At 42.9% G+C, this 576,716-nt stretch overlaps 2 protein-coding genes across 2 annotated transcripts; both read right to left on the bottom strand.

Moving 5' to 3' along the window:
• Positions 1-106,927: 106,927 nt before the first annotated feature.
• On the bottom strand, positions 106,928-417,355 carry LOC134608855 (telomerase reverse transcriptase-like). The gene is made up of 3 exons (XM_063452042.1): positions 416,531-417,355; positions 221,481-221,663; positions 106,928-107,020 (listed from the first exon to the last, which is right to left on the bottom strand). The coding sequence occupies exons 1-2, from the start codon at positions 417,189-417,191 to the stop codon at positions 221,626-221,628; spliced, it is 699 nt and encodes a 232-aa protein (XP_063308112.1). The 5' UTR covers positions 417,192-417,355; the 3' UTR covers positions 106,928-107,020; positions 221,481-221,625.
• LOC134609423 (uncharacterized) lies at positions 417,229-467,654 on the bottom strand. The gene is made up of 3 exons (XM_063453099.1): positions 467,419-467,654; positions 417,406-418,202; positions 417,229-417,235 (listed from the first exon to the last, which is right to left on the bottom strand). The coding sequence occupies exons 1-3, from the start codon at positions 467,644-467,646 to the stop codon at positions 417,229-417,231; spliced, it is 1,032 nt and encodes a 343-aa protein (XP_063309169.1). The 5' UTR covers positions 467,647-467,654.
• Between the last annotated feature and the right edge of the window lie 109,062 nt (positions 467,655-576,716).

Raw genomic sequence — 576,716 nt, forward strand, 5'->3', positions numbered from 1 at the left:
TCTGGTCCTAAGCCTGAATAAACACTGATTTTCTACCCACAAACTGACTATTAACCCTTCAAAATATATCTGAATAGCGTAACCTGCCAGCATCACAAAGAGACCAACCGGCGGCTGCAGATCTTACAAAAGTGAGGAAGCTGAAAACTCAGGCCTACATGATGGAATAAACCTGAGGTCTATTGCTGTGCCTGGAAGCACTCTGCACATGCTCAGTGAACGAACATGATATGAAAGTGTCTGTCTCTCCTAACGTGCAAGAGGCGACCAGAGAGAACACGCTGCGGCCACGCACCCCCCCAGGACCGGGAAGGTCATCCCGGTCACCTGTTAAATTGTTTAAATTGTTTCCTGTTTTGAAGATGCAAGTTTTCATATACAGGCTTGTGGTTACCAGCCTGCAATTGCGGGATGTTGGATGCAGCTCTGCCAGTATGTACTCAGCCACTAAAGGGGAGACAAGATATACATTGTGGTGCCCCCTACTTGCCTTGTCACGGAACGGATTAAACGACTCCTAACACACTCACCCAGGAGTCTGCCCATAATGGCATAATGGCTACCGGACTGTCTCAGGTCGGACAGGAGTGACCTCCATCTCTAGGAGATCCAGAGCCCTGGAGAATGTTGCTTCCTGTTGCTGCGAGCCCGGCCGGGCTGGTCTGTGGGGGGGCTGCGGTGGACCGGTGGCCTTATTCAGACCCCACCGGGACAGTGGAGTTGCAGAGGCCGACCAGTTAGTGGACTCTAGGAGAGGGGGGTCTCATGGACTGGGGGTACCTCGAGAAGCTCATGGGGGGGCTTTACACGGAGCCGGGTGGATACGTTGGCACCCATGGGTGCCTGATGTTGATGCACTGGGCAGGGCCCCGCAGAGGCTTCATACTACACCTCACATGTGACACACTCAGGCAGGGATAGCTCCCACCTAAAGCAGGAAGTTATTTTTACTTACTTAATTTTATTTCCTTAATTACTTGTTTTTTTTTTTTTTTTTATTTATATAACCTGGCCGCACGTGCTTGGACCAAGATCCCTGGGGTTCACAAGAGGACCTAACCGGGGATCTTCGCGTAGGGCCCTATCCCACAGGCCCCTCCACAATCCCGAGGGCACTCTTCCCATCTTTTTTATTTACCCTTCTCTTATACTATCACATCATGATTACCTGGAGCACTAGAGGGAGTTATACGTGGTACAACTTAATATGGAGTCTGGGCTATGGCTACATAAGCCTAACAGTAGAATGGAGTAGGCCATACGCCATAGTTAATGACACCGTTTTTGCCACAAGTAAATCATAAGAACCCAGGGGCTCCCAGGAGCTGCTTCTTCTTCGCTGCATTCTTCTTCCTGCACGTTAAGGCACAACATTCATAACTGTAGCCCTGTAAATTGATTTGGTTTTTTTGGAATATGCCCTTTATAATTGCAGGAAAACACACAGGAAATAGGATAGAGCAAAGGAAAATGAACAATCAGACATACATAAGCGAAACACTGTAGGCTGACACTCGCCTTTAACCCCTTAAGGACCAAACTTCTGGAATAAAAGGGAATTATGACATGTCCCACACGTCATGTGTCCTTAAGGGGTTAAAGGTTAACCTGAAAACTCACAAAGCTCATACAACTTGGATAGCAGGTGGGCCTGATGCACAGTTGCAACCATGCAATTTTCCTACATACTTCCCCATACCGACTATTAGTTATCTTTATAAGACATGTGCTACTAAGCCTGCTGTACTTATATTAGTATTAATTTAAATACTTAAAGTTAGCACTGATAGACTTACATATATAATATACTCGTTACTCTTGAGTTCATTAAGCACATCTTCATAAAAATGCCCACTTATTTTGTAATATCTGTCGGCAATGTCACAGTATGTCATATTTAACTGCATTACATTCGCACCCTTTATTATAAACACCTGTATACAGATATGACACCTGTAGTACTCTTCATGGATGTGTTGGTTTCCAGACTTGTAACTATATTATTGTTATCACGACTGACTTTACTGCACTGTAATGCTGCAATATTATTGTACAACAGCTTATATTGAAACAAGCCCACTGTTTATGTATGCAAAATGATGTGAATAAAAGCCTATCTTGAATTAAAAAAAAAAAGGTTAAAGACAAAATGGTCCTCAAAAAAGATAAAGATAAAACTACTACTTCAGAAAAAAAACAACGGTATTAACATTTTCTACTACCCAAAAACTGAGACCAACAGGAAATCTACCTCCAAAGAGCAACCTGAAGAACTGAATCTCTCATTTGACACAACACAATATCAAGATATACAGATATACCCCTCCACTAAATATAACTCAATAGATATTAGAAGAGTCTCTAAACAAATTATATATTAAAATAAAGCAAGATCTTACAATGTTTAAGCTGGATCTTACCCAGCTAAATAGCAGATTAACAGAGCAAACACAAATAACTCAAACTGCAAGAAGAAAATAATCTATTCTCAACTAATACAATTCTAGAAGAATGTATTGATAAATTGGAGAATACATTAATGACTATAGGAGGTCAATCCATAAGAAACCATATAAAAATAAAATGAATACCTGAGTCAATTACACAAGATCTTCTTGAGCAGTATCTAAGATCCCTTCTTGCATCTTTAATAACATCTCGACAGTTGGATAACCACTCCTTTGAGAGATTCCAACGACTCTATAAGCCACAAAATATTTCCCCTCATCACAGAGACACAACAGTCAAATTTGCTAATGGATATATTAAAAATCTGGTAATGCAATGGGGCGTGGCCGGACCATCACAGCAAGCAGTCACATGTCAGCGGTGCTCCGTATACTAAACGACAAAGAAAGCACGAGACACGGCACATATCGACACCCGCAAGTGCTCCTGACCCGTGCAAAATCATGGGGAAGAATATTAAAAAGCTAAAAACCGGGAGACAGCAGCAGGAAGATTGGGGATCTCTTTCAAGAGAGGCCTACCCCTAAGATTGCGGTCGCTACAGACTCTCACGGCTCATCCTCAGAAGAGGAAACTCTGGATGCCCCTGACACCATACCAGAGGCCAGGGACCCATTTGCGACAACACCCATGGGCAACCTGGGAGTTCCAGCCACAAAAGGGGACATAGTGAACCTTCTGAAAAATGTGCGCTCCTGGTTTCACGCCGATATAGCAATACTGCGAGAAGAGGTGACGGCGGTAACTGACCGGGTAAGAGTCACTGAAGAGGACCTATCCACAGTCATTCAACGCCAAACTGACACAAGCACACAGATCCAGAAACTTGAGGCCTCATGCAAGACACCGCAAGACAGGCTGGACATGCTAGATGACGCACGGCGCCAAAGTAATATAAAAATAAGGGGTATAGCAGAAACAATTGACGACAAAGAGCTCCCCCACTTCCTCCGAAGCCTATTCTCAGCAATCTTGCATCCCAGGCAAGCAAAACATACCCCTCTAGAGGGCTCACAAAATCCACGAGGGCTCCAGCCGCAGCGTCCTGCGATGTTCTACTTCGATTCCAATCATTCCGCGACAAGATGGCGGTTGTAGAAGCACTCAAGACACAGAGCCCCTTCAAATTCGAAGAGATGCAGCTCACCGTTCTTCAGGATCTATGCAAAGCCACACTGGACTGGAGGCGATCAGTCCGTCGGGTGACCCTGACCTTTCAAGAAGCCGGCATCAGATACAGATGGGGGCCGACCCACTCCCTCACAATCACCAAGGGAGACAAAACCTTCCAACTCACCTCGCCCGATGACTCCGGTGCCTTCCTGAACAGCCTGGGTCTCGAGTAGACCACCCATCCCAGCACCCACACTGGAAGCTTGTGGGACATTACGAACATTGTCCCTTTTGTGCCCAGTTCCGCAGCAGGCACAGGCTGAGACTGTCCACATGCCCTCTAAAGGAGAGAACTCCTAGTACTAACTAGTTCAGTATGTTATGCTCCTTGTTGATGCCCTCCCCAATACTAATCCTACTGTTTTAGCCCCTCAGATAGACGAACAGTGCAAAGCGGTTCTCCATACCGTAGGGCCCGAACCCCCACCCCAGGACCCAAGGGATATTGGGTGCTATTAACGCCAACTTAACAGCCCAGGCCGAACCGACCACTACCTCCCATGTACGTATCACTCCATGGCACGACCTACTAAGCCCACTTGCATATTATTTATTAAGCCTTTATTTTTTTTTTACTGCATCACATTTTTCCCTCATCTCTCTACCAAAGAAACACCTTAAATGCCCTGCAAGGCTAGACCACAGCAGACCTCAAAAACTATCAATGTACCGCGAGTATTTAACGTCCAGCGGCCACAGCATCAGTGGACTGGGCAGCACGGAAGGAGTGGCCCACGCTTAGGGTAGATACCCACCTAAGACATAGTCATAGCCCTACTCGCTAAAGACCACGTTAAAATATATTTATATATTATTCCTACTACAGAGCAGCACCCGTGACGTAATGACCCATTATCGCTACACCGTTAATTTGCCCTTCCTAACATCAGTGAACTTGGCGCTGACTGTCACACACCACAGTATTCACTGAAATACAGCTAAGAACAGAAAGAGAATAGTTGAATCCTGTTTCCCCTTAAACACCAAATAACGCACATTTTTCTATTTAATGCCATTACAATGTTACTAATTGTTTGTAATCTATCTGCACCAGCTGTTGTGGCAGTGCACATATGGATGTTTAATCTTTGCACAAAAATAAAGAATTAAAAAAAAACAAAAAAAACCTGGTAATGCAAGCTATTCAGAAATCGACCCTCACAGATCCTCAATATAAAGACCTTAAACTGTAAGTCCAGAGGCAAACGTAGCGGTAGACGAACACAAAAGAGAGGGATTAGAAAGACAATGAACACTCCGAACAACCAATCCTGTGGCATTTTTAACTTATCCAACAAAATTTTATCTGCCACCCATATATATTGGTTTTAAATAAAGGCCTAAAATTTGCCCCTACTAATCCTTTTAAGTCTTTCGAAGCATTTTTAGACATAAATAAATTCGTCCACAAAGCCACTCTAAAAATATTTTTTTAATAGTAGAAATACAGAACCTTCACCCTCCCCTAACATACAGGATGGAAAACGGACCATCAATACCACTATAAAAGAGAAATCTAAATTGTATCCTTCCCATTTTAAATCTGTCCCCTTAATTATGCTTGAAAAAACTTGTTTTAAAGGATCTTGAAAAAAATAACAGCAATGAATATGACCCACAGAATCAGGGGCGGACTGACCGGTCGGGCACTTCGGACACGGTCCGAGGGCCCGGCCGGGAGGGGGGCCCACCATCAGGGGGCCCGCCGCCCCTTTAAATGCTGCAGCCGCCTGAGCGCTCTCTTAAGAGCCTCAGGCGGCTGCGGCTTCTCACCTCCCCTCCCCTGTAGCTGTGCGGTCCGCGGTGCCCGGCCGGAGTGATAGGTGTGCACCTTCCTGTCAGTGTGCACCTTCCTGTCAGTCCGGCCGGGTACAGGAAACAGAAACTTCTGTTCCGCGCGGAACAGGAGTTTCTGTTTCCTGTACCTGGCCGGACTGACAGGAAGGTGCACACTCAGTGTGCACCTTCCTATCACTCCGGCCGGGCACCGCGGACCGCACAGCAGCTCGGCCACGCTACAGGGGAGGGGGTAAAAAGAGAGTGGGAGGGGGGGGGGGGTTTAAAAAGAGAGTGGGAGGGGGGGGGGGGGGTTAAAAAGAGAGTGGGGGGTTAAAAAGAGAGTGGGAGGGGGTGTTAAAAAGAGAGTGGGAGGGGGTGTTAAAAAGAGAGTGGGAGGGGGGGTTAAAAAGAGAGTGGGAGGGGGGTAAAGAGAGAGAAAGGGGGTAAAAAAGAGAGAGAAAGGGGGTAAAAATAGAGAGGAGGGGGGTAAGAAGAGGGAGGGGTAAGAAGAGAGGGAGGGGGGTAAGAAGAGAGGGAGGGGGAGTAAGAAGAGAGTGAGGGGGAGTAAGAAGGGAGGGGGAGTAAGAAGATGGGGGGAGTAAAAAAAGGAAGGGGGAGTAAGAAGAGGGGGCGGGAAGAGTAAGAAGAGGGGGGAGTAAGAAGAGAGGGAGGGGGGAGTAAGAAGAGAGGGAGGGGGGAGTAAGAAGAGGGGGGAGGGGGGTAAGAAGAGGGGGGGGTAAGAAGGGGTTAAGAAGAGGGGGAGGGGGAGTAAGAAGAGGGAGGAGTTAGAAGAGGTGGGAGTAAGAAGAGGGGGAGGGGGAGTAAGAAGAGGGGGAGAGTAAGAAGGGGGTAAGAAGAGGGTGGGAGTAAGAAGAGGGGGAGGGGGGAGTAAGAGGTGGGCAATTGCCCCCTCCCTTGTCCGCAGGCACCGTGCGGGCAGCCGGCAGGGGAGGGAGGAAGAGAGGACCCGGGAGCTCAGCCTGCAGCTCCTCTGGGTCCTTCTTGCGCGAGCACAGATCGTTGCCGCGGTTACCACGGCAACGTTACGGCTCTTGCGAGAGTAAACTCTAGCCCTGGAGCTACGGGCTAGAGTTCACTCTCAACACTGTGACCACCAGGGATTCCTGGTGGTCGCAGTGGTGAGAGTGAACTCTAGCCCCATAAACACACTGCCCCCACACACCATACACATTCACACACTGCCCCCCATACACACACACTGCCCCCACACACACCATACACATTTACACACATTGCCTCACACACACACACACACACACACATACACTGCCCACCCATACACACACAGACCCCCATACTAACATTGCCACACACATACACAGCCCATACACATACACAGCCCCCTCATACACACATTGCCCCACACACCCTACACATTCACACACTACACTCACACACACTGAACCTTTCACACACACTGCACCCCTTACACATTGCACCACTGCTCCTATACCCTACTACAGCCTCATATCCCAGCAGACCCCAGGTAAGTTGTCAAACTGTTCTTAAACGGTTTGACTACTTACTCTGGGAGGGGGGCCCGGCCCTCCTGGCACCATAACGACTACACAGAGCAGTAGTGGTTATTGTGCATGGATTATTTCTTTAAATAATCTACAAGTGCCCCAGTAGCCAGCAAGCCAGCCACCCCACAGGCCGGCCAGCCAGCCAGCCAGCCCACAGGCTGGCCAGTAGCCAGCCAGCCCACAGGCCACCAGTTAGGCCAGCAAGCCCACAGCCTGCCAACCGCAGCCAGCAAGCCACAGCCAGCAAGCCCACAGCCTGCCAGTCGCAGCCAGAAAGCCCACAGCCTGCCAGTCGCAGCCAGCAAGCCCACAGCCTGCCAGTCGCAGCCAGCAAGCCCACAGCCTGCCGGCAGTAGCCAGCAAGCCCACAGCCTGCCAGCCGCAGCCAGTAAGCCCACAGCCTTCCAGCAAGCCCACAGACTGCCAGCCAGCAACAGTAATTAAGGTAAGAGGAGCCAACTTGGCCTAGGTATCAGCGAGCTATGTTGTGTTGCTATATTGTGAATAGGAACCAGAGTGTTGGAGACCCCCCTCCAGGCCCCATTAGACTCCATTGTAGTCTCTAATGGGACCTGGAGGAAATTCTTTCTAACACACTCTCTAAAGGACACTGAGATAGCCTCTGCTAGAATGCTCCCCCCCATGGCCCATTAGCCCTCAATTGTAGTCTCTACTGGGGCCTGGAGGCGACTGTTTCCAGCAGGGACACTGAGATGGCCTCTGTTAGAAAGACCCCCTTCCAAGCCTATTAGACTCCATTGTAGTCTCTAATAGGGCCTGGAGGGGATTCTTTCTAACACACTCTCTAAAGGACACTGAGATAGCCTCTGCTAGAAAGACCCCCCTCCATGGCCCATTAGCCCTCAATTGTAGTCTATACTGGGGCCTTGAAGGGATTATTGCACTTTTGTTCCTTGTGTCTAAAGATTGTGTAGGGTGTGGCTGGAGGCGGTGCATGGAGGCGGGACATGGGTGGCGCTTGCTGCGGAGTATAGGTGGGGCCTGTAAGGGGGCCCTTGATTTATTTTGCCCGGGGGCCCTGAGGGTTCTCAGTCCGCCCCTGCACAGAATATCACTTATGCTGAACACAATGCACTTAGACAATTACAAGAAGATAAAGACATAGTGATCAAACCTGCTGATAAAGGTGGAGGTATCATAATGTTATCCAGGACCATGTACATAACCGAAGCCCATAGACAATTGAAAGATATTGAGACATATGGAGTAATATCTTCTGACCCAACCTTAACAATACAAAGTAACTTTACTTAATTCTTTAAAAAAAAGCTTAGATGTTGTTTTTTTTTAAATAAACAACAATTCAACTATCTTAATGTGAAACTCCTAAAAATGTCTGTGATATATTTTTTTTTGCCAAAAATACATAAGGGGGGGGCGGGGCCTGACAGCCAAGATGGGCGGCTGTGTTTTCTGAGGGCTTCAACACCGGAGAGCAAATCACACTGATTTTACTGATCTGAGGAACGGGATGATACCTGCCCGGATCCGATCCGCAACACAACGTCAAGAGCCGGCCATGCGGCCTAACATGGAGCGAAGCATGCCTTATGGGGGAGACGGCCGCTCTCCCAGCGAGGGACAAGCTCACAAGCGTGAACCGATAGCAGCCCTGCTGCCCCCCCCTCCCCTGGACCGGTGGGGGAAATCCCAGTCCTCGCGGGGGACAAAGAACTCCGTGAATTAGCCTGAAATCCTGCAGACTCACAGTGCCCCTGGGACTACCACTACAAAGGCACTTACCAGCCCCAGGGGGAGCGTGATGACATCGGCCGTCCACAACACAGTACAAGCCGACTACACGGCAAGGCTGGATGCACTCTTTGAAGCATTTTGGCTTAAATTGGAAAAGCGCTTGCAGCCACGCGCCGAAGCTCAACATGGCGTCCGACCAGCTACACCACCACGAGGGGGACATAAAATGGCCGCTGCGCGACATTGTCTGTGCACGCGAGGTCGACGATACCACTCCATCCCACACAAAGCACCGCGAACCCAAATGACTGCCCGGAGCAAAAAACCTACTTCTGGGCTACAAGCCACACAGGATAGATATCCGACCCAATGTCCACACACCCGGAAGGGCTTCAGGAAAACTGAGCCCCAGAGGGCCCACAGTCCCACCGCATATGACACAGGGACCCGAGGACACAGGGAAGTGACCCTCATGATAGCCCGGGCTGGAGGCTCAGAGCAGATCCGAAACAGCCGCAGCAGCCTCTCCAACCACCCACCGGGACAAAATCAGCCACAGAACCGCGGATCGGAAGGAAGTAACCGAGCAGTGATGCCCTCAACCTGGCCCGCAAATGGGGTGGGCTGAGCGATGCTAGATGCCACAGAGGCAGAGCATGGAGACAGCCTGTGCATTTACAGACCCAGACTCTTGACACCCTAATGACAAGGATCTTTCCAGAAGCAGGAGCTTCATCAAAACATATCCAGTCATCTAGTGGAGGCTCCCTCACAGGCCTGGGGCCAGAGAGGCACCATACACAAGCACAAAACTGCTGCCTATTGGCCGAGTCTCCCTTACTGCATGACAGCTCTACACTCCAAACAGCCCGACCCTGAGAATGGGGCAATTAGCCTCTATGATCAGTCTGCACCATCAGCTTGCCGATCACCGGAGTTGGCTGAGCGAGTATTGTATACTGTGTGCTTACATATGCCATGAGTCCCCTATGAGCTTAATAACCATGTGCCCTACTTAACATGTTTACTACAGGTTCAGTATAATATAACCCAGAGGTATAAATGTCTCTCAAATCCAAATAGGTACTGCTACCTTTTGCTTTTTACTCGCATAGCATAACACTTACTTACATCTTGTCCAGCTAGCAAGACAGGGGGCACTTAAATGCTCTTTCTATAGCCATAACTCGATGCCAAATGTTATCAGTTGTTACTTGTTTAAATGTTTTACTATATTCTTATTTCTATTGTATTTTTATTTTCCTCACCGTACATGTCTAGTTTTGACTCCAGCATGGCAACACATGACTTAACTCTCCTATGACCCGAACACTCTCTCCACCGGGTTCCGGTGCTTGTAACGCAGCTACAATGCCTCACATATTTTCACACTTGATTTTTGTTTTCACTCCTGATTTTTACTCTTACTTTATTTTGTTTTGCACACTTAGGGCTTAGCATGTTCCCCTTATACGCTACTAAATGCTTCGGACGGCAGCGACTTGTATTCCTCCACGTAGACTGTTATGACACGCAAATAGTCTTTACCAGCATAACCTGCCCTCAACAAGGCATACTCATAGACTAGATAAAAAATCTGCATTTTATTTAACAGCAATAGGATACCACTACCAGCATGTTTAAACAAACATAACTAATCTAGCGAAACTCGACTTAATTACTGTGATTTCTATGTGCATGACTCATCTAATAATGTTTTTTGATGCCATACTATTGTTATCATATGCCTACATATTTGTTTGCACCAGCTGTTGTGGCAGTGCAAATATGCTTGTTCACGCTATGCACGAATAAAAATAAAGAATTGAAAAAAAAAAAAAATACATAAAAATGAGAATAATCCCCCAGGCCGACCAATTGTGTCAGGAATTGGCTCTCTTTTATCTAACCTATCTGAATACATTGACATACACCTCCAACCTTCTGTAAAACTAATGAAATCTTACTTCAAAGATTCTATGATCCTATTACGCTTTTTAAATAATTTTAACTGGTAACCCAATTTTATCCTAGTCACATGTGATGTATAATCCCTTTACACAATTTTTCCCCATCACATAGGCTGTCAGGTAGTAAAAAATATTTTAATGAATGAAAATAGAACCCCACAAATCCAAATTGATTTTATATTAGAAGGCATTAATATAATTTTAAATAATAAGTATTTCTGGTTTCTGGATACGTTTTACCTCCAAAAGAAAGGGACAGCTATGGGGACCAGGTTCGCCCCAAGCTATGCCAACTTATTTATGGCCGACTGGGAGTCTGTTGCCATATGGGGAGGGCATGCTTGGCAGGCGAACCTGGTCACCTACTTCAGATATATTGACGATCTGTTTTTTATTTGGGAGGGTACAGAAGATGATCTTATTTCTTTTATCGATTATCTAAATGACAACAATAGGGGAATTATTTTATCTCACAAATTTAGTAAAACATCTATTAATTTTTTAGATCTTAATATTTGTATTCAAAATAACCAAATCCACACAAAAACATTTTTCAAAAAAGTATGTCAATATCGTAATAGAAAAATCTAGCTGTCACTACAAACCGTGGTTAGAAAGTGCCCCGAAGAGTCAATTTCTACATTTATGTAGAAATTGCTCCCAGCTACAAGATTATGAAAAACAAGCTGAACTTTTAAAAGACAAATTCATTGAAAAAAACTATTCACCCAGTGATCTCAATAGCACTATAGAAATTATCAAGACAAAAGAGAGAACCAATTTATTAACATACAAAACAAAAGCAAATACTAACAATATATCCTTACCTGTTATTTTTAATTTTAATAACAAAAGTGACCACCTGAAAAAAATAATCAATAAACACTGGCATATTTTAAAACAAGATTATATATTGAACAACGTTATACCAGACAGACCCAATATTGTTTTTAGAGGGGCCCCAAATTTTTAGTTTATTTTAACCAAAAATGTTACTAAAAAAGACAAATCCAATGTCACCACTTCCTCCTTCTTCCCAAACGCCAGTGGTTTCCACAAATGCAAGAGATGTATTGTATGCAAATATACCGACCCATGCATCCCAACAAAAACTACCTAATCTAAATCAAACATAACAAATAAAATGTACCCTATTAAAGATTTTATAAGTTGCAACAGTAAAAATTTAATATACCGGGGCGGAGCCGAACCAGCAAGCAGGGAAGACGTGCTCTGCAAGAGCTCCTGCTCAGAAGGCACAAAAACAGCAACTAGGGGGCGGGGCCTGACCGCCGAGCCGGATGGACGCGGGGCACCTCGGCTCCCCGGGGAATCCCTGTAAATCGCCCCCAAAACACCCCATCTCGACCTGAAAAACCTGCAGCAAGGCAAGGGGACTTGAGCAATAACCCTCGGGGCGGCCAGTGACTCTCGTCCTGCGGCGACGCCGACTGAGAGGCGAGCGGGATTGCAGCCTGCCGTGAGGCCCTGGCGGGGGAAGCGGCCGATCCCCTGCACTTGGTCCGGCGGGACCTCTCGCTTGCCTGCAGAGGGCCCCGTTCTCCCCCCCTGTGGGCCGGGGGGGTTATCCCGGACCCCACCGGGGAAGTTAAGATCACCATCACCCATGACACCTGAACAGGGGGAAAAGTCTAACCAGAGACCGCATGGCAGCAACCAAGATGGCCGCCGCGCCTACTACAAGCCACAACACCAGAGCAACGGCGCTGATAAATACACAGCGTACTGAAAGCGGCCAACTGGCAACAGAGACCATCGGATAACCTTGAAAGGTACATACTCACCACGCCGGCGTAGCTAATTTCCACAGCAGCCGAAACAACACCCACCACTGTCACCGGCGGGTCTGTGGGGACTATAATCGGAATCTGACTCTAACGCAATTTAGCAGAGCTATGGACACGGGGCACAAGCGCTACTCCCAACCCAAAGCTGGTACCAGCGATCACACTCCTGGCCGGCAAGTACCTAAGCATTTCACAGCGGGAAACTCAAGGAACTTGATCACAACCAGGAAGCCAGCTGACCAAACACAGCTGCAGGAATGACCAAGCGACTGCCAACCCCATGCACTTAAAACTACAACAGATCACTGTGTAATCTTTACATATACCACATATAGTTTACAACAGTAGATTTTATCTATGCAGTCCCTCACAGAAAGTACTTAACATGATTACGCTTCCAGATGTACCCAACTTGACAAGCCCGGTTCTTCGCTGTCCCCTGGTGGTTAAACCTCATCAATATGTAGAAAGCTGTAACTGATGTTATTTTGCATAGCCTGTACTTCAACTTACTTAGACCATACTAATTTCTAGCTCTATGTTAATAGCGAGCATGTAATCCCTTTCAGATCGTTTAACCTATGTTTAATGGTTTACAGCGAAAACCTACTTAGCTAAGCTGGAAACAGATAATGCTTTACTTCCAATTGTTATGCTTGAACGTCATGCCATCTAATAACAAAAATGATGGTCTAAGCTTGTTAATATAATATAACATGTGTATATTATCTCTAAGCAGCCTGTATTACCAGTAATAATTAATCTAACGCAAGACCAAGCTTGAATTTTTTACTCTTTAGATTAAAATCGCATCTCTTATTCTGACGCAACTGTTATAACTCTGATATTAACAAAAAAAAATGTGCAGTCAAATCGTATGCCATGTCAACTTCATTGTACCTAAGTGGCCTGCTAATGCTATCGTGGCATCGCAAGGCAAATGTTAACTGTATAAACATGCACAAGAAAAATAAAGAATTAAAAAAAAAAAAAAAAACGGCAACTAAATCGGGCTGAAGTGCCTATAACCTCCGGCAAACTGCCCACTGGACAGGGAAGATCAGCCCAAACCCAGCAATACCGAATTTGCCACCCGGGGTAACCGGGCACCGCAACAGCAGCATGGGGCCTACTGCAAGAGTCGGCGAAGAAAGATGGCCGCTTTCCTGCCAGCAGCACACAGCCATACACAAGCCTGGAACACTCCCCCCCTTCCCCTATGGACCGGTGGGGGACATCCGGTCCCCGCACGATGGAGGACCTCGCACCCGGCACCCTCCGACTACGCCAGCAACCTCACCAAGCAAAGCGGTTGTGGGGGCCCACATTATGGCGGACACACGAGATTCAGCCCCACGAAAAGCACACAAGCCTGCCTGGTCAGAAACTATACACTGGGCCCCACCTGGAGAGCTGGCTCATGCACGACCAAGGGGGCAAACTGAAAGCACAGGCCTGCAGAACAGCAGCCATTCCAACATGGAGGAGGAAGCATGGCTTCCATACTCCAGGGACATACTCACATGGCTGGACAGGCACTTCCAAAAGTTCTGGCAGCGACTTGAACATGCACTCTGTCCACCTGCACCACCACAGCGGCGGACGAGCGGTCCTACCTTCCCACCAGCGAACACCTACTGCTTACTGCGGAGACCAACTCCCAAGCTTACAGCACCAGAGCGGGAAAAATTCCTATATGGCAGCGGCCCCAGCAGCGCTCCCCACTTAGGCGTAAAGTGACGACACGGAAGCAACCCAGGGGAACCTGCACAAGGTCACAGTAGCAAGGTAACAGTCGCAAAAGCCCCCTACATCCAGCTACCGCTTGGGTCAAACCAGACGGCCACGAAAGGCACAGGGTTCCTCCTCAGGCTGGACACTGGCAATGCCACGGAAAAACCGGCAGACACCACCTGGAGCAGTAATGGGCTGTGACCCACTAGCTGACCCCCGCTACTACGGAACTGCGGACCTGACACAGAGAATGTGGGCCTGGTGGGCCCCCCACATACTGCTTACTGGACTCTGGCACTCATATCTTTGCAGTCTCCTGTTGCAGGGCATCCGATAAGCACCCTACAGAGACACTCCCAGCCCGTAAATGGCACTAGCGGTAAACACACCATAGGGTGTCCTATTGACATCTAAGGGCACATTTTTTATTTTTTTTTTTTTATTTTCTTTCAGAAACGTTGCTTTACATTACACTGTTTATTTTGACTGCAATACCAATATTATATTGTCTCTAGCATAGGCCTGCTTGTCATTTCTGCCAATATGCTTAACCCATATAAACCTACGATAACGCTCCACCCTTTAACCCTGGAAGGCCAGACCATGTAGCATAGCCTGCCTGCCTGCCAGACAAATGTAGCCTGATTTAAAATGCCCCTAGGTCGTTGTGACACGTATTCCATGCCTCTATATAGTGCATAATATGCCTGACATCTCACCCTACCACCAATGTCACACCACAGGCACTACTACACTGCTCATCAGTACACACAGCATGCATCACATACCACATCATGGCATTTCCTATGTGCTGTACAAACCGCGCAAAACCATGCATTATCACACTGCCTAACTCGCTGTGTCAAACCTGTCACAAAATCCATTCCTGAACGGACGCACTATGTCTCCAGCGAGATAACTCATACCTAGGCAACCAAGTGCTCACTCAATGGATTAATATACAGACTGGTATAAGCCTGTTTAACCATTAGCGTGTACTCGATTTGTATAGACCTGTCTGAATCATACCAAGTAGACAAAGCGGATTATCAAACTTATGTCCAACTTTTAATATGTTTAACTACCCTAGCATGTTATATTATATAAGCAATGATTATTATCCTGTTTTTTAAATGATTATACAAAAAATGTGCCGTTCAAACTGCCAAACTTTTGAAATGTCTTGAAAAATGCTTGTAGACGCTGATGTGGCTCTATACGATTATTTATCTTATTGATTGTAGGTGTATATATATTTGTATGTATGTATGTATATATTTATATATATGGATATGTATGTGTAGCGTGGTACATATACCTAATATCCTAAAATGCATACTGTCCAATATTTTTATACTATATATATATGGTTTATTATGTACACTCTATAATCTAATTTGCACAGCTAAAACACTATACTATTACTCCCTTTTTTTTCCCCTAAATCATTTATATTACTTTATGGCCGCGGCTATATGCCGCCAACCACAATATGTCACCATCCCTTATGAGTATATGCGGCCAGAGGTTGCCATCACAATATGGCGTACTTCCATATACTCCCCAGCTTGTGCGGCCGGCACCTAAGATACTTTTCTACCTCCCTCACAGCCGACACATATTTGACTGTAAGGGATTACTGCTGATCTCCCTATCCGCGGATGTACACCACGCCAACCTCTATGTGGCAGCATAAAGTCATTTAATGCCCGTTTTAAACAACAATTATAGTTATATTACACTGTATTCTCCTATCCATCTTATTTTATAATTGTTATTGATGTTTGATACCACTTTTTAATCAGATTTTTCTTTTGGCTAATTGATTTTTTAGGCGCTTGTTTTAAACAGCAATTATATTTATATTACACTGTATTCTCCTATCCATCTTATTTTATAATTGTTATTGATGTTTGATACCACTTTCTAATCTGATTTTTCTATTGGCTAATTGATTTTTTAGGCAAACATTTTAATCTGTTTGTATCCCTATATAAACTATGTTTGCCAGACTGTCATTTTTATCCCATTTGAAGAAGCCACATTTTGGTGAAATGCGTTATGGTTTAAATTGTGTATTTTAGCAATAAAAGTCTTTTTTGGTTACCTAAGTTGTACCAACTTTTCTTTTATTGTAAACATTTTTTATATACACTTTATGTTTTTTATACCTAATTTTATTTTACATGGCAACCCAAAGAAAATCCGAGGTGGGGGTCATTCCAGCAACGCTTTATAAATAGAGCAGTAATTCCTGCTCTATATTTGTGGGTATAATTTTTTTAAATTCTTTCTTTTTCTTGTGCACATGAAATAACAAACAGCCTTGGTTCGCCACAACAGCGTAACAAGGTATATATGATGTCCATTTGCATTACATATTGTGACATATATTATTCAGGCACATTTTTAACATTTTCAAAGAGAAAAGGGTAACAGAAAGGGTTACAAAATTCAAAAAAAGGTGGAAGGGGGGGGGGAAGGGGGGGAGAGGGGCGATTTGACCAGTTATTTTCCTCCTCGTGCGTATTAAACTATTTTATACATAACATCTCATATGGTCAGTTTACAAGTGTTAAACATCACACCACGTTAGTATAAAGCTCCCGTGAGCTTTGATTCAATATGTCATGTTAGAACCCCGGGGTGTCTTAAGAATTGTGCGGTATACCCTTATAATGTTCGTGTGCAATGCTTTGTTGAGCTCGCATCTCACACTCTAAAGGGGTCTAGTCGTCTAGTATGGGGAGCCAGGGTTTCCATATCAGTTCCGTCTGTGTTTTTTGTGTATAAGATTCCGAGGCGAATACCTCGTGTTTATAGAATTGGTGTATGGTGCTCATCAGTTCTCTGCGTGATGGGCATTTAGTGCTTTTCCAATTTTTGGCCACTAGGTGCCTTGCAGCTAATATGGTAAGGGAGGCAATTTTTTTTGCTTCCTTCTTCCAGTGTGCCGGGAATAGCAGCAGGAGGGTTAGTGAGGGGGTCAGAGGCGTTGTGTAATAAAGTGTTTTTTGTAGGAATTGTTGAACTAGTGACCATAAAGGTTTAATCTCATCACAGCTCCACCATATATGAGTCATGGTGCCTTCTCTCGCCCCGCACCTCCAGCACTCCGGGGTCACGGTGGGGTATATTTGATGGAGTCTCTGTGGAGTAAGGTACCATCTGTAAATTACCTTTTTGTGGGCCTCCGAATGGGAAGAGCAGGGCGTGAGGCCTTGGAGGGCATTGAGCGCTAGAAGCCATTGTTCTGCTGTGAGATTGGGTAGCCCCTCTTTTTCCCATTGTGTTACATATTTGAAAGAATGGGGTGGTATTTCCCCCATTATCGTTTTATAGCAGAGTGATAGCGATTTGGGTCTAGTCGGTGCCGAGTGGCAGCGGGAGATAATATTTAGTATATGGGTCGCCTGTTGCGGTGCGAGTTTGGGTTGTGTTGTCACCTTAGTTTGAATAATGCTTTTCAATTGTAGGTATTGAAAGATAAGAGAGTTAGGTAATTAATATTTTGCCTGTAGGTCTGGGAATGCTGTGATTTCTTTTTGTTGGCATAGGTCTTTGATGCGGTGAATACCGTGTGCAGACCAAGCTTTTAGTGATAACCATGGTGTAAGCCTTTCTAGCGCCTCTATTGGGGCTTGTGTGCTAAATTTTCCTTTCTCAGCTATGTTGGCAAGTAGTCTGTCCCAAAATGTAAGCGTTAACATGGTGGTGGGATATAACGTCATCTTGGGAGATCTGTACAGTTTCGGGGACCACATTATATGAAGCATGGAGTGTGGGCGTGTTTTGTCACATTCCATGTCCACCCATTGGAGTGTGTGTCTGGGGGCGTGGAGGCGAATGGCAGCTTCGAGGTTGGCGGCTTCATAGTAGGCGGCTAGTTTTGGGACACCCAGACCCCCTGATTGTTGTGTTTGTTGGAGTAGGGAGATAGGCAACCGTGGTCGTGCTTTGTTCCAGATAAATCTGGTTAAGGCAGATTGGAGGTTTTTGAGGAGCCGGGGTTCGATATGTATTGGCAACATTCGGAAGATGTATAAAATTTTGGGTAGTAGTGTCATTTTGATGGAATGGATGCGGCCTAGCTACGATAGGTGGAGACGTTTCCAGGTCTGAAAGTGGGATGTACATAGATGTTGCAGTGGGCCGTAGTTTAGGGCTACTGTTTTGTGGGTATGAAGCGCTAGTTTTACTCCCAGGTATGTAATGTATGTCTGTCTCCAGTCAAATAGGAAGGTTTGGCGGAGAGTATTAACTCGCTGTGTGGTTAAGTGTAATGGAAGTGCTTGTGTTTTAGATTTGTTAAGCTTATAGTGTGAGATTTTACCATAATCTTGTAGAAGGCTTATAATGCGTGGTAGGGACGTCTCTGGATTGCTAATGGTGATTAGAATATCATCGGCAAACATCGATAATCGATAGTCGGTATTTCCTATAGGTATTCCTGTGATAAGTGGATCGTGTCTAATCTTGTGGGCTAGGGGTTCTAGGGCAAGTATAAAGAGGAGCGGAGAGAGAGGGCAGCCCTGTCTAGTGCCATTGGTAAGGCTAATAGGGGACGAAATGAATCCTGATTGGTACACTTGGGCTGTGGGGTTATTATAAAGTGTCATGAGGGGCGTGGTTTGGGTGCCGACCAAGATGGACGCGTGAGAGAAGAGCTCCGCTCCACTATCCCTCATAACAGCTCTTAAAAGCGCTTACTAAGGCTAAATGGGTCGCACGAAGCGACCAGACAACCCCCAGACTCCAAGGAAACAAATTCAAAGACCCCTGGACAGTTTTCTGCACCCGCATCCTACCGCGAGCGGGGAGTCGAGCAGCCCCAAGATGGCGTCGCCGTTCACGGCGGACCCTGGCACTGCTCCCTTCGAGAGGATCGAGGAGAAGCTGCAGAGCCTAACAGCCGCAATGGTCACTAAAACCGACCTGCAAACCCTTACCACATCCATCCAAGAGGCGGTCCGGGCAGAACTGGCGGGGCTCCGCGCAGAGGTAACCGCACATACAGGCCGCATTACCGCCATGGAGGAGTCTGCTGCGGCCTTCACAACGCGCCTCCAAACTACGGACACGGCGGTGACACGCCAGGGAGGGATGCTCCTGTCCATGAGGAGGCACCTGGAGGATGTAGATAACAGGGGCAGAAGGCGTAATATCCGAGTCCGTGGCGTGCCGGAATCGGAGGGCTCTGAGAACGTGGTGGAGGTACTAACGGAGTTATTCTACTCTATACTCCAGACACCCACACCGCAAGTGATTGAATTCGAACGAGCCCATAGAACACTACGACCGCGTACTGTGGAGGACGGCCCGAGAGACATTCTTTGCTGCCTACATTCCTTCCCAACGAAAGATGCCATCATGCAAAAGGCACGGGACCGACAGTCATGGCCCTACAGGGGGACACAGGTGTCGCTATTTAATGACTTGTCCCCGTTCACCCTGGAGGCACGCCGCGCACTCCGCCCGGTCACTAATGCCCTCAGAGACCGCCACATCACATATAAATGGGGATTCCCGTTCGCCCTCATGGCACGACAAGGTAACCACTGGGTGTCCCTCAGGGGGCCAGAAGACGTACCGGGATTCCTGGAAGAGCTCGGCCTTCCCCAGCTGCCAGTACCGAATTGGATATTGGGCCCTCCAAACCTCCCTCTGAGACCTCAAAGAGGGAGCAGACGCAGAGAAGCAAGATCCCCGCCAAGTGAGTTTGCCAGGCGGCGCAGAAACCCATCTTGTCATGAAGAATAAGTACTCTACCCGATGATGGCTACCAAGGATCATCCTGGATATCCTCGTTTGCCCCGGCCTGCTCCTCGATCATTGTCACCTCAACGCCATTGCAGTTCCAGCTTGCCCTGAAGGTACTTCGTTGCCCTGCCTTGGGATGATTGTTGCCTGAGCTCCATACCCCGACGAATGAGACGGAACACTCACAGCTGACATCTTCAGGTACATTGGGGTTATCTTTTTCTGTGCGGGGACCCCTCCGGGACTGTAGACTCATGGCACTATGTCGGATTCGGTGCCGCTCCCCCGGCATTACCCTCCCCGCCACCTGACTCCGCTACTACCAGAGCTCTGGAATTATATGTGAGGTGGGGGATATCGGGTTGGGGACTCTGGGGCTTTGGGGCCAGTCTCCAAGTTGCCTGCCGATGCAAGGCTTTGGACGTCAGCTCAGAATGCATTGCAGCAGAACACGTGCATATGCAATCTCACAGTTAACTATATGGACCATATATTGATTGACATGTGTGTACGCACTGTTTCCCATTTATATGCTACCCGATTCTGTCACCGTTGCATTGCTGTTAGGTATTAGGAACGGGGTTTTCGGAATTCCGCCCTTGCCATACATACCACACACTGCAATGAACGGTAGCTAGTTGTAACTGAGCTTTAATGGTACACGGCAAGACATATACACCTCAGACCTCTATGAGCCTCCCCGGGGATTGATGTCCACTCGTAACTACAGGGAAACCCCATGTACACTCTGCCCACTTCATGACCTCAATGTATACGACAACTCACAGGCACTCTCACTGTCGGGTGGGTGGGGGAGACAATGACCCTGATCTCGAGGTCTACACGTAACCACACTCTCAGGGGGGGAAGACGGCCTCATACCTAGGGAGCGAGGGCCGTATATGCACTGCGAGGCTGACATGGCTCGGAGGGGCGCAGGGACACGGGGAGAAGTGACGCAGGAATTCAGTGGGTAACGCATGGCATATGGGGACCTGATCCAGGCCACAGGGGTAGTCTTTTCATCTATACTATTCCATGTTTGATACTTAGTACTTCATGTTTCCTATCCTGTATTTCATATTTTACGTAAAGAGTTGACATGTCTGGTTATGAAACAAAACTGTGTTGTTGAAAGTTAATATAATATTGCATATAATGTATGTACACGTTTGACACATGTGACCATTTGCACACGACGCATAAGTAAGCCCAACACTCAAAATAGATAGGAGGGAGGAGACGGGTGATCTCAAATTCCATACATATCTAACACCCTCTGTTATCTCCTCTGACACTACTCCTGGTGTGGTGCGGACCCTACATCACGCTACCCACACCTTTACTAGTGCTCAGGCTTCACAGCCAGGCCGTAGGCTTTCCCGGCCGCTGGGCAGGTCCCCGGTCCGGTGCTTATCGGCGCTGGTTGCAGCACTTGTTCCTCCCCCCCCCACCTCATCCCCCCTCCCCCCCACCTCATCCCCCCCCCTCATCCCCCCCCCGCCCCCCAGGGAAGGGACCTAATTTCCGTTAATTCACCTAGACCCAGAACGCACCCGAACACTGAAGACGACCACTGTTAGTAACTGGTACCTTCCCAATCACACCCGTTACACATAGTGACTGACTCTTTCCCAGCCGCCTCGAACTCCTGAGGTGCCCCCCCCCCCCCCCCTGGTACCTCGCAGGCTAACCCATCTCTCCCCTATCTCCCTTCCCCTTCTTCCATTTCCTGTCACGGATCTGTATAGTGGGCCCTGGTCCTGACTGACGCTCGCACCGCATAGATCGCGATTTGGCTTAAATGCCCCGGAACGCAGGTCGCATTTACTTAGAGCACTGAAGAAACAACAGGTTTCGATTGCCATGCTCCAGGAAACCCACTTCAGGGAAGGCTCAGCGCCCAGACTGCACAATAGGCATTACCCTGACACCTACTTCTGCAACCACCCATCGGCCCACAGGGCAGGAGTGGCTATTATCGTGGCGGCCGAGCTGTCGTTCCGGGAACTAGAACGAGAAACTGACCCACAAGGGCGATACCTCTTCTTAAAGGGCGTTATAACCGACAAAATTTACACGTTGGCAACGATATACGCCCCCAATAAGAAACAGGCCCCCTTTTTACGTAATGTCTTACACAAACTGGAAAATTTTACGTACGGGATCCTTCTGGTAGGAGGCGATTTTAACGCTCCTTTGGATCCGACACTAGACTCCTCATCAGGGCATAGCTGCCTGTCACAACGCCACATTAAAAACATCCGAGACTCTCTGGGCTCTATGAGGCTAGTCGACTGTTGGAGAACCCTAAATCCCACGGCTAAGGACTATACGTATTACTCAGCCTTACACGACCGATACTCCCGCATTGATTTCCTCCTTATTACACAGGAAGGCTTATCTAGGTTACGTAAGGCCGACATTGAGCCAGCTGCATGGTCAGACCATAGCTCAGTTATAATGGAATTAGAATCTCCTCTATTCCGACCATCTAGGTGGACATGGCGACTTAACGAAACTCTCCTATCGGACCCGGGAACCAGAACACAAATCACTCAAGAGCTGGAACAATGTTTCAGGGACAATGATACTCCCGGGATGTCCCCCATCACTATCTGGGAGGCCCATAAAAGTGTCATCCGAGGAGTACTCATACGCACTGCCACGATCAAGAGACGAGAAGCGATGCGGGAAATGACCGACCTCTACCAATCTATAGCGCACCTAGAACGCCAGCATAAAAGAACCCATCTTAACGCAGTATATGGCGAATTGATGGAAAAAAGAAGGAACCTTAGAGACCTCATCCTGAAAAGACACCTCAGGACGGTGCGGCGCTCAAAAGGCTTCTACTACGCCCACGCGAATAAAGGGGGCAAATACCTGGCGAGAATTCTCAAGGGCCCCTCGCCTCACAGACAGATACACAAAATACGGCTCGCGACAGGAGAAGTGTCGCCCATTCCACAAAAAATCGCGGAGGAATTTAGGATATACTACCAAAACCTGTACAACCTGCCTTCACCAGTAGACAGAGAGTCTCCGACACGACAGTCTACGCGGATCCAGGAATACCTACGTGGCACCATCGCGAACACAATTACCCGGGACGAGGCCTTGATACTGGACTCCCCGGTTAGCACTGAAGAACTCACGGCAGCTCTTAAATCCTCCAAATCCGGCAAGGCCCCGGGACCGGATGGCTTTTCGGTCGGGTATTACAAAAAGTTCTCCAATACCCTGATTCCCTGGCTGACCAAGGCAATTAACGATGTTGGGGAAGGGGGAAACTTTGGACTGGAATCTCTGGCAGCCACCATCACGGTACTATTAAAACCAGGGAAAGACCCGCTGGCCAGCGCTAGTTACCGCCCGATCTCACTGCTCAATGTGGACGCTAAACTATTTACCAAGGTTCTGGCTACTAGATTGAAACAACTCCTTCCAGAATTGATACACGTTGACCAAACCGGTTTTATCCCGGGCAGGGAAGCTAGAGATAGCACTCTCCGACTCTTCTCCATTCAGCACCACGTCAGGCGAACAAAAACCCCCCTAATGCTGTTATCGACGGACGCTGAAAAAGAGTTTGATCGCATTAATTGGAACTATATGATAGCAACTCTTCAACAGATGGGCTGCGGGCAACGGTTACTCACCTGGATAGCGGCACTGTATAGCAAACCCAGGGCCACGATCAGAGTTAACGGAGCCACGACAACCGACTTCGCAATCAATAACGGCACCCATCAGGGATGCCCGTTATCGCCCCTGCTGTTCGCAATAACGCTGGAACCGCTACTTCAGTCGATTTGCTTGAACCCCGACATCCAGGGATACGAATGGAAGGAGAAATGTCATAAGGTAGCGGCGTATGCGGACGATCTGCTTTTCTTCGTACGCAACCCCAGAACCACCCTACCTTGTCTCCTCTCTGAAATTGAAAAATACGGGAAACTATCAGGGTTCAAGCTCAATCTTGCGAAATGCGAAGCCTTGAATCTCACATTACCCTCCTCAGACTACAATTCGCTGAAACCACACTTCACGTTCCGATGGTGTCATGACAAAATGAAGTACCTCGGCATCTGGATACCCACTGACCCGTCGGACATATACAGGTTCAACTTTCAACCCATGTCACAAAAGATAGTCGCTGACCTGACCAAATGGTCACATCCACACATCTCCTGGCATGGTCGTATTGCAGTTCTGAAAATGAACATACTCCCGAGACTCCTCTACCTAATGCAGACCATCCCAGTTGCTCTACCAACAACCTTCTTCTCTCCCCTGAAATCGGCAGTTATCAGATACGTGTGGCGAGGCGAAAGATCCAGGCTGCGGTATGATATACTTACCCGACCCAGACAGCGAGGAGGCCTAGCACTGCCGGACTTCAAGAAGTACTACCAAGCCACAGTACTACAACGTATCCTGGACTGGCACGTGATAGCTACATGGAAACAATGGGTAGAGCTGGACAGAGGCCTTATAGGCCCTACGATTGAGGCTAAGATCTGGGGAGGCGATGGGCACACTGTCTCACAACTCCGAGAAGAAGGGACAGTCCTGCAGACGATCCAGGGATGGAGGACCATGAGAGGCCAAACTCACATCTCTCCCGCTCCTAGCCCGATGACCCCTTTGACGTATAACAAATCGGTGGGTGGTGGGCTCCCACCCAGCGCATGGCCTATCACAACCAATGGAACATATATCCCAATATACAGAGTACTAGGGGCTGGGAAACTTCGCACTCTGGACTCGCTGCTGGAAGGTGAACCTAAGACCCCCATCGCCGTCTTGAGATATATACAACTGACTGTAGCGGACTGGACCCTGCACCAGAGTCTGCCCCAGTTTCCTGGAGGGGACTGCTTGCTCGCCTCCTGCCCTGTGATTATGGTCCCTGGGAGATATGGCCCTTCAAGTACAATATTTGGGCATAATGGATTATGTATGACCTTACTGGCCATTTAAGAACCATCTGGGGACATACTGTGGAATTACTGGGTGACCACCATTTCATGTATTAGAGGCACATGGTGAGAACAATGGATGAAGCACATGGTGAGAACAATGGATGGCGGACATTTTAACTCACAGACATTGTTGTGACTTTTCTACACTGTGCCATCTCGCCGGTATTTGGCACACAAAGACATCTTCCAAACTACTGAATGAATCTGGGTGAATTTTGGATATGCGGTTCACCCAGATCCCCTGGTTCTGAGGATATACTTTATATGGGGTTATTGCATGTTTTGGGGTCCCTGTGATATTTTTTATAAACTGTATTCCTCTGCCTGTGATAATGAGATTACCCATTGTGTTCAGTAATCCTGTGCTGCAAGATGGTACCGATGTACTCCTTTTATACTGCTTAGCGCTCCTCTTTAAAGGGGTAGTACAGACACCAAAAATACAGTGAATCATCTGAAAGACCATCTTCCAATACTGGATCATATGGATTGTTTACCTTATGCCAGATGTCTGTGTTTTTGTTTAATTTGCTTTTGGCACTTTTTATCCTCTTTCTAAGAGGGCTTATGACCCTAGACAAAATGTTATGGTCTCAATTTACTGAAAGAGAAGAGAGAAATGGAGGAATATAAAGTACTACCGTACTTTGCTCTCGCAAGTTCCTGTTTAACCCTCATAGTGAAGTGTCGTCTCATTATTGGGGGAGGATTTATGGTATGCTGTTCCAGTTTGACTTCTAGGAGTGTAAACCTATTCGTATGGTTTCCTATTCAACTGTCTACAGCATTCATATACTTGAGAGGATTTATACGCTTCTGATTCGGTGGTTGTGGTGTCTGCTGCAGTGCTTGGAGTCCTCAGGAAACGCTAGGAGCATCCATTAACGGAGGTACCCAGTCGGGGTGCCAGGCGATCCGTTACATTGGTGGCAAGCGGTGGGATGGCGTCCTAGTGCGAGGTAAAGCAGCTCAGAGACACCGTTTTTTACACGGATTTACAAATTGAGGGCAACGCTAGCACTCGTGCAGCGCCCCTGGGAGCAGACAAGTATGGAAGGCTCTGGAGATGATTGGCTGGCCGAGGTGAGGCAGCGAGTGGCTGAGTATGGGGATGATATACCCATGGAGACACGCCGGGTGATCTGGAACCAGGTCATGGCCGAGCGAAACACAAGGCTGGGCCGAGAATTCCGGCTGACGAAAGAGAGGAAGTATGCTCAGCAGCAGGAGCGTTACAGCAGCCGAGCAGAGGCTGCATCCGAGGAGGTTAGCCGTCTTTCCCTGAGGCAGCGGGAGGAACCCGAAGTGGGGGTCCTCATAGACTGGTCCTGTGAGGAACCACAACAAGCAGGTAGAGATGGGGCCGAGGTCTCTCCACCGGGCCCACTGGGATGCTGGGCAGCCGTCCCAGATCCCCAGCAGCAGCCGGAGTGCCAGGTGGGGAAGCAGGTGGCCCTTACTCACAAATGTTGAGGGGCCTCAAGGACTGGTCCTGGGAAGACCCACAGATGGCAGGTGGAGATGGGACTGTGGTCTCTCTACCGGCCCTACAGGGATGCTGGACAGTCGGCCCAGATCCCCAGCGGCAGTGTGCGTTACAGGGAGCTGAAGGTGCCGTCCTTGCTCCCCAGCGGCAGTGTGTGTTACAGGGAGCTGAAGGTGCCGTCCTTGCTCCCCAGCGGCAGTGTGTGTTACAGGGAGCTGAAGGTGCCGTCTTTCCTCCCCAGCGGCAGAGTGAGTTACAGGGAGCCAAAGGTGTCGTCCTTCCTCCCCAGCAGCGGAGTGAGTTACAGGGAGCTGAAGGTGCCGTCCTTCCTCCCCAGCGGCAGTGTGTGTTACAGGGAGCTGAAGGTGCCATCCTTCCTCCCCAGCAGCAGGACAATATATTGAAAGGGGAGACAGTTGGTCCCCCTCTCCACCAGCAGAGAGAATGTCAGGGAGAGGAGCTGGTGACCCCCCCTCCCCAGCGGCAGTCTGCGGTTCAGGGAGAGGAGCTTGTTACCCCCTCTTCCCAGCAGCAGTCTACGGTTCAGGGAGGGGAGCTGGTTACCCCCTCTCCCCAGCGGAAGCCTAGCCCACCAAGGGGAGACACTAAGCCCCTCACCAGCGCAGATGGGACCGTGGTCTCTGCACCCAAGCTACAGGGAGTACGGATGGTCAGTCCTGCTCCCCAGCGGCCGAATCTTTTACCGGGAGGGAAGGGTCTCGTTCCCCCTCCTCAGCGGCAGCCTAGCCCACTAAGGGGAGACAGTAAAACCCACAACAGTGCAGATGGGACCATAGTCTCTGCACTGGCAGCACAAGGGGTAAGGTCGGTCCTGTCCCCCAGCCACAGAGCTGTGTATCCAGAGGGGAGACAGTCGGTCTCCCCCTCCCACAACCAGGCTCCAACCAGGCTACTTCCGGGGTAGCGCTGGCACCAGGGCAGAGTACCCCTAGTCTCTGTCCACTCAGCAACCTACCAAGGCAGCCTACCAGTCCCCCACACAGCCGTGCTGAGGCACCTGGACCTGAACACGTTTCTCCTTCATCCAGGTGCAGTAACTATTTATTGTGGGTGGGCTGTACTGCTGTTTGTGCTTCGTGGGTGGGTTGCTGGACTAACCAGGGCACTGACCGGCAGGAGGTCAGATACCCTGTTAGTCTAGTTGGTAAAGGGGAGAAATGTAGCGGACTGGACCCTGCACCAGAGTCTGCCCCAGTTTCCTGGAGGGGACTGCTTGCTCGCCTCCTGCCCTGTGATTATGGTCCCTGGGAGATATGGCCCTTCAAGTACAATATTTGGGCATAATGGATTATGTATGACCTTACTGGCCATTTAAGAACCATCTGGGGACATACTGTGGAATTACTGGGTGACCACCATTTCATGTATTAGAGGCACATGGTGAGAACAATGGATGAAGCACATGGTGAGAACAATGGATGGCGGACATTTTAACTCACAGACATTGTTGTGACTTTTCTACACTGTGCCATCTCGCCGGTATTTGGCACACAAAGACATCTTCCAAACTACTGAATGAATCTGGGTGAATTTTGGATATGCGGTTCACCCAGATCCCCTGGTTCTGAGGATATACTTTATATGGGGTTATTGCATGTTTTGGGGTCCCTGTGATATTTTTTATAAACTGTATTCCTCTGCCTGTGATAATGAGATTACCCATTGTGTTCAGTAATCCTGTGCTGCAAGATGGTACCGATGTACTCCTTTTATACTGCTTAGCGCTCCTCTTTAAAGGGGTAGTACAGACACCAAAAATACAGTGAATCATCTGAAAGACCATCTTCCAATACTGGATCATATGGATTGTTTACCTTATGCCAGATGTCTGTGTTTTTGTTTAATTTGCTTTTGGCACTTTTTATCCTCTTTCTAAGAGGGCTTATGACCCTAGACAAAATGTTATGGTCTCAATTTACTGAAAGAGAAGAGAGAAATGGAGGAATATAAAGTACTACCGTACTTTGCTCTCGCAAGTTCCTGCTTAACCCTCATAGTGAAGTGTCGTCTCATTATTGGGGGAGGATTTATGGTATGCTGTTCCAGTTTGACTTCTAGGAGTGTAAACCTATTCGTATGGTTTCCTATTCAACTGTCTACAGCATTCATATACTTGAGAGGATTTATACGCTTCTGATTCGGTGGTTGTGGTGTCTGCTGCAGTGCTTGGAGTCCTCAGGAAACGCTAGGAGCATCCATTAACGGAGGTACCCAGTCGGGGTGCCAGGCGATCCGTTACACTGACACACTACTATAATACCATAGAAAAACAAAGAGAAGAGTCTGCGCTCAATAACAGTAAAAGCTGCAACCCTAATTAGGGAATCCCACAAAACCCTAAAAACAAACTGGAAATGAAACAACGGGGGGAAAGGGCTGCGCTAAAAAGTAGTAAAATACAGTGTAAACCAGACCGGATGGTCACAATCTGATAATAATGGGAAACATAAGTCTCTTACACCAGGTAAAGAAATTATCTTATGGAAAAATATATATATCTTTGAGGAGAGTCTTTGCAGATAAAAAAAGAGTATACAATGAAAAAGTAGTAGTAAAAATGGTAAAAATGAATAAAAAATTGATGAATAAAAAATAGTCTCACTGATATAGCTTGGTGGGATATCTGTACAGTCCTCAGGAGTTGATCCGTCCGGGGAGTAGGATGATCCGTATATGTGGAGACAAAATAGGAGACACGACAACCTGCCAATAGTGAAGAATTGCGGCTCCAAGGGTAAAATGAGAAAATAATATGATAATACACTCACATTTATATGAGCTTTGGACCAGCTCTGGACTTATAGGCGTTGCAGCGGTATGATCCCCGCTACCAGGATATACTGGAGAAGACGTCTGGCGATCCAACCTTGGTACTCCGGAATGTATAGAAAACAACAATAGTGCTCTCAGTAGGTAGGGTATGTGAAGTAACAGTAAATGAAATATACTTACAAATATAGAGCAGGAAATACTGCTCTATTAATAGGGCGCTGGTGGAATAATCCCCACCTGGGATTTCTTTGGATCAGGATCCGAGTATGAGAGGTAAAAATAGTAGTGATTGTAGAATAGAATAATATAATAATATAAATAATAATATATATATATAAAAATAAATATATAAAAAAAATATATATATATATATATAAAAATAAAAAAATAAAAAAATAAAATATAAAACTGCCAGGAATAATAAAATAGTATATCAAATAAAGTAGGAGTTGGTCCTATAAAGAAGGTAACCAAAATCACTTTAATATTAAAATGCACAATTTAAAACCATTAACGCGTTTCACCTAAACAGGCTTTTTCAAAATGGTAATATAGCATTAAACCTGGCAAGATACAGTATATATAAGACAATGTAAATTGTTAAAATTTGCGCCAAAAATGATTGGCCAATCAGAAAAACACTTAGATTAAAACACTGTTAAACCTTAAATAAGTTAAAAACGAATGTGCATACAAATGGTCATAGGTAATATATACATAAAGAAACACAGAAATATAAAAAACGAAGCTTATAACTTAAAATTGAGATTATTGGACTTGTGTCACATGACCGGACTTGGGGTGTATGGGAAATGTAGTATCAGAGCGCTATGCGCGTGAGGTATGCGCCCCTCCCCGTGAAACTTTTACCCGCCGGCACTACTATGGAGCTAAGCCTCATGGGGCTTGTAGTAGTGCCGGTCAGATGTGCGCACGCACGGGGGGGCGGAGACCGGGAGGCAGCTCGCTGAGTAAATTAGCAACGAGCTGCTTCCTGAAGGGCACAGTACGGGTGCCTATATGGATCAAAATACTAGACGGCGAAAATAGCCGTCAAAGAGGAGGGGAGAGGGAGTGGGAAATGTTGGCATTAAATAAAATAAAATAAAAATGAATACCATAGTTAAAAACTATGGGTAAAATTAGTAACAATGAAAAAATAGAAGAATGATAAAAGTATAACCAACTGGTGTCTAGAATATAAAAATGAAATATAAAGTAAAACAGTATAGTCATAAAAAATTGTATAATCATAAAAAATTGTGCAGATCAAAGTCTGCATTTAAACCTTGAGGTGAGAGGGTCTGTAACTTATAGACCCACTCCATTTCTGTTCTTCCTAAGACATTTTTAATATCTCCCCCTCTCCAGGGTAAAGTGCATTTTTTTATCCCCATACATTTTAACAATTTAGGGTCTTTATTATGGTTAATAAAATGTTTGGATACTGTATGATTTAAGTATCCATTTTTGATGTTTCTACAATGTTCGCTCAACCTGATTTTCAGGCACCTTGTGGTCATTCCAACGTACTGGAAGCCACAAGGGCATTCGAGCAAATAAATTACATTTTTGGTATTACAGGTAATAAACTCTTTGATATTATACACAGTGTTAGTCTTATTTGAAACAAACTGAGTCACCTTAGATGCAAATGTGGGATCTGTGGTTTTGCATACAATGCATGTTTTACATTTGTAGAACCCTTTAGTTTGCGGAAAGAAGGATACAGGGTTTTTCTGTGCAATAGTTTTGGTAAAATTCGTGGTTAAAATCGATCTAAAATTGGGAGCTCCTCTAAAAACTATATTTGGTTTTTCGGGAATAATTTTGTTAAGTTTATCGTCTTGTTTTAAAATATGCCAGTGTTTTTTAATAATTTTTTTAATTACACTGCTTTTGTTATTGTAGTTAAAAGTTATAGGGAGGGATATAGATTCGTTTGTATTTTTTGTTTTATATGTTAGAAGTTCACTCCTATTTTTGTGTTTTATCAAATTAATATTTTCTAATAAGTCGGTCTCTGAGTAGTTTTTTTCGATAAATTTATCTTTTAAAATATTTGCTTGCTCATTAAAATCATCTAATTCGGTACAGTTTCTGCGTAGCCTTAAAAATTGGCTTCTAGGAGCACTGTCGAGCCAGGGTTTGTAATGGCAGCTGTTTCTGTCAATTGCTGTATTTACGCAGACTTTTTTGAAGAAAGTTTTCGTGTGGATCTGCCCGTTTTTGACAAATATATTTAAATCTAAAAAGTTAATTTGTACTTTACTAAATTCATGGGTTAAAATTTTGCCTCTATCATTTTTGTTAAGATCATAAATAAAAGAAATAAGACTATCTTCGGATCCATTCCAGATAAAAAACAGGTCATCAATATATCTAAAATATGAGACCAGGTTTGCCCTTAGCTTGTCTCCATCGTATATAGCTGAGGACTCCCAGTCTGCCATAAATAAATTGGCATAGCTAGGGGCAAACCTGGTACCCATAGCGGTTCCTCTTTTTTGGAGATAAAACGAGTCGAGGAACCAAAAATAGTTGTTTTTTAAAATAATATTAATACCATCTAATATAAAATCAATTTGTATTTCAGAGATCCTTTTTTCTTTTGTTAAAATGTTTTTTATCGCTTGACAACCTATATTGTGTGGTATGATTGTATATAATGATTGCACATCACAAGTTACTAGAATAAAATTTGGGTCCCATTTAAAATGACTTAAAAAGTTTAAAAGAGACATAGAATCTTGTAAATAGGATTTCATTTGTTTGACAGCAGGTTGAAGAAGAGTGTCTAAGTATTGAGAAAGATTGCAAAGGACAGAACCTATACCCGATACTATTGGTCTCCCTGGGGGTTTATTCATGTCTTTATGTATCTTGGGGAGAAAATAAATAACTGGAATAATTGGAAATTTTTTGTTTAAAAAGTTGTACTCTTGTTTAGTTATGATGTCTTGAGCCTGTCCTCTATTTAAAAAATCACATAAAATATTTTTAATAGTTGTAGTGGGGTCTGATGTGAGTTTTTCATAAACAGCAGTGTCATTAAGTTGTCTATGTGCTTCCTCAATATACATAGTGCTTGATAAAATAACCAGGCCACCTCCTTTGTCTGCTGGTTTTATTACAATGTCATTGTCGTCTTGTAATTCTTTAAGTGCTTTTTTTTCTGCATTTGTCAAATTGTGTGTGTCAAATTTGTTTGTTTGTATTTTATCGAGATCTTTAGTGACCATTTTTTCAAATACTGTGAGTGGTGCTGATTTCATAAAAGCAGGATAAAATTTAGAATTTTCTTTAAAATGTGTATTGATGATATGATTGTCTTGAGGGGGGGAAGGGCATGAGGTAGGAGTATATGCAGTCTTATCAATAAAAAATCGTTTTAGGGTGGCCTTCCTAACAAATTTGTTGACATCAATAAAAGCTTCAAAGGGTTTAAAAGGATTGGTAGGGGCAAATTTGAGTCCTTTTCTTAAAACCGATAATTGGGCAATAGTGAGAGTTTTTTGAGAGAGGTTAAAAATCCCATTGGATTCCTCACTTAGGGGAATTACTGTCTTTCTAATCTTTCTCTCTTGTTCACGTCTGCCACTTCTTAGGGGACCCTAATTAATAAGACGGTGTTAGAATCCGTACATTCTTCGGGTGTTCTGCTATTTGATGCATGTAAGGCGATATCAAGTGGTAGAAAACCGTGGAATGTATGTGGGGATCTTAGATGGGAGAGGACGTATGGGTCTAATGATAAATATATTTGTCCCAGTAGTAAAAATAAATATGTGAGTCCTAGATGCCCAAATAAAGACTATAACTTTTGTCCATATTGGTCTTGTGTGGGGTGGGCGACTTGGGGACAGACAGTAGATAAAGACATGATAGTGACTAAGTTGCCGACTAGCCCTTATTGTAAGTCTATGGAATGCAACCCAGTCCATATACTTATTAATAACCCCGACAAGTTCCTAGATAAGTATGGAAATTTATTTGGGTTTCAGATATACGGGACGGGTTTAGATCCTGGGACATTATTGTTTATAGGAATAGAGACTGATACGGTATCCTCCCAGACTCATCAAGTATACCATTCCTTTTATGAAGAGATGAGTATAGATAATAAGATCCCCCATAACGCTAAAAACCTGTTCATTGACCTAGCTGAAAGTATTGCCGGTAGTCTTAATGTTACCAACTGCTATGTGTGTGGAGGTACTAACATGGGAGACCAATGGCCTTGGGAAGCAAAGGAGGTAATGTCCGGTTCTGAGGCAGTTGACCAACTAATATCTACACAAGCCGATTATCATTTGAGTGTTAGAGGTAAATCTGAGTGGAGATTAAAGACCTCCATCATAGGTTATGTTTGCATAGCAAGGAAAGGAATAATGTATAATACTTCTGTAGGAGAATTAACTTGTCTAGGGCAAAAAGCTTATGATGATGATACTAAAAATACAACTTGGTGGTCGGCTTCAAATGTCTCAGAACCATCTAACCCGTTTGCTAGATATGCCAGTTTAAAGGATGTGTGGTTTGATTTATCCATCACATCTACCTGGAGAGCCCCAGCAAATTTGTACTGGATCTGTGGTAAGAAAGCCTATTCGGAGTTGCCACAGGACTGGGAAGGGGCATGTGTGTTGGGTATGCTCAAACCATCCTTCTTCTTGTTACCGATTGAAACAGGTGAGACTTTAGGTGTTAAAGTGTATGATGTGAATCATAGGAAGAAAAGGGGACCCTTAGAGATAGGCACCTGGGAAGATAATGAATGGCCTCCCCAGCGTATCATAGATTATTATGGGCCAGCCACGTGGGCAGAAGATGGTACCTTTGGTTATAGAACCCCAATTTATATGCTCAACCGTATTATAAGATTACAGGCGGTGGTTGAGATTATTACTAATGAGACCTCACAAGCACTCAATCTTCTAGCGAAGCATAATACCAGGATGAGGACAGCAGTGTACCAAAATAGATTAGCCTTGGATTACCTTTTGGCAGTAGAGGGAGGTGTATGTGGGAAGTTTAACCTGAGCAATTGCTGTCTTCAAATAGATGACGAAGGGCAAGCAATAGCTGAGCTTACTAGCCATATGGTTAAACTAGTGCATGTGCCTACTCAGGTATGGAAAGGGTACAATCCAAGTAGTTGGTTTGGTAGCTGGTATGAGTGGTTTGGAGGGCTTAAGGCAGTGGTAGGTGGAGTCCTACTGATTTTACTGTTGTGTCTACTCCTACCGTGTCTTATACCCTTAGTAGTTAGGTCTGTGCAAAGCCTGATAGGAAGTATAGCAGAGAGGAAGGCTGCTGCACAGATAATGGCGATATATAAGTATAAGGCTCTAGATCAAGGAGAACCAATGCAGGAAGATGAGTGTTAAAAGATTCACATCATAAGATAAGTCTGGTCTGGTTCATGGTAACCTGAGGTATATGCAAACCAAGGTTAAGTGATGCCTCAAGTAATTGTGAAATATCAGAGGCATCAAAGGGGGGAATGTGATGTAATTCCAGTAAAATACAAGTTTAGCAGGCTAAGATTGCCACAAGGCATATGTATGTATATGTGTTTGTAGTATCAGTTAGTTAATTACACGTAGCTAAGATACTGTTATCACTGTACTGACCAGGTGCAGGAATGTAAGAACTGGAATTACGCGTCCCTCTCCTTTGTATCAGATGAGCCACGTGGTTAGACCGGATGGATGAGTTTAGACTCTATTTATTAAATAGGTTAAGGGTATGTGTGGGTGTAGTTAATTGTGGGAGGAGCTACAGTGCTATATAAGGAATGTACTCTATGTATTCAGTACTCAGACTTTGCTGTATTTTGGTGACGCTAGTCCCTCTGAGTCCCGATCGGTGATCCAATAAAGAATCTCTTCCTTCCTGAAGAAACCTGTGTCCATCTCTCTGTGCTTGGCTTCCGTCAGTTTCTCCGGTATCACTACCATACGCTCTCAAATGCAACATAACCAATCTGGCAAATTTCAATGTAAAAAAAAATGAAATGCAAGCCTTATATGTGACTCTCTAACTATCCAAAACACCATAAAACCTGTACATGGGGGGTACTGTTATTCTCGGGAGACTTCACTAAAGACAAATATTAGTGTTTTAAAACAGTAAAACATATTACAACAATAATATAGTCCATGAAAGTGCCGTTCGTTTGTAAAAAATGCAAAAAAATTCACTTTTACTTAAAATATCATTCTTGTAATACAATTTACCAGTTTTAAACATTAATATTTGAGTTCAGCGAAGTCTCCCGAGTAAAACAGTACCCCCTATGTACAGGTTTTGTGGTGTCTTGGAGAGTTACATGGTCAAATATAGTGCTTGCAAATTAAATTCTCTGCACATTCTCTATGTGTTGTCAGGCATGTCAATCAAATTTTAATTAATCAAATTGTAATTATTCAAATGACATTATTATGTTAAAAGATTACTTAAATATACATGTAGAATTTTAATATATATATATATACATATATATATATATATGTATTTAACTTCTACGTGTATACTAATGTAATCTTTTATGTAATTATATGTATTTATCTATATCTATCTATCTATATCTATATCTATATATATATATATTTGTAGTCGGGGACAAAAGCCGTATACATGATAAGTTAGATATATGAGCAAGTCGGTTGTAGTGTGCCGAAACCGACGTATCGGGTAGGCCTGTAATAAAAGAGGGCCCACCTGTAATAGTAATATGTATAAGGGGGAGAGGTGGGAGGGATGAACCAGGCAGCATCAGCCCTGTGGTGTAGGGGGCTTGAGTTTAAATAGCCGGGTAACCCCTCCCACAACTTCAGGCTACGCCTTCCAATTTGTAGTCGGGGACAAAAGCCGTATACATGATAAGTTAGATATATGAGCAAGTCGGTTGTAGTGTGCCGAAACCGACGTATCGGGTAGGCCTGTAATAAAAGAGGGCAAAAAGTTGAATAAGATATCTTATTACACATCTTTACGTTAGATGCATAAAAATAAAATAAACCCCTCTCTTAAAATGACTTGGAACTGACCTTATTTATACACTCAAATAGAGTAAAAAATACATTTATTGAAAAAGTACAGACAAATATATCACAGAAAAGAAAATAACTTTTGCGGATGAAAAATATGTCTATGAAAAAATAGCTAAAAAAACAGCCACATAAAAAATGATAAAATTAAAGTCCAGACCTTATTTGAATGCTCGGCGTCCCGAGTTAGCAAAGATGAATACTGCTGAAAAAAATATCAAATAACGGTCCTCTTTATAATCCAGATGCTGGCTGATATCCGACCTCTCCAAACGCGTTTCTCCGCTTCGGCGGCTTTTTCAATGGATGAGGTCTGTGTCTCTGTGTTCTCTTTATATAGCAGTTTTTGCCGACAATCATTTGCACACGGCAAATCCAAAACTCCAATGTGTAATGCAAAGTTGACTTCTATGTAACTAGTTAGTTACTAAGTGTTCATGCCTAATTGCTCAAAAAATAGATACTTATTATAGGCAGCATATAACCATTTCTATTTTCTATTTACTTCTGTTGCCATAGTAACCCCGCCTGATCGGGTTTAAATGCAACTGCCGTTTCTCATATTAACAAGCATGAAAAAGAAAGTAGAATAACGTAAGATTTTCTGAATTAAACAGAAAGTCAATGATTGTAAATATAACTCCTCCATAATCTGGTGGTTACAGTGTATCCCAATTTCATAACTGGAGATTTCGGCACATAAGATTACTTAACTTTATTTACTCGTGTTACCAAGGTAACACTTGACTCGGTAAGTGAAGAGAACCTTTCCGTTATCACCTTAAGGTTTTTTTTTTTTATTGTTTTGTATCAGAAAAGTGAGTATCATTGGTCCCCCATAATCTATTCTCTAAATATACCGAGACATGATGTCTTGAAACTTATACTATTAATTTTAAACGGTATAATGGATGCTTTGTTGCTATATAAACAATCCCTAAGTGAATAAAAACATAACTCCCATTATCAACTTATAGAAATATATAAAAGAGAAATACAATTAAAAAAGGTGCCCTATAAAAGTAGAAATCTCTATTTATATATATAAAAAAAAAAGGATGATTCTATATAGCAGACTAATGTAGAAAATAAAAATAAAAACAAAAATAAAAATAAAATAAAAATTATCTAAATAGACGCAAAAAATCTTATATTTGCGCTTCTGCTACCACTTCTAGATATAAATGCATGTGGGATTAAAGATATTATATGCCATTAATTTTAATAAAAAAAGACACCAAAAACACCATATGGTAATAACAGATATAAAGAAAATGAGAAGATGATTGAAAGTAGAAGACGCACAGATAATATGGAAAACTCTGCAAGAGGGAATATTGGTAGAGAAACTGACAAAACTTCCGACAGAAGACAATTGGAAACGGCGGAGATTCCCGCAAGAGTAAATAACGTTACAGTACAAGCAGAGGTACATAATAGCACAAGAGAGGCGGTTTTTTTAGGAAGGAACACAAGAGAGATAACCACATGGTTCCATCCGTTGACACCAAGAAGAACAAAAAGAAAAGAACCACATCTAGAAGAAATAGAGGAGGAAGAAGAGCAATGGACAAACAAGAAAAAGAACAGGAAGGACATCCAGTAGGGATATTTAACCTTGCAGGAATACCACTATTACCCCACCATATCACAGCACTGAATAAAGGATTAAAATTTGCACCTACAGCGCATGTGAACAAATTTGAAGCAACCATTGATGTAAAAAGGTTTGTAAGAAAACTAAGCATTAAAAAGCATTTTAAACAGCTGCCGGATTTTCCAGCGAAAGAAGAGTCTGTGAGCAAGTTTCAACACAGCCAATTAAAACCCAACTCTACATTTTATCCTGTGAATCAGGTTTCTGCCGCAATGGAAATTTATGAAGAATTAGTGACTGATGACATAAGGAAAATGAAAAAGAAGCACTACCCAAAGAACAACTTGACAAAGAAAGAGAGAGAAGGGATAAAGGATTTGACTAATAATGAAAAAATCTGCATCAAACCAGCAGACAAAGGTGGGGGGATAGTCATCATGTCAAGTGAATACTACACAAAAGAAGCCACTAGGTTACTAGAAGAACCCGATACCTACGGGAAATTATCTAGTGATCCATTGAATGGAATAAAGGACAGACTCAAAATTATGCTGGACAATGCCAGAGATATCGGTATTCTGAAAGAGTCCGAATATAGATTCCTCTCCATTCCCTTCCCAAGAACCCCCACTTTTTATTTCTTACCTAAGATCCATAAAGATCTCCAAGCACCACCTGGCCGGCCAATAATATCAGGGATCAACTCGATTACATCTAATTTGTCTCAGTACATAGACTCATTCTTGCAACCATATGTGTCCAAAGTAAGGTCACACCTTAAGGACACTACACAGATGATTAGGGAACTAGATTCCATCTCCTGGCAAGACAATTACATCCTTGTATCTACGGATGTAACTTCACTATATACGATCATTGATCACAAACAAGGCTGCGATTCCGTGAGTAATTCACTAAGAAAATATGGAGAACTGGAGGATAATCAAATCTCATTTATAATAGAGGGCATCACTTTTATTTTGAAGAACAATTATTTTCTGTTTGAAGATCAGTTTTACCTCCAAAAGAAGGGCACAGCCATGGGGACGAAATTTGCCCCCAGTTTCGCTAACTTATTCATGGGAAACTGGGAAGACAATTACATCTGGAATGAACATCCCTGGAATAACAATGTACACAAGTATAAAAGATACATCGATGATGTTTTCTTTATATGGGAAGGAGAAATGGAAGACCTACAAAAGTTTTTAGAATATATTAATAAGAACACATGGGGAGTTAAACTAAACACCACCTACAGTAAGACAGAGGTAGTATTCCTTGATCTTGTTATCTATGTTGATTCTGGTACACTTAAAACGAAAACGCACTTCAAAGAAGTTGACGTGAACAGCTTCATTCTGAAAGAGAGTTGTCATCTACCGTTATGGCTTAAGAATGTACCTTACAATGAATTTAGACGCTTGAGACGGAACTGTACAGACTCTGAAGTCTACATGGAACAAGCGGAAGCAGTAAAGAAAAAGTTTATGTCGAAAAAGTACCAAGAGATTGAAATAGATGAGGCATTAAGTAGAGTGGATCATTTAGACCGAACTAACCTATTGAAAATTAAGGATAAATCAAACGCAACAGAATCAGGAGAAGTATTTCCAGCAATAATTCTGAACTACAACAAAGAAAATTTACAACTAAAAAAGATACTCACAAGACACTGGCATCTATTGAAAAAAGATAAAATTCTGGCTAGTATGTTACCGGAAAGACCAAGGATCATCTTTAGGGGTGCACCGAACTTACGAAGGAAAATAACTAATAAACATGTAAAAAGAAAGAACACCATAACCACAACAAAGAAAAATGGATTCTTCTATTGTTTGGACTGTATAGCGTGTAAAGAAAGAAAGCACAAACACACAAAAGGAGTATTTGAAGTCACTAGCAAAACGGAATCCTTTAAAATAAAAGAACATATTACCTGTCAAAGCACTAACGTGATATATGTACTGGAGTGCCCATGTGGGCTCCAGTACGTAGGAAGAACAAAGAGGCAACTGTACATTAGAATTAGGGAACACATGCTGAATATAAAGAAGGGATATATGCAACATTCAGTATCGGCCCACTTTAAACAAACACACAATTCGGATATGAGCCTTTTGAACTTTAAGGGGATATGTAGAGTAAATAAAAACTGGAGAGGAGGAGACCATACCAAACAACTGGGCATCACTGAGATGAAATGGATATATCAACTTGATACGCTGCAGCCTAAGGGTTTGAATGCCGAATTTGAGCTGTGTCATTTTTTGGGATGAATCCCCCTTTAAATTTCCATTTTTTATTAAAATTAATGGCATATAATATCTTTAATCCCACATGCATTTATATCTAGAAGTGGTAGCAGAAGCGCAAATATAAGATTTTTTGCGTCTATTTAGATAATTTTTATTTTATTTTTATTTTTATTTTTGTTTTTATTTTTATTTTCTACATTAGTCTGCTATATAGAATCATCCTTTTTTTTTATATATATAAATAGAGATTTCTACTTTTATAGGGCACCTTTTTTAATTGTATTTCTCTTTTATATATTTCTATAAGTTGATAATGGGAGTTATGTTTTTATTCACTTAGGGATTGTTTATATAGCAACAAAGCATCCATTATACCGTTTAAAATTAATAGTATAAGTTTCAAGACATCATGTCTCGGTATATTTAGAGAATAGATTATGGGGGACCAATGATACTCACTTTTCTGATACAAAACAATAAAAAAAAAAAACCTTAAGGTGATAACGGAAAGGTTCTCTTCACTTACCGAGTCAAGTGTTACCTTGGTAACACGAGTAAATAAAGTTAAGTAATCTTATGTGCCGAAATCTCCAGTTATGAAATTGGGATACACTGTAACCACCAGATTATGGAGGAGTTATATTTACAATCATTGACTTTCTGTTTAATTCAGAAAATCTTACGTTATTCTACTTTCTTTTTCATGCTTGTTAATATGAGAAACGGCAGTTGCATTTAAACCCGATCAGGCGGGGTTACTATGGCAACAGAAGTAAATAGAAAATAGAAATGGTTATATGCTGCCTATAATAAGTATCTATTTTTTGAGCAATTAGGCATGAACACTTAGTAACTAACTAGTTACATAGAAGTCAACTTTGCATTACACATTGGAGTTTTGGATTTGCCGTGTGCAAATGATTGTCGGCAAAAACTGCTATATAAAGAGAACACAGAGACACAGACCTCATCCATTGAAAAAGCCGCCGAAGCGGAGAAACGCGTTTGGAGAGGTCGGATATCAGCCAGCATCTGGATTATAAAGAGGACCGTTATTTGATATTTTTTTCAGCAGTATTCATCTTTGCTAACTCGGGACGCCGAGCATTCAAATAAGGTCTGGACTTTAATTTTATCATTTTTTATGTGGCTGTTTTTTTAGCTATTTTTTCATAGACATATTTTTCATCCGCAAAAGTTATTTTCTTTTCTGTGATATATTTGTCTGTACTTTTTCAATAAATGTATTTTTTACTCTATTTGAGTGTATAAATAAGGTCAGTTCCAAGTCATTTTAAGAGAGGGGTTTATTTTATTTTTATGCATCTGCCGTTTATTATATAGGTTGTTAGGTCTCCTATCTATTTACCCCAATCTCTTTTATCTACATTGAATCAGCGCTCCACTAAAATTATTTTTTACACATCTTTACGTTGCAAGATTCATAACGGCTTGTCCTACTCAAATCTAGCTCTGGTTGTGGTATGTATCTAGTATTATACTGTGGATTTCCAGCGTCCTAATGTTTATGGTGTGAGCAGGGACATTTTTCTGGAAGCAGCTGATGCTGCCCTGATTCTGGAGGAATGTCCCAAAAAGGCATTGGGGTTGAGTCCCCGCCTAGTTAAGAGGGTTCTGAGGTACATTATGAATGTGAGTGGTTTGCCCTGCAGTTAAATAGGGGCATATTGAGATTTGGTCCTGTGAGTGATAACCTGTAAAGGTCTGACATTTTGACCGGCACCTTATTGCCCGTAGGATTGTCCCTACGTATTACATATGGCAAGAGGATGTGAACTGTTTGGTACTAGGATGGGCACTTAAGACATGGTGTAGCCAGCCAGGTAAGTTTTGTAGTGTTAAGAGAGATTTTATAAATTGTGTGGGCAAAAAGGAGAGGAGTGTCGCAATGGTGACTAGTGAACGAATATCTGTTTTATGGTAATCGGTGGTAAACTTGTGATGTATAATCAGAGAGGGCAGCTCAATCCAGAAATCTGCCAAATGCCATGAGGCGAGTTAGTGCAGTATTAAGCCATGGAATGTGGGTATAGCCAGCTGCTTTATTGTCAGAAAATCACTTGACTTCCCCTATCCGATCATACCTCCCCAGGCCTTGTAGGCGGCCACTATGGGGCAGATTCCAAAGAAATGTTGAAGAGGAATAGAAATTCTTTTTTTTTTTTTTTTTTTTCTCAACTGGCCAGGCAACTCAGAACCAAAAGTCACCAAATTGGCTGTGAAATCAGTGTGTGCGGACGCATTGGTCCATGTAACTGGGAAATGATGAGAAATGGCGGGAATAACCTGGCCCCCAATCCAATGTGGTATGAACCTGAGCCATATGTGTAGGTCTGCTTACAATTAGTGCCAGAATGCAACTGTCGGTGGGAAGAAGACTCAGCGGTCGGGAAATAAATGTGCAGAATAATTCTCATGGCAAACCTCAATGTGCCCAGTAGGACTGTAGATCCATTCTCCCCCCACCCTCCCCGCTTGTTCTTCAGAAGGAAAGGTTCCCAGGACTCCGATGCGCTGTACCTTCTCTGTAGGTGGACATGTTCTGTAGCTTATTAGTGTCAAGATGAATGCCTAAGAAGGTCAGTTTGTGAAAGTGGAACCCATAGTGAGGAAAAGTGCCATCGTCTTGTGAATACTAACCAGAGCGGAGTGAGGGCGTTCTATCATGAGGAAGTTATCTAAGATAACCGGTGACTGCAGGACATTCGCTAATATTGAGTGTTAGTCAACATAGTGTGTTAGAAAATAAGATAAACAGCTTGGGGTTACTCTTTGCTCTAAAAGTTACACGTGTGGGAAATTCATGACAATCCCTCCATAAAATGCCATGAACATGCCCTTGGGATGGCTGAATAGGTAGAAGCTTGGAGGCATAGGAAATGTCTGTCTTGCCCACCCAAGCTCTGGTCAACCCCTTTGGCATAGTGCTGGGAGAATTCCTTAGAGGAAATCAATGAGTTGAGGCTAGGGGTGGGTAATTAATATGGTTGAATACCTTCTTAAGCAACGTGATTGAGTTGCGGGGTCTATTAATGCAGACAGAAGGTTTTGACACTCGTGAATACCGGACAGGAGTGTGACCAGACCTGTGTGGAACTGGTGTGTGGAAACCTTGATGTAGAAGTCGACTGAGTGACAGAAAGGCTGTGCTTAGAGGTAAAACTCCAGGTTGTCGATGCAAACCTTCTCTATGGTGAGGAGAAGTAGAGCCACTTACATCACAAAAGTCTGAAGGCTAGGATGAATTCTGGGATAGTGAGTTTCTGATTGAGTCTGGGATTCTGGTGTATAGAACGACGTACAGATCATCGTAGTAGTAAGACTTGTACTCTAAGACATCGTGGGAGGCAATCAGTAAGGAGACTAAATTAACCTTTCCAGATGTCTTTGCGTATGGTCAGGGACACAAAGTATGAGGGAGTAATAATGTAAACCGATGTGCTAAGGGAGGGATTTGAAAGGATAACATAACCATGAGAGGGATTTGGGAGTCCTGTGGCTGGGATGTGCATCAGTGCCTGTGGAGATTCCAGTCTCTGTAGTCCATCGTTGATGTTACGTATGGAGGCAAGTAGAGTGGATATCAACGGTTTGACTTCATGTGATTTGGACTAGTGGGCAGGGGCCACTGAAAGGTGTGGCAAGAACGTTGGCCTCTTGGGGACTGTATAAAGAGTCAATATAAGAGGCCATGCTGGGTGAGGCCCTAACTCGTAACCTGGAGAGGTTGATGTGAGGCGTTAGCTATGTGTTGGGCCGAGGGGCGTGTACCTATATGTGGATGAAGATGGGTGTTGGCCTCACGGAACTGATAATGATGAGGCTAGTTACTGGCATAGCTGGGTACCAGGCCGATAGCTGACATAGTGGATCCGAGAATGGGACGGGTAATGGGTAGTTGCAAGGTGGGTAAACATACCTTGCTTGGGGTAGAATGTGGTTTCCTTGCCAGAGGAATGAGATATTGGAGAACCTAAAGGGAAATGATGGTGGGAGGCAAGTTGGAACTGGAATTGGGCTTGACTTACTGTGAACGAAATACGCCTGTATAATCGGGGTGGTTGTTCTTGAGGCTGGTGAGTAGGGTGAGGATCCTAGGCCATTACCAGAGACCATGGGGAGTGTTTAACCAATACTGCGACAATAATGGGGGATAGGCAGAGTCATGAGTGACCGCTAATTGGTCCTGTGACTTCTTAAGCTAAAATACATATAGGGGGATATGGAATACCAAGCTATGATGGCAGTTTTGAGCTATCCCGGTAGGACTTAGAATATTTAATTATGGTCGTGCCAGCATGGGAAGGAGGGTGTATGTGTGGGGAATTAAGGATCCCCGGGCGTGGGCCTGTGTACGGCCTGGCAAAGGAATTGCGTGCCAGCGTTGGCTGATGTAACATAGAACAGTTAGAGTGGAGTTGCTGTAGGTTTAGTGATACAAGGGTTGGTTAGGATGATGAACTTGCTTGAGTAGAATATAGCAGCAATGAGTAAATAACCTTTGCATAATACGTGAATATTTTGACGTAGAGTCAGGGGGAACATATGATGGTATGGTAAAGCCTGGTACACTAGGGTTTGTCCCAGGGGACATGACGATACATATGAACATAGGAGTGTGGCGTGTTACAAAAAAGTTTTAGCGAATAGGTGATCGTCCTCCAAATAAGTAATATACCTATCGTGGGAGCAAGTATACAGATTGGCCATAACACATGGTAACAAATGTGAACGTGATGACTGCCTCAGAACAGTACCAGGTCCATAAGTGATAGAATAAGACATATGCGATATATGATGGTAATGCTATATATGTAGTGAATATTAAATGCTTACCAGAGCTGAATTAGTAATGGGAAACTGACAATATCCATGCACAATCGTAAATAATAACAAGAAACATAGCAAATATAACAGAACTACAGGGGGCATGCAAGGATAACTAGTAGCAGGCTAAAGAACCTGGACATTTCATGTATCAGGGAACAGTGTAAAACTAACGAATTGGTACTGATTGTGGTGGCCGTTGATGGAAGCATGGAATGGAAGATGGAAGCATGTAATTGAGATAGACGGGAGACTAGTTTGGTAGAAATTTGACGAAAAGAAACTAACGAATAGGAATGGAACAAAGAGCAGGCAGGAGTAGGTGAACTGACTTAAGTCCTGAACGGGAAAAAGTCCAGAATATACGGTATGTAAAAACGTAAAAGTGTGAACAATTGTGTGTTCATGGATTTGGCCCGTACAGGCAGACTCACGGTTCGTGGATTTGACTGGTACAGGAAACAAACGAGAGGTCAGCTATGTGGCTGGAAAGTACCCAGACTTGGTGGACACGGAGGTTTGGTCCAGGAAAAGGCCCGATAAGCCGGTAAGGGGTCTCATAGCGCCAGCGAGAACGAACAGCCAGTTCTGGAGAGGAGGTGAGTAGTCTCTGACTGCGTGTGGCTGGAACAGCGTGATGGGAGTTGTTGGAGTAGGGAAAACTTGGTCCGATCAGCGTGGGAGTCAATGACCGCATGTGGCTGGAACAGCGTGATGGGAGTTGTTGGAGCTGGGAGAACTTGGTCCGATCGGCGTGGGAGTCTGACTGCATGTGGCTGGAACAGCATGATGGGAGTTGTTGGAGCTGGGAGAACTTGGTCCGATCGGCGTGGGAGTCTGACCGCATGTGGCTGGAACAGCGTGATGGGAGTTGTTGGAGCAGGGAGAACTTGTCCAATCGGCTTGGGAGACTTTGAACGCATGTGGCTGGAACAGCGTGATGGGAGTTGTTGGACCAGGGAGAACTTGGTCCAATCATTGTGGGAGTCTCTTACTGCATGTGGCTGGAACAGCATGATGGGAGTTGTTGGAGCAGAGAGAACTTGGTCCGATCGTCCTGGGAGTCTCTGACCGCATGCGGCTGGAACAGCGTGATGGGAGTTGTTGGAGCAGGGAGAACTTGGACCAATCAGCGTGGGAGTCTCTGACCGCATGTGGCTGGAACAGCAGGATGGGAGTTGTTGGAGCAGGGAAAAACTTGGTCCAATCGGCATGGGAGCCACAGTAGGCCCAGACCAGCTTGTTTGGAGTTTTAGGCAGTCTGTGTTGATGACCTTTGAACCGGAAGTAGTCATGAACCAGGCAGCATCAGCCCTGTGGTGTAGGGGGCTTGAGTTTAAATAGCCGGGTAACCCCTCCCACAACTTCAGGCTACGCCTTCCAATATATATATATATATATTTTTTTTTTTATAAATCTTTATTAGACAAACATTTTTTCATTTTTTGACATACAACAAATATGCAGGAATTAATACTTAGCAGCATATATGCACATCTATCAAATAAATACTTAGATCTTTTATATTTAACATGCATAACACGTATTCACAAATAGTAGTCACGTATTCACTTATAATCCAGCATATCAATACTAACATACATAGAAAAACAACAATAGGACACAACAAAAAAATAAAAAAGAAATAAAAAAGAAATCCACCAACTCAGAGCGCATAATCATGATATGTTCTCTTCCACCTGTACTGGGGTTATTAACTTCTATTTTCAGTTTAAGAGATCTTTCTCTATTTATACAGATGTCGATATGTCTCGTATGAATTAAATTGGGAGATAACCATCTATAGGGTAGTTATCCAAATATTAAGCTGTATTTATCTAACCATTCACAATACCAATTGTTTTTCCTAGACGTGAAAGTCGAATTTTTGATCATCTCATGTTCCATTGATATTTGGTACCTTACTTGTTCTATCAGTAGTCGTTTATTAAACGACTTGGATATTTTCCAATTTCTCGCAATAATAATTTTAGCAGCGACTAAACAATGAATGGCAAAACAGATCTCTTTTTGAGAATCAAAAGGCAAATTCAGATGTAAAAGAGCCGCAGCAGCATTCTCCGGAATTCTATCTATGGTCATAGATGCAAAAATATTAAAGGCCCAGGACCAAAGAGCTTTAACAACTGGACATGACCACCAAATATGTATGTAGGTGCCTAAATGACTTCCACATCTCCAACAAGTTGGCTCGGCAGAGTGAAACATTTTGGCTAATCTAACAGGAGTATAATACCATCTATAGAGAACTTTGAAGTGGCATTCTGACAGATTCAAGCAATGGATATGTTTATTAACCCGAGTTAAAGAGGAGTTCCAGTCATCTAACGAAATTTGCAATTTCAAGTCTAATTCCCACGTCTTGATCAATCTATAAGGCGACTCCTTAAGGGGTTCCAACATTGATGAGGCAACAGACATGCTCTTTTTAATAGATTGAGATTTAAACATAACTTCCAAATTTTTAGCAAAAATAGAAGTCGATTTGAGCACGTTTTTATGTATAAAGTTTTTTATCCGCAAATAAGTGAAAATTTCTCTAGATGGAATATGAAAAATATCAATTAAGGTCTGAAATGACAAAATATTATCGCCTTGCATAATTTGTAATAACTTAATTTTATCTGCATTAGCCCAGTTCTTTAGAGAAAAATCTTTTATAAGGATTTGCAGTATATCTAGTGTACATGTCTTAGGTATCTTATTAATTAGGCCTAATTTTTTCTTAATTGTTATCCACTCTTCCAAAATTTGAAATAATATCGTGGAGTTCTTAAACGTGTTGATTAAAGAATTGTTTGTGACTGTCCACATCGAAAATTGCAATGTGTCTGTTTGCACCATTTCGGACTCTAAAATATACCATGGTTCAGGGACCTGCACTGGGTCCTGAAGGAGATAGATATGTCTAATAATATTTGCATAATAACTATAGGTAATACTAGGGTAATTTAATCCACCATTGGACAGTTTTTTAGTTAAGATCTGTTGAGCAATTCTGTGTTTTTTATTATTCCAGATAAAATTGTTGAAGCTAGATTGGATCATAGCCAACCAAGACCCCGGGACTTTGAGTGGCATCATAGAGAACATATATAGCCATTTAGGCAAAATATATGAATTAATAATATTTATTTTACCTTGCCAGGAGGTTTCTAAATTTTTCCATCTTTTAAGTTTGAGATTCATATTTCTCATGAAAAACATTGTATTCCTCTCCATTATGTCTGTCACATTGGCAGTTATAAATAGTCCCAAATAGTTTAATTCTGAGTCTGTCCATATAAATTTATAGGAGTGGGTTAAGGTATTTACCAGATCATTGTTCAAATTCAAAAACATTACTGTGGTTTTAGTTATATTTAATTTAAAGTTCGAAATATTGGAGTACCTTTTAATTTCAATCATTAGCCTTTTAAAGAGGACTCTGGAGATGTAAGAGTAAGTAACGCATCATCCGCGTATAGTGATATCTTAATATCCATCATGTTCGTTTGGACACCTTGGATTAGGGGATTATTCCTAATATTGATTGCCAAAGGCTCAATAGACAATATATACAGCAGGGGGGAAAGAGGACAACCTTGTCGTGTACCATTTTTGAGTGCAAACCACCCTGCTGTAATGTTTGGACCCACCGTTCTAGCAGTGGGGGAGGAATATAGGGCCATAATGGCGTCATGTATCCAGCCAGTGAACCCAAAAGCAATAAGAAGTTCGCTGAGGTAGCCCCACCCGACCCTGTCGAAAGCTTTTTCAGCATCTAATGACAGGGCCAGGAAGGGCTTCCTATTTCTATTAGCCCAGTCCAAAGTATCAATTATTCTCCTAATATTATTGGACGCTTGCCTACCCGGCACAAACCCTATCTGATCTGGATGGATCAGCGTCGCGACAATAGTCTTAATTCTATCAGCGATAATGGCCGCATAGATCTTCATGTCCACGTTAATTAAGGCTATAGGTCTATAGTTACTAGGGTTGTGGCTGGGTTTATCAGGTTTCAGTATCGGAATAATATTGGCCTGTAGTAATTCAGTTGGAAAAGATTTGTTTAAAGCTATTTGATTAAACATATCTGTTAAAGGATTAATTAATAGGGACTGCATTTGTTTATAATATATATTCGTGAAGCCGTCAGGGCCCGGAGTTTTGTTAGTAGGAAGTCTATTAATTTGAAATTTAACTTCATCCACCGAGATGATCCTATTTAAGGTTAGTAGATCATGTGGTGTGACTTTTGGGATCTGGATATCGGCTAGATAGTTTTGAATAACTTTTAAGTTAGGCGACAGTTTAAGATTATACAGATCTTCATAAAATTGATTGAATCTGTCCCCTATTGCAGCAGGTGTCGAATAGATCTTTTGGCCATCAATCAATTGTTCCACCCTGTTTTTTGCATAATGATTTAGAAGTCTTTTAGATAAGTTCTTATTGGCTCTATTACCAGTATAGTAATTTTTTAGTCTTAGTTTATGGATATTTAATTGAATTTTTTGTTCCACTTTGAGATTAATTTGTTTTTGTAACACATTTAACTTAGTTTTTATTTCTGCAGATGGATTTTGTTTATTTAATTTAGATAGATTATAAAACTCAATATACAAATCGGTTAGGGGCTTCCCATTTATAGACCTCATTATATGTGCTAATTTAATTAAGTAGACACGCATAACTGATTTGTGTGTACACCAATTGTTTGCCGGCGAAGTATCGGAGGGACTATTTTCTAACCAAAAAATTTTTAATAATTGGGTTATTTCTTCCTTATTCTTCGGGTCATTTATGAGAGCGTCATTCAGTCTCCAAGTATTATATGCCCTTGGAGATTTATTACCAAAGTCTACTAAAATAAGGCTATGGTCGGACCATAGACTCTCTTTGATTTCAATCGAGTTGCATAAGGGTATCGCTTTAGCCTCTAATAAACAAAAATCAATACGAGCGTATGAACCATGCACGCACGATTGATGGGAATAGTCTTTATCAGTTGGATGTAATAATCTCCATATGTCGTGAAGGTTATATTGTTTACAGATATTATTTAGTTTCTTAGATTGTTTGACAGTTCTTTTATCATTTGTAGTAGCAGAGATATAAGTCTTATCCATTTTGGGGTCTCCCACACAATTAAAATCTCCCGCTATAATTAAATACCCCTTAGATACTTTGTCCACTCTATCCATTATTGATGAGAATTTTGTCATAGGGTCGACATTCGGTAAATAAACATTTACTAAGGTATAGGTCTTTTTATCCATTACGCATACAATAATTATATATCTAGCTTCTGGGTCTAATTCAATATATTCGATTACCAATTCAATATTACTATTGAAGACGACTGCAACTCCTCTTTTTTTCTTGTCTTTTAAAGAAGCATGGACAATCTTGATAAATTTATCCCCACCCCATCTTTGTTTAAGATCTTGCAACCAATGAGTTTCCTGTAAGAATGCCACTTGAATGTTATGTTCACTAAGGGTATCATATAATCTACTCCTTTTTTTGTTCGTGTTTAATCCTTGAACATTTAAAGATAATAATTTTAACATCTGTGACTATCAGAAAATTAGTCGGGTATATTTATAATTAAACCCCCAGTAACCCCAGATAGGAGTACTATTATCCTTTTTTGCCATACATTTTTCAGTGAATTCATATGCTCTGAGCGCGGAAAAACACACATAAACATAAAAAAAAAAAAAAAAAAACAACCAAAAAACAAACTACACAAAACTCTATCACATTAAAATTGGATCGGAAAAGATCCAACATGGTCATCCAGCATACCGCTAGATTAGAGAGAAGATGGTTCTTTCTACTCTATTTTAACCGTAGATTTCCGGTAGTATTAGAAATCAACGGCAGCAGTGTAGTATCACTACACCAAGAGGGGCGAGCCTACCAAAGGGCCCAGAAAAAACGCCTTGGAGGAAACCACTATACCTGATCGACGAAAAGAGAGAAGAGAAAAAAAAAAAAAAAAAAAAAAGGAAAAACATAAATCCTTGCCCCTTTTTTTTCTCTTTCTCCTCTTAAGGACATATATCGTTATATGTGAGAGAAAAGGAAAAAAAAAAAAAAAAAAAAAAGGAAAAACATAAATCCTTGCCCTTTTTTTTTTCTCTTTCTCCTCTTAAGGACATATATCGTCATATGTACAAAATTTAAACCAGATCCACTTTCTCAAGTTATTCTATTAATGAGACTATTGTATAGCGTCTATTTTGTTGATAATAAACAGAAAATGTCAGTTGGCCTCACGAGTCTGACAGATCATATCATCTATCGAAATATATATACACTGTGTTTTTTTGTGTTATATCGTTATTTCAGTATGTATCTAAATATACCCCTCCATATTGGTCTACAAAAAATTGACCTACATAGTGTATGTATATGTAGTAACCACTTATGTAATATAAAACTATACAAGCAACTATTTCAAAAATTATCAATTAGTGTATATATCCTATCCCGATTACAGCATATTATATCCCCGTGTGAAGTTGTATTTTATCAATATACCTCAATGAGGTCTTTGTTATTTCTCAATACTATATCTCTGTGTTATATTAAGTTGTATCATTATATCCGTGTATATCAATATATTTGTGTTACTCCCAATTTTAAATCAAACCTTACTGTGAAATAGTATCGTTCTAAATTAAATAAAAATATGATACAACAATTATTTACTTACACACACGTTTTTGTCTAATTATTGTCAAATTATTTACCATCGCCTTAGTGTTAAAAACCCATAGTGCAGGCTATTATTTACAATAGCCCTTTCAATAGGAGCCCTTTCCATAAACTCCTCACAAAGTGAAAAAAAGAAACCTTTGCTACTTAACACTTGTAAGGTCAAAATTGGTTGCTCACCTACCAAATATAGGGGTTATTTCTGATATATTACCATTATCACACCCAGAAGCCACCAACATATCCTTTACACCATAAACGCAAAAAAAAAAAAAAAAAAAAAAAAGGTATATATATATATTTCCTGACCATTATTCATGGCAGCATTTACTCATGGGTAGCTCCTCCCCTCACAGCAGAAAGGACAGGAAATAGAACTCTGAAACTGGTATATATAGATCCTCCCCCTACCCATCAGGCAGTCTTTTTTTTCCTGTCCTTCACAAGCAGTTTGGAAGGAGCCTGCTTATGCAGGCCTAGATTTTTATTTTATGCTCACCAGGCAATATTTTTGTAGCCATGCCAGGGTTCAGCCTCTAAGCCCTGAAGACCCAGCAATATGCACTAAGATGAAAAGTTGCTACCCTGGGTACCCCCTTTAGTGACCGGGGGTCGGACCCAACCTCTCCCTGAAAGGGATGAAAATGGTCCACTGCGGGGGAGACGTATGACGTAACACGTTGACGTCAGGAGGCGGGGTCGGAATGCCTGACCGAGGGGAGCTTCGGAAGCGTCTGAAGCAGTAGCAGCCACGGCGGAAGCAGCCTTCTCCCTACTCCATACTCCCTGCTCTCTGCCCTCCAGTATACCCACCATCTACTCCACGTCCACCCTATTCCGCAACACAAGCAGACTCCTTACCTTTTTTCCCCTCCGGGTGTCTCGGACCGCTCGGAAGGCCGGCCAGATATTGAAAAGCGGGAGATTTTTGGCGCGAAGCCAAAGCAGTGAAGAGGGGCTGGACGAGGTCTGGGTTCAGAGCTTGACTCCGGGGGCGAAGGTAGGAACAACAGCAAAGAAAATTTATATAATTTATGTAATAAAGAAAAATTGAACGTGGGGCTGGAGAACAGAAGGAAGAGGAGGGAGACCAGAGGGGGAGAGGAGAGAGACGGGAGGAAGGTGGAGGAAGGAGACAGAAGGGGAAAAGGGCAAGAAAGGGAGATACTAGGATTGTGAAGACCCTGCGAGTGCAGAGGAGATTAATGGAGGGATGTGTGGGCATTCAGAGACTCCCTAGACTCCCCAGAAAACAATAAACGGCGGAAAACGCCAAATAATTGAAAACGTTAAAGGGGCAGATAGGGTACAATTCAGATAATGCCCGGAGAAAGCCCAGACACAGCGGATGGGTGGACGGATTTGTTAAAGGGGCAGAAGACAACATAATCCAAAGAACTTTAATGGGGTTGACAAGGATACAGTCCAAAGAAAGCAATATATGAACTGATGCCCTAAGATCATGATTTAGAGAAAGCCTTGAGGAATCCCAGAGAACAATATATGCATGGTTCACTCTATACAATAAGGATTGATTCTGTTCCAAAGGAAGATTTACAGTTACAGAAACAGAAATCAAGGAAACAGAAATCAAGGAATCAGAAGGAGAAAATTAAGAAGAAAGCAAAGGTTTTTTTTATTGTTTTCTCTCCAGCATGGCTTCTAAAAAAGCTCAGGAAGAGCGGAGGAAAAAAGATAAAAGAGACTTACCACCTGACAAAAGACTATCAGGGTACTTTTCCCCATCTCAACATAAGACACAAATTACACAAGAAAATACAGATGAAAATGCAGAAATGAATTTTAGTCTAATTAAAGAGACACAAACGTCTACCACTATGACGGAAGATATTCTCACCAAAAACTTGGAAAAATTCTCCAGAACATTAGCTGATGATATGGCCGCAAATACGAAAGAACTAAAACAAGAATTTAAAACGATACAAGCTAAATTAGTAACTATGGAGGATAACTTTACTAAGTTAGACAACAAATATAAACTCTGTCAAGAAGAGATTATTACGATGAAAAATAAAATAGGAACATTGGAAGCTAAAGTTAGCGACATGGAAGACAGATCCAGAAGATCAAATATTAGAATCCGACACATCCCAGAAGAAATCTCCAATGAGAATTTGGACAACTTCCTGATGGAATTTTTTCAAAATTTAATTCCAGGCGTAATTTCACACGATTATTTAATGGATCGCCGACATCGACTACCTAGACCCCATAATGCTCCGGAGATATTTATAAGAGATGTATTGGTTAAATTTCATTCATACCAAACAAAAGAAAAAGTTATGATGGCGATGAGGAATAATCCTATATTAGAAGACAAATTCAAGAATTTATCGATATTCCAAGACTTATCATACTCAACAAGAATGTGGAGGAAAAGCTTCCAAGAATTGCTGCCTATTTTAAGACAGAAGAACATAGGCTACAGATGGGGATTTCCCTCTCTATTAAGAGTGTCTTGGAATGGAAAAATGGTTAATTTTGCCTCAAAAGAAGCACTGAAGGTCTGGATGGAACAACTAAATATACTTGAAATACCCATAACTAACCCATGAAGAGGTTTGGAAAGAAGCCCATAATAAAACAAGGACTTTTTCCCTTTTTTTTTCTTTTTTTTTTTTTTTTTTTTTTTTTCTTTCTTTCTTCTCCTTCATAGACTCCTGTACCATCTAAAGCCTATAGTATTACTTGATTGGTAATAGAAAGGCCAAGAGGAGGGTTGGGGGGAGGGGCGGGATTGGGGAATTATGTATGTAAATATTTTCGATGATATTAAGACACATAGAATAAGGAAGGATTTCTGAAACATTAGGTGTAGTAGTAGACACTGGAATAACTCACAATCGGAAAATGAAAGCACCGGGATTAATATATATATATATATATATATATTTTTTTTTTTTCTTTTCTTTTTTTGGTATTAAATATAAGATAAGGATAGATCCCTAAAATATTATGGGTAACAATAGGCACAAGTATAATTCACAATTTGAAAGAATAGGGATTAATATTTTTTTGGTATAGGACAAGGAAGGACTCTTAAAATATTATGTGTAACAGTAGATAAATCCATAACTTAAAATTTAAAAGAGAAAGAATAGAGATTAATATATATATGTTTTTTTTTTGTTTTTTTGTTTGTTTGTTTTTTCCCTGATTTCTCTTCTACATAGACACTTGTTTGTATCACTCAATGCCTATAGCATCACTTGACTGGTAATAGTAAGATAAGAGGAGGGTAGGAGGGGGGGAGAAGGGGATCCATCGTAATAAACTTATGACGGGGTTAATAAACACAGGATAAGGAAGGATCTTTGTAACATTTTGTGTATTAGTAGACACAAGTATAGCTCACAATTCGGACAAGAAAGATAAGGGATTAATATATATGTTTTTTTTTTTGTTGTTGTTTTTTTTTGGGGTATTAAGAAATATAGGATAAGGAAGGATTTTCTAAAATATTATGTGTAACAATAGATACAAGCACAACTCACGATTTGAAAAAGAAAGAACAGGGATTAATACTTTTTGATGGTATAGGATAGTGAAGGATTCTTAAACTATTATGTGTAACAGTAGATACAAGCACAACTCATAATTTAAAAAGAAAGAATAGGGATTAATATACATATATGTTTTTTTTGTTTTGTTTTTTTTCTCTCTTCTCTCCGTCTCCCTCTCCCCTCCCTCTCTCTTCTCTCTAACGTCAAAATACATGGTCTTTCAGAGAATATGAGGGAGAGGGAGAAAAGAGGAAGTAGTTTTTCCCCTCAGGCCAGGGTTCCTCACCCCGGCCATGTGTCCATGTTGAGACACTAATACCGTTAGGAGGGTTTTTTCGTCTCTAACCCACTTTCGAGAGAATGGCTCCACCCACCAAGGTTCTTGGGCGGGTTGCGAGGCCAATCTGTTTTTTCTGGTTCATTACCAGAACAGAAGAGTATGACTGTATAATTATTGTTAGGGTAAATGTTGAGAAGTATGTAAGCATGCCGATGAGAGCACTGGGAGATTCTGGTAAAGAATATGGTTAAAATGATTTCAGTAAACACTCAGGGCTTAAACTTACGAGTGAAAAAAACTCTGGTATATGACTTTTTTAAGAATCAAAACGTAGAGGTAGGGTTCTTACAAGAGACACACTGGAGGCTGATAGACAAGGTAAAATGGGGAGGGACTAAATTTCCATATGTATTCCAAGCTTCCCTTAACGACAGGAAGAAAAGGGGGGTGGCCATAATAGTGGCAAGCTCCGTGAAATTCGAATTAATTTATCAATATGTTGACATCGAAGCTAGATTTTTGATTCTTGTCTGTAAGCTAAACGAAATTAAATATACGTTAGTCAATATATACCTGCCTAATGCCCTTCCAGTTACTACACTAAGAGATATATTAGAACAAGTTGAATCTATAAAAACTGGGGTGTGTATTATCGCAGGAGACTTTAATTGCGTTTTGGACCCAAGCTTGGATAAGAAGCTAGCTAAGGATTTAAAAGTGAATGGTTCCGTAACAAAAATGGCCAAATCGTTAAATAGAGTAATGAATGAATTTGATTATTTTGATCTATGGAGATCTACTTTTCCAGAGAGACAAGATTATACTTTTTATTCTAGAGTACACTATTCATATTCGCGGATCGATATGGTATGGGGTAATGCAATAGCCTTAGAAAATCTAGAGAAGATTGAAATTAGGGATAATACCTGGTCCGATCACAGCATTAATATCTGGACAATGAGAGACCAGTGGAATAAAACCAATAAAGCTACATGGAGATTAAAAGATCATTTACTTTATAACAAATTAAATCTAGACTTGCTTAGAACACAGATGGAATGCTTTTTTGAAACTAATAGGCCTAATGATACCTCACATGCTAACAACTGGTGCTCTTTTAAAGCTACAATGAGGGGTAATTTAATAAGTTTAGAAGCACATTTAAATAGAAACAAAAGTATGGATTTAATTCCTCTCTACAATAATTTGGCTGAACAAGTGAAAAAAAACAAGACGAATCCCTCTAGACTTAAATCAGAGGGGATCAAGGTGATTAAAGACCAAATCAATCAAATTAATATAGAAAAGAATGCAAAAATCCTGGCAAAGCTAAAGCTTAAAGAATATAGCACAGGGAATAGAGCTGATAAACTATTAACTAAGAAACTTAGAGACAAAAGGGTATCAAGTAAAATAACTAAGATAAATATGAACGATAAGATTCATATTACCCCTACGTCCATAGGGCAATGCTTTAATACATATTATAGTAACTTATATTCTCTCTCAACAAAAGAAAAAGACATAGACAAATACCTAGAGGACATGGATCTTCCAATAATATCAGATTCTCAAAGAACATCTCTTAACGTTCAGATTACGTCCCAAGAGGTTGAGGAGGCCATTAGAAAATTGATGAACAACAAAACCCCAAGTCCTGATGGATTTTCTAATATATTCTATAAGTCTTTTTGTGATCTTCTCAAACAACCTTTAGCATTTTTATTTAACAATATAGTAGAAACAGGGCAATTCCCCAAAGAAATGCTAAGAGCTAATATAACACCAATACTGAAGCAGAATAAAGATCCAACTCTGGTGGACAACTACAGACCAATTTCCCTCATAAATACTGACGTTAAGATCTTTGCCACAATATTAGCAAATAGGATGAAAACCATACTACCTGATATAATAGATCCAGACCAAATAGGCTTTGTACCAAATAGAGTCTCTTCTGATAACACAAGATGTATTATTGACATTATAGACCTGGCTAATAGAACAGGCAAAAATCTTGCTATAATAACGGTGGACGCTGAGAAAGCGTTTGATAGAGTGGAATGGGTTTTTATGAGTAAAACCTTGGAAAAATTTGGAATCCAAGGTTGGATACACCGAGCCATAATGTCCCTATATAGTGGTCCTTCTGCGAGGACAGTGGGCTCTAATATCTGCGCGGACTGGTTCAATTTGTATAATGGAACGAGACAAGGCTGCCCACTATCCCCCATTCTTTATATAATCACTATGGAAATTTTGGCCAATAAAATAAGATCCAATAAACATATAAGTGGGATAACCATAAAACAAAGAGAATGGAAACTGAAACTCTATGCGGATGACCTAATTTTGACCTTGACCGATCCTATCAATTCTATCAGGACCTTTATGGAGATAGCAAAGGAGTATAGCGAAATTTCAAACTATAAACTAAACGAAGACAAAACTATTATATTAGATATTAATTTAAATATAGCCACCAGGAACCACCTACAAGATTTATACAACTTCAAATGGGCTAAAAATAATATCCCATATTTAGGGATACTTTTGACAAGAGATCTTATAGATTTAATGCAGATTAATTTCTTGAGTAATTTTAGAGACATGACAAAAGCCCTAAATAGATGGAAAAAAATAGAAATTTCTTGGTGGGGTAGAATGAACTTAATAAAGGCGTATATTTTCCCTAAATGGGCATATATGTTTCGAATGCTTCCCATAAAGATACCTAGACCATGGCTTGAACTGGTTCAGAATTCGGTCACCAATTTTATATGGAAAAATAAGAGACCCAGACTAAACAAGTTACTTTTGGCACAAAAAATCAAAGAAGGAGGCCTGGGCTTCCCAACCATTAATGATATATATCTGGCAAACGGGTTTTTTCATGTATACCGAACCCAGCTGGAATGTGTTAAGAATGAGGGTTGGTATAATTTAGAAAGAGAGATCTGCCAGGTCCAAGATCTAAGTTCTTTGTTATGGTATAGCTCTGTTGATCCCAAAGTTCGATCTATAAGAACATTAAATACATGTATAGACTCAATATTAGAAATTTGGCATATTATAAAAAGGAAATGCAATTTGGAAATCAAAATTCCCATAACTCTTAAAATTGAATTAATTCCATATTATGTAACAGATCTGAATTTAAAGTGCTGGGTTATGAGTGGTATTGTCCAGACAGATCAGTTGTTTGTAAATGATAAAATTAAACCTTTCCCACAATTGAAGCAGGAATTCAAGCTCCCTAATAAAGAACTATTTACATACTTGAGATTAAAACATTTTTTAAATCAAAGAATTGAACATAATTTACAAGCTGGGGCTAAGATGATATGTCTATTTTTAAACAACAAAAGAGTTAATAGAGTCTCTGCTTTAGCAATGAAAGCTATTCTAAAACTTGATGCACCTCCTGTTATTATCTCAGTTCAAAAATGGGAGAAAGAACTAAAAATAAGAATTAAAAGGGAAGATTGGTGTACGATTATATCTAAAACAGCCAAAAATATTCATTGCTTAAATTTACTGGAAACACTATATAAAGTAATAAATAGATGGTATTTTGTCCCCACCAGATTAGCTAATATGTATAGCTCGACCTCACCCCTATGTTGGAGATGTAACCGACAAGTGGGCTCTTACTTACATATTTGGTGGGACTGTGAGAATGTAAGAAACTTTTGGCAGGAAACTTTTGTTATTATTGAAAAATTGATTTTTAAGCCTATACCCAAATGTCCAGAAAATGCTATTCTACACTTAAATATTGATTCTCTATCTCAGAAAGATTCTACTGTCTACATTCATTTTATGATAGCTGTAAAAATTATAATAGCTAGGAATTGGAAAAACTCACTTCCCCTCTCTGTAGATAAACTTCTATCTCAGGTAAAGTTCCAACTGGGGATGGAATCCCAACTAGATAAGTTTCATGGCAAAGACTTGAAAGCCAAAGATTATAGCACTTTTTGGAGAGAAAAACTACAAAATGATAGTGGTAATTAGGTTTGTCCCTGAGTGATACCCAGGTCACACTTGCTAAACATAGGGGCTGATAACCGGCAAAGGACCCTGGTGTGACTCTGAGACTATGTGATGAACCAGCAGATCTCCCCTGCTCTCTTTTCGGCATGCAAGGTGATGTAATGTATATGTGATGTAATGTATGTATATGTATGTATGTATATGTATTTATTGTACTTTTTTGTGACTAAACCTCGAAGACTAAGTAGTATGTAATCAAGCACAATGAATGTTTTTGTTTTTGTATGTAAAGAAAGAAACTAATTATAACGACAATAAAAATTATATAAAAAAAAAAAAGAAAATGGTCCACTGCATGCCAGGGTTCATCCTCTTATCCCTGAAGACCCAGCAACAGGCCAGCTTGGGTACCCCCTAAGGGGATGTATGTGATCTACTGTCTACATGAAGCCCAGCAAACAGCATACCGGTAAGAGTTGCCAGCCTGGGTACATGCTCCGGCATCCAGGGGTCTGTCTTATCTCTCTTGGAAGTGATGACAGTTGTCCACTTCATATATGAGGCCCAGTTGAGTCTAAGACTTTATCCCTGAAGACCCAGCAAACAGCACATGTGTAGGAGTTGCCAGCCTGGGTACCTCCTTCAGCAATCAGGAGTCTAACCTATCACTCTCCCTGAAGGGTTGACAGCGGTACACTGTATACATGAGGCCCAACAGAGTTGTGACTGCCGGGGTTTACCTATTCTTTGTGTTCCACCTAGTATGGTAATGATGAATGGCATATGGGGTACAGATGGAAGCCTATAGTTTAAACAGTTTAGGCTGTCAGTTGTTCAAATCCCCATTTTGCAGCTGAAACACAGGCCTGCAACGATTCAGGTGAGTGCATTAGTAATTTAGATTAAAACTTGTATAGGCACCTGGGTCTCTGTTCTTTCAGTCCCTCCCAGCTGCTTATTTGTGGCTTCCTTCTAACAAATAGGTCACATTTAGGAGATTTGTGTGGTGAGCATTTAGGTAAGTTTATATAAAGATGTTTGGTGCAGGTATATGTACCCAAAAGAGTGCTGATAATACAAGTATGCATTGGGCAAAGTAGTGCTGATAATGCAAAAAGAGTGCTGATAATGCAAGGAGGCATTTTGCAAAGGAGTGCTGATAATGCAATGAGACGCTGTGAAAAAGAGTGCTAATAATGGATATCCTGGCTGTATAAAGTCTGCTGGAATTCCACAGCCTGGTGACAGAGGAATATCCAAGGTAAGATAACCTTCCTGGGTGTCTGTTTTGAAGTACACATATGTATATGACAGGTTTTGAAAAACCTAACTCCAAGTCCACACACACTTGTTTCTATCAAGGTATGTGGCATTGACTGCTGTTATCTGTGCATTATCTCAAATTAGCAGGCTTTTGTAGACAGTGGAAGAATATACTGCACAGACCACCACCGGGCTTCAGTATCTGTACATGAACTGGTGGTGATACAGCATCGGTATGTTTCCACTATATGCTCTAATGTATGATCACTGTGTGTCCGGTATATGAGGTATGAGTTGCTATGAGGATACGGCCTCAGTATTTGTATCCACTATATGCTCTAGGTATGAGTTACTGTGAGGACACTGCCTCAGTATATTTATCCACTATATGCTCTATGTATGAGTTACTGTGGGGACATCATCTCAGTATAAGTATCCTCTATATGCTCTCTATAGGAATTACTATGAGAACACAGCCTCAGTGTATGTATCCACTATATGCTCTATGTATGAGTTACTATGAGAACACAGCCTCAGTGTATGTATCCACTATATCCTCTTTGTATGAGTTACTATGAGAACACAGCCTCAGTGTATGTATCCACTATATGCTCTATGTATGAGTTACTATGAGAACACGGCCTCAGTGTATGTATCATCTATATGCTCTGTGTATGGGTTACTGTGTGGAAACAGCCTCAGTATATGTATCCACTATATGCTCTGTGTATGGGTTACTGTGTGGACACAGCCTCAGTATATGTATCCACTATATGCTCTATGTATGAGTTACGGTAAGGACACAGCCTCAGTATGTGTATCCATTATGTGCTCTCTATGGGAGTTGCTATGAGGACACAGCCTCAGTGTGTATGTTCACTATATGTTGTGTGTGAGCAGGGACTGACTGACAGCCTTCTGGGCCCCCGGGCAAAATCGTATCAGGGCCCTACGAAGAACAAATATTAAGTATTAAAAGGGACACTATAGTCACCAGAACAACTACAGCTTAATGTAGTTGTTCTGGTGTCCACAGCCAATTCTAGGTGTCTTTTGAGAGAAAGGGCATTGTTGACATTACTACCTAGGAACACCTCTAGTGGGAGGCACTGATGTTCAACGTCCCTACACAGTGTGTGTGTGTGTGTGTCCTACAGCATAATTTGTGTAGTGCCAGAGGGTATGAAATGCAGAAGTTTACTTGCATGTAGTAAATGCATTGTTCTATGAGTGAGTAGAGCAGATGTTTGTAAAAGCAGGAGTGTGTTTGTATGGAATGTTGAATGAGAATGCAGGTGTGTATTTTGTGGAGGACTTGTGTGTGAACACAGGGGAATGTTGGTGTATGAATTCCAGGGTGTATTAGTGTGGAACGTCTGCGTATGAATAACAGTATAGATTTGTATGGATTGTCAGTGCGTGAATGCATATATGAATGCTGTAGTGTGCAGAGTGTAAGAGTGTAAATGAGGGTGTATGTGTGAATGAGGAGTGCATCTAAAACCTGGGTCAGAGTGTGTGAATGAGAGGTGTATTTGTGTGTATGTGAATCATATTAAGTCAGTGTCAGCGAGGGGAAATGAGGCATATTTATATGCTGCAAGCATATTTGTTGTTGTTTTTTGACTATCCACCTTCTTATGAGTTTCTGTCTCTCTCAATCTTCACCAATCTGTATGTGTGTCTTCCCATTAACGTCTTCTTGTGACTCTCTAACACCACTTGTCACCCATTTCTGTCCCCCTCACACCTCACTCGGTTGTGCCTCTTCTGCACCTCTTACTTCTCCTTTCCAAATAACCCACATTTGTCTTCCATCTCACTTAAAGGGACACTATAGTCACCCAGACCACTATAGCTCATTGAAGTGATCTGGGAGCACTGTCCCAGGTCCCTTAACCTTGCAAAGGTGGTGGACTTATGGCTCAAGTACGGGGGTTTCACCGTCTATGACTATCACGGGTCAATTTCATCTAAGGCAGCAGCGCCTCTAGCCCAGTCCAACACCCGCATCAATTGGAGTCAGTTGGACACAGAGCTGTTCTGCAGGCATTTTGCCGGCTTGAGACCCCTGTCTTGTGTAGTTTACTCTACCTCACACTCCTCCAATTTGTGTCCCTGTGAAGCAGAACACTCTACATCCCACCCCTCCACTTCCTAACCATCCTCCAACCCCTCTGTCAGTCAGGATACGGGACAGGGAGATAAACTGGGCAGACCAGTAGTATTCCTGGGCAAGGTACAAATATGCAACAACTTTAATGTTGGAGCATGTAACTACAATGCCTGCAGGTTGTTGCATTTTTGCTCCATCTGTTTCAGGGCACATACAAAAGCAATGTGCCCTTCTAAGCTTTTCCCAAGGAAATGACTCACAGAAGGAAACACTGACACCTTAGTTAGCATTTACATATCCACCCCTTCCCTCACCTGGTGCAATATTAAATTTTTGGTTTGGCTGTGGGTTTCCACACGGGGTTTGTAGCACTCCCAACAGGAACTGGAATATCCTAAAATGTTCTCTCTGCAAACTACTCATCTGTCATTGTCAAGTTGCTACAGAGAGAGGCCACATCAGACTTTATGCTTGGTTCTTTCCGCAACATTGTGTTTCCACATGGCACTCTAACCCTATGTGAAGGGTTACAAACAACACATCTACAAACAACACATCCTGCCCTAATGTGTTTTACACCCCACCTCCTATAGAATGTAAGCTCGATTGAGCAGGATCCTCTTCAACCTATTGTTCCCATAAGCTTATTTCTAATTGTCCTATTTATAGTTAAATCCCCTCTCATAATATTGTAAAGCGCTACGGAATCTGTTGGCGCTATATAAATGGTAATAATAATAATAATAATAATAACAATAATAATAATAATCTAATAAATACTTTTGATTATCGATTTGTCAGCTCCTCGTTCTCCAGAATCGTTACATTTGCAGAAACCCTGCACTTGCTGCTTCTGAATATGGCCAGATAACCAGCGACCATAAATAATCGGTCAAATTTACCGATCTAGGCAGGACCCCTCACTCCAAGTAGAATCTTTAGCCACAATACTGATTTTGGCGCTAGGTGCCCCATTTATCCCTTGTCATACAACAGGCCAAAATACATTTGGTATTCCTGGGTATCTCACACCTCCCCATTGTGAAGATTGGTATGCGTCTGTCAAGAACTCGACCAGTTCCTCCAAAGGTACAGGTACTCGTAGGGACCCCCCAATCTCTACTGGGATACCTAAGTTTGCAATGCGTATAATTTCACAAAGGAGATCCTGCATTTCCTAGTTACATTCACTCCTACCCGGCAGGCCGAGCGATGGCACCATAGTCCTCAACACACCAGCATAACCAACTTTATCTTGAGGAAGCTCATCCCAACAGAAACCATGCAGCAGGTCACTCATGCTTGACTACAATTTGGTAAGCACTGGTTCAGGGACATGTGGCAAAGGTAGCACCTGCCTTACCGGCCTTCAGGGAAACTTCTGCCTATCCTAGTGTTACACTATCCTAGTGTAACAGCAGACCATACTTGGGGGGCATCTGAACACCGGTAAGGCAGTCAAGCATTTCTCAGATTTTGCATTTTTTATTATCCTTAAGGCACGCTTCCTCCACAAACATTACGCAGTTAATGCGGTACTGACTGTAGATGGCCACCATACTACAGTTATTATAGCGTGCAAACACATGGCAGGCATCCATTATATGGTCGCTGACGCATTGCCCCATCTAACGTTCAGGCGTTCTGCAAGGTTCATCCCGTCACCAACCAACTCCCATCCAGAATACCGATATTATCAGAGCTAACAATGGATTGACAAGATTGTTGATCCACACACGGTCACTCTCATGTAACGCTCTGCCTACCAACCCCAAAAAAGCCTATGACAGGGCTTTGACTGTGTTTCACAAATTTTGTGGGGAATTCCACGTTTCAGAGAATTATTCTTTCGAGACCTGTGGCGAAAGTAACCTTGAAACTGTTTTTTGGAGGGGCCTGTTTGCCAGCCTCCTGCCCTGCGACTATGGCCCTGGGATGTATTGCCCTTCTAGGAACTGAGTTGGGGCTTATGGACTTATATTATACTGTTACTGACCGTTTAAGAACTGTATTTGGGCATAATGGATTTTTATAATGCTGTTTCTGGGCCTTTAATTACTTTGGAGCAAAGTTGCAACTTTAAATTGGCACTTCAGATACAGCCAAAGTGCCGAAGTAGTCGAAGTGGCTGCCATTCAACAAACGAACATGTGGCGGCAGCCATCTTTGTTCATTTGAACGCGGTCAGCGGTGTGTGCAGCCAAATCTATGGAACTGTTTTCGGCTACCCAATTGCACGAACACCGCTGTCCAGTACTTTCTACTATTTCGACGCTGTGGCTGGAGAACGCTCGTTCGAAAGTCATTTTCTCAGTGTAAAATAGACCGACCACACAGCCCAAATCATGGGCATGAAAATGTGCTTGCGGTCGGTCAAAAGTGACTTATATCTATCTCCCGAACGGCTGAACGGATTTGAATGATTTTTGGGTATGTTTGTATTTGAAATGTGCTGATTAATAACATGTTACTAATTAATATTGGATGTATAGTTTTAGAGTTATGAAAGTTGGGTAAAAAGTAATGTTTTAAATTGTACGGATAATTGGGTTACCTCTCAGGCTAAGAGGAGGAGATGTGTGGGATGTAACCATTGTTTGATTGGCTAAGGTATAATTGTCTGTGGGCGTCTCCCTTGCATGGGAGAATTGCATAAAAGCAGAGTGTGTGTCAGTAAACTTCAGATCTTCTTGACCCTCAACACATAGTTGTGACAAACTGCCATTTGCCACTGGGCATTGGAGAGGACTGATTGCTAGCCTCTTGCCCTGCGACTATGACCCTGGGATGTATTGCCCTTTAAGAACTGCATTTGGGTCTAATGGATCTTTGTATAATGTTTCTGGCCCTTTAACTGTGTTGTACAAAGAAAGGGTTTGTACTTTTAAACTGGCACTTTGGATGCAGTCAAAGTCATCGAAGTGCCGAAGCAGTCAAAGTGGGCGCCATTAGACAGTCGAAAATGTGGCGGCGGCCATTTTAATCCAGTCGAATGCGGTGACCTGTACCTTCCCCTACCCTTCGACACTGCGGCTGGAGGCTAAGTCCTGTTCGAAGATTCGAACACACATACGAACAGGACTTTTGGTGTAAAATAGACCTCCATTATACTATTGAACACTGCTAAAACGCAACCCCGGTTCCACTTTGACACTTCGACAAAAGTCGAAGCGAGTTCGACGATTCAAATGCCGCCTTCGGATGGGACTTTGTTACTTTTCAGGTCAGAAATAGACCCACCGCACAGCCTGAATCTGTGGAACTGTTTTGGGCATGAAAATGTGCTTGCGGTCGGTCATAAAGGACTTCCAGCTAACTCTTTAACCCCTGGATGGAATTGGCAGAATTGTGGATATATTTGTAAGTAAAGTATGCTGATTATTAATATGTGTTTTTTATGAAGATTGAATGTATAGTTTTGGAGTTATAAAAATGTATACGTTTTAGCTTGGAGATAATTGAGTAGATACAGTAAGAAACTCTATCTCCCAAGCAGAGGGGAGGGAATATGTGGGATGTAACCGATATGTGATTGGTTAATGTCTAATTGCCTGTGGGCGTCTCCCATGCAGGGGAGCACTGCATAAAAGCAGAGTACCTGCCATTAAACATCAGAGTTCTACTTCACCCTCAATCTAGAGTCCTGTCTCTTATTGGGAGAATCACTATATCACTACAAGGGATTGTTATGCTCTGCATGCTCCCTTGGATAATCACTTCTAAGCTTTTTTAAGAGCTTGTTCCTGCTTCACTCTCTTGGAGGAGAGGATCACCCACTGGAACCTGGAGCCTTGTCGGAGGTCCAGGGTGGAAAGGAGACGTCGAGACCCCAACCAAGCTGGGGTCTTCGGTGGTTGTGGTGTATGCGGAGCGCTTGGAGCCCTCTGTAAGCGCTAGGAGCATCCTTCAACAGAGGTACCCAGTCGGGGTGCCAGGTGATCCGTTACAATAGTCTTGTCTCTTGATTTGAGGGGACAGCTATATTCACACTGGGGATTGCTATGCTCGGCATACTCCCTTGAGCTTCAATCACTTAGCTCTTTTAAGAGCTTGTTCCTGTCTTGCTTCAGAAGAAGTCTATGGTGGTTATGGTGTTGGCTGGAGTGCTTGGAGCCCTCAGGAAGTGCTTGGAGCATACAATAACAGAGGTACCCAGTCGGGGTGCCAGGTGATCCGTTACAAGACCATGGTGGCTTTTGCCTCCTTTTGCCACCTAAACCTTAAACGAGCACATAACACTATTAAATTATATCTTACAGGCTTACAGCATTACATCCTCACTACATTTCCCAATCACCAACCTTTTCTTTCCACATACCCCATCAAATCTATTCTCAAAGGCATCAACAAAATAGACTGATCTCCAACTACCAACAGATTACAAATAGATGGTAACATATTCAGGAACATGTCAGACTTATTGGACACAAATCCCTTTAATACCCAGACTAACTCTATCATCAAAGTAGCCATTTACCTTGCTTTCTACGGCTTCCTCAGACCCCGAGAATTTACTAGACATGTGCAATTTGTCTCGGGCCGAATATGAATTTGGACGAATTTCGGGCAATTCGGACATTTGAGTACTTCTGAATGTCCGAATAGCCGACGTCTTGAAGTTTCGAAATTACCGAATTTCCGAAGTGTCGAAGTTAAGAAGTGCTGAATTGCCTAAGTACTAATATACTTACCCAATTGAAGAAGAAGAATGTTACACTGTATACAATTTTAAATAAAAAGTATACAAACATAGCCAGGATTCACCTGTAAGCATTTGCAACACTTACAACAATCAAGTAACATACATTCATATAAAATGTAAGTTACTTGGCCAGTCATGTAATGACCGGAATTAATAAGTAGATAGCTCCCTAATACCGTGGGAATTAGGGAGTTATCTACTAAAAGGCTGAAAGACCTAAATTGGCCTTTCAGACAAATTTACTAATACTAGGTAAATATTAGAGGCTATACTGCGAGTAGGGGCATGTCTATTAAACAGTGAGCAGCCTGTGTCTGCTCACTGTAAAAAGAAAAAAAAACACCCCCCCCCCACTCTAACCTGAAGAAGGGACCTATTGCCCCCCCAGGCCCCCACCCCTGAACGGCGGGTGGGGGCTTTAAAGTAAAGTAATGAGGGGGGGACCTAATGTCCTCCCCCATGGGTGGGGGCCCTAAATACTAATTGGGGGGACCTAATGTCCTCCCCCTGGCCCCCACCCCTGAGCGGTGGGTGGGGGTGCTAAATTAGAATGAGGGGGAGGACCTAATGTCCTCCCCCCTGGCCACCAACCCTGAGTGGGGGTTCAAACCAACCAATCAGAGTGCTGTGACAGGTAAATGTAGAGACTTACCTGTCAGTTTCTTCATATACTAGTCAGTGCACTCTGATTGGATGGCTTAAACCCACCAATCAGAGTGCTCTGAGCCTAATTGCAGGGCGAGGCAAGGCTTTATAAGCCTTCCCCCGCCCTGCAGAGCTCAGTCTGCGCGGAGCCCTCCATGGGTGAAGATGGAATATTTTTTTTTTGCGCTTTTTTTTTTTTATTGTGCGTTGGTTATTATGGCTTTTTATTTGCCCTTTTTTGGGGCTAAAAAAAGATTTTAGAAGAAAGAAAACATCAAATGGTAAGTTTTTGGGGTTTTTTTTTTCAGGTACTTAGTTAAATGGTCCCCCCTCATTATTTTTAGGGTGAGGGGGGTAGGTAGGGGTTGATTTTTTTGTGGGAGGGAGTGACTAGGGGTTTGGGGACCCCTAGTCACCCAGGGGAAGGGGAGTTATTTTTTTTTTTTTTAGGGCCCCAACTCACCGCTAAGGGGAGTTAGGTCCTCCCCCTCATTCTAATTTAGGGTCTACACCCACCGCTCAGGGGAGTTAGGTCCTCCCCTTCATTCTAATTTAGGGTCTACACCCACCGCTCAGGGGTGGGGGCCTGGGGGGGAGGACATTAGGACCCCCCTCATTCTAATTTAAGGCCCCCACCCAGTGCTCGGGGTGGGGGCCAGGGGGGAGGACATTAGCCCCCCTTAATTAGTTTTTAGGGTCCCCACCCACCGCTCAGGCATGGGGCCCGGGGGGCAATAGGTTTACCCCCCTGTTATTTTACTTTAGGGCCCCCACCCGCCGCCCAGTGGGGGCGGGGGGCAATAGGCCCTTTAGTTTGAAAGCCCCCACTCGCGCGTCGAGCAGCCACTGGCGGTATAGCGAGTAGGGGCACAATTTACTAATACTAAGTAATTTTTACTTGGTATTAGTAAATTTGGCTGAAAGACCAATTTAGGTCTTTCAGCCTTTTGGTAGATAACTCCCTAGTACCGTGGGAATTAGGGAGTTATCTACCAAGCGGCTGCAAGAGACGTTCCGAAATTCTGAAGTCCCGAATTGCCGAGGTCCCAAAGTGCCGAAGTCACGAAGTTTCAAACTTACCGAATTTCTGAAGTGCCGAAGTTCTGAAGTGTCGAAGTTGCCGAATTGCCGAATTTCGTAACGCCGAACCGAACTATTTTCCCATGCACATGCCTAGAATTTACTGTGATACGTCAAACAGATATAAGATATTGTTTAAAACTATCGGACATTACCAAACACGGTGACCAATATGTGATGTCTCTACACTCATCTAAAACCAATCACACAAACTACCCAACTACAATCCCTCTGTTTCCTACAGAGAACCTCTGGTGTCCTGTTAAAATACTTAACTTATTTCTATCCACAAACTTCAGTCTCCCATTTAAAATCACCCCTACTACTTCTTCACTTACCACTTCAAAATTCATAACCCACGTTAGAACACTATTGCTAAGATTGGGACATAACCCGGCCACTTTTTTCCGGTCATTCCTTTAAAATTAGGGCAGCCTCCTCAGCCACTAGCACAGACACACCAGTCCATACCACCAAAAGACTAGGCAGATGGAAATCCTCTGTTTACAGCACTTATATTCCACATCCTGAGAGAGATATCAGGAAAGCCTTCAAAGCATTGTAAATTATGAATAAAGTGTGCTTTCTGCAATATCTTTTGCCCACTTTATTACCGGCCTACCAGTATGTTGGCACACCACTATCAACTTTCCCTCTATTTTCATATACAAATTAAGTTCCGACTACAAATAAAAAGCAATACACATATATATATATATATATATATATATATATATATATATATATATATATATATATATATATATATATATATATATATGTGTGTAAGGCCTGTATTTGTGGGAGGAGTTAAGCGTTCCATATAAACGCTACTCCCCCCTTCCTACCTGCCGTACGCACGCTGTTCACTCAGTGACAGCCATACTTCCGGTCCTCGCTCAGGCTCTTCCGGTCCTCGCCTCTTCCGGCCCGGCTTCCTCTCCGTTCCCCCGCTCCTCCTTTCGGGCAACAACATGCGAACGCCAAGGTAATCAGCAAATAGCCGCACTCGGGCTATTTGCTGTTCGTCAAATCTCAGCCATACTATCGGCGGTCCAGCTTACCTGCTAACCGTGAGTCTCATTCCGGTCCCCTCACACATGTCGGGGATGCGATTGCTGGGAGCAATTCCCTTGCACTCTTTAGGATATTAATGAACAACAAACTTGTTTGTATGCTTCCAGTTTATATATGTTGTGTGCTCTCATGTCAAGTGGATTGATCTGATGTGTTTTATTGTAAATCCCCCAATTGCAGATAGCGGAACGTTCACTAAGAATACACTAAACTGACGGAGCATTTTGGGAAATTTAATTTACAAATGTCTAGTATTCCAAGGTTACCTACTACGGAAATTACATGTGGCATCAGCCTGTTAATATAATTTGGGGAGGGGGTTTCTGCATTCTTTTCTCTGTTCCTGCTTTTTCCATGCTTGCTGGACTCTGTTAATATATTATTTTTCTTCCCCTGCATCTTCCTTTCTATATAAGGAGGAATCCTGAAACGTACAGTAGGTTAGTTATTTCCAGAAGATCCTGCATGTTTGTGGTTTATTATTTACATCTAAAGTGTTCCTGATTTTCAACATCTTCCTTCCTTCCTTCCTTCCTCAAAGTTGAAGTCATTATTATAACATATAAGCCAATGCTGCCAGGATGTATGTACCTCCAACAGACCCTTCCCATCCTTGATCCTTTCTTTTCCTAGATTCAAGCAACTTTGTTTTTAGATATGTTTGTCAGAACAATAGCCTTCCTTACATATATATTTTACCGGGGACCACCCACGCTCCCCTCACGCCAGCACCTAGGCAGTACCTTTCGAACACCCGTCTGGGGGGTCCTACACCCCCCCTCTCCCCTACACGGTCTCATTAGATTTCCGGTCCAAACATAAATTTTGCTAGGGGTACATATATAAATTCACTCGGATAATAAAAAAAAAAAAAAATCATGCTGTTATAGAGGCTATGCTTTTCTACTGTATGGGTAAAGGAAGGGATGCCAGCGATTTTATTATATCATGCACGACATATTGATTACAAAAAACGTTCACTCATACTTTCCAGTATGTTTTTCATGTATCAGTGCGAAGACCTAGTTTATCCGGCTGGTATCTCCACCTAGTGGTTTTATGGTATTTGCTGTTTTATTCTGTATAATATGTAGCTTCCCTGCCGTCCTGTTTTCAGGTTATTTATGATGTATCTACAATTGGTGCATCCCATGTAATACTACTCAATGCCTGACACTATGCATGTACTGTTTTATTGGGTCAGGTTAATCTAACAATTAAACGCTGTATAATTTGGATTATTTTATCTCCCAGATTACACTGACGCTTGTGCAACTCCAGTTATACATGTATCGAATTACCACAGGTTCAGGCGTTCCGCCATTTGACATTCTAATTACTTTTAATGTTGCATATTGTCATTTGTTATCATTAGACAATCACTGGTTCGCTATTGTCGCTTGTTTCTATCAGGTACAATTAAGGTTCGTCCACGTTTCAAACAACTGCCTCGACAAGGCCACGTTGTTACACGATGGGGTATCGAACCGACAAGCAAACGAACGTTCAGGTAATCGGTGGGAATAGCCTCGTTCAGGCTATTCCCGCCATACAACGCCTGTGCAAGTAATGACCTATATTTCATATGCTCAAACTCATGAACGTCCTAACTCATGAACGCTTGAAACTCTCGTACAACACGATTTGTATGAGACCGGCAATCAGGTTTCATTTCGGCAGACTATTTGGTTTTGGTAATTAATTTCAATTATGTCTGTATATTTATGCAGAAATGTGATCGTTGCAGGTACCACTTCCATAGTTTCTTTCACATTTGCACCTATTACATCGCAACCTTTATACAGTCAGTATAATTGGGATTTACAAAGGCACTGTTGTCTGTGGAGTTCAGCGTTTTCCTTAGCGATTTGGCATTTTTCCTGTAACTGTCAGTTTCACTGTTTTAGGCTGCAACCAACACTGGTGTGATACATTAATAACATGGTTTAAACAGGTCTTCAAATGTTTCTTTTTATTTATTGTGGTCCTACATTGTAGGTAATTCCATTAGTGTTTAGATCACGGTTGACTCAGACTGATCAGTTGACAGTACAATTGCCTGTCTCAATTACAATTACGTAGGTTTTGCAATATTGATATAATAACTGAGGTTATCTATTATTCAGCCGCTTCACATGTGGATAACCATTCTTTCAATGTTATTGGACTGCTTGCCCTATCACCCCCAGCTTTGACTAGGGTAGTCATTTATGTAATACCCTTGTTGTGGGGACAACTCTGTAAGTTATACAATGCAGGCAAGGCTTTAAGGTAAATATTTTTCATGTGTGTAATTTTGAAGGATAAACAAACAAATGTTACATTAGGTTCACAATTACTATTGTTTCATATTGTCATCTGCTATCGGTAGACAATTACTGTTTCGCTATTGTCGCCTGTTTCTATCAGGTATGAATGTGTTTTCATTCACATTCCCAACAATTGTTACACAATTGGCCGTTAGTCAATCGATTGTCTCCTGTTTCTTCCAGGTTAATTAAGTTTTTGTTCACATTCCAAACAACTGCCTCTACTAGGCCACGTTGTTACACGATTGGGTTTTGGGGTACGGGGGCTTGATTCCTGCCTTGCCTCGTCAGGCCACGGCCACACTCGACAACTTTTCATTCGTACTCGCTACCCGTAACAATCGTTTTGTTACTCACTACCTTACTAATTTCACCCTCCTCTCTCCGTAAGGTACAACGTTTTCTTGGCACATCGCCTTCATACATCTCCTTTCAGGGTTGTATAGTAGCCATCACGAGAATCTTCAGCACCCTCAGGGTCTATCGCTACTGTACTTTCAGCTATATCTCCATAGAACTGCACTTTACTGCACATTATTTTCCTTCCCTCGACTTCAGTTCCTTTTCTCTTCTTTCTTCCTCCTTTCACTCCCTTCTTTTCCTCTGTCTCTGTCTGGGTATCTTCAGGTACATATCATTAACCACAACTTGGGTTTACCAAGCACGTTACGTTACCCCCTTATCAAGCCCCCGTCTAGGGTCAGAGAACTGGCTATCTAGGGTTAGGAGCTGGCCTTAGCTGTACAACGTTGCTGGTCCCGCGAGGCCAACTCCCCGATCTCAACACAGAGATTTTCGCCCCTCGGCCCAAATCATAGTTTGAGCCTCGCATTCACCAACCTATCGGGTTTATAGTTAGGGTCTCACCTGACACGGCTACACGTTTTTGGATCTTTTACTGTCACCGAGAGGCCGCCTCCCCGCCACCACGCTAGTGGCTCGAGCCCCACGCCCAAATCATAGGTAGAGCCTCTCACCAGCCGCTTGGCAACTAGCATGTGCCTCACTTGTCACGGGGTAGAGAGAGTTTTTTGCTTCGGCACTAGTTAGCCAGCCAGTTCTATATTGCTTAACCGTATTGTGGTTATTTGAGTTCATTTGTTGTCTTGTTCTTTTTCAGGATGTCCTAAGAAGGCAACATCGGACGAGGGATTGCAGCATTTTCATATCTAGTAGGGTCAACTAACCAAGAGTCACTCAGTCTCGTACCTCACCCAACTCACAACACTCGAGCATAATCAGCATTTCAGCATCCCCTTTTCGGTCGCTCGGCTATTGGGGCTCGACACAATTTATCATCTAGAGCATTATTTGTTTACTCTAAGATACATATAACAGAGTCGTGACATTTTTCCAAGACTCAGTGGAGCATGACATCCACGGGCATACTGATCACCCTGTAGTCTTTTCTACATTTTTGCCTCCTTTTATTCAAACCTTCATACGCACACGATCGCACTATACCGAACTGACATACACGTTCTGACAAGCCTTTCAAACCATACCCCATCTTAACATAAGATATCAAAAGATAAATAATTGGTTTATCACTCTACAGTAACATACGTACACAGATAGGAATACAGGGCAGCATCAGACTCCCTAAACAGCATTCGTGCCACACAACCAGGACTTAAATCTATGTGCCTACAACCATACAAGGGTTCTGGAACCCTACAACTCCACAATCAAAACTAATCAGACTGGTAAATCATGTCTCCCCAAGGAAAATTTAAGAAGGTACAAACACTACATCGTGTCACGCCAACATTCAAACCAGACAATCAAGACACTTGACCTGCTAATCATTCCCTAACTACTTCTAATATGATTCTACATTCACACTCCTGTCATTAGAATAGGTAGGACCACTGGCTCCTATTTTTCACATCCTTTCTATAAGCACGACATCCAGTAGCAGTACGCCGGTACAAACAATTAGAGTTACTAGGTATCAGCTACATTATACAGGAACATTCCCAACGCATAAGTAGTACAACAACAGATTTTATATGATTATTATAGTGCTATAAGTGTGTTTTCTGGCATTTCCTTTTGCCCTCTTTTACAGGCCTACCCCCTACGTCGGTTCCGGCACACCACGCCAACTTAATTCCAATCACAAGGTATTTCACTATACGATATTAACCGACCACAAGTTTAAGGCCGTAAGGCCTGTATTTGTGGGAGGAGTTAAGCGTTCCATATAAACGCTACTCCCCCCTTCCTACCTGCCGTACGCACGCTGTTCACACCACCCACCTCTCCCTCTTATACAATTCATCCAGGGAGGCCCTCTTTTACAGGCCTACCCCCTACGTCAGTTCCGGCACACCACACCGACTTAATTCCAATCACAAGGTATTTCACTATACGATATTAACCGACCACAAATATATATATAAATTTGTGTATGGCACATTTAGAGGACATATGGTATAATATGAAGAAAATTTAGTAAGAGCAAACTCAGTTGAGGTGTGCCGAAACTGACGTGAGGTTAGACCTGTAAAAGAGGGCCTACCTAGGTGATATGAGAATAAGAGAGGGTGCGGTGGGAGCGTAACTTCCGAGATCGTTGACGACAGGTAAGCAGGGGCTCACTGGGTTTAAATAGGGGTCATAGTCACTCCCACAATTACAGGTCAAGCCTTCCATTTGTGTACAGCACATTTAGAGGACATATGATATAATATGAAGAAAATTTAGTAAGAGCAAAGTAGAAGGGCAAAAATATAACAAACAATACTTTTGTCAGACATGTTTATTAAGCAATACATTACTTAGACATTTCATGGAAAGCTAATCTTATTTCTTTATCTGGATTAGGGATGTATCTGTTGTATGCGGATGATTTCCACCGACCCATATTTTTATTGATATGTGTTGGTACGTGATTACCGGAGGCTGCGGTGGCTGCTCCAATACGGAACGAATGGCCAGAGAATGAATATGGGTTGTGTCCCAGCTGGAGTAATAACGTACAAATGTAAAGCACAAATGGTTTGGTGGTTAGGGGTTTCCCTTGAATGGCTAATAGTGGGGATTCAAGGTTGGTAGAAAGTTGAGTTTCCACTAGTTTATCCAGAATGTGGACTGGACTGCATTTGGTAGAGGTAGGATAATATTTAATCTCTACCGGTTGACCAGAATGGCTCATGTTGGTATGAGCGATTGACAGAATATAGTGGTCCTGTTTTTTAGTGGGGTGTTTTGTTGAAAGCATGACTTAGTCAGATGCCTTCTCCACAGAAAATTATTTAGGTCTCAAGAGACTGTAGAAGGCTATGTAGGCTTTGGATTTGATTATCAGGTTTGTGACCTTCTCAAAAGGGGACTTGTCTAGTAAATCGGAGATATTCCTAAATAGTATACTATCTATAGCAAGTCTCTTCATGGGATTATGTACTGTTAGTCTTTGAACACCTTTAAGGACCCTTTTGAATGAGTAGGATGCTAGAAATTGAGTTTTGTTGGGATAACTGATTAACATCTAGTGTTGTATGCATGTTAAGTAAAGTTTGATTGTATTGTAAGCTCATTTAAGAGATATGTGGCAAAAAGTGGTAAATGTTTTTTTTGTATTAAATGACCACTATTGTGCCAGGAAAACATACTCGTTTTCCTGGCACTATAGTGCCCTTAGGGTGCCCCCACCCTCAGGGTCCCCCTCCCGCCGGACTCTGGAGAGAGGAAGGGGTTAAAATCTTGCCTTTCTCCAGCGCCGGGTGGGGAACTTTCCTCAACGTCATCGGCAACGTCATCGGCTGAATGTGCATGCGCATTCAGCCAGTCTCATAGGAAAGCATTTGCAATGCTTTCCTATGGACGCTGGCGTCTTCTCACTGTGATTTTCACAGTGAGAAGCACGCAAGCGCCTCTAGCGGCTGTCAATGAGACATCCACTAGAGGCTGGATTAACCCTCAGTGTAAACATAGCAGTTTCTCTGAAACTGCTAGGTTTATTAAAAAAAAGGGTTTAACCCTAGCTGGACCAGGCACCCAGACCACTTCATTAAGCTGAAGTGGTCTGGGTGCCTATAGTGGTCCTTTAAGTGACAAACCAGCTTGTGCGAGCGACCTACTATGGTGTAACAGGGTATTTAAAGCATTATTAGGTCTGTGAAGCTTGGAGGTTCCCCGGGTTGCGAGTTTGCTGACGGATGGACTCTGAAAAATTCCTGCAAATTAGAGCGTGAGAGTGTGTCAGCTGCGTTATTCTGAATACCTGGAGCGTTAATACAATTTATACAGATTTACCGCTAGCCAGGTAAGTCTCTTTACCATGTTCATAATTGTAAGGTACTGAGAGTGGCCTTTATTTATGATATTACATGCCGCCAAGTTATTATTATTAATTATTATTATTATTATTATTATTATTATGATATGTATATAGCGCCATCAAATTCTGCAGCGCTTTACAGTGGGTGGACGAACAGACATGTAGTTGTAACCAGACAAGTTGGACACACAGGAACAGAGGGGTTGAGGGCCCTGCTCAATGAGCTTACATGCTAGAGAGAGTGGGGTAAAATTACACAAAAAGGTAAGGATAGTACTAGACTAGTGACAGTTGCAGAAGAGGATTCAGTCAGGAGCTGTTAGTATTAGTATTTAACAAATGAAAAAGTTCAACTTTCCTGGCTGTGGCCGGGAAGGGGATATTCATCTTTTTGAGTTCCATGGTGATTTTAGGAATTATCCAGGATCTATAGATGGACGCTGGGCATGCCGTAATAGTATCCCTTCTCTACGAGCCTGATATGGTCGGGGTGCTGGTAACAAGACCGGGCATCTCCTTGTATGGAAGCGTTAGACATGCTAAGGGTGTGATGGCGATAGCTTGGTTAGTATGGTATTCATGTAGATCAGTAGTAACCCAGATTGCTAGATTAGTGCCCTAAGGCGAAATTGTATTAATTTACTATCTTAGGTGACAGGTGATGCCCGAACTACTTGACAAGTGGCTTTGAGAGGCTCTACCTATGATTTGGCCCGTGGGGCCTTTGTGCCACTGAGGTGGGTGGCGGGGTGTTGGCCTCTCGGTGGCACGTATAAGATAGTATTCTCGATTGGCCGTGATGAGTGAGGCCCTAACTATGACTTGATGCAAGGCTATAACTATGCGTTAGGCCGATTTAGGCTTGAACCTCTGATGGAAGGAACAATTATTGGCCTTGCGGGACGACTTAACTATAGGCAAAGAGGCGTATGGGATTATACCTAATTGGCAAGGGTTTTTATAACCTTACAAACGACCTATCTGGGTTTCATTTGTTCAATCGTACCTGCTGTTGTCCTGAATAACATATTTGGAATGACCCCTAAAATATGTGACAATAATTGAGTTATAACCAAACCCGAGGTGAATACAAAGAAAAAGATACAGCCGTGTATATATATCTTTTTGCAAGATATCAGAATAGCATCTCAGAGCTGCTGTTTGGATGTAAACTGCCTCCCACCCTCATAGATCCTTTGCTTGACTATGCTCCAAAGGTTCTAAATAGGCTTGAGGTCAGGGGAGGATGGAGGCCACACCATGACTTTCTCTCCTTTTATCCCCAGAGCAGCCATTGATGCAGAGGTATTCTTTGCAGCATGAGATGGTGCATCGTCATGCATGCAGATGATTTTATTACGAAAAAGCATATTTCTTCTTTTGTACCAGGGAAGAAAGTGGTCAGTCAGAAATTCCACATACTTTGCAGAGGTCATCTTTACACCTTTGGTGACCCTAAAGGGGCCGACCAGCGACTCCGGCCCAAAACATGACTCCACCACCACCTTGCTGACGTCGCAGCCTTGTTGGAACAGGATGGCCGTCCACCAACCATCCACTAGTCCACCGATCTGGATCATCCAGGGTTGCATGGCACTCCTCAGTGAACAGGACTGTTTGAAAATTAGTCTTCATGTATTTTTCTGCCCAATGCATCTGTTTCTGCCTGTGAGCATTGGTTAGTGGTGGCCGACTAGAAGGTTTATGCACAGTTGCAAGACTCTGGAGGACTCTACACCTTGATGTCCGTGGGACTTCAGAGGCACCAGCAGCTTCAAATATCTGTTTGCTGCTATGTAATGGTATTTTAGCAGCTGCTATCTTGATCTGATGCATGGATCGGCAGAAATCTTCCTCAATGTGCCTTTATCTGCACAAACCCGTCTGTGCTCTGAATCAGCCACAAATCTATTAATAGTGTGATGATCACGCTTACGTATTCGTGAAATATCTAATGTTTTTATACCTCGTCCAATGCATTGAACTATTTCACTCTTTTCAGCAGCAGACAGATCCTTTTTCTTCCCCATATGACATTAAATGGTGCTCTGCTTAATAATGTGGAACACCCTCCTTTAGTAGTTTTTCCTTAAATTTGGCTCACCTGGCAATCTAATTATCACAGGTGTCTGAGATTGTTTTCAGTGATCAAAAGAGCCCTGAGACACAATGCCATCAATGAGTTAAACTGAAAAACAAAATATTTAATCTTTGTGACACTTAAAAATTATTTGCGTAATAATTTGGAACAGGGTGTATACACACACACACACACACACCTATATATACACACACATATATATATATATATAGATATATATATATATATATTTATATATATATATATATATATATATATATATATATATACATACACACACATCTATATATATATATATATGTATATATATATATATATATATATGTATATATATATATGCACGCATCTATAACTGATTCCTCTTCTGCAACTGTCACTAGTATAATACTACCCTTACCTTTTTGTGTCATTTTACCCCACTCCCTCTAGCATGTAAGCTCACTGAGCAGAGCCCTCAACCCCTCTGTTCCTGTGTGTCCAACTTGTCTGGTTACAACGACATGTCTTTTCGTCCACCCATTGTAAAGCGCTGCAGAATTTGACGGCGCTCAATAAATATCATAATAATGAGATATATATATATATACACACACACATATATGAGCGAAAATTTATTCATACTTTCCGTAATTTTCTTTTCCTGGACATAGGCCATGGCAGCACAGCATTGGGTATCTCCTCCCTATCCCCAATTGGACAGGATTAATAATTGAAAGTTATAATTACCACCTCCTACCCCTCCTTCCCCAGTCTAGTTTCCAGTAATATCCCCGGGTGGGACCCTTGTGCTGCCATGGCCTATGTCCAGGAAATGAAAATTACGGTAAGTATGAATGAATAAATATATATATATATATATATATATATATATATATATATATATATATATATATATATATACACACACACATATATAGTTGATACTCGAATAATTAAAATAGCGTGCAAAAGTTAATTTATTCCAGTAATGCAACGTTAAAGGGGAAGCTAATATATGAGACGCATTACACGCAAAGCAATATAGTTCAAGCCGTGATTTGTCATAAGTGTGATGATTATGTCTTACAGCTCATGAAAACCCCAAATCCACAATCTCAGTAAATTAGAATATTACATGCAATCAATAAAACAAGGAGTGTACATAGACAATATCGGACCTCTGAAAAGTATAAGCATGTATATGGACTCAATACTTGGTTTGGGCCCCTTTTGCAGCAATTACTGCCTCAATGCGGTGTGGCATAGAAGCTATCAGCCTGGGGCACTGCTGAGGTGTTATGGAAGACCAGGATGCTTCAATAGCGGCCTTCAGCTCTTCTGCATTGTTCGGTCTCATGTCTCTCATCTTTCTCTTGGCAATGCCCCATAGATTCTCTATAGGGTTCAGGTCAGGCGAGTTTGCTGGCCAATCAAGCACCGTAATCCCACGTTCATTGAACCAGGCTTTGGTGCTTTTAGCAGTGTGGGCAGGTGCCATGTCCTGATGGAAAATGAAGTCAGCACCCCCATAAAGCTCGTCTGCAGAAGGAAGCCTGAAGACTTCAAAATCTCCTGGTAGATGGCTGTGTTGACCCTGGACTTAATGAAGCACAGTGGACCAACAACAGCAGATGACATGGCTCCCCAAATCAACACAGACTGTGGAAACTTCACACTGGACTTCAAGTATCTTGCAGTGTGTGCCTTTCCATTCTTCCACCAGACTCTGGGTCCTTGGTTTCCAAATGAGATGCAAAAGATGCTCTCATCAGAAAAGAGGACTTTGGGACCACTGAGCAACAGACCAGGTCTGTTTTTCTTTAGCCCAGGTAAGACGCTTCTGACGTTGTTTGTTGTTCAGGAGTTGCTTGACAAGAGGAATATGACATCTGAAGCCCATGTCCAGGATCCGTCTGTGTGTGGTGGCTCTTGATGCACTGACTCCAGCCTCAGTCCACTCCTTGGGAAAGTCCCCAACACTTGTGAATGGCCTTTCCCTGACAATCATCTCCAGGCTGCGGTCATCCCTGCTGCTTGTGCACCGTTTTCTTCCACACTTTTCCCTTCCACATAACTTTCTATTAATGTGCTTTGATACAGCACTTTGGGAACATCCAACTTCTTTCGCAATTACCTTTTGAGGCTCTCCCTCATTATGGAGGGTGTCAATGATGGTTTACTGCACAACTTTCAGGTCAGCAGTCTTCCACCTGATTGTGATTCCTACTGAACCAGACAGAGACCATTTAAAGGCTCAGAAACCCTTTGCAGGTGTTATGGCTTACTTAGCTGATTAGAGTGGGACACTATGAGCCTAGAATATTGTACCTTTTTCACAAAATTCCAATTTATTGTGGATTTGGGGTTTTCATGAGCTGTAAGCCATAATCATCGCACTTATGACAAATCACGGCTTGAACTATCTTGCTTTGCATGTAATGCGTCTATCTCATATATTAGTTTTCCCTTTTACGTTGCATTACCGAAAAAAATGAACTTTTGCACAATATTCTAATGTTTCGAGTACCACCTGTATACACATATATATATAAATCTCCAAGATATCTTGATGGAGAGCACTCAAAAGACTCAAGTCTTGATAAAAGTCCAGTGAAACGTCAACACTCTGTATCCAAAGATTTGATGCTAAAATAAAAAGCACTCTTTGAAATACATTTTGAGTCATTTGAGTGCTCTCCATCAAGATATTGTACATATTCAAGCCAGGGATTGCACCAAGGCAACAACAAGACTGGGAACTGTGAGTGCAGGACACGTGGATATATATGTAGAAAGGCCATTAGACCTGAATTTGTGGGAGGAATAAGTCCCCTACTTAAGCTCCCAGCCCCTACTCACCTCTGATGCTCGAGTTCAAGTGTTCCTTGTTCTACTTCCGGTTTGCGTCACTTCCGGTCCGGGCGTCTGGTGTATCGGCTGCACGGCTGAATCCTCCGTGCTATCGGCGGTCCGGCTTGCTTGCTAACCGTGAGTCTTCTCATTCCGGCCCCCTCCACATCGCTCTGTGGTCTCATTGGGGGGCGGAACGCACATGTCGGGAAAAATCTTACCGGGGACCACCCACGCTCCCCTCACGCCAGCATCTAGGCGGTCACTTTCGAACACCTGTCTGGGGGGTCCTACACCCCCCCTCACCGTCTCATTAAATTTCTGGTCCAAACGTTGGTTCTTGTCCTTATATCCAGGTATAGTATTTATTTAAACTTCAGTAATTATTTGACTTCAGTTTCTGTTTTTAAGGCCTCAGACAGCCTTCACTTTCCACTTGTCACACTCTCCTATCAATTGCCCATGCCCCCCCGTAACTCATGTTGCGCTCATACGCCACGCTCAGACAGAACTACATCTGTCTCAAACCCCTTAGGTTTCTTCTACGATATCATCAATCGCTGGACCTCTCTTTCATTTTTTTATTTTTTTTTGAAATTCTTTATTTTTATTGTGCATTAAGGTTTACAACATTGCTTGTTTAACCACATCAGTCGTCACAAGCGCAGATTTCAAAAAAGAAACAGATACGTTGTATGTGAGGAACATGCATAATTTTTGTGTTATGAGCTCGCGAACAATGAGTCATCAACAAGTTGAACAAAATATGAACAATAATAATAGGTGGGTACATGCTTGAATAGTGGAATATTATCAGAACCGTGCCATTAGAGTTAGTGCTATAGGGGTGTGCTTAAGCTGTAGGGTATTTGCACACTGTAATGGGGAGGGACTACGTTGGCCTTTCATTCTGACTGAAGTTACGTGGGAGCGCATGCCGTGTCATTAGAAGGCAAATTGAGAGATATTAAAAATATATAGCAAAGTACAAAGTAAACCAAAGCAGAGCCCTCAAGAGCATGATACTCTGGATTTGATGTATGACATGTAAAGGTCAGGTCAGCTAGCCATTTCTTTAGGGGAAATATAGCAGTCTGGCTTCAGACCCGCAAGTCGGCTTAGCCGATACCGTTTGGTGACAGGCTAGCTGTTACAAGTTGAGCACCTGAGCTGTAAGGTGGAGTGTGTAGCTAAATGGCTTAACTCTAACTAGGGTATGCTATAGGCCCTGTTATTCGATGGGCTGGGAGTCATTCCAGAACCATAGGGTACAAAACAAACTGTGTACATTCAACAATTCAGTCTTAGACCAGTTATAGCTTAAAAGCTTCGCTGTAAACAGTCTATGCAATCTTCTCTGTTGTAGACGGCTACAGTTATTAAATATTGGTACCTGCCCGGTGCCGTATCGGGTTCCTCTTGGGGTGTGCGGAGCATTGCCCCTACGAGGTGACTGCCGCATAAGAGACCGGCGTGGAACCCAGAGGGATAAATGGTGCAGTCTTGCCCGGTGTCCAGGTGTGGGTAGCCGGGGTGTTATTGGCCGGTCCCTCCCGGGTGTGGGTTTCATGAGACAGTCCCAGAGTCCGCAGTAAGGCCTGGGCTTCCTGTACGTCTCGTATGATGTGTGTGGTCATTCCCTGGGATACTGCCAGCTCCCTGGACGAGCGCCAGAGGTATTCGATGTTGTGGAGTCGGAGCACCGAGGTGAACGGCTTAAATGCTCTGTGCCAGGCTAGAATCCCCCCCCCCCACCCCTTGAAATAATTTTCTCAGACGCCTCTACTAAATCCAACTCATTTTAATTCATTTCTAGAATGTCGCAAGATATGAGGGACATAATATCCACTCCTATCAAACCCGAGTCTCCAGGTGTATCTCTGGCCCCTTCTACCCCTACGTCTTTATACCAAAAATTACGACCGAACTTAGGCTTAGGGGCATCCCCTTTCCTGCTACGCTACGGCCCGAAAGGCGGAATTATACAGACTTTTGACCAACCAAGCCCCTGAGCCTAGGCCAGGCAATAGCTCTCAAAGTCAACCATCTGGCGCTGGCGCTGGCACAGCCACCCAGGACACCCTTGCGGCAATCCTGGCCAACCTGCAGACCTTAAACAGCAGGTTAAGCAAGGTGGAGAGTGCCATAGCCTCCCTAGGTAACCTTCCTGACCTCTCAGCCCTCACCCCGGCAGTACCTAAGGCACCAACACCCGTCCCTATACTCCCCCCTCCAGCTCCTGCCCCAGTTACGTCTCCTTTCGTGTCACCAACTCACTCCGTCCCAGACTCCATTAGGAAAGAAATCCTAGATGGGAAGGATGTGTGTCTGGTGTCATTGCTTATTGCCTCCCAAGACGTGCTGGAGAACACGGCTTATAACTTTGGCAATATCCCGGTGGTTCTTAAAACCAGAGACCCTAGGCTCAACAAAAAATGATTGATTCCCAATTTTGTTTTGGCCTTCGGGATATACCGTGAAGTCATCTGCTCGGTATATCCCCACAGGAGAGAGGAACTGGACCTCTATCTCCATAAAGTGGTGGATTTGGGCGTTAAGTACGGGGCTCATCTTTTTATGATTATCATAAATCGATATCAGCGAAAGCGGCGACACATCTGAAACAGTTTAACGTAAGAATTAACTGGTGTCAGATGGATACAGAACTATTCTGTCGCCACTTTGCTGGTCTCAGGCCCCCGTCCTGTGCCATATGCAATTCCTCAACTTGGCCAACTTGTGCCCTTCTATGGCTGATCCATCCACCCCCACTCCCAACCCTCAATCCACTTCCACTCAGGAAGGTGGACAGCGGGATAAACTGGGTAGGCCCATCTCCTTTTTAGGGAAAGCTCAGGTGTGCAAAAATTTCAATGCAGGTTCCTGCAGCTTCAGCGCCTGTAGATTGTTGCACATCTGCTCTATCTGCTTCAGGGCACACACTAAGACCATGTGCCCGGCCAGGTTGTCCACTAGCAAGTGACTAACCGACATTAATATCGACAACCTGGCTTTTTACTTAAAAACTCATCTAAGTAAACATCTAGTGGAGTATTTGATAACAGGATTCACCCAGGGCTTTCTCACGGGTCTCGTGGCCATTCCCTCAGGGACGCTGGAATGCCCCAATCTCCTATCAGCCTGCCTAGACCCAAAGGCCACGGATGTTCTCCTCTCCACAGAAATAGCACAAGGTTTCATGATCGCCCCCTTCACCTCCTCACCGTTTTCCTCCTGGCGCACTAACCCCATTGGCATAGCTGTACACAAATATTCAAATAAAAAGCGCATGATTATTGATTTATAGGCACCGCACTCTTCTTTTGTTCCTAGCATTAACGCACTCATCCCCGCAGACAAATTCTCACTACAATACGTAAAAATAGACGACGCTATACAAACCATTTCAACTGGTAGCAACGCTTGGCTTAGTAAAACAGACATTACCAATGCATTCAAATTACTGCCCATGCACCCATCACTTTGGCACTTGCACGGTGTTAAATGGCGAAACAGGTACTATTTTTCCACGCGACTCACTTTTGGGTCCAGAAGCAGCCCTAAACTGTTTGATATTTTCGCAGAAACTCTATGCTGGCTGCTTCTGAACATTATTAGGTGTCACACCGTCATTCATTACTTGGATGACTTCCTCATAATAGAACCAAGCGCACGCACACCCACCGATATCCTCAGCACCTCAGCACTTTTCTCCACCCTTGGGGTACCTTTGTCTCCCTCTAAAACAATTGGCCCCACTACTAAACTTACTTTCTTGGGGATAGAGCTAGACTCTGGTACCTTCCGCTCCAGCCTTCCCCCTGAAAAACTGGTCCGCCTGAGAGGGGACATAGATATGTTCCTGCAGAATGATGTATGCACCAGGAAAGAACTTCAGTCCTTATTAGGGTCCCTAAATTTTGCGATGCGCATCGTTCCGCAGGGTAGATCTTTTGTGTCCAGGCTCCTTTGTCTGCTTCACTGGGTTCCGGACGCCTGCCCAATTGCATTGGACCAGCACGCCAAAGCTGACCTACTCATGTGGGGGGAAGTTTTTGACTGAATGGAATGGTATCTCCATGTTTATTCCTCCTCTCTCCGACTCCTCACCTTGCATTTACACTGACACTGCAGCTAACACGGGTTTCACAGCTATATTTGGTAATCACTGGTTTAGGGGTCACTGGCCAGCTAAGATGGATGCCTTGCCGGGGTTTAGAGAAACTTCAGTTCCCACAATACAATTAAATTATACCTCACGGGGGTGCAGCATCACAGCCTCACAAATTTCCCTAACAACACCCCCTTTTTGTCATCATACCCCATCAAGAAAATCTTAAAGGGGATCTCTAAAGTTTCGGTTCCACTTATCACCACCAGACTTCCTATAGATGGGTGAACTTTAGATTACTTAGCAATCTCCTCGACGAATCTCCTTTTGATCCCAACACTAACCTGGTGATCAAATCTGCTATCTATTTAGCTTTTTATGGGTTCCTAAGACCTAGGGAATTTACTGTTGTTTGTCAAGGAGATACCACACACAGCCTTAAAACCTCACAACTCACTAAAGTAGACGACTATTACATTCTCACAATCCCATCTACCAAAACTAATCATTCCCTACACCCCATTATCATTCCTCTCCTTCCAACAGACAATGCTTGGTGTCCGGTTAAGGCACTAGACCACTTACGGTCAACCCATAACACGCACTTACCAGACTCACCACTCTTACAACTACAAGGGCACCCACTCACTACAGCAAAATTCACCACGCATGTTAGAACCTTATTGGGAAAATTGGGTTACAACCCAGCTTCATACTCCGGGCATTCCTTCCGCATAGGAGCCGCTTCATCAGCTTCTAGTACTAACACCCCGGTCCACATCATAAAGAGACTGGGTCGCTGGAAGTCCTCTATATATACAATACGTACATTCCACGACCAGAAAGACAACTTTGCCAAGCCTTCAGGAATTTAGTCATGCAACAAATGCAATAAAGTGTGCTTTTTTTCGAACTTCTCTTTGCCCTCTTTTATATACAGGCCCACTCGGACGTTGGTTTCGGCACACCACAACCAACTTTTATCTCAGACACTATCCATCACATATTAAATTCCGAGCACAAATATATATATATATATATATATACACACACATACACATATATATATACATAAAAAGGAGGATTCAAAGAAAACACAATTTATTGCAAGTTACAAAGCTAGACTTCTGAAAGCTTGTCAAAGCTTGTCAAAGCTCCCTCTCTGGTTGTGGTATGTAAGTATTGTAAAAAGAGGATTTCCAGCGGCCCAGTCTCTTAATGATGTGAACTGGTGTGTTTGAGCTTGATGCGGAAGATGCTGCACGTATATGGAAGGAGTGACCGGAGAAGGAAGCCGGGTTGTAGCCCAACCTTGACAGTAGAGTGATGATGTGAGATGTGAATTTAGCTGTGGTGAGTGGGCGTGCATGATTAGGAAAGTTAGTGAGGACGTTGTGTTGTACCCCTGTGAGGTACAGCTTAAAGGTATTATAGGATAATTTGAGGTGTAGGTGACAGAAGGAGTCAAAAGCCACCATGTTTTTAATGGAGAAGTCTCCTTGCAAGTGAAACTCCACATTGAACTTATTGAAAATTGTCAGTGCCCTAGTGTTAAGTGGTAGTGGTGTTGGGTGAGAGTGCGTGGTGCGTGAGTGCCTGAGCGTGACGTAGTAGCTCAGTTAGTCCATGATTAGCTTGTGAAAAAATGTGGTAACCCGGATGGTAGGTAGTGGGCCGTGGAAAGTGCCTGGAAGAATAGCTGAAAATGAGAGCAAGAAAGAGCGTCAGCAGCTGTCTTACAGATACCAGGAATGTGAATGCAGACTAGGTGAAACAGAGCGGTTGCTGCCAACCAAGTCAGCTTGCGTACCAGCCTTATAATGGTAAGATAATTTTGCAGGCTGCTGAATTGTCTGAGTAGCATTGTTACTGCCTTGCCGGACCCAGAGATGACCCCATGTATGGGCGGCCACCACTATGGGGTAAATCTCGAACAATTAAGCTGTTTCTCAAACGGCCTGCAAGGCATCCGTCTCAGTGGGCCAGTTATCCTTAAACCAGTGGTTGCCGAAAATGTCAGCAAACCTGGTGTGTGCTGCTGCGTCTGTGTAAATAGTAGGTGAAAGCTCGGATAGTGGAGGTATGAACAGAGAGACTCCATTCCATTCGGCCAAGAAGTTATACCACATGTGCAGATCAGCTCAGGTGGGAACCATCCAAAGTAATTGGGCAGGAGTCGGGCACCCCATGGAGTAGCCTAGAGACAAATTATCTGCCCTGCGGAATGATCCGCATCGCAAAGTTAAGGGACCCGCAATAAGGACTGGAGTCCCTTCCTGGTGCATGTATCATTCCTCAGGAACAGACCAATTTTGTCCCTAATGCGAGTCAATTTCTTGTGTGGTAGGCTGGCTTTTAAGGATACTGTGTCCAAAATGATGCCCAAGAAAACCAGCTTGGTAGAGGGTCCAAGCGTTTTACTTGGTGACAGGGGTTCCCTAGTGTAGTGAAGTGGGCTCTGGTGGTGTGAATGCTACTTGGTGTGTGTGACCCCGGTTCCAAATAGTGGATAACGGATAGACACCTAACTATGTTTAGGAACAACCAACAGAGCGTTTCAGCGAAAATGTCAAACAGCTTAGGGCTGCTCCTTGACCCAAAAGTAAGCCAGGTAGAAAAATAATACCTGCCCCACCATTTAACACTATGTAAGTGCAAAAGTAAGCAGTGAATGGGTATCAGCTTGAAGGCGTTGGTTATGTTGGTCTTGCTCAACCATGCCTTGCTGCCTGCTGTGATAATGTCTTGCATAGTGTCATCGATTTTAGCACAGTGTAATGAAAACTCCTCAGCGGGTATGAGAGAGTTTATGCTGGGGACGGAAGAAGAATAAGGTGCAGAGAGGTTGATAATCAATCTTTTTTTTTATTTGAGTATTTGTGCAATGGTTCGCCAGGATTAAAAAGAAAATACAGTGAAAGGGCCAATCACGAAGTCTGCTTTAGTTTCTGTAGACAGTAGGTGGTCCCCCGTAAGAGGGTTGTTAGAAGCTAAGAGCAGGTAAGGGCATTTGAGCATGCCTGTGGAGATGGTGATGAGGCCCGTGTGAAAACCCTGTGAGAATCCCGACACCAAATAATCTAACAAATGCCTTGCTGGGTGTGAGCGAAGGTAGTAAGCCACAATATCTATGTTGACCTCGGTCAGTCATTTTTTAGGTGACAGTCGGACTGGGTACATTGTCTTGGTATGCGCTCTGAAGCAAATGGAGCAGACGTGCAACAACTGACATGCGCTGAAGCTACATGCACCAGCGTTATTTATTGCACACCTGCGCCTTGTCCAACTGGCACCAGTCGATTCTGATATTAAATTGGGCCAGATGAGTTGCTGCCTTAGCGGAAACGGACTTGTGATAGTCATAGAAAGTGGACCCCCGTACTTAATGCCTAAGTCAACCACCTTATGCATGTAGAGATAAAGCCCTTCCCTCCTGTGAGGATACACTGAGCAAATGATGTCTCTATAGATCCCAAAAGCTATCACGAGTCGTGAAAATATGGATTACCAGAGGAGGACCTGAATGGCCTGGGGTGTCTGTGGCAGATTCCACTTTAAGCAGTCTACTATTCATGGTGTGGAGGTTGGCCAGAATAGCTGACAGGGTTTCCTGTGTGGAATCGGAGGTGTGGGTAGACAGCCCTTGGGAGCTAGTGCCAGGCCCAGGTTTCCTGGCCTGAGCCGTCAATAGTCTGTATAGCTCTGCCTTTCTAGCAGTGGCTGAAAAGGGGATAATTCAGCTGCAATTTTTTGGATAGTCCAAGATCTCAGGGACATGGGGTAAGGGATTCTTCCAACGACCCAGGCCTGGCTGGCATGATTGGGTACTTCATCCGATGGTAAATCATTGATGGAAATTAATTCTTGTGACATTCTAAAAAAGGAATAATGATTTAAATTAGGTAGGGGAGTGTGGAGGAAGAATGAGACCTTCAGAGAACTGGCCTGCTGACTAGTGCCGAGGCGAAGAACTTAACTATAGTCAAGTGACAGGTGATGCCTTCTAATGCCAAGCATCGGTGAGAGGCTCTACCTATGGTTTGGGCTGAGGGAAGTTGTGGCCACTGATGTGGCGGGATGTTGGCCTTTCGATGACCATAAGAGATTCAAATACGTGTGGCCGTGGCTTGGGAGGCCCTAACTACAGCCCTAAAGAAGGGCGAGCGAGGCGGTCAACTATGATTTTGGCCATGGGGCTGAACCTCCGTGTTGAGGTGGGGAGTAGGCCTTGCGGGAATGGTAAATCTACTTAGGTTAGCTAAGGCCAGCGCCTATCCCTGTATGCCAATTCTCTAAACCTGCTGGGGCTTGTCTCCTAAATGGTCTACCAAACACATGTGGATACTAACCTTGAGAATTACTCTTATCACTAAGTGTGTGATACAGTAAGTCTTGGTAGGGGTAAGAAAGGTGCTGGTGTGCCCAAATCATGCCACTGTTATACATGATGTATGTAAAAATGATAAACGTATGGAGAGGTGTGTATCAATGATACTGTAAAGTAAGAACCAATGTAAGATGAGGGACCGGAACGTTGGTCCATACATAGAGACAAGCCCCTACTTACCATTATTATTGGGAATGTAGTGGAGGAAGGCTGAGTGAGGCCTTGGGGATAAGTCATAATCAAAGTGAGTAAGATTAACAATACCTGTTATTGAAATACAGGATACTAGGTTGGCTGTCGGTGGATGAAAAGCGCAGGAAGTTGCAAGGACTGCGGTTTTAACGCAGGTCTATGTAATAAGCGTAGAAAAAACAAAACAAGTGATGTACAGTTATTAATTTGCAGAAGCAGTGAAGTTGTTTGGGAGGGGATTATGGGTGAGACCGTAGTGGGGTGTCTCAAAGTAACCCATGCCGTAGTTTGAAAACTAGTTTTAGAAGGGAGGTGGGGGTTTTCCCGTGGAGGCTGAATGAGGCCTCAGGGCAAGATAGCTGTAACAAGTAAATCACTATACATGATACTGGTAGGACAGGATACCAGGTTGATACTTCCTGAAGTTTTACTTAAAGGAAAAACTGAGGAGCCTAGCATCATAATATAGAACTAAGTACTTTAACAAGTATGAGGCTGAAAGAAACAGTGAGTGAGTGATTATTCCTTTTGTAAGAACTGTGCCTGAAGTAAACTGAACCGTGATGGTTGAGTTTGGGAGATAGACGTGAAAAATTGTTGCATGGGCATAGTACCGAAGTAACAAACGTTTGACCTTGTAGGAGTCAAACCAATATTTAAATGAAAGGCTAATTATGCAGTCAAAAAGAAAGGAAGACTAGATTAATCTTAACCTGCATACCACAATTTTTAACTTAACAAGTGAAATGGAAAATGAGGACCCCAAAACCTGTATGAATTTATATCAGGCAGAAAAAAGTGATTATAATATGTAGTGCTTTGTTCATTCATATGAACGAATGGTAAAACAGGAACAATATAATACAAGATAAGGGTTTATAAGCAGGAGGAAAGGCTGACGTTCGCTAAATTTACATGACATGGGAAAGGAATGGCAGATGGATTACTGTAGGATCTGGTAGACTTAGAGTTGTGGATAAAAGGCATATTGCACAGTCTGTTGCTCTACATAATTTATTTTTTGCACTTTCAGAGTGTAATGGTGTTATGGAGACATTCTCAGACACCAGGTGTAGTGGTGTTATGGAGACAGGCACTGAGGGTAGTGGTGTTGTGGAGACAGGCTCAGGTACGGAGGCTAGTGGTGTTGTGGAGACAGGCTCAGGCACTGAGGCTAGTGGTGTTGTGGAGACAGGCCCAGGCACTGAGGCTAGTGGTGTTGTGGAGACAGGCTTGGAGACTATGGTGAGGCCTAATAGAAAGAAGTTGTTGTTGGGGGATTCTATCATAAGAGGTGTGGAGATGGACAATGGTGGTCTTGTGAGAGGTCTTCCCGGAGCTTGTTAAGCGAGCACAGCAGGAAGGGGAATTGGATGTACTTGTCCATCTAGGGACAAATTACTTGGTTTGCAATGAGGTTTCAAAGGTTAAGGACATTTTTAGTGTTTTTGCCAATGATATACGGCAGGTTGCTTCCACATTTTCATTCTCTGAAGTTCTGCCTGTGCATAACACTCAGAACGACAGGCGGATACGTATAAGGGACTTTAACTTGTGGCTTGGTGAATGGTGTTGGGAGTAAGGATTTGGCTTTATTTCTCATGGTAGCTCTGTTTGGAATGGAAATAAACTGTTCAAAAAAGATGGTTTGCATCTTTCTCAAAAGGTAACAAATGTTATTATTTATAAAAAATTTATTTATTTATAAAATATTTTACCAGGAAAGATACATTGAGATTTCTCTCGTTTTCAAGTATGTCCTGGGTCCACAAATCATTGCATTGTTACAGTTAGAGTAAAATAAAATACAAATACAATATTAATATACAATATATACAAAATTTAACATAGAACAGGTAGGAAATATATAATCAACAATGACAGGTACATTCTGTTTTCAAGTATGTAGAGGGATCTCTTAAAGGACTTTAAGCTTAGGGAAGATTTTAATTTGTGCGGGAGGTCGTTCCACAAATGCGGTGCTCTGTAGGAGAAGGAGGATCGGGCTGCTTTCTTTTTATATTGAGGTAGACTAAGTAAAGTGTTGGTACTGGATCGGAGGTTATAGGAAGTGGGAACAGCCGGGGAAAGCATTGCGTTCAGGTAGGGTGGGAGTTTCCCCGAAAAGCTCTTAAACACAAGGCTGGAAAGATGAAGGTCTGGATTCCAGCGACAGCCAGTTTAGTTCTTTTAGCATGTCACAATGGTGGGTCCTGTAATTACATTGTAGCACAAATCGGCAGAACGAGTTATACAATGTGTTGAGTTTATTAATGTGGGATTGCGATGCAGATGCATATACTACATCCCCATAATCAATGATTGGCATCAGCATTTGCTGTACAATCTTTTCCTTTACTGAAGGGCTTAACCAGGATTTGTTTCTGTACAGGGCACCTAGTTTTGGATAAAGTTTAGATGCAAGCTTTTCTATGTGCAGGCCAAAAGATAGATTGGGGTCTAACATCATACCCAAGTATTTGAAAGAGTGGACTGTGGTCAGTGTGCCATTTGAAATGGTTTTGATGGATAGGTGGGAATTGTGTAATTTGTGTAATTTAGGTACTGTTCCAAAGATCATTGTGACAGTTTTGTCAGTGTTCAGGAAGAGTTTGTTTTTTGCGATCCACTTTTCTACCTCTGTAAACTGGTCTTGGAGCACAGCCTCAAGCTGCGGTAGATCGGAATTGTTCGCATAGATTACCGTGTCATCTGCGTAAATGTGTATGTTTGAGGATTTGCAGACATTTGGCAGATCATTTATAAATAATGAAAATAGTAGGGGGCCGAGAATGGAACCTTGGGGAACACCACACGTGACTGGGAGAGGGAGGGAGTCGCTGTCAGAAATGGACACATATTGTGAGCGTTCCGATACATACGATCGAAACCAGTCTAGCGAATGATAACCAATACCTGACTTTTTGAGTTTGTGCAGTAGAATGTCGTGGTCTACTGTGTCAAAGGCCTTTGCAAAATCAAGGGCAAATAGCTCCAGTAAGGTCTCCTTGTTCCATGCCAGTTTGGATGTCATTGCAAACTTTTAAGAGGGCAGTTGTAGTGGAGTGATTCTGGCGAAAGCCCGATTGATCAGGGGTCAGATAGTTTGATTGTTGGCAATACTCACATAGTTGCGTATGGACACATTTTTCTAAGATTTTTGACAATACCGGGAGCAATGATATAGGGCGATAGTTAGAAACCAAAGTAGTGTCACCACTTTTATGGATAGGCACTACTCTTGCAGTCTTCCAAAGTTTGGGTAAGTATCCAGACACCAAGGATTCATTAATTAGAGTTGTGACGGGTTTAGCAATTGCCGGCGCACTGAGCTTCAACAGCATTGCTGGGATTTGGTCAGGTCCGGACTGGTTTTTCATTTTTAGATTATTAAGATGTTTTTCAATGACACTTACAGGTACAGGTCTAAAAATGAACTTGTCTATATTGGGCGTTTGCAAATTTAGTGAGACCTGATCCACATTTGTAGTTTCAGGATGCGTGCCATTTATTAGCTTGGCAATCAGGGCAGTAGAGCATCCGACAAAATAATTGTTAAAGGCATTTGATACATCTAACGGAAGTTGCAGGGTTTGGTTATCCACTTTGACAGTGGAGGGTTGGGAGTGGATTGGGGGAGTTTGTAGTTTATTTATGACTTTCCAAAAGTTTCTAGGGTTTGAGATGTTATTGTTCAGATTGTCATAGAAATATTGGGCCTTGGCCAATTTTGTTTGTTTTGTGCATAGATTTCGCCATTGTCTATACGCACAGTGATCATTCATAGAGCCAGTACGCTTAAACTTTGACCACAAAGAATCCAGAAACTGGTACATTTGGATGAGGTCAGCAGTGATCCAGTCCAAATGTGCTCCTTTTACCCTCAACTTACGCAGTGGGGCATGCAGATTCCAAATTTGTAGGAGTTCAGACTGAAAGAATTCAACAGCACAGTCTAGATCTGGTATAATGTTTAATCTGTGCCATGGGAGGTTCTTGATGTCCTTTAGAAAGGATTCAAGATTAAATTTTTTGAAGGACCTAGTTATTTTAACCTTGGGAGAGGATTTAATAGCCTTTATTTTGCGCACACAGTACACTACACAGTGATCACTGAAAGTGTTTGGGAGAACACCGGCCTCCTGGATTCTATCAGGAGAAGTGGAGAGAATCCAATCTAGCAGGGTATGGTTATGGCTTTTAATGTTTATGCGAGTTGGGGAGGAGATTAATTGCGTTAGCTGCAAAGTCTTAAAAAGCGTGCAAGAACTATTATTTTTAGGATTCAGCCAATCAATATTAAAATCTCCAAAGACCAACAGTTCACTTTTAGGGTTTTGAGCAATGGTTTCACTAAGGAGATGGGCTATGTCAGAAAGGGAATGCACGGGGGAGCTAGGTGGGCGGTAGATTCCTGCAACAATGATTGATTTACTGCACGGGATCTCAATTGTGCCAGAAAGGAAATCAAAGGTGGCAGGAGGACTAAGGTTTTGTAAAGGGGTAAACTTTATGGAATTGTCAACATAAATAACAATGCCTCCTCCTCTCTTTGCTCTGTCATTTCTAAAACATGAATACCCCTGTATTGCAATGGCGGTGTCTGGTATTTTAGTCGTTAACCAAGATTCTGAGAGCACAATGATTTTTGGTTTGTAATGGGAACACCAGGCTTGCAGTGCATCCAGTTTAGGGAGTAAACTACGGATGTTGCAGTGCACAAAAGAGAGGCCTTTTTTAAAGGGGAGATTAGGACTAGAATTAGCTGAGGGACCAGGGTTAGACTCCACATCATTTGCAAGGGCAAGTAACATAAGGAATAGGAATTTGGACATCATTTTTGTTTGGGCATATAGTGAATGGGATACTTTATAATTTTGTGAGGTGGGGGTAGGAGGGCTGCTTTTTAGAACTCTCCACCAGCACTCAGCAGGTAAGTTACAGGAACAAAGCATGCCATGGTGTATGATAATTTGTTTTCCAGTTTGAGGTGTGGGCTTATTCTGGTAGTGGTGTGAACAGAATTGAATAGAAAAAAGGATTATTAAGAATAGCAGTATGGTTATATTTGGATTCATGTTAGTGGTATGAGGTGTGTAGTTGAAAGTGAAACTGAAACAGAAATTGTGAAAACAAAAAGAATATAGTATTGGTGTGTGAGATATCTATTTGTAGGGAGAGAGGGTATGTGTTCTAAGAGATTGGAAGGGTGTGATGATCAGTGTTTGCACCTGTCAATTTCAAGAGATTGAAAGTTGTGTGGGAGACTATCTATAAATGTAGAATTAAGCATGGGGTGGGAGGGAACCGAGTCTTCCAGAAGGCTACCTGTTTCAAATGGCCATGGAACAGCTGATGGAGCTCTGAGTTCTATGCTGGGCTGGGTATGTTGAAAAAAATCAGACTGTTTCAAATGGCCATGGGACGGCTGATGGAGCTCTGAGTTCTATGCTGGGCTGGGTATGTTTAAAAAATCAGACTGTTTCAAATAGCCATGGAACAGCTGATGGAGCTCTGAGTTCTATGCTGGGCTGGGTATGTTTAAAAAATCAGACTGTTTCAAATGGCCATGGAACAGCTGATGGAGCTCTGAGTTCTATGCTGGGCTGGGTATGTTGAAAAAATCAGACTGTTTCAAATGGCCATGGAACAGCTGATGGAGCTCTGAGTTCTATGCTGGGCTGGGTATGTTGAAAAAATCAGACTGTTTCAAATGGCCATGGAACAGCTGATGGAGCTCTGAGTTCTATGCTGGGCTGGGTATGTTGAAAAAATCAGACTGTTTCAAATGGCCATGGAACAGCTGATGGAGCTCTGAGTTCTATGCTGGGCTGGGTATGTTGAAAAAATCAGACTGTTTCAAATGGCCATGTTCTCAGTGAGCAGTTCAGAGGTTTTGCTAGGATGTATTTAAACTAGTAGGGGGGGGGCAAATGGTGATCAAACATCAATCCAATTGCCCCCCAAAACAAGGACAGAAGGTGCCTGTAGCAAGTGTGTTAAAAAATGATAAGCTTAGAGTCATGTCTATCAATGCTCGCAGTTTAGGGAATAAGATCCATGAACTTGTGGCAATAATGGCAACTGATAATTTAGATTTAGTCACAGTTACTGAGACATGATATAATGAGAAAAATGACATGAGACATAGCAATACCGGGGTACTCTTTATATAGAAAAGACAGGGAAGGCAAGAAAGGGGGAGGGTTGGCCCTGTATGTGAAGGATAGCATAAAATCTAGACTAATAAAGGTTAGTGAGGAGAACATAGTCCATTTGGGTTACGTTAGAATTTGGTAATCACACAGTACATCGTGTAGGTGTGATTTATAGGCCCCCAAGACAGATTGAACAGTTAGATAATCTACTAGTTGAGGAAATAGCTAAAATGAAAATGAAGGGGGAAGTTATCATCATGGGTGACTTTAATCTTCCTGATCTGAATTGAAAAACAAAAATAGCTGCTTGTGCCAGGAGCACACATATTCTAAACTCCCTACTGGGATTGTCTCTAAAACAAGTCGTTGAGGAGCCAACTCTTAAAGAGCCATACTAGATCTAGTGTTAACAAATGGAGATTTGCTATCAGATATTACTGCAGATGAAAGTTTAGGATCCAATGATCATCATTCAGTGTGGTTTAATATAAGAACAGTGACTGAGTCACACCACACAAAAACAAATATTTTAGACTGTAGAAAAACAGACTTTTCTAAAATTAGAATATGTGTAAAGGAGTCATTATCAGACTGGAACAATTTAAATGGAGTCCAAGAGAAATGGCATTATTTAAAAGTTGCAATACTGAAGGCAACAGAAAATTGCATTAGGCTTGTCAGTAAAAGCAAAAAATTCAAGAAACCACTGTGGTACTCCGCAGATGTGGCCAAAATAGTAAACAAAAAGTTAGCATTTAGTCATTATAAAAAAAAAAAACAGAGTGAGGAAGACAGAATGATCTATAGGATTAGGCAGAAAGAGGCTAAGCAAGTTATAAGAGCTTCCAAATCACACACAGAAGAGAAAATAGCACAGTCAGTAAAAAAAGGGGACAATTTTTTTTTTTTTTTAGATACATAAATGAGAAAAGGAAAGTAAAACAAGGATTAGTTAGATTAAAAACAAAAGAAGGAAGTTATGTAGAGGAGGATAAAGGTCTAGCTGACTGCCTCCATTAATATTTTTGTTCAGTATTTACAGATGAAAATGAAGGAAAGGGACCTCCGTTAAGAAAAAGGATAAATGAGTCATTTATTACACGTGAGTTTACAGAGGAAGAGGTTCTATTTCAACTGTCAAAAGTAAAGACAAATAAGTCAATGGAACCTGATGGAATACACCCAAAGTTATTAAAAGAGCTTAGTGGTGTACTAGCAAAACCATTAACAGATTTATTTAACCAATCATTGTTAACAGGAGTAGTCCCAGAAGATTGGAAGTTAGTGAATGTTGTGCCCATTCACAAGAAAGGTAATCGGGAGGAGTCGGTCAACTATAGGCCAGTAAGCCTTACTTCAGTAGTGGGGAAGTAATGGAAACCAAGGATAGGATTATTGAACATCTAAAAACACATGGATTTCAAGATCAGATACAACATGGGTTTACTTCAGGGAGATCTTGCCAAACTAATCTTATTGATTTTTTTGATTGGGTAACTAAAATAATAGATCAGGGTGGTGCAGTAGATATCGCTTACCTAGATTTCAGTAAGGCTTTTGACACTGTTGCACATAGAAGGCTTATCAATAAACTGCAATCTTTTATTCTTGGATTCCAATATTGTTGAATTGGTAAGGCAGTGGCTGAGTGACAGGCAACAGAGGGTTGTAGTCAATGGAGTATATTCAAAACTTGGGCTTGTCACCAGTGGGGTACCTCAGGGATCTGTACTTGGACCCATTCTCTTTAATATTTGTATTAGTTATATTGCAGAAGGTCTTGATGGTAAGGTATGTCTTTTTGCTGATGATACTAAGATATGTAACAGAGTTGATGTTCCAGGAGGGATAAGCCAAATGGCAAATGATTTAGGTAAACTAAAAAATTGTCAGAGTTGTGGACATTTAATGTGGATAAGTGCAGGATAATGCATCTTGGATGTAAAAACCCAAGGGCAAAGTACAGAATATTTGATAGTCCTAACCTCAACATGTGAGGACAGGGATTTAGTGGTGACTATTTCTGAGGACTTAAAGTTAGGCAGACAATGTAATAGAGCAGCAGGAAATGCTAGCAGAATGCTTGGTTGTATAGGGAGAGGTATTGGCAGTAGAAACAGGGAAGTGCTCATGCCATTGTACACAGTACTGGAGACCGTATCTTCAGAAGGATATTGATACTTTAGAGAGAGTTCAGAAAAGGGCTACTAAACTGGTTCATGGATTGCAGGATAAAACTTACCAGGAAAGGTTAAAGGATCTTAACATATATAGCTTGGAGGAAAGACGAGACAGGGGGGATGTGTTAGAAACATTTAAATGCATAAAGGGAATCAACACAGTAAATGAGGAGACCATATTTAAAAGAAGAAAAACTACCACAACAACATAGTCTTAAATTAGAGGGACAAAGGTTTAAAAATAATATCACTAAGTGTTACTTTACTGAGAGGGTAGTGGATGCATGGAATAGCCTTCCAGCTGAAGTGGTAGAGGTTAACACAGTAAAGGAGTTTAAGCATGTGAAGGATAGGCATAAGGCTATCCTAAGTAAAAAATGTGTATCATAAACCGCATAGGGAGGTAAGGCCCCTGAGTCGGGTATAGTAATAAACAATAATAGTGACAAAAAAAATTATATACAACCTGACCACAGGCGAATGGCAGAGTATTATCTATAAAATAAGAATAAAGAATAACATAGTGTATACTGTGTATTAAAATTTGGTGAATAATATGAGGATGGACTACCACTCACATTTACCAGAGCCGTACCAGGCTCTGTATAGCAGGCTCAAAGGTGCCAATACTGGCTAGCGAAGCTCCAAGGCAAAAATATGCAGGATTCCGTGGTAAAAAAGAATTTATTTTATAAATAAAAATATCAATATAAAATAACAGACTCCCGGTTATAAGGGGGTGGAACCCAAACAACAAATGTTATAAAATCAAGGTATCCACTTACCCCAAACAAAGTAAACCGTCGGAGTAAGTATAGAGAACAAATAAAATACAATCAAATGATACAAGATTCAGCAGACGCGTTTCGGCTCGGTGGCCTTCTTCCAGTGCTGATTTTCCGGTCCTCGTGGTTTGTTTAAATGCGCCCGGCATTGTAGATCACCTGTGCGTGCTTTTCTTCCGTATACGTCATTTCCGGTAATTACGGATGATGTCATTTCCGGTATCGTCAGTTGGAACGCACGGTGGAACGCATGTGGCATTCAGTAGTTTCCGGTCTCGGAAGAATTACATTAAAAAAGAATTGATTATATGTAAGAACAAAAAATATATATACACAAAGACCTAGAGAAGCCTTTATAAAGTGGATAAAGATCCATGGAAATGGATCTTAAAATGTCATCTTTTAAACTCTCATATTAATTAACCACTTTAATAAGCAGAAGCTTATAGTAAAGTATACACATAAGTGGAGTGTAGGAGCCGGCCAAACATAGGCAAAAAGGAATAATGTAAAAAAGGGGGGTATACCAAAAAAGAGGGAATGAATAATTGAAAAAATCTGAAATAAACATATTTTACAAAAAATGAGAAAACTCAAAATCTAAATTTAAACCCATAGGGAATAAACAGTCCATATCAAAAATCCATTTGCTCTCTATCTTTGCCAGCTCCTTTACATTATTCTCACCCCTCCAATTTTTTACTTTTTTGAAAATAGCCATAAATGATAATACAGATGGATCACTTCTATGTTTTTTGGCGAAGTGTGCTGAAACACTATGTTTCATATACCCCCTCTGGATATTGCCCACGTGTTCCGCAATCCTGGTTTTTAAGGTCCTGGTGGTCATCCCTATGTACTGCAGACCACATGGGCACCAGAGGAGGTATATGACATTTGTAGAGTGACATGTCAGAACCTGGCGGATAGGAAAAGTATGATGATTAGAATGAGAAACAAAGGAGATGATTTTTTGTTTGTTAAATAAAGTTTTCTTACATGTAACACATGTTTTACAGGGATAGAAACCCGGCTCAATGTTGAAAAAGTTTTTTCTATTATCTTTTTTCTCCTTAATGAAGCTTGTTGTTAAATGTTGTTTTAGATTTCTTGCTCCTCTATAGACAATAACTGGTTCTTCTCCTATAATTTTTCCAAGAGTTGGTTCTGATTTGAGAATGTACCAATATTTGTTAATAATGTGTTTAATCTGTTTGGCATTTTCATTGTAATTTAGGACAATTGGAATATTTGAAAAACCTTCCTTCTTCTTTACATTATCTGTTTTTTTCTTTAAAATTTTCTTTTTCGCCACACATAGTGTTGTGTTTTTCTTCCAAACAACTCAACTTTGGTTTAATCTGTCCACAGAATATTTTGCCAGTACTGCTGTGGAAAATCCAGGTACTCTTGTACAAACTGTAAACGTGCAGCAATGTTTTGTTTGGACAGCAGTGGCTTCCTCTGTGGTATCCTCCCATGAAATCCATTCTTGTTTAGTGTTTTACGTATTGTAGATTCGCTAACAGGGATGTTAGCATTTGCCAGTGACTTTTGTAAGTCTTTAGCTGACACTCTAGGATTCTTCTTCACCTCATTGAGCAGTGACTGCGCTGTGCTCTTGCAGTCATCTTTACAGAACGCCCACTCCCATGGAGAGTAGCAGCAGTGCTGAACGTTTTCCATTTATAGACAATTTGTCTTACCATGGACTGATGAACAGCAAGACTTTTGGAGATACTTTTATAACCCTTTCCAGCTTTATGCAAGTCAACAATTCTTAATTGTAGGTTGTAACGGACCGTTTCAGCATATGAGGGGGAAAAATCCGTTTAGGCGATAATCCCCTTTTCCCAGAAAGGCACAGCTCCTGCAGAACATCAAAACTCACGAACTCGGATATAGGTGAATAAGGTAGCACTCCAGCTGGAACCTCACAAATAGCTGCTAGCAGATGAATAGGAAAAGCAGACATCAGCTTACACTCCTTAGCAATCAATCTCCAACAGCATACAGTGAATCCCCCCAAGAACGAGACAAGGCTCCGTGTTGAGGGTCAAGCAGTGGTCTGAGGTGCTGGGCACCCAGCCTGGTTTTTATTACATGAGTACACATACAGGCCACACCCAGGGGGAGGCATAAAATAACCAATAACATAGATGTTACCTCCCACACATCCCCTCCCCTTAGTGTGACACTTAATCCCATTATGTGTACAGTTCAAAATATACTTTTACACAACTTTCATAACTTTAAAACCATACATCACATTCACATAAAAATACATATCCACAATCAATCCATTCAGGGGAACAACATATTAAAAAATGGCATGAATCCGACCAGGGGTTAAAAAGTTACTAAAAGTATCTTTTGTTCCTTCTGGCTCAAACAGTAAAAGTAAAACATCCCCACAATGCATCCTGGCTTCCTCCCTTCTGCCCTGGAGATAATTGGAGAGGAAATCTAATTATCCAGGACTAGAGGCAGACTCCATTAACCACATGGTTGCAAAACAACATAAAACTCTTTAAAATACATAAAGTCACTTTTTATACATTAAACACAGACATTTAACATATCCCCAGATAGCTCAGGTCTGCGTGCACATTATTAGGTGAATGGCACGCAGACCACACAAATACAGTTTAATTGCCATGGAGCCAAAGTCTTTCATTATATGAATAGGCTCCATGGCATAGCTATCTGGGGGGTATCACTGCTCACACAGGGCAAGTACCGAATGGCCCCACTGTATTTAAAGGGCCAGAATGAGTGACATGCACTCTGTTAGGGCCGAATACTGTTTGTAAAGGGCCCAATCTCCCAGGGCCATAGTCCAAAGGCAGCAGGCAGGCAACCAGGCTTCTCCAGTTCTCAGTGGCGAGGTTGGTTTCGTCACATCTCTCCCCCTTTCCAAAAAGACTAACAGGGTACCTGACCTCCTGCCGGTCAGTGCCCTTGTTAGTCCAGCAACCCACCCACAAAGCAGAAACATCAGTACAGCCCACCCACAATAAATGGTTACTACACCTGGGTAGAGGAGAAAGTTGTCCATGTCCAGGTGCCTCACCCCGGCTGTGCAGGGGACTGGTAGGCTGCCTTGGTGGGTTGCTGAGTGGGCAGAGACCAGCGGTATTCTGTCCTGATGCCAGCACTACCACCGGAGTAGTCTGGTTGGAGCCTGGTTGCTGGAGACGGATTGTCTCCCCCTTCGTTGCATAGCTCTGCTGCTGAATGGGGAGACCGGTTGTCTCCCCCTTGGATACATAGTTCTTTCGTGGGGGGGTAGGACCGACCATCCCTACCCCCTGTGTGGTAAGTGCAGAGACCACGGTCCCATCTGCACCGGTGGGGGGCTTACAGTCTCCCCCTGGTACATTAAACTGCCGCTGGGGAGAGGGGGTAACAAGCTCCTCTCCCGATAGAACACTCTGCCCATTAATAATCCGCCGCTGGGGAGAGGTGGTAATAAGCTCCTCTCCCATGCATACTTCCATCATCTGCGGAGGGAGACCGACTGTCTCTTCTCCTAATACAGTGTCCTGCTGTTGGGGAAAGGAGACTGGGCTCCCAATTCCCAAAAAGTCACGCTGCTGCTGGGGGGTAGGACCAACTACCTCTGCCCCCTGTAACTCAGCCTGCCGCTGGGGAGGGAGGACGCTGCTCTCCTCTCCCTCTACTTCACACTGCCGCTGGGGAATGGAGACTGGGCTCCCAATTCCCCAAAAATCATGCTGCTGCTGGGGGGTAGGACCAACTACCTCTGCCCCCTGTAACCCAGCCTGCCGCTGGGGAGGGAGGACGCTGCTCTCCTCTCCCTGCACTTCACACTGCCTTCCCGGCATATCACTCTGCTGCTGGGGGGTAGGACCAACTACCTCTGCCCCCTGTAACTCAGCCTGCCGCTGGGGAATGGAGACTGGGCTCCCAATTCCCTGCAGGGCCGGTGGAGAGACCTCGGTCCCATCTCTACAGGCCACCTGGGGTTCTTCCCAGTAAATCTCTACAATATCTTCCCAGCGGAAGGGGTCTGGATCTGGGTCTGTCACCTTACTGTCCTGCTGAGCCTTCCCAATGAAGCGGAAGAGATCTTGGTAGTTTTGCTCCAGTTCCCACTCCAGGGCTGCTAGGTGAGCCAGGTCTTGCTCTACCTCATGGGGGTCATCCCACTCATGCCTAGCCTCCCTCTCATAGAAAATGTCCTGCAGTCTGGTTTGCGCAGGGCTCCCGAAGCCAGGCTCTGCAAAGGACTCCCATAACAAGCCAGGACCATCAAACTCCTCTCCCTCTGGCTTGTCATGTTCGGCTGTCCAGGGTATATACTGTGCCATATACCACCAGAGCGCCTGGTAGGCATCCTCCAGCCATAGCTCCTGCCATACCCGGTGCTCTAGTTCCTTCACCCATTCCTCCAGGGGCTGCTCTCCCAGGAAGGGCATCCGCAGGGCCACTTGCTTCTGCAACCGCTGCTCTTCACTGGGGAGACTCTCACCCCGCTGGTATTGTACATTATCCAGGGCCTGGTACCAGATGCCTTTCCTTATTGCATCCCGGTCATCCATGTCACCCTTATTGTACTCCACTGCTGGTTCCATCCTGGTGCTGTCAGGGTCGCTGTACTCAGACATGCGTTGCCCTCAAATTGTAAATCCAAAGAAATGGTGTTCTGTAGCTGTCCTTCTGGCTGTAGGAACGATCCCGCCGCTTGCCACCAATGTAACGGAGCTCCGTGTACTCCGACCGAGTACCCTCCGTTGATGGATGCTCCTAGCGCTCTCAGAGGACTCCAAGCACTGCAGACGACACCACAACCACCGCAGGCTCCACAACCGCCGTAGCTTAACTGGAGCCGCGCCGTCTTCCTTCCACCCTGGATCGGCTTCTGTCCTCCAGGACCGTGTGGGGAAGACCTCTCCTCCAGGAGAGCGTAACAGGAACAAGCTCTTAAAAGAGCTAAGTGATTAAGAGCTCAGGGGAATATGCAGCGCATAGCAATCCCCAGTGTGATATAGCAGTTCCCTCCAATAACGAGACACGGCTACGTATTGAGGGTCAGAAGAGGTCTGAGGTGCTGGGCACCCAGCCTGGTTTTTATTACATGAGTACACATACAGGCCACACCCAGGGGGAGGCATAAAATAACCAATAACATAGATGTTACCTCCCACACATCCCCTCCCCTTAGTGTGACACTTAATCCCATTATGTGTACAGTTCAAAATATACTTTTACACAACTTTCATAACTTTAAAACCATACATCACATTCATATAAAAATACATATCCACAATCAATCCATTCAGGGGAACAACATATTAAAAAATGGCATGAATCCGACCAGGGGTTAAAAAGTTACTAAAAGTATCTTTTGTTCCTTCTGGCTCAAACAGTAAAAGTAAAACATCCCCACAATGCATCCTGGCTTCCTCCCTTCTGCCCTGGAGATAATTGGAGAGGAAATCTAATTATCCAGGACTAGAGGCAGACTCCATTAACCACATGGTTGCAAAACAACATAAAACTCTTTAAAATACATAAAGTCACTTTTTATACATTAAACACAGACATTTAACATATCCCCAGATAGCTCAGGTCTGCGTGCACATTATTAGGTGAATGGCACGCAGACCACACAAATACAGTTTAATTGCCATGGAGCCAAAGTCTTTCATTATATGAATAGGCTCCATGGCATAGCTATCTGGGGGGTATCACTGCTCACACAGGGCAAGTACCGAATGGCCCCACTGTATTTAAAGGGCCAGAATGAGTGACATGCACTCTGTTAGGGCCGAATACTGTTTGTAAAGGGCCCAATCTCCCAGGGCCATAGTCCAAAGGCAGCAGGCAGGCAACCAGGCTTCTCCAGTTCTCAGTGGCGAGGTTGGTTTCGTCACATAGGTCTTCTGAGAGCTCGTTTGTGCGAGGCATCATTCACATCAGGCAATGCTTCTTGTGAAAAGCAAACCCAGAACTGGTGTGTGTTTTTTATAGGGCAGGGCAGCTGTAACCAACACCTCCAATCTCATCTCATTGATTGGACTCCAGTTGGCTGACATCTCACTCCAATTAGCTCTTGGAGATGTCATTAGTCTAGGGGTTCACATACTTTTTCCACCTGCACTGTGAATGTGTACATGGTGTGTTCAATAAAAACATGGCAACATTGCATTCTTTGTGTGTTATAAGTTTAAGCAGACTGTGATTGTCTATTGTTGTGACTTAGATGATGATGATGATGATCAGATCAAATTGTATGACCAATTTGTGCAGAAAACCATATCATTCCAAAGGGTTCACATACTTTTTCTTGCAACTGTGTGTGTGTGTGTGTGTGTGTGTGTGTGTATGTATATAGATATAATATTTTGTTCTACATGTATTTTGATATCAATATATATATATATTTTTTTTTTTTTAGCTATATTACATGTGAGTGTACATTATATACTTGTACCTACCCTTGCTTCGTAGTCCTAATATACTAAAATGTTTATCTATTTAATTTTTTTGAGGATACCTCCTACAAGCATGATCAAAAGAAGAATTGGCACTGCACTTTATCCTTAGGCGGGGATCGTGCCACCGAGGCGCATACGTTTGACCTGCATTGAAGTTCCAATAAAGTGTGAGTGCACATTTTTATCATATTTGTACCAACTTTAGCGTTACATACTACACTATTAGTTTCTTCCGTTTTTTTCTCTTCTTGTCGTTATATACTCCTTGATAAGGACTATTTAGGCACTGCTTCAACCCCCTGTTTTACCGAGCTTTAAACCGGACAAGACAGACTCTGTACTTGGTGTTTGAACTGCCTTTGGACTGTAATCATCTTCACAATTGCTGAATTATAATTTGGTGCTATCTACTATTATCTGTAACAACACCTGTTGGCCATTGATTGCTTTTGATTGTACATATGCAGTTTAATAATAAAAGCTTTTTTTTTTTTTTTTTTTAAACAAGCATAATCACTTTAGCAAATAATAGACAATTGATATGATTTGATAAAGGAGTGCATACAGGAAACTATGGCATTTTGAATAATAAAATGCATTGGGTACTCGAGATATAATGTTCCAGCTTTTATGTAAAAAAAAATAAAAAAATACTTCTTACATGTCTTTTAAATGATTTTCTTATATGTCCAGTTGAGTCCAACCAAACGGTGGCATAACGTCGTATGTAGTAGTGCTCTTCAATGTTTTCTTTAATTATTTTTGAAACTACTTCTTTAAGTTTTGAATGTGGAATGGTGTCATAAGCTCCTTTCACATCAGCCTACAAAAAAGAAGCCGAAAACCAAAATATGTTTAGAAAAAACTAAAGAATTACACAGCAGGTTCTTACATAAAAAGCAGCATATTGACTGCTATGCAATCAAGATGTGAACTATACAGCAGATGAAAGATAAGAATTAACCGGATTATGTTAACCAAAAGTTGATTATTCACTCCATTAAGAATTTCCCATGTATAGTTGTGCAAGCTGTAAGATGACTAGAATTTTAATTACCATTCTATATTATTTCAGCACTGTAAAGACTGAAAGTGACTTGATTTTCCTAAGCACCCTAACCATAACAGAACTGATATACCGGTAGTTATGATGCCAGAAGTCCTCTAGTGCCATGTCAGAATAAGTTGTCAAATTGTTGATGAACAATCTAACTTCCCTCTTTCTACTGCTAATATCTCTCCCTATACAAACAAGCATTCTGCTAGCATTTCCTCCTGCTCTATTACATTGTCTGCCTATCTTTAAAGGACCACTATAGGCACCCAGACCATTTCAGCTTAATGAAGTGGTCTGGGTGCCTGGTCCATCTAGGATTAACCCTTTCTACTGTAAACATAGCATTTTCACAGAAACTGCTATGTTTACATATATCCAGCCTCTAGTGGCTGTCTCATTGACAGCCGGTAGAGGCGCTTCCATGCTTCTCACTATGATTTTCACAGTGAGAAGATGCCAGCGTCCATAGGAAAGCATTGAGAAATGCTTTCTTATGAGACTGGCTGAATGTGCACGCTGCTCTTGCCGCTCATGCACATTCAGCCGATAACGGGGAAAGGAGGAGGAGAATCCCCAGCGCCGAGGGGGACTCACCCTAGAGCCCCGGCAGGAGGGGGACCCTGAGGGTGAGGGGGACCGAAGAACCCTAAAGAGCCAGGAAAATGAGTATGTTTTCCTGGCACTATAGTGGTCCTTTAAGTCATTTGAAATAAATACCCTCAAGATCCTGTTCTCTCAAGATTTATTGGTGGTGGCTGCAACAGACTTGATAAGGCTTTACATAACTTAATTGAGTGAATTGTCATCTGCATAATTTCCCTCTTCTCCTCTTGGTTAGGTCTTTCTTTTTCCTCGATAGAAGTGGCGATACAAGAATTCTCATCAGCGAACCTATCATAGCGGGAATCACATAACAATAAGGAGGGATTAAAGAAAGAAGAGGAAAAATAAATACAATAAAGAACTAGGGAAAGGGATAAGAGAAAGATGAAAAGGGGGGAAAGAAGGGAAAGGAAAGAAAAGAAGGGAAGGGAAGAAAGGGGGAAAAAAAGAAAAAAGACAAAATGGAAAAGGAAAAAGGGGAAAGGAAACGAAGGGGACTGAAAAAGAAGAGATAAGAAAGAAAAGAAAAAGGAGAGGAGGCCATAAAGATGAGGTTATAACAAATAAAACCTAAACAGGAAGAAAGAGAAAAGGGGAACCGGGGGGGGGGGGGGGGGGGAAGAGTGAGAGGGCGAAAGGGAAAAAAAGGTTTGCTAAAGAAGATGAGATAAGGAAATGAAAAGGGGGGGAAGAAAAAGAAAGGGAGAAAAAAAGGAATAAAGAGACAAGTGGAAAAAGAAAAGACAAAAAAAGAGGATTAGGGGGGCGGGGCCGGACCGTGGAGCTGAAAAGGAAGCCATCTCATGCAGCTCTGGTCCTAAGCCTGAATAAACACTGATTTTCTACCCACAAACTGACTATTAACCCTTCAAAATATATCTGAATAGCGTAACCTGCCAGCATCACAAAGAGACCAACCGGCGGCTGCAGATCTTACAAAAGTGAGGAAGCTGAAAACTCAGGCCTACATGATGGAATAAACCTGAGGTCTATTGCTGTGCCTGGAAGCACTCTGCACATGCTCAGTGAACGAACATGATATGAAAGTGTCTGTCTCTCCTAACGTGCAAGAGGCGACCAGAGAGAACACGCTGCGGCCACGCACCCCCCCAGGACCGGGAAGGTCATCCCGGTCACCTGTTAAATTGTTTAAATTGTTTCCTGTTTTGAAGATGCAAGTTTTCATATACAGGCTTGTGGTTACCAGCCTGCAATTGCGGGATGTTGGATGCAGCTCTGCCAGTATGTACTCAGCCACTAAAGGGGAGACAAGATATACATTGTGGTGCCCCCTACTTGCCTTGTCACGGAACGGATTAAACGACTCCTAACACACTCACCCAGGAGTCTGCCCATAATGGCATAATGGCTACCGGACTGTCTCAGGTCGGACAGGAGTGACCTCCATCTCTAGGAGATCCAGAGCCCTGGAGAATGTTGCTTCCTGTTGCTGCGAGCCCGGCCGGGCTGGTCTGTGGGGGGGCTGCGGTGGACCGGTGGCCTTATTCAGACCCCACCGGGACAGTGGAGTTGCAGAGGCCGACCAGTTAGTGGACTCTAGGAGAGGGGGGTCTCATGGACTGGGGGTACCTCGAGAAGCTCATGGGGGGGCTTTACACGGAGCCGGGTGGATACGTTGGCACCCATGGGTGCCTGATGTTGATGCACTGGGCAGGGCCCCGCAGAGGCTTCATACTACACCTCACATGTGACACACTCAGGCAGGGATAGCTCCCACCTAAAGCAGGAAGTTATTTTTACTTACTTAATTTTATTTCCTTAATTACTTGTTTTTTTTTTTTTTTTTATTTATATAACCTGGCCGCACGTGCTTGGACCAAGATCCCTGGGGTTCACAAGAGGACCTAACCGGGGATCTTCGCGTAGGGCCCTATCCCACAGGCCCCTCCACAATCCCGAGGGCACTCTTCCCATCTTTTTTATTTACCCTTCTCTTATACTATCACATCATGATTACCTGGAGCACTAGAGGGAGTTATACGTGGTACAACTTAATATGGAGTCTGGGCTATGGCTACATAAGCCTAACAGTAGAATGGAGTAGGCCATACGCCATAGTTAATGACACCGTTTTTGCCACAAGTAAATCATAAGAACCCAGGGGCTCCCAGGAGCTGCTTCTTCTTCGCTGCATTCTTCTTCCTGCACGTTAAGGCACAACATTCATAACTGTAGCCCTGTAAATTGATTTGGTTTTTTTGGAATATGCCCTTTATAATTGCAGGAAAACACACAGGAAATAGGATAGAGCAAAGGAAAATGAACAATCAGACATACATAAGCGAAACACTGTAGGCTGACACTCGCCTTTAACCCCTTAAGGACCAAACTTCTGGAATAAAAGGGAATTATGACATGTCCCACACGTCATGTGTCCTTAAGGGGTTAAAGGTTAACCTGAAAACTCACAAAGCTCATACAACTTGGATAGCAGGTGGGCCTGATGCACAGTTGCAACCATGCAATTTTCCTACATACTTCCCCATACCGACTATTAGTTATCTTTATAAGACATGTGCTACTAAGCCTGCTGTACTTATATTAGTATTAATTTAAATACTTAAAGTTAGCACTGATAGACTTACATATATAATATACTCGTTACTCTTGAGTTCATTAAGCACATCTTCATAAAAATGCCCACTTATTTTGTAATATCTGTCGGCAATGTCACAGTATGTCATATTTAACTGCATTACATTCGCACCCTTTATTATAAACACCTGTATACAGATATGACACCTGTAGTACTCTTCATGGATGTGTTGGTTTCCAGACTTGTAACTATATTATTGTTATCACGACTGACTTTACTGCACTGTAATGCTGCAATATTATTGTACAACAGCTTATATTGAAACAAGCCCACTGTTTATGTATGCAAAATGATGTGAATAAAAGCCTATCTTGAATTAAAAAAAAAAGGTTAAAGACAAAATGGTCCTCAAAAAAGATAAAGATAAAACTACTACTTCAGAAAAAAAACAACGGTATTAACATTTTCTACTACCCAAAAACTGAGACCAACAGGAAATCTACCTCCAAAGAGCAACCTGAAGAACTGAATCTCTCATTTGACACAACACAATATCAAGATATACAGATATACCCCTCCACTAAATATAACTCAATAGATATTAGAAGAGTCTCTAAACAAATTATATATTAAAATAAAGCAAGATCTTACAATGTTTAAGCTGGATCTTACCCAGCTAAATAGCAGATTAACAGAGCAAACACAAATAACTCAAACTGCAAGAAGAAAATAATCTATTCTCAACTAATACAATTCTAGAAGAATGTATTGATAAATTGGAGAATACATTAATGACTATAGGAGGTCAATCCATAAGAAACCATATAAAAATAAAATGAATACCTGAGTCAATTACACAAGATCTTCTTGAGCAGTATCTAAGATCCCTTCTTGCATCTTTAATAACATCTCGACAGTTGGATAACCACTCCTTTGAGAGATTCCAACGACTCTATAAGCCACAAAATATTTCCCCTCATCACAGAGACACAACAGTCAAATTTGCTAATGGATATATTAAAAATCTGGTAATGCAATGGGGCGTGGCCGGACCATCACAGCAAGCAGTCACATGTCAGCGGTGCTCCGTATACTAAACGACAAAGAAAGCACGAGACACGGCACATATCGACACCCGCAAGTGCTCCTGACCCGTGCAAAATCATGGGGAAGAATATTAAAAAGCTAAAAACCGGGAGACAGCAGCAGGAAGATTGGGGATCTCTTTCAAGAGAGGCCTACCCCTAAGATTGCGGTCGCTACAGACTCTCACGGCTCATCCTCAGAAGAGGAAACTCTGGATGCCCCTGACACCATACCAGAGGCCAGGGACCCATTTGCGACAACACCCATGGGCAACCTGGGAGTTCCAGCCACAAAAGGGGACATAGTGAACCTTCTGAAAAATGTGCGCTCCTGGTTTCACGCCGATATAGCAATACTGCGAGAAGAGGTGACGGCGGTAACTGACCGGGTAAGAGTCACTGAAGAGGACCTATCCACAGTCATTCAACGCCAAACTGACACAAGCACACAGATCCAGAAACTTGAGGCCTCATGCAAGACACCGCAAGACAGGCTGGACATGCTAGATGACGCACGGCGCCAAAGTAATATAAAAATAAGGGGTATAGCAGAAACAATTGACGACAAAGAGCTCCCCCACTTCCTCCGAAGCCTATTCTCAGCAATCTTGCATCCCAGGCAAGCAAAACATACCCCTCTAGAGGGCTCACAAAATCCACGAGGGCTCCAGCCGCAGCGTCCTGCGATGTTCTACTTCGATTCCAATCATTCCGCGACAAGATGGCGGTTGTAGAAGCACTCAAGACACAGAGCCCCTTCAAATTCGAAGAGATGCAGCTCACCGTTCTTCAGGATCTATGCAAAGCCACACTGGACTGGAGGCGATCAGTCCGTCGGGTGACCCTGACCTTTCAAGAAGCCGGCATCAGATACAGATGGGGGCCGACCCACTCCCTCACAATCACCAAGGGAGACAAAACCTTCCAACTCACCTCGCCCGATGACTCCGGTGCCTTCCTGAACAGCCTGGGTCTCGAGTAGACCACCCATCCCAGCACCCACACTGGAAGCTTGTGGGACATTACGAACATTGTCCCTTTTGTGCCCAGTTCCGCAGCAGGCACAGGCTGAGACTGTCCACATGCCCTCTAAAGGAGAGAACTCCTAGTACTAACTAGTTCAGTATGTTATGCTCCTTGTTGATGCCCTCCCCAATACTAATCCTACTGTTTTAGCCCCTCAGATAGACGAACAGTGCAAAGCGGTTCTCCATACCGTAGGGCCCGAACCCCCACCCCAGGACCCAAGGGATATTGGGTGCTATTAACGCCAACTTAACAGCCCAGGCCGAACCGACCACTACCTCCCATGTACGTATCACTCCATGGCACGACCTACTAAGCCCACTTGCATATTATTTATTAAGCCTTTATTTTTTTTTTACTGCATCACATTTTTCCCTCATCTCTCTACCAAAGAAACACCTTAAATGCCCTGCAAGGCTAGACCACAGCAGACCTCAAAAACTATCAATGTACCGCGAGTATTTAACGTCCAGCGGCCACAGCATCAGTGGACTGGGCAGCACGGAAGGAGTGGCCCACGCTTAGGGTAGATACCCACCTAAGACATAGTCATAGCCCTACTCGCTAAAGACCACGTTAAAATATATTTATATATTATTCCTACTACAGAGCAGCACCCGTGACGTAATGACCCATTATCGCTACACCGTTAATTTGCCCTTCCTAACATCAGTGAACTTGGCGCTGACTGTCACACACCACAGTATTCACTGAAATACAGCTAAGAACAGAAATAGAATAGTTGAATCCTGTTTCCCCTTAAACACCAAATAACGCACATTTTTCTATTTAATGCCATTACAATGTTACTAATTGTTTGTAATCTATCTGCACCAGCTGTTGTGGCAGTGCACATATGGATGTTTAATCTTTGCACAAAAATAAAGAATTAAAAAAAAACAAAAAAAACCTGGTAATGCAAGCTATTCAGAAATCGACCCTCACAGATCCTCAATATAAAGACCTTAAACTGTAAGTCCAGAGGCAAACGTAGCGGTAGACGAACACAAAAGAGAGGGATTAGAAAGACAATGAACACTCCGAACAACCAATCCTGTGGCATTTTTAACTTATCCAACAAAATTTTATCTGCCACCCATATATATTGGTTTTAAATAAAGGCCTAAAATTTGCCCCTACTAATCCTTTTAAGTCTTTCGAAGCATTTTTAGACATAAATAAATTCGTCCACAAAGCCACTCTAAAAATATTTTTTTAATAGTAGAAATACAGAACCTTCACCCTCCCCTAACATACAGGATGGAAAACGGACCATCAATACCACTATAAAAGAGAAATCTAAATTGTATCCTTCCCATTTTAAATCTGTCCCCTTAATTATGCTTGAAAAAACTTGTTTTAAAGGATCTTGAAAAAAATAACAGCAATGAATATGACCCACAGAATCAGGGGCGGACTGACCGGTCGGGCACTTCGGACACGGTCCGAGGGCCCGGCCGGGAGGGGGGCCCACCATCAGGGGGCCCGCCGCCCCTTTAAATGCTGCAGCCGCCTGAGCGCTCTCTTAAGAGCCTCAGGCGGCTGCGGCTTCTCACCTCCCCTCCCCTGTAGCTGTGCGGTCCGCGGTGCCCGGCCGGAGTGATAGGTGTGCACCTTCCTGTCAGTGTGCACCTTCCTGTCAGTCCGGCCGGGTACAGGAAACAGAAACTTCTGTTCCGCGCGGAACAGGAGTTTCTGTTTCCTGTACCTGGCCGGACTGACAGGAAGGTGCACACTCAGTGTGCACCTTCCTATCACTCCGGCCGGGCACCGCGGACCGCACAGCAGCTCGGCCACGCTACAGGGGAGGGGGTAAAAAGAGAGTGGGAGGGGGGGGGGGTTTAAAAAGAGAGTGGGAGGGGGGGGGGGGTTAAAAAGAGAGTGGGGGGTTAAAAAGAGAGTGGGAGGGGGTGTTAAAAAGAGAGTGGGAGGGGGTGTTAAAAAGAGAGTGGGAGGGGGGGTTAAAAAGAGAGTGGGAGGGGGGTAAAGAGAGAGAAAGGGGGTAAAAAAGAGAGAGAAAGGGGGTAAAAATAGAGAGGAGGGGGGTAAGAAGAGGGAGGGGTAAGAAGAGAGGGAGGGGGGTAAGAAGAGAGGGAGGGGGAGTAAGAAGAGAGTGAGGGGGAGTAAGAAGGGAGGGGGAGTAAGAAGATGGGGGGAGTAAAAAAAGGAAGGGGGAGTAAGAAGAGGGGGCGGGAAGAGTAAGAAGAGGGGGGAGTAAGAAGAGAGGGAGGGGGGAGTAAGAAGAGAGGGAGGGGGGAGTAAGAAGAGGGGGGAGGGGGGTAAGAAGAGGGGGGGGTAAGAAGGGGTTAAGAAGAGGGGGAGGGGGAGTAAGAAGAGGGAGGAGTTAGAAGAGGTGGGAGTAAGAAGAGGGGGAGGGGGAGTAAGAAGAGGGGGAGAGTAAGAAGGGGGTAAGAAGAGGGTGGGAGTAAGAAGAGGGGGAGGGGGGAGTAAGAGGTGGGCAATTGCCCCCTCCCTTGTCCGCAGGCACCGTGCGGGCAGCCGGCAGGGGAGGGAGGAAGAGAGGACCCGGGAGCTCAGCCTGCAGCTCCTCTGGGTCCTTCTTGCGCGAGCACAGATCGTTGCCGCGGTTACCACGGCAACGTTACGGCTCTTGCGAGAGTAAACTCTAGCCCTGGAGCTACGGGCTAGAGTTCACTCTCAACACTGTGACCACCAGGGATTCCTGGTGGTCGCAGTGGTGAGAGTGAACTCTAGCCCCATAAACACACTGCCCCCACACACCATACACATTCACACACTGCCCCCCATACACACACACTGCCCCCACACACACCATACACATTTACACACATTGCCTCACACACACACACACACACACACATACACTGCCCACCCATACACACACAGACCCCCATACTAACATTGCCACACACATACACAGCCCATACACATACACAGCCCCCTCATACACACATTGCCCCACACACCCTACACATTCACACACTACACTCACACACACTGAACCTTTCACACACACTGCACCCCTTACACATTGCACCACTGCTCCTATACCCTACTACAGCCTCATATCCCAGCAGACCCCAGGTAAGTTGTCAAACTGTTCTTAAACGGTTTGACTACTTACTCTGGGAGGGGGGCCCGGCCCTCCTGGCACCATAACGACTACACAGAGCAGTAGTGGTTATTGTGCATGGATTATTTCTTTAAATAATCTACAAGTGCCCCAGTAGCCAGCAAGCCAGCCACCCCACAGGCCGGCCAGCCAGCCAGCCAGCCCACAGGCTGGCCAGTAGCCAGCCAGCCCACAGGCCACCAGTTAGGCCAGCAAGCCCACAGCCTGCCAACCGCAGCCAGCAAGCCACAGCCAGCAAGCCCACAGCCTGCCAGTCGCAGCCAGAAAGCCCACAGCCTGCCAGTCGCAGCCAGCAAGCCCACAGCCTGCCAGTCGCAGCCAGCAAGCCCACAGCCTGCCGGCAGTAGCCAGCAAGCCCACAGCCTGCCAGCCGCAGCCAGTAAGCCCACAGCCTTCCAGCAAGCCCACAGACTGCCAGCCAGCAACAGTAATTAAGGTAAGAGGAGCCAACTTGGCCTAGGTATCAGCGAGCTATGTTGTGTTGCTATATTGTGAATAGGAACCAGAGTGTTGGAGACCCCCCTCCAGGCCCCATTAGACTCCATTGTAGTCTCTAATGGGACCTGGAGGAAATTCTTTCTAACACACTCTCTAAAGGACACTGAGATAGCCTCTGCTAGAATGCTCCCCCCCATGGCCCATTAGCCCTCAATTGTAGTCTCTACTGGGGCCTGGAGGCGACTGTTTCCAGCAGGGACACTGAGATGGCCTCTGTTAGAAAGACCCCCTTCCAAGCCTATTAGACTCCATTGTAGTCTCTAATAGGGCCTGGAGGGGATTCTTTCTAACACACTCTCTAAAGGACACTGAGATAGCCTCTGCTAGAAAGACCCCCCTCCATGGCCCATTAGCCCTCAATTGTAGTCTATACTGGGGCCTTGAAGGGATTATTGCACTTTTGTTCCTTGTGTCTAAAGATTGTGTAGGGTGTGGCTGGAGGCGGTGCATGGAGGCGGGACATGGGTGGCGCTTGCTGCGGAGTATAGGTGGGGCCTGTAAGGGGGCCCTTGATTTATTTTGCCCGGGGGCCCTGAGGGTTCTCAGTCCGCCCCTGCACAGAATATCACTTATGCTGAACACAATGCACTTAGACAATTACAAGAAGATAAAGACATAGTGATCAAACCTGCTGATAAAGGTGGAGGTATCATAATGTTATCCAGGACCATGTACATAACCGAAGCCCATAGACAATTGAAAGATATTGAGACATATGGAGTAATATCTTCTGACCCAACCTTAACAATACAAAGTAACTTTACTTAATTCTTTAAAAAAAAGCTTAGATGTTGTTTTTTTTTAAATAAACAACAATTCAACTATCTTAATGTGAAACTCCTAAAAATGTCTGTGATATATTTTTTTTTGCCAAAAATACATAAGGGGGGGGCGGGGCCTGACAGCCAAGATGGGCGGCTGTGTTTTCTGAGGGCTTCAACACCGGAGAGCAAATCACACTGATTTTACTGATCTGAGGAACGGGATGATACCTGCCCGGATCCGATCCGCAACACAACGTCAAGAGCCGGCCATGCGGCCTAACATGGAGCGAAGCATGCCTTATGGGGGAGACGGCCGCTCTCCCAGCGAGGGACAAGCTCACAAGCGTGAACCGATAGCAGCCCTGCTGCCCCCCCCTCCCCTGGACCGGTGGGGGAAATCCCAGTCCTCGCGGGGGACAAAGAACTCCGTGAATTAGCCTGAAATCCTGCAGACTCACAGTGCCCCTGGGACTACCACTACAAAGGCACTTACCAGCCCCAGGGGGAGCGTGATGACATCGGCCGTCCACAACACAGTACAAGCCGACTACACGGCAAGGCTGGATGCACTCTTTGAAGCATTTTGGCTTAAATTGGAAAAGCGCTTGCAGCCACGCGCCGAAGCTCAACATGGCGTCCGACCAGCTACACCACCACGAGGGGGACATAAAATGGCCGCTGCGCGACATTGTCTGTGCACGCGAGGTCGACGATACCACTCCATCCCACACAAAGCACCGCGAACCCAAATGACTGCCCGGAGCAAAAAACCTACTTCTGGGCTACAAGCCACACAGGATAGATATCCGACCCAATGTCCACACACCCGGAAGGGCTTCAGGAAAACTGAGCCCCAGAGGGCCCACAGTCCCACCGCATATGACACAGGGACCCGAGGACACAGGGAAGTGACCCTCATGATAGCCCGGGCTGGAGGCTCAGAGCAGATCCGAAACAGCCGCAGCAGCCTCTCCAACCACCCACCGGGACAAAATCAGCCACAGAACCGCGGATCGGAAGGAAGTAACCGAGCAGTGATGCCCTCAACCTGGCCCGCAAATGGGGTGGGCTGAGCGATGCTAGATGCCACAGAGGCAGAGCATGGAGACAGCCTGTGCATTTACAGACCCAGACTCTTGACACCCTAATGACAAGGATCTTTCCAGAAGCAGGAGCTTCATCAAAACATATCCAGTCATCTAGTGGAGGCTCCCTCACAGGCCTGGGGCCAGAGAGGCACCATACACAAGCACAAAACTGCTGCCTATTGGCCGAGTCTCCCTTACTGCATGACAGCTCTACACTCCAAACAGCCCGACCCTGAGAATGGGGCAATTAGCCTCTATGATCAGTCTGCACCATCAGCTTGCCGATCACCGGAGTTGGCTGAGCGAGTATTGTATACTGTGTGCTTACATATGCCATGAGTCCCCTATGAGCTTAATAACCATGTGCCCTACTTAACATGTTTACTACAGGTTCAGTATAATATAACCCAGAGGTATAAATGTCTCTCAAATCCAAATAGGTACTGCTACCTTTTGCTTTTTACTCGCATAGCATAACACTTACTTACATCTTGTCCAGCTAGCAAGACAGGGGGCACTTAAATGCTCTTTCTATAGCCATAACTCGATGCCAAATGTTATCAGTTGTTACTTGTTTAAATGTTTTACTATATTCTTATTTCTATTGTATTTTTATTTTCCTCACCGTACATGTCTAGTTTTGACTCCAGCATGGCAACACATGACTTAACTCTCCTATGACCCGAACACTCTCTCCACCGGGTTCCGGTGCTTGTAACGCAGCTACAATGCCTCACATATTTTCACACTTGATTTTTGTTTTCACTCCTGATTTTTACTCTTACTTTATTTTGTTTTGCACACTTAGGGCTTAGCATGTTCCCCTTATACGCTACTAAATGCTTCGGACGGCAGCGACTTGTATTCCTCCACGTAGACTGTTATGACACGCAAATAGTCTTTACCAGCATAACCTGCCCTCAACAAGGCATACTCATAGACTAGATAAAAAATCTGCATTTTATTTAACAGCAATAGGATACCACTACCAGCATGTTTAAACAAACATAACTAATCTAGCGAAACTCGACTTAATTACTGTGATTTCTATGTGCATGACTCATCTAATAATGTTTTTTGATGCCATACTATTGTTATCATATGCCTACATATTTGTTTGCACCAGCTGTTGTGGCAGTGCAAATATGCTTGTTCACGCTATGCACGAATAAAAATAAAGAATTGAAAAAAAAAAAAAATACATAAAAATGAGAATAATCCCCCAGGCCGACCAATTGTGTCAGGAATTGGCTCTCTTTTATCTAACCTATCTGAATACATTGACATACACCTCCAACCTTCTGTAAAACTAATGAAATCTTACTTCAAAGATTCTATGATCCTATTACGCTTTTTAAATAATTTTAACTGGTAACCCAATTTTATCCTAGTCACATGTGATGTATAATCCCTTTACACAATTTTTCCCCATCACATAGGCTGTCAGGTAGTAAAAAATATTTTAATGAATGAAAATAGAACCCCACAAATCCAAATTGATTTTATATTAGAAGGCATTAATATAATTTTAAATAATAAGTATTTCTGGTTTCTGGATACGTTTTACCTCCAAAAGAAAGGGACAGCTATGGGGACCAGGTTCGCCCCAAGCTATGCCAACTTATTTATGGCCGACTGGGAGTCTGTTGCCATATGGGGAGGGCATGCTTGGCAGGCGAACCTGGTCACCTACTTCAGATATATTGACGATCTGTTTTTTATTTGGGAGGGTACAGAAGATGATCTTATTTCTTTTATCGATTATCTAAATGACAACAATAGGGGAATTATTTTATCTCACAAATTTAGTAAAACATCTATTAATTTTTTAGATCTTAATATTTGTATTCAAAATAACCAAATCCACACAAAAACATTTTTCAAAAAAGTATGTCAATATCGTAATAGAAAAATCTAGCTGTCACTACAAACCGTGGTTAGAAAGTGCCCCGAAGAGTCAATTTCTACATTTATGTAGAAATTGCTCCCAGCTACAAGATTATGAAAAACAAGCTGAACTTTTAAAAGACAAATTCATTGAAAAAAACTATTCACCCAGTGATCTCAATAGCACTATAGAAATTATCAAGACAAAAGAGAGAACCAATTTATTAACATACAAAACAAAAGCAAATACTAACAATATATCCTTACCTGTTATTTTTAATTTTAATAACAAAAGTGACCACCTGAAAAAAATAATCAATAAACACTGGCATATTTTAAAACAAGATTATATATTGAACAACGTTATACCAGACAGACCCAATATTGTTTTTAGAGGGGCCCCAAATTTTTAGTTTATTTTAACCAAAAATGTTACTAAAAAAGACAAATCCAATGTCACCACTTCCTCCTTCTTCCCAAACGCCAGTGGTTTCCACAAATGCAAGAGATGTATTGTATGCAAATATACCGACCCATGCATCCCAACAAAAACTACCTAATCTAAATCAAACATAACAAATAAAATGTACCCTATTAAAGATTTTATAAGTTGCAACAGTAAAAATTTAATATACCGGGGCGGAGCCGAACCAGCAAGCAGGGAAGACGTGCTCTGCAAGAGCTCCTGCTCAGAAGGCACAAAAACAGCAACTAGGGGGCGGGGCCTGACCGCCGAGCCGGATGGACGCGGGGCACCTCGGCTCCCCGGGGAATCCCTGTAAATCGCCCCCAAAACACCCCATCTCGACCTGAAAAACCTGCAGCAAGGCAAGGGGACTTGAGCAATAACCCTCGGGGCGGCCAGTGACTCTCGTCCTGCGGCGACGCCGACTGAGAGGCGAGCGGGATTGCAGCCTGCCGTGAGGCCCTGGCGGGGGAAGCGGCCGATCCCCTGCACTTGGTCCGGCGGGACCTCTCGCTTGCCTGCAGAGGGCCCCGTTCTCCCCCCCTGTGGGCCGGGGGGGTTATCCCGGACCCCACCGGGGAAGTTAAGATCACCATCACCCATGACACCTGAACAGGGGGAAAAGTCTAACCAGAGACCGCATGGCAGCAACCAAGATGGCCGCCGCGCCTACTACAAGCCACAACACCAGAGCAACGGCGCTGATAAATACACAGCGTACTGAAAGCGGCCAACTGGCAACAGAGACCATCGGATAACCTTGAAAGGTACATACTCACCACGCCGGCGTAGCTAATTTCCACAGCAGCCGAAACAACACCCACCACTGTCACCGGCGGGTCTGTGGGGACTATAATCGGAATCTGACTCTAACGCAATTTAGCAGAGCTATGGACACGGGGCACAAGCGCTACTCCCAACCCAAAGCTGGTACCAGCGATCACACTCCTGGCCGGCAAGTACCTAAGCATTTCACAGCGGGAAACTCAAGGAACTTGATCACAACCAGGAAGCCAGCTGACCAAACACAGCTGCAGGAATGACCAAGCGACTGCCAACCCCATGCACTTAAAACTACAACAGATCACTGTGTAATCTTTACATATACCACATATAGTTTACAACAGTAGATTTTATCTATGCAGTCCCTCACAGAAAGTACTTAACATGATTACGCTTCCAGATGTACCCAACTTGACAAGCCCGGTTCTTCGCTGTCCCCTGGTGGTTAAACCTCATCAATATGTAGAAAGCTGTAACTGATGTTATTTTGCATAGCCTGTACTTCAACTTACTTAGACCATACTAATTTCTAGCTCTATGTTAATAGCGAGCATGTAATCCCTTTCAGATCGTTTAACCTATGTTTAATGGTTTACAGCGAAAACCTACTTAGCTAAGCTGGAAACAGATAATGCTTTACTTCCAATTGTTATGCTTGAACGTCATGCCATCTAATAACAAAAATGATGGTCTAAGCTTGTTAATATAATATAACATGTGTATATTATCTCTAAGCAGCCTGTATTACCAGTAATAATTAATCTAACGCAAGACCAAGCTTGAATTTTTTACTCTTTAGATTAAAATCGCATCTCTTATTCTGACGCAACTGTTATAACTCTGATATTAACAAAAAAAAATGTGCAGTCAAATCGTATGCCATGTCAACTTCATTGTACCTAAGTGGCCTGCTAATGCTATCGTGGCATCGCAAGGCAAATGTTAACTGTATAAACATGCACAAGAAAAATAAAGAATTAAAAAAAAAAAAAAAAACGGCAACTAAATCGGGCTGAAGTGCCTATAACCTCCGGCAAACTGCCCACTGGACAGGGAAGATCAGCCCAAACCCAGCAATACCGAATTTGCCACCCGGGGTAACCGGGCACCGCAACAGCAGCATGGGGCCTACTGCAAGAGTCGGCGAAGAAAGATGGCCGCTTTCCTGCCAGCAGCACACAGCCATACACAAGCCTGGAACACTCCCCCCCTTCCCCTATGGACCGGTGGGGGACATCCGGTCCCCGCACGATGGAGGACCTCGCACCCGGCACCCTCCGACTACGCCAGCAACCTCACCAAGCAAAGCGGTTGTGGGGGCCCACATTATGGCGGACACACGAGATTCAGCCCCACGAAAAGCACACAAGCCTGCCTGGTCAGAAACTATACACTGGGCCCCACCTGGAGAGCTGGCTCATGCACGACCAAGGGGGCAAACTGAAAGCACAGGCCTGCAGAACAGCAGCCATTCCAACATGGAGGAGGAAGCATGGCTTCCATACTCCAGGGACATACTCACATGGCTGGACAGGCACTTCCAAAAGTTCTGGCAGCGACTTGAACATGCACTCTGTCCACCTGCACCACCACAGCGGCGGACGAGCGGTCCTACCTTCCCACCAGCGAACACCTACTGCTTACTGCGGAGACCAACTCCCAAGCTTACAGCACCAGAGCGGGAAAAATTCCTATATGGCAGCGGCCCCAGCAGCGCTCCCCACTTAGGCGTAAAGTGACGACACGGAAGCAACCCAGGGGAACCTGCACAAGGTCACAGTAGCAAGGTAACAGTCGCAAAAGCCCCCTACATCCAGCTACCGCTTGGGTCAAACCAGACGGCCACGAAAGGCACAGGGTTCCTCCTCAGGCTGGACACTGGCAATGCCACGGAAAAACCGGCAGACACCACCTGGAGCAGTAATGGGCTGTGACCCACTAGCTGACCCCCGCTACTACGGAACTGCGGACCTGACACAGAGAATGTGGGCCTGGTGGGCCCCCCACATACTGCTTACTGGACTCTGGCACTCATATCTTTGCAGTCTCCTGTTGCAGGGCATCCGATAAGCACCCTACAGAGACACTCCCAGCCCGTAAATGGCACTAGCGGTAAACACACCATAGGGTGTCCTATTGACATCTAAGGGCACATTTTTTATTTTTTTTTATTTATTTTCTTTCAGAAACGTTGCTTTACATTACACTGTTTATTTTGACTGCAATACCAATATTATATTGTCTCTAGCATAGGCCTGCTTGTCATTTCTGCCAATATGCTTAACCCATATAAACCTACGATAACGCTCCACCCTTTAACCCTGGAAGGCCAGACCATGTAGCATAGCCTGCCTGCCTGCCAGACAAATGTAGCCTGATTTAAAATGCCCCTAGGTCGTTGTGACACGTATTCCATGCCTCTATATAGTGCATAATATGCCTGACATCTCACCCTACCACCAATGTCACACCACAGGCACTACTACACTGCTCATCAGTACACACAGCATGCATCACATACCACATCATGGCATTTCCTATGTGCTGTACAAACCGCGCAAAACCATGCATTATCACACTGCCTAACTCGCTGTGTCAAACCTGTCACAAAATCCATTCCTGAACGGACGCACTATGTCTCCAGCGAGATAACTCATACCTAGGCAACCAAGTGCTCACTCAATGGATTAATATACAGACTGGTATAAGCCTGTTTAACCATTAGCGTGTACTCGATTTGTATAGACCTGTCTGAATCATACCAAGTAGACAAAGCGGATTATCAAACTTATGTCCAACTTTTAATATGTTTAACTACCCTAGCATGTTATATTATATAAGCAATGATTATTATCCTGTTTTTTAAATGATTATACAAAAAATGTGCCGTTCAAACTGCCAAACTTTTGAAATGTCTTGAAAAATGCTTGTAGACGCTGATGTGGCTCTATACGATTATTTATCTTATTGATTGTAGGTGTATATATATTTGTATGTATGTATGTATATATTTATATATATGGATATGTATGTGTAGCGTGGTACATATACCTAATATCCTAAAATGCATACTGTCCAATATTTTTATACTATATATATATGGTTTATTATGTACACTCTATAATCTAATTTGCACAGCTAAAACACTATACTATTACTCCCTTTTTTTTCCCCTAAATCATTTATATTACTTTATGGCCGCGGCTATATGCCGCCAACCACAATATGTCACCATCCCTTATGAGTATATGCGGCCAGAGGTTGCCATCACAATATGGCGTACTTCCATATACTCCCCAGCTTGTGCGGCCGGCACCTAAGATACTTTTCTACCTCCCTCACAGCCGACACATATTTGACTGTAAGGGATTACTGCTGATCTCCCTATCCGCGGATGTACACCACGCCAACCTCTATGTGGCAGCATAAAGTCATTTAATGCCCGTTTTAAACAACAATTATAGTTATATTACACTGTATTCTCCTATCCATCTTATTTTATAATTGTTATTGATGTTTGATACCACTTTTTAATCAGATTTTTCTTTTGGCTAATTGATTTTTTAGGCGCTTGTTTTAAACAGCAATTATATTTATATTACACTGTATTCTCCTATCCATCTTATTTTATAATTGTTATTGATGTTTGATACCACTTTCTAATCTGATTTTTCTATTGGCTAATTGATTTTTTAGGCAAACATTTTAATCTGTTTGTATCCCTATATAAACTATGTTTGCCAGACTGTCATTTTTATCCCATTTGAAGAAGCCACATTTTGGTGAAATGCGTTATGGTTTAAATTGTGTATTTTAGCAATAAAAGTCTTTTTTGGTTACCTAAGTTGTACCAACTTTTCTTTTATTGTAAACATTTTTTATATACACTTTATGTTTTTTATACCTAATTTTATTTTACATGGCAACCCAAAGAAAATCCGAGGTGGGGGTCATTCCAGCAACGCTTTATAAATAGAGCAGTAATTCCTGCTCTATATTTGTGGGTATAATTTTTTTAAATTCTTTCTTTTTCTTGTGCACATGAAATAACAAACAGCCTTGGTTCGCCACAACAGCGTAACAAGGTATATATGATGTCCATTTGCATTACATATTGTGACATATATTATTCAGGCACATTTTTAACATTTTCAAAGAGAAAAGGGTAACAGAAAGGGTTACAAAATTCAAAAAAAGGTGGAAGGGGGGGGGAAGGGGGGGAGAGGGGCGATTTGACCAGTTATTTTCCTCCTCGTGCGTATTAAACTATTTTATACATAACATCTCATATGGTCAGTTTACAAGTGTTAAACATCACACCACGTTAGTATAAAGCTCCCGTGAGCTTTGATTCAATATGTCATGTTAGAACCCCGGGGTGTCTTAAGAATTGTGCGGTATACCCTTATAATGTTCGTGTGCAATGCTTTGTTGAGCTCGCATCTCACACTCTAAAGGGGTCTAGTCGTCTAGTATGGGGAGCCAGGGTTTCCATATCAGTTCCGTCTGTGTTTTTTGTGTATAAGATTCCGAGGCGAATACCTCGTGTTTATAGAATTGGTGTATGGTGCTCATCAGTTCTCTGCGTGATGGGCATTTAGTGCTTTTCCAATTTTTGGCCACTAGGTGCCTTGCAGCTAATATGGTAAGGGAGGCAATTTTTTTTGCTTCCTTCTTCCAGTGTGCCGGGAATAGCAGCAGGAGGGTTAGTGAGGGGGTCAGAGGCGTTGTGTAATAAAGTGTTTTTTGTAGGAATTGTTGAACTAGTGACCATAAAGGTTTAATCTCATCACAGCTCCACCATATATGAGTCATGGTGCCTTCTCTCGCCCCGCACCTCCAGCACTCCGGGGTCACGGTGGGGTATATTTGATGGAGTCTCTGTGGAGTAAGGTACCATCTGTAAATTACCTTTTTGTGGGCCTCCGAATGGGAAGAGCAGGGCGTGAGGCCTTGGAGGGCATTGAGCGCTAGAAGCCATTGTTCTGCTGTGAGATTGGGTAGCCCCTCTTTTTCCCATTGTGTTACATATTTGAAAGAATGGGGTGGTATTTCCCCCATTATCGTTTTATAGCAGAGTGATAGCGATTTGGGTCTAGTCGGTGCCGAGTGGCAGCGGGAGATAATATTTAGTATATGGGTCGCCTGTTGCGGTGCGAGTTTGGGTTGTGTTGTCACCTTAGTTTGAATAATGCTTTTCAATTGTAGGTATTGAAAGATAAGAGAGTTAGGTAATTAATATTTTGCCTGTAGGTCTGGGAATGCTGTGATTTCTTTTTGTTGGCATAGGTCTTTGATGCGGTGAATACCGTGTGCAGACCAAGCTTTTAGTGATAACCATGGTGTAAGCCTTTCTAGCGCCTCTATTGGGGCTTGTGTGCTAAATTTTCCTTTCTCAGCTATGTTGGCAAGTAGTCTGTCCCAAAATGTAAGCGTTAACATGGTGGTGGGATATAACGTCATCTTGGGAGATCTGTACAGTTTCGGGGACCACATTATATGAAGCATGGAGTGTGGGCGTGTTTTGTCACATTCCATGTCCACCCATTGGAGTGTGTGTCTGGGGGCGTGGAGGCGAATGGCAGCTTCGAGGTTGGCGGCTTCATAGTAGGCGGCTAGTTTTGGGACACCCAGACCCCCTGATTGTTGTGTTTGTTGGAGTAGGGAGATAGGCAACCGTGGTCGTGCTTTGTTCCAGATAAATCTGGTTAAGGCAGATTGGAGGTTTTTGAGGAGCCGGGGTTCGATATGTATTGGCAACATTCGGAAGATGTATAAAATTTTGGGTAGTAGTGTCATTTTGATGGAATGGATGCGGCCTAGCTACGATAGGTGGAGACGTTTCCAGGTCTGAAAGTGGGATGTACATAGATGTTGCAGTGGGCCGTAGTTTAGGGCTACTGTTTTGTGGGTATGAAGCGCTAGTTTTACTCCCAGGTATGTAATGTATGTCTGTCTCCAGTCAAATAGGAAGGTTTGGCGGAGAGTATTAACTCGCTGTGTGGTTAAGTGTAATGGAAGTGCTTGTGTTTTAGATTTGTTAAGCTTATAGTGTGAGATTTTACCATAATCTTGTAGAAGGCTTATAATGCGTGGTAGGGACGTCTCTGGATTGCTAATGGTGATTAGAATATCATCGGCAAACATCGATAATCGATAGTCGGTATTTCCTATAGGTATTCCTGTGATAAGTGGATCGTGTCTAATCTTGTGGGCTAGGGGTTCTAGGGCAAGTATAAAGAGGAGCGGAGAGAGAGGGCAGCCCTGTCTAGTGCCATTGGTAAGGCTAATAGGGGACGAAATGAATCCTGATTGGTACACTTGGGCTGTGGGGTTATTATAAAGTGTCATGAGGGGCGTGGTTTGGGTGCCGACCAAGATGGACGCGTGAGAGAAGAGCTCCGCTCCACTATCCCTCATAACAGCTCTTAAAAGCGCTTACTAAGGCTAAATGGGTCGCACGAAGCGACCAGACAACCCCCAGACTCCAAGGAAACAAATTCAAAGACCCCTGGACAGTTTTCTGCACCCGCATCCTACCGCGAGCGGGGAGTCGAGCAGCCCCAAGATGGCGTCGCCGTTCACGGCGGACCCTGGCACTGCTCCCTTCGAGAGGATCGAGGAGAAGCTGCAGAGCCTAACAGCCGCAATGGTCACTAAAACCGACCTGCAAACCCTTACCACATCCATCCAAGAGGCGGTCCGGGCAGAACTGGCGGGGCTCCGCGCAGAGGTAACCGCACATACAGGCCGCATTACCGCCATGGAGGAGTCTGCTGCGGCCTTCACAACGCGCCTCCAAACTACGGACACGGCGGTGACACGCCAGGGAGGGATGCTCCTGTCCATGAGGAGGCACCTGGAGGATGTAGATAACAGGGGCAGAAGGCGTAATATCCGAGTCCGTGGCGTGCCGGAATCGGAGGGCTCTGAGAACGTGGTGGAGGTACTAACGGAGTTATTCTACTCTATACTCCAGACACCCACACCGCAAGTGATTGAATTCGAACGAGCCCATAGAACACTACGACCGCGTACTGTGGAGGACGGCCCGAGAGACATTCTTTGCTGCCTACATTCCTTCCCAACGAAAGATGCCATCATGCAAAAGGCACGGGACCGACAGTCATGGCCCTACAGGGGGACACAGGTGTCGCTATTTAATGACTTGTCCCCGTTCACCCTGGAGGCACGCCGCGCACTCCGCCCGGTCACTAATGCCCTCAGAGACCGCCACATCACATATAAATGGGGATTCCCGTTCGCCCTCATGGCACGACAAGGTAACCACTGGGTGTCCCTCAGGGGGCCAGAAGACGTACCGGGATTCCTGGAAGAGCTCGGCCTTCCCCAGCTGCCAGTACCGAATTGGATATTGGGCCCTCCAAACCTCCCTCCGAGACCTCAAAGAGGGAGCAGACGCAGAGAAGCAAGATCCCCGCCAAGTGAGTTTGCCAGGCGGCGCAGAAACCCATCTTGTCATGAAGAATAAGTACTCTACCCGATGATGGCTACCAAGGATCATCCTGGATATCCTCGTTTGCCCCGGCCTGCTCCTCGATCATTGTCACCTCAACGCCATTGCAGTTCCAGCTTGCCCTGAAGGTACTTCGTTGCCCTGCCTTGGGATGATTGTTGCCTGAGCTCCATACCCCGACGAATGAGACGGAACACTCACAGCTGACATCTTCAGGTACATTGGGGTTATCTTTTTCTGTGCGGGGACCCCTCCGGGACTGTAGACTCATGGCACTATGTCGGATTCGGTGCCGCTCCCCCGGCATTACCCTCCCCGCCACCTGACTCCGCTACTACCAGAGCTCTGGAATTATATGTGAGGTGGGGGATATCGGGTTGGGGACTCTGGGGCTTTGGGGCCAGTCTCCAAGTTGCCTGCCGATGCAAGGCTTTGGACGTCAGCTCAGAATGCATTGCAGCAGAACACGTGCATATGCAATCTCACAGTTAACTATATGGACCATATATTGATTGACATGTGTGTACGCACTGTTTCCCATTTATATGCTACCCGATTCTGTCACCGTTGCATTGCTGTTAGGTATTAGGAACGGGGTTTTCGGAATTCCGCCCTTGCCATACATACCACACACTGCAATGAACGGTAGCTAGTTGTAACTGAGCTTTAATGGTACACGGCAAGACATATACACCTCAGACCTCTATGAGCCTCCCCGGGGATTGATGTCCACTCGTAACTACAGGGAAACCCCATGTACACTCTGCCCACTTCATGACCTCAATGTATACGACAACTCACAGGCACTCTCACTGTCGGGTGGGTGGGGGAGACAATGACCCTGATCTCGAGGTCTACACGTAACCACACTCTCAGGGGGGGAAGACGGCCTCATACCTAGGGAGCGAGGGCCGTATATGCACTGCGAGGCTGACATGGCTCGGAGGGGCGCAGGGACACGGGGAGAAGTGACGCAGGAATTCAGTGGGTAACGCATGGCATATGGGGACCTGATCCAGGCCACAGGGGTAGTCTTTTCATCTATACTATTCCATGTTTGATACTTAGTACTTCATGTTTCCTATCCTGTATTTCATATTTTACGTAAAGAGTTGACATGTCTGGTTATGAAACAAAACTGTGTTGTTGAAAGTTAATATAATATTGCATATAATGTATGTACACGTTTGACACATGTGACCATTTGCACACGACGCATAAGTAAGCCCAACACTCAAAATAGATAGGAGGGAGGAGACGGGTGATCTCAAATTCCATACATATCTAACACCCTCTGTTATCTCCTCTGACACTACTCCTGGTGTGGTGCGGACCCTACATCACGCTACCCACACCTTTACTAGTGCTCAGGCTTCACAGCCAGGCCGTAGGCTTTCCCGGCCGCTGGGCAGGTCCCCGGTCCGGTGCTTATCGGCGCTGGTTGCAGCACTTGTTCCTCCCCCCCCCACCTCATCCCCCCTCCCCCCCACCTCATCCCCCCCCCTCATCCCCCCCCCGCCCCCCAGGGAAGGGACCTAATTTCCGTTAATTCACCTAGACCCAGAACGCACCCGAACACTGAAGACGACCACTGTTAGTAACTGGTACCTTCCCAATCACACCCGTTACACATAGTGACTGACTCTTTCCCAGCCGCCTCGAACTCCTGAGGTGCCCCCCCCCCCCCCCCTGGTACCTCGCAGGCTAACCCATCTCTCCCCTATCTCCCTTCCCCTTCTTCCATTTCCTGTCACGGATCTGTATAGTGGGCCCTGGTCCTGACTGACGCTCGCACCGCATAGATCGCGATTTGGCTTAAATGCCCCGGAACGCAGGTCGCATTTACTTAGAGCACTGAAGAAACAACAGGTTTCGATTGCCATGCTCCAGGAAACCCACTTCAGGGAAGGCTCAGCGCCCAGACTGCACAATAGGCATTACCCTGACACCTACTTCTGCAACCACCCATCGGCCCACAGGGCAGGAGTGGCTATTATCGTGGCGGCCGAGCTGTCGTTCCGGGAACTAGAACGAGAAACTGACCCACAAGGGCGATACCTCTTCTTAAAGGGCGTTATAACCGACAAAATTTACACGTTGGCAACGATATACGCCCCCAATAAGAAACAGGCCCCCTTTTTACGTAATGTCTTACACAAACTGGAAAATTTTACGTACGGGATCCTTCTGGTAGGAGGCGATTTTAACGCTCCTTTGGATCCGACACTAGACTCCTCATCAGGGCATAGCTGCCTGTCACAACGCCACATTAAAAACATCCGAGACTCTCTGGGCTCTATGAGGCTAGTCGACTGTTGGAGAACCCTAAATCCCACGGCTAAGGACTATACGTATTACTCAGCCTTACACGACCGATACTCCCGCATTGATTTCCTCCTTATTACACAGGAAGGCTTATCTAGGTTACGTAAGGCCGACATTGAGCCAGCTGCATGGTCAGACCATAGCTCAGTTATAATGGAATTAGAATCTCCTCTATTCCGACCATCTAGGTGGACATGGCGACTTAACGAAACTCTCCTATCGGACCCGGGAACCAGAACACAAATCACTCAAGAGCTGGAACAATGTTTCAGGGACAATGATACTCCCGGGATGTCCCCCATCACTATCTGGGAGGCCCATAAAAGTGTCATCCGAGGAGTACTCATACGCACTGCCACGATCAAGAGACGAGAAGCGATGCGGGAAATGACCGACCTCTACCAATCTATAGCGCACCTAGAACGCCAGCATAAAAGAACCCATCTTAACGCAGTATATGGCGAATTGATGGAAAAAAGAAGGAACCTTAGAGACCTCATCCTGAAAAGACACCTCAGGACGGTGCGGCGCTCAAAAGGCTTCTACTACGCCCACGCGAATAAAGGGGGCAAATACCTGGCGAGAATTCTCAAGGGCCCCTCGCCTCACAGACAGATACACAAAATACGGCTCGCGACAGGAGAAGTGTCGCCCATTCCACAAAAAATCGCGGAGGAATTTAGGATATACTACCAAAACCTGTACAACCTGCCTTCACCAGTAGACAGAGAGTCTCCGACACGACAGTCTACGCGGATCCAGGAATACCTACGTGGCACCATCGCGAACACAATTACCCGGGACGAGGCCTTGATACTGGACTCCCCGGTTAGCACTGAAGAACTCACGGCAGCTCTTAAATCCTCCAAATCCGGCAAGGCCCCGGGACCGGATGGCTTTTCGGTCGGGTATTACAAAAAGTTCTCCAATACCCTGATTCCCTGGCTGACCAAGGCAATTAACGATGTTGGGGAAGGGGGAAACTTTGGACTGGAATCTCTGGCAGCCACCATCACGGTACTATTAAAACCAGGGAAAGACCCGCTGGCCAGCGCTAGTTACCGCCCGATCTCACTGCTCAATGTGGACGCTAAACTATTTACCAAGGTTCTGGCTACTAGATTGAAACAACTCCTTCCAGAATTGATACACGTTGACCAAACCGGTTTTATCCCGGGCAGGGAAGCTAGAGATAGCACTCTCCGACTCTTCTCCATTCAGCACCACGTCAGGCGAACAAAAACCCCCCTAATGCTGTTATCGACGGACGCTGAAAAAGAGTTTGATCGCATTAATTGGAACTATATGATAGCAACTCTTCAACAGATGGGCTGCGGGCAACGGTTACTCACCTGGATAGCGGCACTGTATAGCAAACCCAGGGCCACGATCAGAGTTAACGGAGCCACGACAACCGACTTCGCAATCAATAACGGCACCCATCAGGGATGCCCGTTATCGCCCCTGCTGTTCGCAATAACGCTGGAACCGCTACTTCAGTCGATTTGCTTGAACCCCGACATCCAGGGATACGAATGGAAGGAGAAATGTCATAAGGTAGCGGCGTATGCGGACGATCTGCTTTTCTTCGTACGCAACCCCAGAACCACCCTACCTTGTCTCCTCTCTGAAATTGAAAAATACGGGAAACTATCAGGGTTCAAGCTCAATCTTGCGAAATGCGAAGCCTTGAATCTCACATTACCCTCCTCAGACTACAATTCGCTGAAACCACACTTCACGTTCCGATGGTGTCATGACAAAATGAAGTACCTCGGCATCTGGATACCCACTGACCCGTCGGACATATACAGGTTCAACTTTCAACCCATGTCACAAAAGATAGTCGCTGACCTGACCAAATGGTCACATCCACACATCTCCTGGCATGGTCGTATTGCAGTTCTGAAAATGAACATACTCCCGAGACTCCTCTACCTAATGCAGACCATCCCAGTTGCTCTACCAACAACCTTCTTCTCTCCCCTGAAATCGGCAGTTATCAGATACGTGTGGCGAGGCGAAAGATCCAGGCTGCGGTATGATATACTTACCCGACCCAGACAGCGAGGAGGCCTAGCACTGCCGGACTTCAAGAAGTACTACCAAGCCACAGTACTACAACGTATCCTGGACTGGCACGTGATAGCTACATGGAAACAATGGGTAGAGCTGGACAGAGGCCTTATAGGCCCTACGATTGAGGCTAAGATCTGGGGAGGCGATGGGCACACTGTCTCACAACTCCGAGAAGAAGGGACAGTCCTGCAGACGATCCAGGGATGGAGGACCATGAGAGGCCAAACTCACATCTCTCCCGCTCCTAGCCCGATGACCCCTTTGACGTATAACAAATCGGTGGGTGGTGGGCTCCCACCCAGCGCATGGCCTATCACAACCAATGGAACATATATCCCAATATACAGAGTACTAGGGGCTGGGAAACTTCGCACTCTGGACTCGCTGCTGGAAGGTGAACCTAAGACCCCCATCGCCGTCTTGAGATATATACAACTGACTGTAGCGGACTGGACCCTGCACCAGAGTCTGCCCCAGTTTCCTGGAGGGGACTGCTTGCTCGCCTCCTGCCCTGTGATTATGGTCCCTGGGAGATATGGCCCTTCAAGTACAATATTTGGGCATAATGGATTATGTATGACCTTACTGGCCATTTAAGAACCATCTGGGGACATACTGTGGAATTACTGGGTGACCACCATTTCATGTATTAGAGGCACATGGTGAGAACAATGGATGAAGCACATGGTGAGAACAATGGATGGCGGACATTTTAACTCACAGACATTGTTGTGACTTTTCTACACTGTGCCATCTCGCCGGTATTTGGCACACAAAGACATCTTCCAAACTACTGAATGAATCTGGGTGAATTTTGGATATGCGGTTCACCCAGATCCCCTGGTTCTGAGGATATACTTTATATGGGGTTATTGCATGTTTTGGGGTCCCTGTGATATTTTTTATAAACTGTATTCCTCTGCCTGTGATAATGAGATTACCCATTGTGTTCAGTAATCCTGTGCTGCAAGATGGTACCGATGTACTCCTTTTATACTGCTTAGCGCTCCTCTTTAAAGGGGTAGTACAGACACCAAAAATACAGTGAATCATCTGAAAGACCATCTTCCAATACTGGATCATATGGATTGTTTACCTTATGCCAGATGTCTGTGTTTTTGTTTAATTTGCTTTTGGCACTTTTTATCCTCTTTCTAAGAGGGCTTATGACCCTAGACAAAATGTTATGGTCTCAATTTACTGAAAGAGAAGAGAGAAATGGAGGAATATAAAGTACTACCGTACTTTGCTCTCGCAAGTTCCTGTTTAACCCTCATAGTGAAGTGTCGTCTCATTATTGGGGGAGGATTTATGGTATGCTGTTCCAGTTTGACTTCTAGGAGTGTAAACCTATTCGTATGGTTTCCTATTCAACTGTCTACAGCATTCATATACTTGAGAGGATTTATACGCTTCTGATTCGGTGGTTGTGGTGTCTGCTGCAGTGCTTGGAGTCCTCAGGAAACGCTAGGAGCATCCATTAACGGAGGTACCCAGTCGGGGTGCCAGGCGATCCGTTACATTGGTGGCAAGCGGTGGGATGGCGTCCTAGTGCGAGGTAAAGCAGCTCAGAGACACCGTTTTTTACACGGATTTACAAATTGAGGGCAACGCTAGCACTCGTGCAGCGCCCCTGGGAGCAGACAAGTATGGAAGGCTCTGGAGATGATTGGCTGGCCGAGGTGAGGCAGCGAGTGGCTGAGTATGGGGATGATATACCCATGGAGACACGCCGGGTGATCTGGAACCAGGTCATGGCCGAGCGAAACACAAGGCTGGGCCGAGAATTCCGGCTGACGAAAGAGAGGAAGTATGCTCAGCAGCAGGAGCGTTACAGCAGCCGAGCAGAGGCTGCATCCGAGGAGGTTAGCCGTCTTTCCCTGAGGCAGCGGGAGGAACCCGAAGTGGGGGTCCTCATAGACTGGTCCTGTGAGGAACCACAACAAGCAGGTAGAGATGGGGCCGAGGTCTCTCCACCGGGCCCACTGGGATGCTGGGCAGCCGTCCCAGATCCCCAGCAGCAGCCGGAGTGCCAGGTGGGGAAGCAGGTGGCCCTTACTCACAAATGTTGAGGGGCCTCAAGGACTGGTCCTGGGAAGACCCACAGATGGCAGGTGGAGATGGGACTGTGGTCTCTCTACCGGCCCTACAGGGATGCTGGACAGTCGGCCCAGATCCCCAGCGGCAGTGTGCGTTACAGGGAGCTGAAGGTGCCGTCCTTGCTCCCCAGCGGCAGTGTGTGTTACAGGGAGCTGAAGGTGCCGTCCTTGCTCCCCAGCGGCAGTGTGTGTTACAGGGAGCTGAAGGTGCCGTCTTTCCTCCCCAGCGGCAGAGTGAGTTACAGGGAGCCAAAGGTGTCGTCCTTCCTCCCCAGCAGCGGAGTGAGTTACAGGGAGCTGAAGGTGCCGTCCTTCCTCCCCAGCGGCAGTGTGTGTTACAGGGAGCTGAAGGTGCCATCCTTCCTCCCCAGCAGCAGGACAATATATTGAAAGGGGAGACAGTTGGTCCCCCTCTCCACCAGCAGAGAGAATGTCAGGGAGAGGAGCTGGTGACCCCCCCTCCCCAGCGGCAGTCTGCGGTTCAGGGAGAGGAGCTTGTTACCCCCTCTTCCCAGCAGCAGTCTACGGTTCAGGGAGGGGAGCTGGTTACCCCCTCTCCCCAGCGGAAGCCTAGCCCACCAAGGGGAGACACTAAGCCCCTCACCAGCGCAGATGGGACCGTGGTCTCTGCACCCAAGCTACAGGGAGTACGGATGGTCAGTCCTGCTCCCCAGCGGCCGAATCTTTTACCGGGAGGGAAGGGTCTCGTTCCCCCTCCTCAGCGGCAGCCTAGCCCACTAAGGGGAGACAGTAAAACCCACAACAGTGCAGATGGGACCATAGTCTCTGCACTGGCAGCACAAGGGGTAAGGTCGGTCCTGTCCCCCAGCCACAGAGCTGTGTATCCAGAGGGGAGACAGTCGGTCTCCCCCTCCCACAACCAGGCTCCAACCAGGCTACTTCCGGGGTAGCGCTGGCACCAGGGCAGAGTACCCCTAGTCTCTGTCCACTCAGCAACCTACCAAGGCAGCCTACCAGTCCCCCACACAGCCGTGCTGAGGCACCTGGACCTGAACACATTTCTCCTTCATCCAGGTGCAGTAACTATTTATTGTGGGTGGGCTGTACTGCTGTTTGTGCTTCGTGGGTGGGTTGCTGGACTAACCAGGGCACTGACCGGCAGGAGGTCAGATACCCTGTTAGTCTAGTTGGTAAAGGGGAGAAATGTAGCGGACTGGACCCTGCACCAGAGTCTGCCCCAGTTTCCTGGAGGGGACTGCTTGCTCGCCTCCTGCCCTGTGATTATGGTCCCTGGGAGATATGGCCCTTCAAGTACAATATTTGGGCATAATGGATTATGTATGACCTTACTGGCCATTTAAGAACCATCTGGGGACATACTGTGGAATTACTGGGTGACCACCATTTCATGTATTAGAGGCACATGGTGAGAACAATGGATGAAGCACATGGTGAGAACAATGGATGGCGGACATTTTAACTCACAGACATTGTTGTGACTTTTCTACACTGTGCCATCTCGCCGGTATTTGGCACACAAAGACATCTTCCAAACTACTGAATGAATCTGGGTGAATTTTGGATATGCGGTTCACCCAGATCCCCTGGTTCTGAGGATATACTTTATATGGGGTTATTGCATGTTTTGGGGTCCCTGTGATATTTTTTATAAACTGTATTCCTCTGCCTGTGATAATGAGATTACCCATTGTGTTCAGTAATCCTGTGCTGCAAGATGGTACCGATGTACTCCTTTTATACTGCTTAGCGCTCCTCTTTAAAGGGGTAGTACAGACACCAAAAATACAGTGAATCATCTGAAAGACCATCTTCCAATACTGGATCATATGGATTGTTTACCTTATGCCAGATGTCTGTGTTTTTGTTTAATTTGCTTTTGGCACTTTTTATCCTCTTTCTAAGAGGGCTTATGACCCTAGACAAAATGTTATGGTCTCAATTTACTGAAAGAGAAGAGAGAAATGGAGGAATATAAAGTACTACCGTACTTTGCTCTCGCAAGTTCCTGCTTAACCCTCATAGTGAAGTGTCGTCTCATTATTGGGGGAGGATTTATGGTATGCTGTTCCAGTTTGACTTCTAGGAGTGTAAACCTATTCGTATGGTTTCCTATTCAACTGTCTACAGCATTCATATACTTGAGAGGATTTATACGCTTCTGATTCGGTGGTTGTGGTGTCTGCTGCAGTGCTTGGAGTCCTCAGGAAACGCTAGGAGCATCCATTAACGGAGGTACCCAGTCGGGGTGCCAGGCGATCCGTTACACTGACACACTACTATAATACCATAGAAAAACAAAGAGAAGAGTCTGCGCTCAATAACAGTAAAAGCTGCAACCCTAATTAGGGAATCCCACAAAACCCTAAAAACAAACTGGAAATGAAACAACGGGGGGAAAGGGCTGCGCTAAAAAGTAGTAAAATACAGTGTAAACCAGACCGGATGGTCACAATCTGATAATAATGGGAAACGTAAGTCTCTTACACCAGGTAAAGAAATTATCTTATGGAAAAATATATATATCTTTGAGGAGAGTCTTTGCAGATAAAAAAAGAGTATACAATGAAAAAGTAGTAGTAAAAATGGTAAAAATGAATAAAAAATTGATGAATAAAAAATAGTCTCACTGATATAGCTTGGTGGGATATCTGTACAGTCCTCAGGAGTTGATCCGTCCGGGGAGTAGGATGATCCGTATATGTGGAGACAAAATAGGAGACACGACAACCTGCCAATAGTGAAGAATTGCGGCTCCAAGGGTAAAATGAGAAAATAATATGATAATACACTCACATTTATATGAGCTTTGGACCAGCTCTGGACTTATAGGCGTTGCAGCGGTATGATCCCCGCTACCAGGATATACTGGAGAAGACGTCTGGCGATCCAACCTTGGTACTCCGGAATGTATAGAAAACAACAATAGTGCTCTCAGTAGGTAGGGTATGTGAAGTAACAGTAAATGAAATATACTTACAAATATAGAGCAGGAAATACTGCTCTATTAATAGGGCGCTGGTGGAATAATCCCCACCTGGGATTTCTTTGGATCAGGATCCGAGTATGAGAGGTAAAAATAGTAGTGATTGTAGAATAGAATAATATAATAATATAAATAATAATATATATATAAAAATAAATATATAAAAAAAATATATATATATATATATAAAAATAAAAAAATAAAAAAATAAAATATAAAACTGCCAGGAATAATAAAATAGTATATCAAATAAAGTAGGAGTTGGTCCTATAAAGAAGGTAACCAAAATCACTTTAATATTAAAATGCACAATTTAAAACCATTAACGCGTTTCACCTAAACAGGCTTTTTCAAAATGGTAATATAGCATTAAACCTGGCAAGATACAGTATATATAAGACAATGTAAATTGTTAAAATTTGCGCCAAAAATGATTGGCCAATCAGAAAAACACTTAGATTAAAACACTGTTAAACCTTAAATAAGTTAAAAACGAATGTGCATACAAATGGTCATAGGTAATATATACATAAAGAAACACAGAAATATAAAAAACGAAGCTTATAACTTAAAATTGAGATTATTGGACTTGTGTCACATGACCGGACTTGGGGTGTATGGGAAATGTAGTATCAGAGCGCTATGCGCGTGAGGTATGCGCCCCTCCCCGTGAAACTTTTACCCGCCGGCACTACTATGGAGCTAAGCCTCATGGGGCTTGTAGTAGTGCCGGTCAGATGTGCGCACGCACGGGGGGGCGGAGACCGGGAGGCAGCTCGCTGAGTAAATTAGCAACGAGCTGCTTCCTGAAGGGCACAGTACGGGTGCCTATATGGATCAAAATACTAGACGGCGAAAATAGCCGTCAAAGAGGAGGGGAGAGGGAGTGGGAAATGTTGGCATTAAATAAAATAAAATAAAAATGAATACCATAGTTAAAAACTATGGGTAAAATTAGTAACAATGAAAAAATAGAAGAATGATAAAAGTATAACCAACTGGTGTCTAGAATATAAAAATGAAATATAAAGTAAAACAGTATAGTCATAAAAAATTGTATAATCATAAAAAATTGTGCAGATCAAAGTCTGCATTTAAACCTTGAGGTGAGAGGGTCTGTAACTTATAGACCCACTCCATTTCTGTTCTTCCTAAGACATTTTTAATATCTCCCCCTCTCCAGGGTAAAGTGCATTTTTTTATCCCCATACATTTTAACAATTTAGGGTCTTTATTATGGTTAATAAAATGTTTGGATACTGTATGATTTAAGTATCCATTTTTGATGTTTCTACAATGTTCGCTCAACCTGATTTTCAGGCACCTTGTGGTCATTCCAACGTACTGGAAGCCACAAGGGCATTCGAGCAAATAAATTACATTTTTGGTATTACAGGTAATAAACTCTTTGATATTATACACAGTGTTAGTCTTATTTGAAACAAACTGAGTCACCTTAGATGCAAATGTGGGATCTGTGGTTTTGCATACAATGCATGTTTTACATTTGTAGAACCCTTTAGTTTGCGGAAAGAAGGATACAGGGTTTTTCTGTGCAATAGTTTTGGTAAAATTCGTGGTTAAAATCGATCTAAAATTGGGAGCTCCTCTAAAAACTATATTTGGTTTTTCGGGAATAATTTTGTTAAGTTTATCGTCTTGTTTTAAAATATGCCAGTGTTTTTTAATAATTTTTTTAATTACACTGCTTTTGTTATTGTAGTTAAAAGTTATAGGGAGGGATATAGATTCGTTTGTATTTTTTGTTTTATATGTTAGAAGTTCACTCCTATTTTTGTGTTTTATCAAATTAATATTTTCTAATAAGTCGGTCTCTGAGTAGTTTTTTTCGATAAATTTATCTTTTAAAATATTTGCTTGCTCATTAAAATCATCTAATTCGGTACAGTTTCTGCGTAGCCTTAAAAATTGGCTTCTAGGAGCACTGTCGAGCCAGGGTTTGTAATGGCAGCTGTTTCTGTCAATTGCTGTATTTACGCAGACTTTTTTGAAGAAAGTTTTCGTGTGGATCTGCCCGTTTTTGACAAATATATTTAAATCTAAAAAGTTAATTTGTACTTTACTAAATTCATGGGTTAAAATTTTGCCTCTATCATTTTTGTTAAGATCATAAATAAAAGAAATAAGACTATCTTCGGATCCATTCCAGATAAAAAACAGGTCATCAATATATCTAAAATATGAGACCAGGTTTGCCCTTAGCTTGTCTCCATCGTATATAGCTGAGGACTCCCAGTCTGCCATAAATAAATTGGCATAGCTAGGGGCAAACCTGGTACCCATAGCGGTTCCTCTTTTTTGGAGATAAAACGAGTCGAGGAACCAAAAATAGTTGTTTTTTAAAATAATATTAATACCATCTAATATAAAATCAATTTGTATTTCAGAGATCCTTTTTTCTTTTGTTAAAATGTTTTTTATCGCTTGACAACCTATATTGTGTGGTATGATTGTATATAATGATTGCACATCACAAGTTACTAGAATAAAATTTGGGTCCCATTTAAAATGACTTAAAAAGTTTAAAAGAGACATAGAATCTTGTAAATAGGATTTCATTTGTTTGACAGCAGGTTGAAGAAGAGTGTCTAAGTATTGAGAAAGATTGCAAAGGACAGAACCTATACCCGATACTATTGGTCTCCCTGGGGGTTTATTCATGTCTTTATGTATCTTGGGGAGAAAATAAATAACTGGAATAATTGGAAATTTTTTGTTTAAAAAGTTGTACTCTTGTTTAGTTATGATGTCTTGAGCCTGTCCTCTATTTAAAAAATCACATAAAATATTTTTAATAGTTGTAGTGGGGTCTGATGTGAGTTTTTCATAAACAGCAGTGTCATTAAGTTGTCTATGTGCTTCCTCAATATACATAGTGCTTGATAAAATAACCAGGCCACCTCCTTTGTCTGCTGGTTTTATTACAATGTCATTGTCGTCTTGTAATTCTTTAAGTGCTTTTTTTTCTGCATTTGTCAAATTGTGTGTGTCAAATTTGTTTGTTTGTATTTTATCGAGATCTTTAGTGACCATTTTTTCAAATACTGTGAGTGGTGCTGATTTCATAAAAGCAGGATAAAATTTAGAATTTTCTTTAAAATGTGTATTGATGATATGATTGTCTTGAGGGGGGGAAGGGCATGAGGTAGGAGTATATGCAGTCTTATCAATAAAAAATCGTTTTAGGGTGGCCTTCCTAACAAATTTGTTGACATCAATAAAAGCTTCAAAGGGTTTAAAAGGATTGGTAGGGGCAAATTTGAGTCCTTTTCTTAAAACCGATAATTGGGCAATAGTGAGAGTTTTTTGAGAGAGGTTAAAAATCCCATTGGATTCCTCACTTAGGGGAATTACTGTCTTTCTAATCTTTCTCTCTTGTTCACGTCTGCCACTTCTTCGTCCTCTAGGCTTAGTGTTCGTTTTTGAGATCTTGACTGGTGAGGTGTTGGAACGAATGTGCTGGGGTGGGTACGGATTTCTAAAAAATGATCCTCATTTTCAAATTCGGAATCGATGGACAATAATTGATATCGGTTGTGATGGTGGGGGATAGTGGGTGATATGGGATGTTCGTTGCGTTCATTTATATATCTGGATCTTTGGGGTTTTGGTGAGAGTGGTCTTCTATGGGAGTAGGTGGTGTGGTGATGTGGTCTGGATGGTGAAGGGTAGGATTGTCTATGAGAATGAAGCGTTTTAGCTTGTGTGTAGGGTAGTGTTGAAGGGCCTGAATAGGAGTTGTATTTCTGTGGTCGCTGTTTATAAGGTGAATGTAAAGATTGTCTGGTGGCATAATTTTGGTATTGTCGTGGATGGTGATCATAGTGACGAGTGGTGGTACTGTGTTTGTTGGTTGTTGTTTGTGAAGGTTTCTCTGTCCCTACATAGTGGTTGTTTGTTTGGAAATGGTCTTTTTGGACATGATTGTATGTGATATGCCTTTTATTTAGATGATATGTTCGTACTTGCTGGTTTGAATAATCTGTCTTATCTCTAATGTACTTCTTGATTTTAATGTGTTTGGTGTCTGTTTCAACCTTTTCAATTTTGCTCTGAATTAATATGCAATTTTGGTTGTATGCTTTGGTTTCTGTGAATGGCATAAGCTTGTCCCTGAGATTATTGATTTCAGAATCTAGTATTGATAATTTTTTACTTTTTTTAATTATCAGTGTCTCCATTAGACCAAGAGTGCATGTTTCTAATTTGTTATTCCATTCCTCCATGAATTCAAGATCATCTTGGTCGGAGGTTGGTAATTTAAGTAATCTTAACCCTCTTGGTGTAATTATTTCATCGATGTATTTTTTTAAAGTGGCTATTTCCCATTTAAGTTTTATCTCAGAGGTAAGGGATCTTTCCAATTTAATAAACAGTTCTTGTTGGCTTAAACTTGGAATATTAATTGGAATTGGGCTGGTAATTTCTGTGTCAAATACATTTTCCACGTCAATAATGTAATTGTTTCTGAACTCAAAAATAGACATAATAAGGTAGTTAGAAAGCAGCTGACTCTAGAGGGAATTACACAAATAGAAAAACAAAGAGAAGAGTCTGCGCTCAATAACAGTAAAAGCTGCAACCCTAATTAGGGAATCCCACAAAACCCTAAAAACAAACTGGAAATGAAACAACGGGGGGAAAGGGCTGCGCTAAAAAGTAGTAAAATACAGTGTAAACCAGACCGGATGGTCACAATCTGATAATAATGGGAAACGTAAGTCTCTTACACCAGGTAAAGAAATTATCTTATGGAAAAATATATATATCTTTGAGGAGAGTCTTTGCAGATAAAAAAAGAGTATACAATGAAAAAGTAGTAGTAAAAATGGTAAAAATGAATAAAAAATTGATGAATAAAAAATAGTCTCACTGATATAGCTTGGTGGGATATCTGTACAGTCCTCAGGAGTTGATCCGTCCGGGGAGTAGGATGATCCGTATATGTGGAGGCAAAATAGGAGACACGACAAACTGCCAATAGTGAAGAATTGCGGCTCCAAGGGTAAAATGAGAAAATAATATGATAATACACTCACATTTATATGAGCTTTGGACCAGCTCTGGACTTATAGGCGTTGCAGCGGTATGATCCCCGCTACCAGGATATACTGGAGAAGACGTCTGGCGATCCAACCTTGGTACTCCGGAATGTATAAAAAACAACAATAGTGCTCTCACTAGGTAGGGTATGTGAAGTAACAGTAAATGAAATATACTCAAAAACGAACACTAAGCCTAGAGGACGAAGAAGTGGCAGACGTGAACAAGAGAGAAAGATTAGAAAGACAGTAATTCCCCTAAGTGAGGAATCCAATGGGATTTTTAACCTCTCTCAAAAAACTCTCACTATTGCCCAATTATCGGTTTTAAGAAAAGGACTCAAATTTGCCCCTACCAATCCTTTTAAACCCTTTGAAGCTTTTATTGATGTCAACAAATTTGTTAGGAAGGCCACCCTAAAACGATTTTTTATTGATAAGACTGCATATACTCCTACCTCATGCCCTTCCCCCCCTCAAGACAATCATATCATCAATACACATTTTAAAGAAAAATCTAAATTTTATCCTGCTTTTATGAAATCAGCACCACTCACAGTATTTGAAAAAATGGTCACTAAAGATCTCGATAAAATACAAACAAACAAATTTGACACACACAATTTGACAAATGCAGAAAAAAAAGCACTTAAAGAATTACAAGACGACAATGACATTGTAATAAAACCAGCAGACAAAGGAGGTGGCCTGGTTATTTTATCAAGCACTATGTATATTGAGGAAGCACATAGACAACTTAATGACACTGCTGTTTATGAAAAACTCACATCAGACCCCACTACAACTATTAAAAATATTTTATGTGATTTTTTAAATAGAGGACAGGCTCAAGACATCATAACTAAACAAGAGTACAACTTTTTAAACAAAAAATTTCCAATTATTCCAGTTATTTATTTTCTCCCCAAGATACATAAAGACATGAATAAACCCCCAGGGAGACCAATAGTATCGGGTATAGGTTCTGTCCTTTGCAATCTTTCTCAATACTTAGACACTCTTCTTCAACCTGCTGTCAAACAAATGAAATCCTATTTACAAGATTCTATGTCTCTTTTAAACTTTTTAAGTCATTTTAAATGGGACCCAAATTTTATTCTAGTAACTTGTGATGTGCAATCATTATATACAATCATACCACACAATATAGGTTGTCAAGCGATAAAAAACATTTTAACAAAAGAAAAAAGGATCTCTGAAATACAAATTGATTTTATATTAGATGGTATTAATATTATTTTAAAAAACAACTATTTTTGGTTCCTCGACTCGTTTTATCTCCAAAAAAGAGGAACCGCTATGGGTACCAGGTTTGCCCCTAGCTATGCCAATTTATTTATGGCAGACTGGGAGTCCTCAGCTATATACGATGGAGACAAGCTAAGGGCAAACCTGGTCTCATATTTTAGATATATTGATGACCTGTTTTTTATCTGGAATGGATCCGAAGATAGTCTTATTTCTTTTATTTATGATCTTAACAAAAATGATAGAGGCATAATTTTAACCCATGAATTTAGTAAAGTACAAATTAACTTTTTAGATTTAAATATATTTGTCAAAAACGGGCAGATCCACACGAAAACTTTCTTCAAAAAAGTCTGCGTAAATACAGCAATTGACAGAAACAGCTGCCATTACAAACCCTGGCTCGACAGTGCTCCTAGAAGCCAATTTTTAAGGCTACGCAGAAACTGTACCGAATTAGATGATTTTAATGAGCAAGCAAATATTTTAAAAGATAAATTTATCGAAAAAAACTACTCAGAGACCGACTTATTAGAAAATATTAATTTGATAAAACACAAAAATAGGAGTGAACTTCTAACATATAAAACAAAAAATACAAACGAATCTATATCCCTCCCTATAACTTTTAACTACAATAACAAAAGCAGTGTAATTAAAAAAATTATTAAAAAACACTGGCATATTTTAAAACAAGACGATAAACTTAACAAAATTATTCCCGAAAAACCAAATATAGTTTTTAGAGGAGCTCCCAATTTTAGATCGATTTTAACCACGAATTTTACCAAAACTATTGCACAGAAAAACCCTGTATCCTTCTTTCCGCAAACTAAAGGGTTCTACAAATGTAAAACATGCATTGTATGCAAAACCACAGATCCCACATTTGCATCTAAGGTGACTCAGTTTGTTTCAAATAAGACTAACACTGTGTATAATATCAAAGAGTTTATTACCTGTAATACCAAAAATGTAATTTATTTGCTCGAATGCCCTTGTGGCTTCCAGTACGTTGGAATGACCACAAGGTGCCTGAAAATCAGGTTGAGCGAACATTGTAGAAACATCAAAAATGGATACTTAAATCATACAGTATCCAAACATTTTATTAACCATAATAAAGACCCTAAATTGTTAAAATGTATGGGGATAAAAAAATGCACTTTACCCTGGAGAGGGGGAGATATTAAAAATGTCTTAGGAAGAACAGAAATGGAGTGGGTCTATAAGTTACAGACCCTCTCACCTCAAGGTTTAAATGCAGACTTTGATCTGCACAATTTTTTATGATTATACAATTTTTTATGACTATACTGTTTTACTTTATATTTCATTTTTATATTCTAGACACCAGTTGGTTATACTTTTATCATTCTTCTATTTTTTCATTGTTACTAATTTTACCCATAGTTTTTAACTATGGTATTCATTTTTATTTTATTTTATTTAATGCCAACATTTCCCACTCCCTCTCCCCTCCTCTTTGACGGCTATTTTCGCCGTCTAGTATTTTGATCCATATAGGCACCCGTACTGTGCCCTTCAGGAAGCAGCTCGTTGCTAATTTACTCAGCGAGCTGCCTCCCGGTCTCCGCCCCCCCGTGCATGCGCACATCTGACCGGCACTACTACAAGCCCCATGAGGCTTAGCTCCATAGTAGTGCCGGCGGGTAAAAGTTTCACGGGGAGGGGCGCATACCTCACGCGCATAGCGCTCTGATACTACATTTCCCATACACCCCAAGTCCGGTCATGTGACACAAGTCCAATAATCTCAATTTTAAGTTATAAGCTTCGTTTTTTATATTTCTGTGTTTCTTTATGTATATATTACCTATGACCATTTGTATGCACATTCGTTTTTAACTTATTTAAGGTTTAACAGTGTTTTAATCTAAGTGTTTTTCTGATTGGCCAATCATTTTTGGCGCAAATTTTAACAATTTACATTGTCTTATATATACTGTATCTTGCCAGGTTTAATGCTATATTACCATTTTGAAAAAGCCTGTTTAGGTGAAACGCGTTAATGGTTTTAAATTGTGTATTTTAATATTAAAGTGATTTTGGTTACCTTCTTTATAGGACCAACTCCTACTTTATTTGATATACTATTTTATTATTCCTCGCAGTTTTATATTTTATTTTTTTATTTTTTTATTTTTATATATATATATATATATATATATATTTTTTATATATTTATTTTTATATATATATTATTATTTATATTATTATATTATTCTATTCTACAATCACTACTATTTTTACCTCTCATACTCGGATCCTGATCCAAAGAAATCCCAGGTGGGGATTATTCCACCAGCGCCCTATTAATAGAGCAGTATTTCCTGCTCTATATTTGTAAGTATATTTCATTTACTGTTACTTCACATACCCTACCTACTGAGAGCACTATTGTTGTTTTCTATACATTCCGGAGTACCAAGGTTGGATCGCCAGACGTCTTCTCCAGTATATCCTGGTAGCGGGGATCATACCGCTGCAACGCCTATAAGTCCAGAGCTGGTCCAAAGCTCATATAAATGTGAGTGTATTATCATATTATTTTCTCATTTTACCCTTGGAGCCGCAATTCTTCACTATTGGCAGGTTGTCGTGTCTCCTATTTTGTCTCCACATATACGGATCATCCTACTCCCCGGACGGATCAACTCCTGAGGACTGTACAGATATCCCACCAAGCTATATCAGTGAGACTATTTTTTATTCATCGATTTTTTATTCATTTTTACCATTTTTACTACTACTTTTTCATTGTATACTCTTTTTTTATCTGCAAAGACTCTCCTCAAAGATATATATATTTTTCCATAAGATAATTTCTTTACCTGGTGTAAGAGACTTACGTTTCCCATTATTATCAGATTGTGACCATCCGGTCTGGTTTACACTGTATTTTACTACTTTTTAGCGCAGCCCTTTCCCCCCGTTGTACTATAATACCATGCCTCACAAGGATCGCCTACACCGGAATCTATCTTGGTTCGAGAATCTTTGCTACGGAGGCGAACCCCTGGACCATGCAATCTCGGTACTTTACCAGAATCTTATAACGGCCGACATACCCGCCACCGGAACATTCCAACGACATTGGGAAGAACAACTGGGAATGACCTTCTCAACCCCTCAATGGGATAAGGCACTCATCTGGCAACAGAAGAGCTCTATGAGCTCGCATTACCAAGAGGTAAATTATAAGTTGATCTCATCATGGTACAGAACACCGACAAGACTACACCAGATCTTCCCATCCATCTCTCCTACTTGCTGGCGATGCAATTCGGACAGGGGCACTATGGCCCACATTTGGTGGTCGTGCAGAGACATCACCGCATATTGGATAATGATAAAAGATGAGATAACATCTATCCTGGGGGACATCACAGACTGGAATGCAGGACTAGCGCTACTCCATATCTCGACGCAGCCAATCACGGTATATAGGAAGTCGATACTCAGGCACCTCCTGAACGCAGCTAAAGCTTCCATACCGGTTCACTGGAAAACATCCAGGATACCCACTAAGGAGGACTGGATACAACGAGTTGAGGACATACAGGCAGCTGAGGCGGCACATGCCTCCCTGATGGACCGTGGTACTAAACACGCAGAGATGTGGTTCCCGTGGTTCCAATATATATCGCGATGCCGCCGAGACACTGGTAATGCCGGGGCAACGGAGGGAATGTCTACGGAGATGGGTCCCACATAATGGACCGTGACCAACCCTACCCCCCCCCCATCCTGCCTTCTCATTTTACCCTTCTTCCAACCTCTACTTTGCACGACACGCCTGCGAGGTGCCAGCCTTGGGGAGGACGGGAGCAGAAGGGACGGTGGTGGAACACCTGCACGACGTTATACACTACCAATTCCTAACTCATAGCACACGAGGCATTGGGCCACTACTAATCACCTCCAACACCTCATCTCTAAAGACTCAAGATACACACTGACCGCTACACTACATACAGTGACTTACAGTACTACCATGTCCGGCCACGGCCCCTACACCCCTCTCACCCTTCCCCCCCCCATCCCCACCCCCTCCCCTTCCCCCCCTCCCCCCCCACCTAATAACCTAAGCGCATGCACTACAGCTTATACTCTCGAACTACCTGCACCATAGCGAAAATGACATGGTCTTCTCCACCACGACCTTCATATTACTCATAACACAATTAAGCAGTAGATGGGAAGGAAATGTTCACCTAATTAACACACTCTATACCCCATTACTTCGCACAGGACCTCTGGCTACGGGGACTAGGGCACAGTGGAACGATACTTCGACAAATTTATATCTCACAATATGACTGATTACATCCACGACCCATGAACCACCACATTCGAGCACTGACGGACCCAAGACAAAAACGCTTCTGGTGAGGACACAAACATGCGGACCGAATCCGGTTACTGACTTTAGACAGAAGGGATACCCCTGCTTCCTACCGATAGGCTAGGGGTAATGATAACTACTGCTCCCCTGGGGGGCGGTTTTGCTGAGATCTGCGAGACCCAGGATAAGGCCAGTCTCATGAACTCAATTGCTATAGCTCGACCCTAGTGGGTAATGACTGGCTAATTGTCACGGATATCTGGTCTACCTCAATTATTAACTATAGAACATCTAGTGGACCCCTCTATGCTATGTCCTACACTTGAATAATGGAATTATTCTTAATTGCACTAGCAGGTACGATCAGTCTAATATTCATTGCCGACCATGTGCCACACCCTTACCTTTAAACTTTTGACTATGCCATTCATTGTGATACAATCACCCACAAATTTTTCTTCATGTATGAAAAAATGAGAGAACACGGGGTGAAAAAAAAAAAAAAAAACAATCGCACATGTGGAAAATTAAGTTGTAACAGTGGTTATTCACACACTCAAGGTTCAGATACAATGTTGGTTTGCTCATGGTAAACTTAAGTCTATAATTGTGTTTGTAACATCATAAGTTGTACCTCATCGATGTCTTTACTTCAATAAAGAATTACAAAAAAAAAAATTATAAAGTGTCATTATTCCTCTAATCACCTCTTGCGGGAAGCCATATTTACTTAGGACTGATGTCATATATGCCCAGTTAAGCCGATCGAAGGCTTTTTCTGCATCAAGAGCCAGCAGGAGGCTCTCAGTCTTTTCTGATGTGATATGGGATATTATATTGAGCAGTTTTCTAGTATTATCAGAACCTTGCCTTCCCTTAACGAATCCTGATTGGTCATATTGTACAATGCGGGTTAAAATGGGGTTTATTCTATTCGCCAATAGTTTGGCATACATTTTGGTGTCGCAATTCAAGAGGGATATTGGGCGAAAATTAGGGCAATGGGTCGGGGGTTTCCCGGGTTTCGGCAGGGTTGTTATGTGGGCTTGAAGCATTGCAGCGGGCATAGTCCCATTGCTAAAGCATTGATTAAACATTGTAGACATGTGTGGTGCCAGGATGTCTTTATAGGTATAGTAGTACAGGTTTGTGAACCCATCGGGTCCAGGCGACTTGTGTTTCGGTAATTGTTTGATAGTATCTACAATTTCCTGAGGTGTGAATGGTTGTGTTAGTTTATGGCATTCTTCTGGATTGAGGGTAGGTAGGTGAATGTTTTTCAGGAAGACATCTATCTCCTCTTGTCTGGGTGTATGGCAGTCGGTTGATTTTGTTAGATTGTATAACTCACTATAGTACTTGCCAAACTCTTCTGTTATCTCTTGCGGGTTGGTGAGTTTTTCCCCCTCTTTGGTATGAACAAATGCTATTTTGGAGGACAGAGCTCGTGTTTTAAGTTGGGCTGCTAATACTTTCCCTGCCCTATTTCCCTCTTTAAAAAATCTGTGTTTCATCTTAGTAAGCAAGTATGTGGTTTTGGCCAACTCCAGATCTCTCAATTTGGACTGGAGTTGAAGGATTCGTTTTGTGGTATCATGCGATGGTGTTTTTTTGTTTGCACTGGAAAGTGCGGTTAACTCAGTGAGTGTGTCTATGTGTGTTTTCATGCGTTGTTTTCTGTTGTAGCTAGCATGTTTAATAAATTGTCCTCGAAGGACTGCTTTATGGGCTTGCCACAAAGACTCCACCCCTATATATTTTGTGTTGTTTATGGAAAAGTACGTTTCCAACTCTTTGGATATTTGTGATACTAGTGTGTGATCTGTAAGCAGCGAATCGTTTAGTCGCCAAGTACGGTTCCCATTCGTGGGATATTGTGTGTTAATTGAGATTGTGATCGGAGCATGGTCGGACCATGAAATAACACCTATCTGAGTCTTAGCAATTGTGGAGAACTGCGATGAAGGGATTAAAAAGCGGTCAATTCGGGAGTAAGTGTTGTGTACTAGAGAATGGTAGGTATAGTCTTTTCCTAGGGGGTAAAGGGCCCTCCAGATATCGATGTAGCCGTGCATGGTTAGGGTGTGTTCTATGAGTGAGGTTGTGCGCGCCCTTTGTTTTGTTGTCTGGTGTGATATCTTGGATGAAGAGGTGATATCTAAGCCCGGATCGACAATAAAGTTAGTATCACCTCCAACAATGACCTCTCCAAACTTATGGGCTTCCGTTAAAGTGAGAAAGTGGTCCAAGAAGGTGTGGTGGTTACTATGTGGGCCGTAAATGTTAACCAATGTGTAGTGAGTGTTGTTGATTATGCATTGCAAAAGGAGGTATCGGCCTGTTTTGTCGCTTATTTTTTTATGAGTTGGAAGGATACTTCATTGCTAATTAATATCGTGACCCCTCTTTTTTTTTCTTATATGTGCTGTGATAGCCTAGTGGGAAGTGTTTGGAAGAAAATTTAGGTTGGTGATTCGTTTGGAAGTGGGTTTCTTGGTAAAACGCTATGTGCGCCTTGTGTTGTTTTGCTTCCAATAGGGCCATGCGGCGCTTATGAGGTGAATTAAGTCCTTTAGTGTTTAATGAGATAACATTAAGTGCCATGAGAAAATATTATATGGGGGATATGCATCTCCAAGGCTACTTTTGTAGACTGGGTCCATCTAGAGATGAAGGTAGAACCTTGCCTCTCAGTGGATGGCCATCGCACTATATCGTATTGAAATATTAGTGTGTCATGTTGAGTTAAGGTTGCCTTCTTGTCCGACTCTACAAGATACATTTGTGGGTGGAGTAATGCCATGTCGTGGTGGTCTGTTGTCGCCCAGTAAGGGAAGGTGTCAAAAGGAAGGGGGTAACATAAAACATATAACCAACTATATACAAATGAAGGGTCTCCGAAGTGAGACCTGAATATCTTAGTGCTCATTGGGCACTAAAGCCCTCGTGGGGGCAGGAAATCCCCTATGACCAGGGGGAGAATATTTGTTAATGTATTTGTTATGCAGAAGTGTTGCCGTTAGCCAGGACTTCTAGCTAAGATCCCTGATTGGAGTCATTCCAACTTTCATGTCTGACTAATTACAGTATAAATCATTGTGTGATTGTATATTATTACTCAATTTCCAATTACATCACTTGTGGTAAATAGAACAGTAGCCATCATCACGTAAAATACATTAAGCGTTATACCAAAATCTTAGTAACGTTATTGGATTCGCCTCTTATACTGCTCCTACATGGAAGGTAGAGACTTTTGAGTATACTCCTGTTAAAGGAGAATGTGGTGTAGCCCACAAATCTAAATATTGGTAAGCCAGGACATTGGGAGGATAGTGTGAACTGTCTAATCTACGCGATCTGGGCATGAGGTTCTTCTCTATATCACCTTGACCTTATGTGAATTCCGGCATTGTTTGACTGTGTCAGTGGATTATAAATATTAAGCTGTACAGGTATAGAGGTCTATTTTTTAGACCGTCATGTTGTTTCTATAGTAGGTGTAGCTGCTGTCATGCAGAACTTTGTGCTGGGTGTTTTTAACATGTATATTTTTTTTTTTCGTTTTTTTTTTTTTTCTTAATCTTTTATTTCTGAGGGGATGCCTATTGCGGGCATCGTTCTATCAATGATGTTACTATTCAGATTGCTTGTGTATTAGCATCTGCTACCTTAGCATGGCTACCTGGGCATGTGGGGGCATTACATATCTTATGCAAGGATATTAGATGCAAGTGAGGAGGCTTTTGAAACCTAAACATCTATTGCTAGGGGTGGTTGTTGAAGCATTCTTGCATAATAGGTAATTCATAACAGCATGTAAAATACCAAAATGTCTATTAATCAGACTTAGTTTACACAAGGCCTAGAGGGCAGAGAGAGTCACTTAGCTGTGTCCTGACTTTCCCAGTCATGGGTAAGTTTCTGTGGCGATTTGATTGCAGCTTGTGCGAGGGGAAGTTCTGTTGCGTCTTCGACTAGGGGTACTTTCCATTCTGATAAAGCTTTCTTCCCATCTTCCACGTTGAGGAGGTGTTTTTCAGTGCCATTCCGTCTGATAATAATACGTGCTGGGAACCCCCATTTGTAGGGTATGTCCGCCGCACGTAATGCTTTGGTTATAGGCATGAAACTTTTCCTGGCAGCAAGTGTGGTTGCCGATAAATCTGTGTACAGTTGGATCTTGTTATAGGATTCAGGCAGTACTGGTCGTTTCCTTGAAGCCGTCATTATAGCTTCTTTGGTGGTATATTAGTGGATTCTCGTTATAGTATCCCTCGGGGTAGATGGCGGGAGGTGTTTAGGCCTAGGCAGCCTGTGGGTTCTGTCCAGTAACAGTGCTGCATATAGAAAGAATCCCAGGCACTCACTGTGATTGTTCTTCAAGCAGGTTTATTGCAACGTTTTCGACGAGCTTGAAAAAGACCTCATTGAGGTCGAAACGTTGCAATAAACCTGCTTGAAGAACAATCACAGTGAGTGCCTGGGATTCTTTCTATATGCATACATTTCTTGGGGTTTTTTTTTGCTGACCCTTGCCCAGTAGCACCCTGTGTTTAAATTGATGTGATTGAGTGCAACCCTATCTCCTTTTTTCAGTAACAGTGCTGCGTCTGGGAGATCTGGGACCAGTAGGTGGAACAGGGTCCGGACATACTCGCCTAAGTTGTTGGTGCCGATTTCTTCTGGTATGCCGCGTAAACGGACATTGTTCCGCCGATCCCGATCTTCATGGTCGGCAAGCTTAGCGATGATAGAGGCCATTTTTGTTTCTACCTTGTCATAGGCCGCAACCACGTTGTTATGTGCCGCAATGATCTCCTCTGTTTTATTTTCGAGGTAGTCGGTGCGGTCTCCCAATGCTTTAACGTCGGCTCTGATCTCTTTTGCAAGTTAAGCAAAGTCCGCTTGTATCGATGATTGTAAGCCGTTCAGCATTCTCTGGATTGAGGAGTCTGTGGCCGGCATTTCTCTGTTTGAGATATATGTGACGTCGCTCCTGTCCGAACTCGAGGCCGGTGAAGTAGGCCTGTCGGCGCCATCTTGCGCACGACGCGGCGGAGATGACATAGCCGAGATTTGCAGGGACGGTGCTTCTTTTAGCTTCTGTTTTTTCGTAGAACGCTGAGACATGTTGACGGGGTGTCTCTCAGGTATCAATATATGTTCTCGTTAACGGGTAGTCTCCCGATCAATGCTGCTATAATCGCTGTTTTAGGGGATTTCCTCTCGGAGCCGATCGCTCACACGTCCATCTCCTCGAGCAGTTAGGCCACACCCCTCTGTGGGTATAATTTTATATATTTTATATCTCATTTTTTTACCACATTGAGGGTACTATTGTTGTCTTTTTATCATCTGTTGGAGTCTTGGAAACCCAGACTGTATTGATGGACGTTCCACTCCTGTATATCCGCTAAGCGGGGATTATACCGCTATACGCCCTCCATCCCAGAGCTGGTATAGCTCTTTTTAATATGAGTGTATTACCTATCTTTATTCAATTTTATCCATGGATTTTGGCATATTGCACTATTAGTCGTTGTATCTCCCCTTTGTCTCTCCACATATACAGATAGTTTAACCATCTGGACGGATCAACTCCTGAGGATCTCACCCCCACCCTATCCTGATATTTTTTAGTGAGACTTTTATTTCTGACTACCTATTTCAGTGGATTATACTCTTATTATTGGAACATTGTTTCTCTTATATTTATCTTTTACTGTTTTATTGGCGCAGCCTTGTCTGTCTTTTACTATAAGGACATTAAACGATTCCCTGATGTATCAATGGCAACACGACAGGCCAGAAGGAAATTTAATGAAACCACAGCAACTCTCAGATCAAATAGCATCATATATAAATGGAACTTTCCTGTAGACCTAGCAGTATCTTACCAAGATCAGTCCTATGTACTTAAAGATCCAACATTGGCAAAATAAATTATTTTAAAATGGAAACTCTAAGTTTAAACCTAATTATTGATAAATGGGTTGTGTTTTGATTTTTCCTCTTCCCAACATTCCCCCTCTCCCCCTTTTTCCCTTGATGCTCAAATTAATTTAACTTGATGCTCAAGGGAATATGGCCCAATTTGGGTAATTTTTTATTAATCTCTCATGCTCATTGAGCTTTTAAGTTGTGACTTTAGGATACAAATCTACTTTTCTAATTTGCTTTCAAAAGATTTATAACCAGACGTAATTATATGCCATATAAAGATTATCGTTATAGTTTTCCCCTCCTTGGGCAGGTGAGAGATATTTAATGAAGGAGAGGCGGTATAAAAATGGTAATTACTAAAGACGTAAAGGGACACTATAGTCACCAGAACAACTACAGATTATTGAATTTGTTCTGGTGAGTAGAACCTTCAGGCTTATGGCTTTAAACGCTGTCTTTTCAGAGAAAATGCAGTGTTTACATTACAGCCTAGTGATAACTTCACTAGCCACTCCTCAGATGTCTGTTAGAGATCCTTCCTGAGTCATGGCTGCCTAAAATGCATCCACACATTCAGTATCTTCCCCCTCTGCATGCAGACACTGAACTTTCCTCATAGAGATTCATTGATTCAATTCATTTCTATGAGGAGATGCTGATTGTCCAGGGCTGTGTTTGAGTCATGCTGGCTCTGCCTCCTTGTCAGTTTCAGCCAATTCTATGGGGAAGCATTGTGATTGGATCAGGCTACCATTTCTGATGATGTCAGCAGACTGCTTGTTTTTATGTGGCAAGCAGCATGCAGATCTACAGGTTCAAGCTTGAATGCAGTAAGATTTTGCTATATTTATGGAGGCATGAGGGGCCCAGGGGGGCTAGGTGGTGGTTTTAACACTATAGGGTCAGGAATACATGTTTGTGTTCATGACCCTATAGTGATCCTTTAAACTCAATTGTGTGGAGAAAATAAAGCTTCTCTACACTATTGAGATAATATTTTCAATTGCACATTAAAATTTTAAAAATAAATTGTGGGCCTCCTCTTGCACCAGTGCAGTCTTCCATGTGGTTATTATAGCTGGCATACCGTTGTCATTTAGTCGTGACAACGGCTGCCAGTCATTTAGTTGTGTGTCCTCGGGAGCCGCCATCGTCCATGCTTGTAATGGTGAGTAGGCCAGCTTCTTTATTTGCGGTGTTCCTGGCTTGAAATCTGTTCATGTTTGGGATGTCTGTGGAGCTTAGATGCTGCTTGCTAATTATATGTCAGTCTTTCCAATTTTGAGGCTGTCTGAGCGCTGATTTTTTTGCAGTTTTTCCGGGCTCAGGTCTGGAGGCATAGTGTTCTGTTGTCTCTCAGCTTGGCGGCCCGGCCCCGCCCCCCTTTTTTTTTTTACTGTAAGAACAATAAGGATGTGTAATTCTCTGCCTGAAGAAGTGGTTTTCTCTGAGTCTATACAGATGTTCAAACAGTAACTAGATGCATACTTGCAAAAAAAGAATATTCAAGGATATAATTTTTCAATGTAGGGTTATAGCTGCTTGATCCAAGGATAAATCTGACTGCCATTCCGGGGTCAAGAAGGATTTTTTTCCCCCTAGTTTGTTGCAAAATTGAAAGTGCTTCAAACTGGGGAAGGGGTTTCCTCCTTTTGGATCAACAGCAAAAAACAAATGTGAGGAAGGCCGGACTTGATAGACGAAAGTCTCTTTTCAGCTATGTAACTATGTAACTATGTATTGTAAGACAATTGTGTGTTATCCGAAAGGGGCAAGTTAGACAAGATGAGCCTATGCTTTGAAAACTCTTCTAATCCATGACTAGTTCCTGAAATGATGGGGCTGCAGTGGCTGTTGGTGAGGCCGTGGGTAACGTGTATCTGAAGGCCTGGAAGTCAAAGCGAGATAACTTGTCAGCTGCAGTATTGAAAACCCCGGGAACATGACAACAAACCAAATAAAATTGATTACAGGCTGCCAACCATGTCAGTCCCCTCATGAATCTCATTATATTTAGTGAGGAGGAACGCCCCATGTTATTAATGCGGCAGATAGATAGGTTATCGGAAAAGCAACATACCAAGCTACCTGCCCACACGTGCAAGAATCTGCAAGCCCTATACCCGCACATACCTACATTGAAATTATTGCACACCTGTGAATTTCCCAGGTAAACAATAGGAGGGCCAAGATTGTCCTTGCCTGATCGGTTGGTTCTTGTATGTCCCTCTGGGAAAGTCATATGTGTGGACTCGGGTAAGATGGGACAATATTCCGAGGCATGTGAGGTGGATGCACAGATTGCACAAGCTGGTGTCTTAAGTCGGGCAAAGTGCCTGCAAAACAGTTCAGTGTCCATGTGGCTTAAATCGGTTTTGACGTTGTACTGAGCCAGAATTGCAGACGCCCTTGCCGAAAAGGACCGGTGGTAATCATAAAATGACGAGCCACCATATTTATTACCCGAGTCCACCAGCTTATGCAAATAGAGATCAAGTTCCTCTTGTCTATGCGGGTGTACCGAGCATATGACATCCCAATGTATACCAAAAGCAATTACAAAATCATGTATAGACAATTTCTTGCTTAGTCTAGGGTCCCTAGCCTTCAACACAACAGAGTAATCACCGTAAGCATATGTGCGATTTTCAACAATATCATGCGAGGCAATTAGTAGTACAACAAGATTGACATCCTTGCCTTCCAGGATGCCTTTCCTGAGATTGGCAGGAACCATGTGGACTGGGTTTATGATATGGGATTTAAAAACTGAAGGTAAAAAATTATCAGTTTGCAACAGTGGCACATCAGGAAGACCAGCAGCTAAGTGCACAGAAGACATTATAGGAAGGCTCCGAGCCTCGATCCTATCCAGTCTATCATTGACCCTCCTCATAGAAGCCACAAGTGAGGCCAATGACTTAAAGGGAGGCAGACAATGTAATAGAGCAACAAGAAATGCTAGCAGAATGCTTAGTTGTATAGGGAGAGGTATCAGCAGTAGAAAGAGGGAAGTGCTCATGCCATTGTACAGAACACTGGTGAGACCGTATCTCCAGAAGGATATTGATACTTAAGACAGATCTCAGAGAAGGGCTATTAAACTGGTTCATTGATTGCAGGATAAAACTTACAAGGAAATGTTAAAGGAACTTAACATATATAGGTTGGATGAAAGAAGAGACAGGGGAAGCTTGAAGCTTGGAGGAAAGAAGTGAAAGGAGAAGACTATATTTAAAAGAAGACTACCACAACAACATAGTCTTAAATTAGAGGGGCAAAGGTTAAAAATAATATCAGGAAGTATTGCTTTACTGAGAGGGTAGTGGATGCATGGAATATCCTTCCAGCTGAAGTGGTAGAGGTTAACACCGTAAAGGAGTTTAAGCATGTGTGGGATATGCATAATGCTATCCTAACTATAAGATAAGGCCAGGGACTAATAAAAGTATTTAAAAAATTGGGCAGACTAGATAGGCCGAGTGGTTCTTATCTGCCGTCAAATTCTATGTTTCCATCATGTAAAAGAACAAGAAAAAGAAAAGAAAAGAAATAAGCGCTCTCTTATTGGGGGTGAGCAGCAGTTCACCAACAAGGTGTTCCCTCAACCTTGTGATAAATGGACAGATAGAAAAGAAAGGTGAACAGCGCTAAAACTTAGAAAATGTACATACGTTTAATAGAGATACTGGCCAATGGGGTAGCTTGAAAAAAAGAGAACAGAAATACAATAATGGTACAGTATGTATGAACAATATAATTCAGTAAACCAGAGGTGTTATATTCACACTCACACTTTAAAGAGCTATATCAGCTCGGTGTTAAGAGCCTGGACGGAATAATCCCCGTCTGTGGATTTCTTGAGGTTCAGAACCGTTGGTGAATGTGTAGGTGTGAATTTTTGTTATATGAAAAACAGAAGTAGAATGCACCACATGGTATAGTATGTAGCTGTAAAATAGTATAAAAGAGTGGATAATCCTATTTACATATACTAGAGCAACGGCCTGCTCTAGTTTGAAGAGTTTCAGGTGGAACAATCCCCACCTTGGGATATAATGGACCCAGGTATAGCAGCAAAAGCAGTATTAAATAGGAAGGAGGACAAGAGAAATGACTGGATATGTTAAAAATATATATACTTTAATACAATTAGTAAAAAGTGAATAACAGACTATAAAACCAGTCCTATAAAAAAGTCCAAAGTTCTTCCTCACTTGACGCGTTTCGCCGAAGCTTTTTCAAAAGTGAATGCTTGCTGCTTGGGGTCCTTGAGATTATATACCTCCTCTGATGTTGTAAATCGATTCCGCTGTGTGTATTTCGTCGTTTTCGGCAAGGTAGCATAGGCGGAAGTTCTCCGGGCGCCATTTTGAGTGTGGGCGATTTGTGGGAAAGTTCAAAATAGAGATCAGAGGAGTAGAATGACACAGTAATATATCGAATCAGGTAATAACTTAAATAATTACAGATAAGTTCCTTTATAAGCTAGCTCCTTCTGTGTCTAATATGTCTCTCTTTGAGTATAGAGATAACTACATTATAGATGTTAATGTTATTTTTAATAATATTAATCATAATGAAATCATAGAAGAACCACTCATAAAATTCGATAATATAGAAGAACTCCTAAAAGAATTGCAAAATTCACTCATCAAAGAGATGAAACTAAAATGGGAGGTGGCCACATTAAGTAAATACATACAAGAAAATATCACTCCAAGAGGTCTAAGACTCTTTAAAATGCCCACCTCAGATACCGACAATGTATCTTTTATGTCAGACTGGTACAAACACCTAGAGACGTGCACTTTTGGACTAATGAAATCCCTTATCCAAGTAAAAAAATGAAAAACTCACCATTTTAGATAAAAAAAATAAATTCCCTTAAAGAACAACTCACTCCCTTCAGTGACACACAAGAGTTCTTTGATTCATCACTGAAGATTAAGAAAAATGTTGAAAGAATAGAAAGTGATATAAAGAAATTTAAGATAAGTAAATACAATAGAGATATATATATGATTACACACACAATCAAGTTAGGACATATAACACAAAGAAACGCTTTAACAACGGAAACAACACACACTTAAGAAATCACCACCAGCACGACATGCACAAACCCACATATTCGCCTGTTAAAAGTAATTTTCACAGACAGAGACTTCGATCATATCACAAACCTATGCAGTTTAATCACTACAAAGCTAAAAAACACTCCCCTATACACCAATACACAAGATCTCCTAAAATCCCTGATACATACGCTAACAAAGTTAGAGTTGATAACATACCAAGACAAGGTAAATTCCAAAAAGAAAAGACTTACACAAAAATCACAACAAACAAAACTGAAAGCAAACGATATAGATCAAAATCAAGGGAAAAATCACCCCAAATAGTAAGACCAAAAACTCACAGATACACTTACAGACCGATATCACCAAAGAGAAAAACTGAGAAAGAAAACTACAAATGGGAAAAAGTCAACACTAAAACATATAAAAAAACGAGAAAAGCCGCTCCAGATCACCCACTGACTTACTAAGAAACAATAGGTACCATACTTTATCTTTTTCCGAACATCTAGACGAGACGTCTTTTTTAGAGATCCCCTTAACCCCTTAAGGACCAAACTTCTGGAATAAAAGGGAATTATGACGTGTCACACACGTCATGTGTCCTTAAGGGGTTAAACCAAGAACTACATACAAACCATCTCCCCTTCACTCCTATCATAGGCCAGAAAAGGTCCCTAGAGGAAGAAGGGCAGGAAGGAAACATGACCGCAATAAAAAAGTCAGATCAGACCGGTTTTAAATAAAGATGAAAAAAAACTCAGAAGAAAACAAAACTATAACTGTAACTAACCCAGACACAAATATTTATAAGAATAGTTTTTTAAAAAAAAGATCAACCTTCTACCCATCCTACTACAAATCTGGGGCATTAGAAATTTTTGAAAAAAAGGTAAATAGGGAACTTGGTAAATTAGAAACTAATCATAAATATGACAAATCTAATCTAAATAAAAAAGAAAGGGAAGCCATCAAACTCCTAAAAGAAGATGAATCCATTGTAATAAAACCGGCTGACAAGGGGGGTGGACTAGTTATTCTATCAATAGAGATGTATGAAACTGAGGCCTATAAACAACTCAACGACCCACTAACATACACCAAATTAAAAAAAGATCCCACAAGTGACATCAAGATCCTATTAATGAATCTTTTAAGAGAGGGTAAAGAGAAGGGGATCCTTACCCCAAAAGAATTTGATTATATCAATACACTATACCCTAAGATCCCTGTAATATATTTCCTCCCAAAGATCCACAAAGACCCCATCAATCCACCCGGAAGGCCCATTGTCTCCGGCATAGATTCAATCCTGGCAAACCTTTCGGAATACATTGACATCATGCTCCAGCCTTATGTGAAATTTAGCAAATCTTTTTTAAAAGACACCATAGATCTCCTAAATACACTAAAAAGTATCACCTGGAAAGAAAATTACATTCTTATCACTAGTGATGTAAAATCACTATACACAATTATCCCACATGTAAAAGGGATCTCAGCGGTTAAATCAATTTTAGAAAAATGCAAAGATATGGACTCCGCTCAAATTGAATTTATTTTAAAGGGTATTGATCTTATTTTACACCACAATTACTTTTGGTTTGCAGATGCTTTTTATCTCCAGATAACAGGGACAGCCACGGGGACCAGGTTTGCGCCCAGCTATGCCAACCTATTCATGACGGAATGGGAAAACAGATGGATATGGGAGGGGCATGACTGGTGCACAAACCTGGTCTCATATCATCGCTACATTGATGATCTCCTTTATATATGGGAAGGTACTATGTCCTCGGCGGAATCCTTCATGAATTATTTAAATCAAAACAACGAAGGCATCATTTTAACTTCAAATTTTAGTAAACAAACAGTTACCTTTTTAGATTTAGAACTTTATATTAAAGAGAACACACTTTGTACGAAAACACATTTTAAGGAAGTACACACCAACACCTTTATCAGCTATGACAGTTGTCACAACCCTATATGGCTTAATGGAATACCCAAAAGCCAATTCCTTAGACTCAAAAGAAACTGCTCAGAAGCATCAGTATTCCATACTCAAGCAATAAACATGAAACAAAAGTTCATACAAAAAGGCTACAACCCCAAAACAATAGACAAAACCATAACATCAATAGACGAGACAAAGAGAGAATCACTATTACTCCAGAAACCACCTAAGGACACCCAGACTAATATATTTACCCTTCCCCTGATATTTGACTATAATAACAAAAACAAACATATCAAAAAAATTATCAACACAAATTGGCATTTACTCAAAGAGGATCCAATATTAAGCAAAGCACTACAAGATAAACCCACCATAATATACAGAGGTGCACCTAACCTGAAACTACAACTTACCAAAAATTTCACCAGGAATCAAAACATACAAAAAAATATTTTTTTAGCTATCAACAAAGGCTTTTTTCGATGTAACACTTGAATATCATGCAGAAAAACACACAAAATGGAAAAATGTACATCAGAGTTTAAGTCTAACAGAAATAAAAAACTTTTTAATATTAATGAAATTTTAACATGTAACAGCAATATCGTAATCTACATGTTAGAGTGTCCATGTGGACTACAATATGGCGGCAGAACAATAAGACCCTTGAAAGTAAGAATTAGTGAGCACTGTCGGAATATTGAAAAAGGTTACAAAAATCATTCTGTATCTGCACACTTTTTACAGCATAACAAAGACCCTAGCCTATTAAAATTCTTGGGCATTGCTAAATATAAACCACATTGGAGAGGGGGCGATATCATTAGAAACATAGGGAAGCTAGAAATGGAGTGGGTCTATCGCTTAGATACCCTCCACCCAAATGGGCTTAATATAGAATTTGACTTGGTTCACTTTTTATAATCCATTTTTGTATATCCATCTTTTAATTAATTTCTACAATCCATTTCTAATTAAGATGCTTATAAATTCTCTTATATCCTTTTACATTGTATGTTTTATTCCCCTTAGCTGTATATATATATGTTTATGTTGCATTTAAAGTATGCCCCTTTGGATATAGCAACCTCTGAGCTCATTTCTTGTTACTAGCCCACATCCAAAATGGCGGCCGGAACAGTTCAGTTTAAGACACCACCAAGTAATTAACAAATCATATTTTCTATGTTACCTACACACTCTATGTATGCCCATATCTGTAATTATTTAAGTTATTACCTGATTTGATGTATTACTGTGTCATTCTACTCCTCTGATCTCTATTTCGAACTTTCCCATCGCCCACACTCAAAATGGCGCCCGGAGAACTTCCGCTTATGCTACCTTGCCGAAAACCGGAAATGGCTAATTAAGATGCTTATATATTCTCTTATATCCTTTTACATTGTATGTTTTATTCCCCTTAGCTGTATATATATATGTTTATGTTGCATTTAAAGTATGCCCCTTTGGATATAGCAACCTGTGAGCTCATTTCATGTTACTAGCCCACATCAAAAATGGCGGCCGGAACAGTTCCGTTTAAGACACCACCAAGTAATTAACAAATCATATTTTCTTTTTTTTTTTTTTTTATTTATTTTATTTTTATTTCGTTTTGCATTTTAAGCTTATTGAGTTACAAACTTTGGTTAGACATGGGTATAAAGGTAAAGTATCAATATGTGAATAAACATTATACATAAAACATACTGCTTACATACAATTCGTTTGCAATACAACTGTGGTTACATTTTTTCACATTACACATGCATATAATATTTCCTTGTTGTCGAGGGAGTAACATGGTTCTCCAGCTTGTGCCTTTGTGTATAGGTTGTTGAAATTGAGTAGGAGTTGTGTTTGTAACTGGCCGTTACACGGTGAGTGTACCATTTTGTTTTCCTGACTTAGCACCAGCCTTGGTATGTTTCTGATTTATTTTAGACTCATTAAGAAGGAGTTCCATGTGTACCAGATTGATTTATGTACTTTGGACTTGCCTAAGGAAGACATTCTCAATTCCTCCATTCCATGGATTGTTTCAATTTTCTGAAACCATTCTCTCCTGGATGGTCTAGTGTTAGTTTTCCAGAGTCCCGCAACAACTAGTTTAGCTGCGGTCAGCAGGTAAAATATCAGAGAGTTTTTGAATTTGGAAATAGATATAGGAGTGTGGTAGAATAGAAGTGTCTCAGGGGTATAAGGTAAACGGATACCACTGGTCAGTTCTGTGACTCTCTGTACTTCTCTCCATAATCCCTCCACCCTACTGCACTCCCACCAGATGTGTTTATAGGTACCTTGTGCTTTTGTACATCTCCAACAACTAGGGGAAGTGCTTGGGTCAAATTTGTTGATATCCACAGGGGTGGTGTGCCATTGGGACAGGAATTTGTAATTTATTTCTTGTAGTGTTATACTCGAGTGTGATTTCAACATTTTGTTGAAGATCATTGTCCATTGAGAATCTTCCATAGGGGAAGGGAACCATGTGTTGTTTCGTATTGTATACCAAGGGAGATTACCATTGTTGTTTTTCTGTAGCAGGTGGTAGCATGTGGAGATTATTTTCGTTTTGGGTGGAGAGGAGCAGAGATTTTCAAATTGTGTAAACTCTCTAGGTTGCCATGTTAAAAGCCCTTCTTTAGATAGGAAATGTTTTATCTGAATGTATTGGAGGATTTGTGTCAACGTGGGGTGTTTCAACTCTGAGAAAGTTTTTAGTGGTACGATACCTTCTGAAGACACTAAGTCTTGTAGGGTTATGCCTCTATCTCTGGAACTGGGTTTTATATTGGCCAGACATGCAATTTCTTTTCCCAGGGGGAATCTGGGGTTATGTGATATTGGGTAATATGGGGAAGGTGTTGGAGAAAAGTCTGGATATGGATATATTTTTTTCCATGTTTGTAGAGTGGTAGATATGGTGGGCATATCTCTTGCTAACCCCTCCTCGCCCGCATATATAATCCATGGAAGGGACTTCAGAGGTGTTTGTATTTGAGATTGTTCTAAGTTTACCCATGCTTTTGTGCTTCCTTCTCTAGACCATTCTAGGATCCTTCCTAGATGGATAGCTTTGTGGTAATTTTGTATGTTGGGGCAGCCTAGGCCTCCTCCCGTCTTAGGTTTGGTTAATAGACTGAAGGCAATTCGTGGTCTTTTATGAGCCCAAATAAACGAGGTGAGCATAGATTGGATGGTTTTGAAGAAAATATTCGGGATGTGTATCGGGATAGTGTTTAGGAGATATAGGATACGCGGGAGGACATTCATAGATATGATGTTTATTCTCCCCATCCACCTGAAGTGGGGTCTGTCCCACCTATCCAGGTCTTTCCGGATTGTTGTTATTAGATCTGGGAAATTTTCTTTGTAAAGTGTTTTGTGTGTTTTGGTAATTTTGATCCCCAGGTATTTAATGGAATGAGGGGCCCACTGAAATGGATAAATTTGTTTTAATTTCTTAACTTGATGTAGGGGCGTGGTAATGTTAAGGATTTCGCATTTGTCCGTATTAATTTTGAAGTTGGAGAGTTTGCTGTATTCCTCCATAGCTTTTGTTAGGTGAGGTAGGCTATGCATGGGGTGAGCAATTGTGAAGAGTAAGTCGTCAGCAAAGGCCGAGACTTTATATTCGTACTGTTTATGCCTCTAATATCTGGCAGGTGTCTGACTGCTTGTAGTAGGGGTTCTAGTGTCAATATAAATAGTAGTGGGGAGAGTGGACACCCTTGCCGCGTGCCATTGCTTATTGTGAAAGGTCTGGAAAGTTGCCCATTCACTTTAAGTCTGGCTGTGGGCAGTGAGTAAATCGCTCTTATCCATTGGATCCATCTCTTGCCAAATCCTAGTGCTTCTAGAGTGTTGAGCATAAATGACCAGTCTACCCTGTCAAATGCCTTTTCGGCGTCAATTGACAGGAGTAGCGTTGGGTTAGGTGTGTTTCTTGTGGCGTATATTAAATTTATGATTTTAGACGTGTTGTCCTTGGCTTCTCTAGCTGGGACAAAACCTGCTTGGTCTGGGTGTATCAGGTCCTGAAGAAAGGGCTTAAGTCTGGTCGCTAACATTTTAGTGAATATTTTTATATCCACATTTATCAGGGAAATTGGCCTGTAACTCGCACATTTTTCTGTGTCCTTTCCTGGCTTGGGCAGTAGGGTAATGGTTGCTTCTAGAGCTTGACTCGGGATGTGTCTATGATGAGGGATAGAGTTAAGTGCTTCAAGTAAGTGGGGAGTGAGCTCCTGTTGGAACATTTTGTAGTAAGAAGCCGAGAAACCATCCGGTCCTGGGCTTTTGTTGTGTGGTGTTTGTTTGATCGCCATATTAATTTCTTCAATAGTGAAGGGCTCTTCTAAAGATCTTGTCGCAGCTAGTGGGAGAATTTTGTCAAATTTGTTTTCTAGGTACTTTTTGATATCGTTGGTGTTACTCCCTTTTTCCTTTAGATTATATAGTGAGGTGTAGTATTCATGGAAGGTGTCGGCTATGTCTTCTGTAGTGTGGGCGTATGAGTCGTCTGATCGTTTGATTTTAGGGATATACGTGAGTGTTTGTTTTTGTTTCAAGGCATGTGCAAGAAATTTTCCACATCTATCTCCCTGAGCATAGTGTAATTGTTTAGTCCAGAGGATCGATTTTTTTGCATTATCTTGTAAGAGTGATTTAAGATCAGCTCTCAGGGCTAGTAGTTTGCAATACACTGCATCTGTCATATCTGCTTTATGGGAATTTTCTAGTTGTGAGATTTTGTCTTGTAGGTCATTAATTTGTTTGTGTTTTTCTCGTTTAATTTGGGATCCCCACTTGATCAATTCCCCTCTGACTACAGCTTTATGTGCTTCCCATTGTGTGTATGCGGTAGTATCTGAGGTTTTGTTTTCTTTGAAATAGAACTTTAACACCTCGTTAATTGAGTCTTTAACCCTTTTTGTTTGTAACAGAGTGGGGTTAAGCTTCCAGGTCCCTTTGGGGCGGGGGAGAGATGGAATGGTTAATGTGAGATATATTGGTGAGTGATCAGACCATGTCATTGGACCTATGGATGTGTCGGATACCAGTCCCAGATCTCTGTGCCCTACAAGAAAGAAGTCAATTCTAGAATACGATTTGTTGGGGATGGAGTAGTGTGTATAGTCTTTAGTTGTTGGGTGGAGGACCCTCCAACAGTCAGATAGTTGGTGATTTCTGATAATTCGCTGCATTTGAATTCTGGAGGCATTGAGATGATTGCTATGTGCAGAGGTACTGTCTTTTTTGGCGTCTAGGGAGACATTGAAATCTCCCCCTATTATTAGTATACCATTGGCATGTTGTTTAATTTTGGCCATGATTTTTCTAAGCGCCCCGCATTGGTGTTTATTTGGGAGGTAAATGGCAACCAATGTGACATGCTCCGTCCCTATTACTCCTTGTACTATAATGAATCTTCCTGAATCATCTGTCACGTGAGAAGAGTAAGTGAAGGGGACATGTTTTCCTATCAATATTGCTACCCCTCGCGATTTGCTTAGATTGTAGTTGTTATAGTATATATGGGGGAAGTTTGGATGTTTAAGTTTAGGAGCGTCAGAGCCCCTTAGATGCGTTTCTTCAAGAAATGCTATGTCTGTTTTATTTTTCGTTAAATCAGTTAGTACCATTTTTCTTTTTTCAGGGGTATTTAGCCCTCTGACATTAATTGAGCATATGCGGATAGTGCCCATGATTGGGTGAATTTCTAAACTTAACTTTAAATGTCGGATTAGTTTGTGCTGGAAAACCAGGTATGTTTGTACCACGTGTATTGAACACAAGTAACTGGAAGATTTTCTTATGTGTGTGTATGTAAGCAAAAAGATGCCAATATAATCTGAACAGAACAGAGTGTTATAAACAAAACAAGCAAATATCAATAACTATGTACAAATCGATTTCCTAAGAGTGTTGAGTCTGATGTACTACGAGAAGAGGTTCAGCAAGAAAATTGAACCTTCTCGTGTGGTAATAGAGGTCTACCTTTTTATTGCTGTCGCAGCAAATGAGGGATCAGTCTAGTGTTAGACCTCTATAGAGGAGACGGTACTAAAGCCTGGGTACTGCCAGCGAATATTGCTGGCACAGGAGATAATTAACTTTATGATACGATTATTAATAATTTAGTTTGTACCGCTCGCTGCCCAAGTGGGCACTTTACTGTGTCCTGTGGGAGCGTGGACACTTTCTAGTTTGATTGGTGCGTTGTTTAGTGAGTATGCGTTTCTCGTGTTGCCTCAACTGCTAAGTAGCATCCCAGGAGGCGTATTAATGACGCATTACGTTCTCAACTGGTCTATATAAATTTTTAGGGCTTAATATCTATTTAGATGGGTAGTGTTTTGAAGGATGGGCTGCGTTTGCTATGTCGTTAGCATTATAGAATATGCAGACTAGTGGGATTCCGTGTGGTTTCCAATACATTGACTAAAAACACATTAGTTATACATTTTTTTACATCAATACATTTAAACAATAGTTGCTCTTCATAGTTACCCCTTCCCATCACAAAGGTTAAAGCTCGTGGGTTAATGAAGTTCTTCTATATCTTGTACTTGTTGTACCGAGTCTTTCGACCTTTTCCTTGTATTGTCTTGTACTTTTTAAATGGGTAGTATTATGAAGGGTGAGCTATAGGTGTTATGTCGCTAGTCGTATAAATACACAACCTGGTGAGGTTTGGTGTGGTGTCTATTGCACTAACTAACATCACATTATTTATATATTTGTACAACAATACAGTCAAGCAGTAGTTGCTATTCATAGTTACCCCTTCCCATAACGGAGGTTAAGGCTTGTGGGTTAATAAAGTTCTACTTAATTTCGCACTAAATGTAAATTCTTTGTTCCTTTCTTTGTATAGTCTTATCAGTTTATTTTCCTCGGGGTCATCTGGTATTTCCTCGATCGTAGAAAGGGCGAGGCTGGTGGAGTCTTCCACGATGTTCTCTTCCGTGTGTCTGGAACTTGGTTGGTTTGTTTTGGATGTTGTGGCCTCATCTTTTCTGGTTCAGACATTTCATACCAGTCCGGTATATCCATATTAGGTAGTCCTAGTCGGTGTGTGAAGGCCTCCACGTCTGCGGCCGACGTTAAGGTAGCTTGGATGCCCTGGTGTGATGCTGTTAGGGAGAAGGGGAATCCCCAACGGTATTTGATATTTGCCTGTTGCATGGCCATGGTGAGTGGTCTCAGGGTTCTCCTACCCCTTAGAGTCAGCCATGCCAGGTCTGGTAGAATCAGTATTTTTGAGTTGTTAAAAGTTATGTCAGCAGTGTCTCTGGCATTTCTCATTATAGCTTCTTTTTCGGTGTAGTAGTGTACTCTGCAGATTATGTCTCTGGGGGAGTCCTGTGGCAGGCCTTTGGGCCTTAGCGCCCTGTGCGCTCTGTCTAATAAAATTGGTGTGTCTTCAGGTCTTTGTAAAATTTTATTAAACAGGGATTGGAGTATTTGTAATATATTTTCAGGATTACCCTGCGATTCTGGGAGCCCTCTGACTCTAATGTTATTCCTCCTCCCCCTGTTATCTAAGTCTTCAGTGTTTTTCATTGCAAACATAATTTTAGAGTCACTGCTTTTTTGACTTTGCTCTAATTGAAGGAGTCTGTCTAATATCTGGTCTCTGTCTTCCTCCAGGTCCCCTACCCTCGTGTTTACTTGCCTGATGTCTGCCGTTAGCGTGGAGACCTGGTCTTGAACGGAGGATTCGAGCTTAGAGATCATTCCAGCTAGTTCTTCTCTTGATGGTAAGTGTTTAAGGGTTTCTCTTATGCTTGCCAATCCGTCCGTTATTTCACTTGCTGGAGAGGGAGCTTCCTCGGCTGTGCAGGGTCGAGGTGCCTCGTGTGAGGAAGCAGGCGCCGCCATCTTGTCGACTAGGCCTTCTCCGAGAATTTTTACCGTGTCTCGGAAGTATTTATCGAGGCCGCCGGATTTCTTCGGGGTATCGGAGTTGTGGGTGCTCGTGGGCAGATCTGTCTTCTTTTTATTGCCCATTTAGTGCTTGGATGTGTGATTTTTAGCCAGTTTAGTTTTCGCCGGTCGGGAGCTCCGAGCAAGTGCGACCGCTCACATCGGGTATCAGGCCACGCCCCACAAATCATATTTTCTATGTTACCTACACACTCTATGTATGCCCATATCTGTAATTATTTAAGTTATTACCTGATTCGATGTATTACTGTGTCATTCTACTCCTCTAATCTCTATTTCGAACTTTCCCACAAATCGCCCACACTCAAAATGGCGCCCGGAGAACTTCTGCCTATGCTACCTTGCCGAAAACCGGAAATGACGAAATATACACAGCGGAATCGATTTACAACATCAGAGGAGGTATATAATCTCAAGGACCCCAAGCAGCAAGCATTCACTTTTGAAAAAGCTTCAGCGAAATGCGTCGAGTGAGGAAGAATTTTGGACTTTTTTATAGGACTGGTTTTATAGTCTGCTATTCACTTTTTACTAATTGTATTAAAGTATATATATTTTTAACATATCCAGTCATTTCTCTTGTCCTCCTTCCTATTTAATACTGCTTTTGCTGCTATACCTGGGTCCATTATATCCCAAGGTGGGGATTGTTCCACCTGAAACTCTTCAAACTAGAGCAGGTCGTTGCTCTAGTACAGGGGTAGGCACTCGAGGTGTCTTTGCACGGCACTCGAGGCTGCTAGAACCAAACACGCTCTGGCCTATCAGGAGTCCCAGTAAAACTTCAGATATCTGCTAATGCGAAGAGGTGGTGAAGGACAATCCTCAATTTATGCATGGCAGCACATAGAGATCACTTCACAGCACATCTGAGATCACTTCCTCCCAGCACTTGTGAATGGGAATCCACACTGTAGTAGAGCAGCCCGCAGCTGGTGTGGCAGCTCCTGTCCTTGACCTGTACCTGGCCAGCCTGGTCCCCACTGGAACCCAGGGAAGTCACCCACACTGCTAGATATACACAGAAATGCAGAATAACAGCGCACACACAAACATACACACAATCCCCACAAACGCAACACCACAAACAATCCACACACATGCACACAACCCCACATGCAGGCTCTCACATGCAATACCCCAAACAGCCCCCAAACACTACCAAACACACAATGTGACATATCCATCCACACACAATTCCACAAGCAGCCCTCATACACAGCCCACATTCATATGTATCATACACGATACCATAAACTACTAATGAACATATACAATATAATAGCTCACATACACACAAATACCACGATACAAAGCAATTACAGTAAAATTAGTATTGTATTTCTGTTCTCTTTTTTTCAAGCTACCCCATTGGCCAATATCTCTACTAAACGTATGTACATTTTCTAAGTTTTAGCGCTGTTCACCTTTCTATTCTATATGTTTCCATCATGGCATGAAGTTCCAAATTGCCGGGACCACTTGTCCGTTCTCCAGCCCCTGAGTTGTTGGTGCTTGTGTGCGCATAAGTTTAAATAGTTCTGCTTTATCGGCTGTAGCAGGGAAAGGGATACTGCATCTTTGAAGTTCTGCAGTGATACGGGGAAAGGTCCATGATCTGATAGAAGTAGGGCTACCGGTGTAGCCTTTCCGAGAAGGTGACATGGACCTGACAGGAGTACTAGGGAGAGACACATTGTCCGCTTCTTCAGGGAGCTGAGACACACTAAAAGAAATATTAAACATAAATCAGTAACCGATACCGCTTGGGTTAGTGGCTGGCTATCTAATGCCAAGTGGCGAAACTATTTCCTAGGTATTGTGACAGGTGAAGCCCTGCTAGATGCCAAGTGGCTGGAGAGACTCTATCTATCCGTTGGCGCGAGGGAATTTTTTGCTACCGAATGTTGTGGCCGGGTGTTGGCCTCTCGGTGACAATAAAATCATAAGACAGAAGAGTGACATGGGAGGCCCTCTCTATGCAACCGTGCGAGGCGGCTATCTATGATTTGCCCGAGCGTATTAGCCTTGCAGGACCACTGTGACTGAGGCAAATAAGCCAGAAATGTCTAACGCTAGTGGCCTCTAGATCCTTAATAAGCCAGTAACAAGTAACCGAAAGCATGGTGGGGGAAGGGGGGTTGTTGAGGGGAAATAGGCAAAACTTTTCTGTGAAACAGTGAGATGTAAGGTGAAGCGCTGTATATTTTAAACAATGTGAGGTATAAAAATTAGGATAATACCTTAATTTCATACATACAAGTCCATATGTGACATATAGTACCTTGAAATAAAACACAAATAAAGACAAAATAGTGTATCCTGTGATATAAAAAAATAGGTATAGAATGAAATAAATTTCCCACTCACACTTTTAAGAGCTAATAGGTATAGCTCAATAAAATCGCTTGTAGGATCCGTAAAGGCGATCCTAATCCCTTCTTTTGGTGGGAGTTCTTGCTCTTCCTTGGTCTCTAAAATCAGGAGAGGTATATGGTGCAGTACCTTAGATATAAAATCTCTAAAAGGGTAAAGTAAAAGGGGTACTTACAAACCCAGAGCCATCCAAATCGGCTCTGATCAGGAGCGTATGTGGTTAAGGACCACAATCCTTCTTTGTGCAAATAAAATTAGCAGGAACAATGCCAGTAGTGTTTTAAAAATATATATAAATACTTTATTACATAAAAATATATAACATTATAAAAACACTTTACTAGGCATTAAAAAAGTCCAATTCCATGAAGACAAGTGATCTCCAAATTCCCAGGACGCGTTTCGCTATATCAGCTTCCTCAACTGGATATGTAAAAATGGAAAAGTCTTCATTTCCCTCCTTGGACTTGTTCCTGCTTTTATACATCGTCATAAATCCATAATGTCAGTCCGGCTCGTAAATTTGCGGCCGATCACCATGGAAACGGTGACTCCCTGCGTTTCAAGCCTCACTTTCAGTCCTATTTCTTGGTTCCGCCATCATTTCCGGTCACGTGGGGATATGCCGATACGTCATGTGTTCCAATTTTGCGGTTCATTAGGATCGCATTTCCAGTAAAACACAATGTATAAGTGAAATCATAAAAGCAAAAACCGCACTATCAATTATTCATAAATATATACAATCATTTAGTTTAACTTGAACAATAGAAAGTGATTGAACCTCCAGTTATTACATTATATCACCATATAACTATCGATAAAAATATAGTATATAGGGGCAAGGGTGTAATTAAATGTGCATGCAATCAAATATTAAAGAGATAGTGTAAAAATATATATTTCTTGTAAAAAGAGAGAGCGAATCATTTCATTATTTCGGCATAAAACTGTAGATAAAATATAGTATATAGAAGATAGTATATAGAAGCAAGGGGGTGATTCTATATACATACAGTCAAATATTAAAGGGATAGTGTAAAAATATATTCTTGTAAACAGAGAGCGAATCATAAAATACATAAACTTTAACCTATTTAGAAAGTTATTTAACCCCTTAAGGACACATGACATGTGTGACATGTCATGATTTCCTTTTATTCCAGAAGTTTGGTCCTTAAGGGGTTAAAAAGACTAAATGTAAAAATAGTGCCATTCAGATATAAAAACAATTTAAAAAGAATTAAAGGGACTCTATAGTCACCATATAAAAGCAAGAAAGACAGGTCCCCCAGCCTTCCTTCTTGCTTTTATATGAACTTTCATTCATTAAAAAAAAAAAATCGGTGTTTTTATATTAAAAACTTACCTCCGTTCCAGCGCCGAGCTCCCCGCTAGGCCGCGCCCCCTTTTTCGTCAAAATGACGAAATCGCGGGGCCCAATGGGACGGCTTCGCGCTGGACCAATCACGTTCTTCATAGAGCGGCATTGAATGCCGCCCTATGAAGAACCTGAGCGCTTTACCGCGCATGTGCGCGGAATGCGCGTTCGCGAGCTGAGCTGTCTGACTGACAGCTCAGCTCGCTTTCTAAAATTATCAATAATAATTTAGGGCCCCCACCCGCCCTGTGCGGCGGGTGGGGGCCCTAAAATTATCAATGAGGGGGGGGGACCTACTGTCCCCCCCCCGGCCCCCACCCCTGTGCGGCGGGTGGGGGCCCTAAAATTATCAATGAGGGGGGGACCTACTGTCCCCCCCCGGCCCCCACCCCTGTGCGGCGGGTGGGGGCCCTAAAATTATCAATGAGGGGGGGGACCTACTGTCCCCCCCCCGGCCCCCACCCCTGAGCGGCGGGTGGGGGCCCTACAATTATCAATGAGGGGGGGGACCTACTGCCCCCCCCCGGCCCCCACCCCTGAGCGGCGGGTGGGGGCCCTAAAATGATCAGTAAGGGGGGGGGACCTACTGTCCCCCCCCCGGCCCCCACCCCTGTGCGGCGGGTGGGGGCCCTAAAATGATCAGTAAGGGGGGGGACCTACTGTCCCCGGCCCCCACCCCTGAGCGGCGGGTGGGGGCCCTACAATTATCAATGAGGGGGGGGACCTACTGCCCCCCCCCGGCCCCCACCCCTGAGCGGCGGGTGGGGGCCCTAAAATGATCAGTAAGGGGGGGGGACCTACTGTCCCCCCCCCGGCCCCCACCCCTGTGCGGCGGGTGGGGGCCCTAAAATGATCAGTAAGGGGGGGGACCTACTGTCCCCCCCCCCGGCCCCCACCCCTGAGCGGCGGGTGGGGGCCCTAAAATGATCAATAAGGGGGGGGACCTACTGTCCCCCCCCCGGCCCCCACCCCTGTGCGGCGGGTGGGGGCCCTAAAATTATCAATAAGGGGGGGGACCTACTGTCCCCCCCCCGGCCCCCACCCCTGAGCGGCGGGTGGGGGCCCTAAAATTATCAATAAGGGGGGGACCTACTGTCCCCCCCCCCGGCCCCCACCCCTGAGCGGCGGGTGGGGGCCCTAAAATTATCAATAAGGGGGGGGGGGGCCTACTGTCCCCCCCCCCCCGGCCCCCACCCCTGAGCGGCGGGTGGGGGCCCTAAAATTATCAATAAGGGGGGGGGACCTATTGTCCCCCCCCGGCCCCCACCCCTGAGCGGTGGGTGGGGGCCCTAAATACAAAGGGGGGGGGACCCTAGTTAACCCTCCCCCCCCCAAAAAAAAATATCTCCCTACCTACCCCCCTCACCCTAAAAATAATGAGGGGGGACCATTAACTAAAAACCTGTAAAAAAATGAGATAAAATCAACTTACCATTCGATGTTTTCTTTCTTCTAAAATCTTCTTTCTTCAGCCCCAAAAAAGGCCAAATAAAAATCCATAATAACCGACGCAATTAAAAAAAAAAAAAAAAAAACCGAGCGCAAAAAAAAATAATCCATCTTCACCCATGGAGGGCTCCGCGCAGACTGAGCTCCGCAGGGCGGGGGAAGGCTTATAAAGCCTTGCCCCGCCCTGCAATTAGGCTAAGAACACTCTGATTGGTGGGTTTAAGCCAATCAGAGTGCTCTGTGTCATTTTACAAGCGTGGGAAAGTTCTTTGGAATTTTCCCACGCTTGTAAAATGACACAGAGCACTGTGATTGGATGGATTTCAAGCCATCCAATCACAGTGCTCTGTGTCATTTTACAAGCGTGGGAAAGTTCTTTGGAATTTTCCCACGCTTGTAAAATGACAAAGAGCACTGTGATTGGATGGATTTCAAGCCATCCAATCACAGTGCTCTTTGTCATTTTACAAGCGTGGGAAAGTTCTTTGGAATTTTCCCACGCTTGTAAAATGACACAGAGCAATGTGATTGGATGGCTTGAAATCCATCCAATCACAGTGCTCTGTGTCATTTTACAAGTGTGGGAAAATTCCAAAGAACTTTCCCACGCTTGTAAAATGACAAAGAGCACTGTGATTGGATGGATTTCAAGCCATCCAATCACATTGCTCTGTGTCATTTTACAAGCGTGGGAAAATTCCAAAGAACTTTCCCACGCTTGTAAAATGACAAAGAGCACTCTGATTGGCTTAAACCCACCAATCAGAGTGTTCTTAGCCTAATTGCAGGGCGGGGCAAGGCTTTATAAGCCTTCCCCCGCCCTGCGGAGCTCAGTCTGCGCGGAGCCCTCCATGGGTGAAGATGGATTATTTTTTTTGCGCTCGGGTTTTTTTTTTTTTTTTTTTTATTGCGTCGGTTATTATGGATTTTTATTTGGCCTTTTTTGGGGCTGAAGAAAGAAGATTTTAGAAGAAAGAAAACATCGAATGGTAAGTTGTTTTTATCTTATTTTTTTTTTCTTTACAGGTTTTTAGTTAAAGGGTCCCCCCTCATTATTTTTAGGGTGAGGGGGTAGGTAGGGAGATAAGTTTTTTTTTTTTTGGGGGGGGGGGGGGGAGAGGGTTAACTAGGGTCCCCACCCCCTTTGTATTTAGGGCCCCCACCCACCGCTCAGGGGTGGGGGCTGGGGGGGGGCAGTAGGTCCCCCCCCTTATTGTGAATTTTAGGGCCCCCACCCGCCGCACAGGGGTGGGGGCCGGGGGGGGACAGTAGGTCCCCCCCCTATTGTGAATTTTAGGGCCCCCACCCACCGCTCAGGGGTGGGGGCCGGGGGGGGGGCAGTAGGTCCCCCCCCTTATTGTGAATTTTAGGGCCCCCACCCACCGCTCAGGGGTGGGGGCCGAAGGGGGGGGCAGTAGGCCCCCCCCCCCTTATTGTGAATTTTAGGGCCCCCACCCGCCGCACAGGGGTGGGGGCCGGGGGGGGACAATAGGTCCCCCCTTATTGATAATTTTAGTGCCCCCACCCGCCGCACAGGGGTGGGGGCCGGGGGGGCAGTATGTGCCACCCTTATTTTTAGGGCCCCCACTCACCGCTCAGGGGTGGGGGCCGGGGGGGGGGGGAGGAGAGTAGGTCCGTCCCCCCCTCCCTTCAACCACTATTGTGGCCGGACAGCATTCCTGTGGGTTCGGGCTTCAGCTGTCAGCTGAAGCCACGCCCACAGCAGTGCTGACAGGCTGTCAGCACACAAAGCGCGTTCACAGTGCTTTGTGTGCTGATAGCCCGTCTGATGCATTCACCCAGAATGCATCGGACGAGAGGCCTTTTTAGGGCCTCTGAACTCGGAAGTCCCTCTGGTGGCCGTCTGATTGACTGCAACAAGAGGTGTTCCAAGCTTCCAATGTAAACACTGCATTTTCTCAGAAAATACAGTGCTTACAAGAAAAAGGCTCCGGGTAGCTGTAGCACTCACCTAAACAACCTCATTAAGCTGAAGTTGTTCAGGTGACTATAGTGTCCCTTTAAAAAATAGATAAAAATCTAACTTTAAAATTCTACTTTAAAAAATGGCACATCTCAAAATCTGTGTTGATACCATAGGGAATAAGTGTATTTAATTTAAAAACAAAAATAGCATACAATAGCATAGACAAAAAATAGCATACAATGATGAACAATTAGAAAAATTGTTGCAAAAAGAATTAAAAATAAAATGCGAGATAGCTACATTGGAAAAATATTTAAAAGAAGGTATAACTCCTAGGGGTTTAAGATACTTTAAAACTCCAACATTTGACAAAGATGTGGAAAGTTTCATGGAAGAGTGGAACTGTATGTTGGAAAACTTTTCCATAACCTCCATGAACCTTATAATAAAAAGAAGAAAGGAATATTTAAAAGAACTAGATTTGGAGATAAACAAAAATCAAAATGCTATCCTTAATAAACTAAATCAGGAACAATTTGATGATATGACACAAGAGATCAAAGAAAATTTAGACATACTGGAGAAAGAAATTATAAATACAAAAAAAAGCAAACACTTGAGAGATATTAAGGACTACAAAACTAAACAAGTTAGAACATTCTCCAAATATAATCATCAAAATAAAGATCTTGAAATAAGGGAAAACCCAAAGGGACCTTTTAACCATAGGACTACCTCATATAATCAAAGAGAGAATATAGAAAATAGGGCCTATGTGAAATATAGGGACTACAAACCTTATAACTATAAGAAAAACTATGAACAAAACCCTGCTAGGAATTGGGATAATTTTAAACCCAGAACACAAAACTTGGGGAAGAGAAGGAAGGAAACCCATGTATGAAGAAAAATTATGGGAAAGAAACGATTATAAAAAGAGATCTATGTACAATGAACAATCAAGGGAAAGAAATAGAGAGAGACATAGATTTGAGGAAGTAAGACCAAAAGAGAGAAATAATAGAAGAGAAAATAGGGACAGGACCCCATATAAAAGACCCACCTACTACAGAAAAGATGAACCTTTACCCACCAGCAATAGATTCCAAGTTCTAGACGAGTTCGAAGATCAGGATTTTTGGAAGAGCAAGGAAAAGGGAGGTGTAGAAATGTTTCAGAATTGCTATAGTGGACACTTATATAAGAATGTAACTAAAAATAATCATAGATTCATATCTAAAGCAATGGACAGAGAAGAAGAGTTTAAAGTACAATTAATATATATAGATACACAATTTAATTTAGGTGTATGAAACGATGGAAAGCGAGCTCCACAATAATCACAAGTTCAATAAATAATGCATGAAAGCGCACAAAAGGGGAAGTAAGGGAAAGAAAGGGGAGAGTACAAAAGGGTGAGGGAAAGAGATCAATCTGTATATAAGAACATGAGGATAGATGAAGCTGTCCTATCAGCAGGGTGGAACCAGCAGATAGATCCTGGGGCTGATATGACATACTATGGATAAAGGAAAATAATATCGTAATGTCTCTGAAAATGGGAATCGAAAGGGAAAATAAGGGCAGAATAGATTGAAGGATAGAGGGAGAAAAAAAAATAAAGATAAAAATTCCTACTACCCTGGTCCAGGGTCCTGCGACGGCAGCAGGGTTAAATATGAAGACTGTATACAGAACTTCATATTATGGATTGAATGTTGTAAGAGAAAGTTGGAGACTGAGATTCTCCAGGAGGTTCAAGTATATAGGGCTGACTGGGGAAGGTATGAATGGATTTGTGTGTTGGATGCTATCTGAGGGGAGGTCAGAGGGGAAGAGGGTGAGGGGAGAGTTGCAGTAGGATGTCATTAAACATACTGTCTATTAACGCAAGGGGCTTAAATTCAGGACAGAAAAGAGGCTATCTGTATAAATTATTGATTGACAGCAAAACAGATATTGGTTTCGTTCAAGAAACACACTGGACTAACTCTATGCCTAAATTGTGGAATTATAAAAAATTTCCAGTGGTCCATAGATCTAATTTGGCAGGAAAGAATAAGAAAAGAGGGGTGGCAATTTTTTTCTCAAGTAGCTTGAAATATGAGCTGATCTATGAGGAGGCTGACCCTGGTGGTAGGTTTCTTATAGTGATAGTTCAAATTAATGACATTTTGTATACTTTAGTAAATGTTTATGCTCCAAACCAATCTCCATACAGATTTCTGGGAAATCTGATGCAAAAGATTGACCGCGTATCGTCTGGAAGCCTAATTATCGGCGGGGACTTTAACTGCATTATAGATAATAAAATAGATAGGAATAGAACTAACCCCGCATATATAGACGGCAATCAAAGAACAGGACTATCAATGATGCAGACTTTTCTAGCAAAAAACTGCTTATACGATACCTGGAGAACATGTAATCCAGAAGAGAGAGATTATACGTTTTTTTCAAATGTTCATCAGACATATACCAGAATCGATTATTTTTTTGGTTAAAGCTGAAACTTTGGAGCGAGTCAACAACGTGACAATTGGACCTATAACATGGTCTGACCATGCACCTGTAAGCTTAGTTATAAAAAATAATGCTGAATATAAATGTAGAGATAGATGGAGACTAAATGAAAATGTATTAAAATCAGAAATTAACGTAGAAGAACTGCGTATCCAGACTAGAGAATTCTTTGAAACCAACGATACAGGGGACGTTTCCAACGCCATGTTATGGTGTACCTTCAAATCATATATGAGAGAATGTCTTATAAAATTGGGTGCTAATATAAAAAAAAAGAAGGGAAAAGAGCTGAACGAGCTTTATATTGATCTGGCAAAACAAGAACGCCTACATAAACTTACTTTAGATCATAAAATTTTGGAGGATATTAAAGAGACCAGGAAAAAAATATTAGTAAGAACTCAAGAAAAGATTAATAAAGCAATGTTAATATTAAAACAGAGTTGGTATTATGGAAATAACAAAATAGGGAAAAATCTTTCAAATAAATTAAAAAATAAAAATAAACTTCAATCTATAAACTATATAACAGTAGGAAATAAAAAAATGTTTTCGCCAACTCAAATAGCTAATGCATTTGAAGATTACTATAAAAGTCTATATAACATAAAATTTTATGAGCCATCTGCAGGTGAAACAAAGCAGTTTTTGGATAAATTGAGTCTACCAAAAATAGCTATGGATAAACTAAGACAATTAAACGCCCCATTCTCCATTCAGGAAATTAGTAATACCATTAAAGCATTAACAGCAGGTAAAGCACCAGGCCCAGATGGCTTCTCTTCAATTTTTTATAAAAAATTGAACGATATAATTTCTCCCTACATATTAAGGACATTTAAAGATTTTGCCAAACATAAAACCATCCCATCTGAATTACTCCAGGCCTCCATAACACCAATCCCTAAGATAGATAAGGATCCAATATATACTTCGAATTATAGATCAATTTCTCTTATTAATTTGGATATCAAAATTTATTCTAGAATTTTGTCTGATAGACTCAAACAAATCATACCTAATATTGTACATTTAGATCAGAGCGGGTTTGTAGAGGGTAAGGGCACATCTGATAACATTAGGAAACTACTGAATGTCCTATATCATGCGGATCAAAGTTTGTCTCCCTTTGCCATGGTTACCCTCGATGCCGAGAAGGCCTTCGATCGGGTTAACTGGAAGTATTTGGAGGAAGTATTGAAGGCCTTTGGCATAGAGGGTTTCTTCAAGGAGTGCACAATGGCACTATATAAAGACTCTCAAGCCAAAGTTTCAGGATATATGTTCCAATCAAAATGGTTCCCAATTAGAAACGGGACGCGACAGGGATGCCCTTTGGCACCCCTGTTATATATCCTTTCTATAGAACCGTTGGCAGCCGCGATTAGACAGAACGATGATATCAGTGGGCTAAAAGTGAATAACTTGGAGAATAAAATTGCACTCTATGCAGATGATGTTCTATTGACCCTTACAGATCCAATTAGATCTATCCCAGCCATATTTCTGCTTATTAATGAGTATAGCAAACACTCAGGTTATAAAATAAATATAAAGAAAACACAAATCCTGACAAAAGGTTTAAGTGGACCTGGGGCAGACAAACTCAAAAAAGATTTTAAGTGTGACTGGGAAGCAAGGAACATAAAATATTTAGGGGTAAGACTATCTCTAGATTATAGAGAAATTGGAGAATTTAATTACCGTATATACTCGAGTATAAGCCGAGTTTTTCAGCCCATTTTTTGGGCTGAAAAACCCCAACTCGGCTTATACTCGAGTCAAGGTCTGTATTATGGCAATTTGCATTGCCATAATACAGACCGGGGGAGAGGGGGGCTGGCAGAGCTGTAACTTACCTTCACAGCAGCTCCTGTCAGCTCTCTCCTCCTCCGCGCCGTCCGTTCAGCACCTCGGTCAGCTCCCAGTGTAAGTCTCGCGAGAGCCGCGGCTCTCGCGAGACTTACACTGGGAGCTGACAGAGGGAGCTGCACAGACCGCGCGGAGGAGGAGGGAGCTGACAGGAGCTGCAGGAAAGGTAAGTACAGCTCTGACAGCCCCCCTCTCCCCCCCACTGAACTACCAATGACACTGGACCACCAGGGAAGGAGCCCCCCTCCCTGCTATGTATCAAGCAGGGAGGGGGGACGAAAAAAAAATATAATAAAAAAATAAATAATAATAATTAAATAATAATACAAAAAAAATAATATAAAAAAATAAAAGAATAATTAAATAATAATACAAAAAAAAATAATATAAAAAAATAATAATTAATAATATATTAAATGCCCACCCCCACCAACACATACACAAACACACACTGCATCACACACACTGCATCACACACACTCACACTTCATTCATATACACACACTGCACTCACAGACACTGCACTCACAGACACTGCACTCACAGACACTGCACTCATACACACACACACTGCATTCATTATATACACACACTGGAAATAAATATTCAATTAATATATACGCACACACACTGCACTCATACACATACACACACACTGCACTCATACACGCACTGCACACACGCACTGCACTCATACACGCACTGCACTCATACGCGCACTGCACTCATACGCACACACTGCATTCATTATATACACACACTGTAAATAAATATTCAATTAATATAATTTTTTTAGGATCTAATTTTATTTAGAAATTTAACAGTAGCTGCTGCATTTCCCACCCTAGTCTTATACTCGAGTCAATAAGTTTTCCCAGTTTTTTGGGGTAAAATTAGGGGCCTCGGCTTATATTCGGGTCGGCTTATACTCGAGTATATATGGTACACAGAAATTGCTACCCAATTTTGGAGCATCCTTAAAAATTGGAAGGAATTGGAACTGTCCTGGTTGGGAAGGATTGAAGCCGTAAACTTCTATCTTCTCCCCAAACTCACATTTTTATTTAATAGTCTCCCGCTGAGGGTGCCACGCCAGACGATACGCGGTCTCCAAAGACAACTATCAAACTATATATGGCAAGATAGGAGACCTAGAGTGTCATTGGAAATATTACAGAGAGACTGGAAAGAAGGGGGAATTTCTTTCCCAGATATACAGAAACTATATATGAACAATATGTCAGCACACTTAATTAAGTGTGATAATTTTACAATGTCAAGACCAAATTGGTTAGATATCGAAAAATCAGACCTCTGTAATATTGAACCCTTATTTCTCTGGTGGTGCGACAGTGAATTTTAAAAAAATATAAGGTCTAGTAACCCGATTAATAATACAATGATTTATATTGTCAAGCACTTGAAAAAAAAATATGGAACAAAACATATATCAAGAAACGCCCCATTAGCATGTTTAAAACTTTACAGAAATAACTATTTATCTAAATAACTATTTCTCCTCCGTATATATTAAAGAAGAACCCATGGCAATAGATGTGCAAATGATTGCTACTAAAAACTTGCAGAATAATTGTAATTGGTTAACTCAAGACAATGTGCTGCAGCAACTAAAGAAAGTTAATATAAACAAAGCTCCAGGGCCTGACGGTATCCATCCACGTGTACTTAAGGAACTAAGTGTAGAAATAAGTGAACCTCTGTTTTTAATCTTTCAAGATTCTTTTCTTTCAGGAAGTGTTCCGGAGGATTGGAGGAAGGCAGATGTGGTTCCTATATTCAAAAAGGGTTCAACATCCTTGCCTGGAAATTATAGACCTGTGAGCTTAACTTCTGTGGCTGGTAAAATATTTGAAAGGTTATTAAGGGATAATATTCAAGAATTCCTTGAGAAGAATATGGTTATCAGCAAAAATCAGCACGGTTTTATGAAGCACAGGTCATGTCAAACTAACTTGATTGCGTTCTACGAAGAAGTAAGTAGAAGTATAGATCAGGGTGTTGCAGTGGATGTGATCTATTTGGATTTTGCCAAGGCATTTGATACAGTTCCACACAAAAGATTAGTGTTCAAACTCAAGGAAATCGGTCTCGATGAAAATGCTTGTTCTTGGGTAGAACATTGGCTTAAAAACAGAATACAAAGAGTTGTCGTTAATGGTAAATTTTCAAGCTGGAAAGAGGTGGCAAGTGGTGTACCTCAGGGGTCTGTTCTGGGACCCCTTCTATTTAACATTTTTTATAAATGATCTTGAAGACAGCATTGAAAGTCATGTTTCAGTGTTTGCAGATGACACAAAACTTTGTAAAATAATACAATGTGAGCAAGATATTACTTTGCTGCAGAAGGATTTAGATAGACTGGAGGACTGGGCACTCAAATGGCAGATGAAATTTAATGTTGAAAAGTGCAAAGTTATGCACTTCGGCGTAAAGAATACACAAGCAACGTATACCCTTAATGGAAGCGAATTAGGGATAACAACACACGAAAAGGACTTGGGAATTGTTATAGACAACAAACTATGCAACAATGTGCAATGTCAATCAGCAGTGGCCAAGGCCAGTAAGGTATTGTCATGCATGAAAAAGGGCATTCATTCTCGGGACGAGAATATAATTTTGCCTCTCTATAAATCACTGGTAAGACCACATATTGAATATGCTGTGCAATTTTGGGCACCTGTTCTAAAGAAGGATATCATGGCACTAGAAAAAGTGCAGAGGCGGGCTACAAAATTAATAAAAGGAAATAAAATCCACTTTAACTAGCCACATACAACCCAAATCTCTATGTACCTCGCGCATGCCACGTTTGTGATTTATTGAGACGCATGCAAGCCTTGGACACCGAGACTTTCACCTAAACCTGATCGGACATAGTCGTTGAACCTTTGAAGCAACCACCCTCACGCAGGGAGATTAATAACTTGCGTTTTCAGGTCGTATGTCCAAAGACAGTCCAGACACACACGCTGGGTTCACAATTCCTAAGTTATACGCATTTTGTACAGCATTTTATATATATATAGGTTTCATTGTCTAATGATTATTGTTAATATGTCCGTAATAAGTCTTTACGCTAAGAAATGTCCTTAGTGGCACAACAAACCAGGGACTCCAATGTTTCCTATGCTAATAATAGAAATAAAACTGAATCACTCATAAGAGACTCCCTCGAGTAACTGAGGATAAGAAACCCCACTCAACTGGTTATGCTCAAGCTAATTATGTAATATACACTTTGATTAGTTACGGGAATTAGACTTATACTTAGAGACCAGGCTAGACGACAATTGGAAGTAAACTGTATTTAGTATAAAAAAAATAATAAAAAAAATAAAAAAATTAAAATAATAAAAAAAACAAAAAAACAAAAAACAAAGAGTACCTGGAACCATCCCATAAAACAGAATATGATCTTAATAACTGATTATTTGAGATCTTCTCACCCACTGTTTATACTATCTAATCTATTAATTATAGGTCACCTGACCTTCTCTCCTAAAGATTATTTAAGCGAATAGGATCGATAAGTCCCGGGTCCTAGATACACACCTGTAGCACACAACCCCAAATAAATTACGGTTCTCTCTCTAATAAAGAGATTGAACTACATTCCCCTTAAGGGAAAACAGATTACCCATTGTGGGGTTTAATCTCCATTAAATCTTTCATAGTCTTACTACACAGTACAGAAAACTCTTTATGAGATAGAGAGTTCACAACACAGAGAGAAATACATTTCGGATCTAATATACTCATATTTACGTTTTTAATTACGATTTACCTGTGAAATAACTTTTTCATTTATAGTATCAAGAGGTCAATTTAATTGCACTGAAGTGTATTATCGTTATTGATATTGATAGTGATACGTTTTATACGTGTTAATTTTCTATTTGTTAACTTCTCTTTTCTTCTCATTGTTGTAATATATATACAGTGGTGCTCGCTTAGTGCCTGACAAACAGCTCCACCGACAGCTTATACCACACACCTGTGCTTCTGAGACTAAGACTTATCATCGACTGTGAACATTAAGTCTATTGTGCAACCAGTTGCCCGGGCGGACCTGAAGGACTCTCTGGTCTCCTATAGGAAAATCTATCTGCAAGGTAACTAGTATCACCACCACACCCCATCTATACACCAAAACTTCCCTAAGAAAATTAGGAAGGCTTGGGAGGTTATCTCACCAATACTACCCAATTAACTTTCCAAACTATACTAGCATTGAACACATTCCAAGCACCATAGTAACAACCACACCTTAGTAATGTCCACTATAATTATTGTCACGCAAAATGCTAGGGGACTGAATACCCCTGAGAAAAGGTCCATAGCTCTAACGGACTTCCACAGACGTAGGGCAAACTTTGTTTACATACAAGAAACACATTTTCGTAAGGATGCTTCTCCCAGACTTCAGAATAGGGATTACCCAAGAGGTTATTTTAGCAACTACACTGAGGCTAAGGCGAGGGGCGTGGCAATCCTGGTCAGCCGTCAGACGCAATTCACTTTTCAGGATCAATTATTAGACGATGCTGGCAGATATATATTCGTGAAGGGTAAATTAGGAAACACTCAAATCACATTGGCAAATATCTACCTACCAAACAAGAAACAATCACACTCCCTCAACAAAATATTACACAAATTATCCTCTTTTTATGAAGGGATACTTATAATGGGGGGAGACATCAATATATCCCTAGATGAAATCCTTGACACTACCTCCTCGTCGCAGGGCTATCTGACACAAACGAGACTACATATGAAAAATATCCTTTATGAGGCTCAACTATTTGACAGCTGGAGAGCGGTCAATCCTAAGACAAAAGACTACTCTTTCTTCTCACCTCCCACCGGCACTTACACACGAATAGACACAATTTTTCTCCATCATAGACACCTGCCCCTGATTACATCAGCATCTTATGGCCCGATCACGTGGTCAGACCATGCACCACTTACACTCAAGCTGACCATACCCTCGATCCCTAATTCCGCTCCTCAATGGAAACTTAATGACTTGATACTGAACAATGCGGAAGCTGTTTCCCAAATAAAAGAAACAGTCACGAATTACTTTAGAGAAAATACCAACTCAGACACGACGCCAATCATGACATGGGAAGCACATAAGGCGGTACTTAGAGGAGAATTAATTAAGATAGCATCAAAACTAAAACGCAAGAGGGAACAAACAATTACCAAACTCACACAAGATATTAAAAATCCGGAAAGTAAACACCGGGGCGCCTCTTCCCTAGAAAATTACAATCTACTGCTCACTAAAAGGTCGGAACTCACATCGATCCTCATATTAAACGCAAAACGTAAGCTCTCACTCACCAAGGGCTCTTACTATACACAGGGAGGCAAAGCGGGGAGATTCCTTGCTCAGGCACTTCAGGCAGAAAGACAATCCAGCTTTGTCTCCGAAATTAAAACGGAGAATGGCGACCTCACCTGCCACATGCCAGACATACTCAAAGATTTCCATAAATTTTATACTAATTTATACAACTTGAAAACCTCCCAACCCACCTCACAAGACATACTAGATTTCCTAACACCCAGGATTAAACATACTCTACCACCCATAGACAAAGCATTTCTTGACGAACCCATCTCCATCGACGAATTCCTTCAGGTGGTTAAAACTATCCCCATTGGCAAAAGCCCAGGCCCAGACGGCTTCACTGGGAAATACTATAAATTACTGTCTCAAATCCTAGCACAACCCTTTACCACTGCATTTAATGCCCAAAACTTGCCATCTATCATCCCCAAGTCTGCATTAGAGGCAACCATCACTTTAATACCGAAACCGAGTAAGGATCATATGGCATGTGGCAGCTATCGACCTATCTCATTGATAAACGCAGACATCAAAATCCTCACCAAAATTATGGCCAATAGATTGAAACCTCTATTACCGGGCCTTATCCACCAAGACCAGGCCGGTTTTGTTCCGTGTAGAGAAGCAAAGCATAACACAACTAAAATTATTAATCTTGTACATTGGGCCCAATCGCGCAAAATAGACAGCACTCTATTAGCTATCGATGCGGAGAAAGCATTTGATAGAGTTAGTTGGGCGCTACTACAACACACAATGCAACAGTTAGGTTTTGGCCCACGCTGGCAAGAATGGTTGAACTCCATATATTCTGCTCCGACAGCCAGATTGAGGGTTAATGGCCAGTTATCCCAGCCAGTAACCATCACTAATGGGACGAGACAAGGGTGTCCTCTCTCCCCTATTCTGTTCATTTTAATCTTAGAACCGTTCCTTCAGGGTGTCAGAGACAACAAACATATTCAGGGCTTTAAGATTGATAAACAGGAATACAAAGTCACTGCTTTCGCAGATGACCTATTATTCACAATTACTAACCCACTCTCGACTTTACCTCACTTAATGGCGGAGATGGAAACATATGGTAAAATTTCCAACTTCCAGGCGAACCTAACTAAATGTGACCTTCTTCCAATTCACACAACGGGAAACACGAATATGTTACTACAGTCCAAATTCAACTTCAACTGGGCCCCAGGGTCGATTAAATACCTAGGTGTGCACATTCCAAACAAATTGGAATTGATTTATCCATTAAACTTCCCTCCTCTACTAGCTAACATTACTAAAGATTTACAGACATGGCACAAACCTTGCTTTGGTTGGCTATGCAGAATCAATATAATTAAAATGAATGTCCTACCCCGACTTCTGTATCTCCTACAAACTCTTCCTATCGCAATCCCACGCACCTTCTTCATCACAAGCAGATCCATAATCACGAAATTTTTGTGGGCACACACATCACCACGGCTAGCTCATTCCATCCTGACGAGAAACAAAGGAAATGGAGGAGTAAATCTCCCTGATATTGAGTTATACCACCAGGCATTACATTTACAGAGGGTTTACGAATGGACCAGAAACACACGAACCCAACAATGGGTTACCATTGAAAATGCCCTCCACAGCTTCCCACTACATACATGCGTTTGGTCCCATTCTAATCCTACATTTCCCCTGAAGGGAACCCACAAGTCCCACCCGACGATTGACACAACCCTCAAAATGTGGCACAAACTTAGAAAAAAACTAGATATCTCCTATCCCGTCTCCGCTATATCCCATCATTCACAATCCCTACTTTCAACAAGGGGACTCGGGCAAATCTTTCGAACTTTATCACAAAAACGAGACACTACAGTTATGTGATGTGATTCAGAACGGCAAAGTCAAGACTTTACTCCAAATTCTACCGACTGACAACCCGACAGTAATACAACTTTTACACTACCACCAATTGAAACACTTCATCAAGACTCAAAACCTACTACCCTTGGGGGACAGACCACTTACAAAATTAGAACAACTTTGCTCCTCACACCCGCTTACTAGGAAAATCTTATCTACAATGTACACACTGCTTAGAGAATCTCAAGAGAATACCCTTCCAGGGTATACAGTTAAATGGACAGAAGAGCTGAAGGTGAACTTCACACGTCCACAATGGCACTACATACTCAAAGCAGCACATACCTCTACTATTTCTTTACCAGCACAGGAGAGCAATTATAAAAGATTAACAAGATGGCACCATACACCAGCGAAGATCCACATGATACATACCACCTCTCCAGACCAGTGCTGGAGATGCTTCCAAACAGGAGCAACTCATGCTCACATCTGGTGGCAATGCTCGCAAGTAGAAAAATTCTGGAACAGGATACATACTATTACACAAAGCATTTTCCAGACCAAATTTACGCTAGCCCCAGATTAATGCATCTTTCTCATGCCTCCTCAGGGTTTTTCAAAAATGCAAACTGCCCTTTTCCGCCACTTAGTCATGGCCGCCACGCAACTAATTCCCAAACACTGGAAAAAGCCAAACCCCCCCTCGCTCAGGGAGTGGATTCAGAGGGTAGAGGACACAAAACAATTGGAAGGAATAACACATGCTAAAGTAGGGAACTATACGAGATATACCAAAGTTTGGGCTCCGTGGAATACCTTCACAGGATTGGGAACTTAACAGACAATCAATCATACCATTTTCATGATAACCGACTGATAATTAGGGGAGGAGCCTTCTGGGTACTGTCCACGGGCGGCTGGGAGCGCAATATGAAATATACAAGGACAATAATGTACCTAAACGAATGTTGTTGACAACAGTCTCTTTTACAGAGGCGACTAAGGACTTGATGACGTGATTATAGACTATAAAGTTTGGAAATATGTTGTAAGATAAGTAAAGTAATTTATACTTCCACGACCTCACAAGTATTAACAGGCATCTTACTAAAATGTGCAACCACTCTCATGTTTTACATATTGAGTTATATAATGTTCTATACCAGGTTTCTATACTCAACTTGTCATTTTGTTTAACCTAATCTGATCAAACCGTTGGTTATGGAAATCACTAAACACAGTGTACAGAATTGTTCAACTCCGAATTCTCCATTCAAAGTATCTATGTATGTACTGTTTGCATTTTCTAATTTCACGATTGTTATTTGTGATTATTATGAAAAATAATAAAAATTTAAATAAAAAAATAAATAAATAAATAAACACCCAAAAATACCAGTATTTTATTTTCTACCAAAGGTACACAAAGATGTTAACAACCCTCCGGGAAGACCTATAGTGGCTGGGATGGACTCAGTATCAAGTAGACTATCCCATTTTGTAGACATCCATCTACAACCCCTTGTTAAAATAACTACCTTGTATATAAAAGATATAATCACCATTTTAAATATTTTAAAAGAATGCACTTGGAATTCAGATTGTTTTTTAGTCACTAGTGATGTCACCGCACTTTATAGTAATATTCCTCATTCTTATGGACAAAATGCAGTAAAGTTCTTTTTAAACAATTTTTCAGACTTGATGGATGCAAAGATAGAATACATTTTGGAAGGAATAGACCTGATTCTTAAAAATAATTTCTTCTGGTATGGAGAGGAGTTTTTTCTCCAGATAAATGGAACGGCCATGGGAACCAAGTTCGCCCCCAGCTATGCAAATTTATTTATGGCCCATTGGGAAGAGTCTTTTATATATGGGCAGCATGGCTGGAGGCAGAACTTGGTCACCTATGGCCGGTACATTGACGATATTTTTTTCATATGGGAGGGAGAAGAAAGTGATCTGATTGAATTTTTTAATTATTTGAATACCAATTCATGGGGAATAAAACTCACAAACAACTGGAGCAAGTCAGAGATTGTATTTTTAGATTTACACATTGTGGCGAAACCAACCTCGCCACGTCTCCTTGGAGGGGGCTGCTTGCCCGCCTCTTGCCTTTGGACTATGGACCAGACTTTATGTGAATGTGTTAACCCAGATAGCTATGCCATGGAGCCCATTCGTGTAGTTAAAGACTTTGGCTCCATGGCAATTGAACTGTGTGAATAGGATCTGCGCGCTATTCGGTAGTTTTGTGCGCTCAGATCCCAGCTATCTGGGGATAGGTGAAATGTCTGTGTGTTATGTGTAAAAGGTGAATTTATGTATTTTAAAGTGTTTTACTGTCTTTGTGTCCCCATGTGCTCAATGGAGTCTGTCTCTGTGCTGGGAGGTAATTGGATTACTTCTCCAGCACAGAGAAGGTTCTGTAAAACCGGTCTGAGCTGGAAAGCTAGGGGTTTTAAAAGATACTTTACTAACTTTTGAACCCCTGGTCTGATCCATGCCATTTTTTAATATGTTGTTCCCCTGAATGGATTGATTGTGGATATGTAATTGTGTGTAAATGTGATGTATGGTTTTGAAGTTATAAATATTGTGTAAAAAGTATATTTTAAACTGTATGAATAATGGGATTATGTGTCACACTAAGGGGAGGGGATGTGTGGGAGGTAACATCTATGTCATTGGTTATTTTATGCCTCCCCCTGGGTGTGGCCTGTAAGTGTACAATTGTAATAAAAACCAGGCTGGGTGTGCCAGCACCTCAGATTCTGCTTGACCCTCAAACCGATGTGTCGTCTCGTTTTTGGGGGAATTGGATTGTATGCTGACTGCCAGGAGTGTAAGCGGATTATATGCTTTTCCTGTTCAGCTATTCCAGGGTTCGTGTGTTTCCAGTTCGGGAGTTTCCAGAATTTGTACAGTTTGCAGTCCGGGAGATTGGTGCTTGCAGTAGCTGCTAGTCTATGGAAAAGGGGGATATCGCCTAAACTGGGTGTTATCCTCTTGTAAGTGAAACGGTCCGTTACACACATATATATAGAGAACAATAAAATAAAAACTAAAAATAATTTTAAAACAGTAGAAGCCAATAGCTACATAGGAAGGGATAGTTGCCATTTTGCCCCATGGCTTGAAAATGCCCCCAAAGGTCAATTCCTGCGCATACGGCGAAATTGCACCGACTCCAAAACCTTTGAAATTCAATCAAATAAAATCAAACGGGATTTTTTGGAGAAAGGGTATGAAGAAGAAAAATTAGAAAATGATAGAAAGCAGGTGAAGGAAGTAGAAAGGGATAATCTACTAAAATATAAAGAGAAAAAAGAAGATTTTAAAGATATACCATTTGTATGTAACTTTAGCACTGAAAACTATAAAGTTAGAAAAATAATTTCAAGATTCTGGCCCATTCTTTTACAAGACCCTATTGCCAAAACGTTTCTCCCAGAAAGACCCCGTTTCATACACAGAGGAGTCAGCAATCTCCGTACTCCACTCTCACATCAAGTTTTATAAAAGAGAAGAGAACAACTACCACTTTTTTAAACACAGAAAACGTTTTTTTTGGGTGTGGTTATTGCCTGGCCTGTAAGAGGACCGTAAATAAGAAAAGACATATAAAACATTTTTTTAGCAGAGAGGGAACTGAGTATCAAATTAAAGAACTCCTGACATGCCACTCAAATAATCTCATATATTTAATGATATGCCCTTGTGGTTTACAATATATTGGTAAAACCACAAAGGCATTACATATTCGAATCGAAGAACATGGAAGAAACATAGTCAAAGGTTTCGAAAACCACAGTGTCTCTGCTCACTATAAAGCGTACCACAATTGTGAGATGAAAGATACAAAATTCTTAGGAATAAAAAAAACTAGAAAAAGATTGGAGAGGAGGGGATTTCGATACTAAATTAAGCAAAAGCGAAATGGAATGGATTTTTAAATTAAATACACTTATTCCCTATGGTCTCAACACAGATTTTGAGATGTGCCATTTTTTAAAGTGGAATTTTAAAGTTAGATTTTCATCTATTTTTTAATTCTTTTTAAATTGTTTTTATATCTGAATGGCACTATTTTTACATTTAGTCTTTTTAAATAACTTTCTAAATAGGTTAAAGTTTATGTATTTTATGATTCGCTCTCTGTTTACAAGAATATATTTTTACACTATCCCTTTAATATTTGACTGTATGTATATAGAATCACCCCCTTGCTTCTATATACTATCTTCTATATACTATATTTTATCTACAGTTTTATGCCGAAATAACGAAATGATTCGCCCTCTCTTTTTACAAGAAATATATATTTTTACACTATCTCTTTAATATTTTATTGCATGCACATATAATTACACCCTTTCCCCTATATACTAGATTTTCATCGATAGTTATATGGTGATATAATGTAATAACTGGAGGTTCAATCACTTTCTATTGTTCAAGTTAAACTAAATGATTGTATATATTTATGAATAATTGATAGTGCGGTTTTTGCTTTTAGGATTTCACTTATACATTGTGTTTTACCGGAAATGCGATCCTAATGAACCGCAAAATTGGACCGCATGACGTATCGGCATATCCCCACGTGACCGGAAATGATGGCGGAACCAAGGAAAATGACTGAAAGTGAGGCTTGAAATGCAGGGCGTCACCGTTTCCATGGTGATCGCCCGCGAATTTACGAGCCGGACTGACATTATGGATTTATGAAGATGTATAAAAGCAGGAACAAGTCCAAGGAGGGAAATTAAGACTTTTCCATTTTTACATATCCAGTTGAGGAAGCTGATATAGTGAAACGCGTCCTGGGAATTTGGAGATCACTTGTCTTTATGGAATTGGACTTTTTTTAATGCCTAGTAAAGTGTTTTTATAATGTTATATATTTTTTATGTAATAAAGTATTTATATATATTTTTAAAACACTACTGGCATTGTTCCTGCTAATTTTATTTGCACAAAGAAGGATTGTGGTCCTTAACCACATACGCTCCTGATCAGAGCCGATTTGGATGGCTCTGGGTTTGTAAGTACCCCTTTTACTTTACCCTTTTAGAGATTTTATATCTAAGGTACTGCACCATATACATCTCCTGATTTTAGAGACCAGGGAAGAGCAAGAACTCCCACCAAAAGAAGGGATTAGGATCGCCTTTACGGATCCTACAAGCGATTTTATTGAGCTATACCTATTAGCTCTTAAAAGTGTGAGTGGGAAATTTATTTCATTCTATACCTATTTTTTTTATATCACAGGATACACTATTTTGTCTTTATTTGTGTTTTATTTCAAGGTACTATATGTCACATATGGACTTGTATGTATGAAATTAAGGTATTATCCTAATTTTTATACCTCACATTGTTTAAAATATACAGTGCTTCACCTTACATCTCACTGTTTCACTATTGTTTAAAGATAAGAATTTGATGTTGAAGCAGCTTGCTCACCTATATCACATCCACTAAATTAGCGCTAGTACACTCCCCCTTTTTCTACATCAAAACTTTTCTGTGACCCACTTGCGTGTCGGTTAGGTCAGGAACTGGTCACAACCCAACACCGAACCTGAGACTTCCACCACAAGTAAATATTGGAGGGAGAGGATTATACCTAATGGTAGTAAAAGTAGAGTATGTCGTAATCTGTAAAACAAGGCAATCCCCCCAGGTGCTATGAGTAACCCCACCCCCTTCCCTTACTCACTGGAAAGTGATAATAAGGTCTGAAGAGCAAACACTGTTTCTACTAAGCCACCCTGAACCTGCAAAATTAAGCATACAACAATAAGTAGGGAATCATATTCAGCTCTGGCCCAATATGTTAGACAAGTAATACTAGATTAACGACATTACGACCAGGATTGTGCCATCCTTGAGTAGACCCTTGAATGGAATAAAATGTATCTATGGAATAGAACTACTGAATCTATACCCCAAATGTTATATATATATATATATATATATATATATATATATATATATATATATATATATATATATATATATATATATATATATATATATATATATATATATATATATATATATATATCTAGCTCTGTGTGGTACAGATATACCTTGATATGCCTGTTACAGATATATATATATAGCTCTGTATGTATATGTTTCTCTGTCTGTTACAAATATATGCCTTAGCATGAGTGAAGATGTGGTTAAGACTCGCGGTTTTGGTGTTGCCCGAGAACGTGGGGCCGAGGTGAAAAGTGAAAAGAACACGGGATAAATGGAACATCTTCCAACAAACTTAGAAAGGTACATTTCTCAGTATGTACCATTGGGTAATAAATATAAAAGAAACACATTAAAACCAATGTGGCTTAGTAGAGAAGTAAAATAAGAGAATAAAAATAAGAAAAGGGCATTTAAAGCATTTAAATCGCACAAATCAGATGCATCTTATAAAAGATATAAGGAAGCCAATAATGCGTGCAAAAAGGCGATTAGATTTGCTAAACTTCAAAATGAAAAAATGATAGCTAAAAAGAGCAAAACCAAAGCATTTTTTTTAAGTACATAAATTCTAAAAAAAACAGAAAAACTAAAAACTGAAACGGGGTGTTAGTTAATGAAGACCAGGAAAAGGCAGGCATTTTAAATGACTATTTCTCCTCCGTATATATTAAGGAAGAACAACAGATGTGCAAATGATTGCTACTAAAAACTTGCAGAATAATTGTAATTGGTTAACTCATGAGAAGGTGCTGCAGCAACTAAAGAAAGTTAATATAAACAAAGTTCCAGGGCCTAACGGTATCACTCCACGAGTACTTAAGGAACTAAGTATAGAAATAAGTGAACCTCTGTTTTGAATCCTTCAAGATTATTTTCTTTCAGGAAGTGTTCCGGAGGATTGGAGGAAGGCAGATGTGGTTTCTATATTCAAAAAGGGTTCAAAATCATTGCCTGGAAATTATAGACCGGTGAGCTTAACTTCTGTGGCTGGGAAAATATTTGAAAGGTTATTTTTTTTAATTTTTTTTTTTTTTTTTTTTTTTAAATTCTTTATTTTCTGTTGTGCAAGGTATAACAATAGGCTTACTCAGCCACGATAGCAGTCGTAAGCGGTAACAGACAATAATCAAAACATGGCATATGAATAGACGGCACAATTTTTAGGTTTTGTTGAGAGAAAACGTAGACAGTAGATTGACATCTCAATTAACATGTGAGTTTTCCTGTCTGTCATGCACAATTTTAAGGAGTTAATATAACAAGAGATAAATATAACAAGAGTTAACCGTTGCTAGGGTTAAGTTAAGTAGGTACTAGCTGGGGAGGCTATACATATTAAGCTTTGATATAGCAAAATCTAGTAGTACGGTTTGCAGTAGCTTAAAAAAAAACAAAAAACTCTATGTATACTTGTTAGAGAGACAAATAGTAAGTTTACAGAGTAGGTAGCCTTAGTGAGTTGTCTTTAAAGCTTGGAGCGTAGACATGCAAAAAATAAAATAAAAATATATTATGTTAGTTAACGCAAGGGCGAGGTTTACTCAATGTAGCGTAAGTTTAACAGCTTATTATAAACTATAAAGCTTGTACTATATATGCAGTGTGATTAGCTATGCTATCTTGCTTAGTATACATGCAGGATTAACAGAGCACATTATGCCTTATAGTGCTACAGCAGCAGGTGGGAGTCTAGAGAGCGAGACAGAAGGAGAGCAATATTCTGACATGTTAAAGTCTAACCCCCATTTAAGTTTTCCAAAGGGTTCAATCTGGGTAAGAAATCAGCTTAGCAATTGCATCCTTTTATGGCCCTGGAGTTACATAGCTGCACATTCATCCCATACCAGTGCGGGGCTTGAGTCCCAGGCTGTTATTCAGGCTGTTGTTCAGGCCGGCAGAGTGGAGCCCAGATGAGAAGACGTGCCTGCTCCAGCTTTGCCTGTTAGCAGACACCGACCTCTCAAAGATTTGGCCTCTGGCTGAGTTCAGGTTCAACCACAGTGGGGTAAGCTGTTGGGATTTGTGGGTCAGTCGTGTGGGTCTTATGCTGTGCTTTGCCTCCCATCGTTTGCGTGCTTGGCGCCGTCTGTGTGCCGTGCTCGACTTCAGTGGTTCCCTCCACTTTGCTGCCATGTGTGGGGGTGAGACTTGCTTGTCCCTCCGCCGCCATCTCACAGCTCTGTTCCCGGCTGGGGCTGCAAACTGTTGCTGTGGGTCGAGTGGCAGCTGTCGAGGTGAGTGGCTGTCCAGGAGTGTTGGGGCACTCTGTAGCATTTTTTGCTCGAGCTGTAGCCAGAAGTTATTGAATATTCGGTCCAGGTTGGACACGTAGTCGTGTTTCACCTCGTGGCTGTTTGAGGTCTGCGTGGTCTCCGCCATTTTAGGTGGGCCTCTCGGCTCTCCGGCTAACTTCCCAGTTGTTTCCGCCATGCCAGGGAGGCTCCCCATAGGTGGACCGGGATCACCCCCACCGGTCCAAGGGGGGGGGTTGCAGGGTGCCCGCTTGTAGCAGACGGTTACCGGGCACCTCCAGGCTGGGAGGTCGGCCGCCTCTCCCGCCCGACGTATGCTAGGCCGCATGCTCTCGCGGGCATGACCGTCTGTCTGTTGTCCGCTCATGGGCCGCTTCACCGGTTTCCCGTGAGGACTGAGGGTTAGTAAATCTCTTTGTTGTCCTATTTTGGAGCTGTTTGTGGTCAGTAAATGCCTTAATAGCCAAGATTAGTGAGGAGCTCCAGCAAGGCACGTCTACCCTCCATGACAGTCAGGCCCCGCCCCCTTAAATTTTTTTTTTATTATTTATTTTGCATTGACACAACATATTGCATACAGTGGTTAACATTTGCATCCAGTAGGAAAACAGCAGGATAAATGGTAATATACGGTATAGACATCTCTTAGACATGCATAGCATAGAATTACGGTGAATGACAATTCGTAGACATATCTCCTTTGTGTTTTTTGGCTGTTCCCAAGATTCTCTTTTGCTAGCTAATGTTATTTATGGTTTTATTCTGTCCTTGGAATGTTGCCTGCGCTAACTGTGCCTGTATAGCAGTTTACTGCCTCTGATTCCTGCGTGCCACATATGTGTATCGTTATGGACGCCTTATGTTGGTCAATATTTTGTTTTTTGGAACTTGTAAGCCTGGATAGAAATATGGAAAGAAGAAGAAGAGGTATCAAAGAGTGAGAGAGAAAGGAGAGGGGATGGGGGGGCGGTGGGAGAGTAGGGGGGTTCCACGAATGGGGCCGTTAGTTTTTCCGTCGGAGCGTGGTTATATATTAACTTCCCAGGTTGGAGTTTTCCCAAGGTTCCTAGATCTAAAAAATTGTTAAGGTGCCCCTTATCCTAGCTGTTAGGTTGTCCAATCAAGTGGACTTCTTTTATCCTATTTATGCCCCTTGTGATGGGTGGTGTGCCTGGTTTAAGCCAGTCTGAGGCTACGGCCCTCCTAGCTCCTAAAGTAATTTTGTGGATAAGCTTTTGTTCATGCCTATTCCATCCGTCTAGGGTCCTGCTTAACAGGAATAGCCATGGATCTAGGTCTGGAGTTCTGAAAAAGACCTGCGACAAAAGTGCCTGTACCTGTTTCCAAAATGTGACCATCTGTGGGCATTCCCACCACATGTGCACGTACGTCCCTTTCAGACCGCACCCCCTCCATCACTCATCTGTAGGAGTCTTGTGCATTTGGTATAGTTTAACTGGTGTAGTATACCAGTGAAGCATTTTTTTGATAGATTGCTCCTGAAGGGTAACGCACACTGACAAGGAATGGTTTGCCTCCCAGATCTCTTGCCACTCTATGCCTTCCAATGTGTCTCTCTCCCATTGATCCGTATAGGCTAGGTTGCCCCAGTCCCTAGCTTCTGAACAGAGGTGGGCGTACATGAGCGTTATCATGCCTTTGGGTATAGTTTCTTAGAGGCAGATGCGTTCGAAGAATGCCGTTTTTATGTGCGCTTATATTGCAAAATCTCTAATTTGTATGTAGCATATCAAAGGTGATGACTTCCGTCCTCTCGTTTAGTTGGCAGATGCGTTGTAATCCTATTCTCTCTAAGTTTTTGAAGTCTCTAGCTGTCATTCCGGGGGTGAAGGCTTTATTGCGTAGGTATGGTATTATAGGAGACGGGTCTGATGCCAAGTGGAATTTTAGTTTTAAAGAGTCCCATACCCTCAGGGAATTAATTATAGTCGGCCATGTGACCCTGATCTCGGGTCTGTGCTCTTTAGGAACCCACATGAGAAGCTGCGGGAGATCCGCCCCTGTGATGAGAGATTCTACATCTGCCCATTTTCGGTCACCTGGAGGAGAGTGCCACATTGCCACCTGGGTCAATTGAGTCGCTATGTAATAGTAATATATGTTTGGGAGGCCTGTACAAAATGTATCTGGCTATTCTGTGTCTTTTGTTTTGCCATACAAAGGATGCACTCTGCAGGGGCTGCAGGGAGGCTCTGGAGACGCGGATGGGCAGCGCTTGGAACAACAATAAAATTCTAGGTAAAATATTCATTTCAACGGCATGGATTCGACCTATTCATGAAATGGGCCTGTCCACCCACATCTCCATCTCCCGCACCAGCTGTTTTATTAGCGGTGTATAATTATGATCGTATAATTTTTCCGGTTTTGCTGTTAGGCGGATACCTAGATATTTGAGTGCCTGTTGTTCTATTTTTAAGTGGTATGTGTCATGTATCAAGGTAGTTGTTGCTGCAGGAACTCCTATTGGGAGGGCGCTAGATTTTGCCATGTTCGCTTTGTATCCTGAAATGGTCCCAAATTCACCCAGTTACTCTCCTAAGGCCCCCATTGAGTTCACCGGGTCGGTAAGAGCTAAGAGCACATCATCCGCATAGGCTGAGACCAGAAATTCTCTACCCCTCACCTCTATACCTTTCACGCCAGGATGTCGCCGCAGTGCCTGTAGTAGGGGTTCTAACGATAGAACAAACAAACAAAAGCGGGGAGAGGGGACATCCCTGTCTAGTACCGTTGAAAAGCTGAAAAGGTCGGAAGGGGCTCCTGAGATCTTCACCTGCGCTCTGACATTGCTATACATTGCTCTTAATAAGGTCATGAACTGTTCAGGAAACCCTAGGTGGGTCAGGAGTGTGAACAGGTATGGCCACTTCACCCTGTCAAAGGCTTTTTCCGCGTCAAGCGAAACGAACAACGTTGGAGTTTTTGTAGCCACCTGTCTCCATATCAAATCTATATTTCTGCGGGTGTTTTCGAATAGCTGTCTATTCAGTATAAAGCCGACTTGGTCAGCGTCGATCAGGTACGCTAGGAATGAGTTGAGGCGTTCTGCCTGAATTTTTGCTAAGATCATATCGTGGTTTATGAGGGAGATAGGCCTATAACTGTCTGGGGATTGGGGATCCTTATCTGGTTTTGGCAGTAATATGATGGTGGCTAGGGACATATCCGGGTTCGAGGTGCCTCCCGTCTGAAACCCATTGAATACTGTTGTTAAGTGGGGGACTAGTTCCTATCAAAACATTTTGTAGTAACTACCGTCAAACCCGTCGGGACCTGGGGCTTTGTTCCCTTTTAACGCTGTTATTGCCCTGTCTATTTCGTCAGGGGTGATTTCAGCTGCTACTTGTGTCAACTTAGGAAGTCTGAGGTCCTGCACGAACCGAAGGGTTGCCTCGTCGTCTCTAAACGTCAGTGTTTCTGAGTTTGGGGAATGATTATAGAGGGATTTATAATAGTCGGTAAACACCTCAGCGATATCGTTAGGCCTTGTTTTGTCGACTTGTCCGTATGTCGGATGGATGTTATGTGTCCTCGTTTCATTCTGGGTCTGAGGACTCTGGCCAATAGGGTGTCCATTTTATTTGCCTGCTCGTAAAAAGTTATTTAGGTCCAGGTCATGGCTCTAGCTGTATCGTCTAATAGCAATGTGCGTATGTCAAGGTGTGTCGCTTCTAACCGTCTATACGTGTCATTGTCTGGATGTCCCTTGTGTTTTTGTTCTAAGGCTTTAATTTTCTAAGCTTTAATTTTCTCTTTGGCGGTTGCTATCTTAATAAGTGTTCCTCGTTTAACCGTTTTATGTGCTGCCCATATTATTTCTGGACGCAGGTCCGGTGAAGCATTGGAGTAAAAAACTCTAGAATGTCTGTGCGGATCTGTTCCACAATCTCTGGGTCCTTCAGTAGGGATGTATTTAATTTCCACGTCCATGGGGAAGCATTGCAAAGGGGAGGCCAATCATGCCATTTTCCAGCCTGTGTCTCAGGCCCAGAACCCAGCCCCATGCGAACTTGTGGGTAGGGAAAAGGCGGTAGAACCAAAGATGGCCCCTTCCCCCCCAGCCCAAAGAATGTCCGAGGCTCCCCCCACCATTAAGTCGCTCACTTCTATGCTTCTGCCCGGGTATGTCCCTTTGGCCCTCTGCAATATTACTATATCCGATCTGGCCGTCAGTGACATCCTGCCACTCCATCGAGAGGGGGACAAGATCCTCTCCGGTCTCCGCTTGTATCGACAGCTGCGCCGGGGTTGGTACTCGCAGAGTACTCAGGACATGGGCTCTCCCCTCCCAAAATGGCAACAATTTAAACAGGTAGCCCCAGGCATATCGCACGCCGGCTCTTCTCAGGGCCTCCGTGATGGGTCTCCACTCCCTTCTTCTTTGTAGAGTGCTGGGGGCAAGATCCTGGTAGAGCTGAATGACGGACCCTCCGTACCAAAGTTCTTCTTCCCTCCTTCTTCTAATCAAGGCCTCCTTTGTCTGAAAATAAAGGAATCTGATGATGACGTCTCTCGGGGTGTTGGGCTCCTGTCTCCTGGTGCGGAGAGCCCTGTGTGCTCACTCAATGCTCCACTGTTCAGCCGGTAAGTTTTGCAGCAGCGGTTGAAATATGGCGAGGAGTGTAGCCTGCAGGGGGCCTTCGTCGTCTCTTTCAGGTAGACCCCTCAGCCGGACGTTGTTTCTCCTAGAACGATTTGCCATGTCTTCCATGGCTAGCTCCATGTCAGCTACTTGAGCTTCGAGTTTGAGTACGTGGGACACGGCTGTGTTATGTGCCCGGGTAGTATCCTCCAGGCGGTCGTCTAATCTCGAGGTTCTCGTGCCCAGCGCTGAGATTTTGGCTCAGAGGACGCATATGAATCATTCCATTTCTCCTGCCAGGTAGGTTTGTACTTCGGTCAGCTTGGTCAAGATTTGTGCTGCCTCTACCTTCTTGGGGCTAGAGTTCGTCGCCCATCGTGGTGAGGGGGATCGTGATGTTGGGCCTCTTCCGGCCCCATCTTGGCTTTCCGATGGTCCGGTCTTCTGGACAGTCAGCATGTCCAACACTGTCGTCCCAGTGTCCAGACCTTTCTTAGGGGGTTTCTTAGCACTTCTTTTATCCATTTACGCTCGGAGTAGAGAATATGAAAATTGCTTTTGTAGGCTATTTACAGCGCTGTGGGAACGGAGCTCTAGTCAGATGCGTCCAGCTCGTTCCCTGGTCAGGCCATGCACCCCTGAAAGGTTATTAAGGAATAATATTCAGGAATTCCTTGAGAAGAACATGGTTGTTACAAACTGCCATTTGTAACTGTCCCATTAAATGACAAATTGCCCTGCTTCCCTGGGTTGTGGAGAAGCCTATTTGCCAGCCTCCTTCCTCATGACTATGGCCTCTGGGAGATTGTGCCCCATAAAACTTATGGACTTTTATTGGGTGTGTATGGCCCTTTAAGAACCGTCTGGGAACACTGTTGTGACTTTTCTACACGGTGCCATCTCGCCAGTATTTGGTGCACAAAGACATCGTGCAGTAGTTTTAAACTATACAACAGGGGAAACATTATACAGTAATTATTTTTTATATAATCTGTATATGTTCTGAGGAATCTGCATTCAATTGTATCTTCCAAACTACTGAACGGATCTGGGTGAATTTTGGATATGTGGTTCACCGAGATCCCCCGGTTCCGAGGATATACTTCTTATGGGGTTATTGCATGTTTTGGGGTCCCAGTGATATGTTTTATAAAACTGTATTTATCTGTCTGTGATAATTATATTCCCCATTGTGTTCAGTAATCATATCACAGGCAGAGGTGAGGATTTTGTGTGGGAGTGTCTGTGTGTATTGTACGGATTGATTGGTTGTTCTGTAAAACCCTGTGGGCAGTACTATGTTTGTGGATTGGGAATAAAAGAGGCTGTATGTGCCAGTACAGTCAGTTCTGCTTTGACCTCAAAACGAAGTGTTGTCTCGTTATTGGGGGAATTGGATTGTATGCTGATTGCCAGGAGTGTAAGCTGATTGAATTTTCCTGTACAGCTGTTTACAGCATTCATATGCTTGAGAGCATTTGTATGCATCTCCGGTTCGGTGGTTGTGGTGTCTGCTGCAGTGCTTGGAGTCCTCAGGAAGCGCTAGGAACATCCTTCAATGGAGGTACCCAATCAGGGCGCCCGTCGATCCGTTACATTGGTGGCAAGCGGTGGGATGGCGTCCGAGTGTGAGGAGATGCAGCTCAGAGACACTGCTAATGTTTGGAGTAACAAATTGAGGGCAACGCTAGCCACTGCGCAGCGTCCCTACCTACGGCAGCATGGGGCAGGCATGGATAGAGCCCTGCAAAGAGCACCTCAACACGATACGTCGCTATGAAGACAACGCTTACATTGAAGAGGTAAAGAGGCGGTTGGTCTGCTATGGCCCAGACCTTTCAAACGAGATGGTCTCCCAAGTAATGTGCCAGCTGAGTGCTGAGAACAGTGCGGCAATGGTATTTGAGCGACAACTGTTGAGGTTGAGGATATGGACACCCAGTCTCCAGCGGCAGTGTGAGTTCCAGGGAGCCAAAGGTGTCATCCTTCCACCCCAGCGGCAGTGTGAAGTCCAGGCGGCCGAAGGTGTCGTCCTCCCCCCCCCAACAGCAGTGTGTCCTACAGGGAGCAGAGACAGTTGGTCTCTCTCTCCAGCAGCAGGACAATGTTACGGGAGTGGAGACAGGCGGTCTCCCTCTCCAGTGGCAGCCTGTGCTTCAGGGAGAGGAGCACAGCACCCTATCTTCCCAACGGCAGCTTACCCTACCAAGCGGAGACACCAATCTCCCAGACGGCGCAGATGGGACCGTGGCCCCTGTGCCTGACCTACAGGGATGCTGGACAACCTGTCCAGATCCCCAACTACCCTCACAGGGACAACCGGAGGAGGGGAGGGGGACAATTTCCCCTCCCCAGCTAACTCCTAACATGGCCCCAGGGTTAATAGAGGAGATGTTAACCCCCACTGACTCCCATGTTCCCCTGGCTACTGAGCCGGACTATGTTCCCAGCACCCCAGCAGAAAAGCTGGCAGCTGGGCAGAGTGCAGTTGGCCTCTGCCCTCCCTTTGACGCTTGTACAGAGCTTGACATTCTGCCGGCTATCCCAGCGGAAGAGCTGGCATCAGGACAGAGCGCCGCTGGCCTCTGCCCTACTGACCCCCTTGTTACAGGACTGGCCTGCAACCCCCTCACCCCAGCAGAAGTGCTGGCATCAGGGCAGAGCGCTGCTGGCCTCTGCCCTCCAAGTACCCTCAGCTATTTGCCCAGATGCACCAGGAAGGCAGAGGAAGCTGCATTTTTATCCTACAACCTGGAACCTACAGGCCAGTACTATTTATTGTGGGGGGGCTACTTTGCTACTAATGTTTATTTGTGGGTGGGCTGCGAGACTAACTTGGGCACTGACCGACAGAAGGTCTGGTGCCTGGTTAGTCTCCCTCCAAAAGGAGAGATATGTTACAAACTGCCATTAGTAACTGTCCCTTTCAATGACAAATTGCCCTGCTTCCCTGGGTTGTGGAGAAGCCTATTTGCCAGCCTCCTTCCTCATGATTATGGCCCCTGGCAGATTGTGCCCCTGAAAACGTTTGGACTTTTATTGGGTGTGTATGGCCCTTTAATAACCGTCTGGGGACATATTGTGAATTTGTTGAACAATGCCCCTTTAAGACGGTGTCCCCAAACCTTTAATATACTGTGTTCCTGGCTTATTCCCACTTGGTTTAGTAATTGGGGCTTTCTGAACCAAGTGCCACACAGATGGACCACCCAGAAGTGGAAGTGTGCAGGCAATTTACCTCCCAGGCTGTGAGGTTACTGCAGGTTAATTCACACTGGGGATTGCTATGCGCGGCATATACCCTTGAGCTTTAATCACTCAACTCTTTTGAGAGCTTGTTCCGGTTACGCTCTCCTTGGAGCAGAGGTCTTTCCCACACGGTCCTGAATGCTGGAGGTTCATACAGGGTGGAAGGAAGACGGCGCGGCTCCAGTTAAGCTATGGCGATTGTGGAGTCTGCGGTGGTCGTGGTGTCGTCTGCAGTGCTTAAAGTCCTCAGGAAGCGCTAGGAGCATCCATCAACGGAAGGTGTCTGTTGCTTATCAGCAAAAATCAGCATGGTTTTATGAAGCACAGGTCATATCAAACGAACTTGATTGTGTTCTACGAAGAAGTAAGTAGAAGTATAGATCAGGGTGTTGCAGTGGATGTGATCTATTTGGATTTTACCAAGGCATTTGATACAGTTCCACACAATAGATTAGTGTTCAAACTCGAAGAAATAGGTCTAGATGAAAATGCTTGTTCTTGGGTAGAACATTGGCTTAAAAATAGAGTACAAAGAGTTTTCGTTAATGGTAAATTTTCAAGCTGGACAGAGGTGGCAAGTGGTGTCCCTCAGGGGTCTGTTCTGGGACCCCTTCTATTTAACATGTTTATAAATGATCTTGAAGAAAGCATTGAAAGTCATGTTTCAGTGTTTGCAGATGACACAAAACTCTGTAAAATGATACAATGTGAGCAAGATATTACTTTGCTGCAGAGAGATTTAGATAGACTGGGTGACTGGGCACTCAAATGGCAGATGAAATTTAATGTTGAAAAAATGCAAAGTTATGCACTTCGGCGTAAAGAATACACAAGCAACGTATACCCTTAATGGAAGCGAATTAGAGATAACACACGAAAATGACTTGGGAATTGTTATAGACAACAAACTATGCAACAATGTGCAATGTCAATCAGCAGTGGCCAAGGCCAGTAAAGTATTGTCATGCATGAAAAAGGGCAATGATTCTCGAGACGAGAATATAATTGTGCCTCTTTATAAATCACTGGTAAGACCACATATTGAATATGATGTGTGTAACGGATCGCCTGGCACCCCGACTGAGTACCTCCGTTAAAGGATGCTCCTAGCGCTTCCTGAGGACTCCAAGCACTCTGGCAGACACCACAATCACCGAACCGATGCAGCATGTGAATCTTCTCAAGCATAGGAATGCTGTAGACCGTTGAATAGGAACCATACGAATAGGCTTACACTCCTAGCAGTCAACTGGAACAGCATGCAATAAATCCTTCCCCCAATAATGAGACGACACTTCACTTTGAGGGTAAAACAGGAACTCTGGACTGGCACATCCAGCCTGGCTTTTATTACAAGAGTGCACATACAGGCCACACCCAGCCGGAGGCATAAAATAACCAATAGTATCACGGGTGCAACCCACACATCCCATCCCCTTAGTGTGACACATAATCCCATTATTCATAGAGTTTAAAATATACTTTTTACACAATATTTATAACTTCAAAACCATACATCACATTCACATAAAATTACATATCCACAATCAATCCATTCAGGGGAACAACATATTAAAAAATGGCATGGATCAGACCAGGGGTTCAAAAGTTAGTAAAGTATCTTTTAAAACCCCTAGCTTTCCAGCTCAGACCGGTTTTACAGAGCCTTCTCTCCTGGAGAAGTAATCCAATTACCTCCCAGCACAGAGACAGACTCCATTGAGCACATGGGGACACAAAGACAGTAAAACACTTTAAAATACATAAATTCACCTTTTACACATAACACACAGACATTTCACATATCCCCAGATAGCTGGGATCTGAGCGCACAAAACTACCGAATAGCGCGCAGATCCTATTCACACAGTTCACTTGCCATGGAGCCGAAGTCTTTAACTACACGAATGGGCTCCATGGCATAGCTATCTGGGTTAACACATTCACATAAAGTCTGGTCCATAGTCCAAAGGCAAGAGGTGGGCAAGCAGCCCCCTCCAAGGACACGTGGCGAGGTCGGTTTCGCCACACTGTGCAATTTTGGGCACCTGTTCTAAAGAAGGATATTATGGCACTAGAAAAAGTGCAGAGGGGGGGCTACAAAATTAATAAAAGGAATGGAACATATGAGCTATTAAGAAAGGTTAACATATTTAAACCTATTTAGTTTAAAAAAAAAATGTCGCCTGAGAGGGGATATGATAACATTACACAAATATATTTGGGGCCAATACAAACCATTGTGTGGAAATCTATTCACAAACTGGACTTTACATAGGACACAAGGTCATGCGTTTAGACTGGAAGAAAGATTTTGTCTAAGGCAAAGGAAAGGTTTTTTTACTGTAAGAACTATAAGGATGTGGAATTCTGAGCCTGAAGAAGAGGTTTTAATTGAGTCCATACAGATGTTCAAACAGCTACTGGATTCATACTTAAAAAAACAGAATATCCAAGGATATAATCTTTCAATGTGGGGTAATAACTGCTTGATCCAAGGATAAATCTGACTGCTATTCTGGGGTCAAGAAGGATTTTTTTCCTAGCTTGTTGCAACATTGGAAGTGCTTCATACTGGTTTTTTTTTTTGCCTTCTTTTGGATCAACAGCAAAAAACAAATGTGAGGAAGGCTGAACTTGATGGACGCAAGTCTCTTTTCATCTATGTAACTATGTAACCGGAAGTGATCCTATGCTGAGCGTCAGACTACTACGGTGATGTAGGTAAGGAGGGAGTCCCTTAATTAGGTCTCACATGCCCCTCCAACAACTCCAGGCAAAGCCTGATGAAAGCTCCATGTGGGAGCTGAAACGCTGACTTTTTAAATGGATTGAATAAAAGTTAAATTTTATTTGAAAATCTCTATAAAGTCCTTGGAGTGCGGTGTCTACATGATCCTTGCCAGACCAGCACCGGGCACCACAGGATTACACCAGGAGTGCCAGCCCTCGCTATTTAGGCCTGTAAATAAAGAGGGCCCAACAAGGTACTATTGTATAGATGTGAAAGAGTGGAGTGGTGGGTGGGGTGACCAAATCGTCGTCGGCCTGGCACGGTGGTAAGACTGAGTTTATATAGGCCGGATCATTCCCTCCCACAACTCCAGGCTCCGCCTTCTCATTTGTGGCCAGAGAAATTAGCCGAGTAAGCGTGGATTGTATTATTAGCTAAATTTGGTTGTGGTGTGCCGAAACCGAATGTACGGGCAGGCATGTAAATAAAGAGGGCAAAAAGTATGGGCAAACTAATTTAATACGTAATAGAAAAATTACATATACGGGTATGAGCATACGTATCACTTAGTTAAATCGATAAAGGCTTTCCTTATTTCTTGCTCTGATTAAGGAATGTATCGGTTGAAAGCGGATGATTTCCAACGTCCCAATTTTTTAATGATGTGTGCTGGGACATTCTGACTAGATGCTGCAGTAGCCGCACCTATTCGGAACGAATGACCGGTGAATGCTGATGGGTCATACCCCATTTTTTTAAACAGAGTTCTTATGTATGCCATGAATTTGGATTTGGTTAGTGGGTTACCGTGTAGATTTAGTAGCGGAGCATTCTTATCTTGCATCTTTATGCGTGGATAAAGATAGTCAAATAATTGTACGGGGCACCATTTGTTACCTGTGGGGTATATTGGTATTTCATCAGGAGGTCCCGTTTGATTGATTTTGGAGTGTCGTAGAGTCAAAACATAGTGGTTTCCAGTTTTGTTAAGGTCTGCCATGGTAAGCATGTTGGTGGTATGAGAGGTTTGGATAGTGGTGAACTTGTTTGGTCTTAAGAACCCGTAGAAGGCTAGATAAATAGCCATTTTTAACGTATTTGTTACGGTTACCCTTAGTCTTGCTGAGAGCTCGACCGTTTAGTAGTCTGGATTCCTATTGCTGAAGAGGGGAGAAGCTGCTTTCCATAGTATTCCATACGAGTCCTATAAATGTAGAATAATCCCACTAGGGATCGACCGATTATCGTTTTTACCGATATAATCGGCCGATATTCGGTATTTTCGGCAATATCGGTATCGGCCAATAGGGATACCGATATTGCCGATAATACCTCCCAGGACCGCCAGGCTCATTACAAGCCCGGCGGTCCTGGGGGGGGCGGGCAGCAAGCGTTTACTCACCTCCCAGCAGCTCCTCCAGCTCCCCAGTGTAAATCTCGCGAGACCCGCGGCCAGCTCTGACGGCCGCGGGTCTCGCGAGATTTACACTGGGGAGCTGGAGGAGCTGCTGGGAGGTGAGTAAACGCTTGCTGCCCCCCCCCTCCCCTCCCCTCTCCCCTCTCCAGCTAAGCCAATGCCACTGGACCACCAGGGATTAACATATCCCCCCTCCCTGGCAAGGCAACAAGCAGAGAGGGGGGACAACAAAAAATAAATAATTAAATATATAAAAATATATAATTTAATATAAACATTTTTTTTTAATATAAAAAATGCCCCCTCACACATACACTCTATTATACACATACACTACACAAACACACTGTGTATATAATTCAGTGTGTTTGTATAGTGTGTGTGTGTATATATAATGCAGTGTGTTTGTATAGTGTGTGTATATAATGCACACTACACAAACACACTATTATATACACACACACTATACAAACACACACTGAATTATATATACACACACACTGCATTATATACACACACATTATACAAACACGCACTGCATTATATACACACACTGCATTATATACACACACTGCATTATACACACACACTGCATTATACAAACACACACTATACAAACACACTGCATTATATACACACACACACTATACAAACACACTGCATTATATACACACACTATACAAACACACTGCATTATATACACACACACTATACAAACACACTGCATTATATAAACATTACACAAACACACTGCATTATATACAGTGTGTTTATATAATGCACACTACACACACTCTGCATTATATACACACACTATACAAACACACACACTTTGCATTTGGTATATACAGCATTCACTTTACACACTGCATTCACTTTACGCACACTACCCACACACTACACAAACACTCTGCTTTCATTATATACACACTAGACAAATACACACTGCATCCACTACACAAACACACTCTGCATCCACACCACTCACACTACACAAACACACACTGCATCCACTACACACACACTGCACAAACACTGCATCCACTACACACACATACACAGCTCCCCTGTCTAAACACACTGCATCCACTACACGTGGCATGTATATTTTGTGCATTTACCTTTAGAAATAGTTTTTTTATTTTCCAAAATGGTAAATGTACAGAATATCGGCAAATTATATCGGCTATCGGCCTGAAAGTTCACAGAATATCGGTATCGGTATCGGCTCTAAAAAATCTATATTGGTCGATCCCTAAATCCCACTAGCTATAGCACAGCTAGGATACCCTTCTGCCCACAAAACGAGTCAAGGCTGCGATTTGAGGGTCAAAACAAGAATTGAGGACTGGGATGCCCAGCCTGCTTTTTATTGTGGTTACATGAAAACAGGACACTCCCAGGGGAAGGCATAAAATCACCAATCACACATTTGGTACCTCCCACACATCTCCTCCCCTCAGATAAACATTTAAACCAATTATACAGTACATATTTTCGACCAAGTTCTGGATGTACCCCAAAACCAGGGGGTACCCCTTTAAATCCTACACTGCTGTATAGATCTTGTTCAGGGGATCAACATATCCGAAAACCAGCCCGTTCGGATGAACGGTTCGGGAGTTATGGGTTTCCAAAGTTTTGACCGACCGCACAGACGTTCTAGCCGAAAAGAGTTCCACACGTTTAGGCCTTGCGGTCGGTCTCTGTTCGTACAGTAAAACTCCCCGAACCCCTTGCCATCCATAGTTATTACAGGGGTCGCTGTATTCACCATGTGAAGAGTAATCGTCCTACCGAATGGTGGGCCGTTCGGTAGGTCCAGCACGAAGTTATGCTATCCTGGAGGTCTCAGTGGTGTTCGCCTGTTTGCGTCTCCGTTTTCAGTTCCAGACGATTGCTGGCAAACACCGCTGTTCGTACATAAGATGGCCGCGAACATGTGCAAAGTCCCGAAATGGCGGCCACCTATACGTTTACACAAAGGATTCGTGCTGAACCATACGAACGGCAAATAAGTAAAAAGGGTGAAGATAGCACTTAAAGGCACACAGTAAAATAAGGTTTTTGTAACAGTATTGTTCGTTTCATTTTCAAACAGCAGTGCATCCAATGTATCGGATAATGCCCGAAACTTGTTTGCGTCTATTGGTTGGCGTTTAGTGGGGTTTTGTGCTTCAAGTAGTAAGATGCCTTTTAAAACGTTTCTAATCGGATTAGTGGACATGAAAGTGCTGTGACTGGGATATGTGTTTGTGAGGTGATATTGTATACCTGTGAAGGTATAATTTTATGGTATTATGTGCTAGTTTTAGATGTAGGTGGCAAAAAGATGTACTTGCCACCATGGTGTCTAACGACCATGGGTTACGGATTTTGTACTCTGTGATGAACCTGTTGAAAATGATAAGGGCTCGGTTATAAGAAAAACCTGGTGTTTGCAGAGAGTGCTGATTGTGCTAGCATTCTGCCATGCGGCATAAGTGCATTTAGTGCAAGATGAGGTGCTGGAACAACGGTGGGTTGTATAGGTCTATGTCAGCCGTGGGATGTTCTTGATGGAACACCTGAAAGTTAAAGCGAGACAGGGCATCAGCTGCGGTGTTGTGGTGGCCCAGTATGTGCTCGCATGTGAGGTGAAAGTGTAGAGTGTCTGCCAACCATACTAGTCTCCTGATTAACCTCATTATGGCCAAAGTGGAAGATCTGCCTTTGTTGAGAATATTGCATGTGGCTCCGTTGTCAGTGTAGCATTTGATGGTTTGTCCCTTCCGTAGGTGTCCCCAGACTTTAGCAGCAGCCACTATAGGGTATACTTCAAACAGGGCGGAAGTGGTATTAAACGAGGGTATTGAAGCTGTCTCGACTAGCCATGCGCTTCTAAACCACCTGCCGCCAAAAATAGCTGCGTTCCCCGAGTGGGCTGCTGCATCAGTCCACAACACTGGGGAAAACTCTGTCCATGGTGGACTGAACATATCTATACCATTCCACTGAGACAAGAATTGTCTCCACATTGACAAGTCTGACCTAGCATGTTAGTCAAGAGTGACTGTGCTGAGGTCATTGGGTAATTTGGGTAACAGACTGAGTAGCCTAGATATTAACGACCGTCCTTGTGGAATAATTTTCATTGCAAAGTTCAGAGAACCAAGTAGAGACTGTAGGTTTTTCCAGTTGGTAGTACCTCTGAACCTTGTCTGCGGGGAGACTAGCCTGCATGGTGACCGAGAATAGGCATATGCTGAGAAATGACAATCTAGTGACGGGCCCCACTGTTTTGTCCAAGGTAACCGGTACTCCAAGTGTTGCAAATAGTGCCACCGTTTTTGTAACGGTTAGTGGGACAGACTCGTGTTTTTCTACTGTCAGGAAGTCATCTAGATAGTGGATAACCACTGGACATCCCCATATATTTAACAACAACCAACATAGTGTTTCAGCAAATAAATCTAATAACTTTGGGCTGCTTTTTGCTCCAAAAGTTAGTCGAACGGCAAAAAAAGTACAAGTCTTTCCATTTTACTCCATGTAGATGCCACAGTGACTGGTGTATTGGGAGCAGCTTGTCTGTTTTCCCTAGCCAGGCTGCTTTTACTGCCTCCAATATCGCCTGCCTCCAATACTGTGGCATACTGCAGGGAGAATTCATTTGACAGTATGAGTGTGTTGAGGCTAGGTGTGACAACAGAATGAGGAGCCGATAGGTCTATGATCAAGCGTTTTTTATTGTTGTACTTCCCTGTGGCGATACCTATAGGATTGGTACGCTAGCAGGTGAACAGGGGGCGTATGGAATGGCCCGATCATGAAGCCTTTCTGGACTTCGTTGTGGTGGGGTCTAAAGTTGCCAACTGTAGGTTGTTACACTCAAGCGTACCTATGGGGAGTGCAATTAGCCCAGTGTGGAACCCTTTGGTGAAGCTCATGATAAGGAAATTGACTAGGTGATGGGTGAGTGACGAGGTAAAAGGCTAGTTTATCAACCTGTAGCTCTGTAAGTCATTTTGGGGGGAATAGACGATTAGGGCACATTGTTTTGGCGTGGGCTCTAAAGCAGACGGTACAGACATGCAACAACCTGCAGGCACTGAAACTGCAACCACTCGTGTTAAAGTTGTTGCATACTTCTGCCTTCCCCAGAAAGACTATTGATCTACCTAGTTTGTCCCTTAAACCTCTTTGTTCAAACGTGCTGGTGCTTGGTGTATTGTAGTTAGTGGTGCTCGGTGTACTATAGCTAGTAGTGGGTAAACTGGGTTCGATGAGGCACAAGTTGGTAGTGTGGGAATTAGACGAGCAGATAGCACAAGCCGGAGGCACTCGCCCGGCAAAGTGGTGGCAGAATAACTCGGTGTCCATGTGGCTCCAGTTTATCCTTATATTAAACTGAGCAAATGTAGCCGCGCTTTAGCCGAGAAGGACTTGTGATAGTCGTAAAATGAAGTGCCACCGTACTTGTTACCCAGGTCTACCAACTTGTGCATGTAGAGGTCTAACTCCACTATGCGTTGTGGGAAATTAAAGCAGATAATATCTCTGTAGAGGCTAGCACGAAGTCCGGGATGGACAGTTTTTTTGTCCAACCTGTGGTCTTTAGCCGTAAGTACCACAGACACGTCACCGCAGTTGTACGTCTTGTTGTCAATTATGTCTTGGGACGCTATCAGGAGTACCCCCTAATATATCTTTTTTTATATTGGGTGGGACCATGTGGGCAGGGGTGATTATGTGCGTGTCTGACCCATGGCCATGGTGGCGTGAAAGTGGCATTACCCTGTGTGGCTGCAATTAGTGCGGTGGGTATGGTGGTTGCGAGATCTGTGGAGTTCACGTTAGCTGGGGTTGAGGATTCCAGCTTCTCCATTCTCTGGTCTAAGTTATTGACAGATGCCAGCATTGCTGACATTGTGGTTTGGATCCCGGCTAGAGTATCGCCAATGCTGGCTTGCGAGCTAGGTCATTAGTAATTTATACAGTTCCGCTTTCCTGGCGGTGGCTGGGTATAAAACTACGCCTTAGTTCAGAAAGGCTATCTTTGGGATTGTCCATGATTTCATTGAACAGGGGCTTGAAGTCTTTAAATTCTCACTTATGGCGGTGGTTATGGTTGGAGTGGCTGGTCTAGCCAGAGTACTTGGTAATGAGAAATCCTCTCCTTGATCCGACAGGTGAGACATGCTATAAATGACATATGGCAATGTATAGTAGTAACGTAGTGATTATTCTTGGGTTGTAACTTTATAAAGTCCAGATGGCGAAGAACTTAATTAGATTTGGGGAGATGAGGCCCTGCTAATTGCCAAGAGGCTAAATAGAGGCTCTATCTATGATTTGTCCTGACTGTGCCATGAATTGATGGTGGGGTATATGCCTTTGAGCTGTGAATTGGAAGACAGAGGGGAGAAGAAGAGTGGTACTAACTACACCCCGAGTGAGGTGTGCGTGACTCTATGAAATGATTGGGTCGTGGGGCGTACGGTACCTCCATGTGAGGATGGTTATAAGTCTAGTTTGTGACAATCTACGTTCTGATTTTGGGTGACTTATCAATTAATGGTGTTTGGGAAAAAGTAACCGGAGGGCGTGCGTACCTCTAAGCTAACGGAGGGTCTTATTTTGTGACGTAGCAAGTGAGCGAATGAACACAGTTGTCTGTGAGACCTAAAATAAACTTAACTTTATACACTGTACGGGACACTTGCAATTGTTTATTTTTTTATACCTTCCTTTAATTAGTTTTCCTGTTTGAGGGTTAATAAGCGTTTGTTTGGTGTCTTTGACCTAGCGAGTTAAAGGATTTGAAGTGAGAGTTAACTTAATCTGACCTAATAAGGCGTAGGCATCTTATATTAATTATGACGTGACTTTTGTAAGAGAGTTTTACCCCCGCATATGGTTTAACAATTTATGTGACATATAGATTGAAACTTACAGGTTTGTCTGTGAATTTGTGCCTGAAAAGACATTGTATAAACACAATATCTAAATTTAAGAGTACTACTGAGTACTTTAATTCCTATATACGTAAATACATGATATATAGGATTTGAGATTATAATTTATTGTAAATAGTCAGGGAGGGAAAAGATCACAACCTGTAAAACAAATTGCAAAGTGTACAGCAAACCTCAATTACCATACTGAAATGTAACAACATTTTTTATTTAACCACAGCTAAAGTGGCTAAGCCCAACATATATTGCCTAAAACAAACAGCATAAAGTTTTGGTGCCTGTTGTAGGCTTAATATTCCTAACCCTTGTGGCTGTCATGAAGGATTTCTGCCGGTAGTTGGCGGTGTAGCTTTGAGACTCTGTGTATGAGTCATGTTTCGTACATTTGTTCGTTTTGTGTGCTCCTTAGAGAGATATCTGTTCATCTGAATCCTCAATGTGCATTAGTGGTTCGTGAACTTCGTCTATATTGACTTTGAAGGTGCGTTTATTTTTTAACTGTTTGTATGAGTTTGTTCAAATGAATTGCCGACCGTGTAATTGACCGTTCGCATGAATAGCTGCTCGCATGAATAGCTGCTCGCATGAATAGCTGCTCGCACAAATAGCCGTTCGTATGAGTGGCCGTTCGTATGCACAGTCGTTCGTATGAATAACTGTTCGTGTGAGTAAAGGTTTGTATGATGTAACTGTATGTGTAACTAGTCATACGTGAAGTAACCGTTCGTGCATTCGTACGTGTCATGAGTAAGAACATAATTAGTGTGGTTTGTACGCACTGTTTCCGGGTGCCTGACGGCCGACCCGGAAGCCCGGCAAGGGTACCGAGGACGCAGCGAAAAGGGAGTCCCAGTAGATGCAGCCGACGGGAGCGTATTTTCCTGGGGTCGAGGAAGCGCTGGTAGTCTCGAAGAAACACAGGTAGGCCCAAGAAATCACGACGAAGACTGGATTCGGAAAACCGGTGACCTGGTATGGATGTAAGTCTGAGTTTATATAGGCCGGATCATCCCCTCCCACAACTCCAGGCTCCGCCTTTATATATATATATATATATATATATATATATATATATATATATATATATATATTCACACGCAATATCCACTTATAACTTACTATAAGTATATAAGTATATTAATCATATATAATTAGTACTATGTTAATAATATAGAATATTCATGGATATAATATCAATGAAGAAATGCCATAGTATTTACTATTGTTAGTGGAATATGTGTAATCTTAACTACAGTTTCACACAAGAAAACCAGACAGGATCACCTATGACAGATAACACTAAGTAATTAATTGTACTTTCTAAAACTAACGGAATCTTCCAAGTTACATTGTAAAGAAGGGTGAAATTAAGGCTACAGGTGTACAGGTGTCAAATTCTAATTTATGACACCAAAACCAGACAGTAAAACGGGGAAAAACCTTTTGACGATGACAGCTTCTTTGACAAATAGAAGCCATAAAAGACAACCAAGATTATATCAAACACATCACGAAATACAGTTAACCCATTATACAAAAAGGCAACTGGACCCCCTGACAAGAATTTCCGGTGATGTAATTGCGCCATGTATTGACCAAAATCTAGATGATAGTCTGTAGGGTAGACACACCCACAGTTCCCTATTGGTCCTACCAACTAGTGACGTACAGAAAATGTATCTTTTAAAAATGAAGGACAAATGAGAAAGAGGGGACTCTTACACTTAAAAACAAAAGTCTTGGACTCAAACTCTCACCCTCACATCTAAGATCTGACATCTGGAGACAAAGCTGGAAACACCTAATTCTTTGTATCTTTTCTAACTAACACAACTTCAGAACTCTAAAAACGTTTCTATTTTCATACAATTCTCTCATCATACTTGCATTCAAAATTCCTGGGAAATATCTACACATCTGATAGAAAATATTCAACCTAACTGGTAATTATGCGTTTTTTATTTAATTTAATAAAATTAAATTGATTGATTGATTTCACTAAAAGGCAGAATATACTTGGATAAAAGCTGGTGATTCCAAACATTAAGGAGTCATGATTCATTAATAATATATAGAATTCGGAATTCCATTCCTGCAGGTGGACCAATGAACTCTATATTACTTTTAACTTTAAAAATAAAATTAATAATTAGCTTATGTAATTTAGAAATAGTAAATCTTAATTCGAAAAGTTAAAATTCTGCAAACGTAAAATGTGGTTAGAATTATTCTTATTGGATGGATATAGGAATGGTCAATGATCAAGTATGAGAAATATTGTAGTTGTAAAATTGGAATATAATAGGATATCTTGCCTATGAGAATTGTAGCCAGCAGTGAAAGAGTTAATTCAGTGTGATTTGACTGTCAGTCAAAGTTTTTATTGCTTTACGCTGTGCTGCTGTGAGATGCTGTATTCTGTGTTAAGTTAATTTAAAAGTAAAATGTCCTGTAGAAAATCTTCTTGAAAACTGCATACAACTGTTGCATATAACTGTTTTTCAGAGCTGGTCCGCCCGCCTGCTTTCCTCAGAGCTGGCCCAGTCACCCACATCCCTCAGAGCCGGCCTCCAGCCTGCCCCTATTATGCAGAGCCGGCTGCCCGCCCATTCCCCTGTGCGCCGGGAGAAAGTAATTACAGTTCCATACACTTCCTCCCTGTGCACAGAGTTCTGCATGAGGCTGAGGAGACAGGAGGAGGGGGAGTCTGGAACAGTGGCAGCTGCTCCCATCAGCCGCAGCCAGGCCCACTGATCTATTGTCATTTGCTGCTACCCAGTCCCAATGGACCCCAGGGAAGCCACCCCCCTGAGCCCAGAAGGCAGTAAACAGGAGAGTGGCTAAAAATATGTATTTTTTTATTTTTAGTTGTGTGTGTATATCTGTTGTGTGTATGTTTGTATGTATGTGTATTTGTCTGTGTGTCTATGAATCTTTGTTTGTGTCTGTGTATCCCTTTGAGTGTATCAAATAATACTTTGTGACTGTGTGAGTGACAGTGTGTGTGTTTGTCTGTGAATGTGTGTCTGTCTGTAAGAGTGTGTGTGTGTGTATCAGTGTGCGGCTGTGTGAGTGTGTCTGTGTGAGAGAGTTTGTTTGTATGTCAGCATATGTATATGTGTGTCAGTGTGTGTCTGTCTGTCAGGGTGTGTGTAGAGTAGCAACCTTTATTCTTCTAACTTGTAGAAAATATTGCAGGACTTTCCTCAATCCTAACAAAAAATATAAACAGAAAAATCTACAGTGAAAGGAAAAAAACAAAGAATCATAGAGCAATATAGTTAACACACAATACAGTGTTAATTTCAAAGTTGCACTCCTAAACATAAATTGATTGTAGGCATATCAGGTTTCTAGAGATGTGTGGGCATGTAGTAGTGAGTAAAAAAATATAGGATAATAAGTGCAGACTATTGAAAGTTGTATATTTAGATGTTGTAAATCATTTATGTTTCAGTGATTTCCTGTGTTCAATTTGGGCTTTTTGAATGTTAGTTACATACATTTTAATTAATTTTAAGTATTTGTGGGGTTTTGGATTGAGTCCCCATGACCTCAAATGTGTTTACTCATAGAGATATATACTGCTTAGGGATACATATTGGTTTATTTTATATTGTTTGATGATAGATATTTTTAAACACTTATGCAAGATGTATGTAATGTTTAACTGTATGTTTTGATTTATAAGTTGTGATACATATGTTTTTTTATTCACATGTAATAATTTACTACTATTGGTACTCTGCACGAGATAATATGATGAATGGATGACACGTAGCGCCAGTAATGAGGCGCAAGCGCAATATCAGTCTCCTAGGAAATGGAACGCACACGTACAACTCCTGCACATACACAAGAGATAGCAGTGAATGGAAAATAGGCTTGGAACACATTTCCGAAGAAACAAAGCACAGCTGTGACCACTATCGGTGGCTCAAAGCTGCTGTGGGAGTGGTTTGAATGATTTAAAAAATCGAGCTTGTCGGGTCAGAGAAATCAAATTGATTCCACACACGGGAGATGGAATAAACTTTACCCCTGAGGAACTCCGGGCAACTGGAGGAAACACGTAGGGTTGGGCCACTGTAGTAAGTTTATTAACTTGTACAGTTATGTTATATTATTTTGTTTGGTTTTTACTTAATACATTTTTCACATCACATAAGAGGTGTTATCCTTGAATAAACACGGAGATCTGTGGACCGTAACTGTTGCAGATACTGCTTGGGATTGTGATATGCTCAAATACCACTATATCATTCTGTAAGTGTTACTAATCAAAGCGCAATATACGGCTTTCAATAGTCTGCACTTATTATCCTATGTTTTTCTACTCTCTCCTACATGCCCACTATCATGTTTGAGAACTCTGTTTCAGCTCTAGAAACCTGATATGCCTACAATCAATTTATAGATATAGCAGCAAGTGAGATTTCTGGCGCTTGTTCCTTATGTGTACAGCAGCTAAAACTTTCCCAAACCAGAGTCTCTTCTTTCTGGCCGTTGATGCAAGTAAAAGTCCAATGTGGAGTCCAATGGAGCCAATATAAGAGAGAATACAAAATGAGACAGGAATACTAATATAGTGTAGTATGTCTATAACAGCAGAGGCAGGATATAAGGAAAAAATATATTGCACTCACACTTTTCTGGAGCTCAAGATCAGCTCCAGATCACAGTGTATGGATAGTACAATCCATGTCTGTGAATGTTAGGATGGTCCTGATTTCCTCTGGTATCGTATCCCTGTGCCAATAATCCACATGGTGTATTCCAGATGATGCTCCAGTGATACATATGGGATATAAAAGAACAGGAATAGTGTTCTCTGTATTACTAAAACAAATAAAATAAAGAGAGGAATATACTCACAATGGATGAGCAAATAGGGATTGCTCAGTCCTTTATAGCATAGGTGGTCTGTCCCCCACCTGGGAATGTGAGATACAGCTTCTCCAATAAAAAGATGTCCAATGAAGGTCCAGGGGTATTAAGTAGATTCATTTTATTAAACAAATAAAAAGTAACACACTAACGTGTTTCACCTACAGAAGGCTTTTTCAAAGTGTTACAGAGTAGGGGACCTTCACTCTTAAATAGCCAAGAAATAAAAAAAAGGTCAGATGATGTCACTGATCATGTGACTCGAACATTAATTAACTTTAAAACATAAAATAATATCAAATAAGCAATTAAAGATAAAAGAAAGTTTAAATCAACATAGTATGTGTAAATGTATTCGGAATAATAAGTATCCACAAGGAAAATAGTAAATACAGAGGAGTTCACTTCCAAAGGGGTTCCAAGATGGATTGTACCGTCCATACGCTGTGATCTGGAGCTGTTTTTGAGCTCCAGAAAAGTTTGAGTACAATATATGTTTTCCTTATATTCTGCCTCTGCGGTTATAGATATACTACACTATACTAGTATTCCTGTCCCATTTTGTTTTCTCCCTTGTATTGGCTCCATTGGACTCCACACAAGGAATTCAATTGTTAAGCGCTGCTTCCCTACATCCCCCGTTTCACAATCAATTTATGTTTGTGAGTGCAACTTTGAAATTAACGCTGTATTGTGTGTTAACTATATTACTCTATGAGTCTTTGTTTTTTCCTTTAATTGTAGATTTTTCTGTTTGTATATGTCAGGATGTGTGTGTCTGCCTATGAGTGTGTGCGTTTAGGTCACTAGCCCCCTCTGATCCCATGGGAGTAGAGTTATCACTCACCTTCTTTCTAACGCGATGACGGTCTCGCTGCAGCTGGCCAGCCTCCATAGCTGAGATAATAAATTACCAATCAATATCTCCTCGTAGAGATGCAATAAATCAATGCATCTCTATGGGGAACGTTCAGCGCCTCCATGCGTGGAGACACTGAATGTAGGTGATAGGAAACACTTAAGTGGCCGTTTGAGTTACTAGGCAGCAATGTAAACATTGAAAAGCCTGCAGGGACAATCTATAGACACGACTATAGTGTCCCTTTAAGAAATGTAGTTATGCTGTTGGGAAAAAAAACAAAACTGTCTCCTAGACTGAAAGCAACTTTGTCAATCTGGCATACTAAAATGGGCAAGCCCTATATTGATCGTGTAACTTTCCAAAACCCCGCAAAACCTGTACATTTGGGGGTTCTGTAGTACTCATGAAACATCACTAAACACAAATGTGTGCTTTTTATTTATTTTTTATTTTTTTTGTAAATGCTAACAGTATTATGACATTCACAGTTAAAATGCCATGCAGAACTAAGAAAATAACATTTCTTCATTTTCACACTTTTTTAGATTTTATTCATTTTAAATTATGTTCCATATATAAACATTTTATGTGAAATGAATGCCCTGTTTCACCTGAATAAAATGATATATAGTGTTAATATGAAAGCGATAAATTATGTTTGAACAACGTGGACAATTGCCTTAATTTTTAAGGGGTTAAAGCAAAGCAGGAAAACAAACTAATGTAAAAATGAAACTCATTTTCCTTATAGACTGTGTGAGTCACAGCTGAGGAGGCATGACTAGGGTTGCATAAACAAAGTGATTTCACTTCTTAACGGCAGGTAATGGAGCAATGACACTACGATCTACACAACTGCTACATCAGGCCAAAACTGTTTTGAAGCTTAAAGCTTCTCATTATTTTTTTATAAAATTAAATATTGCTCAAAAAGTATGCTAAAATATTTAATAAATATGACAAATATGCTTCATATATTAGTCCAAATAGTAATTTTCATGCCACGTAAACAAATTATATCTACCTTTACAAAATAAAATGTTCCTTTATCAACACTGGATTCATGGAATTCAAGCACAAATTGTCTCCATTTTTTGTGGATATCATCCATACCAAATACAGAGGCATCTATAAGATTCAATGTTCTGCTTCTCTCATAGTTCAGAACACTAAAAAGATTTTGAATCTGATAGTTCAAATGTTGAATCTGCAAAAAAAAAAAAAAAATATTTGAAACCTTTTATTGTCAGACAGATAGTAAGATATATTGGTTGTAATTTGTTGACAAAAAAAAATGGATTTTAGTACACATCAGTGTAAGAAATGATGACCCTTTTACAAGGATATTCTTTTAGGGAATGGATGACATATAAGACACAAACACAAGTGTATAATAAAATGTATTGTTAATATTCATTTAGGATACTGTTACAGATTTAAAAAGGATACACACAATACACATTATAACCACATCCAGTCCAAAACCAAATGATACATAGTAAAAGGGCAATACTTAAAGGAACACTATAGTCACCTAAATTACTTTAGCTAAATAAAGCAGGTTTAGCGTATAGATCCCTGCAATTTCACTGCTCAATTCACTGTCATTTAGGAGTTAAATCACTTTTTTTTTCTGTTTATGCAGCCCTAGCCACACCTCCCCTGGCTATGATTGACAGAACCTGCATGAAAAAAAAATTGGTTTCACTTTCAAACAGATGTAATTTACCTTAAATAATTGTATCTCAATCTCTAAATTGAACTTTAATCACATACAGGAGGCTCTTGCAGGGTCTAGCAAGCTATTAACATGGCAGGGGATAAGAAAATCTTAATTAAACAGAACTTGCAATAAAGAAAGCCTAAATAGGGCTCTCTTTACAGGAAGTGTTTATGGAAGGCTGTGCAAGTCACATGCAGGGAGGTGTGACTAGGGTTTATAAACAAAGGGATTTAACTCCTAAATGGCAGAGGATTGAGCAGTGAGGCTGCAGGGGCATGTTCTATACACCAACACTGCTTCATAAAGTTAAAGTTGTTCAGGTGACTATAGTGTCCCTTTAAATGAAGATCTTTCCCTTGCGCTTTCATCTTTGGTAGTCTGGGACAATCTCTCTCAGTTCACCATGGCACCACTGCAAGCTTTCTGCGCTGTCCTTCCCAAAAGAGACAAAAAGAGAAAGAGAGGAGAGGAGCTCCTTGGATGTTGTTCTTTTAAAGACTGATTCTTGCAGTCATTACCTACATGTCCCAGAATCCCTTTTCCATCCCAAAAGTGGTTTATCCAGCCCCCTTCTTCCAGAGAGTTCTGTCTTTACACAACTCTTTCCCTTTGATCTCTTCCCTCCAGCTATACTGTAACATTGTGTAAGATGTGACCAGTCAGGGTTGGTTTTTGGGTAGGTTGGGAACAAGCCTGGACTTCTTTTAGAGACAGGATAGCTTCGGAAAACACACATTTCAATGGTAACACCTATATGTTCATTACACTGATCTTCTGATAACATGCATGGAAAACTGGTTGGCAGGAGAACTGCTGGAGGGATGTAAGTTTTCGTTTTAGCTGGGTGCTGTAAAATGCAACTGAAAGCTTTCATCATTATCACACTGTTATCAAATAGATGACCCCAAGTTGTGAAACCAGTCACATGCCCAAAGAGTCACATACAGTATATAGATATAATATATACAATGTTTTGCATATAAATTTCTTACATTCCCCACCTTGAGGGCAAATAACAAAAATAGAAAATGAGCCATCTCAAATAAATACAGTATTTGTATGATGTGTGTTTTAAATGATTATGTGTTTTACTGAGACACAAGTGACCTGACAACCACACGTATTTAAAATTTAGTGTACTGCAAGGCATAATTTAGGCCCTTGATATTTATCACTCTCACATAGCCAGGTACGTAATGCTTCCATCCCTATATCATGGGGAATAATAGTAAATACATTCTTTACATCAATGGTAGGGAAGATCACAGGTGAATAAGGTAGAGTAAAGTCTCTAATTTTAACCAAAAATAAAGAGACATTTTGGATCAAGCAATTGGATACTCTTGAACCCAAGGGACTAAACGAATATATTTTGTTTACTTCATTTTTGGATACTCGCCAAGTCATTATTCTAAAGTCATTATTCTAATGTTATGCTGTGATTTATTATTTGTAGCCCAGGTTAGATTACTTTTTGCTATTGTTACTAGTGGGTATTATTCAGCCTCAGCATCTTGTATCTGTTATTTTGAATATTTGGTGTGGTTTATAGTCTTTTTTCATACATGAGCTTTATACATATACATTTCTTTATTGGCCATGTCCTCACACATATATATACATTCATTTAGGATTAGTAATAATCAGTGGGATGGATTTAGATATGTGTGGCGAAACCAACCTCGCCACTGGGCCCTGGAGAAGCCTGTTTGCTAGCCTCCTACCTACTGACTATGGCCCCTGGGTTATTTGGGGCATATTGTACTTTATATGGCAGCTACTGGCCCTTTAAGCACAGTGAATGGTATTTTATTGTACTGCTGCTGGCCCTTTAAGAACTGTCTGGGGACATATTGAGACTTTGGGTAACAATACCCTTTAAGACTATGGCCCCTGAAAACGTATGGACTTTTATTTGGTGTGTATGGCCCTTTAAGAACCGGCTGGGGACATCTTGTAACTTTGGTGAACAATGTCCCTTTAAGACTATGTCCCCAGACCTGTAAAATAACTTGTTCCTGGCTTTCCCCCACTTGGTTCAGTAAATAGGGCTTACTGAACCAAGTACCACACAGGCGGACCACCCAGAAGTTAAAGTGTGCAGGCAATTTACCTCCCAGGCTGTGAGGTTACTGCAGGTTAATTGCCGAGCGCTGGGTGGCCGCCATTCGGCAGCCGAACACGTGGCGGCGGCCATTTTGGTAATTCGAATGCGGTCAGCGGTGTATGTTAAAGATTATGTGGAACTAAAATCGGCTACACATTCTGCCGAACACCGCTGACCCTTACCTTCTCCCATACGGAACTTGCAGCTCCAGAGACTAAGTCCCGTTCGAAATGGGACTTAGTCATTTTTTCGCATGAAATTGACCGACCGCACAGCCCAAATCTATGGAACTGTTTTGGGCAGGAAATTGTGCTTGCGGTCGGTCATAAAGGACTTCCAGCTAACTTTTGATCCACTGGAGGGATTTGGCTGATTTTTGGAAGTGTTTATGTTTGATGTATGTATGTATTGAAATTGGATGTATGGTTTTAAAGTTACAGTGTGTGTGTAAAAACTGTATTTTTATTGTATGTAATAATTGGTTTAACTGTTTATCTGAGGGGAGGGAATGTGTGGGTTGGACCAGATGTGTGATTGGTGATTTTATGCCTCCCCCTGGGTGTGGCCTGTAAGTGTACAAGTGTAATAAAAGCCAGGCTGGATGAGCCAGTCCAGAGTTCCTGTTTTACCCTCAAAGTGATGTGTCGTCTCATTATTGGGGGAAGGATTTATTGCATGCTGTTCCAGTTGACTGCTAGGAGTACAAGCCTATTCGTATGGTTCCTATTCAATGGTCTACAGCATTCATATGCTTGGGAGAATTTAAAAGGTTTCCCGGATTCAGTGATTGTGGTGTCTGCCAGAGTGCTTGGAGTCCTCAGGAAGCACTAGGAGCATCCATTAACGGAGGTACCCGGTCGGGGTGCCAGGCGATCCGTTACATTGGTGGCAAGCGGTGGGATGGCGTCCTAGTGTGAGGTAAAGCAGCTCGGAGACACAGTTCGTTTGGATTTACAAATTGAGGGCAACGCTAGCAGTCGTGCAGCACCCCTGGGAGCAGACAAGTATGGAAGGTTCTGGCTCTGGAGATGATTGGCTGGCCGAGGTGAGGCAGCGAGTGGCCGAGTATGGGGATGATATACCCATGGAGACACGCCGGGTGATCTGGAACCAGGTCATGGCCGAGCGAAACACAAGGCTGGACCGATAATTCCGGCTGGCGAAAGAGAGGAAGTATGCTCAGCAGCAGGAGCGTTACAGCAGCCGAGTAGAGGCTGCATCCAAGGAGGTTAGCCGTCTTTTCCTGAGGCGGCGGGAGGAACCCGAAGTGGGGGTCCTCATAGACTTGTCCTGTGAGGAACCACAACAGGCAGGTAGAGATGGGACCAAGGTCTCTCCACCGGGCCCACCAGGATGCTGGGCAGCCGGCCCAGATCCCCAGCAGCAGCCAGAGTTGTCAGGTGGGGAAGCAGGTGGCCCTTACTCACAAATTTTGAGGGGCCTCACGGATTGGTCCTGGGAAGACCCACAGATGGCAGGTGGAGATGGGACTGCGGTCTCTCTACCGGCCCTACAGGGATGCTGGGCAGTCGGCCCAGATCCCCAGCGGCAGGTTACAGTTCAGAGAGAGGAGCTTGTTACACCCTCTCTCCAGCGGCAGCCTAACCCACCAAGGGGAGACCGTAAGCCCCACACCAGCGCAGATGGGACCGTGGTCTCTGCGCCCAAGCTACAGGGAGCTGAGGGGGCCGTCCTCCCTCCCCAGGGCAGTGTGATTTGTTGGGAATTGGGAGCCCAGTCTCCATTCCCCAGCGGCAGTGTGAATTGCAGGGAATTGGGAGCCCAGTCTCCATTCCCCAGCGGCAGGCTGAGTTACAGGGGGCAGAGGTAGTTGGTCCTACCCCCCAGCAGCAGCGTGATTTTTTGGGAATAGAGAGCCCAGTCTCCGTTCCCCAGCAGCAGGACACTGCATTGGGAGGAGAGACAGTCGGTCTCCCTCCACAAAGACTGAAAGTATGCCTGGGAGAGGAGATTGTTACCTCCTCTCCCCAGCGGCAGAGTGTTCTAATGGGAGAGGAGCTGGCTACCACCTCTCCCCAGCGGCAGCTTAATGTACCAGGGGGAGACTGTAAGCCCCACAACTGTGCAGATGGGACTGTGGTCTCTGCACCTACAGCACAGGGTGTAAGGACAGTCAGTCCTGTCCCCCAGCAACAAGGCTGCTTAGCCAAAGGGGAGACAGTCGGTCTCCCCCACCAACAGCAGAGCTGCGCAGCTAAAGGGGAGACAGTCGGTCTCCAGCAACCAGGGTCCAACCAGACTACTCCCGTGGTAGTGCTGGCATCAGGGCAGAGTACCGCTGGTCTCTGCCCACTCAGCAACCCACCAAAACGGCCTACCAGTCCCCCACACAGCCGTGGTGAGGCACCTGGACCTGGACAAGTTATTCCCTTACTCAGGTGTAGTAACCATTTATTGTGGGTGGGCTGTACTGCTGTTTCTGTTTTGTGGGTGGGCTGCTGGACTAACAAGGGCACTGACCGGCAAGAGGTCAGGTACCCTGTTAGTCTGTTTGGAAAAGGGGAGAAATGTGGTGAAACCAACCTCGCCACTGGGCCCTGGAGAAGCCTGTTTGCTAGCCTCCTACCTACTGACTATGGCCCCTGGGTTATTTGGGGCATATTGTACTTTATATGGCGGCTACTGGCCCTTTAAGCACAGTGAATGGTATTTTATTGTACTGCTGCTGGCCCTTTAAGAACTGTCTGGGGACATATTGAGACTTTGGGTAACAATACCCTTTAAGACTATGGCCCCTGAAAACGTATGGACTTTTATTTGGTGTGTATGGCCCTTTAAGAACCGGCTGGGGACATCTTGTAACTTTGGTGAACAATGTCCCTTTAAGACTATGTCCCCAGACCTGTAAAATAACTTGTTCCTGGCTTTCCCCCACTTGGTTCAGTAAATAGGGCTTACTGAACCAAGTACCACACAGGCGGACCACCCAGAAGTTAAAGTGTGCAGGCAATTTACCTCCCAGGCTGTGAGGTTACTGCAGGTTAATTGCCGAGCGCTGGGTGGCCGCCATTCGGCAGCCGAACACGTGGCGGCGGCCATTTTGGTAATTCGAATGCGGTCAGCGGTGTATGTTAAAGATTATGTGGAACTAAAATCGGCTACACATTCTGCCGAACACCGCTGACCCTTACCTTCTCCCATACGGAACTTGCAGCTCCAGAGACTAAGTCCCGTTCGAAATGGGACTTAGTCATTTTTTCGCATGAAATTGACCGACCGCACAGCCCAAATCTATGGAACTGTTTTGGGCAGGAAATTGTGCTTGCGGTCGGTCATAAAGGACTTCCAGCTAACTTTTGATCCACTGGAGGGATTTGGCTGATTTTTGGAAGTGTTTATGTTTGATGTATGCTGAGTCTGAATATGCAACTTTTATTGAAATTGGATGTATGGTTTTAAAGTTACAGTGTATGTGTAAAAACTGTATTTTTATTGTATGTAATAATTGGTTTAACTGTTTATCTGAGGGGAGGGAATGTGTGGGTTGCACCAGATGTGTGATTGGTGATTTTATGCCTCCCCCTGGGTGTGGCCTGTAAGTGTACAAGTGTAATAAAAGCCAGGCTGGATGAGCCAGTCCAGAGTTCCTGTTTTACCCTCAAAGTGATGTGTCGTCTCATTATTGGGGGAAGGATTTATTGCATGCTGTTCCAGTTGACTGCTAGGAGTACAAGCCTATTCGTATGGTTCCTATTCAATGGTCTACAGCATTCATATGCTTGGGAGAATTTAAAAGGTTTCCCGGATTCGGTGATTGTGGTGTCTGCCAGAGTGCTTGGAGTCCTCAGGAAGCACTAGGAGCATCCATTAACGGAGGTACCCGGTCGGGGTGCCAGGCGATCCGTTACAATATGTATGTACATAGATGTTGTATAGCTGCCATATATATTTTTTTTTGCATACGTAGGAGTTAGATCCTGCTATATATTTATTTACATTGAGTCAGTATTAATAACTTTTAAGGGGTTCTATTTGGATATGCTTATTGAGGTATACATGTAGGTGATAGCTTTTATATGTGGACTCCCAGGTAATTGGGGTACCATTGCAGATTTATTTATTCTTTCATGGTCTATATTGGTCTATTTGTTTACATATATGCTAGGGGTGTACCTACTCTATTTCACTGTCACTGATCACATTTGCAGTGTTTTTACTTCTACACATGGGTTGGTTTTATTTTTATTTTTTGATTTGTTCACACACATTCATTCACATGCATGTACATATTCACACATTCATTCACATACATAATAATTTCCTCCATCACATTGCATCTTTTATTGCATATATCTTATAGTCACACAGTTCACTCACACTTTCTCTACACATCTTTATATAGTTGATACACTAGTACACCTCTGCAGTGGATTATGTGACCCTGTAGCCCTGGGATTATAACTCTCCACTGTAATATTGCTCTTTTGTTATGTTATATTGTACTTTAATTTTGTCTCCTCCATGAGCACTGGGATACGTTGGGTTACTATGCTCACTGTTTGTTTACACGCGGTCACGTCACCACGTTCCCGCGCACGTCATTACGCACGCACGTATGCACGTCATCACGCACGCGCCCACGTCACCACGCACGCACTTTGGCAGTTTCCACTTGATGAGGAATGGGAATCACTTTACACAGAGGGGGTAAGTTTGATATTTAATATTTGGTATAACTATGTATATTTTGTGCACTGTCATTATCTTGATAAAGACCCGAAACGTTGATGTAGATTGATGAATACTTTTTAATACACTATTGGAAAATCCAAGTGCAGGAGTGCTCCTGTCTGAATTTGTGTATGTATATATATATACACATACATACTCATTTGTGTATGTGTATATATAATATATATATATATATATATATATATATATATATATATATATATATATATATATATATATATATATACACATACATACTCACACACACACAAATAAAATAATGTGCAAGGACGACCACATTCAAAAACCATGAGGAGATGCTTGCAAGACTTGACAATTCAAAAAAACTTCATAGTAGTAGAGATAGCCAGAAGGAATTACCTTGAACCAGGAAAAGGGTGGTAAGTTCAAGCTGTGCATAAGCTCAAAAAGTACATACTGCAACATAAAAAGCAATGAGCTCAGGATTGTACAGATTCTACAGGAAGCTACAGAAACTTCTAGACAACTACTTGAAAACCAAGCCAAAAGATAAAAAAGGGACTGAAATATGTCCCTTTAGTATGCTTGCAGCCAATCCCTTTTCTAACCCCCATCCTAGTGAAACACTTGCATCCAGTCAGAATGACCACCATCCGTACTCCGATCCTACTGTGCTAGAAGTGCCGACATTAGTCGCTAGTTTAACCAAAAATCTCTGAGGCAGCATTAGATTCAGCCAAAGACCAACATCCTTCATTCCCCATTTCAGGGAAGAGTGGACAGCCAGTTTTTGTCTGAAAAGTGCATCATAATTAAACCATGCTAATCCACCAAAACTATTAAAAGACTCTAGTATAACCTCTACATGTTGGAAAAGTCCACTACATAATTTTAGCTTTTCTTTCCCAGTACGGCTGAGAAAGAAAAAAAAAAAAGCTTGCAGCCAGTTATCAAAAGTATCTGGGATCAATCTACGCTTTTCCTCATCCTTGTCACTCTCTGCTCTGTGAAAATCTTTTGTTGAAGGCAAAAGCAACAGCAAATCAACATTTCCAAATGTTTTCTTTTACGTGAGTCGTTAAAGGAACACTATAGTCACCTAAATTACTTTAGCTAAATAAAGCAGTTTTAGTGTATAGGTAATTCCCTTGCAATTTCACTGCTCAATTCACTGTCATTTAGGAGTTAAATCACTTTGTTTCTGTTTATGCAGCCCTAGCCACACCTCCCCTGGCTATTATTGACAGAGCCTGCATGAAAAAAAACTGGTTTCACTTTCAAACAGATGTAATTTACCTTAAATAATTGTATCTCAATCTCTAAATTGAACTTTAATCACATACAGGAGGATTTTGCAGGGTCTATCAAGCTATTAACATAGCAGGGGATACGAAAATCTTAATTAAACAGAACATGTAATAAAGAAAGCCTAAATAGGGCTCTCTTTACAGGAAGTGTTTATGGAAGGCTGTGCAAGTCACTTGCATGGAGGTGTGACTAGGGTTCATAAAGAAAGGGGGTTTAACTCCGAAATGGCAGAGGATTGAGCAGTGAGGCTGCAGGGGCATGTTCTATACACCAAAACTGCTTCATTAAGCTAAAGTTGAACTTTCACATGGCAGAGCTTCTTTCTTACAATATTCGCTAAGAAATACTTTTTTTTAAATTACTACTCTCACTACTCAAGCTTGAGATTGACTTCTCTTTTCTGTAAAAACCTTTACCATTCCAGTCACTGCTACTAGTGCCTCACTACAACAGCAGAGTTGTATTCATACTCACCGCCTGAAGTACCAGCTCTGCCTTGAACCTCCCTTTCTTCTAGGAGTGGCATGTCGTCCAGCTGACACTCACTTCCATCATCCAAACTTTCTTTAAGTCTTGTCAGGACGTCTTCAGCCCGGCCCTTTACATCACTCTGAACCACAACAGGTATAGGGGTGCAGGGCAGGCTTCTTTTACACCTTCTCTTCTTTCCAGGAGCTGTAATTTAAAATTTAGTAGCAAATATTTGGACCAAATCCCCAACCAGCTCTTGACCCCAGCAACAGCTGTATCACCAAATCTGCCAAGTTACTTGTCCCACTCTGCCCAACAACTTACCCAGGGGTCATGAACTTTTACTAAACATTATCTAACTTTAAAAACAGGACATATTAACCCTTTATTGTCACCATAAATATATGCCACAGTGCTTAATGCATGTGGCATATTTTATTAATTTTTTAGCCGCCTCTGCACTTTTTCTAGTGCCATAACATCCTTCTTTAGAACAGGTGCCCAAAATTGCACAGTATATTCAAGATGTGGTCTTACCAGTGATTTATAAAGAGGAAATATTCTCATCCTGAGAATTAATGTCCTTCTTAATGCATGACAATACCGTACTGGCTATAGCCACTGCTGATTGACATTGTCGTGTGTTATCCATAATTTGCTTCCATTAAAGGGACACTCAAGGTACCCAGACCAATTCTGCCCATTGGAGTGATCTGGGTGCAAACTCCCACCACCCTTAACCTTTCCAGTGTAATTATTGCAGTTTTTATAAACCGCAATAATTACCTTGCAGGGTTAAGTCCTCCTCTGGTGGCTGTCTATCAGACAGCCACTAGAGGCACCTCCATGTTCTTAGAACACGAAAAGCGTTTTAAACGACGGGGGACGTCCTCACGCTATGCATGAGGACCTCCAGTGTCGCCAAAATCCCCATCGGCAAGCACTGAATAATGATTTCCTATGGGGAGGTCTAATATGCGCGCACGCGCTTGCGGCCATTGACTGTGGGGATATTTATGGGATAATAATGTAAACAGATGAGAATTGCCCACGATTTCAATTCTCAGATCCTTAATCGTTATCGTGTTAAATGAAATGTATAACCATATACCGGTAATTAAAAATCACAAATTGTTATAAAAATAGATAATTTTTATTTCTTAACAATTTAAATAATAATGATGAGTAACATGCATGATAATAATCAATGGAATTTCAGTATAACATTAATATGCAATACAATATGGTAATTAAAAACATCTCCTAATGACTAAGACGTAGTTTAGAATCTACACATTAGGTGTCAAGATTGATTTACGACCCTTTCTTCACAGAGAAGGAAAGTTTCACGGGGAGAAGAGAAGAGAATTCCTTCCAGCCTAAAGCCATAAAAACTTTCAACTGGCAGTTTAGAAATAACCCTTTCAGTGCTGGCTAGACCTCTTCTAGGGATTTAAGATCTACTCCTATGTAATATTAAATAAAAATAATATTTAAATAGTCATAGTCTTTAATCATTTCCTTGATTCATCCAATTAAGAGAAAATCTACATGTTTAATAAGCTGATATTTTATTAATTTGTCTAAACAGATATTTTATCTTATTTATAGCAAATCAACACAGCTGGATAATATCACGATATTCTAATATGTGATTAATCACATAAATACATTATTATTGTTTTTATCTGCAGAATAAAAAGCTTAATTATGTATTTCTTATTTAGCTAAGATTTCTAAATCGAAATCTGATCGTGAATTATTCAGTCATATATCATGCTATTAATTTTAATTATTTTTAATTAATTAATTAAATGTCTGTATATTTACCAGTTGAGTAGATATTTTCTCATCAGATATCCTCAGGTAGCTAAATGTCATAGATCTGTTTCTCTGCATGGAGTGTGAGAGTTTCTTGGTTACTCTGATCACCCGATTCTGCCTGGACCTCCCTCAATCCCCAGAGTGTTGTAATGTCTCTCTCTTCAATCTTTGAATCTCCGAATCTTTCAAATTTTTCTCTCTTCCCTTGTCTTAACTTTTTAAAGGGAAAAATTCCTTAGGTGATAGCCAATCACAAATGTGGGGTGTGGTTCCCTTCTAGGTAATCATTTTAGTATTTGAACTCAAGAGGGCAGCCTTGTTCCACTAGACATACCTATCCAGGAAAGAGTTAACTTTTCCTGGTGGCTATTTTTGACGTCATTTACGTTATCTTTATGTATCCAATAACTTATTTTATCTGTCAGATCACACAGTTTTTCTCAGTTTTGTCCAGACTATGCGTCTGCAAATTCTGCTATAATTCCTAAAATTGATAGTTTGTGAACTAAGTTTCACCTTAAACTATAATGGGACGTTGTACAATATCGAAAGTAAAATTTAATTATTTAATCCTCTGTCACCTAAGTCTGGGAATAGAATTTATTATATTCTATTAGTAATTAGACAGTCTGTCCACCCCCATTCTCAATGTCTTATCTATTTGGTTTGGTTATATACACATTCCATTCAGCTCTGGCTAAAGCAGTCAGTCAAAGAGAAAGGATAGAAATTTTGTGTCTTTGTTAACTTGAGAATAACAAAATGGAGTCTGGTCTGTTCAACAATGACTTCAGAATATACACTTTGTATTTCTATCATAGCACAAAATGTCTGCCGATATAAATACCCTGACATGACGCGCATGTGCATTAGGTCTCCCCTGCCGGCTGACGTCAGCAGGGGGGGAACTGGACGCAGCGATGAGGGACATCACAGCTGGATTCAGGTAAGTCACTGAAGGGGTGAGATGGGAGGTGGGAGGGAGAGGGGAAAACAAATATGTTTTCCTGGCACATGAGAGTCCCTTTTAGAGTTGCTTGTGCATTCTTTACACCTAAGTGCATAGCTTTGCATTTTTCAACATTAAATGCAGTGGCGGCTCTAGACTTGGCGAGGCCTTAGGCGAAATTCATACATGAGGCCCCCACTAACACCATTATTGGAAAACAATTGCAGTTGACTTGTGTGTGTATAAGAAGCTGTAGTTATATTGAAGGGGGAGCTTGAAGGGGGAGCTTGCAGTACTGGATATAGAGAACTAGTCTTTGTATACATTATTGCATTGTCTACCTGTGTGTGCCTGAGAGTGTGTGTCTGGCAGTGAGTATCTTTGTATATGTATGTATGTTTCCCTGAGCATGTGTATGTTTGTGTACTGCCTCTGGCCTTTGGCATTAAGTTCATGGCGACGCTATGTTTTATGACAGTGTGTAGAATGATTGCCTGTAGGGGTTACAGGGTGAGTAAAGGAGTAACTGTGGCAGGGTGAGTGTAAAAGAGCAGGAGGGTGCCAGAGTGCGCAGAGTGGTGCCCGTGTGTTTAGAGGGAGCGATAGTGTGTATGGAGGTAGGTGACAGTGTGTGTGGAGAGAGGTGACAGTGTGTTTGGAGAGAGGTGACAGTGTGTGTGGAGAGAGGTGACAGTGTAGGGAGGTGGTATAGTGTGAGGGGGTGGCATAGTGTGAGGGGGTGACAGAGTAAGAAGGGGGTGACAGAGTAAGAAGGGGGTGACATTAGTGTGAGAGGGTTACATTAGTATAAGGGGTGTGACAGAGTAAGAGGGGGTGACATTAGTGTGAGGGGATGACATTAGTGTGAGAGGGTTACATTCGTGTAAGGGGTGTAACAGAGTAAGAGGGGAGAGACAGAGGGGGGTTACAGAGAGAGAGGGGGTGACAGCATGAGAGGAAGGGTGACAGAGAGAGAGGGGATGACAGAGTAAGAGGGGGCGACAGAGTAAGAGGGGGCGACAGGGTAAGAGGGGGGAGACCTAATGTGTGAGGGGGAGACCTAATGTGTGAGGGGGGGAGACCTAATATGTGAGGGGGGAGACCTAATGTGTGAGGGGGGAGACCAAGTGTGAGGGGTGGAGACAGTGTTAGAGGGGGTGACATAGTGTTAGAGGGGGTGACAGGGTGAGAGGGGGTGACGGTGAGAGGGGGTGACAGGGTGAGAGGAGGGTGACAGAGTGAGAGGAGGGTGACAGAGTGAGAGGAGGGTGACAGAGTGAGAGAGGGTGACAGGGTGAGAGAGGGGAGACCTAATGTGTGAGGGGGAAACCTAGTGTGAGGGGTGGATACCTAGTGTGAGAGGGAGGGTGACATAGTGTAGGGGGGGTGACATAGTGTTAGAGGGGGTGACATAGTGTTAGAGGGGGTGACAGGGTGAGGGGGGTGACAGGGTGAGGAGGGTGACAGGGTGAGAGGAGGGTGACAGGGTGAGAGAGGGTGACAGTGTGAGAGAGGGTGACAGAGTGAGAGAGGGTGACGGTGTGTGGGGAGTGGCAGGGTAAGGTGACAGTAAGCTGGGTGACAGTGTGGGGGTCACAGGGTGGGTGACAGAGTAAGAGGTGGGGTGACAGGTGAGGTGGCAGAGAGAGAGGGGTAACAGGTGGAGTGGCAGGGTGAGAGGGGGTGACAGGTGGGGTGGCAGGGTGACAGGTGGGGTGGCAGGGTGAGTGACAGGGTCAGATGTGGGGTGAGAGAGGGTGACAGTGTGAGGTGGGGTGACGGTGTGTGGGGAGTGACAGGGTAAGGTGACAGAGTAAGGTGGGTGACATAGTGTGGGGGGTCACAGGGTGGGTGACAGAGTAAGTGGTGGGGTGACAGGCGAGGTGGCAGAGTGAGAGGGGGTGACAGGTGTGGTGGCAGGGTGAGAGGGGGTGACGGGTGGGGTGGCAGGGTGAATGACAGGGTCAGATGTGGGGTGAGAGGGGAGGCAGGGTGAGGGGATGACAGGTGGGGTGGCAGGGTGAGAGGGGGTAACAGGGTGAGAGGGGGTGACAGTATTAGGGGGTGACAGGTGGGGTGGCAGGGTGAGTGACAGGGTCAGATGTGGGGTGAGAGGGGAGGAAGGGTGAGGGGGTGACAGGTGGGGTGGCAGGGTGAGAGGGGGTGACAGTATGAGGTGGGGTGACAGTGTGTGGGGAGTGACAGGGTGGGTGACAGTGTGGGGGTCACAGGTGAAAGGGGGTAACAGGGTGAGATGGGGTGACAGGGTGACGGGGTGACAGGTGGGGTAGCAGTGTGAGAGAAGGGTGACAGGGTGAAGTGGCAGGGTGAGGGGGTGACAGGGTGAAGTGGCAGGGTGAGGGGGTGACAAGTGGGGTGGCAGGGTGAGAAGGTGGTGAGAAGTGGGGTGGCAGGGTGAGGGGGGGGTGACAGCGTGAGATGGGGTGAGGGGGGTGACAGGGTGAGATGGGGTGAGGGGGGTGACAGGGTGAGATGGGGTGAGGGGGGAGTCAGGGTTAGATCGGGTGGGGGGTGACAGGGTGAGGGGGGTGACAGGGTGAGATGGGGTGAGGGGGGTGACAGGGTGATATGGGGCGACAGTGTGAGATGGGGTGAGGGGGGGTGACAGGGTGAGATGGGGTGAGGGGGGGGCGACAGGGTGAGATGGGGTGAGGGGGGTGAAAGGGTGAGATGGGGTGGGGGGTGACAGGGTGTGATGGGGTGAGGGGGGTGACAGGGTGAGATGGGGTGACAGGGTGAGATGGGGGCGACAGTGTGAGATGGGGTGAGGGGGGGCGACAGGGTGAGATGGGGTTAGGGGGGAGATGGGGTGAGATGGGGTGAGGGGGGGTGAAAGGGTGAGATGGGGTGAGGGGGGGTGACAGGGTGAGATGGGGTGAGGGGGGTGACAGGGTGAGATGGGGGCGACAGTGTGAGATGGGGTGAGGGGGGGCGACAGGGTGAGATGGGGTTAGGGGGGAGATGGGGTGAGATGGGGTGAGGGGGGGTGACAGGGTGAGATGGGGTGAGGGGGGTGACAGGGTGAGATGGGGTGAGGGGGGGTAACAGGGTGAGATGGGGTGGGGTGGTGACAGGGTGAGGGGGGATAACAGGGTGAGATGGGGTGGGGAGGTGACAGGGTGAGATGGGGTGAGGGGGGTGACAGGGTGAGATGGGATGAAGGGGGGTAACAGGGTGAGATGGGGTGGGGGGTGACAGGGTGAGATGGGGTGAGGGGGGTGACAGGGTGAGATGGGGTGAGGGGGGTGACAGGGTGAGATGGGGTGAGGGGGTAACAGGGTGAAATGGGGTGGGGGGGTGACAGGGTGAGATGGGGTTAGGGGGCGACAGGGTGTAACAGGGTGAGATGGGGTGGGGGGGTGACAGGGTGAGATGGGGTGGGGGGGTGAGGGGGGGCGACAGGGTGGGGGGGTGACAGGGTGAGATGTGGTGGGGGGGTGAGGGGGGGCGACAGGGAGAGATGGGGTGAGGGGGGGGTGACAGGTGGGATAAAAATTTACCTTTTTCCCTGGTGGTCCGGTGGGGTCAATCTGTCCCTGGTGGTCCAGTGTCCTGGATGCCTCGCTGGTGGTCCGGTCTGCAGCTCCGCCGGATGCAGAGCTGCAGACCACATGGGGAAAGTCTTGCGATCTCGATTCAGAGCGTTGCCGTGGTAACCCGCGGCAACGCTCTGATTGGCAGGAGATCGCGAGACCTCAGTCTGCAGCTCACACCCGGCGGAGCTGCAGACTGAGGCTGGCTCTCTCCCCGGGCGGACTGAAAGGAGGGCCTTGCACCCGGCGGCACTAAGGGCAAGCCGCCGGGCCCCTCCTGTGTCGGGTCCTCGGTCATAGACCGAGAACCCGACATGTCAGTCTGCCCTCAGGCGATTTAGGCGGCCGCGAGGCCCCTGACTGTGTGAGGCCTTAGGCGGCCGCCTAAATCGCCTAATTAGAGAGCCTCCTCTGATTAAATGTCATCTGCCATTTGAGTGCCTTGTCCCCTAGTCTATCTAAAGAAATATCTTGCTCACATTACTTTACAGAGTTTTGTGTATTCTGCAAACACTGAAACATGGCAATCAATGCTTCTTTCAAGATCTTTCATAAACATGTTAAATAGAAGGGGTCCCAGAACAGACACCACTTGCCACCTCTGTCCAGTTTTAAAATTTACCATTATTGACAACTCTCTGTACTCTATTTTTAAGCAAATGTTCTACCCAAGAACATGGTGTCATGATTTATTTAAAAATAAAATAAAGCCAAATTAGACAAGTCATGTGTGAAAAACGAAGCACACCCTTACTCCTTCCATAGAAATTAAGAGTCTAAGGAGCACCCAAGTGATGCTAATCAAACACCCTTGATTAATTGGTCATGAGCATGTATGACAACCTCTATAAAAGCCAAAGTGTTAGCAGTTTGCTAGTCTGGAGCATTCATGTGTGTATTAACACAATGCTAAGGAGGAATTACATCAGCATGATCTTACAAAAGCAATTGCTGCTGCACATTAAACTGGGAAGGTTTTTTTATTTGTTTTTTCCCACTGCTTTATTTTTAAATTGCATGCAAAGAACAAAATATTGGTCAGGAGAGAAGTAAGAAATATGGCAAAATGAACAGGACTAGGAATATGCACATTTTTGTAAGAAAGGCAAAAACATGGGTACATCAGTGCTGCATAATATTAGCTGTAGACAAAAACAGACTAAGATATAGATACACAGCTCTTCATTAACCCCTTCAGGACCGCTGACGGTTCAGGACCGTCAGCGGTAAAACGTGCGTTTGGACCGCTGACGGTCCTGAACCGTCATAACGGTTTTGGGCTACTTACCTGATCGCCGTCGGTCCCACGGCGGCGATCAGCTCTCCTCCCGGTCCAGGGGGGTTGCCTGTCTGCCCGGGCAGTCCCCCCTCGGCAGATCAGGAACCCACGGCCATGTGATCACTCGATCACATGACCGCAATAGGGGTCTTTGTATCTGCCTGCAGGGGGACTGTCTGTGCTGACAGGCAGTCTCCCTGCAAGTGTAAAATCATAAAATAAAGTATAAAAAAAAAACAATCAGTGTAAAAAAAATTATAATATGTGTATATATATATGATATATATACATGTATTATATCTATATATATAATATATGTATATGTATCATATATATAATGTCACACTAAGTGTATTTTTATATTTATATATACGTATATTAATATAAAAATACACTTATATTTAAATTACACACGAATATATACAATATATATAATAACTATATATATGGTATATATATATTATTATAAAATACAAATAATATGTTAATAAAAATAAATAACAAAAAATAAAAATAATTTTTAATAATTAAAAAAAAATTATATATATATATTAAATTTTATTCTAACAGTATTTTGATATTGATATATATATATTTATATCAAAATACACTTAGAATGTAATGATATATATATATCTATGTATAAATAAATAAATAAAAATAATACGAAATATACATATGTCCACATACAAAAAATAATTTCATAAATATACACGTAGACGTCAAATATATAAATATGTAGATATATTAAAATTCTACGTGCATATTTATGTAATATTTTTACCTAATTAAGTAATTTTAATGATTGCAATTTGAGGGACCTGCCTGCCAACCCAGGCCAAAAGTCCAGATAATTTAATTTGCTAGCACTGTGCTTAACCCTGTAACTTTCTATGACACCCTAAATCCTGTACATGGGGGTACTGTTTTACTCGGGAGACTTCGCTGAACACAAATATTAGTGTTTCAAAACAGTAAAACATATCACAGCGATGATATTGTCAGTGAAAGTGAAGTTTTTTGCATTTTTCACACACAAACAGCTCTTTCACTGAGGATATTATTGCTGTGATATATTTTACTGTTCTGATACACTAATATTTGTGTTCAGCGAAGTCTCCTGAGTATAACAGTACCCCACAGGTAGAGGTTTTATAGTGTTTGTGAAAGTTACAGGGTCAAATATAAGGCTTGATTTTACTTTTTTTTTTTATTGAAATTTGTCAGATTGGTTAGGTTGCCTTTGACAGCGTATGGTAGCCAAGGAATGAGAATTAGCCCCATGATGGCATACCATTTACAAAAGAAGACAACCCAAGGTATTGCAAATGGGGTATGTTCAGCCTTTTTTAGTAGCCACTTAGTCACAAACACCGGCCAAAGTTAGCGGTTTTTGCATTTTTAACACACAAACAAATATAAATGCTAACTTTGGCCAGTGTTTGTGACTAGGTGGCTACTAAAAAAGACTGGACATACCCCGTTTTAAATACCCTGGGTTGTCTACTTTAAAAAATATGTACATGTTAGGTGTGTTTCGGGGATTTATGACAGATAACGGTGTACCAATGTCACTATTGATACATTTAAAATATATATATATTGAAACAGCAATTTCCTACTTGTATTTATAGGCCTATAACTTGCAAAAAAAGCAATAAAGCATGTAAACACTGGGTGTTTTTAAACTCGGGACAAAATTTTGAATCTATTTAGCAGTTTTTTTCATTAGCTTTTGTAGATAAGTAAAAGATTTTTCAAGTAAAAGTCCAAAAACATGTTTTTTTTTTTATTTTTCACCATAGTTCATTATTTTTTTTAAATACAATATATGACATAATATAAATACTGGTATGTAAAGAAAGCCCTTCTTGTCGTGAAAAAAACAATATATAACTTGTATGGGAACCGTAAATGAGAGAGCGGAAAATTACAGCTAAACACAAACACCACAAAAGTGTTAAAACTGCTCTGGTCCTTAACGTACAAACATCGCAAAAACAGGCCGGTCCTGAAGGGGTTAAGGTAAAGATTTTGCTGAGCCCTATGTTATAACAAGAAAGAAAAGGAGGAGATGGAGAGGGTAACTGAAGCTAATTATACATTATATATAGGAATAAAAATAATTGTTTAATAGGTTATAATTAAAAGTCCAAATTGGGCAAATAACAAGATAAACAACACTCTTATAGATCAATAATATGTAGAAAGTGTAAGTGACAAAAACATACACACACATAAATAAAATTATATATATATATATATATATATATATATATATATATATATATATATATATATATATATATATAAGATAGAGAGAGAGAGAGAGAGAGATAGGCGGCAGACCGCCCACGCCTATATCCGGATCAATGGACACAGTTGGTTCAAAACTGTCAATATTCAAGGTGAGTATAAAAGTCTACTCGGATATCTAAAGGATAAATATTGTTCTATAATTTATTAGGTCAGTGATAATTGTGATCGCAACAGCAGTTCTAAACAGATGATGGCTACGAGGGGAAATTTCCTCTGATAAATATATCAGTCAGTCACTGACTAATACAGCAATCTACCTCAAGACTTGTGTTAGAGGTAATTGGGTCTATGATTACGATAATTGTCCCAACAGTACTGCGCAGAGGATAACTAAGGATGAACATTTAACTGCTGAATAGATAGATCAGTTACTGACTGATATGACAGCATGCCCAAATTCTGTGCTGAAGAGGTTAATCATCAAATTGATATATATATATATATATATATATATGTATGTATATATATATATATATATATATATATCAAAACACTTTTATATGTGGGGAGGTTAGCAGATCCCTTCTTTATTCGTATCAACACAAGTATCAGATAATTTTTACAAATTGCCACACAGGGTATAGTGGTGTTTTGCTATAAATAGGTTTAGGAACAATATATTGAAAATATTGTACAGGGTGAAACAGTCAAAACATGTTCCTTATCCCCGTATGATTCTTATTTCAATAAAATGTCCATGAATAGGAACAAGAAAGGATGGAAATCCAGTGTGGGAAAAACCAATACTGATATCTCAAAGGGTTACAAAGGTTCCAAGGGGCATGAATCCTAAATATATTTAACAGAATTGAAACATAAAGTGGGGTGGGAAAACCTCTTACATATAGTGTGTGGGATCTCACTCCAACAAAAGGTACCTTTAAACGTAAAAATCTGTGGTATAAACCTTTTAATAAAGCCGAATATTAAAATATGAAAAAACTAACTAAAAAAGTAGGTTATATGTACAAACCAAACACAAGTGACAATAGTTAGCAAAAAAGTGAAAGGACACCTTAAAAATCTGGGTAGAGTTATCTAGAAAGCCCCTCAACTAGTAGTAGGATTTATAATTATTATAGGTATTCTCAAATTGAGTAGATAAATACCTCCAAAGTACCAGTTCACAAATATTTTGTGGCTATAATATATAGAGGTTGTATATAGTTAAACCATGTCTTAAGGGATACATGGGTTGTAGTCCGACAGGCATACTAGCAATAACAAATGGTATAAATTGTATCATGTTTGTCATTTAAATTCATGCCTGACTTTCCAGTGAAACAATGTCACTTAAAGGACCACTCTAGTGCCAGGAAAGCATACTCGTTTTCCTGGCACTAGAGTACCCTCAGGGACCCCCTCCCGCCCCGGCTCTGGAAAGGGGAAAAGGGTTAAAACTTACCTTTTTCCAGCGCTGGGCGGGGAGCTCTCCTCCTCCTCTCCGCCTCCGTTCCTCCCCGTCGGCTGAATGCAAGAGCTGCGCGCGCATTCAGCCGGTCACATAGGAAAGCATTCATAATGCTTTCCTATGGACGCTTGCGTGCTCTCACTGTGATTTTCACAGTGAGAATCACGCAAGCGCCTCTAGTGGCTGTCAGTGAGGCAGCCACTAGAGGAAAAAGGGGAAGGCTTAACTAATTGATAAACATAGCAGTTTCTCTGAAACTGCTATGTTTATAAAAAAATTAGTTAACCCTAGCTGGACCTGGCACCCAGACCACTTCATTAAGCTGAAGTGGTCTGGGCACCTAGAGTGGTCCTTTAACCACCGCACACTAATGGATACAAAATTGTCCTAATTAGATGGTGTTGCTAAGTGGACTCTATACACAGTTCACAGATTATAGACATTCTCACCTAACCCTTTGTTAGACCGTATTGAATACATGGTTAACTATGGCGTGGACGTTCTATTACAGACTCTCCACTGAGTAAAGGAGTTTTTTTTTTTTTTTAAATCCCTTAAGGACCAAACTTCTGGAATAAAAGGGAATCATGACATGCCACACATGCCATGTGTCCTTAACGGGTTAAAGGGGAGTTCTAAAATATTTGAATGCACCAATAGTATCTCTATTTCACAGGTGCAATAATTCTCCTTAAAGGACCACCATAGTGCCAGGAAAACTCGATGGGAGGGGGAATCTGGCAGCCAGCCATTTTGAGTACTTGGCACCGTTTTAGCTTCAAGGTTAGTTTCTCAGGCTTTTTAGAGAATGGACATTTCATTAGAGCAGTTTCTCATAAGCTAGCTATTGTATACTTTGTTACATATTACAGGAACTTGATAATTCCAGTGTTAGTCATATCCTTCTAGAAAATACATACAATACATTATCTTTCTAATATTCTCAATGCTGTTAGGAAAATCTGTCATATAATGAAGTTAAATGGAGTTAGTGCAAAAATTTAAATAAAGGTTTAATGAAGGTTTTTTAATAATTCTACATCAGTACCACTATTAACAAGTGTCATTACATCAGCATTAATATGAAGTCAATAAATATATCTGAATTTATCTTCATAAATATATCTATCTTGCTGGCCAGACCTCATCAATCAATTCTCGAAAAATAAAAACAGTATGGAGTGAACACTATTAATAATGTCTCCATGATTCAAGCCTTATCTATTGCCCACCTTTCGGGTAGTGCAATTGATTATGCATATTAATAAGGGAACACAACCAAAAGAACATATATCTGCATAATATCTACTTCTTTTTGCTCCCACTGCGGCTTGTCTGGATGTTTGTAATCACCATCTCTTGACATCTTTGCTAAATTATTCCCATCTTTCTGATTGAAAATATAATAGCACTTGTCGGCCTATTTTTAAAGACAAACATGCATATTGCAAATCGGGTTTATTACTAGCTAGAGCAATCATTTGTCCTTTTGACACTATGATGGTTAAACTTTATTAATGTTTCGACCGTCCTCCCTTCTATCTGTTTGCCACACAAATGATCAATTTTGTGTTTTATCTCTCTTCTTTTTGTTTCTATCCCTTTACATAACATTTATGATTTATCTAAGGAAACACTTTAACTTATCAAATTCATTTTGGATTAAGACATGAAATTCAAGACATGAACTATTAGATAGAATGCAATCAAATTTAGTAGATATCAATATCAATTGCTGAACATGTTTCCTTATTAATTCTTTCATTCATTGGGAAACAATATCTTCGATGCGTTGAACTGAAATTACACAGGACACATTCTTTTGAATCCGTTCCGTAAATTCTTAATCTCTCATGTCTTAAGGAGAATTATTGCACCTGTGAAATAGAGATGCTATTGGTGCATTCAAATATTTTAGAACCAATGAGGTGACAGTGCCTCTTATTTAAACTGGGAAAGGAAAATTGCCTGGCTACCTTCTGATGAGCAGATTTGCGAAACACGCGTCAGGGTGTTTTAGGGATATCTAAGGATATGTATTAGGTCTTAGAATCTAAGTATTATACAGCTTTAGATAATTGTGATAAGGTAATTTTTTTTTCGTTAGCATGGAATCTTAACGCAGTGTTATCAGGCAGCTTAAATTCGATCGGGACAAGGGGTACTTCACTGTGAGGCAGACCCTTTAAAGAGTCCTATTTGACAGGAGCACCGATCAGGGACCCTACTGATATTGCACTTATATGTAGGATTTGTATATAGTGCTGTAAGACAGCCTAAGGGCATATCAGACAAACAACATAACGGCTCTTTTGCTACTAGAGAAACGGGGGGTACTCAATTAACCTATAATAGTCTTAATACAGAACGACTGTTCGTGCTAACTTGGGGATCCAGAGTTTTTCTTCTCTTTATTAAAATAGAAATAGAGGTGAACGATTATTATCAGCTCAGTACGGCACCCCCATAGTATATCTGCACAGACCTGCCTGCAACACCCGCATAATTAGACAGATGGGTCCAGTATTCTTCCTGAGGGACAGAGGCTGCAGGTTACTGAGCAGGCCCTCCAGTCCGGTAGACTGTACAGTCATCATATATGCAGCTATGCAGCTTATGTCTAAAGCAGGTGCACATTCCATCGAGGTGAGTGGTACAGGACTGTGTGAGACTTTCTTGCCATGAACTTGGTAACTGTGAAAGTTCAGGTTCTTCTCGTCTGGGATAAAGCAATAAGCTCTGTGGGTCACTAGTGTGGGTCTTTGCTTGTGACTTATGGCCCTCTGTTTGTGTGGCCTGTACAGTGGGATTGGAGCCCTTGTTGCTCTCAGCCCAGGTAGGCAGTGAGTATAAGGTATAGAGGCTTGAGGCTGTGTTGCGCCCTTGGAAAACTCCCCAGACCTCTCCTTGCAGCGTCTCCGCTCCATGTGTGACTTGTTCCGCTGATGCTGTCCTTATGTACGCCTTCAGTAACCCAGAAGTGTGAGAAACGTTTATCCCTAGAATGGCGGGGTGTGCATGGTAGATCTGTATGGAGTAGCTGCAGGCAACATGTAGCAGGGCCTGGAGAGTTCGCCATCTTGCTAGGAGAGTGCTAGGGGACCCACTAATTAGTCACAAGATTGTGCCAGTGCAGATCAGCAGGGATTGGGAAAACCCAGCGGTCCAGGGCCGAGCTACATCCAGAGTACAGGTTACATTGTTTAAAAAAAAAATATTTTCATTTTATTCTCCCCTCCTTGGTTACAGGTAAATAGGGCATTACACTCCCTCACGGTCCAGTGACTTTTTGTGGCGGCGGGTGGGGGCCCTAAATACCAATATGGGTGGGGACCTATTGTCCTCCCCCCCCCCGCTCCCACTCATAACAACACTCTGATTGGTTGATTGAAAGTAACCAATCAGAGAGTTATGAGTCAAATTACACAGCATGGGAAAATTCCAAAGAACTTTCCCACGTTGTGTAAAATGACAGAGCACTTTGATTGGTTGGATTTCAAGCTAACCAATCAGAGTTCTGTGACAAGTAAATGTAGAGACTTACCTGTCAGTCTCTTCATTTACCGGTCAGAACCCTCTGATTGGCTTAAACCAACCAATCGGAGTGCTCTGAGCCTAATTGCAGGGTGAGGCAAGACTTTATAAGCCTTCCCCCGCCCTGCGGAGCTCAGTCTGCATGGTGCCCTCCATAGGTGAAGATGGATTACTTTTTTTTTCGTCGGATTTTGCGCTCAGGTTTTTTTTTTGTTTGTTTCTTTCAATGTGCAACGGATATTATGGTTTTTTATTTGGCCTTTTTTGGGGCTGAAAAAAGAAGATTTTAGAAAAAAGAAGACATCAAATAGTAAGTTATATTTCTTTTTTTTACAGGTACTTAGTCATTGTTCCCCACTCACTATTTTTAGGGTGAGGGGGATAGGTAGGGATTTATAATTTTTTGTTGGGAGGGGGGAAGACTAGGCGATTGGGGACACCTAGTCACCTGGGGGACACATTTTTATTTAGGGGGCAAAGGGTCCCCCCATTAGTTTAAAAGCCCCCACTCACGCAGCACGAGTGAGCAGCTAATCTTTACTTAGTATTAGTAAATTTGACTGAGAGACTGTAACGAACCCTGAAGTGGTAGCTAGGGGTTCATCAGTTTTTACCTAAACGGCAGAGAGCAAGAGTGATTATAGCTTGCCGTTCGGTTCTACGTTAGTCTATTAATCCAGAGTAGATGAAGCGCTCAAGCTGAATTTCTTCAAAGCAGTAATCAGCTACCCAAACATCAGCCGAAACATGATGAAGGGTGTAACAGGAATGACATTTTATTGTGCCACACTGGCTTTTATGCAAGTTTTCAGGCCAGGGGAACCTGGCCTTGTGGAAAACAGGGATACAACTTAGTATAACCAATAAAAATACAGAGCAGAACAGTGACACTCCCAGTACAAATAGTAAATCCCCTCCTCTCTGCCTGGGGATAATTGGGTCAGAAAAAGGGGTAACTTAATTATCTCTGGGCAGAGGGAACACAATTTTCACAATATTAGCAAAACACCCCAAAACGTACATGACCCCCACAAATGATAGCCCCGATCTGGGTGACCAACATATCTAAAAATCACCTAGATCGGTTCGGGGGTTTTCGATTGTTATGGAAGTCCCAGTTGACCGACCGCACACGAGGCTCCTGCCCATAATAGTTCCATGATTTTAGGCTGTGCGGTCGGTCTATTTTGTTAAGTCATAAAAACAGAACCAATAGAGAGGAGGGAGTCAGAGTCAGAGCTGAAGGCAGCCACTGGACCCCAGGGAAGTCACCCTCCTGCATCTAAAGGTGGGGGGGGTGGAGCCAGCGCCTGAACAAGCAAGTCGCAGCACACAACAGCTCCGACAACGAGACCCGCTAAAATCCACATCTCAGCGATAAAAACTAATTCTGGGACCCGACAATCAGGCCCCCGGACCCCCTGCACCATGGGGAAAAAGACAAAGAAAAGCCGTGCTGATCCCAGCTCCGGATCTCAAGATATCGGCACTTTTCTGCGCCCGGCACAGCGGCAAGAGCCCGCCAAGATGGCGCCGAGCGTGGCCTAAGCCACACAATCATCAGACGACGATAGCCTACCTGAATCCGTCCACACTCCCAGTAGGGCACAATTAAAATGCCTACAGCCGCACAAGCTAGGAGACGCGGCACCTGCTACAAAAGCTGACATAAAGGCGCTGATGCTTAATATTAAAGCTATGTTCGATGCGGACATGGCGCAAGTCCGGAGTGAGATCTCTACGCTCTCAGCGTGGTGTCAATTGAAGAGTCCCTCAAGAGCACCAGGGTGGTGCAAAAGCAGTGCGCAACGCTGACGGCCCAAATGGCCGGTATGGAGGACAAGGCTAAAGCTAGAAATCTGCGGATCAGGGGTGTGCCCGAATCGGTCACTACCATGGAACTACCACATTATTGTAGGAGGCTTATAGCCACGTTGTTGGTCCCAAAGCAGGCTAAGCAAGTAGGGATGGACTCCTGCTTCCGTCACCCCAAAGCAACCAAGGAACCCCAGGAAGAACCACGGGACCTATTAATCAAATTTGTTCGGGACTCAGACCGAGGGGCCCTGATGGGCGCTGCAAAAGGCTCACCTACAGTTACCTTTGAGGGAGATACCCTAATGTTTTACAGAGACCTATCAAGACAGACCCTCGCGTGGTCACGTTACCATACAGCTACGGGAGAATTCCATCCCTTAGAAATGGGGCCTACATCGCCTTATGATGGAACGGGCCGGAAAGACGACCTACCTGTCCCATATATCTGAGGCGACTAACTTCCTCCAGTCATTGGGACTTTCGATGCCGGTAGCACCTACGGGCACCCGCCCGCTGTGGAACGTGGAAGATATAACTCCGTTTGCGCCCAGAGAAATAGCACCGAGGGTGACAGGCTCCCTGACCTGAGACCAACACCTAGCGGACCTGTCACCTACTATCGACCTAAGATGGTCGTCTATACAGGACTAAGAGTTGGACTTTCCGTGCAAGCTCAAGTACCTGATATGCATCTGTTGTGTTTTGGTTTAATTTCAAAAATGTTTTAGTTTAATTTCAAAACTTAATTTCAAAGCTCACTTTAATTTTACAGCTTTCTTCCAAAGTTTCAGTTTAAAAAAAAAACAAAAAAAAATGGTATCTGGCTCCGTGAGCAGACAGCATGGGATTCTGTTAAAGGTGACCCTCCCCCCCCACACACACACACACACTCAGCTGTTTAAGCGGCCACTGGCCATATACCAGTGTATTCCCTAATCCCTAACCGAGTGCCCAAGCAAGTTTCCAGCCCCAACATCCTTCAGCAGGGCTTATCCAGCTAGCTACCTGTACCCTCCAAATACGCGGCATTGCATCTTTGTGCTTAGTAGGAGGAGTAATCGATGTGACTCTCTAAAAAAAAATGGGTGGCTTAGCATATGTGTAATTATAACCACTACATGATGTTTATCTCAAATGTATTGTATAACGTGATAATATATTGCACTTGATGTAAAGCAAATTTAAATTCTGCATACCCACAAAAATAAAGAATTGGAAAAAAAAAAAAAAAAAAACAGAACCAATGCACTAACGGATCCCTCTGGCTCATAGCAGCGATTGTTCCCCTAGTTTGTGGGAACCAAACTGCCGAACAGCGTTCTCCTAGCTGTTCAGGAAATGGAAGCAGGAGTTCGTCAGTTTGACCAGTGTTTCGGTAAGTTGAATGTCCAATTTTAGTTCCAGACACTCGAGGACCAAGTCCTGCTGCCTCTTTTTGTGCAAACAAGATGGTTGCCGTTTTATCTGCCACATGGCGTTCGGCTATATGAACGGCAGCCACACATAGAGAGCGCTTAATTGAATGTTTCCTTTATTAATAATGAGCCAGAGGGGTGGTCGTTTGTTCCAAACAAATAAACAAAATGGGAAAAATATCTGAAATATTATGCGAGCAAGGTTAGAGAAAGCTGGTTTTCTCACAAAGACCAATTTAGGTCTTTCAGCCTTTTGGTAGATAGCTCCTTAAAGCGGCACTGTCATGCTGAACTTACCTTTCCTCAATCTCTTCCTCTTCTCCCCCTCTCTCAGGATCTGTTCTCCGTTTCTTCCTGTCTTCTTTAGTTTTCTTTAAAATCATAAGGCAAAGTAGGGACTCTTTGCCTTATGGAGGTTTGCTCCGCTTGACCAGCTCTGACCAGCGGAGGAGCAAAGTGTGCATCATTTCCTGTGGTCAGAGCAATTTTCCCATGATCCCTAGCTTTCCTCCCTGTTCCCACGATACCTCCTGTCAGTATTGCTGAACGTCATGTCACTTAGACAGAACGCCATCAAACCTGCCAAATTGCATCCTAACAGAATGAGAAGAGTTTCTCCATTCGTGTGAGGATGCAATTCGGGACTTTGTTCGGATCGCAATTTCATTTGAATGAATGAAACTCTGATCCTATTCGTGCTGTGGCTGCATCTTGCAGCCGCTTAGTAGATAACTCCCTAATCCCCACGGTATCAGAGAGCTATCTACTAAAAGGCTGAAAGACCTAAATTGGTCTTTCAGACAAATTTACTATTACTAAGTAAAGATTACTTAGTATTAGTAAATTATGCCCCTACTCGCTATACTGCGAGTAGGGGCATGTCTAGTAAGCAGTGAGCAGCCTTTGGCCTTTGGCTGCTCACTGTTTAAAAAAAAAAAACTACTAACCGCCCCCCTCACCCCCCTCCTGCGCGTGCGGGTGGGGGCCCCCTAAATAACAATTAGGTGGGGGGACCTAAATGACAATGGGGGGCTACTGTCCTCCCCTCCCCCGGCCCCCACTCCTGCGTGGTGGGTGGGGGCTATAAATCACAAGGGTGGACCTACTGTCCTCCCCCCACCCCTGCGCGGCTGGTGGGGGCCCTAAATAAGCATAAGGGGGGACCTACTGTCCTCCCCCCATCCCCCCCACCTCTGAGCGGTGGGTGGGGGCCCTATATAAGAATGGTGGGGGGGACCTACTGTCCTTCCCCATTGGCCCCCACCCCTGAGCGGTGGCTGGGGGCCCTAAAAAACAATAAGGGGGGACCTACTGTCCTCCCCCCGGCCCCCACCCCTGAGCGGTGGGTGGGGGCCTTATATAAGAATGGTGGGGGGACCTACTGTCCTCCCCCCGGCCCCCACCCTTGAGCGGTGGGTGGGGGCCCTAAAAAACAATAAGAGGGGGCAAACTGTCCTCCCCCCAGCCCCCACCCCTGAGCGGTGGGTGGGGGCCCTATATAAGAATGGTGGGGGGACCTACTGTCCTCACCCACTGGCCCCCACCCCTGAGCGGTGGGTGGGGGCCCTAAAAAACAATAGGGGGGGAACCTAATGTCCTTCCCCCCGGCCCCCACCCACCGCTCAGGCCCTATATAAGAATGGTGGGGGGGACCTACTGTCCTTCCCCCGGCCCCCACCCCTGAGCGGTGGGTGGGGGCCATAAAAAGCAATAAGGGGGGACCTACTGTCCTCCCCCTGGCCCCCACCCCTGAGCGTTGGGTGGAGGCCCTAAAAAAACAATAAGGGGAGGAACTTACTGTCCTCCACCCCTGGCCCCCACCCCTGATCGGTGAGAAGGGGCCCTAAAAAAAAACAATAAGGGGGAGGGGACCTACTGCCCCTCCCCCCGAGCGGTGGGAGGGGGCCCTAAAAAAAAACAATAAGGGGGACCTACTGTCGCCCCGGCCCCCACCCCTGAGCGGCGGGTGGGGGCCCTAAATAAAAATCCCCCCCCAATCAAGGTGACTAGGGGTCCCAAGCCCCTAGTCACCCCTCACCCAAATATAACTATCCCCTACCTACCCCCCTCACCCTAAAAATAGTGAGGGGGGAATAAAATAACTAAACTGTAAACAAAAATTAAACTTACCATTTGACGTCTTCTCTTTTCTAAGATCTTCATTTTTCAGCCCCAAAATAGGCCAAATAAAAAGCATCATACTCGTCGTTACGGACCGTTTTAGCAGACAAGGGGTTAAAATCCGTTTAGGCGATAATCCCCTTTTCACAGACAGGCACAGCTACTGTAGAATCACCAAAACTTACAAATTGGATATAAGTGAATGAACCAAACTCCCGAACTGCATACAAGGGAATAAGGTAGCACTCCAAACTCCCGAACTGGAACCTCACGAATAGCTGCTAGCAGACGAACAGGAAAAGCTCCCAAGCGGCTTACACTCCTGGCAATCAGTCCCTATCAGCATACAGTGAATCCCCCCAAGAACGAGACAAGGCTCCGTGTTGAGGGTCAAGCAGTGGTCTGTTTATTGAGGGCGACCTGCCCCTGTATTTATGCAGGTCTCCCACCTGGTGGACACTCCCCTAGGGCATCAGATGGAAGACTGTAACAATGGACAGACAAGTAGCATTTCAGGACATGCAGAAGTAAAACATCCCCACAATGCATCCTGGCTTCCTCCCCTCTGCCCTGGAGATAATTGAGAAGTAATTCAATTATCTCCCAGGACAAAGGCAAAACTCCATTACACACGTGGGGACACAAAGACAGACTATCACTTTAAAATACATAATGGGACAAATGGTACAGTAAATATATACATGTAACATATCCTCAGATAGCTCAGGTCTGAGTGCACATTATTAGGTGAATGGCACTCAGACCACACGAATACAGTTTAATTGCCATGGAGCCAAAGTTTTTAATTACACTAATATGCTCCATGGCATGGCTATCTGGGTTAAAACATTCCTCCAACATAAAAATACCGAATTTACATGCATTCGTTAAATCAGTACGAATTAGAACCAGGGGCTGGAGGTTCAGCGGTGCCTGCACGTAAAAGTTTCCGGGTTTGGTGCAGGAAAGCCGGGCAGAAAAGCCCTGGCTGCCCGGGGAGCTCCAGAACACCACCATCATGTGGCGGCTAAGTGTAACCGCGACCACCCAGTAACAATCAATTAAGCTGCGGTTAACCGCAGCTACTGGGTGGTCAATTGCCGGCACACACTCGTTAAGCCGCGGATAACCGCGGCTACAGGGAGGTAAATGGAGGGCGCACGCCAGCTTCTTGGTGGCCCATTAACAGTGCCGGCCGGCTTCCCACGGCTCTGGGGAGGCTGAGAAGAAGCTGTTTGTTCGGTAGATAGAATCTACCGAACGGCTGTGCAGAAAGGGAGAAATAAATCCTTCTGCACAGTAAAATTAGCCCTTTAGCTGCCGGTCCATAATCCAAAGGCAGCAGGCGGGCGACCAGGCTCCTCCAATGCAATGTGGCGAGATTGGTCTCGTCACACTCGTCGAATTTAAAAAAAAAATGAAAAATCCGAGCGCCCAAAAAAAAAATCCAGACGAAAAAGAAAAAAACACGACACTAAAAAAAATTAATCCATCTTCACCCATGGAGGGCTCCGCGCAGACTGAGCTCTGTAGGGCGGGGGAAGGCTTATAAAGCCTTGCCCCGCCCTGCAATTAGACTAAGAACACGCTGATTGGTTGGTTTAAGCCAATCAGAGTGCTCGTTGTCATTTTACACAGTGTGGGAAAGTTCTTTGGAATTTTCCCATGCTGTGAAAAATGACAAAGAGCACTCTGATTGGTGGGCTTGAAATCCATCCAATCACAGTGCTCTGTGTCATTGTACACAGCGTGGGACAATTCCAAAGAACTTTCTGTGGAAACGGCACTGACCAAAGTATCCAATGATCTACTTGCTGCAAAATCTCGTGTCACTACTCTATCCTAATTCTTCTTGACCTGTCTGCACCTTTTGACACTGTTGATCATCAACAGCTTCTTCTCATCTTCCGCAATATCGGTCTACAAGATATTGCTCCCTCCTGGTGCTCCTCCTACCTCTCCCAGCGCTCTTTCAGTGTATCTTTCTGTGGCTATGCTTCTTCCCCCCAACTCCTCTCTGTTGGTGTCCCCCAAGGTTCAGTCCTTGGCCAATACTGTTCTCCATCTATACTGCCTCCCTTGGTAAACTCATTAGCTCCTTTGGATTCCAATATAATTTCTATGCGGATGACACGCAAATCTACCTGTCCTCTCCTGATCTCTCCCCGTCCCTCTTGACTATTGTCTCTGACTGCCTCTCTGCTGTTTCTGACTGGATGGCTGCCCACTTCCTTAAACTAAACTTGACCAAAACTGAAATTCTGGTCTTTTCTCCCTCAAGTGTTGTTACTCCTGTGTCTGTCTCCCTCCAAGTCAACGGTGCTACCCTCAGCTCCACCACGCAGGCTCGCTGCCTAGGTGTTCTCTTTGACTCCGACCTCTCCTTCAAGCCTCATGTTCAATCTATCGCCAAATCCTGTCATTTCCATCTCAAAAACATTGCGCGCATCCGCCCCTACTTAACACCAGATGCGACTAAGGTGTTGGTCCATTCCACTGTCCTTTCTCGCCTTGACTACTGTAATCCGCTTCTCAGTGGTCTTACGGGCTCCCAACTTGTGCCGTTACAGACCATAATGAATGTGGCGGCGAGGCTCATCTTCCTGTCTGCCCGCACCTCCCATGCCTCACCCTTCTGTCAGTCCCTACATTGGCTTCCTATAAAATATAGAGCTCAATTTAAAATTCTGTTTTTTTTTTTTCAAATCTCTACATAATGTTGCTCCCACCTATCTATCCTCCCTTATACACAAGTATGTCCAGTCTAGGCCCTTACGATCTGCTGAAGACTTATGTCTATCTTCTGTCCGTACTCCCACCTCTGATGCTCGCCTTCAAGATTTCTCGAGGGCTGCACCGTTCCTGTGGAACTTGCTTCCCTCCTCCGTTAGATGCTCACCCAGTCTCCACTCCTTCAAAAAATCGTTAAAAACCCACTTCTTCATAAAAGCGTATCAATTAAACTGTTAATAGCTCCCAAGTGATTCCTCTTCTGCAACTGTCACTAGTCTAATACTATCCTTACCTTTTGTGTCATTTTACCCCACTCCCTCTAGCATGTTAGCTCATTGAGCAGGGCCCTCAACCACTCTGTTCCTGTGTGTCCAACTTGTCTGGTTACAACTACATAACTGTTAGTCCACCCATTGTAAAGCGCTGCAGAATTTGACGGCACTCTATAAATATAATAATAATAATTGCAGGGCGGGGCAAGGCTTTATAAGCCTTCCCCCGCCCTGCAGAGCTCAGTCTGCACGGAGCCCTCCATGGGTGAAGATTGATAAAAAAATTTAGCGTTGTTTTTTTCTTTTTCGGCAGGATTTTTTTTTTGCGCTCAGGTTTTTATTTGCCCTTTTCTAAGATTTTAGAAAACAGAAGACGCCAAATGGTAAATTAAATTTTTGTTTACAGGTTAGTTATTTTATTCCCCCATCACTATTTTTAGGGTGAGGGGATAGTTTTATTTGGGTGGGGGGGGTGACTAGGGGCTTGGGACCCTTGATTGGGGGGGATTTTTATTTAGGGCCCCTACCCGCCGCTCAGGGGTGGGGGCCGGAGGGGGACAGTAGGTCCCCCCCTTATTGTTTTTAGGGCGCCCACCCACTGCTCAGGGGTGGGGGCCAGGGGGGGAGGACCGTAGGTCCCCCCTTATTGTTTTTTAGGGCCCCCACCCACCGCTCAGGGGTGGGGGCCGGGGGGAGGACAGTAGGTCACCCCCCACCATTCTTATATAGGGCCCAGACCTCCCATGCTCAGGGGTGGGGGCCACGGGGAGGACAGTAGGTCCCCCCTTTATTGTTTTCTAGGGCCCCCACCCACCGCTCAGGAGTGGGGGCCGGACAGTAGGTCCCCCCTTACTGTTTTTATTTAGGGCCCCCACCCACCGCTCAGGGGTGGGGGCCAGGGGGAGGACAGTAGGTTCCCCCTTATTGTTTTTTAGGGCCCCCACCCACCGATCAGGGGTGGGGGCCGGGGGAGGACAGTAGGTCCCCTCACCCTTATTTTTTCTTAGGGCCCCCACCCACCGCTCAGGGGTGGGGGCCGGGGGGAGGACAGTAGGTCCCTCCCCTTATTGTTTTTAGGGCCCCCACCCACCGATTAGGGGTGGGGGCCGGAGGGAGGACAGTAGTTTCCCCCACCATTCTTATATTGGGCCCACACCCTCTTTTCAGGGGTGGGGGCTGGGGGGAGGACAGTAGGTCCCCCCCCCTTATTGTTATTTAATAGGTTATTTTCTTAAACAGTGAGCAGCCACTCGCTGCTCACTGTTTAGTGGACATGCCCCTACTCACGGTATAGCGAGTAGGGGCATTCGGGAGATTTTAATCTCCATTATGCTGTTATGGGGGTCATATTGACCCCCATAGAGTGAGAGGGGGACCTGGGGGGCTTAGGAAGTGGCGGGGAGCACTGCTTCTGTCTTTACATATTACAAGGAGGGAGCTGCGTGCCGGTAGCTCCCTCCTTGTAATAAAACTGCACGAACAAACGAACACTGATACTCAGTGTTTGTTTGTTCGTCTAATTTTTCTATTCATTCGTCTGTCTGATAAATGAATGAATAGATGAAATTCCCGTTCGCATGCCCAGGTGTTTCACTGGGCATGTGCGGGAATCTCACAGTCTGTCTAGTGTGGGCAGATGACGTGTCCCACAGGGACTTCACCTACCCACACAAAGATGGCGGCACCCTGAATATGGATCGGGGCAGAAAATAAAGATTAAAAAATAGGTAATATGGGGGACCTAGGGGCATTTGGGGGTGACTAAGGGGTCAGTTAGATGTAGTAGAGGTGGGAGGGGGGGTTAAAAAAAAAACAGGATTCGGCCATGACAGTGCCGCATTAATACCGTGGGAATTAGGGAGTTATCTACTAAGCGGCTGCAAGAGAGCATCTAAAGTCTCGAAGTGCCGAACTGAACTGAAGTGCAGAAGTCCCGAATTTCGGAATGCGGAACCGAACCGAATATTTTCCCCATGCACATCCCTAGTTATACCTAAATATTCACTGATATTTTCACGCATGTTACATCATATTATTATTATTATTATTATTATTATTATTATTGTCACAATAAATTATATTGTTATAACTAATTTGGGATTTATGAGTGAAATCAAATCTTCTAATGAAACTTACTCTAGGATCTATGAGAATTAAAATAGTGGGTAATTCTCAGCTTTAAATCATTAATCGGGGAAACAGTGCCAAGATATCAATTTTTTATATAATAAAAATGATTTAATTATTTTTTGATAATTTTTATGAAAAGATTATTTTTAATATTTATCACCTCATACATATCTTCACAACATAGACACACACTGACAGACATACACTGACAGACACATACACTGAAACCCACCTCCTGTTTTATACCTTGGAAGGTGACTTCCCTGGTGTCCAGAGTGGTGGCTGAGGCTGTTGGGGGTTAGCACCTGGCTTTACCAGCCCTGGCCCACCCTTCTCTGCCTCCTTGGTGTCTACCAAGGCTCTCTGTTCTGTGTGGGAGGAAGTGACTTATGGCTGTCACTACCTCCCAGTAGGCTGCCGAAAAGCAATACATGGGCCATCCGGTGGGCCTCCATCATCTCTGGAACAATGGGACGCCCTTCTCAGAAAAAAAACAGGAAAAGGGGTGTCATACCGCCTTTTGGCCTGCGCTGCTCCGGTCCCACCGACTGTCCTGTCCCTCCACGCTGTGCAGATGTCCGGCCGACATAGCATGTGCGTGCTATTACTAGCTAGGGGGTGTGCGACTTGTCTCCGGCTTCTTAAAGGGGAAGTGCCATTTTTTTTTTACTTTGAACTGGCACTCTATTTATATCTACTCAATGTTCCCTAGCCTATCAGCTCTCCCCTATTTATATCTCCCTCTTTCATCACTTCATTGCCCTGTTGTGGTCTCTTGTAGCCCAAGAGTGTGTTCTGTTGGTTTGCCTTTTTTGGTATCTGACTTCGGCTTGGTTCCTGGTTAGCTGTTCTTCTTTTTGTTTTTTCTTCCGTCTCCTATCCTGACCTTGGCTCGTCTGACAATTTTGTTCTCATCTCTGTACTTTTACATGTTAAGTCCGGCCATTCGAAGGACCAGTAATGCGTCAGGCTTGAGTACCCTTCTGAGACAGGGCCTATGACCATATTGTCAGGGGTGGTGGTCCGGTGACCGGGACCCATGATGCCTGATGTTGATAGTAGGAGCCACTGTGTGGAAATAGACTATCAGGGCCTGGTGCAGGGTAACCACACGCCCTCTGGTGTTGAGCACCAGTGTTTGTGCGGCCACATATCAGGGCCCTATTGCAGTTTTGCGGATCCCAGGTGCCAGATGAAAATATGCAAACCTCCTAGGATCTGGATAGGGAGGCTCTGCAGCAGATATGTTTCCAGTATAACAGGCACCAAAGAATATAGCAAGACAAGACTAGAGGAGCCCAAAACCGGAGAAGGACAAAAAGCAGAACCCAGAACATGTACACAATACATAAGGGAGACATGGACAGGGCATGACAGGACTGTACATGAACTGGGAATACAAGACATGTAAATAAGACAAGAGATACTAGGCTAAATAAGAGGAGACATAACTAAGTACTAATTTGTGTAATAAACACTAGAGAATTAGACATACATAAATGGCCAAGATGCATGCAGCACACCACTGCGCTAAAGTACTCCAATTATGGTGGGTCCTAATTGTCTAGATATATATGACTAACAATAATAAAACACACACAGCACTTACCTGCAAAGGAATGAGCAGAGGAAATGAAACAACTGCCTGCAGGACCAGACTGAAACAACATGCATTAATGGCAAAGGAACGGGTGTGGCAACAAAAAACAAACATTTAACCCCTTAAGGACCAAACTTCTGGAATAAAAGGGAATCATGACATGTCACACATGTCATGTGTCCTTAAGGGGTTAAAGGAAACCAAGAGACTGGGAATTCCAGGAACAGAATAAAGGAATGAACCCAGCATAAAGAAAACTAAGCAATAATTGTAAAAAGAGTACTGGATACCAGAAGCCATTGCCAGAAATGATCCGAAGCCAGGAACAGGGTGGTGAAGGAGGATAACTAACATTACACACGATGCATGACAGACATAGTAATCTGGGGGACCTCCATAAAGTGTTCATCTTCAGCCCCAAGTTATGGTGACTACCATCACAATTACTTCAAGTTAGTGCTGCTTAAGGTGGTTCTACATGCAACAGAATCATAAGGTGTACTTTTTTAATGGCTTCTCCATTGTGGCTTTATTTTTGTTAAATAAATCATGACTGTAGCGGTACTTACCCTTTCCAGGGGTCGGCCGGGGTCCTCTGTTCAAGCCGCGCGCGGTCCTGCTGCTGCACGAGCCGCGCGCGGCTCATCCGACGGCTGGAACAGGAAGGCAGGCAGTGACTGCGAGAAGCGGCCACGTGTCCCACCTGACTCTAAGAGCACGCCGCGGGTCTCGGGCGCGCTCTTAAAGGGACAGTGGGAGCCTAAATTGGAAAAGGCCTCCCATTGGTCCCTGTCATACCACACTCCCCATACACTTACCTTTTGGGGGCGTGGATATGACAGGGGTCAATCAAAATAGATGTTTAGTTATATATACACACCTTTTTCCCTTAGTTCCTTGCCCTATCGTGGTTTCTCTTTCAGTTCCCTTTAGCGCTTGTTGTATTCAGTTGTGTTCCTTCGTACTTGACCTTGGCTTTGTTTTTGTCAGGATCGGGACAGGGATCCAACACGCAGAGTACAGACAGTAGAAAGGTACGTATACCGGACCTTAGAATGGCCGGACTAACGTACGGAGATATCGAGAATGGTCAAAGGCAAGCCGAGGTCGAGGGAACGAGAAGACAGGTAAGCGAGGAACAAGCAGAGTCAAAGGGTAACAGAGATAAGCAGAGTAATACAAACAAGCCGGGTCGGAACCAAAAGGATAACTGGAATACAAGAGCGCTGGGTGACTAGACAGGCTAGAACCACGACAGGGCAATGAGCAAATGGAAGAAGCACTGTTAAATACCCTGGCTCAGGAGAGTAGACACGCCTCCGACGAGTCCTGATTAGTTTCCAGACAATTGAGTGACAGGTCGGTCCGGGTTGGCGTCATGACGTCGACTGCTGGGCGTCGTGTTACAAAAGGAAGTGGATCCCTCGCGGCCGGCGTGTAAATGACCGGAAGGACCGCGAGGGACGGAGGAAACAGCCCTTTTGGACGGATAAACTTCTAAGTCTCTACCTCTCTCAGAGGTAGAGACTTCAGGTACCCTGACAGTACCCCCCCTCTCAGATACGCCCACCGGGCGGAAGGAACCGGGACGAGATGGGAAGCGGGAGTGAAACGCCCTGCGGAGGCGAGGAGCATGAACATCCTCTTGAGGTACCCAACTCCTCTCCTCAGGACCATATCCTTTCCAGTCGACCAGATATTGTACTCTCCCCCGGCAGATTCGAGAATCGATGATGGAGTTGACCTCATACTCCTCCTGACCCTCCACCTGAACAGAGCGAGGAGAGGATACCGAGGAGGAAAATCTGTTGCAGACTAGCGGTTTCAGCAATGAAACATGAAAGGAGTTAGGGATGCGTAAGGCAGATGGGAGAGCTAGACGATACGCAACTGGGTTAATTCGAGTCAGAACCCTGTAAGGTCCAATATAACGAGGAGCGAACTTCATGGAAGGCACTTTTAAACGAATGTTTCTAGTACTCAACCATACTCTATCGCCTGGAACAAAAACCGGAGCCGACCTTCTACGTTTATCAGCATGTTTCTTAACCAGCATAGAATTGTGCAGAAGAATTTGTCGAGTCTGATCCCACAACTTCCTCAAATTGGCAACATGAACATCAACCGACGGTACCCCTTGGGAAGGAGAAACCGAGGGAAGAATGGATGGATGAAAGCCATAACTCATGAAGAAGGGGCTTGAATTAGTAGAATCACGAGATTGTTGTGCGCGAACTCCGCCCAAGGAATCAAACCGACCCAATCGTCCTGGTGTTCAGAAACAAAACAACGTAAATATTGTTCAATCTTTTGGTTGGTGCGTTCAGCAGCTCCGTTAGACTGAGGATGATAGGCGGAAGAGAAATTCAATTTGATACCCAGTTGAGAGCAGAAGGATCTCCAAAAACGAGAAACAAATTGGGAACCTCTGTCAGATACAATTTGGGAGGGTATCCCATGTAAACGAAAAATCTCCCTTGCGAATGTCTCTGCCAACTCGGGAGAAGACAGAAGTTTAGGCAGAGGAACGAAGTGAGCCATCTTGGTGAATCTGTCAACCACGGTGAGGATAACAGTCTGTTTTTTAGATATAGGTAAATCGACAATAAAGTCCATAGCCAAACAGGACCACGGCTTTTCTGGAACCTCTAAGGGATGCAGAAATCCACATGGAAGAGTATGAGGTTGCTTGGTCTTAGTACAAACCTCACACGCACCGATGAAATATTTGATATCCCTACGTAAAGCAGGCCACCAGAAGTCTTTAGAGATCAAAGCGTACTGTAAGGAAACCAAGTTTAACCAAACCGAGTTCGGTAGTTTCCTCCCGGACAGTCAGAGCCTAAGGTAGCGAGAGTCCGGTTCGGTAGTTACAGGAACGAAATCCATACGGAATATAACAGCTGCATAAGATAATTCCCTTGTTTCAGCATACGAATTCCCAATAACAGTCAGAGTCCAGGTTCAGGATACAAGCAGAACTAACGTTTATTCACACACATGGCTTTTTATGCAGGTCCCCATGCAAGGGGACATCCCACAGGGAGGAGTAACATTTATCCAATCCCGAACAGTAAAAATATAAAACACACCCAATACAAACAGGCAATTCCCTCCCCTAGTCCTGGAGATAATCAGGTCTGATATAGTAACAACCTAATTATCTCCAGGCTGCAAATTCACTATTTTCCCCAATTTCTGGAACACCCCTTTATACCTGGGGTATCCCCACAAATCCTATGTCCCCTGATAGCCCCGATCCGGGGGACCAACATATCCAAATTTCACCCGGATCGGTTCAGGGGTTCGCAAAAAGTACGGAAGTCCTTTGTGACCGGTTCACTGTGGGTGGACTGCCCAGAATAGTTCCAGAGGTTCGTGTGGTTTTGCCGGTCACTTTAGAAAAAGGGAAAAATGAATAAAAGTACTGAATGAATTCCCCTGGCTCCTAGCAGCGATTGTTCCCCTCATTCGTGTGCATATTTGTACCGAATAGCGCTCTCCTAGCTAATCGGTATCACTAGTTCCAGCGTTCGTATGATTGAGACCGGTGTTTGGGAAGTCGAGTGTCCGATATTAGTTCCAGACACTCGACGACCAAGTCCCGCTGCCTTTGTTTGACGAAAAAAAGATGGCCGCGGTTTTCTCTGCCACGTGGCGTTCGACAGTACGAACGCTGACCGCACACATAGAGGGTGAAAGTGATGCCGGCTTTGAAGTTAAGTGAGCCAGGGGTGGTCTCTGTTCGGCAGTCCCATCTGCCGAATGAAAAATACACAAAAAAGCAGGAACTATGCAAAAAAATACCGAACAATATAGTCATTTCTTCACACTGCTCCCCTAGAAGTCCATAAGTCGGCATACCCGCCTAGACCCTGTCGGGTTGGCTTGGGGATGTCCGAGAAAAGTAGAGGTTTAGGAGTCCAGTTCGGTCTGGCGTGACAGGCCATCCGCATTACCATTTTGTTTGCCGGGCCGGTACTGCATAGTGAAATTATAAGGTTGAAGAGCCAGGCTCCACCGCAATAGCCTGGGATTGTCTCCAGCTACCCGGTTAAGCCATACCAGGGGGTTGTGGTCAGTCATAAGGGTAAATGCCCGCCCATACAAATAGGGCTGTAGCTTCTTGAGTGCCCACACGAGGGCCAAGCATTCTTTTTCTACGGTGGCATAGCTGACTTCTCGGGGTAACAGTTTACGACTGAGGTATGCCACCGGGTGCTCCATGCCGTCTGTTCCCACTTGGCTTAGCACGGCTCCCAGTCCGAACATGGAGGCATCTGTGTGTACAAGAAATTGTTTAGTGTAGTCGGGTGCTGCCAACACAGGAGCCTCACTCAATGCCGCTTTAAGCTTCTGGAAAGCATCCGTGCACTCTGGGGTCCAGGAAACCTGTTTGGGAAGGGCCTTCTTGGTAAGGTCGGTGAGGGGTTTGGCCAGGGCGCTGTACTCTGGGACAAACTTTCTATAATAACCGGCCGTCCCTAAGAAGGCTAGTACCTGGGTTTTGGTCCGAGGTTGGGGCCAGTTCGCTATGGCCTCTACCTTAGCTGGTTCTGGACGCTGTCTACCGGAGCCCACCCGGTGGCCGAGATACTGCACCTCGGCTAGTCCTACGTGACATTTGTCGGGTTTTAACGTGAGCCCTGCGAGGTGAATTCGTTTGAGTACCCTGGACACATGACCCAGATGGTCTCCCCATGTGCGGCTGTAGACGGCAATATCATCTAGATACGCGCATGCGAAGTCCTGAAACCCCTCCAGGAGCCTATCGGCCATCCTCTGAAACGTAGCCGGGGCATTCTTCATCCCAAAGGGCATAACCTTGAATTGGTATAGCCCGAAAGGGGTGACGAATGCTGACTTGGGGATGGCCGCAGGCTCCAAGGGGATCTGCCAATAACCTTTGCACAGGTCCAGGGTAGTCAAGTAGTTCCCTCCCGCCATACGGTCTAAGAGCTCATCTATTCTGGGCATGGGGTAGGCGTCTGTTATGGTACGATCGTTAAGCCTCCGATAGTCTACACAGAAGCGCGTGGTGCCGTCGCGCTTTGGTACTAGTACTACCGGGAAGGCCCAAGGACTTTGCGAGGGTTCTATTACCCCTAACTGTAACATATCCCTTAACTCGGTGAGCATACCCTCACGCACTGCTTCCGGGATTCGATATGGTTGTTGCCGCAGTGGCGTCTCTCCCTGGGTTTCCACGCGGTGTACCGCAGCGGAGGTATAGCCGGGGGTGGCTGAAAACATCTCTCGGTATCTCTGCAGCAGTTGCGTGGCCTCACCCTTCTCTAGGGGGTTTAAATTTTGACCCAAGCTTACTTGGTCAATAGTACAGGGGGCGGTGTCTAGTAAATCTGGGAGGGGTAGTCCCTCACTATCTTCCGTGGCGGGGGCACACACGGCGCCCACATCTTCTGTTCTCTCAAAATATGGTTTGAGCATATTCACATGGAAGGCTTTGGTCAGCCTTTCATCTGAGCATTTGCTCACGATGTAGGTAGTCTCGCTAACCCGTTCCACTACCTTGAATGGTCCCCGCCAGGCTGCTTGCAGCTTATCCTTTTTAACTGGTCTCAAAGCCAATACCTTCTGCCCTAATTCCAGCACTCTATCTTGGGCTCCCCTATCGTACCATTTCCTCTGGTCCTCCTGGGCCGTCTGCAGGTTCTCCCGAACCGATGCGGTGAGCGCCCGCAGACAGTCCCGGAACTCCAGGACATACTGGACGATAGGGACTCCCCCCTCATCTGTATTGCCCTCCCAGTGTTCCCGTACGAGCTCCAGTGGGCCCCGAACTTTTCTCCCGTACAGGAGTTCGAAGGGGGAAAACCCAGTGGAGGCCTGGGGCACCTCACGGTAGGCAAACAGAAGGTGGGGAAGGAACTTTTCCCAATTCTTGTGGGACTCCGTAAAGGTTTTTAGCATCTGTTTTAGAGTGCCATTGAAACGTTCACAGAGCCCGTTAGTCTGGGGATGGTACGGGGCGCTGAACAGGGGTTTCACTCCACAGCTCTGCCACAATTGTTGTGTCAGGGTAGCCGTGAACTGAGTTCCCCGGTCGGAAAGGATCTCCTGTGGGAAACCTACTCGGGTGAATATTTGAATAAGGGCCTCTGCCACGGTTTCTGCCTCTATATTGGGGAGGGCGACTGCCTCCGGGTATCTAGTGGCGTAGTCGACCACGGTTAGTATGAACTTTTTGCCCGACTGGCTGGGTCGGCTGAGGGGTCCTATTAAATCTACCGCTACTCGGTGAAAGGGCTGTTCTATAATGGGCAATGGGTGAAGTTTGGCCTTCCGAAGGTCTCCCCTTTTCCCTACCCTTTGGCAGACGTCGCACGTCCTGCAATAATACTTGAGGTCCTGGGTGACCCTGGGCCAGAAGAATGTTTGGGTTAACCTGTCCCTTGTCTTTTTAACCCCTAAATGTCCTGCTAGGGGAATGTCATGACTGAGCTTTAACAACTCAGCCCGGAATTTACGGGGTACAATTAACTGTCTTTTGATGACCTGGGTGGCCCCCTGTCCCACCCCCTCGGTCACTCTATACAGCAATCCCTTATACCACTCAAACTTTTCGTGCGGGTTGTTCCCTGGGGTAACGGTCGCTGCCTTCCTATAACCCTCTAATGTGGGGTCGGTACGCTGTTCTTGTTCAAACCCCTGGGGGGTATCCCAGAAGGGACAGGGAGGATCGGGTAAGGGGGGTATTTCGACTCTTACCTGGTTTTCCTCAGAGTGCAGCGGAGCTTCCCGTCTGGCTTGAGCTCGGGTGGTAACCGGGTATGCCTCGGCAGGGGGGTCTCGGGCTAGTTGGGAGGTTAAGCATCCCACATCATTTCCCAACAAAACCTCGGCGGGTAGTTCTTGCATAATCCCAACCTCCAGCTGTTTGGACCCAGAACCCCAATCAACAAGGATATTGGCGGTGGGCAGTTTGTGGATAGCGCCCCCAGCCACCCTCACAGCGACTGTGCGTCCGGTGCGAGCTTGCGCTCTGATCGTGTGAGGTTGCACCACAGTCAAAGTAGCCCCAGAGTCTCTCAGAGCCCGGGCCCCCACGCCATCTACGGTAATCCATTGGCGGTGGTGGTCCCGGTTGTCACCCCCAGCTTGCACTGGGTTGACCTCGTGTAACACACTCCACTGTTCTTCTTGGTTAGGGACAATGGTTGTGCTTTCTTGCTGCACACAATGAGCAGCTGCCTTGGGTTGTTGTGGGGGTTGCCTTTCCCAGCTTCCCCGGTTTAAGCGAGGGCACTGATTCTTATAATGTCCTGGTTGCTTGCAATAATGGCACACTGCAGGGGGTCGAGGTGTGTTTGCTGGGTTCGGTGAGGGGTTACTCATGGAGGGTCTAGGAGGAGTAGGGGTTATTGGAGCCGTGTAGTGAGGCTTAAAAGGTGGTCTGCTCACCCCTTGCTCCTTCCTCCTGTTATCCTGGTACTCATCCGCTAGCCTGGCGGCTTCCTCCACAGTTTTTGGTTTTCTATCTTTAACCCAGTCTTTTATGTCCTCTGCAGAGTGATTAAAAAACTGCTCCAGTAACATCAGTTGCAAAGCATCCTCCAGGGTGGTTGCTTGGCAGCCCTTCATCCAATTGCGGGCCGCCCGTTGTAGCCGAAACGCCCATTCCGTATGGGAATCTCTCCCAGTCTTCCTCAGATCTCTAAACTTTTTCCGGTATGCCTCCGGAGTTACAGCATATCTGGCCAACAAAATGTCTTTTATTTTTTCATAATTATGTATATCCCCCTCAGGTACTGCTCGCAGCGCCTCGGCTGCTCTACCTGACAATTTACTGCTAATGACTGCAGCCCATTTCGTGGAGTCTAATCCCTCCAGTGCACATTGGCGTTCAAAGTCTTGCAAGTAACTGTCAATTTCCATCTCATTGTCATTAAAAGATTTAAAGGCTGCATAATTTACCTTCTTTGGTATTTCCTCAGTACTTCCCGGGGAGTGTAGTAAATCTCCCTGTGACGGTCTGTCCCGGTCCTCTCGCTCTTTTTGCGATTGTCTGGCTTGTGCCATGACCAGCAGAACCGCCTCTGTAGTTGGGTTGGGTCCCAACAGACTGAGCATCCATCGGATGTCCTTTTGCATCACGTTTTCTTCCTCTTGATCCATTTCTGTATTGCTGGTATTATCGCTCTGTATTAATTCTGCAATTAACGTGGCTTTTGTCTTGTTACTTGCCACTCTGCCTCGAGCTTCCAGTAAATCCTTTAGTGTGGTTCTTTTAAGTAGCTGGTACTGCTGAGCCATTCATTCCCTTGCTTGGTTTGCAATGTCCATTCGGGATTCGAATCCCTCCGCTTGCCACCAGTTGTAAGGAAACCAAGTTTAACCAAACCGAGTTCGGTAGTTTCCTCCCGGACAGTCAGAGCCTAAGGTAGCGAGAGTCCGGTTCGGTAGTTACAGGAACGAAATCCATACGGAATATAACAGCTGCATAAGATAATTCCCTTGTTTCAGCATACGAATTCCCAATAACAGTCAGAGTCCAGGTTCAGGATACAAGCAGAACTAACGTTTATTCACACACATGGCTTTTTATGCAGGTCCCCATGCAAGGGGACATCCCACAGGGAGGAGTAACATTTATCCAATCCCGAACAGTAAAAATATAAAACACACCCAATACAAACAGGCAATTCCCTCCCCTAGTCCTGGAGATAATCAGGTCTGATATAGTAACAACCTAATTATCTCCAGGCTGCAAATTCACTATTTTCCCCAATTTCTGGAACACCCCTTTATACCTGGGGTATCCCCACAAATCCTATGTCCCCTGATAGCCCCGATCCGGGGGACCAACATATCCAAATTTCACCCGGATCGGTTCAGGGGTTCGCAAAAAGTACGGAAGTCCTTTGTGACCGGTTCACTGTGGGTGGACTGCCCAGAATAGTTCCAGAGGTTCGTGTGGTTTTGCCGGTCACTTTAGAAAAAGGGAAAAATGAATAAAAGTACTGAATGAATTCCCCTGGCTCCTAGCAGCGATTGTTCCCCTCATTCGTGTGCATATTTGTACCGAATAGCGCTCTCCTAGCTAATCGGTATCACTAGTTCCAGCGTTCGTATGATTGAGACCGGTGTTTGGGAAGTCGAGTGTCCGATATTAGTTCCAGACACTCGACGACCAAGTCCCGCTGCCTTTGTTTGACGAAAAAAAGATGGCCGCGGTTTTCTCTGCCACGTGGCGTTCGACAGTACGAACGCTGACCGCACACATAGAGGGTGAAAGTGATGCCGGCTTTGAAGTTAAGTGAGCCAGGGGTGGTCTCTGTTCGGCAGTCCCATCTGCCGAATGAAAAATACACAAAAAAGCAGGAACTATGCAAAAAAATACCGAACAATATAGTCATTTCTTCACACGTACGTCTTGCGAATGCCAGGATGTCCAGCCACCTTGCTGTTGTGGAAACATTGTAGCAGTTCCAGTTGAAGGGCAGGAGGAACGAAATGTCGACCCCCGGGAGTCTGTTTAGGGGCTAGATGTTGCAGCTTTAAGATCTCGGCAAGTAACGGAGAGTGAATCCTGAGATTCGTGTTAGCGATAATATTGCATTTCGGAACTATAGAGGAAAGAACAGGTTCAGATATAGTAGAAGGTTCATATTGGCGAGACAAAGCATCGGCTTTAGAGTTCTTAGAACCAGGTCTATAAGTAAGCACATAATTGAAGTGGGTCAGGAATAAGGACCAACGAGCTTGTCTGGCGGACAGTCGCTTAGCCTCCCCAATATAGGACAAGTTCTTGTGATCCGTTAAAATGGTAACAGGATGTAAGGTCCCCTCCAATAAATGTCTCCACTCCTTTAAAGCCATAATGACCGCTAATAATTCCCTGTCACCGATGTCATATCTGCTCTCAGGGCCAGACAGTTTCTTGGAAAAAAAACCACAAGGGTGTAGTGGTTTGTCCACCCCCAACCTTTGTGACAGAATAGCACCTACGCCTGTCTCAGAGGCATCGACCTCGAGTAGGAACGGCAGAGTCGTATCAGGGTGGACTAAAATTGGAGCAGAGGCAAAAAGTTCCTTGAGAGTCTTGAAAGCAACGAGAGCTTCAGTAGACCAAGTCTTAGTGTCAGCCCCCTGTCTGGTCATATTGGTAATAGGCGCAATAATAGAAGAGTATCCCTTAATGAAGCGCCTATAATAATTGGAGAAACCAATAAACCTCTGAATAGCCTTGAGTCCCTTAGGCAATGGGCAATCTAAAATAGACTGGAGTTTGTCGGGATCCATCTTAAAGCCTTCCCCAGAAATCACGTAACCAAGAAAGTCTATCTGAGACTGGTCAAAACTACATTTCTCCAATTTGCAGTATAACCCATGTTGAAGAAGTTTGTGTAATACCTTTCTGACTTGTCTGTGGTGGGTCTCAATCTCCCTAGAGTGTATAAGTATGTCGTCCAGGTACACAATAACACAATCATGTTGAAATTCCCTGAGAACTTCATTAATCAAATCCTGAAATACTGCCGGTGCGTTACAAAGACCAAAAGGCATGACCGTGTATTCATAATGCCCATAACGGGTATTGAACGCTGTCATCCACTCGTGTCCTTGCTGGATTCTCACCAAGTTATATGCCCCTCTGAGATCTAACTTGGTGAAAATTTTAGAGCCCTTTAGGCGATCAAACAGCTCGGTAATCAAGGGGATCGGATAGGCATTTCTGATGGTTATTTTATTCAACCCTCGGTAATCAATGCAAGGTCTTAGGGAACCATCCTTCTTTTTAACAAATAAAAAAAACCAGCCCCGGCAGGAGAAGAAGATCTCCTAATGAATCCTTTGTCTAGATTCTCCCGAATATATTCCTCTAGAACTGAATTCTCTTTGGTGGATAGAGGATATACATTGCCCCTCGGAGGCATGGTACCAGGTAGTAGATTAATTTTACAATCAAAAGTCCTGTGTGGAGGTAGAGTATCAGCATTCTTTTTGTCGAATACTGCTTTTAAATGCAGGTACCGAGGCGGTATCTGTAAATCTGTAGACTGGGTAGAACTACCTGGTGTGTTGATTACACCCAATGGAGAAACCCTCCGTAAACACCTCTCCTGGCAACCCTGGCCCCATGAGAGTATCTCCCCTAACTCCCAATCAATAATAGGGTTATGTCTCTTTAACCATGGGTAACCCAGGACTATGGGAACAGAAGGGGACGAAATAAGCATAAGCGATAAGTTCTCCTCGTGTAAGATACCAACAGTTAAGTTAACGGGTATGGTTTCACGAAAGATAACAGGCTCAAGTAAAGGTCTACCATCTATGGCCTCAACGGCCAAGGGTGTATCCCTTAACTGGGATGGGATAGTGTGTTTAGTAGCAAAGGCCTGGTCGATAAAATTCTCAGCAGCTCCGGAATCTATCAAAGCCATGGTCTTTAGTACTCCCTTCTCCCAAGTTAAAGAAACTGGTAGCAGAAGCCTGTGATCTTTATAGTTATGAGTAGAGGACAAAATAGAAACACCCAAGGCCTGTCCTCTAGAGAAACTTAGGTGCGGGCGTTTCCCGAGCGATTAGGACAATTCAGGCGTAAGTGACCTCTGACTCCACAATACATACACAATCCCTCCCTTCTCCTGTACTGTCTTTTCTCTTCTGAGAGGCGAGTATTGCCTATCTGCATAGGTTCAGGAAACAGTGAGGTAGTGGAATCAGGACTTTTAAATGCGGGAGCTAATTTAAAGGAAGGTCTAAAGTTCCTCTCTCGAGTGTTCTGTCTCTCTCTTAAACGCTCATCAATACGAGAAATGAACGAAATTAAATCCTCCAAATTTTCAGGAAGCTCTCTAGTAGCAACCACGTCAAGGATTACATCTGATAGCCCGTTCAAAAATACATCTATATAAGCCTGCTCATTCCACTTAACTTCTGCCGCCAAAGACCTGAACTCTAGTGCATAATCCACAAGTGTTCGGTTATCTTGTCTCAGGCGCAAAAGTAATCTGGCTGCATTGACCTTTCTACCAGGAGGGTCAAAAGTTCTTCTAAAGGCAGCTACAAAGGCATTATAATTATATACTAACGGGTTATCATTCTTACCCGATAAACCAACTATAATATTTAGAGGCGCCCCCAATCTAAAAATGAAACTTACTAAAAACTACACTAAACATAAACATACACAGGAAAAAAACAAACAGAATTTTTTAAACACTAAGAAAGGTTTTTTTAAATGTAATGTATGTGCAGCATGTAAGAAAACGCAAAAAAATGACAAATTCATCCCAAATTTTAAATCAATGAATAGGAACAAATTTTTTTGCATATGTGATGTAATAACGTGTAACAGTACCAATGTAATATATTTGTTAGAGTGTCCTTGCGGACTACAATATGTTGGCAGGACAATTAGACCACTAAAAGTGAGAATAAGCGAACATTGTCGAAATATAGAAAAAGGACTCATGAGCCACGCTGTTTCCGCCCACTTTATACTGCACAATAAAGACCCTAGTCAATTAAAATTCATAGGAATCGCCAAATATAAACCTCATTGGAGAGGAGGTGACAATATTAAAAATATAAGTAAACTAGAAATGGAATGGGTCCATCGCCTAGACACCCTCCACCCAAGCGGTCTCAATATAGAATTCGATCTAATACATTTTTTATAATATCCTTTTTATAATACACTCTTTTTAAAGTTATGCACAATCAATCATAAAATGTTTGGATTGTAAAATTGTACTATCATCTGGAACAATATAGAATTTAGATTTTTTTTAAATATGTTTTTTATAATTCATTTGTGTATATGAATTTTTTTTTTTTTTCCCCTTTTTTAACCAAATTTCCTTCGACTGGTTACTTTAAAAAAAAAAAAAAATTAAAAAAAAAAAAAAAAATTTGGATTTCTATTATATACATCCAGACTTGTTCCAGATGTCTATTAGTACTATTTAAAAGAGATCGCTGTGTAAATACATGTGATATACGGCGATCCCTATTCAGCATTTAGCACTATTATAATCTCTATAACTATATATGCAGAAAATATGCAAGATTACACCTTGATTTGTTTGTTTTAATTTACTTTTATATTAACCCCTCTTTTTCTTGGACTTTTGCCATTATCCAAAATGGCTTTACCATCACTTCCTGTATACACCATTATGGAGATACCCACCAAACCGGAAGTGATGTAACGAATGACCTGAAACCAGAAATACAGACTTGTTTTACTGGACTTTTGCCCTTATCCAAAATGGCACTACTATCATGTAGTTTACTGGACTTTTGCCCTTATTCAAAATGGCGCTACTTTCACTTAGTTAACTGGATTTTTGCCCTTATCCAAAATGGCGCTACTATCATTTCCTGGACATATCATCATGGAGATATCCACCAAACCGGAAGTGATGTAACAAATGACCTGGAATTAGAATTACAGACTATACACACCAGAACTGAATAGAGAAATTAAGAGACTATTTAAACATCAACTGACCTGAACAGCAGACATTCACTTTTGAGAAAGCTGTAAGCGAAACATGTCAAGTGGAGATTAAGGATTGCCTACAAAGGACTGGTTTTATTTATACTTCTTTTTACTATATAGTTCACTTTTAAATAGTTTTATTTATTCTGTTTATTAATAAAGATTCTGTTTTAATACCCAGTCATTCTTGAGCTCCTTATACTCTCACCATCACTCTGCTGTTCCTGATCTACATATATCCCTAGGTGGGGATTGTTCCACCTAAAGCTCCATACACTAGAGCAGGTCATTGCTCTAGCAAATGTAAGTAGGCCAAATATTATTTACTTATCCTACTTTTACATACGTACTGTACCATTGGTATACATCCTTATTTTTTTCATATGATGAATCGCACTACCTTGGGAATCTGATACCAGCAAAAAGAAATCCTTAGACGGGGATTGTTCCGTCCAGGCTCCTAAAATAGAGCTTTATAAGCTCTGGAAAACGTGAGTGCCCCTTTGGAATATATCTTTATAACCATATTATTCATAACATACTGCACTATCATTGTACTTTTATTTCCCTTTTTTTAAGAGTAAGACACACAATTGCGAAATCTGCTGCTACCTGTGTATGTATGATTTTATTATAATAATTCTTAGCGCTGTCCACCTAATTTACCTGCTTGTTTTGTTCTATTGTTCACAAGGTAAAAGGAACTCCTTGTTGGTGAATAGCTGCTTTATTGGATAGAGAGCACTTATCACTTTTTTCACTGTTATCATTCTCCCATAATGGGTTGGCCCATCTCAGAGCTCTCTCAATGAGTAAGGTGATAATAAATCCAACCTTCGCCCTATCTGTAGGATAGGAGCGAGGTTGTAATTCAAAGTGGATACTGATCTGGTTTAAAAAACCACGACACTTCTCAGGTGAACCACCATAACGTACTGGTGGGGTAATACGGGAAGAGGCACCTACAGTGGCTACCTCTAGGCCTGAACTCACAGGGGAAATAGAAGTAGTACGCGTCTCCTCTGGTGGGTTATTAGCACGAGATAATAACGCCTGTAGTGCTAGGGCCATCTGATCCATTCTGTGTTCCATGGCTTCAAACCTAGGATCGGAAGGACCAAGCTGATTGTTTGTACCTGCAGGATCCATTGGCCCTGTCGTAATGTCAGGATCGGGACAGGGATCCAACACGCAGAGTACAGACAGTAGAAAGGTACGTATACCGGACCTTAGAATGGCCGGACTAACGTACGGAGATATCGAGAATGGTCAAAGGCAAGCCGAGGTCGAGGGAACGAGAAGACAGGTAAGCGAGGAACAAGCAGAGTCAAAGGGTAACAGAGATAAGCAGAGTAATACAAACAAGCCGGGTCGGAACCAAAAGGATAACTGGAATACAAGAGCGCTGGGTGACTAGACAGGCTAGAACCACGACAGGGCAATGAGCAAATGGAAGAAGCACTGTTAAATACCCTGGCTCAGGAGAGTAGACACGCCTCCGACGAGTCCTGATTAGTTTCCAGACAATTGAGTGACAGGTCGGTCCGGGTTGGCGTCATGACGTCGACTGCTGGGCGTCGTGTTACAAAAGGAAGTGGATCCCTCGCGGCCGGCGTGTAAATGACCGGAAGCACCGCGAGGGACGGAGGAAACAGCCCTTTTGGACGGATAAACTTCTAAGTCTCTACCTCTCTCAGAGGTAGAGACTTCAGGTACCCTGACAGTTTTCTGACTACGTTATCTCTTTATCCTTATCTGTTCTGTTTGCCGGCTTGCTGTTTAATGTGTACCAGACCCCGGCTAGTCCTAGTTTACGCTGTCTCTTTGTGCCCTTGACCTCGGATCATTCCTGACTCTGTTCTTCTCCTAGATACGTAGAGTCCGGCCACTCTAAGGTCCGGTAGACATATCTCCCCTCTGTGTTGTCTTCTGTTTAGCTGAATCCTGCGTGTTGGGGTGTATTTTCGTTACAATGACATGGTGTAATGTGTCATGTGTGGTTGTTCATCTAATCCTGTATTTACCTAATTAAAGACCTGCTAAGGAACATATTTGTCATTATGCCTGATATGTAAAACAATAGAATTCAAAGTGTGTTTACTTTCTTTTTTCCCATGACTCCTTGTGTTTGATTACACACACTTCATTGAGTGCTCTACATGGAGGTGCTGAATTTTCCTCTTAGAGGTGATGCTTATTGGCATATCATGCGCAATATCCTCCCAAAGCTTTCCTATAAGATATATTGTATTGACAGAGACCTTCAAAGTTTATGATCTCAGCCAAGAAGGCAGAAATTGGGGCAGTCAATTGAAAACTTTGTGGCACTGGAAAAAGTAAAAAAAATACACATTTGCATTCCTGACACTATAGTCTTTCTTTAAGAATTAAACAGGGTTCTAGATCAGTTGCTGATAAGTGAACAATAGGTAACTCCTTTCAGTAACTCTTTCTTGGAGTACCTTAAGTCAATAAACTATGACTCTCATTGATTCTGCTGACAACTGTATCGGCCCGTCTTATGCAACAATAATTTTTCTTTCCCAAGAAGAGAAAGAAACACATTTGGCTGTTGAGGCAATAGAACCATTAAGAGTTGCTCTAGTAACCCACCAGACTTATACAGTTACTCTATCCGTAGGCATTTTGCATAAAGTGGAAACCACATTCCAGATTATTTCTTCTCTGTCTTGTCATGTTTTTGGTTTTCCTTGGCTATTAAAAGGAGCACTATAGGGCCAGGAACACAAACATATATTTCTGACCCTATAGTGTTAAAGCCACCATCTAGCCCTCTTGGCCCTCTCTTGCCACTCTAAATATAGTATAATCTTACTTGTATTCAAGTCTGCAGCTGCTTTGCTGCTCCTGTTTGCCTGTGACACTGTCTGATGACATCATCAGAAGTGTTGTTCTGAGCCAATCACAATGCTTCCTCATAGGATTGGCTGAGACTGTCAAGGAGGCAGATCAGGAGCAGAGCCAACACAAGTCATACACAGCTCTGGCCAATCAGTATCTCCTCATCGAGATGAATTGAATAAATGAATCTCTATTAAGGAAGGTTCATTGTCTGCATGCAGAGTGTGGAGACACTAAATGTTGTGATGCATGCAAGGCAAGATTGAGAGAGGAAGCACCTCTAGCAGCCATCTAAGGAGTGGCCAGTGAAGTTATTATTTCTCAGCAAAAAGCCTGAAGAGAATGATTCTACTCACCAGAACAAATGCAATGCGCTGTAGTTGTTCTGGTGACTATAGTGTCCCTTTAAGCATAAGACAAATCTTGAATAGCGGGGAAGACAGGTGATTTCTTGTTGTCCCTCTTGTAGATTTACATGTAGCAAATAGTTCACACCATTTTTTGACTGAATACTCCTACCTTCATCATTTTTTGTTTTATTGAGGCAAATTTGTGATACATGACAAACACACAGGAGTTAAAACAGGTGTACACCAAGAAAACTGAACACAGCATAAGTAAAAAAAAAGTAAAAAACATGACTGTAAGACGTACTGATATGTTTTAGACTCATTTTTGAAATAAAACAAAAACAGGTCATTCCCATGATACAAATTTTACATATCAAGCAGGCAGAGAAAAAGGAGATGGTGGAATGGAAAAATAAGTAGTCATAGGACTAGTATATTGCTGTAGCAGGTTATAGTAGCCTGAGTGCTTGTTTGTGGTGAATATGGAACGTAATATAACTACATGAAATAAGGTGCATCTCACTCTGCAGCGTAAAAAGAGACATACATTTAGTTAATGCCATGTGCCTCCGGAACAGATATAGGAGACCATCACTAAAGTAATCTAACTGGAAAGACCAGAGGCTAACACCCTTTCACTGGAGTATTAATTAGTGCAGGACCAGTGGGTGGTAGGGGGGGTGGGGTGAGAAAAATCACGGAGAGGAATAACCCCAACAAGCTAGCACAGACAGGTTGTACATAAAAAGTTGTGTCTCAGGGAACCCTCAACAGGTTAAATACACTTGTAAAGTAACTATGAGAAAAGCAAAATTACAATAATAATAAACAAAAAAACGATAAAAATTAAAGACCAATTTTGTGTTCAGGGCATCACAGCAGAAGCGGGGACACCCCTCTGTGCAGCCAGAATAAATAAGTGAACCTGCTCTGGGTCCCAGGAGGACTGGGTTGATGACTGTGAAGTAGGTTGCGGCTCCCCAGCATCCGTTGATTCTAAATCCCAGAATCATATGAGATAAGAGGACACAAGATGTAGTCCACCTGTAGAGCAAATTTTAGCTGGGAAGATAGGACATTCAGCGATCTCTGCCAGTTCATTGTTGCCTTGGACAGGTCCAGATAAAATTATGGGGAGTGGTCCTTAAATTGGTAGGGAGACTTGTTGCAAACAGCAGACAGAAATGCCCATTTGTTGGGGGGACGGAGTTAGAGTGCAACCCAAGCAGACATGTCTTGCATGAGCTCCGGGCTTTATGGCTCCAAATATTACAATTAAAATGCTTCCTACTATCCTACCACATCAGGTACACAAATAGGAAAACGTACCAAGAAACAAAACCCTACAGATGGCTCCAGATCCCGCAATATCTGGTCTACCTCGAATGTACAGAGAATAGCACTGCAATCTACAGCTGACTCTTCTTCTGGGGAGAAAGAACCCATCGACGAGCTTGATGACATCCCCAGGGGTCTACACCATACTGCCTCGGATGAGAATGAAAACACCCCAGATACCAAGACATTAAAACTCTCCTGCGCAAATACTGATATCAAAGTCTTTGCATCCATTCTTAGACAGGCTAAAACAAGTTTTAAGCAACTTTATACACCCAGACCAGATAGGTTTCAAGCCAAACAGATTCTCCGGCTCTAACACCAGATGATTAATAGATATTATAGATTTGGCAGAAGGAAACGAGACTCCCCTCCTGACTGTCCATAGATGCCGAAAAAGCGTTTAACAGAGTCAGTTGGGGATTCATAAAGGAAATTTTTCAGAATATTTTGGTATATAAGACTGGATACTCCAAGCAAGCATGTATGTGTATTATAACCCATCAGCAAGAACAGCTGGACATGGCATTCAGGCTGATTGGTTCCCGATTAAAAAAATGGTACTAGGCAGGGTTGCCCACTCTCGCCTCTTCTATACATCAATTGAACCATTAGCAATGTAAATAAGAAATAATCAAGATATAAAAGGCTCTACTATTAAACAAAAACTACTCAACACTAGTCTATATGCAGATTATGTTCTTTTAACAATAAGATCAACATAAAGATCAACACCAATTACTTAAAAAGTCTTTATCAATTTACTTACTTTACACTGTTTTTCATACTTGGGTGTCAAAATCACAAAAAAGCTAAATAGATTAATGAAAGAAAACTTTTTTAAGTAAAATATTTAGATATGTTAAAATCAACAAACCATTTCATCAAAAATTGTGGGAAAGTGGAACTGCCATGGTGGGGTCATATAAACATTGTTAACCGCTATATTCTTCCTAGATGGTCATACATCTGCCAAATGATCCCCCTTTTAATTCCTAAGTCCTGGCTTACAAGGTTACAATCTAGTATATCAAATTTCATATGGAAACAAAGCTTCCCAGAATTAGCCAAAAGATGTTATCTATTAACGAACAGGAACAAAGGAGGTTTAGGATTGACAAATATAAAACACCTCTAACAAGCTAATTCAATGACCCATGTATACAGTCTACAAATCCATTCCCCAAAAATCGAAGAATGGCAAGATTTAGAACGGACTATGTTAGGCCGTGATGATCTATCTATAATTATATGGAATATAAAAGAAAAGCAATCACTTTTTTAACCCTTTAACCCCTTAACGACGAGTGACGGACGAGGTCCGTCACACGGGGGAATGCGTTAATGACGAGTGACGGACCTCGTCCGTCACGCGTTAAAATTAACGCCGCGATTGCGCAGTGCCGGCGATAGCGGGGTTAATGCTGTTGCTGGGTCCCTCCGAGTCAGGGGCAGACCGGCAGCAGCAAATCCGGATATCCCAGCCCATGTGATCGCTGTGATAGCCAGTCACAGCGGTCACAATGCTGCTGGGATATCTGATCCGCCTCCCTCCACCTCGTGTGGGTTTGTGAAGTGGAGAGAGACGGATCGGTGCTACATTGTGTCCCTGATTTATTGCAGAGTTATACTTAAGTATAAAATTCACTTTTGTGGAGTTAAAAAAAAAATTAACCCTTTCCCTGCTGCTTGATCACTGCTAGCAGTGATCAATATACAGGTCACAGTACTTTACTGTGATCTATTTTTTTTTTTTTACTTTCAAGGGTTAATTTTTAGGTTTTTTGTAACCCTAAGGGGTTAAATTTTATTATTTGATTTTATTAATTTGTGATTTAGTTATTTTGGTGGGTGGAATTTAGTGGGAATTAGGGTATAAAAAAAAAAATTTTTTTTTTTTTTTTTGTTAGAGTTTTGTTAGCTGTGTTAGCTGTATTAACAATGTTTAGAAAGTATAGCGCGGAGGAGGCTTATGCCCTGTTAGCGGCAGACTCAGAGGCGACTGACACTGCCTCAGAGAGTGAAGCAGGGAGTGACGCAGGGGATGCAGGGGACATGGACTATGTGCCAGATACTGCAGGACCATCAGGAGAAATCGACGATTCCCCTAATGCTGACCATGGCGCAGATGACTGGGTACCCCCTAATAATTTTTCCCCAGACATCCCAGTGTTTACAGGCAATCCTGGCATACAGGCGGACCTGTCTGCCTATAGTGCGCTGGATGTTATGCAGCTGTTCTTGGGGGATGAGATTTTTGGGGAGATAGTCACCCAGACTAATCTCTATGCGGAGCAATATCTGGCACGCAATCCAGACTCTAGGAAAGAGAGATGGTACCCAACCAGTGTGCCAGAATTTAAACAATTCTGGGCACTGACCATGTTAATGGGGCTAATTAAAAAGCCCACAATTAGGATGTATTGGGCTAAACATCCTATTTGCAATACTCCTATTTTTGCCGAGACAATGACAAGGGAAAGATATGAAGACATACTAAGATTTATGCACTTTAGTGATAACAAGTGCCCCCCAAAAGGTGATCCGCAGTATGATCTTCTTTACAAACTACGCCCTTTAATTGCCCACTTTAACAGTAAATTTGCCGCTATATATACCCCCAATAAAAACATTTCCATTGACGAGTCCCTAATGAAGTTTAAGGGAAGACTGGGGTTTAGACAATATATCCCATCCAAAAGATCCCGATATGGGATCAAATTTTATAAACTATGTGAAAGTGGCAGTGGCTACGTATACACCTTCCGTGTATACGAAGGAAGGGATAGCCACCTTGATCCCCCAGGTTGCCCAGATACAGTAGGGACAAGTGGAAAAATTGTCTGGGACTTAATAATGCCACTACTTAATAAAGGTTATCATCTATACATCGATAACTTTTATAATAGCATCCCACTGTTACAAATGTTGTATTGCTTCGAGACCGTGGCCTGTGGCACTATTCGGAAGAGTCGCACAGGTTTCCCAAAGGCTCTAGCGAACAAAAAAATGAAAAGGGGGGAAACAGCAGCTCTCTGCCAGAATGAACTGCTGGCACTCAAGTACAGGGATAAAAAGGATGTTTTCATCTTAACCACCATCCATGGTGAAAACACTCGGAGGGTCGCAGTTCGTGGCAGAGACGAATATAAACGGGTGCCAGTCTGCATACGGCAATATAATCGGCATATGGGGGGCGTTGACCTGTCCGATCAACTGATGCAGCCATATTTGATCATGAGAAAGACCAGGGCATGGTATAAAAAAGTGGGCATATACCTTTTGCAGATGGCAATCCACAATGCCTTTGTTATTTTTAAAAAGGCAAATGCTGGGCTGAAAAGCACTTTTCTTTCTTTCCAGTTTGAGCTAATTTCTAAGCTGCTAGAATGCCACACAAGGAGACCATCAGTGGAGCCTAGCAGAAAAATGGAGGCAGGTCACTTCTGCTTTAAGATTCCACCAACCCCTAAAAAACAAAACCCCCAGAAAAGGTGCAGGGTGTGTTACAAGAGGGGCGTAAGAGTTGAGACCAGCTATTACTGCCCTGATTGCCCCTCTCAGCCCGGCCTATGTATTGGCCATTGTTTTAAAAATTTTCACACCCAGGCCGAATAAGTAGACCAGTTTTGGGGTGTGATTTTTGGTTACCGAATCTTGGCTTTGTCTACCGTTTATCCTGTCTTCTCTGATCCTTGACCTCGGCTTGTCCTATCGTTGTTCCGTTTCTCTTTACTCCTTTGACCTCGGCTTGTACCTTGACAATTCTCTGCTTGTATAGCCCGGCCATTCTAAGGACCGGTATTACAAGTTTCTCTCTCTGTGTTCTCTCTCTTTGTGGTCTGTCTGTGTTTTGGTTTCGGAATCCATGACAGCTTTGCCCGGGACGCAGATAACTGTGTACTACCCCCGGATAAGTTTACCCCAACTATTCTGTATATGGGGGTATCATTGCACTAAGATGACATAGCTGAGCAACATATTAGGTGTTATACTGCCGTAGCACACATAAGGATAGCAAAATATACAGTAACATCTCCAAGTGTGTGTCAAAAAGGCAGAAAAAATGCTAATTGCAACTAGACTTGGTACAAACTAACAAAAAAATGATCCTACACTAAGGTTTAGAATATACCTTTTGAAATACCCTGGGGTGTCTACTTTAAGAAATGGTAGGCCTTTGTGGGGTAGTTTGAATTTAATACCTGCTAAGATGCTTGGAAATTGCACATAGGCCCAGCGTCAAAATTCAAAGTTCGGTAAAAACTGATATGGCTTGGTCTCCTATATGGCACTGTAGCTTCACAAAATAGTCCCAAAGACATACAATAGGGGTGTCATTTTACTCAGAAGACTTAGCTGAGCATAATTTGGGGGGTTTGAACTTAGTGGCACATGTGAAATATACAAAATGCCCAGCACAAATGCAATCCATATGTAAAAAACGCACAAAATTATTTTTTACCACATACTTTGGCATCTATTGGTGAAAAAATGGGGGCATGTTAAGGCACAATATGCACCTTATGAGATACCCTGGAGTGTCTACTTTTACAAATGGTAGGCCTTTGTGGGTTTTTTTTGAACAGTCAAACTGTTATAATACCCCAAATGGAAGCATAGGCTCATTAAATCCGTCTCTCAAAATTCTACTGTGAGTACAGAAAAGGACAGGTCTCCTTTATGGCACTGTAGCTTCACGAACTAGTGCCAAAGACATACAATGGGGGTGTCATTTTACTCAGAAGACTTAGCTGAACATAATTTGGGGGGTTTGAACTTAGTGGCACATGTGAAATATACAAAATGCCCAGCACAAATGCAATCCATATGTAAAAAGTGCACAAAATTATTTTATACCACATACTTTGGCAACTATTGGTGAAAAAATGGGGGCATGTTAAGGCACAATATGCACCTTATGAGATACCCTGGAGTGTCTACTTTTACAAATGGTAGGCCTTTGTGGGTTTTTTTTGAACAGTCAAACTGTTATAATACCCCAAATGGAAGCATAGGCTCATTAAATCCGTCTCTCAAAATTCTACTGAGTACTGAAAAGGACAGGTCTCCTATATGGCACTGTAGCTTCACGAACTAGTGCCAAAGACATACAATGGGGGTGTCATTTTACTCAGAAGACTTAGCTGAACATAATTTGGGGGGTTTGAACTTAGTGGCACATGTGAAATATACAAAATGCCCAGCACAAATGCAATCCATATGTAAAAAATGCACAAAATTATTTTTTACCACATACTTTGGCATGTATTGGTAAAAAAAATGGGGGCATGTTAAGGCACAATATGCACCTTTATGAGATACCCTGGAGTGTCTACTTTTACAAATGGTAGGCCTTTGGGGTTTTTTTTCGAACAGACAGACTGTTATAATACCCCAAATGGAAGCATAGGCTCATTAAATCCGTCTCTCAAAATTCTACTGTGAATACTGAAAAGGACAGGTCTCCTATATGGCACTGTAGCTTCACGAAATAGTGCCAAAGACATACAATGGGGGTACCGTTGTACTCAGCAGAAGTAACTGAACACATAATAAAACTTTGTACAGGAATAGCACACACCAACTTTACAAAATACACATGAGAAGTTCTTTGTTATAAGTTTGTGTGCGAAAACCCCCAAAAAACACAATTTTACTCCAATATTTAGCAGAGGTTGGCGGTAAAATGGCTACGTAGAAAGTGTCAAAACAACCTTAGGTAAATAGCCTGGGGTGTCTACTTTATATAAATATATACTTTTGTGTGGCAATTTTGTTTTCTTTTATGGCTATTAGGCTTACAAGACAAACATACCAAATTCTAAAATCGCTCCACATAAAAAGTGTATTTTACTCCTTGTGCTTTGTGACCTGTAACTACCAAAAAAAACTGAAAATCCCAGACACATTATATATTCTGTAATTCAGAACAACTAAATGAATTTATTTTTAATTACTTTCCTTAACCTGCACTAATTATGTACACATTATTATGGCAAAAACTGTAAAAAAAAACACACAAAAATTCATTTTTTTGCATATTTCTGTATTTTTTTTAATAATAAATAAGCATTTATATATATATGTGTTACATCAAATTAAAGCCCTTTCTGTCCTTTAAAAAACGGTATATAATATGTGTCGGTGCAATGAATAAGTAAAAAGCAAATTGCAGTTGAACGCAAATAGCAAAAAATGCAAAAAATGCCGTTGTCATTAAGTGAAAGACAAGCTTCTGAAGCTCTGTCCTTAACCCCTTAACGCCGTTACGGCGTTCTATGCCGTCGCGGCTTTAAAGGGCTTTAAAGCCGTTGCGGCGGCATAGAACGCCGTAACGGCTTGCAGCCCCAGGAGCAGAGGTGTACTCACCTCCGCCGCGATCCTCTTCTGGGGGGCTGTCTGAGAGCCCAGGCAGCCCCCCTCCGGCAAATGAGGCCCCCGGGGGCCATGTGATCGCTCTCAAAGAGCGATCACATGGCCCCCTATAGCTGGCTATGGATCTATAGCTATAGCTGGCAGTCCCCCTGCTGGTAGGTAGTGTAAAAAAATAAATATTAAAATGTTATAAAATAAATTAAATGCCTTTTTATATATATATATAATATGTATATATATTATATATATAATATATATACATATTATATATATGTAACGTCATACGTAATGTATTTTAATATTAATATTAGTATATATATTAATATTAAAATACACTTAGAATGACGTTACATATATAATATGTATATATATTATATATATAATAGATCTACATATATATATTATATATATATACGCATAATTACAATAATAAATAAATAAAATAATTAAATACATAAATAAAATATTGAAACAAAATATAAAATAAATTATATATTCATATGTAATTTCATTCTAACTGTATTTTGTTATTAATATATATATATATTGGAAACAGAATACACTTAGAATGACATTCTATATATATCTATCTATATATAAAATACAAATAACCGCAAATATATATAGAGAGATAAATACATATAATTACATAAAAGATTACATTAGTATACACGTAGAATTTATATACCTATAAATGCATATATATTAAAATTCTACGTGTATATTTAAGTAATTTTTTAACATAATTATGTCATTGGATTAATTAAAATTTGATTGACATGCCTGACAACACAGGGAGAAAATGCAGAGAATTTAATTCGCATGCACTATATTAGACCCTGTAACTCTCCAAGACACCATAAAACCTGTACATAGGGGGTACTGTTTTACTCGGGAGACTTCGCTGAACTCAAATATTAGTGTTTAAAACTGGTAAATTGTATTACAACGATGATATTTTAAGTAAAAGTGACGTTTTTTGCATTTTTTACAAACAAACGGCACTTTTATGGACTATATTATTGTTGTAATATGTTTTACTGTTTTAAAACACTAATATTTGTGTTTAGTGAAATCTCCCGAGAATAACAGTACCCCACATGTACAGGTTTTATGGTGTTTTGGAAAGTTAGAGAGTCACATATAAGGCTTGCATTTCATTTTTTTGACATTGAAATTTGCCAGATTAGTTATGTTGCCTTTGAGACCGTATGGTAGCCCAGGAATAAGAATTACCCCCATGATGGCATACCATTTGCAAAAGTAGACAACCCAAGGTATTGCAAATGGGGTATGTCCAGTCATTTTTAGTAGCCACTTAGTCACAAACACTGGCCAAATATTAGTTTTTTGCTTTTTTCACACAAAAACAAATATGAACGCTAACTTTGGCCAGTGTTTGTGACCAAGTGGCTACTAAAAAAAACTAAACATACCCCACGTTCAATACCTTGGGTTGTCTACTTTTTCAAATGGTATGCCATTATGGGGGTAATTCTCATTCCTGGGCTACCACACCGTCTCAAAGGTAACATTACTAATCTCTCAAATTTCAATTTGAAAATGGAACGTTCTATATTTGACCCTGTAACTTTCCAAAACACCATAAAACCTGTTAATGGGGGGTACTGTTGTACTCGTGAGACATCGCTGATTACAAATATGTGCATTTTGTTGCCGTAAAACCTAACAGTATTATGACATTTACAGCTAAAATGTGAGGTGGAACTACAAATTAAAAAAAAAAATTCAAATTTCTCACAGTTTTTTTTAATTTTATTCATAATAAATTGTTTCAAATACAAATATTTTATATGAAATGAAAGCCCTGTTTCTCCTGAACAAAATGATATATAATAAGTGTGGGTGCATTTAATATGAAAGAGGGGAACTACGGGTGAACAGACATATAGCGCAAATTCCAGTTTTTGTTTACGTTTTGTTTTGATCAGAACGTGTACTATTGACTCCGTCCTGAAGGGGTTAAGGGGTTAAGCACTGAGCCAAATGTACATGTTATGATCAAAACAAAACATAAAAAACAACTTCAATTTGTGCTATATGTCTGTTCAGGCGTAATTTGCCTCTTTCATATTATGTGCACCCACACTTTTTATATATCATTTTATTCAGGGGAAACAGGGCTTTCATTTAAAGGGACACTATAGTCAACTGAACAACTTTAGCTTAATAAAGCAGTTTTGGTGTATAGAACATGCCCCGCAGCCTCACTGCTCAATCCTCTGACATTTAGGAGTTAAATCCCTTTGTTTATGAAGCCTAGTCACACCTCCCTGCATGTGACTTGCACAGCCTTCCATAAACACTTCCCGTAAAGGGAGCCCTATTTATGCTTTCTTTATTGCAAGTTCTGTTTAATTAAGCTTTTCTTATCCCCTGCTTTGTTAATAGCTTGCTAGAACCTGCAAGAGCCTCCTGTATGTGATTAAAGTTCAATTTAGAGATTGAGATACAATTATTTAAGGTAAATTACATCTGTTTGAAAGTGAAACCAGTTTTTATTTTCATGCAGGCTCTGTCAATCATAGCCAGGGGAGGTGTGGCTAGGGCTGCATAAACAGAAACAAAGTGGTTTAACTCATAAATGACAGTGAATTGAGCAGTGAAATTGTAAGGGAATGATCTATACACTAAAACTGCTTTATTTAGCTAAAGTAATTTAGGTGACTATAGTGTTCCTTTAATATTTGTTTGTGTGTGAAAAATGCAAAAAACTAAATTGAACGCCAACTTTGGCCAGCGTTTGTGACTAAGTGGCTACTAAAAGAAACTGGACATGCGCCATTTGCAATACCTTGGGTTGTCTACTATCGCAAATGGTATGCTATCATGGGGGTAATTTTCATTCATGGGCTACCGTTCTCAAAGGCAACGTAACCAACCTGGCGAATTTCAATGTGAAAAAACTGAAACGCAATTTGACTTGTTAACTTTTGAAAACACCATAAAACCTGTACATGAGGGGTACTGTTATACTCAGGAGACTTCGCTGAACATAAATATTAGTGTTTCAAAACAGTAAAACGTATCACAACAATTATATTGAAGTTATAGTGTGGTGTAAGTGACAAAAAACTTATACCAACAAGTGGAGCGCTTTGACATGTACAGCTTACCAAATGGTTTCTCATTCAATCATAGAGTATACGGTACATGTTGAAAACACAAAAAAATACAATATAGTGCAGACGGTTTTGAAATAATAATAAAGTTATAATAAAAGCTGTAGTGGTGGTTTCTAAATGAATGGAACACTCACATTTAAAGGAGCTTGTATATAAGAACACTGGCTCCGTATTTCAGCCTGTGTGCTTGTTTAGGGGTAGCACCGCCCGTCTCCTTCGATATAGGATGTTTCTCAAAGACAAAAACGGAAAAAGCAGACCAATGTGTAGGGGGTGTTTGTAAAACACAATTATTTTAGAAATAAATGGTGTGCTCACCTGGTCCTGAGCCTGTGGGTCCCGGCTCTAGGTATATACGTATTGTGCCAGTTTGAGTGGGGATGGTACTACCCCATGGAAGATATTCTTGAGGTTTTCAAAAAAGGAAGGACGTAAAGGATCTTTAATAAAAAATTATAAATTTATTATGAAATAAATAAAAACAATAGTAGTAAAAAAGTCCTTGATAAAAAGTCCTTTTTAAAATAAGCCAATACGCGTTTCACTCCTCGGTGTGGAGCTTCCTCAGTCAGCTATGGTATTTTGTCCTCTAGATCTTCCTTTTAAATGGTTTTGGGGGTCCTCCCCTTTGGTGATGACAGTCCATTTATCCAATAATACACTTGGTTACATATCCCTTATAGAGTATTATCTGTATGTGTCTCTTTAATTGGACAAAGAAATGTTGCGCCTTTTTCTCCTTCGTATCTCATTGGTAGACTGTGGTGGTTGGCGGAAGTGATCCGCTCGTAGCCGGGCGGTTGGCGGAAGTGGCGTCATGGACCCACGTGATCGCCACTCCGCTGCCGCCCGGAAGTTCGCCTTCCCCTCCAACTCGACATACACATCCCTACGTGCAGACGGGAGGGGAGGGGGCAATGTGCGCTCATCCCGGCACGCCCCGCCTTTGAGGCGTGCCGGAACGGCCCCAAGCTCCTCCCCCAATCCGCAACGAGTGACACGTCAGAGAAGGGAGAGAGTGAACTAAGCAGGAGGAGGGGGAGGGAACAAACCCTCCGGCCAGCCTCATATGTTCTGTGTAAAATAAATAGCAAAATTATAACGAGATACAGCAATTCATACATGGGAAATACACATATGTGGTACCCATAATGTGAGAATCAATGTGGTGCTAAAGTGCTTATGAGTTGTGAATATGTAATATTAAAGTGCTATTTAGTGATGACCATTAAAGTGCTGTTAAATAATAAATATTTTAAAGTGATGCTGGTTTTGAGTGATATTCATAGAGAAAATTTATAAATGCAATTACAATTTGTACTTAAAAATTACACATGATGGAACCTGAATGTTAAAAGAGAAATGTATGGATATAAATTAAATCAAATAAAATGGCAGAGTTCGAAGTCTATGTTCAGACCCTGGGGTTTTAAAGTCCCAAGGTTGAACATCCACCTCATCTCGCTCTGTCCTAATAATTTTAAAAAATCCCCTCCTCGCCAGTTGCCTTTTATCCTCTGTATACCCGTAAATTTGAGAAGTGTAGGGTCACTATTGTGTGTCGTAGAGAAATGGTGGGATACATTGTGTCCCTCAATTTTTTTCTTGATGTTCCTGGTGTGTTCTTCTATCCTAATGTGTAGTTTGCGTTTAGTGCGGCCCACATACTTGAGACCGCATGTGCATTCTAACAAATATATTACATTGTTAGAGTGGCAGGTTATGAGATCTTTAACTTGAAATTCTTCTTTATTATTAAAATTCTTACATTTAGTAATGTGTCTTTTTTTATTATTTGTGTTTTTACATGCTAGACATGTGCCGCATCCGTAGAAGCCTTTTTCTTTATCCAAGAAGGTGATGGGTTTTGTTTTTTTGAAATGTTTTTTTACCAAGAGTCTGTTTAAATTGGCCGCTCCCCTAAACACTACTTTAGGTTTAGGTGGTAGAATTTGTGCTAGGGTATCGTCCTGTAATAGGATAGGCCAATATCTGGTTAGAATTTTTTTTTAATTTTATTGTTATGACTGTAGTTACATATTATGGGTATGTTAGTTTATTCATATACAAACACAAAGATAAAGCACCGCGCTTACAGCAGCAGTAGCTTAGTATCCAACAGCTTAAAATACATAGTAAAAACAAAGAGAATGTTACCTGCGCTCTGGCCTAAATCCCCATGTGCATTTAAACAAAACGTTTTCTTTGTGTTTGTATATGAATTTTGTATCACACAGCTATGTTACATTGCTGCCAGCCTCCCCAAGTTTGTCTTATTAAGACTTTATAAGTATGTAGGGGCAGCACCCCTTCCTGTCTCATCAGAGAAATTTGCCTTTTAGCTGATACCAGCAAGGTGATTTGTATGTGTTATAGCCCTATTCAGGGTTAAGTATGTAGGGATTTATAAAACATCCCTTCATGTCTCATTAGAGACGTTTAAACTTTGTCTGATACCAGCAAAGTGTATTGAATGCGTAGAAGCCCTAAAAAGGGTTAAATGTTAAAGGGATTATAAAACACCCCTTTCTGTCTCACTTTGTCTGATATCAGCAAAGTTTATTGTATGTGTAGAAGCCCTATAAAGGGTTAAATGTTAAAGGGTTTATAAAATACCCCTTCCTGTCTCACTGGAGATTCTTGGCTGATATCAGCATATCTAATGGCTAGTGTAGTAACTCACCTATTGAGGCTTTCCTTGACGTGGCTGGTGAGCTTATATATTCAAATGGCATTTACTGTCCACACAGGAAAAGTTGTGCCGAGCAGCAACCTAATCCACAGAAGGGTTTGTAACGGACCGTTCCGCTCACAAGGGGATAAAACCGATTAGGCGATAATCCCCTTCCAGATAGACCAGCAGCTACTGCAATCACCACTCTCCTGAACTGGAAACACACAGATTCACCAACTCCCGAACAAGAGACACACGAACACTGGAAGCAGCCGAACAGGAAAAGCCCTATGAACAGCTTACACTCCTGGCAATCAGCATACCATCAAATACCCCCCAAGAATGAGACGACACTTCACTTTGAGGGTTAAGCAGGAACTCCCTGTCCTGGCACATACAGTCTCTTTTATTCCCAATCCACAACCACAGTACAGCCCACAGGGTATTACAGAACAACCAATCAATCTGTACAATACACATAGACACTCCCACACAAAATCCTGCCCTCTGACTGTGATATGATTACTGAACACAATGGGTAATCTCATTATCACCAGCAGAGGAATACAGTTTTTACACAATATTTATAACTTCTAAAATATACATGTCACAAACATAAAACATACATTTTCATAATCAGCAAACGAGAAATAAACACATACTCAAAAATCAGGGCAATCGGTTCAGGGGTTAAAAAATGGTAGATGGAAGTCCTTTAGGACCGACCGCAAGCACATTTTCATGCCCAAAACAGTTCCATAGATTTGGGCTGTGCGGTCGGTCTATTTCAGGCTGAAAAAACGACAAAGTCCCATTCGAACGAGTGTTCGACTCTTCGAATGGTACTTAGTCTCTGCGGCTGCAAAATCACTGTGCGCGAAGGTAAGGCTTAGCGGTGTTCGCGAAAACTGTGTAGCCGATTTCAGTTCCATGAATTCGGCTACACATACTGCTGACCGCATGGAAGGAACCAAGATGGCCGCCGCCAGGTGTTCGTTTTTTTTCGAATGGCGGCCACTTCGACTACTTCGGCACTTTGACGGCATTCGAAGTGCCAATTTAAAAGTACAAACCCTTTCTCTGGGAGTTAAAGGGCCAGCAGCAGCACACCAAAAATCCACCATGCCCAAAACTTGTAATTAAAGGGCCACATCTGGTAATAGTCAGAAGGCAAGAGGCGGGCAAGCAGCCCCTCCAAGGACACATGGCGAGGTCGGTTTTGCCACTGGGTTAATGCTGAGCAGCAATTATGCAAATGGGAACCTGGTAACTGCCTTTGGGGGTCAAAGGCCGGTTACAGCCTATCAGATCTAGAGGAGGGGTATTTAGGCCCAGTTCTCATCCTGCTCAGTGCCCTGTCGTGGTTTCCCTTGTGGTTGTCCGAGAGCGCGTTATTGATTCTGGTGATTCTGGTTATTTGAATTTGGCATTGTTTTATGGCATCCCTGGCTTTTTCCTGGCTTTTCCTTATCGTTGTGTCTCTTTCTGTATCCCTTGACCTCAGCTATCCCTGACTATTCTTTGTTACGTTAGTCCGGCCATTCTAAGGTCCGGTATACGTTACCTATCAGTCCTCTGTGTTATACAATTCTACGTGCTGGATTATTCTGTAATCCTGACATTATGGCATGGCCATAGATCATGTAGAATTGTGTAAGCACATAGCTGCTTGTGAAAGGAAACTGGAGGATAATGATCACCGCATGGATTAATTTGCCCAGGCCTTCAGTACGCTTCTTACCTGAACAGCGCATCTGCAACCTGCGGCCTCACTTCCACCTTGTGTTCCTCCAGCTATAGTACACACAGCACCTACTATCTCCCTATCTCCTCCCCTGCATTTTTATGGTAATATTTAAGAATGCTGGGGATTTATTAACCAAATGGAGTATCATTTTGAGGCCTCACCGGGATCTTTTCCCACAGACAGAGCTAACATTGGTTACCTAATGAATCAATTAAACGGTAAAGCTTTAGCTTGGGCCAATCCCTTATGGGAGAGTAATAGGAGTGTGGCAAACAATTACCAGGAGTTCCTTATGGAATTCAAACTTACCTTTGAACCTTTAGGCAGAGAGGATGACGCCTCTACTGCCCTGATGCACTTCAGACAAGGGAACCGTTCTATCTCGGAATATGCCATAGAATTTCGTACCCTAGCTTCCGAGGTAGACTGGACTAATAGTGGGTTAATCTCTGCATTTAAAAAGGGATTTTCTAAAACTATGCTAGATGAGATTGCCTCCACAAACTTACCCAAAAATCTTAATGAATTTATCACTTTTGTCATGCAGATTGATAATAGATTAAGAACCAGAGAAGCTACTAGAAACAAGACCAGACGTATGAGTATGCATTTAGCACCCTGTTTCTCCAGACCTATTGTCCCTGAAATTCCTGTACAGTCCGGACCCGAACCCATGCAGTTGGGGGTCACTAGACTGTCAGAAGCAGAAAGACAATATAGGAGAAAAGAAGGCCTATGTCTATACTGCGGTAGGAAGGGACATATGAGAAACAATTGTCCCATACGTCCAGAAAACTGCCACACCTAAGCACCTTAAGGGGACAGGTCTTAGGTGTAATGGAAACGTCCTCTGAAAAGAATAAAAATAGGTTTCTCCTTGACATTTCTATCGCCGTTGACAAAAATAACTTTTCATGCAAAGCCCTGATGGATTCAGGTGCTGCTGGAAACTTCATTGACGTTCAATTTGTCAAAGGTAATACTATACCTATCAAAGAGAGACTATCACTACTAGCTGTCGAAGCTATTGATCGGAGACCACTCTCACAACCATTGATAACGCATGAAACCCATTAATATTTCCATTGGTGCATTACATAAGGAAGAGATTACATTTCAGGTGATTGCATCTCCTTCTTGTCCTATTATATTAGGATTCCCATGGCTTAGCAAGCATAACCCTCATATTGACTGGGCTAATGGGGAAATATTAGAATGGGGTAAGGATTTTATTTTATTTTATTTTGGTTGTGCAGGTGATCACAAGATATGAACAGACGCCACAACAGTGTGTTACAAGGGTTACAGATATTAGACAGTGGCATAGAAATTTGCACATTTTTTGTTTTTAAATATAGACAACTTGCGTAATTAAACATTTGAGTTGTGAGTAGATGCATAACGTTCAGCAGGTTAGTTAAAGAGGACACTTCACACATTGCTAGTGAGATGACTATGACATTAGATTTGTATGTATGGTTCAAACAACGATTGTTAAAGTATTTGCTTTACAAAATTATTTCAAGTGTAGATTTCTCCACACTGCTGGAGAGTAACCACCAGGGGGCAGAGAGTCACTGAGTTTGTCGGACACAGCACATATGTATACTTAGGCATTTTCTATGCAGATCTGCAGTAATAGCATCAATACTAGTAAACTCAGAAACAAGGAGATGCTAAACAAACTAATATACAGTGCTAGTATTATGATTAGATACTGTTAGCAGCCGCTTTGTTGCTCTTGCAGCAGTGCCGAGTCGGCTGATGTCCTGGCCATGATCAAGTCCCCTGCGTGTCCCGCTGATTGCTTGAGGGCTGAGGTACTTGGCGGTCAGGGGTGTGCTCGTTCTTGTATTTCAGCTGGCGTCAGCCTGGGGTCCAATATGATGCCTGCATGCTGTATCCGTTACTCCTCTTTGTGTGGGTGAGGTGGGAGCTCAAATAGGGTGCCCTTAGGACCGCCGGTAGCAGTAAAAAGGTGTTGTCTCCAATGCTTCAGATTGGAGCGTGTGTTCAGGCTTGTACTGGGCCCGGCGGCCATCTTAGATTTTTCCGTGCGGTTTCCATTTGAGCTGTTCACCGCTCGGTTAAAGGAGGTGGTCCCTGCCCTTCTGGTGAGGTCCGGGATAACCCCCCCGGCCCACAGGGGGGGGAAAACGGGGCCCCAGTAGGCGCAGGAGAGGACCCGCCGGACTAAGTGCGGGAGATCGGCCGCCTCTCCCGCCAGAGCCTCGCGGCAGGCCACAGTCCCAGCTGCCCAGCATACATCGCTGCCGGTAGGACGGGGGCCAACCCGGGTAACGGTGTGGTAGCCTGAGTCCCTCTAGCCTTCTTGTGGCTGCTGAAAGACAGGTTTTACGGGGATTTCAGGCTGTTTGTCGGAGTTTAACTCAGGAGCCGAGGAGCCCCACGTCCATCCAGCTAGGCGGTCAGGCCCCGCCCCCCCGGGGTAAGGATTTTAATGAAAGGTGCATATTGCATGTCACCAAAAGAGTGGGCACTATTGAATTACCCACTAGTACACCTCAAAATCCAGAGATCCCTATACAATAACAAGACATTAAAGAAGTATTCAGCAAGACTCAGTCTAATATTCTACCTCCTCACAGACCATATGACTGTTCCATTAACTTACTACCAGGTGCTATGCCACCTAAGGGAGCAGTCTATGCTCTATCTCCTCAGGAGAGTAGTGTAATGGAGGAATACACTTTAGGGGGGGTCTGCCTTGACGTTGGCAGGCGGGCATTCCCTCCAATGGCCATTGGAGCAACTAAATTACCTCCATTTGTCTAAATATACATAGGGATTAAGGAGAGAGCGCAGGTAACTTTTTCTTTTCTTTGGTTTTTACTATATATTGGGGCTGATGTGTACTGTAGTCATTGCTGCCGGCCCTGTAGTGATGGGAGTGAGCGCAGGACTTATCTTTTTGTATTTGTATTTACTTTGTATCACACAGCCTTGTTACAATGCTGCCGCCCATCCCATGTGTTCCCTATTAAGGGTTAATAAGTATATAGGGTTGTATATAAAAAAACACCCCTCTGTCTCATTAGAGATATCTTTGCCAGAAGCTCAAGGAAGCAGGCTGAAGGGTCAGTGTTAGGACCCGCTTTAGGGGGGTCTGCCTTGACGTTGGCAGGCAGGCTTTCCCTCCAATGGCCATTGGAGCAACTAAATGACCTCCATTTGTCTAAATATACATAGGGATTAAAGAGAGTGCAGGTAACTTTTTCATTTCTTTGGTTTTTACTATATATTGGAGCTGATGTGACTGTAGTCATTACTGCCAGCCCTGTAGTGATGGGAGTGAGCGCAGGACTTATCTTTTTGTAATGGAGGAATATATTAAAGATTCATTGAATAAAGGCCATATACGAAAATCATCCTCGCCTGCTGGTGCAGGATTCTTTTTTGTATCTAAAAAGGATGGTTGTGCCCATGTATCGATTACTGGGCATTGAACAAAATCACCATTAAGAACGCCTACCCCATTCCTTTTATTGCTGAATTATTTGACAGACTCCAGGGCGCTAAAGTGTTTACTAAGCTTGACCTTAGAAGCGCTTACAATTTAGTGAGAATCAAGAAAAAAAAACACAAGTGGAAGACTGCATTTAATACCAGAAGTGGACACTATGAATATCTAGTGATGCCATTCGGGTTGTGCAATGCTCCAGCGGTTTTCCAAGATTTCATTAACAATGTACTCAGGGATTACATTTACTCGTTTGTGTTGGTCTATCTGGATGATATCCTTATTTATTTTCCTGACCTTCAGTCTCACCACGATCACGTTCAACAAGTTCTGCAAACCTTGTTAAAAAAACAACTTTATTGTAAATTGGAAAAATGTATCTTTGACCAGTCTGAAGTACAGTTTTTAGGATATAATATTTCTGCCTCGGGGTTTTAGATGGATCCTAAAAAAACTAGAGTCTCTTCTACAGTGGCCTTTACCCACTGGGTTGAAAGCCATTCAAAGGTTCATTGGTTTCGTCAATTATTACAGAAGATTTATAAAGGGATTTTCTTCAGTAATAGCCCCTATCACCAATATGACATGCAAGGGGGCTAGTAGTACCATATGGTCTAAGGAGGCAATTGAAGCCTTTGAAACTCTCAAACAGCGGTTAACCTCCGCCGACATATTGATACATCCTGACACCAGTAAGACTTTCATACTGGAGGTTGATGCTTTAGAGACAGGGGTAGGGGCAGTTCTCTCCCAGAGGGAGAGCCAGGAAACTCTGTTACATCCTTGTGGTTACTTTTCTAGAAAGTTGTCTCCTGCTGAGCGCAATTACGATATTGGCAATAGAGAATTGTTGGCCATTATTCTAGCTCTCAAGGAGTGGCAACATCTTTTACAGGGTTCCAAGGACCCCCTTTTGATCATTACTGATCACAAAAACCTGGCTTACATAGGAGATGCTAAGCGATTATCTTCTAGACAAGCTAGGTGGTCTCTATTTCTTTCTCGCTTTAATTTTCTTATCACCTACAGACCTGGTTCTAAAAATGTCAAGGCCGACGCCTTGTACAGGCAGTTTGATACAGAGGCTATACTAGAGCAATACACGTCCCATATCATTCCCCCGGAATGTATCATTGCGTCCACTGTCCTTTCATTGTCCTCTCCACTGCTTGGCTCCATCATGAAGGCTCAGGCGCCCTGCGGTAAACCTCAGGACAAACTGTTCGTTCCATTGGGGGAAAGGGTTAATATCATGAAGGTGTTTCACGACAATGTGTCTGGGTCACCCAGGTATTAATAAATCTACTTCTGCTATCATGAGGTCATTCTGGTGGGATTCCCTCAGGAAGGATGTTAAGGAATATGTGCATGCTTGTTCTGTTTGTGCGGTTTCCAAAGTGCCTCATAAACTCCCTTGCGGATTGTTACAACCTCTTCCTATTCCTGAGGTCCCGTGGTCCCACTTGTCTATGGACTTCATTGTTGAACTTCCTAGTTCTAACGGTTATACCACCATTCTCATGGTTGTGGACCGTTTTTCTAAAATAGCTAATTTTATTCCTCTTAAGAAATTACCGTCATCTCAAGACCTGGTACTAATGTTTATACGAGAAATTGTCCGTCTGCATGGCATTCCTCACATTATAGTATCTGACAGAGGTTCTCAGTTTGTGTCTCGGTTTTGGAGGCCCTTCAATAAACAATTAGGGATTGAATTGTCTTTTTCATCCTCTTACCATCCCCAGACCAATGGTACAGCTGAGAGGGTTAACCAGTCCTTGGAATTATATTTGTGTTGTTTCTTTAATAGCACTAAAGACAATTGGTCCGAATTACTACCATGGGCCGAGTTTGCTAGGAGCAATGCTGACCATGACTCCTCTGGGCATAGTACATTTTTTGTTAAAAATGGCCGGCATCCTACTGCCCTATTGGCTGTTTTATCTGATACGGCTATTCCTGCTTTGGATGACCGTCTGGCTTCCATCCGTGATACCTGGGTTAAAGTTCAATTTGCTATGGGTACTACTGCTGCGTTTCAAGCATTATGCTGATGCACGTCGAGGTGCCAACCCTGTTTACCAAGTGGGTGAGAGTGTTTGGTTATCTTCTCGTAACATAAGGCTCAATGTCCCTAGCATGAAATTTGCTCCTAGGTTCCTTGGACCTTTTAGTGTCCTTTGTAGGATCAATCCTGTTGCGTACTCTCTGGCCCTTCCGGCCTCCTTGAAAATTCCTATTACCTTTCATGTGTCCTTGCTCAAACCTGTTGTTTGCAATAAATATACTGGCTCAAGTGTTCCTCCTCCTCCCTTAGTTGTTTCTGGACAGGAAGAGTATAAAGTCTCCTCCATAATTGATTCCAGGTTTTCTCGGGGCACTTTACAGTACTTGGTGGATTGGAAAGGTTATGGACCTGCCGATAGTTCTTGGGTTCCGGCATCTGATATACATGCTGGCCGCAAGATTTGCTATTTTCACGCCAAATTTCCTCTCAAGCCTGGTCCTGCCCGCCCGGTGGGCGTTCTTCAGGTGGGGGGTAATGTCACGTATTCATCCGCTTATAAAAATGTGGTTTTTGTGTGTGTTTTTGACTTCCCTGTTTTATGACATCCCTGACTCCTGGCTTTTCCTTATCGTTGTGTCTCTTTCTGTGTCCCTTGACCGTGGCTATTCCTGACTATTCCTTGGTACATTAGTCTGGCCATTCTAATGTCCAGTATACGTTACCTATCAGTCCTCTCTGTTATACAATTCTACGTGCTGGATCATTCTGGATCATTCTGTAATCCTGACAATATGCCACACAAATGCTTATATCAGCATTAGAGCTGGAGACAGGAGCTAACATAGCTGCCTGATAGTAGTGGGATTAATGGTACGTGCAGATATAAAATCCTTAAGCTGCAAGCTTGCTACTCTTATTCATTTGATAGTGGGAACTGAAATTTAGCAATAACAGTAACCCACATATATGTGATAAATAACAATAGAACTGTTGAAAGTAGATAGTAGAGAATAGTGCCTTCGTGGGCACCTCAAAGTAGTGTAGAATAAAGATTTAGGTCTAATAATGTGTGTAGAGTAAAGCAGTTCTAGTATCAGAGTGCTGCAAGTTTAAATTAGTAGTGAAGGAAATATCCTGATCGGTATCAAATGTTCCTGTTTCACTCAGACGGCCGTCAACCGTCAAGATTCTAAAAGTCCCAAAAGGCTGTACGATGTAGCCGGCGGTAAGTATATTAACCGGTAGAAAAAGGGAGAGAGTGGTACAGAGGAAACAGGAATGACAAAGAATGTCGGGTAAGTGTCAATCCCGACACGCGTTTCGCCTGAGTTAGAGGCTCATCAGGGGGAACTGACTCCCCAGTTTGGTAGGGTTTAAAGAGCCCGCTCCTGAACCTCATTGGTCATGTTTGGGATCAGGGGGAGGTGCAAACATACGGTAGCCGAGATTACTCAAAAAATATTCCCGAAACTCCTAAATTAAAGTCAATATAAATATACAAAGGATACCTTTTATTTGTGCTCCTTACGTAGACTACTGTAATTGACTCATATTTTTGAGTCAGGTAGCTACAGTCAGGGTTTGTTTTGTTAATTGTAAGTGAGTCTTTTCAGTTTAATAAAGTATTTTCGAGATTTTAAAGTTATTACCCTTATCTATACAATTTTTAGGGACAGATCTCTTCTTTCTCTTTTTTGCTACCTCCAAAAACATTTGGTCTATCTGGAATAAAATCTTTAAAAACTTTGTCCTGTTTTAATATGTGCCAGTGTTTTTTAATAATTTTTTGACCAGGTTACTTTTATTGTTAAAATTAAATATAACCGGCATAAAATGATAATCTTTTTTGTCTATATTTTTGTGTTCTAAAAGGTTTATCCTGTCTTTTTTTGTGATGGTCTCTAGAGTGTTGTTGAGGTAATAACAGTGTAATAGAGCAGCAGGAAATGCTAGCAGAATGCTTGGTTGTATAGGGAGAGGCATTAGCAGTAGAAAGAGGGAAGTGCTCATGCCATTGCACAGAACAATGGTGAGAACTTACTTGGAATATTGTACACAGTACTGGAGACCATATCTCCAGAAGGATATTGGTACTTTGGAGAGAGTTTAGAGAAAGGCAACTAAACTGGTTCATGGATTACAGGAAAAAAAATAAACAAAAAAAAACTTACCAGGAAAGGTTAAATGATCTGAACATGTATAGCTTGGAAAAAAGGTGAGACAGGTAGGACATAATATAAACATTTAAATACATAAAAGGACTGGTAAAGTAGAGCTTGCAGGCGAGAGGCCAGGCACTGGGGGGTCAAGCAGCATCAACCAGGCCCAATTCAACAAAGGGGTCAAGCGCACACAATATTATAAGTGAGGGAAACACAACTAATACCTATGCACGTTGGGGCCTAGGGGAGTGCGTATGTATGGGTACAGGGGCATGGACAGGTATATATGAATATATGTACATGTATGTGTGTGAAGATCAGCAAGAATGACTGGGTATGTGGGCATACAGCATACCACAATCACAAGGAAAACCGTCGAAAACAATAACCCCATAGTGAGGGCCTCTGCAGGTTAACGACAAGCGTAGCCTTAGACACTAAAATAGCGGGATTCACATATCCGCAGGAACAAGACTGCGGGTAGAGTGCAACCCCAAACCGAGCCGTGAGAGAATTATATACAGTAAGCCAGTCCTCACGAGACTAGAACCACCCCAGTGCGGACTGACCCTAGATGGCCCGGGTAGCACAGTGGATGATAGCACCCCCCCAGGGGGACAAACACAGAGGGGGAGCCCCGCCGGCGCCCATCCCTGCTCCTGCGCCGGAGCGGTTTGTGCGCATCCCCCTCCCCGGCAGGCAGGCAGAGCAATTCACCACACAGGCTAAGGAAGGGCAGAGAGCCCGAGGGTTGCTAAGAGTTCATATCAGTTCCTATCTTTTTAAAGTTTATATGTTATTCTCAGATTCCAGACACTAGAACAAACGGTATAATTGATGGGATGTTTTGGGATATTGCTAGTGTACCTATAATAGAGGACAAAACATAGTGCAAATATTGCTAATAAACTATAATGAAACTGCCAATGATCAGAATGCACTCACATATTTCAGGAAAATAAAGCGTATTATGGGTGCCTCTCCTTGGTGGAAATGGGGGGTATGTTCCTTTAAAATTCCTAGTGGTCTGTGTACAAACATCAAGTTTGAAAGAATGCTTCTTTAGGCTGCTATTAACGCTGTGGAACGCACAGCCATGTTTTTCTTCCCGAGCGTGGAACGCACAGCGATCATGTGACCGGCAATCACACACGTGACGCAGGCGTGGTGTATGACGAATGCGGAAGTGGCTGGTGCTTTGAACGAACCCGGCTTTTTTTTTTTTTCATCATGGCTAAACAGATACACCTGAGAGGAAAACCTCGACGAATGAGAATCATGAAATTAGAAGACACCCACTATTCCACCAATGACTTGCAGGGCTTAGCCCTATTTAAGAACTTTTGAATGTTAGCGTTTTTAGGATGCTGCTTTTTGATTTTATGTACCTGTTGAATGTGATTTATTGAAAGAGGTCCCTGAGGAAGTCCTTTCTGTATAAGGACGAAACGCGTAGGACCAGCATCTCTTTCCTAAGTTTGTTTTTATAATATTTTATTTAATTTATACCTTTTTCAAAGTGAATAAATCGCCTTTAAAGTATTCCTTTTGGTTGCTGTCTGTGAAATTTCGGGCTGACCTGGATACCCTACTGGCTATCACTTGAGGAGGGAATTTTAAAGGAACATACCCCCCATTTCCACCAAGGGGAGGCACCCATAATACGCTTTATTTTCCTGGAATATGTGAGTGCATTCTGATCATTGGCAGTTTCATTATAGTTTATTAGCAATATTTTGCAGCCCTGAATGATAGCGCTGCACCTAGGATAGGACCATGACACTGCAACTCACTACATTAAATGTGAAGGGCCTCAATGCTCCAAAGAAGAGGAGGCTGATGTTCAGGGAACTCAAACGGATGAGGGCAGATGTTGCCTTTATTCAGGAAACACACTTGCCGAAACAAGCTAGCTTCAAGTTACAGGACCACACATATAGCACGACGCATGAAGCCAGAGCACACCGAAAAATGAACGGAATGGCGATCCTGATACGGAACAGCTGCCGATTGACAATAACTTCCTCTGACTGCGATCCAGAAGGGCGATATATCATTCTTTCCGGCACACTACTTTCACATACGATACACTTAATTAACATGTATGCCCCGAACCAGCCAGCGGCCGAGTTCTGGGAAACGTTACAGGCAAAAATACAGAAGCTATCATTTGGCATGTTGATAGTAGGAGGGGACTTTAACGCGGCGCCATGCCCCGCCGTCGATAGGAGTGCACATAAGGGAACACCTAGATCCCACGGGCGATGGGGTCAAGACAAAGTGTTCCACAGGTTTCTGGTAGAAGTGGGGTTGGTGGACGTCTGGAGGGCACGTCATCCGAGCGCCGTAGATTACACATTCTATTCAGCCCCACACAATACCTATTCTAGGATAGATTTCTTCCTGGTCAACGAAAGATGTCTGACCCGGGTCACAGGTTCAGAAATAGGGACCATCACATGGTCTGACCATGCGGATGTCTCCCTTACATTGGGGAACCTATGCGTAGCGTCCCCATGGACCTGGAAACACCTCACTACTGAGAGACCAAGAGATAATAGAACAGATACGGACCGAAATACTAGACTATTTCACAGCTAACGCCACCCCTGACTTGAGACAGGAAACGATATGAGCAGCGCACAAGACAGTGATACGGGGCACTTTTATTAATAGCGACGGCCAAAAAGAAAAACAAATACCAAAGACTGAACGCACTATTGACCGACCTTAGGAGATTGGAACACCAACACCAGACTAGACCCAACGAAGAGACACTACGACATTTAGAAGCAAAACGACATACCATCCGCACCCTGTTACTTGACGATACGGCCAAAGCAATGACCTGGTCCAAATGAACCTTTTACGAAAAAGCTAACAAGATGGACACGCTCCTAGTTAGGGTTCTCAAGCCCAGACGGAGGAGCGGACATATCACATCCTTACGACACCTGGACGGCTCCGTTAAAACAGCGCCAACAGATTTCGCTGAAGTATTTACTGACTTCTACAAATCCCTTTACAACCACTCACCAAACACAAAGACACAAATAGTGAACGACACAGAACTGACACACAAATTCCTAGTCAACCTAGGTCTACCTAAACTATCGCAAGAAGCGAGAGATAAAATGGCAGTGGAAATCCTACCGGAAGAGGTAGACCGGGCCATATCTGAGCTGAAAGGAAACAGGGCCCCCGGACCAGACGGTTTTGACGGGACATACTATAAGACCTTTAGGGAGGAACTCAGGCCTCACCTGACAACGGTATTCAATGGATTTAGAGAGGGAGGTACACCGAACCAGGATATGTCCCTAGCCAACCCGTATCTCGCAGAACTAATAGACGCAGACCAAGTAGGCTTTATACCCGGCAGGCAGCTATTCGAGAACACCCACAGAAACATTGACCTCATATGGAAACAGGCAGCCACCAACACCCCAACGTTTTTATTCTCGCTCGATGCAGAAAAAGATTTTGACAGAGTTCAATGGCCTTATCTGTTTACACTTCTATCCCACCTAGGTTTCCTCGAACAATCAACAACACTAATAAAAGCCATGTACACCAATGTCCAGAAACAGGTAAAAATTGCAGGAGCCAGCTGCAACCATTTCAACTTCACAATGGAATGCGACAGGGGTGCCCCCTATCCCCTTTGCTGTTTGTACTCTTGCTCGAACCTTTGCTTCAGGCTCTGAGGAAACATCCAGACATAAAGGGCGTTAGGGAGGGAGGCAGAGAGAGAGTTCCTGGTATCGGCCTATGCGGATGACGTGCTCCTGACGCTCAGCGACCCCACGAGATCCTTGGGTGCCCTCAAAGACGTCCTACGGGACTACGGACAAATTTCTGGCTACAAAGCGAACGTGTCAAAATCCAGCGCCCTTCCAATACACATCCCTGGGGGAGATGTAACCGCAATACGGACAACACACAATATCTGCGTTGTACACCAGTCACTAAAATATCTAGTGATACGCCTGACGGCAAATCCAGCACAGTTATTTAGGCAAAACTACAAACCGATGATCTAAACGCTAACTAAGGAACTAGAGACCTGGACAGACAGGCCTATCTCGTGGATAGGACGTATCCACACGATAAAAATGAATATACTGCCTAGGATCCTCTTCCTATTCCACACATTACTACACATTTCGAAGACGCAACTACAGCCCTTGCAACGGGCAATGGGGGCCTTCATATGGCAAAACAAATGCCATAGGATCGCGAGACACATACTACACAGGCCGAAAACTAGAGGTGGACTAGACCTACCTAATTTATATTTCTACTATGTAGCGAGTCAATTAGCACAGGTAGCAATGTGGCACTCTCCTCCAGGGGAGAGGAAATGGGCAGATGTAGAAGCCCTTATGGTGGGTGCAGACCTGCCACAACTGCTCATATGGGTACCCAAAACACTTAGACCCATGATCAGAGTCACGTGCCCCACCATCCTTAATTCCATAAGAACGTGGGACTCCACGGCTCATAAGAATGGCCTTGCGTCGGCCCCCTCTTCCCTTTTGCCATACCTACGCAATAGGGAATTCATACCAGGCATGACAGCTAGAGATTTACGGAATCTGGAGAGAATAGGCCTACAACGCATCTGCCAGTTATACCAGGGTACAGAAATCATCCCATTTTACACATTACAACAGAGGGGCCACCTTACACCAGCTGACTTCTTTTGCTACATACAAGTCAAAGAGTATGCAAAACAGCCACACATACAAGCTGCAGCGCAAAAAACAATGACGTTTGTTGAACGCATATGCCTACAGGAAAACATGCCTGATAACACTACTATATGCCCACTTATGTTCGGAAACCAAGGAATGGGGAGGCCTCACGTACACGGCTCAGTGGGAAAGAGACCTAGGGGAGGAAATAGAAGGGATAGAATGGCAAGAAATATGGGAAGCTAATAACACCTCCTCCGTATGTGTCACATTACAAGAGCAATCAGTAAAAACAATGCTCCGATGGTATACCACTCCTGTTAAATTATACCACATGAGGAAGACCCCCGCTGACTTGTGCTGGAGGGGCTGCGGCATAAAAGGAACCTACATACATATGTGGTGGGAATGCCCAAAGATTAGCAGATTTTGGACACAAATCAGGGACATACTAAGACAAGTTTTCTCCAGGGCCCCAGATCTAGACCCATGGCTGTATCTACTAAGCAGATCTATAGATGGGTGGACAAGGAGCGAGCAAAAACGTATACATAAAATTACCCTAGCAGCAAGGAGGGAAGTGGCGTCAGACTGGCTCAAGCAGAGTACTCCCTTGATAACAGGGGTAATCACTAGAATTAAAGAAATGCATTTAATGGACGATCTCACAGCCAGGGTGAGAGGTACCCAAAAGTCCTTTAAAAAATATGGGAACCATGGGAGGGCTGCCCCCTGGGAACATAGAGAGTGGTGCCCTCCCCCCCCCCCCCCCTCCGGGAACATAGAGAGTGGTGGGGCGCCCGCCCCCCCCCCCTCACCTACCGTATCTTTCCCCTCTTTTCTCTTTCTTCCTCTATCTCAACAGTTATGCTAGCTCGACATACTCTCTGGGAACACTGACCAAGCTCAGGGGACCCAATCCAAAACCAGATGACCCCACTAGAGAGACAGGATAGACGCCGACATTACAAGGTTGGAAGACACATAAAAAGCACAATAGCTAACAAGAGAATCAAAACACAAATAAGCGGACACCATAGACAAAAAGCTAGAAACAAAACCTTGTCCTAAGGCAAAGGAGAAATTGGCCTCTGACGAGCACACCAATAGGGAGACAGGAGGGGAAAGGCCACCACAAAACTCAGTCAGCATACAAATAGCTCAGACCCGGAGACATAGAGCTAACACTAAGCATTATTTTATTTTTTGTTTAAGGTTGTACAGTGTTTTTGTTGTTAGTAAAATAAAGATAAACTCAACATTGACATATACTCTAATACCAGAGAGCCAAACATGAGAACTTGACGCCCAGAAATCCGGTATCATGCACCATATGGGGTTAGCTACGTTATGATATTCAAACATGTTGTGCAACTTGACCACCACCTGTTCATATTAACGATGTACTTAACGGCAATATCAAATACTTGCATGTCAATTCTTTATGTCAATGTCAAATAAAGAATTATAAAAAAAAAAAAAACATAAAAGAAAGCCATAATCATCACACTTATGACAAATCACAGCTTGAACTATCTTGCTTTGCATGTAATGCGTTTATCTTATATATTAGTTTCCCCTTTTACGTTGCATTACTGAAATAAATTAACTTTTGCACCATATTCATTTTTTTGGAGTACCACCTGTATATGACAGATAAGTTATATAATAAAAATAATACTATAATAAAATATAATATAAAAGTACAAGATTTGACTTACATTAGCATTTGTAATATTTATAATATAAAATAGGTTAAAATTAATTAAGTACTTGCTGCCAAAGAATTATTAAGTAAGGTACTCTTCAGTTGAATACATGATCAGTAACCCCTTTCTTCACATTATCATCACATAATTGCCTCTGCAGACTCTGGGTAGTGCGCTCCCTGTTCTCCACTGCCTAATGCACACGTGCTCACATCGGAACTGCCTATTTTAGACCCACATGACATAATTTAGAACACTTTTGGTCCGGTAAGAACCCAGAAAAAACAAACAAAGGTGGGATTCGGCCTGTAATCAAAGCACTTTGGTTTATCCAAAACTGCAGTGTTTTGACTAACAAGGCTCAGGGGACAGTGGCAAGGCACCCAGATCACAATGAGCTAAGGTGTTCTGGGTGTCTATCATGCCCCTTTAAAAGCTCCTTTTTTTAACTGAGTGTGTTACCTCTATTATCTATTGATTTAACCACATTGGTATTATCTGCACTAGACGGTGCTCACTGTTTGTTTTTTCATTTATATATACATATGAGAACATTGCAAGAGTGGAGGTTAATATCGGACATCGTACTGACTAAAGGGTAACTCTTAAAGGATAAGCAATAATGATCTCTATTACAAACATGCTGCGGATTTATAACGCTCCACTTAGCATGTCTTCTACGGAATGACATATGCTGAACTCAACTTAAGTACTTTATTATGAGGTAATTTAGCCTGACGATTTGAAGAAAATAGAGCAAAGAATTGTGCTGTGATTTTAGTAACCCTTTCGCTTCAGAAGTAGGTCAGAAGTAAGTTTTGACATGATTAGACATTATAAAACAAAATGATGCATAACAAACTGTACTAAACTAATGTGTGTGTGCTGCTGAATGTATGGTCAGCATGGGAGATGTTGAAAAAAAAAACAAAGTAGATGAAAGATTTGTGTATAACAACATATTCATCAAATCTTATTAACTAATCCTAAAATGTTTAAAATAATATATATATATATATATATATATATATATATATATATATATATATATATATATATATCTCAATACTTTATTAAATACCTTTTTGTCTCCACATACTTTGCTTTGTGGTGAACCAGAAATGTTACACATTTTTGCTATGGGACGCAGTCCATTTGATTTAGGTATGAAACGAAGACTGGAAACCAAGTTAACATGTTTCTGTTGTTGTATATCTTTAATTTCCTCATGAGGCAATAAACGTAGATCTACATTTTCCAAATGTTTCCTTCCAGTAAAAAATAAATAAGGCATAAATAAATGTGAATATGGCACAAACAACGTCATACATTATTCTACTGCAGTGAACACAATATTTTAATAAATTAAAGTGGAGCGGACCTAAATCTTTCCTATACAGGCAACGATATATATTGTTTAACCACTTCACAACGTTTGAATGTGTCATTACATTCTAACACTAGGGATTTAATACCTGTAGGGCATAATAAAACTTCCTGCAGATTTGGTGTGAGCCAGTTAAATCTAGCTCACATAAGGCAGATCCATGTATCAATGGATACCTGGGGATATTTTCATTGAATGTATGCACTGTATATAGCCCTTTAAATCCATTGGAGTTAATTTTTCACAGTGATTATATAACTGTTTGTGAGTCATCCAGGGTCTGAAATGGTTTCCCTCCATGCCCCAAAGCCATTCTGATCATTGTCTAGCTTTGTCAGTTGCCCAGTAAAGATCACAATGCATTGGTCATACTAAATTCAGTATCAGGAGCCTGTCATAATGAAAATAGCCATAAATAATGACAGCAACATACCACTCACTACTGTACCTTACATTCTCTATGATAATATATATGTATACTGATATTAGCAGAGGGGAAGCATTGGGATTAGGATTAACCCCTTAAGGACTGAGCCAAATGTACACATGATCAAAACAAAACGTAAACAAAACCTGGAATTTGCGCTAAATGTCTGTTCAGGCGTAATTCACCTCTTTCATATTATGTGCACCCACACTTATTATATATAATTTTATACAGGGGAAACAGGGCTTTCATTTAACATCAAATATGTAGGTATAAAACATAATTTAATATGAATAAAATATTTTTAAAAATGGGAGAAAATTTGAATTTTTTTTAGTTCTATGTGACATTTTAACTGTGAATGTCATAGTACTGTTTGAGTTCACTGCAATAAAATACACATATTTGTATTCAGCTATGTCTCAGGTGTATAGGATTATGGGGTTTTGAGAAGTTACAGGGTCAAATATAGCATGTTTGGCTTATCCTTCTTGGAACATCAACCCAGTTACATATCTTAGTATCATCAGCAAAAATACATACCTTACCATCAAGACCTTCTGCAATATTAGTGATATTGCAGAAGGTCTTGAAGGTAAGGTATGTCTTTTTGCTGATGATACTAAGATATGTAACAGGGTTGATGTCAGGGCCGGACTGGGCATACAAAGCAGCCCTGGAAAAAAATCTATGCCAGCCCCATAAGTCATTGTGCTATGTAGTGTGTGTGTGTGTGTGTGTGTATATATATATATGAAAGGACTAATAATTTGAATTAGAAAAATAAATATACCAATAAAATATATATATATATATATATATATATATATATATATATATATAGATGTGTGTGTGTGTATATAATAATAATAATAATAATAATAATAATAATAATAATAATAATAATAATACAGGTTTATGATTTTAACTTGAACTAAATAAAGTATTTGACATTTTAAAGACCGGTGAGCAGCTATCCTTTGGCATGTTATATAGCTACCAAAGGATAGCTGCTCACCGGTCTTTAAAATGTCAAATACTTTATTTAGTTCAAGTTAAAATCATAAACCTGTATTATTATTATTATTATTATTATTATTATTATATACACACACACACATCTATATATATATATATATATATATATTATTGGTATATTTATTTTTCTAATTCAAATTATTAGTCCTTTCAGGGTAATTAAATTATACAGTAAAGCATACTCACATACAGACACAGACAATCTTACTGATGCACACAAATAGGCTCATTGACAGACAATCTCAATGACACACACAGACAAGGTTACTGGTACACACACAAATGTAGTACAGACAAAGTCTGATACACACACAAGCTTACTACAGACAAGCTCACTGTCACACACACGCGCTCACTACAAATACGCTCACTGATGCGCACACACTCTCCCTACAGACAAGCCCATTGACACACACATGCTCACTAACACACAGATTCACTACAGACAAGCTCACTGACACACACATTTTCACTACAGACAAGCTCACTGACACACATATGGCCACTAAAGACAAGCTCACAATCACACACATGCTTACTACAGACAAGCTCACTGCACACACATGCTCACTACAGACGAGCTCACGATCACACCCATGCTCCCTACAGACAAGCTCACTAACACACACAAATGATCCCTGCATACAAGTTCACTGACACACATACAAGCTCACTCACTAGCAGGCACACACACACAAACACACATAGAAGCTCACTCACTAGCAGATGCGCACACACACACACAGATGCAGACATCCACACACACAGACAGACAGGCAGACAGCCACATACACACACAGCCGGCCACACACACACACACACACACACACACACACAGAAAGCCACACACACAGGCAGACAGCCACACACTCACACAAAGGCATTCAGTCACACACACACACACAGGCAGACAATCACACACACAGGCAGACAGTCGCGCACACACACACAGAGGTAGACAGTCGCACACTCACACACACACACACACAGGCAGACAGTCACAAACACACACACACACATACAGTCACACACTCACAGACAGGCAATCACACACTCACAGGCAGACAGCCACACACACACACACACACACTGACCTGCTTCTTATCTCCACATCCCTTGGAGTTCCTGGAGACTGGTTGTTGGGGAAGCAGGGACTCCTTCCTGCTTCCCATGCTGCAGTTACCAATGCCCCCGCCGCATGCTAAGCCCCGCAGTAAGCACAGCCCCCGCCTCAATCTTTTTTTATTTTTTTTATTTTTTTATAATCCCGGTCGGCAATTTGTGAGCTGTATCAGCCGCCTCCTTGCTCTCAGCTTGCACATTGCCGTCCGGGATTACAGGAGCCTGATCAGTGATGAATAGGGCTGTCAGCCCAGCCCCAGGTGCCGCGGCCCAATGGGAAATTTCCCGGTATCCCAGTGGGCCAGTCCGGCCCTGGTTGATGTTCCAGGAGGGATAAGACAAATGGCAAATGATTTAGCTAAAATGGTCAGAGTTGTGGCAACTGACATTTAATGTGGATAAGTGCAAGACAATGCATCTTGGACGTAAAAATCCAAGGGCAGAGTACATAATATATGAGAGAGTCCTAACCTCAACATCTGAGGAAAGGGATTTAGGGGTGATTATTTCTGATGACTTTAAGGTAGGCAGACAATGTAATAGAGCAGCAGAAAATGCTAGCAGAATGCTTGGTTGTATAGGGAGAGGTATTAGCAGTAGAAAGAGGGAAGTGCTCATGCCATTGTACAGAACACTGGTGAGACCTCACTTGGAGTATTGTACGTCTTACTGGAGACTATATCTCCTGAAGGATATTGATACTTTTGAGAGAGTTCAGAGAAGGGCTACTAAACTGGTTACTGGATTGCAGGATAAATCTTACCAGGAAAGGTTAAAGGAACTTAACATGTATAGCTTGGAGGAAAGACGAGACAGGGGGATATGATAGAAACTTTTCAATACATAAAAGGAATCAACACAGTAAAAGAATAGATTACTTTTAAAAGAAGAAAAACTACCACAACAAGAGGAAATAGTCTTAAATTAGAGGGGCAAAGGTTTAAAAATAATATCCGGAAGTATTACATTACTGAAAGGGTAGTGGATGCGTGTAATGGGCTTCCAGCTGAAGTGGTAGAGGTTAACACAGTAACATAGTTTAAGCATGTGTTTGATGTGCATAAGGCTATCCTAACTATAAGATAAGGCCAGGGACTAATGAAAGTACTTAAAAAAATATTGGGCAGACTAGATGGGCCGAATGGATCTTATCTGCCGTCACATTCTTTGTTTCTATGTTCCATTTTTCAGTTTTTTCAGATTGAAATTCGCCAGATTGGTTACGTTGCCTTTGATAATTACCCCCATGATGGCATACCATGATGGCATACCATTTGCAATAGTAGACAACTCAAGGTATTGCAAATTGGGTATGTCCAGTCTTTTTTAGTAGCCACTTGGTCGCAAACACTGGCCAAAGTTAGTGTTAATATTTGTTTGTGTGTGAAAAATGCAAAAAACTAATTTGAACGCCAATTTTGGCCAGTGTTTGTGACTATGTGGCTTCTAAAAAAGTCTGCACATACCTCATTTGCAATACCTTGGGTTGTCTACTATTGCAAACAGTAAAACGTATCACAACAATTATATTGTCCGTGTAAGTGCCATTTGTGTGTGAAAAATGCAAAAAATGTCACTTTCACTGACGAGATCATCGTTGTAATACATTTTACTGTTTTGAAACACTAATATTTTTGTTCAGTGAAGTCTTCAGAGTAAAATAGTACCGTCCATGTACAGGTTTTATGGTGTCTTGTAAAGTTACAGGGTTAAATATAGTGCTAGCAATTTAAATTCCCCGGACTTTCGGCCTGGGTTGTCAGGCAGGTCCCGCAAATGGTAATTAATAAAATTACCTAATTATGTAAAATTACAGCACCCTATAATGTATGCATGTTCAGGTGAGTGCAGCCCTCTTGGTTTCTTCTATTATGTAGACTCTTTCAAGTAGGAGTTAGAAAACCAGGAGTTGCTTGGAGTGGTTTGTATACTGTGAAGAGTGGTTTGTATTTTTTTTTTTTTTTTTTTTTTATTGTTCTGTATCTGGGGAAAGGAGTGTTAGCAAGATTGCTGGTTTGACTCAATGCACATCTTGTTGCATGTATGGATGCCTGGATGTACCCGTCCAGGGTCCATACCTGTCAGGGTTTCTTTGCTATTTTAAACAGCAACCCTTTTCTGTTTCAGTGATTGAGTTTTCAGCTGCAATTACTATGAGCTCCTTCTGCTTGTTGCCACGGTTACTCACCTGTGAGTAGTAATCAACCCTGCTGCTAATCAGTTCTGCCTATTTAAGCAGCTAAGCCCAGAACCTCCTTGCCCTTGCGTGGTTTCCTGTTTCCTTGTTCCTGTGTTTCCTGTTGTTCCTGGTTCCTGACTCCGGCCTTGTTCCTGACTCCGCTGCTCTCCGTGCTCCTGATCCTGGCTTGTCTGACTACCCGCTCTGGTGACTGACCCCTGCTTGATTCCTGGACTTTGCTTTTGTTATTTATTTGTTATTTATCAATAAAGGTGTGTTTGCATCTAGTTCTGTCTCTGTCTGGTTCCTGGTCCCTGACATTACGCAAGGGCCATGAATACAGATGGTACAGGCAAGACACCTATACCTAACCTACTTACCCGGTGGGACCAGCAGAACCACCATTTGGACCAGTATGCCCATCTGGATCCAGTACCCGGCCAGCCTGCGATTGCGGCCGCCTCTGCCTCACTTCCTGTTCTAGCACCGGTTGTAGCCTCCAAACCTGTAGCGGCTAGAGAAATTACTGGGTCTGTCCCGCTCCCTCAGTATTTTGGGGGCAAACCAGCTCAGTGCAGAGAATTTTTAAATCAGGTTAAAGGATACCATGAAATCCTGCCCCAGGCATTTCCTACAGACAGTGACAAAGTTCACTTCATGATTTCTTTGCTGTCTGAAAAGGCCCTAGCTTGGGCAAAACCTCTATGGGAGGCAGAGAAGCCTATTATTTACAATTACCCTGAATTTGTTGCATCCTTCAAAAGGGTTTTTGATATTCCAGCTCGCTCCACCCCTACTGCCGAACTACTCATGTCTAATGCTCAGGGCACCAAAACTATTGTCGAGTATGCCAGTGAATTCCGTACCATGGCAGCAGAGGGTGGCTGGAACAACGAGACTCTCGTGGCTGCCTTTGCACAGGGTCTCTCCGATGTGTTTAAAAATGAGATTGCAGCCCGAGAATTACCTAAAGATCTCGAGGAACTGATATCATTTGTCACCCTCATTGACATCAGACTCCGAGAGAGATCCTCATCCAGGGAGCGCCTGCGGAGGCCTCTTGTAGATTTGGCACCGAGCTTTTCTTGCCCACCCGAACCTCCCTCACCTCCCATGCCTCCTGGTCCTGAGTCCTCTGTCTGTGTGGAGCCAAGGCGGTTAGGCTTCTCACGCCTCTCGGTCGAGGAGAGAGCCTTTAGGAGGAGGGAGGGTCTGTGCCTATACTGCGGACACCACGGTCACGTGTTAAAGTTTTGCCCGATTCGTCCGGCAAAGGGCCCACACCCAAGATACTGTCAGGGGCAGATCTTGGGTGGTCTTTCTGCAGACCCAGAGATATGTGTGCGCAAACCCTTGGTGCCTATTATCCTCTCCTGGCCTGATTCATCCATTAAAACCAGGGCATTTCTTGATTCTGGGGCCGCAGCCTTGTTTATAGATTGTGCATTTGCATCAAAGAACTCTATACCCTTACAGTCTCGCAACTTTCCACTAGCCTTCGAAGCCATTGATGGCAGACCAATACAGCCAACCCACGCGACCCAAGAAACCGTGCCCATATCTCTGGCTGTAGGGGCTCTACATCATGAGACGATCCAATTCCAGGTCATTTCCTCTCCATATTACCAGGTTGTTTTGGGATACCCTTGGTTACAGAAGCATAACCCCACAATTGATTGGCGCAAAGCTGAGATATTATCATGGTCCCAGCAATGCACATTTTCCTGTCTCCAGAAACCGGTCAAAGTTTTGGGCGCATGTTCTGCCTCTTCCTTACCCGCTGAGTACCAAGAATTCCAAGATGTATTCGACAAAGGTCAAGCCAGCGTTCTGCCACCACACCGTCCGTATGACTGTGGTATCGAACTCCAACCTGGTGCCAATCCTCCCCGTGGCCGTATTTACCCACTGTCTGTAGCAGAGAATCGAGCCATGGAGGAGTATGTTACCGATGCACTGTCTAAAGGTTTTATTCGGAAGTCATCTTCTCCTGCCGGGGCCGGCTTTTTCTTTGTAAAAAAAAAAGATGGCGAGTTGAGACCCTGTATCGACTATAGGGGTCTCAATCGCATTACTATTAAGAATGCCTACCCCATTCCATTAATCACGGAGTTATTTGACCGCCTCAAGGGAGCAACGGTCTTCACCAAACTTGATCTGAGAGGGGCATATAATCTCGTCCGGATAAAAGAGGACCACGAATGGAAAACCGCATTTAACACCAGGAGCGGCCATTACGAATACCTAGTAATGCCCTTTGGTCTTTGCAACGCTCCGGCGGTTTTCCAAGAATTTATAAATGACGTCCTGCAAGATATGCTGCAGCAATGTGTGGTGGTTTATCTTGATGATATTCTTATCCATTCCACATCTCTCGAGAACCATCACGCAGACGTTTCTCGTGTTCTACAGAGACTTAGAGAAAATAATCTGTTCTGCAAATTGGAAAAATGTGAGTTTAACTGCAAACAGGTCACATTCTTGGGATATGTTATCTCAGATGCTGGATTCTCTATGGATCCTGAGAAACTTTCGGCTGTACTAAAATGGCCTCGACCTACGGGTCTTCACTCTATACAACGTTTTCTGGGCTTCGCCAATTATTATCGGAAGTTCATACGCAACTTTTCTTCCTTGGTTAAACCCCTCACGGACATGACCAGGAGAGATGCTGATCCACAGCATTGGTCACAAGAAGCCATTACTGCCTTTGAGTCTCTCAAAGTTGCCTTTGCTGCTGCTCCTATACTGGCACACCCTAACCCTGCCTTACCATTCATTCTTGAAGTCGATGCGTCTGAGACAGGAGTAGGCGCCCTCCTGTCTCAACGTCCTAACCCTGAGAGCTCCAGGCATCCGTGCGGGTATTTCTCGAGGAAATTGAACCTGGCGGAATGCAATTACCAGATTGGTGATAGAGAACTTCTAGCCATAATTTTGGCTCTCAAAGAATGGAGGCACCTTCTTGAGGGTACTTCAGTGCCAATCCTCATCCTCACAGACCACAAGAATCTTACATATCTTTCCGAAGCTAAACGGCTTTCTCCCCGGCAAGCTAGATGGGCTCTCTTCCTATCAAGATTCAATTATGTGGTTTCTTACTTGCCCGGTACTGAAAACATTCGGGCTGATGCCTTGTCTCGACAGTTCTCCCCTCCATCTGGAGAGGAGATAACCCCTACTCCTGTGATTCCTCCGGACCATATACTGGCAACCATCCGTACTAACCTCACCTCACCCCTAGGCGAGGAGATTCTGGCTGCACAAAGTAATGCTCCTCCAGAGAAACCTTATGGCCGTTGATTTGTACCTATTAACCTCCGTACGAAACTATTGAGTACATACCACGACCCCAAAGCAGCTGGACATCCAGGCAAAAAACAGTTAATCTGGTCCGTCTCCCGGCAATTTTAGTGGCCTAGTCTCCGTTCGGATGTCACCGCTTTTGTAGCTGCCTGTCCTGTGTGCGCTCAAAATAAAACCCCACGACGCCCTCCAGTGGGTCTCCTGCAAACCATACCTAATGGTGAACGATCCTGGACCCACTTGTCCATGGATTTTATCGTAGATCTTTCGGTCTCCCGTGGCAATACAGTTGTTCTCATGGTTGTTGACCGATTCTCGAAGATGTCGCATTGCATTCCCTTGAAAAAACTACCAACTTCCCAGGAACTTGCAACAATTTTTTGCTCGGGAGGTCTTTTGTTTGCATGGGTTACCCAAAGTGATAGTCTCAGATAGGGGTAGCCAGTTCGTGTCCAGATTTTGGAGAGCTTTTTGTACGCAAATGGGAATTCAGCTTTCCTTCTCCTCGGCCTACCACCCGCAATCCAATGGTGCAGCGGAACGAGCTAACCAAACACTGGAACAGTTTCTGCGTTGCTACATTTCTGACCACCAGAACAACTGGTCTGATCTGCTACCCTGGGAGTTTGCCCACAATAGTGTGATTAATGCCTCCTCCCGGCTATCCCCATTCTTGGCAAACTATGGGTTTCAACCGTCCATGTTGCCTGATACGTTCTTGCCACAGGGGATACCGGCATTGGAGGAACATCTCAGGGAACTCTGTTCCACTTGGGTGCAGGTTCAGAATTCTTTGCAACGCACAATGCAGAACTACAAACTCCAGGCCGACCGCAGACGCCTTCCTGCACCTACCTATCAGGTCGGAGAGAGGGTCTGGCTGTCTTCTCGCAACCTACGCCTCCGTGTTCCCTCACAAAAACTGGCACCCCGATACGTTGGGCCATTTCGTATACTTCGAAGGGTTACCCTGTAGCTTACGCACTTGACCTTCCTGCTAACATGCGCATCTCAAATGTTTTCCATGTTTCTCTCTTGAAACCGTTGGTTTGTAATCGCTACACCACCTCAGTGCCACGTCCACGTCCTGTTCTGATTGACAATCATGAGGAATATGAAATACGCAGCATCATTGACTCACGGGTCTTCAGAGGACAGATCCAATACTTGGTGCACTGGAAAGGATACGGTCCAGAGGAACGCTCCTGGGTTCCAGCCTCTGATGTCCATGCACCATCCCTCCTTCGTTCCTATCACGCCCGCTTCCCCATGAAGCCCGGACCCACCAGCAGAGATGGAGGGAGTCGTTGAGGGGGAGGTACTGTCAGGGTTTCTTTGCTGTTTTAAACAGCAACCCTTTTCTGTTTCAGTGATTGAGTTTTCAGCTGCAATTACTATGAGCTCCTTCTGCTTGTTGCCACGGTTACTCACCTGTGAGTAGTAATCAACCCTGCTGCTAATCAGTTCTGCCTATTTAAGCAGCTAAGCCCAGAACCTCCTTGCCCTTGCGTGGTTTCCTGTTTCCCAGAAGTCTCCTTGTTCCTGTGTTTCCTGTTGTTCCTGGTTCCTGACTCCGGCCTTGTTCCTGACTCCGCTGCTCTCCGTGCTCCTGATCCTGGCTTGTCTGACTACCCGCTCTGGTGACTGACCCCTGCTTGATTCCTGGACTTTGCTTTTGTTATTTATTTGTTATTTATCAATAAAGGTGTGTTTGCATCTAGTTCTGTCTCTGTCTGGTTCCTGGTCCCTGACAATACCTCTGTGATGGTTGTGTGCGAGTGGCTTCTCTGGAAGCTCAGATTGGAGATTTCGAGAAGCAAATCGCAACTTTGAGGGAGATTGACAGTCTTAGAGGAGTCTGCTGCTCACTGAGCAGAGTTTAGTGGGGACAGGTAGTGGAGAGGGAGGAGATAAGACAGATGGGGAACAGGCATGTAGCTGGGTGACAGTGGGGCGAGGAAGCAGGAGGGGAGGGAAGAGGAAAGGGCTAGCTAGTCCTGATTTGGTGCAACCTAGCAGATTTGCCAGTTTGAGGGAAGATGGGAGCATCAGCTCAGGAGTAGCTGTATTAGAGGAAGCTGTCACTTCTAACAGCCGAGCTAACAGCCCCCCTAGTACGGGTGGGAATCAAAATGTAAGGAAGGCAAGACAGGTTGTGGTGGTAGGGGACTCTATCATTAGGAGAGCAGATAGGGCAATTTGCCGCTATGATCGGCTCAACCGAACAGTTTGCTGTCTCTCGGGTGCTCGGGTCCGGCATGTTGCTGACAGAGTGGATGGATTATTGGGAGGGGCTGGGGATGACCCAGCTGTCATGGTCCATGTTGGTACCAATGACAAAGTAAGAGGAAGATGGAAGTAAGAGGAAGATCCTAAAGAATGATTTCAGGGAATTAGGTAGCAAACTTAAGAAAAGGACCTCCAAGGTGGTATTTTCTGAGATATTACCTGTGACACGCACTACAGTGGAAAGGCAGCGGGAGATTAGAGAGGTTAATGCGTGGCTGAAGTCTTGGTGCAGGAAGGAGGGTTTGGGGTTTTTAGAGCACTGGGCCGACTTTGCGATTGGGTACAACCATTATAGTAGTGATGGATTACACCTAAACGGGAGAGGGTCTGCAGTGCTGGGGGATAGGATGGCTAGAAGGTTGGAGGAGATTTTAAACTAGTAGTAGGGGGAGGGTCATAGCAATCTACAAAATGGAGATAGGTTAGAAAGTAGATGGGCTTTAGCACAGTATAAGAGGGGTGGAGACGGGGGGAGGGGCAAGCTCAGAACAGAGAAGCTACGTAATGTTGATAATTCACAAAATATACAAGTGATGCATGACATTAAATGTATGTTTACTAATGCAAGGAGTCTAAATAACAAAATGGGGGAACTAGAGGCATTAGCATACACTAAACAATATGATATAATAGGCATAACTGAAACATGGTGGGATGAGACACATGACTGGGCAGTTAACTTAAATGGGTACATGTTATTTAGGAAGGATAGGAAAAACAAGAAGGGTGGTGGGGTATGTTTGTATGTCAACCATGATTTCAAGCCAAATCTTAAGCAAATGGAATGTGATGAGGAAAATGTGGAAGCTTTATGGGTAAATATCTGCTTGGGGGAAAAGAAGGGAACCCAACTATTGGTTGGGATATGTTATAAACCACCTAATGTTAATATTGACGAGGAACAACAGCTGTTTGAGCAAATTGAGAAAGCTGCAAATCTAGGTAACACTTTAATTATTGGAGATTTGAATAACCCGGACATAAATTGGGACAGAGGGACTAGTAGCTCAGCAAAGGGAATTAGGTTTTTAAACTTGTTAAATGACACCTTCATGTCACAACTTGTACAAGCACCAACTAGAATGGACGCTTGTCTGGACCTGGTTTTAACAAACAACGTTGATCTTTTGACCAACATTCAAGTAGGTGAGCACTTGGGAAATAGTGATCACAATGTAGTGTCCTTTGAAATAAACTCAAAAAAACAAAAGCACATGGGGTATACTAAAACATATAATTTTAAAAAGGCCAATTTCAATAAGTTAGGGGAAGCTTTACAATATATTGACTGGCATAAACTCTTTAGTGAAAAGAACACTGAGGATAAATGGATCATCTTCCAACAAATATTAGAAAGGTACATTTCTCAGTATGTACCATTGGGAAATAAATATAAAAGAAACAAATTAAAACCAATGTGGCTTAGTAGAAAAGTAAAACAAGAGATTAAAAATAAGAAAAGGGCATTTAATGCATTTAAATCGGACAAATCAGATGCATCTTATAAAAGATATAAGGAAACAAATAATGCGTGCAAGAAGGCAATTAGACTTGCTAAACTTCAAAATGAAAAAATGATAGCTAAAGAGAGCAAAACCAACCCCAAAGCATGTTTTAAGTACATAAATTCTAAAAAACCCAAAAATGAAAGTGTAGGTACACTAAAAACTGAAACGGGGGTGTTAGTTAATGAAGACCAGGAAAAGGCAGGAATTTTAAATAACTATTTCTCCTCTGTATATATTAAGGAAGAACCCATGGCAATAGATGTGCAAATGATTGCTACTAAAAACTTGCAGAATAATTGTAATAATTGCTGCAGCAACTAAAGAAAGTTAATATAAACAAAGCTCCAGGGCCTGACGGTCTCCATCCACGTGAGTAAGTGAACCTCTGTTTTTAATCTTTCAAGATTATTTTCTTTCAGGAAGTGTTACGGAGGATTGGAGGAAGGCAGATGTGGTTCTATTTGGATTTTGCCAAGGCATTTGATAAAGTTCCACACAATAGATTAGTGTTCAAACTCAAGGAAATCGGTCTAGATGAAAATGCTTGTTCTTGGGTAGAACATTGGCTTAAAAACAAGAGTACAAAGAGTTGTCGTTAATGGTAAATTTTCAAGCTGAACAGAGGTGGCAAGTGGTGTCCCTCAGGGGTCTGTTCTGGGACCCCTTCTATTTAACATTTTTATAAATGATCTTGAAGACCGCATTGAATGTCCTGTTTCAGTATTTGCAGATGACACAAAACTCTGTAAAGTAATACAATGTGAGCAAGATATTACTTTGCCGCAGAGGGATTTAGATAGATTGGGGGACTGGGCACTCAAATGGCAGATGAAATTAATGTTGAAAAATGAAAAGTTATGCACTTTGGCATAAAGAATGCACAAGCAACGTATACCCTTAATGGAAGTGAATTAGGGATAACAACACACGAAAGGGACTTGGGAATTGTTATAGACAACAAACTATGCAACAATGTGCAATGTCAATCAGCAGTGGCCAAGGCCAGTAAGGTATTGTCATGCATGAAAAAGGGCATTCATTCTCGGGACGAGAATATCATTTTGCCTCTTTATAAATCACTGGTAAGACCACATATTGAATATGCTGTGCAAATTTGGGCACAGAAGGATATTATGGCACTAGAAAAAGTGCAGAGGCGGGCTACAAAATTAATAAAAGGAATGGAACATATTCGCTATGAAGAAAGGTTAACAAATTTAAACCTATTTAGTTTAGAAAAATCCCCTCGCCTGAGAGGGGATATGCTAACATTATACAAATATATTCGGGGCCAATACAAACCATAGTGTGGAAATCTATTCACAAACTGGACTTTACATAGGGCACGAGGCCATGCGTTTAGACAGGAAGAAAGAAGATTTCGTCTAGGCAAAGGAAAGGTTTTTTACTGTAAGAACAATCAGGATATTATTTTGTTCTACATGTATTTTGATATCAATATATATATATATATATATATATATATATATATATATATATATATATATATGTTAATTTTAAAATACAGTTAGAAAGAATTTACACATGTTTAACTATTTACATATTTATTATAAAATGATAATGATTATATATATATATATATATATATATATATATATATATATATATATATATATATAATTATACATATATTAATATTAAAATACACAAACAGTTTATGTGTATTTATGTGTATGTATGTGTAGGAGTATGTGTGTATATATATATAATCTAAGTATATATAATTTGATTTTAAAAACTGTTTTAAACTCTACTTTTTTTCTGGAAGCAGGGGGAGTACCTGCTATGCCATCCATGTGATCGAGCCGGGTCCCCAAGGACAGCATAGCACGCCCGCCGTCCTTAAGGGGTTAAAGTTCTCCGTACATGTATTCTTAAAATGCTATGTGTGTAAAAAGAAATCACAATTTTTGTTTTTGTTTACATTTGTATAGATTGGTGGGAAAATGGTTGCATGAAAAGAGTCAAAATACCCCAAGTTTAATACCTTAGGTTGTCTTTTTTTAAAAAATATATACACGTGTAAGGTTATTCAGGGATTCCTGACAGATATCAGTGTTACAATGTAACACGTTAATTTTGAAAAAAAATGTTTTGGAAAGAGCAAAGTGCTACTTGTACTTATAGCCCTTTCACTTTCCAAAAAAAGCTAAGAACATATTAACATTGTTAATATGTGAGGTATGAGAGGCACAGTGTTATTAATTAGTGTATGGATTATAATTAAGGTGATGTTTAGGATTAGATTTGGGATTAGCATTTGATTTAGAATTAGGGTTTGGTTTGAGATTAAACATTTAGATTGGGATTATAACTAAGATTGTTACTTTGCCAAGGTAAACATATGGGGTATTATTGTCCTCATGAGCTGATACGGAGTACAGTTAAGACAATTTTATTACAGTGTAACAGGAGCTGTAATTTTCCTAATACTCATTTACTGTACCCACACATATAATATACAGTTTTTCTTGCCATTAAATGGTCTTTCTACAGGTACCATTATTTACATCATATCATATAATTTAGTATTTACAAAAGTATAACATATGATAAATAAATAAAAAAAAAAAAACAACACACTTTTTCTAACGTTGATCCCCAAAATGAAGCAGCTACAACCGCCAAAAAACACCCATGTTAAATAGTTTCTAAATTTTGTCCTGAGTTTAGAAATACCCTATGTTAACATGTTCTTAGCTTTTTATTGCAAGTTACAGGGCTCGAAGTACAAGTAGGACACTGCGGTTTTAAAAATATATATTTTTAAAATATATAAATAGTGACATGGTAACACTGTTATTATAAATCTCTGAATCACGCCTCACATGTACATATTTTTATAAAGTACTGGCCAAAGTTAGCATTTATATTTGTTTGTATGTGTTTTTAAAAATTAAAAAAACAATTATGAATGCTTACTTTGGTCAGTGTTTGTGACTAAGTGGCGACTAAAAAAGACTAAACATACCCATATTGAATACCCTGGGTTGTCCTCTTTTGCAAATGGTATGCCTTCATGGGGTAATTCTCATTCCTAGGCTACCATATGCTCTCAAAGGCAACATAACCAATCTGGCAAATTTCAATGTGAAAAAATAGAAAATCAAGCCTTAAATTTGACCCTGCAACTCTCAAGAACACTATAAAACCTGTACATGGGGGGGTACTGTTTACTCAGGAGACTTTGCTCCTCCCCTCGCCCTGTCTCGGTTGGAGTTCCCCAAGGCTCTGTCCTTGGTCCCCTTCTATTTTCTCTTTATACTGCCTCTCTTGGAAAACTTATTGCCTCTTTTGGATTCAACTACCACCTGTACGCTGATGACACTCAGATATACCTCTCCTCACCGGACCTCTCCCCGGCCGTCCTGCAACGTGTCACTGCTTGCCTCTCTTCCATCTCTGACTGGATGTCGTCACGCTTTCTCAAACTTAACCTCTCTAAAACTGAACTCCTTGTCTTTCCTCCTCCTAATACTGATCCTCCTCTCTCACTCTCCCTTCAAGTCAGTGATATCCACATAAGTCCATCCCTACAAACGCGCTGTCTTGGCGTCATACTTGACTCTAGTCTCACCTTTGAGTCTCACATCCAGTTTGTTGCCAAGTCCTGTAGGTTCCAACTCAAAAACATAGCCCGCATCCGCCCCTTTCTTACGCAAGATGCTACCAAGGAGCTTGTCCATGCTCTAGTAATTTCCTGCATGGATTACTGTAACCCTCTCCTGATTGGTCTCCCCAAAAGCCTTACTGCCCCGCTACAGTCTGTAATGAATGCTGCAGCTAGACTGATTTTCCGATCCAGTCGGTCCTCTCACACCTCGCCCCTCTGCCAGTCCTTACATTGGCTCCCTGTATCCTATAGGAGTCAATTCAAAGTGCTAACCCATACATTTAAAGAACTGAACAATTCCAGCCCCTCTTATATCTCTTCACTGATCCAGAGGTATGCCCCTCCTCGTACCCTCCGCTCTGCCCGTGACCACCTCCTGACCGCTGCTCGCACCCGTACGGCCAACTCACGCTTGCAGGACCTCTCACGGGCGGCTCCTCTCCTATGGAATAACTTGCCTACTGCCATCAGACTCTCCCCTAGTCTTCAATCATTTAAGAAGGGCCGTAACCCCTTAGTGACCAGGCCATTTTTCAATTGTATTACCGTTAAGGACCAGGGCTCTTTTTACATTTCTGCAGTGGTTGTGTTTAGATGTAATTTGCCTCTTACACATTTACTGTACCCATACATATTATATACCATTTTTCTCGCTATTAAATGATCATTTTAAAGATACCATCATTTTCATCATATCATATAATTTACTAGAATAAAAAAAGTAAAATATGATAAAAAAACAAACAAAAAAAACACAGCTGGCCATCATGCACCCATGTCCCAGTTGGAACATGTCTGAAGCCGACCAATGTAATTCACCTCCGTCAAACTGTATGTTTTTGAAAAGTACACACCCTAGGGCATTTCACATGGTGGCATTTGAACACTTTACATGCACTAATTCTACCACCAGTCTCTGTCAAACGTTTTTGTGGTGTTATTTTTCACTCACACATTCTACTTTGTGCATAGATTCTAAGCTCCTGTTAGGTGTTACTGCCAAAGGACACCACAATATGTACTTGGCATCATCTCCCGAGTACAGCGATAACACTCATGCATACGTTTGTCGGGTTCACTGGGGGGGTGCAAAGCGAAATGTCTGATATGCGTTTTTCAAATTTTATATATCTTGTTTGCCTATCTTGCTTTTGAGGGCCTTATCAGATATCCCAATGTATTTTCTTGCCATGAGCGTGCATATATTTGAAAAGTTTACACGCCACAGTAGTTGAAGAACGTGTGTGGAGGTAACTGTTCAATCCTCAATTTTACACACGCACACCGCTATTTGACTGTGATTTAGGAGAGCCCGCTGTTGGTTATTGCAAGAACACACCCCGGGTTGTTTTCTGCGAGGCCTCCTAAGGACACCCATGCCCCCCCATGCATAGGTCTGCCATGATTTGGGGAAGGTACGGTAACAATTGAATGACTTGCCATTTGAGTTGAAATTGAGATTATGTCTTCTGATAGGCCTATCTTTAGCTTGGGGCTTATCACATACCCCAGTTTTATATATCGCCACAAAAGGGTACATACTTGAAACGTAGACACGCACACCGCTTTTTGACTGTCGAACACACCCCGGGTTTATCACGATTCCGGGAACCTAACACGCTAACAGACACACACACACACAAACAGAAAAGGTGCCGTACCGGACCTTAGAGTGGCCGGGCTAAGCACACAGAATAGTCAGGAGACAAGCCGAGTCAGGGGAACCAGAAAACAGAATAACGAGAAACAAGCCGAGGTCAAAGGGTAGGAGAAAGTCACAAAGTCAGTTTAACAAGCCAGAGAGTACGTAACCACAAATCACAAGTTCAGAATCAATACTATACAGCAAAGACCACAACAGGGCAGGGAGGAACAGGAAAGGTGAGTATAAATACCCTAGGTTAAATTCTGATTGGATAACTTCCAATCAGAATTAACAATCACATGTGGGAGATATCTAAGCCTCCCACTGTGATTGTGGTACTGTTGCTTTAACGCCGGGTCACTCACGTGACCCCGGCGTTTGCATAAATCAACGACCTTCCAGCGTGCAGCGTTATACATGCTGCCGCTGGGAGGCGTGACGGATGCGAGCAGTGGAGAGGAGACGCCGCTCGCCGACAGGTAGGAGGAGGGGAGACCGCGGGCGGCGATGGACTGAGGGTGAGTGCTGCGAGTTGCGAGCAGCCTCCCCTACTAGCCGCCCGCGGACCCCTGACAGGGTTGTTTTCTGCGAGGCCTCCTAAGGACACCCATGCCCCCCATGCACGGGGTAAATGTAACAACCTTCCCCCCCCAAGAAAAAGACACCAAAAAAAAAAAAAACTGAACGGCAAAAAATAAATTAAAAATGGGCCCGCGTGTGATATCGTTTGAAACAGTCTCCAATGCAGAGTCCAGGCTGCCCAGGGCAATCAGGACAGTAATATACACTGTCTTTTCTCTGCCCCCTCTTAGAACAGACCCTGCATCTTTTTTGGGGATTCTGTTTTGCCGCAGTAGGGGGAATTTTAAAAATAAAATGTGTAGCCCCAACTCTGCTCTCTCCCATCACCGCCCGGGGAGCAGGTGCATCACGGTACAAAATCCCCGAAATGATCTGGAGCTGAAACTGTAAAAATCTCAGTTGCGTCCCGGGGTTTGCTTTTTTGAACAACAAGAAAGCGTTGTGGGTTGCAATCTGCATTAGGTAGATTGCAACCTTTTTGTACCAGGCCCTTGTCTTTCGTATAACTAGGTAGGGCTGCAGCAGCTGATCTGCCAGATCAACCCCACCCATATGACGGTTATAGGGCTTGATGCACACTGGCTTCCTCGTTCTCTCAGCTCTGCCACGTACAGGGACCTCCACAGTCCCCTCAGTGTGGATGGTGGTAAGAAGGTACACATCCTTCTTGTCTCTGTACTTAACTGCCAACAGCTCCTCTTGGCGCAGAGCTGAGGTCTCCCCCCTCCGTAGCCGGGTGCGTGCAAGTTGTCCTGGGAAACCTGTGCTGTTCTTTTTAATTGTGCCGCAAGCTACTGTATCAAAACAGTACAGTAGCTTGAACAAAGGGACACTTGTATAAAAATTGTCAGTATACAAGTGGTACCTGTGGCAAATCTAGCCACTTCTGGACTATATGCAGTATAGGTTGGCCGTAGGCTGACTGTATGATGTGTTCCGTTAACTATGTATGTATTGTGCTATGGCCGTTCGCACGCTGGCAGCCGTACGCTGCCAGCGTACCAGCATTCATACGACGAAAACACGGCTATCCTGGCCATTCGCCGTACGAATACGGGCTCCCCAGGTCGACCACACACTCCCAAGTCGTGTGGTACCAAGTAACCGATTGCAACATTGTTGCAATCGGTAATTAAGGGCTCTCCTAGGTGGCCGTCGATCCACTACCGACCATGCGGCGGTCGGCCATCTTGGATCCTTTGTCTCTGCAGCGGTGTTCGGTCGTCGAGAGCCTGGACTTGAAAACGGCTACTCGATGATCCGAGCCCCGCTGGGTTTCCAGAGCATTCGGGAGTTCCGCGTTCGGTACATTATATGTCCCGTATTTATTCGGTACTTTTAAACCAACTTTCATGTTTAAATGTATTATGTGCGGCGTTCGGTCAATTCAGCTGGGATCAGAGCGGTATTCTCACAAAGTGTGCGCTCCGACCCCAGCTATCTACCGAACGTTCGATTATTCCAAAGTACCGAATATTATGTGAATTATGGATTTTTGAGTCAATTGTCGGTTTTGCTACACGAGGGGATAATCCACTTAATCGTCCATTTTAGTGGGAGTATCCCTCTCGTGTCGCAATGCCGGTTGGGAAAGTCACAATGCATGTTGGGAGAAATCCCCTGGATGATCTGTGTGGAAACCCCTTGCATGGGGAACTGTATAAATACGCTGCTTGTGAATAAACCGAGTTAGTTGACTCCCAAACTGTGTTTCGTCCGGTTATTGGGAGGATTGGGAATATTGCCTTGTTTTCTACTCTGACTGTGGATTTCCTGAAGATACCAACGGATGTCGTGGACGGTTATACCGCATACCGTTACAATTGGTGGCAAGCGACGGGATCCGAACCTTACAGCCGAAAAAGCAGCGTTCGTGTACACTGGAACTACCGAACAAGGAAAGCAAGGGCAATTCGTATGGAGATTGACTACACCATACTGAAACGACAGACTTTAAAAGAGCTACTGGAAGCCAGGGGCAAGATAGCCAGCAACAAATCTAAGGCTGTGCTGATCGCTGAACTAATGGAGGGAGACAGAGCCCGCAGCACTACACCTCCACCAGCCAAGGAAGAGACCCCATTCCAAAAAGAGCTACGAACCAGGTTGGAGTTTCTGCCGCAACCAGTATCGTTGGAAATGTTGACCGTGATGATATCGGATGTACAGGACTATCTGCTGGCAACCAACCCACCAGCAACCCCACCTAGGGCAGAGTCTGTTACTGCCTCCACCTATGGACAAATAAAGCCCAAAGTCCCACATCACGCCTTTAAAGCGTTTTGTGAAGAAAAGGACGAAATCGATGGGTACTTACAGGATTTTGAGCGGCTGTGCGATTTGCACGATCTGGAACCCGCAGTATGGGTACCGCTGCTGGCCGGTAAATTATCGGGTAGGGCAGCTGAAGCCTACCGTGCTGTACCTCGAGAGGACAGCAAAGATTACCCTAAAGTAAAGAGGGCGATCTTGGAGAGGTATGCTATTACCCCAGAAGCATACCGGCGCAAGTTCAGGGGCTTGCGCAAACCGGAGAAAGATTCTCACGCAGAGTGGGCACACAAGCTGGATCAAGCATCGCAAGGATGGATACAGGCCAGCAACGCCACTAATATGGAGGAGTTACGACAGCTTATGCTACTGGAGCAGTTTTTTAATGGCTTGTCCCCAGACGCACAAGAATGGGTGAGAGACCGTAAACCCCTCACCCTACCCGAAGCCGCTAGATTGGCGGATCAGCATTTTGATGCCCGGAGGCATCACGGATCACAGAATAAAGCCCTCCCTCGGATTACCGGGCCACCCCATAATTTTACTCCTACCGGCCCCACCGTACCCCTGCACAGGCCAGCACTGAATACTCCACCACCCCCCTCCCGATACAACGGCCGGGCTAACATTCAGTGTCACACCTGCAAGCAGTGGGGACACATTTCTCGGGAGTGCACCCAAAACCGGAGCCGGCAGGCTTGGAATCAGGTGCGACAAAATTTGGCACCAAGGGCTGCTGCACACCATTACCAGGTAGCCCCCGTCACCCAAGAATTGCTGAGCGCTCAAGTTGAGGAGCCGCTAGGGGTGCTCCACGAAGTAATGTCGGTCCGAGCCACCGACAACCGACAACATCATCGGCAGCTAGTAACCCTAGAGGGCAAGGAGGTACAAGGGCTCAGGGATTCGGGAGCCACTTTGACTTTGGTTGCACCACATTTGGTCCCGGGCGCAACCCACACTGGCGGGTCAGTGGCCGTACGGGTGGCCGGGGGAGCAGTATACCGGCTACCGACTGCCAAAGTACACTTGGATTGGGGTGTGGGAGAGGGGACTGTGGAAGTAGGGCTTATGCAAAATTTACCTGCAGATGTTGTGCTGGGGAATGACTTAGGCCAAATGACTTCCGCTTTTATTCCCCAGACTCCCTATCAGGAGGCACACCCCGTAACCACCCGGCAACAGGCTCGCACCACGGCTACACCGATGCACTCTGAGGCTCAGGTAAGAGACCATGCTCCCCAACCGACCCCCATGTCCTGGGATACCCCGACTACCTTTGCGACCGAAGTCCAGACCGATCCCACCCTCCAAGTATATAGGGACCGGGCACAAACAGACCAAACCGGGCTAGAGGGGGAGCGGTACATCTGGGAGAAGGAGTTGTTATACCGTGTCACGACTAAAGATGTGGGGGGGTCTGTCACCCTGACTAACAAGCAGCTAGTGGTACCGCAAAAGTATAGACAGGAGCTGCTTAGAATTGCTCATGACATTCCCTTGTCAGGACACCTAGGGATGACCCGTACCCGGTACCGCTTAACGCATGCCTTCTTCTGGCCCGGCATCTCGCAGGATGTGCGCCAGTATTGCACCTCTTGCGACGTATGTCAGAGAGTAGGTAAACGAGGGGATCGCCACAAGGCCAAGCTATGTCCCCTACCCATTATCGCAGAGCCCTTCAGCCGCGTAGCGGTAGATATCGTAGGGCCCCTGCCAAAACCCAGTCCCTCTGGAAAAAGGTACATTCTGACTGTAGTGGATTACGCCACCAGGTACCCCGAAGCTGTGGCCCTCACTAATATACATGCCGAGACCGTAGCGGAGGCATTAATGAAAGTGTTTTCCCGGGTAGGGTTCCCCCAAGAGATAATCTCGGACCGAGGTACCCAGTTTACGGCCGAAGTTACTCAACATATGTGGAAGGTATGTGGCATTAAGCCAATAGTTAATTCCGCCTACCACCCCCAGTCCAATGGGTTATGTGAGAGGTTCAACGGGACACTGAAGCAGATGCTTCGGACGTTCGGGGAGACCCACAAAGACTGGGAGAGGTTTCTACCTCACCTACTCTTTGCTTATAGAGAGGTTCCCCAGGAGTCGACCGGGTTCTCCCCGTTTGAATTACTATTTGGGAGGAGGGTGCGGGGACCCTTGAACTTAATTAGGGAACATTGGGAGGGAGAGAGTACTACCAACGAGACCCCTATCATATCATACGTCCTGGAATTCCGGGACCGTCTGGAGGCGCTCACTCAGGCTGTACACACCAACCTCCAGGCGGCCCAGCAACGACAGCGACGCTGGTACGATAGAGGAGCCCGAGACCGCAGCTTTCAGGTGGGACAGAAGGTTTTAATTTTAAAACCTGTCCGCACAGACAAGCTGCAGGCCATCTGGCAAGGCCCATACCAGGTAGTGGAGCAGCGATGCGACACTACCTATGTGATCGGCCCCTGCTCAGGGGTAGGGAAGAGACGCATGCTCCACGTGAACCTGCTCAAACCCTATCATGAGAGGATCGAGGATGTGACGGCCATCTGCGCCTCCTCCTTAGAGGATCAGGAGAACCTACCCTTACCTGACCTACTAGAACCCGGGGCACCGATAGAGCCCTCCCAGGGAGTTCAGCTGGGGGAGCGGCTAAGCGCCCATGAGCGTGCCCAGGTACAAGCGCTGATCGAAGCCAAAGGGGCTACCTTCTCCAATTTACCTGGTTACACTCCGCTAGCCACTCACCGAGTAGACACCCTGGGACAGCTACCTATGAGACAGGCTCCATATAGGGTTCCGGAATCCGTCCGTACCCATATGAAAGCCGAGCTAGATGAGATGTTACAGCTAGGGGTTATCGAACCCTCCGATAGCCCCTGGGCATCGCCGGTAGTCCTAGTACCGAAAAAGGATGGCACCACTCGGTTCTGTGTCGACTACCGGAGGCTAAATGACAAAACGGTGTCTGATGCCTACCCGATGCCCCGGATAGACGAGCTGTTAGATAAGATGGCACGGGGCCAGTATCTCACTACCATTGATTTGTGTAAGGGATACTGGCAAATTCCACTAGCCGATGACGCCGTCCCCAAGTCGGCGTTTGTCACTCCGTTTGGCCTGTACCATTTCAAGGTCATGCCCTTCGGAATGAAAAACGCTCCGGCTACCTTTCAGCGGATGGTAGATCGGCTACTGGACGGGTTCCAAGAGTATGCCTGTGCCTATCTAGATGACATAGCCATCTTTAGCCAGACCTGGGAGGATCACCTACACCACATAGGGGCGATCCTAGATCGTATTGGGGAGGCTGGGTTAACGTTAAAGCCTAGCAAGTGCCACATAGGTATGGCTGAGGTGCAGTATCTGGGACACCGAGTAGGGTGTGGGCAGCAGAGACCCGAGCCAGCCAAGATTGAGGCCGTAGCAAAGTGGCCTACCCCCAGGACTAAGACGCAGGTGCTGGCGTTTTTAGGGACGGCCGGCTACTACCGGAAGTTTGTTCCAGACTATAGCACCCTGGCCAAACCCCTGACGGACTTGACTAAAAAGAACCTTCCCCGACAGGTTGTCTGGGCCCCAGAGTGTGAGCAGGCATTCCAGCAACTCAAAACGGCTCTAACTAATGCTCCTGTGTTGACTGCTCCTGATCCAACTAAAAGATTTCTTGTTCACACAGACGCTTCAATGTTTGGATTGGGAGCAGTACTGAGCCAAGTGGGAGCCGATGGCGGAGAACACCCCGTAGCTTACCTAAGCCGCAAGTTACTACCGCGTGAAGTGAGCTACGCTGCCATCGAGAAAGAATGCCTGGCCGTGGTGTGGGCCCTCAAAAAGTTACAGCCATATTTGTACGGACAACCTTTTTCCTTACTCACAGATCACAACCCGTTGGTGTGGCTGAACCGTGTATCTGGGGACAATGCCCGGCTGCTGCGCTGGAGTCTGGCGCTGCAGCCCTTTGACTTTACCATTCACTATCGGCCCGGAAAACAAAACGGTAACGCTGACGGGTTATCCAGACAGACTGAACTCGAAAAGTGATCTGTGAGTACTCTCCCGGACATCCCCAAGCCGATCCGTTGGGATCAGACTGTGTATGCCGGCTTGGTTCTGGGGGAGCATTGTGGCAAATCTAGCCACTTCTGGACTATATGCAGTATAGGTTGGCCGTAGGCTGACTGTATGATGTGTTCCGTTAACTATGTATGTATTGTGCTATGGCCGTTCGCACGCTGGCAGCCGTACGCTGCCAGCGTACCAGCATTCATACGACGAAAACACGGCTATCCTGGCCATTCGCCGTACGAATACGGGCTCCCCAGGTCGACCACACACTCCCAAGTCGTGTGGTACCAAGTAACCGATTGCAACATTGTTGCAATCGGTAATTAAGGGCTCTCCTAGGTGGCCGTCGATCCACTACCGACCATGCGGCGGTCGGCCATCTTGGATCCTTTGTCTCTGCAGCGGTGTTCGGTCGTCGAGAGCCTGGACTTGAAAACGGCTACTCGATGATCCGAGCCCCGCTGGGTTTCCAGAGCATTCGGGAGTTCCGCGTTCGGTACATTATATGTCCCGTATTTATTCGGTACTTTTAAACCAACTTTCATGTTTAAATGTATTATGTGCGGCGTTCGGTCAATTCAGCTGGGATCAGAGCGGTATTCTCACAAAGTGTGCGCTCCGACCCCAGCTATCTACCGAACGTTCGATTATTCCAAAGTACCGAATATTATGTGAATTATGGATTTTTGAGTCAATTGTCGGTTTTGCTACACGAGGGGATAATCCACTTAATCGTCCATTTTAGTGGGAGTATCCCTCTCGTGTCGCAATGCCGGTTGGGAAAGTCACAATGCATGTTGGGAGAAATCCCCTGGATGATCTGTGTGGAAACCCCTTGCATGGGGAACTGTATAAATACGCTGCTTGTGAATAAACCGAGTTAGTTGACTCCCAAACTGTGTTTCGTCCGGTTATTGGGAGGATTGGGAATATTGCCTTGTTTTCTACTCTGACTGTGGATTTCCTGAAGATACCAACGGATGTCGTGGACGGTTATACCGCATACCGTTACAGTACCCTTTGTTCATCAGGGGGAATATCAGGTCCCAGACAATCTTGCCACTGGTCCCCTTATGTTCTGGGCAACCTGGAGGGTCAAGGTGGCTATCCTTTCCCTCGTACACCCGGAAGGCCTGAGTATACCCAGTCTCGCTATCACAGAGCTTATACATCTTTACACCATACCTAGAGCGCTTGGAAGGAACATACTGCTTGAATCCCAGCCTTCCCTTATACTTCATCAGGGATTCATCCACGCATATATTCCTACCAGGTGTATAAGCCTCTGCAAACCTGGCAGCAAAGTGGGTAATCAGGGGGCGGATTTTATACAGCCTGTCAAACTGGGGATGCTCCCTAGGGGGACACAGGCTGTTGTCGCTGAAGTGCATGAAATGCAGAATCATTTCATACCTCTTCCTCGACATACATTGGGAGTAAATGGGGGTAGAGCAGATGGGGCTACTGCTCCAGTAGGAGCGGATGGAGGGCTTCTTTATAATGCCCATCAGCATAGTCAATGCCCAGAATCTTTTAAATTCTGGCACATCGATGGGGGCCCATTGCTGCTTTGCCAAAAAAGAGTCCGGTTTTGTAGCTCGGAATTGATGGGCATATAAATTAGTTTGGGCGACAATGTTCCCCAATACATCATCGCCCAGAAACACCTCCATAAACTGCTGAGGGCTAAATCCTGTGACATCCAAATTAATGCCAGTATTTGCAGTAAAGGATGGGATGTCTGGCCTCTGGTTATGAGGCACTACCCACTCCTCAGCAGTTCTGCCAGCTGGAGCAGCACGTCTCCTTCTGGCAGGGGGACTAGCAGGCACAGATACAACATCACCAGATACATCACTAGCAGTAGACACTGTATCGAGTGATGATGTATCTGAGCACCTGGCAGGGTCAAAATCAGGGTCAGAGTCTGACATAGACGCGTCAGACTCTAGCGCAAGGGTGGCATATGACTGCTCAGCGCGGGTTGTCTTCCGTGACCCGTGTGCCATGATCACAATTGCTTTACTTAGTGACCTGTCACAAAAATAACATAAAAAATAAAAAATAACCCCTGAAAAAATGAACAGACAGCAAAATAAGTGATGCTGTGCAAGAGCCTGTGATCTGTATAGTGATCACTGGCAGGGCAGGGGTTAATCGTTCTGAAAAGAGCTTTTGGGTCTCAAAAAAGATCACAAAAAAATGAACCCCTAAAAAAAAAAAAGGCACAAACAGCAGAAAAGATCTGCTGTGCAAGAGCCAGTGATTAAAGTGATCACTGGCAAGACAGGGGTTAATGGCTCTGAAAAGAGCCTTTGGGTCTCAAGATTTTACAAATCCCTACCTATAAATACCTAAATCTCTCTAGCTAAACCACAGATCTCTCTCTCTCTCTCTCTCACACTAAAACACAAGTGAAGAGAGGGAGGCAGATCCACACTAATCAGAGAAATGGGGAACACACTTGGGATGAAATTGCTAATGGGGCAAGCTGTGATTGTATGACTCCAGCCTGCCCCTTATGATGCGGCATGCTAGGGACGCCCCCAGAAGCCCCATGATTCACTGCCTTTCAAAAAAAAGGGGGGGGGGGGAGTTAATATTGATCATTTTCTTTATTTTATATTTATTTTTTTATATATATTATTTTATATGCACGGAGTGCCAGGACCCCTCAAGGCACTCATCACATGCAGTACATCACTGCTATACTATCAGAGCTTCCAGAGCTCAAAATAGGTGCAGACGTACCAGGTACGTTGAAGGTCATTATGGACTGTTTTCTGCCAGACGTACCTGATACGTCCGCAGTCGGGAAGGGGTTAAAACCCATCTCTTCAGGAAAGCGTATGGCCTCCCAGAGTAATCTCTCCCTTACATACCTGTCTCTTGCTCTCCTATGGGATAGTGCTTTGCTCTCTCCTCCAGCTCTGCTTCACTCCTACTTGATATTTCCTATCCTAATGTTTCTAATACCCCACCTCCTATAGACTGTAAGCTAATTTGAGCAGGGTCCTCTTCAACCTATTATTCCTGTAAGTTTTCTTGTAATTGTCTTATTTATTGTTACATCCCCCCCTCTCAAAATATTGTAAAGCGCTACGGAATCTGTTGGCGCTATATAAATGGCAATAATAATAATAATAATAATAATAATAATAATAACACAAATATAATTATTTCAAAACAGTTAAACGTATCACAACAATGATATCATCAGTGAAAGTGTAGATTGTGTGACCAAAACATGCAAAAAACGTCACTTTCACTGACAATATCATTGCTGTGATAGGTTTTAATTTTTTGAAACACTAATATTTGTGTTCAGCAAACACTCCCGAGTACAACAGAAACCCCCATGTACAGGTTTTAGGGTGTCATGCAAAGTTACAGGGTTAAATACAGTGCTAGCAAATTAAATTCTCTGGACTTGTTGTCTGCATTGTCAGGCAGGTCCCTCAAATTGCAATCAATAAAATTACTTACCGTAATTATGTAAAAATATTACATAAATATGTACGTAGAATTTAAATATATATACATAGTAAGTCTCACGTAGGGAATAACGTTCGGTTATTCCTACGTTCGGGCCTAAAAACGCCGGGAAAGGCTCAGTTTTTTACTTATTTGTTAGTTTCCCATTCACCTGTCGGTATATGTTGGTTGCTTTTGGCAAAATTCATATGAAGCTTCCAATACAGTTTCACGTATCGAACTGTATCTATTCGTACATGCGAGTGGTCGGTGCATTTAGCATATTGATACTTCACTCATTTCTTAACTTATTCATTATTCATTAGTTAAAATACTAGACACTTTTCTAAGCATTCGTCACCCACCTAACTCTCCACTACAACTACTCCACGATCAACCTCTAACCACATCCAAGTTAGTTTTTTATATCAGAACTCTGCTATTAAGATAAGGCTACAACCCCTCTTCCTTTTCCGGACACTCCTTCAGGATAGGAGAAGCTTTGTCGGCATCCAGTTCTAACACTCCAGTCCACATCATCAAAAGACTGGGCCGATGGAAGTCATCAATTTATAATACCTATATCCCACGACCAGAGTAAGAGCTAAGGAAAGCATTTAAATGTTTAGCCTTATAAGAAGCAATAAAGAGTTTTTTTCCCCTTCTTTCTTTTGCCCTCTTTGTTACAGGGTCCTACTCGTTCTTTGGTTTCGGCACAGCTCAACCAACACTATACCACCTACCACATTCCATAATCGATTAAATGCCGACCACATGTAAGAAGGCCATAAGGCCTGAATTTGTGGGAGGAGTTATTTTACTATTTAAACCCTAGACTCCTACTCACCTATGTTGTTCATGCTGGTTGACCCCCACCTACCTTCACCCTTCACTTATTAATATTATCATTAACTTAGTAGGCCCTCTTTTATTACAAGCCTACTCCATAATCGATTAAATTCTGACCAAAAATGTGCATATTTATATATATATATATATATATATATATATATATATATATATATACACACACACACACACACACAATATGTGGTAGCTTGGCACTCTCCTTACCAGAATTATAAGCAATAATAATCGCCTTGGTGCTGATACAAATGCGTCAAAAATATACAGAAAAATAGTTAATCCGGGATGCACTCACAGGTCTTTGACTTGTATGATGTGATTTATTGAAACAAGGTTACATACAGCAAAATAATTGACGATAATCGATAGAACAATGAAAGATAGTAATGATAACATGAAAAGACACGAATACTGCACGCGAGCTTTCATCAGGACAGGTAACATGTAACAAATGTGCAGACAAGAGAATATATACCCCAGATCCCTCCAAAACAAACTAAACACTCAAATTAAATTAAATATGCACCACAGGAGTGTATTTACTGAATCAGTGTCCGGATGTAGCACAGCTGGCCATGGCTGTCTCCCACTCTGCCCTTGTATCTGCATAATTGGGGCTCAGAGGGAAGGGGGGGGAGTGTTTGTGTTCCAACCATTTGCCTGGCAATATCCAGTGTGCATGGTTTGAGGTTACCATGATCAAGGCCGTCTATAATATGAATAGGACCCTGGGCAAAGCATTTTCTTGGGCCCCCTAGGCCCTGCCCCGCCCCTCCCCCCCCCCCCCCAATTACGCCCAACCCCCAATCACACTGACAGACCTTCTGACACATACACAGACAGACAGATATATTAAAACATTTGCAGATACATACTGACACACATACACTGACACACAAATATATACGTATATACATTCAGACATCCTGACACACACACACATACATACATACTGAAACACACACAGACACATACACTGACAGATGTATTGACACACACAGACATTCTGACACACACACAGGGATACTGACACACACAGGCATACTAACATACACACCGACAGGCATGCTGACACACACACACACACACACACACTGACATACACACATACATACTGACATACACACACACACAAACAAACTGACACACACAGGCACACAGACATACTGACATACACACACACACAAACATACTGACACACAGACATACTGACATACACACACACAGACACACACACACATACACACATACACATAGACATACTGACACACACACACACATACTGACATACACACACAGAGACATACTAACACACACACACACACAGACATACTGACACACATACACTGACACACAAATATATACGTATATACATTCAGACATCCTGACACACACACATACATACATACTGAAACACACACAGACACATACACTGACAGATGTATTGACACACACAGACATTCTGACACACACACAGGGATACTGACACACACAGGCATACTAACATACACACCGACAGGCATGCTGACACACACACACACACACACACACTGACATACACACATACATACTGACATACACACACACACAAACAAACTGACACACACAGGCACACAGACATACTGACATACACACACACACAAACATAATGACACACACACACACAGACATACTGACATACACACACACAGACACACACACACATATAGACATACTGACACACACACACACATACTGACATACACACACAGACATACTGACACACACACACATACACTGACATAGACACACATACACTGACATACACACACAGAGACATACTAACACACACACACATACAGACATACTGACACACACACACACACACACAGACATACTGACACACACACACACAGACTGACACACACACACAGACAGACACACTGACACACACAGACACATTTAGCCACCCTCCAGGTTCTTACCTTTTCCTGGAGGGTGGTTTCCCTGGGGTCCAGTGGCAGGCTGAGGCAGATGGAAGTTCTCCTCTGGAACTCCCCTCCTCCTGCCTTTCTCCTCCTGCGTGGCTATTATCTCCGGTGGGAGGAAGTGACGTGCGGCACTCACTTCCTCCCAGCCGGTACAGGAAGGGGCCCGGTCGTGCTGTTTAAGCGTCACAGCGCCCAACCGGGCCCCTGCTCACACATGCTTACCTGGTGGCCCTTAGTGCATGGGCCACCCGGGGGGCATCCTTAGTTGGCGGGCCGGTGCGGCTCTGTGCAGCCGCACCGCCGGGTACATGGGGGCTGCGCAAATCGCTGGGCCCACGGGGCTCTGGGGCCCCCCAGGAGCAACTGGGCCCGGGGCAGCTGCCCCGTTTGCCCCGCGTTAAAGACGCCCTGACCATGATTACAAACAGAACTTTTAACTCTCATCATCCTTAGCCAGAGGTGTTGCCCGGGTACTTGATTCAGTAGTGTAAAAAAGCTTGTATAAAAACAAAGTTACTGAGGCGGAGCCAAGCAGCAAAGGCAAACGGTCGCACAACCCTGGAGCTCCGTAAAACAAACGGAGAAATCAAGCCCAATTTAAACCAAAATTACCCCCACTGAAAGCAGACCCTACGCAGGAATCCCACAGGCTCCATGGGTTGCAAAAATAAGAAAAGGTCACTGGATCATTAAGCCCCTGGGCTCACAATAGGGGAAATGTGGAGGCAAGCATGCGGCCCGAGCGAAGCCAATATGGCGGCGCTCCACGGGGGCTGCACGGATTTCTCTGATGAATACTCAGAGGAAGCGGACGAGGATTACCCCCAAACACCAGCCCCAAAAGTGAAACCTAAACCGGGCAAACCACGGTCTGACCCCGATGCCGACCTTGTCACCACCGGAGTGCTGAAAGCCTTACTAGCAGACCTGCAAAAAAATATCCTTACTGATGTCACCACTCTAAGAGGAGAGCTGCAGGGCCTGACAGGCCTCATTACCGTGTTGGAAGACTCCTTTCAAAACCACCAGCGCACCATTACCGCACTGCAGGGTGATATGCAGGAGCTAAACCGCAAATATACACTGCTTGAACGGCGCCTGGATGCCCAAGAGGACACAAGTAGGAGACACAATATTAAGGTCAGGGGGTTCCCGGAGGGACCACCGGAGGCAGATCTTCCACACAAAATCAAAAGCCTCTTGGCCGCCATACTCCCCCCCCCCCCCCCGGGTCAATCCACGTCTATCGAACCCACAGACCTTTACCGGACCCCAAAGCCCACTGGGGCCCCAGTAGCAAGCACAAGGGACACAATCCTGACCTTTAAGAATGGCAGGGACAAAGCAACGGTCCTCAATGCCCTCCGAGGTAAAACTCCCTTGAAATTTGAGAATCCAACACTCACCTTTTATACCGACTTGTCAAAAGGAACCCTAGCATGGCGCAAATCGCTCCGACCCCTCACCGCCACCAAAAGATCCCGTACCGCTGGAGGTCCCCTCACATACTCCTAGTGCAAAGGGGTGAGACCACCCACGAAATACAGGACCCACAAGACGCAACAGAGCTGCTACTGGCCTTGGGCCTAACCTGGGACTCACTCCTCCAACCGGGCCTCCAGGCCCCCTCCACACCGACTACCAGCTGGGACCCGGCAAGCAGCGCACCATTTGTGCCTCGAAATCCTACACCAGTCACCTATGCTGCGGTCACCACCTAAGCAGAGCAGAGGCGACCGCACCCCAATCCTGGCACTGCCAGCACCTGGCTACATTGGACTAACATGCTAGACTTATAACCACCAGGACTCATGCCATTTGCATCTCAGGCTATGGAGGAATTCATTTCCTGTCCCTTGGAGGCTGCCACGACACTTCACACGCGGTCCCTGTACCATATGTCTAACCGAACACAGAGAGCCACGCTGGGACGCTATCAACACCCCGCAAGAAGCCGGCAGACGACATTAACACCCATGTACCTGGGAACTTTCTTCACCTTTTTATTTTCCACCCTTTATTTTTCACGGTTCCTGCCAGCCTTTGGAGCGAGACGCATGCATGGGGGACCCCAGGGAACTTTGTCGCTATAGATATCTAAGGCAATGCAGTTTGTATAATGTTTAATGTTTATTATTATCACTTCGTGGTAGACAACACGGTTTAATAGTCAATTAATCTACCTAGATAGCCTCTAAATAGGCACATATAGACGCAATCGTACTGCTTACTTTACTTTGCTAGGTCTAGCAAAGTGTATAGGGCAAGATAGGTCATAAACACTACGGTGGTTCGGCTTGCCCCACAGGCCTCCCGGGCACTCAGCCTATAACACTCCTTTAATGACAACCAGTGTTCCGCAGTTCACAGATCAATCTCAAAAGCTAGTCAGTAATTATTGTCTAGTGCTTACTAACTGACCCAGCCAATGGAGCAGCCTAGCTAAACATTTAGAGCACTGACTAAAGGAATGTCACTATGGTTAGCTCAGCATTTAATAGATATATAGACTACCTTATGATTACATTGGTATTAGTAAGTTTATCTTTTATCTTTCCTTCACTCCTTCCTTTTTAATAAGTTGAGCTATTAGATTGTTCTTGACTGGGTGGCGCCCTTAACTATTGGACTGGCACATTAGCTTACTGCCTTGTGAGGCTACTTAAACTCGCGGCTAGCGCGATCACGCCACCACTTAACAACACTCGGGGGAGGGAAATAAAATTCTAATGTAATTCTACATGTAAATGCATAACTCCATACGGTACTTACCACAACCTGTGCGTAACCCACCTATTAGTGACTGTATCTCATTTATATAGGAAGTGTGCAATGATAAAAATGCAAAAAAAAGTTTTTTATATGCCTCGATTGGCCAAGTACATTATTCGATGACACCTACTCTCTTTAGTTTGTTTTATGTCTTTGCAAGCCTATGTAGGGGATCCCAGGGGGTCTCTCTCGTAGATCACTGAATCAGACTATCACAAATGTATTCTTGAATAACATGTCAAATATATTGAATGAATAGCTTGTTAGTTAAATCAAGGAGGTTAGCTTGGGTCCAGAGCATGTTAGCATCATACCAAATGGTCTAAGCGGAATACCAAGCTTATGTTTACCTATTCATAGGCTCAAATACTTTAGCACGCTATTTTATGTAAGCAATATAAAAATGTTTTGTTATGTTCTGATTTCACAAAAATGGGCAAATGTCTCATACCATGAACATGTCTGCATTAACCTGCCTGTGTCTGCTGTCGTGGCTACACGGGTATGCTTGTAAAGTCTTTTTGCACCAAAAATAAAGAATTTCAAAAAAAAAAAAAAAAGTTACTAAGCAGTGAATTACTAAAAACAAATACTCACAGGACAAGATGGTGAGTCACAAAGCTAACAAATTATATTAGTATAATAGACGGATAGTTAGAATGCATCTTATCTACAAGTTTAAGGGAGGGGCTTGGTGGGAGTAGCGACAGAGTACCGTCAACCTTATAGTAATAGCTTGTACTGGCCCTGTTTTTAAGTGGCAATAAGGTTTTAGTGCTAAGACAACATACCCTTAACAGAATAGCTATCACAGGGTAATAGCAATAGGAATGAGTTGGTGCAAGACTTGACAAATAGTGACAGTGCAATGAAGTAACTATTTGAAAATAGTAACATAATATAATTGTACATATTAGGTATATTGAGCTGGACACATAATGACAGGGTATTGTCAATACAGTAACTAACACATGTAGCAACAATTAACCCCTTAACGACCGCTGACGGTTCAGGACCGTCAGCGGTAAAACGTGCGTTTGGACCGCTGACGGTCCTGAACCGTCATAACGGTTTTGGGCTACTTACCTGATCGCCGTCGGTCCCACGGCGGCGATCAGTGCTCCACCCGGTCCAGGGGGGTTGCCTGTCTGCCCAGGCAGTCCCCCTTCGGCAGATCAGGACCCCACGGCCATGTGATCACTCGATCACATGACCGCAATAGGTGTCCATGTGTCTGCCTGCAGGGGGACTGTCTGTGCTGACAGGCAGTCTCCCTGCAAGTGAAAAATCCAAAATAAAGTGTAAAAAAAAAATCTGTGTAAAAAAAAAAAAATAATATGTGTATATATATGCTATATATACATGTATTATATCTATATATACCTATATATAATATATGTATATATATCATATATATAATGTCACACTAAGTGTATTTTTATATTTATATATACGTATATAATTATAAAAATACACTTATATTTAAATTACACACGAATATATACAATATATATAATAACTATATATGGTATATATATATATTATTATAAAATACAAATAATATGTTAATAAAAATAAATAACAAAAAATAAAAATAATTTTTAATAATTAAAAAAAAATTATATATATATATTCAGTTTTATTCTAACAGTATTTTGATATTGATATATATATATTTATATCAAAATATACTTAGAATGTAATGATATATATATCTATGTATAAATAAATAAATAAAAATAATACGAAATATACATATGTCCACATACATAATTACATAAATAATTTCATAAATATACACGTAGACGTCAAATATATAAATATGTATATATATTAAAATTCTACGTGCATATTTATGTAATATTTTTACCTAATTAAGTAATTTTAATGATTGCAATTTGAGGGACCTGCCTGCCAACCCAGGCCAAAAGTCCAGATAATTTAATTTGCTAGCACTGTGTTTAACCCTGTAACTTTCTATGACACCCTAAATCCTGTACATGGGGGTACTGTTTTACTCGGGAGACTTCGCTGAACACAAATATTAGTGTTTCAAAACAGTAAAACATATCACAGCGATGATATTGTCAGTGAAAGTGAAGTTTTTTGCATTTTTCACACACAAACAGCTCTTTCACTGAGGATATTATTGCTGTGATATATTTTACTGTTCTGATACACTAATATTTGTGTTCAGCGAAGTCTCCTGAGTATAACAGTACCCCACATGTAGAGGTTTTATAGTGTTTGTGAAAGTTACAGGGTCAAATATAAGGCTTGATTTTACTTTTTTTTTTTTATTGAAATTTGTCAGATTGGTTAGGTTGCCTTTGAGAGCGTATGGTAGCCAAGGAATGAGAATTAGCCCCATGATGGCATACCATTTGCGAAAGAAGACAACCCAAGGTATTGCAAATGGGGTATGTTCAGCTTTTTTTAGTAGCCACTTAGTCACAAACACCGGCCAAAGTTAGCGTTTTTTGCATTTTTAACACACAAACAAATATAAATGCTAACTTTGGCCAGTGTTTGTGACTAGGTGGCTACTAAAAAAAACTGGACATACCCCATTTTGAATACCCTGGGTTGTCTACTTTAAAAAATATGTACATGTTAGGTGTGTTTCGGGGATTTATGACAGATAACGGTGTAACAATGTCACTATTGATACATTTAAAATATATATATATTGAAACAGCAATTTCCTACTTGTATTTATAGGCCTATAACTTGCAAAAAAAAGCAATAAAGCATGTAAACACTGGGTGTTTTTAAACTCGGGACAAAATTTTGAATCTATTCAGCAGTTTTTTTCATTAGCTTTTGTAGATAAGTAAAAGATTTTTCAAGTAAAAGTCCAAAAACATGTTTTTTTTTTTTATTTTTCACCATATTTTATTATTTTTTTTAAATACAATATATGACATAATATATATATACTGGTATGTAAAGAAAGCCCTTCTTGTCGTGAAAAAAACAGTATATAACTTGTATGGGAACCGTAAATGAGAGAGCGGAAAATTACAGCTAAACACAAACACCACAAAAGTGTTAAAACTGCTCTGGTCCTTAACGTACAAACATCGCAAAAACAGGCCGGTCCTGAAGGGGTTAATATACTGGAAGTGTTGTCAAATTAAAGTTTAGCACACCAGAGATAAGTAGCAGATGCTAAGTATAGACATAGGAATTATCCTAAAAATACTGATATGGCACATTTTTCATGGATGGATAGTATTCAAAGTTTTAATCCAATAGACTTCCCGTTGAAGTAAACGTTTCTTACGATCACCTGCTCTGCGAAGGGTGTGGTCTACAGCCATAAACTTCAACGTTGGAAGGGGGTGTCCAAATGCCAAAAAGTGTTTGGCCACAGGGAGGTCAGCCTTATTGTCCCTATATTCTATGCAGATATTAGAACGATAGTTCCTTATGCGTTCTCTTAAGGGGAGATCTGTCTTTCCTATATAGGACAGTCCACAGGGACACAGCAGCTTGTATTACAAAATCTGTAGTGCAAGTGAGTCTATATTTGATAGGGTATCTCTTCCCTGAATGAGGGTGAGTGAAGTATTTGAATATTCATTCAACACACAATATAACTCTAAAGCCTTCTCAATTAACAAAATAATTAAGAAGCATTGGTCTATCTTGCAACATGATGAATTCTTGGGATCCCGATTGCCAGACATACCCAAGATTATATACAGAAAGGGGAGAAATCTATCAACCTATCTTGCGCCTAGTTTATTTCAACCAACAAACAAAAGTGGGGTGAGAAACAGCACAAATAGCAGAAAGGGATTTTACACCTGTGGAAAATGCAAGGCATGCAATTTGATGCCAAGACATACACAAGGTTTTAAAAGTACAACAACTGGAGAGGAATTTAAAATAAAAGGTTGCACCACATGTTTATCTACCAATGTAGTATATCTACTTATGTGTGGATGTGGGGCCCAATATGTGGGTAGAACAGGACGGAAAGCAAAGGTGCGCTTCTTAGGACATCTAAATAATATAAGAAAAGGCATTCAGAACCATTCAGTCCCTACACACTGCAACTCATGTCCAAAATTTAAAATGTGTAATTTATCATGGACAATCATAGAGCAGGTTTATTTAGACGCAAGAGGAGGGGATATTACCACCAAACTCAGACAAAGGGAGGGATTCTGGATCCAAAGACTAAAAACCCTTCAACCATTCGGTTTGAATGTGGACTTTGACTTAATTTGTTTTTTATAATAGTTTTTATTTTTATAATAGTTTTCATTTTTTTTTTTTTTTTTTTTTTTTTTTTTAGTCAATCTCTTTTTATTGAAATTTTGTTTTTTCATACCCGTGCGGGCCAAGAATATTTGAAACATACATCAAACATAATCATGAAAACATAGTATAGCATGAACAACTGCATGTAAACGAGATCATGTACTAGAGAATGTGGGCCTGCAACGGTATGTTATCGTGAGCGTGTGAATTGCCTCGGGAGAATGGGCGAGTAACCATAATATGTGTGTAGTAACCCTCTCGGGTTCTGAGTTGTGGCCTTCTTCTATGTGTACCCAGGGCCCTGGGGGGCCTGGGGGGGGGGGATACGTAGGTTTGGAGCGGTCGCTCCCTCTTGCCAGTGGGGGGGAATGGGGTGAGCTAGGAGTGGCTCAAGGCCAGCAGATTGTGTGTAGTTATAACTGTGCAACATAGAACATGTGTGGTAAAGTCTCTATTGTTGGAATCAGGCATCCGGAGTAGGTCGCTTGTCAATGGCCTGGTTGGGTGCGGGTATGCCCAAAGCGTGGCAGAATGTCGGGAACTCCTCAAGTGTGGAGATTTTGTGAACAGTTCCGTGTCTAGTGACCACCAGGAATCTGGGTGACCTCCAATGGTATTCTATCCCCGCTTCTCTGAGGGTGCTGGTGACTTGGTTCAGCGATCTGCGCCATTGTAGCGTGGCTCTGGTGAGGTCTTGGTAGATGTTAAGCTGTGCACCTTCAAATGTGAGTGGCGTCTTGCCCCGGAGAGCAGTCATCAGGATTCTTTTGTCTTGGGAGGTAGCACAGCGGACAATCACGTCTCGGGCTAAGTTTGGGGCTGTCCTGCCCGAAGGTGGCAGGCGGTATAACCCATCCGTATTAAATTTCTTGGCCTGTGTAGGTGGCAGGATGGCGGCCACGAGGCGTCTCAGGTAGTGAGGTAATTCGTCCGAGGAGACGTTGTCTGGTACTCCTCTTATTTTTATGTGATTACGCCTTGTCCTGTCGTCGAGGGCGATATAGTGGAGGGAGAGTGCTTGCTGTTGATTCTGGAGTGCCAGTACTGTGTCCTGCAAGGAGGTTAGTCCCTGTTTGATGTCAGTAATATTGTTCTCTGTGGTCTGAACCCTGCCAGCTATAGCCTGCACGTCAGACTTAATGGCTTCTAGGCTGGTCGCCAAAAGGTTTTTGATTTCCCCAATTAGGTGTTGGAAGTCCCGCTGGGTGACTGGGGCAGACCCATCAGCGGTTCCCCCTGGTGTAGGTACCTGTTCTGGGGGATGGGCATGTGGGCTGGGACCCCTGTTTACCTTCATGGTGTCCTGCTCCGCTGTTCCCGCCATTGTGGCTGGCGGCCTGTGTTGTTGCAGCATGGTGCTGATATCCCTGGACCCTGAGGCAGTCTCCGGTGGGGGTTTCTGGGACCGGCGGCCCATTTCTGCCCAAGTGTGTAGGGGTGCCGTATAGGGATCGTCCCCTGCTGTGTCCTCAGGCTGATCGAGGCCGTCGAGGAATGCCGCCCAATCGAGGGCTGCAGCCGGCTTGTAGGCCGCAGGTCTGCGTTTCCGGCGGTTCACCCGTGCCGGGCACACAAACGGCATGGGAGGTGGTAGGGGAGAGTGCCGAAGATGCCCCTGGTCAGGAGTGGGTGAGTTGGGGGTGTTAATCCCCACTTGTCAGGATTTTTGCGGGTTACGGTCGGGAGCTGTGCTGAGGTGCGACCGCTCCGGCTCGTGGTCAGGCTCCGCCCCCCCCTTATTTTTATTTTTATTTTTATTCTTATTTTTAATTTTATTTTTAATTTTATTTTTATTATTATTTTTATTTCTATATTTTTACTTATTTTTATTTTATTTTTATTTTATTATTATTTTATTTTTATTTTTATTTTATTTTTATTTTTACTTAATTTTAGTTCTGAGTGATCCAGACTCCTTCCCTTTATTCACCTTCTCTTATGCACTCTTATATATATATATTTTTTTCCTGTTAACTACTGCCACCTCTCTATTGCTCTTTCTGTTATTTTCTTTGTCAGTTTTTGCCCACATGTATAGGACATATTAGCCATCAATTTAATATTAATTATGTATTGTGATTTATGTGGGATACCACTGTGCAATTGGGACGGTGTACAGGCACACTATATGGGCTTATACCCTGTACTATGTGTTCTATTTTCGATCTTTTTTGGGCACTGAGATTTGGCTTATGAATTATATTGTTTAGAGCATACATGAATGTATAGAAATAGAGCTATTCGATGAAACATTTCTGATCTGATTTTATTATTATTATTATTATTTTTTCCACACATGCTTTCCACTCCGGGGACTTTGTGGTTCCCTTGAGATCCGTGGTTATGAAGTGGAACGCATTTGCGTTCCAGCGGTATATGGGACTTCCGCATGGCCGATAAGAATGAGGACACTTCCGGGTTGGTTTTCCGGAACTCCAAATATGGAGGGTGAAAACGGACTTCCACAACACAGCTGATCGGAATCAGCTGATAGAGGAAATTGGACCGAAAAACCAGCGCGAAGCCCTGTAATAAAAAGAAGATGGTGTCCACAGAAAACTTGAAGCATCTCATCACTCCTGAGGAAGTCTGGAAGACAGACGAAACGCGTAGAGTGAGCTGTTTATTTGTCACTGTATTTTATTTATTTTATTTTACTATATACCTGTTTTTCGCCTGCTGGATATTTCCTTGAGGGTTACCATACTCCACAGCGATGGGACAAACAGATTTGTACTGATGGGCCTTTTTATACCTTTTATATTGTAAGTGCAAACATTAAAAGCCAGTTTATATTTAAATACAGTGCTATACTATGCAATTTTTTTATCTTTTTCATGATACACTCATCATTCCAACTGTGAGAAAGCCGTGAAGATTTACTTATCTGATGTGCCTGAAAACCACTTCAATCTTGTGAGTGAAACATATTAACAAGGGGCAATTTATGTTTTGACGTTAATCCCCTATGAGCGCATTTTCTTTTGTTTTATAGGTTTAGGTATATCCTATTTTTTCTGAGTGAAGTATTTACCTGGTGACATGTGATTACAGGTGACACAGCCCAGACAGCGGTAGCAGCCCAAGTCTGTTCCTTGGTGTAACATTGCACTGGATCCGTTTTGACCAGAAGATCCTTCCGGTTCCTCCCTCTTGGGGGGATTGTGGAAGACCTCTGGTAGGTTCGGGTCACGTTCTAGGATGCGCCAGTTGGACCTTAGTGAATTTTGTAGACTGTTGGACGCTGTGTGGTACGTGGTTGGAAATACCAGGCGTGGATTATGTTTGGTATTCTGTCGTGCTGGCTCTTGACTTTTAATCAGTGCTTGTTGTAAGGTTGATTCTTTATAGCCAATATCTCTGAATTTGGTCCACATCTCTTTGATCTGTTTTTGGGTATTCACAGGATCAGAATTGTTGCGCACTACCCTCATAAATTGAGAGAGTGGTAGTGATTCCTTGAGTGGTTTCGGGTGGAAACTGTCTGCTTTGAGTATTGTATTTCTATCTGTTGGTTTGTTATAGAGGGTGTATGCCAATTTGGACTGGTTCTTGTAGATGTGGACGTCGAGGAAGTCGACTTCTGTGGGGCTTGCTGTCATTGTGAGTTTAACCGGTGTGGGTGCTTAATTAATCAAATTTACCATAGATGTGATTGACTCCAAGTCCCCTCTCCATATTGTAAACACATCATCGATGAATCGACGATAGAAGATTATATTTGCAGCAAAAGGTTGTAGGATGTGTAGGGACTCAAATACAAACATGTAGCTATTGGCATACATCAGAGCCATGGCTGCCCCCATGGAAGTGCCTGATGTCAGTTGGTACCAGGTGTGTTCAAACCTGAAGTAGTTGGAAGTTAGAACGATCCTCAGGATTTCCAGTACAAATTCTATGGGGGGGCCTTTGTATACTGTGGAATTGTGTAGTACTTTGCGCATTGCTTCAATACCAGCTTCATGTGGGATTATGGTGTAGAGACTCTTGACGTCACATGTCACCAGGTAGGTAGTCTCATCTGGAAGTATGTTTTGATGCAGGAGTTTCAATAGACTAGGAGTATCCTTTATGCAGGTTGGTAACATTTCCACTGTATTCTTAAATAGGAAATCTAGCCATTTCGCCAGTGGTTCAAGGACACCCCCAATGGTCCATACTCTTGTGGATTTTGGGTAGGGTGTAAATGATAGGTGTTCTCGGTGTTGGTTGGATTAAAGCTTTGTGTAGTTCCATGGAGAGGTAGTTGGCTTCAAGGCCTCTTTGTATTATCGAGGATACTTGCTTCATGATCGGAATTGTGGGATCTCCCGGTAGTTTTTTATGTATTGGTGTCCTGTAGTTGAGACAGTAGTTCATCTCTGTAGTATTTTTAGGATAATTCCTCTATGTCTATACTTAGCATCTGCTACTTATCTCTGGTGTGCTAAACTTTAATTTGACAACACTTCCAGTATATTAATTGTTGCTACATGTGTTAGTTACTGTATTGAAAATACCCTGTCATTATGTGTCCAGCTCAATATACCTATTCTGTACAATTATATTATGTTACTATTTTCAAATAGTTACTTCATTGCACTGTCACTATGTGTCAAGTCTTGCATCAACTCATTCCTATTGCTATTACCCTGTGATAGCTATTCTGTTGAGAGTAGGTTGTCTTAGCACTAAAACCTTATTGCCACTTAACCCCTTAAGGACCAAACTTCTGGAATAAAAGGGAATCATGACATGTCACACACGTCATGTGTCCTTAAGGGGTTAAAGGACCACTCTAGGCACCCAGACCACTTCAGCTTAATGAAGTGGTCTGGGTGCCAGGTCCTTCTAGGGTTAACCCATTTTTTCATAAACATAGCAGTTTCAGAGAAACTGCTATGTTTATGAATGGGTTAAGCCTTCCCCCTATGTCCTCTAGTGGCTGTCTCATTGACAGCCGCTAGAGGCGCTTGCGTGCTTCTCACTTTGATTTTCACAGTGAGAGCACGCCAGCGTCCATAGGAAAGCATTACGAATGCTTTCCTATGTGACCGGCTGAATGCGCGCGCAGCTCTTGCCGCGCGTGCGCATTCAGCCGACGGGGAGGAGAAGAGGCGGATCGGAGGAGGAGAGCAGGAGGAGAGCTCTCCGCCCAGCGCTGGAAAAAGGTAAGATTTAACCCCTTTCCCCTTTCCAGAGCCGGGCGGGAGGGGGTCCCTGAGGGTGGGGGCACCCTCAGGGCACTCTAGTGCCAGGAAAACGAGTATGTTTTCCTGGCACTAGAGTGGTCCTTTAAAAACAGTGCCAGTACAAGCTATTACTATAAGGTTGACGGTACTCTGTCGCTACTCCCACCAAGCACTTCCCTTAAACTTGTAGATAAGATGCATTCTAACTATCCGTCTATTATACTAATATAATTTGTTAGCTTTGTGACTCACCATCTTATCCTGCGAGTATTTGTTTTTAGTAATTCACTGCTTAGTAACTTTTTTTTTATACAAGCTTTTTTACACTACTGAATCAAGCAACACCGCTGGCTAAGGATGATGAGAGTTAAAGTTATGTTTGTAATCATGGTAACCTCAAACCATGCATACTGGATATTGCCAGCCAAATGGTTGGAACACAAACACTCCCCTCCCCCTTCATTCTGAGCCCCAATTATGCAGATACAAGCGCAGAGTGGGAGACAGCCATGGCCAGTTGTGCTACATCCGGTCACTGATTCAGTAAATACACTCCTGTGGTGCATATTTAATTTAATTTGAGTGTTCAGTTTGTTTTGGAGGGATCTGGGGTATATACTCTCTTGTCTGCACATTTGTTACATGTTACCTGTCCTGAAAGCTCCATGTTGGAGCTGAAACATGATATTTTATATGGAATAAATAAAAGCTAACTTTTACTACTTCAACCAAGTCCCAGGAGTGTGATTGTTTCTACACCCATACCTTTGCCACAACCAGCACCGGGCACTACAAAAGTCTTCTTGGAGTGCAAGCTACTACGATGTGTGTTTATATATATATATATATATATATATATATATATATATATATATATATATATATATATATATATAGATAGTTAGTGTGGCGGAACCAACCTCGCCACTGTGAACTGAGAAGCCTGGTTGCAAGCCTCCTGCCCTGCGACTATGGCCCTGGGGTGTATTAACCCTTCCAGAAGTATATTTGGGCACAATGGGGTTTTATATGCTGTTCCTGGCCCTTTAAATACTGTGGAGCAGTATTACAACTTTCAAACTGGCACTTCGGATGCAGTCGAAGTGCCGAAGTCGTCGAAGTGGCCGCCATTACAGTAAAACACGTGGCGGCGGCCATTTTAATCCAGTCGAACGCGGTGAGGTACTTCCCCTACCCTTCGACACTGTGGCTGGAGACTAAGTCCCGTTCGAAGATTCGAACACACGTTCGAACAGGGCTTTGTCATTTCTGGGTGTAAAATAGACCTCTGGTAGACTCCAAGCACTGCAGCAGTGCTTCCCCTACCCTTCGACACTGCGGCTGGAGACTAAGTCCCGTTCGAAGATTCGAACACACGTTCGAACAGGGCTTTGTCATTTCTTGGTGTAAAATAGACCTCTGGTAGACAATATAACACCACGGAAACACAACCCCGGTGTCACTTCGACACTTCGACAGAAGTCGAAGTGCGTTCGACGATTCGAATGCCGCCTTCGGATGGGACTTTGTTATTTTCAGGGCAGAAATAGACCGACCGCACAGCCTGAATCTGTGGAACTGTTTTGGGCATGAAAATGTGCCTGCGGTCGGTCAAAAGTGACTTATACCTATCTTCCGAATGGCTGAACGGATTCTTATGATTTTTGGGTATGTTTGTATTTGGAATGTGCTGGTTAATAATATTAATGTGCTGTTATTAATATTGGATGTATGGTTTTAGAGTTATGAAAGTTGGGTTAAATGTATGTTTAAATTGTAATTGGGTTACCTCTGAGGCTAAGGGGAGGGAATCTGTGGGATGTAACCATTGTGTGATTGGGTAATCTATAATTATATGTGGGCATCGCCCTTGCAGGGGAGAATTGCATAAAAGCAGAGTGTGTGTAATTAAACCGGAGTTCTACTTTACCCTCAATTTGGAGTGCCGTCTCTTATTGGGGGAATCTGATACAAGGGATTGCTATGCTTGTCATATTCCCTTGCTAAATCACTGCTAAGCTCGTGTAAGCGCTGGTTCCTGTTTTGCTCTCTAGAGGAGTCTACGGTGGTTATGGTGTCTGCTGCAGTGCTTGGAGTCCTCAGGAAGCGCTAGGAGCATCCTTCAACGGAGGTACCCAGTCGGGGTGCCAGGCGATCCATCCGTTACAGATAGATAGATATTTTAATAATTTTTTATTAACATTATTTATTTTTAAAACTTTTTTTTTCTTTTTTCAGTCCTCTTGCAGGCAGCACTATGGATGCCTATTCCGACGATGTGACCACTCTTCCAGAGTGATCACATGGCCCACAGGGGCCTAATTTGCCAAGGGGGAACTTTCTGGGCTGTCAGACAGTCCCCCCAGAACGAGAGGCATGCCGATCTCCGGCGGGGCAACGGTGCGGTCCTTAAGGGCAGCTTTTGTCCGACGTACCGAGTACGTCCGCGGTCAGGAAGAGATCAAATTGCCCCATAGACGGTTAATGTTGTTTTTTTTTTTAAATCTTGACAAAAGTATGCAAAGGACTTTTTTTTGTACTCGGGAGATATAGTGCAATTTAGTGACTTATTACAGTAGCGAATTTGAAGTTAACAAAGTATACTGCTAAATTGCATGTAATCGCTAGAATGTATTAAAAAAAATACAAATATCAAATAGTAGCATACACTTGTAAAGTAATTGGTGCCAGAATAGCTGTAAGCTCAAAATAAACCATATGACAAACCCTGTGATGTCACAGCTACGATGCCGCAAAATGCAGAATAGACCCATTAAATTGATCTATCAAAATTCTATCTGTAAAAACGCAAATAATCAGGTCATCTATATGGCTCTATAACTTCACAAGATAGTACCAAAGGCATTTGAGGGTTACATAGTTACATAGCTGAAAAGAGACTTCCGTACATCAAGTTCAGCCTTCCTCACATTTGTTTTTTTGCTGTTGATCCAAAAAAAGGCAAAAAAAACAGTTTGAAGCACAATTTTGCAACAAGTTACGAAAAAAAATCCTTCTTGACCCCAGAATGGCAGTCAGTTTTATCCTTGGATCAAGCAGTTATTACCCTACATTGAAAGATTATATCCTTGAATATTCTGTTTTTGCAAGTATGCATCTAGCAGCTGTTTGAACATCTGTATGGACTCTGATAAAACCACTTCTTCAGGCAGAGAATTCCACATCCTGATTGTTCTTACAGTAAAAAAAAACTATCCTTTGCCTTAGACGAAATCTTCTTTCTTCCAGTCTAAACGCATGGCCTCGTGTCCTATGTAAAGTCCGGTTTGTGAATAGATTTCCACACAATGGTTTGTATTGGCCCCGAATATATTTGTATAATGTTATCATATCCCCTCTCAGGCGACGTTTTTCTAAACTAAATAGGTTTAAATTTGTTAACCTTTCTTCATAGCGGATATGTTCCATTCCTTTTATTAATTTTGTAGCCCGCCTCTGCACTTTTTCTAGTGCCATAATATCCTTCTTTAGAACAGTAGCCCAAAATTGCACGGCATATTCAATATGTGGTCTTACCAGTGCCCTTTTTCATGCATGACAATACCTTACTGGCCTTGGCCACTGCTGATTGACATTGCACATTGTTGCATAGTTTGTTGTCTATAACAATTCCCAAGTCCTTTTCGTGTGTTGTTATCCCTAATTCGCTTCCATTAAGGGTATACGTTGCTTGTGCATTCTTTATGCCGAAATGCATAACTTTGCATTTTTCAACATTAAATTTCATCTGCCATGTGAGTGCCCAGTCCCCCAATCTATCTAAATCCCTCTGCAGAAAAGTAATATCTTGCTCACATTGTATTACTTTACAGAGTTTTGTGTCATCTGCAAATACTGAAACATTACATTCAATGCGGTCTTCAAGATCATTTATAAAAATGTTAAATAGAAGGGGTCCCAGAACAGACCCCTGAGGGACACCACTTGCCACCTCTGTTCAGCTTGAAAATTTACCATTAACGACAACTCTTTGTATTCTGTTTTTAAGCCAATGTTCTACCCAAGAACAAGCATTTTCATCTAGACCGATTTCCTTGAGTTTGAACACTAATCTATTGTGTGGAACTGTATCAAATGCCTTGGCAAAATCCAAATAGAACCACATCTGCCTTCGTCCAATCCTCCGGAACACTTCCTGAAAGAAAAGAATCTTGAAAGATTAAAAACAGAGGTTCACTTACTCACGTGGATGGATACCGTCAGGCCCTGGAGCTTTGTTTATATTAACTTTCTTTAGTTGCTGCAGCACCTTGTCTTAAGTTAACCAATTACAATTATTCTGCAAGTTTTTAGTAGCAATCATTTGCACATCTTTTGCCATGGGTTCTTCCTTAATATATACAGAGGAGAAATAGTTATTTAAAATTCCTGTCTTTTCCTGGTCTTCATTAACTAACACCCCCGTTTCAGTTTTTAGTGTACCTACACTTTCATTTTTGTTTGTTTTTTAGAATTTATGTACTTAAAAAATGCTTTGGGGTTGGTTTTGCTCTCTTTAGCCATCATTTTTTCCATTTTGAAGTTTAGCAAGTCTAATTACCTTTTTGCACGCATTATTTGCTTCCTTATATCTTTTATAAGATGCATCTGATTTGTCCGATTTAAATGCTTTAAATGCCCTTTTCTTATTTTGAATCTCTTGTTTTACTTCTCTACTAAGCCACATTGGTTTTAATTTGTTTCTTTTATTAGAGGTATTATAATATTTGTTGGAAGATGATCCATTTATCCTCAGTGTTCTTTTCACTAAAGAGTATATGCCAGTCAATATATTGTAAAGCTTCCCTTAACTTATTGAAATTGGCCTTTTTAAAATGATATGTTTTAGTATACCCCATGTGCTTTTGTTTTTTTGAGTTTACCGTATATACTCGAGTATAAGTCGACCCGAATATAAGTCAAGACCCGTAATTTTACCCCAAAATACTGGGAAAACTTATTGACTCGAGTATAAGATGAGGGTGGGAAATGCAGCAGCTACTGGTAAATTTCTAAATGCAATTATATCCCCCCAAAATTATATTAATTGAATATTTATTTACAGTGTGTGTATATAATGAATGCAGTGTGTGTGTATATAATGCAGTGTGTTTGTATGAATGCGGTGTGTGTGTTAGTATGAGTGCAGTGTGTGTGTGTATGAATGCAGTGTGTGTGTGTATGAGTGCAGTGTGTGTGTATGAATGCAGTGTGTGTGTATGAATGCAGTGTGTGTGTGTGTGTATGAATGCAGTGTGTGTGTATGAATGCAGTGTGTGTGTATGAATGCAGTGTGTTTGTGTAAGAGTGCAGTCTGTGTGATGCAGAGTGTGTTTGTGTGTGTGATGCAGAACCTTGGTGGGGGTGGGCATTTTTATTATTTTTTTATATCATTATTATTATTTTAATAGTATTATTTTTTATTTATATTATTCATATTTAATTTTAATTTTATTATTATTTACATTTTTATTTTTTTATTTTTCGTCCCCCCCCTCCCTGCTTGTTAGCTGGCCAGGGAGGGGGGCTCTCATTCCCTGGTGGTCCAGTGGACGGGCTGTGCAGGAGGGGGGCTGGCAGAGAGCTCTTACTTACCTTTCCTGCAGCTCCTGTCAGCTCCCTTCTCTCACCTCCGGTCCGGTCAGCTCCCCTGTCAGCTCCCACTGTAAGTCTTGTGGTCTCTCGTGGCTCTCGCGAGACTTACAGTGGAGCTGACCGGACTGGAGGTGAGAGAAGGGAGCTGACAGGAGCTGCAGGAAAGGTAAGTAAGAGCTCTCTGCCAGCCCCCAACAGGACTGCCGGGCTTGTAATGAGCCCGGCGGTCCTGGTCTGTATTATGGCAATGTAAGTTGCCATAATACAGACACTCGCTCGAGTATAAAATGTGCTGAAAAACCCGTCTTATACTCGAGTATATACGGTATTTCAAAGGACACTATATTGTGATCACTATTTCCCAAGTGCTCACCTACTTGAATGTTGGTCAAAAGATCAACGTTGTTTGTTAAAACCAGGTCCAGACAAGCGTCCATTCTAGTTGGTGCTTGTACAAGTTGTGACACGAAGGTGTAATTTAACAAGTTTAAAAACCTAATTCCCTTTGCTGAGCTATTAGTCCCTCTGTCCTAATTTAATGTCCGGGTAATTAAAATCTCCAATAATTAAAGTGTTACCTAGATTTGCAGCTTTCTCAATTTGCTCAAACAGCTGTTGTTCCTCGTCAATATTAACATTAGGTGGTTTATAACATATCCCAACCAATAGTTGGTTTCCCTTCTTTTCCCCCAAGCAGATATTTACCCATAAAGCTTCCACATTTTCTTGCCCCTCCCCCTGGTCTCCACCCCCTTATACTGTGCTAAAGCCCATCTCCTTTCTGTCCTATCTCCATTTTGTAGATTGCTATGACCCTCTCCCCTACTACTAGTTTAAAATCTCCTCCAACCTTCTAGCCATCCTATCCCCCAGCACTGCAGACCCTCTCCCGTTTGGGTGCAATCCATCACTACTATAAAGGTTGTACCCAATCGCAAAGTCGGCCCAGTGCTCTAAAAACCCCAAACCCTCCTTCCTGCACCAAGACTTCAGCCACGCATTAACCTCTCTAATCTCCCGCTGCCTTTCCACTGTAGTGCGTGGCACAGGTAATATCTCCACCACAGAGAATACCACCTTGGAGGTCCTTTTCTTAAGTTTGCTACCTAATTCCCTGAAATCATTCTTTAGGACCTTCCATCTTCCTCTTACTTTGTCATTGGTACCAACATGGACCATGACAGCTGGGTCATCCCCAGCCCCTCCCAATAATCCATCCACTCTGTCAGCAACATGCCGGACCCGAGCACCCGGGAGACAGCAAACTGTCCGGTTGAGCCGATCAGAGCGGCAGATTGCCCTATCTGCTCTCCTAATGATAGAGTCCCCTACCACCACAACCTGTCTTGCCTTCCTTACATTTTGATTCCCACCCGTACTAGGGGGGCTGTTAGCTCGGCTGTTAGAAGTAACAGCTTCCTCTAATACAGCTACTCCTGAGCTGATGCTCCCAACATCTTCCCTCAAACTGGCAAATCTGCTAGGTTGCACCAAATCAGGACTAGCTAGCCCTTTCCTCTTCCCTCCCCCCCTGCTTCCTCGCCCCACTGTCACCCAGCTACATGCCTGTTCCCCATCTGTCTTATCTCCTCCCTCTCCACTACCTGTCCCCACTTAACTCTGCTCAGTGAGCAGCAGACTCCTCTAAGACTGTCAATCTCCCTCAAAGTTGCGATTTGCTTCTCGAAATCTCCAATCTGAGCTTCCAGAGAAGCCACTCGCACAAAACCATCACAGAGGTATGGACCCTGGACGGGTACATCCAGGCATCCATACATACAACAATATGTGCATTGAGTCAAACCAGCAATCTTGCTAACACTCATTTCCCCAGGTATAGAACAATAAAACAATTACCTTGTTAGTTCAAACCCCTTGTTTGTTTCAACTCTTGGTTTTCTAACTCCTACTTGAAAGAGTCTACTTAATAGAGTCTACTTTCAAGTAATGTGAGCAAGCTCAGTGAGTTAGGGGTGTGCCTTTATGGGGATACAAATCCCACACAGGTGCAATTAATGAACACTCCCCCAATCTATTAAGCAGCAGCACAAAAGAGGGGGAAAAACCAGAACGCAGCAAAAACTTTTTTTTTGTTTAAACTTTACCAACTGAACCAATTAAACAAAAATAAAATACTATGGGTATTATTTAATTCAGAAGAGTTTGCCCACTTTGCAGTGGTAGGCCTTTGAACAGTCAAACTGCTATGATGTCCTAAACTGTGGAATAGGCGCAACAAATCTGTCCATCAAAAATCTAAATGTAAACCTGAAATGATTATGTCTGTTACATAACACTGTAGCTTCACAAAACAGTGGCAAAGGCATACAAGATGTATGTGATATGCGATATGCGATATGCAAATGATTGCTGCAAAAAAAACTAACTTGTGATTGGATAACTCGAGACAAGGTGCTACAGCTGTTAGATAAATTTAATGTAAATAAAGCTCCGGGGCCTGACGGTATTCACCCACGACTACTTAAGGAGCTAAGTAGGGAAATAAGTGAACCACTGTATTTCATTTTTCAAGATTCTTTTGTTTCAGGTATTGTACCAGAGGATTGGAGTAAGGAAGATGTCGTTCCTATATTTGAAAAGGGTTCAAAATCCTTGCCTGGAAATTATAGACCTGGGAGCTTAACTTCTGTGACTGGGAAAATATTTGAAGGGCTATTAAGGGATAATATTCAGGAATTCATTGGGAAGAAATTTGTTATTAGCAATAATCATCATGGTTTTATGAAACATAGGTCATGTCAAACTAACCTAATTGCATTCTACGAAGAAGTAAGAAGAAGTATAGATCAGGGTGTTGCAGTGGATGTGATCTACTTGGATTTTGCCAAGGCATTTGATACGGTTCCTCACAATAGGTTAGTCTTCAAACTAAAAGAAATTGGTCTAGATGATTATTCTTGTTCTTGGGTACAACATTGGCTTAAGGATAGAGTACAACGAGTTGTCATTAATGGTAAATTTTCAGGCTGGACAAAAGTGGTAAGTGGTATCCCGCAGGGTTCTGTTTTAGGACCGCTTGTTTTTAACATATTTATAAATGATCTTGAAATGGGCAATGTTTCGGTGTTTGCAGATGTCACAAAACTCTGTAAAGTAATAAAATGTGAGCAGGACATTGCTTTGCTGCAGAGGGATTTGGATAGATTGGGGTTTTAACTGAAATTGGATAAATACTTGCAAAAACTTAACATACAGGGATATAATTTCTAATTAGTGGGGTAATAGCTGCTTGATCCAAGGAGATATCTGACTGCTATTTTGGGGTCAAGAAGGAAGTTTTTCCTAGTTTGTTGCAAAATTATAAGCGCTAAATTTTGCCTTCTTTTGGATCAACAGCAAAAACATACGCAAGTCTCTTTTCAGCTATGTAACTATGTAACTGTAATTTATTGTAGCTGAACACAATATGGAGCTTTGTATCAGTGGGTGCAAGTCATCTAACTCAAATTGAAAAAAAAAGTTTATTACATCTATAAATAAACTATACAACAACATACTCATTAGGTATGTAACATAGGCTGACATTATTTACAGAGGGGGGAACCTGTCCTAAATAAATCTAACTTAAACAGAGATGATACATCAATAGGGGAGTTTTCTAAATCAATAAAAAAAAGCTTTTATAAAAATATATACAATATTTAGAAACCATTTATTAACATGAACCTTCCCATGTCCAAACGAATGAGGCCGATCACCAAAATATTGTACACATCAAAAGTCAACATGAATATTTTTTTTTTAAATTATTTATTTTTGTGTGCACATGTTTAACAGACAATCTTTCAATTCCCCAACAGCATTGGCAAGACAGTTAATTGGACAGTGCATATTTGTTACAAGGCATTAGAGTATACTGTTCTTTTTTTTTTTCATGTAGTGCAAATTACAGGCTAGTCAGAACATGTCTAGGTTAAATTTAGAGCAAGAGAAACTAGGCTATACAAAATCCTAGGCATATTGATAGAGATGTGAAAATAATGAGTAAGACAGGCTAACAAAAAACGTAGTAGTATGATAACAATGTAAATAAAAGACGTTTGTCGCTTGTGTGCCGCTGAGTTTGTTACAGCCTAGGTTAGAGACCCTGTCAGGCTTAGCTTAGTTGGCAGCCAGCTAATGTATTCAGAAAGTCAGTCGATACCTTGGCTGGGCGCCCATCTTCCACAGGAGTGAGGCATTCCCCATACCCCAGGCTTGTTCCAGGGCCTGCACCATGTTGCCACGAACTTGAAGGTTCCCTGAGTCCCAGTTCCACCATTCCAGGAATTTGCAGGGGGCTTTGCCATGTTTGGGTAGGTGTCTGCGTGTCGGTCCTCTCTGCTTGTTAGGACGGTGCATTGGGGGTATTTCCCAGGTGGTCCTAGACCCAGGGAGGCGCAAGGTTTTACGGTTTGCTGACCTTGAAGTTGGTTTGCCTTTGAGGGGTCTCTCAGGCCTTCTTCTGATGCGTGTCTTCTCTCTCACCAGTGGTAATTTTGCAGGGGGCACCCGCTTCATCCGGTCCGTTAAAGTTGCCCAAAAGTGGTTGAAAGCTGCTTCCAGACGCTCTTCAATGTGGATAAATGGGTCTATAAGGTCAGCTTGATGCGGCTCTGGGTCTTGTTTCACAGGCGCATCCGCCATTTTGTGTGCCACAGCTCGGCGCTCCGTTTGTCGTAGCGGCATCTCACAACTTGTCAGAGGGACCTTGGCGTGTGGCCCAGCAGGGACCAGGATAACCCCCACTGGCCCAGAGGGGGAGAAAGCGGGACCTAAGCTGTCTGCAGGTTGTATTGTGGACGGGGGACAAGCCGCATCCCCCGCCCTGTGATAGGTTACAGGCCACAGAAAGCCCTTATCTCCAAGAGTACCCTCTGCCTTTGGGTTTTCACCCATATAGGTTGCCCATACACCCCCCTGTCGAGGTATGCTCATGTTTGTTCGAAGTCTGTGACTCTGTGTGGCAGCTCAGACATCCCAAACCATTGTCTCTTCCTTTTGGTAGATAGAGAAAGGGAATGCAGGGAAGCTGTGCCTTCACAAGTTATTTATTTATTGATTGTACTTTTGTGACACTTTGTGACTTCTTGAGCGGCTTGTTCTTTTGCGGTTTACAATAAAACATGTCTGTTTTTAAATATAGGAATAATTTTGATATTGACTTAAACACGTTCAATGAAAATAATGTAACAGAATACTCTAACAATGTTTCCGCTAGAGAATCTCAAAGAATACGGTTTACCAAACTCGAAAGGGCTATGAGTAAAGACATACAACCTAAATGGGAAATAGCCACTTTTAAAAAAAATACATTGAGGAATATATGACTCCTAGAGAGCTTAGGTTGTTCAACAAGCGAACTTCAAACCAAGATGACCATGAATTCATGGAATAATGCCTTGAACAACTGGAAAGTACTCCCTAGGATTAATGAAAATATTAATAAAAAAATAAAAAAAAGAAAAACTCACCAGCTAGCTATCTTAGATAAAGAAATTAACATGATGAAAGAGAAACTAGCCCATTTTAGAGACAACAAAAATACAAGCAGAATTCCGTTTTAATACAAAGCAAGATAGAAAAAGTGGAAATAGATACTATGTATACTGTCAGTATATTTATATCGGCAGACATTTTGTGTTAAGACAGAAATGAAAAGTGCCAGTCACTCTCGGAACAGAGGTGACTCAATTTTGTATTACAAGGCTAAGACAGGCACAAGATTTCTCTCTCTATCACTCTATTCATCCAAAGTCTGTGAGAAGGAATGCGACTTATGTAAACAAAACCTAAGATAAGGCATGATGTCTAACAGCGAAAGGGGGATGGAATGTAACTAACTCAGAGACAAATGTACAGGCGTACAGGCGACCCACCCCTTTTTTCAATGTAATTATGAGGTCTGTAAGAAAAATAGAGGTACAGCCGATTGCGCAGTATTGCTACAAAATATTCCAGAAAGTGTAGTACAATGATCCCAAATGGGTACTCACAAGTGTGGAGTCATACTATAATGACTCAATTTTCCAGCGTTGTGCAGATTGGGGACTGCACTCTGTGGGGATATTTATGGGATAATAATAGTAAACAGTTGAGAATTACCCACTATTTTAATTCTCAGATCCCAAAGAACGTTATCATGTAAGTGAAATGTATTCCATATAAAGAAAATCACAATTTGTTATAAAAATAGATACAATTAATTTTTATATTCAAATAATAATAATAAGTAACATGCGTGATAATAATCAATGGAAATTCAGTATAACATGAGTATGCAATACAATATGGTAATATAAAAACATCTCCTAATGGCTAACACAGTCTAGAATCTACAACATTAGCCGTCAAGACAAGATTTATGACTGTCTTCACAGAGGAAGAATGTGAAAGTTTCACACGGAGAACAGAATTGCTTAGAGTGCAGCGTGAAGTCGTAAAAACGTTAGCTGACAGTTAGAATAACCCTTTCAATGCTGGCTAGACCTCTTCTAGGCATTTAAGATCTATTCTTATGTAATTTTAAATAAAATAGCATTTAACCAGTTCATTAGTCATTTCCTGGATCCATCCAATAAAAAGAAATCTAACATGTTTTATAAGCAGAATTTTATTAATTTGCCTAAACAGATATGTAATCTTATTTTATAGCAAATCCATACAGCTGGATAAATGTCACGATATGCTAACATGTGATATGTCACATAAATATATGATTAATCTTTTACATCTGCAGAATAGAAAGTTTAATATATACTTCTTAGTTAACTAAGATTTCTAAATATCGAAATCTGATCGTGATTTATCCAGTCATATATCATGCTATTAGAACAATTTTAATTAATTTAAATTAATTAAATGAAGCCAGTATATTTACCAGTTAAATAGATATTCTCACCAGATGTTCTCAGGTAGCTAAGTGTCAAGGAATGTTTCTCTGTCTTTTCTTTCTTAGCCTGCTTTCGACTCTTTTGATTTCTGCATACCTCCTTGCATCTGCCTTGATCTCTCTTGCATCTGCCTTGATGTTTTTTCTCTTCCCTTTGTCTTAACTTTTTAAAGGGACAGATTTTCTGTTTGTCACTGGCTAATAAACCAATACAAGCACTAGGGGTGTGGTTATTCTTATAGATAACCATTTTAGTATTTGGACTATAGATGGCAGTCTCGTCCCACTAAACATACCTATCCGCGAAAGAGTTAAGTTTTCCTGGTGGCTATTTTGACGTCATTTACGTTATCTTTATGTTGCCATAATTTTGTTTTCTCGTCAGATCAAGGGGTTTTCTTCAGACTATGTGTCTCCATTTTCTGTAGTAATTCTTAAACTTAATTTCAACTTCCACTACAATGGGATGTTGTTAGATATAGAAAGTAAAATTAAATTATTTAATCTTCTCTGTCACCTATGTCTGGGTTTAGAATTTATTCTATTCCATTAGCAATTAGACAGCCTCTTATCATTTGGTTTGTTTATACTATACATTCCTTTTAGCTCTGGCAAAGTTTTAGAGAAAGGATAGAAATTTTGTGTCTCTTTGTTAACTTGAAAATAACAAAATGGAGTCTGGTCTGTTCAGAGTGACTTCAGAATATACACTTTGTATTTCTATCATAGCACAAAATGTCTGCCGATATAAATACCCTGACATAACCCCCTTAGTGATTAGCTAAGCAACGATTAATTTAGCTTAGACTAAGCACTATAGAAGTTACAAGACATATTGTGCAATCACATCATTTCTAACATAGGCCTTTGCATGGAATGAACATCTTCGTATATTTTTGTACCTGTAAGAGTTTTGAACTTTACACTTAGTACAATCAACCATAGTATCATTATTATCATAACACACCCAATAACGATCTTAACATGGATGAACCAGTCAACACGATCAATAAGGTCAGTATCTAACTCAGAGTATTGAAACGTGTCCACAGAAATGTTATCTTTCCTGATTGACATTTGGATAGTGTGGTTGGGACTATGGTCCAGCAAAACTTTAAATTAGGATCTACAGGGATATCTAGATTCTGGAAGGGATCCACCATCTCAATAGCACTTTCGATGACGTCAGTCTATACTGGGTATAGCGTAACGTCACCGATGGTGATACGAGAGTCGTGGGGTACCTTGATCAGTTTTTAAGACACGTGCTTACCAACCATTTATCTTTTACTAAGATAGCATGTACTAACGCATTACTGTCGGTTTTTGACTTAGTTACTTGACATGTTTCAGAGCCATGTTTAAGGTACTCGATCCCACACAAGGCATTGGTAGAATCGTACACAAAAGGTTTTCCATCACATTAGAAATTATTGTCTTTGAATTTTTCGCAGTCATTCAAAATGGGTATTGAATACCAATCTGGTATCCACGGTTGAAAAGCCAAAACATCTGGGGTTTGGACTTTTACATGGATATTTTCCTTCCATGTACCAACGTTACGTTTTCATTTGAAAAATGTTTTTGGGAGTTACATATGGTATGGCCAATAAAAAGCAAATCTCCATACGTTCTGGGTCAATTAAGAGAGGTATAGCGCTCCCCATCTCAAAGGCCAGATTTAATTGCATAGGCTCAATGGTTTCTTCATCCACATTGGCAAGCATTGCATGAACAATATCCTTGGATACAAAATACAGAGGTATGTGTCCCCCTGCCAATTCGATCATTCCAGTTTGCACTTCGTCAAGAAAAGCAAGTGTGTGGAACAATATTGGGTCATGCAGAAATAGAAGTTCACGCTTAAATAAGTCATGACTTTGGTGCAACTCAGTGGATTTGGCAATTAACTCCGAATGCAAATTTGTTGTAACAACTGTGTCCTGCACAATAGTTAACACGTCTTGGAGAAGTGTTCTTTGCTGGTTTATCACCTGATGAATATTGTTAATGTGTTGCTTTAGCGCATAGATTTCCATATCCAGCTTTTGGATAGTAATAGAGTTGGCTGCAGACATTCCAGTTGCGACAACTGCACCGACAGTGGCACAAACTAATTATAGCGGTGAGGAACCTTTTGGGTCGGTTGCTCATCGAAATAGAACTGGATACAAATGGTTTCCGGGCTTGCTCCAAGATGTTTCGCACACGGTCCTGTGCTCTTTGGAGGTGCATCTGGTACCAAGTCTGTAACTCAGGAAGCTGCATTGATGAAATGTTGTATGCCTTCTCGATGGAAATCTTGGGGTCCAAGCTGACGAACACACGTCGGGTAAGGATCCTCTTCTCTGTCAAGATGAACCCTGGTGTCTCTTGAATCAGGATGCCGGAGGATGGTCCCATCTCTGCGATCGGGTTGGTCCGTAGCTCTTGGCAGTACGATCCAGAAACACGCCACATCCTTCTTGGACATCTTTCGACAGTCACGGATCAGGAACTCGTTTCAGACTTATCTACTAATGATTTAAGGTTTGTTAAGTATACAAACTTATAACAGTGTGACATCATTTGGCCTAGGACAACACATTATTACGATTCATCATATATGTATTCTCTCTAACTCTATTTTTATAACTTCATCTTTAACTGTGTGCCTTTAACTGCTATTTTCACCTTTCTGACTTATTTGCAGCCGTTCGTATGGTTCAGCACGAATCCTTTGTGTAAACGTATAGGTGGCCGCTATTTCGGGACTTTGCACGTGTTCGCGGCCATCTTACGTACGAACAGCGGTGTTTGCCAGCAATCATCTGGAACTGAAAACGGAGACGCAAACAGGCGAACACCGCTGAGACCTCCAGGATATACTTCGCATGGGGAGTACAGCGACCCCCGGGATAACTATGGATGGCAATGGGTTCGTGGAGTTTTAACGTACGAACAGAGACCGACCGCAAGGCCTAAACGTGTGGAACTATTTTCGGCTAGAAAGTCTGTGCGGTCGGTCAAAACTTTGGAAACCCATGACTCCCGAACCGTTCATCCGAACGAGCCAGTTTTCGGATATGTTGCTCCCCTGAACGTGGTCTATCCAGCGGTGCAGGATTTAAAGGCGTACCCCCTGGTTTTGGGGTACATCCAGAACTTGGGTGAAAATGTGTATAGTATAATTGTTTTAACTGTTTATCTGAGGGGAGGGGACATGTGGGTTGCACCCAATATGTGATTGGTGATTTTATGCCTCCCTTGGGAGTGTCCTTTTTGTATGTGACCACAATAAAAAGCAGGCTGGGCATCCCAGTCCTCAGTTCTTGTTTGACCCTCAAATTGCAGCCTTGACTCATTTTGTGGGCAGACGAAGCTGTTCTATAGCTAGTGGGATTATTCTACATTTACAGGACTCACAAGAATACTATGGAAAGCAGCTTCTCCCCTCTTCAGCAATAGGAATCCAGACTACTAAGCGGTCCAGCTCTCAGCAAGACTAAGGGTAACCGTAACATTTGGTGGCAGCGGTGGGATTATCCTGGATTTCCTAGGAGAGGTACTGAACGGATGGAGAGCGCTTATGAAAAATTGAAGCGTATAACCCTAAAGGATTTACTTGAAAGCAGAGGGGGGTACGCCAACAACCGTCCAAGGAGAGAGCTGATAGCAGAATTGACCGAAATGGATCAGAGCTTCACAATGGCGGAAACACCAAGCTCCTAGTGACGAAAAGACCAGGATTGTTCGGGAGAGGCTCACACTATACGGGCCGAACCCACCCATGGAACTGGTACAGCAGTTGATGGCGGAAGCAGACGAGGATATACGGAAGACTCGAGCCCACGAACTCGACCTAGTGAACACACACCGCAATGCTGAAGCTCCACAGATAATCGTTCCTGTCGAAAACGCCGGGAAGCCCAAGATACCCTATGCGGCATTTCGACCCTTCCTAGAGAGCGAGACAGGAATTGATGAGTATTTGGCGGACTTCGAAAGGCAATGTGCCCTGCATCAGATTCCCAACAGAGAGTGGCCAACGATACTGTCGGGGAAACTATCCGGGCGAGCCCTGGAAGCCTTTCGTACCCTGGGTACTGAGGAAGTGACACAGTATGCACTAGTTAAAGAGACCCTGTTACGGCGGTACGCTGTAACTCCTGACACGTATCGCCGACAATTTCGGGGCTCGAAGAAGAAGCCTAACGATATGGAATGGGCACACCGAATGCGGAGAGCGGCAAATCACTGGCTGAGTGGGAGTAAAGCTGTGACTGGTGAGGAAATCTTACAGTTATTTCTTTTAGAACACTTTTATAATGGCATGGAGCAGCAGGGGAAGGAATGGCTGCGAGACAGACGACCCTCCACCCTAGAAGAAGCAGCCAGATTGGCCGATGAGCATTATGACTCCCGTCTTCACGAGCCCACGAACTACCGAGCTCCAACACGGGTCGAACCCAGAGAGGTTTACCGTGCACCACCCCGTGCTGAATTTCGGGCTCCGGTACCCGCAGGGCCCGCCCGAAACACTCAGGGCCACCCAATAACAGCTCTGAGCGTCCCAGACCGACTTGCCACCGGTGCAAGCAACCCGGGCACTTCATGGCTAGCTGCCCCCTTAATACGCACCAGACACCCAGGAATTACAATTACCCCTCTGGGTCCTATCGTCCTGCCCGGGCCCTCTGTGTTAACCAAGAGGCCCCTACGGAGGAATATTTGGCGCCGCTTCACGAGGTGGACCCCATATATGCTGCCTCAGATAACCGCCAGCACCATCGGCAGAAGGTATGGCTCGAGGGCCGATCCACCGAGGGGTTGAGAGACACAGGGGCTACTATCACGCTGGTACAGAGTCATTTGGTGCCGGAGCACAAGCGATCAGGACAGACTGTGGCCGTTAGAGTAGCGGGGGGGGATGTGTACAAAATTCCGACCGCTAAAGTACATCTAGATTGGGGAGCGGGAAAGGGGTCTGTGAACGTGGGCATAATGGATAATTTACCTGCCGAAGTACTACTGGGCAACGATTTGGGCCCCATGACTTCTGCCTATGCTCCAGTATACAACAACGAGGCGAACCCAGTGACTACCCGAGCCCAAGCCCGGACAGAGCGAGAACTCTCACCAGTGCGGGAGACACAGGTAAGACCTACCCCGACCTTGCCTGACATGTTAGGCCCCATACCCTGGGACACCCCCGATGCTTTCGAGACAGAGTCTAAGACTGACCCGACCTTACAAAAGTACCGGGAACGAGCAGAGACCGGAGGGGGCGGGGCAGATAACGAAACATTTTTGTGGGAAAAAGGGAAACTGTATCGCTTGACAGAGAAAAAGGGACAACGTAGGCGACAGCTGGTAGTGCCCCACAAATACCGTTGAGAAATCCTCAAGATAGGACACAACATCCCCTTGGCAGGCCACCTAGCTGTAACCCGTACACTACACCGCATTACCCACATGTTCTTCTGGCCAGGGGTACACGCTGACGTTAGGACTTACTGTAATACTTGCGATGTGTGTCAACGAGTAGGAAGGCGAGGCGATCACCCTAAAGCCCATCTAGTCAATATGCCCATTATAGAGGAACCCTTCAGCAGGGTTGCTATTGACCTAGTAGGACCACTGGCTACCCCTAGTCCCTCCGGTAAGCGCTACATCCTTACCGTAGTGGACTAGGCTACCAGGTACCCAGAGGCTGTCGCCCTATCCAACATCCAAGCGGATACGGTAGCGAATGCACTAGTACAAGTGTTCTCTTGGGTAGGATTTCCAAAAGAAATCCTGTCCGACCGAGGCACCCAATTTACGGCCGAATTGACCCAACAACTCTGGCAGGTTTGCAAAATTAAGTCCCTCCTGAGCTCCCCCTACCACCCCCAGACGAACGGACTTTGTGAGAGGTTCAATGGGACCCTCAAACAAATGCTCAAGATGTTCACTCAGGAATACCGAGACTGGGAACGCTTCCTGCCGCACCTCCTATTTGCGTATCGGGAGGTGCCCAAGGAAACAACAGGGTTCTCTCCCTTCAAGTTGCTCTACGGAAGAAAGGTACGGGGACCCCTAAACCTGATCCGGGAGCACTGGGAGGGAGAGATGAAAACTGACCGTGTCCCCATTGTGCAATACGTGCTGGAACTCAGAGACCGAATGGAGCAATTAGCCAAATCAGTGCAGGCCAAACTCCAGTCGGCCAAGAGAAGACAGAGGGTATGGTACGATCGGGGGGCCCGAAGGAGAATCTTCACCATAGGACAAAAGGTGTTAGTACTTAAGCCTGTGAAGACAGACAAATTGCAGGCGTCCTGGCAGGGCCCCTACCAGATCGTAGAAAAACGGGGAGACACCACTTATGTAATAACCAGCTGCCACGACAACAATCTTAGGAAGACGTTCCATGTAAACATGCTCAAAGAATATTTGGAGCGACCCGAGAATGTGACGGCCGTATGTTGTCCCCCTCAGGAAGACCCCGACAGTCTACCCATTCCCGACCAATTGGAAAAGAATCCCCCCCCACAGATATAGTAGCTCAGGTTCAGATAGGAGACCGACTTAGAACCACTGAAAGGGAGCAGCTTAACCAACTCCTACAGTCTAAAAACCTCACTTTCTCCCAGAAGCCAGGGTACACTACCTTAACCACCCACCAGGTAGATACTCCGGGACAAGCTCCCTTACGCCAGGCTCCGTACCGAATCCCCGAGGCAGTTAGGACAGGAATGAAGAAGGAGATCGATGAGATGCTCCAACTCAGGGTAATTGAGCCCTCCGATAGTCCATGGGCCTCCCCGGTTGTCATGGTGCCCAAGAAAGATGGGACAACCCGGTTTTGCGTAGACTATCGGAGGCTCAATGAAAAGACAGTGACGGACGCTTACCCTATGCCCAGGGTAGACGAGCTACTTGATCGTATAGCCAGGGGAAATTACCAGACCACCATCGACCTCTGCAAGGGTTACTGGCAGATTCCCCTGGCCCCGGAGGCTATACCCAAGTCGGCATTCGTCACCCCATTCGGCTTATACCAGTTTAAGGTGATGCCGTTTGGGATGAAGAATGCCCCAGCTACATTCCAGCGCTTGGTTGATAGACTCCTGGATGGCTTCCAGAGTTTTGCTTGCGCATACCTGGACAACATAGCGATCCACAGTGAGTCCTGGGAGGACCACTTAGCTCACGTAGGAATGGTTCTGGATCAGATCCGGGCTGCTGGCCTGACTCGGAAGCTAGAAAAATGACACTTTGGGATGGCCGAGGTACAGTACCTGGGTCACCGGGTGGGGTGTGGGAAACAGCGACCAGAGCCAGCCAAGATAGAAGCTGTCGCCAATTGGCCCACCCCCATCACTAAGACTCAGGTCCTAGCCTTCCTGGGCATGGCAGGGTACTACAGACTGTTTGTACTGGACTACAGCACACTTGCCAAACCCCTGACTGACCTGACAAAGAAAAACTTACCTTGACAGGTCCTGTGGTCTCCCCACTGTGAAACGGCCTTCCAGGCGCTCAAAAATGCTCTTATTAACGCTGTTGTCTTGGCGGCCCCAGCCCTTAACAAACGTTTTATCGTCCATACAGACGCTTCCATGTTCAGGCTGGGAGCCGTCCTCAGCCAAGTAGGCGAAGACGGAGGGGAGCATCCAGTTGCCTACATCAGCCGGAAGCTCCTGCCAGCGGTCGAAAAGGAGTGCTTGGTTTTGGTGTGGGCATTAAAGAAATTGACTCCCTATTTGTATGGACAAGAGTTCACTCTAGTCACCGACCATAACCCGTTGGTGTGGCTAAACCGGGTCTCAGGCGATAACGGCAGGCTATTGCGTTGGAGTTTATCGTTGCAACCCTTCAATTTCACCATCACCTACAGACCTGGGAAACAGAATGGCAACGCCGATGGGTTATCCAGACAAACAGACCTCAGCCCAGCATAACCAGCGGTCTGGACAGCCTTAGTCTGCCCCGAAAAGGGGTCAGACAGTGTCTGCCAGAGTGTTCCACAAAGGGAGCACTGTTACAAAAACATTATTTCACTGTGTGCCTTTAAGTGCTATTTTCACCTTTCTGACTTACTTGCAGCCGTTCGTATGGTTCAGCACGAATCCTTTGTGTAAACGTATAGGTGGCCTCCATTTCGGGACTTTGCACGTGTTCGCGGCCATCTTACGTACGAACAGCGGTGTTTGCCAGCAATCGTCTGGAACTGAAAACGGAGACGCAAACAGGCGAACACCGCTGAGACCTCCAGGATAGCATAACTTCGTGCTGGACCTACCGAACGGCCCACCGTTCGGTAGGACGATTACTCTTCGCATGGGGAGTACAGCGACCCCCGGGATAACTATGGATGGCAATGGGTTCGTGGAGTTTTAACGTACGAACAGAGACCGACTGCAAGGCCTAAACGTGTGGAAGTATTTTCGGCTAGAAGGTCTGTGCGTTCGGTCAAAACTTTGGAAACCCATAACTCCAGAACCGTTCATCCGAACGAGCCGGATATGTTGCTCCCCTGAACGAGGTCTATCCAGCGGTGCAGGATTTAAAGGCGTACCCCCTGGTTTTGGGGTACATCCAGAACTTGGGTGAAAATGTGTATAGTATAATTGTTTTAACTGTTTATCTGAGGGGAGGGGACATGTGGGTTGCACCCAATATGTGATTGGTGATTTTATGCCTCCCTTGGGAGTGTCCTTTTTGTATGTGACCACAATAAAAAGCAGGCTGGGCATCCCAGTCCTCAGTTCTTGTTTGACCCTCAAATCGCCGCCTTGACTCGTTTTGTGGGCAGAAGGGTATCCTAGCTGTGCTATAGCTAGTGGGATTATTCTACATTTACAGGACTCGCATGGAATACTATGGAAAGCAGCTTCTCCCCTCTTCAGCGATAGGAATCCAGACTACTAAGCGGTCCAGCTCTCAGCAAGACTAAGGGTAACCGTAACACTGACTCCTCAGCAATATGCCTATAGTAGTTAAACAAGCTAGTAACCTGCTTAGAAATGTAGTTATTGGATGGCGAGGAAATGGTTAATGACATGAACGTACATGAGATCATGGCACATCACAACATTTCACATCATACGATACCACGTGAATCAAGCATTCATCCAGGTTAGTCGTTCACCCTTCTGCATCCGAATCCACACCTATAATCCTTAATTGAGATTTAGGATGACAAGCACGCAACTGGTTAATGTGAACCCACTTTTCAATAAAATCACCATCCTTAGGAATTTTTATTTTGTACGCTACTGGGGAAATTTTGTCAATGATGACATATGGTCCTTTCCAAGAAGGTAAAAATGTATTTTCCTTGACTTCATTTCGCGCAAAGTTATACAGATAGACTTGATCTGTGATCTCATATTCCTTTTTCGTGGTTTTTAAATCGTAATAGGTCTTAACCCCTGTCGCTGCTTTTTCTAGATTATTTGGGGCAAAAGCAAACGCATGTAGTAAATGCTTGCGCAAATCTTCGATATACTGATGCGTAGTGGCAGCATTGATCAAATTATGATCCGAAGTACGATATAGTAAATGCTGTGGTAAAACCATCTTTCTTCCTGTCATCAATTCAAAAGGTGACAATTTGGTAGCAGTGCTAGGTGTAGCTCTAATCGCCATTAAAACTAGGGGCAATTTAATGTCCCAGTCTTTACCAGACTCCTTAACATACTTCTTCCGAATATTAACGATAGACTGGTTATATCGCTCTACCCCCCCGCTAGACGCAGCGCGGTATGCTTTCGTTTAATATGTAGCTTTCGTTTTACACCTAGAATGTTCCACATCTTAGCCATTACTTCGCTGGTAAAATGACTACCTCTGTCTGACTCAATTCTTTGAGGCAGACCGAACCTGGAAAACACATGGTTAATCAACAAAGTGGCGCACACGGTACTCGGGTTCTCTTTACAAGGCAAACACTCTATCCACTTTGTGTACATACATGTAACGGTTAACATGTATTTGTTACCTCTTGAAGATCTTGTTACAGGACCTATAAAGTCAATTTGAATATCAGACCAGGGTAATGACACCCCCCCTCTTCTGAAGTGGTGCACGATGGGTTGGACCATGGGGTTGATATTGCGGACAAATCAAGCATCCCTGACAGTATGTCTTAACATCTCTTAACATGTGTGGCCAATATGCATAATCACACAATATCTCATATGTGATCTTATCACCACGATGCCCAGATGTAGGTGCATCATGTGCGTGTTGGAGCATTAACCCTCGGTATACAGTTTAGAAGTTCTGACCAGCAACCCATCCATGATACTAAATTGGACTTTATATCTCATCAAGATTCGTAAATCTTCATTATCTTTGCAATCCTCATCTGTGATGGGATTGGCAGTAGGGTCTTCTATATGTCTATAGAATATGCCTATGACGGGATTGTTCTTTTGACTGTTAATCAGGTCCTCACTAGGAGCTTCTTGACTCCATTGCATGACATTTAAGTCGGCATTATCTCTAGCCTATCGTCTAGTTATGGCGTCAACATGAATTAAACCCATAAGGTCATCAATGTTTAGGGTTTCACCATTGATGGCTGCTTGTTTTGCCAGTGAATCGGCTAAGTCATTACCATCCTTGTCAATACCTTCTATCTTAGAATGGCCTTTGGTTTTCTTCCAATATATGGTTAAACCATGTTCCTTAACCAACTCATCGATTTTACAAAACAATTTCCCATGTTTAACAGGTTTGTTATTGCTTTTCAGCATTTGGTTACGTTTCCAGCTAGGCAGATATTCAACTAAACTGTTGTGAACATAGTTGGAATCAGTTATGATAACAAATTCTTTGATACTATATTCTATTGCCATTTGAATGGTCTTATATACTGCACAGAGTTCGGCTATCTGACTGATTTTGGGACCAATACTGTATCCTATAGATACATTGGGATAATCACCTATCCAGGCGATTCCGATACCTGCAACTAACTTCCGTTCAGCACCAGCGACGTGGTGATATGAACAACCATCAATGTATACCCATGGTAGTGGTCGACAGTATTCCTCGTTATAAACTTTATAAGGGGATAACTATTGCTAGGAAGTCATCTCCGGTGTCATTATCATCCAGAGATGGAGCAGTACAATCATGGAATTCTGCTAAACCTTGGGCAACTGGGCTTCTCTTATTATGTTTATAACGGACTTCTAACGGCCGTCCCTGTAAGGATCCGACTGTTAGAGAGATTACCGTCTCTAATTCTGTCACTCTGCAGATACTGTAGAGGTTGGTGAGCTGTTTCTACAATTATTTTCTCACCTTGGATATAGCTACGAAAATTTTGTAGTGCCCAGACAGTCGACAATAACGCCTTCTCACACGTGTTGAATTTAACTTCAACAGGTGACAAAGTCTTGCTAGCATATGCAATAACTTTGTTTAAACTGTCCTGCTTCTGATACAGAACAGCACTGATGCTTAAATCGGTATATCCTGTCTCCAGATAGAAGGGTTTACCCCCTCTGGGTATGCTAAACAGGGTGCCTGAGTGAGCTTCCTCCTCAGATCACTTACCGCTTGGTCCTGAGACTCCCCCCAGTTCCAGGTATTTTCCTTTTTAAGCAGGTGTAAGAGTGGTTTTGTTATTTCTGCATATATTTCTGCATATTTGCACCAAAAAACAAATTTTATTTGTACAGTGTACTGAACTATTGATCTGTGCATTTTCAGATACAGTTGAAGGACTCTCCAATGATACCTCAAGCTTTTCATATGTTTCTGACGATGGTCCATCAACGTCGTTCAGCAGCACCAGTACGATGACGTCAACACCGACCCAACCACAGACCCAACCACAGAGGATGCCCAATGCACCCCGGCACACTGGTAAGACATGATGTTCAGAGTGAACATTGTAATTGTGCATTTTCCTAACTTTAAATTTACAGCAAACTGTGAACTCACTCAAAATGCTTCTATATGTAGTTTGTTTGCATAATTAAATCCATAATCATAATTGTACATTGTCTGTATATACTGCTATTTAAATTTCATTGTATTTTGAGCTTATCTTAAGTATATTGTGTTTAGTGTGTTTATTTTACTTTGTGCTTATACTGTTCTTATGTGTTACATCTTTTCCTTATTTACATTATGTTAAATAATATATATCCACCTGTTTTTTGTACCAATTGCTAAAAAAACAACAACACTATTGTAACGGACCGTTTCAGCAGAAAAGGGGTAAAAATCCGTTTAGGCGATAATCCCCTTTTCACAGACAGGCACAGCTACTGTAAAATCACCAAAACTCACGAATTGGATATAGGTGAATGCATCAAACTCCCGAACTGCATACAAGGGAATAAGGTAGCACTCCAAGCTGCTAGCAGACGAACAGGAAAAGCATACATCCGCTTACACTCCTAGCAATCAATCTCCAGCAGCATACAGTGAATCCCCCCAAGAACGAGACAAGGCTCCGTGTTGTGGGTCAAGCAGTGGTCTGTTTATTGAGGGCTACATGCCCCTGTATTTATGCAGGTCTCCCACCTGGTGGACACTCCCCTAGGGGACCAAATGGAAGACTGTAACACAGACAGACATGTATCACATTACAGACTTACAGAAGTAAAACATCCCCACAATGCATCCTGGCTTCCTCCCTTCTGCCCTGGAGATAATTGGAGAAGTAATTCAATTATCTCCCAGGACAAGGCAAAACTCCATTACACATGTGGGGACACAAATACAGTAATATGCTATAAAATATATAAAGTTACTTTTTATACATAAAACACAGACATGTAACATATCCCCAGATAGCTCAGGTCTGAGTGCACATTATTAGGTGAATGGCACGCAGACCACATAAATACAGTTTAATTGCCATGGAGCCAGAGTCTTTAATTGCACTAATATGCTCCATGGCATGGCTATCTTGGTTAAAACATTCACCTATACAAACTACCGAATTTCCCTGCATTCACCAAATCCATACGAATTACAACCAGGGGCTGGAGGTTCAGCGGTGCCTGCACGTAGTAAAATTGTCCGATTTTGGTGCATGAAAGCCGGGCAGAAAAGTGCTGGCTGCCCGGGGAGCTCCAGAACACCGCCACCTAGCGGCCGCTAAGTGTAACAGCAGCCACCCAGTAACAAGCAATTAAGCTGCGGTTAACTGCAGCTTCAGGGAGGTAAATTGGCAGCACACTCCAGCTCCTGGGTGGCCCATTAACAGTGCCGGCCGGCTTCCCACGGCTCTGGGGAGGTTGCAAACAGGCTGTTTGTTCGGTAGATAGAATCTACCGAACGGCTGTGCAGAAAGGGAGAAATAAATCCTTCTGCACAGTAAAATTAACCCTTTAGCTGCTGGTCCATAATCCAAAGGCAGCAGGCGGGCAACCAGGCTCCTCCAATGCAATGTGGCGAGATTGGTCTCGTCACAACTATTATGGTGTTTTGTATATTCCAGGTGATAGGAGACGGTTTCAGCTGGATTTGCGCACAGTCATGGAGGATATGCGGGCAGCAGAGGAAAGGCAGCAGGAAAGGATGGAGAACCTTTCTAAGCGGCGCTTTCAGGCACTGCGTCAGGATGCCCAGGAAGCGAGGCGCCAGGAGGCAGAAATCGCCCGGCAGTAGATGGAGCAGTTGGCTACCTTCAACCAGGCCTTCCTTGGTGTCCTTGGGCAGCTTGTTCAAGTGCTGGGAGGCAGTCGTGATCCCAGGTCACCGCCCAGGCAGTAGTGCCTTTCAGCTAGCACAGGACCTGTAAACTTCTTTATTTTTATTTTTTGATAAATACATTTATTTTTGCTTTTTGTAAAAAATGTTTATTTGTAAATATATTTTTTTACTCTGTACTTGTGAGTATATTTTGAAAGATCACTTTTTTAGTTGAATAAAAAACAGGAGAGACTTTTTGTGTGTATCTGATTAAATGTAAAACTTTATTAAAACTTTAATAAAACCGTAAGAAAACGTTAATAAAACCAGGGTAAGAAATTAAATGTTGAGGTGCCGCATGAGATCCTGACGTATTTCACTGCACTCTTCTTCACTATCCTGTGTAATTAGCCGTCCTGGCTCTTCTGCAGACGTATTCCATTCCTGGTGGAAGTCTTCTCCATGTCTTTGACAAAGATTGTGAAGAGCACAGCAAGTAAGCACCATGGATTTGACAAGTGCAATGTCACGGTCATTCCTCTTCATAAGACAACGCCACCTACCCTTAAGTCTTCCGAATGCATTTTCAAATACGACCCGTGCCCTGGATGTTTTCTTGTTGTAGGTTTGTTGTTCTAGTGTCAGGCGGCCATTGTCAGGAAATGGTTTCAGGAGCCAATTTTGTAAAGGGTAGGCAGAGTCCCAGAGCACATAATAGCCAACATTCACCCCTCCCCCCCCCCCCCAATGTTCTTAGTGCAAACAGGATACAGTATAAAATGTAAATAGAATAGGGTGGCGCAAGAGTATGGAGAAAAAAGTAGATTAAACAGATAAATGCAGCAACCTACAGGGGAACCTGATACAATTCACCAAATAAGAAATAAACCATAAAAAATAGGTGCGCAAAATAAATATATAACTTATACAGTATAATGTGCAGAGCATGCAAACGTGTCATGCAATTAGCTACATAAATGCAGATATATATGCATATTGGGAAAACACCACATGTCTATTGGCTGTGCAGATTAATATACACCAATACAAAGAAAAATTATACTTGCACAGTTCTGCTCAGGTAGTCCAATCTAAAATATAAAGAGATACAGACCTAGTGCAATATTGTTGAAAAAGATAAACTTGAAATAAAGAAAAGTATTTTCCAAACTCACAATTGTGGAGTGGTTGAAGTACCACTCCAAACTATCAGGCTCTGGGAGGATCAGCCCCTTGCAGTTGTAGGATCCAATGGGTGGACAGCTGGAAGCACTCACTCGATAACCGGTAAGTTCAAAAGTAAAATTCCGTTTATTCCAACATAAAAAATATGCTTAAAATTAAGGTTAAAAATATGCTCCTGTCGCTGTTTAAGAGTTCAGTAAGTCCAGAGTTACGTTTTCCTGACGAAACGAAAGTAGTAGTTTTCTCTTACTCTGACTTCTCATCGACTTTCCCGTCCAGCGCAGTTACTTCCGACTTCCGGTTTCACGCAACGCGTTTCGCCCCGCCTCTCGGGGCTTTCTCAAGCGTAAGTGTGAGTAGCTCCCAATGTCTCTTAAATAGCGTCTACCCAATCAGCAAATCTAAATTACTTGCAAACATTGCTAATCAAACATGTTATATGATATTAATCAATCCATAGAACGCAAATAAATTTCAGGGGACCTGCTTCCAATGCGTCCATTCATTTAGTTATGATTAATAAATAAATACAGACATATGTATAAACAGTACCCATAAAAAGGAAGGAAAAAAAAAAATATTAACATTTTAAAAAAGTTGATATTCCAAGCATATGTGCAGGAAATTAAAATAATTCTATTCCCTAAAAGGAACATATATCTCAACAAGGTCAGAATGGCCTAACATAATGCCTGAATTTATATTGGATACTAAAAGTATCTATAAAGAAAAATAAAACAGTATTAAATATTAAATACATTCACAAGGAAATATTAAAATATTAGAAATGTACCAAACCAAAAAAGGAATATCTACTAAACATATACCAATCCATAAAAATCATTCTATCTCTATTAGAAAATAGTCCTGGAACTTAGAGCAAGGGAAGAATTAAATGACATTAATAGTAAATTTAGAGGTCATACTTTAAAACTGCCACTAGAGAAAATTAAAGAGATCAAAATCGATATTCAGTCCTGTGGGGGTTAATGTATCCATATAATAAGCCCATCTCATCTCTTCCTGCCCGATTTTCCTAATAAAGTCACCCCCTCTCCAGTCTTTGAATACTCTTTTGATCCCAATAAAAGAGAGGCCTGAAGGGTCTTGGTTATGTGTCTCCTTAAAGTGATTGGAGACGCTGTGACTCGTGACTCCCTTCCGAATATTATACACATGTTCACGTATTCTCACATAGAGCGGACGTGTGGTTCTCCCAATATACTGGAGCCCACAGGGGCATTCTAAAAGATATATTACATTAACGTTTCGACACGTAATGTGCTCCCTTATGTCGTATTCCTTTTTATTTTTAGTTGACTGGAATTTATGTGTTACTTTATCAGTCGACGGGTGTCTCTACATCCTAGGCATGTTCTACACTTATAAAAGCCTCTTAGATCCCCAAATGAATTGCTAGTTATCGGTGGGATTTTTTCTTTTAGAAAGCTCCTTACCAATGAAGTTTTAAAACTAGGTGCTCCCCTGAAGGTGATGTTCGGTTTTTCAGGTAGTGTGTCCCCGAGATCTTTATCCATTTTTAGGATGTGCCAAGATTTATTAATCACACGTCTTATTGCTTTGTGCTCTGAATTAAAATTAAAAACCATTAGATCCTTTGGGGGGTCCTTTCTACTGTTTGTGGATTTTTCCAATACATCCTTCTGTGTTAACCTCTCTACCTCTTGCCATGTCTTACTTAAAATGTCCTCTGGATATTCCTTCTCTCTAAATTTATTCAACAACTCTTTGGCTTGTATATGGAAAGTACTATCCTCCGTACAATTCCGCCTCAGTCTCAACAGTTGCCCTTTAGGGATACTGTTGAGCCAGGGTGAATAATGGCCACTATTGTATGCCACATTGCCATTAGCATCCACCTTCTTAAAGAAGGTTTTGGTCTTCAGTGTGTCGCCCGCTACATTCAAGTCCAGAAAATCAATGGCTGAGGAACTGATACTATGAGTAAGTTCAATTCTCCAGTCGTTTCGGTTGAGAAACTTGAAGTAATCCAAAAAAGTGTCTTCAGTACCATTCCATATAAGGAACATTTCATCTATGTAACGACGATAGGCAAGCACGTGTGCACCCCAGCCATGGTCACCATAGATGAAACTTTCTTCCCAATGGGCCATGAACAGGTTGGCATAGCTAGGTGCATACGTGCTGCCCATCGCCGTTCCACGTAACTGCAAAAAAAATGAGGAGTCAAACCAAAAGTAATTGTTCTGGAGGGACCACCGGATACATTCCAAAAGAAACTTCACCTGAGGGGGGGGGGGGGGTAGATCATGATTTTTCAATAAGAAGTGCTCCACCGCTGCGCATCCCCTGTCATGTGGGATGCAGGTATAGAGTGAAGACACATCACACGTGATCAGGAGATACTCCCCCTTCCATACAAAGTCTTTCACCATGTCAAGCATGTCCATAGTGTCCTTCAAATATGATTTAGTAAGAGGAACAATGGATTTTAGGAATGTGTCTATATATTTAGAAACGTTATAAGAAATGGACGTAATGCCCGACACTATGGGTCTACCCGGGGGATTTTCATGATTCTTATGGATCTTTGGGAGTACATAAAAGACCGGGGTTCTCGGGGATTTGATGTTTAAAAAATCGTATTCCTTTTTAGAGAGGATACCTTCCAATTTACCCCTGTCTAAAATTTTCACAAGAGACTTTCTTATTTCCCCTAGTGGATCTTTCTTCAATTTTTCGTATATTTCACGATCCTCTAGCTGCCTATTGCACTCTGCCACATATTTTGTTGTATCCATCACCACCAAGCTCCCGCCTTTATCTGCGGGTTTGATGATGATGTATTTGTTTTCTCTGAGACCCTTCAATGCCTGTCTCTCATCATATGTGAGGTTCGGCACTTGTTGTTTATTTTGCAATTTCTTAAGATCATTCGAGACCACCCTCTCAAAAGTTTCTATTGCACCCTGTTTCAAGTAACTCGGATAGAAAGTGGACTTGTTTTGTAAATTGGAGTGTTTAAAGGGATCTTCCCCGTCGACCTTATTGTATTTCTTATTGGAGTTGAGGAAGAATTTTTTAATAGATCATTTTCTACCATATTTTAGCACATCTATGTGTGCTGTAAATGGGTCAAACTTTCTGGATGGGGCAAATTTGAGGCCCTTATTAAACACTCTGATCTCATTGTCCCTCAACATATAAGAGGAGATATTAGTAATGCCAACCGGGACTAGCGGTTGTGTCTTTTTTCTTTTTTGTTGTTTCCCTCCTCTACATCCTCTAGGCTTGCAGTCCTGGTTCTTTTTGTTGGAAACTCTCTCCTCATCGGTGTTCTGTCTAAAAAATCAGACCCTTCCTCTTTGTCCAGGACTGAATATCGATTTTGATAGGTATTCCTATTAGAGGACATATGGTTTTGAAAGGTATTTCTATTAGAGGGCATATATTCCCTCCTTTCTTTATGGGGTCTAACAATATCCCTATTGGTCTGGTAATTGCGTTCAGCTTGGCTGGTTTTCCTTCCTCGTTTGACAACTTGTACCCAATCAAACAGGATACAGGCCTCCCTGGCCAGCCCAATCCCAAAATGTGGACAGTCGTAGAACCCGAGCATCATGCAAGCTCCCAGGCTTTCCTACGTTCACACTCCAGAATAGTCCTTTTACATCCACTACTCCTTGGAGGATGATGGAATGCCACCCTTTTCTGTTGAAGTAGTCAGTGTGGTATTCTTGTGGTGCTATTATTGGTATGTGTGACCCATCAATAGCACCAACACACTGTGGAAGGCCCCACCTGTTCTCAAAGTAGTCAGCCATGTCTTTAAGCTTTTGCCAGTCCGGAAAATGAATAATTTCAGGAGCTAGCAATGTGCATACAGCCTTACAGAAGTCCTGCACACACCGGCACACTGATGATTTACTGACACCAAAAAGATGACCTATACTTCTGTATTCACTGTTGGTAGCCAGCTTCCACAGTGCAATGGCAACTCTTTTCCTCACAGGCAAACAGGCTCTGAAGTTGGTGGTTTGCTTCTCCATCGCTGGACGTAGCTTTGCACAAAGGTATAAAAATGTTTCCTCTGACATTCTGAAATTGTGCACCCACTGTGTGTGTGAATCCAGGGACGGTCACATCCCACCACTCATTGGCGCGGCGGAGAGCCCAAATGACTGGTCGGCGGCGCTGTTTTGAAAAAAGGAGAAGCATCTAAAAAAAAAAATTAAAAAAAAAAGGACAGATGTTACCATATCACTATTAATACAACATAAAATACTTTACACGGACAGATAGCATCATGTATAAAAGCGAGCAACATAAATAACATAAGGAGTATTTATGTATAAGGTGTAATTCTTGATTTTTACATATGTGTGCAACATGTATGTTGTTAAATACATAATGTATATCCTTCCCATCTTATATTCGATTTTTTACATATTCTGTATTGTTTTTATTTTTTAATAGAACTACATGACAAATGGCATAAAGTTGCTTACCCTATAGCGCTGCCGTCTTTGTCTTTGCCACACAAAGGTGTACTTCTCCTCCCGGCTCAAGACCCAAGCCATAAGTTTTCTTCTCTTTTCTGCTGTGTTTCTCTTCGCCGCTCGCAACCTGCTCTCATAAAGTGTGGCATGTACTTTGATTTCAAAGAACCAAAAACCAAATAGAGCAAAGAAGAGCTGCTGGATGACCTCCATTATTGTTATTTGTAGCGTCACGTATGTTGTCGCCCTAGTGTGACGCCACACTAGGCATTTGGCGTAAACCACGCAAGCCTCCAGGCGTTCCAACTTGCAGTGGAAACGCTCGCTGTAATAGGCCGGACCATTCAAAACCTTCCAAACTGTACCGACCCGAACCGATCCGCTCAGTGGAAACGAGGCATAATTGAAGTGTCCTATCATAAATCTTGTTAAATTGTTGACAAATTGCATACAACTGTTGCTTTTAGCTGTCTATTTTGTGAAACTATTGCCATACTGTATAATTAAGTTATATCTAATTATTCACTGATTGTCACGCATGTTTATTATTATTTTATCATTGTCACAAATTATATTTTTATAATTAATTTGTGATTACTGTGTGAATCCTCTAGTGAACTTCCTCTAGGATCTAAGAGAATTACAAATTGTGAGTAATTCTCAGCTTTATATTATCATTATTCGGGGAACAGTGCCAAGATTTAAATTTTGATAGAATAAAAATTATTAAATTAATTTTGATAATTTATGAAAATATTATTTTTAAGATTTATCACCCCATAAATATCCTCACAATACGAGACATGTAAAAATAAAAAAATACATTTGAGACAAGCAAGACTATATGAAGCAACAAATAATAAACTACCAAAAAAAAAAGAGTAGTATTATTCAACTACCATAACAGAGGCCTACCACCACTCATCATCACGCACATGCCTTTTTAGGAGAGAAAGACCAGCACCGCTACAAAATAAGAGTTCCCACTCATCACCTTCTCTAAAAAAGACTTATGACTCCAACAAACCACAATATCATCATGTCACTATCACCTGCCGCATGTCTACCACCACCATCAACAATATCTCCAAATTACAACTCTCCTAAAACCCCTTTCCACTTCACTAGTCACAAAGATGCTGTTCATACATCTGTACATAATTATGTTTTGCCTCAACCCCAAAGAAAAAGAACTAGCACTACTCACTTCCTTAAATCAAAACTATTAAAAGGCAACTTTTGAAAGCCCCCCCCCCCCCCATCTCCCAAAAAAATTAATCAAAAGCTTCAAAAATATGGAATTATAGTGGAGTGCTTAAAAATACAAACAAATAAGTGCAACATATCCACTCTTCTAAACTGTCACAACACCTATGAACAATCAATTCAAATTTACAGTATATTTTCAAAAATGCTCATGCAATAAAATGTTAATTATATGTGTAAAACCTTAATGATATATATCTTCACAATCGTGTTTCAAAATCTTTGCAAGGTGCTTGATGAACAAATTGTTGTGCAAAAAGTGTAATTACAATATACCAGCTGTGATAAAAGTGCAAATACAGAAATGTATAGTTGTGTCAATATTAAAATACTTAGCAGCGATATAACTTATTTGGATGAAATATACCTCAAAAAGAAAATAAGAGGAAGACAACAATAGTGAAGACTGTTTATACAGAACAAACAAATATTTCACCACTAGATCCCTTTGGACTTTCACTCACATTGCTCAGAGCCTTACGCTTGGCTCTAATTTGTACGCCTTGGAGCTTCTTTTTGGGGGGACTCCTTCCCTATTGTCTCTGGTGGTCTTCACCTACAAAAACAAAAATGTACAGCAAACCCCAGTGCAATATGTTCAGACAATATAATAGTGTAAAAATGGATAAATGAACCACTCATGTGTTCCAGAGTCTTTCAATAGGTTCTATTTAAATTGCAGTGCGCCTAATTCTGAGGGGGACGCCACCCTTTGGTTCTGGTATAGATGATATCCATAAATCCAGATGTGAATAAAAAGTTTTTTTATTGAATCCAATGTTTAAAAAAAGAATACTATAAAAATAGCATAAAATAAAAATCAACAGGCACAATATATATATATATATATATATATATATATATATATATATATATATATATATATATATATATATAATAAAAATGCATTTCACCTAACTTAAGGCTTCTTCAGTTTATCTCCCTGTGTATAATGTCCCTTTATACCATTCATGTGGACCTCATTTCCGGGGTTTTTTTTTTTTCAAACTTGCATTTGGCTGTAGCGTCATTTTCGGTTTCGCGACGATGTCACTACTGGTTACGTTCAGCAGCTACTTCCTTGCGTTCCAAAACTATACAGCGACCATGTTATGCATTCCACCAGCCGATGCAGGCGACTATACCTTAGATTCCACCTCTGACTTACAGTCTCTACTATGCGTTCCACTAAAAAATACTAGTTCCACTATACTTTTAAGAATACAAGGGTGTCCACTCCATATTCTATCATTACACTACTAGGTATTAACCTTTTTAAATAATATGTCTCATTAAGGAGCTAGTATTTTTTATTATCTTTGTGATCAAATAAGATCAATAAATGTGTTTATTTTAAATTGTATGTGTAAGAATTTTATGTTTGCGCTTTCTCTTAATTACTATTGGAACCTGGTGTTAGCTGCTGCATCTATCCAGATGACAGGGGAATGTATAGATAATTGCAGAAGAAACATACTCTTTCCATTCCAATTTAAAATAAATCTGCGCCACTCGAGATGGTTGGCAGTATGTGTGTTTAGCGATATACGACTGATATCGTTGGGATATTCAGTGAGTAAGCTAAGGAGTCTACATATTAAGGCTCTACCTTGCGGGATGATTCTGATCGCAAAATTAAGGGAGCCTAGAACAGAATGAAACTCCTTACAGTTACAGGAACCGATTTGTATATATTGGTTGATACTTTTCAGAATGCCATTGACTATCTTGTGGGAGGCTGGCTTCCATAGCTACAGGGTTAAGGTGAATAACCTGAAAATTAATAATAGTGTATCTCTAAATATTGAAATAATTTTATAGCTTAATTTAAATTACTTGGGGGGGGGGGAGTATTGTCTTCAATAAACAGGAAATTGTCCAGATAGTGGATTACTGAGTGGCAGCGGCATATATTAAGTAAAAGCCAGCACAAGATCTCTGCAAGGTGTCGAATATTTTTGGGCTGCTTTTTGCAAGCAAGTCTTGTGAAAAAAATAATACATGCTTCTCCATTTAATACCGTGCAGGTGCCATAGAGGTGGGTTAATGGGTAGTAGTTTAAAGGCTTTAACTATGTCAGTTTTACTGAGCCATGCCCTTATTCCTGCTGTAATGATTGCATCTCTGGCATTATCTATCGTTGTGAATTGTAGCAAAAATTAATTTGAGGGAATCAAGGAGTTAAGACTAGGGACTGCTGTGTGGCGCAGTGTGAGGATATTTATGGGGTGATAAATATAAAAAAAAATATTTTCATATAAATTATCAAAAATTATTTTAATAATTATTATATCAAAATTGATATATTGGCACTGTCCCTGAATTATGATAATATAAAGCTGAGAATTACCCACGATTTTAATTCTCTTAGATCCTAGAGGAAGTTCATTAGAGGATTTTTACTTCACACAGTAATCACAATTAAAGGGACACTCCAGTGCCAGGAAAACAATCCAATATCCTGGCACTGCAGGTCCCCTCTCCCTCCCACCCCCCATCCCCGGTTGCTGAAGGGGTGAAAATCCCTTCAGTCACTTACCTGAGACCCCGCCGATGTCCCTCGGCGGTGGTTTCGGGTTGCCGCCGCTCCTCCTCTTCCTTCCGTCAGCCGGTGGGCGAGACTGATCCCGCCCGCCGGCTGAGGAGACCTAATGCTTTTCAATGCTTTCCTATGGGGAATAGAGCGATGCTGGAGGTCCTCACACAGCGTGAGAACGTCCAGCGACGCTCTAGCACAGGTTTTCTGTGCTATGAAGCAGGAAGTGCCCTCTAATGTACATACATACCGTATATACTCGAGTGTAAGCCGAGTTTTTCAGCACATTTTTTGTGCTGAAAAACCCCAACTCGGCTTATACTCGAGTCATAGTCTGTATTATGGCAATTTGCATTGCCATAATACAGACTGGGGGAGAGGGGGGCTGGCAGAGCTGTACTTACCTTTCCTGCAGCTCCTGTCAGCTCTCTCCTCCTCTGCGCCGTCCGTTCAGCACCTCGGTCAGCTCACAGTGTAAGTCTCGCGAGAGCCGCGGCTCTCGCGAGACTTACACTGGGAGCTGACAGAGGGAGCTGCACAGACCGCGCGGAGGAGGAGAGAGCTGACAGGAGCTGCAGGAAAGGTAAGTACAGCTCTGCCAGCCCCCCTCTCCCCCCACTGAACTACCAATGACACTGGACCACCAGGGAAGGAGCCCCCCTCCCTGCCATGTATCAAGCAGGGAGGGGGGACGAAAAAAAATATATAATAAAAAAAATAAAAAATAAAAAATAATACAAAAAAAATAATAATTAAAAAAAAAAAAAATTAATAATATATTAAATGCCCACCCCCACCAACACATACACAAACACACTGCATCACACACACTCACACTTCATTCATATACACACACTGCACTCACACACACTGCATTCATACACACACACTGCACTCACACTGCATCACACACACTCACACTTCATTCATATACACACACTGCACTCACACACTGCATTCATACACACTGCATTCATACACACACTGCACTCACACACACTGCATCACACACACTCACACTTCATTCATATACACACACTGCACTCACACACACTGCACTCACACACACACTGCACTCACACACACACTGCACTCACACACACACTGCACTCACACACACTGCACTCATACACACACACTGCACTCACACACACTGCATCACACACACTCACACTTCATTCATATACACACACTGCACTCACACACTGCATTCATACACACACTGCATCACACACACTGCACTCACACACACACTGCACTCACACACACACTGCACTCACACACACACTGCACTCACACACACACTGCACTCATACACACACTGCACTCATACACACACTGCACTCATACACACACTGCATTCATACACACACACTGCACTCACACACACACTGCACTCACACACACACACTGCACTCACACACACACACTGCACTCACACACACTGCATTCATTATATACACACACTGGAAATAAATATTCAATTAATATATACACACACACACTGCACTCATACACACACACACTGCACTCATACACGCACTGCACTCATACACACACTGCACTCATACACACACACTGCATTCATTATATACACTGTAAATAAATATTCAATTAATATAATTTTTTTAGGATCTAATTTTATTTAGAAATTTACCAGTAGCTGCTGCATTTCCCACCCTAGTCTTATACTCGAGTCAATAAGTTTTCCCAGTTTTTTTGGGTAAAATTAGGGGCCTCGGCTTATATTCGGGTCGGCTTATACTCGAGTATATACGGTACATACATACATACATACATACATATACACAGTGCAGTAGAATACTTTAGAACCATTAAATGACCTACCTACGGGAAGAACCATAACCTGATGATCTGTTAACAGAGGAATATAATATAGATAAAATACCTAAAAGTCAATGACAATATACGTATAAATATTATAGTTGACAATATACGTATACTTAACATGAGACTTATTTACTATATCCTGATATAACCTTTTTTCTTGAATGTAGATAGATGGGGAAAAAAAAATAGAAATTGCTTATAAGGATACATACAATAGTAAAATGTATTGAGCACTAGAGGGCCACAAGCCAAAGATCTATATATATATTGTTCGTACAAAATATGAAAAGGCTAGTATTGTATAGTGAGAATTTTAATAGGCGTTCGTATGAAAAAAGTTGCGAATGATCGTTATTCGTACTAAGTCAGAGTAGTTTGTGACCCTTGCGTGGGATACGGTTTGCCGAATGCCTTGCCGAAAACCCCCCTAACTCATGCAAGTGTGCATTAAAAAGGCATGAACGCTCTATACGGCTATAGAGCTTTCGTGGCCACATAACCTAACATGAAACCTTTCTTTTGAATCATGCAAATGTTTTGTGCGTCTAAGGGACTGTCCGTATGGAAAAAGCTAAACGGGATGGTATCCGTGCAGGCGTATAGCCGGAAAGCTTTAGACGAAAGGGACCTTGAGGCAATCGTTCGAATAGTTTAAAAACCCACAAATTGAAACGAAAATACTGAATAAACGAATGAATAATAAGTGATAAACGAATGAACAATAAGTGATAAACGAATGAACGACATTGAATAGAGTCAAACCGTGATGATGCCGTGGGAAGGTACCAGTGCAAACTTCTGTCCACAGGGTCGAAGGTCAGGAGGTGCTTCCAGGTCAATTTGCCGCACGTTAGATTGGAGCAGGTGCAAGCAGCTGAAGCGGAGCCTGCCGATGGGAGAACGGAGGAGACAGCCAAGCAGAGCAAGGGATAACAACAGTTCCACGTGGAGAGGTAAGTTGTAAGATGGCAGTCGGCATGCACCCGAAGTAGGCTGAATGCAGATCGCCAGACCATTGACGATAGGGTAGGAAAGGAGGGAGTCCCTTTTATAGGTAACACCAAGCCCCTCCCACAGCTCCAGGCAAAGCCTTAACATATATATAATTTATCAAGATACCCTTATGACATTAATTAGTATTTTCTTACGTATATTTTTTAATATATGTATAATATGTTATAAACATAGAAACATAGAATGTGACGGCAGATAAGAACCATTCGGCCCATCTAGTCTGCCCAGTTTTCTAAATACTTTCATTAGTCCCTGGCCTTATCTTATAGTTAGGATAGCCTTATGCCTATCCCACGCATGCTTAAACTCCTTTACTGTGTTAACCTCTACCACTTCAGCTGGAAGGCTATTCCATGCATCCACTACCCTCTCAGTAAAGTAATACTTCCTGATATTATTTTTAAACCTTTGTCCCTCTAATTTAAGACTATGTCCTCTTGTTGTGGTAGTTTTTCTTCTTTTAAATATAGTCTCCTCCTTTACTGTGTTGATTCCCTTTATGTATTTAAATGTTTCTATCATATCCCCCCTGTCTCGTCTTTCCTCCATGCTATACATGTTAAGATCCTTTAACCTTTCCTGGTAAGTTTTATCCTGCAATCCATGAACCAGTTTAGTAGCCCTTCTTTGAACTCTCTCTAAGGTATCAATATCCTTCTGAAGATAGGGTCTCCAGTACTGTGTACAGTACTCCAAGTGAGGTCTCACCAGTGTTCTGTACAATGGCATGAGCACTTCCCTCTTTCTACTGCTAATACCTCTCCCTATACAACCAAGCATTCTGCTAGCATTTCCTGCTGCTCTATTACATTGCCTACCTTTAAGTCATCAGAAATAATCACCCCTAAATCCCTTTCCTCAGATGTTGAGGTTAGGACTCTATCAAATATTCTGTACTCTGCCCTTGGGTTTTTACGTCCAAGATGCATTATCTTGCACTTATCCACATTAAATGTCAGTTGCCCCAACTCTGACCATTTTTCTAGTTTACCTAAATCATTTTCCATTTGGCTTATCCCTCCTGGAACATCAACCCTGTTACATATCTTAGTATCATCCGCAAAAAGACACACCTTACCATCAAGACCTTCTGCAATATCACTAATAAAAATATTAAAGAGAATGGGTCCAAGTACAGATCCCTGAGGTACCCCACTGGTGACAAGCCCAAGCTTCGAATATACTCCATTGACTACAACCCTCTGTTGCCTGTCACTCAGCCACTGCCTTACCCATTCAACAATATTGGAATCCAAACTCAAAGATTGTAGTTTGTTGATAAGCCTTCTATGTGCAACAGTGTCAAAAGCCTTACTGAAATCGAGGTAAGCAATGTCTACTGCACCACCCTGATCTATAATTTTAGTTACCCAATCAAAAAAATCAATAAGATTAGTTTGGCATGATCTCCCTGAAGTAAACCCATGTTGTCTCTGATCTTGAAATCCATGTGTTTTTAGATGTTCAACAATCCTATCCTTTAACATGGTTTCCATCACTTTCCCCACTACTGAAGTTAGGCATACTGGCCTATAGTTGCCCGACTCCTCCCTATTACCTTTCTTGTGAATGGGCACAACATTCGCTAACTTCCAATCTTCTGGGACTACTCCTGTTATCAATGATTGGTTAAATAAATCTGTTAATGGTTTTGCTAGTACACCACTAAGCTCTTTTAATAGCTTTGGGTGTATTCCATCAGGATACGTTAAGTTAATTAAAACATCTGATTAGCAAATTATACATATATAATTTAATTCTAGGTGTATTTTGGTATTAATATATATATATATATATATATATTAATACCAAAATACAGTAAGAATTAAATTGTCTGTTTTATAAATGCATAATATGCTAATCAGGTGTTATAATTAACATATAATATAATATATTGTTTGAATGTGTGATTATAACTTTATTTTACTTTTTAGGCACTAGGGGCACTGCCTGAACACTCAGGCAGTCCCCCAGGCAGTCTCATAGACTGCTTTGTTGCCATGTGATTTGCGAAGTCCGTCGCGATCACATGGCCCAGGAGGGCCAAAAAGGAAGCAGGGGGACTGCCTGACTCATGAGGCAGTCCCCCCGGACCGGGATTGCTGGTCTAGGTAAGTAAATTGCGGCCGGGTAACTAATGATTGTTAGTGCATGCTATGCCGCCCTAAAGGCATTACCGCTCACTTAATGTCGGACGGCATAGTATGCCCTGACGGTGTTAAGGAATTAATGTAAGGTTTTTATTGTTGTTTGAAATAAATGTTATTCACTTTTATCTCAACTGGCTTTGCCTTTCCTATTTTTCACCATTGAGGACCAAGTCATCTCTAAAACATAATTTGAAACCCTAATATCACACCAAACCTGACTTACCTGAGCCAGTTATAAAAATGTGAGTGTGATAACTATAGCATTTCTATTTGTTTTGTACCATATATTGTAAAGACCATACTGCTCTATGAAAGTATCTGCTTTACCCCTGCAGTGATAACTACTCCAGAATATTGGGTATAAACACTCACCTTTGGGCCACTGTGTTGCACTATATGGTTTAGGGTATGGATTTATAATATATTCCATACTGATACATGTGCTGTACACTATTGCTGTATTGTTTATTCCTGGATTTAGCAGCAATGTTCTTATGCCTTTGGACTGATTCTTCTGTTCCTGTTTGCTGATTGTTATACTAGTGTTCACATTTTCAAAGAAAGAGGAGGATCTGGGGGAGGGGGGAGGCGCTTTCTGTTATAATGGGACTTGATCTGGGAGTGGCTTATGTTACCATGTACACCATATTTTTCTTACTGTTTGTGTATTCTTTGCTGCTATTGGTGGACAGTAAAGAAAGGGATATGCAATACTAGCCTCTGTGTCTTTAATAAAATCATGACTTTTCGTCATGTAAATGCAAAATCATGTATTACATTTTCTTTTAAATGAATAGCAATTTGACTATTAGCAGTTTACAACATTCTAAATTGCAATGAATAATTTACCTTAATCCAATGTTTTGAATCTTGTTCCAGACTTCTTTTCTGTAAAAGAAAAGCTTATTCTTCTGAAATAGCGTTTCTGTGATGTAAAAAAATGATTTCAAAAGCTCCTTAACATATGTATCCATTAGCCAATATAAGAATTTTGCAAGAATTTGCTCTCTCAATAAGTGTTCTGATGCAGGAACAAATCGATTACCTATAATAAGCAAACATGGTTAATTAATAATATCTCATTAACTCATTAACCGCTTAAGGATATTTGCTTGTTTGCTTACTTAAAGGGGCACCAAAATGGAAATGGAATATGGGTGGATTGGCGCTAATCCTTTATAAATGCAACAAAAACCCCCAGTGACACTTAATTTAACCCCTTAAGGACTGGACTGTTTTTGCGATGTTGTACATTTGCGACCAGGCCTCTTTTTACACTTTTGTGGTGTTTGTGTTTAGCTGTCATTTTCCGCTCTCTCATTTACTGTTCCTATACAAATTATATATTGTTTTTTTCAGGACAAAAAAAGGCTTTCTTTACATACCATTATTTATATAATCTCATGTAATTTAATTTTAAAAAACAAACAAATATGATGAAAATTTTTTAAAAATACATGTTTTTTTTACTTTTACTTGAAAAATCTTTTACTCATCTACAAAAGCGAATAAAAAAAACTGCTAAATAGATTAAAAATATTGTCCTGAGTTTTAAAATACCCAGTGTTTACATGCTTTTTTTGCAAGTTATAGGGTTATAGGTACAAGTAGGATATTTCGGTTTCAAAACATACATTTTTAAAATGTGTCAATAGTGACATTGTAACACTATTATCTGTCATAAATCGCTGAATAACACCCCACATGTACATATTTTTTTTAAAGTAGACAAACCAGGGTATTCAATATAGGGTATGTCCAGTCTTTTTTAGTAGCCACCTAGTCGCAAACACTGGCCAAAGTTAGCGTTCATATTTGTTTTCTGTGTGAAAAAACAAAAAAACTAAATTGAACGCTAATTTTGGCCAGTGTTTGTGACTAAGTGGCTACTAAAAAAGACTGGACATACCCCATTTGCAATACCTTTTGTTGTCTTCTTTTGCAAATGGTATGCCATCATGGGGGTAATTCTCATTCCTGGACTACCATACGCTCTCAAAGGCAACATAACCAACCTGGCCATTTTCAATGTAAAAATATTTGACCCATATATTTGACCCTGTAACTTTCAAAAACGCTATAAAATATGTACATGGGGGGTACTGTTATACTCGGGAGACTTTCTTGAACACAAATATTAGTGTTTCAAAACAGGAAAACATATCACAACAATTATATCATCAGTAAAAGTGCTGTTTGTGTGTGAAAAATGCGAAACAAAGTCACTTTCACTGACAATATCATCGCTGTGATAGGTTTTGCTGTTTTGAATCACTAATATTTGTGTTCAGTGAAGTCTCCCGAGTAAAACGGTACCCCCCATGTACAGGTTTTAGGGTGTCATAGAAAGTTACAGGGTAAAATACAGTGCTAGCAAATTAAATTCTCTGGAATTTCGGCCTGGGTTGGCAGGCAGGTCCCTCAAATTGCAATTAATAAAATTACTTAATTATGTAAAAATATTACATAAATATGCACGTAGAATTTAAATATATATATTCATATTTATATATTTGAAGTCTACGTGTATATTTATATAATTATTTATGTAATTTTGTATATGGACATATGTATATTTCATATTATATTTATTTATTTATATATACACAATTTCATTCTAAGTGTATTTTGATATAAATATATATATTTTAATATCAAAATACAGTTAGAATAAAATTTCATATAGATATATGAAATTTGTATTATTATTTTTAATTTTTTTTAATTTAATTTACTTATTATTTGTATTTTATAATAATATATATATATATATACAATATATATAGTTATTATATATATTATATATATATATACGTGTGTAATTTAATTATAAGTGTATTTTTATATTAATATATGTACATATTAATATAAAAATACACTTAGTATGACATTATATATATATGATATATAGACGTATATTATATAGGTATAATATATGTCTATATATCATATATATATACACATATATAATTTTTTTTTTTTTTATTAACTTTTACTTTAATTTTTTTTAGGATTTTACACTGGCAGGGAGACTGCCTGTCAGCACAGACAGTCCCCCTGCAGGCAGACACTAGGACACCTATTGTGACCATGTGGTCGCCCTGTTGAGCGATCACATGGCCACAGGGGTCCTAATCCGCCATGGGGAGACTGTCTGGGCTGCAGGCAGTCTCCCCACAACGGGAGCACCGCCGATCGCCGCCGGGGGAACGACGGCGATCGGGTAAGTACATCTGACCGTTAGGACGGTTCAGGACCGTCATCGGTCGGCAACGCAAAAATGCCAATGACGGTCCTGAACCGTCCTCGGTCGTTAAGGGGTTAAACAAAACACAAATACAGAAGGTGGGCGGTGCAAATTATAAGTAAGCAGCAAACAGTTAGTTATAACCAGTTTTCATATACAGTTAAGTCCATAAATATTGGGACATCGACACAATTCTAATCTTTTTGGCTCTGTAGACCACCTCAATGGATTTAAAATGAAATGAACAAGATGTGCTTTAACTGCAGACTTTCAGCTTTAATTTGAGGGTATATACATCCAAATCAGGTGAACGGTGTAGGAATTACAACAGTTTGTATATGTGCCTCCCACTTTTCAAGGGACCAAAAGTAATGGGACAATTGGCTGCTCAGCTGTTCCATGGCCAGGTGTGTGTTATTCCCTTATACATACATATATTATATATATAAAAAATACTTTTAATTTATTTTTACAGATGTTTAATTTTTTTTTTTATTCTTCCTACCAGCAGGGGGACTGTCTGACATTTCAGACAGCCCCCTTGCTGGCAAATCCATTGCTAGCTATAGGGGGCCATGTGATCGCTCGTTGAGAGCGATCACATGGCCCCCGGGGGCCTCATTTGCCGTGGGAGGGCTGCCTGGGCTGTCAGGCAGCCCTCCAGAAGAGGATCGCGGCGGAGGTGAGTAGCTCCTGGCTCCTGGGGCTGCAAGCCGTTACGGCGTTCCATGCCGCCGCAACGGCTTTAAAGCCCATTTAAAGCGCGACGGCATGGAACGCCGTAACGGCATTAAGGGGTTAAAGAAAGTACAACATGAATATTTTATTATGGCCAGATGGCCCACTTATATACACAGACCCCAGCATGGGGTATCCAACAGAAACATAGTAAAATACTCCCACAACATGCCCAGGAGTGTCTGTGTCTGCGAGATAATTAAGTGTACTTTGTTTAAACAAATTATCTCCAGGTACAAAATACAGTTGCAAGAAAAAGTATGTGAACCCTTTGGAATATAATGGATTTCTGCACAAATTGGTCATAAAATGTGATCTGATCATCATCTAAGTCACAACAATAGACAATCACAGTCTGCTTAAACTAATAACACACAAAGAATGAAATGTTGCCATGTTTTTATTGAACACACCATGTAAACATTCACAGTGCAGGTGGAAAAAGTATGTGAACCCTTGGATTTAATAACTAATTGAACCTCCTTTGGCAGCAATAACTTCAACCAAACGTTTCCTGTAGTTGCAGATCAGACGTGCAGGAGTAATTCTTGACCATTTCTCTTTACAGAACTGTTTCAGTTCAGCAATATTCTTGGGATGTCTGGTGTGAATCGCTTTCTTGAGGTCATGCCACAGCATCTCAATCGGGTTGAGGTCAGGACTCTGACTGGGCCACTTCAGAAGACGTATTTTCTTCTGTTTAAGCCATTCTGTTGTTGATTTACTTCTATGATTTGGGTCATTGTCCTGTTGCAACACCCATCTTCTGTTGAGCTTCAGCTGGTAGACAGATGGCCTTAAGTTCTCCTGCAAAATGTCTTGATAAACTTGGGAATTAATTTTTCCTTCGATGATAGCAATCCATCCAGGCCCTGTCGCAGCAAAGCAGGCCCAAACCATGATGCCCCCACCACCATACTTCACAGTTGGGATGAGGTTTTGATGTTGGTGTGCTGTGTCTCTTTTTCGCCACACACAGTGTTGTGTGTTTCTTCCAAACAACTTTGGTTTCATCTGTCCTCAGAATATTTTGCAGTACTGCTGTGGAACATCCAGGTGCTCTTGTGCAAACTGTAAACGTGCAGCAATATTTTGTTTGGACAGCAGAGGCTTCCTCTGTGGTATCCTCCCATGAAATCCAAATTTGTTTAGTGTTTCACATATTGTAGATTCGCTAACAGGGATGTTAGCATTTGTAAGTCTTTAGCTGACACTCTAGGATTCTTCTTCACCTCATTGAGCAGTCTGCGCTGTGCTCTTGCAGTCATCTTTACAGGATGGCCACTCCTAGGGAGAGTAGCAGCAGTGCTGAACTTTCTCCATTTATAGACAATTTGTCTTACCGTGGACTGATGAACAGCAAGGCTTTTGGAGATATTTTTATAACCCTTTCCAGCTTTATGCAAGTCAACAATTCTTAATCGTAGGTCGTCTGAGAGCTCTTTTGTGCGAGGCATCATTCACATCAGACAATGCTTCACATCAGACAATGCTTTATTAGATAAGCCAAATGACGTCAAAATCGTCATCAGGAAAAGTTAACTCTTTCCTGGATAGGAAGGTTTAGTGAGGCGAGACTGCCCTCTATGGACCAAATACCTAAATTACAATCTGTAGGTTGACCACATCTTCTGTTTCCTATTGGCCTTATCAACTAATGATGTACAGAGAGTCTGGCCCTTTAAAAGTTAGGACAAAGGGAAGAGAGAGGTTAGTTGGAGGAGTTGGGCTTTCAGATTCAGACATGCAGATCCAGGACAGATATTCACTCTGGGACTAACTCAACTCTAAAACTCTCTTGGACCCAACTCAAGAAACACTCCTTGACACTTACTTTTACTATTACTTAGATACCTCCATACAACCTCCATACAACCAATCATACACGCATTCAAGTTCCTGGGACTACCTACTCATCTGATGAGAATATCTACTTAACTGGTAATTATGCTGGTTTTATTTAATTAATCTAAATTAAAAAATCTAATAGCATGATTTATGACTGGATAAATCACGGTCAGATTTCAATATTTAGAAATCTTAGTTAACTAAAGAATATATAGTTATAAACATTCCATTCTGCAGGTGGAATCAAGAATAATTCTATATTAGTGTGATGTTATCACGTGTTAGCATACCTCTGGTTTTATCCAGGTGTATTGATTTGCTCTAAATAAGATAAGATATCTTTTTAGGCAAATTAAAATTCGGCTTATAGAATCTGGTAGATTATTCTTATTGGATGGTTCCAGGAAGTACCCTCATAAGTATTGTAAGTCTTGACAGTTGATGCTGTTAGCCATTGGAAAGTGTATAGCCATTCCATTGTATTGCATATTTATGTTATACTAAATATTCAATGATTATTATCATGCATGCTAAATTATATATATTTTTATAACAAATTGTGATTTTATTTGTATGGAATACATTTCAATTACATGATAACGATCTCTAAGATCTAAGAGAATTGAAGTAGTGGGCAATTCTAGACTGTTTAATATTATCATCTCATAAATATCCCCACATTTCCAAGAGGTACATAGTAAAAGACAGAAATAAGGAGAATAGTGCTCTCTTTGTAATGGAAAATAAACTTTGTAAGTAGAAATAAAATGTACTCACATTTAAAAGAGCATATACATACTCGTTGGAAACAGCGTGGGTGGTCCAATCCCCACCAGGGATATGCAAGTAGATAAGATGCAGCATTGTCAGCAGGTATTTTCCAAATAAAATAGGAAGATAAAATTGAATAAAAGCAAAATCAAATAAATATATATATTGAATGGTAAAAAAAATTGAAATTAAAAATTTTCATTTTTACCAAACAAATATAAAACTACTTAATCTTTTAAAATCGAAATGCGTTTTGCCCAGATAGCTTTATCATGGTCCTGCATGTAGCCCTATTTATAGGGCATTTGAAAATATAATTCATACAATTTGAAAAGGGAGGGGCAATGACATCATCTAGGTCACATGACATACAGCATGTGTGAGTCATTGATGACAAATGAGTACAATAAGTTTAGTACACAAATAACATTTAGTGAGTATAAGTCACTAATAGCAGATTCTAGTATATAATTAACAAATTAGTATTTGGTAAATACCATTATTGCACGGTTAAAATATAAAAGAAAAAGAAAAGAGGGCGGAGCCTGACCATGCAGTCTGGATGCATGGTGCTCAAGCTCCTGCTATTCTGGCCAATTCTGGGGTGATAACCCTGATTATCTAGCGACAAATTCACAATCTGCAAACAGTCTGGATTACAGGGTGAGCTTCCTGACACTTTGCCTGAAACTCTAAACAGCAGGGAGACAAAGTAATTGCATTGAGGCCTGCTGGGGACAAAGCGAAGGAGAGGTGGCCAATCTCTCTGTTTAGTCTGCAAACCAGACCGAATGCACTTCGATCCACCCCCTTTGGACCGGAGGGGGTTACCCCAGTCCCCACTGTACAGTCCTAAAATGTCTCACTACTAGCTGCTTTCTTGTGGTACAAGATGGCAAGCGCCTCCCACCATGATTTGCATGGCCATACAACCAACTATACACTTAAGCAGCTCAACAAGCTTTTCGAGAGCTTCTGGGCAAAGCTGAGAGCCCGTGTGGAGAGAGAGGTGCATTACCGAAGATGGGGGAGCCCCATCGGTGCACCACAACTATGCCCGCGACCATATACCCCATTTCTGGCCTACCTGGGATGAGGTATGGATTCTACGCATCAACTACGCAGACGGCAGACAACCCTCAGAACACGGCGGCTGCCACCACGATCCTCCAGACACCCCCTGAAGTTGAGTGATTTGGCTTGTGTCAAGGTGTGTATCTATGTGTCAGGGTGTCTGTGTGTCAGGGTATGTATCCTTAAGTGTGTCAGGTTATGTATCCTTAAGTGTGTCAGTGTATTTATATATGTGTCTGTATCTGCATGTTTGTCAGTATATGTATCTGTGTGTCAAAGTGTGTCTGTGTATATGCATGTTTGTGTGTGTATCTGCATGTGTGTCAGGGTGTGCCTCTGTGTGTCAGGGTATGTATCCTTAAGGATGTCAGTGTGTGTATCTGACATACAGATGCACACCCTGACACAGATGTGATACACAGACATAGTGTGTCTATCCCTATGCTACATACTGTGGACTGAACTTTTCTATTTGCATTTTATTATTGTTATGGACTTATTTTGAACTATTTTACTTACTATTTGGGGACTTATTGAGCATAGTGATTGTAGACTTATTACTAACACTATCTTTTAGAGATTGTGGATTTGACATTTACTGGACATTTACGGTGCTTTTTCAATCCCATATATTATGATCATTATTTATTTATATCTAATCACTGGTTATTTATTGTAGTTGCTCTATTAGTGTTTTTGCATGTCTATTTTTTTTAATATAAAAACTGTGCATTTATTTTCTATGACACGCCATTGTACCACATTGTATATCAATGTAATGCTTGTTATGGCTGTCGTGGCTACAGAAGTCTCTCTGTTTAGTGTTACACAGCAAAAATAAAGAATGTTAAAAAAAAAAAAATATGAGTCAAAAATAAGAAAAAAATATTACATCCATAAGGCTTATTAAATTAAAGGGATTCAATAGTGCCAAAAAAACAAAGCAGTTTTCCTGGCACTATGGTTCCCTACATTGCACCCCATCAGTCACTTATCTGAATCCAGCACCAACGTACCTCAGCGCTGTGAATTGTGAATGAAGCTTATTGTACTCATTTGTCATTTACAAATCACATGTGTTGCATTAGTCATGTGACCTAGATGATTCATAACCGCATCTTTTTCACATTTTCAAATGCCCTATGAATAGGGCTACATGCAGGACATTTATTATTGTCACTTGATGAAGCCATCTGGGCGAAACGCGCTGTATTTTATACATTTGAATGTATTTTTTACATTTATCTTTTATATTTGTTTGCCAACATTTTTATTACAATTGGTTTTACCATTCATTATATATTTATTTATTTGGTTCTGCTTTTATTTCATTTTATCTTTGATCATCCTATTTTATTTGGAAAATACCTGCTGACAATGCTGCCCCTTATCTACTTGCATATCCCAGGTGGGGATTGTACCACTTACCATATATACTCGAATATAAGCCGAGTTTTTCAGCACATTTTTTGTGCTGAAAAACCCCAACTCGGCTTATACTCGAGTCACTGTCTGTATTATGGCAATTTACATTGCCATAATACAGACTGGGGGCTGACAGCGAGCGCTTACCTCTCCTGCAGCTCCTGTCAGCTCCCTTCTCCTCCGTGCCGGTCCGTTCAGCACCTCGGTCAGCTCCCAGTGTAAGTCTCGCGAGAGCCGCGGGGTCATAGTGCGGCTCTCGCGAGACTTAGTGTGAGCTGACAGGGAAGCTGACCGGACCGGCGCGGAGGAGAAGGTAGCTGACAGGAGCTGCAGGAGAGGTAAGTAAACTCTCTGCCAGCCCCCCTCCTCCCCCCACTGAACTACCAATGCCACTGGACCACCAGGGAAGGAGAGCCCCCCTTCCTGCCATGTATCAAGCAGGGAGGGGGGACGAAAAAATAAATAAATAATAAAATAATAAAAATTATAATAATAAAAAAATAATAATTTAACAAAATAAAATTAAAATAATAAAAACAATTAATAATAATAAAAATGCCCACCCCCACCAAGGCTCTGCAACACACACACACACACACACACACACACTGCATCACACATTGCACTCATACACACACACTGCACTCACACACACACTGCACTCACACACACACACTGCACTCATACACACACATTGCACTCATACACACACATTACACTCATACACACACACACTGCACTCATACACACACACTGCACTCATACACACACATTGCACTCATACACACACTGCATACATACACACTGCACTCATACACATACTACACTCATACACACACTGCACTCATACACACACTGCACTCATACACACACTGCATTCATACACACACTGCACTCATACACACACTGCACTCATGCACACACTGCACTCATGCACACACACTGCACTCATACACACACACTGCACTCATACACACACACTGCACACACACTGGGGTATGTTTAGTCTTTTTTAGTAGCCACTTAGTCACAAACACTGGCCAAAGTTAGCGTTCATATTTGTTTTTGTGTGAAAAAAGCAAAAAACTAATATTTGGCCAGTGTTTGTGACCAAGTGTCTACTAAAAATGACTGGACATACCCCATTTGCAGTACCTTGGGTTGTCTACTTTTGCAAATGGTATGCCATCATGGGGGTAATTCTTATTCCTGGGCTACCATACGGTCTCAAAGGCAACATAACTAATCTGGCAAATTTCAATGTCAAAAAAATGAAATGCAAGCCTTATATGTGACTCTCTAACTTTCCAAAACTCCATAAAACCTGTACATGGGGGGTACTGTTATTCTCGGGAGATTTCACTAAACACAAATATTAGTGTTTTAAAACAGTAAAACATATTACAACAATAATATAGTCCATAAAAGTGCCGTTTGTTTGTAAAAAAAATGCAAAAAACGTCACTTTTACTTAAAATATCATCATTGTAATGCAATTTACCAGTTTTAAACACTAATATTTGAGTTCAGCGAAGTCTCCTGAGTAAAACAGTACCCCCTATATACAGGTTTTATGGTGTCTTGGAGAGTTACAGGGTCAAATATAGTGCTTGCGAATTAAATTCTCTGCACTTTCTCCCTGTGTAGTCAGGCATGTCAATCAAATTTTAATCAATCAAATAACATAATTATGTTAAAAAAATAACTTAAATATACACGTAGAATTTTAATATATATATGCATTTATAGGTACCGTATTTTTCGCTCCATAAGACGCACTTTTTTTCCCCTCAAAAGTGAGGGGAAATGTCTGTGCGTCTTATGGAGCGAATATGAAGCTTTACTTACCTGTCTTGCAGTGTTGGCCGGCAGCACAGGGCGCACCGCGGTAGTGGAACTTGAATTTCATGTTCCGGTTTCCGGCGGGACTGAAAGGAAGTGCGCACTCAGCTTGTGCGCACTTCCTTTCAGTACCGCCGGAAACCGGAACATGAAATTCAAGTTCCACTACCGTGGTGCGCCCTGTGCTGCCGGCCAACGCTGCAAGACAGGTAAGTAATTATGGGACAAGGGGAGGGGGACAGTATGGGAGAGAAGAATATGAGGAGGGGGATGAAGTCTATGGGGGGGTGGGGAGGGGGATGAAGTCTATGGGGGGGTGGGGAGGGGGATGAAGTCTATGGGGGGTGGATGAAGTCTATGGGGGGGTGGGGGGTGGATGAAGTCTGTGGGGGGGTGGATGAAGTCTATTGGGGGGTGGGGGGTGGATGAAGTCTATGGGGGGGTGAGGGGGGGGATGAAGTCTATGGGGAGGGGGGGATGAAGTCTATGGGGAGGGGGGATGAAGTCTATGGGGAGGGGGAGGATGAAGTCTATGGGGAGGGGGGGGATGAAGTCTATGGGGAGGGGGGGGATGAAGTCTATGGGGAGGGGGGGGATGAAGTCTATGGGGAGGGGGGGGATGAAGTCTATGGGGAGGGGGGGGATGAAGTCTATGGGGAGGGGGGGGATGAAGTCTATGGGGAGGGGGGGATGAAGTCTATGGGGAGGGGGGGATGAAGACTATGGGGAGGGGGTGGATGAAGACTATGGGGAGGGGGTGGATGAAGACTATGGGGAGGGGGTGGATGAAGACTATGGGGAGGGGGTGGATGAAGACTATGGGGAGGGGGTGGGTGAAGTCTATGGGGAGGGGGTGGGTGAAGTCTATGGGGAGGGGGTGGGTGAAGTCTATGGGGAGGGGGTGGGTGAAGACCATGGGGAGGGGGTGAGTGAAGACTATGGGAGAGAGGAGAAGACTATGGGAGGGGGGGACACTATGGGACAGGGGAGAAAAAAAATATTCTGTACAAACTGTCCCATAGTAAGAAACACTATGGGACAGTTTGTTCAGAATATTTTTTTTCTGGGTTTCTTCCTCTAAAAACTAGGTGCGTCTTATGGTGAGGTGCGTCTTATGGAGCGAAAAATACGGTATTTAAATTCTACGTGTATACTAATGTAATCTTTTAATTATATGTATTTATCTTTATATATATATTTGCGGTTATTTGTATTTTATATATAGATAGATATATATAGAATGTCATTCTAAGTGTATTCTGTTTCCAATATATATATATATATGTTGATAACAAAATACAGTTAGAATGAAATTACATATGAATATATAATTTATTTTAAATTTTGTTTCAATATTTTATTTATTTATTTAATTTTTTAATTTATTTATTATTGTAATTATACGTATATATATATATATATATATATATATATATATATATAATATATATGTAGATCTATTATATATATAATATATATATACATATTATATATATGTAACGTCATTCTAAGTGTATTTTAATACTAATATATATACTAATATTAATATTAAAATACATTACGTATGACGTTACATATATATAATAAGGCATTTAATTTATTTTATAACATGTTAATTATTTTTATTTTTTTTACACTACCTACCAACCTAAACTAAAAGGCATTGACGAAACATAATTACAACACAAACATGATGAATAAAAATGCACACAGACAATCATCACCGAATAATAGAAATAACCTTTATTATGTAAAACAATGCATTCACAAAACATAACAATATCCCCAATTAAATTATAAGACCCAAATTCAGGGAGGGAATGTAAGAAAAGGGGGGGAAATATTCGCCTCCTGTCTTTAATAAAATGTAGATTATTCCCTCACCGAGGCTAGAATAATCCCTAATTTTATGGCAGGACAGGAGGCTTCATATTTGCAATTTTAACGCCCAAATAGTAGAACCAGAAGCAATATGACATAGAGGACTGAAATAAAAGGAGAGTGGAAAAAACCATTCCTTAAACCAAGCAGCGGTGTAGAGAAAATGCAGAAGGGACCCAACGGCTTCCAAAGTTGCTGAGGTGACAGCACCCCGAACAAAAAGTGTCCCAGAGGAACTCTCAAGGTCAGCCAATGACAGGATCCACCAAATCCAACGGGCGAGCGAAGATGCAGAAACAGTTCAAAACGGCCGTACGCAGAAATCAACAGCTGTCCATGAGTAGACGGATGAAAGAACCAGAACCTGGATCTACATGGTCGTGTACAACCTGTCAACAGAGCCGTGGCCTATCCGGAGAAGAGGGGTACAACACAGAGGACGGATAGAAATGAAATATGTACGGAGCAGAAACCGATGTACTGAACGTCAAGAAGCAAGAAGACACTACGTCGATACCATGACGTCAGAACGCCATGAAATACAAGATGCACTGGGAAAAACCGTAAGCGGAAAAACTGGCGCAAGGCAAGTCCTTGTCATCAGGTCATTCCTCAAGGAAATACAGAACACACGATACCACTAGACTTGAGGAATAGCGAGAGATAGGGTTCCCGTAAGGTATACTCCTCTTGGCAGACTGCAGACCAAGAGATCCTTACCAATGCCAGAATCTTGAGAAACGCACACGAGTCGTCCTCTAGCTGACATAGGACGTGAATGGCCCCATACGATCGTACCCTGAGAGGGCAACTCAGCCAGACAACGGGGACAGCCATAGGGACCTAAGCATCTCTCCAGACACCAGTCATGGCAGGCTACCCCTGTGGATCCCACACAGGACATGAAGAGACAGGGAGTCGTAGATTGCTTTCCCATGGCAAACTCCAGCAAAAGGGGAAAGCACAGAGGACTCCTCCGAAGTGGTGTGGCCAGGCGAAACGACACTCACATGAATTCGGTCTGAAGCAAAGCCAGAAGTATCCTGGAGGTAAACAGGATGCGTACGCTCCAAAGGAGACCAAGCTTGGAAAACGCGTCCCTCGCCTTGCTGAGGGTCCGGCAGCCAGCTGGAGAACCGCTCCGTATGGCAGTTCGCACCGAATTTAATCATGCCAGTACTCGAGACCCCGGAGGATGAGGCAACCAATCCATGGTCGGGTGAAGTCATCCGCCACATGAGTGTCTCGTCCCGCAGACATTGTCCTAAATGACGAATACTTGTCCAGACGCTATAGATAGCGATCCTACGTGAGATCCGACTGTAGTCCAACGTGGGCAACCAGTGATAAGTCCAGGCCGGAAGGTAGCGAGCAGTACTACTTCCCCTGGGAAAGCTGTAAATGTTGAACAAACCTGCAGGTAATTCCATGCAGTTGGCGTGAAGAGGTCCCTCCTTTGGACTCCAGAGTCCAGGCCGAAGTTGGTTGGGGTCCGAAACTCCTAGGTAGGCCAGGTCCCCCTATGTCGGAGTCATCAATTGAGTTTTAGATGACCTGCGTCCGAAGGTCACATGATTCGGTCATACCAGGCCAAAGACCTGAGAAAGCGTCATGTTGGAGCGGCTGATAGTACCGGATCCTGGAGGTATGGCCTCGATGGCAAATAACAACTGGTCAATCGACCGGGTTGGGCCCCTAAGTGTGACCCGCAGGTTGTGGAGCATATAAATAAAGCATTATTGTGCAATAACATGCAAAAATAGTGCAAAGGTGGAGCGCTTAAAAATAAAACACTTACTCCTGTAGAATTCAGGAGATAATATAAGTGATGTTGAGGTCCTTTTGGGTATTCGAAGAATGCTGAGAGACCTCAAAATGGAGACAAAAAATAGAGAGAACAGGAAAGCAACGCTGACCCTGGCGTAGAAATCCTTGGTAAGGTAAGGTCTCTTCTAAGCGCCTTTGAACACAGAACCCATACTTTTTCACTTTATTGTGGAGCATATGCATGGCATTTTCCTTGAAGACGGACATCTTGGTCCTCGGGAGGCGGAGCACCGCCTGGACCGAATATTCTATGAAAGACCAGAAACTGGGTTGACTGGGAGTGAGTCAGATTCAATATGTCCATGTTGATGGCAAAATCCATGTGGGTTTCTCTCATGTCCAGTCGAGGGAGAGAACCAATCATCCACGCAGAGCAGCTCTCTGAGGGGATAAGTGCCCTCCGTCTCAAAGTGTCCACAGGCGACAAATGCATTGGGAGCATGTAGCATGGGGATGGGGCGGGAGTCCACTCCGCCGCATCCTCCGCCCAGCATGGCAACTTCGGAATGGACGCCTCTTTTGGTCATGCGTAATGCTCACGGAACGGTCCAAGGTTCCGCAACCTTGATCCTGAGTCCGGGCACGGTCCGAGAGACCTCTGGGGCTAGTTAAGGGGAACCTTTTGAATAGAGACATGTCAGCTCAATTTGTACGCGAGGGCAACTCCGGAGAGCAGACTCAGCCCTTGGATGCCAAATCCGTCAGTTTGATGTCCAGCTCGGACAAGGGCCGTTTGCGGTTCTCAGGGGTAGAAACCAACTAGGCGATACCTATAAGTCATATAGGTCCATTCCCAAAGGGAATTTAGTATTTTCCGCTTTCCAAGCTGTAACGCGTCATTTGTCCCGAGGAAACATCTGTGTCCGCGTGTCGTCGACATCCAGTGGTTAGTCCCGGATAGAGTGCAAACCCTGTATCAGGTGTTTGCGGGGTCCTTTCTGGACTAGGTCATGAAGACTGATCCTCTAGATGAATCCATCCGTTAGCCAAAGCGTACCGGGGTGCTTGGTGTAGCGTCTAGGATGGCCGGTGGAGTGTCCCCTGTAGGGTACCAATGGTTTCTGGCAGTGAGGTCAGCGGGGTGGCATGAGGACAGGCCAAGTGACCTTCTGGGCATGGGAGATTTGTCCTTTAGTCGTGATTGCATAACTGCCATAGAGGTAACACTGTCGGAGTGATACCTGGTGCGGCCAGCTGGGGGCCACCCAGCGTGCAAGAGGGGGTCACCCAACAAGCACAAGTATACTATGCAGTATAGGCCAGCAGGGGAGGGGGTCACCAACAGTCTGAACATAATCGGACACTGTAGGTACAGTAGTGCCGTAGTGGTTAGCCTTCAGACGTGATTGCATAACTGCCATAGAGGTAACACTGTCGGAGTGATACCTTGTGCGGCCAGCTGGGGGTCACCCAGCGTGCAAGAGGGGGTCACTCAACAAGCTAAAGCATACTATGCAGTATAGGCCAGCAGGGGAGGGGGTCACCCTCAGTCTGAACATAATCGGATACTGTAGGTACAGTAGTGCCGTAGTGGTTAGCCGTATAATAAAAGTAGCCAGGCATTGCCGGTCCAGCAGTGCAGACGGCAGGAGGGGGTCACCCTCATATAACCATAACCGGGCATTGCAGATCCAGCAGAGCTGTAGGTAAGAGGGGGCACCCTCAGTGTGGTATCATAGAGGTCTGTACACCCACTAGTGCAGTCAGCGAGAGGGGGTCACTCTCATTATGGTTATAACAGGACCCCGTAGGTCCAGCAGAATAGTCCACAGGAGGGGGTCACCCTCAGTATCTGCATATAGCAGGGCACCGTAAGAACAGTAGCTCAATCAGTGAGAGGGGTACCCTCTTTTACGGGTATACCCGGACGCTGCAGATCCAGCAATGGTGTCACACGTCCATTATTATTGTCCAGTAGCGGGTAGACCCCCAGAAATATGGACGGTGGGGGGGAGGGGTGGGGTTAGAAGGGTCCATACAGCTAGAAGCGGATTCACATCTACAGACCACTCAGGTATAATATTAGGATACACTTTGAAGTGGAAAATGTTAAGCCCCTTGCAGGAAGGGCAGCAAAACCTTGACAAGGGAGCTAGGTGCTGAAAACAGATCATATAATTTTTGTTGAGAGAAAGGCTTGATTAGCATATATCACATGTGGCATAGTCTTGTTAAACAAATATATTTATTTGAGCAGTAACATACCCCTGTAAATCTAAGATTCTCCTTAGTAGTATAAAGTGTGGCAAGTCTACTGCTAGGATAGAGAACCTAGTCACATTGCATCAGACATCATAGTAAGCTGCAGTGTGAACTGTGAGAGTGCCTGGGACAGATCCTGCTATCCAGGATCTGTTACATATGCAGCGTGTGAGACAGGCACAGTAAGCAGGGGGATAGCTGAAATATTGGGCTATCTCCCCTTATATAGGGAGAGGGAAGGCTGGCCACATGGCCAGCAGGCAGCTCGTGGGTGAGACCGGGCTGTTTGCGACGCACGGAGCCCATGCGGCTCCGAAAAAAATGCCCGCCGCGGCCACAAAAAGTACTAGCGCGGCCTACCGCGTGGTGCTCGCGCGGCACTGCCACGGCTGAAAAGGTTGCTCAGCACGCGGCCAGCGGCCGCAGGGAGCAGGTGGGGAATAAGAGATAAAGGGCATGGGCAATAGAGCCCAGCAGGGGGACCCAGGGAGGGGAAACAGAGTACAGGCAGAGTCAAAGCATCAAAGCAGGGACATCCAGTCCCCATGCAGCAAAGTGAGAAAAACTGCATAAAGTAACCCAGAATAACAATAAATCAATGAGCAGTATCCAGAATCTATCAGATAAATAGCCTAAATACAGCATGTTAACAAGTGGTACAGCAGCTACATAGCATGAAGTGGTATAGGAAATAACACAGAATAAACTGCCCAGTTAAACCCAGCAATAGACTGCCTAGATAAACACAGCAGACAAACTGTTAAAATAAATTCAGCAAGAACCTGCCTAAATAAATCCAGCAATTAAGCTGCCTAAACAAACCTATTAAAAAGACTGAGTAAACAGACTGTTCAAATAAGCAAGCAGCATGTAGGAGAGAAAAACAACCCAGAGCAGAGACAACTCTGAGTTGGTGAGTGCTCACCTGGAGGCAGCAGCAAAGAAAGAGGAAGTGGAAGAGCATGCTAAGGGGTTTTATACAACTGTTGCTTTGTTCTGATTGGTTGTTTTGAAAAGTTCTGTTAACTGTTTCTTTGCTGCTGGAGGTTTCAGTAAAGAAGGTAAAGCAAATATGAAGCCTCCTGTCCTGCCATAAAATTTTATTTAGAAATTTACCAGTAGCTGCTGCATTTCCCACTCTAGTCTTATACTCGAGTCAATACGTTTTCCCATTTTTTTGGGGTAAAATTAGGGGCCTGGGCTTATATTCGGGTCGGCTTATACTGGAGTATATACGGTATATGCTCCATTAAATGTGTGAACATTTTATTTCTTCTACTTCCAACGTTTATTTCCCATTACAAACAGAGAGCACTATTCTCCTTATTTCGATATTTTGCTATATACAGTGAGAGAATAAAGTATTTGATCTCCTGCTGATTTTGAAGGTTTGTCCACTGACAAAGAAATGATCAGTCTATACTTTTAATGGTAGTTGTATTTTAACAGTGAGAAACAGAATAAGAAAAAAAAATGCAGAAAAAAGCATGTAAAAAAAGTTATAAATTGATGTCAATGAGTGAAATAAGTATTTGTTCCCCTATAAATCAGCAAGATTTCTGGCTGCCAGGTGTCTTTTATACAGGTAACGAGCTGAGATAAGGAGCACTCTCTTAAAGGGAGTGCTTTTAAGCTCAGCTTGTTACCTGTTTTTGGTCCGTTCGACCAGTGATGAGCATGTCATCTAATGGACACTGTGTGAAGGGAATGTCTGCTAAGATGGCATCCATCTTCCTCTGCCAGATGTCTTTAAATCGACATGTTTTGGAGTCATGGTCTGTATTACCACACCATGGTCTGTATTACCACACCATGGTCTGTATTACCACACCTGATTGCTGCTGCCATTGGTAAAAGCTGAATCTTTCTGCAATTTCCAGTGGTTTGGGCTGGAAATGATCCTCTAATACAGCCTTACCCAAACTCCGGCCCTCCAGATGTTGCTGAACTACAACTCCCATGATTACCAGCCTATTTCATTCATAGAATCATAGGAGTTGTAGTTCAGAAACATCTGGGGGGCCGGCGTTTGGGGATGCCTGCTCTAATAGTTTTAACAGTTCCACCAGAGTTTTGCTTGCTGGTTTATCAGGGAACAGAAGGTCTCTTCCAGTGTCATATGTTTTAGCTACCACCAGTGTCAGGAATACAGCTACCTGCAATTCAGGGGGTATAGTGTTTGCACTGAAGTAATGCTCTAATCCTTCAGTCCAGGAGCTCCAGGAGCTCCAGGAGCTCTGTTCACCATCAAACTCACACAATGTGCCTATCAGTGCCATGTCCTGGCTGGATGCTCTGTGGCTGGCTGTGTGTAGTGAGATTACCTCTTATTTTCTAGTGCAGGCTTGGTCACTGTTATGGTCCTGACTGCTTCACATAAGAGACCAGTAGTTTCATACAACCTTGCTTTATTGCAGAAAATTTACTGTATAATCAGTCTCATTATAACTGACAGGAACATAGGAGTAAAACCTCCTCTGTGCAGCACTGCATCACACTCGCTGACTCAAGATGGCTGCCATGCTCTCTGACCTGTGAGTCATCACAGGGGTGGAGCCACTAGTTAAAGTGAGAGGGCAGTGTCTAACATTCTAGGTATAACTGTTATGGATAAAATGCCTATTCTGTGTTCACTGTGTAAAAACTGGCTTCTAGAGTAAAAGCTTCCCTTCCCCCCCCCCCCCTCTGTGTGCTCAGTAACTGTTTCCTCTGCAAATTCCTCCCATCCTCCTACCTTCCCCCCCCTTCCCCTTGAGCAAGCCTCGTGTAACAGCTTCCTTTGTGCAACTAAAAGCTCTATAGAAACATGCCAAGTGTAGTAAATTGGAGCTGGAATGGGGCTGGGATACAAATAAATGTAATGTGATGATGCTGGGGTCACGCCCAGTAGGGTGGATTTAGACAAGACAACTTAGACTGTTAACCAATTGATGAATGTATATTGTATGTTAACTGTGACTCTGTACATGACGTTTTTCTGCTTTAAAAGGAAATTGCACCCCCTGCAATAAAGGCCACTCTGGAGTTCTTTCAAACCTGCAATGTGTCTGGTGTGATTTACTTCCAGAAGACATGCGCACAATCAATTTAGAAAGGAGTAGATAGACAATTAATCAAAGTTTTCTTTGATCTAAATCAGTTGGTGCCGAAACCCGGGATCGCTCCGCGTTTTTTTCCTGGCGACTAGCAGTCCTTGTGGATGCTGGAAAGCAGACACCCCGTAGATGGGACGAGATTGATCACCTCTATATATATATATGGTAAGGAATGCGTAAGCAACTTGCATATATCTCCTATCTTCGGGGCTGGCCTGGTTCCTGTCCATGACTGCTATCGAAAGGTAAACAAACAAAAAAAATGACAGGTGAATGACTTGCCCGGAGTGTTTTTTTAAAAGAACCTGTCACTTGTCTATCTACATCCTGAGTGTGAGTTTTATGTGTGAAAGTGTCTGTTTGAGAATCTGTTTTCCTTCTTTTGATTATTTGAGGTTGGGTTCAGAGACAACCTGGCGTTTCAGGCCGGATTATATGAATTTTAAATCCTGGCGTTGTTTTTATTTTGAGTTCAGGGTGATAAAACCTGGCGATTTAGGCCGGATTATATTCATTTTAAATCCTGGCGTTGTTTTTATTTTGAGTTCAGGGTGATAAAACCTGGCGATTTAGGCCGGATTATATTCATTTTAAATCCTGGCGTTGTTTTTATTTTGAGTTCAGGGTGATAAAACCTGGCATTTTTGGCCGGATTATATTAATATTTTAATATTAAATCCTGGCGTTTCTTCTATTGTTTTTATTTTAAGTTCGGTTTTGGGAAATACAAAACTGGCGTAATTGGTTTTAGTTTGTTGAAATAATAAAAAAACAACAAACAAAGAGTTAAGTTGTTGTATGTGTGCTTGAGTGTGAGTTTCTATATGTTCTACATTTATTTTAAAGACTTTGTGTGCTTTGGCATATATATTGTGCTTTTGCATGTATACGTTTTTTTGGGGGGTATATGTTACTTGTTATATATTCTATCTGTGTCTTGTAGTTCTCCTATTCTATCTTTTGTCTTAAGGAGAGCTGTGCTTAGGCTCTCACATGGTTAAAAAAACTTTGTGCTTGCAACTTGCCCCCCCCCCCCTCTTCCACCCCTTGCTCCTTCCTTCCTAAGACTCTGATGTTTGTTCAGTTGGAATTCCTTTGTTTGTGATGTGATTGCAAGTGTGTGATTTATGTTTTTGCACATATTTTTATTTTGTGATTTCTTTTTTTTATTATACTGATTTTATAAGTCTATGTCTGTTTTGTTACTTCACTCCTCTATTCTAATGAGAAGAAGGGTAAATGTAATGTAACTCCTTGGGTTTTTGTTTGCAATGAATGTAGAGTTATTTCCTGTTCTTTTGTATTCTTTACGTTTCTGTACAGCACTCACATAGTTAACCTCTCTGGCTGCAAATGCTGACAGCCATTGCTTGTGTCCTCTCTCACTCTCTCACTCTCTCTCTCTCTCTCTCTCTCTCTCGGCCCCCACCCTTGTGTTTTGATTAATAAGGGGGGTTGTATGGGTGCTATGCTTGTGAAACCAGTGAGGAATGTGAGCTGGCTATTAGCTGATGAATGGAAAAAAAAGGGATTTTTGCTGGACAAATATCCTAGTTAAGAACTTTATGTAATCTTGTATATATTGTTAAGTAAGAGGTTATTGCATATTGGAGTAAGGAAAGCAAACAAGGCAAGTGAGATTTTGTGGGAAATGGATGTTGAATGGTGGAAAAAACTTGGTTGACTTTTGTATGTTTATTTGAATTGTAACACAATTAATAAAATTAACAACAGGGAATGATTCTAATTTCCCTGAAGCTCAGTTACTTAATGAATTGTAATTGCTAGAGAAAAAAGTACTTTAATGGAAGTTGTTTTATTCTTAGATATCCTAAATGGAGGGGTTACACTAACTTGTGAAGAGGCAGAGAGAGGAGTGCAGATTTGACCCCCTCCTTTTTTTTCCCTTTAAGACTCAGTGTGAAAGAGCGATACAGAAACCTGAGCCACTCCCAATTGCCTCAACTATAAACTGCAGAGTTAACACTCAAAGGCAGACTATAACTACTACAGTTATTTGTGTTTGGTGCAATAACCAACATTATTTAAGATCTTGCAGATATTTGATTCCAGAGTTAAAAACCAGCAAAAGAATAGTGATCTATGTTCGTTTGTTTGTTTGTTTGACTACGTTGTTATTTTTCCATTGTTTTTATGTATGTTATTTTGTGTGTATGCAATTATACAATAAACTCCATTCCTTTTTACGGAAGGAAAACCTTGTTACTTCTGGGGTTGAATTCCACTCTTACTATGCCCTTTTACTGTAGAATTGCCTGAATTCTACTGACCCATTCCACTACATGGAGTGACTTGTTTAAGCCTAAGATAAATTGGCTGATTAGGCTACCTGTATTACCAATGTCATCCACGATGAGTTATCACTTCAGGTTGTCCCAAATTTTCCTCTGACTTAGATTTTAGTACATAATAAGGCCCATACCCAACGGCTATATGCGGCCTTGTATAGCAGGCCACATGGAATCTATTTGTAGCAAGCAAGGCCTGCCTGACTCCACATTCCTGTCTAATATTGTTCTCTCCTGCATACATGTAGATGGCTCTCCTTGGAGTAGCCTGTTTACTAAGTCTTGCTTTGTAGTTACCTCTACCTGTCCAATCAATCTGCTAGGTGCAGATGTCCTTCCCCCATTTGCAGGCCTCTATCACCTTTCTGCCTGATGGCCAAATTCATATGTCTGAACCAATCTCTGCTGCTGACAAAACAGCCCTCTGCTTATTATTTCTTTTGCTCCACATAGTGAAACCTGACCAGGAGGCAAAGGTCCTAGCTAGTTCCCCCACTTGAACCCCCGCCCCCCCCAATAAATGAAAAGGAAGCTGAAGAGGTTGATAATTTTACACATACTCTATTAAAAAACAAATCTACATTTTACCCAGTTAATTGTAAATCCGATATTATGAGGTCATTTGAAAAACTTTGTCTTAAAGATCTTAAAAAGATTAAAACGATTAATAAATATCAGGAAAATATAACCAAAAAAGAAAAAATAGCACTTAAAGATTTGAAGGAAGATAAATTGGTAGTAATAAAACCGGCAGACAAGGGGGGAGGTATCGTCATTTGGCAAAAAGATAAATATTTAAAAGAAATTTATAAGCAACTTACTGATGAAAAAACCTATAAAGAACTTATGAATAATCCACTCCCTGAAATTAAAATTAAATATAAAGAATTTTTAGATGAGGGTTTTAATACTGGGATCTTAACAAAAAAAGAATGAGACTTTTTAAATATTAAATACCTAAGGATACCTGTAATATATATTCTACCAAAAATACATAAGGATATTAACAACCCCCCTGGTAGACCAATTGTGTCTGGAATTGGTTCACTTTTATCTTCTCTGTCACAGTATATCGACCAATTTTTACAAAAACTTGTTGTCAAATGCCCGGCGTATCTTAAAGATACGATGAGTTTGTTACAAATTTTAGAAAATTTTAAATGGGAAGATGATTATATTATGGCAACATGCGATGTAAATAGCCTGTATACAATAATTAGACATGAACAGGGATGTGAGGCTACTCATTTCTTTTTAAATAAGCTTGGAGATCTTGATGAAATGCAATCGGAATTTTTAATTAGAGGAATTTTATTCATTTTAACCAATAATTTGTTTTGGTTTGAAGATAAATGTTATTTACAAACTCAAGGTACAGCTATGGGGACCAGATTTGCCCCAAGTTATGCAAATCTCTTTATGTCTTTTTGGGAAGAAAATTATATTTTTTCTAGAGAGAATATTGGGGCAAATCTGGTCCTCTATAAACGTTACATCGACGATATTTTCATTATTTGGAAAGGAAGTAAAGAAACCTTTTATCTTCTCTCTTAATCATAATCTATTTAACATTAATTTATCATATGAAATGAGTCCTGACCAAATTAATTTTTTAGATTTGACTATTTATATAGAAGACGAAAAAATTAAAAGTAAAACATTTTTTAAAAAAGTCGATGTTAACAGTTTTATAGATCTTAAAAGTTGTCATTTTAAACCATGGCTAAGTAATATACCAAAAGGTAAATTTTTAAGAGTAAAAAGAAACTGCACTGATGAGGAAGAATATTTTAAACAGACCAATATATTAAAAAATAAATTTATTGAGAAAGGATACGAAAGTGATAAATTAGATAATATCAGGAAAGAAATAGGAGAAAAAAATAGAGGGTCCCTTCTAAAATACAAAATAAAGGGTAAGGAAAAGAATGATAAAGTTCCTTTAATTTTCAATTTTAGCTCTAATAATCATGCTTTACGTAAAATATTTAATAAACATTGGGACATGTTAAAGGAGGACTATGAAATTCTTCCGTTTTTAGATCAGAAACCCAAGTTTATTTTTAGAGGAGCTAGAAATTTTAAACAAATTTTAACTAAAAGTTTTTTAGATAAGGATAAAAGCAAACTTGAGAGGATTTTTTTAAAGATTAGTAAAGGTTTTTACCATTGTGGCAACTGTAGGGGATGTAGCTTTAGGTCAAATAACAAGAAGAAAACAGAAAAATTTACCTCTTTCGCTACAAAAAAGAATAAACTATACGTCCATTTATTACATGCCAAATGAAAGATGTTATCTATTTATTAATATGCAAATGTGGGTATCAATATGTGGGGAAAACCTCACGCCCCCTAAAGACAAGAATAAGGGAACATGTTTATAATATTCAGAGGAAATTCATAAACCATAGCGTATCGAAACACTTTTCAGAAGTTCACAATGGAGATCCCCAGGGAATTGAATTTATGGGGATAGACAAAATTAATATTCATTGGAGAGGTGGAGACAAGGATCGCCTTTTGAGTAGAACTGAAATGAAGTGGATATTTGAGTTGGATACATTAGCCCCAAAGGGACTTAATGCCGATTTTGAAATTAATTCATTTATCTAACCATGTTTCTTCTTCTTTTTTGTCTCTTTTAGAAATTTTATAAAAGTAAATTGTATTTTAAATATATTTGTTTTCTTTTCTCCATTTTTCTCCTTTTTCACACCTCTATTTTATATTTGAGTGTAAAATGTATAAATGTCTTGGATTTTTGCTAGACTGAATTTTAACTATCAAAGATCTATACTCTCCAATATATATAAATATTTAGGAAAGTTTTTGCATTATTTATTATTTTAATTAACTTCTGAATAAAAATTGGAGTTGTTGAGAGTATATAAATACACTATACTCGTTTAAGGTATTTTAGAGTGAAATATGTTCATATTTTTTTAATTATATGTATGTGATGCTGGTATAACACTTGTCACTTTAAAGTATCAACATTTTGATTTCGTTTTAAACGTCAACCTAAATCGGACAGCATCCCTCTGTTCCGGAGAAATACAAAATAATCCGGAAACAGATGACGTCATGACGCCAGAACGCCGGTTGACGTCATGACGTTCGGGACGTAGTGACAAAGCGGAAGAGCATCATGGACAATTTGAAAAAAGAGCGCCGAAGTCTACGGTATATAAACGAAGAACATGTAGCAGTGGATATACTCCGGATGAAGGCGAAAGCTGAAACGCGTTGAGGGACAGGACTGTTGTACTCTTATGGGACTTTATTTACCGAGCTGCTTTTTCAGTTTTATTTTATATAATAATAAAATTATTTTTGTTACCCTTTTCATTTTTGGCGTTCTAAATGAAAATTGAAGGTACCAGCTGCAAAAATCTCGGACGTTCCAACATAAAGTCCTGATTTCCACTGCTTATAAGCCTGAAGTTTGAGCCAACTTTTAAGTGGCTCTGGATATGTGAGTGAGACCATTACTTACTGCATTAATACTTCATGTTAACAATATTACCCAATGTCTTTCTTTTCTGTTTTAACATTTTAGACTGACAGACCAAGTTTGGGTAAAGTTGTTTTATTTTGAGTGCTCTCACCAATTTTATATATTCTCTGTATCACTGTTTTTTTGTGGCGGTGTGGCCCACAGAGGTGATTGTAGCACCATTGTATTTTAGGGATTTTTTATTCATCTTTTATTGTTTATTAAATACTAGGCTGTTTATCACTGTACTTATGAGCACTCTCTCAAGAATCCATTACCCCCCAGAAGGCAACGGTTATAGATCACTCGTTAAAGCTGAAATACACTAATAAGTGCAAGTAGCCTTCACCAAGCTGAGGCAGACGGGAACCTCTATATAAATGTATAAGCACAAATGTTCTAAATGAGTCTGCCACTATTCATGCATGCACTTTGAAAATGTAGCTCAATATGCTTTATTTCTCTGTATAATTATATGTATGCTACAATAAAAAATATAAATATAAAAAAAAACATTTTTGGCAATATATATATATATATATATATATATAATATGTTTTTTTCTCTCTCTCTTCTCCTTATCTACATTCCTGAAACCTATTTTCTCTGCCTTTTCTTATCTATCTCTAATTTTCCAGCATTCTGTTAACACTCTCCAATGAGAGAGTACATATACCGTATATACTCGAGTATAAGCAGAGTTTTTCAGCACATTTTTTGTGCTGAAAAACCCCAACTCGGCTTATACTCGAGTCAATAGTCTGTATTATGGCAATTTGCATTGCCATAATACAGACTGGGGCTGTGGGGGCTGCAGAGAGCGTTACTTACCTGTCCTGCAGCTCCTGTCAGCTCTCTCCTCCTCCGCGCGGTCCGTTCAGCACCTCGGTCAGCTCCCAGTGTAAGTCACTTACACTGGGAGCTGACAGAGGGAGCTGCACGGACGGCGCGGAGGAGGAGAGAGCTAACAGGAGCTGCAGGACAGGTAAGTAACGCTCTCTGCAGCCCCCACAGCCCCCACTGAACTACCAATGCTGGACCACCAGGGAGTAAGAGCCCCCCTCCCTGGCCAGCTAGCAAGCAGGGAGGGGGGACGAAAAAAATTATAATACAAAAAATAATAATAATATTTAAAAATAAAATAATAATGAATAAAATTAATAATAGAACAATCAAAATGCCCACCCCACCAACACATACACACACACACACACTGCATCACACACACTCACACTTCATTCATATACACACACTGCACTCACACACTGCATTCATACACACTGCATTCATACACACACTGCATTCATACACACACTGCATTCATACACACTGCATTCATACACACACTGCATCACACACACACTGCATCACACACACTCACACTTCATTCATATACACACACTGCACTCACACACTGCATTCATACACACTGCATTCATACACACACTGCCTTCATACACACTGCATTCATACACACTGCATTCATACACACTGCACTCATACACACACTGCACTCATACACACAGTGCATTCATACACACACTGCACTCATACACACACTGCACTCATACACACACACTGCACACACACACACTGCACACACACTGCACTCATACACACACACTGCACTCATACACACTGCACTTATACACACTGCACTCATACGCACTGCACTCATACGCACACACTGCATTCATTATATACACACACTGTAAATAAATATTCAATTAATATATACACACACACAATGCACTCACACTGCACTCATACACACACACTGCATTCATTATATACACACACTGTAAATAAATGTTCAATTAATATAATTTTTTTAGGATCTTATATTATTTCGAAATTTACCAAAAGCTGCTGCATTTCCCACCCTAGTCTTATACTCGAGTCAATAAGTTTTCCCAGTTTTTTGGGGTAAAATTAGGGGCCTCGGCTTATATTCGGGTCGGCTTATACTCGAGTATATACGGTACTTATAAAATAGATAAAAGGAAGTGACAAACGGTTTAGATGACATTTGGACAGTGAAGAATTTTATACGACAATGTGAAAGGAGCATCAGCAAACTTTGCAGACTATTTGTTGAATAATGCTATGCCCTCTGAATATGTATAATTTCTCATTTTTTTCTTTGTCATACCTGACACGCATAACTAATGTTACTTGAATGCTTTACTGTGCTCTCAAAATAAATAATAATAAAAAAAAAACTAGTTTACAAAAACGGGGGACTACCATAAGTTTAGCATTAAAGCTTATACATAGATATTGCAGTTCAATAAAATATATACGGATAAAAATAAATTTATATGAATAGTGGCATTCCCTTGTGTCTCTAGAATTTAATTTTCTGGATGTTAAATGTTCAATTACATGACATACAAGTTTGCAGAGGTGTCCAATTTGGCACTATGGATGTGAGGGGAAACAGGTATAGCAGGTGTGAAGAAAAAAATAAAAATCTTACTTTTTACAAGACGAATCCAAGTGCAATCTTCTACTCTCACTTTCCACATTATTTCAGACAGGGAGATTTTTTCATATTTGACGGAGTAAATTATGTTCTTTACATTTTTCAAGAAACACCATTTGTTGTGACTTGAGCCCCACAACTCTTCAGGAACTATGTTTTGCAAACATTCTCTAACAAACGAATACACTTGCCAGACACTGCTATGCAGCTTAAGAAGTATTAACAGGTCAAAGTCATGTGTAATGGTTTTCTTCTTTTTTACAAGTTCAGGAGTGCTCTTGTTAGCTCCATATTCCAGACATGATGGAGAATTTGTAGCCTCAATAGTTATTTTACAGGTTTGGCTACAGTTATATAACGAAGAGCACTGTTCAGCATCACTTATCACATCATTAAAGGTTTGCATTGTACTAGACCCAAGCTCAAGGTTTGCAGAAGTATTTCGTAGCCATTCCATTTGGTAGGAGCACATTCTGGAAAATCTTACAGGACAATTTTTCTTTAATATTGTCAAATAAGGGCACTTCTTATGGTTTTGTATTAATTCTCGAAACAAATACCTCATTTGCCAGTAACGTTTGGGGAGTTTTTTCTCACCCATTCTTTCAAATGGATATGGCTTTTCATATTGGGTCTCAAAAATACAATTACTCATAAAGATAGTTTGGAGAAGTTTTTGACTTCCATAAGAACTACTTTCTAATTTATTCAGTATAAAATGGCCAGGAAAGATTGTTTTAAATATTCTACTGGAATACAATGTACTTCCAAAATCAATATAAATTTTTGAAGGTGAATTTTTACTTAGTTGTGAGAAAACAGATCTATATGATTCCTTAGGGTATATATCTTGGGGTATAATTTCATACTGATGTGACCCATATGTGCTGGTAAGGAGACATTTTGTATAGCTGTCAAAATAATGATCAGGAGTTAAAAATGGGTGACAATTTTCTATAAGTCCCTTGGATTTAAGATCCATATCAACAAACGACAAAGTCTTTGACTCGCTATCATGCATCAGTCTCCTGCATTTCTTAGAAATATTATAAATATCCATACTCTGCCGTTTCAAAATTCTGAACGGTGCTGTCATCTCCAAGAGGTTTTTCTTGCTTCTTTGCAATGTATGACTACTCCAGTATTGACACCCTTCAATGTCTTTGTGTTTTTCCATATGTTTCACATGCATCTGCCGTGCTTTGTTAGTAGTTTTATTTGATAGTTTTCTTTTCTTTAAAGAACAGTTTTTAAATGGTGAAATTTTCTTTTGAACATAATTAAATAAAACATTTTCGGAAATTGTATCATGCCTTTGTTTGACCCATGCAGGACAACAATGATGATCATTTGTAATGTTATATATTGGTTGTCCACTTATTTGGTAACAGCAGCTTGGTGGGACTAGCATAAACAGTGAACAGTTCTCAAGCAAATGCATCATAACATCATCACCTATCCGGCTGAGAAGAGTCTCCCACAGTATGCTGTTGCTTACAGTTTCTGTTGTTGTATTTGGGAAAAAAACACAAATATTTGGAGCAAACTTAACATGCGACAAGCGGTTTTCATCTACTAGCCCATAACCAAAGGCAAGAACATTCCTTTCCTTTTTCTCACAAATCCTTTTAATTACACGAGCTACAATTTCACTTTGAGATGAAAACTGGGAAGAAAGAGGGAGAATAAAACAAAATTATAAAAATGAATATAACAGTTCATATTGTATTTTTAATACAAGATGTAACATTATTTTATGGTTTTAATTTTCATTATAGTAGCATTCATTTGTGGTTTGCACTTGTCATACTATTGCTAACCATAGAGGGCTTGCTTGATAATGCCCTATTGCATAAACTATGTCAAAAACAAAACACTCATTAACCCCTTAAGGACACAGCTTCAGAAGCTGGACATCCACTTGAGGAATTGTTTGCTGTTTGTGTTCAACTGCAATTTGCATCTCTCTCATTAATTGTACCAGCATATATTATATATTATTTTTTAGACGAGAAAAGGGGCTTTAATTTGATGCGACATATACATATATAAATTCTCATTTATTATAAAAAATAAAAAAGGGTATTTCTTGCCCCCCCCCAAGTATTGGCAATAATAACATGTGCATAATATGTCCAGCATAGGAAAAGTAATTAATTTATCTGTCTTGATTTACAGAGTACATAATATGTGTAGGATTTCAGTTTATTTTGACAGTTACAGGTCACAAACTACAAGGACTAAAATTAAATTTCAATGTGAAACAATTTTAGAAGTTGGTATGTTTGTCTTGGAAGTTAAATACCCATCACAGAAAACAAAATTGTTGCACAAAAATACATATTTCTATAAAGTAGACATCACAGACTATTTACCTAAGGTTATTTTGACACTTTTTACCAAGCCATTTCACCGCCAATCTCTGCTATTGGAGTAAAATTGTGTTTTTTCTCTGTTTTGGCACATGCACATAACAAGGTTTTTATTATTAAAGCTGGTGTGTGCTACTCCTGTACAAAAAAAACATATTGTGTTCAACTACATCTGTTAAGTACAACGATACCTCCATTGTATGTCTTTGCCACTATTCTGTGAAGCTACAATGCCATATAGGAGACCATGCTACTTCAGTTTTTATAGTTAGAATATTCATAGATGGTCCTACGTCTGAATTTGTGGCATTAAAGCAGTTTGACTGTTCAAATAACCCCACAAAGGCCTTCCATTTGAGAAAGCAGATATTTCAGGGAATATTATCAGGCATATATTATACCTTAACATGCCACCATATGTTCACCAAGTTAGTTCAAATTTTGTGGCGAGAAAAAAAAAAGTTTTTTTACATACATGTTGCATTTTTGCTGGTTATTTCGTACATTTGATAAGTGCCACTGTCATAAATTCTCCCTAAGTATGCTCAGTTACCTCTTCTGAGTAAAACAATATGCCCAACGTATGACCTAGATGCTATTTTGTGAAGATACAGGGCTGTCAATTTCAGATTTGCAAGTGTGAAGTTTCATTGATGGTTTGGATGGGTCCATGTTCTATTTTGAAATATTTTAGCAGGCTGTTTATTTCAACTACCCCAAAAAGGCATACTATTTCTTAAAGAAGACACCCGAGGGTATTTCAAAAGGCATATTATGAACCTTAGCGTGGGATCATTTTTCCACTAGCTTGTACTAAGTGTAGTGGTAATAAGCATTTTTTTCTGCCTTTTTGATTCATACCGTAAGCTTGTACTGTATAGTTTGCAAACCTTATGCATGCTACGGCTTTATAATACTTCATATGTTGCTCAGCTATGTTGTCTGAGTGCAGCAATTACTCCCTATGTAACTTTGCCATGTATATGTGGACGTTGAAGGGGCACATTTGAGAGACAGCCATTTAAGTTTTTTTCAAACTTTGAATTTTTACACTGTGTCCATACCCCACTTTGGAGTATTTTTAAGAATGACGATTATTCCAACACATATGAGTTTGTAATGTATATTTTGCAAACCTTATGTGTGCTACGGCAGTATAATACATCCCATGTTGCCCAGCTTTGTCATCTTAGTACAGCAAGCATGTCAAACTCTCGGCCCCAAATTAATATATTTGTGGCTCAGTGAGTCGCTAGTTTGACATGTGGCAGAGTAGACATCTGCTCTACCCACATTGCAGGTGCCTATTCTGCTAAAAAAAAAACGTACACAGCCGGGTGAAGAGGAAGGAGGATGCATCGACGGAGTTTAGCCTTCCTGCTCCTCACGGCTCCCTCTCGCACGCCCTCTGTAGTGATGCCGGGTGCCGGAATATGACGTCATTCCGGCCCGCCATTACCAAGTGAGGAGCAGGAAGGAAGACCCCAGGGAGAGGCCACACAGCAGCTCCCAAAGGTAGGGAGCAACACACTGATTTGTGAGTGTGCAAGAATGTGTAAATGTGTGTGTGTGTCTGTCAGTGTGTGTGCGCGTGTCTGTCAGTGCGTGTGTCTGTCAGAGAGGGTGTGTTGGTCCGTGTTGTGATGGCCACGGCTGGACAGTGGAGGACCTGGAGGTGCACAACGCCATGTCACATTCAGACGTGACGTTAACCATTCACAGGGTTTCAAGGAGTAGCGGGAGTATCCGCTTTGGCACAGGGTGCGGACGGAGCCATTGCCAGCGGCAATGTGAGTGGAGTCTGTATGTTGACTAAAATTGTTTTTTTTGTTTTTTTAAACAGGGACCGGGGGTTTAGTAGATGGGAGTGCTGGGATTTAGTATAGAGGGAGAAACTGGGGTTTAGAAGAGGCGGGGTGTAATAGGTTTTTTTACTGTACTTTTCAAAATAAACCTACGTTTCTTTGAAAATTTAAGGTTTTTTGTTTTTATTTTTGTGTGGCCCACATGAACTTAAACCTTGTTTATTTGGCCCTTGCTAGCCTTTTAGTTTGACATGCTTGGAGGACAGCAATAACCCCATACGTATCTTTACCAAGTATAGGACGGCATTAAAGCGGCACATTTTAGACAGCCATTTAAGTTTGAATTTTTAAGCTGGAACCATGCCCCACTTTGGAATCTTTTTAGCAAGTTGATTTTTCCAATTACTTCACAAAGGCATACCATTTCCTAAAGAAGACAGCTCAGGGTGTTTCAAAAGGCATTTTTTTGGACCTTAGCGTGGGATAAATTGTTTTGCTAGTCTGTACCAAATGTAGAGGTAATATGCATTTTTTCCTTTTTAAACTTGTTTTTACTTTTTTTTAACGTTTTAAAAACTTTTTACCATGTTAAAACTTTGTAAAAAATGTTCTTACTTTTTAAACTTTTTAAACTATGATTGGATGGCTTGAAATTCATCCAATCACAGTGCTCTGTGTCATTTTACACAGCGTGGGAAAATTCCAAAGAACTTTCCCACGCTGTGTAAAATCACACAGAGCACTGTGATTGGATGGATTTAAAGCCACCCAATCAGAGTGCTCTGTGTCATTTTACACAGCGTGGGAAAGTTCTTTGGAATTTTCCCACGCTGTGTAAAATGACAAAGAGCACTCTGATTGGCTTAAACCAACCAATCAGAGTGTTCTTAGACTAATTGCAGGGCGTGGCAAGGTTTTATAAGCCTTCCCCCGCCCTGCAGAGCTCAGTCTGCGCGGAGCCCTCCATGGGTGAAGATGGATTAATTTTTTGAGCGTCGGGTTTTTTCTTTTTCGTTGGGAATTTTTTTTTTTGCGCTCGGGTTTTTTATTTTATTTTTAAATTCGACGGGTATGATGGCTTTTTGTTTGGCCTTTTTTGGGGGCTGAAAAATGAAGATTTTAGAAAAAAGAAGACGTTGAATGGTAAGTTGAATTTTACTTTACAGGGTAGTAATTTTATTCCCCCCTCACTATTTTTTAGGGTGAGGGGGGTAGGTAGGGGCTTTTTTATTTGGGTGGGGGGATGGGTGACTAGGGGCTTGGGGACCCCTAGTCACCTTTGATGGGGGGGATTTTCTTTCAGGGCCCCCACCCGTCGCTCAGGGGTGGGGGCCGGGGGGGAGGAAAGTAGCCCCCCCCCCATTATTCTTTTATAGGGCCCCCACCCGCAGCTCAGGGGTGGGGGCCGGGGAGAGGACAGAAGGTCTGTTGTAGAATTATTAGGCCCCTTATAAACTATATAATCCTTACTGGGCCCCTTTAATACTATATTCTCATATTCAGCTCTCAGGCCTCATAGTTTAAGCTTTACAAGATTCCTTTGTTCGTAGAAACAGCATGTCAGCAGAAAATGCTAGAATCTTCTGGTTAAATAAAACATTGTAGCAGATAGTCTTGATTGAGTGTATAATCGCTAAAGAGGCCGTGAGATGCTAACCTTGAAAGACTAACGTACCAGCTACTCATTATGGATAGCTGCCAAGCCCCCCTCCCATCGAGTAAGCTGTAAGCTCCCTCGTGCCCAGCAAGATGGCGCTGAAACCTGGAGGAGACCGTCATGACGTCAGTTATGACAAAAGACGTAACACCCAACAGGGAGGGCATTTAACTAACCACTTTATAATTTAGCCAATTGACAATGTTTTCTTGCTTATATCTTGATTTTTACAATGATGTAATTTCGCCTTTAAAAGGGCTTGCAAGCCCGCTTTTCAACAGAAGCCAATACATTTCCTGAAGTTCTTTCATCTAATCTGAACCCTGTGTCAGTGTGAATTTACTTCTGCGTATACGCAATTTAAACATCTCTAATTTGGACAGGAACAGATAGTCATTCAAACTTCTTTGTTTGCTTAAAAGATTCCCTTATCAGCTGGCGTCCAACTGTGCGGCCTGGGTTATGCCCTGCTAGGGCAGCCATCCGAGAAAGACGTGGAGCAGGTGAATCCTGGGGGAAGGAAGAAGATTGATCACCTCTGAATACACGGTTGAGTCTGCAGCTCCTATCCAGTATGTTCCAGCCCCTGTGATTGACCTGCCCCAGAGTCTGTGACTGGCTACCTAGAGGTCATCAAAGTCCGGTAATATCTTGCCCAGAGACCCCACACCTTACTTGTTGATATTTACTTTTACCTGCACATACTGACTAGCTGTTGCCTGGGTGTGCTCTTATTGATTTGTCCTTATCTTAGTGCCCGGGTAGTTTTATTTGTTTATTTGCCTGTTTACCCCTTTTAGGTACCACGTGGCTGTGGTAGTAAGGAAAAAGGGGGGGTGGATCTGTGGAAGTTTTCCTGGGGATCTTCTGTTTGCCTGTTTTCCTCTTTTAGGTGCCGAGTAGCTACGGCAGTAAGGAAAAAGAGGGGGGGAACCTGTGGAGGGGTGTAGACTCACTGCCTCCTGGGGGTTTCCCATAAGTGTCACTTTGACTGCTAGCCTCATTGGACATCACTTTACTCTGCTTGTTGTGTGCAGAGAGGTGGAACACTGCAGCCTCGAGCGCTGACGCTGAGTGTTCCAGTTTAACTTTTGTGGCAGGTGGATTCAGGCTGGTATTGCTGTCTCCATCACCACGTGGTAGTGGTACTTGCGGGTGGGTCTGCAGGTGTACTACGGGATTGAGTTAGGTGGCTTTTGCCACACGTGTAAGGAAAGGGATTTTTGTTAACCCTGTTTGAACTTATTTGAAATGTTCTCTTAATTGTCTGTCACACAGATTCCTGTGTTTACTTTTATCTTACTCTCTGTACTATTTAAACTTTCCCCTCCTGTTTCTCTCTCTCTCTCTCTCTCTGTATCTGGGACGCCTTATATAGAGGGTATGGGACAGAAATTAGGAAAGCCCAGTAAGGGGTGGTTCGTGTGTGATTTGGTAGAGGATAGAGAAGGGGAAGAGATGGTTAAGAAGGTTGATAAGATTGCTAAAGTGTGTGGAATTACCATACCTCCGTGCGGTAGATTGCAGCCAGAGAGCTGGCGTAGGTTACTGACAGAGAAGAAGGGAAAGCTTTCAGATCATGATTTAGTCCAGACAGCTGAGGCTTGGTACCGGGTGGCAAAGGCAATTCAGCAAGAGGGATGGATTGAGGAAGAGGTAGATCATAAAGGTGTAAAACTGTTTGTGTACTACAAAAATTTTGTTTCAGGGAAGCTCTCCCAGCCAGCGCTTAGTTATGGCGCACACGAGGTGACCCCTCCCAGCTCCTAGTCCCCTCTCTGCCACTGCCCCCGTTTACCCAGTCCTGAATGCTGATGGATCCATATTTTCCCCACCATCAGTCCCGCAACTCCCATCATCCTCATCCAACCCTTCACCCCGTCCATCTCCCTCCAGCCCCTTCCACCCAGTTCAGTCTTGTTACTGTACGGCAGTGACATGGTTAAATCAAATGCCTGCAGCCCCCCTCACTCTCTCTCCCCCTCCCTCTCTTGCTTTCTGGTCTCCGTATGGAGATTTAGGGGGGAGAATGTGGGCATTTTGTGTTCAGTGAGAGTTATTCAGAAACTACTGATAAGACTTAGCAATGGAATTTTTGCTAGAAAATATTCTAATTGTGTATTTTGTTATTTTAATAGAAGTTGATAGGATGGTTAAGTAGTGATGTGTCGTATAAGAGGTTTCTAGGGTTTGTATATTGTTATTGTTGTTGCCATTTATATGACGCCAACAGATTCCGTAGCGCTTTATATATATATATTTTGTGTTTTGTGATAATGCAGTGAGGATCGTGTGGGAGACTAGTTCACAAGAATACATTCCACCTTTCTGAGGCTGTATTTCCTTTCGCGGTGCAAAGTATTTTCTCCAAGACTGGTGTATAAGATAGGGAGTCGGGGATGTAGCTCAGTGTTGATTACGAAGGTTAGGAATGAATCTGATGCAAGAATAGAGAATTATTTGGACGAGTTAAAAATGTAAAGGCAAGTGTGATTTGTTGCAATACTATGCAATGTGGATAGAGGGAATATGCAAAGTTGTTAAGTTAGTATGTGAAGTGATTAATGGCTGTAGGTAAATGGTTGAATTCCGTGAGTTTATTTTGCATCATGTTATTTCAAAGTATAGAGACAGCTTTATGGGCTATTAGATGTATAATATTTACAACTGTCTTATTTAATCCGTCAAGTCTGTCCATAGTTTAGTATTTCATTTTGCCGAACAGATTGTTGCTTCTCTGATTTATTTTATTAGCTATGATATAGTGTAAAGTTGAAACACCCTAAAAGAAAATGGCTCCTAGTACAAAAGGAGGTTGGCCCTTCTGCCCTTACCATGCCCACACCTCCTGCCCACATCCAACATGGCCGCCACTTCCTCACTTCCTTCCACGCCTCCAATATGGCGTCCCCCAGTACCACAGCACCTCTTATGCCGGTCCTTCCGAATGATCTCCTTCCACCAACCCTTAGTACACCGGCAGCCCCAGCCGGAGGAGTGCCACTTCACGTCCACCCATCCCCAAAGGCACTAAGCCTGCAGATGGAATCTGCTTCAACTGTGGAGAAAAAGGCCATTTTAGGAGTGACTGTCCTGCACCCCTTAAACCCCAAAGATCTAACAGGCCCAAATCTACCACTAAGGCCCCAGCACCTCCATCACCTGATTCAGCCCAAGAAGACTAGGATATTGGCAAGCCTGTATCATTAACCCCTGTTATGGCAGTATCTGCAGGGGAACAAGGGGGGCCATTAGCCACTGTTACTTTACCCATTGAAGGCCACCCCACCACTTTCCTTGTTGATACAGGTGCAGCCCGAAGTGTTCTGCGAGAACAAGACCTGCCTGATTCTTCCTTTTTGTCCAATATTGATGTCTCCTGTGTGGGAGTGGATGGTCTTCCAAGACAAAGCCCATTAACTACTCCTTTGCGGGTTGGCAGCTGCCCTAGTCTGCTTGCCCGTTTTGTGGTGTCATCCACATGTCCCATTAACCTGTTAGGTGCTGATGTACTTTCCCGCCTACAGGCATCAATCACTTTCACACCTGATGGCCAAGTGGAATTATATTCAGCCCTCTCTGATTCAGATACCTCAGCCTTGTGTTCCTTACCTCTGATGCTTCACCTAGAGACACCACAGGATTATGCAGAAGGCATGAGAGAAAATTTCCCTGCATCTCTAATGAACACTGTCCCTAAGACTTTGTGGTCCTCGGGCCCAGAAGACATAGGCCATCTGAAGGTCCCACGAGTAATGGTCAAACTCATCCCAGGGGCAAAGCTACCAAGAAAGTCTCAATATCCATTGAAACCTGCCCAAGCAGCAGCCATTACCAAGCAAGTCCAAGCACTGCTGGAGAAAGGGGCTCTTGTTAAATGTGAATCTCCATGTAATACTCCATTGTTTCCTGTGAAAAAGAAGACACCCAAGGGTGAACCAGAGAAATACCGAATGGTCCAGGACCTCAGAGCAGTGAATGAGGCAACAGTCCTGGACACCCCAATTGTGCCAAATCCGCACACACTCCTCTCTGGCGTTCCACCTTCTGCCAAATACTTCACAGTGATTGACCTAGCCAATGCATTCTTCAGTGTTCCGCTGGAACAAAGCTGTCAATACCTGTTTGCCTTCACACATGAAAAACAACAATATACATGGACTGTTATGCCCCAAGGGGCACAGAATTCCCCAAGCCAATTTGCAAAAGCAATGAGTATCATCCTTGACCCCTGGCAGTCTGACCATCCAGAGGTTGTCCTACTCCAATATGTAGATGACTTGCTCCTACCAAATTATGACAAGCCTTTCAAATTGTTTGTGTCTGAAAGACAAGGCCATGCTACGGGAGTCCTCACTCAACCACATGGTCCTGGCGGACGTCAGAGGCCTATTGGATTCTTCTCCTGTCAGCTAGATATCGTAGCCAGAGGCACCCCTTCCTGCCTTCGTGCTGTCTTTGCAGCTCAAGAACTTATTGACTGTACTGGGGACCTGGTTATTGGTCACCCTCTTACTGTCTTGGCACCTCATGACATTTCTGCAATAATCAACCAAGTCCAAATCAAACATGTCACAGCTGCCAGACACCTTCGACTCCAGTGTCGTCTTCTGCTACCTGACAACGTCACCATCCAAAGATGCCAGGTTCTAAACCCGTCCACTCTTCTGCCACTCCCTGAGGGGGGTACCTATTATGGATTCATCATGGATGAAGGATATGTCCTACTTCTTACACACACCCTGGCAAAACTGCTTCCCAATCTACCTCCCTGTGACGGGCCTGAATATGCTTTTTGCACCATGTGGTACAAACCAACCATCAACCCTGAACCTTGCTATGAGGATGAACTTTTCCAGTTGGTTGAGATAACATTCACCTTACAGGACTTCTACTATGATACTGAAGGTAACAGCATGGCTTTAGTCCAACTGCCACATGAACTTGAACATCTGTACCACCATTGGGACACAGCCATTCCACATGTCCCTGTAACCAAGTCAAAGACTAAGTCATGGGGTGATCTTGGGCCCATGGCAAAATTATGGGCCACCATGAATGATTCACAACTTCAAGAAATAGGCGTTGCCAAGTATCCATCAACTGAACGTGAACATATAAGAGCATGGCCACGTTACCTTCTGGAAGAAGAATTTGAAGACCTGGTCATACAGCATGACTATGATCCAGAAACCCCCCATGACTGCTTTGAACAGATGAAAGTGGAAACCACACACCTACCAACCGTGCATGAGGATCCACTAACAGACCCTGACATCACCCTGTTTGTGGACGGCTCCAGATATGCTGATGAAGAAGGAAAATATCATACAGGATATGCCGTCACCACAACAGATGAAATTATTGAATCATCATCACTACCATCAACAAAGTCTGCACAAGAAGCTGAATTACAAGCTCTAACTTCAGCATGCAAGATTTCTGAAGGAAAGTGCGCCAATATCTACACAGACTCAAGATATGCACTGGGCGTGGCTCATGACTTCGGAGTGATTTGGAAAACAAGAGGATTTCTTACTACTACCGGTACACCAGTCAAGCACAGTTTTGCGATCAAGGAGCTGATGGATGCCCTCCTACTTCCAGAAGAAGTAGCTGTTTTGAAGATAAAAGCACATGGGAAGTTGGACTCAGATGAAGCAAAGGGCAACCATCTAGCTGATCAAGCTGCAAAGCAAGCTGCAAGAGGACCACAGGAAGTGGAAAGAAGAGTGTCCGGAAATGAAGAAATTCCAAGAAAAGAAGAAACTCCAAGAAAAGAAGAAATTCCAAGAAAAGAAGAAACTCCAAGAAAAGAAGAAACTCCAAGAAAAGAAGAAATTCCAAGAAAAGAAGAAACTCCAATATTCACTCTGCAGACTCTTCCAACCGACCTAAAGATCTTACGAGAACAACAGGCTGCAGTAGCCCCTGAGGAAAAACAGAAATGGAAACAGAAAGGGGCTATTCTAAAAGATGGAGTGTATTACAACAACCTCAGATTCTGTCTCCCTAAAAGTTTGTACCCAGCAGTTGTTCAATGGGCGCATGGCCCTGCACACTTATCAAAAGATCTGATAAATGCTCTCATACAGAAGTATTATGAAGCTCCTGGAATTACCACGCTAATCAATAACTACTGCAAAGCGTGTGTCATCTGTGCTAAATGTAATCCTGGGAAAACAGCTAAAGTCCCCTCGAAGCACCTGGCTAAGCCCATGTATCCATTCCAAAGAATCCAGATAGATCATATCCAGATGCCAAAGAGCGGCAATTATGAATATGCACTAGTAATAGTGGACATGTTCTCAGGCTGGCCAGAAGCCTACCCAGTGATTAACATTACCGCCAAAACAACAGCACGACGTCTACTTACAGAAATTGTGTGTAGATTCGGATTGCCGGAAGTCATTGAAAGTGACCAAGGTCCGGCCTTCACAGCATCAGTTGCCAAAGAAATTTGGACTGCTCTAGGAGTGACTCTTGCTTTCCACACCCCTTACCACAGAGTAGTGATCCTGATTCTGACACAGGCAACCACAGTCTGCTACCCGGTGATTGGGTCCTAGTCAAGAAATTTGTGCGAAAACACACTCTGGAACCAAGATTTGAGGGACCATTCCAAGTTCTCCTGATCACCGCTACCTCTGTCAAGCTGGCTGGTAGGCCACATTGGATTCACGCCTCTCACTGCAAAAAGACACCTGCTCCAGAAGAAGCTGATTCCGCACAACCATGTACTTCTGGTACCTAATACCCTTGATTGGCCTTCTTAAAGCCCAGCAGGTGGCCATAACTAAAGATGCTAGTGGATACACCTTCTGGTATAATTCATCACGTACCCGTGTGGCCACCTTTACCTTTGATTACTGTGATATTGTAGATTGCCCATTCCCTAAATCACAGATTCAAGCCATTTATAAAGATATACCACAAGCAAAAGAACCCTACATTTGTGTAGTTGACGAACAGTGGGGGCACGATTGTAACCATTGGGGGGCGTCGGGATGGAATACCGGGCCTGCCTGGGGTTACAAACCAAAAAGTGCTTTATCAAAAGTAGATGATCATGGCAGATCCCTCCTCCAAAGAATGACTTTAAGAAAGCCTGGAGGAAGTACACCTATGAAGTTAATGTTAAATATTGAACATCCTGGCCCAGAGGATGCTGGCCAATATGTAATGGGAATGTACTGGAGAAGAGGTTCCTATATAATAAACTAGGACATTTCTACCTCAATGATATGTGTCACTCTCCAGAGTGGCAAGGAGCTGTACATATGGTCCCAAATCTGCTGAAACCACATATCCAGTCCTTTAAGGACATGATGGCCATTGCTAACCCTACCTTTGAAGACACCATGGCCGCTGAAACTGGATTTAATGACATTAATTTGTGGTTAGAGTGGATGAGATATAATGCCAACAAGCATAATAGAACCGCATGTTATGCATGTGGTGGTGCCCGACCTCATCTTGGCACCGTTCCCCTAATCCTCCCTTTAGAAATAGAAGAGTGTTTCTTGAGCCTTTTTGCCTACCGCTATGATTTTAACAGGTCCCTCTGCGAAGCATGGACAGCAGAGTACCCTATCCTAGTAGGAGGTGTTAAACCCCCAGATGGAATTACAATCTATAAAGGTAATTACACTTGTTACACCATGTATGATGGGATTGGTAAATTCATGGGTAACTTTTCCAAGGGTTATTGTGCTGTTCCACTTACAGAACTGTTCCTGTGCACCTGCTACAACACCATACTAGGTCACTAGGAGATATTTACTGGTTATGTGGGGATTTACAGCTAAGATCTAGACTGGAGTCCGAGTGGTGGGGAGAGTGTACCTTTGTAAGAAATTGATATGCCAAACTGCAATATTGTATATAACTTTCTGTGTATGTGACTGGTTTCACAAGTTGGGGTTTATCCTTGATAACAGTGTGATAAGGATCAAAGCTTTCAATTGCATTGTACAACATCCCCCCCCCCCCCCCCCCCCAGTATTCCATGTATGTTATCAGGAGATCAGAGAATTAACATCTAGGTGTAACCATGGAATTGTGTGTGTTTTCCCAAGCTGTCTAACCTACCCAGGAACCAACCCTAACTGGTGACTTCTTTCAGAACATTACAGTATAGCTGGAGGGAAGAGATCAAAGGGAAAGACTTGTGTAAAGAAGGAACTCTCTGGAGAAAGAGGGTGGGATAAACCACTTTTGGGAGGGAAAAGGAATTCTGGGACTTGTAGTTTATTACTCCAAGAATCAGGCTTTAAAAGGACAACATCCAAGGAAGGCTCTCTCTCTCTTTTTGTCTCTTTGGAGAGGACAGCACAGCAAGCAGGGCCATGGTGAACTGATAGTCTGTCCCAGATTACCCAAGATGAAGGCGCAAGGGGAAGACCTCCATTGAAATGTTTAAGTATTGCCCTTTTATTATGTATCTTTTGGTTTTGGACTGACTATGGTTATAATGTGTAATGTGTATATCCTTTTAAAATCTAACAGTATCCTTAAATTAATATTAACAATACATTTTATTATACACTTGTGTTTGTGTCTTATTTGTCACACATTCCCTAAAAGAATATCCTTGTAAGAGGGTCATAATTTCTTACATAATTGGTGAGCCAGGTAGGAGGGATTTAGTGTGACTTTTAAGCATATTCATAAGTGTATAGATTGTATATTTACTTTTGGATACTGTTCAGATATTGTGCATAGAAATTTCAGTGAATTGTGCGTTGTCAATGATGGAGAATTTATTGAAAAAGATTGCTAAGGTGTCTAATCCAGAAGCAATAATTAAATGTATGGATGGTGCATTAGATCCGTGGCTTAATGCTCAGGATTAAAATAAATAAATTGTCCAAATCTAGTGGTAAAATTGCTTTGATTTATGCTGCCCGTTGGATTGCGGAGAAGTATAGATCTTTAAATAAGCAAAAAGAGAAATTAGAGGCAGATGTTTTGAGTTTAAAGAATGATGTGGAAGCATTTAAACTGTCTGCACAAAATGCTGCTGCTTTGTGTGTAGGTAGTCAGCAAATGCGTCTGGAAAATGAGGAATTGCGCAGTAGCAATGTGCAGCTTGTAGAAAGGCTGAAGGATGCAGAGGGTGCTATTAGAATCCTTGCTTCCAGTAGCCAGAAAGAGGCTGATCATTCTGCCTGCCTTGAATATATTGATGATTTAAAACATAAACTTAATAATAATGAAAGAGATTGTGAGTGCAGTATTCCTGCTAAAATGGCACCAGTCTCTACAGAGCACATGGTGGATGCACAGGGAAATGTAACACATAAAACTACTGTGACCCATTCCTTAAAACGTACAGAGGTTATTGCACTGAGCAAACAACTGGGATGTATAAGCTTGGATGATGATCCAGTAGATGTAATGCTACAAATTGATCAATTTGAAAAAAGCCACAGAAACTTAAATGAATTGGATATTTTTGATGTTATACTTGCTAGTACAGACCAGTCACTAAGAGCAAGTCTGCCACATGAGATTTTTATAGAACCTAGAACCAAGCAACTACTTATTAAAGAGTTATTAAACGTTCTTGGGCTAGAGGAAATAAATCATCATTTTGCTTTTGGTAATTGTGCTCAGCAGAGAGGGGAGTCTGTTCAAGGGTTTGTTAATAGATTATTTGTGTTTTTCAAACTGACTGTTCCACCTGGAGCACATGCTGATCAGAATGAATATGCATATAAGAAAGCATTACTTAACAGGACACTGCCAGATATTCGAGAGTTAATTGGTTTAACTGTGTCCCCACAGGACACCTTTGTAAATATACTGAATTGTTTAAAAAGGGCTGAAGCAATTCTACTAAATCAAGAAAAGGTAAATAAAAGACAAGTGTCATTGTTACACCGTCCCCAACCTCACAGATATATCAATCAGAGAAAGTCCCCACATATAAAAAACATTAAATGTTTTAGGTGTGGTAGGATGGGACATATTGAAAAATTCTGTAAATCCGATGTGCATATTCATCATGAAAGGCCCATGTGTGATAGATGGACTCAGGGAAATAAAAATAATCAAATTAATACTAGATGGAGATCACAGAGAAGAGATAACAACAGTAAACCCCCCACAGACCCTTGGGTCCCCTACAATGTGCTTAAAGCACACAATAGACAATTAAAGGCAGAAAATCTTGCTCTAACATGTGAACGAAATGAGTTCCTTGTAAAACTGGATTGTCTCAAGGCACAATTAAGTACATTGGAGGAGATGGTTAACATAAAGAATCTGATAAGAGATACAGTCTCTCTTGAATGACCAATTCTAGTTGTGTGTTATTAACTTTCTCTTAAAGTTTGTTTTTTAGAAAAATATGGAGATGACGCCAATTGTGAAGGAAGAAAAATATAGACCTGTGAGAAGACCAATCATCTAACATGTTTATTTCTTTCAGGAAAAATACAGTTAAAGTTTATAGAGGACCTTAATATGTATTTTTATATATTTTTTCATATTAAGGATAAGCCTCTAAACTCATTCATTACAGTCAGGTGGTCCAAATTCCAAATTATTTTTGTTTTTATTAGTTTAGCACACCTGCACTGCCAGCTATGTTTTATTTTTATTTTTGTATTTTGATGCTGGATTACTAATTTTATATATTTCTAGATTAGGTGAATTATTGCCACGGTGAGGCTTATACGTTGATCACACTGGAGAGATGTGATAGTGTAACTGTCTATTGGTTCACAACACTACATATTTTTGTTTTGTCTTTTTTCATTGGGTTACCAACAAAAATAGCCTCAAGCTGATTTTTGATTTTTATCTTTGAAAGGCAACAGACCATTGTCAGTTTTCTTTAGATTGCACGCTGCCAAACTTTGTATACAGTTCAATGACTTACGGTGATGGTAGCATTCAATCTACTCTCTCCATTTCCTTTGATTTTGTTGTTTTATTATGGTTTTTTTAATTGTATTTTACACTCTAAAGGGTATATGGTGGATTGCAAGGTGGGGTGAACAATGGAATGAAAGTGGTTATGCTTTGTCTGTTTTTTTTTTGTTTTTGTTTTTTTAATTTATACTCTCAAGGTGGGGTATAGAATATGGGCAAGTTAGACAATTTGTCTTGGGTCAAGGTGGGGTGAGTGACAATATATGATTTTCTATTTGCTCTATTTGGTTTTCCACAAAGGGTTAAATATTTATGGTTTTAGTAAGGTTATAGTAAATAATGTTATATTGTTATGAAGATGTATTACTTAGTACACATTAATACTGGTTGCATTTTGCTCACATTTGTGTTTACAATGTTTTAGATAACCACTTGTGAATCCAGACGGTAATACTGAGACAAGGATGATAATCAAACCACTAGTGATTTGCATAATGTAACACTGCGCACTTTCTGTGCTAAGAATCTTTTAAATTCCGGAAGCCAAGGGCCTATCGAAAAATTATTAAAAATCCTCAAGGGCTCAAACACAAACCCACTCCAGCTATACAATTTTTAATAAACCTTCAATAAACGTGCACAAACACCTTCACTCAGATCCCCACTCCAAACAATAAACTGTGTTTCTCCCTTGTGTGGTCTCTTTAATACACTGTGTAAGTAAACAGCAAATTAACTGCTGTTGGTGTGAAAATATACACCTGGTGTCATGGTGGGCAGAGGTCAGGGGCCTAACAGCTCAAAGTAAGCAAGGCCAGGGTTAAAGGAACAGTGTGGTGGAAGCAGTGCTGGTGGCACAGGTAACTGAGCATGATGGGAGTGAAATCTAATGGTTGCAGTGATGCTGAGCCTATGAGGGTAATGGAAGGTTAAGAATATGGCTGAAGGAGTACAAATTATTGGTAAAATATTATAACTGTGAGTGCCTCAATGATTCGGCTAAATTATGCCTCGCAGTACCCTAAATTATAAATATATGTGGTTGTCAAGTCATTTGTGTCTCAGTAAAACACATAAACATTTTAAAACACACATAATAAAATACTGTATTTCTTTGAGAGGGCTCATTTTCTTTTTGAGTCATTCGCCCTCTAGGTGGGGACTGTAAGAAATTGATATGCCAAACTGCAATATTGTATATAACTTTCTGTGTATGTGACTGGTTTCACAAGTTGGGGTTTATCCTTGATAACAGTGTGATAAGGATCAAAGCTTTCAATTGCAACATCCCCCCCCCCCCCCCCCCCCAGTATTCCATGTATGTTATCAGGAGATCAGAGAATTAACATCTAGGTGTAACCATGGAATTGTGTGTGTTTTCCCAAGCTGTCTAACCTACCCAGGAACCAACCCTAACTGGTGACTTCTTTCAGAACATTACAGTATAGCTGGAGGGAAGAGATCAAAGGGAAAGACTTGTGTAAAGAAGGAACTCTCTGGAGAAAGAGGGTGGGATAAACCACTTTTGGGAGGGAAAATGAATTCTGGGACTTGTAGTTTATTACTCCAAGAATCAGGCTTTAAAAGGACAACATCCAAGGAAGGCTCTCTCTCTCTTTTTGTCTCTTTGGAGAGGACAGCACAGCAAGCAGGGCCATGGTGAACTGATAGTCTGTCCCAGATTACCCAAGATGAAGGCGCAAGGGGAAGACCTCCATTGAAATGTTTAAGTATTGCCCTTTTATAATGTATCTTTTGGTTTTGGACTGACTATGGTTATAATGTGTAATGTAATCTAGGGAAATGGTGAAGCGCTATGTTTATATATAAAGTAAGAAAAATACAGAGAATCTTGGGAATAAGTGGATATACCTGAAATATCCTTTTTCTCTCTCTTTTGAGATCTTAACCTTGATATACGATTCCTTAAAAGTGTAAACACAAAGAATATATCATAGTATAACACTGTAAAGTATATTTTCAAGTATGTATATAAGATTATTCCCACTCACACTTTAAAGAGCCAAAATGTTTTAGCTCAGTTCATGCGCTTATAGGGTCCGTAAAGGCGACCCTCTCCCTTCTTGGGCGGCTTTTGTTCTTCCTTTTTCCAATCTAGGACATAGAACACATATAGTGTAGTACCTTTGGTAAATGACTTATATAAGTGTAATTCAGAATGGGGTACTCACAAAACCAGAGCCTTCAACTAGGCTCAATGGTACAGCATATGTGGTTAAGGACCACAATCCTTCTTTTTAGTAGCAGGAACGAAATTTGCCAGATAGTGTCTCAGTAAAAATAGTAATTTTTATTTGACTATCACTTTTTTTAAAAATATATCAGTATAAAAGTATCAAACAATAAATATAAATACACACTATATAGGCAAAAATAAAAAGTCCAATAGTTTTTAAAACTTTAGTCTTTTCCAGGACGCGTTTCGCCAAATAGGCTTCCTCAGCTGGATAAAAAATCTTTGTAATGTTCTTTGGACAGGTTCCTGCTTTATATACCTTCTTCTTACTTGAATAATTGGTGTGCGGGCTTTTTAATTCTCGTGGGCTATTGCCATGGTAACGGCAATGCCCTGCGTGTCAAGCCTCTTTCGCAGTTGTACTTCCGTGTACGTCACTTCCGGTTTCGCTTATATCCGGTTTTCATGCGGTTTTCATGCGTTCCATCTTTTGACTTTATTGTATGTCAGCATTTTCCCTTATACCCAGCACCTTAAGTGGTTTATTTTATCTTATATATGTGTCACACCTACCTGCCCTAGAGCATCATAGATTCAGCACCTTAAGTGGTTTATTTTATCCTTTTATTTCTAACTCCTTTTATGCCTTATACTAGTCCCTTGCTACATTATACCTATACAGAGCACCTTAAGTGGTTTATTTTATCGTATATATTTTACCAATTACTTTAGCACTTTATAGTGGTTGATTTTATATATGTCCTATACCTACCTTTTTAAGATATTTATAGATTTAACTCTTTAAAGCGACCTATTTTTACTTATATGGATTTCTGACCCCCTCTATGCCTACGACTGATTCTCTTGCAGCATCAGATCTAATACCTAGCACCTAATTGATTCGTTTTAATAAGTATATCGGTAACATTTTTTATATCTGGAAGGAACTTTCTCTCAGCACTTTAAAGCAGTTTCTCTTTAATCTGTATGTATTCCCGATTTCCTCTATGTTTTCTACACTAATTTTAATATCATATCAAGTTAATTAACTCTAAGCACTGAAAGCGATTGATTGTAATCCCCTTAACACACATAATCTGGTCTTTTATGGGTTATAAAGAAGATACACACATATTAGAAAACTCAGACTTTATTTATACAGCATATACTCAAGTATCAACCGGACAGATCCTTTGTGTAATAAAAACTCCAGTATCTGGTTATGTTATGAACATAGAACAAAGATTTATGTGTATAAAGTTATAAGGAATAAAAAGAAAAACATGATCGAACTTTGATGGGATGTATTCTCCCTCTCTTCCTCTATAACTGTGCCGATACGGATGCATCCATGAGTTGAACCGCAAGTGGAACGCATGAAAACCGGATATAAGCGAAACCGGAAGTGACGTACTGTCAGGATCGGGACAGGGATCCAACACGCAGAGTACAAACAGTAGCCAGATACGTATACCGGACCTTAGAATGGCCGGACTAACGTAAGTAGTACAGTATAGAATGGTCAAAGACAAGCCGAGGTCGAGGGTAACAGAAGACAGGTAAGCGAGAGACAAGCCGAATCAAGGGTAACAGAGATAAGCAGAGTAAGGTAAACAAGCCGGGTCAAAACCAAAAGGGATAATAGAATACACAAGCACTGAGTGACTAGAACAAGCTAGAACCACGACAGGGCAATGAGCTAATGAAAGAAGCTCTGTTAAATACCCTGTTCAGAGCAGTAACCACGCCTCCGAGGCGTCCTGATTGGTCCTGCAGCAATTGAGTGACAGGTCGTTCCGGAGGAGTGTCCTGATGACAACTTCCTGCCTAGATGCTGTAAAAGGCAGTCACTCCCTCGCGGCCGGCCTTGCATGACCGGATAGACCGTGGGAAAGGGAGCCATCAGGCCGTCTGGATGGAGGAACAGCTAAGTCTCTACCTCTTTCGGAGGTAGAGACCGCAGGTACCCTGACAGTACCCCCCCTCTCAGATACGCCCACCGGGCGGAATACACCAGGGCGAGAAGGGAATCGAGAGTGAAACGCCCTGCGGAGACGGGGAGCATGCACCTCCTCCTGAGGTACCCAACTTCTCTCCTCAGGACCATAACCCTTCCAATCGACCAGATATTGCAGTTTCCCCCGGGAGATTCGAGAATCAACGATGGAATTGACCTCATACTCCTCCTGACCCTCCACCTGAACTGAGCGGGGAGGGGCGATCGTGGAGGAGAACCTGTTACATATTAATGGTTTTAGCAAGGAAACATGAAATGAATTAGGAATGCGTAAGGCATTAGGCAACGCTAAACGATACGCAACTGGGTTAATTTGAGACAGTACCTTGTAAGGTCCAATATATCGAGGAACAAACTTCATGGACGGCACTTTTAACCGAATGTTTCTAGTACTTAACCATACTCTATCGCCTGGAACAAACACCGGTGCTGCCCTTCTACGTTTGTCAGTGTGTTTTTTAACCAGCGTAGAATTGTGCAGAAGGATTTGTCGAGTTTGATCCCACAACTCTCTTAAATTGGCAACATGAACATCCACCGACGGTATCCCTTGAGAAGAAGACTCCGAAGGAAGGATGGAAGGATGAAAGCCATAATTCAAGAAAAAAGGGCTAGAATGCGTAGAATCACAAATGAGATTGTTGTGTGCAAACTCCGCCCAAGGAATCAAACCGACACAATCGTCCTGGTGTTCTGAAACGAAACAACGTAAATATTGTTCAACTTTTTGGTTAGTGCGTTCAGCAGCTCCATTGGACTGAGGATGATAGGCAGAGGAGAAATTCAATTTGATGCCTAGTTGGGAGCAGAATGATCTCCAAAAACAGGAAACAAATTGGGAGCCTCTGTCAGAGACAATTTGGGAAGGTATCCCATGCAAACGGAAAATCTCCCTGGCGAATATCTCCGCTAATTCGGGCGAAGATGGGAGTTTAGGTAAGGGAATGAAGTGAGCCATTTTAGTAAATCTGTCTACCACAGTGAGGATGACAGTCTGCTTTTAAGAGATAGGCAAATCAACAATGAAGTCCATTGCCAGGCAGGACCAAGGCTTTTCAGGAACCTCTAAAGGGTGCAGAAATCCGCATGGAAGCGAATGGGGTAGCTTGGTCTTGGTACAAACTTCACATGCCCCGATGAATTCTTTAATATCCTTGCGTAAGTCAGGCCACCAAAAATCTTTAGAGACCAGCGCATAGGTCTTGCGGATGCCAGGATGCCCAGCCACCTTGCTGTTATGGAGACAGCGTAGCACCTCCAGTTGGAGAGCGGCAGGAACGAAGTGTCGATCCCCAGGAGTCTGTTTGGGTGCCAAATGCTGAAACTTCATGATCTCAGAAAGCAATGGAGAGTGAATCCTGAGATTCGTGTTCGCGATGATATTCCCCTTAGGAACTATGGAGGACAGAAGTGGTTCAGTTATAGTGGATGGTTCATATTGACGAGACAAAGCATCGGCTTTAGAGTTCTTAGAACCAGGTCTATACGTAAGTACATAATTAAAGTGAGTGAGGAACAAAGCCCAGCGAGCCTGCCTGGCGGACAAGCGCTTAGCCTCCCCAATATAAGACAAGTTCTTATGATCCGTTAGGATAGTAACAGGGTGTAGTGTCCCTTCCAGTAAATGTCTCCACTCCTTTAAAGCCTTAATGACCGCTAACAGTTCCCTCTCCCCGATGTCATATCTGCTCTCAGGCCCAGAATATTTTTTAGAGAAGAAACCACAAGGGTGTAACGGTTTATCCACCCCTAACCTTTGAGACAGAACAGCCCCAACTCCTGTCTCAGAAGCATCGACCTCGAGCAAGAAAGGCAGAGTCGTATCAGGATGAACTAGAATGGGAGCTGAGGCAAAAAGGTCCTTGAGAGTCTTAAAAGCACCAAGAGCTTCCTCAGACCAGAACTTAGTATCAGCCCCTTGTTTGGTCATATTGGTAATAGGCGCAATGATAGAGGAGTAACCCTTAATGAAGCGCCTATAGTAGTTGGAAAAACCAATAAACCTTTGGATAGCCTTGAGTCCTTTGGGCAAAGGCCAGTCTAAAATAGATTGGAGTTTACCAGGATCCATTTTAAAACCTTCCCCATAAATCACGTACCCAAGAAAGTCTACCTGAGACTGATCAAAACTGCACTTTTCCAATTTGCAGTATAGACCATGTTGCAGAAGTTTGTGTAACACCTTTCTGACCTGTCTATGGTGAGTCTCAATCTCCTTAGAGTGTATTAGTATGTCGTCCAGGTAAACAATAACACAATCATGCTGAAACTCCCTAAGTACCTCATTAATCAACTCTTGAAATACTGCAGGAGCATTGCATAGTCCAAATGGCATAACAGTGTATTCGTAATGGCCATACCGGGTATTGAATGCCGTCATCCACTCGTGACCTTGCTGGATTCTCACCAAATTGTAAGCCCCTCTGAGATCTAACTTGGTGAAGATTTTGGAGCCCTTAAGACGATCAAATAACTCGGTAATCAGTGGGATAGGATAGGCATTTCTGACAGTTATTTTATTCAAGCCTCGGTAATCGATACAAGGTCTCAGCGTGCCATCCTTCTTCTTAATGAAAAAGAACCCCGCCCCGGCCGGAGAAGAAGACCTCCTGATGAATCCCTTTTCTAAATTCTCCTGAATATACTCCTCTAGAACCGAGTTTTCCTGAACAGACAAAGGATATACATGGCCCCTCGGAGGCATAGTCCCGGGTAGAAGCTTAATTTTACAGTCAAATGACCTGTGTGGCGGCAAAGAATCGGCATTCTTCTTGTCAAACACTGCCCTTAAGTCTAGGTAAAGGTCTGGTATTTGTCTTTCTGTGGACTGAGTAGGATTCTCCTGTATGTTAATATTAGCTAATGGAGAAACCTTGCACAAACACCGATCCTGGCAGCCCTGGCCCCACGAGAGTATCTCCCCTAACTCCCAATCAATAATAGGGTTATGTTCTTTCAACCATGGGTACCCCAGAACTATGGGAACGGAAGGAGACGAAATGAGCAGAAGAGATAAATTCTCCACGTGTAGGATACGAACATTTAACTCAATGGGTATGGTCTCACGAAAGATAACAGGGTCTAGTAGTGGTCTACCATCTATGGCCTCAACGGCCAAGGGTGTCTCCCTTAGCTGGGATGGGAAATTGTTTTTACTAGCAAAGGCTTGGTCGATAAAATTCTCAGCAGCACCGGAATCTATCAAAGCCATAGCCCTTACTACTTCCCTCCCGCAAGTTAAGGAAACTGGTAGCAGAAGCCTGTGATCTTTATAATTAGGAGTAGAGGACAAAATAGAAACACCCAAGGCCTGTCCTCTAGAGAGACTTAGGTGCGAGCGTTTCCCGGGCGGTTAGAACAGTTCGAGAGTAAATGACCCTTAGCTCCACAATACATACACAAACCCTCTCTTCTCCTGTACTGTCTTTCCTCCTCAGAGAGGCGGGTATACCCTATCTGCATAGGTTTAGGAAGCAAAGATACCGTGGAGTCAGGACTTGGAAAAGCGGGGGCTAACCTAAAAGAAGGTCTCCGGTTCCTCTCTCGAGTGTTCTGTCTCTCTCTTAAACGTTCATCTATACGAGAGATGAACGAAATTAAATCCTCTAAATTCTCAGGGAGTTCTCTGGTAGCAACCTCATCAAGGATTACTTCAGATAAGCCATTCAAAAATACATCCATATACGCCTGCTCATTCCACTTGACCTCTGACGCCAGAGACCTGAACTCTGGTGCATAATCCACCAGTGTTTGGTTCTCCTGTCTCAGACGCAACAGTAATCTGGCTGCATTAACCTTTCTACCTGGAGGGTCAAATGTTCTTCTAAAAGCAGCTACAAAGGCGTTATAGTTATAAACTAATGGGTTATCGTTCTCCCATAATGGGTTGGCCCATCTCAGAGCTTTCTCAATAAGTAGGGTGATAATAAATCCTACCTTTGCCCTATCTGTAGGATAAGAGCGAGGTTGCAATTCAAAATGGATACTAATTTGGTTTAAGAAACCACGACACTTCTCCGGAGCCCCACCATAGCGTACTGGGGGGGTAATGCGAGAAGAAGCACCCACTGTGGCTACCTCTAGACCTGAACCGACAGGAGAAACAGGGGTATTACGTATCTCCTCTGGTGGGTTATTGGCACGAGATAATAGAGCCTGTAGCGCAATCGCCATCTGATCCATTCTGTGATCCATGGCTTCAAACCTAGGATCAGGAGAGGCAAGCTGACTGTTTGTACTCGCAGGATCCATTGGCCCTGTCGTAATGTCAGGATCGGGACAGGGATCCAACACGCAGAGTACAAACAGTAGCCAGATACGTATACCGGACCTTAGAATGGCCGGACTAACGTAAGTAGTACAGTATAGAATGGTCAAAGACAAGCCGAGGTCGAGGGTAACAGAAGACAGGTAAGCGAGAGACAAGCCGAATCAAGGGTAACAGAGATAAGCAGAGTAAGGTAAACAAGCCGGGTCAAAACCAAAAGGGATAATAGAATACACAAGCACTGAGTGACTAGAACAAGCTAGAACCACGACAGGGCAATGAGCTAATGAAAGAAGCTCTGTTAAATACCCTGTTCAGAGCAGTAACCACGCCTCCGAGGCGTCCTGATTGGTCCTGCAGCAATTGAGTGACAGGTCGTTCCGGAGGAGTGTCCTGATGACAACTTCCTGCCTAGATGCTGTAAAAGGCAGTCACTCCCTCGCGGCCGGCCTTGCATGACCGGATAGACCGTGGGAAAGGGAGCCATCAGGCCGTCTGGATGGAGGAACAGCTAAGTCTCTACCTCTTTCGGAGGGAGAGACCGCAGGTACCCTGACACGTACACGGAAGTACAACTGCGAAAGAGGCTTGACACGCAGGGCATTGCCGTTACCATGGCAATAGCCCGCGAGAATTAAAAAGCCCGCACACCAAGTATTCAAGTAAGAAGAAGGTATATAAAGCAGGAACCTGTCCAAAGAACATTACAAAGATTTTTTATCCAGCTGAGGAAGCCTATTTGGCGAAACGCGTCCTGGAAAAGACTGTAACTATTGGACTTTTTATTTTTGCCTATATAGTGTGTATTTATATTTATTGTTTGATACTTTTATACTGATATATTTTTAAAAAAAAGTGATAGTCAAATAAAAATTACTATTTTTACTGAGACACTATCTGGCAAATTTCGTTCCTGCTACTAAAAAGAAGGATTGTGGTCCTTAACCACATATGCTGTACCATTGAGCCTAGTTGAAGGCTCTGGTTTTGTGAGTACCCCATTCTGAATTACACTTATATAAGTCATTTACCAAAGGTACTACACTATATGTGTTCTATGTCCTAGATTGGAAAAAGGAAGAACAAAAGCCGCCCAAGAAGGGAGAGGGTCGCCTTTACGGACCCTATAAGCGCATGAACTGAGCTAAAACATTTTGGCTCTTTAAAGTGTGAGTGGGAATAATCTTATATACATACTTGAAAATATACTTTACAGTGTTATACTATGATATATTCTTTGTGTTTACACTTTTAAGGAATCGTATATCAAGGTTAAGATCTCAAAAGAGAGAGAAAAAGGATATTTCAGGTATATCCACTTATTCCCAAGATTCTCTGTATTTTTCTTACTTTATATATAAACATAGCGCTTCACCATTTCCCTAGATTGTATTCCTTGGTTTTAAGATAAGATTTTAGTGTTTAAGCAGCTACAATTGTATGATATTGTAACCAATTGGTGTATATTGTGATTCTCCAAATTAGCGCTGGTACATCCACCCATCTTTGATAATGTGTAATGTGTATATCCTTTTTAAAATCTAACAGTATCCTTAAATTAATATTAACAATACATTTTATTATACACTTGTGTTTGTGTCTTATTTGTCACACATTCCCTAAAAGAATATCCTTGTAAGAGGGTCATAATTTCTTACACCTTGGTCAAAGTCATCATGCCCATCCACATTATTTCTGATAATCACCCTGACACTCATAATCCAGCACACACATCAGCCAGAGCCAAACGGGAAACCTCAGTAAAAGGCAGTTTTGACCCACATGTTTACATAGATGCCATTGGGGTACCTAGGGGGGTACCTAATGAATTTAAAGCTAGAGATGAAGTTGCAGTGGGGTTTGAATCACTCTTCACTATAGTCACTGCCAATAAGTAACTGGATAAATTATATCTATTATAACCAACAGCGCTTTGTTAATTATACCAGGGATGCCCTCCAGGGTTTAGCCGAACAATTACAAGCTACATCCCAAATGACCTTCCAGAACAGACTGGCCTTAGACATGATTTTGGCTGAGAAAGGGGGTGTATGCAAAATACTACCCGACACCATGACTTGTTGCACTTACATTCCAGAAAACACAGGCCCTAATGGTAAGGTCACTTTGGCCATAGAAAAGTTAAATAAACTCTCAGAAGAGTTGAAAAGGAATTCTGGGGTGACAGATCCCTGGGAAAAAATGGTTTAGTTGGATGACTGGTTGGCAGAAAGCTTTAGTTCATATTGGTATGGCTCTACTAATTTTCCTTTTTATTTTTGCTCTTCTCGTTTGTTGTGTCCTCCCATGCCTCAGAAAATTTCTACAGAAGACTGTAGAGCAAGCGACACCAACCTTTACTCATCTGGAAATTGGTGATCAAGATCTCACATCGCCCTGCATTCCGCTACCAACTCTTCCCTATGACGACGAAGTGCAGAAATTCTAGGGAGGGATAGCTAAGGGACAGCTTCCGTCTGTATGGGTTAGTCTACCGTGTGGAGAAGTGGTGGACAAGCCACCGTGGGATACCCATGGGAGTGAAGCGTTCGAGAGCCGTACTGACGGATGAGTTGCAGCCTACTAGGGTCAGATTAGGGATAGACTTGCACTTTGCATTAACACCAAAGTAGCGGACATGGGGGTTTATGTGTCTTTGGGCTAACAAATCTTCTGATACTAACAAATAAACATAATTTAAGTCAAAAAATATTAACCGAACACCACAAAAAGGTACTAACAAAGGGATTAAAATTCGCCCCAAATAAACCATTAAACCAGTTTGAGTTCTATATTGATTTAAATAAATTCAAAAGAAATTTATGCTTAAAAATTTTTTTGCAAAAAACCATATAGAGCACCAATTGAATGATGAGGCAAATTCGAAACATACAATGCTAAAAGAGAAATCTCAATTTTATCCTAAACAGATGATTTCTGAGAAAATGGTGACCTTTGAAACGATGGTCATGACCGAGATTAAAAAATTGGAGAAAAAAGACAATTTTAATCATAACCTAACCCCACAAGAAAGAAAAGCTCTAAAAGATTTAAAAACAGATTCAAACCTGGTGATCAAACCAGCAGACAAGGGAGGGGGAACAGTCCTTATGTCTAAGGACTTTTATGAGAAGGAAGCTAATAGAATACTGGCAGATGACATAACCTATAAAAAGTTAAACTATAACCCTGGAAAAGAGATGAACTTAAAGTTTCAAGAATTTTTAAATAAGGGTTTAGAGCTGGGTATATTAAATGAAAAAGAATTACATTTTTTAAACATTAAACATCCAAAAATTCCTGTTTTTTACTTTTTACCCAAAGTTCACAAAGATGTTAATAACCCCCCAGGCAGACCCATAGTGGCAGGGATAGACTCTATATACAGCAGACTGTCCCACTATGTGGATCTACACCTCCAACCTCTAGTAAAAAATACAACCTCCTATATAAAGGACACAATTATGATTTTAAATCTTTTAAGCAAATGCAATTGGAACAAAGATTATCTTTTAGTTACGAGTGATGTAGCAGCACTTTATAGTAACATTCCCCATAAATATGGATGTAATGCAGTAAAATACCAGTTAAATAACTTTTCAGATTATACAGAGGAAAAAATGGAATTTATTCTAGAAGGGATTGAATTGATTTTAAATAATAATTTCTTTTGGTATGGTGAGGAATTCTACTTGCAGATAAATGGAACTGCCATGGGGACCAAGTTTGCCCCCAGCTATGCCAATTTATTTATGGCCCACTGGGAAGATACTTTTATTTATGGCCCGCATAGCTGGAGGGACAACTTGGTCACCTATGGCCGTTACATTGACGATATTTTCTTTATTTGGAAAGGAGAAGAAACTGATCTTATAGAGTTTTTGAATTTTTTAAACTTTAACACGTGGGGAATCAAACTCACGAGCAATTGGAGTAAAATAGAAGTTATATTTTTAGATCTTTTAATATACATAGAAAATAATACTATTAAAACTAAGAATCACTTTAAAACAGTAGAAGCTAACAGTTATATAGAAAGAGACAGCTGTCATTTCTCACCATGGCTAGAAAATGCTCCGAAGGGCCAATTCCTAAGAATTCGGCGAAATTGCACTGATCTGAATGTTTTTAAAGTTCAGTCAGATAAGATTAAACGAGACTTTTTAGAAAAGGGATACGAAGAACAGAAATTAGAAAAAGCAAGAGAAGAAGTGAAAAAAGTAGAAAGAAATAGCCTTTTAAAATATAAGGAGAAAAAAGAAAACGAAATGAAAGAAATCCCCTTCATATGCAATTTTAGCACTGATAATTTTAAAGTAAGAAAGATAGTCTCCAAATTTTGGCCAATCCTATTACAGGACCCTACTGTAAAAACATTCCTTCCTGACAAACCAAAGTTTATACATAGAGGGGTAAATAATTTACGCACCACCCTGACATCAAGTTTCATAAAAAAGAAAAGAATAGGAAATTCCTTTTTAAACTCCGATAAAGGATTTTTCGGCTGCGGCCAATGCCTAGCCTGCAAAAGAACTACTAATAAGAAGCGACACATAAAGACTTTTTTGAATAAAGATGGCACGGAGTACACTATTAAAGACTTTTTAACTTGCCATTCGAATAATGTTATTTACGCACTTAGATGCCCTTGTGGCTTATTCTATGTGGGAAAAACCACTAGAGCCCTACATATTAGAATAGAGGAACATGGCCGGAATATTACAAAAGGCTTTGAAAATCACAGTGTCTCATCACATTACAAATCGGTCCATAACTGCGAGTTTAAAAACGCTACATTTTTAGGCATAAAGAAAGTAGACAAAGATTGGAGAGGAGGTAATTTTGATGCAAAAATGAGTAAACAAGAAATGGAGTGGATTTTTAAATTAAATACTCTAATTCCGAATGGGCTGAACGCAGATTTCGAGATGTGTCACTTTCTTAAATAGATTAAACAGTGTTCCGCTCCTCCTCTTTCCCCTGTGCTACACACATAGATTCTAGGTTTCTTGACCCTATTTTTTATAGACGTTTTTTTATGGATATATACATAGATGGACTTATATTTAAATGTGGTATAGCCTTCTAGATTTCTTATTACCTATACATAGAGATTCAAGTTATAAATTCCGTCTTTGGATAGGAATCTTATCCATCTTTTGACTTTATTGTATGTCAGCATTTTCCCTTATACCCAGCACCTTAAGTGGTTTATTTTATCTTATATATGTGTCACACCTACCTGCCCTAGAGCATCATAGATTCAGCACCTTAAGTGGTTTATTTTATCCTTTTATTTCTAACTCCTTTTATGCCTTATACTAGTCCCTTGCTACATTATACCTATACAGAGCACCTTAAGTGGTTTATTTTATCGTATATATTTTACCAATTACTTTAGCACTTTATAGTGGTTGATTTTATATATGTCCTATACCTACCTTTTTAAGATATTTATAGATTTAACTCTTTAAAGCGACCTATTTTTACTTATATGGATTTCTGACCCCCTCTATGCCTACGACTGATTCTCTTGCAGCATCAGATCTAATACCTAGCACCTAATTGATTCGTTTTAATAAGTATATTTTTTATATCTGGAAGGAACTTTCTCTCAGCACTTTAAAGTAGTTTCTCTTTAATCTGTATGTATTCCCGATTTCCTCTATGTTTTCTACACTAATTTTAATATCATATCAAGTTAATTAACTCTAAGCACTGAAAGCGATTGATTGTAATCCCCTTAACACACATAATCTGGTCTTTTATGGGTTATAAAGAAGATACACACATATTAGAAAACTCAGACTTTATTTATACAGCATATACTCAAGTATCAACCGGACAGATCCTTTGTGTAATAAAAACTCCAGTATCTGGTTATGTTATGAATATAGAACAAAGATTTATGTGTATAAAGTTATAAGGAATAAAAAGAAAAACATGATCGAACTTTGATGGGATGTATTCTCCCTCTCTTCCTCTATAACTGTGCCGATACGGATGCATCCATGAGTTGAACCGCAAGTGGAACGCATGAAAACCGGATATAAGCGAAACCGGAAGTGACGTACACGGAAGTACAACTGCGAAAGAGGCTTGACACGCAGGGCATTGCCGTTACCATGGCAATAGCCCGCGAGAATTAAAAAGCCCGCACACCAATTATTCAAGTAAGAAGAAGGTATATAAAGCAGGAACCTGTCCAAAGAACATTACAAAGATTTTTTATCCAGCTGAGGAAGCCTATTTGGCGAAACGCGTCCTGGAAAAGACTAAAGTTTTAAAAACTATTGGACTTTTTATTTTTGCCTATATAGTGTGTATTTATATTTATTGTTTGATACTTTTATACTGATATATTTTTAAAAAAAGTGATAGTCAAATAAAAATTACTATTTTTACTGAGACACTAGTAGTCCCCCCCCTTATTGTAACTTAGGGCCCCCACCCGCAGCTCAGGGGTGGGGGCTGGGGGGAGGACAGTAGGACCCCCCCTTATTGTAACTTAGGGCCCCTACCCACAGCTCAGGGGTGGGGGCCGGGGGGAGGACAATAGTCCCCCCTCCCCCCTCATTATCCTTTATGGTAATAGGTTTTTTTTGTTTCTTTTTACATTGCATAAGCCTGGGAAATGCTTCCTTACTGGGACTCTGCAAGTCAAGGCTATGCATTTCCCAAGTAAGTGGATCAATCTCATAAGAGCAAGCATTAGGCTGTATTGTAGAACCTGCCAAGAATGGGGTACTTTGATGCAGTTGGCAGGCTTATGTAATGTATGATCATATAATGTAACCAAACCCCCATTATTTTTACCTAGGTGAGGTGTTTTTAAATAGTACTAATTAGGATTTGAAATAACTGTTTAGATAATAAGCGAGTGCACTGGTTTGTGTCCGGGAACCTCATCGCATGGAAGCTGCGCAGAGATTTGAGACAGTAATCTTTTACCAAATCCTCTAAGCTGCAACGCTGGACTTATACTGCGTGGACCTCCTTTCGTCTCGGCGCCACTGGCCTTTTGTCCAGGAGATCATTGGCTTCTGCGCAGTGAGTACCGGGGTGCCCCGTCGATTAGTGTGAGCCCAGGTCCAGGAACTAAAAGGTAAGACTGATACCGTTAGAGAGGTAGGCCCACAAGGGGTTTGTATTTGGAATTGGTTGTATAGAATCTGCCCCTTCCCTCTGGATGGAAGAAACAAAGGCGCACTGCTCATGTTGACATTAGACGCTCTGTAGTCAGCCCGTCTAATACAGGTGGTTTTGGGTCAGACTGAATTCTGGTGTAAATAGTTCATGTCGGACACCGGTGTCCTGTCTTGACTAGCGTATCTAGGTGTAAATTTTGGTCGCTAGGTCGGGGAGGCCGGGGAGACTAAGCAGACTCTGTTATCCATTCCGTCTGCTAGATCTCACCCTATCTTAGCTAAGTGGTAAGGCGTGTAAATTTAACCACTAGACTATTGATAGCGTATTTAGACTAAATGAGTCCTGTTGTACATTCTGCTCATTAGTTCGCTATATGTGGTGCTTGGGCAGCGTAGACTAACCGAATCCTTGGTGTAAATAGATCGATAGTTCTCGAGGTGCTGGCCAATTAGAATAGTTGGGATTATTGTAAATATTGTTAGATATACTGTAGTTGGTGAATTGGTTAAATTGTATGTCCTGCTAGAAATCTTGAGCTCTGCCGTCTAGTGGGAGTGTAAATTGTGTGTATAACTGTAAAATAGTGCACGGTACCATAACCACTAACATGTATTATAATTACTGACATTGTGTATTGTATATAACTACTAAAAAACTGTTGTTTTATGTTATATGTGTAACACCATAACTGTTACTAATTGACCTGTGATTTAAAAACTGTACCATAACCACTTTATAATACCATAACTACTTTATAATAACATAACCACTTTATAATACCATAACTACTTCATAATACCATAACTACTTTATAATACCATAACTACTTCAAAATACTATAACCACTTTATAATACCATAACCACTTTATTATACCATAACTACTTTATAATACCATAACAACTTTATAATATCACTACTTTATAATACCATAACCACTTTATACCATAGCCACTTTATAATACCATAACTACTTCAAAATACCATAACCACTTTATAATACCATAACTACTTCAAAATACCATAACTACTTTATAATACCATAACCAATTTATAATACCGTAACTACTTTATAATACCATAACCCCTTTATAATACCATAACTACTTCAAAATACCATAACTACTTTATAATACCATAACCACTTTAAAATATCATAACCACTTTATAATACCATAACCACTTTATAATACCATAACTACTTTATAATACCATAACTACTTCAAAATACCATAACCACTGATATTACATTAACAACACTAAAATTATTGTTTAACATTGTATGTGTAACACCTTAACTATTACTAACTGATGTTGTAACTTTAAAATCATAATTGTCTAAACTGTATAATAGTTCCTAACCGTACCATAACCACTGACTGTAGAGACGAAATTGTTGAAATGTTATGCTATCGGTTAGTTAATGTTGAATAATTGTGTGGACAATTGTATGACTTGCTTAATAGTTGCATTGATTAGTATATAGTGTTTGGTGAGTCTTGTGTGTGCGACGTCGTGATATTGTTGAGCGTGTGAGGATCCTGTGCGTGTGTGCAGGGGCGTATTAGCCGCGAGGCAAACAAGGCATTTGCCTTGGGCGGCATTTTCCAGGGGGCGGCAAAAAAGCCGCCCCCAAATGCCCAAGGCAAATGTCTTGTTAGCCTTGCGGCTAACAGACATGCCGGCGGGCTGCTGGGCGATCGGGCGGCACTGCCTGGCGGCCGGCGAGGGAGCACTTCCCCTGACCTGTCTGCTCAGCTCCCTCGCCGGCCGCAGAGTGAGGCTGGGAGGCGGAGCCGGAATATGACGTCATATTCCGGCTCCCAGCCTCACTCTGAGGCGCGCAAGGGAGCTGAGCAGACAGCTCAGGGGAAGTGCTCCCTCGCCGGCCGGCCGCCCGCCCGCCAGGCAGTGCCGCCCGATCGCCCAGCAGCCACTGGACCACCAGGGAGGAAGAGACACCCCCCTCCCCAGCATTCCCAAAGGTAAGGAGGCTGGGGGGGGGGGGAGGGTGTTAAATAAATAAAAAAAAAATGTGTTAAAAATAAATAAAAAAAATGTCTTAAAAATAAATAAAAAATGTCTTAAAAATAAATTAAAAAAATGTGTTAAAAGAAAAAAGTGTTTCTGTCTGTGTCTGTTAGTGTTTCTGTCTGTTAGTGTTTGTGTCTGTTAGTGTTTGTGTCTGTTAGTGTTTCTGTCTGTCTGTTAGTGTGTGTCTGTTAGTGTGTGTGTGACTGTGTGTGTGTGACTGTGTGTGTCTGACTGTGTGTGTGTCTGTTAGTGTGTGTGTGTCTGTTAGTGTGTGTGTCTGTTAGTGTGTGTGTGTCTGTTAGTGTGTGTGTCTGTTAGTGTGTGTGTGTGTCTGTTAGTGTGTGTGTGTGTGTCTGTTAGTGTGTGTGTGTGTGTGTGTGTGTCTGTTAGTGTGTGTGTTTGTCTGTTAGTGTGTGTGTTTGTCTGTTAGTGTGTGTGTTTGTCTGTTACTGAGTGTGAGTGTGTCTGTTACTGAGTGTGAGTGTGTCTGTTAGTGTGTGTGTGTGTGTTTCTGGTAGCGAGTGTGTGTTTCTGTTAGCTAGTGTATGCGTATCTATCAGTGAATGTGTGTGTGTGTATTTAGAATGCGGGGCAGGGGGAAAGGTTGGGTGGGGGTGGCTCGGGGGGAGGGGGGGCGCCTGAGTTTTGTCCTGCCTAGGGCAGCACAAAACCAGGATACACCACTGCGTGTGTGTATGTTTGGGCCATGTGGTGCTGGTGATAAGGAGATTGGTGTGACTGTTGAAACTGTGTGTATAATTGTACAGCTTTTGAATCAGACGTTCTGTTGAAATCATCTTCTGATTCACAAGGCTGTTGGTCCTTTGTCTTGTATGTTAAAGAAAAAAAATAAAATAATTTACTACACTGTGTAGTAGGGAGTGGCCTGCCCTGGTGGCCGCATGGCCTCCATGTGGCAGTCTTGACTTAAATTTAGTGCAGGGTGTACATGTGGCTGTAACTAGTAGGCCAGAATTCTATGATCAGTTTCCATATATTGGCTGTTGGAAACCGATTGTTGAAAAACTGCCTTGGTGAATTAAACTGTGCCATGAGGAACAATGGAGCCACATGGTGGTCAGAACTAAGGACTTAATTCCACCCCCCTATTCATCCTCCAGAGCCAAAGTAGCCACTCCCCCACTCTTCCTCTCAAGCTAATACTAGTGTAACTGGTATTTGCATTCCCCCTGCTCTATTGTCCCCACCTACCCACATACCTATCTGTTCTTTTGTTTCAAACTCTTCTGTACCAACCCCCACTGATTCCAACCCCCACTGATTCTTTGTAAATGTAAACTGAGTTCCTTTTTGGTAGGAGTGTATTTTAGCATTGAATTTTATTAACAGTTAAATTGTGAGGAGAATTCGTAAGTCTATTGGATCAGATAATTCTCAGCAATGACATTGTACCATAATCATTGAAATAGCACTAAAACTACTGAACAGTCTAAAATACAACTGGAAGAGATGATCAATGGTTTAAGATGCTAGAGTACACTTTTATCCTTTTTTAGTTACTGGATGGGGCCCCTCCCAGCTTTGTTCAAAATATCCCCTTTACTAAAATACAAACTGAGATGCTTAATTTACCATAGAACTAAAGCTATAATCAAGCCTAGATATCAGGGTGGACAGTGATTAAAATAAGTAAAAATAAAATAAGGACATAGACTAATTATCTGCTTCATTAGACTTTATTAGACTTTAGGGAGGCACTCTAGGGCCACCTATTGGCCATCTTCGGGAGTTACATTGATATTACATCATCTTTAACTCTATACTGGCATACAACAGACAGAAGTAGGATTGCTTACCCTATTTTAATATATCTATTGCTATAAGGTTTTATTTTATGTATAAATATATTAAAAGTTATGTTTTATTATTAGACCCTGTAACGGACCGTTTTGCTCACCAGAGGTTAAAAACCGTTTAGGCGATAATCCCCTTCCAGATAGACAAGCAGCTACCGCAATCACCAATCTCCCGAACTGAAAACACATGAACCCTGGAAATATCTGAACAGGAAAACCATACGAAAGGGTTACACTCCTGGCAGTCAGCATACAATCCAATTCCCCCAATAACGAGATGACACTTCGTTTTGAGGGTTAAGCAGAATCTGACTGTCCTGGCACATACAGCCTCTTTTATTCCCAATCCACAACCACAGTACAGCCCACAGGGTTTTACAGAACAATCAATCAATCCGTAAATACACACAGACACTCCCACACAAAATCCTCCCCTCTGCCTGTGATATAATTACTGAACACAATGGGTAATCTCATTATCACAGGCAGCGGAATACAGTTTTTACACAATATTTATAACTTTGAAAGTATGCATCACATTCACATAAAACTTGCATTTTCATCCAAATTGGTCCATTGGTTCAAAAGATAGATCGAAGTCCTTTGTGACCAAATGAAGCATGGCTTTTCTGCCCAAAACCAGTTCCACGGAGTCTTCAATCCTGGTGATAATTGAGAAGTAATCCAATTATCTCCAAGGGCAGAGGCAAAACTCCATTAAGCACATGGCAGTAAAAATACAATAAAATACAATAAAATACACAAGGTTACATTTATTACATAAAATACAGACATTCTACCTATCCCCAGATAGCTTAGATCTGAGTGCACATTATTACCGGATGGCGCTCAGATCACATACATACAGTTCAATCGCCATGGAGCCAAAGTCTTTCATACAGTCTTTCAGTATACGGCTGGGCTCCATGGCATAGCTATCTGGGGTAGCATGGCTTTAACAGTCCGCAGAAAGGCACAAACCAGCCTTTATGCAGGGAAAATAAAGGTTTAAACTGCAGAGCCATAGTCTAAAGGGAGCAGGCGAGCAACCAGGCTTCTCCAGTGCACAGTGGTTAGGTTGGTTTCCCCGCAGACCCATCAAGATTATTTTGATACAATTACTTACCCTCTGGTGACACCTACTGGTAGGTTTTTGGTTTAACACTTTTTTTATTTTTTCGTCTGCCAAATGCTAACTAGTAACATTAGCACACCCCCTTACACCTATCTTACTACTTCCAGACCGGAACCTATTACTGAGCAGTCTTATCGAAGCCTTATACTAACCCGACAGATGACTGGTACCCTCTGTGACTAGAGCAATCTCGCCACATTGCATTGGAGAAGCCTGGTTGCCCGCCTGCTGCCTTTGAACTATGGACCAGACTTTAAAAGACGTTATTTTCCCTGCAGAAAGGCTTATTTGTGGCTTTCTGCAAGGGTGTTCGATAGATTTTATCTACCGAACAAACTGCCGAAGGCGCGACCACCTGGGAGCTGGAGTGTGCTGCCAATTTACCTCCCGGATGCTGCGCTTAACCGCAGCTTAATTGACGAATACAGGGTGGTCTTTGTTCGTTTACCGAACACGTGGCGGCGGCCATTTTAAAAGGCCCGAGCGGCCAGCGGTGTTCAGCGCTTACACCATGGATCTAAAAACGGACACTTAGTTGCACGAACACAGCTGAGCCGTCCGCCTCCTGGTTCTTCTTCGTGCAGTTTAAACCGAACACATGTTCATTCGGTACTTGTGTCATGTGAACGTGTTAACCCAGATAGCTATGCCATGGAGCCTATTCGTGTAATTAAAAACTTTGGCTCCATGGCAATTGAACTGTGTGAATAGGATCTGAGCGCTATTCGGTAGTTTTGTGCGCTCAGATCCCAGCTATCTGGGGATATGTGAAATGTCTGTGTTTTATGTATGAAAGGTGACTTTATGTATTTTAAGGTGTTTTACTGTCTTTGTGTCCCCATGTGTATAATGGAGTCTTGCCTCTGTCCTGGAAGATAATTGGATTACTTCTCAATTATCCCCAGGATAGAGGGAGGGAATTAGGATGCATTGTGGGGATGTTTTACCTCTGTGTGTCTGAAATGTGATACATGTCTGTCTGTGAAACAGTCTTCCATCTGGTCCCCTAGGGGAGTGTCCACCAGGTGGGAGGCCTGCATAAATACTGGGCAGGTAGCCCTGAATAAACCAGAACACTGCTTGACCCTCAACACGGAGCTTTGTCTCGTTCTTGGGGGGATTCACTGTATGAGACTGATAGAGACTGATTGCTAGGAGTGTAAGCCGCTATTCTCAGAAGTGTAAGCCGCAATTCTCAGGAGTCGTACTTGCATTCTAGGAGGCCATTTGGTGAAGCACCAGTTCCTATACATGCAGGAGTGTCCAGTTTAACTTCTAGGACGAGATCTATTATCAAAGCTTCAAGCTCAGATAACTTTTCTACCTAATGGATCAACGTCTCTGAAGTTTAATATTCTTCTGCTAGCAGCTATTCGTGAGGTTCCGGTTTGGGAGTTTGGAGTGCTACCTTATTCCCTTGTATGCAGTTCGGGAGTTTGGAGCATTCCCTTGTATGCGGTTCGGGAGGTTGGTGTTTTACTGAAGCTGCCTTTATGTCTGAAAGGGGAATATCGCCTAAACGGATTTTGTGTGTGTGGGAGTGGTTAGTAAATTCCATGTGTGGAAGTGGTTAGTAAATTCCTTTGTCTTCAACAAGCCATGTGGTCTGCCCATATAAGGTGATCCTGAATATCCTGTGTACTGATTGGTCTAAGTGCATGTGTGGGTGGAGCTATTAATGGGAGGAGTTATTGTTTAATAAAATGCTTCTGAAACATGTGCTCAGGGCTCATTCCTTTTGAACACAAGTTCAGTGTGAGGCCCGATCGGTACGTGAATAAAGGCCTGTTACTTCCTGAAGACGTGTGTACATATCTCTATGTGTGGCTTCTGCAGTTTGTTCCTGTTATTTCCCCGGTAACACCAGTAGTAGGAATAAAATTAGCCTGGTGCTTGTCAGCAAAATTACAACAGTCATTAAAAAAATAGTACTCCAAGGACTTTGAAGTAAGGTGAAAATAACTTGGCTTTTTATTCCATAGTGATTCAACGTTTTAGTTCCTTGTCGGAACTTTCCGTATATATCTATATCAGGGATTTGAAATGGCAGCTGCAGAAACCCTGTGTAACAAGGCTGCAATATGAAGATCCTGCTATGTATATATTATTAAAGTGAGTACTTCGTTATACAGGAATTATTGGCTGTTTTGTACAAAACATCACAGTGGCGACGAGGCTGTAGAACCCTAACTGACATGGCAGCCATTTGCACTATAAAGGACTTTGATCCTGACTTGGATGTATGGGCCTCTTGGGTTGAAAGGCTTGAACAATATTTCACAGCTAATGATATTCCTGACAATAAACAGGTCACTGTTTTCCTAACAGTTATAGGAGCCAGAACATATGATACGCTAAGGAGCCACTTACACCCAGAGAAACCTGCCAGCAAGCCATTGGCAAGCCTGATTACTCTGTTAACTAGCCATTTCCAACCAAAACCACTAGAGATAGCAGAGAGATTTAAATTCTATAAAAGAAGACAAGAGCCTGGTGAATCAGTTTCAGCATATGCCATTGCGTTACGGAAACTCGCCAGCACCTGCTGTTTTGGGGACTACCTGCCCACTGCTCTGCGAGACCAGTTTGTAATGGGCATTAGCAAGTGATGCAGTGCTAAGGAGAATGCTTACAGAAGAAGATTTAACATTTAAAAAGGCAATGAACATGTCAAGCATTATAGAACAAGCCTCTAAGGATGCTAATCTATTACCCAGCAGACTGGACAACACACAGGAGGCAGAGGTAGAAGTTTTAAAATTAGATGCTAGAGCACAGAGTGAAGCACAGGGAAAGAGACATTCAAAACTGGAACATTCACATTACAAATGTTATCGCTGCGGAGCTTCTACACATGTTGCAACTACATGCAGATTCAAAGATGCCAAGTGTCAAGCTTGTGGTAAAATGGGCCACCTACAAAGAGTGTGTAAATCCACAGCAGATAAAGGGAGTAATCGCTTGAGATACAGAGCAAAGAATGCCTATAGAGTACAAATGCAGGAGTCTTCTGAGGATTCAGATGAACAATTTCCTGTCCGAAATTTAAAAATATATAAAATAGGTTCTAATATGGCTGCATTCACAGTGCAGGTTGTTGTAAATGGAAAGGAACTGACTATGGATTTGGACACAGGTGCAGCTGTATCAGTGATTTCTTGGAAACGCCTTAAAAAACATAGGCCAATAATTTACAGATTTTACTATTAACATGATGTAAAGTCATGATTTTATTAATGACACGGAGGCGAGTATTATGCTGCACTCTTTCTTTATTTACCTCAGCAGCAAAGAAAAATAACATTAAATCAGTATAAAAGAAACCAGTAAATAACATGAGGTATATCTTCCTAGCAACAGGAACAGCCAATCAGCATCCTCTTTGTAGCATAATAGGCAGTGTCCAGTATACAACTTCCTCTTTCTTGCGATCCCGAACAAGGACAACAAATCCAAATAAAAAGTGGGCTCCAATTAGAGGGTATACGAGCCTTAAACTGGATCTCGAAGTCAAGCTGGAAGAGAAAGGAGAATATGGTAATATCCAAGTATAAAACTGGAGTTATGCATAAATTCGCATTACATGGAATATCATATATATATATACATAACATGAAATTCAGTTTAGTCAAACCTTAAGCTCGACTGTCATTAACAAGGATAAAACCCAGTAATCAAAAAAGACTTACCGTGAAGTCAACTTACCCAGAGAAGACCAAACCTCCAGGGATGGGAGGGAGGGATAATACTCGCCTCCGTGTCATTAATAAAATCATGACTTTACGTCATGTTAATAGTAAAATCTGTAAATTTTATTAAGACACGGAGGCTCCTATTATGCTAGTTCAAAGCTGTGAAATTATGTCTCCAGTGAAGTGTTGAATAGGTCTAAAGTAGAAATCATGGAATGTAGACTCCGAAGACCAGCCGCTCTCATAATATCCTCCAAGCGACAACCAATCGAGGAAGCCTTAGGAGTCATTGCCCATCGAACCGAATGAGGCACAGACACATAGGTATCAATACCTGCTAGAGACATAACGTATTTGACCCACCAAGCTAGAGTAGACACCGGACGATGCGACTTTTGGAAGGAGATGAAGAGTTCCTGTTTCAAAGGATTCCGTAACGTAGTGGAACGATGTTCACCCACCCATTAGTATGCAACAGGGCAAAGGAGAGATCTATTAGGGAAAACTGGGTAAAATTGATTTTAGAGGAGGTTTTTGTCCTCCGTGAAATGTCAAAGAGGACACCTTCTGGAGTAAAGGAACGAGCAACCACCTCAAGAGTTCGTACGTCAGAAAAACCTCCTGCAAGAAAAAAATTCAAGACAATAGAGACGTCCCACAAGACAGAGTATCGTGGTAAGGGTGGATGAGCAAACCATATTCCTCAGAGAAGTCAATATATGACAGGATGTCAACCGACAGGCGTCCAATTGAAACTTTGATGGCAAGCAGAAGTGGACGATCGGTAAGGTCCACAGTGCGATAGGCTTTACCTTCATCATAGAAGTCAGAAAAATGGAGGACAGACATAAAAGGAGCCGATATGGGATTTAAATTGAATTTCATGCACCAACTATGCCATCTGCTCCAAGCAGATTTATAAGCCTGTCTCGTGTTGGGTGCACCCTTGATAAGTTGGGGAGTTGATTGCGAAACTCCCTTGACCGACCAAGGTTCCCTGAAATAGACTACACTATGAGATGCAAGAGACCTTGGAGAACAAGGGGATGAGGTACACCGTCCCGATCCTGAAGAAGGCACTTGAGAGATGGAAGGTCAATAACCCTCTTCCTAAGAGGAGAGAACTATGGTTGGGACGGCGATAGAGGAGCCATGATCACCAGGTGTCGGACTGGTGATATCGATGGAAAGGCAACAGGGAATCAGTGCAAAGGGCAAAAAATCGTAATTCCTTGGAGAAAACATTCATAGCCAGTGTTATCGCATCTGGTCTCCAACTGAAAAAACTGGAAAGTTGAGCATTCAAACGAGAAGCGAAAAGATCTATTTGCAATAGACAACATAGGTTCCAGATGTCTTAGAAGACCATGGAATCCAAGTGCCAGTCGCTGGAATCTCTGAGTTGGCGTGAATACCAGTTCGCCGTAGTGTTGGAGAGACCTTGAATATATTCTGCCGTGACTGAAATGCTGTGTCTCAGGCAAAATTGCCAGCAATCACGAGGCATGTAGGTCAGAATTTTGTATTTTGTGCCTCCAAGTGATTGATGTAGCGGACTGCTGACACGTTGTCCATCTTCAGAATCATAGCGCATTGGGCTTGAGTTGGGGAGAAACTGTGGACTGCAAAGGAACCGGCCAGATGTTCCAAACAATTGATGTGGAGTGTCGATTCCAGGTTTGATTATCTGCCCTTGGTGGAAATATTTCCGCATTGAGCACCCTAACCGTGCAAACTTGCGTCGGATTTGATTATCAAATCTGGAGCTGTTCAAAATATGGTGCGCTTATTCCAAGCTTCTATGTGAAGAAGCCACCATTGGTGTTCACCCTCCGCTTCTGAGTCCAGAGTTACCATATCTGTGTATGATGCGCTGCCCTCGAGATAAAGTTTGTAATCGTTGTAGGGCTCGATAGCCAAGAAGACCTGGAAAAATCGCCTGTATAGATGCCGGTAGAAGGCCTAACATTCTCAACAGTTGTTTGAGAGAGAGTTGAGAGGTTGCTAGTGTTCGCCTATCTCCTTCTCGATATTGGCTAATTTTGCCACCGGAAGGTGTAGAGTTTGAAGGGTAGAATCTACAATAATCCAATATAACCCAGAAATTTGATTTGTTGCGTGGGAACGATAATGGATTTCTCCCAATTGATCAGGAAGCCTAGGTTCTCTAACAGAGTCAAAGTCCATGCAAGGTATGTCCGGATTAATTGAATAGACTGAGCCAGAATGAAAATGCCGTCTAAATATATTATAAGACGTGAGCTTGTTGAAGCACCATGGAGCCGAAGACAGTCCACATGGGAGGCACCTGAACCTCTATTTACTGCCCTACCATGTAAATTGCAGGAAGTTCCCGATCTTGATGTTGTACTGGGATAGGCACTGTGAGATATGCATCCTGCAGATCCAATTTGGCCATCGAATATGCTGGTTGGAGAAGATCCCGTAAACAATGCCCTTCTTCCATCTTGTAAGTGCTGATATGCTCATAACTATTGAGCTGTCTCAAATTTATCACTGGACGGATACCTTTGCCTTTTTTGGGAAACAAGAAAAGGTTGCTTACGTAACCCAGGGTATGTGCCGGAATCTCTATGATTGATTGTCCACTGAGTCTGCGTCTCATTGGGAAAAATTTCCCTTGATGGGGAACATTGAACAGGTAGAGAAAGGAAGTCTATGCAATACCCTTTCACAGTGTGAAGAACCTAAGCATCTGATGAAATGAGGGATCATACATGGGAAAAATGTGTGAGCCTGCCCCCCACTATCAGTAAGGAAGAATGGAAATTGTGAAGACTTCTTAGGAGCACCTCTTAGGCCACTAACAACCCAGGGTCTACCACTTTGTGGGAAGGAAGTTGGTATAGTGCATTGTTCAAAGAAATTGGCTCGGCAAGTATAAGAGCCTTGGTTCTGTCTAAAAGAACAGTTCTGTTTGTTTAGCCGGACAAAGGAGCCCAATTATTTTACAAAGTTGTCCCCAAAGAGAAAACCTTTTGCCTGTGTTATCTGGCTTGTTCAGAGCCATAGTTAAACGTTTGGGCTCAATCTTGAGCAAGATCGATTTGTGGCGTTCTGTGACAACCGCATTGTTGGTGTTGCCAACTTAAATCACTCTCTGGATCTAACCACTTAAGATGGCGCAATCTAATTCTAGATCATCCTCTACTGCTTCAAAGATCTTGGCTGCTGAGCCCAAGATGCCCATGATTTTATCCTAACCGTTTTGCAATGAGAATCTAAGCCTTTAGATGGCTTCCATCCTGTCTTACTCAGGATTTGAATGATCTTGAAGGATCGACTGATAGCGTTTTACATGAGTCATCAGGGACTGTTCGGCATGGCCATTCAGCCCGCCATTTATTTCACTTTGCCTTCTCAAAAGGCTTGCGTACTCTGGATGCAATATACTTGGCTACATGGTCTGAGGAGACCAGTGGGTGACATAGGTCATCAGGTTCGAATAGGGGTTCACATTGAGTGTCCAAGAGCCTATTGGTGTCCCTGAGTCCACATAATCTACCTAAATCTTGGTAGGTTTAACAGGACATGTATCCCAAATGGGATTAGCATCCTCTTCATCAGTAATTTCATAATCAGGATCAGAAATATCCTCTGAATCCTCCATATAGGACTCAGGGAACTCATCCTCAATATCACTGAGCTCAGATTCAGAGTTTAGTTGGGCTTTTTCCCTTTTCCAAAGTCTAGTCGATTTTGCCCGACTAGTAGCTCTTTTGCGCGGTGGTAAGTTAATCGCGCCATCCGTGACAGGTATGGTACTGTCCATCTCTATTGTTTTGGAGGAGTATTTAGCCTTATATGAGGCCTTGCGGGCAGGCTGAAGCAGAGCCAGTGTGAGTACAGATACACCTCCATATAGTACTCAGGAAACTCCTCCTCAATATCCCATAGCTCAGATTTAGAGTTCAATTGGGCGTTTGCCCTTTTTCAAAGTCTAGTTGATTTTGCCCGACTAGTAGCTCTTTTGCGCGGTGGTAAATTAATCGCGCCATCCGTGACAGGTATGGTACTGTCCATCTCTATTGTTTTGGAGGAGTGTTTAGCCTTATATGAGGCCTTGCGGCCAGGCTGAAGCAGAGAAGGTGTGAGTACAGGTACACCTCAATACAGAACGTGGGGAACTCCTCCTCAATATCACTGAGCGTGGATTCAGAGTTCAATTGGGCTTTTGCCCTTTTTCATTGTCTAGTCGATTTTGCCCGACTAGTAACTCTTTTGCGCGGTGATAAACTAATCGCGCCATCTGTGACAGGTATGGTACTGTCCATCTCTATGGTTTTGGAGGAGTGTTTAGCCTTATATGAGGCATTGCGGCCTAACACCAGGGCCTAGTCATGGAAGCTTTTGCCATGGAAGTGTCAATTAAAGCCTGCATGTCAGCAGGATCAGTAAAACAGAAAATCAGCCTCATTTTCAGAGATACCTGGAGAGGCTTCTACATTAATCTGCATGTTTGCTGTAGACCCAGAAAGATCCTGTCAGACTGCATCATAAATATACAAACAAACCTAAGGGGATGAATAAAGCAAAATAATACCAAAAGGAAAGGGTTGAGTAACCCTCAAGTAAAAAATAAATAACTAAACAGGATAAAGAAATGAAAGTACTCACAATAGTGAAAGAAAATAGCAATTGTCATATAAAAACACAGGAGCTGCCCGGCTGCCACTATAACTAAACCCCACCTTGGATTTCTGGCAGTTGGTGGCAGAGCAGCAGCCACACAGATAAATGAAGGGAAAAAAAAAACCCAGCACAATAGCATTTTACAGGGGATAAAGATCCTCAAAGACGTCCCTGAGCCCCAATTGATGGTAATCTTGGGGCCAGGGCGGTCAGAGGGGAAAGAAATTATCAAAGGATATCCAATAAAGCATATAACTGAACCAAATGAAGTAAATACATCAAATTAAGTTAAAATGAAGTAACTAAATATATTTATAAACATGAAACTATTATAATTAAAATGTAATAACTATAATAACTATATTAACCACAGTAATGATATGAATAAAGTAAAAGATCCCACAGTTAAGAACCATGGGACCCAGTGTCACTTAACTGAGGTAGCAGCAAAGAAAGAGGAAGTTGTATACTGGACACTGCCTATTATGCTACAAAGAGGATGCTGATTGGCTGTTCCTGTGGCTAGGAAGATATACCTCATGTTATTTAATGGTTTCTTTTATACTGATTTAATGTTATTTTTCTTTGCTGCTGAGGTAAATAAAGAAAGAGTGCAGCATAATAGGAGCCTCCGTGTCTTAATAAAATTCAGACCACAGCGAGACTGCAGACATATTCTAAAGAACTGTTAATACCAGTAGGTTGTGTGACAGTCACAGTTACATTCAACAAGTGTAAGAAGAAACTACCTCTCTATATCTTAGAGAATGGAGAACCTCCACATTTTGGTAGGGAGTGGATAAGGGCTCTCGGGATGCCTCAAGTGCATAAGTATCCATGTCATGTGTTGAATGAAAATCAGACAAGACTTGACTGGATTAGGGAATTACATGAAAAATATGCACCAGTGTTTGATGGCCAATTAGGGACTGTAAAGGGACAACTAGTTTCCTTAGAATTAAAGGAGCAACACCTAATCCTTCTTAAGAAGGAGCAACACCTAATTTTTTTTAAAGCCAAAATGGTCCTTTGAACACCTTTATTTCGCTTTGGAGAAAGAAACTGTGGAAGATGGGAGCCTAGAGGACACTTTAAATATGATTGGAATGCATATGCGATCCGAATATGGCTGCTGGAACGCATCCGATGGAACCGGAAGTGACGTTATGAGTCCTTGCGGCCGCCATTTTGGTGCCAAAAATGATGCAAGTAGGACGTCCCCTCTCAAGGAAGTCATTTTGCATGGTTGGGTGGAGCTAAAAATGCAGATTTCGGTGGGAAAATTGGGTTTAAAAAACATTTACTCACTGCAGGACAGTCTATGTACCCGAGTAAGACGCTGCCGCCCCACACACACGACACCCCTACCCTGCCGCCCCACACACACCCACACCACAGCCCTATCCTGCTCCACAAACACCACATTCCTATCCTGCACCCCCCACACACACCACATCCCTATACTGCCCCCCGCACACCAACTACATCCCTATCCTGCCCCCCCGTACACACACTACATCCCTATCCTGCCCCCACCCACACGCACTACATCCCTTTCCTGCCCCCACCCACACACACTACATTTCAATCTCGCCCCCTACACACAAACTACATCCCAATCTCGCCCCCTACACCCAAACTACATCCCAATCCCGCCCAACACACACACACTACATTCCAATCGTGAAACACGTTGTGTTGAAAAAAAAAGGACGTCGTGGCTAAAGATATTGCACTTCTATGTAAGACTTTACTTATTTTTTGTCAAATAAACTACATGTTTGAATTTAATCTGATGCCTTTCCATTTTCATATGTTTGGAGTAAGGTCATCTGCCAGATCTTTAATTTGAAAATACCATCACCATTCCAAAAGTGATTTTACCTGAGCCAGGTTACACAGGCTTAAAACAACGTGAGTGGGATGCGAATATATAAATTTTGTGACATACCTCATATTTGGTACTCCTTGACTGTACTACTATGTCAAGTTTATTTATTCCTAACAGCCACTTGTGGAACCAAACCTTATTCGGGTATAAACACATTTATTACTATAACACATACATGTTCTGCACTTGCACTTTTGTTAAGATTGCATGTAGAATGCGACATCCACTGTTTTGTGGGGGTTTTTTTTGTACTTGTACTGATTTGGTGGAATTGGGTGATTAATTCCCATAGAGGGATTGCCAGCAACTCTCTAGCACCATTGGAGGTTGCATATTCTTTTTTTCTATATTCAGCAGTCTGTCTTTGTGTGCATACAGCAGTCTGTCTGCGGGTGCACATAGCAGTCTGTATTGTGTGTGTCTATATGTGTGTGTGTGTATTCAGCAGTCTGTGTGTATGTATTGTAGGGATCGACCGATTATCGGTTTTACCGATATAATCGGCCGATATTCGGTATTTTCGGCAATATCGGTATCGGCCAATAGAGATACCGATATTGCCGATAATACCTCCCAGGACCGCCAGGCTCATTACAAGCCCGGCGGTCCTGGGGGGAAGGGCGGGTAGCAAGTGTTTACTCACCTCCCTGCAGCTCCTCCAGCTTCCCAGTGTAAATCTCGCGAGACCCGCGGCACGCTGCCGCAAGACTTACACTGGGGAGCTGGAGGAGCTGCAGGGAGGTGAGTAACGCTTGCTGCCCGCCTGGACCACCAGGGATTGCTATATCCTCCCCTCCCTGGCCAGGCAACAAGCAGGGAGGGGGGACAACAAAAAATAAATAAGAATGATTAAATATAAAAAATAATAATAATAATTTAATATAAAATGACCCCTCATACACACACTCCATTATTATACACATACACTACACAAACACACTGTGTATATAATGCAGTGTTTATATAATGCAGTGTGTTTGTATAGTGTGTGTGTATATAATGCAGTGTGTGTTTGTATAGTGTGTGTGTATATAATGCAGTGTGTGTTTGTATTGTGTGTGTGTATATAATGCAGTGTGTGTTTGTATAGTGTGTGTGTATATAATGCAGCGTGTGTGTATATAATGCAGCGTGTGTTTGTATAGTGTGTGTGTATATAATGCAGTGTGTGTTTGTATAGTGTGTGTGTATATAATGCAGCGTGTGTGTATATAATGCAGGGTGTGTTTGTATAGTGTGTGTGTATATAATGCAGTGTGTGTTTGTATAGTGTGTGTGTGTATATAATGCAGTGTGTGTTTGTATAGTGTGTGTGTATATAATGCAGCGTGTGTGTATATAATGCAGCGTGTGTTTGTATAGTGTGTGTGTGTATATAATGCAGTGTGTGTTTGTATAGTGTGTGTATATAATGCAGTGTGTTTGTAACACACACTGCATTATATACACACACTATACAAACACACACACACTATACAAACACACTGCATTATATACACACACTATTCAAACACACTGCATTATATACACACACTACACAAACACACTGCATGATATAAACACTGCATTATAAACAGAGTGTGTTTGTGTAGTGTTTATATAATTCAGTGTGTGTTTGTGAAGTGTGTTTATATAATGCACACTACACAAACACACTGCATTATATACACACACTATACAAACACACACACTCTGCATTATATAAACACACTACATTCACTATACACACACTACACAAATACACACACTCTGCATTCCTTATATACACACACACTACACAAACACACACACACTTTGCATTTAGTATATACAGAATTCACTTTACACACACACTGCATTAACTTTACGCACACTACCCACACACTACACAAACATTCTGCTTTCATTATATACACACTAGACAAATACACACAGCATCCACTACACACAATAGACAAATACACACTGCATCCACTACACACACACTACACAAACACACACTGCATCCACAACACACACACTACATCCACTACACAAACACACACTGCATCCACTACACACACACTACACAAACACACACAGCTCCCCTGTCTAAACACACTGCATCCACTACACGTGGCATGTATATTTTGTGCATTTACCTTTAGAAATAGTTTTTATTTTCCAAAATGGTAAATGTACAGAATATCGGCAAATTATATCGGCTATCGGCCTGAAAGTTCACAGAATATCTGTATCGGTATCGGCTCTAAAAAAATCAATATCGGTCGATCCCTAATGTATTGTATTTGTTGGAGGTACCAATAAATATAAGCTTTCCCCCAGGGGTCAATTATGCTGTTAAGATGGCCCTGGTCTAGGGTATGTGTGTGCTCTGATCATGCTCCTACAAAATGTAAATTAAAAGAGACTCTTTTGAGTACCAGGAAGGGGATGAGCTGTAACAGTCACTTGCGGCCAGTTAAAGACTTCAGTATGTATTTCTCTAGAGATTTTTGTATTTCTAATGGGTGTCCCGGTTTATTGTTTTCAAAATCTAGTCACCCTGTCCGTAGGGGGACTGCCTGGGTTGTCAGGCAAGTCCCCCCAGTGCGATCTCTTGCTTAGAACTGCTGGCGTGCAGATGAGTATCGAAGATGGCAAGGAGATGTTATGCCACCTGGCTGCGTTTTGGACCACCTCTTTAAACGGTTAAAAACCAACAGGGACGGGCTACAGACACCAGAACAACTACATTGAGCTGTAATTGTTCTGGTAACTATAGTATCCCATTAAATGTCATATTAATTTTAAATTGCTGACAAAGAAGAGACTAAAAATAAGGGAGACCCGTGATAAACCAAGAAAAAAATATAATAAAACCAGAAAAACACTACAGGGAGGTGGATACTTTCCTATAGGGTAAGTAAATAAGACAGAAGGCAAAATGTCATAGAAGAGAAAAAAAGTTATTAAAGAAGAAAGACATATCTAAAGTAAAAAAAAGTTAAAAAAAAAAAAAGATTATAGTGAAACCATAAAAAAGAAGAAAAAAACACGGATACTACTATAGCAGTCAGAAAAGAGTGAGAGTGGAAAATGGAACAGTGCGTTTCATGAGAGTTTTTGTATCCACCTGCGCATGAGTGTTTGTTTTCTGTCTCTGATCACTTCTGTACGTTAAAAATTTTAACATCTAGATTCGCCATACTATCCTTTTAACTATGGGGAAAAAATTAACGTGATTATCATTGGAATTATTAGGAGTTGTAGAATGGGTGCAGGTCAATTCATATTACATATACAGCACTTCAACACCCGAAGTGTTCAAAAACTAAATATGCATGTATTATGTTACCTGAACAAAAGATACAGTGGTAGAAAGCGATTTGCCACCCTTCTGTATGCACACCAGTAGCCGAGATAGGAACGTGCAGTAATTTTCTGTGTCCCCGCTTCGATATACGGCCACCTTGTTATGACTGCTTTCTTGCAACATATCCACGTAGTTAACAATGCCATGCACCTTGTTATATAGCAACTGCAAACTGCTTGGCGGGTTGAACATATAATGGATACTGTCCATGATCAACTTCTGCGAGTAAACACCGGAAATGCAAACCTGCCTTTAATAGTTTTACAGCTTTACTTTATTAACGCTGAAAATGGATGCTGTTTCCTGTAACTCTTAAATTACTGGCGCAGCATGCTTAAATCTCATTCTTTGCATCAGATAATCTTATAATAGAGTATACTGTAGAGTAGCTCAGAAATTTGAGATAAAATTAACCTTGCATTAATTTTATAAATGTATGTGTCCGAACTAGGCATGACAGTCTACCTTTTGTCACGAAACAGGCTAGATATAATCATCATAACCACTACAGGAGTCAAAAAAAAACTGGACACCATTTATTTGCAGTGTCAGCCAACGAATGCTGTGAAAGGTTGTGCATAATCTAGAATATTTTGTCACTTCTCCAGTACCACTGTCTGTTATAACTGCACCATCCACAATAGCCCATAATAGTCCCCATCAAAGCATTTAACCCTTGAATCCACAAATCAAGTGGAAACCTACAGAGTCAAGTGTTTTTTTTTTTTGTTTTTTTTTACGTTGTGGGCACTCTGTAGTTACGTAGTATGTCCATGCTCACAAGACAGTACAACATGCGTAAAACAAGACTGTTAAAAAGGACACTATAATCAACAGAACAACTACTGATAAATGTAGTAGTTCTGGTGAGCGTAGTCAGTCCCTTCACATTTTTTGGTGTAAGCAATGCCTTTTCAGAGCAGGGTTTACATTACAGATAAAAACACACAAATAAGTCAGCGCTAATAAACACAATTAACTAAGGAAGGCATCAACCCTGAAAAAGGGGATCCCTCCAAAAAAAAAAAGTTAAAAAAGGGGAGGGCTGCGCCACGGAAAGCAAATAGTTCCAATCAAGGGGGTAGAGTGTCTCACATGCAGAAGTACCCCTCTAAAGCATGGTGTAGAGCAGTGGTTCCCAACCTTTTTTCACATGAGTACCCCTTGGCAGCCCATTTCCATAAATCATACCCCTCACATCAGCAAAATGTTGTCATTAATATACTTGCATTTCATAGTTGGCAACATTTGAAAAAAAAATTCCAGGGACACTTTGCAGCACATCTATTAATTACTAACCTTGAATATGTACCACATCCACTGACGCAAAGCTCCGCCCACTTTTTACAACCCACATAATTAATCTCCACCAATTTATCATAGTGCAGATTACAGGATCTATTCAATAAAGAGAAAATTACAGGGAATTGGGATGGTAATTTTAACCCAATGGTGGGCATTCTATGCCGTCCTTGGGGAACCGGCTGTAAACGCCGGCGGGCATCATAGAACACCCAAGTCGTCCTATGTACTTACCCGGTCACCGGCGGTTTGGGGACCTACCTGGGAGCCCAGGGAGTCCCCCTCCTTCCTCTTCGGCCCACCTGGGCCATGTGATCGCGAGGTCCTTGCATAATAGCCGTCCATGTCACTGCCAGCAGGGTGAGTGCATTATGTAGCGATTTGAAAGCAAGAACCAGAATTTTAAATTGAGCTCTATATTTTATAGGAAGCCAATGTAGGGACTGACAGAAGGGTGAGGCATGGGAGATGCGGGCGGACAGGAAGATGAGCCTCGCTGCCGCATTCATTATGGACTGTAACGGCGCAAGTTGGGAGCACGTAAGACCACTGAGAAGCGGATTACAGTAGTCAAGGTAAGAAAGGACAGTGGAATGGACCAACACCTTAGTCGCATCTGGCGTTAAGTAGGGGCGGATGTGCGCAATGTTTTTGAGATGGAAATGACAGGATTTGGCGATAGATTGAACATGAGGCTTGAAGGAGAGGTCGGAGTCAAAGAGAACACCTAGGCAGCGAGCCTGCGTGGTGGAGCTGATGGTAGCACCGTTGACTTGGAGGGAGACAGACACAGGAGTAACAACACTTGAGGGAGGAAAGACCAGAATTTCAGTTTTGGTCAAGTTTAATTTAAGGAAGTGGGCAGCCATCCAGTTAGAAATAGCAGAGAGGCAGTCAGAGACACTAGTCAAGAGGGATGGGGAGAGATCAGGAGAGGACAGGTAGATTTGCGTGTCATCTGCATATAAATGATATTGGAAGCCAAAGGAGCTAATGAGTTTGTGACGAAGTGCCCTTCGCCACTTGTGCCTGGAGGGGACTACTGGCTAGCCTCCTGCCTTCCGACTATGGCCCCTGTGCTGATAGCTGTATTTTAATGTAATTAGAGAGCCGCTGCAGAGCTTTCTTTCCCAGTAAAAAAATAAATATTATTATATACTGTTACAAATCGCTATTTGTAACTGGCCCTTTAAATGGAAAATTGCCCTGCTTCCCTGGATTGTGGAGTAGCCTATTTGCCAGCCTCCTTCCTCATGACTATGGCCCCTGGAAGATTGTGCCCCTGAAAACTTATTAACTTTTATTGGGTGTGTATGGCCCTTTAAGAACCGTCTGGGGACATATTGTGACTTTGCTGAACAATGCCCCTTTAAGACTATGTCCCCAGACCTGTAAAATAACTTGTTCCTGGCTTTCCCCCACTTGGTTCAGTAAATAGGGCTTACTGAACCAAGTACCACACAGGCGGACCACCCAGAAGTTAAAGTGTGCAGGCAATTTACCTCCCAGGCTGTGAGGTTACTGCCGGTTAATTGTCGAGCGCTGGGTGGCCGCCATTCGACAGCCGAACACGTGGCGGCGGCCATTTTAGTCATTCGAATGCGGTCAGCGGTGTATGCTAAAGATTCTGTGGAACTAAAATCGGCTACACATTTTGCCGAACACCGCTGACCCTTACCTTCTCCCATACTGAACTTGCAGCTCCAGAGACTGTCCCGTTCGAAATGGGACTTAGTCGTTTTTCGGCATGAAATTGACCGACCACACAGTCCAAATCTATGGAACTGTTTTGGGCAGGAAATTGTGCTTGCGGTCGGTCATAAAGGACTTCCAGCTAACTTTTGATCCACTGGAGGGATTTGCCTGATTTTTGGAAGTGTGTATGTTTGATGTATGCTGAGTCTGAATATGTAACAGATATGTTTTATGGAAATTGAATGTATGGTTTTAAAGTTACAGTGTGTGTGTAAAAACTGTATTTTTATTGTATGTAATAATTGGTTTAACTGTTTATCTGAGGGGAGGGAATGTGTGGGCTGCACCAGATGTGTGATTGGTGATTTTATGCCTCCCCCTGGGAGTGTCCTATTTGCATGTAACCTCAATAAAAGCCAGGCTGGGTGTTCCAGCATCTGAGACCTCTTCTGACCCTCTAACTTGTAGCCTTGACTCATGTTTGTAGGGGACAGCTATAATCACTACAGGGATTGCTATGCTCTTCATACTCCCTTAGCTACTGAGCTCTTGTAAGAGCTCTTGTTCCTGATCCTGCTTCGCTCTACAGAAGGAAGAGGTTCGCCTATTGGAACCTGGAGCCTGATCGTAGGTCCAGGGCGCAGAGCAGACGGCGAGATACCAGCCCAGCAGCGGTGGTTCGTGGAGTACGCAGTAGTTATGGTGTCTATGGTGCTGATGATCCTTTGGTGAGCGCTAGGAGCATCTTTTCTACGGTCCAAATTCCAGCCAGCCTGGAGGCAACCGTAACATATACTTTAATGCCGGCAGGCGGCCGCATTAAGATTGCCGCGGCGCCGGCGCTATTACAAGTTGAAACCCTCTCACATGGGTTTCATCCGTGCAGGAGTGAGTCCCCTCCCCTCCTCCTGCAACCTTCCTGGTAATCGGCCAATCCGCAATGCCGATGACGTCACAATGTGACGACGTCATGACGTAACCCCTCCCTGCATTCCCCCGCCTGCGGTACCAAGAAGAAGAGAGAAGAGTAGCTGCTGCTGAAGTAAAGAGAGCAGAGGATAAGAGAGAAAATGGAGATAACGGAAGGACTCAGGAGAGCCGAGGAAAAGAAAGAAAAAGGTAAGGAGAGCAAAGGAAAATAAATAAAAGGGGAAGAGAAAAGGAAAGTAAATAAAAGGGGAAGAGAAAAGAAAGATAAATAAAAGGGGAAGAGAAAAGAAAGATAAATAAAATGGGCAGAGCAAAGGAAAATAAATAAAAGGGGAAGAGAAAAGGAAAATAAATAAAAGGGGAAGAGAAAAGAAAGATAAATAAAAGGGGAAGAGCAAAGGAAAATAAATAAAAGGGGAAGAGAAAAGGAAAATAAATAAAAGGGGAAGAGAAAAGAAAGATAAATAAAAGGGGAAGAGCAAAGGAAAATAAATAAAAGGGGAAGAGAAAAGGAAAATAAATAAAAGGGGAAGAGAAAAGGAAAATAAATAAAAGGGGAAGAGCAAAGGAAAATAAATAAAAGGGGAAGAGAAAAGGAAAATAAATAAAAGGGGAAGAGAAAAGAAAGATTAAATAAAAGGGGAAGAGAAAAGGAAAATAAATAAAAGGGGAAGAGCAAAGGAAAATAAATAAAAGGGGAAGAGCAAAGGAAAATAAATAAAAGGGGAAGAGCAAAGGAAAATAAATTAAAGGGGAAGGGAAGGAGCAAAATAAAATAAATTAAAGGGGAATGGAAGGGGAAGGGAAGGAGAGCAAAGGAAAATAAATTAAAGGGGAAGGGAAGGAGAGCAAAAGAAAATAAATTAAAGGGGAAGGGAAGGAGAGCAAAAGAAAATAAATAAATTAAAGGGGAAGGGAAGGAGAGCAAAAGAAAATAAATTAAAGGGGAAGGGAAGGAGAGCAAAGGAAAATAAATTAAAGGGGAAGGGAAGGAGAGCAAAGGAAAATAAATTAAAGGGGAAGGGAAGGAGAGCAAAAGAAAATAAATTAAAGGGGAAGGGAAGGAGAGCAAAAGAAAATAAATTAAAGGGGAAGGGAAGGAGAGCAAAGGAAAATAAATTAAAGGGGGAGGGAAGGAGAGCAAAGGAAAATAAATTAAATGGGAAGGGAAAGAGTACATGGAAAATAAATTAAAGGGGAATGGAAGGAGAGCACATGGAAAATAAATTAAAGGGGAAGGGAAGGAGAGCACATGGAAAATAAATTAAAGGGGAAGGGAAAGAGCACATGGAAAATAAATTAAAGGGGAATGGAGGAGAGCACATGGAAAATAAATTAAAGGGGAAGGGAAGGAGAGCACATGGTAAATAAATTGAAGGGAAAGAGAGCACATGGAAAATTAATTAAACGGGAAGGGAAGGAGAGCAGAAGAAAATAAGTTAAAGGGGAAGGGAAGGAGAGCACATGGAAAATAAATTGAAGGGAAAGAGAGCACATTGAAAATAAATTAAAGGGGAAGGGAAAGAGAACACATGGAAAATAAATTAAAGGGGAAGGGAAGGAGAGCAAAGGAAAATAAAGCAGGAGAAAAAAAGCAGGAGAGCTGTACCCCCCCCATCTTTCCACAGAATAATGGTGGTATATCATGACAATATTACTTAACAATATTAAATATTATTAATACTATAATAATTATATTATTTGCTATAATTATAATATATTATCATAATTATTATATTAATTATTATCATTAAAGGAAAACTCAAGTGCCAGGAAAAAAATCAGTTTTCCTGGCACTGGAGGTACCCTCTCCCTCCCACCCCCCAATACCCGGTTACTGAAGGGGTGAAAACAGCGTGAGGATGTCCAGCGACGCTCTAGCACAGATAATCTGTGCTATGAAGGAGGAAGTGACCTCTAGTGGCTGTCTAGTAGACAGCCACTAGAGGTAGAGTTAACCCTGCAAGGTAATTATTGCAGTTTATAAGTGGGAGTTGGCACCCAGACCACTCCAATGAGCAGAAGTCTTCTGGGTGCCTGGAATGTCCCTTTAATAATATATTAATTGTTAATATGTTAATATTAACAATAATATTATGATAATATGTAATATGTTATAATTACAGTATAGTATTATAGTATAGTATCGACTCATTGGCTGACATCAAAATTGAAGATCTCAGCCAATCCGATGCTTTCCTATGGGAAAGCATTGTGATTGACTGAGATCATCAGTTTAGATTATGTTAGCCAATTGGGCGGATCCGGCGCTGGCGGACTTGTGCAGCTCTAGAAATTAGGTACGTTTTTACTACATTGGGGGGTGGGGGCTAAATAGTTAAACACGATAGGGTCAGGAATACACATTTGTGCTCCTGATACTGTAGTGTTCTTTTAATACACTGTTGACAACTTTATTTCAGTTTTAGGAGACATCAACAAGAATAACTAAGTAGTCAGCCACAAACCTTTTATCTATTCCTAATGTTTGTGTATAGGTATTTTGTAGAATAATTTAATAACAAAAATAAGTTTGTGAATAGTGAGATTATGAGGTTTATTAATGTTTGCCTTAAAATATGCAATTTATACAGTTTTAATTTTGGCTGCTTATTTTTTATTTTTAGCGCGCGTGGCGGGGGGGGGGGGGAGGGGGCTCATATTTGATTTTCGCCTAAGGCCTCAACAAGTCTAGAGCCGCCTCTGCTGAGTGCCATTCAATAATAATGTGCACTCAGATCTAAGCTATCTGGGGATATGTTGCATGTATATGTTTTATGTAGTAATTGTAACATTGTGTCATTTTATGTCTTTTTGTAACCATGTGGTTAATGGAGTCTTGCTTCTGTCCTGGGAGATAATTTGATTACTTCCCAATTATATCCAGGATAGAGAGGAGGGATTGTAATGTCACTGTGGGAGTGTTTTGTTTGTATTGTCTGTGATTGGTTGTACTGGGTCCCACCCTGTGGGATGTCCCCTTGCATGGGGACTTGCATAAAAGCCAGTGTGTGGTCATTAAAATCAGATCATCTTGTTTGGGGGAAGGGATACCTACACTCTGGGGATTGCTATAATCACTTACTCCCCAGAGTAAGCTCTCGCAATAGCTTGATTTGTTCCTGCTACGCTCTCTGGATTTAAGAGAGGTTCGTGGATCCAGGGTGGGTGGAGGCGGCGAGACCCCAGCGCAGCTGTATCGCTGGAAGTGGGGTCTGCAGTGCTGATGGTCTCGGTTGGAGTGCTTGGAGTCCTCAGTGAGCACTAGGCGCATCGATTGGCGGAGGTACTCATTCGGAGTGCCAGCGTTCCGTCACAGAGTTTACCAAGGGAGGCAGTATAGATGGAGAACAGTAGGGGACTAAGGACTGAACCTTGGGGGACACCAACAGAAAGGAGTTGGGGAGAAGAAGCAGAGCCAGAGAAAGAAACACTGAAAGAGCGCTGGGAGAGGTAGGAGGAGCACCAGGAGAGAGCAGTATCTTGTAGACCAATATTGCAGAGAATGAGAAGAAGCTGTTGATGATCAACAGTGTCAAAAGCCACAGACAGGTCAAGGAGAATTAGGATAGAGTAGTGACCACAAGATTTTGCAGCGAGTATATCATTGGATACTTTGGTCAGTGCCGTTTCCACAGAGTGCTTAGCACGGAAACCAGACTGAAGCGGGTCTAGCAGAGAGTTGGACCTAAGTATATACGTATAAGTATATACGTATTCCTAAGTATACCTAAGTATATACGTATATATCACTATATATATATATATATATATATATATATATAAAAAATGTAAATTTAGGCACTCATCTTGAAAAAGACCCTGAGGGGTTGAAACGTCGATTTAGATGATTTACACTTGATGTAAGCTTTTTTGTACTAATAAACCCACTATAGAAAAGCCCTTTTGAGTGCTCCAGTTTATCGCTTGATATATATATATATATATATATATATATATATATATACCTATATATAAATGTAACAAAACCCTACCCTATGCCTGGGAACATTTGCTATTACCGTCCCTTTAAGAGCTAGCCGGGCACATACACAGGAACAGAGACCTCGGATTATAACGATATATTGTTTATCCAGTAAAAGATATCAAACTGGATATATATTGAAGATGCTTACCTGCTTTCGTGGGGATTCTTCTTTAAAGCAGTTTGTGACTTTTAAAACATTCGCTTAATTGTGAGACCCAGACGGTATGGACCCAGCAGTCATCATACGAATGCAAACTACCGAACACCAGACCACCCTGCTACCTAATTATGTGGTAATTTACCTCTCTGATCAGCAAATCCAGTCTTTATGGGAAACACAAGAACGCTTTGTTTAAGTTCCTGGGTGGCCGCCATTTCGGGACTTTTACACGTGGCCGCGGCCATCTTAACTCCTGAACGTTGTTTTGCCGTCTAGTGTCTGGAACTAAAATCAAATACTCGAGTAGGCGAACACCGCTGAGACCCCCATAGTGCCGGAAATTCGTGCCAAAACTACCGACCGCCCTGCCGTTCGGTAGAAAGACTAAGTATCATATGGGGATTCTGACGAACATCAAGATACCCACAGATGGCAAGCTTTTCGGGACTTTTAACGCACGAACAAGGACCGACCGCAAGGCCAAAACTCATGGAACTATTTTCGGCTAGTGTGCCTGTGCGGTCGGTCAAAACATTAAAGCTCCATAACTCCCGAAACCTGTTACCCGAACGGGATGATTTTTAAATATGTTGCTCCCCCAGATCAGGTCTATCTGGGGATACTGGATTTATGAATGTACCCCAGATATTTGGGGTACATCCAAAACTAGGGGAAAATGTATCCTTGTTAATAATGTTAAAGGTTTATCTGAGGGGAGGAGATGTGTGGGTTGTACCTTACATTTTATTGGTTACTATGTTAATTATGTAGATGTCTCCCTTGCATGGGCAGCATCACATAAAAGGAGACGGCATGCCATTAAAATTCAGTTCTTCTTGACCCTTCAAAACGTAGCCTTGTCTCGTTCTTGGAAGGGGATTTACAGCATAACCACCTGACTCTTTTAATAGCTCTGCCTGACTCTTTACTTGGATCTCGTGAATGAGAATAAGCAACTCCACTACTACACAGCGATTTGCCAGGAAAAAGGACGTCTCCAACGGCTGATACCCTCTTACTAACTGGGTAGCCGTTACAATAAATAAAAATAATTAAAAAAAATTATATACATCTCAAACAGCTGAAAGCGGACGTTACCTTAATAAGACAAAAAAAGGTGCCAATATTTCCAAAATTGAAAGGGATACTCTTAACAACTTGACTGCAGATACTACCATCACTATTTGTCCAACGGACAAAGGTGGGGCTATTGTCTTGATGCAATATCAAGACTAGAGAAATTAGATTTTAAGGCAACTTTCAGATGATAACGTGTAAAAATACTCTGAAATAGATCCAACCGTGGAATTTGGGAAAAAATTATTGCAACAGTACAGAGAGGGGTAGAAAAACACTATATAACACAACAAGAATTTGAGTACTTACATAAAACTCACCCCACTTCCAAAAGTGCATAAGGACCCCATTCACCCCCCCGGATGACCTATAGTCTCAGCAATTGGTGGTTTATTGGAGCCCATCGGTAAATGGCTGGACAAGATATTTAAAACTCCAGTGTTGTCTTTACCTACCTGTTGCAAAGACTGTGTAGCTTTTATTGAACGTCTTAACAACATCACAGTACTGGCAGAGGGGATTTTACTAGCCACAATTGATGTGTCTAGCTTATACACAATAATCCCACACAATGATTGTATACTAGCAATCAAGGAAGTTCTACAGAATTTTACTGAGTGGGTGAATCCCCCTCTGGAGTATATACTGGAACTTTTAAAGCTATGGCCCAGTTTAAATTATTTGAGATTTGAAACAAAATTCTATATGCAACAGACAGGAACTTCAATGGGGGCTCCTATGACCCCCATGTATGCAAACGCATACATGTTTGTATTTGAGCAACAACGGATACTTGGGCCTTATGGAGAACATATATTACAATACCTCCGCTTTATAGATGACGTCCTTCTTCTATGGACTGGTGGAGAGGAAAAGTTTGTGAACATGATGCACACACTATATACATACAAATCAGGTGGAGTGCAAGGTGGACCTTGAATTCAGGTATCACAGACAGCTGAAAATATATAAAGTAAGACACAACCTAGTGCAATATAGTCTGGTGCATGTGCGTATGTAATAATCAGTAGGTATTGTACTCACAAATACAGAGCTAATAACATTAGGCTCAATGTGCAGGCTGGTGGGAATATTAGGAGGGATCCCACTCCCTAGCTGAGCAGAATAAGGTGATATGCCAAAGATCTAACACTCAATAACGTCCCAGGGCATAGAATGGTGATAAAAATCTAATGTATTGGAACATAAATATAAAATAACAGTTTATACGGCTAAGTCTCTGGTAAAATCAAATACTTAGTCTTAAGTGTAGACCCCTAGGTTCTGCAAACCTAGATGCAGTAACTTTGGTTTCTAAGAATGACGCTCTTTGATGAAAGGTAAGCGTTAGTGCCCCAGCACAGGATCCTGTGCTGGGGCACTAACGCTTACCTTTCATCAAAGAGCGTCATTCTTAGAAACCAAAGTTACTGCATCTAGGTTTGCAGAACCTGGGGGTCTACACTTAAGACTAAGGATATCATTTACTGTGTGCGCAACCACCGCCCTTTCTCCTTTTATCTTTGTATGTAAGTGTTATACAGTGACTATACACTTGGGTGGTTTTTTATGTGTGCTGCACTGGTTTTTTATATATGATATTTTAATACGTTATAACTAACTGTTAGCGCCATCCTTTATCTCTGTTTTTTACTAAAATCAAATACTTGCAAAACGCGTTTCGCCTAAATAGGCTTCCTCGGTTGCATAAACCTCTTGTCCTGGTGTCCGTCTTATATGGCTCCCCTTTGATTGTTGATCTGGATCTCCTGTAGCAGCCGCGGGTGACTTCCGTCTCCGTCTTCTTCCTATGACGTGTCTCTCCGCCGTCTTCATTTTAATGATGTGCTTCCGGTTTTGATCTGCATTTGGAACGCATATTGTCCACACAATGAGTTCAGCTCCCGAAAATAAGTAAGAGGCATGGGGAATCAACATATTAAAAAACATATTAGTCACAAATATGGGAGGAAATGTGTAATAATACTAAAGTAATAGTCTATAAACATAAGATGAAATATATAGTGGAAGCAGCAGGATAGAAAATAGGCAGATCTTAAAAAAGTAATGATATGACAAAACGTGCTCATACTCAAAAGTATGAACAATTATTAAAATGTATAAGGTTTACACCATAGTGAACACATATCTATTTCGTACAATAAAAAAATTTCTACAATTGGTTAAAAAAGTTATTAAATTATTAACATGGGACTCTTAAATATACCTATACTCCCTAATACTTAATGAGAAAGTGTAATAGCAGACACATATATAAGATGTAATAAAAAATCTATATTAAAAAATAATTAAAAAGTTGTTTTCAAAAGTTTTTTTATATATAATATGTATCCTTTCACAGAAAATGGCATAATTCAAAATCTGAATTTAAACCGTGGGGAGCAAGGGTATTGAAATTAAAAATGTCTCCAGTGGTTTTTTTTTTGGTTTTTTTTTAAATGTTTTTTATTTGCGTTATAGTTAAGGCAGTCAAACAGCAATATAGAAAGGCATTTTTTCATGATCCTTGGCAGAGGCCAAATCAGTCAGTAGAAAGCAAACTTACATATCAGCAGCGAGTAAGCATAGAAGGGCATTACATTTTCCAATTATGGCACATTCCGCGGGAGAAGTGCCAGTAAGTGTTCGTGGTTGAGCATTAAGGAACATTACCGCTTTCAGAAGCAGCATGTAACTGAGATCAGTAGCATGCGTCCTTATAGACTGAGATTACTGTGCCATGTAAATTTATGTTATGCAAATATTTGACATGTGAATTGAATCTAATACAGTTAACAAGCATATGTGCAGGTTATCATCGTGTATAACTCATTACGCCCTTAACGGCAAAGCAGATGGCATTGTAGGTTACCAAGGGAAAATGTAATATCAGAGTTGCTCTCGAGAGGGGTGCATGATGTGCAATCCTGGATGGCAAAGGTGTGCCCTGGTAATAATGCAAGAGTTATGTCTGGAGCTGTTAATGTAAAAGCCCATTAACTTGGTAACTTTCGTGTAAGCTCTGGCTAGTGATTGCATTTAACCAGGTTTGTAGGCTGTATAGCCATATAATTCTGCGCTCATGGGTAGGTAACAAGTAAAAAAAATAAGAAATAAAAGGGTGCAGGCCCATAATTATATATTAGGTAATTAGAGTGTATATATTATAGATTTAGCCTGTTTGGTTAGTGGCGTGTGTCGCGTGGTGACAGTTGCTCATGTGCTTGTGCGGAACCAAAGTTGACTGCTCGATAATGCCTATGACCTAAAGTGGGCCATTTCCGGAAACCTGGTCGAACTGCATGAAAAATGGGTAATTATGACGGACATTCTAGATGTGGGTCTCACGAAACGTCTCCCGCCTTTCTACAATATATCATGGATACGTTTGTTTTGTTTGGCATAATAAAACATTGAAACTATAAAACCTGGCTAGGAATATAGCTGCGCAGTGAAGGAGATCAGTTTGTAGCGTTGGTTATATATGTTTGGAAAATGGGTAAAGGGAAGAAGGAAAGGAGAGAAAAAAAAAACCAGAGAAAAAAACAAAAAACAAAAGAACCACCCCTGTGGGTAGGGGCCAAGGATACTAATAATGGGGCCCGTTACGTGAAGATCCCTTCTCCGGCATTAACAGGGCTGTGCCCCGTGCCTCTAGGGACCTTATGCCTAGCATGTGCGGTCGTGTAAAAGAATTAAAAAAATAAATAAAAAAAATAGATGAGGGACCCCCTCCCCCCCATGCAATAACATTTCAGAACAGTGCATAGATGTAACGGATTACCTGGCACCCCGACTGGGAACCTCCGTTAAAGGAGGCTCCTAGCATTTCCTGAGGACTTCAAGCACTCTGGCAGACACCACAATCACCATATCGGAGAAGCATATGAATCCTCTTAAGCCTCTGAATGCTGTAGACAGTTGAATAGGAACCATACGAATAGGTTTGCACTCCTAGCAGTCAAACTGGAACAGCATACAATAAATCCTCCCCCAATAATGAGACGACACTTCACTTTGAGGGTTAAACAAGAACTCCCTGTACTGGCACATACAGCCTCTTTTATTCACAATCCACAAAACATAGTACTGCCCAGCATATTCCTCCCCTCTGCTTAGGAGATAATTGAGTCAATTATCTCCAAGCTGAAAAGTTACACTTTTTATACATTTTTATAACTTTGTGAGTTAACATCGTACATACATAAAATTTATATTATTTTAACCAGTATAACTTGGGGACAAACGTATCCAAAATTCGCTTGAATAGGTTCAGGGGTTTAACGGTTAGGTCGAAGGCCTTTGTTTTCACTTGCAAGCATGGCTTTTCCTGTCCAAACCAGTTCCCACTGGTTTGGCAGTGTCCCTGGGACAACACCCTGCTGGAGAACAATGGATCCGGGGGAGGGGAAGAGGAAGTGTCCAAAAAGTTTCAGTATTTCCCTTCACTGTTGTTAAAAGGCCAGCACAGTACAATAAAGTACAATATGTCCAAATGCAGTTCTTTAAAGGGTACCATCTTCCCGGGACCATAATCACTGGGCAGGAGGCGAGCAAGCAGTCCCCTCCAGGAAACTGGGGCAGACTCTGGTGCAGGGTCCAGTCCACTACATTTCTCCCCTTTACCAAAGAGACTATCCAGACTCCAGCCCTTCAATCGATCTGGGGCTCTGATAGTCGGTCGGCCTTTCTCACCCTTTGTAGCTCTCCCAGTGTTCTCCTGCCACATGTGCCCAGTTGGAAATCCATAGTCTGGTGGAAAAGTAACCAGGGTGCTCTCTCTCCTGGTTGGACAAAGCGGTTGCTGTGGAGAAGGGGTAACCGGCTCCTCTCCCTGCGACGTCCTTTCTTGTAGTAGGGGAAAACACACTGCCTCCTCTTCCAATACATTGTCCTGTTGTTGGGGACCAGGACAGACTCTCCATAGCTCCAGTGGTGCAGGTGCAGAGACTACGGTCCCATCTGCCCTGTTGTGGGGTTTAACATCTCCCCTTGGCAGGATAGGTTGCCGCTTCCAGCCGCTAGGGAGCAGGGCTGACCATCTGTACTCCCTGTAGCTTGGGCGCAGAGACCACGTCCCATCTGCGCTGGTGTGGCTCCCATTATACCCACAAATAAAAGGGATATTATTATATATTTGTGTATCCTTCTTTGGCTTATACTTTAAAAGTTGGTTCCTCGGTAAAGACAGTACCTCTTCTATACTTATTTTCATGGTTTCCTCTTCGTACCCCCTTTCTGCAAACTGGTCTTTCAAATAAAAAGCTTGTTCTATAAAATCAATTTCTTCTGTACAATTTCTTCTGATTCTTAAAAATTGTCCCTTTGGGGCATTTGTAAGCCAAAGTCCATAATGGCAGCTGGTTCTTTCTATGTAGCCATTTCTGTCCACTGGTTTAAAAAAAAATATTTGTTCTAATGGACTCATCCTGGATAAAAATAGTGAGGTCAAAAAAGTTGATCTCACTACTGCTCTGAGTACAGGTTAATTTAATCCCCCCAATCATTGTTGTTAAGGAGCTTAAGGAACTCTCCGGGGCCACCCATCCAAATGAAAAAAATATCATCTATGTATCTGCGATAAGACACCAAGGTTGCAACCCAGCCATGCCCCTGGGAAACAAACTGCTCCTCCCAATATGCCATAAAAAGATTGGGGTGGCTGGGCAAGAACTTGGTGCCCATCGTAATACCGTATATTTGTAAAAAAAAAAAAAAAAGGCTCCTGGAACCAGAAGAAATTATTACTTACAATTAATAAAATGCCCTCCAGAATAAAATCTATCTGTTCTCTCTGGAAGCATGCCTTCTCTAAAAAATATCTTGCCGCCTCAATGCCTTTCTCATGTGGAATAATGCTATAAAGCAAACTGACATCGCACATCACTAATATATACCCCTCTCTCCATTGGGTCTGTTCTAGGATTTGCAGCATATGAATAGTATTGCGTTTTGACTACTAGTGGTTGGAGGAGCATATCTATATATTCAGATATCCTAGACAAAATAGAATTTATCCCTGATATTAAGGGTCATCCTGGGGGATTGGTCGTATCTTTGTGTACCTTTGGGAGATGGTAAAAGACCGGTACACGTGGATTGATCAGATATAGATATTTTGCTTCTCTCTCATTGAGGATATTCTTCCCCTTTACCTTTTCTACATAGCTTCTAATTTTTTTCTGCACCTCTTCTATGGGGTTAGATGATAATTGCTTGTACGTCTTTTGATCTGACAGTAATCTGTTGGCCTCCTCTACATATTTCCCTGTATCAAAAACTACCGTTCCTCCTCCCTTATCCGCCGGCTTGACTACTATATTATTGTTCAGGCACATTTCCTTTAGAGCTTTTCTTTCCTTTGTGGAAAGGTTCTGTTGGTATTGATTGACTTTCTTAATCTTGTCTGCCTCTTTCATCACCATGATCTTGAATGCTTTGATTTGATTCGAGATCAGGTGTTTCGGGAAAAAGTTAGATTTCTCTTTCTTCTCTTGTATTGTTGTCCGCTGTTTTTTGTAGAAATTTTTTTTCAGGCATAAGCGTCTGACAAAGTGGTTAACATCCACAAAAAAGTCGAACTTATTAAAGCCTGATGTGGGTGCAAATTTTGGACCTTTCCGTAAGATGTTTCTTTCTTCTACATTAAAAGATCTATCCGTCAAGTTGAAAATCCCACCTATGTTTGCCTCTTGTTCCTCTTTTCTCTGTATCTCTGTCCGTCCTCCTCTTCTTCTTCCTCCTCGCTTGATCTTTGTCGCTTGCCCGGAGACTTCTGTGGTAGTATCCTCTGTGACCACATTGTCCTGTTGTTCACGGGATCCCTCTGAAAAAATGGAGAGGATGAGGAAGTGGACGGCAGCGATTCAGAGGGAAGGGGTTGTGGATTATGTCGTACTTGGTGTCTAGTAGATGTCCTTTGGGATTCTGACCTTCCTCTCCTCATTCGGTAATGTTGGTGCATTCTTTGGTATTCTTCCTTCTAAGAGGCCCTTCCTTGACCACTTCACTATAACTTATAAGATCTCTATGGTCCCTTGTTGGTCTATTACCGTTGTTCTGGCGGAATATCTGAATCTCTTTGGTAGGATAGTTTTGGTCTCTTTTTTCATTTCTCAGAGTAGAAGGAATTCTAGAGGGATTATATCTCTGGTTGAAAGTTGTCCTACCTCTCATATCAGATGAAAACCTTCCCTGAGTCCCCTTCCTAGAATTGGGTTTCCTCACCTAACCTGTCTTGTAGTCATTGACATCTCTGAGGTATTTTTTCTTTTTTGTCTCTATTACCATGTGTGATGAAATGCCTTTTGTCACTGGATTTTTAGGTGACAAGCTGCCCTTTGCCCCTGGATGTTGGAGGAGCCTGATTGCCAGCCTCCTTCCTCATGACTATGACCCGGAGAGATTTTGCCCTTTAAAAACATTATTTGGCCATATCGGATTTTATTTCACTACTTCTGGCCCTTTAAATACTATGGGGAAGGATTGGTACTTTTTATATGGCACTTTGGATGCAGCCGAAGTTGTCAAAGTGGCCGCCATTCGACAAACGAACACGTGGCGGCGGCCATTTTAATTTAGTCAAACGCGGTCAGCGGTGTGTGCCCCTGAATCCATGGAACTAAAATTGGCTACACATTTGCACGAACACCGCTGACCCTGACCTTCTCCTCCACAATTCGAACGGCATGTTAAACTGTGCTATTTGCACAAACGGGGCCTGTTCATGCATTCAAATGGGACTTAGTCGTTTTTTCTATGTGAACTGACTTTAACATTGGCAATAGACCGGTCAAAAGAGGCTTTCCCAAAACTTTAACCCCATGGCAAATTTACTTTGTTTGTGGGATCTGAGCGCTGTTCACCTATATTGGGCGCTTAGATCCGAGCTATCTGGTGATAGGTTAAATGTGGGGGTTCTGTGTAATATAATAAGAATTATGTATTTTTATGTACTTTTACGTATTTTTGCTGTTAGTGTAAAATGTAGATATTTTCTGTACCTGGAGATAATGGAATTTACTGCAGTGCCTTAAGCCAATTATCTCCAGGATGGAGAGGAGGGATTTCATTGTGTATGTGGGAGTGTTATTGTGTTAATTAGTGTTCCGATTGGTTTGTGTCCCTTTTGTCACAGTTTACCACCAGGTCCAGGGGGTGTGCCTCTGGCTTGAAAACTTACATAGTTACATAGTGACATAGCTGAAAAGAGACTTGCGTCCATCAAGTTCAGCCTTCCTGACATATGTTTTTGCTGTTGATCCAAAAGAAGGCAAAAAACCTAGTCTGTAGCACTTCCAATTTTGCAACAAACTCGTAGTGATGTCGCGAACATAAAATTTTCCGTTTGCGAACGGCGAATGCGAACTTCCGCAAATGTTCGCGAACGGGCAAACCGGGCGAACTGCCATAGACTTCAATAGGCAGGCAAATTTTAAAACCCACAGGGACTCTTTCTGGCCACAATAGTGCTGGAAAAGTTGTTTCAAGGGGACTAACACCTGGACTGTGGCATGCCGGAGGGGGATCCATGGCAAAACTCCAATGGAAAATTACATAGTTGATGCAGAGTCTGGTTTTAATCCATAAAGGGCATAAATCACCTAACAGTCCTAAATTGTTTGGAATAACGTGCTTTAAAACATCAGGTATGATGTTGTATCGATCAGGTAGTGTAAGGGTTACGCCCGCTTCACAGTGACAGACCAAACTCCCCGTTTAACGCACCGCAAACAACCGCAAACAGTCCATTTGCACAACCGCAAACTCCCCATTTGCACAAGGTTGGATACCAAGCTAGCCATGTCCCGTTCCTTGTCCTCACTGATGTCATTGAAGGTCTCTTCCTCCACCCAGCCACGTACAACACCAAGGGTCCCCGAAAGGTGACAACAAGCCCCCTGTATTTTTTTTTTAAATGTACACTACTTTTACACCAGATATGAGTTGCACTGGTGTGACACTGTGCCCTGGCAGGCCCTGAAATGCACACGTGTGAAGGAAACTGACTGCTATTATTTCACAGTCAAATTTCTAGTTTTTTTTTTTTTTAATGTACACTACTGTTACACCAGATATGAGTTGCACTGGTGTGACACTGTGCCCTGGCAGGCCCTGAAGGAAACTGACTGCTATTATATTACAGTCAAAAAAGTTTTTGTTTTTTTTAAATGCAAGCTATTGTGACACCCAGTGGCGTACTAAGGGGGGGGGGGGCGGCGCCCCGGGTACCACTCACTAAGGGGGTGCCCGGGGCGCACTTTCACAGGGGTGGAATTTCGCCATCCCTGTGTCTTATGAAAAGGGACTGGTGTGCCGCGAGTTCGTGTATCAACGCGATTTCCCATCAAGCAGCAGTAGGTCCTGTTCTCGCGATCCGCGAGAGCATTGCCGCGGGTTGCCATAGCAACCTGCGGCAACGCTCTCGCGGATCGCGAGAACAAAGGACCCTGCTGCTGCTGCTGGATGGGAAACGAGGATGCAAAGTACTGGGCCCCTCTTCACTGCCACCGGACCACCAGTCGAGGAGCACAGGACAGGCAGGTAAGTGGCAGCCCTTATTCCACACAACATGCACACTGCACACACTATACACACACTGCACACACTATACACTGCATACACTATACACACACTGCACACACTATACACTGCATACACTATACACACACACTGCATACACTATACACACACACTACATACACACACTGTACACACTATACACTGCATACACTATACACTGCATACACTATACACTGCATAAACTATACACACACACTGCATACACTATACACTGCACACACTATACACACTATACACTGCATACACTATACACTGCATACACTATACACACACACTGCATACACTATAAACTGCACACACTATACACATACTGCACACACTATACACACACTGCATACACCATACACACACACTGCATACACTATACACTGCATACACTATACACACACACTGCATACACCATACACACACACTGCATACACTATACACTTCATACACTATACACACAAACTGCATACACTATACACTGCCTACACTATACACACACACTGCATACACTATACACTGCACACACTATACACACACACTGCATACACCATACACACACACTGCATACACACTGCACACACTATACACACACTGCACACACTATGCACTGCATACACTATACACACACGCTATACACTGCACACACTATACACACACACTGCATACACTATATACTGCGTACACTATACACACACTGCATACACTATACACTGCATAGACTATACACACACACTGCACCCACTATACACACACTCTGCATACACCATACACACACACTGCATACACACACTGCACACACTATACACACACTGCACACACTATACACTGAATACACTATACACACACACTGCATACACTATACACTGCACACACTCACTGAATACACTATACACACACACTGCACACACTATACACACACTGCACACACTATACACTGCACACACTATACACACACACTGCATACACTATACACTGCATACACTATACACACACACTGCATACACTATACACTGCATACACTATACACACACACTACATACACTATACACTGCATACACTATACACACACACTGCATACACTATACACTGCATACACTATACACACACACTGCATACACTATACACTGCACACACTATACACACACTGCATACACTATACACTGCATACACTATACACATACACTGCATACACTATACACTGCATACAGCATACGCACACTGCACACACTATACACTGCATACACTATACACACACACTGCATAAACTATACACTGCATACACTATACACACACACTGCATACACTATACACTGCATACACTATACACACACACTGCTGAGTCCATACACACACTGACTGCTGAGTGCATACACACACTGACTGCTGAGTGCATACACACACTAACTGCTGAGTCCATACACACAGACACACAGACTGCTGATTCCATACACACACACACACATAGACTGCTGAGTCCATACACACACACTCACACACAGTATGCTGAGCCCATACACACACAGACACACACACACAGACTGCTGAGTCCATAAACAGACACACATACTGCTGAGTCCATACACACACAGACACACAGCCTGCTGAGTCCATACACACACAGAGAAACAGAGACTGCTAAGTCCATACACACACACACACACAAACTGCTGAGTCCATACACAGACACACAGACTGCTGAGTCCATACATACACATAGACTGCTGAGTCCATACACACACACACAGACTGCTGAGTCCATACACACACACACACACACAGACTGCCGAGTCCATACACACACAGACACACACACACACACACAGACTGCTGAGTCCATACACACACAGACTGCTGAGTCCATACACACACTCACACATAGACTGCTGAGTCCACACACACATAGACTGCTGAGTCCATATACACACACACACAGACACACACACACACACAGACTGCCGAGTCCATGCACACACACACAGACTGCTGAGTCCATACACACACTGACTGCTGAGTCCATACAGACAGACACACAGACTGCTGAGTCCATACATACACACACACACACACACACAGACTGCTGATTCCATACACACACACACACACACACACAGACTGCTGAGCCCATACACACACACACACACACACAGACTGCTGAGTCCATACACACACATAGACTGCTGAGTCCATACACACACATAGACTGCTGAGTCCATACACACACACACAGACTGCTGAGTCCATACACACACAGACTGCTGAGTCCATAAACAGACACACATACTGCTGAGTCCATACACACACACAGACACACAGACTGCTGAGTCCATACACACACATAGACTGCTGAGTCCACACACACACACACACACAGACGGCTGAGTCCATACATACACAGACTTGCTGAGTCCATACATACACACAGACTGCTGAGTCCATACACACACAGAGAAACAGAGACTGCTAAGTCCATACACACATACACACACACACAGACTGCTGAGTCCATACACACACAGACTGCTGAGTCCATAAACAGACACACATACTGCTGAGTCCATACACACACACAGACACACAGACTGCTGAGTCCATACACACACATAGACTGCTGAGTCCACACACACACACACACACAGACGGCTGAGTCCATACATACACAGACTTGCTGAGTCCATACATACACACAGACTGCTGAGTCCATACACACACAGAGAAACAGAGACTGCTGAGTCCATACACACACAGACTGCTGAGTCCATACACACAGACACACATAGACTGCTGAGTCCACACACACACACACACACACACACACAGAGACTGCTGAGTCCCTACACACACAGAGAAACAGAGACTGCTAAGTCCATACACACAGACTGCTGAGTCCATACACACACACGCAGACTGCTGAGTCCACACACACAGACTGCTGAGTCCACACACAAATAGACGCTGAGTCCACACACACACACAGACTGCTGAGTCCATGCACAAAATGACTGCTGAGTCCATACACACACAGACTGCTGAGTCCATACACACAGACACACATAGACTGCTGAGTCCACACACACACACACACACACACACACACACAGGCTGCTGAGTCCCTACACACACAGAGAAACAGAGACTGCTAAGTCCATACACACACAGACTGCTGAGTCCACACACGCAGACTGCTGAGTCCACACACACAGACTGCTGAGTCCACACACAAATAGACGCTGAGTCCATACACACACACACACACACAGACTGCCGAGTCCATACACACAGACAGACAGCCTGCTGAGTCCATACACACACAGACTGCTGAGTCTATACACACACAGAGACTGCTGAGTCCACAAACACACATAGACTGCTGAGTCCATACACACACTGACTGCTGAGTCCATAAACACACTGACTCCTGAGTCCATACACACATACACACAGACTGCTGAGTCCACACACACACACACACACACACACACACACACACACAGACTGCTGAGTCCATACACACACACACAGACTGCTGAGTCCACACACACACACATAGACTGCTGAGTCCACACACACACACACACACAGACTGCTGAGTCCCTACACACACATAAACAGAGACTGCTGATTCCATACACACACAGACTGCTGAGTCCACACACACACACACACACACACACAGACTGCTGAGTCCACACACACACAAACACACACATATACTGCTGAGTCAACACACACACACATAGACTCCTGAGTCCAAATACACACACACACACACAGACTGCTGAGTCCATACACACACAGACACACACACACACACACACAGACTGCTGAGTCCATACACACACAGACTGCTGAGTCCATACACACACTCACACATAGACTGCTGAGTCAACACACACACATAGACTGCTGAGTCCATATACACACACACACAGACACACACACACATACTGCCGAGTCCATGCACACACACACAGACTGCTGAGTCCATACACACACTGACTGACCATATGTAGCGGAGAGCTGATATCCCACAGCTATTCTCCACGTAAGATCCCAGGAAGGCTCAGGAACAATGCAATAGTAAATCCACAGGCAGAGTTTCCAACAGGCAAAATAACACAGCAGTATCCCCACAGCACTCCCAATAACTGGACGACACACAGTTTCAGGAGCAGAACTGACAATTTTTATTCCAGGGTTCCTTATAAAGCATGCTCCCATGCAAGGGAGGGGTTTTCATCAATTAGGACAGTAACCAATACTGTAAATGGTACCTCCCACCCATCTCCTCCCCTCAGGGTGACTCATAATCCCCTTAACTTACACAGTGGTTTACCCCAAACATGGATGTACCCCTAAACTAACACATAACCTTAATATTAGGGTACCGCTAGGTAGCCCGGATCTGGGTGACCAATATATCCAAAATTCACCCAGATCGGACCAGGGGTTCGGTAGTTAGGTGGAGGGTGAAGTTTGACCGACCGCACACGAGGTGGTAGCCGAGAAGGGTTCCATACGTTTGGGCCCTGCGGTCGGTCTCCGTTCGGCAGATGAAATACACAATACTCTTAGCCATCCATACCTAAATTCCCCTGCATTACAGTTCCCTCGTTCTGTACTTGGTTTCTACCGAATGGGGCTTTGCTAGGTTCTTCCGTTCGGTAGTTACGGAGCTCTGGAGGTCTCAGCGGTGTTCGGTTGTCGGAGTGTCCGATTTGCGTTCCAGACACTCGACGACCAAACACCGCTGAGAGTTTGATGCGTAAGATGGCCGCGGCACGTGGTTCGTATACCGAACAGCGGCCACCCAGGCATCCGCAACAAAGATCTAATGGTTCGGTAGTGTCATTCTCATGGGACTACCGAACCCACATACTAACTTATACATAAAGACACGAATATACAGCACAAATATAGTTACACAGGTAAATTATAGGACAGGCTTACTGCATTCCGCTACACTGCTCCCCCTTGCCCACAAGCCGGCATACACAGTCTGATCCCACACGGATCGGCTTGGGGATGTCCGGGGTGCTCACAGATCATTTCTCCAGATCAGTTTGTCGTGACAACCCGTCAGCATTTCCATTTTGCTTACCCGGGCGGTACTGAATGTTAAAGTCAAAAGGCTGCAGCGCCAAACTCCAGCGCAGCAGCCTGGCATTGCCCCCAGCCACCCGGTTCAGCCAGACTAACGGGTTGTGATCCGTGAGTAGGGAAAAAGCCTGTCCATATAAATAGGGTTGCAACTTCTTTAGGGCCCACACCACAGCCAGGCATTCCTTCTCGATGGCGGCGTAGCTTACTTCCCTGGGTAATAACTTGCGACTGATGTAAGCCACTGGATGTTCTCCGCCATCGGCCCCGACTTGGCTCAGTACTGCCCCCAATCCAAACATAGAAGCATTTGTGTGTTGTATTGGGAGCGGCCAAGACAGGGGCGTTAACAAGTGCATTTTTCAGATGTTGGAATGCCTGTTCACACTCCGGGGTCCAGGTTACTTGGCGTGGAAGGTTTTTACGGGTCAGGTTAGTGAGTGGTTTGGCCAGGGCACTATAATTGGGGACAAACTTCCTGTAGTACCCTGCTGTCCCTAGGAACGCTAACACCTGGGTTTTAGTCTTAGGGGTAGGCCACTGGGCTACCGCCTCTACCTTGGCTGGTTCTGGCTTCTGTTTGCCACAGCCCACTCGATGGCCCAGGTACTGTACCTCGGCCATCCCAATGCTACATTTAGCCGGTTTCAGGGTCAAACCGGCTTCCCTGATTCGGTCTAGAACTGCTCCTATATGGGCCAAGTGTTCCTGCCAGGTATTGCTGAATATGGCAATATCGTCGAGATACGCGCAGGTATAGTCTTGGAACCCATCTAGGAGGCGGTCCACCATCCGCTGGAAGGTAGCCGGCGCGTTTTTCATCCCAAACGGCATGACCTTGAATTGGTACAAGCCGAATGGGGTGACAAAGCCGGACTTAGGGATGGCGTCCGGGGCCAATGGAATCTGCCAATATCCTAGAGCCTCTGGCCATCCGGTCTAGTAACTAATCTATCCTCGGCATAGGGTATGCGTCGGACACAGTCTTTTCATTTAGTCTCCTGTAATCCACGCAAAAACGGGTCGTACCGTCCCGTTTTGGTACGAGGACCACGGGAGACGCCCAGGGGCTATCCGAGGGTTCAATTACCCCTAGCTGTATCATCTCCTCAATCTCTTTGCGCATATTTTCCCGTACCGCTTCAGGTATGCGGTACGGGGTCTGTCGCATGGGGAGTTGTCCTGGGGTTTCTACTCGGTGGGTAGCCAGAGGGGTGTATCCAGGTACATTAGAAAAGGTCTCCTGCTTTTCTTGTAGGAGTTGCTGTACCTCGATACGCTCCTGTGGACTCAACCGATCCCCTAGGACAACCTCCCCTAAATCCCCAGATAGCTGTCCGTCTCCCAGCAGATCGGGAAGGGGCAAGCTGTCACATTCTTCAGAGGTGGGCGCGCAAATAGCCGTCACCTCTTCGGAGCGTTCCTGGTAGGGCTTCATCATGTTTACATGGATCATGCGTCACCCCCCAGTCCCTGCGCAGGGGCCAATTATATAAGTGGTGTCACATCTCTGTTCCACCACTCTATAAGGGCCTTGCCAGGCGGCCTGTAGCTTATCATGTCGGACAGGTTTTAAAATTAAAACTTTCTGCCCAACCTGGAAGCTACGGTCCCTGGCGCCCCGATCGTACCAGGTGCGCTGGCGCGTCTGAGCCGCCTGTAGGTTCTCCTTTACCGTCTTAGTTAACGCTTCCAGGCGGTCTCGGAGAGCCAACACATATGGTATGATAGGGGTGCCGTCTGTGCTACGGTCTCCCTCCCAATGTTCCCTAATTAAATCTAGCGGCCCCCTTACCCTCCTCCCGAACAACAGTTCAAATGGGGAAAATCCTGTGGATTCCTGCGGCACCTCCCTATAAGCGAATAAGAGGTGAGGTAGGAATCGTTCCCAGTCTCGGTGGGTCTCAGCGAAGGTTTGGAGCAGGGCCGCCATCAGGGCATGACAACCGTGACAATTGTCACGGGCCCGGCGGTCCTGGGGGGCCGGGACTGAGAAGAGGACTCATTTGTCGGGCGGGCTCGAGTCCCGACAGTAGGGGGGCCCAGCAGCTTAGCCTCTGTGCCGCTGGATGCTGGGCCCCCCTGTGTGCCGCCGGGAGAGAGCTGCCTGTCACCGTGCACTGTGACTGCAGACAGTGCACAAATCCGGATCCCTGTGACTCCTGTCTGCAGCTCCGCCTCCACGGGTGCAGAGCTGCAGACCATGATTGATTGTCAGCGAGCTCAGCCAATCAGAGCTCGCGAGACAATCTCCACATGGTCTGACTGCAGCTCTGAACCCGTGGAGGCGGAGCTGCAGACAGGAAGGAGAGCATGGGACCACGAGGGTGCTGCTGCTGCAGGAAAGAAGATCACCAGGGACAGAGGTAAGTTATTTTATTGTCTCACTCTCACTGCCAACCTCCCCTCACTGCCACCCTCACCTCCCCCACTCACTGCCACTCTCACCTCCCCCACTCACTGCCACTCTCACCTCCCCCACTCACTGCCACCCTCACCTCCCCCACTCACTGCCACTCTCACCTTCCCCACTCACTGCCATCCTCCCTTCCCCATCACTGCCACCCTCCCCACTCACTGCCACCCTCCCCTCCCCCACTCAATGCCAGTCTGACACCCTCACCCCCCACTCACTGCCACCCTCACCTCCCCCCATCACTGCCATCCACCCTTCCCCCATCACTGCCACCCTCCCCACTCACTGCCACCCTCCCATCCCCACTCACTGCCACCCTCCCTTCCCCCACTCACTACCATCCTCCCTTCCCCCACTCACTGCCATCCTCCCTTCCCCCATCACTACCATCCTCCCTTCCCCCATCACTGCCACCCCACTCACTGCCACCCTCACCTCCCTCCACTCACTGCCACCCTCCCCTCCCCCACTCAATGCCAGTCTGCCACCCTCACCTCCCCCATTCACTGCCACCCTCACCTCCCCCACTCACTGCTACTCTCACCTCCCCCACTCACTGCCACCCTCCTGCTGCTGCAGGAAAGAAGATCACCAGGGACAGGGAGTCACTTCACTCTTGAGGTAAGTTAATTTATTGTCTCACTGCCACCCTCCCCTCACTGCCACCCTCACCTCCCCCACTCACTGCCATCCTCCCTTCCCCCATCACTGCCATCCTCCCTTCCGCCCTATCACTGCCACCCTCCCCTCCCCCATCACTGCCACCCTCCCCTCCCCCCATCACGGCCACCCTCCCCTCCCCCCATCACGGCCACCCTCCGCTCCCCCACTCAATGCCAGTCTGCCACCCTCACCTCCCCCACTCACTGCCACCCTCCCCTCCCCACTCACTGCCACCCTCCCTTCCCCCCATCACTGCCATCCTCCCTTCCCCCATCACTGCCACCCTCCCCACTCACTGCCACCCTCACCTCCCTCCACTCACTGCCACCCTCACCTCCCTCCACTCACTGCCACCCTCACCTCCCTCCACTCACTGCCACCATCCCCTCCCCCACTCAATGCCAGTCTGCCACCCTCACCTCCCCCACTCAATGCTGCCCTCCCCTCCCCCACTTACTGCTACCCACACCTCCACTCACTCACTGTCACCCTCACCCCCACACAAAGTCATCCCCTTTACCATGCCACACTCACATCTATCCCTGCTAATCCTGTATCACACTCCCCTCCAACAACGTTGCCACACTCACATTAATACATCCAATCCTGTCACACTCAACACCCTTTGCTCTGCCACAATCACCATGTCATAATAATCCCTCAATCCTGTCACACTGCATCTTCCAACCATGCCACACTAGCACCAAATGCTGTCACACTCACTGATTCACACTTCAACCATGTCACACTGAACCTGAATATTAATCCTCCTTAAAGGGACACTCCAGGCACCCAGACCACTTCTGCCCATTGGAGTGGTCTGGGTGCCAACTCCCACTACCCTTAACCCTGCAAGTGTAATTATTGCAGTTTCATAAACTACAATATTTACCTTGCAGAGTTAACTCCTCTAATGGCGGTCTTCTAGACTAGACAGCCACTAGAGGACACTTCTGTGTTTATAGCACATGAAAAGTGTGCTATAACGGCACAAGACGTCCTCACGCTATGTGAGGACCTCCAGCGTCGCTGAAATTCCCATAGGACCCCTGTCTCTTTCACGCCCCTCGCCCTGTCACCAGTGGTGTATTCTGGTTTTGTGCTGCCCTAGGCAGGACAAAACTCAGGCGCCCACGCCACCCCCCCCCGCGCCACCCCCACCCAACCTTTCCCCCCGCCCCTCATTCTAAATACACACACACACACATTCACTGACAGATACGCATACACTAGCTAACAGAAACACACACTCGCTAACAGAAACACACACACACACTAACAGACAAACACACTCACTAAGAGACACACACTAACAGACACACACTCACTCACTAGCAGACACACATACTCACTAACATACACACACACTAACAGACACACACACTAACAGACACACACAGTCAGGCACACACACTCACAGGCAAACACACTAACAGACACACACACTAACAGACACACACACTAACAGACACACACTAACAGACACACACACTCAGTAACAGACACAAACACACTCACTAACAGACACACACTAACAGACACACAATCACTCACTAGCAGTAGCAGACACAAACTAGCAGACACACACACTAACAGACACACACTCACTCACTAGCAGACACACACTCACTCACTAACATACACTCACAGTCAGACACACACACTAACAGACACACACAGTCAGACACACACACTAACAGACACACACACTCAGACACACACACTCACAGGCACACACTAACAGACACACACACACTAACACACACACACACACTAACAGACACACACTAACAGACACACACACTAACAGACACACACACTAACACACACACACACACAATAACAGACACACACACTAACAGACACACACTAACAGACACACACACACACACACACACACTAACAGACACACACACACTAACAGACACACACACCCACATTAACACATTTTTTTAAATTTATCTAAACACCCCCCCCCCCAGCCTCCTTACCTTTGGGAATACTGGGGGGGGTCTCTTCTTCCCTGGTGGTCCAGTGGCTGCTGGGCGAGCGGCATTGGCGGGCGAGCGGCGAGGGAGCACTTCCTCTGAGCTGTCTGTTCAGCTCCCTCGCGCGCCTCAGAGTGAGGCTGGGAGCCGGAATATGACGTCATATTCCGGCTCTGCCTCCCAGCCTCACTCTGCGGCGCGCAAGGGAGCTGAGCAGACAGCTCAGAGGAAGTGCTCCCTCGCCAGCCGCCCACCAGCACCGCCCGACCGCCCAGCATGTCTGTTAGCCGCAAGGCTAACAAGACATTTGCCTTGGGCATTTGGGGGCGGCTTTTTTTGCCGCCCCCTGGAAAATGCCGCCCAAGGCAAATGCCTTGTTTGCCTCGCGGCTAATACGCCCCTGCCTGTCACACTTACTCTGCCAAGTTAACCCTATATTCCCCCTTCACAGTTACACCCTGAAGACAGTAATCATACACAGTCGTGAAATACAGCTTCTCCATAAACACAATGCACAAAGATCACAATCAGCCCCCCATACATACGAGCTTCCACTTGCTCACATGGTCCCAGACACACTCACAGAGACACACATTCACTTACAAGGATACTTGCTGTCTGACACACACTCTCAGACACATTTAGAAATACACAGAGCCAAATGCACATTGTGAATGTATGTTTGTTGTGTGTTTCTCTGTGCATCAGTGTGTTTGTTTCTTGTTGCTCAGACCTTGCGACTAATGGACACCTGCAATTTTCCTGAAAGGTGAGTTTTTCTGCCTGTTACATGACCACGTACGTGCTTGTAACTTCCTAGGACATCTGAAGATTACTACATTGGTAAGTTGTATTAAAACACATCGAGCAAGTCAATTTGTGTAAAATTTGTTTGCACTGCACTATTTGCACATTTTTGTATATATTTGCTCATTGTTTCCTGCGTTATTTGTTTGTTTTGATATTTATATTTATTATTTATTTGCACTTTTTGTGAATTGGGGGGGGGGGGCCCAGACCATTTGTTCTGTTAGGGGCCCGAAAATTTCTGGTGGCGGCCCTGGTTTGGAGCATCTGTTTTAAGGTGCCATTGAACCGTTCGCAGAGCCCATTGGTCTGGGGATGGTAGGGGGCACGAATTATGGGCCTGACCTTACAAAATTTCCAGAGGTGTTGGGTGACTTCTGCTGTGAACTGAGTACCCTGATCCGAGATGATCTCCCTGGGTAACCCCATCCGGGAGAAGATCTGCATCAGCGCCTCAGCCACAGTCTCAGCATGGATATTGGTCAATGCTACCGCCTCGGGGTAGCGAGTGGCGTAATCCACTACTGTCAAAATATACTTTTTGCCTGATGGGCTGGGTTTCCGGAGGGGGCCTATGATATCCACGGCTATTCTATGAAAAGTTTCCTCAATTATAGGTAGCGGGTGTAACTTGGCGCTTATCCCCCCTCTTTCCTACCCTCTGGCACGTATCGCAGGTGTTGCAATATTTGCGCACCTCCTGGCTAATTCCTGGCCAAAAGAAATTTTGGGTCAGCCGATATCTGGTACGGCTGACCCCAAAATGTCCGGATAGCGGAATATCGTGGGCTATCCGGAGCAATTCGGTTCGGTACCTCTGTGGTACGACGAGCTGTCTTACAGTAACCGGGTCTGACCCAGCTACCTGCTTATCAGACTCTCTGTACAGTAACTGCTTATCCCATACAAATCTTTCCCCCTCCGCCCCCGGTTGGTCAGAGGTAACTTTGTCTCTATACACCTGTAGGGTAGGGTCAGTGATTACCTCTGCCGCAAATTCGTCAGGAGGGGCCCAAGGGACACAATCTAAGGGAGGGATCTCTTACCTGGACCTCCGGGAGTGTGTTGTGGTTCTGGGTGTGGGCCTGTTGCCTGGTGACCACGGGATGCGCTTCCTCCGTGGTTTGGGGCTCAAATGCAGAGGTGAGCTTGCCTAGGTCGTTTCCTAAGATCACCTCAGCGGGTAATTGTGGCATCAGCCCCACCTCCACAGTCCCTGACCCCGCACCCCAATGCAAATGTACCCGTGCTGTATCTAGCCGGTACACGGCTCCCCCAGCAACCCTGACAGCCACAGTCTTATTGGTTTTAGCCCTGTCAGAGACCAAGTGGCTTTGGACCAAGGTGATAGTGGCTCCCGAATCCCTGAGCCCCTGCATAGGCTTTCCTTCAAGGTACACGGTCTGCCTGTGGTGCTGTCTATTATCCGCCTGTGCCTGCAGTGGGTTGGCTTCATGCAATACCTCCCACGGCTCCACAGAAGTAACGGGGACTGCAGAGCCATAGGTGATGGATGTCTCGTCCTGATAATGATGTGCCGCTGCCCTCGGTGGTGGTGGTGGGGGCCCTGGTCTGATCCAGGTGGAGCGATCTCTAGACTGCGGGCAGTCTCGCTGGTAGTGTCCCCACTTCTGGCACCGGTGACATTGTACAGAAGTGGTTGGGCGGAACTTCGGTGGAGCTGCTGCAGGTGCTGGTGGAGGTAGCTGTCTTGGTGTGGGGTAAGCGTTAGTGGAGAAGGAGTTCCCCCCTGGAGGTCGCAGAGCAGGTTTGACACTCACTGCCTTGTGCTGCCTGAGAGCATCCATATAGTCATCCGCCTTATGAGCAGCCTCGGTGAGGGTTTTAGGGTTACGGTCTCTCACCCATTCCTGCAGTTCAGCGGAAACCCCCTCATAAAACTGTTCAAGTAGCAACATTTGTAATAGGTCCTCCATGGACCGGGCCTGATTTGCCTGTACCCATCCGAGGGCTGCCCTTTGTAAGCGGCAAGCCCATTCTGCATATGAATCTTTTTCCGCCTTCTTTAAGTCTCTGAAACGTTGGCGGTAGGCTTCTGGGGTCATAGCATATCGGGCTAAGATAACCTCTTTCACACGGTCATAATTCCGGATTTCTGCGTCCGGTATGGTACGGTAGGCTTCAGCTGCCCTCCCGGATAACCGTCCTGCTAAGATGGGTACCCAGTCTTCCCTCTGTATTTTATGTAATGCACACAGTCTTTACAAGTCTTGGAGAAAGGCATCTATGTCTTCATCTGTTTCTGCATACATTTTAAATGCTTGATATGGGATCTTGGGCTTACCCTCTTGCACCCCAGACACCGCTGGACTTCTGTCTGGTGTCTGCGGTCTCCTTTGCCGCATTACGAACTCTTGCACCTCAGTCATGGTTTTGGAGATGATTTCTGCTGATGGGTTTTCCCCATGCCAGTCTGAATTGAACTTGCCTTTGGAACTCCTCTTGTTCTGTTCTTTCGGTCTCATTCCTCTGTTCGGTGACCAAACTCTCCTCTGTTCGGTATTCTGCCATCACTTCAGCGATAAGTGTTGCTTTAGTTTTGCTGCTGGCTGGAATACCCTTTGCTTCCAGAAGGTCTTTTAATGTGGATCGCTTTAGTGTAGCAAAATCAATCTCCATTAATCCTTGTTCCCCTGTGAGTCTGGATCCCGGCGCTGCCAACCAATGTAGCGGAGAGCTGATATCCCACAGCTATTCTCCACGTAAGATCCCAGGAAGGCTCAGGAACAATGCAATAGTAAATCCACAGGCAGAGTTTCCAACAGGCAAAATAACACAGCAGTATCCCCACAGCACTCCCAATAACTGGACGACACACAGTTTCAGGAGCAGAACTGACATTCTTTATTCCAGGGTTCCTTATAAAGCATGCTCCCATGCAAGGGAGGGGTTTTCATCAATTAGGACAGTAACCAATACTGTAAATGGTACCTCCCACCCATATCCTTCCCTCAGGGTGACTCATAATCCCCTTAACTTACACAGTGGTTTACCCCAAACATGGATGTACCCCTAAACTAACACATAACCTTAATATTAGGGTACCGCTAGGTAGCCCGGATCTGGGTGACCAATATATCCAAAATTCACCCAGATCGGACCAGGGGTTCGGTAGTTAGGTGGAGGGTGAAGTTTGACCGACCGCACACGAGGTGGTAGCCGAGAAGGGTTCCGTACGTTTGGGCCCTGCGGTCGGTCTCCGTTCGGCAGATGAAATACACAATATTCTTAGCCATCCATGCCTAAATTCCCCTGCATTACAGTTCCCTCGTTCGGTACTTGGTTTCTGCCGAATGGGGCTTTGCTAGGTTCTTCCGTTCGGTAGTTACGGAGCTCTGGAGGTCTCAGCGGTGTTCGGTTGTTGGAGTGTCCGATTTGAGTTCCAGACACTCGACGACCAAACACCGCTGAGAGTTTGATGTATAAGATGGCCGCCGCACGTGGTTCGTATACCGAACAGCGCCCACCCAGGCATCCGCAACAAAGATCTAATGGTTCGGTAGTGTCATTCTCATGGGACTACCGAACCCACATACTAACTTATACATAAAGACACGAATATACAGCACAAATATAGTTACACAGGTAAATTATAGGACAGGCTTACTGCATTCCGCTACACCATACACACAGACACACAGACTGCTGAGTCCATACATACACACACACACACACACACACAGACTGCCGAGTCCATACACACACACACACAGACTGCTGAGTCCATAAACAGACACACATACTGCTGAGTCCATACACACACACAGACACACAGACTGCTGAGTCCATACACACACACAGACTGCTGAGTCCATACACACACACAGACTGCTGAGTCCATACACACACAGACTGCTGAGTCCATAAACAGACACACATACTGCTGAGTCCACACACACACACACACACAGACGGCTGAGTCCATACATAAACAGACTTGCTGAGTCCATACATACACAGACTTGCTGAGTCCATACATACACACAGACTGCTGAGTCCATACACACACAGAGAAACAGAGACTGCTAAGTCCATACACACACACACAGACTGCTGAGTCCATACACACACATAGACTGCTGAGTCCACACACACACACACACACACACACAGACGGCTGAGTCCATACATAAACAGACTTGCTGAGTCCATACATACACAGACTTGCTGAGTCCATACACACACACAGACACACAGACTGCTGAGTCCATACACACACATAGACTGCTGAGTCCACACACACACACACACACACACACAGACGGCTGAGTCCATACATAAACAGACTTGCTGAGTCCATACATACACAGACTTGCTGAGTCCATACATACACACAGACTGCTGAGTCCATACACACACAGAGAAACAGAGACTGCTAAGTCCATACACACACACACACACACAGATGACTGAGTCCATAGACAGGCACATAGACTGCTGAGTCCATACACACACGCATAGCCTGCTGAGTCCATACACACACAGACTGCCGAGTCCACACACACACACACACACACACACACAGACTGCTGAGTCCATACACAAAATGACTGCTGAGTCCATACACACACAGACTGCTGAGTCCATACACACAGACACACATAGACTGCTGAGTCCACACACACACACACACACACACACAGACTGCTGAGTCCCTACACACAGAGAAACAGAGACTGCTAAGTCCACACACACAGACTGCTGAGTCCCTACACACACAGAGAAACAGAGACTGCTAAGTCCATACACACACAGACTGCTGAGTCCATACACACACACGCAGACTGCTGAGTCCACACACACAGACTGCTGAGTCCACACACACATAGACGCTGAGTCCATACACACACACACAGACTGCCGAGTCCATACACACAGACAGACAGACTGCTGAGTCCATACACACACAGACTTCTGAGTCTATACACACACACAGACTGCTGAGTCCATACACACACACAGACTGCTGAGTCCCTACACACACAGAAACAGAGACTGCTGATTCCATACACACACACACACACACACACACAGACTGCTGAGTCCATACACACACACACACACACACACAGACTGCTGAGTCCATACACACACACACACAGACTGCTGAGTCCACACACACACACACACAGACTGCTGAGTCCATACACACACACATAGACTGCTGAGTCCATACACACACACACACACACACACACACAGACTGCTGAGTCCCTACACACACAGAAACAGAGACTGCTGATTCCATACACACACCGACTGCTGAGTCCATACACACACACACACAGACTGCTGAGTCCACACACACACACACACACACACACACACATATACTGCTGAGTCCACACACACACATAGACTCCTGAGTCCATATACACACACACACACAGACTGCCGAGTCCATACACACACAGACACACACACACACACACACACAGACTGCTGAGTCCATACACACACAGACTGCTGAGTCCATACACACATAAACTGCTGAGTCCACACACACACATAGACTGCTGAGTCCATATACACACACACATACACACACACACACACAGACTGCCGAGTCCATACATACACACACACACACACAGACTGCTGAGTCCAAACACACACTGACTGCTGAGTGCATACACATACTGACTGCTGAGTCCATACACACAGACACACAGACTGCTGAGTCCATACATACACACACACACACACACACACACACACAGACTGCCGAGTCCCCCCCCCCACACACACACAGACTGCTGAGTCCATACAAACACACACAGACAGACTGCTTAGTCCATAAACAGACACACATACTGCTGAGTCCATACACACACAGACACACAGACTGCTGAGTCCATACACACACACACACACACACACACACACTCACAGACTGCTGAGTCCATAAACAGACACACATACTGTTGAGTCCATACACACACAGACACACAGACTGCTGAGTCCATACGCACACATACTGCTGAGTCCATACACACACACAGACTGCTGAGTCCCTACACACACAGAAACAGAGACTGCTGAGTCCATACACACACACACACACTCACACACAGATTGCTGAGTCCACACACACAGACTGCTGAGTCCACACACACACACACACACACACACACACATAGACTGCTGAGTCCACACACACACACATAGACTGCTGAGTCCATACACACACACAAACAGACTGCCGAGTCCATACACACACACACACACACACACACACACAGACTGCTGTGTGTGTGCTCACCACTGGCTTCCGGAGGGGCCTGATTCCCAGCCTCCTGCACCAAGACTATGGGCCCTACAAAAAGACATGCTAAAAAGAGTCTGCCATGGGAAAATGTGCCTCTTCCCCTCCACCTTTTTCCTGTCCTATTGTTTCTCCAGTCTTTTCAGTAGCAGTAGGATGGATTTCCTAGTGCGAGGAGCAGCATCCTGGGAACACCAAGCAAACATGACGCGTCGCTATGAGGATGGCTCTTATATTGAGGAGGTAAAGAGATGGCTAGCCAGGTATGGCTCAGATCCTCCACATGTGATGATCGACCTTATCATGCAAGAGTTGAGGAGAACCGAGCGCTTCGGGCTCCAGTTGCTCAGATTGGGACTGTGGATATTCAGTGGCAGTGCAACTTGCAGGGAGAGGAGGCAGCCAGCCTCTCTCCCCAGTGGTAGTGTACCCTACAGGGAGTGGAGACAACCGGTCTCACTCCCCAACAACAGGGTGAGTTTCAGGGAGAGGAGACAACCGGTCTCTCTCCCCAGCGGCAGGGAAAGGAGGCAGCTGGTCTCTTTCCCTATCTGCAGTGTACCCTACAGGGAGTGGAGACAACCGGTCACCCTCCCCAGCAGCAGGGTGAGTTTCAGGGAGAGGAGACAACCGGTCACCCACCCCAGCGGCAGTGTGAGTTTCAGGAAGAGGAGACAACCAGTCTTTCTCCCAAGCGGCGAGACTCCAGTAAAGCTACAGCAGTTGTGGAGTCTGCGGTGGTTGTCAAGTCCGGTGCGGTGCTTATGGTCCTCAGTGTCAGCTACGGAGGTGCCCATTCGGGGTGCCAGGGGATCCGTTACACCCACTATGGCCAACCATGTTGCCCTTCCCAGGCAGGGCCCCAATTATCTCCCAGGACAGAGGCAAAACTCCATTATACATGTGGGGACACAAAGACAGCAAAACACTTTAAAATATACAAAGTTACATTTTATACATAAAATACAGACATGTCACATATCCCCAGATAGCTGGAATCTGAGCGCACATAACTACCGAATAGCGCTCATATCCTATACACACAGTTCAATTGCCATGGAGCCGAAGTCTTTAATTACACGAACAGACTCCATGGCATAGCTATCTGGGTTAAACAGTCACATAGAAAAAGTCCCGATTAATCCAGCGTTCGACTGAACCGCCATGAATAGAAGCAAAGAGGCTGACGGTTCAGCGGTGTTCGCGCAAATAAGTGTCCGTTTCCAGTTCCATAGTTTGGGCGCTGAACACCGCTGGCTGCCGCCGCCGCCGCCACGTGTTCGGCAAACGAACAAAGGCCATCCAGTATTCGTCAATTAAGCTGCGGTTAACCGCAGCTTCTGGGATGTAAATTGCCGACACACCAGCTCCCAGGTGGTTCAGTCATTCGTGCGTTAGTTCGGTAGATTGAATCTACCGACCGCCGGGCAGAAAGGCACGAACATGCCTTTTCTGCAGGCGAAAGGAAGACTTTTTAACATGGGGCCATAGTCCAGAGGCAACAGGCGATCAACCAGGCTCCTCCAATGCAATGTGGCGAGATTAGTCTCGTCACACAGTGTAACATTTTTCATTCTTCCACTGGGTATATTAGTACTTTGGCAATATTGTGCTTTGGAACTTTGGCAACTTCGGAACTTCGGCAACTTCGTATCCGAATGTCCGAATTGCCCGAAATCTGTCCGAATTGCCCAAAATTTGTCCAAATTGACATTCGGAACGAAACGAATTGCACATGTCTACTCTGTACAACCCCTTTGTGAGCACAATCTACTAAACATGTCAACCACAATTCTCTATCATTGGTTTTTACCCCTAAAATTGGTATCCAAAGTATTGACTTTCTCGATCTGTCAATATTTATTGAGGATCGGAAAGTGAAGACTAAGACGTTCTTTAAGGACATTGATTCTAACAGCTTTATTGATACCAAAAGTGGACATCATCCGAACTGGCTTAGAGGGGTTCCCAAGGGCCAGTTTGTCAGACTACGTAGGAACTGTAGTGATCTAGATTCTTTTTTTGTACAAGCAGCGGTTCTGAAGAAACGTTTTTTAGAGAAGGGGTATTCCTCTGAATTTATAGACTCAGAAATCGCTAGAGTTGGGAAGATCTGCCGTAATGATCTTCTTATAAATAAGAAAAAAGATATGACCAGAAATCCTGCTTTCGATTTCTCCTTTAATACTCGGTACAATGGAAGAGCTTTCGATGTGCAGAGGATTATAAGGAAACATTGGGGGTTGTTAGTAGAGGACGAATTTCTGGGGAAGCAGATACCTAAGGATCCCAAAGTCATTTTTAGAAAGGGCACAAATTTAAAACAAATCCTTGCCCCTAGTGCTTTTCGATCTGTGAAGGATCACACTAGCCAGAAGGGAGGTTTCTATACATGTGGGGATTGTGTAAGTTGTGGCCACCTTTTTGGTACGGTCTTTGATTTTGTGAGTACACAGACGCAAATGAAATTTAAAATTAAAAATAAGATATCTTGTTCCTCTACACATATAATATATCTCCTCACTTGTGGATGTGGGATGCAATATGTGGGAAGAACTGGGAGGAAATTAAAAATTAGATTGCAGGAGCATAGGAATAACATCAAAAAGGGTCTATTGACTCACTCAGTGCCGGTACACTGTAATAGCTGTCCCATCTTTAGCTTTAATACATTCAAGTGTATAGGCATCGAACAAGTAGTTCTGAACGAAAGAGGTGGGGATCTAATGATGTTTTTGAGACAACGTGAGGGTTACTGGATCCATACATTAAAAACCATGAAACCAAGGGGTCTAAATGTTGATTTTGATTTGATTTGTTTTTTGTAATTATTCATATTTCATTTTATCCAGTAACTTTATTGTTACTCATCTGATTAAGTTATATTTATTATTAAACCCAATCTGTTTAATTTAATTTATTCCCCTTATATACATTTTGTTTATATAAATTTTTTCAATTTTTTTCATATTTTTCATATATTTTTTCATATATTTTTTATTTTATACTATTCTATTATTATGTTTTTATTTATATTTATATTTATTTTTATTTATTTTTATTCATATTTAGTTATTTTATTCTATTCCCCCCTAAGGTTTTCACACCAGTTATGGGCTCTATAATGTTCTTCTACATTAGCTTTGTAATGTTATTTCCTATTGCTCTTGTTATAATATGATATGCTGCTAATTCATGTAACACATCTGTTTCTTTCATCATGGACTTGTGGGTTTGAATGCCCAAGCATAACGGAACTTTCCCTCTGTGTTACCTCCGAATTGATTAACAAAACGAAACTGAGGCTTGGACAGCAACTCCGGAACGCATGACGTAACCGGAAGCAGTCCGAACCCGGAAGTGAACGGCTGAGTCGGCTTTTTCGCGCCAAACCGGACGGATTTAAAAGGGAGGTTTCTGGACTTGATTTTATGCCTGCATTTGGAGGACTTCTTATTTGATGCCCCTGAGGAAGTTCTTTTATGAACGAAACGCGTAGGGCTTTCCTTTAGTGCTAGAGTTTCTTGTTTTAATACGTTTTATTTTACTGTTGATTTTATGCATCTGGTTTTTTTGCTCCTCTGGATTTTTCCACTGGGATATGCCATTCCATCTGAACCTTGATGTGCCTACTTGACACTGCAATTCTGTAAGTGTATTTGCGAATAAAGTGTGTCTTTTTTACTTGGATACTCTGCACTATTATTTATCTCTTTCTTCCTATGCATGATTCTGATGATCCACAAGTCCTGAATTCTTCACAGCAGTATATTTGATGTGCCTTCAATCAAACTGTTTTTGTGAGTGCAATTATTTAAACCACAATTATAGTATTTTGCAACAGTATTGCGCTATGTCCTTCTCTATTATTTCTGTATTGTAGATTGCCATTTTTTTGGTGTTTTGTTGTTATTGCCTTGAGGATATAAGAGGAATCCTTTATCTACAATACAGTTAATTAAGGGTAATTTGTGTGTTTGTTTCACCTAATACCCACTAAGTGTGTTTGCTATCTACACACAGGTGAATGTACACTGTTTGATTTTAAATAATGCTCAAAAGATACTACAGTGTGCACATGAAGTAAAAAAAATAATTTTATATTTATATATATATATAGTTAATACAATGTTAAATAAAAATCTGCACTCCTGTAAAGCCATAAGACTTGCTTTTCTCACATAAATAAATCACAAATCTGCAGTAATTACTACTGCAAAGGATTCTGAGTTACTACGGCAAAGGATTCTGGGTGGGCATTAGTGATGTACCGAACGGTTCGCTGGCGAATAGTTCCCGGCGAACATAGTGTGTTCGCGTTGGCCACGGCGGGCGAACACATGCGCGGTTCGATCCGCCCCCTATTCCTCATCATTGAGTAAACTTTGACCCTGTACCTCACAGTCAGCAGACACATTCCAGCCAATCAGCAGCACACCCTACCTAGCAGACCCTCCCACCTCCTGGACAGCATCCATTTTAGATTCATTTAGAAGCTGCATAAATTTTTTTTTATTATTATTATTATTATTTTTTGTAATTCTTTATTTTTGTAGTGCATGGAGGTATAACAAATATAACCCCAACGGCATTCCTCATGCTTTTCAAGTAACAATTGTAACAATAGGGTATATGTTAATACCCTAGTGTGCGCGGAGCCCTCCATGGTTGAAGATGGATTAATTTTTATTTTTTGCGCTCGGGTTTTTTATTTTATTTTTAAGTTCGACTGGTATGATGGCTTTTTATTTGGCCTTTTTTGGGGCTGAAAAATGAAGATTTTAGAAAAAAGAAGACGTTGAATAGTAAGTTGAATTTTACTTTACAGGGTAGTAATTTTATTCCCCCCTCACTATTTTTTAGGGTGAGGGGGGTAGGTAGGGGCTTTTTTATTTTGGTGTGTGACTAGGGGCTTGGGGACCCCTAGTCACCTTTGATGGGGGAGGGGGGATTTTCATTTAGGGCCCCCACCCGCCGCTCAGGGGTGGGGGCCGGGGGGGACAGTAGGTCCCCCCCTTATTGTTTTTTAGGGCCCCCACCCACCGCGCAGGGGTGGGGGCCGGGGGGAGGACAGTAGGTCCCCCCTTATTGTAACTTAGGGCCCCCACCCGCCACACAGAGGTGGGGGCCAGGGTTGAGGACAGTAGGTCCCCCCCATTATTCTTTTATAGGGCCCCCACCCGCAGCTCAGGAGCCATGTTACTCTGTATATAGAGGGAGCCATGTTTACACTGTATATAGAGGGGAGCCATGTTACTCTGTATATAGAGGGAGCCATTGATACCGGAGAAACTGACGGAAGTCGAGCACAGAGAGATGGACACAGGTTTCTTCATGAAGGAAGCGATTCTTTATTCGATTCACCGACCGGGACTCAGAGGGACTAATGTCACCAAAATACAACAAGATCTGAGCCCCGAACATACAGTGTAGGTCCCTTATATAGGCATATAACTCCACCCATAATAAGCTCCACCCACACATACTCTTACCCAATCAACCGAGCAAAGACTAACTTCCTGTTTGACCACATGGCTTGTCCAGCACAATGGAGGAGGGGAATACTATATCCTGTATTCTTGCACATGCTCCGTACACTACTGATTGTATCTTTGCCACGTGCAACCAACCGACCGATACATCAGTATATGCACGTATGCATACCACGTGGCAATCTCGGCCTACTAAATTTATTTTTACCGAGATTCCACCACATCCCCCCCTTTGATGCTTCTGATATTTCACAATTCCAGATGCATCACTTAACCATAGTTTGCTTACACCTCAAGTTGCCATAAACCAGACCAGACTTTGCGACTCTCTAAAGATACAAGTCCCTCAACATTCCTCTTCCTGTACTAGTTCTCCCTGATTTAGAGCCTCATACCTATAAATAGCCATTATCTGTGCAGCAGCCTTTCTCTCTGCTATATTCTCTATAATGCTCTGCACAGACTTAACTATCAAAGGAATCAGACATGGTAGGAGAAGGCACAGCATCAAAATTAGCATTACTCCACCTACCAATGCCTTGAGTCCTCCAAACTGCTCATACCAGTTACCAAACCAACTACTCGGATTATACCCTTTCCATACCTGAGTAGGCACATGCGCTAGTTTAACCATATGGCTAGTAAGCTCAGCTATTGCTTGCCCTTCATCATCTATTTGAAGACAACAATTGCTTAGGTTAAACTTCCCACATACACCTCCCTCTACTGCCAATAGGTAATCCAAGGCTAATCTATTTTGGTAAACGGCTGTCCTCATCCTAGTATTATGTTTTGCTAGGAGATTGAGCGCTTGCGATGTCTCATTGGTAATGATCTAAACCACTGCCTGTAACCTTATAATACGGTTGAGCATATATATTGGAGTTCTATATCCAAAAGTACCATCCTCTGCCAAGTAGCTGGCCCATAATAATCTATAATACGCTGGGGAGGCCACTCATTATCTTCCCATGTACCTATCTCTAGGGGTCCCCTTTTCTTTCTATGATTCACATCATATACCTTAACTCCCAAAGTCTCTCCTGTTTCAATTGGCAACAAGAAGAAGGATGGTTTGAGCATACCTAATACACATGCCCCTTCCCAGTCCTGTGGTAACTCCGAATAGGCTTTCTTACCACAGATCCAGTACAAATTTGCTGGGGCTTTCCAACTAGAGGTAGCAGATAAGTCAAACCACACATCCTTTAAATTGGTATAACTTGCAAACGGGTTAGGTGGTTCTGAGACATTTGAAGCTGACCACCAAGTTGTATTCTTTGTATTATCATCATAAGCTTTTTGCCCTAGACAAGTCAGTTCTCCTACAGATGTATTAAACATTATTCCTTTCCTTGCTGTGCAAACATAACCTATAATGAAGGTCTTTAATCGCCACTCAGATTTACCTCTAACACTCATTTGATAATCAGCTTGAGAAGATGTTATCTGTTCAATTGTCTCAGAACCGGAATACATTACCTCCTTTGTTTCCCATGGCCATTGGTCTCCCATATTAGTACCTCCACACACACAGCAGTTGGTTACATTAAGACTACCAGCAATACTCTCGGCTAGATCAATAAACAAGTTCTTAGCATTATGGGGGATCTTATTTTCTACACTCATCTCCTCGTAGAAGGAATGGAAAACCTGATGAGTTTGGGCTGCTACAGTATCGGTCTCTATCCCTATAAATAATATTGTCACAGGATCCAAACCTGTTCCATATATCTGGAACCCAAATAAGTTTCCGAACCTGTCTATAAACTGTTCTGGGTCATTAATAAGTATATGGACTGGGTTACACTCCATAGACTTACAATATGGTTTGGTAGGCAACTTAGTAACAATCATACCCTTATCTACTGTCTGTCCCCAAGTTGCCCACCCTACACAGGACCAATATGGACAATAATTATAATCTTTATTTGGGCATTTTGGATCTATATACTTGTTCTTACTACTAGGGCAAATATACTTATCATTAGACCCATACGTTCTTTCCCATTTAAGATCCCCACATACATTCCACGGTTTTCTACCACTTGATATCGCCTTACATGCATCAAATAGCAGAACACCCGAAGACTGTACGGTTTCTAGTATTGTCTTATTTATCAGGGTCCCCTGTGAGTCTCCATTCCGAAGGGTCAACCAAATTGTACGGGGTTGATACTCTGGACTAAAACACTTAGGTTCTCCTGCTCCTAAATGGCACACACTATAATGTATACCTATGTATCTACACTTAGATACATGTCCTTTACATTCATATTGTGAATGCCAAATAAGGGTCTGGGAAATATGATTACCTGTTTTTGTAGTCTTAATGCAAACCTCACAGCCTGGTGTGTCGGTACCTCTACCTTCCTGAATAATTAAAAACACAAATATACACATTATCAAATACATTTCTCCTGACATCTTTGTCCTGATTCTTCGTCCGTGCGATGGCACCTCAGATTCCAGGATGTAAGGGCTGCAGGGAATGTAGTCCTTCAAGTCCTCTCTTCCCTTCACAGAGGTCCCTTCAAGACACTGGCTATGTAATGTAGGTAGGTGGTCAGGCTTCATTATGGCCGTCAAAACACCTACTTGCTGATCTCTTGGATTACTCTAGAAGTCCCAATAGTTCCTCGTCACTCCGACTGAGTTGCACGCTTCAACCGGATCTTGCAGGGATTCTCTGGATCTGGTGTAGCTTGCCAAGAATCTACTGCTGCTGGTTTAACCCTGGAGTGATGAATCCACGGAGTCACTTCGGCCACCTTTATAGCTGCTGGGGTAGACAAAAGAACAACATAAGGACCCCTCCACTTTGGCCCCAACGGTACACTGTTCCACTCCTTTATCCAAACTTGATCTCCTGCATGATAACAATGGACAGGTGGATAAATATTCACAGGTAATCTATCCTGTACCCATTTCTGTACCTCCTCCATAGTTTTACCCAACTCTACAGCCTGCTGCCGGGTAATTCCTTCTCCCAACTGACTCAAATCCCCCCTTAAGTTACCAAGTACAGGAGGTGGACGCCCATACATAATTTCAAAAGGTGAGAGACCCATCCTTCTGGTAGGGGTACTACGAATGTGCAACAGAGCTATTGGCAAAAGAACATTCCACTTAAGTTGAGTTTCTTGACACATCTTTGCCAATTGGTTCTTAATAGTTCTGTTCATCCTTTCCACTTTTCCAGAACTCTAAGGCCTATATGCCGTATGAAGTTTCCACTTAATACCAAGCATATGAGTCAGTTGTTGTAGGCACTGTTGAACAAAGGCTGGACCATTATCCGATCCTATAGAGCATGGTAGTCCATATCGGGGTATTATTTCCCACAACAGAAATCGCACAACTTCTCCTGCTTTCTCTGTACGAGTGGGACATGCTTCTACCCAACCTGAGTAGGTACACACAACTACTAACAGGTAACGATGTCCGCCGGATTTAGGCATTACCGTATAGTCTATTTGGAGATCGGACATAGGGAGTCCCCCCATATACTGGACTCCCGGTGGTTTCACTGGACCTTGCCTTGCATTGTTCTTGGCACATATCACACATCTTCGTACAATGGCTTGAGTCAAGTTGGACAATCTTGGTATGTAGAAATGCTTCCTAAGAGATTCTTCCATACTATCTCTCCCGGAATGTGTCCCATTGTGATAATTCTGGACAATTTCTACAGCTAGCGATGCTGGAATAACTATTCTTCCATCTTCTAACTGATACCAATTATTCTCCAGGTACTTCCCAGCTTCAGTCTTTAACCACTCTTCTTCTTGAGCTGTATAAACTGGAGTCCATTGAGACAGAGGGGTCGGTATGAGAGCAGCTATATGTTCCACATACTCCTGTTGTCCTAATTCAGCGGCACGCTTGGCTGCATTATCTGCCATCCGATTTCCTTTTATTACATCACCATCACCTTTCAGATGCGCTCGACAATGTATGATACCAACTTCTTTCGGTTCCCACACGGCTTCCAATAGTTGTAGCATCTCAGCTGCGTACTTGATTTATTTACCCTCTGAGTTCAGTAGTCCTCTTTCTTTATACAAAGCTCCATGGGCATGAGTGGTTAAAAACGCATACTTTGAGTCTGTATAGATGTTCACCCTCAATCCTTCAGCCAATTGTAACGCTCGTGTGAGTGCGATTAGTTCTGCCTTCTGTGCCGATGTTCCTTTTGACAATGGCCGAGCTTCTATCACCTTCTATGGTTGTCACTGCATATCCTGCATAGCGAATCCCTTCTTTCACATAACTACTGCCGTCCATATAATACTGGACATCAGAGTTCTGGATGGGAAAATCACGAAGGTCCGGTCTGCTTGAGAACACTTCATCCATCACCTCCAGGCAATCATGTTGACTTTCATTAGGTTGTGGCAATAGGGTAGCTGGATTCAAGGTATTCACAGTCTCAAGATGCACTCTTGGGTTTTCACATAACATAGCTTGATACTTAGTCATGCGACTATTACTAAATCAATGATTGCCTTTATAGTCTAGCAACGTCTGTACTGCGTGCGGGACTCGCACGTATAGTTCCTGACCCAGAGTGAGCTTGTCAGCTTCGGCTACCAGCAGGGCGGCGGCAGCTACGGCTCTTAGACAAGGTGGAAGACCACTGGCCACTGCATCCAATTGTTTGGACATATATGCAACAGGTCGTTGCCATGATCCCAAGTACTGTGTCAATACTCCCACAGCCATTCTTCTTTGCTCGTGTACGTATAAGTAGAATTGACGTGTATGATCAGGTAGACCTAATGCTGGGGCGCTCATCAATGCCTTCTTAACATCTTCAAATGCCTTTTGCTGTTCAAAGGTCCACAGGAAGGGATCGTGTTCTGTACCTTTTATAGCCGCATAAAGAGGTTTTGCCAATATCGCATAACTGGGAATCCATATCCTACAGCAGCCTGCTGCCCCCAAGAACTCTCGCACTTGTCTTCTATTCTTGGGTGTTGGTATTTGGTATACAGCTTCTTTTCTCTCTGGTCCCATTATCCTTTGACCTTCAGAGATATGGAATCCCAGATACTTGATGGACTTGAAATCCAGTAAGTCTTGACTTAAAGCTGATCCAAACAGGGTAGGTGAATTTTTAAACCCTTGGGGCAGTCTTGTCCAAGTCATCTGGCGTTTCGAGCCCGTTACAGCATTTTCCCATTGGAATGCAAAGATACACTGGCTTTCCGCAGCAATTCTAAGGCAAAAGAAGGCATCTTTAAGATCCAAAACGGTAATGTAGGTATCCCCACCCGGAATTAAAGCAAGCAGGTCATTTGGATTGGGTACAACTGGATGTATACTTACTACCGCATCATTGACTGCTCTCAAGTCCTGCACAGGGCGATACTGATCTGTCCCGGGCTTTTGAACAGGCAAGTTCCAGGGGTGTTCCAGGGGGAAGTACAGAATTTTAGGATACCATACCTTATGAACTTATCCAAATAAGATTGTATGTTCTTCTTGGCCTTTTGTGGGATAGGATATTGTCTTAAGCTCACTGGATAAACCCCAAGCTTTAGTTCAATATGAATATGTGGAATATTACGAGCAAGTCCTGGTGGGTTATTCTCTGCCCATACTCCTGGTACATTAAACAAGGATGCATCACTCTTAGGGTTTGGCTGGTCAACACTGTATAAAGTCGCCACTCTTCTTACTTTGGTACTGATATCGTCATTATACCTGAAGGTCCATTGAACTTTAAAGATGTTGTTCCGTTAGGCAGAAATGTTATCTGTGCTTGTAATTTTGATAACAAATCACGTCCTAGCAGTTGGACTGGACATTCAGGCATGTAAAGGAACTGGTGTTTTACTACGTGGCCTCCCAATGTACAGAGTCGACTTTTAAGAACCAGTTTAGCGGCACTCCTTCCAGTTGCTCCTATTACGGTGATAGTTCTTCCTGAAGGAGGAGCGACTAGGTCCGTCACCACCGAATGTTCAGCACCAGTGTCAATCATGAAAGAACTCCTTTTCCCCCCTATTGCTACATCGACCATAGGCTCCGCTCGGCCAAGGAGGATGGAGCCCGGTCGGTATCAATAGTCTTCCATGACAGTGTCAGCCAAACCCACAAAGTCCCTATCCTCTCTGCGCTGCTGGGTAATACCTATCTCCACTAATGCTTCCTCTATTATTCCCACTATTTCCTCCAGGGCCTATTCTTCCTCTCGCTCTGCCTCTATAATTATTGCTATACCCTGCCCTAGGTCTATCTCTCTCTCTATCTCTCTCATATTGTTCCCTCTGTGGACACTCACTTCTCCAATGCCCTTCTTCCCTACAATACGCGCATTGGTTCCTACTTAATGGCTCCCTATTCCACTTATTCTCGCCTTTTTCCATTCCCCTATATACTTCCTTTTCCCTTCTATCTACGCCTGCGATAGCTACCGCTAGCATATCTGCTTTCCTTCGCATCTTTCGCTCTTCCTCCTTTTTCGTCTCTGTCTCCCTATTCATATAGACCTTATTTGCTATCTCCATTAGTTGGGTTATAGACATCCCTACAAACCCTTCTAACTTCTGTAGCTTGCGCTTTATATCTCCGTAGGCCTGGCTGACAAAGGCAGAGTTAACCGTCCGGGAATTCTCAGGAGCCTCTGGATTAAAGGGGGTATACAACCGGTATGCCTCCAGTAATCGATCATAAAAGGCACTGGGCGATTCATCACATTTCTGTAATACCTCAGCCGTCTTAGACATATTAATCGTCTTTTTCCCTCCGGCTTTCATGCCAGCAATAATAGCGTCCCTGTATGCTTTTAAATGGGCCATATCTGCGCCATTGACATTCCACTCCGGATCAGTATTTGGATAATGGGCTGCGGCCCATGCTGCCGGGTTGGCCTGATTTTGTGTACGGGCCACTTCTTCCAGCGCTTTAATTGCCGCTTGGTTTATCCGTGTCCTTTCCTCGTTATTAAATAATGTCATAAGCAATTGCTGGCAATCAGCCCAAGTGGGATTATGTGTCTGGATTATGGAGGTAAACAAATCCGTCATGGCTTGAGGTTTATCGGTGTATGAGGAGTTATGGGTCTTCCAGTTAAATAGATCAGTTGTAGTGAAGGGAACATAAACGAATACGGGATCAGCGTGTTGTAATTGGCCCTCGCCGTTAATATGTGTCGGGCCCGGTGTCAGTCGGAGAGGCATTTGATAATGTCGGGGTTGGAGGGTACCGGTCAGTTGTCGGGTTAGTATTGGGCTTCGTTTAGAAACGTCAGTTAGGGGTTCCGGTCGAGGGGTAGTAAGACGAGGGGAAGGGGACGCTTTTTTCTTTACTGAGGGGGAGGTCAGTAAGTAAAATATTCTGGGCCGGGCTGGGAGGAGCCTGACCAGGAACTAGAAATGACGTCAAATCTGGATAGATGGGGTTAACAGAGGTAGGTACCGGAAGGGGAGGGTTTAGAACAAGAGGGCTGGGCTCTGAGCTAGAGGAGGGAGTAGGAGGGGACAACGGGGCAAGGGGAGTAGCGTTCCCAACAGCACCTCCCCTTCCTCTTCCTGTAGAGGAGGAGTAAGGGGGCAGCATGGGGATCTCGGACTCAGGGGGCGTGTCCAAAATGGGCGTAATTACGGCCTCAGTGGACAAGCGAGTTCTGGCCACCATGAGACGACATTGTTCCTCGTGGCATACCTGGATCCATTTTGGCAAGTCATTTACGGCCTGCTTCCAACAGTCAATATAAGGAAACTGGCCGTAAAGTTCAGGCCTACCTGATACAGCCACGTGTACACGCTGCACCAGATTAGGATCCAAACTGCCACGTGGTGGCCATGCAGCCACCAAAGTAGGCCATTCCCTACTACATAAAGTAGTCAGGCGTGTTGGAGACATCTTTACCCCAAAATCACATACATTATATCCCTTTTTAAAGTTTTTCAACATACATCCTAAGGGATCCATAACCGTTGAATCTGACGCACCTATACTTAACAATGTAGCGTCGTCTCCAACAGAAACTAAACAAACACACTTCCAACGGTCACACCCGTTCCCTTGGCAACAGCACCACGTGGTACAGTTACTAGGCGAAACGCACACAACAAAACACTCAGGGAATTCCCGTACACACACAGCTGTTACACCAGTCACTAAATAACTATTACTATGTCTTTTGGCAAACTATACAATTCTATTGAAACTATACAATTACCCACGTTATAATTCTCAATATCTGAATTACCCGTCTATAACACACCCAGTAACATCGTCTTTACAAACAGTAGTTATAGTACGGTTAGCATTGGTTAGAGTACAATTTAAAGTCACAGTTCAATTAGTAGTGGTTATGGTGTTAAACATACAACATAGACGACAGTTATTAGTAGTTATTTACAGTATCAGTAGTTATTATACATGGTTATGGTACCGTGCGCTATAATACAGTTACACACTATTCACACTCTCGCTAGACGGCAGAGCTCACGCTATCTAGCAAGATATACACTCTACTACAACAATCTTTAACACATTTACAATTCCCAACTAATCTATTGGCCAGTACCTCGATGGACTACCTAAAACTATTTACATCCGTTTTGGTTAGCCACGCTGCCCAAGCACCACATATAGCGAACTAGAGGGCGGAAATTACAACAGTACCCTCTTAGTCTATCTACTCTATCAAAAGTCTAGTGGGTTCCAAATTTACACGCCTTCCCACTTAGCCAAGATAGGTTGAGATCTAGCGAACCGAATTTACACAGGCGCCGCTTAGTCTCCCGGTCCCTCCGACCTAGTGAACGTAATATACACCTTAGAACGCTAGTCTAGACAAGACACCGGTGTCCGGCTTGGGCTATTTACACAGGACCCAGTCTGACTCCAATACCAAAATTAAACGGGCTGACTACAGGGCGTTTAATTACGAGCGGTGCGCCTTCGCTCCTTCCCTCCACTGGAGGGGGCCAATTCCATACACAAATAACCCCTTATGGGCCTACCGCACAATCGGTATCCAATACACCTAGTGGGTCCACCGTCTAAAACAGTAGTCGTCTTACCTCCTCGTTCCTGAACCTGAGTTCACACTCATCGACGGGGACACCCCAGCACTTACTACGTAGTGGCCGATGATCTCCTGGACAACAGACCAGTGGCGCCGAGACGAAAGGAGGTCCACGCAAAAGTTCAGGGGTGCAGCCGTAGAGGGCAAAGATAGACCGTCTCACGCCTCTGCTTCTCAGCTACCGTTGAACGATGAGCTTCCCGGCCAATGCACCAAATGATACCGGAGAAACTGACGGAAGCCGAGCACAGAGAGATGGACACAGGTTTCTTCAGGAAGGAAGAGATTCTTTATTCGATTCACTGACCGGGACTCAGAGGGACTAATGTCACCAAAATACAACAAGATCTGAGCCCCGAACATACAGTGTAGGTCCCTTATATAGGCATATAACTCCACCCATAATAAGCTCCACCCACACATACTCTTACCCAATCAACCGAGCAAAGACTAACTTCCTGTTTGACCACATGGCTTGCCCAGCACAATGGAGGAGGGAAATACTATATCCTGTATTCTTGCACATGCTCCGTACACTACTGATTGTATCTTTGCCACGTGCAACCAACCAACCGATACATCAGTATATGCACGTACGCATACCACGTGGCAATCTCGGCCTACTAAATTTATTTTTACCGAGATTCCACCACACCATGTTATTCTGTATATAGAGGGAGCCATGTTTACACTGTATATAGAGGGAGCCATGTTACTCTGTATATAGAGAAGAGCCATGTTTACACTGTATATAGAGGGGAGCAATGTTACTCTGTATATAGAGGGGAGCCATGTTACACTGTATATAGAGGGAGCCATGTTACTCTGTATATAGAAAGGAGCCATGTTTACACTGTATTTAGAGGGAGCCATGTTACTCTGTATATAGAGATGAGCCATGTTTACACTGTATATAGAGGGGAGCCATGTTACTCTGTATATAGAGGGATCCATGTTATTCTGTATATAGAGGGAGCCATGTTTACACGGTGTATAGAGGGAAGCCATGTTACTCTGTATATAGAGGGAGCCATGTTACTCTGTATATAGAGGGAAGCCATGTTACTCTGTATATAGAGAGGAGCCATGTTTACACTGTATATAGAGGGAGCCATGTTACTCTGTATATAGAGAGGAGCCATGTTTACACTGTATATAGAGGGAGACATGTTACTATGTATATAGAGAGGGGCCATGTTTACACTGTATATAGAGGGGAGCCATGTTACTCTGTATATAGAGGGAGCCATGTTATTCTGTATATAGAGGGAGTCATGTTTACACTGTATATAGAGGGAGCCATGTTACTCTGTATATAGAGGGAGCCATGTTACTCTGTATATAGAGGGAGCCATGTTACTCTGTATATAGAGGGAGCCATGTTACTCTGTATATAGAGGGAGCCATGTTTACACGGTATATAGAGGGAAGCCATGTTTCTCTGTATATAGAGGGAGCCATGTTATTCTGTATATAGAGGGAGCCATGTTAACACGGTATATAGAGGGGAGCCATGTTACTCTGTATATAGAGGGGAGCCATGTTACACTGTATATAGAGGGAGCCATGTTACTCTGTATATAGAGAGGAGCCATGTTTACACTGTATATAGAGGGAGCCATGTTACTCTGTATATAGAGGGAGCCATGTTATTCTGTATATAGAGGGATCCATGTTTACACGGTATATATGTTACTCTGTATATAGAGAGGAGCCATGTTTACACTGTATATAGAGGGAGCCATGTTACTCTGTATATAGAGGGAGCCATGTTATTCTGTATATAGAGGGAGTCATGTTTACACTGTATATAGAGGGAGCCATGTTACACTGTATATAGAGGGAGCCATGTTACTCTGTATATAGAGGGGAGCCATGTTACTCTGTATATAGAGAGGAGCCATGTTTACACTGTATATAGAGGGGAGCCATGTTACTCTGTATATAGAGGGAGCCATGTTATTCTGTATATAGAGGGAGCCATGTTTACACGGTATATAGAGGGAAGCCATGTTACTCTGTATATAGAGGGAGCCATGTTATTCTGTATATAAAGGGAGCCATGTTTACACAGTATATAGAGGCAAGCCATGTTACTCTGTATATAGAGAGGAGCCATGTTTTCACTGTATATAGAGGGAGCCATGTTATTCTGTATATAAAGGGAGCCATGTTTACACGGTATATAGAGGGAAGCCATGTTACTCTGTATATAAAGGGAGCCATGTTACTCTGAATATAGACGAAGCCATGTTATTCTGTATGTAGAGGTATATAGAGGGAAGCCATGTTACTCTGTATATAGAGAGGAGCCATGTTTACACTGTATATAGAGGGAGCCATGTTACTCTGTATATAGAGAGGAGCCGTGTTTACACGGTATATAGAGGGTAGCCATGTTACTCTGTATATAGAGGGAGCCATGTTATTCTGTATATAGAGGGAGCCATGTTAACACGGTATATAGAGGGGAGCCATGTTACTCTGTATATAGAGGGGAGCCATGTTACACTGTATATAGAGGGAGCCATGTTACTCTGTATATAGAGAGGAGCCATGTTTACACTGTATATAGAGGGGAGCCATGTTACTCTGTATATAGAGGGAGCCATGTTATTCTGTATATAGATGGAGCCATGTTTACACGGTATATAGAGGGAAGCCATGTTACTCTGTATATAGAGGGAGCCATGTTATTCTGTATATAAAGGGAGCCATGTTTACACGGAATATAGAGGCAAGCCATGTTACTGTGGTGGAATCTCGGTAAAAATAAATTTAGTAGGCCGAGATTACCACGTGGCATGTGTACGTGCATATGCTGACGTATCGATCAGTTGGTTGCACGAGGCAAGATACGATCAGTAGTGTACGGAGCATGTGCAAGAATACAGGATATAGTATTCCCCCTCCTCCATTGTGCTGGACAAGCCATGCGGTCAAACAGGAAGTTAATTCTTATTTGTAATGATTGGTCAAGAGAATGTGCGGGTGGAGCTTAATATGGGAGGAGTTATATGCCTATATAAGGAGCCTGCACTATTGTCCGGGGCTCAGAACTTGCTGTATTTTGGTGACGTTAGTCCCTCTGAGTCCCGATCGGTGATCCAATAAAGAATCTCTTCCTTCCTGAAGAAACCTGTGTCCATCTCTCTGTGCTTGGCTTCCGTCAGTTTCTCCGGTATCATTTGGTGCATTGGCCGGGAAGCTCATCGTTCAACGGTAGCTGAGAGGCAGAGGCGTGAGACGGTCTATCTTTGCCCACGTTCTCTACGGCTGCACCCCTGAACTTCTGCGTGGACCTCCCTTCGTCTCGGCGCCACTGGTCTGTTGTCCAGGAGATCATCGGCCTCTACGTGAGAAGTGCTGGGGTGTCCCCGTCGATGAGTGTGAACTCAGGTTCAGGAACGAGGAGGTAAGACAACTGCTGTTTTAGACGGCAGGACCCACTAGGGGTATACCGATTGTGCGGTAGGCCCAAAGGGGTTTTGAATCTGTGTATCTGCCCCCTCTGTCGGAGGGAAGGAGCGAAGGCGCACCGCTCGATCGAACGCTCTTTAGTCAGACCGTTTGATTTGGTTAGTCAGGCGGGGTCCTGGTGTAAATAGCCCTAGCCGGACACCGGTGTCTTGTCTAGACTAGCGTTCTAGGGTGTATATTACGTTCGCTAGGTCGGAGGGACCGGGAGACTAAGCGGCGCCTGTGTAAATTCGGTTCGCTAGTTCTCATCCTATCTGGGCTAAGTGGGAAGGCGTGTAAATTTGGAACCCACTAGACTTTTGATAGTGCGACTAAGAGGCGCCTGTGTAAATTCGGTTCTCTAGCTCGCTATATATGTGGTGATTGGGCAGTGTGGCTAACCAAAACGGGTGTATATAGTTTTAGGTAGTCCATCAAGGTACTGGCCAATAGTTTAGTTGGGAATTGTAAATGTGTTAACGATTGTTTAGTAAAGTGTATATCTTGTTAGATAGCGCGAGCTCAGCCGTCTAGCGAGAGTGTTAATAGTGTGTTGCTGTATTATAGTGCACGGTACCATAACCCTGTATATTTACTGACACTGTATATAAGTACTAATCATTGTCGTCCATTGCATGTTTAACACCATAACCACTAATAATTGTATTGTGACCTTAACTTGTGCTTTGACCTATGCTAACCGTACTGTAACCGCTATTTGTAAAAGACGATGTTACTGGGGTGTGTTATAGACGGGTAATTCATATATAGAGAATTATAGCGTGGGTGACTGTATAGTTACGCCAAAGGGCATAATATTGATTATATAGTGACTGGTGTAACAGCTGTGTGTGTACGGGAATTCCCTGAGTGTTTATTGTGTTATTGTGTACGTTTCACTTGGTAACCGTACCACGTGGTGCTGTTGCCAGAGGAAACGGGTGTGACTGTTGAATAAGTACGCGTGTATAGTATTCGTTGTCGACGACGTTCCATTGTTAAGTATGGGTGCGTCGCAGTCAACGATCCCGGATCCCTTAGGTTGTATGGTGAAGAATTTTAAAAAGGGATTCAAAACTTGTGATTTTGGGGTTAAAATGTCTCCTGTACGTTTGGTCACTTTGTGTACTAGGGAGTGGCCTACTTTGGTTGCGGCATGGCCGCCACGTGGCAGTTTGGATCCAACTCTGGTACAGCGCTTACACGTGGCTGTATCAGGTAGGCCTGAACTTTACGGCCAGTTTCCTTATGTTGACTGTTGGAGACAGGCCGTAAATGACTCGCCAAAATGGCTCCGGACATGCCACGAGGAGCAATGTCGCCTCATGGTAGCTAGGACTTGTTCGTCCACTAGGACTGGTGTTAGGCCCATTTTGGACACGCCCCCTGAGTCCGAGATCCCTTTGCCGCCCCCTTACTTTCCGTTAAGAAGAAGTGACGCAAACGCAGGAAGACCTGCAGCCCTCCCCTCATTACCCCCATCCACTTCCGCTTCCTCCTCCAGTACAGGATCCACCCCCCCTCGCACTAAATCTCCCCTTCCGGAATCAGAACCAACCCCCATTAAAAACGAATATCCTGATTTGGCGCCACTTCAGGCTTCCGGTCAAGCTTCATCTAGCTCGGCTCGAAGTGTTTTATTTACCCCCTTTTCCCAAAATCAAGCTCCCACATCCCCATACCCTATTTCTCCCCGACTGGAACCCATGACTGACGCCCCTCCACGTAGCCCCATACAGACCCGACAGTTGACCGGTGCCCAACAATTAAAGCACTATCAGATGCCTCTTCGTCTGAATCCCGGGTCAGCCTATATCGATGCCGCAGGTCAAATGGCACACGCTGACCCTGTCTTCGTATATGTCCCATTTACTACAACCGACCTTTTAAATTGGAAGACCCACAATTCCTCGTATACCGAGAAACCACAAGCTATGACTGATCTGTTCACCTCAATAGTACAGACACATAACCCGACATGGGCTGATTGCCAGCAGTTATTAATGACTTTATTTAACAATGAGGAAAGGACAAGAATAAATCAAGCAGCCATTAAAGCACTAGAGGATAAAGCCCGTACTTTAAACCAAGCCAATCCATCAGCATGGGCCGCAACACATTATCCCAACACCGATCCCGATTGGAACGTAAATGGTGCTGATATGGTTCAACTCAGAGCCTATAGAGACGCTATAATTGCTGGCATGAAAGCCGGAGGAAAGAAAGCTATTAACATGTCGAAGACAGTTGAGGTGATTCAGAAAAGCGATGAAGCGCCCAGTGTCTTTTATGACCGATTATTGGAGGCATACCGCTTGTATACCCCCTTTAATCCGGAAGACGCAGACAATTCCCGAATGGTGAACTCCGCCTTTGCCAGCCAAGCTTACGGAGATATTAAGCGCAAGCTACAAAAGTTAGAAGGGTTTGCAGGTATGTCCATCAACCAACTAATGGAGGTAGCGAATAAGGTTTATATGAACAGGGATACAGAAAGTAAGAAAGAGGAAGAGCGCAAGATGCGTAAAAAGGCTGATATGCTAGCGGTAGCGATCGCAGGCGTAGATAGACGGGGCCCAGATAGAGGCGATAGTAGATGGAGTAGGGAGCCTTTGAGTAGGAATCAGTGCGCGTATTGCAAGGAAGAAGGGCATTGGAGGAACGAATGTCCGCAAAGAGAGCAGTACGAGAGAGACCTACCCAGGGCAGGCTACGGAAACTTTAGAGGCAGAGCGAGAGGTAGAGGAGGCCCCGGAGGGAGTAATGGTTATAGAGGGAGTAATGGGAACAGAGGAAGTGTTAGGGAAGACAGGTATATTCCAGCAGTGCAAAGGTCCCGCGATAGAGAAGGTAGGGACTTCGTAGGATTGGCTGACACGGTCATGGAGGACTATTGATACCGACCGGGCTCCATCCCCCTTGGTCGAGCGGAGCCTATGGTCGATGTATCAATAGGGGGAAAAAGGAGTGCGTTCATGATCGACACTGGTGCCGAACATTCAGTGGTGACTAATCTAGTTGCTCCTCCATCTGGAAGGACTATTACTGTGATAGGAGCAACTGGAAGAAGTGCTGAAAGACCGGTTCTTAAAAGTCGACTCTGTACATTGGGAGGCCACGTAATAAAACATCAATTCCTTTATATGCCTGAATGTCCAGTCCAATTGCTGGGACGTGATATGCTGTCAAAATTACAAGCGCAGATTACGTTCCTACCAAATGGAACAACATCTTTAAAGTTTAATGGACCTTCAGGTATTATGACTTTATCCGTACCAAAGGAAGAAGAGTGGCGACTTTATACAGCGTTGACTAGCCAAAACCCTAGGAGTGATGAGACATTGTTTAACATACCAGGAGTTTGGGCAGAGAACAACCCACCAGGACTGGCCCGCAATATTCCACCTATAAAAATTGAACTGAAACTTGGGGTTTATCCAGTGAGCCTAAGACAATACCACATCCCACAGAAGGCTAAGAAGAACATCCAATCCTATCTGGATAAGTTCATACGGTATGGTATCCTAAAATTCTGTACTTCCCCCTGGAACACCCCATTGCTGCCTGTTCAAAAGCCCGGTACAGATGAGTATCGACCTGTGCAGGACTTGAGAGCAGTCAATGATGCGGTTGTTAGTATACATCCAGTTGTACCCAATCCATATAACCTGCTTGCTTTAATTCCGGGCGGGGCTACTTACTTCACAGTCTTAGATCTCAAAGATGCCTTCTTTTGCCTCCGAATTGCCGCAGAAAGTCAATGTATTTTCGCTTTCCAATGGGAGAACGCTGTAACGGGCTCAAAACGCCAAATGACTTGGACAAGACTACCCCAAGGGTTTAAAAATTCACCTACCCTATTTGGTTCAGCCCTAAGTCAAGATCTACTGGATTTCGAGTCCATCCCAGGAGAGTGTGTCTTGTTACAATATGTAGATGACTTGTTGATAGCAGCAGTTACAAAAGAAATCTGTCAGCAAGCAACGCACGATCTACTACACATTCTCTGGAAGGCAGGATACAAGGTGTCTAGAAAGAAGGCTCAGTTGTGTTTGCCAACTGTCAAGTATCTGGGATTCCATATCTCTGAAGGTCAAAGAATTATGGGGCCAGAGAGAAAAGAAGCTGTCTGCCAAATACCAATACCCAAGAATAGAAGACAAGTGCGAGAATTCTTGGGGGCAGCAGGCGTCTGTAGGATATGGATTCCCAGCTATGCGATACTAGCAAAACCTCTGTACGCAGCTATCAAAGGTACAGAGCACGACCCCTTCTTATGGACCCAAGAACAGCAAACGGCATTTGAAGATGTGAAGAAGGCTTTGATGAGTGCCCCAGCATTAGGTCTACCTGATCACACACGACCATTCTACTTATATGTACACGAGCAAAGAAGAATGGCTGTGGGAGTATTGACACAGTACTTGGGATCATGGCAAAGACCTGTTGCCTACATGTCTAAGCAATTGGATGCAGTGGCCAGCGGACTTCCACCTTGTCTAAGAGCCGTAGCTGCAGCCGCCCTGCTAGTAGCTGAAGCCGATAAACTCACTCTGGGTCAAGAACTTTATGTACGAGTCCCACATGCAGTACAGACGTTGTTGGATTACAAAGGAAATCGTTGGTTTAGTAACAGCCGTATGACCAAGTATCAAGCAATGTTGTGTGAAAACCCAAGAGTGCATTTAGAGACTGTAAACACCTTAAATCCAGCTACCCTTTTGCCACAACCTACTGAAAGTCAACATGATTGTTTGGAAGTAATGGATGAAGTATTCTCAAGTAGACCAGATCTTCGTGATTTTCCCATCCAGAACCCCGATGTTCAATATTATACCGACGGCAGTAGTTATGTGAAAGAAGGGATCCGCTATGCAGGATATGCAGTAACAACAATAGACAAGGTGATAGAAGCTCGGCCACTGGCGAAAGGAACATCAGCACAAAAGGCAGAATTAATAGCACTAACACGAGCGTTACAATTGGCTGAAGGTTTAAGAGTGAATATCTATACGGACTCTAAGTATGCGTTTTTAACCACTCATGCCCACGGAGCTTTGTATAAAGAAAGAGGACTACTGAATTCAGAAGGCAAAGAAATCAAATACGCAGCTGAAATCCTACAACTATTGGAAGCAGTGTGGGAGCCGAAAGAAGTCGGTATCATACATTGTCGAGCGCATCTGAGAGGAGATGGTGATGTAACCAAGGGAAATCGGATGGCAGATAGTGCAGCTAAGCGTGCTGCTGAATCAGGAAGACAGGAGTATGTGGGGCATATAGCTGCTCTTATACCAACTCCACTGTCCCAATGGACTCCAGTTTATACAGCTCAAGAAGAGGAGTGGTTAAAGACTGAACCGGTAAAGTATCTGGAGAACAAGTGGTATCAGCTAGAAGATGGAAGAATAGTCATACCAGCATCACTAGCAGTAGAAATTGTCCAAAATTATCACAACGGGACACATTCTGGGAGAGACAGTACTGAAGAATCTCTCAGAAAACATTTCTACATACCAAGATTGTCCAACTTAACTCAGGCCATTGTACGAAGATGTGTAACGTGTGCTAAAAATAATGCAAGACAAGGACCAGTAAAGCCACCAGGAGTCCAGTTTATGGGGGGACTCCCCATGTCCGATCTACAAATAGACTTTACAGTGATGCCTAAATCGGGTGGACATCGTTACCTGCTGGTAATTGTGTGCACCTATTCAGGCTGGGTAGAAGCATGTCCTACTCGTACAGAGAAAGCAGGAGAAGTTGTAAGATTCCTGCTACGAGAAATAATACCCCGATATGGACTACCCTGTTCTATAGGATCGGACAATGGTCCAGCTTTTGTTCATCAGTGCCTACAACAACTGACTCATATGCTTGGTATAAAGTGGAGGCTTCATACTGCATATAGACCCCAGAGTTCTGGTAAGGTAGAGAGAATGAATAGAACTATAAAGAACCAGTTGGCTAAAATGTGTCAGGAAACCCAACTTAAGTGGAACGTTCTCTTACCTATAGCCCTATTGCGAATCCGCAGTACCCCTACCAGAAGGATGGGCCTCTCTCCTTTTGAAATTATGTATGGGCGACCACCTCCCGTACTTGGTAACTTAAGGGGGGATTTGAGTCAGTTGGGAGAAGGAATTACCCGGCAGCAGGTTGTAGAGTTGGGTAAGACTATGGAGGAGGTACAGAAATGGGTACAAGATAGATTACCTGTGAATATTTATCCCCCTGTTCATAGTTATCATCCAGGAGATCAAGTGTGGATTAAAGAGTGGAATAATGTACCGTTAGGGCCCAAGTGGAGAGGTCCTTATGTTGTTCTTTTGTCTACCCCTACAGCGATAAAAGTAGCCGAAGTGACTCCGTGGATACATCACTCCAGGGTTAAGCCAGCAGCAGTCGATTCTTGGCATGTTACAGCAGATCCAGAGAATCCCTGCAAGATCCGGTTAAAACGCACTACTCAGTCGGAGTAACGAGGAATCGTGTGGATTACAAATTTTATTGTTACAGGTGTGAGTGAGAAGGCCATAATAAAGCCTGTCCTCTTACCAACACATAGTGTATAAGCCAGGAAAGTCTCGAAGGGACACCTGTGAAGACGAGCAGAACTCCATTCCCTGCAGCCCTCACATCCTGGAAGCTGAGGCTCCATCGCACGGACGAAGACTGAGGATGACGGCGAAAGATGTGCTTTTTATAGTGTTTATTTATATGTTTTTTATATTCAGGAAGGTAGAGGTACCGACACTCCTAGCTGTGAGGTATGCATTAAGACTACGAGAACAGGTAACCATATTTCCCAAACCCTAATTTGGCATTCACAATACGAGTGTAAAGGAGATGTATCAAGATGTAGATACTTAAATATAGACTATAGTGTGTGCCATTTAGGAGTAGGAGAACCTAGGTGCTTCAGTCCGGAGTATCAACCTCGTACAATTTGGTTGACTCTCAGGAATGGAGATCCTCAGGGGACCCTAATTAATAAGACGGTGTTAGAATCCGTACATTCTTCGGGTGTTCTGCTATTTGATGCGTGTAAAGCGATATCGAGTGGTAGAAAGCCGTGGAATGTATGTGGGGATCTTAGATGGGAGAGGACGTATGGATCTAACGATAAATATATTTGTCCCAGTAGTAAAAATAAATATGTGAGTCCTAGATGCCCAAATAAAGATTATAACTTTTGTCCATATTGGTCTTGTGTGGGGTGGGCGACTTGGGGACAGACAGTAGATAAAGACATGATAGTGACTAAGTTGCCGACTAGCCCATATTGTAAGTCTATGGAATGCAACCCAGTCCATATACTTATTAATAACCCCGACAAGTTCTTAGACAAATATGGCAATTTATTTGGTTTTCAGATATACGGGACGGGTTTAGATCCTGGGACATTATTGTTTATAGGGATAGAGACTGATACGGTATCCTCCCAAACTCATCAAGTATACCATTCCTTTTATGAAGAGATGAGCATAGATAATAAGATCCCCCATAATGCTAAAAACCTGTTCATCGATTTAGCCGAAAGTATTGCTGGTAGTCTTAATGTTACCAACTGCTATGTGTGTGGAGGTACTAACATGGGAGACCAATGGCCTTGGGAAGCAAAGGAGGTAATGTCCGGTTCTGAGGCAGTTGACCAACTAATATCTACACAAGCCGATTATCATATGAGTGTTAGAGGTAAATCTGAGTGGAGATTAAAGACCTCCATCATAGGTTATGTTTGCATAGCAAGGAAAGGAATAATGTATAACACTTCTGTAGGAGAATTAACTTGTCTAGGGCAAAAAGCTTATGATGATGATACAAAGAATACAACTTGGTGGTCGGCTTCAAATGTCTCAGAACCATTAAACCCGTTTGCTAGATACGCCAATTTAAAGGATGTGTGGTTTGATTTATCCATCACATCTACCTGGAGAGCCCCAGCAAATTTGTACTGGATCTGTGGTAAGAAAGCCTATTCGGAGCTGCCACAGGACTGGGAAGGGGCATGTGTGTTGGGTATGCTCAAACCATCCTTCTTCTTGTTACCTATTGAAACAGGTGAGACTTTAGGTGTTAAAGTGTATGATGTGAATCATAGGATGAAAAGGGGACCCATAGAGATAGGCACCTGGGAAGATAATGAATGGCCTCCCCAGCGTATCATAGATTATTATGGGCCAGCCACGTGGGCTGAGGATGGTACCTTTGGTTACAGAACCCCTATTTATATGCTCAACCGTATTATAAGATTACAGGCGGTGGTTGAGATTATCACTAATGAGACATCACAAGCGCTCAATCTTCTAGCGAAGCATAACACCAGGATGAGGACAGCAGTCTACCAAAATAGATTAGCCTTGGATTACCTTTTGGCAGTAGAGGGAGGTGTATGTGGGAAGTTTAACCTAAGCAATTGCTGTCTTCAAATAGACGACGAAGGGCAAGCAATAGCTGAGCTTACTAGCCATATGGTTAAACTAGCGCATGTGCCTACTCAGGTATGGAAAGGGTATAATCCAAGTAGTTGGTTTGGTAGCTGGTATGAGTGGTTTGGAGGGCTTAAGGCAGTAGTAGGTGGAGTCCTACTAATTTTAATGTTGTGTCTACTCCTGCCGTGTCTTATACCCCTAGTAGTTAGGTCTGTGCAAAGCCTGATAGGAAGTATAGCAGAGAGGAAGGCTGCTGCACAGATAATGGCGATTTATAAGTATAAGGCTTTAGATAAGGGAGAACCAATGCAGGAAGATGAGTGTTAAAAGATTCACATCATAAGATAAGTCTGGTCTGGTTCAAGGTAACTTGCGGTGTATGCAAACCAAGGTTAAGTGATGCCTCAAGTAATTGTAAAATATCAAGAGGCATCAAAGGGGGGAATGTGGTGGAATCTCGGTAAAAATAAATTTAGTAGGCCGAGATTACCACGTGGCATGTGTACGTGCATATGCTGACGTATCGATCAGTTGGTTGCACGAGGCAAGATACGATCAGTAGTGTACGGAGCATGTGCAAGAATACAGGATATAGTATTCCCCCTCCTCCATTGTGCTGGACAAGCCATGCGGAAGTTAATTCTTATTTGTAATGATTGGTCAAGAGAATGTGCGGGTGGAGCTTAATATGGGAGGAGTTATATGCCTATATAAGGAGCCTGCACTATTGTCCGGGGCTCAGAACTTGCTGTATTTTGGTGACGTTAGTCCCTCTGAGTCCCGATCCAATAAAGAATCTCTTCCTTCCTGAAGAAACCTGTGTCCATCTCTCTGTGCTTGGCTTCCGTCAGTTTCTCCGGTATCATTACTCTGTATATAGAGAGGAGCCATGTTTACACTGTATATAGAGGGAGCCATGTTATTCTGTATATAAAGGGAGCCATGTTTACACGGTATATAGAGGGAAGCCATGTTACTCTGTATATAAAGGGAGCCATGTTACTCTGAATATAGAGGGAGCCATGTTATTCTGTATGTAGAGGTATATAGAGGGAAGCCATGTTACTCTGTATATAGAGAGGAGCCATGTTTACACTGTATATAGAGGGAGCCATGTTACTCTGTATATAGAGAGGAGCCATGTTTACACTGTATATAGAGGGGAGCCATGTTACTCTGTATATATAGGGGAGCCATGTTACACTGTATATAGAGGGAGCCATGTTACTCTGTATATAGAGGGAGCCATGTTTACTCTGTATATAGAGGGAGCCATGTTACTATCTGAGGTGGTTAACTATGATTGGCCCTGGCATGTTTGTTAGTCTGGCCTGCATGGTTGTCTGGAATGAATAAAAGTAGCATGTTTCAACTATATTAGAAGTTAGACTAGTTTGCACTAAAACATGTGCAAATGGGGAGTTTGCGGTTGTGCAAATGGACTGTTTGCGGTTGTTTGCGGTGCGTTAAACGGGGAGTTTGGTCTGTCACTGTGAAGCGGGCGTAACCCTTACACTACCTGATCGATATAACATCATACCTGATGTTTTAAAGCACGTTATTCCAAACAAATTAGGAATGTTAGGTGATTTATGCCCTTTATAGATTAAAACCAGACTCTGCATCAACTGTGTAATTTTCCATGGGAGTTTTGCCATGGATCCCCCTCCGGAATGCCACAGTCCAGGTGTTAGTCCCTTTGAAACAACTTTTCCATCACTTTTGTGGCCAGAAAGAGTCCCTGTGGGTTTTAAAATTCGCCTGCCCATTGAAGTCAATGGCGGTTCGCCCGGTTCGCGAACGTTTGTGGAAGTTCCCGTTCGCCGTTTGCAAACCAAAAATGTTGTGTTTGCGTCATCACTAGTGGGCATATGCAAATTAGTTTAACAAAGAATCACAATTTTGACTCATTCCATTTTAACCCCTTAAGGACACATGACATGTGTGACATGTCATGATTCCCTTTTATTCCAGAAGTTTGGTCCTTACGGGGTTAAACATGGTGTGTGCTGTATACAACAGCTTTGAAACACAACTTAGGAAAAGATGCAAAGCCAGTGAACCACTCATGGACAGCTGTTGATACCGGAGAAACTGACGGAAGCCAAGCACAGAGAGATGGACACAGGTTTCTTCAGGAAGGAAGAGATTCTTTATTGGATCACCGATCGGGACTCAGAGGGACTAATGTCACCAAAATACAGCAAGTTCTGAGCCCTGGACAATAGTGCAGGCTCCTTATATAGGCATATAACTCCTCCCATATTAAGCTCCACCCACACATTCTCTTGACCAATCAATACAAATAAGAATTAACTTCCTGCTTGACCGCATGGCTTGTCCAGCACAATGGAGGAGGGGAATACTACATCCTGTATTCTTGCACATGCTCCGTACACTACTGATCTATCTTGCCTCGTGCAACCAACTGATCGATACGTCAGCATATGCACGTACACATGCCACGTGGTAATCTCGGCCTACTAAATTTATTTTTACCGAGATTCCACCACATTCCCCCCTTTGATGCCTCTTGATATTTCACAATTACTTGAGGCATCACTTAACCTTAGTTTGCATACACCGCAAGTTACCTTGAACCAGACCAGACTTATCTTATGATGTGAATCTTCAACACTCATCTTCCTGCATTGGTTCTCCCTGATCTAGAGCCTTATATTTATAAATTGCCATTATTTGTGCAGCAGCCTTCCTCTCTGCTATATTTTCTATCAGGCTTTGCACAGACCTAACTACTAAGGGTATAAGACACGGCAGGAGTAGACACAACATTAAAATCAGTAGGACTCCACCTACCACTGCCTTAAGCCCTCCAAACCACTCATACCAGCTACCAAACCAACTGCTTGGATTATACCCTTTCCATACCTGAGTAGGCACATGCGCTAGTTTAACCATATGGCTAGTAAGCTCAGCTATTGCTTGCCCTTCGTCATCTATTTGAAGACAGCAATTGCTCAGGTTAAACTTCCCACATACACCTCCCTCTACTGCCAAAAGGTAATCCAAGGCTAATCTATTTTGGTATACTGCTGTCCTCATCCTGGTATTGTGCTTCGCTAGAAGATTGAGCGCTTGTGATGTCTCGTTAGTAATGATCTCAACCACCGCCTGTAATCTTATAATACGGTTGAGCATATAAATAGGGGTTCTATAACCAAAGGTACCATCCTCTGCCCACGTGGCTGGCCCATAGTAATCTATAATACGCTGGGGAGGCCATTCATTATCTTCCCAGGCGCCTATCTCTATGGGTCCCCTTTTCTTCCTATGATTCACATCATACACTTTAACACCTAAAGTCTCACCTGTTTCAATAGGTAACAAGAAGAAGGATGGTTTGAGCATACCCAACACACATGCCCCTTCCCAGTCCTGTGGCAACTCCGAATAGGCTTTCTTACCACAGATCCAGTACAAATTTGCTGGGGCTCTCCAGGTAGATGTGATGGATAGGTCAAACCACACATCCTTTAAATTGGCGTATCTAGCAAACGGGTTAGATGGTTCTGAGACATTTGAAGCCGACCACCAAGTTGTATTCTTTGTATCATCATCATAAGCTTTTTGCCCTAGACAAGTTAATTCTCCTACAGAAGTATTATACATCATTCCTTTCCTTGCTATGCAAACATAACCTATGATGGAGGTCTTTAATCTCCACTCAGATTTACCTCTAACACTCATATGATAATCGGCTTGTGTAGATATTAATTGGTCAACTGCCTCAGAACCGGACATTACCTCCTTTGCTTCCCAAGGCCATTGGTCTCCCATGTTAGTACCTCCACACACATAGCAGTTGGTAACATTAAGACTACCTGCAATACTTTCGGCTAAATCAATGAACAGGTTTTTAGCATTATGGGGGATCTTATTATCTATGCTCATCTCTTCATAAAAGGAATGGTATACTTGATGAGTCTGGGAGGATACCGTATCAGTCTCTATCCCTATAAACAATACTGTCCCAGGATCTAAACCCGTCCCATATATTTGAAACCCAAATAAATTACCATATTTATCTAAGAACTTGTCGGGGTTATTTATAAGTATGTGGACTGGATTGCATTCCATAGACTTACAATATGGGCTGGTAGGCAACTTAGTCACAATCATGTCCTTGTCTACTGTCTGTCCCCAAGTTGCCCACCCCACACAAGACCAATATGGGCAAAAGTTATATTCTCTATTTGGGCATCTAGGACTCACATATTTATTTTTACTACTGGGACAAATATATTTATCATTAGACCCATACGTCCTCTCCCATCTAAGATCCCCACATACATTCCACGGCTTTCTACCACTTGATATCGCCTTACACGCATCAAAAAGCAGAACACCTGAAGAATGTACGGATTCTAATACCGTCTTATTAATTAGGGTCCCCTGAGGATCTCCATTCCTGAGAGTCAACCAAATTGTACGAGGTTGATACTCTGGACTGAAGCACTTAGGTTCTCCTACTCCTAAATGGCACACACTATATTCTATATTTAGGTATCTACATCTTGATACATCTCCTTTACACTCGTATTGTGAATGCCAAATTAGGGTTTGGGAAATATGGTTACCTGTTCTTGTAGTCTTAATGCATACCTCACAGCTAGGAGTGTCGGTACCTCTACCTTCCTGAATATAAAAATACACATATAAAAACATTATCATAAACACATCTTTCGTCGTCATCCTCAGTCTTCGTCCGTGCGAAGGCACCTCAGCTTCCAGGATGTAAGGGCTGCAGGGAATGGAGTTCTGCTCGTCTTCACAGGGGTCCCTTCGAGACTTTTCCTGGCTTATATACTATACGTCGGTGAGCGGACAGGCTTTATTATGGCCTTCTCACTCACTTACCAAATCTCTGAAACAATAAAATTTGTAATCCACAAGGTTCCTCGTCACTCCGACTGAGTCGTGCGTTTTAACCGGATCTTGCAGGGATTCTCTGGATCTGCTGTAACTTGCCAAGAATCGACTGCTGCTGGTTTAACCCTGGAGTGATGTATCCACGGAGTCACTTTGGCTACTTTTATCGCTGTAGGGGTAGACAAAAGAACAACATAAGGACCTCTCCACTTGGGCCCTAACGGTACATTATTCCACTCTTTAATCCACACTTGGTCTCCTGGGTGGTAACTATGAACTGGGGGATAAATATTCACAGGTAATCTATCTTGTACCCATTTCTGTACCTCCTCCATAGTCTTACCCAACTCTACAACCTGCTGCCGGGTAATTCCTTCTCCCAACTGACTCAAATCCCCCCTTAAGTTACCAAGTACGGGAGGTGGTCGCCCATACATGATTTCAAAAGGAGAGAGGCCCATCCTTCTGGTAGGTGTACTGCGGATTCGCAATAGAGCTATGGGTAAGAGAACGTTCCACTTAAGTTGGGTTTCCTGACACATTTTAGCCAACTGATTCTTAATAGTTCTATTCATTCTCTCAACCTTACCAGAACTCTGGGGTCTATATGCCGTATGAAGCCTCCACTTTATACCAAGTATATGAGTCAGTTGTTGTAGGCACTGATGAACAAAAGCTGGACCATTGTCCGATCCTATAGAGCAGAGTAGTCCATATCGGGGTATTATTTCTCGTAGCAGGAATCTCACAACTTCTCCTGCTTTCTCTGTATGAGTAGGACATGCTTCTACCCAGCCTGAATAGGTGCACACAATTACCAGCAGGTAGCGATGTCCACCCGATTTAGGCATCACTGTATAGTCAATTTGTAAATCGGACATGGGGAGTCCCCCCATAAACTGGACTCCTGGTGGCTTTACTGGTCCTTGCCTTGCATTATTCTTAGCACACGTTACACATCTTCGTACAATGGCCTGAGTCAAGTTGGACAATCTTGGTATGTAGAGATGTTTTCTGAGAGATTCTTCTGTGCTGTCTCTCCCAGAATGTGTCCCGTTGTGATAGTTTTGGACAATTTCTACCGCTAGTGATGCTGGAATGACTATTCTTCCATCTTCTAACTGATACCATGTGTTCTCCAAATACTTTCCAGGTTCAGTCTTTAACCACTCCTCTTCTTGAGCTGTATAAACTGGATTCCATTGAGACAGTGGAGTTGGTATGAGAGCAGCTATATGCCCCACATACTCCTGTCTTCCCGATTCAGCGGCACGCTTAGCTGCACTATCTGCCATCCGATTTCCTTTGGTTACATCACCATCTCCTCTCAGATGCGCTCGACAATGTATAATACCGACTTCTCTCGGCTCCCAAACTGCTTCCAATAGTTGTAGGATTTCGGCTGCGTACTTGATTTCTTTGCCTTCTGAATTCAATAGTCCTCTTTCTTTATACAAAGCTCCGTGGGCATGAGTGGTTAAAAATGCATACTTGGAGTCCGTGTAGATGTTCACTCTTAAACCTTCAGCCAATTGTAACGCTCGTGTCAGTGCTATCAATTCTGCCTTTTGTGCTGATGTTCCTTTTGCCAGTGGCCGAGCTTCTATCACCTTGTCTATCGTTGTTACTGCATATCCTGCATAGCGGATCCCTTCTTTCACATAACTACTGCCGTCGGTATAATATTGAACATCGGGGTTCTGGATGGGAAAATCACGAAGATCTGGTCTACTTGAAAATACTTCATCCATTACTTCCAAACAATCATGTTGACTTTCAGTAGGTTGTGGCAAAAGGGTAGCTGGATTTAAGGTGTTTACAGTCTCTAAATGCACTCTTGGGTTTTCACACAACATTGCTTGATACTTGGTCATACGGCTGTTACTAAACCAATGATTTCCTTTGTAATCCAACAACGTCTGTACTGCATGTGGGACTCGTACATAAAGTTCTTGACCCAGAGTGAGTTTATCGGCTTCAGCTACTAGCAGGGCGGCTGCAGCTACGGCTCTTAGACAAGGTGGAAGTCCGCTGGCCACTGCATCCAGTTGCTTAGACATGTAGGCAACAGGTCTTTGCCATGATCCCAAGTACTGTGTCAATACTCCCACAGCCATTCTTCTTTGCTCATGTACGTACAGGTAGAATGGTCGTGTGTGATCAGGGCACTCATCAAAGCCTTCTTCACATCTTCAAATGCCGTTTGCTGTTCTTGAGTCCATAAGAAGGGGTCGTGCTCTGTACCTTTGATAGCTGCATACAGAGGTTTTGCCAATATCGCATAGCTGGGAATCCATATCCTACAGAAGCCTGCTGCCCCCAAGAATTCTGGCACTTGTCTTCTATTCTTGGGTATCGGTATTTGGCACACAGCTTCTTTTCTCTCTGGCCCCATAATTCTTTGACCTTCAGAGATATGGAATCCCAGATATTTGACAGTTGGCAAACACAACTGAGCCTTCTTTCTAGACACCTTGTATCCTGCCTTCCAGAGAATGTGTAGTAGATCGTGCGTCGCTTGCTGACATATTTCCTTTGTAACTGCTGCTATCAACAAGTCATCTACATATTGTAACAATACACACTCTCCTGGGATGGACTCGAAATCCAGTAGATCTTGACTTAGAGCTGAACCAAATAGGGTAGGTGAATTTTTAAACCCTTGGGGCAGTCTTGTCCAGGTCATTTGGCGTTTTGAGCCCGTTACAGCGTTTTCCCATTGGAAAGCGAAGATACATTGACTTTCTGCGGCAATTCGGAGGCAAAAGAAGGCATCTTTGAGGTCTAAGACTGTAAAATAGGTAGCCCCGTCCGGAATTAAAGCAAGCAGGTTATATGGATTGGGTACAACTGGATGTATACTAACAACCGCATCATTGACTGCTCTCAAGTCCTGCACAGGTCGATACTCATCTGTACCGGGCTTTTGAACAGGCAGCAATGGGGTGTTCCAGGGGGAAGTACAGAATTTTAGGATACCATACCGTATGAACTTATCCAGATAAGATTGGATGTTCTTCTTAGCCTTCTGTGGGATGTGATATTGTCTTAGGCTCACTGGATAAACCCCAAGTTTTAGTTCGATTTTAATAGGTGGAATATTGCGGGCCAGTCCTGGTGGGTTGTTCTCTGCCCAAACTCCTGGTATGTTGAATAAGGATTCATCACTCCTAGGGTTTTGGCTAGTCAACGCTGTATAAAGTCGCCACTCTTCTTCCTTTGGTACGGATAATGTCATAATACCTGAAGGTCCATTAAACTTTAAGGATGTTGTTCCATTTGGTAGGAACGTAATCTGCGCTTGTAACTTAGATAGCATATCACGTCCCAGCAATTGGACTGGACATTCAGGCATATAAAGGAATTGATGTTTTACTATGTGGCCTCCCAATGTACATAGTCGACTTTTAAGAACCGGTTTTGCAGCACTTCTTCCAGTTGCTCCTATTACAGTAATAGTTCTTCCAGATGGAGGAGCAACTAGGTCAGTCACCACCGAATGTTCAGCACCAGTGTCGATCATGAACGCACTCCTTTTTCCCCCTATTGATACATCGACCATAGGCTCCGCTCGACCAAGGGGGATGGAGCCCGGTCGGTATCAATAGTCCTCCATGACCGTGTCAGCCAATCCTACAAAGTCCCTACCTTCTCTATCGCGGGACCTTTGCGCTGCTGGATAGTACCTATCATCCCTTACACTTCCTCTGTTCCCATTACTCCCTCTATTACCATTGCTCCCTCCGGGGCCTCCTCTACCTCTCGCTCTGCCTCTAAAGTTTCCGTAATCTGCCCTGGGTAAGTCTCTCTCGTACTGCTCTCTTTGCGGACACTCGTTTCTCCAATGCCCTTCTTCCTTGCAATACGCGCACTGATTCCTACTCAAAGGCTCCCTATTCCATCTACTATCGCCTCTATCTGGGCCTCGTCTATCTACGCCTGCGATCGCTACCGCTAGCATATCAGCCTTTTTACGCATCTTATGCTCTTCCTCTTTCTTCGTCTCTGTATCCCTGTTCATGTACACTTTATTCGCTACCTCCATTAGTTGGGTGATAGACATACCTGCAAACCCTTCTAACTTTTGTAGCTTGCGCTTAATATCTCCGTAAGCTTGGCTGACAAAGGCGGAGTTCACCATTCGGGAATTATCTGCGTCTTCCGGATTAAAGGGGGTATACAAGCGGTATGCCTCCAATAATCGGTCATAAAAGACACTGGGCGCTTCATCACTTTTCTGAATCACCTCAACTGTCTTCGACATGTTAATAGCTTTCTTCCCTCCGGCTTTCATGCCAGCTATTATAGCGTCTCTATAGGCTCTGAGTTGAACCATATCTGCGCCATTTACATTCCAGTCGGGATCGGTATTAGGGTAATGTGTTGCGGCCCATGCTGCTGGATTGGCTTGGTTCAAAGCACGGGCTCTATCCTCTAGCGCTTTAATGGCCGCTAGATTAATCCTTGTCCTTTCCTCATTATTAACCCCTTAAGACCGCAGGACGTACTATGCCGTCCTTATTTTGGTGGCTCTAAAAGCCGCAGGACGGCATAGTACGTCCTGCGATCTTATGTACTTACCCGGTCGCCGGCGATCCCACGCCGGCTATCGCGGTATGGGGGACTTGCCTGGGAGCCCAGGGAGTCCCCCTGCGTCCTCTTCAGCCGCCCAGGGCCATGTGATCGCGAGGTCCTTGCGAGGACCCCGCGATCACATGGACGGCATAGCCGTCCAAGGCATTGCCAGCAGGGGGAGTGCCTGTAATGACAGGTACTCCCCCTGCTGTCTGAAAAAAAAATAAAAAATGTTAAAACAGTGTAAAAATAAATTATATATACTTAGATCATATATATATTTATTATATATATGATCTAAGTATATATATACACACATATACACACATACACATAAATATGCATACACTGTCTACGTGTATTTTAATATTAATATATACATAATTATATATATATATTAATATCAAAATACACGTACAATGATATTGATTAAATATATATATAATTTTCATTATATATATATTTATATATAATAAAAAATAAATAAATATATAAATACGTTAAAAAAATAAATAAAAATAATAATAAAAAAAAATAGATAAAAAATATATAAACATGCGTAATTTCGTTCTAACTGTATTTTAAAATTAATATATATATATTGATATCAAAATACATGTAGAACGAAATAATATATATATCTATATACATAAGTATATACGTATATATCACTATGTATATACCTATATATAAATAAAAATAATAAAAAAAAATTATATACATATATTTACACACATATATATATATACACACACATATATATATATAATAATTCTACGCATATATTTATGTAATAATTTTACATAATTAGGTCATTTTATTAATTACAATTTGCAGGACCTGCCTGCCAACCCAGGCCAAAAGTTCAGGGAATTACATTGTCTAGCACTATATTTAACTCTGTAACTTTCCAAGACACCATGAAACCTGTACATGGGGGGTACTGTTTTACTCGGAAGACTTCGCTGAACACAAATATTATTGTTTCGAAACAGTAAAATATATTACAACGACGATATCGTCAGTGACAGTGACATTTTTTGCATTTTTCACACACAAATGGCACTTACACTGACGATATAATTGTTGTGATACGTTTTACTGTTTTGAAACACTAATATTTGTGTTCAGCGAAGTCTCCTGAGTATAACAGTACCCCTCATGTACAGTTTTTATGGTGTTTTCAAAAGTTACAGAGTCAAATATAAGGTTTGCGTTTCAGTTTTTTCACATTAAAATTCGCCAGGTTGCCTTTGAGACCGTATGGTAGCCCAGGAATGAAAATTATCCCCATGATGGCATACCATTTGCAATAGTAGACAACCCAGGGTATTGCAAATAGGGTATGTTCAGTTTTTTTAGTAGCCACTTAGTCACAAACACTGGCCAAAATTTGCGTTCAAATTTGTTTTTTGCATATTCAAATATTAACACTAACTTTGGCCAGTGTTTGTGACCAAGTGGCTACTAAAAAAGACTGGACATACTCAATTTGCAATACCTTAGGTTGTCTACTTTTGCAAATGGTATGCCATCATGGGGGTAATTCTTATTTCTGGGCTACCATAACTGAAATATGTAACACGCTATATTTGACCCTGTAACTTCCCAAAACACCATAAAACCTGTACATAGGGGGTACTGTTTTACACGCGAGACATCGCTGAATACAAATATGTGTATTGTATTGCAGTAAAAGCAAACAGTATTATGACATTCACAGTTAGAATGTCACGTAGAACTAAAAAAAATTAAAAAATTCTTATTTTCTCCCATTTTTAAAATATTTTTTTCATATTAAATTATGTTCCATACCTAAATATTTGATGTTAAACGAAAGCCCAGTTTCCCCTGAATAAAATGATATATAATAATGGGGGGTGCATTTAATATGAAAGAGGTGAATTATGGTTGGACAGACATATAGCGCAAATGCCAGGTTTTGTTTACGTTTTTTTGGATCACAACTTGTACATTTGGCTGCGGTCTTAAGGGGTTAAACAAAGTCATTAATAACTGCTGGCAATCAGCCCATGTCGGGTTATGTGTCTGAACTATCGAGGTGAACAGATCGGTCATAGCTTGTGGTTTCTCAGTGTACGAGGAATTGTGGGTCTTCCAATTCAAGAGATCGGTAGTCGTGAACGGGACATATACGAAGACTACCCAGCATGTGCCATTTGACCTGCGGCATCGATATAAGCTGACCCGGGATTCAGACGAAGAGGCATCTGATAATGTCTAAGTTGTTGGGTACCGGTCAGTTGTCGGGTTAGTATGGGGCTACGTGGAGGGGCGTCAGTTATGGGTTCCAGTCGGGGGGAAATAGGGCATGAGGATGTGGGAGCTTGATTTTGGGAAAAGTTAGTAAATAGAATACTCCCAGCCGAGCTAGAAGAAGCTTGACCGGAAGTTTGAAGTGGCGCCAAATCAGGATATTTAGATCTAACGGGGGTTGGTTCTGTTTCCGGAAGGGGAGGTTTAATACGAGGGGGGGTGGATTCTGTACTAGAGGAGGAAGCGGAAGTGGATGAGGGCAATGAGGGGAGGGGTATAGAACTTCCTGCATTCGCGTTACCTCTTCCTGTAGGGAAGTAAGGGGGCGGCAAAGGGATCTCGGACTCAGGGGGCGTGTCCAAAATGGGCCTAATCACAGTCCTAGTGGACAAACAAGTCCTGGCCACCATGAGGCGACATTGCTCCTCGTGGCATATCTGAATCCATTTTGGCGAGTCATTTACGGCCTGTCTCCAACAATCAATATATGGAAACTGCCCGTAAAGTTCAGGCCTACCTGACACAGCCACGTGTACACGCTGTATCAGGTTTGGATCCAAACTACCACGTGGCGGCCATGCCGCAACCAAAGTAGGCCACTCCCTAGTGCACAAAGTGACCAAACGTACAGGAGACATTTTAACCCCAAAATCACATGTTTTGAATCCCTTTTTAAAATTCTTTACCATACAACCTAAGGGATCCGGAATCGTTGACTCCGACGCGCCCATACTTATCAATGGAACGTCGTTGACAACGAATACTATGCACGCGTACTATTCAACAGTCACACCCGTTTCCTCTGGCAACAGCACCACGTGGTACGGTTACCAAGTGAAACGTACACAATAACACAATAAACACTCAGGGAATTCCCGTACACACACAGCTGTTACACCAGTCACTAGATAATCAATATTATGCCCTTTGGCGAAACTATACAGTCACCCACGCTATAATTCTCTATATATGAATTACCCGTCTATAACACACCCCAGTAACATCGTCTTTTACAAATAGCGGTTACAGTACGGTTAGCATAGGTCAAAGCACAATTTAAGGTCACAATACAATTATTAGTGGTTATGGTGTTAAACATGCAATGGACGACAGTGATTAGTACTTATATACAGTGTCAGTAAATATACAGGGTTATGGTACCGTGCACTATGATACAGCAACACACTATTAACACTCTCGCTAGACGGCTGAGCTCGCGCTATCTAACAAGATATACACTTTACTAACAATCTTTAACACATTTACAATCCCAACTAAACTATTGGCCAGTACCTTGAATGGACTACCTAAAACTATGTACACCCGTTTTGGTTAGCCACACTGCCCAAGCACCACATATAGCGAGCTAGAGGACCGAATTTACACAGACGCCTCTTAGTCGATTACTATCAAAAATCTAGTGGGTTCCAAATTTACACGCCTTCCCACTTAGCCAAGATAGGTTGAGAGCTAGCGAACCGAATTTACACAGGCGCCGCTTAGTCTCCCGGTCCCTCCGACCTAGCGAACGTAATATACACCCTAGAACGCTAGTCTAGACAAGACACCGGTGTCCGGCTAGGGCTATTTACACAGGACCCCGCCTGACTAACCAAATCAAACGGTCTTACTAAAGAGCGTTCGATTGAGCGGTGCGCCTTCGCTCCTTCCCTCCGACAGAGGGGGCAGATTCCATACACAATTCAAACCCCTTATGGGCCTACCGCACAATCGGTATACCCCTAGTGGGTCTGCCGTCTAAAACAGCAGTTGTCTTACCTCCTCGTTCCTGAACCTGAGTTCACACTCATCGACGGGGACACCCCAGCACTTCTTACGTAGAGGCCGATGATCTCCTGGACAACAGACCAGTGGCGCCGAGACGAAGGGAGGTCCACGCAGAAGTTCAGGGGTGCAGCCGTAGAGAACGTGGGCAAAGATAGACCGTCTCACGCCTCTGCCTCTCAGCTACCGTTGAACGATGAGCTTCCCGGCCAATGCACCAAATGATACCGGAGAAACTGACGGAAGCCAAGCACAGAGAGATGGACACAGGTTTCTTCAGGAAGGAAGAGATTCTTTATTGGATCACCGATCGGGACTCAGAGGGACTAATGTCACCAAAATACAGCAAGTTCTGAGCCCCGGACAATAGTGCAGGCTCCTTATATAGGCATATAACTCCTCCCATATTAAGCTCCACCCGCACATTCTCTTGACCAATCAATACAAATAAGAATTAACTTCCTGCTTGACCGCATGGCTTGTCCAGCACAATGGAGGAGGGGAATACTACATCCTGTATTCTTGCACATGCTCCGTACACTACTGATCGTATCTTGCCTCGTGCAACCAACTGATCGATACGTCAGCATATGCACGTACACATGCCACGTGGTAATCTCGGCCTACTAAATTTATTTTTACCGAGATTCCACCACACTGTTTTTTTTTTTTTTTATTCTTTATTTTAGTTGTGCACGGAATGTACAAACAGCCGGCGTGTGCCACAACAGCGACATCCGGTGGAGTAGGTGAACATTGTTATTACATGTTATGGCATGTGATATACAGGCACATTTTTTAAGTAAAATACAGGTTAATTCACGATGTATCAGTAGCTGAAAACGCATGAGGATTGATGTAGCTAAGTGTTATAGTTGGACATTGAGTAACACATACACTCACATATTAATAGGACATGCAATGCAGTTTATATGCGTGTTGGTCAGTACACTTAGCTTAGCTCTAGTAACGGTAGTGGTATGCCCTATGTGTGCTCATAATGGATTAGTGTAGGCTAGGGTAGCATAGTGTCTATCAGTCAGGGTTAACAATTTAACAGTTGTGGTATAGGTTGCACAGTATTGAGACATGTTAATGACATCAAAGATTTACATCAGATATAATGTGTCTTGGCACAGAGCTATGAGGTACCAACTGGACTACATGGGTATTTAACTGAATCGGCAGAGCAGCATAAACAGTCCAGGCAAGGGTTAATACACTTGAGTCACTGGGATAATTGCGAGGCAGCACCTGAAATGCGCCCCACAGGTAGTACGTTGTCGAAGGTTCACCCTATCCCTTGGCTTGGCATCCGATCTCTGTGGTTTGTGGGAGTCTCTGTGTTGATGTTGCCGGCATGCGGTGTTGTCGGCCAGGTTGATGGGGCGCTCTTTGGCAGGGGCTGTGCTCGATGCTGTGTGGTAGGCCCGCTTGCTGGTGGTAGCGTTGTGGTTCTCTGCCATGCATGGGGTCTGGTGAGGGCCCTTGGGCCCTTTCGGGCTGGCTTCACTGTATGGCTTTGTTGTGGTGGTTTGCGTGCGCGCGTGTGAGGCCTCCGTCTCCGGCGCCATCTTTGGGAGTGTGCCAGGTGGTTGCCAAAGTGGCTGTAGCTGGGGTCCTTGCGTGTTCTGCCAGGCGAGTTCGCCGGGTCTTCAGACTGTTTCTGTCTGCTCTCCAGGCTCTCCCAGAAGGTGTCGATCATGGCTTCATGTCGTGCCCAGGTGAGGTGCCATATTGTGCCGCTGTGTTTACACGTGGCGTCCGCCATTGTATGCTTCCCTGCTTTTGCGGGCGACCTGCTGGGTTTTGTTTTCTGTGCTTGGTTGAGCCTTGGTGCCAGGGGTGGTTGGACCGGGATCACCCCCGCCGGTCCTGAGGGGGGGGAGCGGGTATGCAATAACTCTGTACCCCCAGCATTTGGGCGAGGAGAGCGGCCGTCTCTCCTCAGCTCCGTCCGCCGTAGGCCGCAGCCTGCCTTCGTTGGTTCAAGATTGCGGGAGGAACTCGGATCTGGTATCATCCTGTTCGCCAGGGTGCCCCCAGCATGGGTAGCACCACCCGGCATAATTTCAGGCTTGGTAGCGGTGAGTGTGCTCCTTATAGGTAGCATGTATAGCGGGAGTTCCTCCGCCATGCGACCGATCGGCTTGCAGGTCAGGCCCCGCCCCCCAGCTGTTTTATTGTTAATGCAAATCATCAGCATGAGGTTGGTTACTGGTTTGCTTATTGAGGTTTGGTAGTGCTTGGGAAGCAAAAACCAAAAAGATTATGGTGGGGAAAAAAGTGTGATTGAAAACCCCTTCCACCTGAAGACTGTGGATAGTTGGGATCATTTTGCACTGCTGGGCAAAGTGTTCCATGCACCTCATTTTTGGACCGAACGTTCGGGGAGAGCATTTCAGTGATACACAGACAACGTGCTTCAAATTGGGCTACTACCAGTGTATTAAGGGTCAGGCAAACATATTTATATACAGAAGTTACAGCAAAAGTAACATGACAAGATTACATCAGCTAAACACGCTTATTCAGCAACCAACAACATGTATTTCTGTAACCAGAGGTTAAAATGTTATTTCTTTTATTATCTGCAACAGGTTTTACTTTTAAGCTAACATTTAACAATTGTTATTTCTAATAATATAGTCTTGTCCATTTACAGTAGTCACATTTTTAACCCTTTCAGTTCCATTTCAGTTCTGTAAGAACAACTCATTATGCATATGAGATGGTAGAGGGTTAGGTGTTGGGTGCAGGGCCGGCGCTACCTGTTAGGTGGACTAGGCAGCCGCCTAGGGCACCCCTTGGGAAGGGTGCCGCCAGGAGCGCCGGCCCCCCTTATGCTGCAGCCGCCTGAGCGCTCTGTAGAGAGCCTCAGGCGACTGCAGCTTTGCCCGGGCTGGTGCGTCCATGAGGGCGCACGGCCTGGGTGCAGCATGAGGAGAGGGGCTGACAGGAGGGAAGCGCTCAGCACTCCCTCCTGCCACTCCCTCACTGTAGCATGGCCGAGCCCTGTATTGTCCGCGGGTACAGGGAGCATCTGTCTCCTGTACCCAGCCGGACTAACAGGAAATGAACACTGAGTGTGCACTTCCTTTTAGTCTGGTCGGGTACAGGAAACAAAAGCTCCCTGTACCCACGGACCATACAGGGCTCGGCCACGCTACAACAGAGGTAGGGGAGGGTGGGGGGAATAAATTGAATGGGAGGGGGGGCATAAATTGACAGGGGGGAATAAATTGACTGGGAGGGGGGAATAAATTGACAGGGAGGGAGGGGGGAATAAATTGACAGGGAAGATGGGGGAATAAATTGACAGGGGAGGAATAAATTGACAGGGGGGAATAAATTGAAAGGGGGGAATAAATTGACATGGAGGGTGGGGGGAATAAATTGAAAGGGAGGGGGGGGATAAATTGACAGGGAGGGTGGGGGGAATAAATTGAAAGGGAGGGTGGGGGGAATAAATTGAAGGGGAAGATGGGGGAATAAATTGACAGGGAGGTGGGAATAAATTGAAAGGGGGGATAAATTGACATGGAGGGTGGGCGGAATAAATTGAAAGGGAGGGGGAGAATGAATTGACAGGGAGGGTGGGGGGAATAAATTGAAAGGGGGGAATAAATTGACAGAGAGGGTGGGGGGAATAAATTGAAAGGGGGGGAATAAATTGACAGGGGGGGAATAAATTGATGGGGGGTAATGAAATTGACAGGGTGGGGGGAAGAAATTGACTGATACGTCCTGGGGTAATTAGAGCTCTGGAAGCGATCATGATCGCTTCCAGCAGCTCTTATGGTATTACAGCGATGCATCAGTGTTGAGGCATTGCTGTAATACCCCCCTCACTGCCGGGGACCACCGGAGATTACCGGGTGATCGGGTGATTGCTGCCCCCAGAGCGATCACTTCCGGGTTGCTCCACGTGGAGCCCGGCAGTTAGACAGAGCATCGGAAGCAATCAGCAGGGGGGTCCAGGCACTCAGTATATATGCCCCCCAAAAATAATTAATTTAAAAAATGAACCCCCTACCCTCTCTCCCACTCCCTCTCCCATGTACTTATCGATCGCCGCGTTCCTCCGCCAGCGATCGGTCTTCTTCTTTGGGGGGACTCTCTGGACTGAGCCCAGAGAGTCCCCCCTCTCCAATTTAGGACCCACAGGGGCCATGTGACCACTCTAAAAGAGCGGTCACATGGCCCCCCATAGGTGTCCACAGTACTGCCAGCAGGGGGACTGCCTGAACTGACAGGCAGTCCCCCTGCTGGTTGAAAAGTAAAAATAAAGTTACTAAAAGTTTAAAAAAATAAATAAAAGATAATTAAAATATATATACATATATATATGTATATTTGAGATATATATATATATTATATCTATATATACACAATATGTATATATATATATATCTTATATATAACATCATACTAAGTGTATTTTTTATTAATATATACAAATCTATATATATTATACATATATATATTTTTTTAATTCTTTATTTTTGGTGCATAGGATAAACAGTACAAATAATCTGGCAATGCCCCAACAGCTGTTGCCGAGAGATTGTTTAACATAGATCAGTGTTAGTGAGGCATGTGTAACAATGCACATTTTGGTTTTTTAAAGTAGTGTGAACATTAGATTGTTAGTACAGGCTATAAAAGTAAACATCAAGAATGTATTTCTGTATGCTTAAATAAATGTAACCACGAGGGGGCAGCAGAGCGCTAGGTTTTCCGCATGGTCTCGCTTCATATTTGCTCTCTATGAGGAATTACAGAAGGAGATTCAGCTGCAGTATACACTCTGGATTTTTGTAAAGGTAAGGTGCTGAAACACAGGGTATGCAATAGTCCACAACCTTATACATACATATACACATGGCACATATAATATATAATTAGCCTCCTCTTGATCATCCCTGCCTCTGTGCTGGGTTGGTCAGTGTCCTTGATGTAGTCAGGTCTCTTGCCAGGGAGGTGTTAGTCTCTTGTATGTGCTAGCTGCAGCCTCTAGTATATGAATGAGGTAGCTTGTGACACAGCAGGGTTAGAGTCCCGATTGAGTTCCCTCTGATCCTCCGGTGACCATGGTGAGACATTGCCTCATGTTATGCAGGTGTGAGCCTTCCTTACAGTCTGAGCGTTTCCTCCTTAGAGTTGTTTGGTGTGCAGCAAGAGTGTGTCTGTGCCTGTGGGTCGCCTATTCTGCCGCTGGTGATTGATGCGGCGGCCATTTTGTTTTTCGCCATGCGGTCCCTAGTTGCGCCGTTTGTCACTGAGGCTTCATAGGTGATCGCTGCTTCCCCGGTGGGGTCCGGGATAACCCCCCCGGCCCACGGGGGGGGTGAACGGGGCCCTTGTTAAGTGCACGGGAGACCGGCCGCATCTCCCGCCAGAGCCTCACGACAGGCCACAATCCCAGCCATCCAGCGATCATCCTTGCCGGCAGGACGGGGGTCAGTATTCACCCCTCAAGTTGTGCTCGGGTCCCCCCTCACCTTCTTGTTAAAGCTGTGCGGGTATTTAGGAGAGATTAGGGTGTTTTGCGCTGGATATTGGGGATTCATTGAGGAGCCGAGGTGCCCCATGTCCAGCCAGCTCGGCGGCCAGGCCCCGCCCCCCATATTATACATATATTATACATATATTATGCATACATATGATTTCATTATATGTGTACTTTGAGATATATACACATATATTTCAAAATACACTTATAATGAAATCATATATATGTATAATATATTCTAAAATGCTTTAATTATAATATATTATACATATAGGAAATAAAAGTGTGTGTGTGTGTATACACACACACACACATATTATATACACACGTTGTAACGGATCGACGGGCACCCCGACTGGGTACCTCCGTTGAAGGATGCTCCTAGCGCTTCCTGAGGACTCCAAGCACTGCAGCAGACACCATAACCACCGTAGACTCCTCCAGAGAGCAGAGCAGGAACAAGCAGAACAAGAGCTTAGCAGTGATTTAGCAAGGGAATATGACAAGCATAGCAATCCCTTGTAGCAGATTCCCCCAATAAGAGACGGCACTCCAAATTGAGGGTAAAGTAGAACTCAGGTTTAATGACACACACTCTGCTTTTATACAATTCTCCCCTGCAAGGGAGACGCCCATATACAATTATGCATTAACCAATCACACAATGGTTACATCCCACAGATTCCCTCCCCTTAGCCTGAGAGGTAACACAATTATCCATACAATTAAAACATACTTTTTACCCAACTTTCATAACTCTAAAACCATACATCCAATATTAATAACAGTAACATATTATTAATCAGCACATTCCAAATACAAATATAACCAAAAATCATACGGATCCGTTCAGCCGTTCGGGAGATAAGTATAAGTCACTTTTGACCGACCGCAGGCACATTTTCATGCCCAAAACAGTTCCATGGATTTGGGCTGTGCAGTCGGTCTATTTTACACCGAGAAAACGAGTGAGTCCCATTCGAACGAGTCTCCAGCCGCGGTGTCGAAGAAGGTACGGGTCAGCAGTTGAATAAGTTAAAATGGCCGCCGCCACGTGTTAGTTTGTCGAATGGCAGCCACTTCGACGACTTCGGCACTTCGACTGCTTTGGCACTTTGACTGTATTCGAAGTGACAGTATAAAAGTTGTAACACTGCTCCCAAGTATTTAAAGGGCCAGGAACAGCATACAAAAATCCATTGTGCCCAAATACACTTCTTACAGGGTTAATACACCCCAGGGCCATAGTCGCAGGGCAGGAGGCTAGCAACCAGGCTTCTCCAGTTCACAGTGGTGAGGTTGGTTCCGCCACACACGTATTATATATATATATATGTGTGTGTATATATATGTTAAAAGGCCTGAACTTGTGGAGGCCTGAATTTGTGGGAGGAGTAAGTCCCCTACTTAAACTCCCAGCCCCTACTCACCTCTGCCTTTCAGCTGATTGTTTTGTCCCCATAGCAACCAGCACTTCCTGTCCAGCTTCCCTCCAGAATTTTTTCCTGTTTCCAGCAGTCAGACGTCCTGACCAGTCCTCCGTCCGTTTGAGGCCTTCCACTCGGTTCCCGGTCAAGGTACCCGGTTTCCGGTCACGAGACCGGCACGTTCACGTAAGTTAGGCGTAGGAAATAGCGCCCCGCTATTTCCCGCCGTTCGGGCCTAAAAACGTAGGGGTAGGCTCCCTCTATCATATTCGTACAAATACACGCTTTTTTAACCGATTTCAGTGTTCACGCCAAAACAGACGAACGCTCGGCACTTTATCACTGCTTTTACATATTCGTACGGAAACTACCGAATCTATTATTTATATACACAGTAATATTATTACGGGCATTCTCTTATTTCCGTTTGGTCACCCAGGACCAATCTATTTCGTACGATTAAAACACAAACACCATGCTCTAAATCCATATTCGGCTAGTTCTTACTCAAATAGGCTACAGTATGCACTAAGTTCTATTTCACGAATTCTACTTTTCTTTACGTATATTCCCCGTTCGGTCATATTGCTACTGATACCTTTTTTGTCAGTTTGGAGATATAATTAGCTTGTTTAACCCCTTAAGGACCAAACTTCTGGAATAAAAGGGAATCATGACATGTCACACACGTCATGTGTCCTTAAGGGGTTAAAAATCTGCCTTGTGATTTTCTTTCTATGTTAACCAGTTAATTTGTTTTACTACTTTTAAAAATATCCACGTCTATCATAAACGTACGGTTTCTATACACTGTGGAAGGATGGCCAGGCTCGTCACAAACTTCAAATGCAACAGTCAGGATAAAATAGTACTGCATAGTACTATAGTACTGTTTATTGTCACTTTCCACAATATATACAAGGTTGTGCTCTCCCACAAAATAAAACAAAAAGAAAATAAATCCTACTCCAACTTGGAGACTTACTAAACAACAGTATTACTAACTATCCAACTGGCCAGCTAATCTAGTTCCCAGTTTTAAACAAAATGAAATACAGCACTTTAAGCAGGTTTCACACAGTACCTTTGTCTCAGGCTTAACTGCCTCCTCTCTCCCAGCTGTTAGACTCCCTGATGTCTTCAGAGGCTAACCTTTTAAAACCCTAGTGCTGGTTAATTACATTCACCTGGTATATAACATTCAAGGGGTGACTCCCACCAATTAACCCCATCATGCCGGGAATAGAGAGCACTCCAATCTATTACTAACATAGAAAGCCTCTCTGACCTTGCCACAACACATATTTACCTATTAAACACTTCATTTTGTCACATATACTAATAAATACTGTTTATAAACACAATATCCGGCACATAAACGTCTGTACTATTCATTTTCCATATAATCACGCTGTCACATATTTTTGGCTTTACAGACTGCATCGGTTTCTCGCTTTTTCTGCGCTAAAGTTGTTTATTTCAAGGTCTTTTATTACAGGAACAGGTATTGTATTTTATCACTTTGCATTATAAAGCCATAGGCCTAAAATGTTTACATATTGGGTTTTATTACTTACCTTCACACCTGTCGTTAACTATGGAATTTTTCTTCGGTTAACCCTTAGCTCCAGTATTATTCTAGGCTTCCCCCGGTTCTACACAGTTAAACCGTTTCGCATAACGTAATTTCTTTATGTCAAACCAAGGTATAGTTCACAACTCGTTTGTTACTACACCTCATATAAAACCTATCACGGTCTCAAGTTCATTACTACTTTTCCACAGGCTTACGCCCACGGTACGTTAATTCTTTACTATTATTTCTACTCAGACATACGGTCATACAGCCATCAGGCTCCGGAAAACACCAAAACCTGACCCGGTACTCAGCCATACCTTCAGGTACTTACGTCTATACCCAAATACGTCCAATCGTCACCCCAAGGCCTCATCCAGCCTTCTCACAAATATCTATTTCAGCCCAGTCACACACTTAAACCTTCCAGATCCCTCAATGCAGGATCTCCCGTTGCGCCCCTAACAAACAACCTACTCCCAATTCAAATCATACGCCACCACGATACGCATAAATACGTCAACATCTGTCTTAAAGCCTCAGGACTCTTCCTCAAGGACAGCATAAGACAAGACTTACCACACTTATTACCACCAGAAGGTTCCAGATACCATTCGCAAGAAGTCAAGGTTAGTATCTACACAACATTCCAGTCCTCTCACCTTATCCTTAAATATACAATCGAACTGGCTACAGGGTCTAGGCTAATGCCTTAGCACACCCTATCAGAAAACCCGTCCCAGCGAGGCCTTCCATCCCCCCCACCTCAACACGGAGGTACGGCCCCACGCCCAAATCATAGTTACAAGCCTCGCATGCCCTACTACAGGGCGCTAGTCAGGGCCTCACCTGTCACGGCCACACGTTTTGATTTCTCTCTGTCACCGAGAGGCCAACATCCCGCCACCACGTCTGTGGCAACTACGTCATAAGCCAAATCATAGGTAGAGCCTCTCACCGCCACTTGGCATTAGCAGGGCCTCACCTATCCAAACATTCAACAGTTAAGTTTTTCGCTTTGGCATCTAGCATTACAGTCCAGTTCTTCCATATACACCACCCCACATACCCCGCCTACTTACCTTACGCCCATTCTAATATATCTTTCACATAATCATTCCTTTTAGAATGTCCCAAGAACCTATTCCAACCAAAGAATTGACAGAAGAAACTCCATTCACGCCTACCAGACCCGGGTCTCCAGGTGAATCACTCACTCTTTCAACCCCCACGTCCTTGAGAGCATGGACTATTCCCAAAATTACAGCCGAGCTTAGGCTCAGGGGAATCCCCTTTCCGGCCACAGCTAGGAAGGCTGAACTTTATAGGCTACTTACTCACCAAGCCCCCGAGCCCAGGCCAGGGACTTGCTCTCAAGGACGACCACCAAGCAACAGCACGGCCACCCAGGATACCCTGGCAGAGATCTTGGCCAATCTACAGACCCTCAATAGCAGGCTATCTAAGGTGGAAAGCGCCATCTCCTCCCCAGGTACTACCACGGTAGTCCCAGTCGCTTTCACGGCTGTACCTACTATACCAACATGCCCTCCTATACTCCCCCCTCCAGCACCGGGCACAGCCATTACACCATTTGAGTCACCAGCACACTCCGTCCCTGACTCTATCAGGAAAGATATCCTAGACGGGAAGGATGTGTGTCTGGTGTCCTTGCTCATAGCCTCACAGGATGTACTTGAGAACAAGTCATTCAATTACGGTGATATCTCTGTGGTGCTCAAGACAAGGGATCCCAGGCTTAATAATCTGGTGGATTATCTCACCACAGGGTTCACTAAAGGATTTCTCACGGGTATTGTAGCCATTCCCCCAGGTACACTAGAATGCCCTAATCTCCAGTCAGCACGTTTAGACCCAGTCTCCATAGACACTCTCATTGCCTCTGAAATCACCAACGGTTTCATGATCGGCCCCTTCACCTCTTCACCATTCTCCTCCTGGCGCACTAACCCCATTGGTATTGCTATTCACAAATATTCTAATAAAAAAACAAAAAAAAAAACGTCTAATTATTGATTTATCGGCACCGCACTCCTCTTTTGTTCCAAGCATAAACGCACTCATTCCAGCAGACGAATTCTCACTTCAGTACGTAACCATCGACGACGCCATACAGTCCATCATATCATCTGGTAATCGACCCTGGCTTAGCAAAACGGACATCACAAACGCGTTTAAATTACTACCCATGCACCCCTCACTCTGGCACTTACACGGTGTTAAAGGGCGAGGGAAATATTACTTCTCTACACGACTCACTTTCGGTTCTCGAAGCAGCCCCAAACTGTTCGACATTTTCGCAGAGTCACTATGCTGGCTGCTTCTTAACGTCACCAGGTGTCACTTCGTTATCCACTACCTCGACGACTTTTTACTAATAGAGCCAGGGTCACCTTCACCCACAGCAATCAGAAGCACTACTGCACTATTTTCCACACTTGGAGTCCCTTTGTCCACAGCCAAAACTATAGGCCCCACAACTAAGTTGACCTTTCTGGGGATAGAACTGGACTCGGTTAACCTCAGAGCTAGCCTCCCCCCCGACAAACTGTCACGTTTGAGAGGGGAGATGACTTGTTCCTGCGGAATGATGTTTGCACTAGAAAATAACTTCAGTCCCTTCTCGGATCCCTGAACATTGCGATGCGCATCATTCCGCAGGGAAGGTCTTTCATATCCAGACTCCTTTGCCTGCTGCACGGAGTTCCGGACTCTGGCACAGTTTCTTTGGACCCCCACGCCAAGGCTGACTTAGCTATGTGGGGGAAGTTTTTGAAGGACTGGAATGGAATCTCCATGTTTATTCCCCCTCTCTCCACCTCTTCACCCATCATCCACACAGACGCAGCAGCCAATACCGGTTTTGCAGCCATTTTTGGGAACCACTGGTTCAGGGGCCATTGGCCCACTGATACGGATGCCTTGCCAGGATTCAGAGAGACCTCAGCACTATTTGAAATTTATCCCATTGTGGCGGCCGCACACACCTGGGGTCATCTCTGGTCTGGCAAGGCAGTCAAATGCTACTCTGATAACTCGGCAGCTTGCGAAATCGTGAACAAAGGGCGATCATCTTCCCTGACCATCATGCGGCTGATTCGCAAGCTGACCTGGTTGGCAGCATCCGGCCAGTTTCACTTAGTTTGTTTTCACATCCCGGGTATTGACAACATGGCCGCTGACGCTCTTTCTCGTTCTCAATTTCAGGCATTTTCTCAGGCACTCCCAACGGCTCACCTACAACCATCCAGGACACCACGGTTCCACGATCTAATCCTGGATTAAGCACACTCTTGAACCACGCTAGAGCACTCACTCACCAAGCATTATCACCAAACACGGCTAACACTTACAATAGGGCTCTTAATATATTTAATAAATTCACAGCAGAGTTCGGTTTACAAGGTGACTTCTCTATTCAAACCATGGTGGCTTTTGCCTCTTTTTTCCACCTACACCTTAAACTATCTCACAACACCATTAAACTATATCTCACGGGGGTCCAGCACCACAGCCTCACCTTTTTTTCCCTAACAACACACCTTTCCTGTCTTCATACCCCGTCAAAAAGGTTTTGAAAGGAATATCAAAGGTTTCACCTCCACTCTCTACCATTAGATTACCTATAGATGGGCCTACCTTCAGGTCACTTAGCAATCTCCTTGACACAGCCCCATTCGACATCGGCACAAATACGGTGATCAAATCTGCTTTATATCTCGCTTTCTACGATTTTCTCAGACCTAGAGAGTTCACCGTAATTTGTCAAGGAGATACGAAGCTAAGACTTAAAATATCACACCTCACTAAAATAGAGGATCACTACCAACTTTCGATCCCTACAACTAAAACCAACCGGTCACTACACCCTACTATAATTCCTCTCTTCCCTACTGATAATGCCTGGTGTCCCGTAAAAGTACTAGACCACCTACGGTCAACTCTGCACGGTCACCTACTGGACTCTCCGCTCTTAACACTACAAGGGCACCCGTTAACCACAGCAAAATTGATGGTTCATATCAGAATTCTGTTATCTAAGCTCGGACACAACCCGATTGCATTCTCTGGGCACTCCTTCCGTATAGGAGCCGCCTCTGCAGCCTCTAGCACTAACACACCGGTCCATATCATCAAGAGACTGGGGCGGTGGAAATCCTCCATATATACTGCATATATTCCACAGCCGGAGAAAGAGCTTCGCCAAGCTTTCAGCAACTTGGTTTTGTAAAAAATGCAATAAAGTGTGTATTTCTCAAATTTATCTTTTTGCCCTCTTTTATTTACAGGCCCACTCGTACGTTGGTTTCGGCACACCACAACCAACTTTGCTCACAGTTACTATCCATTACGTATTTAAATTCCGAGCACAAGTTAAAAGGCCTGAACTTGTGGAGGCCTGAATTTGTGGGAGGAGTAAGTCCCCTACTTAAACTCCCAGCCCCTACTCACCTCTGCCTTTCAGCTGATTGTTCCCACCCACCTACACCCTGTTATAATTACATTCTCCTTGGTGGGCCCTCTTTTATTTACAGGCCCACTCGTACGTTGGTTTCGGCACACCACAACCAACTTTGCTCCCAGTTACTATCCATTACGTATTTAAATTCCGAGCACAAATATATATATATATATATATATATATATATATATATATATATATGAAAAAATATGTAGCTTGGCACTCACCCTGTCTCAGTTAAGTAGTTTTGATGCCTTGGTGCTATCCCACGTTAGAAGATATATATAGCAATAAGAGATGCACTCTCCGGTCTTAGTAAATGATCAATAGGTATTTATTTCCCAAAAAAGGTTTACATCATCAGATCGACGTTTCAACCCTACAGGGTCTTCCTCAAGATCAATTTACTCACATAAGTATAACAAATATATAGTAAAACAAATAATGTACTCACCAATAGTGACTGAGCTACCTCACCCCCTCCATGTGTACCCAGAAGTGAGCTCACGATCACGTGACATGCCGTGATTCGTACGTGCTGACGTGCTTGTCAGTTGCTAAGGAACCAGTGAAACAAATAATTAAAGCGCAAGTGTGTCTGACCGGAGACATAAGAAGATATATTAATATGTGTAAACTATGTATAAAGTAGGAATAGCTAAGGGTATATCATAGGCTATATGAAGTGATATACTAGGTGATGTTGTGAGTGATATTTACAAGAATGAAATGGTGTGTGCAAACAAAGGTGAACTAAAAGAATAAATCAAGTGAAAAAAGTGAAAAAAAGTAGTGCTAATCTCCTGTGAGAAATATACATCATCCTTCATGCAAAATATTAATCATTTAAAAATCATATTCAACATATCTAATAATACAATGGAAAACTGGCAAAATTCTAACGTTATATATGCAAAGAAGGCTGTAAATGACATAGTAATGTACAGCAATTGTTTAGGACTCTAAAGGTTAATACAATATATCAGACTGTAGAGGGAGCTAGAAGACAAGTAACAGCTATCAAAAAATGTGTACATATATAGCCCTGTAGGTTTGTGTATGGCTATGTCTGGCAATTAAAGTATATAAGTATAAATATATACAAATATACTGAATTCTCAAATTATTAAATTAACTATGGGGTAGTAAAACATCCGAGACAGGCATAAATCCAAAACCAGGACCATTAAAGATAAGGGCTAAATATCCCAAAAATAAGGGATATATTTATAAATGAAATACCTATAGCACAATGCTGACTAAAGAGATACTATTTCATCGTAGAAAGAAGGATCTACATCTGTCGTAAACAGAGATAGAGATACATACAAGAAAAATAAAAATTGTAGTAAAAATATGTACATAAAAAAATCTCATAATAATATGTATCACGATTACAAGAACATAGAAAAAGTTATGTTCTCATTAAGACCCTTAGGGGCAACAGTGTCCGATATATCCATTGGGCCTCCCGTTGTAACAACATTTTCGATCTATCACCCCCTCTCGGCATCGGAGGGATATTATCTATGGCCACAAATCTTAGAGTAGGGAGTCTGTGTTCCATATTCAAAAAATGTTTAGCAACCGGTTTGTCGCTATGTTGATCCCTAAATGCAGTCATAATAGTGGATCGATGTCCTCGTATTCGATCCCATACTGTCAAGTCAGTTTTCCCCACATACGAGAGGCCACATGGACATGTGATCATGTATATGACATGATCAGTGGTACATGTAATGTAATGTGGTATTTTGATTTTTAAGCCACTGTGAGGGTGGGCAAAAGTCGTACCACTGATCATGTGGCCACAAGTCACACAACCACTGCATTTATAACATCCTTTCTTTGAAATCGGTGTGGTTTTGTGGTAACTTGATACAGGATCATTTTTCACCAGGAGGTCCTTCAAATTTTTGTTTCTTTTATAACTTAATATCGGGGTTTCTTCGAACGTATTGGGTAATGTTCTATCCGATCGAAGCATTCCCCAGTGTTTGTAAATGGATTCTCTAATTTTCGATTTTCGATGTGCCTTAAAGGGAAACTCCAGTGCTAGAAAAACGATCCGTTTTTCTGGCACTGGAGGGTCCCTCTCCCTCCCACCCACCAATGCCCGGTTACTGAAGGGGTGAAAACCCCTTCAGTCACTTACCTGGGACAGCGGCGATGTCCCTCGCCGCTGTCTCCGCCTCCGCGACGCTCTTACTAGTGATTACGTCGGCCGGTGGGCGAGACTAATCTCGCTCACCGGCCGAGGAGACCTAATGCGCATGCGCGGAAATTCCGCGCATGCGCATTACGTCTCCCCATAGGAAAGCATTGAAAAATCATTTCAATGCTTTCCTATGGGGTTTTGAGCGACGCTGGAGGTCCTCACACAGCGCGAGGACGTCCAGCGACGCTCTAGCACAGGAAACCTGTGCTAGAACCCAGGAAGTGACCTCTAGTGGCTGTCTAATAGACAGCCACTAGAGGTGGAGTTAACCCTGCAATGTAAATATTGCAGTTTATGAAAAACTGCAATAATTACACTTGCAGGGTTAAGGGTAGTGGGAGTTGGCACACAGACCACTCCAATGAGCAGAAGTGGTCTGGGTGCCTGGAGTGTCCCTTTAATGAAAAGTGATTGGAAGATAGATCCTAGGTTTTTTCGATGTTTTCACAGTTCTTGGAGTAGATTTCTCGCGATTCCAGATGTGCAATGCTTTAGTGTGTGCCAACTTGAGTATACACGGTTGATATCCTCGCTCTCTGAATCTCTCCCACATCTCTTTGATCTGACCAGCACGTTTTTCCTTAGAAACTGTGATATAGGTAGTGACTGTTTGAACTGTTTAGGATGAAAGCTGGTGGCCATAAGTAAAGTGTTGCGATCAGTCCTTTTCCGGTGTAACGTAAATTCCAATTTGTCATTTTTCTTGTACACTGTAACATCCAAAAATTGGATAGAAAGTGAATCATGTTCGACACTCAACTTAACTGGCGTAGATAATTGATTAATTTCTGTGATCATATTTTCCAAATCCATAGAGGTTCCAGTCCAAATGAGAAACAAATCATCTACAAAGCGGTAGTAATGTTTAATATATTGTCCATATTTTTGTAAGATGTACGTCTGTTCAAACATGAACATGTAAGTATTGGCATATGATGGTGCCATGGCCGCCCCCATCGCAGTCCCGGCTAGCTGAAGAAAAAATAGATTTTCAAATTTGAAGTAATTGCATGAGAGTGCTATTGACAAAAATTCCATGAGATATTCGATAGGCGGTCCTTCATATACAGATGATTTAATAAGAATATCTCTGAGAGCTTGCATACCTTCCCCGTGGGGTATAATGGTATATAGACTTTGTACGTCCATCGTTACCAACAGTGCTGTATTCTCAACAAAAGGATCTTGGTTAATTCTGAACATGAAGTCTTGAGTGTCACGTAGGCATGTGGATAAAGCCAACACGCTGTCTTTAATGAAGATATCAATATATTTAGCAATCGGTTCAAGCAAGCTGTCTTTAGCCGACACTATAGGTCTCCCAGGTGGTTGTAAGGGGTCTTTGTGGATCTTGGGTAAAGTGTATAGTATTGGATATTTCGGATGTTCTACATGTAGAAATTGAGCAGTTTTTGTGTCCAAGTATTCACATTGTATTCCAAGATCTATATGATTTTGTATTCTATTTTGAAATTTCTTAGTCGGATCAAACGTAAGTTTGGCATATGTCAGAGTATCATTTAGTTGTCTGTAGATTTCAGTTTGATAACTATGATATGACTGGATGACAGTGGCGCCCCCTTTGTCCGCTGATTGTATTACAATGTTAGGATCTTGTCTGAGATCCTTTAAGGCAAGTTTTTCACCTGGTGTCAAATTTTGATGATGTTTTGGTGTATTTGTTATTGTTTTTTATTGTCATTATTTGTTTCACTGGTTCCTTAGCAACTGACAAGCACGTCAGCACGTACGAATCACGGCATGTCATGTGATCGCGAGTTCACTTCCGGGTACACACGGAGGGGGTGAGGTAGCTCAGTCACTATTGGTGAGTACATTATTTGTTTTACTATATATTTGTTATACTTATGTGGGTACATTGATCTTGAGGAAGACCTTGTAGGGTCGAAACGTCGATCTGATGATGTAAACCTTTTTTGGGAAATAAATACCTATTGATCATTTACTAAGACCGGAGAGTGCATCTCTTATTGCTATATATATATATATTTATATATATATATATATATATATATATATATATTTGTGTTCGGTGCAGTGATTGTAATGTTAGCGTGTACTGTGTGTTGAGGTACCATGTATATATGAGCAAGTCGGTTGAAGTGTGCCGAAATAAATATATATATATATATATATACACACACACACACACGTATTTTATGTGTGTGTATGTGCTTATATATGTATGTACACACAGGTTATATATATATATATATATATATATATATATATATATATATATATATATATATATAATATAAATTAGATTTTTTTAATAAAAAAAACAAATAAAAAAGCTAACTTTGGCAAGCGTTTGTGACTAAGTGTCTACTACAACAAAAGACTACAAATAAACCATTTGGAATATCCTGGGCTTTCCTACATTTGAAAATGGTATGTCATGATGGGGTTATTTCACATTTCTGGGCTACCATATGATCTCAAAAGGCCACACAGACTCAGCAAACCAATCTGGCAAACTGAATTGGGCAAGCCCTATACTGACCCTGTACCCAGTGGCGTACACATGACCCATGGGGCCCCGGTGCGAAAACTGATCCGAGGCCCCCCCCCCGCGCTTACTCTCACGAACAGATGCATACACACTAGCTAACAGACACACACATTTACTGACAGAGACACACTCAGCGACAGACAGACATACACACTCACTTACAAAACATACACTCACTAACAGACATCAAACAGACTCACTAACACACACACAAACACACACACAAACACACTAAGTAACAGACACACACAGTAACACACTCACTAGCAGACACACACACTCTAACACACACTAACACACACTAACATTCACACTCACACTAACACTCACACACTAACACACACTAACACTGAAACTAACACACTCCCACACATACTAACACTCACACATGATTTTTTTTTTTAATTTAACCCCCCCAGCCTCCTTACCTTTTGGAGTGCTGAGGGGATTCCCTGGGGTCCAGTGGTGCTGCTGGGCTCCTGGGCGGCCGGTCACTGGGTGTGCAGCCGGGCGCGCGAGGGAGCACTCTCCCCTGAGTGCTTCCCCTTCAGCTCCCTCGCGCACCGCGTAGGGATGCCGGCGCCAGAAGATGACGTCATCTTCCGGCTCCGGGATCAGTACACGGAGCTGAAGAGGAAGCACTCAGGGGAGAGTGCTCCCTCGCGCGCCCAGCCGCCCGCCCAGTGACCGGCCGTGGGGTGTCAGCAGGGCCAGCCTCGGGGGGCCCTGAGGTGGCCGGCTCCTGGGCCCTCCAGGAGAAGAGGTTGACCCAGTGGCTACATACCGGGTCGCGATGTGAGAGAAAAATTACACAAAAATAAAAAATACTATCCAAAGGTTTGAAAGAGGCTGGTGGTAGAATTAGTGCATGGAAAGTGTTACAATACCACCATTTGAAATACCCTAGGGTGTCTACTTTTCAAAAATATATGGTTTGATGGGGGTAAATTATATTGTCTGGCTTTAAAAATGTCCCAAATGGGACATGGGTGCATGATGACGAACTGTGAAAATTCCAAGTTGGAAAACTGGAATGCACACCCTCCAAATAAGGTCTTTTAGCACCTAGAGAACCCGACACACCTATACATGGGTGGTATCGCTGTACTCAAGAGATGTTGGCGAACACATATTGGGGTGTTCTTTGGCAGTAACCCTTAAAGTGCTCAGTACATATAAACAAAAAGAAGAGACAAAAAAAACAGGAGAAAAGGAATTATGGTAGAGTGTCCTGAAGAGTGTAAGTCCCTTAAAAGGGAGGGGGGCAGTCAGTGGTACAAATAGTGTGTACCACTTTAAATATAAAACAACTTTTAATACAAAAAAGTAAAACCACAAGAGCACACATTAAGAACACTAATTAGTATAACTTGTCCTAGCTCGTCTCCTTTAATACGGAGATAGTGTAATTGCAGGGATTATTTCAATCCAATAAGTGAACCCGCTGCAGGTGAAGCGGTACAATAATTTGCCTGGCGGCACAATATTACAGTGTCGAGTACAAAGTAGTCTATAACACCCTGTTCTCAGAGTGTTGTTTTGTCAATAAAAAGTAAACTGTATACCTGTTAGTGTCTCAGACCATATATTGTTGTGTGGGAGGGAGAACCAGAATGGTTTATTAATATCGCTATGCAGGAATATATATCGCAGAGATAGTGTGGGTTTAAGACAACAATAGTGGAGAAATTCCTGAGTAATTCTCAAAATCCCTAAGTGCTTGTGTCTTTAAGGGCACCCCTTAACTAAAGCCTGCAAATCCCTAAACACTGGTCTGAACAGCCTCCCGCCAGAAATCCTGCCTAGGAAGCAGAGAGTGCAAAAACCCTGCTCACTAATTATACAGAGCACACACTAAGAACACTAATAGTTTATAAATGCAAAAGTATGTGTATCTGTGCATACAGCCCTTCTGTTACGACACTCACCGCCAGGGGAACGGAGCCGCCGTTTAATAGATAATCCCCCTTCTCCAGAAATGCAGTTTTAGTCCGACCGATCGAAAAACTCCCGAACGGAGCATACGAATGCGGCAACTCCCGATCAGCAATCCATCCGAAATCCTTCCACAGCTAGAAATAAACGAAAACGCTGTCCCAATAGTAAATCCCTCCACAAACGAGACAAAGCTCCGTCTTGAAGGTCAAACAGGAATGTGTTTAATGGGGGCTACCTGCCCGGTATTTATGCGGGTCTCCACAAGGTGGACACTCCCCTAGGGGACCTTGTGGAAGACTGTAAGACATATTGGACAGTAGCCAATCGCAGTGGCTTCAATATAAGCCCTTCCCATTTTACCCATAAATCCTTCTTCTCTATCCCGGAGATAATTAGGAAGAAACCTAATTATCTCCAAGGATAGAGACCATCGCCATTTTAAAACATAATAAGAAAAATACAATAAAATACATGAAGTCAGAAATACCGATTGCATATGGTTCGTGTAACGTATCCCCAGATAGCCTGGATCTGAGGGCATATTCCTACCGAATAGCGCTCAGATCCGATGTACATAGTTCAATCGCCATGGAGTCAAAGTCTCTCACAAGTCCTTCGGTATACGAATGAATCCATGGGACGGCTATCTGGGTAAAGTCCATACGAAGGATAGAAACTCCCGAACTAGCCGGTGTTCGTACGCCTCAACGAAATAGAAGGTGGGCGGCAGCATCCAGCGGTGTTCGGCAGATAAAGTATCCGTTTTTAGTTCCATAGGTTTTGCACCGAACACCGCTGATTCTCCTCATGTCCAAAATGGCCGCAGCCTCGTGGTCGGCATACGAACGCCGACCACCCGTACGAATGGAATGGAGAGGTTTCTGCGGTTAACCGCAACGTTCTAATTGTGGTCAAGGTGTTAACAAGCAGCACACTCCTCTCCTGGGTGGCCGTTTGCTCGGTAGTTTCAATCGGTACTAGGGAAAACAGACGAACAAGGGCATACGGACGGGAAATCCATGAAATCAAGGCAAATAGACGAACCAGCAATATAAGTCTATACAGATGGGTTCGTCACACCTTCTTTTGATAACAAATGTAAAGTTGCAATAAATTATAAGCAATGTATCAAGGGCTGCCATACACGATGCAGTAGTAGCTCAGAGCACTGGTGTACAAATATAGGATTGCTGTCACTCCACTGTATTAATAGGCTGCAGCAATTTTATGCACATTATATGCAACAGCAGTATTTGCACTGAAAGGATGCTTGTCTGGATCTCGTTATAACAAACAATGTTAATCTTTTAACCAACATGCAAATAGGGGAGCATTTGGGAAATAGTGATCACAATATGGTCACTAGTGATGTACCGAACTGTTCGCTGGCGAACAGTTCCCGGCGAACATAGCTTGTTCGCGTTCGCCACGGCGGGCGAACACATGCGCGGTTCGATCCGCCCCCTATTCGTCATCATTGAGCAAACTTTGACCCTGTGCCTCACGGTCAGCAGACACATTCCAGCAAATTAGCAGCAGACCCTCCCTTCCAGACCCTCCCATCTCCTGTACAGCATCCATTTTAGATTCATTCTGAAGCTGCATTCTTAGATAGAGGAGGGAAAGTGTAGCTGCTGCTCATTAGATAGGGAAATTGATAGCTAGGCTAGGGTATTCAGTGTCCACTACAGTCCTGACTCATCTGATCTCTGCTGTAAGAACAGCACCCCAAAAAGCCCTTTTTAGGGCTAGAACATCAGTCTGCATTTTTTTCTGTGTAATATAATTGCAGTTGCCTGCCTGCCTGACAGCTTCTGTGTCAGGCTCACAGTGGATACTGTACCCACTTGCCCAGTGCCACCACTCATATCTGGTGTCACAATAGCTTAAGCTTGACATTTAAAAACAAAAAAAGTTTTTTCACTGTAATAGATTGAATAGCAGTTAGTTGTCTGCCAGCTTCTGTGTCAGGCTCACAGTGGATACTGTGCCCACTTGCCCAGTGCCACCACTCATATCTGGTGTCACAATAGCTTAAGCTTGACATTTAAAAAGAAAAAAAATGTTTTCACGTTAATAGATTGAATAGCAGTTAGTTGTCTGCAAGTGTCTGGATGTCAGGCCTTCAGCGTGTGCTCTGCCAACCTCTGCAAGTGTACTTTGCCACTCAAATCTGGTGTCTCTATAGCGTGCCTTTACAAAGAAAAAAAAGTTTTTCACTGTAAGCTAATAGCAGTCAGTGTCCTTAAAGCGGGTGTCAGGCCTTCAGCGTGTGCTCTGACAACCTCTGCAAGTGTACTTTGCCACTCATATCTGGTGTCTCTATAGCGTGCCTTTACAAAGAAAAAAAAGTTTTTCACTGTAAGCTAATAGCAGTTAGTTGCCTGCAAATGTCTGGGTGTCAGGCCTTCAGCGTGTGCTCTGCCAACCTCTGCAAGTGTACTTTGCCACTCATATCTGGTGTCTCTATAGCGTGCCTTTACAAAGAAAAAACGTTTTTCACTGTAAGCTAATAGCAGTCAGTGTCCTTAAAGTGGGTGTCAGGCCTTCAGCGTGTGCTCTGCCAACCTCTGCCAGTGTACTTTGCCACTCATATCTAGTGTCTCTATAGTGTGCCTTTACAAAGAAAAAAAAGTTTTTCACTGTAAGCTAATAGCAGTTAGTTGTCTGCAAGCGTCTGGGTGTCAAGCCTTCAGCGTGTGCTCTGCCAACCTCTGCAAGTGTACTTTGCCACTCATATCTGGTGTCTCTATAGCGTGCCTTTACAAAGAAAAAAGTTTTTCACTGTAAGCTAATAGCAGTCAGTGTCCTTAAAGCGGGTGTCAGGCCTTCAGCGTGTGCACTGCCAACCTCTGCCAGTGTACTTTGCCACTCATATCTGGTATCTCTATAGTGTGCCTTTACAAAGAAAAAAAAGTTTTTTACTGTAAGCTAATAGCAGTTAGTTGTCTGCAAGCGTCTGGGTGTCAGGCCTTCAGCGTGTGCTCTGCCAACCTCTGCAAGTGTACTTTGCCACTCATATCTGGTGTCTCTATAGTGTGCCTTTACAAAGAAAAAAAAGTTTTGCACTGTAAGCTAATAGCAGTCAGTGTCCTTAAAGCGGGTGTCAGGCCTTCAGCGTGTGCTCTGCCAACCTCTGCAAGTGTACTTTGCCATTCATATCTGGTGTCTCTATAGTGTGCCTTTACAAAGAAAAAAAAGTTTTTCACTGTAAGCTAATAGCAGTCAGTGTCCTTAAAGCGGGTGTCAGGCCTTCAGCTTGTGCTCTGCCAACCTCTGCAAGTGTACTTTGCCATTCATATCTGGTGTCTCTATAGCGTGCCTTTACAAAGTAAAAAAGTTTTTCACTGTAAGCTAATAGCAGTCAGTGTCCTTAAAGCGGGTGTCAGGCCTTCAGCGTGTGCTCTGCCAACCTCTGCAAGTGTACTTTGCCACTCATATCTGGTGTCTCTATAGTGTGCCTTTACAAAGAAAAAAAAGTTTTTCACTGTAAGCTAATAGCAGTTAGTTGTCTGCAAGCGTCTGGGTGTCAGGCCTTCAGCGTGTGCTCTGCCAACCTCTGCAAGTGTACTTTGCCACTCATATCTGGTGTCTCTATAGCGTGCCTTTACAAAGAAAAAAAGTTTTGCACTGTAAGCTAATAGCAGTCAGTGTCCTTAAAGCGGGTGTCAGCCCTTCAGCGTGTGCTCTGCCAGCCTCTGCAAGTGTACTTTGCCACTCATATCTGTTGTCTCTATAGCGTGTTTTTACAAAGAAAAAAGTTTTGCACTGTAAGCAAATCAATGCAGTCAATGTCCTTAAAGCGGGTGTCAGCCCTTCAGCGTGTGCTCTGCCAACCTCTGCAAGTGTACTTTGCCACTCATATCTGGTGTCTCTATAGCGTGCCTTTACAAAGTAAAAAAGTTTTTCACTGTAAGCTAATAGCAGTCAGTGTCCTTATCTGGTGTCTCTATAGCGTGCCTTTACAAAGAAAAAAAAGTTTTGCACTGTAAGCTAATAGCAGTCAGTGTCCTTAAAGCGGGTGTCAGGCCTTCAGCGTGTGCTCTGCCAACCTCTGCAAGTGTACTTTGCCACTCATATCTGGTGTCTCTATAGCGTGCCTTTACAAAGACAAAAAAGTTTTTCACTGTAAGCTAATAGCAGTTAGTTGTCTGCAAGCGTCTGGGTGTCAGGCCTTCAGCGTGTGCTCTGCCAACCTCTGCAATTGTACTTTGCCACTCATATCTGGTGTCTCTATAGCGTGCCTTTACAAAGAAAAAAAGTTTTGCACTGTAAGCTAATAGCAGTCAGTGTCCTTAAAGCAAGTGTCAGGCCTTCAGCGTGTGCTCTGCCAACCTCTGCAAGTGTACTTTGCCACTCATATCTGGTGTCTCTATAGCGTGCCTTTACAAAGACAAAAAAGTTTTTCACTGTAAGCTAATAGCAGTTAGTTGTCTGCAAGCGTCTGGGTGTCAGGCCTTCAGCGTGTGCTCTGCCAACCTCTGCAATTGTACTTTGCCACTCATATCTGGTGTCTCTATAGCGTGCCTTTACAAAGACAAAAAGTTTTGCACTGTAAGCTAATAGCAGTCAGTGTCCTTAAAGCAAGTGTCAGGCCTTCAGCGTGTGCTCTGCCAACCTCTGCAAGTGTACTTTGCCACTCATATCTGGTGTCTCTATAGTGTGCCTTTACAAAGAAAAAAAAGTTTTGCACTGTAAGCTAATAGCAGTCAGTGTCCTTAAAGCGGGTGTCAGGCCTTCAGCGTGTGCTCTGCCAACCTCTGCAAGTGTACTTTGCCACTCATATCTAGTGTCTCTATAGCGTGTTTTTACAAAGAAAAAAAGTTTTGCACTGTAAGCTAATAGCAGTCAGTGTCCTTAAAGCGGGTGTCAGCCCTTCAGCGTGTGCTCTGCCAACCTCTGCAAGTGTACTTTGCCACTCATATCTGTTGTCTCTATAGCGTGTTTTTACAAAGAAAAAAGTTTTGCACTGTAAGCTAATAGCAGTCAATGTCCTTAAAGCGGGTGTCAGCCCTTCAGCGTGTGCTCTGCCAACCTCTGCAAGTGTACTTTGCCATTCATATCTGGTGTCTCTATAGCGTGCCTTTATAAAGAAAAAAAGTTTTTCACTGTAAGCTAATAGCAGTGAGTGTCCTTAGCAGTGAGTGCCAACCTCTGCCAGTGTCAGGCCTTCAGCGTGTGCTCTGCCAACCTCTGCCAGTGTACTTTGCCACTCATATCTGGTGTCTCTATAGTGTGCCTTTACAAAGAAAAAAACGTTTTTCACTGTAAGCTAATAGCAGTTAGTAGTCTGCAAGCGTCTGGGTGTCACGCCTTCAGCGTGTGCTCTGCCAACCTCTGCAAGTGTACTTTGCCACTCATATCTGGTGTCTCTATAGCGTGCCTTTACAAAGACAAAAAGTTTTTCACTGTAAGCTAATAGCAGTCAGTGTCCTTAAAGCGGGTGTCAGGCCTTCAGCGTGTGCTCTGCCAACCTCTGCCAGTGTACTTTGCCACTCATATCTGGTATCTCTATAGTGTGCCTTTACAAAGAAAAAAAAGTTTTTTACTGTAAGATAATAGCAGTTAGTTGTCTGCAAGTGTCTGGGTGTCAGCCCTTCAGCGTGTGCTCTGCCAACCTCTGCAAGTGTACTTTGCCACTCATATCTGTTGTCTCTATAGCGTGTTTTTACAAAGAAAAAAGTTTTGCACTGTAAGCTAATAGCAGTCAGTGTCCTTAAAGCGGGTGTCAGGCCTTCAGCGTGTGGTCTGCCAACCTCTGCAAGTGTACTTTGCCACTCATATCTGTTGTCTCTATAGCGTGTTTTTACAAAGAAAAAAGTTTTGCACTGTAAGCTAATAGCAGTCAGTGTCCTTAAAGCGGGTGTCAGGCCTTCAGCGTGTGCTCTGCCAACCTCTGCAAGTGTACTTTGCCACTCATATCTGGTGTCTCTATAGTGTGCCTTTACAAAGAAAAAAAAGTTTTTCACTGTAAGCTAATAGCAGTTAGTTGTCTGCAAGCGTCTGGGTGTAAGGCCTTCAGCGTGTGCTCTGCCAACCTCTGCAAGTGTACTTTGCCACTCATATCTGGTGTCTCTATAGCGTGCCTTTACAAAGTAAAAAAGTTTTTCACTGTAAGCTAATAGCAGTCAGTGTCCTTATCTGGTGTCTCTATAGCGTGCCTTTACAAAGAAAAAAAAGTTTTGCACTGTAAGCTAATAGCAGTCAGTGTCCTTAAAGCGGGAGTCAGGCCTTCAGTGTGTGCTCTGCCAACCTCTTCAAGTGTACTTTGCCACTCATATCTGGTGTCTCTATAGTGTGCCTTTACAAAGAAAAAAAAATTTTCACTGTAAGCTAATAGCAGTTAGTTGTCTGCAAGTGTCTGGGTGTCAGGCCTTCAGCGTGTGCTCTGCAACCCTCTGCAAGTGTACTTTGCCGATCATATCTGTTGTCTCTATAGCGTGTTTTTACAAAGAAAAAAGTTTTGCACTGTAAGCTAATAGCAGTCAGTGTCCTTAAAGCGGGTGTCAGCCCTTCAGCGTGTACTCTGCCAGCCGCTGCAAGTGTACTTTGCCACTCATATCTGTTGTCTCTATAGCGTGTTTTTACAAAGAAAAAAGTTTTGCACTGTAAGCTAATAGCAGTCAGTGTCCTTAAAGCGGGTGTCAGCCCTTCAGCGTGTGCTCTGCCAACATCTGCAAGTTTACTTTGCCACTCATATCTGGTGTCTCTATAGCGTGCCTTTACAAAGTAAAAAAGTTTTTCACTGTAAGCTAATAGCAGTCAGTGTCCTTATCTGGTGTCTCTATAGCGTGCCTTTACAAAGAAAAAAAAGTTTTGCACTGTAAGCTAATAGCAGTCAGTGTCCTTAAAGCGGGTGTCAGGCCTTCAGCGTGTGCTCTGCCAACCTCTGCAAATGTACTTTGCCACTCATATCTGGTGTCTCTATAGCGTGCCTTTACAAAGACAAAAAGGTTTGCACTGTAAGCTAATAGCAGTCAGTGTCCTTAAAGCGGGTGTCAGGCCTTCAGCGTGTGCTCTGCCAACCTCTGCAAGTGTACTTTGCCACTCATATCTGGTGTCTCTATAGTGTGCCTTTACAAAGAAAAAAAAGTTTTTCACTGTAAGCTAATAGCAGCTAGTTGTCTGCAAGCGTCTGGGTGTCAGGCCTTCAGCGAGTGCTCTGCCAACCTCTGCCAGTGTACTTTGTCACTCATATCTGGTGTCTCTATAGCGTGCCTTTACAAAGAAAAAATGGTTTTTCAGTGTAAGCTAATAGAAGTCAGTGTCCTTAAAGCGGGTGTCAGGCCTACAGTGTGTGCTCTGCCAACCTCTGCAAGTGTACTTTGCCACTCATATCTGGTGTCTCTATAGTGTGCCTTTACAAAGAAAAAAAATTTTTTCACTGTAAGCTAATAGCAGTTAGTTGTCTGCAAGCGTCTGGGTGTAAGGCCTTCAGCGTGTGCTCTGCCAACCTCTGCAAGTGTACTTTGCCACTCATATCTGGTGTCTCTATAGCGTGCCTTTACAAAGTAAAAAAGTTTTTCACTGTAAGCTAATAGCAGTCAGTGTCCTTATTTGGTGTCTCTATAGCGTGCCTTTACAAAGAAAAAAAAAGTTTTGCACTGTAAGCTAATAGCAGTCAGTGTCCTTAAAGCGGGTGTCAGGCCTTCAGCGTGTGCTCTGCCAACCTCTGCCAGTGTACTTTGCCACTCATATCTGGTGTCTCTATAGCGTGCCTTTACAAAGAAAAAAAGTTTTTCACTGTAAGCTAATAGCAGTTAGTTGCCTGCAAGTGTCTGGGTGTCAGGCCTTCAGCGTGTGCTCTGCCAACCTCTGCAAGTGTACTTTGCCACTCATATCTGGTGTCTCTATAGCGTGCTTTTACAAAGACAAAAAGTTTTGCACTGTAAGCTAATAGAAGTCAGTGTCCTTAAAGCGGGTGTCAGGCCTTTAGCGTGTGGTCTGCCAACCTCTGCAAGTGTACTTTGCCACTCATATCTGGTGTCTCTATAGCGTGCTTTTACAAAGACAAAAAGTTTTGCACTGTAAGCTAATAGAAGTCAGTGTCCTTAAAGCGGGTGTCAGGCCTTTAGCGTGTGGTCTGCCAACCTCTGCAAGTGTACTTTGCCACTCATATCTGTTGTCTCTATAGCGTGTTTTTACAAAGAAAAAAGTTTTGCACTGTAAGCTAATAGCAGTCAGTGTCCTTAAAGCGGGTGTCAGGCCTTCAGCGTGTGCTCTGCCAACCTCTGCAAGTGTACTTTGCCACTCATATCTGGTGTCTCTATAGTGTGCCTTTACAAAGAAAAAAAAGTTTTTCACTGTAAGCTAATAGCAGTTAGTTGTCTGCAAGCGTCTGGGTGTAAGGCCTTCAGCGTGTGCTCTGCCAACCTCTGCAAGTGTACTTTGCCACTCATATCTGGTGTCTCTATAGCGTGCCTTTACAAAGTAAAAAAGTTTTTCACTGTAAGCTAATAGCAGTCAGTGTCCTTATCTGGTGTCTCTATAGCGTGCCTTTACAAAGAAAAAAAAGTTTTGCACTGTAAGCTAATAGCAGTCAGTGTCCTTAAAGCGGGTGTCAGGCCTTCAGCGTGTGCTCTGCCAACCTCTGCAAGTGTACTTTTCCACTCATATCTGGTGTCTCTATAGCGTGCCTTTACAAAGAAAAAAAGTTTTTCACTGTAAGCTAATAGCAGTCAGTGTCCTTAAAGCGGGTGTCAGCCCTTCAGTGTGTGCTCTGCCAACCTCTGCAAGTGTACTTTGCCACTCATATCTGGTGTCTCTATAGCGTGCCTTTACAAAGTAAAAAAGTTTTTCACTGTAAGCTAATAGCAGTCAGTGTCCTTATCTGGTGTCTCTATAGCGTGCCTTTACAAAGAAAAAAAAGTTTTGCACTGTAAGCTAATAGCAGTCAGAGTCCTTAAAGCGGGTGTCAGGCCTTCAGCGTGTGCTCTGCCAACCTCTGCAAATGTACTTTGCCACTCATATCTGGTGTCTCTATAGCGTGCCTTTACAAAGACAAAAAGTTTTGCACTGTAAGCTAATAGCAGTCAGTGTCCTTAAAGCGGGTGTCGGGCCTTCAGCGTGTGCTCTGCCAACCTCTGCAAGTGTACTTTGCCACTCATATCTGGTGTCTCTATAGTGTGCCTTTACAAAGAAAAAAAAGTTTTTCACTGTAAGCTAATAGCAGCTAGTTGTCTGCAAGCGTCTGGGTGTCAGGCCTTCAGCGTGTGCTCTGCCAACCTCTGCCAGTGTACTTTGTCACTCATATCTGGTGTCTCTATAGCGTGCCTTTACAAAGAAAAAATGGTTTTTCAGTGTAAGCTAATAGAAGTCAGTGTCCTTAAAGCGGGTGTCAGGCCTTCAGCGTGTGCTCTGCCAACCTCTGCCAGTGTACTTTGCCACTCATATCTGGTGTCTCTATAGTGTGCCTTTACAAAGAAAAAAAGTTTTGCACTGTAAGCTAATAGCAGTCAGTGTCCTTAAAGCGGGTGTCAGGCCTTCAGCGTGTGCTCTGCCAACCTCTGCAAGTGTACTTTGCCACTCATATCTGGTGTCTCTATAGCGTGCTTTTACAAAGACAAAAAGTTTTGCACTGTAAGCTAATAGAAGTCAGTGTCCTTAAAGCGGGTGTCAGGCCTTTAGCGTGTGGTCTGCCAACCTCTGCAAGTGTACTTTGCCACTCATATCTGTTGTCTCTATAGCGTGTTTTTACAAAGAAAAAAGTTTTGCACTGTAAGCTAATAGCAGTCAGTGTCCTTAAAGCGGGTGTCAGGCCTTTAGCGTGTGGTCTGCCAACCTCTGCAAGTGTACTTTGCCACTCATATCTGTTGTCTCTATAGCGTGTTTTTACAAAGAAAAAAGTTTTGCACTGTAAGCTAATAGCAGTCAGTGTCCTTAAAGCGGGTGCCAGGCCTTCAGCGTGTGCTCTGCCAACCTCTGCAAGTGTACTTTGCCACTCATATCTGGTGTCTCTATAGTGTGCCTTTACAAAGAAAAAAAAGTTTTTCACTGTAAGCTAATAGCAGTTAGTTGTCTGCAAGCGTCTGGGTGTAAGGCCTTCAGCGTGTGCTCTGCCAACCTCTGCAAGTGTACTTTGCCACTCATATCTGGTGTCTCTATAGCGTGCCTTTACAAAGTAAAAAAGTTTTTCACTGTAAGCTAATAGCAGTCAGTGTCCTTATCTGGTGTCTCTATAGCGTGCCTTTACAAAGAAAAAAAAGTTTTGCACTGTAAGCTAATAGCAGTCAGTGTCCTTAAAGCGGGTGTCAGGCCTTCAGCGTGTGCTCTGCCAACCTCTGCAAGTGTACTTTTCCACTCATATCTGGTGTCTCTATAGCGTGCCTTTACAAAGAAAAAAAGTTTTTCACTGTAAGCTAATAGCAGTCAGTGTCCTTAAAGCGGGTGTCAGCCCTTCAGCGTGTGCTCTGCCAACCTCTGCAAGTGTACTTTGCCACTCATATCTGGTGTCTCTATAGCGTGCCTTTACAAAGAAAAAAAAGTTTTGCACTGTAAGCTAATAGCAGTCAGTGTCCTTAAAGCGGGTGTCAGGCCTTCAGCGTGTGCTCTGCCAACCTCTGCAAATGTACTTTGCCACTCATATCTGGTGTCTCTATAGCGTGCCTTTACAAAGACAAAAAGTTTTGCACTGTAAGCTAATAGCAGTCAGTGTCCTTAAAGCGGGTGTCAGGCCTTCAGCGTGTGCTCTGCCAACCTCTGCAAGTGTACTTTGCCACTCATATCTGGTGTCTCTATAGTGTGCCTTTACAAAGAAAAAAAAGTTTTTCACTGTAAGCTAATAGCAGCTAGTTGTCTGCAAGCGTCTGGGTGTCAGGCCTTCAGCGTGTGCTCTGCCAACCTCTGCCAGTGTACTTTGTCACTCATATCTGGTGTCTCTATAGCGTGCCTTTACAAAGAAAAAATGGTTTTTCAGTGTAAGCTAATAGAAGTCAGTGTCCTTAAAGCGGGTGTCAGGCCTTCAGCGTGTGCTCTGCCAACCTCTGCCAGTGTACTTTGCCACTCATATCTGGTGTCTCTTTAGCGTGCCTTTTCAAAGAAAAAAAGTTTTGCACTGTAAGCTAATAGCAGTCAGTGTCCTTAAAGCGGGTGTCAGGCCTACAGTGTGTGCTCTGCCAACCTCTGCCAGTGTACTTTGCCACTCATATCTGGTGTCTCTATAGCGTGCCTTTACAAAGAAAAAAAGTTTTTCACTGTAAGCTAATAGCAGTTAGTTGCCTGCAAGTGTCTGGGTGTCAGGCCTTCAGCGTGTGCTCTGCCAACCTCTGCAAGTGTACTTTGCCACTCATATCTGGTGTCTCTATAGCGTGCCTTTACAAAGACAAAAAGTTTTTCACTGTAAGCTAATAGCAGTCAGTGTCCTTAAAGTGGGTGTCAGGCCTTCAGCGTGTGCTCTGCCAACCTCTGCCAGTGTACTTTGCCACTCATATCTGGTGTCTCTATAGTGTGCCTTTACAAAGAAAAAAAAGTTTTTCACTGTAAGCTAATAGCAGTTAGTTGTCTGCAAGCGTCTGGGTGTCAGGCCTTCAGCGTGTGCTCTGCCAACCTCTGCAAGTGTACTTTGCCACTCATATCTGGTGTCTCTATAGCGTGCCTTTACAAAGACAAAAAGTTTTTCACTGTAAGCTAATAGCAGTCAGTGTCCTTAAAGCGGGTGTCAGGCCTTCAGCGTGTGCTCTGCCAACCTCTGCAAGTGTACTTTGCCACTCATATCTGGTGTCTCTATAGCGTGCTTTTACAAAGACAAAAAGTTTTGCACTGTAAGCTAATAGAAGTCAGTGTCCTTAAAGCGGGTGTCAGGCCTTCAGCGTGTGGTCTGCCAACCTCTGCAAGTGTACTTTGCCACTCATATCTGTTGTCTCTATAGCGTGTTTTTACAAAGAAAAAAGTTTTGCACTGTAAGCTAATAGCAGTCAGTGTCCTTAAAGCGGGTGTCAGGCCTTAAGCGTGTGCTCTGCAAACCTCTGCAAGTGTACTTTGCCACTCATATCTGGTGTCTCTATAGTGTGCCTTTACAAAGAAAAAAAAGTTTTTCACTGTAAGCTAATAGCAGTTAGTTGTCTGCAAGCGTCTGGGTGTAAGGCCTTCAGCGTGTGCTCTGCCAACCTCTGCAAGTGTACTTTGCCACTCATATCTGGTGTCTCTATAGCGTGCCTTTACAAAGTAAAAAAGTTTTTCACTGTAAGCTAATAGCAGTCAGTGTCCTTATCTGGTGTCTCTATAGCGTGCCTTTACAAAGAAAAAAAAGTTTTGCACTGTAAGCTAATAGCAGTCAGTGTCCTTAAAGCGGGTGTCAGGCCTTCAGCGTGTGCTCTGCCAACCTCTGCAAGTGTACTTTTCCACTCATATCTGGTGTCTCTATAGCGTGCCTTTACAAAGAAAAAAAGTTTTTCACTGTAAGCTAATAGCAGTCAGTGTCCTTAAAGCGGGAGTCAGGCCTTCAGCGTGTGCTCTGCCAACCTCTTCAAGTGTACTTTGCCACTCATATCTGGTGTCTCTATAGTGTGCCTTTACAAAGAAAAATTTTTTTTCACTGTAAGCTAATAGCAGTTAGTTGTCTGCAAGTGTCTGGGTGTCAGGCCTTCAGCGTGTGCTCTGCAACCCTCTGCAAGTGTACTTTGCCAATCATATCTGGTGTCTCTATAGCGTGCTTTTACAAAGAAAAAAAGGTTTTCACTGTAAGCTAATAGCAGTCAGTGTCCTTATCTGGTGTCTCTATAGCGTGCCTTTACAAAGAAAAAAAAGTTTTGCACTGTAAGCTAATAGCAGTGAGTGTCCTTAAAGCGGGTGTAAGGCCTTCAGCGTGTGCTCTGCCAACCTCTGCCAGTGTACTTTGCCACTCATATCTGGTGTCTCTATAGCGTGCCTTTACAAAGTAAAAAAGTTTTTCACTGTAAGCTAATAGCAGTCAGTGTCCTTATCTGGTGTCTCTATAGCGTGCCTTTACAAAGAAAAAAAAGTTTTGCACTGTAAGCTAATAGCAGTGAGTGTCCTTAAAGCGGGTGTAAGGCCTTCAGCGTGTGCTCTGCCAACCTCTGCCAGTGTACTTTGCCACTCATATCTGGTGTCTCTATAGCGTGCCTTTACAAAGAAAAAAAGTTTTTCACTGTAAGCTAATAGCAGTCAGTGTCCTTAAAGCGGGAGTCAGGCCTTCAGCGTGTGCTCTGCCAACCTCTTCAAGTGTACTTTGCCACTCATATCTGGTGTCTCTATAGTGTGCCTTTACAAAGAAAATTTTTTTTTCACTGTAAGCTAATAGCAGTTAGTTGTCTGCAAGTGTCTGGGTGTCAGGCCTTCAGCGTGTGCTCTGCAACCCTCTGCAAGTGTACTTTGCCACTCATATCTGGTGTCTCTATAGTGTACCTTTACAAAGAAAAAAAGTTTTTCACTGTAAGCTAATAGCAGTCAGTGTCCTTATCTGGTGTCTCTATAGCGTGCCTTTACAAAGAAAAAAAAGTTTTGCACTGTAAGCTAATAGCAGTGAGTGTCCTTAAAGCGGGTGTAAGGCCTTCAGCGTGTGCTCTGCCAACCTCTGCCAGTGTACTTTGCCACTCATATCTGGTGTCTCTATAGCGTGCCTTTACAAAGTAAAAAAGTTTTTCACTGTAAGCTAATAGCAGTCAGTGTCCTTATCTGGTGTCTCTATAGCT

This window comes from Pelobates fuscus, chromosome 4 (genome assembly GCF_036172605.1).
Source record: "Pelobates fuscus isolate aPelFus1 chromosome 4, aPelFus1.pri, whole genome shotgun sequence".
In the NCBI taxonomy this organism is placed as follows: Eukaryota; Metazoa; Chordata; class Amphibia; order Anura; family Pelobatidae; genus Pelobates; species Pelobates fuscus.

Excerpts from the sequence above, each read along its gene's own strand:
- LOC134609423 (XM_063453099.1), bottom strand. The coding sequence starts at position 467,646 with ATGGACAGTATCCATTATATGTTCAACCCGCCAAGCAGTTTGCAGTTG. Across the intron at positions 418,203-467,418 it reads CCACTGTATCTTTTGTTCAG|TTTTCATCTCAAAGTGAAAT; the intron begins GTAACATAATAC and ends CTTTCTTCCCAG.
- LOC134608855 (XM_063452042.1), bottom strand. The coding sequence starts at position 417,191 with ATGAGTAATTGTATTTTTGAGACCCAATATGAAAAGCCATATCCATTT. Across the intron at positions 221,664-416,530 it reads TTGGATTCGTCTTGTAAAAA|ATTCAACATTTGAACTATCA; the intron begins GTAAGATTTTTA and ends TTTTTTTTGCAG.